The sequence below is a fragment of the Mustela putorius genome, unplaced genomic scaffold (genome assembly GCF_011764305.1).
Source record: "Mustela putorius furo isolate JIRA1106 unplaced genomic scaffold, ASM1176430v1.1 tig00000868_pilon_pilon_pilon, whole genome shotgun sequence".
Classification (NCBI taxonomy): domain Eukaryota; kingdom Metazoa; phylum Chordata; class Mammalia; order Carnivora; family Mustelidae; genus Mustela; species Mustela putorius.
Genome location: NW_025421502.1, coordinates 2,159,240 through 2,663,533, shown reverse-complemented (window position 1 = coordinate 2,663,533; position 504,294 = coordinate 2,159,240). Strand labels below are relative to the sequence as shown.

The 504,294-nt window shown below is 36.1% G+C and overlaps 1 protein-coding gene and 1 pseudogene across 22 annotated transcripts; both read right to left on the bottom strand.

The window, feature by feature from the left end:
- Positions 1–91,228: 91,228 nt before the first annotated feature.
- CAMK2D (calcium/calmodulin dependent protein kinase II delta) lies at positions 91,229–415,043 on the bottom strand. Of its 22 annotated transcripts, none has more exons than XM_013053952.2 (21): positions 414,440–415,043; positions 412,706–412,800; positions 320,736–320,795; positions 251,088–251,142; positions 184,573–184,638; positions 181,420–181,492; positions 171,301–171,403; positions 162,773–162,856; positions 146,443–146,537; positions 143,813–143,935; positions 142,919–143,002; positions 142,420–142,462; positions 138,781–138,818; positions 134,385–134,444; positions 132,337–132,378; positions 129,680–129,728; positions 103,157–103,232; positions 99,209–99,303; positions 97,180–97,408; positions 95,653–95,748; positions 91,229–94,460 (listed from the first exon to the last, which is right to left on the bottom strand). In XM_013053952.2, the coding sequence occupies exons 1-20, from the start codon at positions 414,502–414,504 to the stop codon at positions 95,682–95,684; spliced, it is 1,602 nt and encodes a 533-aa protein (XP_012909406.1). In that variant the 5' UTR covers positions 414,505–415,043; the 3' UTR covers positions 91,229–94,460; positions 95,653–95,681. The 22 variants fall into 22 exon arrangements, with proteins under 22 accessions (XP_012909406.1, XP_012909408.1, XP_012909407.1 ...); XM_013053954.2 differs by having other exon boundaries at positions 138,781–138,815; XM_013053953.2 differs by lacking the exon at positions 181,420–181,492 and adding an exon at positions 180,393–180,465.
- Positions 415,044–433,372: 18,329 nt separating this feature from the next.
- Positions 433,373–433,861, bottom strand: LOC101690910 (annotated as a pseudogene).
- Between the last annotated feature and the right edge of the window lie 70,433 nt (positions 433,862–504,294).

The following is a 504,294-nucleotide window of genomic DNA, read 5'->3' as shown; positions in this document are numbered from 1 at the left end:
AAATTATTCTTTCTTGGTTATCCTCAGACTCCCTGGGAAAAACAAAAGTACTCCTTTACTTTCAATAAGCTCCACAGAGTGGAATGGACGGTACATGTGAGTATCCCGTGGGCAGCGCAGCTCTGGTGGGCAGGAGCACTTGAAAGTGGTATCTGTCGTGCGCCAGCACGTCCCTTCGGCATGGGGGTTGTCCAGTGGGTAGGCCCTCGGAGGGTTTCGGGGAGGCTGTATGACAAATTGGCGAAAAAGGTGATCCCAGTGTAAGACTGGATGGAAATCAATCCGGCTATGGCAGTACTTGCGTGACTCTGCGAGTTGACCCTCTGGAATCCTCACCAGTAAAACAGAAGAGAACCACACCTGAGAACGCTCGCGCTATACCAGATGCAGGGAAGGGCAGCAGGCCCGTCCACTCCGTCATCCCTTTAATCTGGAGGTGCTGCAGGGGCCTACGTGCCCTGGGATCCCAGGAGATAGGGGCCTCTATTTGTGACCTTCCTCCTCTTTGGGAAGGCTGAGCCTCGATGGGGGAGTTGAAGGCCATCACCCCTAAAGATTCAGAAGTAGAGTTCACCACTTGCTCTTTGGCTCTCCCAGCACAGTTTTTGTCAGTCAGGCCCCTTAGTGCACTTCCTCCTCTGAGGAAGAATTCTTCAGGTTTTCTCTTTCTCAACAGGCCTTCAGAACTCAGTTCTGGTTTCCAGTCCTTCTTCCAGTGCCCTCCACATACCCTGTTTTGGTTCTCCACTTTTTCCTTTACCCTCAAAACTGAATTAGATAAAGGCACCCAAACTCCTCTACTGAATGTTCTCTACTGGCAACTGGTCCAGCATTGCTGCTGCAAAGATCCATGCTGGCGGGGCCCTGGGCTGGCCTAGCGGTGGGGAGGAAAGGAATGGCACTCTCCGCGGGTGTGCAGAAACAACTGAGGGGCCACGTTGCATGACATCCACACCGGGCCAGTCTCTTCTGGGTGTTGATCGAACTCCGCTCTGATCCAGACCAGGAGATAGAATATTCATGGCATTAGTAGAGCAGCACTTTCTGGATGAGCTGGATCTTGTGTGAATTTTTCCAGTGACTCACAAATATCTGCTACCTTCAACACCTTTCCAATCACACTGTCTCACCTCAAACAATCAGAGGGACAACTTAGACTCGTTCGAAAAATCCAGTTACTGTTCAGACTAGTCTAGTAGTTTCCTAGGGCTGCCATGACAAAATACTCCAGGATGGTATTTATTTTCTCATGGTGCTGGAGGTTAGAAACCTGAGCTCATGGTCTCAACAGATCAGTTGCTACTGGGGTCTTTCTCTTTGGCCTGCAGATAGCCACCTACTTGCAATGTCCTCAAGTGGTCTTTCTTCTTTGGGAGTGCATCCCCAGTGTCACTGTATATATGCAAATGTCCTCCTTCTATCAGAACCCCAGTCAGACTTGATTAAGCCCACCCAAATGGCCTCATTTTAACGCAGACACCTCTTTAAAGGTCTATTTCCAAATGCACTCACAATCTGAGGTACTAGATGTGAGTGCTTCAGCCTAGGAATTTGGAGAGGACAAAATTCAGCCTGTAACATTTGGGTTTAGTCCAAAAAGCAAAGCCCATGAGATATTCTGAGCAGGAAAGGATTTAATGGAGACAATTAGGAACCGATACAATTGTTGGAAGAGCTCTTCCCCCTTCCCCAAATGAAGGCAGGGAAGCTGCTGCTGCCTTGAAGAAACCCATGGTGCAGAAATCAGAGCTTCTAGCTGCCATGGATGGGTTTGGCTTCATGTAGCAATGAAGTTTATGCTTTTCAGGAGAATTCCCAGATGTAGCTGCACAAAACCGTTCACCTGTCTTCTGCCAAAGTCCTACACACTGCCCAGCCACCTCTAAACAAGTAATGGCTTTCCTTCTCTTTCTCTTTCAAACCTTCGGCAAACACTTGCTATTGGCAGAATCTAACACACAGCCCCACTGGAAAGGGATTCTAGAGAATATAGTTCTGAGGCTCTTCCCTCAACCTGCAGAGAATAACGTAGAATAGGGTGGAAATGATGCCAAGCTGGTAACCTTTAACCATAGAGGCTAAGTCACAAAAAAATAGTCTTCATCCATCCACCAACTCATGCATCCACGATCTGCTATATTCCAGGCATTGAGCTAAGTGCTCAGGTAGACTGAGGCCAAGATGACCGTGATCTTTACTATTGCCAGTCACCATTGAAAGTGCCCTTGAGATTTCTTTAGTTTCTACCCCAAACCCATGAAGTAAATACAGATGAGGAATCTGGGGAGCCAAAAGTTTGAGTACCTCTCCCAATAATGCAGCTAGAAAACAGCAAATCAGGGGTAAGAACCTAAGTAAACCATGTTCCATCTTTGAAAGAAAATCCTTACCCCTTGAATTTATAATCTTATAGGGGAGACATATGGAGTCAATGCCTTCATGAATAATTAATTAAACAGAGCTATACATCTGCACAAAATTAAACACTTTTAGGGCCTCATGGGTGGCTCAGTCAGTTAAGTGTCTGCCTTTGGCTCAGGTCATAGTCCCGGGGTTTTGGGATTGAACCCCACCTTTTACGCAAAGAAACAAACCCCGCTCTGTACCATTCTGATTTCTGTCCTCCTGCAAAATCTCTTCCTTTTTTCTCAAACCCACTTTCCCTCCCTCACCTACCTCATGCTCAGCCGATGACCTTGACTCTGTTTTATAAGAAAGTAGGTGTGAATGGGCATGGAAAACTTCAGCGCTGTATGGGTCAGCGTTCCCTAGAGAAAAAGAAGTAATAGGATGTATGTATCTATAAGGAGACATTTATTATAAGGACTTGGTGCATGTGATTATAGAGATTAAGAAGTCCCACCATCTGCAGTCAGCAAACTGACACCCAGAAGAGCCAATGGCACAGTTCTAGTCCAAAAACTGGCAGACCCAGACCTAAGAGAGGATGTCTCAGTTCAAGTTGGAAGGCAGGAAAGAACTGATGTCCCAGGTCAAGGCAGTCAAGGGAGCGAGGGTCTTACACAAGGGAGGGCCAGGTTTTTTGTACTATCAGGGCTTTAGTTGATGGCATAAGGCCCACCAACATCGAGGAGGGCAGTTTGCTTTGCTCAGCCTACCAATTCAAAGGTTAATCTCATCCAGAAACATTATCAGAGACATATTCAGAATAATGTTCGGCCAAATGTCTGCCACCCATGACCCAGATAAGTTGATGCATAAATTTAATCATCACAAGTGTCCTTCCTATCCCTACCTCCAAAATTATGTATATCTACCTCCACCCTAGCACATGTTAAAAAACAAAGTCTAAGTTTTACAGATCTTAATGGCTTTATTCAGAGATTTATGAATTGGGCAGCACCTTCTCTAGCAGATAGAAAGGAGTTCCAAGGAGCTATACATCTGCACAAAATTAAACACTTTTAGGGCCTCATGGGTGGCTCAGTCAGTTAAGTGTCTGCCTTTGGCTCAGGTCATAGTCCCGGGGTTTTGGGATTGAACCCCACACTGGGCTTCCTGTTCAGTGGGGAGTCTGCTTCTCTCTCTCCCTCTGCCCTGCTCTATCTCATTCTCTCTCACTTGCTCTCTCTCTCAAGTAAATAAATAAAATATTTTTAAAAATAAACACTTTATAGGCAGAAGGGAGCAGCAACAAAGAAATTACACTAGGCAAAAAGTAGGTTAGTTATTGCAAAGTTACTTTTCTTTAGGGGATGGCTGGGGTCCACCAGGCAGACTACCTCACTAACATTGATCAGAAGGTTCCTGACTGATATTTAAGATTCCATTTCTGGGAGACCTGAAACGGTAATTAAATCTTGATTTGGGGGGCACCTAGGTGGTTCAGTGGGTTAAAGCCTCTGCCTTCAGCTCAGGTCATGATCCCAGGGTCCTGGGATCGAGCCCCGCATTGGGCTCTCTGCTCAGCAGGGAGCCTGCTTCCTCCTCTACCTGCCTGTCTGCCTACTTGTGATCTCTGTCAAATAAATAAAATCTTTAAAAAAAAAAAATCTTGATTTGGTGATGTGGTGCTCAGCATCAGTGACTCCATTTTCATTTTGTACCTGTGGTCTTGGTTTTAACACATTCTTGGTTCTCAGCAGTGTTTTCTATGGTTCTTTCTCCCAGCTGAGGCATGCATTCGGATTTCTCCTGGTTGCAAAGGAAAAAAAAAAAAAAAAAATATATATATATATATATATATATATATATATATACACACACACACACACACACACACACACCCATACATATATATCCTTCAATCCGGGCTTTGCATCTAACTAGTGCTTTCTCTTTCACTCTTATTTTTCTACTTCTTTTCCTTGTTTCCCTCTTACATATGCTTCCCCAGTTTCTATTTCTCAAATTCCTTCAGTCTGGCTTTGAAGAATCTAAAAACTTCATGCATTAAAATCTATGGATCTGGTTCATCAGAGGTCACAGGGAAATCAAAAGCCTGAAATGGAAGAGTCATCATTCGAATGCCTACAGTGGCCAGACAGGAAAATAACGTATGAATTGTCTAGGCATTGGGAAATGTGGCAAACTTGAGAGAGTGTGCTGCATGTTATAAATATATTGAGATAAATATAAATCATCAATAATTAATGGACTATTTAGAATAGAAAAATAGTAAAAATACAAAATACATCTGAGAACTCTTTTTTTAAAAAATATTTTATTTGTTTATTTGACAGAGAGTTAGAGAGAGAGCACAAGTAAGCAGAGCATCAGGGAGAGGGGGAGAGAGAGAAGCAAGCTCTCTGCTGAGCAGGGAGCCCAATGTGGGGCTCGATCCCAGGACCCTGGAATCATGATCCGAGCTGAAGGCAGCCGCTTAACCAACTGAGCCACCTGGGCACCCCTGAGAACTCTTTTTTGAGATAAGATAGATAATGGCCACTAAAATAAAGAAGAGGTAAAGAGGCAGAAATGTGCAATGGTAAAATAGGAAATTGGAAAGGGTACTATTATGATTTATAATAAATATATATATTTGCTTTTCATTTATTTCTGACACAGAGCTCCTAAAACCCTTAGAATTTCCTGGGCAATGAGAATATTCTTTGTTACAATATTTGGTCTCTTACCTTCAATTCCTGAAATGACTTTAGAGCTGTAAGGTGAAATGTATGTTTTGTTATTCTTAACAAGCCCCTTTCCACCACACCTAAGTCTATGTTAATGAGGTGACTTTTGGAAAGCACCTAGGGATGGGGGCTGGTTGCGGGGGGTGGGGGGGGTGGGGGGGGATGGGAGGAGAGGGGAACAACCATTAACAGAGGGGAGGAGCTTTAGTTCCACCTCTGATTTCCAGGGAGGGGAGAAGGGGCTAGAGATTCAATCAATGGCCAATGGACAGTGATTTAATCAATCATGTCTTTGTAATGAAGACTCCATAAAACCCCCAAAAGGAGGGAGTCCAGAGAACTTCTAGGTTGGTTAACAGGTAAAGACTTTGGGAGAGTGATGGACCTAGAGAGGGCATGGAAGCTCTGTACCGCTTGTCTAACACCATGCCATATGCATCTTTTCAGTCTGGGCGCTCCTAAATTATACCCTTTTATAATAAACCAGCAACCTCGTAAGTAAAATGTTTGTCAGGGTTCTGTGAGCTGCTCTAGTAAGTTCATCAAACCCAGAGTTTGAAGAAACCTTTAATCTATAACTGGTTGGTCAGAAGCACAAGTAATAACATGGGCTTTTGATTGGTGTGGGTGTGGGTGATGTCCTGTAGGACTGAGCCCTTAGCCTATGGGATCTGAAGCTATCCCCAGGGAGGTAGTTTGAGAATTGAGTTGAATTGTAGGACTCCCAGTTTGTGTCAGAGAATTCTTTGTTGGTATGGGAAACCCTCCCCTCCTCCCACATACTGGAATTAGGAGCAGAACCCCTCTAGCAAGATAATCAGAGAAGAAATAGCGATAAGAAAATGTTACCTAACTTTATGTAAGCAAATGTAGAAACCTGAATGAAAGAGATGATTTCGTTTAAATGGAAATTAATAAAATTTACCACAAAAGGGATAACAAGGGTAAACCCCAGTGGGATGATAACTTTATGTGTCTACTCAACTGGGCTAAGCATGCCTAGAAAGCTGGTACAACATTATTTCCCGGTGTTTCTACTTGCTGTTTCCAAGAAGATTAGCGTTTGAATGGGTAGATGAGTAATGAAAACCCGCCCTCAACAACGCAGGTGGGCATCATCTAATCCACTGAGGGCCTGAATGGAACAAAAGAGCAGAGGAAGGGCAAATTTGCTTTAGCTGGAACATGTAACTTCTGCCTTTGGACGTTGATGCTCCTGGGTCTTAGGCTACGGGACTTGTACTGAGACTTAAGCCATGGACCCCCTGGTTTACATGACTTTCAGTGAGGACTAGAACTACACCACTGGCTTCCCTGGGCCTCCAGCTTGCAGACAGCAGATACTGGGACCTCTCAGCCTCCATAACTACAGGAACCAATTCCTCATAATAAACCTCTTTCTATCTGTATATGTCTTATTGATTTTATTTTTCTGTAGAACACTCTTAATATATCCAATGACCATGGAACAAATTGAGAAAGTAACCAAAGATTTAACCCCACATGCAAACTCCAGATCTAGGTGCTGTCACATAATTAATAAACAGATAATTCCAATACCATTTAGACTGCTATAGGGCCCTGGAAGGGAAAAAAAGCTGCCAATTTTTTTTTTAACAAAGCAAATATGTCATTGATAGCAAAACTGAACAAAATGCATTCCCAAAACATCCAAAATAACAACAAAAACTCAGACCAATTTCACTAAGGAATAACTATGCAAAAGCCACAAATAAAATAGCAAATAAATTTTGTCATACATTTTGAAAATTAAACTATAAATTAAACTGTCTTCATTCCAAGATTTAGAAAGGTTTCTTACTAATAGCTGTTAATATAAGTACCCACATTGAAAAGTCAAAGGAGAATAAAAATGTATAATTATTCCCAGGGATGGCCAAGAGGCATTTGTGAAAATTTATCATTCATTCTTGATTTTTCTGTTCTTTTAAGAAAATCAAAAGAGAGCTATTCTTTCTTAAAGCGATCAAAGGATTTATGTGTATGTATAAATAACACTTCTCTAACAAATGTTCAAATAAATTTATGTTAACAGAATTTAAGTTACACTCATTTTAGCACAGCTTTTGCAATAATTTGCCATAATAGAGAAAACCTTATCTCTGACTCCACACCACACACAACTGGTTTGTTTCTTGTAAGGTGATATCAGTTATGGAATGTTTATGAATCCTGTCATATAAGAGGTTCAAAATTAATACATTCATTAAAATAAGTTTTTCTTTAAAGCATGAGAAATGAATGTGCAACAGAAGTTGCTTTTATTTATCATGCAATACAATTAGAAACAATTTACATTTAAGATTAGTTCACAAATGAACTTGCAGTTTTACCCAAAATTTGCGCTTCATAGGAAATAACTTTTATTTCATGCTTTTTTATGAATTTTCTTTAAAAAATGAGTTTTTAAAAAATGTATTAAAACACTAACAGGGGATATGTACCCCTCATGACAAAATTCATCTTGCTTAATGATGAATACCAAGAGTATTCTTATTTTAAAACTGAACAAAACAAAAAAGTTTGTTATTTCCATAACTATATAGAATCAATCAGGAAGTATTAATTAATGCAAATTTTAAAAATCCAAAGAAATAAAGCATGAAAATTGGAAAAGAAGAGGCAAACATTATCAATATAGGCAGATGATATGTTTGTGAAGTAGGAAAACTAAACAATAAAACCAAGAGAAGGATTAGTCAACATTTTTGTCACCATTTCCAAAATGAATATAGAAAATATGTATATTTCCTTAACATAGAAAGTTTCCAAATTAAAAATAAAAATGGAAGAAATAGTTCATGTAATTTACAACAGTAGTAAACAAGATTAAATGCCTACTTATAAATTTAACAAGAAACATACAGAGCCTATTAAAAAATGCTTAAAGGTTTTACTTGGCTAGTTGGATGAACATATACTCTCTTATATATAACTGTAAAATATTGGGAAGATGTCACTTCTCCATTACTTTATTTTCTACTGTGATTGTAATAAAATTGCTTGTGAGATTTTAACTTGACTTTATGTGACAAAAAAGTAAACATGTGAAATTAATCAAGATTCTAGGGACTTAAAAAAAAAAAAAAAGAATGTATGTAGCAAATTAGCCCTACCAGATATTAAAATGTACTTTAAACTAGTTTCTAAAACAATTTAATATTAGTATAGTTACTAGCAGTGGGAGTGTAATATAACTAACATGAGTTTGCTCCTTTGTGAGTCACAGATAGAAACTGCACTAGGTGAGTTGTCACATGAAGGAAACTTTGCAGCAGATAAGATCACAGGGATTAATTTAAAATGCCTAGAGGACTAATGGAATAGATAAGAAAGCCTTTGTATGTAGAAGGAGGCACAGGGTCATGCAGGTGCTTTGACAAAACATGCCTATACATACATTGCATGTTGTATAAATGAGGCTTGTGCTCCTCCTCAGGCAGAGATTTTAATATTATAATGAAGTAAAGGTAACTGTTGGTCATTCCAGCTCACTCCATGGTCCATCTGCGCAGGTGCGAGATGGGGATTTAGCGCAAGCGGGTCTGGGCGGTCTGGGCCACAGGATCTCTTCTTCAGGTGGTCATTATTGTTTGAGGGTCGTCTTGATTTCCATCTGGGATATTATGCCCATCCTGTGGGGTCTTTTGCCTGAGTTAAGAGATAAGCCAGAAAGAAGAGCTTAAGGGAAAATGTGAGACAAAGGTCAGTGGGTCCAAGCAGGTAAGTAGTAAAGGTCAGGTCTTGGGGTCTGGCTGGCGCACGTGAACAATGAAATAGAATGGAGAATCCAGAAAGAGAAATCGATCCAAAATAAAAAGAAATTTTCCATATAATATGTGTAATCTTTCAAATTGACCAGAAAAGAGTGGACCATTCTACATAGTGTTAGGTCAAATGACTAAGTATTTGGAGGAAGAAATAAAACTAAACCCCTCTTTGTTACTTCATTAAAAGCAAATTATAGATAGCTCCATTATTTAAATATAATTTTTTTTAAAGTAAAACTTATAAAGAAAGCAAAGGCCAGTTGTTTACTACCTTCAATGAGGAAGATCTTTGCAGACAAACAAATAAACAAAAACAGAAGCCTGGGTGGGAAGAAAGCCCTGTACACTTGACTATTTAACATTTGAGTATTTAACGTTTCCACAAGGAAAAAATAAAAAGAGATAAATGGAAAATTATGAATTTACTCATTATATGAAGAGATTGCATATGTTAACAACTAACATAAAAATAGCAAAGACCATTTGTACAGGCATAGGAAGATATTCAAATGACTTGTTTAGGTGGGAAAATAACCCACTAGGCAGCTATAATTATACATCATAAATTTAAACACTAAGGTGCTATTTTTAAATGTATCGATTTGGAGATAATTACAATTTTCATAAGACCAAGGGTTGGCTCAAGTGTGGGAAAATGGGTCACCCATTCCAGTGGGAATAAAAAATGTCTTTCAGAATTAAATATGTACAAATTCTTCGACTCCACAGTTCTACCTTAAAGGATTTATTGATAGTCTCCACGTGGAAGGAAAATATTTTGCCTTTTTAAAATAATAGTTAAAACTGGAGACAAATTTGATATCCACAGTAAGATTCATAATGGGACCAGTATGCTGTTGTTGTCTTCAAGTATGTTTATGTGAATAAGTGTAAATAGGTAAGGTCCAAAGGAGGGGGCATAATATGCCCACAGCTCTGTAAAACTTACTTATTTCTGTAGGTGTAAAGGTGTGACAGTCATTCTCCAAGCCTGTAGGTAAGGGAGACTAACCCAATACTATGTAGCCTCTGGCTCTGTTTCATTTTATTCTTCTTTTTTAAAAATCACATGCTACTTGAAAGACAGGCATGAGGGTCCGGTTATATAGATGATTAAGCCCAAGTGGAAACAGATACTGGTAATGAGCTGTTGTTAAAACAGCAGCAACCACAACAAAAATAACTAACACTTTAAGTAATTTTAAACAAACAGGGAGGTGAATTAAACAGGAAAATATTGTAAATACTCATAGCGAGGGAAAATCTCTTGTATTATTTGCACGAAAAGAATTTCAGTTACTTGTAAATCTAAATAATAAAAACATCTAGAAGTTTCAGCTTTCACTTCAATATAGACAACAATGTATGGAGACTTTGCTGCGTGTCTGGTGAGTCCTCTACCAGTAAGGAAGTGGTTCGTGTGGTATCTTTCCATCGTAGCAAGAAAGACAATTCCCCCATTCCGCCATTAGAGGGCAGCAGATGATCGGTCATTTGCGCATCACCTCCAAGTGCCGGCTGCCACAGTTAAATGGAAATCTCCCAGTTCAGGAGCTTTGAGACTGAAAAAGTTGCTGATTTTCTAGATCTCAGCTTTACCAGCAGAGAGAGAGTGAGAGTGTGTGTGTGTGTGTGTGTGTGTTTTTGTGTGTGTAAAAGTAATATCAGACTGTGATTTCACTCAGTAAACCGTGACTGCCGTTAAGGTAAAATGTAACCATGTTAAAGTGTAACTATTGAATAAGAACTGTTTAAGCCCAAACCTGTCTCCATACTATTCTATTCTTTTAGGAATACCTAACGGTTTTTGAGAGTTCTTATGAGCCAGATACTGTTTTCACTACTTTAGCTTGTCTTCTCTACATAGCACTCCTGTTGAGGTAAATGTGGTTATTATTCCCATTTTGCAGATGAGCAAGGTGAGGACAGAGAGGTAAAACAACTTGCCCACAGCTAGGAATGGTAGGTCCAGAATGTGAGAGCTCTGACACCAGAGACCGAGTTTTTAACAGCTCCATCGTGTAATAAAACTACCAGCTTAATGGAAGGCAATCCAACTGTCTAATAAAATCTTAACAGTTGCATATGGCTGGCAATGTTTAGCTTTGTCCTTACAGAAAATGACTTTTGGGGGGAGCTTTTTAGGGCATATAACCATACAATTGTACCCTATACTCTGTACTTCAGCAATACTTTGTTACTGTAAAAACATTGTAATGTGCCCATTGCAATGACTGTTGATCTCTGAGCTGATCTCTGCCTGCCCCGGATTCCCTAGCTGCTGGAAACCTCCCACACAGCTTTGCTGCCAGCCCCACTGCAGTTCTCACAAGCTACTCCTTGAATGGTTCTTTCCTGTCCCCATGGGCCAGACTTCTTTATTCATTCATTCATTCATTCGTTCGTTCATATGAGAGAGAGAGAGAGAGAGAGAACACGCACACAAGCACATGCCTGTGAGTTGGGGGAGGGGCAGAGGGCAGGTCCTCAAGCGGACTCCCTGCTGAGTTCACTCTGAAGTCTTTTAGCCAACCTACATTTTTACACAGATTTTTTTTTCCTGCCAGTGACCTTAATGATTTTGAAGTACCTAAAAATAATTCTCTGAAAAGAATAATTCTCTGACTTTGTTTAATTCTTCAATAAGTTTGCAATGACAGTTGTTTTGTTTTGCTCTTTTAAGGTCATTGTGCCCAGGTGTTTTGGACGCTGAAAACTTCATTAGCAATCTCTAGACATACTGGTATCCCCAATAATTCTGAGAACCAGAATTAGATACCTATTGTAGGGAGGCAGGGTACAAAAACCAGTCCAGTGTGGAAGGGCCCCTGCAACTGCTGAGGGATGCAGACGACCGGCTTGATGGAGACACAGCTTCTCAGCAATTTTGGAATAAACAATTCAAGTCAGAACCACATAACTTCCATCTAGAGAACCCCCTTCCTGCTTGAGGGGGTCACTGGATTGAAAACATTCTTGCTTACTCTAAAACTAGGTTGTTTCTCCTCACAGGTGCTCTGGATTCAGGCCAGGGATTATGCCTGGCAGGTAATTATTTTATGCCTCTTGGATCAGCTCTGCTGGCTTTTGTTTGGTTTTAAACTGGTCTTTGCATCAGTTTCCATAGAAGCTTTGGTACTTGAGGTAAAATGTCTTTCTGAAATGGACGTCTTTCTGTGTACAAAGGTATGTGGAATCAATGTCCTCAAAACACTTCAGCCTCCCACACGTTTCGAAAAGTAGCATCTCCCCCTTGCCTGTGGTTTTGATGACATCCCATCTCCTCTCAGTCCTGTCGCTCTGGGACGTGGGGTTCTCTCTCCTTGACTAGAAGTGTGTTTAAACTTTTTCTAGCCTAATTAAAAAAAAAAAAAACTTCACTAGAATCTGCTATGCTCCCCCTCTCCCCAAATGCATTCCCTCTCAAGCGCTCATGCCCTTTCCCCCTTTCATTCATTCATTCTTTCTTTCTTTCTTCCTATTTCTCTCTCTCCCTTCCTTCCCTCCTTCCCTCCTTCCCTCCTTCTTTCCTTTCCTTCCATTTCCTTTTCTTCTTCTTTTTTTTTTTCTTTTCTTTTCAAACCAAATGCTCAACTAACATTCTTAGAAAGGTGGAGAAGAGCCTGGAGAAATGTCTGAGTACAGCAGGGAAGAGAACGTGCAAAGGATGTTCAGAGAGTGTGAATAGACCAGTTTTCCTGACAGAGGAAGTTTTGGGGAATGATGAGAAGCAAATCTGAAATTTTTTTTTTTTTTTTTTTAGTTAAACTACAGAAAGTCTTGAATGCCAAGCTGTGAAGCTTTGGATGTGATATATTTGGCCATGTAAAACTATAGCAGATATTTGATAAGGAAAGTCCTGGGTAGAATGAGTGTATGGGTACAGACAAGAGAATTAAGAAGGCTGTTGTGTGGTCTAGGAATGAAGTCCTAATACACAGTGCAAAGAAAATAAGACCCTGGTCATGTGATCAGGATTAAACTTTTTGAAAAAAGGTCATTGGAAATAGAATATAGTTTACCAAGTTTCAGGGTTTGTTAAAATAAAGCTGTAACTAGTCTTAAAAATGTGTTTATAAATGTGTTTATACAAAAGTCTGTTTACACATAGTTGAAAATTTTAAATGAGTGTTACTAGCATGTGGAGTAAAATGTTATTTTGCAGAGGAGAAATGCACCTACAAACAAATATATGCACAGCTAATGTTTTGAAAAAACCTTAGAGGGATTAAGAGGGACAGGTTGATCTTCTGTGTTTTGTGTGTGTGTGTGTGTGTATGTGTGTGATTTGGCCTGGGGCCCTGCCTCCATCCTTCTCTCCCTCTGACTGCAAGTCCCATCTCGGAAGCCCGTCTTCGCTGGCTGCTTGGTAACCACCCCCATTGGTAAATGGGGCTCTGGAGACTGCCTCTCTCTGCCCATGTCTTCATAACGAGTCCTCAGGCAACTCAAAGCCAGTCACCTTTTTTTGTCCACTTGGCTCTGTATATTCTTGTCCTATTCATATCTAAGAATTCAGAGCTGTGAGAATAGAAGCTGTTTCTTCTCTCCGTTCTGCCCCCAGAGACCGCTCTAGGCTTCCCAGTTCAATCTCCCCAGGTCGGAGGACATGTTTGTATTTTTGCCAGTGGCTTCCCTAACACTCCATCTGCTTAGCTGGGGAGTGAAAGAGGAATTCACAGGACATCAGCAGTCTCTGAAAAGCCCTCCATTTCAACAGGCCTGGCTCTTTCCCTACTTTCTCCCTGTTAGATTCTTACAAAGTAAGTGATGAGCTTGAGCTGCTGAATTGGTTTCACAAACTCAGCCTGTCCTGGATGGAGGGATAATCAGGCACCTGTAAGGTTGACCTTTGGGTATCTGAAAGCTCTAAGTTCTGAGTCAGAAGGAAATTTATCATTTCACATCACACACACACACACACAAACATACTCACATGCTTACACACTCAAGCACATGGAGAAAGGGCTAGATGGGCAATAATCAACTCAGTACAGGAATTAGCTTAATCTTTTTCTCTGTGTTTTTCTGTGTTTCCCAGCTTTCTAACTGGAAAATAAATTACTTTTTCAAGTAAAAAAATAGTAAATATTGTAAAATAAAAGAAATCATAAGCAAAATAAATTTTGTATTTTATCTGCTCCAATTAAAAAAAAACTCCTTAGAGAAAATATATTTTCTTTCCAATATGTTCTGGTGACCCATTGGAGTCATTTCTATTTGCAAAACTTTATGGTTTTGTTATTTACTTTTCAGAAATCCTTACTAATTTATGTAATGAAGTCAATGAGATATTTGTGTATTTTTAGTTATTGTACTTGAAAAGGAGGCCCTCAATTGTGTTGATTTCCCATTTCACTGAAAACTCCACCTGGGGCTTTATATTGCAGTAGGAACTGTTGTGGTTCATAAATATTTATTTAGAAAATTTGATCAATGCCTGAATATTCTTTCTTTCCTTACATAATTCCAACACAAGCCCCGAATCACACATACAACATCAACAAAACTTTGCCTCTACCCCATTTATCTCAATACAGACTGGAGGTTCTGAACTGAGATTTTGGCCTCATATATTCCAACTGCCTTATCATCTCTAGTAAAGTTCACAGGTGACACCCTGATTTGATCAACAATAAACTCAGAAATAAATTTTTGAAATCAATTTTTATAAACCAAATCTAAAATACGTATAAAGAAGTCAATCTTCTTCTTCAATTATCTATCCCTCTGATTGGAGTGAGGTCTGAGGGCCGTGGTGAGTCACGTCCCCTCTCCTCTGAGTTCTAATGAGGAAAGTTATAGGGGTAAATATCAGCTTTATTTGGTGAGTAAAAATAAAATAGGGTTAGGCATAGATTTAGAACCCAAATGGGGCTTTCTTCTCTGACTTTTCCATGCAGTTCCAGGGTGGGTAGAAAGACTTTGCCCTCATGACTGACTTTTCATTAGGTAGCGCGGAATGTGTCCCGGAAGAAATGTGTTCTGCAAATGTCTGGACCTGCCAAAGCATGGTGAAAAAAAACAAAAACGTTTTCACCTAAAATTGTTTATTCTTAGGAAATGGAGCTTGCTCTTTAGCAATATGAGGAATCATCTATGTCACGCTTACTACGGAACATGTCAGAATGCTTTTTTCCCCATTGCTAGAAATGTGAGACTCTGTAGATGAAATGGGACTGGTGAGTCACCTGTCACAAAGGCCGTGGGGGTTATTGTCCTCACACTTCACATATATTTTCTTCTTTGGGGTTAAATGAGTAGACATAGTGGTCATCAGAATAAAGACTAGATCGTGAGGATTTTGACATTAAGAACTCCTCCCAAGAAGGTGCATTTGTTGCTGTTGTGTATTGGTTTGATACGATTTCAAATCCGCTTGTTTAGGACAAATACCAAAGGAAAAAAGTTTTTTGTTGTTGTTGTTTTTGTTTTTTGATACAAGAAAAAGAAAAAAAAAGGTGGGGTTGTTTTGTTTTTGTTTTTTTGCTATAAGAGAAGTTGTGTCAGGGTGGCATCATCTCATCTGTTCTCACTGATAACTCAGTGACCCAGCGCCTGAGGGGCCCTGCTGGGGGCTTATGGATAAAAAGCACATGAAGAAGCTAACTGACGATGGCAAGGGGACATTTAGACTGTAAATACCGAGAGTTTGTGAGAACTATCTGGAGTGTTCAGTCTGGGCAAGCTGGTTTTTTGCTGTTCTAAATAGCTCTCCGAAGACCTTGGGGCATTGGCAGCTGCATTGTAAAGACAATTGTTTTACCAAGAGTAGCAAGTGTTGTGCTGCAGAGAGGAAAATCTCTGATCTATCAACACCGATGCTCTCGCTCCCTGGTAACAAGCTTGAGCGACAAGGGACTTTTTCTTCCGCACTGGACCTCAGCTCTCCGTTGGCTGAGGGATCTCAGCTGGGTGTTTACTTGCGTAAAGTACCCCTCAACTAAATTTGGGCTTTATTCCTTTTATCTCCCCTAGCCTGGAACAACAATGGGATCGATCATTGATTTGGAGCATGTAGTTTCCATATTGGCTTAAGGGACATTGTCCTGTGTGCTATTGGCTGTGAAATTCACCCAGTGAACCTGTGTTAAGTCAATTGTTGGCAAAGGCAAACTAGGTCTCTATGAATTGGTCTCCCAAACAAAACATTGGTCTTCCTATTTGGCCTAGGGATGGACGGAGTACACAAATCATTACGGTGTCATGTGCTTCCCTGTCGGAGGAAGATCTGATAACCGAGCCTCACTAAAAGGACCTGTGAGTCCTACAATAAATGGAAACTGATGAATAGAGGCCTTATTTGTTTCTGGCCTCGACTCCTCAGGAGTGATCCAAGATTTTGTGCAGGGAACCAAGATTTGGTGTTGATCCAGGATTTTGTTTTTGGAGCCAATTTGAATCAAGAGCAAATTGCGGAGGAGAGGTTCAAACACCTCTCCTTGACCGAGGAGGACAGACAGGAGCAGAAAAGAGGAATAAGTCTTCTGGTGCTTCGCTTCTCTATAGTGGTTCATAGTTCATAGTGGTTCTCTTTCACCCTTAGCTGCTGCCTCAGTGGAGGTCAACCTTTTCTTCTGAACTTAAATCTCCCAGACATGGGGGGGTGTGGGCATGAGGGGAAAGTTCTTCCTATCAAAGAAAAAGTAGGAAAGTTTATGCTCCCAGCAAATGCCTAATGCCCAGTACACAGTAGGTAATGCTATTCTATTCTATGAAATTGAAGTAGTTTGAAAATGGCTATTTGTGCCAGGAAAATAAATCATCTCTTATTAAATTGAGCACCAAAGCCAAAAGAGACTAATAGATCAAAGCTCCTTTGGAAGCAGCATCAGCCGTCACTTGATCCAGTGGGATTCTCCAACTGTGGTGACCTTGAGTTCCAGATGTGAGTGCCACCTTCCTCTGTGGGAAGCTCAATCATAAGCATCAGGATCTATTAAGCCCTGGAGGGGAAGGCAGCTCTTTTGGACATGTGTGCCGTGGTTGATACATGGTGGGTGCTGAGCAAATAGAGGGGAATTTCTTTTAATATGCCTGCAGAGGAGAGTAGACACTTGTGTGACTGGTTTTTTTGAGCCAGGCTGAGACAGAAGCCATAGATCCTATGAGCAGGGAGAGGATAAAGTTTGGTCTTATCAAGTCTACTACATTGATTGGAGCAAGTTCCTCACAAAGTTGTGAAGGACACAAAGGTCACGCTCACCCACTCTTTCGGGGTCTTGATTTCTTCTTATATGTTCCTTCCTTCTTATATGTCCTCTCCTCTGTGACCCATGTCATAATCACTCCTCAGGAAACCTCTCACTGAAACTTCTCACTAAGGAGAAAATTGCCAAAAGAGCATTCATTTTATATATCCCAGACAAATTTGTCTTGTATTAGGGTTGGACAACAGAAAAAAGTTGAAATCCAAGGAGTACATTTTGGGCAGTGGAGTTTAAGGCAGTGACTTGGGTAGGATAAGTGGATAAGTTAAACCACCATATCAATGGGTCAAACACAAACAGAATTTTATTTCTCCTTTGCATAGCAGTTCAGCATGGATGTTCGAGTAACTGAATAGATTTCCTTCATGTGGTAATTCAGAGACCGTGTCCTAGACCTAAGTTACAATTCCAACCAGCCATGGAAGAAAGGAACCTGCAGAACCCAGCTTCTCTGTTAAAACCTCCCAACAGGAAGTGGCACAATCACCCATGTAATGTTTCAGGGGCGAGAACCTAGTCATACAGCCACACCTGCTTGCCTGTTAGAGGTCTATCACCCTGGAAGAAGAAGACGGAGCATTTGGCATATAACCAACAGTCTCAGCCAAAATTGTTGATCCAGGGTATGGAACTGGGTTGCTCTGGAGGGGTGTAGACAAGGAGGGAGGATGACGGTGATCAGTATACTGTGTCCTGCAGCAGCTACCACGTCAACTGAAGCCCTATGCTGCTGCTGAAACTAATTCCCAGGATTTTTCTTTTCTTTTTTTTTTTTTAAGATTTTATTTATTTGACAGACAGAGATCACAAGTAGGCAGAGAGGCAGGCAGAGAGAGAGGAGGAGGAAGCAGGCTCCCTGCTGAGCAGAGAGCCCGATGCAGCGCTCGATCCCAGGACCCAAGCTGAAAGCAGAGGCTTTAACCCACTAAGCCACCCAGGCGCCCCAATTCCCAGGATTTTTCAAACAGATTTACTAACATCATTTTACCTCTTTGTGATCGCCCTCGTTTTGCAAAAGTAGAAATAGTCAGTGTGCTGCCGTATGTACGTCAGTGGCCACTGGACCCAGAGCCATTTACCGGCTCCTCCACTGCTCCAAGCAGACCCAAGGAGTCAATCCCAGGAGCCACTGCAGTGAAAGGGCTCCTAGTCACTGAGTTGAGGCCTTTACTTTGCTTGAAATCAGCCCCTGGGCCTCTGATTTCTCCTCCTTCCCCTGATTCTTCTTTTTTCCCTGGACTGTTTCAGTGTTGATTAGCATCTGAACCAGATGGTGAGGAGAAGGTGATGGAGGTGGCAAAATAAACATAAGCCTGTTAGTTACTTCTTACACTGTTGAACACAGGGTTGACCAGTAGCCGCTGAAGTGCAGTTAGAGCTGTGGAGAATCATCCTTTATCTTCTCCCCGTAGCATAAGTACAGATACTTAAGGATCTCTGACATTATTTAACAGTCTAAATTTATCACATATTTATGTGAAGAAGAGTTTAATACATTTTTCTAACTATAACGTTGTACTGTTGTAATGTGATTTATAATAAGAAATATATATTTGGTCTTCACCCCCATTTCTGGCTTGGGGATTCCCAAGTGGTGAGAGCGATCAAGTTGCCTTATTATGCTAATGAGACAACTTTTGGGAAGCACTCAAGTGTGAGGGCTGGTTGCCATTGGAGACAACCATGTGATTAGAGGGTTGGAACTTTCCGTCCCACCTCCTGACCACTGGGGTGGAGAGAGGGGGCGGGAGTCTAAACCAGTTACCAATGGCCAAGGAGTCAATCAGTCATGCCTGTGTAATCAAGCCTCAATAAAAACCAGGTTGGTGAACACACTGGCAGTGTTGAGAGAATGGTGTGCTTGCAGAGCGCATGGAAGCAAGCTCCTTGCTCCTTTCTGGGTAACTGGCCCTAGGCATCTCTTCCATCTGGATGTTCATCTGTATCTTTTCCCATATTCATTCATTCATTCATTCATTCATTCATTCATATATTTTTTAGAGAGAGAGAGCAAGAGCACCCGACCAGAGAAGGGGAGAGGGATGGAGAGAGAGAGGGAGAGAGAGAATCTCAAGCAGGCTCTACAATCAGCATGGAGATTGCAACAGGGCTCGTCTCACCGAACACATGAAATCATGACCAGAGCTGAAATCAAGAGTCTGACACTCAACTGACTGAGCCCCCCTGACACCCCCCCATATCCTTTTATAATTAAGGTAAGTAAAATGTTCTTTTTAGTGCCGTGAGCTGCCCTAGTAAATTAAACCCAAGGAGAGAGTTGTCGGAAGTTCTAATCTATAGCTGGTAGGTCAAAAGCACAGGTGACAACCGGTCTTGTCTTTTGGTGTCTCAGGTAGGGGTGGGGCAGTCACTGTTAATTGAGTTAAATTGTAGAGCACCTAGCTGGTGTGAAGATTTGCTTGATATGGGGGGAAAATCTGCTATACATTTCATGGTCATAAATGTCAGAAATGAAGTGTTTTGTGTGAATACGAAAGGAGACACATGGGAAGAAAAATCCAAGAGAAAGATTTGTAGGAGGGAAAGACTGGGTTCCCCCACCCCCACACTGTATGAGAGAACTGTCGGTTTTTCTTTTCAAACATGTTAACAAGAAATAATTGTAACAGTGAATGTTTATTGAGAGATTATGTGTCCAGTGAGGTCTTAAATACTTTTCGTGCATGGTTTTGTTTAATTCCCTCTATAACCCCGGTAGTAGGTACTTTTATTGCTCCTGTTTCATAGTCGAGAAAACTGGGCCATAGCCAAACACACATACCTAATAAGTGACAGAAGCAGAGCTTTGAAATTGCATAGCCCAAGAATTGAAACTTTATGTTCTCTGCCCTCCCTACTCCAGTAGCAAACTGTGGTATGCTCATTTTTAAAAGAAAATACTGGAAACCTATTTTTCTTTTGAGGAAGTGAGTTAATCTGTGAAATTTTGCTTTCTTCCATGGAGTTAGAATGGAATTTGATATCGAATCAAGAGCTGAGAGGCACCATTCTATGCTGATAACTCTGCCTTCAAAGCAACACTCCCTGAATGGTCTTCACCAAATCAGTGGATAATGAGCTATCATAGAATTTAGATGACCCGTTACCTGCCCCCCACCCTGCCTGCTCTAAGGGGTGAAGAAAGTTGAAATGAAAATGAAAAAGGAAGGCAGAGACAGGGGGGCTACGCGGTGTACCCCTGCCCCCCATGCAGAGGACAGAATAGACACTGCTGGTACCAGTTCCTGTTGACTGGTCTACCTAGTTTACGAAGCAGATCTCCTGTGAGGTTAAATAGCAACTGTGGGCTGCCATCATGGATCCCACTAAATCTTCTTCTGTCCTTTCTGTTCTGTAACTCAACAAATTGTAAACATTGCTCTTGCAAGTGCCAAACAAGGGAGCAATGAGTACGGAGCAGGCAACTCAGGTCACCTGGGGACACACCGATTGCTGTGCCTAATGACAAATATCGGAAAGCCCAATTAGGCCCCAGAAAGTTCCCCTGAGCAATCCCTGACACACTGTTGACTTTTTGTGAGGCCTTAGCAATGCTGAGCACCTGCAAAGGGCTCATTAGCTACAGGAAATATCTTTTGCTGTTCAGCTGCCCCTCCAGCTCAGAAACATGAAACTTGGCAGGTAGAGCTTGCCAACCGCTCAGGGAAATTTATTCTTTGGTTTCCATTCACAGGCCTAAGCAACCTCTTCAGTCACCTGAAAAATCCCCAATAAGATGCCCCCGGATGCCCCCATATGTAGCAGCATGGCCATCCACACTACTTATTGTTGTAGAGTTCCAAACACTGAAAAGCACTTCAGAGAATTAGTCTCTCTGATACAGAATTCTAGGGGCCAATTCTCGGGGCCACTGCTCCGACAGAGCTCATACTTTCTTTTTTGTAACATCTAAAAATAACCTCTCACACTTATTATTACTATTTGTCTTATTATGTTTGATTTGCCCTGTGGCGACCTTTTTGGATACATTTTTCCTGGATATATAAATTAATTTCATTTATATCTAAGCGACTTCAAAGAAAACTTCAAGGCAATTTTTTTTTTCCAAGGCAAATTTTTAATTGGTTGCTCCTTCCTTCATTCAGTAAGCCCTTATTTACTATGCTTTATGCATCTGCACTTTAGATCCTGGGAATATGACCGCAAATAAGACCCCAGATCTCTTCCCTCGTGGCCAAAGGGGAGACCTTCCTAAATAAATTAAATGAATAAAGTTAATAACACCAATGGTAAAGGTTCTGTTGAGATGACTAGATCAGGGAAGCACCATAGGAACTAGGGCGTAGGGAGGGTATTATTGTATTTAGCCAACTAGGCAGGGAAGATCTCACTAAGGTGACACTTGAGTAAAGACTTCAAAGTGGCAAGAAAATGAGGCCGCGCTGAGCAGGGAAGAGGGAGTGTGGTTTTATATAGATGGATTTCTTTCGGTCCTTGTATTGCAAAGGGAGCAACAATTCTGTGTTGATGGGTTGTGTTTGTGACTAAAACTTATCGTGATGGACTACATTTCTGTGTTCCTCTCAAATTCACATGCTGAAACTGTAATCCCAGTGTGATGGTACGTGGGCATGGGGGCCTTTGGGAGGCAATCCACTGAGGAGCACAGAGCCCTCAGAAAGGGAACTGGTACCCTTATAAGAGGATGTTAAAGAGCTCGCCTCGTGCTCTACACTTGCCATGAGGATACAACAAGAATTTAGCAGTCTGCAACCTGGAAGAGTGCTCCCAACAGGAACTGACCATGTAGGCATCCTGCCCTTCCATCTCCAGCTTCCAGAACTGTGAGAAATAAATTTCTATTGTTCATAAGCCACCCAAACTATGGTAATTTGTTAGAACCACCCGAATGGATGAAGACACCTAGAAAATTAACTAATGAGTTTGGGAGGATAAAACATTGTGAAGAAATCTCGAAAGATTTGGTCTAAAATGGCTATGTTGATACAAACAGATTTGATGGTTTTATTTCAGTGTTGAATGCAGGCCAAACAAAAGTGTATTTTGTCAAATAACTGTCTTAACTACATTTCATTTTGAAACAGTTATGTTTATAGCAAGGAACAACAGAAAAAGGCTTTGTCAGAGAAAGAGTGAGGGTATTAGGCTGTTATCAGTGAAATTCGGGAAAAAAAATCTTTCTTCAGGAGCACTTTAATCTGACTTGATCTTCTAGCTTCTGTTTGTCAGTCAGATAAATCTAATAATTTGAAAGTATTTCCTTTAGCAGGGCTGATATGATCTACATCTCTGAATCTTCTCTTAATGACCAAGGACATCCCTAAACTGTTTTTCTGTGTGAAAGCAAAAGTTCTGGTTATCTCCTCCCTATATTGATAACCACAGTGGGGAATCCTTTATTGCCTATGTAATTATTACCATATTTGCCAACATGAGAAACCATAAGGAAGAAAATAAGAAAGCAAGGCTGCTGTAATTCCAGTGGTTTTGTTCAGTGATCACCCTGTCAAAGTCTCAAGAAGAAAAGTATGCATGTCTGTCCTGTGTCAGAGAAGGAAACCCACTCTGCTCTGGGTTTGCCATGGGCACAACCCACCCTCGAATTCCTTGAAGATCAGTCCAGCTTCTGAGCTCAACAAGTGTTCAGAAAAATTTTCAATGTGGGTGCAGTGATTCACTTAGTTTGAAGAGTTGAAAAGCTGATTCTGTTATTTTGAGTAAGAGACTGCATAGAGTACACGAAAGAAAACACACACACACACACACACACACACACACAACCAAAACCCAAAGGAATGGGATCAAGGGTCTGTGGCAACGCACAGAAGGTTCCAGATAGGGCTGTGCACTCAGGTCAGGTCTGATGTGTAAGCTCTGCCCTTGCAGAGGCTGCTGTGCATGTAAGGCCAGGAAAGGCTAAGATCCACTAGGCATTTAAAATCTGTCATTTAAATATTGTCATCTTCCAGCTGAGAACCACGTTTTCATTTTCCTAGTTCTTTTTGAACACACTCGGTCTCTGTTGCTGGTTTGGGACTATAATACTGAGATGGCTCTCTCTTTGTAGAGACCTCAGGAAGCTGCCAGGATTTTTCAGGGTCTTCATAGTCTTTAGCAGTGGTTTTAACTTTTGGGGGTTTTGTGGGAGTTTTTTGTTTTGTTGGTTTTTTGGGGAGGTATGTTTGTTTGCTTTTAATCTGAACTGCATTATACTATTTGTCAGTTAAATGCACTCTCCATCTAGTGTGTTGTTCTTAATGATTCTCTGTGGCATCCTTTCCATTTCTCACTCCCTGATCACCAGACGTTAATAACAGAACTCTAAACAAATGAGCCACTATTTCCAAGGGACCATTTCTGCCAGTATTAGATTTTTATTTATTTATTTATTTTTTTGGTATTGTGTGATGTTGTTGCCTAGGAGGCTTTTATTTCCAGTAACCACTGTTTTTGTTTCTTGAGTTCATGGAAGGTTAAAAAAGAAGAAGAAGGAGAAGGAAAAGGAGAAGAAATAAGCATTTTTGGAATATGTGTAGAAAAATTATCTTTAAAATCCCAGTTACCATAGCATATAATTTGCTGTAAAATTCTTACTGTGAAACCCAAAAAGCAACATTTTAATGGACATGATTATTATAAGCTTTATATTAAAACACCTGTGAGGGGAGATTTTAGAAGCTAAATCCTGTATCCTCGAGTCCATTTAAGTTCAGTAGGTAAACTACCCAAAACCAATTTCTGTCTGTGGAAAATAATTTTACCCAACTGTTTACCCACTTGAAGAAGTCTCTAACAATGGACCAAGACATTTAACCAATGGACTGATATTTGGTTGAACCCTATGAAATAGCCCTTTTTTCCCCCATCTAAAATGGGATATCCGCAATTTCAGAGGGTCTGATTTAATAGACTCAAAGTGCTAGAAGAAGTTCAAAAATCCAGCAATCCAGATCTATACAAAGACCTGGAGAAGTAGGGGAGAAAAGCTTATAACGATAGAGACCAACAAGGAAGTGGGGACCGATTCTCCAAGCTGGAGGCTCTGTTGCCATAGTTCAAATTTAATGCTGTCTGTTTTTGTGGAACATTTACAATGAGTTAGTCATTCATCTCTCTATTATCTATGTATGCTGTTTAGAGATACCTCATAGATTGACAACATCATGTATTTTCTTCATTTTTATGTGTCAGGGAATTGTTTCCCAGGATTGAAACAACCTTCCCAAGACTGTGCAACATTCAAGACTCTTCTTGTCTGATCCTAAAATTTCTACTCTGAAACTTTTTCCTACTCCGACTTTTTTTTCTTGTGCCTAGAAAACCAGAGAAAGCCTAGATGCTGGAGAGTTTTGGGGGGACTCTCTTCCTTATATTATCAAGAGGAGAATCTATACCCAAAAGCAAATTTTGCAGTATTTCCCTTTTGCAGGCTTCTCTCTCTTTCGCTCTCTTTTTATATCAGAGATTTAAACCACCAGGTGTCGCAGTCTTGCAGATTTCAAAAGAAATCCTTTTCTTGTCTTGCTATACCTCAAAGAGTGTTTTATTTACAGTTGGAGTGTGAGTTATAAATGCCGTCTTTTATTTTTCTGCCAAGGATGCATCAGAGGTAGAAAATAGATCAGCTGCAAGAGCTATGCATGGATAGGAACGGGGCAGGAGGATGCTAGGGAAACAAGAGGGTTTTCTTCCCTCTTCCTTAGTGAGAGTGGAGAAATGCCTTTGTGTTTCATCCTACAGTCCTGATGCACTAAGCATATCTTGGAAGATGGTGAATAGTGAACCCTCCCCATTTCCTTTCCCAACGTCTGTCTGATTTATATTTAAAAAATAAAAACGCAGGTGTATTCTAAGAGATGACATGTAAAAACGAGGAAGGAAAAAGGTGTTTTTAAAAAGTAAGGCCTTGGACAAATCTACATCTGTGGTTTACAAGTGTTACTTTAGTTGGGGGGAGTTAGATCCAGAATCTTTAGGAGCTGTGACGATGCCTTTAACATCCATCACCCCCCAAAAGTACACCACACGTGCTTCCTTCATATTTGTAAGCTTGCCTTTTACCTTGGACATTTCGTATGTGGGAGCTTCCACTGGTATGTGGAAGCTTTTTTTACATTTCTCTGCTCCATCAATCTTAGAACCAATCTGGTGAAACTGCTGCAGTGCAGGGTTGAGACATGGGGAACTGGCTGGGTAGACAGTGGGAGTTCCACTATGGGTCTGACACCACTAGCGATACTAAGGAACTTCTTAGAAGCTTGTGGGAGAAACTAGCTCTACTTTTCCAGGAGGTGTGTTATTGATTCATTCATTAGATTACTGTTTCTTCATCGCCTGACTTTAAGTCAGGCAATTTGCCAAGAGTTGAGGATACAAAGATGGTTTGGGCATAATTTTTACCCTCAATGAGCAATGACAATGGGTTCAGCCAAATGAACTGTCAATGACCCAGCACTGTCAGAGGGCTAGAGCAGGGCTGAGGGGAGCACAGGGTGCTAAGCTACACTGAAGGGAGTCAGATAAAGTGTCTGCAGAAGTGATAGGGTTGTTCATACTGAAACCTTAACCCCAGTGGGATTTTTCGGCCTACCGTATAAAGATTTATTTAGTGAACAATGCTTCAGGGTCTCAAATTGAGTACTTTCCTTCATGTACAGTATTTTGGTGGTCCATAAAATAAATGTATCTTCCCCAAATGACACCAGACCAATGTGAAGAGAGGTGATAAGCTGATGGACAACAGAAAAAGAGACCTGGGTAGATTTCTATATGTCCTATGTACGTGGTCAACCATGAAGAGGATAGCTCTTTGTAAGAACTGTTGGTAGTCAGAAGAATTGTATGTACCAAAGACAAAGTTTAAGTAACTTGTCTAAAAATTAATGGTCATTTCTACTGCTAAGGAAGAAAATCCATCAGTCCCTTATTCTGTTTTTTCAGTGGCTAATGAACAACATAAAACACCATTTCTGTAGAGCAAGTTGGCTATAAGAAGTGCTTAGAATGTAATAACCAGCAGCCAGCAACTAGGGTTAGTTAAATATCTGCGGATGTGGGGTTATCTCCATGAATGCTCTAAATCCTTTCAAATAAAATTGGTCCCTACCTTTTTAGTTTGTCTGCTAAGGCAGGATCTGTGGTCTAGCTGCATTAGAATCCTATAGTGGCTTGTTACAGATGCAGATATGTGGGTTTCTCTTCCAGATCTATTGATTCAGAATTTCTTTAGGTAAGAACTTGAACATGAATTTTAAAAAGTAAAATTTTCAGTGATTTTTATGTGGACCATAGTTCAGGAAGGCTTATAACAGAGTGCAATATGGACTAGATCTACATATAAAGTAAATATATAGAGAGATAAAAGGAGTACATTTAATGGATGGATAGAAAGAGAGGGAATAATATTCATGATACTGCAGTCCTGAAAACCATTGAAATACAATCTACATTGAGCAAAAAGGCATGAAGTAATCGAGTTCAGAGTTTTTTCTTGGACCTGCTAAAATGACAAAGAAGAGAACCTTTCAGCTGGACTTCAAAAGAGGTAGCCTCACTGCTTGCCGAATTTGTCAAATAATAACATAGTCCTTCCATGTGGCCTGCAACTCCTAGACATTTGCGTATATAAATCACAAGAGGCTCACAGGTACCAAGGACAAAGACGTGGGGGGTGATCTGTGAAGAGTTAAAGCACACATGCCCCTTTTCTCTAGCCTGCCTTTCCAAAAGAAGCACAAAGTTTTCAGTATGCTCCATGCCTCCCAGCATTAGAATCATTGTTGCTACTAAATGCAAACCACAGGTGCTAACTGCTGACAAGTCTCAGATCCTGGAGTTTTAGGTAAAACTTTCTGGTGGGTGTAATTAGCATTTATACTCTGTGCCTCTTACTAACAGTAAACTCAAGGACTGTTTCCTTGCACTAATGGTACCTTGGCAAAAATATAAATTTGAAATCAGAGTCTATTTTATCCCATGATACTAGCCAGAATCTGGGGTGAGGGGTATCCTATCACAACCAAAAATAATTGTACAAATTTTATCAGCTTTACCATCAACTTTCTGAATTTTTTAAAGTCTGGATTAATGAACTTGAACATTCAGAATCATCTCACCTTTCCTCGACCACTCATTGCAGATGCTGATTTCTCCCTCTTGGCTTAGCCCCTTCCCTTCCCTTTTTTTTTTTTTTAAAGCTTTTTATTTATTTATTTGAACAGAGATCACAAGTAGGCAGAGAGGCAAGCTGAGAGAGAGAGGGGGAAGCACATTCCCTGCTGAGCAGAGATCCTCATCTAGGGCTTGATCCCAGGACCCTGAGATCATGACCTGAGCCCAAGGCAGAGGCTTAACCACTGAGCCACCGAGGCATCCCAGCCCCCTCCCTCTTTACTGGGTTTAAGCACCACATATTCCTAGCGATCTCTGCTAAACTCATAATTCCAGATTATGATCCATGTTGGCAACAGCTAACTTAGATAATTAGAAGAAAACATTGAAGGCTCAAAAGTCTGCATAGAGTACTTAGGTTTTCTTGTTGTATAGGAAGAAAGAAAGAGTGACAGGAAAAGGGAAATATTGAGAAGAAAATCACACAAACATCAAAAAGCAAGATAATGCTAACAGGAGACAACAGGTGATAGTAATATTTTTATAAAGGTTAGTCTTTGAGGGGGAGACACTTTTACCTATTATTTACAATAACATCGCTTCTCTTCCTTCTTGTTATGGGTTGTATTGTGTTCTCCCAAAAGATGTTAAGTCCTAACCTCCAGTATCTGTGAATGTGAACTTATTTGGAAATGATGATCAAAGTAAGATGAGGTTATTAGGGTGGACCCTAGCCAATAAGACTGATGTCCTTATAAAAGGAAGAAATTTAGCACAAAAAAAAGCAAGGATGGAGGAAAGACCATGTGAAGACTCAGGGAGGAAACCCATCTGCAACGAAGGAATGCCTGAGGTTACGGGAAATGCTGGGGGAAGGGAGAGGCAGGAAACAAATTCTTTCTTACAGATGAAGGAACCAGCCCTTTCAATACTTTGTTGACTTCTAGCTTTGAAGTTCTAGCTTCGTTGACTTCTAGAACTTTGAAACAATGTATTTTTGTTGGTTGTCACCCAGTTTATGGTGCTTTGCTGCAGCAGCCCCAGGAAATACATAAACTTCTTTAAAAATAGTTAAGAATTAAAGTGAACAAATTAGAATGCCATCGAGATATAGAACTTTGTTCTGTGGGATGTGAAAATTTTCTAAGCAATTTTCTAGTTCGGTAAATGATTGATAGAAATTGAGAGAGGGCAAATCCTTGAGACCAGCCATTTCTGTGAGCCTTGGTTCCTTTCATTGGAGGATGGTATACTTATTGCTCCTGGGGTATTGTTTCTTACAGGCCCTCTCAGCTCATGGAACAAGAAAACGTATGTGTGTATAATAACCCACACATACATTACAAACATATGTAACCATCTGTATCTACAGTGTAGCAGACCTACATTTTCACTCATTTGGGTAAATGTACAGAGGAGTGAGATTACTGGATTGAATGGTAAATTTGTGTTTAGCTTGAAAAAAGTTGTCAAATTGGCTTCTAAAGTGGCGGTACCATTTTACATTCCCACCATCAATGAATGAGAGTTCCTGTTGCTTCATATCTTTGCCAGCAATTTGGGTTATCAAGTGTTTTGGATTTCAACCAATCCAATGAGTATGCAGTGCTGTTCTATTGCTGTTTTAATTTGCAATTTCCTAATGACATATAATGTTAAGCATTTTTCCATATTTATTTGGCATTTGTATATAGCCTTTGTTGAGTTGTCCATTCAGATTTTTTTTCACCTATTTTTAAAATGTGTTTGTTTTCTTGTCAACTGTTACGAGTTTTCTTTGTATGTTTGGGATACAAGTCTTTTATCAAACATGTAGTTTGCAATTTTTTTTTTTTTTTTTGGTCTCACATGTCTTTTCATTCTCTTAACAGTGTCTTCCACAGGAAGGAAGTTCAACATAACATTTTTTTCTTCCATGAAAAAAAATGGTGTTGTATCTAAAAAATTTCCACCAAACCCAATGTTATGTCAATTTTCTTCTTCTATAATTTTATATTTCAAAGAAGCTATAGAAGAACTACTATAGCATACCATTTAATATTTAGGTTTGTGATGTATTTTGAGTTAACCTTTGTGAAAAGTATAAGGTCTATTGTTCTTGCTTCATTTGGGTATCTAATTGTTTAGCATCATTTGTTGAAAACACTAGTCATTCTGCATGGAATTGCATTTGCTCCTTTGTCAGAGATCTGTTGACTATATTTCTTTGGGTATATTTTTTGGCTTTCTAGTTCAGGCCAATGATTGGTATGTCTGTTCTTTCACTAATACCACACTGGTACTGATTACCTGGTTACTGGAGTTTTAAAGTATGCACTGAAATTGCACAATGGTATTGTGATAGCACTCTATATAGACTCTCTCTCTATATATATATTGCTATGCTCACCACAAGGATAGCTACCATCACCATAGAGTGCTATCACAATACCATTGAGTATATTCCCTGTTCCCTTTTATCCCTGTAAATGATTCATTTTATAACTGTAAGCCTTTATGTCCTACTCCCCTTCATTCATTTTGCCCATTCCCTTATTCTCCTTTCCTCTGGCAACCACCAGTTTGTTCTCTGTATTTATGGGTCTCTTCTGCTTTTTGTTTGTTTTTACATTTGTTTTGTTTTCTTAGATTCTACATATTTGTGAAATCATATGGTATTTGTCTTCCTCTGACTTTTATTACTTACCTTAATACCCTCCATGTTGTCACAAATGGCAAGATCTCATTTCTTTTTATGGCTGAGTAGTATTCCATTGTGTGCATGTGTTTATAGACACATTTTTATCAGTTCGTCTATTGATGAACATGTGGGTCACTTTCATATGTTGGCTCTTATAAGTATGCTTCAATAAACATAGGGGTGCATATATCTTTTGAAATTAGTGTTTTTGTGGGTTTTTTTGATAAATAGGTAATAGTGGAATTACTGAATGTTATGAGTATTTCTCCTTTTAATTTTTTGAGGAAGCCTCCATACTGTTTTCCACAGTTGTTGTACCAATTTACATTCCCACCAACAGTGTATGAGGGTCTCTTTTTTTCCACATTCTCACTAACACTTGTTATTTCTAGTCTTTTTGATTCTAGCCATTCTGACAGATCATCATCATGGCTTTTATTTGCATTTCCCAGAGCATCTTTCCATGTGTCTGTTTACCATCCATTATGTCTCCTTTAGGAAAAGATCTATTCAGATCCTCTGTCCATTTTTTAATTGAAGTATCGATGTTAGGGCTTTTGTTTTTGTTTTTCTGTGTGCGTGTTGAGTTGTATAGTTTCTTTGTATATTTTGGATAGTAACCCTTTATTAGATATACCATTTGTAAATATTTTCTCCCATACAGTTGCCTTTTTGTTTTGTTGATAGTTTCTTTGTTGTACAAAAGCTTTTTATTTTGATAGTCTTGGTAGTTTATTTTTGCTTTTCTTTCCCTTGTCTGAGGAGATACATCCATAAATACCTAGACTAGTGCCCAAGAGATTATTATCTATATTTTCTTTTAGGAGTTTCATGGTTGCAGATCTCAAATTTAGGTCTCTACTCCATTTTAAGTTTATTTTTGTGAATAGTGTCAGAAAGTGGCCCAGTTTCATTCTTTTGCATGTAGCTGTCCAGTTTTCCCAACACCATTTATTGGTGTCTTTTCCCTATTGTATATTTTTGCCTCCTTTGTCATAGATTAATTGACCATATAAGCATAAGTTTATTTCGGGGTTCTCCTTTCTGTGCCATTGATCTGTGTGTCTATTTTGGGGCCAGTACCATATACTGTTTCAATTACTACAACTTTGTAATATATCTTGAAATCTGGGTTTATGATACCCTTGGCTTTGTTCTTTTCCAAGATTGATTTGGCTATTCAGGGCCGTTTGTGGTTCCAAACAAATTTTGGTATTATTCTAGTTTATTGTGAAAAATGCTCTTTGTATTTGATAGGGATTACCTTGAATCTCTAGATTGCTTTGGATGCTATGGACATATTAATGACACTAATTCTTCTAATCCATGAGCATGAAATATCTTTTTGTTTTTGTTTTTGTCATCTTCAATTTCTTTCATCAGTATTTTATAGTTCTCAGATTACAAGTCTTTCGCCATCTTGGTTAAGTTTATTCCCTTGACACAATTGTAAATAGAATTGTTTTCTTATTTTCTCTTTATGTTATGCTGTTATTGTTGTATAGGAATGCAACTGATTTCTCTGTATTAATATTGTGTCAACTTCCACTGAATTCATTTATCAATTCTAACAGTTTTTTTGGTGGATTTTGTTTTCTATGAATAGAATTATGTCATCTTCAGATAGTGACAGTTTAACTTCTTCCTTACCAATTCCTTACCAAAAGGGATGCCTTTTATTTCTTATCTGATTGCTGTCACTAGGACTTATAGTACTATGTTGAATAAAAGTGGTGAGAGTGGAATCCTTGTCTTCCTGACCTCAGAGGGAAAGCTCTGTTTTTTTTTTTGTTTTGTTTTTTTTTTTTTCATTGAGTATGATGTTAGCTGTGGGTTTTTCACATATAGTCTCTATTATGTGGAGGTATGTTACCTCTAATCCCACTTTTTAACATATATGGATGTTGAATTTTGTCAAATGCTTTATCTGCGTCTATTGAGATGACCATATGATTTTTGTCCTTTGTTTTATTAATGTGGTGTATCATGTTGATTGATTTGCAAATATTGAACCACCCTTGCATCCCCACAATAAATCCCACTTGATTGTGGGAATGAGCTTCTTTTTTTTTATTAATTTTTTATTTTTTATAAACATATATTTTTATCCCCAGGGGTACAGGTCTGTGAATCACCAGGTTTACACACTTCACAGCACTCACCAAAGCACATACCCTCCCCAATGTCCATAATGTATTGTTAAATGTGGTTAGATGAATTCACTTGTGAATTTATTTGGTCCGGGACTTTTTTTGGGAGTTTCTTGACTAGCAGTTTAACTTCTTTATTAGTACTTGGTCTCTTCAGACTTACTTCCTGATTCAGTTTTGGAAGGTTTTATGTTTCTAGGAATTTATTGATTTCTCCAGGTTGTCTGATTTCATGGCATAGAGATTTCATAATAGTCTCTTAAGTCTTTATGTTTCTGTGGTGTTGGCTGTTTCTTCTCCTCTTTCATTTCTAATTTTATTTCTTTGGGTCCTATCTCATTTTTTCTTGATGAGTCTGGTTAAAGATTTATCAATTTTATTTATCTTCTCAAAGAACCAGCTCTTGGTTTTATTAATCTTTTCTATTTTTTTAAAATTTTATTTGCTAGTTCATGTATTTCTGCTCTGATCCTTATTATTTCCTTCTACTGGTGTCACTGTAAATTTCCCTCTTCAAACTGCTTTTGCTGCATCCTAGAGATTTTGGACTATTATGTTTTCATTTTAATTTGTTTCCTTATTTTTAAAAAATTCCTCTTTGATTTCTTCATTGACCCATTTTTTTTTTTTAGCAGCATATTGTTTAGCTCCACATGCTTGTATTTTGTCTAGTTTTTTTCCTTGTGATTGACTTCTACTTTCATACCATTGTGGTTGAAAAAGATGCATGCTGTGATAGACATTTTAAATTTATTGGGACTTATTTTGTGGCCTAATATGTGATCTATCCTTGAAAATGAATGTGTGTGCACTTGAAAAAAATGTGTATTGTGTTATTTTGGGGTGGAATGTTCCATATATATTTGTTAAATCTGTCTGGTCTAATGTGTGATTCAAAGATACTGTTTCCTTATTTATATATTGCCTAGGATGACTTGTCCTATTGATGTAAGTAGGATATTAAAAGTCCCCTTTCATTATTGTACTACTGTCAATGTCTCTCATTATGTCTATCAATATTGGCTTTATTTATTTAGGTGCTTCAATGTTGGGTATAGTTGAATACATAGGTATTAATGATTGTTATATCCCCTTGTTGGATTGACCCCTTTATTACTACTTAATACTACTCTTTGTCTCTGGTTACAGACTTTGATTTAGAGTATATTTTATCCAAATATTACCCTCCCTCCCACCTCCGACTTCCATTTGCTTCGTATCTTTTTCCCAGTCTCTTACTTTCAATCTGTATGTGTCTTTATGTCTGAAAGGAGACCCTTCCCTCCACACTTTATGTATATATTGCTTTATTTTACATCCTTTTATTCATAATTATCTTCTAATTATGGTCTTTTCTCTTCACTTAGAAAAATCTCTTTAAGATTTCTATAAGGCTGGTTTAGGGGTGATGAACTCCTTTAACTTTTGATGTCTTGGAAACTCCATCTGGTCCTTCAGTTCTTAATGATAACCTTACCATGTACAGTACTCTTGGTTGTAGGGTTTTTTTCTTTCAGCATTTTGAGTATATCATGCCTCTTTCTTCTGGTCTGCCAAATTTCTGTTAAAAAAAAACTCCAGCTGTTTGCCTGTACTTCCCTCTTGATGCTTTTAAAACTCTATCTTTAAGTTTGGGTATTTTAATTACAATGTGTGGTGTGGACCTTATTGGATTTGTCTTGATTGAAATTCTGTGCTTCTTAAACCTGAATGTTTCCTTCTTCAGGTTAGGGAAGTTTTCAGCTATTACTTCTTCAAATAAGTTTCCTGCCCCTTTCTCTCCCTCTTCTGGAATTCCTAGAATTTGAATGTTTGCTTATTTGTTGTCCATGAGATCCTTTAACTTATCCTTATTTGTTTGTTTTAATTTTCTTTCTTTTTTCTGTTCAGCTTGAGCACTTTCCATTACCCTGTCTTCCAGATCACTGATCCATTCTTCTGTATCTGCTAATACACTGATGATTCCCTCTAGTGTATTTTTCACTAGAAAATAGTGAATCAGTTATTATAATCCTCATTTATGTTTGGTTCTTTTTTTTACATTTTCTATCTTTGTTCAAGTTCTCACTGAGTTCCTCTACCTTCCATCTAGTCCAGGGAGCATATTTATGACCATTAATTTAAACTCTTTATTGGGCATATTGCTTATCTCTGCCTTATTTAGTTTTTTTCCCTGTGGTTTTGTCTTGTTCCTTCATTTGGAGAATTCCTCTGCTTCCTCATTTTGCTTGACTTTCTGTATTTGCTTCTATAAATTAGGCAGGACTGTTATATATCCTAAAGTTGAAATAATGGTCTTGTGTGTGATCATCCCCTTTATAGACTGGTGAATTTAACTGGATGGAACTGTGGCTGAATGGGCTTGGGGTCCTGGAACACTCCATGCTGGAGCTGCCCCAGTGGGATGGCTGGGGCTGAAGTATAGGCTAGGGGAGTCCCAGGCTCTTCATATAAAGGGTGCTCTGGCTGGGCAAATGAAAACGAAGTGATTGTAAGCCAGGGGATCTCAGAGCTTTCTTCACAGGGGTGTCCTGGGAGTTCTATGCAGGGGCATCCTGGCAGGGTCGCTGGGGCTGGGACACGTTCTGGGCTGGGAGATTGTGGGCACCACTTAGTGGTGACCTGGTGGGGCATCTGGAACTAAGGTAGGCATGGGCCTGGGGTTCACAGGGCTCTCTGCACAGGGGGTGCCCTGGCAGGATCACTGGAGCTGAAGTAAGAGTGAGGTGAGGAGTCATGGGGTACTTTTGTCTGTGGTACCTAAGCAAGCTGTCTGAAGTCAAAGTGTATGGGCTTGGAGTGTTCAGGGTGCTCTGCACCTGTGTCACCTTGGCAAAATGGCTAGAACTGTAGTGAGTGCTGACCAGGTGTTTCCTGGTGTGCTCACACTGGGGTTGCTTTAGTGGGACAACTGAGGCCTGGGGCTGACTAAAGTGGTAGGTTAGCTAGGGGACCCAGACTTTTCTCCTGTTCATGTTGTCAAGGTGAAGGGGGATCTTAATCCATGGTGTTTGCTAGCTCCTCCAACCCAAGAGCATTCCAGCACCTCCCCTGACATTCGGCAGAGTTCTAGGATTAGATCCTTTATCAAATAGTTGCTCTTTTAAACTGTGATATATATAAATTTTATTTTATTTTTTATTTTCACACATCTGGGGCTGGTGTGGCCTAAGGGACTTGGACTTGCTGAAGCAATATGCTAGCTATGACCTCCAGACCCTGCTCCTGTTTGCACAATCAAGATGTGTGTGGAACATAAACCATAGCCCTTGCCAGCCTCTCTAACCTGGAGAGAGTTCTGCTAGCTTCCCTGCCACTGGGGGAGTTCTAAGCCTGGATCTAATAAATATCACATTTTAAACCACAGCTTTTTTTTCTGTGCCCCAGGGCAGAAAAATCTGCCCAATGGTCCCTCAATATATCTGTCTGCACTGCAGTTCACAGTGTTGATGAGTGGGAGATTCCTTTGTCCCTGTAGCTGTCTGTCTTGCCATTCTATATGTGGTTGCTCTACCTTTTACTGTGCAGAAGCTGTTCAGTCAGCCCGCAGTTCTCCTTCTGGAGGTATTGCTCTATAAATAGGCACAGATGTGGTATGTCCACAGAGGGAGGAGGTGAATTCAAGGTCTTCCTGTGTCACCATCTTGGAACAAAACTCATCTAAACAATATTTTTATTTTTAATTGAACATTGAATTGTTCATTCTTGGGGTATAGACAAGCAATTGAACTTCTTATATTAACTTTGTATTCTGTAACCTTGTTATATTCAGTTACTCATTCCAGGAGTTTCTTTTCATTTGGAACTTTTGACATAACAATCTGTAATGACATTTTGTCATCTGCAAACAAATGGAGTTTTATTTCTTCCTTTCCAGTCTGTATACTTTTTATTTTCTTATTGTACTAGCTCAGACTTCTGGTAATATATTGAGTAGGAGGTACAAAAGAGGACATCTTTGCATTGTGCCTAATTTTGAGGAGAGAAATGTTTGTTTTTTTACTATTAAGTGTGACGTTAGGTGTTGGTATTTTGTAGATGTCAAGAAGGGCCACTTTAAAAAAAAAAATCCCAGCTTTATTGAGGTATGGTAAATAAAAGTTGTATGCATGTAAATTGTACAATGTAATGTTTTGACATATATACACATCATGAAATGATTACCACAAGCTCATTAACATATCTACCACCTCACATAGTTATCCCCCCACCTTTGTGGTGAGAACACTTTAGATTTACTCTTAGCAAATTTCAAGTATACAGTATGGTATTGTTCACAGTAGTCATCAGACTGTACATTAGGTCTCCAGAACTTGAAGTTTATTGCATCTGACCAACATTTCCCCTTTCCTTCTACTCCCCAACTCTTGCCAACCACAGTTCTACTCTGTCATTATGAATGGCCTTTTTTCCTAGATTCCAAATATAAGTGACATCAGCACTTTCTGTGTCTTTCTGTGTCTGGCTTGTTTTACTTGGCATAATTGCTTCTAAATTCCTTCATGTTTTCACAAATGGCAGGATTTTTTTCTTTATTAAGGCCTTATAGTAATTTCTATTGTATATGTATGTACATTCTACTCATATATTGTATATATTATATATATGTATATTATATATGTATGAGTAAATTACATGTATATTTAGAATACATGTATATTTAGAATATGTATATTTAGAAAATATGTAGAATATATGTATATATTGTATATATAGTATATATATTACATATATGTATATGTATATATTACACACACACACACACACACACACACACACACACACACTACATTTTCTTGACTCATTCATCCAGGGATGGACTTAAATTGTTACCATATGTTGGCTTCCGTGAATAATGCTTCAGTGAATGTGGGATGTAGATACCTATTCAAGGTAGTGATTTTATTTCCTTTTGAGATATTCCCAGACATTATATTGCAGGTTTGTATAGTAGTTATATTTTTAATTTTTTGAGGATATATCCATACTATTTTCCATAATAAGTGTAAAACTTATGTTTTCATCAATAGCACAGAAGGGTTCCCTATTCCCCATATCCTCACCAACACTTGTTATCTTTTGACTTTTTGTTAGTAGACCTCTTAACAAGTGTGAGATGATATCTCATTGTTGTTTTGATTTTAATTTCCCTGATTATTGGAGATGTTTTTATTCATGTAACTATTGGTCATTTGTCTTTTGTCCATTTTTAGATGATATTTTGCTTTCATTATTGAGTTGTTTCCTTTTGTATTTTGGATATTTACCCCTTATTGGATAGATGCTTTCCAAATATTTATTCTCATTCCGTAGGTTGCCTTTTTACTTTGTTGGTTGTTTCCTTTAATGTGCAGAACCTGTAAAGTTTGATGTAGTTTAACTTGTTTTACTTATTTTTCTTTTGTTACCTGTGTCTTGTTGTCAAATTAAAAAAATCATTGCTAAGACCAATGTCAAGAAAATTTTCTCCATATTTTCTAGGACTTGTACAGTTTCAGATCAGTCTTTCATTCATTTTGAGTTGATTTTTCTGTGGGGTGTAAGATAATGGTCTAGTTTCATTTGGATGTGGATATCCAGTTTTCCCAATAGAGTTTATTGAAGACTGTCCCTTCCCTCTTGTGTATTCTTATATCTTTGTCAGTTATTAGCTAACTGTATATGCGTGAGTTTATTTCTGAGCTCTCTATTCTATTCCATCAGTTTGTGTCTTTGTACCAAAACCATAATGTTTTGATTACTCTAGCTTTGCAATATAATTTTAAATGAGGAGGTGTGATGCCTCTAGCTTTGTTTTTCTTGCTGAAGATTGCTTTACCTATATGGGGTCTTTTGTAATGCCATATGGATTTTATGATTTTTCAAAATTTTCTCTGAAAAATGCCATTGGAATTTGTATAGCTTCTGTAGATAGTGTGAACATTTTAATAATAATTCTTCTAATCCATGAACACAAGATGTTCTTTCATTTATTTGTGTCTTCAATTTATTTAATCAGTGTGTTACAGTTTTCAGTGTACAGATCTTTCACCTATTTGATTAAATTTATTCTTAGGTATTTTATTCTTTCTGATCTTGTAAATGAGATTGTGTTCTTCTATGTCTTCAAATAATTTGTTTTCGGTGTATATAAATGTAACTGATTTTTGCACAGACACATGTTGGAAATATTATGTGTCTGGTTTCAGAACTCTGCAATAAAGTGAATATTGCAATAAAGTAAGCCAAATAAATTTTTTGCTTTCCCAGTACATAAAAAAGATGTTTATACTATACTGTAGTTTATTGAGTGTCCAGTAATATTATGTTTATTTTTTTAAAGATTTTATTTATTTATTTGACATGCAGAGATCACAAGTAGGCAGAGCAACAGGCAGAGAGAGAGGAAGGAAGCAGGCTTCCTGCTGAGCAGAGCCTGATGCAGGACTTGATCCCAGGACCCTGAGATTATGACCTGAGCTGAAAGCAGACGCAAAGCAGACGCTTTAACCCACCGAGCCACCCAGGTGCCTCAGTAACATTATGTTTAAAAATCTTTATTTTAAGAACACTTTGTGCTAAAAAATGCTAACCATTATCTGAGCTTACAGCAAGTTGTATCTTTTTGCTGACGGGGGGATCTTGCTCTGATGTTGATGACTGCTGAATAATCAGGGTGGTGTTTGCTGAACGTTGGTGTGGCTGTAGTAATTTCTTAAAATAAGGTGAAAATGAAGTTTGCTGCATTGGTTCACTCTTCCTTTCACTTAAACACTTAGAGGCCATTGTGGGGTTCTTAACTGGCTTAATTTCAGTATTATTGTTTCTCAGGGAATAGGGAGGCCCAAGGAGAGAGTGAGGGTTGGAGAAGGCTGGTCAGTGGACTAGCCAGAACACACACAACATTGATTGATTAGGTTTACCATCTTGTACTGCCACAGTTCATAGTGCATCAAAACAATTATTATAGGAATATCAAAGATCACTGATCAGAGATCACTACAGCAAAAATAATAATAAAAAAGTTTGAAATTTTGTAAGAATTACCGAAATGTGACATGGAGACATGAAGTGAGCGGATGCTATTGTAAAATGGCGCCAATAGACTTGTTTAGCTGGGTTGCCACAAACCTTTACTTTGAAAACGAAAAGAGGGGTTGGGCGATATCAGAAAAGCACACGGAAGGTAAGTGCAGTAAAATGTGGTTTGCCTATATATTGATTTCGCATCTTGCAGTTTGACTGAATTTGTTTATGTGTCTTAACAGGTTTTTTTAGTGGAGTCTTTAGATTTTCCTCTACATGAGTTCATGTCATCTGCAAACAGATAATTTTACTTCCTCCTTTCCAATTTAGAGGACTTCCTTTCCAATTAGAGGACTTTTATTTCTTTTTGTTACCTAATTCCTTTAGCTTGGATTTCTAGTACTCTGTTGAATAAAAGTGGTGAGAGGGGACCTGCTTGTCTTATTCTTGATCTTAGAGAAAAAGCTGTCAGCTTTTTAATGTTGAGTATGGTATTAGCTATGGGCTTGTCTAAATAGCCTTTATCATGTTGGGGTACATTTTGTCTCTACCTAATTTGTTGAGAGTCTTTATCACAAAGCAATGTTATATTCCATCAAATTTTTTTTTCTGCATCTATTGAGAGGATTTTTTGTTTTTATCCTTTATATTGTTTTTTTTTATCCTTTATATTGTTAATGTGGTACATCACATTGATTTCCTTATGTTGATTCATTATTGCATCTGAGGAATAAAGCTCACTTAATTATGCCAATGATATTTTAATATGTAACAAATCAGAATTTGATTTGTTAGTATTTTGTTAAGAATTAAAAAAAAAATCTATGGTTATCAGTATTATTAGGCCTGTAATTTGCTTTTTCCTGAGAGTCCTTATCTGGCTATGGTGTTAAGGTAATGCTAGACTTGCAAAATAAATGTGGAAGTGTTTCTACTACTTCAGTTTTTGAATGTGTTTTAAAAAGATTGGTATTAACTCTTTAAATGCTGGTAGAATTCACCAGTGAAGTTCTCTAATCATAGACTTTTCTCTGTTTGGAGATTTTGACAATGCTTCAATTCCTTACTTAATATATTTAGGTGCCCCAATACTAGGTAAAACTGCATTTATAATGGTTACATCCTCTTAATGAATTGAACCCTTTATCATTGTATAATGACTTTCTTAGTCTTATTGGATTTTGAACTTGAAATCTATTTCGTCTGATAAAATTATTGCTACTGTCTCTTTTGGGTTTCCATTTGTAAGGATATTTTTTCGTCCCTTCACTTTCAGTATGTGGGTGCCCTTAAAGCTGAAGTGAGTCTCTTGTAGGCAGCACATAATTAGTCGGTCTTGTTATTTAATCCATTCAGCTCCTCTGTCATTTGATTGGAGAATTAAATCCATTTATCTTTTTTAACATTTTATTTTTTATTTTTTTAATTTCTTTTCAGCGTAACAGTATTCATTATTTTTATACCACACCCAGTGCTCCATGCAATACATGCCTTCCATGATACCCACCACCAGGCTCACCCAAGCCCCCACTCCCCTCCCCTCCAAAACCCTCAGTTTGTTTCTCAGAGTCCACAGTTTCTCATGGTTTGTCTCCCCCTCCAATTTCCCCCAACTCACTTATTTCCATCTCCCAATGTCCTCCGTGTTATTCCTTATGCTCCACAAGTAAGTGAAACCATATGATAATTGAATCTCTCTACTTGACTTATTTCACTCAGCATAATATCTTCCAGTCCTGTCCATGTTGATACCAAAGTTGGGTATTCATCCTTTCTGATGGAGGCATAATACTCCACTGTATATATGGACCATATCTTTATCCATTCATCTGTTGAAGGACATCTTGGTTCTTTCCACAGTTTGGTGACTGTGGCCATTGCCGCTATGAACACTGGGATACAGATGGCCCTTCTTTTCACTACATCAGTATCTTTGGGGTAAATACCCAGTAGTGCAATTGCAGGGTTGTAGGGAAGCTCTATTTTTAATTTTTTAAGGAATCTCCACACTGTTTTTCAAAGTAGCTTCACCAACTTGTATTCCCACCAACAGTGTAAGAGGGTTCTCTGTTCTACACATCCCCTCCAGCACATGTTATTTACTGTTTTTTTTTTTTTTAATTTTGACCATTCTACCTGGTGTAAGATGGTATGTCAATGTGGTTTTGATTTGAATCTCCCTAATGATGATGAATATTTTTTCATGTGCCTGTTAGCCACTTGTATGTCTTCTTTGGAGAAGTGTCTATTCATGTCTTCTGCCCATTTTTTGACATGATTATCTGTTTTGTGTGTGTTGAGTTTGAGGAATTCTTTTTAAATCTTGGATATCAGCCCTTTGTCTGTAGTGTCAGTTGCGAATATCTTCTCCCATTCTGTGGGTTGCCTTCTTGTTTTGTTGACTGTTTCCTTTGCTGTGCAGAAGATTTTGATCTTGATGAAGTCCCAAAAGTTCATTTTCACTTTTGTTTCCTTTGCCTTTGGAGACCTATCTTGAAAAAAGTTGCTGTGGCCAATGTCGAGGAGGTTACTGCTTGAGTTCTCTTCTAGGATTCTGATGGATTCCTGCCTCATGTTGAGGTCTTTTATCCATTTTGAATTTATCTTTGTGTATGGTGTAAGAGAATGGTCAAGTTTCATTCTTTTATACATAGCTGTCCAATTTTCCCAGCACCATTTGTTGACGAGACTATCTTTTTTCCACTGTATATTTCTTCCTGCCTTGTTAAAGATTATTTGACCATAGAGTTGAGGGTTCATATCTGGGTCCTCTACTCTGTTCCACTGGTCTATGTGTCTGTTTTAGTGCCAGTACCATGCTGTCTTGGAGATTACTGTTTTGTAGTAAAGCTTGAAATCAGGCAACGTGATTCCCCCAGTTTTGTTTTTCTTTTTCAACATTTCCTTAGCAATTCATGGCCTCTTTTGGTTTCATACCAATTTTAGGATTGTTTGTTCCAGCTCTTTGAAAAATGCCGGTGGAATTTTTATCGGGATGGCATTCAAAGTACAGATGGCTCTAGGCAGTATAGACACTTTAGCAATGTTTATTCTTCTAATCCATGAGCATGGAATGCTTTTCTGTCTTTTTGTGTCTTCTTCAATTTATTTCATGCATGTTCTGTAGTTCCTCTAGTACAGATCCTTTGCCTCTTTGGTTAGGTTTATTCTCAGGTATCTTATGGTTTTTGGTGCTATAGTAAATGGAATCGATTCTCTAATTTTCCTTTCTGTATTTTCATAGTTAGTATATAAGAAAGCAACTGGTTTCTATACAATGATCCTGTCTCATTACTGAATTGTATGAGTTCTAGTAGTTCGGGGAGGAGTCTTTGGATTTTCCATATAAAGTATCATGTCATCTGAGAAGAGAAAGAGTTTGACTTCTTTGCCAATTTTAATACCTTTTATTTCTTTTTGTTGTCTGATTACTGTTGTTAGGACTACTAGTACTATGTAAATTATTAATAGATTAAAACTTTTTGCCATTTTGTTAATTGCTTTCTAGGCATTAGTTTCTTTGTTCCTCTCTTTCTCTCTTGCTGGCTTCGTTTGTTATTTAATTTTCTGTATTGATGTGTTTCAATTGCTTTTTCTTTATGTTTTGTGTATTTACTGTAGCTTTTTTATGACTGCCATAGCCTTATATAAAACATATTATAGTTATAACAGTCTATTTTAAGCTGATAATTTTGCATTCAAAAACTACTATTTTACTCTTCTACCCACACATTTTTTTTTCAAATGTGGCATATTACTCATCCGTCCCTTTTTTTTGAGAAATGATTATATATCATTGTGTAAGTTTGAGGCATATAACACAATAGTTTGAGTTACATATATTGTTGGATGATTACATTAGTATCAGCTAACCTCTATCTTCTATATAGATGAAATTAAAAAAACAAAAAAAATTCTCTGCTGTGATGAGAACCCAGAATTTACTCTCTTTTAACAACTCTCCTATATATCACAGAGCATGGCTCCCTGTAGTCATCATTTTGTATTTTGCATCCTAGTACTTATATATCTGGAAGTTTGTACATTTTGAACATTTCTTCTAATTCCTTCTTCCTACAACCCCACCTCTGGTAACAAGTCTGATCTTTTCTGTGAGTTCAATCTCTACTTTCTCCTTTCCTTATATTTTTACATTTAAGTGGATAATATAGATTTTTTCTTTCTCTGTCTGACTTACTTCACTTAGCATAATACCTTCAAGTTCCACCCATGTTGTTGCAATGAGTAGGATTTCCTTTGTTTTATTATTAAGAGGCCAAATAAAAATCCATTATATATATAAATATAATGGATTTATATATATTAAATATAGTGGATATATATTATGTATATATTTTATACTATATTATATATTATCATATTATAATAATCATAATATTATATATTATATTATATTATATTATGTATTATATATATAATGAATATATATATCACAAATTCTTTATCCATTCATCCACCAATAGACACTTATTTTCATGTGTTGACTGTTATAATGATATTATAAACATCGATGTGCAATTCTTTTTGAGTTAGTGTTTCCTTTCTTTGAATATATTCCCAGAAGCAGAATTACTGAATCTTATAGTAGTTCTAGTTTTAATTTGGGGGGGTTCCTCCATACTGTTTTCCATAGTGGCTGTACCACTTTACAATCCTACCAGTGGTGCACACGGATTCCCTTTTCTCCACATCTACACCAGAAGTTATCTCTTGTCTTTTTGATAATGACAGTTCTAACAGGTGTGAGGTGATAAGCCACTGTTATCTTTGATTTTCCTGATGACTAGTGACATGGAATATCTTTTCATCTGTCTGTTTGCTTTTCATATATGTTGTTTGCAGAAGTGTTTATTGAGGTGCTTTCCCCATTTTTTAACTTTTTTTTGTTATTGATTTTAGTGAGTTTTTTTTTTTAAGATTTTATTTATTTATTTGACAGAGAGAAATCAGAAGTAGATGGAGAGGCAGGCAGAGAGAGAGAGAGAGAGGGAAGCAGGCTCCCTGCCGAGCAGAGAGCCCGATGCGGGACTCGATCCCAGGACCCTGAGATCATGACCTGAGCCAAAGGCAGCGGCTTAACCCACTGAGCCACCCAGGCGCCCCAGTGAGTTTTAAAAATATTTTGGCTATTAACCATTTATCAGGGACATAATTTGTAATTTTTTTTTCCATTCTGTAGCTTGTCTTTTCACTTTGTTGATGTTTTCCTTTGCTGTGTGGGAGCTTTTTAATTTGATGTGATCCCACTTGTTTTTTGTTTTCTTATGATTTAGGTGTCATATCCAAAAATATCATTGCTAAGAACCATGTCAGGGAGGTTGGTTCCCATCTTTTCTTCTAGAAGGTTAATATTTTCGGGTCTTATGTTTGAGTCTGTAATCCATTTTGATTTAATCTTTATAGATGGTATAACTTATGGGTCATTTCATTCTTATTCATGTGAATGTTCAATTATCCCATCTCTGTTAATAGAAGAGATTGTCTTTATTCTATTGACTATTCTTGGCTCCCTTTTCAAATATTAGTTGATTGTATATGCTCAGGTTTATGTCTGGGCTCTTGATTCTGTTTCATTGGTCTGTATGTTTTTATGCCAGTGCCATATTGTTTTGATGATTGTAACTTTATAGATAACTTGATAGCAGGAAGTGTGATACATTTGCTTTGTTCTTTTTCAACAAATTTGGTTAATCACGGTCTTTAGTGATTACATATAAATTTTATGAGTTTTTTTTCTATTTCTGTTAAAAAAATGCCTTTAGAGTCTTGATAGGGATTGCATTGAATTTATTAATTGCTTTTGGTAGTATAGACTTGTTAATAGTATTCTTCTTATCCATGATAGCTTTTTATTTATTTATGTCTTTTTTTATTACTTTAATCAATGTTTCTTAGTTTTATGTAGTTATCTTTCACTTCCTTAAATTTATTTCTAAGTATTTTATTCTTTTTGATGTTATTGTAAATGGGATGGATTTCTTTTTCAGAAAATTTATTGTTAGCATATAGAAATACTACTGATTTTTGTACGTGAATTTTGTATCCTGCACTTTTACTGAATTCATTGATTAGACCTAACAGTTTTTTGGTAGAGTCTTTAGGACTTCCTGTATACAAAATCATGTCCTTTGTGAACAGAGACAATTTTATTTCTTCCTTTACAACTTTGATACCTTATTTTTTTTGCCTAATTGTTATAGCTAGGACTTCAGTACCATGTCAAATAGGAGTGGTGAGAGTAAACAATTTTAAAGGTCTTGTTCCTGTTCCTAAAGAAAATCTTTCATCCTTTCACCATTGAGTATGCTAGCTGTAGGATTGTCATATATGGCCTTTGCTCTTTTGAGTATGTTCCTTCTATGCCTAATTTGATAAGAGTGTTTATTATAAATAAGTATTGAATTTTGTCAAATAATTCTTATGAATCTATTGAGATGATTATATGATTATTTTCTTGCATTCTTTTATGAGATGTATCACAGTGATATATTTGTGTATGTTGATCCATCTTTTCATCCCAGGGATAAATTCTACTTAATTGTGGTGAGTGATCTATTTAATATGCTGCTGAATTTGGTTTACTGGTATTTTATTAAGAATTTTTGTATCTATATTAATCAGGGATAGTGGCCTATAGTTTTCTAATAGTGTCTGTTTCTGATTTCGGTTTCATGATGACACTGGCTTCTTATAATAAGTTTGGGAGTGTTCCCTCCATTTCATTTTTTTTTTTTTTTTTTTTTTTTTTTGCTTTTTGAAGAGTTTTTTTAAGAATTGGTCTTAATTCTTCAAGTCTTTCCCAAAATTCACTAGTAACACCATCTCATTCCATGCTTTTCTTTCTTGGGAGATTTTTGATTACTGTTTCAATCTCTTTACTAATAATTGATCTAGTCAGATTTTGTATTTCTGCCTGATTTTGAAAATTGAGATGTAAGTTGATTTCTGACTCAACCAACTGATAAATTATATGTTTTGGAGGATTTTAAAGTTCTTCTAGTTGTCCAGTTTGTTGACAGATAATTTAATTGTTCATAGTAGCCTCTTAGGATCTTTTGAATTTCATCAAATTCAGGGATCAGTAGTAATGTCTCCCTTTTCATTTATAATTTTGTGATGCAAGTCCTTTCTTTTCTATTTCTACTTTATTAGTTTGTTCATGTCAACTTCATTTGTCTTTTCAAAGAAGCAATTCTTGGTTTCGTTAATTTTTTTTTTCTATTTATTTCTGTAATCTATTTCTTTTTTTTCTCTAATATTTATTATTTCCTTTCTTCTGCTAATTTTAGCCTGCTCCTTCACTTTCTACTGCCTCTAGGCATGAAGTAGAGTTGTTTATTTGGAATCTTTCTTGCTTCTCAATGAAGATGCATATTGCTATCAGCTTCCTTCTTAGAATTGCTTTTGGTGCATATAATAAGTTCTGTTATGCTTTACTTCCATTTCCTTTGTCTCAAGCTTTATTTCCACTTTAATCTTTTAAAAAATCTATTGTTCAAGAATTGTTTAATTTCCATGTGTTCATAATTTTTTTCCTTTTTTCTTGTTGATTTCTAGTTTCATGCCATTGTAGTCGAAGAAGATATTTTGTATGATTTCAATCATTTTGAATTTGCTGAAAATTGTTTTGTGATCTAACATGTGGTCTATCCAGAAAATGTTTTATGTGCTCTTGAGAAAAATGTATATTCTGTTTCTAGGATAGGATGTTTTATGTGTATTTATTAGGTCCATTTGGTCTATAGCATTATTTAAGTCTCTGTTTCCTTATTGATTGTCTGGATGATCTGATCTATCCATTGTTGAGAGTGAGGTATTAAAGTCCCCAGTTGTCATTGTAATACTGTTTATTTCTCCTTTTAGTTCTGTTAGTTTTTGTTTTGTATATTTAGGTGCTCTAATGTTAGGCCCATAAAAATTTATAATTGTTATTCCTGATGTTTTGAACCCTTTGTCATTATATAATGACCCACTTTGTCTTTTTGGGGGGGGCATTTTTAGTTTAAGTCTATTATGCCTGATATAAATTTAGCACCCCCTGCTGTTTTGTTTTCTTTTGTTTCCACTTGCATGAAATGTTTTTTCCTACCCCTTCTCAATCTACATGTTTCTTTAAGGCTAAAGTGAGTATCTTGTACACAGCATGCTATTGGATCTTGTTTTTTATCCATTTAGCCATTCTGTGTTTTTTTTTTTTTTAAGATTTTATTTATTTATTTGACAGAGATCACAAGTAGACAGAGAGGCAGGCAGTGGGGGGGAGGGGAAACAGGCTCCCCGCTGAGCAGAGAGCCCAATGTGGGGCTCCATCCCAGGACCTTGAAATCATGACCTGAGCCTAAGACAGAGGCCTAACCCACTGAGCCACCCAAGTACCACTCTGTGTCTTTTGATTGGAGAATTGAATCCTTTTACATTTCAAGTAATTATTGATAAGAACTTATAATTGCCATTTTCTTAATTGTTTTCTGGTTGTTTTGTACTTCCTTTGTTCCTTGTTTTTTATCCTCCTGTCTTTTTTGCACTTGTGTTTTGATGTTGTTGGTTTGCAAAATACTTAGGGGCTTCTGTGATATAATCTGAAACTGTTCCCCCCACATAGAGGACAGGGAGAGACCAAGAAAGAGGTAAACCACTTTTAGGTTGATAGATGGCAGGTTTTTTTTCTTTTTAAAGATTTTATTTATTTATTTGACAGACAGCTTCCTACTGAGCAGGGAACCTGATATTGGACTTGCTCCCAGGACCCAAGAATCATGACCTGATTTGAAGGCAGACACTTAACTGACTGAGCTACCCAGGCTCCCAAATAGATGGAATTTTTTATAAGAAAAGGCAACTTACATTTGAGGCTTGTGTGGGGTGTCAGCAAGACAAAAAGATCCTTGCTGCTACCTATCAAACCTTAAAACTTTAAAAAGAGGCCTTAACTTGTTTCAGTCATTACATTGGGAAGATGTTCACAACCCCGTATCATAATCTCAAGACGCTGTCTTTGAAAGTCTCTGGGGAGAGGAAAGGTAAGTGGAACCCATATTCAAAGGACAAGAAAGGGGAGTGAGGAGCATTGTAGTGTCTGCATCCAGCTCATAGATCAATCAGTGGTCATGTCTTTTTGATGATAGTTACAAACAGATGTCTTGGGGTATCAGCATTCATTGACTTCTTTATCATGTTTGTGTAATTATCACAAGATTCTACCTTTTGGTACCATGAGTCTTACACAAAATACTGTAAACCTTTAATATCCTATTTTAAACTAATAACAATTTAACTTCAATAGAATTCACCTAGTGATATTAAACTCCCTCAGTTTTTGTTTGTTTGGGAAAGAAAATCTGTATCCCTTCTTTATTTCTAAAGGACTGCTTTGTTGTGTATAGAATTGTTTGTTGTCAGTTATTTTCTTTCAATATTTTGGATATGACATCCCATTCTCTACTGACCTGAAGGGTTTCTGTTGAGAAATCTGCTTATAATGTAATGGGGGTTACCTTGTATGTAACTTCCCTTTTCTCTTGATGCTCTTAAAATTCTTTCTTTGGCTTCCGTCAATTTATTTATTTTTTTAAATATATATATATATATATTTTTTAATTTTTTATTTTTTATAAACATATATTTTTATCCCCAGGGGTACAGGTCTGTGAATTACCAGGTTTATACACTTCACAGCACTCACCAAAGCACATACCCTCCCCAATGTCCATAATCCCACCCCGTTCTCCCAAACCCCCTCCCCCCAGCAACCCTCAGTTTGTTTTGTGAGATTAAGAGTCACTTATGGTTTGTCTCCCTCCCAATCCCATCTTGTTTCATTGATTCTTCTCCTACCCACTTAAGCCCCCATGTTGCATCACCACTTCCTCATATCAGGGAGATCATATGATAGTTGTCTTTCTCTGCTTGACTTATTTCGCTAAGCATGATACGCTCTAGTTCCATCCATGTTGTCGCAAATGGCAAGATTTCATTTCTTTTGATGGCTGCATAGTATTCCATTGTGTATATATACCACATCTTCTTGATCCATTCATCTGTTGATGGACATCTAGGTTCTTTCCATAGTTTGGCTATTGTGGACATTGCTGCTATAAACATTCAGGTGCATGTGTCCCTTTGGATCACTACATTTGTATCTTTAGGGTAAATACCCAATAGTGCAATTGCTGGGTCATAGGGCAGATTAAATATATTTTTAAAGTAATCTCTACCCCCAACATGGGGCTTGAACTCATGACCCCAAAATCAAGTCACATGCTGACTCTCAGCTCTCAGCTGAGCCAGCCAGGCATTTCTCACTTCTGTCAGTTTATAATATGTCTTGGTATAGACCTTTTCAGATTCAACCTATTTTGGATTCTTTGGCCTCATGGATTTAGATGTCCATTTCTCTCTCCAGAGATTTGGAAAGTTTTCAGCTACTATTGATTTAAAAATTCCTTTCTCTTTCTCTTCTTCTGGAATTATGCAAGTAGTGTTTTTTTTCATTGTGTCTCGTAAATTCCTGTAGGCTTTCTTCATTCTTCCCTATTCTTTTATTCTTTTTATTCTTCTGACTGGATAATTTCCAATTATATCTTCCAGGTTACCAGATTCTTTTTTCTGCATGGTCAACCTATTTTGAAACTACTGAATTCTTCAGTTATTGTATTTTTCAGCTCTAGGATTTCTGGGTGGTTTTGGTGGTTTTTTTTTTTGTTTGTTTGTTTTTTTGTTGTTGTTTTGTTTTGTTTTTTGATGGTTATTTCCTTGTCAATCTCCTCATTTTATTTGTGCATTATTTTCCTAATTTTATTTAGTTGCATGTGCTCTATAGTTCACTAAGCTTACAGAGGAATTCTTTGTTGACAGTTCATAGATCTCTATTTCTTTAGTGTCAGTTATTGGAGCTTTATTAGTATCATTTAGTGGAGTCTTATTTGCCTGATTTTTAATTATCCTTTATTCCTTATGTCAGTATCTATTCATTTGAGTCATCAGGCTCCACTTAAAGATTTTATGAGTTTGCTTTGGCAGAGAAAGTTTCTTACCAGTCAACTCAGTTTGGATTTCTGGGTGTATCTGCTGGTAACATCCTTACACAGGTAGGGCCTGTCTTTATGGTATGTTTTTGAGTGAGGTTACCATCTGAGTTCTGAGGACAGGGATGGGTATTGTGCCACTGGCTGAGAAGAGTTGGATAAGACTCTTGGCTTGGTTTCCTATCCAAGTGAAGCTGTATGGTGGGCTCCATGGCTGCTTGGGTTCTCTAGTCAGGCTTACTAGATAGTCAGGACTAGATCCTATGTTCAGTATTAGTTGGGGTTATGAATTATCTTCCCTAGCCAAGAAGGGTAACAGGCTATGGCTCATAGCCTGTACAACTTGTTGTTTGGAAGCCTGAATGAGGCCTAAGTATGTACTGAATTATTTGGATAGGAGAGGCCACAGGTTTTGCTCTGCAACTGGGAAAAGACATGAACTGTATTTTCTTTTCAAGTTCCACTGTGCATAGGACTTTTGAATGAGCTATGTAGTTTCCCACGGTCTCTTGTTAGTTTCCCTGGTCAGACAAGCTAAAGACCTTATCCAGTAATAATCAGGGCTACAAATTAGGTTCTCTACTCTCATGCCATGGGAAAACAGCTCTAAAATTGTTAAAGCTCTTTGCTGTCTTAAATTGAGCAGACCTCCTCCCAAGTTCCCTGGCTGAATAGGGTCACTGGCTTTAATTTGCAAACTATAGCCTCTGTTTTTCTTGGCTAAAGCACCACTAACCCCACAACTTTCAGGGTTTTTTTTTTTTGTTTTTTGTTTTTTTTTTATAGTATTTCTGTTCAGATGGGGCCAGAAGACACTCTCCACAGTAAGTGGGGCTATGTTTCAATCCCTTTCTCTGGGCTGGAAGAGAAGGGGATTCTCTAGCTACTCTCAATTTTCCAAACAGGTCGTCCAGTTGTGGAGGGCATTAGTCTTATCACTAAATTAATCTCCCTACCCATGTATGGCACAAAAGACTCCACACCCAGTACTGAATTTGTTCTGGGGGCAATAAGCTCTGTACATCTCTTGACTCAAGTGCAAGTAGGCTGCATAGCTCTTAGGAGTTGTTACTAGCCCTCTGGTCAGATACTGGAAGCACTCTATAGTGTGTGGGTATGTGACTCAGCATGTAGTCTGGGCATAGGAAAATTGGGAATTAGGGCTGGCAAAACTCCTTTGGGAATTTGATTCAGGCAGTTCTAAGCTGTGCCAAGTTCCCTGGTTACAATGTACCCCCAATTTTGTTATGCAGATGGGCAAAACTGCTGGTTGGGATTACTACCTGGGTACAACAGGTACAAACTCTGACTGCTAAGATATACATGTTGCTTGTTGCTCTAGTCTCAATCACAGACAGATTTATGGTGACTAGGCCTCACATATTCTTCTGGAATTCCCGAGGAATGTGTAGGTTTGCAGAGTAAGGATTCCTACAAAATGACTCATGATGCTGGGGGAGGCTTTATTCCCCTAGGTTCTCCATTCTCACTGGAGGGTTTAGAGACTCTGGGGAGACATCTTCACATGGTGCTGTGCTGTCCTGGGAAAGGGATGATGTGAGAGAAACATAGGATTTCTCTTATTCTTCTAATGAAGTTTTTATTGGTCTCCAAGATGCAGGGGGTACTTTAGACTTAATCCTTGTATTCAAGAATTCTCTCCATAGTGTCTTATTCTTGAATAGATGTTAGCTGCTGTTCTTGTGAGGGGGAACAATGTTCAGTATTGCCTATGCTGCCATTTTGATGACACTTTCCCATGTTTTTGATATTATAATTTATTTCTTTTCATATTGTGTATTTAACAAACAATTGTTGCTATAGTTATTTTTAATACTTTTGTTTTATACCTTGATACCTGCTCAAATTATCTTAGAGTTAAGATAGTTAAGAGTTAGAGTTGAGTTAAGTGATTCACACACTACCATGGCAGTATTAAAATATTCTAAATATTTACCAGTTTTCTACTTTCATCTGCTTTATGTTTTTTTTTAAATATTTTATTTATTTATTTGACAGACAGAGATCACAAGTAGGCAAGAGAGGCAGACAGAGAGAGAGGAGGAAGCAGGCTCCCTGCTGAGCAGAGAGCCCAATACGGGGCTCGATCCCAGGACCCTGGCATCATGACCTGAGCCGAAGGCAAAGGCTTTAACCCACTGAGCCACCCAGGTGCCCCTGCTTTATGTTTTTAACTAACATCATTTTTCTTCAGCTTAAAGAACTTTCTTTAGGGTTTCTTACAAGGCAGGTCTTGTGGTCATGAAATCCCTCAGGTTTTGTTTGCCTAAGAAGGTTAACTTTTCTTTATTTGGGAAGGACAACATGCCAGGTAAGATATTCTTGGTTGGTACTTTTTTTTCTTTTCAGCCACGTTGAATATATCATCTCACTGTCTCCTGGCCTGCAAGTTTCTTCTGAGAAATCAACTGATAGACTTTTGAGGTTCATTGTATGTGAAGAGTTTCTTTTCTACTGATACTTTCAAAATTCTCTTTGTTTTTGACTTTTGACAATTTTATTATAATGTGTCCCGGTGAAGTCCTCTTTTGATTCAGTTTGGGGACCTATAAGTTTCATATACTTGCGTGTACATATCTCTTCCTAAATGTAAGGTGTTTTCAGCCTTTCTCTTGTTGTTTTTGTTGTTAATTATGCTTTTTATCCCTTTCTCATTCTCTTCTAATTCTTGGAGTTCCATAATGTGTTTTGTTGAATAGTGTTGCATAAATCTCATAGATTTTCTTCATTCTTTTTTATTCTTTTTTCATTTTTTCCCTCTAAGTTGGTCATTTAAAATTAATTATCTTTAAATTATTAGGGTTTTTTCCCCTCTTTTTGATCAGATCTTCTGTTGATACTCTCCATGACACTTTTCACTCCAGTCATTCTACTCTCAGCTCCAGAATTTAGTTCTGTTTGGTTCTTTAAAAAATTTTTTTTTCTATCTTTTTTTGAACTTCTTGTTTTGTTCATGTGAACTTTTCCTCATTTTTTAATCTGCACTATTATAGGTTGCTGAGCTTCCTTTAAAACAATTATTTTGAATTCTTCATCCAGCCTTCCATAGATATCCTTTTCTTTAAAGATTGTTATTGGAAAATTATTCTATTCCTTTAGTGGTGTCATTTTTGCCTTGGTCTTTGCATTAATGTCTGCACATTTGATTGAGCATTCACCTCTTCCTACCATGGACTGGTTTTTGTAGGGGAAGAGCTTCACCCACCAGTGAGTCTGAGGTCACTGGTGCAATGGTTCTGATTCTGGGTAAGGAACAGCATCATAGTTTCCATGCAGCTCCCTCAGTGAGACCAGGATTCTGGGAATCAGGTTCTCTTGCTGCAGAGCTCTTGCTCTGATGTCCTAGGCATAGATACTTGTGGGGTGGCTGCTGAGTCACTATCTGAAGCATGAGTATATGTAGAGTAGCTGTAGTTTGGGACCTGAGCATAATGTAACAGGAGGGAGAGGTGGCAAGGGTCCTGGAATGGCATAACAGTGGATCCTTCTTTGGGGAAAGGGGATACACAGAAATGTCTCTCTCTCCAGTGGTCTGTTGCCATGATAGATATTAGTTACCTCAGTGGCAAAAGCTGCATATGTATTCCATGGGGCAGTCTAGTGGGGTCCATGCTAATGAACACTATGGAGCCCTCTGCTGTAAAACCTGGGGGAGTCTGCAAATGGCAGTTTTTGTAAGGGTCAATGTGGACCATGGTGGCACCTGACAAATGGCTGATACTGGTATTTTCCACCCTTCTTTGTTCCCAACCATTTCCTGATATCTCAGTTATGCTTAATATCTCTCTTTTTTCCTCTGCTGTAGTGCTACAGATTCTCCTTGGACTGTTGAGCTTTCCCAAGGCTCTTTTCATGCATGCATTTTCAGTTGTACAATTATTGGGTTTTGTTAGGAAACAAAGACTCATATCTTACCCTACTATCTTGCTGACTTCACTCAAGGAAGGCTATTTCTGTTCCTAGTTTGCTGAGTTATTACCAAGAAGTGGTGTTGAATTTTGTCTTTTTTTTTTTTTATATATAACTGATACAATCATAGGATTATTCTGTTTCTTTACCTATTAATGTGATGGATTACATTAATTAATTTTTACATATTGAACCAGACTTGCAAATTTGAAATAAATTCCTCTTCTTCATGTTATATAATTTTTTAAAGTACTTTTGTATTTAATTTTTTTGAGGATTTTTACATCTAAATTTATGAGGAGTATTGGTTATAGTTTTTCCTTCTTATGGTGTCTTTATCTCATTTTTATAATTATGGTTATACTAGCCTTGTGTGTGTACTCTGCTTGTATTTTCACAAAGAGATTGTGAAGATTTTGTATTTTTTTTTCCTTTCTTTAATATTCGATAGGATTTACCAGTGAAACCATCTGGGCCTGGTACTTTCTTTTGGGGTGGGGTGGGTTTATAATTATTTATTTAATTACGTTAGCAGATATAGACCTATTCAAATGACCTTGTGTGAGTTTTGATAGTTTATGCCTTTCAAAGGATTGATCCATTTGCTTTATCAAATTTGTGAGCATGGAGCTTTTTATAGTTTTCCTTTGTTATCTTTTTGATGTCCAAGGGATCAGTATTAATGACCCTACTTTCATTCATGATATTGATAATTTGTATATTTTCTTTTCTTTACTTAGTGAATAACTTTGTAAATCTCTGAATTTATAAAATTTGCTTCCATCCAAGAAATCATTACTCATCATATCATGAAAATTTCTCTTATTTTAAAAATAAACTTTCTCAGTGTATATATTGGAATGAATCCCTCCTGATAAGATACACAATTCTTCAGATACCACTTTGCCCAAGGGCAGGAAGCATTCACCAGAGATGGATTCTAAATTCACATTTTAAAATTTACAGCAGGTTAAAATTCCACCAAACTGAAGAAGCATCACAGATAAATAACCTCAAGGCTCTTAGTAAAGTTGTTAGAACACATTATTTTGAGACTATACTTCTTGAGGTTAGCAGTCTTACTTGTTGGCATATTAAATCATAGTGTAAGAAATGTTACCATGCATTGTCTCGAAAAGTTTGCAAATATGTATAAAAAATTACTACTCTACAATTTAGTACAAATTCAACAATATTCTAATTAAATTTTACTCTCACTCCATTCTCAGTTTCCTTATTAAGTTCATCATACCCACATGCAAAGAAAGCAGTAATTTTCAAGAGACAACACTGTACCATTGCCTCATTCTCCTTGAATTTCTCTAGATGTCAGTAATTATTTTACTTAAGGGAGTGGTCATCTCCCAGACATCGAGAAATAGATGAAAATTTATTTAGTTTGATTTGGATTAATTAGAAGATATGATTTTAAACTCTCAAACCACATAGAAGATAGATTATATAAAATATAAAATCATCATAGGACAATGCCATTAAATCAACACAGATGTTTTGATTTATTTTTAAAACTCAAGTAACATAGTCATTAAATAATTAAAATCTGGAATCAGAAAGAAACTGAATCATAGTTCTACTGTCACTAACTGTAGTCTTGGACTATAAGAGTTATGTAATTCTCTCTAAACCTCAATTTTATCCTAAATAGAATGTGGGTAATAATTACTAGTTGTTATAGAAATAATAGATGCAAAGGGTTTTAGAAAAGTGCCTGGTGTGTCTATAAATATTAATGATGATAATGATGTCAATGATAATGATGATCAGTTGAATAATTCAAAGAACAGGAAGTATATTTGCCTACCTTACTTCAGGGTGACCCTTTTAAAAAACATTTGTGTTGAGATCTAATTGACATAAAATCACCAGTTTAAAGTGTATTGGTTTTAAGACACCATTCAAAAGTGTATCAATGGTTTTAGTGTATTTAGAGAGTTGTGCATTATCACCATCTAAGTTGAGAATGTTTTCATCATTCCCAAAAGCCATCCCATATCCATTAGCAATCATTTCCCACTCCAGCTCCACCCTAAGTCCTAAACTACTACTAACCTTCTTTCTGTCTTATACAGAGTTACCTATTATAGATACTTATATAGAAGACATGCTACCATATGTGGTCTCTTATAACTGGCTTTTTTTCCCCCACTCAACATTGTTTTTAAGATTTATCCAAGCTGTGGTATCTATCAGCACTTCATCATTGTTTTTTTTTTTTTTTAAATTCCCAAGTAATATTCCATTGGATGGATGCACATTGTATTTATTCTCTCATTAGTTGATAGCTCTTTGGGTTTTTCCACTTTCTGGCTGTTATAAATAATGCTGCTCTAAATATTCATATATTATAAATTTTTGTGTGGACAAAAGTGATGATTATTTTAAAAAGACTTATTTACTTATTTTAGAGAGAGCATCTGAGCTAGGAGGAGAGGCACAGGGAGAGAATCTCAAGCAGACTCCCTACTGAGCACAGAACCTGACTCAGGGCTCCGTCTCACAATCCTGAGATCATGACCAGAACTGAAATCAAGAGTTGGATGCTTAACCAACTGAGTCACCCAGGTGACCCAGAAGTGGTGATTTTTAAGAATAAATTTGAAAATTTCCTTTGGTAAATATGAAAAACTCTGCCCAGACCCCCTCTAAAGAAAGTCATGCTGCCCATTTTATGGTGTGTATGAATGTCAGACAACCTGAACTGTCTGCTCCTTCATAGTCTGCCTCAGCTACAGAGAATCACCTCACTCAAGTTCATGCCCTTCCTGAGGCAGTCCACATAGAGTAACTGATTGGAAAAGGAATATAAGGACCAGCTATTTCAATTTGATATGGGACACTCTGATGGGTCCACTTGTTCAAGTTTCCACTGTTTTTGGCTAAGGTGTGTTGGCACTCCATTGTAGTTTGACTTCTTCTTATGTTCAGACTTGCTTCCTCCCCTTTTCTTCAAAGATCTTGATCCTTAATAAGTATCTTGTGCCACTAACTCCGTCTCATCATTGCCTTCCTGGTAATTCAACCTGGAACATGTCTGAATGGAAATGATGTTGGGAAAGAATTAATGATAATGATCACTTGATGATGATAATCATAAGTCCTTCCTATCTCCAATCCATTGATTCTAGGATTGTTTTGAAATCATAAGACCAAGATATCCAGAATGGTGGCATTTTATGGCCCTTGGTAAAAAGTAGATACAAGAGATTTCAGAGAAAGAGATTCCTACATATCTAACATCAGGGTGACTGAAAGCCGAAAACAAACAAATGAGCAAAAATATAAACTCTGGAAAGTTCGAAGGATGAATCTGTGAATGGACTGACTTTTGCTCAAACATTTGCTATCCTATGGAACGATCCTTGACAAAGTAAAAATTCAATACTACTTGATTCATCAAACCTTCTAATCATTATTCTGTTGATCCAGACTACCCCAACTAGATATCTGCTAAAAAGAAAAAGATATAAAGATGATCATATCTCAGATTCTCTGTACTGTTTCACTTAGGGCTTATAGTTCAATTTATAAAGAAACAAAATTAAAATTTTGGATAATGAATTATTAATCTGACACTTGAATGTGTCTCAGTGATGAAAAGGGATTCCTTTCCTTGATCTTTAAGCATGCTTCCATCTAAGATTGAGTATGAAACAAAGTTCATATCCATGATTTAGTCAGAACATCTGTTCTCTGATGGCCTTATTTAAGGCAACCTTAAAAAGGGAGAAAAAGAGAGGGAGGGGTGAGAAAAGGAAGAGAGAGGGAGAGGAAACACTAAGCAATTATCTGTCTGAATTTCCTAGTTAAGGTAGATTTCCCAGGGAACTCAGAAAGAGGTTTGCTAGTAGTCCTTAACATGAATAAAGGACAAGGGGATGTTAGTAGATCTTAAGCACCACAGACTTTTAAAGATGATTTTATATTTCTTCAAATATGTTGCCATCAATCTTGCCTTCCTAATATGCACTCTATAATTGACGACTGTCATGTTCTTTTCTGTGGAAAATCACGTGTCCATCCAACCCAAGCACAATCAGACTGCGTTAGGAAATATGAAATTCAATTGACTAGCACATTTCAGTCCAAGTTTAGTCACTGGCTCTTTATTTCCTCCACTTGTTTAGTTTACAATTCACATTTGGCTATTTCCTTAGAAATCTCACTTTGTTAGTGGTCTCTGGAGCCTGGATCTATTTTGTTTTCTTTCTTGAACTTATTCCAGTGCTTTGTTCTGAGAAATCATGGTCACTTTTCCTCAAAGCACCTGAGAGTTTACTTGCTATAATCCATCCACAGTTGCATCTTTGACCTTTGGAGACTTCTTAAATTGCTATCCAATTACAAGTGTAGCTGTATATTTCAGCTCCCAATGCCATCCTGCATGGAATCTTTCCCTCAGTTTTGTTGTCTTCTTACTAAATTCTATGTTGTAATGTTTTTAATAATAGGTTGTATTCACTTGTATTCTTTAAAGATCCCTCAAGTTCTTCATAACATATTGACAAATTATTTGTCTTTACTTTCATCCTAATGAAGAATTATTCTGCTGTCATTTCAACTTACAAGATGCACTCTTTAGAACCAGAATCTTAGCAAGGGTCTCCACATAAGAATGTTGGCACCATTATTGTATTAAAGATTGTGAAATTTTAGAGTGTCATATTTACAGGAAAAAATTGGTGCTTAGATTCCATGTAAGGTATTTGTGCTGTAGTCTGTCTATATATGTAGGAGAGAAAATGAGGGAAAATTCTAGTTTGAACTCTGTATTTTCTTGTGTGTGTGTGTGTGTGTGTGTGTGTGTGTGTGTGTAAACCTGTGAAAATGTAATCAGAGTCCTTACTTCAACAGTAAATTTAAATTGAACAGCTGAACCATCTTCATGGCCCTTCTCTTAACAAAACATATTTACAGGTCCAAAAGCCACATGGTTGCTTCAGAATGTTCTCAACCACTGAACTGGCTCCTCTCCACACAAAGCCATTTCTGGGGTTTCTACTTCCTGTCCACTCAAGCCTCCCTTTTAGCAACAGGAGGGCACAGTCTCTCTTCTGGCTCCAGCTCTCTTCTGAAGAGGCATATTCAGTCAGGAACTCTTTACCATCACCACCCTATTTGTATTTCAGGACTAAGTGGAAGATGGTTTTGGTTTTCCATGTACTGTGCATACTTTGATATTTTCTTCTGACAACAAGGTGCTTCTCGCTCTTCAAAGAACATGTACATTTAAAGGGTTAGTGTAGTTTTCCAATTTTTATTTTTTTGTTCATGTTCTTCTCTCCCATAGCAAAATTGGGCTTTGGAATTACTTGCTGGAATACTCACTGGCTGGCTGTGTAATTTAATTCATTTGGTTAACTATTTTTTTGTTTTGTTTTGTTTTAAATCTGGTTGTTAGCAGACAGAAGGGCTACACCATGTTAATGAGGCCAAAAGTAATGACTCAGCCTGTGTCTGGAAGTGCTGATTTACCCTCATGGGATTGAGAGAAGAAACCTCTTTAATCAAGATGAGATGATCAGCCTTGCTGCCATGGTGATAGAATGCATGTTTCAGAGGTAGTCAGAACTGGATGGCACTCAGCATTCCCCTGGGGAGAAAGACACCAGTGCCAGAAACTCCATTCTGCTCCCAGGCGATTTCAGGAACCAATTGCTTACCATGATGACGGTTCTTAATTATGAGTCACAGCAGTATTAGGTCAGGCATGTCTGGAGGGCTGTTGTTTTAGCCTTACCCTTCTTAAATTTTGCCCGAGTAAAGTTCATTACAGTGTTATTTTCTGGACACTTATTTTTTTTAAATGACTTCTTAATAAAGTTCCTTTTTTGTTGAGAAAACAGCATCTACAAACTCAAATCTGTTTGGTTTTATTTTGTGTTTGTATTTTTATTGGATTATAGTTGACATACAATGTTACATTAGTTTCAAGTGTATGACATAGTGATTTGACAACTTTATCTATTATGCTATGCTCATCACCAATGTAGCTACTCTCTGTCACTATACAGCACAATTACTCTATGATTTACTCTGTCCTCTATGCTGCGTCTTTCATTCCTGTGGCTTAGTCATCCCATGACTTGATGCCGGCTCTCCATTCCCATTCCTCTTCCATTTTCCCCATCCCCTCACCCAACTTCCCTCTGGCAACCACCAATTTGTTCTCTGTTTTTATGTACCTGTTTCTGCTTTGTTTGTTTGTTTTGTTCTTTTGATTCCCACATAAATGAAATCATATGGTGCTTCTCTCTGACTTACTTCACTTAGCATGACACACACACTTGAGGTCCACTCATGTTGCTGTAAATGGCAATATTTCATTTTTTTATGGTGGTGTAATAATTCATTATTTGTATGTATTTGTGTGCATGTATATACACACCATGACTTCTTTATCTATTCTTCTGACAATAGGCACTTATGTTGCTTCCATATCTTGCCCGTTATAAATAATGCTGCTGTAAACATAGGGGTGCATGTATCTTTTCATGTTAGTGTTTTCATTTTCTTTGGGTAAATACCTTGTAGTGAAATTACTGGTCCATATCGTAATTCTGTTTTTAATTTTTTGAAGACTCCATACAATTTTCCACAGTGGCTGCACCAATTTACATTCCCACCAACAGTGTATAAGGGTTCCTTTTCCTCCACATCCTTGCCAACACTTGTTATTTCTTGTCTTTTTGATTCTAGTTATTCTGACAGATGTCATTGTGGTTTTGATTTGTATTTCCCTGATCATGAGTGATGTTAATCATCTTTCCATATGTCTATTTACCATCTGTATGTCTCCTTTGGGAAAAATGTCTATTTAGGTCCTCTGTCCATTTTATTGTTGTCCATTTTTTAATTGAATTGTCTGGTGTGTGTGTGTGTGTGTGTGTGTGTGTGTGTGTTGAGTTGTATAGTTTCATTGTATATTTTGGATATTAACTCCTTATTGGATATATTATTTGCAAATATCTTCTCCCATTCAGAAGTGTAGCCCTAGGGGCACCTGGGTAGCTCAGTGGGTTAGGTCTCTGCCTTCAGCTTGGGTTGTGATCCCAGGGTCCTGGGATCGAGCCTTGCATCGGGCTCTCCACTCAGTGGGGAGCCTGCCTCTCCCTCTCTCTCTGCCTAACTATGATCTCTGTCAAATAAATAAACAAAATCTTAAAAAAAAAAGTATATCCCTACAAAAAGTAGGTTAACTTTTCATTTTGTTGATGGTTTCCTTTGCTGTATAAAAGCTTTTTATTTTGATGTAGTCCCAATAGTCAATCTTGCTTTTGTTTCCCTTACCTGAGAAGACATATTTAGAAAAATGTTGGTATGGCTGATGTCAAAGTGATTACTGCCTATGTCTTCCTCTAGGAATTTTTTGACTTCAGGTATGCACTCAGGTCTTTCATCCATTTTGAGTTTGTTTTATATGGTGTTAGGAAGTGGTCCAGTGCCATTCTCTTGCTGTCTAGTTTTCCCTTCACCATTAATTACAGGGACTGTCTTTTCCTGCTTGTATATTTTGCCTTCATCATAGATTAATTGAGCACATAAGCATGGGTTTATTTCTGGGCTCTCTATTCTGTTCCATTTATGTGTCTATTTTTGAGGCAAAACTGCACTGTTTTACCTACTACGGCTTTGTAGTATAACTTGAAATCTGGAATTGGAATACCTCCAGCTTTGCATTTCCTTAAGATTTCTTTGGCTATTCAGGGTCTTTTGTTGTTCCATACAAATTTTAGTATTAATTGTTCTAGTTTGTGAAAAATGCTGTTGGTATTTTGATAGAGATTGCATTAAATCTGTAGATTGCTTTGGATAGTATGGACATTTTAATGATATTCCAACTTATGTACATGGAATGTCTTTCCATTTGTTTGTGTTTAATTTCTTTCATCAATGTTTTATAGTTTTCAGAATATAGATCTTTCCCTTTAGGTTAAGTTTATTCCTAGATATTTTATTATTTTTGGTGCAATTATAAATGGGATTGTTTTCTTAATTTCTTTTTATGCTACTTCTGCTACTATTATGAGAATATAGAAGTGCAAAAAAGTTTGTATATTAATTTTGTACCTGGAAATCTTAATGAATTTATTTCAGATCTAATAATTTTTTGGTAGAGTCCATAGGGTTTTCTATATATAGTTTCCTGTCTGAAAATAGTGACAGTTTTACTTCTGTCTTACCAATTTGGATGTCTTTGCTTTCTTTTTATTGTCTAATTGCTGTGGCTATAACTTCTAGTACTATGTTGAATAGAAGTGGCAAGGTGGACATTCTTTTCTTGTTCCTGATGTTGAAGGAAAAGCATTCAGTTTCCCCCTTTTTAGGATGATATTTGTTGTGGGGTTTTCATAAGGCCTTTATCATGTAGAGGTATGTTCCTTTTAAAAATATTGGTGAGCATTCTTATCATGAGTAAATATTGTATTTTGTCAAATTCCACTTCTGCATCTATTGAGATGGTCATATGGTTTTAATTCTTTTTCTTGTTTGATGTGTCACAGTGATATTGGACAACCCTTGCATTCCTGGAATAAATCCTATCTCTTTGAATGATTTTTTAAATAAAAATATTACTTAATTTTCTTTGCTAGTATTTTGCTGAAGATTTTTGCATCTATATTCATTGGAGAAAATGGCCTTCAGTTTTCTTTTTCTTTTTTCTTTCTTTTAGTGTCTTTGATTTTTGTATCAGAGTAATGATGGCTTCATGTAACATGTTTGGAAACTTTCCTTCTTCTATTTTTTTTGAATAGTTTCAGGAGATAGATATTAACTCTTTTTTATTTTATTTTGTATTTTTTTTTTAAATTTATTTATTTATTTGTGTGTGTGTGCGTGCATGTGTGTGTGTGTGTGTGTAAGAGAGAGAGTGTATGCATTAACAAGGGGAGGAGTAGAGGAAGAGAAGAGAGAGAATCCCAAGAAGATTGTGCCAAGCCTAGAGCCTGTGGTAGCGCTCGATCCCATGATCCCAAGACCATGACCTAAGCTGAAATTAAGAGATGTTTAACCCACTGAGCCATCCACGGACCCCTTAACTCTTCTTTTAATGTTCAGTAGAATTTACCTATGAATCCATCTGCTCCTGGACTTTTGTTGGTTGGAGGTTTTTAAATTACCAGTTCAGTGTTGTTAACAGTAATTGGATTGTTCAGATTCTCTAGTTCTTCCCGATTCAGTTTTGAAAGATTGTATGTTTCTAGGAATTTATCCATTTCTTCTAGGTTGTGCAATTTGTTAATGTATAATTCTTCATATTAGGCTCTTAGAATCCATTATATCTCTATGGTGTTAGTTGCTACTTCTTTCATTTTTTATTTAATTATTTGGGTACTCTTTTTTTTTTTTTTCCTTGATGAGTATGGTGAAAGGTTTACCATTCTTTTTTTTTATCCTTTCTTGGTTTAATTGGTATTTTCTATTGCTGGTCTCTATTTCATTTATTTCTGCTTTGATCTTTATTATTTCCTTCCTTCTACTAACTTTGGGTTTTGATTGTTCTTTTTCTAATAACTTTAAGTATAAGGTTAGATTGTTTGAGATTTCTTTTTGTTGTTGTTCTTTGAAGTAGGCCTTTATCACTATAAATTTCTGTTTTAGAACTGCTTTTGCTATATCCCAAAGATTTTGAATCATTGTGTATTTATTTTCATGTGTCTCCATGTATTTTTTTTATTTCCTTCTTGGTATTTTTCATTTGCCTGTTGGTTGTTTAGTAGCATTTTGTTTGGTCTCCACCTGTTGTGTTTTTTTTTTAGATTTTTCTTTGAATTGATTTCTAGTTTCATACCATTGTTGTCAGAAAAGATGGTCAATATTATTTCAATCTTCTTATATTTATTGATACTCTGTGGCCTAATATGTGATCTATCCTGGAGAATGTTCCACGTGCACTTGAAAAGAATGTGTATTCTGTTGTCTTTAGATGGAATGTTCTTTATATATGTTAAGTCCATCTGGTCTAATGCATCATTCAAAGATACTGTTTATTTATTAATTATCTGCCTGGATGATACATCCATTGATATAGGTGGGGTGTTAAAGTCTCCTACTATTATTGTACTACCATTAGTCTCTCCCTTTATGTGCTAATATTGGCTTTATGCATTAAGGTGCTCCACTGTTGGGTATATAAATATTTCATGTGTTATATCCTTTTGTTGGATTGACCCCTTTATCATTATGCAATGTTCTTCTTTGTCTCTTGTTTTAAAGTCCATTTTATTTGATATAAATATTACATCTCTGGACTTTTTAATTTTTGGTTTCCATTGGCATGGAATATATTTTTCCATCCTTTCATTTTCAGTCTGTTCATATCTTGAGTCTGAAGTGAGTTTCTTGCAGGCAGCATATATGCTGCCCATCTATAGATGGGTCTTTTTTTTTTTTTTTAATCCATTTTATCACCATGTCTTTTGATTGGAGCATTTAAACCATTTAAATTTGAAATAATTCAGTATGTACTTACTGTCATTTTAATTGTTTTTTGGTTGTTTTTGTAGTTCTTTGTTCCTTTCTTCTCTTGCTGTCTTTCCCTGTGATTGAGAACTTTATTTAGTGTTATGCTTGGCTTTCTTTCTCTTTATTTATTTACATATTTACTTTTGTATCTCTTAAAAGTTCTGGGTTTGTAGTTAGTTATCATGAGATTCATATATAATGTGGTGAATATATATATATATATTAGTATATAATAAGATGACAGTCATTTAGGTTTGAGCACATTCTAAAAGGACTTCATTTTTATTACCCCCTCCACATTTTGTGTATATCTTGTTACACTTACATCATTTAGTTTTGTTAATCCACTTAACTGATTTTTAAAATATAATTGCCTTTGTCTTTTAACCTTAATATTAGCCTTACAAGTGATTGCTCTACTATCTTTGCTGTATATTTTTATTCATGAAATTTTTTCCTTTCATAATTTTCTTCTAATTATGGATTTCTCTTTTCCATTAAAGAAGCCGCTTTAACATTTCTTTTAAGGCTAGTTTAGTGGTGATAAACTACTTGAACTTTTGTTTTCCTGGAAAATTCTTTATCTCTCTTTCAGTTTTGAATAAACTTGTGAGGTTGAATATTTTTGGTTGTGGGTTTTTTCCTTTGAGTAATATATATTACTCCCTTCTGACCTGCAAAGTTTTTGCTGAAAAATCAGCTGATTGCCTTATGGATCTTCCCTTGTACTTGATGCGTTGTTTTACTCTTGCTGCTTTTAAATTCTCTCTTTATCTTTAACCTTTGACATTTTAATTATCATATGTTGTGGTATGGACCTCCTTAAGTTCATCTTGTTTGGAGATGTCTGTGCTTCCTGAACCTGGATGTCTTTCCTTCCCCAGGTTATGAGAATTTTCAGCTATATTTTCTTCAAATAAATTTTCTGCCTCCTTTATCTCTTTTTTCACCTTCTGATACTCCTATAATGCTAATATTTGCTTGTTTGATATCATCCAAGGGATCCCTTAATCTGTCCTTTTTAATTTTTTTTTTTTTTCTGTTCAGCTTGGGCCACTTTCCATTACCCTGTCTTCCAGATGGCTGATTCATTCTTCTGTATCTACTATCTGTTGATTCCTTCTCATGTGTTTTTCATTTCACTTATTGTATTCTTCAAATATGATTGCTCTTAAAAATAATTTTTCTTTTCAGAAATGTCTGTTCATGTCCTCTGCCCATTTATTGATTGGAAGACATCCAGATGGCCAACAGACACAGGAATAAGTGCTTCACATTACTTGGCATCAGGAAAATACAAATCAAAACCACAATGAGATATCACCTCACACCAGTCAGAATGGCTAAAGGTAAGAAGTCAGGAAATGACAGATGTTGGTGAGGATGCGGAGAAAGGAGAACCCTCCTACACTGTTGGTGGGAATGCAAGCTGGTGTATCCATTTTGGAAAACATGGAGGTTCCTCAAAAAGTCAAAAATAGAGTTACCTTACAACCTAGTAATCGCACTTTTGGGTATTTATTCTAAAGATACGAAATGTAGTGATATGAAAGGACACATCACCTGAATGTTTATAGCAGCAATGTCTACAATAGCCAAACTATGGAAAAAACTAGATGTCCATCAACAGATGAATAGATAAGATGTGGAAAATATATACAATGGAATACTATGCAGCCATCAAAAGAAATGAAATCTTGCCATTTGCGACGAGGTGGATGGAACTAGAGAGTATTATGCTTAGCGAAATAAGTCAATCAGAGAAAGACAATTATCATATGATCTCCCTGATATGAGGAAGTTGAGAGGCAACATCGGGGGTTTGGGGGTAGGAAAGGAATAAATGAAACAAAATGGGATCAGGAGGGAGACAAACCATAAGAGACTCTTAATCTCACAAAACAAACTGAGGGTTGCTGGGAGGAGAAGGGTAGGGAGAGTGTGGTGGGGTTATGGACATTGGGGAGGGTATGTGCTGTGGTGAGTGCTGTAAAGTGTGTAAACCTGGCGATTCACACACCTGTACCCGTGGGCTAATAATATATTACATGTTAATAAAAAATAAAAAAATTATACAAAAATTTTTTCTTTATTTTAATTGCAGAAAATTAATATACAGTGTTATATTAGTTTCAGGTGTGCAGTATATAGTTATAAAAAATTTCCATGCATCATCCAGAACTCATCATGACAGGCTTGCCTTCCTTAGTATCCATTGCCCATTTCACCCATCCCCTTACCCACTTCCCTAGTAAACATCAGTTCTTTATAGTTACTTGATTTCTTTTCTCTCTCTTTTCTTTTCTTTTCTTTCTCTTTTCTTTTTCTTGATTTCTTTCTCTCTTTCTTTTCCTTTGTGCTTTATTCATTTGTTTTGTGTCTTAAAAATTCCACATATTCCATATCTGACTTATTTTCCTTAGCATTATACTCTCTAGCTCCAGCCATGTCCTGCAAATGACAAGATTTTATTTTTTTTCTTGACTGAATAGCATTCAATTATATCTATATATTGGTATATAGATATACACAACACCTCTTCTCCATCCATTCATTTATTGATGGACATGGGCTACTTCCATAATTAGACTATTGTAAATAATGCTGCTATAAATGGGTGCATGTATCTTTTGAATTAGTGTTTTTATATTTTGGGGTATATACCTTATAGTGCAATTACTGCATTGTAGGGTAGTTCTATTTTTAACTTTTTGAGGAACTCCATATTGTTTTTTACAGTGGCTACCCAAGTCTGCTTTCCCAGCAGTGCATGAGGGAACATTTTACTCTACATCCTTACCAACATTTGTTGTTTCTTGTGGTTTTATTTTAGCTATTCTGATAGGTATGAAGTGATAATCTCATTTTAGATTTGATTTGCAATTTCATGATGGTGAGTGATGTTGAAAATGCTTTCATGTGTCTGTTGGCCATCTCTATGTCTTCTTTGAAAAGTGTCTGTTCATGTTTTCTTCCCATTTTTTAATTAGATTGTTTGCTTTCAGGGTGTTAAGTTTTATAAATTCTCTATATATTTTGGATACTAACCCTTTACCAGATATTTCATTTGCAAATATCTTCTCCCTTTCTAGGTTGCCTTTTGATTTGTTGATTGTTTCCTTTGCTATGCAAAAACATTTTATTTTAATGTGATTTCAGTAGTTTATTTTTGATTTTATTTCCCTTATCTCAGGAGATATCTAGAAAGAAGTTGCTGCAGAATATTTTTTAACCTTTTTTTTTTTTAAGATTTTATTTGTTTATTTGACAGAGAGAGATCACAAGTAGGCAGAGAGGCAGGCAGAGAGAGAGAGAGAGAGGAGGAGGAAGCAGGCTCCCTGCTGAGCAGAGAGCCCGACTCGGGACTCGATCCCAGGTTCCTGAGATCATGACCTGAGCCGAAGGCAGCGGCTTAACCCACTGAGCCACCCAGGTGTCCAACTGCAGAATATTTTAAAGAGGTTATTGCCTATACTCTCTTCTAAGATTTTTGTGGTTTCAGGTCTCACATTTAAGTTTTTAATCCATTTTTTTAAAAAGATTTTTTTAAGTAATCTCTATACCTAACATGGGGCTTGAACTAACAACCCCAAGATCAATAATCAGATGATCCACTAACTGAGCCATCCAGGTGCCCCATTTTTTAATCCATTTTGAATTTGTTTTTATAAATGGTGTAAGAAAGTGGTTCAGTTTCATTTTTTTGGATATTGCTATCTAGTTTTCCCAGCACCATTTGTTGAAGAGATAGTCTTTTTCCCATTGGATCTTTTTTCCTGCTTTTTGAAGGTTAACTGTGTGAGTATAGGTCCATTTCTCTGTTTTCTTTCTATTCTGTTCTATTGATCTGTGTGTCTATTTTTGTGCAGGTAGAATACTCTTGATTAGTACAGCTTTGTAATATTACTTGAAGTCTGGAAATGTGATACCTCTCACCTCCTTTTTTTTTTTTTTCAGTGTTGTTTTGGCTAATTGGGGTCTTTTGTGGTTCCATGAAAATTTTAAGATTTTTTTTTTGTTCTAGCTCTGTGAAAAATGCTGTTGGTGTTTTGATAGGAATTGCATTAAATGTGTAGATTGCTTTGGGTAGGATAGACATTTTAATAATATTTGTTCTTAAAATCCATGAACATGGAATGTTTTTCTATTTCTTTATGTCATTTTCAATTTCTTTCATTACTGTCTTATAGTTTTCAGAGGGCAGGTCTTTCACCTCTTCGGTTAGGTTTATTTCCAACTATCTTATTTTTAATGTTGCAGTTGTGAATGGGAATGATTCCTTAATTCCTCTTTCTACTTCTTCATTATTGGTGTATAGAAATGTAGCAGATTTCTGTGTGCTGATTTTATATCCTGCAACTTTACTGAACTCATTTATCAGTTCTGGCAGTTTTTTTGGTGGAGTCTATATAGAGTATCATGTCATCTGCAAATAGTAAAAGTTTTACTTCTTCCTTATTGATGTGCTTACCTTGTATTTCTTTTTGCTGTCTGATTTCTGTGACTCAGACTTCTAAGACTATGTTGAATAAAAGGGGTGAGAATAGATATTCCTGCCTTTTTTCTGATCATAGAGGAAAAGCTCTCAGTACCCTCTCCCCACCCTGTTAGGATGATATTAGTTTCAGGTTTTTCATATATGGTTTTTTTTTTTTTTAAGATTTTTTTCTTTATTTATCTGACAGAGATCACAAGTAGGCAGAGAGGCAGGCAGAGAGAGAGGAGGAAGCAGGCTCCCTGCAGAGCAGAGAGCCCAATGCAGGGCTCGATCCCAGGACCCTGGGATCACGACCTGAGCCGAAGGCCGAGGCTTAACCCACTGAGCCACCCAGGTGCCCCATATATGGTTTTTCTTATGTAGAAGAATGTTCCCTCTAAACCTATGTTGTTGAGGTTTTTTTTTAAATCATGAATACATGTTGTACTTTGTCAAGTGTTTTTGCTTGAAATGATCATATGGTTCTTATCCTTTCTTTTATTAAGGATGCATTTTGTTGACTGATTTGCAAATATTGAACCACCCTTATAGCCTAGCATTAAATTCCATTTGATCGTGGGGAATGATTTTTTTAATATATTGTTGGATTTGGTTTGCTAGTATTTTCTTGAGGATTTTTGCATCTATGTTTATCAGAGACATTGGACTGTAGTTCTCTTTTTTGTGTGGTGGCTTTATCTGCTTTTGGAATCAGAGTGATATTGGACTCATAGAATGAATTTGGAAGTTTTCCTTTTATTTTTTGGAGTAGTTTGAGGAGAATAGGTATTAACTCTTCTTAACTGTTTGGTAGAATTCACCTGTGAAACCATCTGGTCCTAGACTTTTGTTTGTTAGGAAGTTTTTGATTACTGATTCAATTCCTTTGCTGTTTATTTGTCTTAAAACAAACTCTATTTCTTCCTGTTTAGTTTTGATAATTCATATGTTTCTAGGAATTTACCAGTTTCTTCTAGGTTGTCCAACTTGTTGCCATTTAGTTTTTTATAAAATTCTCTTGCAATTGTTTGTATTTCTGTGGTTTTGGTTATTATTTCTCCTTTCCCATTTGTGGTTTTATTTATTTGGGTTCTTTGTCTTTCCTTTTTAATAAGTTTGACAGGAAAGTATCAATTTCATTACTTTTTTTAAAGAAGCAGCTCCTGGTTTCAATGATCCATTCTATTGTTTGTTTGTTTGTTTAGTTTCTATAATATTTATTTCTTATTTAATATTTGTTGTTTCCTTCCTTCTGCTTTAGGCTTCTTTGTTGTTGTTGTTGTTGTTTTTAAAGATTTTATTTTATTTATTTGACAGAGAGAGATCACAAGTAGGCAAAGAGGCAGAGAGAGAGAGGAGGAAGCAGGAAGCTGAGCAGAGAGCCCAATGCAGGACTCAATCCCAGGACCCTGAGACCACGACCCAAGCCGAAGGCAGCGGCTTAACGCACTGAGCCACCCAGGCGCCCTTCTTTGTTGTTCTTTTTCTAGCTCTTTTAGGTATAAATGAGGGTAGTTTATTTGAAAATTTTTTTTTCTTGAGGTAGGCCTGTTTTGCTTTAAACTTAGAACCATTTTTGCTACATCCTAAAGTTTTAAAAATGTTTTGTTTTCATTTTCATTTGTTTCCATGTACTTTTTGATTTCTTCATTGATTTCTTAGTTGGCCCATTCATTGTTTGGTGACATGTTATATAACATTCATGCATTTGTGGTCTTTCCAAGTCTTTTTATTGTGATTGTTTTCTAGTTTCATAATGATGTGGTTAGAAAAGATGCATGGTATGATTTCAGTCTTTTTTAATTTGCTGAGACTTTTTGTGGCCTAATATATGACCTTTTCTGGAGAATGTTTTGTGTGCATTTGAAAAGAATGTGTATTCTGTTTTAGGATGGAAAGTTCTGAACCTATCTGTCAAAACCATTTGGTCAAATGTGCAATTCAAAGCCACTGGGTTTTTTCTTGTTGTTGTCATTGATTTTCTGTTTGAATGATTTGTCTGTTGATGTAAGTGGGATGTTAAAGTCCCCTACTATTATTGTATTACTATAGATTAGTTCCTTTATGTTTGTTAGTCACTATTTTATGTATTGGGTGGTACCATGTTGGGTGTGTAAAGATTTATAACTGTTATATTCTAGTTGGATTGTCCTCTTTATTACATACTGTTCTCCTTTTTTTTTTTTTCTAAACAGTCTTTATTTTAAAGTCTATTTCGTCTGATAGAAGTATTGCTATCCTGGCTTTTCGTTGATACTCTTTTGCGTGATAAATGTTTCTTTATCCTTTCACTTTCATTCTGCAGGCATCTCTAGATCTGGAAATGAGTCTCTTTTAGGCAGAATACAGATGGGTCTTGTTTTGTGTCCACTCTGTCACCCTGTCTTTTGATTGGAGCATTTAGCCCATTTACATTTAAAATAGTTATTGATAGGTATCTATTTGTTCCATTTTGCGACTTGTTTTGCTATTGTTTTTGTATGTTTTCTCTGGTCCTTTCTTCACTTTCTCCCTTTTATATTTTTTTGATTTTCTTTAGTGTGATGTACTTGGACTCCTTACTCTTTATTTTTTGCATATCTATTGCTTTTTTAAATTTTGGTAACCATTTGGTTTATATATATCATTTTTCTGTATATGGCAGTTCTAAGCTGATTCTAAGTTAATTCTAAGCTGATGATTTCTTCATTTTGAATTCTAATTTCTTCATTTGAATTCTAAGCTGATGGTTTCTTCATTTTGAGCCTATTCTCTACTCCTTTCTCTACCACATTGCAGATATTTGGTATATTTTACATTCTTTATTTTGTGCTTCTCTTTACTGAGTTTTGCAAATATACTTAATTTTGTTTTGCTTTGGGTTTCCTATTCTTACTCTTATGTTTTGTTGTTGTTTTTCCCTACTCAGAGTTTCCTTAACATTTCTTCTAGGGGTGATTTGGTGGTCATGAACTATTTTAACTTTTGTTTGTCTAGGAAACTCTTTACCCCTCCTCTATTCTGAATGATAGAGTATTCTTTGTTGCAGATATTTCCCTTTCAGCATTTTGAATCTATCATACCACTTTCTTCTGGCCTGCAGTTTCTGCTGAAAAATCAGCTAACAGCCTTATGGGGTTTCCTTTGTATATAATAGTCTTTTTTCTCTTTCAATCTTAAAATTCTTTACCATCTTTTTTCTTCTTTTTTTTTTTTTCCATTTTCATTACTATGTATTTTAGTGTGGACCTCCTTTGGTTGATATTATAGGGGGATCTCTGTGCCCCTGATTCTCCATCTCTATTTCTCTCCCCAGATTTGAGACATTTTCAGCTATTATTTCTTCAAATACATGTTCTGCCACCATTTTTCTTCTCCTTCTGGGATCCTTATGGTGTGAATATTGTTACGCCTGATGGTGTCACTGAGTTCTCCAAGTCTATTCTCATTATGCCGTGTTTGTTGGTCTCTCACATGTCCAGCTTGATTTCTTTTCATTACTCTATCCTCCAGGTAACTGAGATTCTTTGCTTCCCGAAGCCTATTATTTGTTTCATCTATTGTATTTCTCACTTCCTTTATTGTGTTCTTCAACTCTGATATGTTATTTTTTATCTCTTTATCAAGGGTCTCACTGATGTCCTCTACCCTTTGCTGAAGTCCCATGAGTATATTTATGATTATTTCTTTAAATTCTCTATCATGCATATTACTTATTTCTGTTTCACTTAGATCTCCTGCTGTGATTTTTGTCCCTTTTTTTTTTTTTAATTTGGAACATATTCCTCTGTTTCCTCATTTTGTCTACCTCTATGTGTCTATTTCTGTATGTTAGGAAAGTTAGTACATCTTCTCTCTTGAAAGTAGTGGCTTTATGAAGAAGAGGTCTTCTGTAGTGCAGTGTGCCCTGTTCACCAGAACCTGTCACTTCAGGGTAGTCTCCTGTATGTGTTGCTGTGTCCTACTGTTGTGTTTGAGTCACTTTTTCTATCAGTCCAAACATCTGCATTGACTCTGTACCTCTGGTGGTGTGTGCTTGATCTCTGAGGTGTTAGTGAGATATAGGCATGCTGGCTCTGAGGGTGCTAGACCACAGGAGGGCTGGAGGATGGGGTGACAATGTTGGCAAAATTTGTACTGAGCCACTAGTCCTGGCTAGTTGAAGCAAGGTAGCTTCCAGGGGTGTGGTGCACAATGGAGGCAGTTGGGGATGTGGTACTCAGTGGAGGTGGTAACCAGGTGTGCAGTGGTTGAGTGGGAGCATGTGTGATGTTATCAAAATTTGCACTAAGCTCCTAGTCCTATGCTGGGTCCTGAAAGTGTGGTGGGTGCTGGGAGCATTGCTTGTGGAAGCAGTAGCCAGGGACATGGTACTTGGTGGCTGGGCATGGTGTGGCAGATGTTAAGAAAATTTATGTTGAGCCCATGTATGTTGAGCCCAGAGTTGAGGCCAGCATTCTTGGAGTAGGTGAGTCTTCAGGAGAGCTTCTGGGTGGGAGGCACTGTCAGCAGGTTAGGTTAAAAACTATCTGTATAATGCTACCTCCTGTAGCTGGCTCTGTGTTTATGTTGGAGGCAGGGGAGGCAAATGGTGCCTACTAGCTTATTTGTTTCCAGAGAAGCCCCCCAATACACTTGAAGTCTATATAAACAGATCTCTGTCTTGTTTGCACCGGTCATGCAAACCATCACTTCTACGTTGATTGTCTGCTGGCTGTGGTCTCTTTAAGGGCAGGGACCCATCTATCACTTGTCTTTCTGGTTCACACAATACTAAGTCAGCTGAGTTTTAAGGCTCCAGACTCCAAGTCCCTCTTGTTATACAAACACCCAGCATTCAGGCCCTCCGGTTTAAAAGGCCAGAAGTTATGGAGACTTGTCTTCCACATGTGGGCTTTCTTTTATTTTCCTCTCTGTGCCAGCTGTTCCCTCCATCTTGGAGAAAGCTTCTCACCACCCTTCATGTCCTTTTTAAACTCTCCAGTGCAGCTTCTTCTGTACATTTAGTTGTGGAGTTTGTTCTGCTAGTCTTTGGATTGGTCTCTGGTTATTTACTCAGATGTGAGTGATGTCTAAGTTGTAAACTTGGGATCAAGTGTCCTCCTCTTCCAAAGCTCCCATCTAAAATCTTCTCTATCTCTTTGTTGAAGTTTTCACTGAATTCTTCCACCTTTCTCTTCAGTCCAGTGATAATCTTTATTATTAATTTACTTTATGCTCTTTATTATGCATATTGCTTGTTTCATTTCATTTAGTTCTTTTTATATGATTTTGTCCTGTTATTTTGTTTAGAGCATATTCCTCTTCTCTCATTTTGTTTAACTTCCCTTGTTTCTATGAATTAGATGGAACAACTTCTCTTGAAGTTGAAGAAGTGGTCTTGTGTAAGAGCCTTCCCTGTACAGACTTTGTATGCCTGGTGACTTTGGCTTGTGGCTGAATATGTGACTGCTACAGACTATGGATTCTGTGGTATTCTGTGTTTATGCTACACTGGTGGAATGGCCAGAGCTGAAGTGGGCATAGGGTGGAGAGATCCTGGAGTTTTCCACACACAGACTACATTGCCAGGACTGCTGAAGCTGAAATCAATGCTAGCTAAACTCTCTGTATAGAATATATCTTAGTAGGACAGCTGATGTTGAAGTGGTTGTAAGCAGAAAAGACCAGGTGCATTCTGCTTGAAGTCCACCCCATTGGGCAGCTGGAGCTGAGGTGGGCATGAGCCAGAAGTTCTGCGATGCTCTGTGCTGACATTGCCCTCACAAGTCATTTGAAGCTGAAGTAGTGTGGGCCTGGAGAGTTTTGAGTTGCTTTGTTCTTCTGTCATTTTGGCAAGGTAGTTGAAGCTGTAGTGAGTACTGACAAGGGATATCCTGGTGTGTGCCATGTTGGGGCCATTTTGGTGAGATGTCTTGGGCTGGTGTAGGCTGCAGGCCTTGAGCTCATTGAGGTGATAGGCCAGTTAGAGCACACAGATAGATAATGCTCCTGACCATCTTACCAAGGTAGAGGGGGATCATAAACTGTTGTACTTACTAGGTCCTCTGACCTGGAGAGAGTTCGTATCTTTCTCTTTGTTTGGTGGAATTATAGGGCAGAATCTTTTATATTCTGGTAGCTCTTTTAAACCACAGATTTTTTTTTTTCTGTGCCCCATGGCAGATGAATTTGCTCATGACCTCTCAGTAATATCCATCCTCACTGTAGTTCACACCATCAGTGGTGGCCATTCCTGTGTCAACATGTCTCCATCTCTCTTGACTTTGCCTTTTCCCATATGATCTCTCCATCTTTTGTTGTGCAGAAACTGTTCAGTCAGTCCTCAGTTTTTTTTCTCAGAAGCAACTGTTTGTAGATAGGTATAGATTTGGTGTGTTAGTGTGTCCATGGAGGAGGTGAGTTCAGGTTTTTTCTACATTGTTGTCTTGAACTGAAAACCTCTTCAAACCCAAATCGGGAAAAGCACCTGCATTACCCTCCATCTTTGTTGTATCACCAACCCATGAGAAACTAAAGGCTATATAAGAACTTTCACTATCATCATTATCATCATCATCACCATTAATGGATATTAGTTGAGTCCTATGTGCCAGGACCCACTAGTAATCGTTTATGTTCTAGAGACATTCATATCTGGTTATTAAGATGTACATCTTTTTTTTTTTAAGATTTATTCATTTGATTGAGAGGGACAGAGAGACTGTGAGCAGATTAGGGAGGAGCAGAGGAGGAAGGAAAGGGACAAGCAGACTGTGCTGAGTGCAGAGCCTGACTCAAGGCTCAATCCGAGGACCCTGAGATCATGACCTGAGCTTAAACCAAGAGTTGGATGCTTAACTGACTCAGCCACCCAGGTGCCCCAAGATGCACTTCATTAAAATATTCTTTTTCTTTATCTGAAAAGATTTCATTTTTTTAAAAAAAGATTTTATTTATTTATTTCGCAGACAGAGATCGCAAGCAGGCAGAGAGGCAGGCAGAGAGAGAGAGGGGGAAGCAGACTCCCTGCTGAGTAGAGAGCCCGATGTGGGGCTCAATCCCAGGACCCTGAGATCATGACCTGAGCCGAAGGCAGAGGCTTTAACCCACTGAGCCACCCAGGCGACCCTAAAGATTTCATTTTAATTATAAGAGGGCATTCTAAGGTGGTGCTGATAGCTGACAGCTGAATTCCCTGGTAAAATTTTTCCTCATCCGGAACCTTCCGGTGATCCACACAAATGGGATCTTCGTTCCACCACTTTTCATTGTTGACTCTTAGACCAACTCGATTGATCCTCTGAATATGAATTTCTTTACCATAAAATGGGATAAAAATTATTGATAGTATCTTTCCTGCCTGTTTCATGGGATTGTTATAAGTATAAGAAAGATAAAAATGAATGACTCAGAGTTAGTAATAGGCTTATCTTAGAAGAGCAAACAGGTCCCACACTAAAAAAAAAAAAAAAAAAAAAAAAAAGAATTTTAGGCCAGAGCCAGAGTTAATACTAATTTGTAGGTTTCTGCACACTGCACAAAAATATATATTTTTGTATATTGAAAATTGAATCAGTGTGTTTAAAAATAATATTCGTTACAAGTCCCTTCAATCTAGAATTGAGCCAATATGTTTAGCAATTAATATAGATACAAAGAATAAGTGTATGTTCAGCATCCTCAAAAAAGATATAGAGAGCACTTAGAAAATTTGGAAAGCATCAGGAAAAAGGAATTATCAGTATTACCAATATTCAGACACATTCACTAAAATTTAATGGTTTAAGTCATGAATATTCTTCATTGATTCTATTTCTATAGGAAGTTATCACAAAAATGTCATGATTCCATACATTTGTGTGTGCATTGCTCGTGTGTGTGTGTGTGTGTGTGTGTGTGTGTGTGTGTGTATTTAGGCATCTAGCCTTTTTCCATTTGTGTTTTGCCTTCTAAAGTTCCAAAATGCATCGCCTTCAGTGCCATATGGAGGGGAAAAAATGGAGAATGCACACCTGTTTCACAGAGTCTAGGTTTGAAAGTGACCTGCATCATTTGCACTAACATCATCTTCACATTTCTGGGAACTAGTCACAGGACTTTACTTAGTCATACAGGAAGTTAGGAAATGTGCTCCCTACCTGAGTAGCTATTTTCCAGTGACAAACATACAAAAGAAGGGAAATACAAGATTCTGGTGATCAAATATCTCTTACATGGTGCATTCTTCTGGGCAACCAATATCCACTTAACAACTTGCCTCTAAAAACAGAATACAATCACTCCTCCCAAAAGAACCCAAAAGATACCTCCTACCTCAACCACTTTATCTCAGAATCCTAGATCTCTAGATAAAGAGCAGTCCTCTGTATGAGGTTTGGGTGCGACTTCTCATGGTTTGGCAACATTTGGGTTAATATGCATCCATTGGCACCCATATGTGATAGAGCAGGAGCAGGATAGGTAGAATAGGGATAATTGAGACTGTCAGTATGATTTAGATATATACTGTGGACCACCACTATGTTGCTTGTTCTAGGAAAACTTAGACCTGAAAATACATGGCTGCAAATCAAGAAATAACTACCTGGTTTGCTTTAGGAAATTCCCATTTAACTGTTTTTTTCCCCTTCAGATATAATGGCTTGTTCATCTGGGCTCTATTATCACTAATAGCTTACTTATCAAAGCTTTGCCTCAAGCCTTCTTTTCACTTACACTTACAAATCCTAAAATAATATGCCAAAAGTCCTTGTCTCAAATTTTTCCTCAAATTGAATGACTTACCTTAAATCATTTGATCCTAGACTCTGAAACCTATTAACTATGCTACTTCTGACTTCTCCCTGTTGGGACACTGCTAAACCTCCACTGATGTGGTAATCTCTCATACTGTGGTAAGTTACAAAAAAAAAATTAATTTTGTTTTAACAGAATATTCATGACATTGGGGATTCAACAATTGAGGGGGGAAATGGGAGTCACCTAGCGATCACTGGTCCCTGGCAACGCTGAAATCATGTGAATTTGTAACATTGTGAAGTTTCCCTGTCTTGATCAGGGCGTGGGTGGTGGTGGTCTTTGATTAGATACTGAACTAACTCTAGTAGGGATTCCGTTGGTAGGAAAGGCCACATCTGAAGTGGGCAATAAAGAATGTCTTTTGGTTCTGCTGAGCATTCTGTTTGTGAAAGTTTTGTGGCTTTGGGATAATGCTTAATATTCAACAGCATTTTTGTTCAGGATTGAGGATTCTTCACCAATACAATTCCCTCACAAGTAGAATTCTGTTGTATTTGTTTCTGGGCAGTTCTACATGCCAGAACTTAGAGTTTTATCCCAGTCCTCATGCTTAGGCCTACTTTATGCCTTGACTTTCTTGTCCATGCCTTTGTCTTAACAGTGTCTATTTAATAGTTAAAAAATCCTTATTATTTTTTTTAATTTTATTTTTTTATTAAATTTATTTATTTATTTTCAGAAAAACAGTATTCATTATTTTTTCACCACACCTTATTTTGATTTTTGTTCTAAGACTGAATTTTCTTTGACTGAAAAAATAAAAGGCTTCTGATATTAAAATCCTTTTAAAATCTTATCTATTAATGTTTAAGTTCTAGAAATATGCAGATTTTTCAATTGTAAGAAACCCAAGAGAGTTGGATTCTCTCTGTTCCCTTTCAGTGTTTGTTTGCAAACTGGTCAATTCTTGTCTGAGCTAGTTTTTCTTCTGAGAGCCTGCTAAGAACAGTCAGTAACAAGCTGACATAAGCAACATTCTAATTTCGAGCTACCAGCTTGGCAGCGAAATTGTTTCAAGTCTGTTGCCACTGCATAACAGGACACTCTATCTTTCCCATATCGATTTGTCTCATTCACTGAATGATGGCACATCGTTTGGTTTCTGTTAGGACAGCATTCTAGTTGTACCAGTTTTTAAGATCAAAATAAATAGGCCTTAAAATCAGTACCTTAAAGAAAAAGTGTATGGCTTGGTCATCACACAGATGTGTGTCATGTAGGTGTTTCTGATCAGCAGAATTCCTTCCATGTGAAGATTTAGGGGCCTTTCATATTTTGGCTCTCTACTCTCCTGCTCTTCTTGCCACCCAGAGACTCAGAATCCTCATTCAGCCAGAGGACGGGGAAAAGGGAGAGAGTTTACAACGCACACCTAGTTTCTGAGATCTTTGGCCTTGGAAGCAACACATGTTTCTGTTCCTATGATAAGAAGTAATCACAAGACTGCTGGTTGCAAGATGATTGAGAAATGTAGTCCATCGCTAGGCAGCAATTTCCAGTAACACTATTGTACTTTGAAGAAGAAAGATTTGTGGTGACAAATTAGTCAACTTCCATACTTTCTTTTTTAGAGAAAATTTTCTTTTGATTTGGAGACCAGAATACTAAGTTTCTGTGTTCACAACTCTACTAAATGCCTGGTTTTTAATTCATCCAGTTACTCCTCCCCTCTTCTTCACATGCACTATGACATGCTCAGGAGTCTCCATCATTCACCTGGATTACTGCATTAAATGCCTCGTTGAACACTATATTAGTGTTACTATATTAGTGGAACAAATTACCACAAATTCAGTGGCTTAACACAACTCATATTTACTATCTTACAATTCTGAGACTTGGAACTCTCCCTGGGCTAAAATCAGTGTATACCTTCTGGATACTGTCTGAAAGGTTCTGCTCCCTTGTCTTTCCTAGCGCCTAGAGGCCAGTTGCATTCCTTGGCATGCAGCCCCTCCTTCCATTTTCAAGGTCAGTAGTGTAGTACAGCACTTCAGATCTCTCCTTTCTCTGTCTCTGATGTTTTCTTCTGTAATCTTCTCTAAACCTTCCTTTCTTTTTTTCCCCTTATAAGGACTCTTGTGATTATGCTAGGCCAATCTAGATAATCCAGGATAAGCTTCCCCTCTCAAGATCCTTAACTTATTCACATCTGCACAATCCCTTCTGCCATGAAAATAGACCTATTTCCAGATTCCCTGGGTTAGTCTGTGGACATCTTTTCAGGTTATTTTTCCTACCACAGAATCCACATATCTAATCTGACACACTTTAGTATACGCTCCACACTGCTGCCACAATAATCTCCTTAAATACAGAACTAACCAAATCATTATTATGTAACTCTTCTCCCCTCCAAACAATAGTATATTTCATTACTAATCTGGTAAACTTAAAAAAATCATTTCTCAAAACAACCTAATGCATGAAGAATCAAATGAGATCACACAATTAAAGAATAGGTGTATAGGATTTAGAAGCGTCAGCACTTGTAATTTCCCAGTCAACTTTGTTGTGTTCTATAACATACATGATATAATTTTTTTTTAAGTAGGCTCCATGCCCAGCCTGGAACCCAATGTGGAGCTTAAACCCATGACCCTGAGATCAGGACCTAAGCTGAGATGTGGAGGCAGAGGCTTAACTGACTAAGCCATCCAGGTGCCCCATGTGATTTTTTAAATTGAGGTATAATTGACATATAGCATATATTTGTTCCAGGTATACAACATAATGAATTAATATTTGTCTACAATTTAGAAATGATCAGCATAAGTATAGTTAATATCTGGTCCCATAGTTGTAATTTTTTTCCTGTTACAAGAACTTCTAAGATTTATTTGCTTAGCAACTTTTAAATAGTCAATGCAGTATTAATATAGTTTTAACTATAGGTACTTTGCTCTATACTACATCTTCATAATTATTTATTTTATAACTACAAGCTTGTACCTTTTGGCCCATTTTACCCAATTTGTCAATTCCACCCTCCCACCTGTCAACTACTAGTCTGTTCTCTATATTTATGAACTTGTTTGTTTTTTTGTTTGTTTGTTAGATTTCACAAAGTGAGATCATATGTTATATGTATTTCTCTGTTTGATTTATTTCACTAAGCATAATGCTGTCAAGGTCCATCCATGTGGTTACAAATAGCAAGATTTCCTTCTTTATTATGGCTAAATAATATTTGTGTGTGTGTGTGTGTGTGTGTGTGTGTGTATTGCTACATCTTTAGCCATGCATCCATTGATGAATACTTACATTCCTTCCAAATATTGGCCATTGTTAATAATGCTGCAATGAATATGGCAGTACATGTATCTTCTTAGTACATATATCTAGTGCTTTCATTTCCTTTGGTTAACTACCCAAAAGTGGAATTAGTAGATCATATAGTGGTTTCATTTTTTATTTTTTGACGATAGCCATTCTAGCAGGTGTGAGGTGATATCTCATTATGGTTTAGTTTGTATTTTCTTGATAATTAGTGATGTGAGCATCTTTTCAAGTACCTGTTGGCCATCTGTATGTCTTCTTTGGAAAAATGTCTGTTTAGATTTTCTGCCCATTTTTAAATTGGATTGTTCTTTTGCTATTGAGTTGTATGAATTCCTTATATGTTGGTTATTAACTCCTTATTAAGTATATAGCTTGCAAATATTTTCTCCTATTCTGTGGGTGGCCTTTTTATTTTGTTGGGTTTGTTTTGTTTTTGTTTTTTTGTTGTGCAGAATACTTTTAGTTTGATATAGTTTCACTTGGTTTTGCTTTTGTTGCCTTTGCTTTCCATGTAAAATCCAAAAGTCATTTTCCAAGACCAATGTCAAGGAACTTATCACTTATGTTTTCTTCTGGGACTTTTAATTGGTTTCAGAGCTTACATTCAAGTCTTTAATCAATTTTTAGTTAATATTTGCATATGATAAAAGATAGAAGTCTAGCTTTTATTCTTTTGCTTATGACTATCCAGTTTTCTCAACCCATTATTGATGAGACTGTCCTATCTCCATCATGTATTCTTGGCATCTTTGTCATACATTGACCATATATGTGTTGGTTTATTTTTGTAGGTTTAATGTGCAAATAATTCCATCTATTCTATTTTAATCTCAGATATTGTAGTTTTCATATTTAGAAGTTTTTAAAACTTTTTCTACATATATTAGAATTTTTCTCAACACACTCAAATTGTTTCTTTCCCTTCTTGAACACAAAAATATGATAAATTTTGATGCCCTTGTCTACTAATGTTCCATTTGCATTCTCTCTAGATCTGTTTCTTCTATTAATTTTTCTTCTCATGGTGGTTCATATTTTCCTGCTTCTCTGCATGTCTGGTGACATTTATTATTTGCAGACTTAGTGAATTTGACCTTATTTATTGCTGGATATTTTGTATTTCTGTATTCTTAAATTTTTCTTAGGCTCAGTTAAGTTACTTGGAAACAGTATGATCCTTTTGAAGTTTATTTTCAATATCTGTTAGGTGGGATCAGGAAAGTCTTTAGGGCTAATTTCTTTCCCACCATAGGTTTAATACACTTTTGAGTACACTATCTGATGCCCTGTGAATTATAAGAATTTTCTACTCTGGCTGTTGAAAGCACAAACTATTTCCAATCCTGTGTGAGCCCTGGGGATTAACCTTCATGTGCTTCCCCCAACCCACCCCCCCAACTCTGCTGAAGACTCAAGAAGATCTTTTGAAATCTCCATAGCAGTTCTCCTCCTTCTCGAGGTTTATCCTAAGAGTTCTACTTGCCTTGACCTCCCTGTTCTCCCACCTCCATCTACTCGACTGAACAAGACTACTAAGCAATGCTTAGACCCCTTGTGTTATAGGCTGGAAACCTTTTCCAGGCAGTAAACTGGAATAAACAGTTTCAGGATCACCTGGTTTCTTCCTGTCTTTCAGAGATCATTGTACTATGGAACTTCATACCCAGTGCCTGAAGACCCTTTTTCATATATTTCATTTGTTTTTTAAACTGTCTTAGCAGTAGGGTAAATCCAATCCCTGATACTCCATCTTGGCAGACCTAGAGCAATTTGGATGTTTGGCTCTTCTCCCTTCCTTCCCCATCCTGCAAATATCGTATTCATACAGTTGATTACTATGTTTGGCTGCTCTTTTTCTCCCTGTTTCTGTCCAAATTTATTTTCCAGCTTATCCTGCTGATCAATGATAACCTGTAATTTGTTCTCATCCTAGTTTTAATTAATTCTCTATTTAATATCTCTATTTATATCCATCAATAAATGTATTGAGGGAGAATGGAATCCAAATGCTTTCTTGGTGCTTAAGCCTCCAGGAACATTACTACATGTTTGATTAGTTACTCTATGCTTTTTTTTTTTCCTACTTCCTCTAGGCCAGAAGTTCTCATTGTGACCCAAAAACATATGAGGGGACCCTGTGACATTTTTAAGGATTGTATGAGGTCAAAGCTATTTTCATAATAATACTAAAGTTTTAACTACCTGTTTTCTTTTTCTCTCATGATTGCACATTGGAATTTTCTAGAGGCTGAGTGATGCGTAGTGACGTCATTGCTCTAAGGGCTAATGGATGATGTGCTTGCATGTTATCATGCTTTAAAGCCTTCTTGGTTTTAGTTCATCATGTGGTAAATGTCAGTAAATAGATCCCACATAAATAATAGCTTCCTGAAGATGTCAATTATTTTTAAGGGTATAAAATGTCCTATGACTAAATTGTTTGAGAAACATTGTTTCAGGTTTCATAAATACACCATTTTTCATTCCATTTTTAAAATTGGCAATAACCATTCCTTAGGATTTCTTACTCATAAAATGGATATTAGACTAGATGCTATCTACAAGATATCCATTTATCTCTTCTTAAAAATGAGACAGATTTTTTTTTCTTTTTGTATTACTGCTAATATTTGTATAATGATTGATTTCCTATGTCAACTTGACTGGGCCAAGTGGTACCTAGATATTTTAGCAACATTCTTCTGGGTGTGTCTGTGAGGATTTTCTGCATGAGATTAAAATTTGAGTAGACTGAGTACAGCAGATTGTCCTAATGTGTGTGGGCCTTATCCAATCAGTTGACAGCCTGTGTAGAACAAAAAGGCTGACCCTTCCTCTTGTAAGAGGAAACTTTTCCTGCCTTTTTTTTTTTTTTTAAGATTTTATTTATTTGACAGAGAGAGAAATCACAGTAGGCAGAGAGGCAGGCAGAGAGAGAGAGAGGAGGAAGCAGGCTCCCCGCGGAGCAGAGAGCCCGACGTGGGGCTCGATCCCAGGACACTGGGATCATGACCTGAGCTGAAGGCAGAGGCTTTAACCCACTGAGCCACCCAGGTGCCCCTTCCTGCCTGTTTTTGCGCTGGGGAGTTCATTTGGTCTTTTCCTCCTTTTGGAGTTGAATTGAAACATTAGCTCTTCTTGGGTCTCAAGCTTGCTGGCTTTCAGACTGGACCCATGCAATTGGCTCCTCTGGGCCTCCAGCTTGCTGACTACAGATCCTGGGAATTGTCAGCCTCCATAGTAATGTGGACCAATTCCTTTTTATAGTCTCCATTTATATATATAGAAAACCCTGACTAATATAACCAATAGAGCAAAAATAGTAAGAGAAAGTTACAGTAGATCTTGGATCCTTTTGAGTTCTCATAGTTATTTCCCCCAGTCTATAGTTCCCAAACTGATAATCCAGACAAATTCCATCAGAACTTCCTAGGCTTGTTTAGGGAACTTGCCAGCCCCCCAAAATAATTAAAAGCAACCTAAATGATATCTAGGAAAATGTCAATTTTGAAGCCCAAGATGAGGTAAAAACAACAACAACAACAACAAAAATAGGACACTATATAGCAAGGTCCATGTACCAAACATCTAGAGGAGAATGTAATCAAGTGGAAAGAACAACTTGAGAACAGCATTTCAAAACTAAAACAATGAATAGCGACAGTGTTCTGAAATTTCCCTCCTATGTGGTATCTTGTCCTTCTAATGTGGTGACCAGAGTCTAGCATGATAGCTTGAAGGAGCTGTGGTTGTTTGGACAGTGGAGAATATATTGGACATGCAATGAGGAACCTGGTAAAATTTGCCAGTGAATGAGTTTGGATATTTAATTTAATCTCTGTGATATTTTCTGCCATATACATCTGCTTTATCATTGTTTTTGTGAGGCTAAGGTTGAATGCATGACTCAGTGTTTTCTTCTCTGATAGTTTCCCCAAGGAAATAATCAAATAGCAAAAATTAGGTATATAGATGCTCATTGCTTATTGTTAATAGCATAAAAATAAGAACATATGTGTTCAATGGTAGGTAATTGATTAAATAAATGGCATGTCATTTAAATAGATTAGTATGAGGCCACTAAAAGTAATGCTATAGGACATAGTTTTGAAATAAAATCTGTTTTTATATTGTAGTAAATGAGAAAAGCAAGTTATATAAGAATGTATAGCATGATCTTTTTGTTATATGTATGTAATTAGAGCACCAAGCATCCCTATTTCTTTTCTGCAGATGAAGAACGATAAGAAAAAAAAGATCCTTAGCATTTCAAAGACTCCCTCTTGAAATAATAAAAGCAGTAAGGTTCTTTAATTTTTCTAGTTAGCTTGAAGAGGAAGTAGGAAAGAAATCAAACATGTGAGGAATGAGAAAGTACATTAATCATGAGGTAGCTGGTGAAGTATTTTGTTTCTGTGTCCTGGAAGAATTAATATTTGTTCTTGGGGGGGTGAGTGTATTCCTGCCTTTAACAGATTTTTTTTTTTTTTTAAATGAGTGAATGTGGAGCACAGAGATGAGATTAACTCAAAAGAGAAACTTGACGTTTTGTGCCGCTGAGATTCTGGAACTTCAAACTTCCCTTTCTTGCATTCTTTCCTTCCTGTCTGGTGGCACCATACCATCAGAATAGAAATCACACAGTACAATACAAGGCCCAGATGCTTCTCTAGCCTCAATGTCTCTGACCCTCTAATGGCTACTAGGGGATGAATAATGACTGTAATTTCTCCCAAAAGTAGGGTATGTTTACTTGGGTAATTTAAAGAAGGAGTTTTGTGTCTTCAGCATGAATCAGAGGGCAGTGGCACCAGGTTAAGAGTGAGATAGAAGCCCACAGCTGCCATCTGGCAAGAAGCTCTCTCCTTTTGGGAAGATTTTTATCACCATGGCTCTAAGCTAGTAGACACTTAGTGGATGCTTCTGTTCTTGTTTCCTGCATATAAGGAAATTTTGTTTTCTTTTCTTCCCTACTCACCATTTCTAATTGTCAGCTTATATCCGTGTTTGTCATCCTAAAGTGCTTCATTTTCTATATCTCTTCATACATTGACATGTGTGTATATTAATCTTTCATCTTTTTGCAGATGGAGTCTCAAGATGAACTTGCTTTTTTTTTTTTTTTTTTTAATGAACAGAAAGAGGGGAATGCATGTGTATGAACTCAGTTGTCACTTTAAAGTCATCCTCTTGGGGGAACCTGGGTGACTTCAGTCAGTTGAGTGTCCAACTCTTGATTTCAGTCCCGGTCATGATCTCAGGTTCCTGAGATCCAGCCCCGTCTCAGGCTCTGCACTGGGTACAGAGCCTGCTTAAGATTTTCTCTCTCCTTCTATCCACCCTCTTCACATACCTATCCCCACTCTTTCAAATCATTCTCTTAGTCCCATGACTTCGAGGAAGTCCCTTCCTTATAGTTTGAATAATAGAGAATCTAGTTATTTTGTTTGGGGTGAAAGGGTGATCATGAAAATATTTTAAAAGCAAATATGAGAGGAAGGTTAATTCTGAGAATTAAGACTTCTTCTTCTTCTTTTTTTTTTAAACAAAGACTGGTGATTAACCAACCTCATCTTTAATAGAAGATGTCTCTGAGTCACCTATATTTGTAACAAGAGTACTGACAAAAAGGAGCATTGTACACATAACACCACTTAATCACAAATCAGTTAGCTAAACACTTCTTCCCACACAGCAGCAAACTGTTGTTTCAGACCATGCAGGGACAGGTTCTATAGATGAACTGCTTGTTCTTTTGTTCCCTTTGCAAACAGGCAGTATCAAGTGGGTGGACGGTGAGGAAAATCATTGAGGTTTACTTAGTTGTTACAGTATTCCCCTCCCCCACCACCATTTTCCTACTTTATTTAAAGTAATAAACAAACAAACAAAAGAGAAGCAGAACTGAAGAACATTGGTCACTAAATGTAGTTTTGGGCACCAAGTGGTCTTCACTTTGTATTAAAAAACTTTTTCATTGAAGTTAGGGCAGAGCAAAGATGGTATCTGGAGGGGGCAGGATGTAATTGTGGCTTAATAGGTCCTGCTTGGGACTAGAGTTCCAGGAAGAAATCCAAACCCAGTGAAATGACTAACCTTCCCTCGTCCCAAAGACTTCTGTGCTGAAAGCACTCTCCAGTGCTTTGAACCGACCGGGCAAATCGGGAACACACACGTGAGAAAATGCATCAGTGGAGGAGATTTGGGGTTTGGAGAAGATAGTTCATTTCCTCACATTATTCAACTCCTCTCATGACATGCATTGAAGAACAGCTTTAAAAAGGAGAGTAAAAGCAAAGATTTATCTGACTTCCTCGAGGTACTTACTATACCGGACAATGTTGGTTCTCACATCCATTCTTTAAAAAAAGCAGTATAATCCAGTCTCAGTCCAGATATCCATCCTTTGCTGAACACTCATAATCTAAAGAAGAGTGGCCCACTCATAGCTCCGGTCTAGGTCCTTAAATCAGGCTGAGCTGAACAGCCTGAACTGGCTACTGAGCCACTTCTGGGCCAGCTGGGCTACCAGGATGTGTTTCTGTACTGGAGGCTGGGGAGTAGAGGAAAGAGGGCACGAGTCCTTCCATTGAATGCTGGCCTGTCTGGTGGTAACACTAGGAACCAAGTCATGTATTTCGGGACCATTATTAGGTCTTTTAACCTGGACTATAAGGTTTATACTCTAGAAAGGGCAAGCTAAAAAATGGGTAGAACCTGGTTTCTTTTTTATGTTGTTGAGTTACTGAAATAAACAACACTGGAGCTAACTCCTCTATATCTTATTCTGTAAAAAAGAAAAAAAAAGTATTTTCCTTATTATTTAAGGTGTCTGGAATTAAGTTTTCTGTTCCTTGCAGTCTAAAAAAGTACCAAATTTGTGCATTAATGCTAAAAGTTTTTTATAGTAGGCCCCCCCCCACATAATTATGTAGGCAATGCACAACCCCGGGATTACTCTGAGGGAACTTCTAAATGGGCAGGGAGCCTCAGGTTTTCTAACTGTGAGAGAAGAGAGGAGTTCATTATTTGTTCAATTACAAATATTTATTCAGCAGCTGCTATGTTCTAGACACTGTTCTAAGAGCAGGTAATGTATCAGTGAACAAGAGACAAAAATCCCTGTCCTCAGACTATATTTTTTACTGGTGGAGAGGACCAATAAGTAAAAAGAAAACAAGATGTTAAATAGTAAGTGCTAAGGAAAAAAAGTCTGGTAAGGAGAATACAAAGTGTCCAGTAAGGGAGTTAAGTTTGAAGTCTTGGATGAGATGGTCAATGAAAGCTTTACTGAAAATGTCACTTAATTCAGCAAAGGAATAAATAAGAAAGCAAAGGAGATAGCTACTAAGATCTTAAGAAAGAGTATTCCAGCACAGTAAATAGCAAGTGTAAAGGCCCTGGAGTAGGAGCATTCCTAGCATGTTTATAGAAGAGTGAGTGAGAAGGGTAGGGGGAATCTTTACCCATTTTAACCTCAGAGGTCACCCAAAGGACCTTGATTTTTACTCTGAGTGATAAGGGAAATTATCGAATGGTTTTGTGCAGAGAAGCGACATGTTTTGGCTTGTATTTTAACAAGCTCATTCTAGTGGCTGCATTAAGAGTAAAGAGAGACAAGAACAGAAGCTGAGAGACTAGTTAGGGGGATAGTCCCGTAGTTTAGAGGACACGATGGTGATCTGACCTAGGGATGCAGTGGAAGGCATTGTGAGAAGCAGTCCTATTCCGGTTACAGTTTGGAGGTAAAAGTGACAGGACTTCAAACAGAGCAGAATTAGAAAAGAAACTAGGATGTCTAACCTGATCAAAGGAATAACTGAGTTGGTAAATACTTGAGATATGGGAAGGACAGAGGGGAGCTGGTTTGGGTACAGACTCTCAAGAGCTCAGTTCTGGACATTTCACTTTGAGACACCAGTTAGATAGACACTATAGATTTCAAATAGGCAGTTGGGTCTCGATGTTTAGAATTTAGGGCAGTCATCCAGGGTGGACATGTATACTTGAGAATCATTAATATAATCTAAAGACACTGAAGTTGGATTAACTATCCTGGGAGCAAGTGAGGACCCTCCCCCCCCCCCCAAAAAAAGTTCCAAAATTAAAAGGCAAGTTGATGAAAAGAGAGCAGTTAGAGATTAGAAAGGGGCATCTAGAATGGTAGGAAGACAATCAGGCAAATGTATTGTCTGAAAGACAAGAGAAAAATGTGTTTCAAGACTGAGATGGTGAACACCTTGAGAGATCAAGTAAATTGAGGACTGAAAGTCGATCCTTGGAATTAACAGGGTGGTCACTGAAGACTGAGAAAAACTGTTTGGTGAAGCAGTAAAGGCAACTGGAGTGGGTTTAAGAGGAATTGGGAGGGGAGGGACTGCCAACAGCAAGCGCAGACAGCCCTTTTAAGGAGTGTGTCTACACAGGGAAGAAGCAGGCATTGGTGGGGATGGAGGTAATGATTTATAATGCCGGTAAGTGGGGAGAGTTGCTAGAGCCATCCCTATGCATGGGTGCTACGGGATGGGTGTGGCCTTCCGCAGGCGCGTGAGCTATCTACCCGTAACAACTGGAGAGAAGGCAGAGAGAAAGATGCTGAGACTGCTTCATCACTTGCAGGGAAATTGGAAGCAGGGCCCTTTTACTGAGGATGGGGAAGGACTGGTTGGAGGTAGGAGGCGGAAAGGAGAAAGTCTGAGCTAGTTGGTGGGAGAGTGGAAGAAAATGGACTAGGGAAATAGGAATCCTGGGCAGCCACAAGAGTCTGCGAGGGGTGTGATTCATTCATGGCCATGAATGTAAAGAACACCTGTCAGCAGAGTTGGGGCTTGGTTTCAGCCACATTCAGCTGCAGGAATATGACCATGGCCCACACAGATGGGTGGGGGTCACCACGATTGTGGGATTCCAGGAGAGTGAGAAAGAAGCAAGAGAGTTATTAAGTTCAGACTACATTATGTGTTAGTATCTGAGTCCGGGTTTTGGCCTTATGGTAAATTGCCACCCCTGAGCCCCAAAGCAGTTTCTAAACATCTAGTTATAGATAGAACACTGCTAGGATTTATATAAATAGCTCACAGTTATCCTGCACTGCCTATGTGAACCTGGCAGTATAAGTTTCCTGGTGGTTCTTGGCCATTCAAGACTTGGAGAAAGGAATAAATTATTTTACATGAAAATAGCAGCTGCTCTTCCTTTAATACATCAAGTAGTAACTCAGAAAAATTGTGTGCTTTGAGTTTATTTTTGTGGATCCTAATTTTCTTGTTTAAAATGAAATCAAAATAATTCTGTGTACTTTAGCTGGAGAGACCTACAAGGAAGACAGCTGCCTAAGTAGTAGGGTTTAGGAAGACCAGGACCTCTCCTCCCAAACCAAATATCCGTGCCTCTGCTGAAGCCTGAGGTGCCCATAGAAGTGCTCTGTGATGTGCAGAAAGGGGTTAACCTTCGGCACCCGCAGAAGCTGGTGGCAAACTCAGAGGAGTAGTGCATCTGGAGGTGGGGACAGGCAGGGCACTCAGTCGCCTCTAAAAAGGAGCGTTGGGGGCGCCTGGGTTGCTCAGTGGTTTAAGCCTCTGCCTTCAGCTCAGGTCGTGATCTCAGGGTCCTTGGATCGAGCCCCACATCGGGCTCTCTGCTCAGCGGGGAGCCTGCTTCCCCCTCTCTCTCTGCCTGCCTTCTGCCTACTTGTGATCTCTGTCTATCAAATAAATAAATAAATAAATAAATAAAAATCTTTAAAAAGGGGCATTGGCTTTTCTGTTACCACTGATGAGCACAGGACCAGTGGAGCAAAATCCTGCAATTTTTTCAAATTAACCCAGAAATCATAACTTTTGCACGGAATCTCCAATTCTCAAAGGTTGGCAGTATTTTTTCAAAAAGCTAAGAACATTTTTATGGGCAAACCAGAAAATTTTTGTCTTGTGTTGTAAAGCAGTAGGTGCCTTTAAAAATATAAATCCTTTTGGGGTAATAGTAATACTTTATTTCATCCATTTTTCTTACTAGAATCTAGTGGAGAACACTTTAGCCTCTTTTCAAGAATTGGTTTTGTTAGTTAGAAACGTAGGAATACCGTGGCTGCTTCAGTCAAGGTGGCTTATCATGGCTCATTGTTCAGATCTGGATACCTGGTCTAATATGCTGATGTTCATTATAATCTTTTTATATATTCCCACTTCTTAAAACCAGACAAAAGATACCATAAAAACAGTTGAACTGTAGATATCAAGAATTTTATTTAATGAAATCACTCAAGTGTTGGGCCATTTATGTTTACCCTTACATTACATATGATTACTTATACAAGGATTCAGAATTTCAGTTACTTAAGAGTAGGATTCCTTGAGAGTTTTCCTAGAATGTATTGATTTACTTCATGCCATTTCTCTGCTTTCGGCTAGATGACTACCTTATTCAGTATTTCTCCTCTTCCCACTGAGATATTTGAAATGAATATCAGCAATATCAACCTACATAAAGAAAGCAGACCATAAAACAAGAGTGCTCCACTCCCCTGAGCCAGGAACAATGGGAGTATTAGTATCAGTGATTATGTCAGTTGCAGTAGCTACCATTTAATATTATCTACCAAATATTAGTCTAGGTACTTTGCCCATAATCTCTACTCATCATAATACCCCTAGAAAATTGGTATGTTTGTTCTCATTTTTCAAATACAGAAACTAAAGTTCAGAGAGAAGAGGCACCATGCTCAGAGTGTCAAAGACAACATCAACAGAGCTGAACATTAAACTCAGAAGGGTCCGATTGTATCCTGACATTCCCATTCATGGTTTGGCCAACAGTCCAAAACTATTAACAGTTTCTCTCTTCCTGGCTCTCTTGGAGTTTAGAGATATAAAGATGAACCCACAGTTCTTACCTCTAGAGCCATTATACTCCATTCAGTAGAGGAGACACAAAGATGTATTTTCAAAACCGCATGGCTGGCAGGAGAATTAGACCCAAATTACACTATATGGAGAGGATGAGCAAGCTTAGAGCAGGGTCTAGGAAAGTTTAATCAAATGGATGATTTTCTAAATTGGATTTTTAGGGATAAGAATTAGGTTGAAGAAGTAGCAAGGGAAAGAATACAAGCATAAATAGATGCATGATGCCTGCAGTAAATTGAAAGATGTTGTACTTCTGTACATTCAAGTTCAAGTTGAGGAGTAGCAGGAGACAAGGTGCTTGCCTGCATACTGAAGATAACACTGAAGTGTTATACAGTCAGATTTAGATTATACCCTAGCAGTCACTGAAGGATGGACTGGAGGACATATTTAGAAATTTTAGGACTCTTGTTTTTAACTATTTTGTTCCCAGAAAAATCTTCCCAGCAGAGTTTGTTATTTTGTGCATATAGTAAAGTGCCTTTATCTTTACATCAAAGGTAAACTGCTATGAACTAATGAGACCATAGCAGGACACGTTGCTGTTGGCACTAGTCAGCATCATGCATACATATAGTACCAATTCTCAAGAAAAAAAGATGGACACATTGTCAGCAGAAATCACAAATTTATTAACTCTTAAATATATCAATCAGTCATTTACCATTATGGCAAGAAATATATACAGTGTCCCATGGTAAACTGCAGTGTTTCAAAATGATAGAAGATAATAAATGTGTAATTCAGTTGTGGTGGAGAGAACAAATCACAATTTCCGCACATCTTAGTGCGGAAGACATACTTGATCTACAGTAATACTTCAACACCACATGCTAAAAGTGTAAAAAAAAAAACCACTCTATACCTATTATTTTTAAAATACATGTATGCCACGTGTAGCCGGTTCACAAAAAGGTAAAATAAATCAAAAAGGGAAAAACGAGGCCATTACTTTTCACAGATCTCATTGGCAGGTTAACATGGCTCAATACATTTCATTTACTGTATATATTTATTTTAAATATATATTTTTAAATTGTGTAATTATCAGAAAAGCTTCAATCCATCTACCATACATCCACTAGCAACAATATCTAAGGTGATTAGTCAACACAGAAAGGTGAAATGAGAGAAAGAGGGAGGGTTGTTTAGTTTTTTGCTTCTGCTTTAAAAATAGGATTCTGAAGATTGTGAATTACTATTGTTAAAATAACGCTGATGAAGATATCATGCACTATAAAGCATTTCAGGGAAGAAAAACAGCCTTATAGGAGTTGAATAAACAAAGGAGAAATGAGAAGCACAAAGAAAACCTGGGCATTTCCCTTTTCTTTTTAAACTGGAAAATCTGAATCCTCAGAGGGAGATAATGTTACTGACACAAGAGAGAAGCTAAGAGAGCACAAGCCACAGAGATCGAGTTCTAAACACTTATGAGAATGGAAATCCCTCGCCGGCCTCTCTGATTTTAGACAGCTAGAGGGGCCCCTCCCACCAAGCAGAACTAAGTGTGTGTAGAGGAAACCCTGCTGCACTACAACCTGGTATTCTTGCCAGTCCCCCCAGCTGGTAGTACACTAGGAACCTCACTGTTTTTACCTGAAATTTAAGCAATTCTAATACCGCTGACCTAGGATCCCTATGTCCAAACTAGAGCCGAAGCAGAATAAGAAGCCTTTAAAATCTTGACATTTTTGTGGGTCCGGAAGATGATCAAAAGTGCTAGTTTAGTTACCTCCACGATGCAAATTTCACTTTCCTTTCTATCTTGTAGTGTGTGAGAAAAGACAGAAGAGGATGGAGAAAAAGCAAACAGCAACGAGTAAGAGCAAATGGAGAAAAGAGTGCACATATTTGAGAAAGGAACATGAAACTCAGTGAATTCACCAAAAGTGTAAATATATCTTAAAGCGATCACTCATAAATTATGTGAATTTTTCCAGTTTACAGTTTGACCAAAAACAACATGACTTTAGGTGGTAGCAAACCAACTGATTCTCATTTCCACATTCATGAGTGATTTTACCCACATATTAACCTACTTTGTTAGACAGCAATAATAACCAGGATCACACCACAAAACCGAAGATGTATGTGTGTGTGTGTGTGTGTATATATATATATATTTTTTTTTTTTGCTTTTTGTTGAATGAGCCCAAAACTGATTAACAGCAAAGAGTTTTAAAAATTTACATTTCTCTTACAAATTGTCATTCAGAGAATAATTTTGAAGTCTGTTGTATCTTGGCATAAACAGAAACTTGATGAGTAGGTTGTACTTGGAATATTGTGGAAATTTTTTTTTGTCTGACCTCCCCCTATTGTTTGCCAACAGTAATTGAAGTTTGCATGGAACATCCCCATAGTGCAAGTGTAAACAATGTATAGGAAGGAATATATGACAAGATGGTGCATCACATATGCATTACACGTAGGACCTTCACAACTTCATGCACTCAGAAACATGCATGAAGAGGAGGAGAGGACGGCCCAGGGTTACCATCCAGGTGCCTTGAGAACAGAGAATGCAGAAGTGGCACTGTTGATATTTAGCTGAAAGAAAGGGGAGGGGGAGTGAGAAATAAGTTATATTGTTTTACAAAATATTGTCCAATGTTTTGCCAAAGATGTGACCAGGCTACAGTTTTGTAACTCAGCTAAATTAATAGATCAAAAGTACAACTGTATAAAAGACCTTTGCTTGTGATCATTAAAAGATGAAATACACAATGTTAAACAGAGACAAAATTAAAATAGGAAACAATATTAGTTATCTATCAACTTGTCCACACAGAGGTAAGCTGAAAATAGAAACAGGAACCCAGGCTTCAATCACATTATTGAACTTAAATATGCATTGTAAGCACTCTTGTTTACTAAACATATCATTTTGTTGAAAGAGTGAGAAGTTTACGTGCATTCTTAGCTTTTGTCATTTTTCATAGACTCCTTGGGAAGTTAAACCTGGAAGTCCATTTAATGAGGAATACAGCCTCAAAGTAGGGAAAACATATTATTATTTAATTGGAGGTCTCTTTCTGTTTTTTAATCCAATAGTAGGGAGCACTATTTTTTAAAAGCTCTGACAAGGTTCAGTGCTTTAAGTAGAGGAGATATTCACAATATTAGCACACATATCTGAATCCTAATCCAAGTTAAGAAACAAATCTTAAAAAACAACACAGGCATGAATTTAATTACAGTCAACTTTCAATTATCCTCTGGAATTACCCACTATGTAAGTTTTAAATTTTGGCTTGACTTCCTCTTGTGGCCTGTCTTCACAGTCAAATATCATTACAGTCAGTCAGGCAAAGCAAATTAATTGATATATTAACCTTAGCCCAGTGCATAACACAAGTGACTACCTCTAGAAAGACAGAGACCAAAAAAAATCCTAGAGATTGACTTTTATTAGGTCTGGATAATTGAGAGTTGTCTGAATTGACCAGACTGGACTTCCGATGAGGAACTCCAGGATATCTGAAAATGCCAAGATCCATATGCTGAAGGGAGGCTCTTCTCAGCACTTAATACCTTTAAAACAAGCGTTATGCTATAAAACGAGGCCAAACATTAGACTCGAGAGCTCATGCAAAAATCCTTTAAGTTTTCAAAGACCTTTTATATTTTCCATCAAATATAATGCAAAAGAAAATATCCTTAAAGGCAAGAAAAAACAGCCATGCAGCTTTTTAGTCATTAGCTCCATCCACAATGTATCATGGAGCAGGATGTTACTTACAAGACCCATATGTGAATGGTTTTCAGGCCTTAGATGTTTTGCCACAAAGAGGTGCTTCCTGAGAAGTTTTCTTTCCCATTTGGAATACAGGATGGCCTATTAAGAGAAGCCCCATTTAAGCCACCTGGCATAAAATGAAGTTTTCTTAAATAGGCTCTATCCCATACACACTTCAGGGAATTGCAGAAAAACCTTATCCTATTGTACTGTATGAACGCAATCCCTTCCATATTAACTGGCAATTAGTGCTGTACCTCTTTGGGGTAAAAAACACACAAACATTATTATATTCCTTTTGTCATTCTCTTAATATGCTGGAATTCATTCTAAAAATAATAGCTATCTTTTTTCCCTTCATCTACTTTTTACAAATCCAACAGTGAAATCTAATTATTAAGGCTATAGAGAAGGCCTTTGAAAACCACTGTGGTATATTATTAAACTAAGAAATTTTGATAGATTCTTTGGAGTTGAATGGCTGTTTGTATCAATTTGACTCTCCCATCCCACTCCCCGCCAACCCCCCAAATATTACAGGTGATTCTGGTGAGAGAATTTGGAATGACATCAGCAGTGCGCTGAACCTGAGTCTAAATTCCCCTTCTTGTTTTCATCTCATCCCTTCACTTATGCAACTTTATTTCCCTTTACTATTCCCCTTTACTACAGTTGGAGCCAGTCTTCTTTACCTATACTCCTCTACCATATGAAACTAACATCCTGACATTGTCATATCCTTCTGATATTCCTTGATTCTCTACCATTTATTTGTTCCAGGTCTCCAAATGCCACTTGGAATGTTGGACAAGGTCTTAAGTGATATCTTCTACACAAGGTATACTTCCAACCTGTTATTAACAATTTGCTACATTGGTCATTCATTCCATTCTACTCTGAAATTATGAACCTCATAATTTTTCTTTGGTATCAGTGATAACTTGCTTTCTAAAGTAGAATTTAAGTTTTTTTCTAAACTAGAATATAACTTTTACCTTGTGTTTTATCTGGTACAAGTTAAGCACCTAGGAGATGTACAATAAGTATTCACCCAATTACTGACTGAAAGAGCAGACATAACGTCCAAGGTAGAGTGGCATAGGGAGGAAGACCCTGAGGTACCTGCTACTTGTATTTTAAATGTTATGCTTATAAATTTCTTCTAATATCCGTAACTGAGCCCAGTAGATAATCTATAAAGTTCCTGACACTATATTGGCCACTTTAGAAACTCTTCACCTTCCTCTGCCAATTGTGACGATGAAGTCACAGTTTGCCTCATTACATGATTTAACAAAAAGAAACCCGCTTGCTAGGGTATCCTCCAGTTTCTACTGTGTGTGTTTCAGCACAAAAACAGCTGGTCTGATCTATCTACAGTTACAATCTGTTTTTCCCTGAGCATTCCCACCTATGTAACTGACCGCTAGCATTAAATAACATATATCATGTTATTAACAATGGAGTAAGTAAAAAAAACGCTGACCATGGGTATATTAACAAAGAAGCTGACAGCCTGGAAATATTTACTTGATGGGTACTGTTGGCGACCCAGAGCGATGAAAATGAACATTCTGCCACTTTCCATCCCGGCGATGCCACACACGAGTCTCTTCCGACTGCATTGTCTTTGGCATTCCGCTGCCGTCCATGTACTGTGTGAGCCTAATGTATGCTATGCAGGCAGCATCATCACCTACCAGGTGTACATGGGGGTTCAGGATAATTGTGTGGATTGGTTTATTGCTTTTGGACAAAGCTGAAAGAGAATAACATGAAAAACAGAACTTAGTTTCTGCATAAAGTAAATCAAAACCAGTAACTTCACCTGGGGCTAATGTACACAACGCTATTCATTCATTCATTCATTCATTCACCTTGAATTGTTTGCACTAATTGAGTCCCTGGCAAAGTATAAAGGAAAAGAGAAAAAGCAAAAGTAGATAGTCATTATTTTCTGTGTTTCCCTTTATAGAGAATTTAAATGTCGCTTTGGAAACTTTGGTGGGAGATGTATTTATTTACAATGGGAAGTGGTTAGAAACAGAAGCCATGATACAAAAACAGAGGGAGAAGGCCTGGCCCAGATGCAGGGAGCAGGTGACAGGATATCCTATGGTCTTGTTCATTTTTGTTAGTTGGTGAAGTACATGGAACAAGGGAAATATAACAAATATCAAATATGCAGATAATGGTTTCCAAAACAAAACAAGAAAAAACTGGCCATAGCATGGATTTGTTTTCCTATTTCATCTTGTGACTCCTTTACTTCATAAAGTCCATTCCATAATAGTCCAGTAGTGGTCATCCACCGAAAAGCCAAAATTTGGTTATTGGTCATCTAGCCTGGTTCTGATTCTTTAGTTCAGTCTTTGATTAGGCACCCCTCTGCAGGTTCTAGCCTTTGGTGTTTTGACAATAGCTACACATTCTAATTATTCAGTGATCAAGAGATGTGAAGATTTAGTGCAAATGATGATTGATGTCACTCTTTTAGATCACTACCACAGCCTGTACTGTTGTTACCTGCTGTCCAAACCTGCTTCCTATTCTCAGAAGAGATTGGAGTAAACTACTCAGTGCCACAATCATATACAGAAGAATACCTCACTACGAAGAATATGTATTTATGGTAAGTAATGATACATAGTTTGTGTTGAAGTAAGTTAAATATTTAATGGGTTAATTATTCTTTTACTAGAGATGAGATAGTGTCAATGGAGAACCAACTGAAAGAAACATTATGAGGATGAGAAAATTTACTGCTTTGTAAGGACAATTTACCATGTAATTCTTTGTCTTGCAAATGCCCAGCGAATATAAAAAAAAAAAACAAAAAACCAACCCATGCCAAGGCAGACATTCGTGCTAATGCTTATAATTACTAGAACTGAGCTTGATTATCGTAATCATTAATACACTTCATTTACCAAGATATCACTGAAAAGAGGTGAATTTATTCTTTCCATCATGCAAACGAAACACAATACCTAGTCTTTAGGCATAAGGAAAAGAGGATAAAAGGAATTTCTAGGTTACTTCTTTTTTGATGACCTCAAGGATTTCTGCGGGAGTTTCTTTTGTGTGGCTCTTTGCTCTGAGACCACTAAAATTCTTTTAATGGAAACTGAAATATTTACCTGATCACTCATTTTCATGTATATTTTACTTTGAAAATGAGCATTAAATATGCTTGAAAGCATTCCTTTATGTCAAATATTCTGACACGCTGTGGTGTCTTTTATTTTTTCATATACACACAATGTTCTAAGAAAACTTACTTTTTTGGTGATTCATTTTACAGCTTATACATTTACTGGGACTTATATGGGGTATATTCAATCAACATTACCTTTTATAAATCAGACAGTTTTCAAAACACCAAAGCTTTTAAGCTTGTCATTAAAAAAAAATTTCAAATACAAAAAATTTTATGATATAAAATGCTGGACTAAGGTGAAAATTCTCATTGTAGAATACAGCAAAGAAAACTGCAAATCTGGGAGAAATTCAAAGAGAAGTTGGAAAAGGCATGTTATTAAATTTAGAATAAATGTACCATTTTCAAAGTAGAATCGGTGGAAGTCCATCCCTTCCACTAAATTACCCAAAGCTTCAGGTTCAAAAGCAGTAAGGCCGGGATCACAGATTTTCCTGTAGGGACAAATAAACAACAACAATAAAAACCAAAAATATAATTAAAATAACCAATACATGAGTTAATACATTTTGTTTCCCACATATCCACTCTTACTTATCAAACAGTGAAGGGAGTTTCTTTAAAAAAACACTAACAATATAAAATTTCTTTCACAGGCCTGGTGGGTTGAGGAGCAAGTGCTAAAAAAGCATTTTGCAGAGAACTCTGATGAGGAAAGATAATATAGCAAGTTACAGCCCATGATAATCTATACTACTTTAGGAATCTCTCTTTTTTAAAAATTTCTGCTTTTTCATATTTCCAAAGTGGATTTTCTATTCTTTCTCCAGTTTCTCCCTTAGTTTTTAAATACTAAGTCCAATACACTCTCCAAGTCATATAAAACCAACTTTGTCTCTGACATTAAATAATTTGGAACAATTTCTGATACCTTCTACATTCCTGTCAAGTATCTATATTATTGATTTGAAGGCATGTGTCACATCCTTTACTTCCTGGAAAAGCTGTATTCAAAGTTTATTGAACTTCTAAAATAAAACTAATAAAATGTAAAAATTAGTTTTCTTTTTAATCCTAGAAATGTAATTCAATAAATAGATGCAACATTTTTAAACTTTCTTTGGATTCAACAAAGAATTGTTAAACACCTACTATGTAGCAGGTATTTTTTGAAACAATTACAATGCAACAATAAAGACTGAAATAGGAATAAATACAAAGTGCTTAAAAACCAGATTACTTACATATGGGACAGACAAGATTTAAGAGAAAAAACATGTGAGCTGGGCTTTCAGGAATATGTAGGAATTGTCCGAGTGTGGGGAAGGTGGCAGGAAGGAGGAGGGTAGCAATGACAGTAGCATAGTAGTGTGAGAACACAGAGTATGTCTGGGGAATAATGGTTAGTCGTGTGATCTGGTGAGCCCTGGGTATGTATGTAAGTCCATGGAAACAAAGGGGGAAACAATTCCTTGGGCTTGTGGTGATCAAGATAGGCTTCTCAGAGGAAGCGACAGAAGATCTGGATTTGACAAATTAGTGGAAGTTTACAAAGTAGATAAAAGGATTTGGGACTATTTTGGGGCTACATCTAAAACATTCCCCTTTGGGGAGGTAAAACAATTTAACTGTTCAACAGAAATAAAGTTTCAAAAGGCCAGCTCACTATGGTTCTTTGCAATATTGTTCATAGAATGTGGAACTGATATTAAGGACAACTTTAAAAGTAGAAAATTAAAAAAATAAAAAAAATAAAAGTAGAAAATACTTTAAAAATCAAACATCAAACCAGTGATTATCCTTTGTGTTTAAAAAAAAAAAAAAGCCTTAAAGGCAGGGGTAGCAGGTGTAGTGGGGAGGCATTTTATATTTTACCTTAGACTTGCTGGTGGGCAGGTACTACCAAGCTCAAAGTCAAATATATATAATCTCTAAGAGGCAAATGGGAAGAGCACTGTTTCTACGGTAATGGAATTTATTCTGCCAGGGGATACTACTTCCTCTATAAATTTGACTTTTGGTTGTCAACATCGGTGAATCGAAATTTTTTACTACCATATATTGGCACTAAAATCATCTGAGAATCACTGTGCCATGATTGATCTCTTTACCTAACCATCAAGAGAGTCAACAGATCTGAAAACCTGCTAATCTGTTCTTTCTCTCTCCTATGTATGTATGCATTTATCTCCTGTCATAGGCTTTGGATTAATAAAGGATTCACAAAGCTTCCCCTTGATGTATGTGTGTGGCACACATGCTCTGAACAGGTATTCTAAGGACTTCACCAATGTAGTCTATCATCCAGAAAGCTCCCAAGTGGAAGGTCCTGTTGGATTATCAGCAACCTCAGGCCAGATTACAGGCCTCCCTAGGCAAGCTGATGCGATTCCAAGGGATTGCATTATTTAAAACACCTTATATTGAACTGTCAGAGAAGACAGGAAATATCCCAGTTTTGCCTGGCTACCACCCCCACCAAAACACACTTTTTACTATTCCACAGGAGAATACTAGTACCAAAAAATACATATATTTTTAAAGAGTATTTTCATGTTTAGAGAATCCTATTGGTCTAACAAAGTTATCAGCAAAAAGCATAAAAGAGCATGTTCTATGGCACGGACTTCTCAACTGTTTAAAAAGGGAACTCTGGTCTCTGACATAGTTTTCTTTCAAACTTCATATTGTACTATTTCATTTCAGGTATTTATTTTAAATCATGTTAAATAGTTGATACAAATACATATGTATATGCATGTGCTTGCATCTATATGCACATATACAATTTATAAGTAGCAATCTTGGATTTAATTCTTACCCTCAATTACTCTTTTCCATTATTTTATATTTGACTCTTTGTAACTGATGATAAAAGAAATACCTTACATAAAATTGGGGAAAAAAAGAAAAAAAAACCTTCAGACATAATTGCATTTCCCAAAGCAATGTTCTTTTATCCTTTTTAAAACCAATTGGGCATATCTCATTCCATTTTTAATGCTTTTTAAAAATTGTAGCTGGAATAATTATAGACATCATGACTATATCATAAGCATTTTGCCAGAGTGCCAGAAACTGCAAAAACATCTACCGTACCAAATGCACAACATATGTCCTCAATGTTGGACAGATGTTTCCAATTTTTCACTATTATGAATGCTGCTTCAAAAAATGTTTGTTTATAATTTTTATCCATGCTTTACATGAAAAATCCACACCATGTTACATTTTTGTTATAAGTAAAATTAGAGGGCTAAAACAATTTGAAACTTCATAAAAGCTTTCTGGTATTTAAGATCTACATGTCCCCCCAACTCCTGCCACCACAACTAACCTAAAGGTTTGTTTCTATTTATACCCCATCCAGGAAAGTCACCATAGTCCTGCAGGATCTGCACCCCATTGATTGTAAGCAGTTTTTATCCCTGCTGAACTGATGGATAGAAAATGCTCTTGCCTTGAAATTTGCAAATTTTGGCTTTTTAAAATTATTATTTTGGTTTTTTTTTTTTAAGTATACAAGTTTTATCTATTTGGGTTGCCTAATCATTTTATCTTCTCATTTGTGATTATTTCCTTTGCTTTTAAACTTAGAAAAAATTTTCCAATCAGAGATCAAATTCAATCTCTTTTTGGCATTTAACTCTTTTACTCAAGAGGGGCTCTCTTGTATGGAATAAGGGGAAGGCTTAGACTGATTTTTATCCTCACCCAAATAGCTAGCTTATTGACCCACATACTTTGTGAAATAAGCCTTCATGCCCTATTTATTTGAATGCTTTATTTTTATTTGATTGGAGTAATTTCCTTTACACACTCTATGATCCAGTAGTTCATAAACTAAGCATTGGGACCTTCCTTCAAATAAATTGTTACCTAAGAAACAAACTCATAAAAGAGATGGAGATAGAGTTGAGGTGTACTGGCTGAAGAGGAAGAAGGCTGCCTTACTATGCCTCCTGATCTCTCTCTGTCCCAGAACCTCAGCAGAGTGTGAGGCAAAACATTTCTCAAAACAAAATGCCTTTTTTTGTGCTTTTCTCTCTCATAGTTTTGCTCTCATGGAGCAAATGGCATGCCTTCCCCACACAGAGGTGCTGGTGATTACAAGTCTGTAAATTGCCAGGGAAAGCCCCAGTCCTGCTATGAGAAGTCTTGTCTTTCCTCTCTAGATCCTACATTTATTTCTCCTCTGGGGACACTTAATTTATACCCTGAAATAAAACTACTGCTAACATCAACCTGGGGTTAAACATACATGAATTCTAGTACACTGAAGAGTGCATTAAAATAGAAAATATTTTGTCATATGCACGAAAGCAAAGTAAGTATGCCTCTACTCACGTGTAAGCTTCAAAGTCTCCATTATTGATGGCTTCAATCAGTTGTTCAGTGACTTTGATAATTTCTTGCTTTCGTGCTAAAGGCAAAGATAGAGCATTTTATGTGGCTTTTGTCCTTTATTATCAGAAAACTCTAACAATATTGCTACTTTCCTTCAGTGGGGTTTTACTGTTGAAGACCTAGCCCTCCCTGGACCGTGGTGTTATTCTCTCTGTGCAGAGACCAGCATCATCTACTTCTTCAGAGAAACTGATGGACACACAGATTCTCACATACTCCAGACCTACAGATTCAGAATCTATATTTTTAACAGGACCCTCAGGCAACTGAAGTTCAAGACTATTTTTTTTTAATAAGCTCTCGTTACCTTTACAACTTGAGTTTGTAAATGTTTTTTCTCTTGAATATTAACAAATGTCTATCTTCAGAGCATAGATGATCTTTTACAATGAGACACTTTGTATATTTTTTACACTTCAGCCCAATCAACTCTAAAAATGGGGGTGCCAACACTGTAACTGCCATCATATTTAGACAAATGGCCTTCAGTAAATTGTGAACTGGAAAACAAACATATGAATCACTATGTGGATGTAGGCAGATAATTAGATAGAAGCTGCCCTGCAGAGCTGTCACTCCAACACCAAACATGTTTGTTTCTATTTCTAGCCCACAATTGGTAAAATTATTAATAGTTGGCTTGGCTCAAATCCCACCTATTCCTGTAAATTCCTCTTTGATTACATCTGCAAGTGTCCTATGCCTTTTTTGAATGCCTATAGTGTATCATTCATTGGGTAATTAAGCATATGCTATATACCATGACACCTTTAGTTAAATTACTGGTTTTAAATTCTTATTAAACTTTGTTCACTGTGTAACTACCTTTCTGTTAAATTAAAAGCTCCCTGTGTGTGTGTGTGGGGGGGTTTGGTGGGGTGTGTTATTATTATTATTTTTTGTTATTCTTTAAGTTTTATTCCAATGTCTTTTTTTTTTTTTAAGATTTTATTTATTTGACAGACAGAGATCACATGTAGGCAGAGAGGTGGGGGGGAGGTGGGGGAAGCAGGCTCCCTGCTGAGCAGGGATGTGGGGCTCCATCCCAGGACCCTGGGATCATGACCTAAGCCGAAGGCAGAGGCTTTAACCCACTGAGCTACCCATGCGCTCCTATTCCAATGTCTTTAATAAAAGAGATGCTCAATAAGTTTGTGAATTTGATCAACTGCTATTAATGATAATCTTTTGACTTCAGAATACTATTCTGTTACTAATGAAATTCACGAAATTTTTAAAAATTAAATTTCCCTGAGTTTTGCTTTAAGAACAATGTAAAATTTCCTTAAATCACCAGAAATAAACTGGGAGAGTCACACAAAGTTATATCCATTCTATCTTAGTGAAGTTGCTATTCATCATAGAAAAAGGTAGGTTTTAGTTTGTTATTGATTAAAGGCAACCAGTATGTATTTTCAATGAAACAGATCTTCATTAAACAGGTTTTAACCACAAAATTAAATGTTCACATTATCCAGGTTATGATACTCCTTATTTAAAATAAATATCCAGTAAACTGAACTTGACTTCATTTATACTATATGAAACCAAACTATAAAATATGATTTGTCCATAAAATGGTTGCCAATAATGTCAAGGTTGATAGTATCTAAAAATCACTATATAGACTAGATTTGACATTTAGTTACATAATTAGTTTTCATTTATATTAGGGGAAAAAAGAACATAAGGTTTTTTAGCTCCTACACACATTTAAAACATTTTTTGCCTTTGTTTATTTGATTTATGAATATAATATATCCAAGCATCCAAAATATACTGACACAAGTAGTAGCAGGGAATAATTCTGTAAGAGAGATGCTGCCAATGGCACATTTTAGCTTAATTTAGTTCGGCAATAAGTGATTCATCTGTCTCTGACCTCAACAGTATGAACATTTGGCAAAAAATGCATGTGACAGCTGACCCGATTCTGGAATATAAAGGATGTTGGTGAGATGGTGCTCAGGAAATGAGATTAAGAAAATGTGACTACCAAAACTTCCTCAATATTAAATCCTTATTTAAAACTACTAAATTTCTCAGTTCGCTAAATAAAAAACCACAGGTTAGAAAACCATGTCAATTTTTAAAAACAAGGAGGGGGAAAACAAACATAAGATCAGTGCCCTTTGTAGAGCTTCATTAGGCAAACACAATTTATTGTGTTTGAAAAGTTCAAGGTCACTTTCTGAAATTTCCAAAAGTCTCTGCCTTCCCTGATAAGCAAATTATGGAATTGAAATATCAAGTATATGTATGGCCATCTCTCACCCTCTGAATCACTGTGGAAATACTTATTAGCTCTTTAATAGTTTACATGCTACCACTGGCTTAATTTTGGCCTGCATAATCAAAGCAACACAAATTCCCTTTTCTCTTAGTCCTTAGGCTCAGAAACAATGGTCCTTTAACTGGCAGAAGAGCATGTGGGAATTAGTGAGAATGCTTCTGTGCTGCACCATCATAAAAACAACATGACTGTCTTGGCTTCGGAGGAGCCTGGAACTCGGGACTCTTGAGAGTGCTTATTTCCCTGGGGCAAAGGAGCTTGAATGAGTCACAGGCAGCACATGACAGCTGACTCTTTAAAGGAAAGCAGAAGTCTGGAAATGAATCATTTGTACACAGTAGTCTATTGTGGTTGAGACTATTACCACAGTGACCTACAGGAAGAGTGAGGTTTCGGTGCTAGTTAGCTCTACTTTTCAGCAGTGAGGTTAAAGGACAATCACTGTCCTAGATGACTGGATGTCTAAGATCTGCAGGAAGAGGCCCCTATCGTCTGGCCTTCCGTCTTTGAAAAGATTAAGTAATGACCACTCCAGAAGTCAAAGTGGGGACAGCTTGTGATGTGTCACTAATTAACCCTTAAGATGAAGGAAGAGTGTACCAATACAGCATCCTCTGAATACCAAAAGTTTTTCCATCCTTAGCCAGCACTTTAATCACAGAGAACTGCTTATCCAGTGGTCTTATTTACAGAATGGAGGCACTCAAGCCTTGACCCACAAGTCCCAAAATAGTTTCTGGAGACTTCCAGGTGTCTAGGGGAACTGCAGGAGAGAAAAGTAAGCGGGAGAGATGCTCCAGATCCTGAATATAATTGCTTCCATGCAACTATGCAAAAGAACTAGGAATATTTTCATGTTCAAATTCCTATCTTTTTGGCTCTTCCATTGTTCTAAAGAGGCCTGGAAGAGTAAGATAAGAGTTTGAATGGTCCTAGTGTTAAAAACCAACCAACCAAACAAGAAGCCCTGGGAATGTAGAATGATTACATAATAAAAATGACAGATTTCAACATTTCTCAAACATTAGCAGATCTTATCTGATCAGAGCAACAATATCAGATCTGATCAACAATGATCTGAGATATGCAGACAAACATTACCTGTTTAACAGGTAAACAAGCAGATTTTAGGCACTGCCCAAAGGCACAGTGTTTGCTGATTACTCCTTCCCTCCTTCCTGAAATACTCACTTTTTTCCTGCTTTTCTTACTAATTAATTATGTGGTCACATGATCTCACTCTCATCTGCTATGTTATCTTTCTCTACCTGGACTTTATATGTTTTAATTCCTTTTAAAGGTTTGAGTCGAGGCCCTCCTCTCCGTAGACACCGTTATCCCTATGATCCTGTCCACACCAGTGTTTTATATTGACATTTATGGTCCAATGACTCCTGCCTTGTTGCTTCCTTTTTTCTAGTCCTTTCCTTCAGATCTGTGTGTCAATGCCTATTTTGGAATCTTCACCTGGATATTTCAAATGTTTCTTTAACTCAACATACCCTAAACTGAGCTTCTGAACTCCTACTCCCCCACAAATCTATTTGCTTTTCCAGGGATCTCCCTCTTAGTAAAATGGCAACATCATCATCCAGTTGTGCAAACCAGAAAAAACCCCGAGATTCGTCTTTGACTCCCTCACCCCACCCACACTAATTTTTAAAGTTCTGCTGATATTATTTTTTAAAATGTCTTACAGATTAGTTTACTTCGTTCCTTCTTCACTACCACTCTGGTGGAAGCACCCACCACTTCTTTTCCAGAATAAATATCTGGAGACATATGAAATCTTCAATCATCTAGACTCTGCCCATCTCACCAGACCCATTCAAAGGCTCTTTTACTTTATCCTCTCCAATCAATCCATATAGCCTACTCTCAGAAATTCAAAATGGCCATGCTTCCTTCTTTTGTCAGCCCTTCATATGTATTATCCTCTCTTTCTGGAAAACTGTTTCCTATCTCTGCTTCTACTTTAATCAAATCTCAATTATTATTTCTTCAAAAAAAGCCTTCCCTGTCCCTCATTTTAGGAGAGGTCTCCATCAATATGTTTTAAATTCACACATATCCTACAACTGCTATTTAAAATCATTTAGTACACATGTATTTACGTATTTATTTGTGTATATTTGATTACATTTTCTCTATTTGTAAACTCCATGGGGGCAGATACCTTACCACTGCAACCCAATATCTAGCACAGTACATGTTTAATAAATATTTGAATGAATAGTGGTCCAGAACAAACTCAAGCACTTTCTGACTCCCAATCCAATGGCTTTTCCAACATATACATTTCTTAGTGAGGGTCAGATAGCCTTTAAAATATATATATAATTGATAAATGGAAACAATTCAGATATAAAGCATCATGTCTTGTTGCCTACTGATGATGAAAAAAAAAAATCTTCAACTTGTCTAAAACTAAACATCAAATTTCCTTCTCTAATTTCCTCACTTTTGCTAATGAGACCACAATTTTACCAGTCTTGCCCTCATATTCTGTCCTCCACAAGTCATAACTTTTCATTATCAACTATGATGATGTTTCCCAATGTATATCCTCAGCCTGTTCATCTTTTTGCTTGTCCTTGGCAGTCTTACTTATTCTCTGCCTTTGACCACATAATGAAGACTGCCAAATCTCTATTACTAACCTTAAACCTTTCTAGGCTCCAAGTTCATATTTCTAACTGCACTGTAACATCTCCGGTTATTCTGGCATTTCAGACCTAGTAGTGGTGCCCAAGATGGACCTCAAGTATCTCCCTTGCATAATCCACTGCTTCTCTTATATCACTCATCTTGGATAAGGAGGACATTATCTACTCAGTTGTCCAAACCAAAAGCCTTGACACTTACTTTTCTTTCAATTCTTCATATAGCTGATCACCAGTCTTCTTCACTCATCCAAATCTTTCTCAGAGCCATTTCTTCCTTTTTAGGCTAATGGCCACTACTCAGATTCAGGCTTTTAGTTGTTCCTAACCTCTCCTGCTCCAAGGTCACATCCCACACCCTCCCACCATCCACCCCTCACTGTTGCAAAATCATCTCTACAGAATAGAGCTAACCCGTGCCTCTCCTCCACCGTCTAGAGGCCAAGCCCAAGCTGCTTTGTTCTTGAAAGGTCTCCCTACTTTATTTTTCTAGCTTTGACTCTTGACACTTTTTTTCCCCCAGGAGTCCCACAGAACCTATTCTACAACTTCACCAAAGGCTTCACTCTTAATCAGGGGTCCTGGCTCTAGATAATGCTGTGCCTTTCCTCTCCAGAAACCCTCCCTCTTCTGTCTGAAAATCTTCAATATTCTGCTCCAAAATTATCTCTTCCTTATAGCCTTTCCTTAGGCTCCATTTGCAGCTTTTTGGTCATATTGCAGTTCTCCTAAAGCATCACCACAGGATGTTCATATTTCTGCCCAGGACTTGACTGTTTTCTAGCTTCAATGCCTAGCACTGAGTAAATGTCTATAAATGCATGCACATATGAATAAATGCACAGGTAAGGCCTATAAAATATCATGTACATTTTGAAACATTAGAATAATGCCAAGTATATAGGTGATGATGATGATGTCTGATAGCAGTCTGAATGTGAGGGTGCTAAATGAAAAGGCGCTCATGGATCTTGCATATCTCAGAATCAGTAGAGGCCATGGTATTTTAGATGCCAGAGTAATCTGCATAGGCCCAGGAAGAGAAACTAGGCATATCTAGTCAATGTTTAAACTTGTAATTTCTTTTCAAGGGAATTGAGTACAGAGAAAGGTTCTAGTTATTCAAGCTTGAGCTTTTCAGTAGTTATAGATTTTGGATTAACCAATTTGCTGAAATTAAACTACTTGATAATAAACCTTATTCAGAAGGCTATCTGGCCTACTATGGACTTGGACTAGGAAATGAACTGAATTTATTGATGCAAATTGATCTCTACTAAAATGTTAGCAGAGTATCACACACTGAAATCTTTTAGAGAACTGTGCCTAAAGGTTAATAACTTATTCAATGATCAAAAGTTGCACAATTAAAATTAGAGCCTTTTGAGGTATATTAGCTTATTAGCAATTCTGCTCACTTAAAAAAAAGATTTATTTCTTTATTTGAGAGAGAGCGATCAGAGGTGGGGGTAGGCAGACAGAGAATCTCAAGCAGATTCTGCTGAGCAAGGAGCCCTGGATAGGGTTCCATCTCCTCACCCTGAGATCATGTCCTGAACTGAAACCAGGAGTTAGATGCTTCAACTGACTGAGCCACCCAGGTGCTCCACTCATCTACTTTTTGCCAACAGGTACAGTTCTATTTAATTTAACTTCTTTCTACATTTCTCAGAGGTATTGGGCAGAGACTTAAAGGACAGGGAGGTTAAGTGACTTGCTCAGGTCATCCAGTGAAGTCAGAAGCTGTGCCAGGGCTGGAGCTTTATTTGGCTGAGATATCTGTTTAATTCACTAATCTATGTTCCTTTCCAGACCACAGTGCCTAGTTCAATATTTTGAAATCATAAACTTAAACGAACCACCTAAGTGACTTTGAACTTACTCTGGCAAGATGACTGACTACTGAATTACTGGGCCAAGGTTGTAATTAATTATTATACCAGTTTCACAAAATGAAGTGCCCCATGTTTTTACTATTTTTTTCCATGCTGCCATTAACAAAAAGAACTCTTAGGAATAGTTATTATCTTAGGCAAATCTACAAATTAGGATTATTTTCATGCTCTTGATAGTTTTAGAGAAAAAGGTGCTTATCAACTCAGCTGTCTGGCATTTCCTATGCAATTAACAGCTTGTTTCTTAGTGATTTCGTTTTTATTTCACTAGTTTGATGTATTAACATTTAGGAGAGTAATTTCCATTATTTTGGCTTTTAAAATCAAGCCCATAGAAAATTTTAGAGTTGACTGGTTTAATCTATAATATTTTATTCAAATTAAAGCCTGGAAATTACCAAATTTCTATTCAAGAATTGTTGTAAAGCTCACTTATCCAGAAACCACCTGTTCAGAAAGTCAACAACTCACCTCTTTAATCACTAGAGGCCCTCAAAATTAAAAAAAAAAAAAAAATTATTCACATCATCTTTGTACTTCGTTCTATAAAAACAGAACAAAGTTTCAAAGTTTCAAAGCATAAAATGTTAATTGGTGGAAGAAATACTATTAGTCTTAGTCCTGTTAAGTTGTTATTACCCAACAATAAAATGATTAGCAAATATTTGAAAACAGAAAACTCTAGCATTAGGGTCATTTAGTATAAGTGAAAATAGGATTACATTTTTAAAAAAGTTTGTGAGGATATCATTGGGTTTTAAAGTATGGTGAGGTCATTCCTAAAATGACTGTAGATCTAAAAAATAACATATTTACTATTTTTAAAAGAAGTTAAGGGACGTGTATTTAGTTTTTCATTAAAAATGGCTTAAGTAAAAGTTTTAGAGTTTAAAAAACTATATATGGTTATATAGAATATTTGCTTATATGAAAGAATTCAGTCTAGCCACATTAAAAGCAATTGAATAACTGTTCAATCCTCAGCTAACTTAAGCTAGAAGTAGCACAACATTGTGAAGACTATTGAGTATTTTAATATTTTTTTAAGGTTTTACTTATTTATTTGAGAGATGGAGAGCACAGAGTGAGAGGGAGAAGCAGACTCCCCGCTAAGCAAGGAGCCGGATAGATGTGGGACTCATCCCAGGACCCTGAGATCATGACCTAAGCCGAAGGCAGATGCTTAATGGACTGAGCCAAGTCACCCAGGCACCCTGAGTATTTTAGTATTAAGATGTGTCTGAATCAGATAGGTGTGATAGTGCTTACAGTTAAGAGATGACGACATGGAAGAAAAGGATTTTAAGAAACTAGTTTAAAGATTCACATCAGCTGCTTGAGGATTAAAATTGTAGTCTCCTCAATAATGTGCATTCACCTTGTGGGCATTATGTTAAGTGAAATAAGTCATACAGAGAATGATAAATACAGTATGCTTTCACTTATATATGGGATCTACCAACCAGACAAACAACAAACTCATAGAAAAAGAAATCAGATTTCTGGTTACCAGAGGCAATACCAGGATAGGGGAAGGGGAGTTGAAGGTAAGTGGTCAAAAGGTACAAATTTCCACTTATAAGGTAAATAAGTCCTAGGGATGTAATGAACAACATGATGACTACAGTTAACACTGTTGTATGGTATATGTAAAAGTTGTTAAGGAAGTTGATTCCAAGTGTTCTCATCAGAAGAAAAAAATTTTTAACATTTCTTTACCTTTTTTTTTTTTGCTATCTATTTTAGATGTTGAACTAAACTTATTATGGTAATCATTTCACAATATATGTAAGTCAAATCATTACACTGTATACCTTAAACTTATATAGTGCTATATATAAATTATATATTTAAAAAAACTTGTAGTCTCCTGGAATTCAAGTTTATACTGAATGATAAAAGATATACTAGGCTTTCTCAAGGAGTATCTCTTTCATTGCAGAACTAAGGTGACAAAGTTATTTTCTCAAAAGCAAATAGTAAGACTTGGAAAAGAGACAATGAGACTTAGAATTTTTAAGTATTTGGAAAGTTGTTTTTGTTTTTTTGATATGAAGGAAATTCAACTTTCCCCAAACCCAAAATTATAATGAGTCCAATTAACCACTTCAATCAATTTTACATAGTATCAGCAAAAAACCCCCCCCAAACCCCCCCAAAAACAGCATGTGTCTTTCAGGTCAAGGTAATTGTCAAAGTATTAATGCTTTGTCCTTTAGTATGAATATCCAGAAGTAAAAAAAAAAAAAAAAAAGAAAAGAAATACTGCGAAGGGTTAAAAGACTGTGCAGTGATGAGAGTAGGCTCTCCTCCCACCCTCCGTTTCTACTGTTGTTGTTTAGCTTGATATTTTATTTTTAATAACTTATTCTGTTGCTATATAAAAAGTATATAATTTGTATTTAACAAAGAAATAGAATTCAGTACATTCTTGGGTAAGTTTATTGATAACTACACTTTCCTGAATAATTCAACTGGTAGATTTGTGAATGCTCCCTTGGATCAAGAATGCAAGAGAAGCTTAAGAGCATGTCCTCTATATACAAAACCATTTTAAATCCTTGTTTTGCAAAAACCAAAAATAAAAAGCAAGCAAGCAAACCAACAAAATCCTACCAAAATTAACTGAAGTGTGATATCCTTGGATTTGCTATTAGAGAAAGAATTAGGCTAATTATAGTAATAGAGTATAGGAAGAGTATACAATATTATTCTGCCTCCACATTTATTGAGCCCCAGCTGACCTAAAGTCTTTTCTCCTTGTCTCCAGGTTCACACAAGCTTAGTCATATTTCAATACTTCTCACATCAGTGTTATCTCAGTAAGACTGAAGTTAAAGCAGTTTTTTTTTTCTCACCTACCACTATATGGATATTTTAATTCAAAGAATGTCATTTTGCATTTTTGTGTTAAGTACTTCTGCTTGTCCCATTTTGAACCATTCCCTTTGATGAAGCTGCTAAGATAACACAACAGATCTTACTACCACCCAAAAATATGCAGCACCATCTCCTGTAATTGTAATTCTACACTTTCTAGCTAATTCTCATTTTCAGCAGCTGCAAAAATAGTAGCTTGTGCTTTCATTACAAAGTCTATCATTATCCAATCCATAGCTTCCAGAATCAATAAATGAGAACTGAAAGGGCAGATGAGGTCCAATGAAGTGGGAAGAGAGAGGCCAATTCACAAACACATCATAGAATCCAGTTGCACTCATACATTATTCAAGAGTACTAGAGCATGTATAATCAATAGTAAATTAGGGAACTAGTGGAACAAGCTTATAAGACAAATAACATAAATAAGGAGCTTTTTTTTTTTTTAAATTGGAAAATTATGGAATAATGATAAATTCTCTTGGTAAGTCAGTTATATAATACAGTTGTTTATGACACTGTAGGTACAAAGACCAAAGTTAAATGTAATATTTATGTACCTATATGCTTAACTTTGATGATCATTTTGAGATGCCAGACCACTGGATTGAAAAGGCATTGTTGCAGTCAGTCTGGATATAAATTTACAATGGTTTGTCACAACTTGGAAAACTTACTTAGATTTAGAGCAAAACTGTTTACACATACCTCCCACTTTTCACACACACACACACACACACACACACTTCCTCTCACAAAATGATGTAAATTCCTATAACTCTTCTGTTGTCCCCATGCATCTGACAGATCACACTGGTAGGACTCATAGGACCAAGAGTCATTTCTGTGACTAGTTACTACATTTTTCAAAGCTCAATTTGGAAAGGTGAAAATATCCTATTAGACCAAAATTTTCAAGTGAGTTCTCAGAGCAAATGCTTTTTATTCAAGTGATACCTCACACTGGCACTATATTAACAGTTCAGCTCTAGGATATCCTGTGCTAAATTCAGCTTGGGAAATTAATGTAAAAGTACTTGTTGGACTATCTTGGCCAAATTTTATAAACCCAGTGAAGTTATTCTTGGTTTAACAAATGTGACCACAGTATTAATTAAATTTATGAACCATACATTTCAGAACATATTACTGTCATCCCCATTTATTCCAGGAAGTATTATAAATGTAAATTATAATAAATTAACAAATTATTACAAAATGTAACTCAGAGTGCATACAGTATTTTTGAGTAGGGAATAATATTGCTTTGCCTTTTTCTACTGAATTCAAATGATGACCATTCATCAAAGACACAATTCAGGTTATTTGATGAGTAATTAACAGTCCAGTCCACACTTACAACATACAAGTCTATATTATGTTAACTGAGATTAAGACAATAATAAGAACCTTCCACAGAGAATAATTTTGAGCTAAAAAGGAGATACTGACTTAGGAGTTCAGCAGGGTAGACCACAGGAAACATCTTTAAAAATTATCTCTTGCACTTCTATAGGCAGATTACACAAAACAAAAGGGTGAGAAGTGAGGTATAACTTAAATAACACTAATAAGGAAATTCTTCAATAACTCACAACACTGCTCATGTTAGAAAATTCTAATATAGACTCTAAGGATACCAACTCTGGTAAAGATCCTCTGACATTTATCTCAAACAGTTTTCTGTTGTTTTCTCCTCCATACCAAGTAAATACCATATTTCATTTTTATTAGCTCTTTAGTTAAATGATACTATTATAAAATCCCATCTTACACTACCCTTCTTTCTACTTGTATAGGTTATGAATGAAAACCTTCTATTTCTTGAAAAAATATTTAAAAATACACAATCCCATATACTCACACTTTTTCTGTACTAGTAAAATACCTCTAAAAAATTATGGCAGTCTCTTTTAAATAGGCTACCTTTTCTGTCATTTAAGACCATTAACCTTTTCAGAGGTACGTCTCTACCATTCAGGAATATCTTTACATTTTTGTTCATCTTAATTTTATATAATGTGATACAATACTTCACTAGAATACTAGAAGTCTGAGTAAAGTAGGCTAGGTATGCAATAAAAAATATTCTCTACTCAAAACAGATACAACCACCACAAATTACTTTCCCCAACTGAAAATATGCCCTAGTTCAAATTATAAATGAATGAGAATTTGGAGCAGCATTTTTTCTTTTTTTCTCAGTTCATCAGTTAAATTTGAAAACATATAATAGCAATGGGTTTTCTATTATTCAAACTTCCTAAAAGTTTGAGTAATAGAAACCAAAATTCTCTCCTTAACATCTGTCATCTGTGTTTTGCTATATGGACATATACTAAATAACCATATGTAGTGGTGTTAAAGAAATTGGTAATCCTGTGTAATAAATTATTTAACAAACAAATAGGTCTTTCACACTTGATTGGCTAACTTCTACGAAGATGGTTAGTGGCCCTATGAGGAAACACTGAACTGGAAAATTATAATCTCCAAGAGGGATATTTTATGTTATGGTTCTTAAGACATTTTGCTTGAGAAGTGTATAAATAATTTTGCATATATATGCTTCTTTTTAAGTAAGTGTTTTATTTTTGTGGAAAACGGTCAGTCTACATATTTTTAACTCTCAACAAGAATAATCAAAATAGCCAAAAGTGAGCTAATTTTTCAAAACACTTGAAAACATTCAAGGACAAAAGATAAGTTTAGATGAGGGAAGACTGAATCATTACTTAAAGTATTTATGTTTAATTAGAAACAAAGTATGTTTCTGAACTCAAAATTTTAATGTAAAAACCTCATAAATAATTTACTAATTTATTGAATGTCTACCATATTGTACCAGAGAAGGAAAAAAGCAGTGAATTAAAATAATCTAACTTTAAAGTTCATCAGTTAAAAGAATACTGTTACTTTAATAAAAGCTTTAAAAAATATGAACTTCTATTTTAAGGCAAAAAAATGAAATTTTCTGTACTTGGGCAGCTTTTATGTTTATGTATGTAAATTGGCTGGATTATATGTATGGATCTTAACACTTAGAGATATTTAGCCACTTATCTGAAATAAATGGCTTAGAAAGTAGAAACATTGATGCTAAAATTAAAAAAAAGGTCCCTTTAAATTTACAGTTTCTTTTAATTGTGAACCTTTGTGCTTATATCATCTAATATTAGGAAATAATGGCAGAAATAATATAATTTGACTAAGCAACTATCATGGGCCAGGCATTTAACGAACATTACAAACATGACCATGCTTTATTATTATTATTATTGCATATGACACTGTCACTTTTGAAGGTAAAAAAAAATGGTCAAGAAGTGAGATACTATGAACCTCAGAGAGGTTTACATGAGCAATTGGATTACATAGCCCATCAAGGAAGGGCTGGGCTGGGATTCAAACCTAGTATTTTTGACATCAAAGCACATGCTCCACCCAAACAGGAAAGAGGATTCTATGTGGCTTACTTTTTAAATTTGCAATTTTATATTTTTAGCTCCTAAGTATGGAGGGGAGGGGGAGAGGACATGTTTATAAAAACCAATAAAGATAAAAAGTGTGATGAGATCATAATTTTAGAGAGTTTTTATCATTTTACTGGCCGGTAGGAAATGGTATGGTTGATTGATATCCACCATATTTCCTTCCTCCATCAATTAAGTATTTGTTATTCCTACTATTACCAAGCACTGGTCTAGATATGGCAGATACAGCAGAGGACAAAATAAAAATCTCTCCTCTGAAGAAATCTACATTCTAGTAGAGGAACAGAGAGACATTAAACAAGTCAATAAATATTGAGAGCACGGAGAGTAGCTAAGGAAGTCATGTCAATGATATGGGCAACAAAAATGACAGTATCTTGGACCAGGGTGGTAGAAGTGGAGGTTGGTGAGCAGTTGTTAAATGGGGGGAAAATGTGCAGATTTTACAAGGAGAAACAGTAGAATTTGCTGATGGACTGATTGATAGACTGGATGTAGGGTGTAAGCAAAACTGAGGAGACAAAGCTCTAAGATGATGACCCAGGAGTATTAAAGGATATAGAATATACCATAGGTATGTCAAATTCAGTTTTCATAGATGCATTTGAACACAGATACATGAAAAAAGTTGGAGATATGAAATATTGGAATAATGCAATTAGATCAAAACATTGCAGACTTGCACGGATAGGATGATGTAGGTGAGGAGAAATAAAGAGGAATGTTTTCTGGAGGTGTCAGTAATCACTGACATTTTAAAAGCATGTCTCAATCTATAACATGAAACAGTTTTACAAAGAATTTTTAGGTTTTTTTTTAAAGAACACACAACTGAATAGTTTGGGAATATTCAAACTTAAGTATAGGTTTTTAATTTTCTGTTCTAATCTAAAGAGATCAAATGAACCATCCAAAGGTATTTGCATAGTGCAAACTGTTTCATTTGGGTACTGAAATATACATAAAATGAAGTATACACTTTACATATAATTAGTAGTATAGCATGGCTTTAGCAGGGACACTTATTTTACCATAGTTAAACAAATCATAGCAATCCCAATAACTAAATCAGTCCTTTTGTACCAATCATGATGCTTATTTTCATATAATGGATTGGCAAATTCTGCTAAACAACACTGGCCAAGAGAACAATGTTACATTACATATCAAAGAAAGGAAAGGAAAGGAAAGGAAAGAAGGAAGGAAGGAAGAAAGAAAAAGAAAAAGAAAAAGGGAGGGAGGGAGGAAGGAAAAAGAAAGAAAATAGACTAGTTCACTAAGTATTAAGTACAAACATTTTATTCATGTATGCTGGAAGAAATTTTCTTTAACAAAGAACAAAACTGTAATGCGAAAATAGCCATTTACTGCGGAATGTACCAGCAGGTATAATTTCATTAAAGAGGATACTTTAAGACTAATAACTCCTTGAGGAAAAAGGTAAGCCTTATTAGCCTCAGCCTAATCTACCATATCCAGTACACAATGAGTGTTCAATAATTCTTTCTAAAAATCAAAATTGGATCAAACATATCAAGTAGAGGTCTCTTTTTTAGAAATTACATATGTTACATATGTATACATATGTTACATATGATCCAGCCCTGTCTTGGGCTAGGTACTCAGCTGGGAGTGGGCTTGAAGATTCTCTCCCTCTGAGCCTCCCTCAACTCACAGGTGCCCATGGGCAACTGCACATATATGCACACTCTCTCAAATAAATAAATCTTTAAAATAAAAAAGGAATTACATGTATTACAAGCATCTGAAATTTTCTATGATGCTCACACATGACTCTGTGCCCTTATATTTATTTAATGAACATTATTCCTTGTTTTAGAATTATCTGAATACCAGCCAGAAACAAAGAAGGTATATTATCATGCAGAATCATCTCTGTCTTTTCTAGCCTTGTTTATGAGGGCCAGAAATGTGGCTAGTGCCTACTTAGTAAACTTACATTAGAGGTGCCCACAGAATATTCATTGACTATTTGAATTGAATAATGAAAATACCACTATTCCAAATGCAAAAAAAAAAAAAATCCTTTACTTCTACATAATCTCTTCTATCAAGATCCTCATTCAGTAATGCCTTCTCTGTTTGCTCTTGTAATATCTTAGTTTTCCACCTAACATGGTCTGAAATTGAATGATCTGTAATCAGGTAAAATAGTAAAAATGCCCAGGAGTCAGATTTATTTGACTACTTTACACCTAATGCCTCTGCGCAAATCAAAGGGGTCTGAGCAGAAGTACATACCACCATCACCACCAACAACAAAGGCCATTTTACTGATTCACTGATGTATAAGAAGAATCACTAAATAATACAGACATAATTTTACATAATTTCTAGATATAGTTATTGATAGAAAATAATACAAACTCAGCAAAGGAGATAGTATTTTATTAAAGCATTTTAATCTAATAAATAATTTCAGAATTATATAATTCATAGCTAATAAAAACATAGTTGTAATTTAACTTCTGCATGGAAATATATGAAGTAAAATAATTTTATATAGTAGATATTTTATATTTTATATATATATATTTGAAGATATTTTAAAAACATGAAATATAGCCTGATAATAATTCTTAGTGGGATATATTTAAAGAACTAATTTTACAGTTATTAGTGCCATGATAACATTTTGAATATACAGTCTGGTAGACACAATTTTTTTCCATTGTAATAATATTCCACAAAACTGCAGCAATTTATTCCTGTATTCAACTTTGAATTAAATGTCTTTTTATAATTGCTTTGGATAATTTATATTATTACTATCTATATTTATTATATATTACTTTATAATGTATAATTGTTCACACATAAAAAATATAAGACCTCATAACAATCTTAGTAGTATTGCATTAAAGTAGGGTAGATAAAAGCCTTACAACTCTGTATTACTGATTTCAGTATCTAAATTCGGTAACCAGGAAGGCTGAGGCACAAAGTTATACAACTTGCTCTAAGTAAGTTAGGTAAAGGAACTATAAACAACAGTGTAAACTCTGGATTCCAATTACATCCTTGCTAATAATTTTTTAAGTCATTAAAAAAAGTAATGAAATTACAATCTAAAAAGGCAAAGGAGACAGAGGAAAGTAATAAAATACATTAAAACTTGCACATAACTTTAAATGTAGTTGCTTATTCAATTGGACCATTTTTATTAGATAACAGGAAATAGAGATACATGGAAAAAATAAAGTTTTACACTCAATATATATGCAACTATAGTATAATGTAAATTAAATCTTGTTGACTACAAAATTTTTAATTACATAAATTGTAAGTCTCATTACCTCTTTTAACTTCCACATAAATATCTAAGAATAGTATTTGTTAGATTTTTAAACTCTGAAATATTAAAATGAATTCAAAGTTATAAAAATGGTAGTTTAATCATGATTTGGAAATTGATCAAAGAAGAAATCATATTAAGAAATCATATTAAGAAATGAAAATGAAAGCAAAAATGGTCCAAAACCTTTGGGATGCAGAAAAAGTAGTTCTAAGAGGGAAGTTTATAGTAATACGGGACAACCTCAAGAAGCAAGAAAAATCTCAAATAAACAAGCTAACATTACACCTAAAGAAGCTAGAAAAAGAATAAATAAAACCTGAAACCAGCAGAATAAAGGAAATAATAAAGATGAGAGCAGAAAGAAACTTAAAAAACAGAGAAACAGATCAATGAAAGCAAGACCTGGTTCTTTGAGAAGATGAACAAAAGCCAGACTCATCAAAAAGAGAGAGAGAGAACTCAAAATAAGCAAAATCACCAGTGAAAGAAGAGATAACAACCAACACCAATGCAATACAAACTATAAGAGAATATTATGAAATACTACATGCCAACAAATTAGACAACCAAGAAGAAATGGATACATGCCTAGAAACATTTGACCTCCCAAAGCTAAACCAGGAAGAAAGAGAAAATCTGAAAAGACCAATTATCAGCAAGGAAATTGAATAAGCAATAAAAGAACTCCCAATGAACAAAAATCCAGGAACAGATAGCTTCATAGGTGAATTCTACTAAACATTTAAAGAGGAGTTAATACCTATTGTACTCAAACTATTCCAAAAACAGAGAAGGAAAATTCTCAAATTCATTCTATGTAGCCTGTATCACCATGATATCAAAACTAGATAAAGACACCACAAAAGAAAGAAGAAAAAAAAAAGAAAAGAAATTAAAGGAAAAAAAAAAAAGGAAGGGCGTCTGGGTGGCTCAGTTGGTTAAGCGTCTGCCTTCAGCTCAGGTCATGATCTCTGGGTCCTGGGATTGAGTCCCACATCAGGCTCCCTGCTGAGGAGGAGGAGCCTGCTTCTCCCTCCCATTTCCCCAGCTTGTGCTCTCTCTCTATATCTCTCTCTCTGACAAATAAATAAAATCTTTGGAAAAAAAAAAAAAAGAAAGAGGAAGAAAGAGAGGAAGTACAAGCCAATGTGTGTGATGAACATAGGTGCAAAAATCCTCAAAATACTAGCAAACTGAGTCCAACAATACATTAAAATAATCATTAACCACAATCAAATGAGATATATTCCTGGGATGTAAGGATGGTGGTTCAACAGTTGCAAATCAATCAATGTGATATGCCACATCGATAAGAAAAAGGATTAAAAGCATATTTCAGGATTAAAACAATCATTTCAATAAATGCAGATAAGCATTTTACAAAGTACAACATCCATTCATGATAAAAACCCTCAACAAAGTAGGTTTAGAGAGAACATACCTCAACATAAGAAAGACCATATATGGAAAACCCACACTGAACATCATACTTAATGGGGAAAAACAGAGCTTCTCCCTTAAGGTCAGGAACAAGACAAGGATGTCCACTCAATACTTTTATTCAACATTGTGCTGGAAGTCCTAGCCATAGTGATTAGATAACAAAAAGAAAGAAAAGGCATGAACATTGGTAAGAAATAAGTAAAAATCTAACTATCTGTAGATGACATGATATTACACACAGAAAACCTTTAAGACTCCACCAAAAAACTAACAGAACTGATCAATGAATTCAGTAAAGTTGCAGGATACAAATTCAACTTACAGAAATCTGTTACATTTCTATACACTAACAATGAAGCAGCAGAAAGAAAAATTAATAAAGCAATCCCATTTACAATTGCACCAAAATACTAATGAATAAACCTAACCAGAGAGGTGAAAAACCTATATTTTGAAAATTATAAAACACTGATGAAAGAAACTGAAGGTAACACAGAGAAATAGATACTCCATGCTCAGGGATTGGAAGAACAAGTATTGTTGAAATGTCTATACTGCCCAAAGCAATCTACAGATTTAATGCAGTGCCTATCAAAATACCAAGAGCATTTTTCACAAAACTGTAACAAACCCCCCCCCAAATTTATACTGAACTACAAAGACCCCAAGTAGCTCAAGCAATTTTGAAAAAGAAAAAGTTAGAAGTCCCAAATACAGACTTCAAGTTATATTATAAAGCTGTAGTAATCAAAACAGTTTGGTACTAGCACAAAAACAGACACATAGATCAATAGAACAGAATAGAAAACCTGGAAATGAACCCTATAATCACATGGTCAATTAATCTTTTACAAAGCAGGAAAGAATATCCACTGAGAAAAATATAGTATTTTCAATAAACAGTGTTGGGAAAACTGGGCAGCAACATGCAAAAGAATGAAACTGGATCACTTTCTTATAGCAAACACAAAAATAAACTCAAAATGTATTAAAGACCTAAATGTGAGACCTAAGACCATAAATTCCGAGTTGAGAGCACAGGTAGTAATTTTCTGACATCAGCTATTGCAACAATTTTCTAGATATGTCTCCTGAGGCAAGGGAAATAAAAGCAAAAAAACAAACAAACAAACAAACAAACAAAAAAAACCCAAACCTATTAGGATTATATCAAAATAAAACACTTCTGCACAGTGAAGGAAACAATAAAAAAAAACTAAACAACAACCGACAGAACAGGAAAAGATATTTGCAAATGACATATCTGGTAAAGGATTAGTATCCAAAATATATCAAGAACTTATACAACTCAATACCCCCAAAGCAAATAATCCAAATAAAAATGGGCAGAATATATGAACAGACATTCCTCTGGAGAAGACAGAAGGCCAACAGACACATGAGAAGCTGCTCAACATCACTTATCACCAGGGAAATGGAAATCAAAACTGCAATGAGGTATCATCTTGTACCTATCAGAATGGCTAAAAAAAAAAAAAAAAAAAAAAGGGCAAAAGGAACAAGTATTGACAAGGATGGGGAGAGAGGAAATCTCATGCACTGTTGGTGGCAATGTAAACTGGTGCAGACACCATAGAAAACAGTATGGAGGTTCCTCAAAAAGTTAAAAATAGAACTACCTCAAGATCCAGTAATCACACTACTGGGTATTTATTCAAAGAATACAAAACAGTAATTCAAAGGGATGCATGCACCCCTATGTTTACTGCAGCATTATTCAGTAGAGCCAAATAATGGAAGTGGTCTAAGTGTTCATCAATAGATGAAAAGATAGAGAAGATGTGGTGAATGTATATACACAGACAAACAAAGGAATATTATTCAGCCATAAAAAAGAATGAAATTTGCCATTTGCAATGACATGCAAATGGAGCTGGAGAATATAATGCTAAGTGATCAGAGAAAGAAAAATACCACATGATTTCACTCATATGTGTGATTTAAGAAACAAAACAAATGAGCAAAGGAACAAATAGGGGTGGGGGGAAAGAAATGAAGAAACAGAGTCTTAACTATAGAGAACAAACTGATGGTTACCAGAGGGGAGGTGGATGGGGGAGAGGTGACATAGGTGATGGGGATTAAGGAGGGCATTTGTGTTGAGCATTGGGTGATGTATGGAATTGTTAAATCACTGTAGTGTACACCTGAAACTAATAAAACACTGTATGTTAACTATACTGGAATAAAAATAAAATAAAAATTTTTAAAAATACCAAAAAAAAAATCCCAAATACGGAGAAAGTAAAAATAAAATTTAAATAGGAGTTCATCTGTTTTCAAAAAATAATATAAAAAAATACAGCAATTAGCATATATTTTTATGCTTCAGTTTTGAAAGCCAACTGCTAATTCAATTAACAAGTTTTGCCTTGATCTAGGTCCTTGATCTTGGTCATTTTAAATATAAGTATTGGTAAAGTATGTTAAAACAAATTACATTTTTTTCTTATGAGAGAACCAAACCTGACCAAAATACAGTACATTAATATGTTTTCTATGTCACAAGTCTTTGTCAGTAAATATACTAAACCTGTAGCCTAGTCTCAATACAAACATTATAAAAAGCATGTTTTGTAAATACCAAGATTTTTACCTAATAATAAAAAAGATTGGGAAATTGATGGGAGGAGTTTTAGAGTATACGTGATTTAGAATTTATGAAGTATTTAATAAAATAATGCTCCATTATTCTCTAAAAGTATATAGAATTTTTCAAACTTGCTAAAAAAGAAACTTTGAACTGAGAAAATTTATTAATATAGGATGAACCCGTGTTTTCTTAATGATAAAATGAGTAGCTACATGTTTTTGTTAGTTGGTTTTGTTCATTTTGATTTAGGACTTTGTTTTAAGTGAGAGTGGCAGCTGTTTTGACCCTGTATTTTGTCAGCATGGCCAAAGAAGCCAGAGGTTATCATTGACAAATTTAAGATTTGTCAAACCTAGTAGGAGGCAAAGAGTAAATGGAAAAACCTGAGTATGGAGGTAAAATAAAGGAATGTAAAAAAGAAAAATAAAGGGGCACCTGGGTGGCTCAGTGGGTTAAAGCCTCTGCCTTCAGCTTGGGTCATGATTCCAGGGTCCTGGGATTGGGCCCCACATCGGCTCTCTGTTCGGCAGGGAGCCTGCTTCCTCCTCTCTCTCTCTCTGCCTGCCTCTCTGCCTACTTGTGATCTCTATCTGTCAAATAAATAAATAAAATCTTTAAAAAAAAAAAAGAGGAAGTGAGTCTTTCACTATTGAAGTATGGTTTAAAAAGAAAAAAAGAAAAATAAAGAGAAATGAAGTTATTTTATATTGGTGGTAGAGTGAATAAATTCTGCCTCAGTTCTATAAGTTATGGATCCTGATTTAAAAGTTAAAAGATTAACAGGCAGATACACACATGCAGACATGAATTTTTCCAAATAAACCTTTTTAAAAATCAAAATTGGATTAGAAATCTGAAAGAAGTTATTATGCACTGCACTACAGGTCTTCTAAGACAGTTTTAAGCGAATGGAATGACATAATTATCAAAGGTTCTTAAATAAAATAACCAGAAGTTTCTTGATATGCAGATTCTTTTGAAGAGAGAAAGGCATGCAGGACAAATGCTGAGTTACAAACCACAAAGGGATCTGAAGAAGACTGGTAATATGTGATCATCTGCCTCAGGGAATTCTACCCAGCAGTGAAGGTTTTCATTGAACACAGAACGTAAGAATAGTTGAATCTGAGTATTTAGTCATCACACTGTCCACTAATGTACAGATTCACAAAGATATACACAAAAAGCTCATTAACCACATGATTCTGCAGATGAGCCAAGGCCTTTATATCCAGATGTCATCAAAACGGCCCCACTGAAATGCTAAGGGTGTCAACCCTTACCCTTAATTGGGCCTTTTGCAAACAATGCAATCTCATTATCATCTATTTGTCAGCAAAAGAAAAAGAGGATAAACCGGAATGAAGTCCCCATACCCAGTCCTGCTCAAAGCAATACATTTCTGCTTGTTGCACAAAGCTCCACTGTAAGGAAAAACGAAATGCAGCAAGAGATCCAAGCAGCTACTCAATAGTGAGTTGTAAGCAATGAGACGCTGGAAGCAGGAGGTATAACAGAGATGACATAAGGGCACAGAGGAGCCCAACTTCGATAGGTGTTGCACAACTCTGGAAGTCTAGGGAAGAGCAGCAGAAGGACCAAACTGATGCATACCCATCAGGAAGAAGTAGCTGGCTCTGGGCAATGGTGCTGGCAGGTTATGAGGTGGAGAGACATTGTGGCATACAGCGACAGGCCCTGCAAACTGTGGCTACAGCCACAAACCAAAGGACAGTCTTCAAATGTATATAGTGCTGAGAGGACCATTGCTATGTATCATTAGCTTTAAGGACCCCCGTACTCATAGAGAGCCGCAATGTTAAGTGTTGCCATCTAAAAGTAATTGTTTTACTAGAAATGTACCTAAAATGAAATGACTACTTCAACAATTTTAGACCTAAAAATCTGTGTTTTGGAAACACTAGTGAATTCTAATAGGAAAGTTTTTGTTTGTTTTTGGGTGCGTAAAGCTGTTTTTACTGCACAGTGCTTCTATGGTCATAGCTATGCCTCATTGCAACTCCCATTTATTTTTAAGCCATTACGGTCTTTCCATTACACGGAATTTCCTGCTGAGTTACAGACATAGAGTTAGAGATAATATTTGGTTTTTGAATATAGGACAAAATTAAGAAATGGCTCAAGAGGTCCACACTAGGAAGTCCACGTTGGCTTGGAAAGAGAAAACAGTGAACTTAAGAAGCTTTTAAAAAAGAAAAATTGTAAAACAATCCCTTAGGAGGACTGTGAGCTTAGGAAGGGAATTGTAGTTATAGCTAAATGCTAAAGTTTTTTTTAAAAATGAAAAAGGACTTTTAAAAATAAAACACATTTATCTTGGGTCTCAGTTTTTAAAGTCAAATTTATTGATATTTATTGAATTAGCTGAGAGAAACAGCATAAATTACAGCATAAAAGCTTCATGTAAAGTGTACAGAAGAACATCTTGACTCTTGAGTTGATGAAAGCTCTTGAATAAGACTAGTCACCAAGAAAAGATGTGGAGCTCAAACAGTTAGCCATTCAATAAATATCTGCTGAATGAAAAAACTGAGGTAGCCTACATACAGTTCAAAGAATAACACATAGATTGGGGCCTTATGAAAACTAAAGGCCTTTCTGAATGGAAACTAACAGGGAGAACTCAAAGAAAATGAGTTTTCTACAAATTCTGGCTCTCTAGGTGCTCCAGGTTCCCTGAATGTGAAGGATCACTCATCTACTATGACTAATACTTTCTTCTTCCTTAAGAGTGGCTGGCCTACCTTTTTTGTCCCTGAAAAGGCCAACAAAAGGTATTCTCCTGTTGATTTTCATTTCTCCCCTTGTCTAGATCACTCTGATGTGTTAATATTCTCCTAGTGTGTTTCTTTACAGAAGAGAGTGTGTAGAACTGTCACTTCCAGGTTGGTCCTTGGGGATCAGACAGAATGTGTACTCCATTGGCATGGAAGCATGTACTATGGGAGCATGTACTACGGTATTCCAGGGATCATATGCTACTATGAAACAATAGAAGTCTAGGTGTAGGGGTTATGTGGGACAGCCAGCAGGAATGGATGGAGCAGGTGACTGAATGCAGGAGCATGCTAGGGGAATATGCATTTAAGAATATATCCTGAAGTCTGGTCTTTTACCCTAATAACAAAGTAGTATACAGAAGGGAAAGGATTGGAAAGTATATGTGGAAGAAAGACAGGAAATTTTGTACATAGGATACGGCTTTGTAGAGATGCTGTGGCTTTGGTCAGGTTATATAACTGATGTCTTTTTTGAGTTCCTAGAGCTTAGATAACAGGTAATTTGGCTTCTAACAGAGCTAGTCAAAAAACACTCTCTACCAAGCTACCCAGAGCTATATATAGCAAACTCTGAGGTAAAGAGAAAAGAGCACAGTCATATAAATGCAGAAATCAATTAGGGTCTTTCTGATGGACTGTGTCCTGATTAATGAAGAGATTCCCATATAAGCACATCACCAGCACAATAAATACATTAAAAATATTTATGACAGTTTTTTTTTTTTTTAATGACAGTTTTATTTAATGCTTGTTTTGGAGTCAGAACAATGGCCTCAGTGATTTTTTAAAGTATCTTCTAGTCTGACAGGTTTCTGACATCATTCAATATTAAAAAAGGTCAGCCACCAAAGAGCTGTGTGGGTCTTAGAGAACACAAACGATGCCTAATGTGCTATATCTGTGATTCTGTGGCCACATTCACGCAAAGAAAATTAAGCAAAAACTTCAATAACTTATTCACTGAGTTCAAAGAAATAAATAAAAACATTTTGGGGTCAGTAATCAACTGGACATTTCTTTTCATCTCAGTATTATGCTTTAATTTTGCTAATATTTGGTGTGTGTAGCCTATATTCATAAAGACAAATACTATCTCAATTTGTGGAATCCCAGAGGCAAAGGAAACCAGTATCATTGTTGTGATATGGAGAGAACTGTTTTCTGAGAGGTGCTGATACAATTTTATTTCATCAAAAAAGATTATAAACTATAAGGTAGGGCTGACAGGGATTGTTTATATGTTGATATTTACATGCATTAACAGTGATCATCCCAAATCAAAACTTAGTAAAGAGTCCAATTCAGGTGAGAAAGACCACTTATTAAAACCCTGCTTGTGATCACCAAGGAATATGTTTATTAGGACTAATTGCACATCGTGAGGTGTTGCTATTATAATACTATTCAGCTATAATACTATTCAGCTGTTTAAAGATTCAGTCTTTCTAGTGGATAATGCACAGGTTTATTTCCCCTGATTCTTGCTCAAGAGAAGAATGTATAAAGTCATATAAACATTTTTATGGTTTTTTTTATACATTTATGGCTGAAAGAGCTAATGAATCCAAAATACTTACAAAGATGATGCTTTCTGAATCACTGAGAAAGCTAAATGGCATATCTGCTTATTTGGTTAAAAAATCTCTTTATCTAATGTGACTAGCATCAATGATTCATAAAATTACTTCTGTTCAAATTTTAGCTCTGGGGCAAGAGCGAGATGAACAGACCTACTAAATAAAATCCTTGACATAGCTATCCACCTTTCCACTGTAAGAGGAAAAAAAAATGACTGACTACCTCTAGCAGAGTTAGGTCAGTGCACTAAATTATAAATAGAGAACACACTTTAATATATAGAGTCAGCTCTTCTATTCAACCAAAGAGGAAAAAGTCAGCATAGGTGACTGGTAACTTGCAGTCTATATGCATTTTTATTTCCTAAATTTCTGATCTGTTTCCTTGACCTGAGAGTTTCCAGGTTTTTTATTCTATAACATGAATATAGTTTTCCAAAACTGTGTCTTACTAATGTCACTACAAAATGAAAGCCCATGTTGACACTATTAGGTAAATAATCTTTCCAAATAATGTTTATTGATGAAACATTTCTCTGAATTTGTTTTATGCTTATTTTCCTTTAATACATCTTTAATACTTTTTTAAAAAAGATTTTATTTATTTACTTAACAGAGAGAAAGAGAGAGACACAAGCAAGGAGAGTGGGAGAGGGAGAAGCAGGCTTCCCGCTGAGTGCAGGGCTCTATCCCTGGACCCTGGGATCATGACCTGAGCTGAAGGCAGACGTTTAATGACTGAGCCACCCAGGCGCCCCGATCTTTAATACTTTTTAAACATTCTATTCTTACCATTTTTTTTTTTTTTGGAATGGCTTCTCGACAAATGGCCAGTAGAAATTGTAGTTATATACACAGAATTACGAAAATGAGAACACAAAACTGTGAAAGCAACTGAAGCAAAATTAACCCTTCTAAAATAGCCAGCAGACCAAAAAGAAGTCAAAGTATGTTTAGAGGCAGAGGCAATGAGATGTCCATAGAAACGCTGGCAATGACTCATTTATATTTCTAAAAGAACCTGGGCAACTCAAGTGAATGGAGGTCAAGAATATATTAGGAAAGTGCACAAAACCCTAGGATAAAAAGGATGCCAAATGTTGAACTCACTGAGACCATTAAAGGTTTTAAACAATGGTCCTTTCCATACTCTGTTCTTGAACATATGCTGTTTTCTAGACATAGATAAACATTTTATATTACCTTCTAACTGATAACATTTATAATTTGATATTATGTCCCAGGACTGTCATTACTAGTTTAAAATTACAATGTACCCGAATGTCCTATGTTTGTGTATATTTCAAAACAGAGAAAAAATATAATGTGAAAAAATCTGTATATATAATCAAAATAATGTGTACGTATGAAAAGTACTTTTGTTTTTTAGAAGAGGCCTAGTTCCCAAACGTTATTTGAAACAACTATTTTCCTGATTTATATGGAACTCTAATTAGGATTTTCCACTTCTGATTTAATCATACCTTTCACATCTTCATCCTCAATTGTTGTATTTGAACTCTCAGTTGACTCCTGCCGAGAAGAAAACATGTGTTAAGTTGCAAACAATGGAAAACTTCACTTTTTTTCTTCTTAAAATTGGCAAGTGATAAACATATCATGCAAAATTCATCAGCAAGCTGTGTACATATATTGACATGCAGATGGACAAGTACATTATGTGGTTTTAACAGAAATAAAATGCCAAATGCTGCAAACGCTTCAAAAAGGGAGTGCTCTGGTGGCCTACTCTGAAGTATGATAAATGTAGGTTATTTGTAGAAGCAGCCAAAGTATGCAACTTATTTTAAGAGCTGTGTAAGGCCATATTTGGTTACAGTGCCCCATAGGGTGTGCTTTTTCTATATATTTATCAGAATTGAATATATTAGCCAAATGAATTTGACCCTAAAATAGATCAATTTCTCTTACCAATTAATTAAAAGTAAATAACCCCATCTTTGTATAAGGAACTATATCAAGCACTGAATTCACAGCCTATTTGTCTTATTTTTGTGTAGAGACAGAAAGCATTTCATTGTATCAATTCGATCAGGAAGCTAGGGGTACTAAGCTGAATTATGCTGAAATTTGCTTTTTTTTTTTTTTTTTTTTAGGTTTTATTTATTTATTTCAGAGAGAGAGAGTGCATGAGAGGGGAGAAAGTCAGATACAGAAGCAGACTCTCCATGGAGCTGGGAGCCTCATACAGGACTGGATCCTGGGACTCTGGGTTCATGACCTGAGCTGAAGGCAGTCACTCAACCAACTGAGCCACCCAGGTGCCCTGAAACTGCTTTTAACAAGAATTTCCATGTTTGTGATCAGCGCAATGGAATTATATGAATAATTTACTTTCAAGGACAATTAGATTTTTTCATCCACTTCTTAATTAGAAACTGGCTGTTATCAATAAGAAACCCGCTCCCATAATGGAAAGACAAAGCTATTTCTTTGTAAAACTAAAAATGAAGTTGAAGATTAATAAGCACAGTTAAAAGGATACTGTAACTGCCAGTATTAAGATACAGTTTCTTAAAATGGTTTGATAAATTTTTTCCACTAATAATGTGCTAACAAAATATTTTTTAGCAAAGAAATTTAGTAGTATTCATAAGAAAAACACAATTATCTACTTGAAATGATTAAAGGCTAGAGCTGAAAGAAGTTGGAAACAAACTTCCAATCCAGAGCTATGTGCTCAGTGATGAAAAACAGATTTTGGAAAATGATGCAGATACCAATCAGTGTCCTTGTAGAGATTCAATAACCAAAAAAGCAATCAATTTATATAAATATTATATATAATATTTAAGCCAAAGGGACAGACTAATTAAATGTGTATCCAGAAGCTCTCCATATACACAAAACAAAAGCAAATAGTCTTCATGCGTTTCTTAATGTGGCCTAGTGTTCAAATTTAAACTCAAGATGAAGGTAAACCCATGCACTGTAAAAGTAAATGAATTCATGTAAGCAGAAATGTCATGCAGCAACTCTTACAAATGATATAGCTAGAACTATTGAAGTATCCACTCCAGCTGTTATGCTTGGTCTTTCATTTGCTAATGATATTTTTAAAAAGTTTTTCTCCTATATGATGCTCGTGAGTCCTATATGTCTTTTAGGGACTTAAAATATTTTGTGTTATGACCATAAAACACATCTCATATTAAAGAATACTTGACTTTTTTTTTTTTTTTACTTTAATGATTTTAATATTGATCAACTAAATGTTAAACCAGAGGAAATGTGTTCTCTAAGACTTAAACATTGTTGATAAGAGTAAGGAGAAATTAGACCTGTGACTATATTTAGTATTTGAGAAAAATCGATGAAATATTTTTTTCCTTCCCTTAGAGATACAATAATATATGAGAGTTAGTAAACTGGAAACATGGAATATGTTCAGAAAATGTCTCCTTTCATCCTGTAGACATGTACACAAGTACTATTATTTAGTTAACATGCTACACAATCTATAACAGACAGAAAACATTACAGTCTTCTTTCAGCATAAGTGGTTAAATATGTTACTGAAATGCATATAACTCAACAAAAACAAACATTTCATAAGAACTGAAACCTCCTGATTATCCTCAATTTCATGCCAAACAACAAAAACAACACCAACAGGGAATTAACAGAAAAAGCACTATGACAACAGAATAGATAAAACTCAAAAGCAACATTAAATTTAAACAAACACTAATGAACTCAAGTTGATTTTTTTGAAGACAGTGAAATGAGATAGCAAGAAATTCTAAAATTTCATGCAGAATATAACTAAAGTACAATGCACAAACGGGCATGGAGAAGGAAAAAAAAAAAAAAAAAAAAAAGACCAGATGGAATTGCTTAAGATACACAGTCATCTTGACATAAAGACTTTGCTTAACCCGACTTTTACTGGCTAATGGTTCCATTCATTTCTTTTTCAAGATGTCATTCATTTTTGTTTTGAAAGAAATATGTGTAAAATTCTAGATAAATGAGGTCCCCCCCCCCCCGCAAAAAAAAAGTATGGTAGAAAAAGGGTAAGAATTTTCTTTCCCGTATTTAGATAATGAATTTTGCTTTGGATATTTGATGAAATGTGTCATCTTGTTAAAGCAAGATGATGTTGATTCTTTCTGAATACCTTGTTTCCATCAGGGTTGTGGATTACAGTAGTTTGGGGCTCCTGAGTGAGAACAAAATAGAGAAAGTAACAGTTCGCATTGGTAAGTACATTCTTACTAGTGTGAGGGACAGAGCAGAGTGAGCCAGCTGACAAAACTAAATAGTGACAAGAGCATAAGCGATGTTAACTACTGTCAGAGGTAGCAGCTGACAAGACCACTGATGAAAGATCTCCCTGATGAGCCCATGAGATAGGATACCTCAGTACACAGCAGCAGCATGCAAAAGACCTTATTCGTGATCGGTACACAGACAAGGCTTTGAAGTTTGGAGACCTAAAGAGGCACTCACTGTTTCACAAAGTTCTGAAACAGAACTTTCCTTTTTTCTTTAGTGAGTAGGCTGTTAATGTGTGTCCTAATAGAAAATGGACCAAGAACATTGGAGATTAGAACTCTTTAAAATGATCTTGAATCCTTTCTGAGGAATTTTTTTCAGGTGCATCTTTGAGAATGGATTATGATGTCATCACTATAGTTAGTAATGTATAGTTAATACACAGATATATACTCTGAAAATCTAGAACACTGTGCCTTGCTTTAAAAAAAAAAAAAGGCTATCCTAAAGAATGTATTTCCAAAGTCCATTAGCAATTCTATGGAATAGTGAAAAGGTTCATTTAAAGGATTCTAGGACTAATCATATAATCACTATAATCTGAGACATAACTGCTATTAAATGCCATGCTAATTTATACCTAAAAAATAAATTTTAGCTTTATGGACTACATATACAGATTTGCTTGTAAAGTCATGCTTTACTAAGAAGAAAATATTATTCCTTTCTGCTTTCTACCAGAGATTTGAAGAAACATCCCCAAGTGGAAAATAACACTCAAATGACTGATGTTAAAAAAGATTCAGTGTCCATATATTATTGGCATGCTTGGCACTTTCATTGCATGATGTCTTGGTAACTGAGAGTTACTGCAGCCCACTGAAAATTTTTTCCTACTATAAGCATTCTTCTGTCCTCTAGGATCTCCTCTTCACCACGGTTTATGCCATAACAAAGAACACAATTGCTGCTTCCTTTCTTCCTTTCCCTGGCGAGAGGTGTGATTGACATTGTTTTCTACTCATAGATAACACTGTCTTGATATGTCCTTTTTCCTTTAAGTGTTTTTAAACTGAACCTTCTGGTTAACCCAAGTGAAATAATCCCTTACTATTTTTTTATTCATTAAAAATTAACAGTACAGAGGATAGTAAAAAATCAGAACTACTTCAGAAAACCTGTATCAAAACATATAATAGTTTGAACAAACCATTATGGAACTCAGAGTACTGAATGCCAGTATTCAAATCTTGACTTTTAACATAACACTGTCTCAAAGTATTAAAATGATTTAGTTGTCAATAGTGTGAATTGATTAAAAGGGGCAAAACTCGTTTCCACTGATCATTCAAAGCTCTCTGCTATACACTTCATTCTTTGGATTAAAGTGAAACAGTGATCATTTAAACAGCAAACAAGAAGCTCAGAATTACCCAATGCCTCTTTATCTCAAAAAGTGAGGTCTTACAAAGCCCTGCTGTCTTTTAGTAAGAGGGAATGGGAACTCTGAATAAGGTCTACATTACTGTTGTCTAGCAATAATCCCCTTAGCTCTCCTTGATGCCAATATTTCTATCATGAAAGGAGGAAACCGTTTTTTGCATCATCTAGCGCTACCATCAGAAGAAGAGCTAAGAGCAACCAAAGCGCATTCTACTGTATTATAAAGCAGCATGCAACAGTTTCAACTATAGAGACCACAGCTATCAGAATAATGTTCGACAATGAAATGAGATCATCTCATGTTAGAAACACACTGCTTGGCAACTACCTTAACAACAACAACAAAAAAGAAACGAAATGAACTTTTCTCATTATCTTTGTAAGCAAAACAAAACCCAACAAAATAAAGTACTTATATAATATATGTATCTATAGAGTGAAAGCAAATGAGAGAAACAACAAAAACAATAAAGAACTTAAGAAGGGTTACAAAGAGTCCAGGTATACCAGCGCCGGGGTAGGAATATTTTCTTTGGGGCTGGTTACCACGTTGGCTTTGTTGTTTATCTGTAGGTATGCAGAAAATAGAAACAGAGATGCCTTAAACCCCTTCGTAGCTAATGTTTCTATATTGCAGCACGTCTATGTGGAGATACAGACTTGAAAATAAAGAGCCACTGAGGATGAACGTGAAAGACACTGTGATATCTGACAAAAATAATAATCAATTCTACCGTCATACAGGCTAGTACCATGTCTCTGACAGTGGAATGATAAAACAGACTTGGGTCCTTTGGCTGTGGCACATTAGCCACCAAAGAACTGCTTCAGTGGAGCTCAAATCAAGTTTAGAGTATGAAATAAATATAAACATTTTCACACTCTTCAAGGTGGATTCTGTTCCCCGCTTCCAATTGTTCTCTGTTATGAACACTTATTTTTTTCCTTTTATTCTTGATCCTGAAGTCACACATAGACCGTCTTTCTCTGAGAAGCCATCATCACTTTGCTTAGTAGGCATCCAATTCAAAACCTCTATCTTCTGATGAGATGCATGCTTTATATTTTTTAAATGGTACATCTGGGCCTCTTTAAAAAAACACATCTCCAATTATAAATGGGCAAACTGAATTCTTTACTATATTCTGAATGTCAAAAGACCTTTTCCACAATTGTTTGAGAGGAAAACACTGTGTTTCTTGACGAAGTGTTACTCCTTTGCTTTTCTTTCAAAGTGCTACTGTTGAAGATTGTGTTTGGTCATATCACTCCTTTGCTTTAACATATTGGGGTTGACCTTAAAGAAAGATCATATCACAATGGAAGCCACATTGTGAAAGCAGCTCAGGCGTCGATAAGTATTATAATGGGTGCACAGAGAAAAATCAAGGTAGGCAAGTGACAACTTGAAAATACAACTGAGTTTGGGCACTAAAGGATCGAAAACTAAACAGTAATAGTCAACATTCATTGAAACTCATGTATGATAACTTACATTATGGTTACCAAACAGAACTATTAATTAACATTCATTCTCTTATACTACATTATCTACTATTTTCTTTACATATTATTAGGTAAAGGAACACATCCCATAATTTTAGTATAAATGTTCTTAAGGGTCTCAAAAAGAAAAACATACTGTATAAAACAGATGAATACCAAATGAGTTTATAAGCAATTACACCAATTTAATTGGACTTTCTGGGAGGTTTTTTCTTTTGTATTTTATACCTGAAGATCATACTGAAACTGCTTCTGGGAAGAACATAGAAGGTTAAAGAAATTAATTCAGGTATATAATATTTTGCTTTTCTATTTATTCACATTTGTGTGATTGTTTGGTATCAGTACTATTTAAATAAGCTATAGCATTATGCTCTGTGACATGCAAGAAAAGAGAAAACTTCCGGTGCCCTTTACTGAAAAACTCTTTAAATGTTAAACCATCAATCTCTATTTTGCAGATGGTCTAAAATTTTTCTTTACATAAAAGTGTACAGAATTTAGTATCAAATTTGTGCAACATCCAGAAAGAGATAAGAGATAATGGAATCTATTAAGAAGAGATCAAAATTTAGTACTTATGTTAGTATGAAATACATGATAAAAAAGGAGGGATTCGCACACAATTTCCTATCAGGAAGAGTATGTGGCAAAACACAGATGACTTCTTGTCAAATGATCAGAAGTACTTATAATTAAAGCACCACATGTATTTATTATGTTATATTCAGTTTATATCAGTGGATACAAAAAATAAAAGAGGAATATATTGAGATACTTTTACTTCTTTTTTGTGATACTTTTATTTCTGTTTTGAGAGAAGAGACTTGATAGTTTTCTAGAATGGTTGTGAAGAACTGATTTCTTTCAGTGAAAACGTCACACATGCACACCTATGCACACATACTTCTCTGCACAAATGTGTGCATACACATACAACACACACCCCTAGACACATTCACACACAGATGCACAGTGTATACACACTACCAAGTCAACCTTTCCAGTTGAGGGCCATTCTTCCTGGACGAGCTATGCTTTATTGTCAGACATGGCAAATAGGAGTTAAATATGAGCCTCAACCACCACTTTTAATTGTATTTAAATGTACAGTACAAACTTTTTAAGTTAATGTAAAGATAAACTTAATGATCTTTTATTACTATGGGAAGTCTTTTGAAGGTACTTGTAATTTTAATTAATTAGTTGAAAAATAATAGGAGAATTTCTAAGTAAAAGTAGAAGTAAAAGTTTTCTAAGTTAAAGAACTTCTAAGTAAAAGACTAGGAGGACTTCTTTTTTATTAAAGAGTCAAATATTAAGTAGGAGTTAAACTATAAGCTGTCTTTTAAACATAAAAACTTCTGTTTATGAAATATAGTTATTTCATGTTATGGAAGCTATTTTTCTTTAACAAAACTAAATCAAACCAGATATTTCAGTAATTCACTGAATTACTGTTATGAGGCATGGGCAAGATATTTTTATTTCTCAGGTGTTAAGGTTATTCAGTTTTGAGGCTAATAAATGTTTCCTCTATAAGATGCTTAACTAGGATGGGTCCATTGTAAGCTTACTTTCACACTATTTATAAACTTCATGGTAGATACATTATAGTGTATCTGACCTAAAAATAACTCCTGTTTTAGTAATCATGATCATCACTTAAAACTAATCCTAGAGTATTCTTTCATTTATTACTAAACAGGCATTAACTACATCATGATCTCTTCAGTGTCAAAAGAAAACTGGACCCTGGTCTTATAAAAGATCCTTTAATAGCACATGGATAAAAGTATGAACTTTTTACATATTTTAGAAATTCAATTTCAAAGATTAACAGTATTATGTGAATGTGGGTACTGTGCTTTGATAGTTAATTGACACTGATGTGTAATGGTCCTATACTTTCTCCACTTAAACTAACTTAGGTAAATAAGACTGTTTTTATTCCTAAGTGTGAATTTTCACAAGAGGAGAAATCTGGCAGATAGAGATCCTCACCATCATCTGAACACTCGAACTGGACTTCCTTTTCTGAATTGACCAGTCAAAGAGAAAGGAAAAGAAAAAAAATATGACCGGTTGAATTTTTAAAGTATCAAAGCAAGGAGCACAGAATAAATTTCTCTTTAAAGAGGAGCTATAAGTGGTCTACAAGAAAAAAAGCTCTGGAAATGTTTCTTTCTATATAAGGATAGTAGTAAAAATAAATATCTTTATAGGGATTGTGGCCTCTGCATCACTGAAAGGTACAGAAAAACACACAATGAAACATTTTGAAAATTTAAAATATCACACTTTCACCAATGTAACATTGGGAAAAAGGCAACATCAACCATCATTAATGAAACTGAATAGACTAAGCAGAAGGAAGAGAACCTTACAGGTTGAGGAAAGCAATTGGTAAAAGGCAAATGCCATCTTAATGGGAATCACAAGTACATGGTAATCACAGCTCTGGAAATTCCCAAATCACACATACACAGAAGGTGAAGAAATGATTGAGCATGAACATAAGATGTGATAAATGATTTTCTATGTTATATTTTCAAAATGAACTGACCAACTAACTTTAGGTCGAGTTCAAATGTTAGAGTATTAACTAATTCCCAAGAATGTTTAAGTGTTCATGAGGAATGTACACATCTGTCATTGGAAGAGAAAGAAAAGGATTAAAGAAACAAAATACTTAGGTAATACTCCAGAAAGATAACAAACATAATACAAATATAAGGTTACATTCAATCAAAGATAAATTCCCATGAAACAAAATAGAACCAATAGAAAATAAGTCGTATTACTTTCTTCAGAAAACCAAGAAGGCCAAAAGATCCTGTTATCTTTTTTGGAAAATTTTTCTATAATTTTTCAGAATATTCACCTTGAGTATGTCACCTTGCTTATGATAGAAGAGCAAGAACAATTAAGACCATTATAAAAACTGCCCAAGCAGAGAAATTTAATCATTTGACATTTAATTTCCCAGACCCTATCACTTGATTTTTTTTTTTTCAGGTTATACATTTCAGCAGACTTCAAGAGCATAGCATAACTACTTGCAAAGCATTTGGTTTTCATTGATTTTTCAGGTCACTACGGTAGTTCAGGACTGTAGTAAAGCAGAGAGGATTTAGACATTCAATTTCTACAACTCCATATAAAAGTATTATTTTGTCAGATTATTTAATTATAATAAAATAGAAAATATATACTTTTTCTTGCCATACATATTCGTCACCATTACATATTATTTTATACTTCAACCTGTATCCTTTATAAGAACTATAAAAAATACAAGCTGTGAAAACTCACAAATTAAATTTAACATTTAAAAATGATCCAGCATCTGAAAGTCAGTAATGATTTTAGGAGCACCTGTTTAAGTTTAACTTACCTTTACTCCATCTGGTTTCTTCAACAAACTCTTGGCTGCTGCAAAATGAGAGAGTAAAATCATTTCAGTGAGTTATCCACAGAAATCCATGCCAGGCAACAAACCAGATTATTGTTTCCTCCTACCACCTTTACTGAGTTATGGCCAACATATGCCAAATTATCAAGGTCACACTGATGAGCACGAGCTTACAGGACATTGAAATACAGTATCACTTTTCTTAGTTTTGCCATATCAAATTTAGCACTAAATTCTTATTTAGTTCATTGCATATAATTGAACACTTTGCCAGTTATGTTACTGGACTTTATTCCACTGTTGGTTGCGAAAAGGATACTGGAACTTTAACTGGACTATGCTTTTGTAATCCAGAAAGTTGCTTTCAGTCTTCAGACATTAGCTGACAGATTGTATTACATGTTCATTCATACCACAAGTATGGTGACCATGTCAGTTCTGCCACTTAAGCCCCTCTTTCTAAAGGTTTGAAATTTATTTGTGAAAATTTGCTTTGACTAAATAACACCCTTTTAAAATATATGAATTTGAAATCAGAGCTTTCATTTTTACAAAAATTGATATTAATTGTATTTAAAATAAGAGGGATATTATTGGTCAAGAGCAAATTTTTAAACAGCATAGGACCTTTAAAAAAAAAAGGCACGATGTCTTCCTTTATACTTCAAAATCAGAATATAAGGCTTTCATAAGCAAAAGCCTTTTACACAAAAAATTAAAAATAGTAAAATTTGAGGTAAGATATAAAACAAAACACAATCTTCCACTAAATTAAAGAACCGCTGAAGTATATGGTCTCATATGAAACTTCAATTTCTCCAAGCACAGCTTTTAGCATTCTTTCTGTTACTGAGCTTCTTGAGTATATCAGAAGGTGAAATCATTTTTTAAAAAAAAATACTTAATGAATGGGTACATTCATACACAGTGAACAGATTATGTAAATGCTAATGACAATTAGTACAAGTGTAGAACACTTATGAATATGCAGGACAAAGTATACACCTGTTTCCATTTAATGTTTTATATATATGTGTGTGTATGTATAAAATATATATATTATATATATGTATGTTTATAATTACTTAGTGTATCAGTATAGACTTTGGCATCTGAAATGGAAATACCTAGCTATAATAGAACTGCATGAACATGTAATTTCCTGACATCCATTTGATTTGGGATAGTATTTTGATATCACTTTGGTATAATTTTAAATTTATTTAAAATACAAAAATGTTAATTATATTTAGTCCTTAGCAACAAAGCTACTAATTTATTATTAATTGACATTGTAAGAATAGTTGCCTTAGCTATAATACCATTTGCCTAGAGTTAAAAAGCAATATTAAGTAAATCCTGTGGCAGTTAATAGGTTAGAAAGCAAACTCAGAATAGTTGAAATTGCAATAGCAAGCAAAGAGAAGACAATGATTCAGGGTAAGCAGGGATTTGGCCTGGGAGATGCAAAAATGTCCCTTTTGGTTACTATTCACCTTACCTCACAAGAAATACATTCCACATAAAGGGAGAAAAGAAAAAAAAATAAAAACAACTTTATAACCATATACTTATGGACAAATTACTATAAAGAGCATGTTTCCTAATGAAACAGAATGAACAAAATACTCAAAACTAAAATGCAGTATCAAGTACAAGATGTTGTAACTCAGTCCAAAGTTATTCAGTTGGTTTTGAAGTGATGGATTAAAAAAAAAAGTTTGCCTTTCATGTTAAGACATCAGAAACAATATAAAATTCACACATTAGTCATGAGTTTTTAGTTTACACAATGATGAAAAGGAAAATGTGATGTACACAGAAAGCTTCTATACATGAGTGTTTTATATATTTAAGAAGGCCCAATTTATGCCTAAGAGTGTATTTAAGACTTTAACAAAATACAAAATATTAAAGATTTTTTCAGGTTAGTTTATCTTTAACAAAATATGTTAATCATCCTATCTTTTATTAATTCACTAATTTTTGGGCCACAATGAAATATTTATTTGAATATAGTATATATTAGTTAATATTTAATGAGATGATATTGAACTCACCCATATAAATGTCAACTATATTAATCAACTGTTCATAAAACAGGTAACTTGACAAAGGCAGTAACAACGTTTTATTACACCAAACAAACTGGACAAAATACATACATCTGACTAACACAGTTCCTCAGTTTGTAGCATTACTCATTGTATTCTCATCTTTGTTGCTGTTTAACAGGTCACTGGAAGCCTTTGGAAAGCCTCCTACAGTTTCACATTATATATAACTAAATATAATGGGGGGCAAAAGCTGACCATTTAATATAGTCAGGAACAGTAATGAAAAATAGGTTGAGAAGGTTAAAGAACATCTGATAAGGTTATGGATTATCACCTGATAGCACTATAATACTCAGGAGTTAAATATGTACAGGGAGAAATCACTGAAGAATAGTTAGATAATTTGATGTCTCATATCTCTCTTATATAAATAGTAAGCAAAGTAAAGTGGTAGTATTTTTGGCAAATTTTTTGATAATCCTTCCATGTCTCAACAGGCACTTCACCAAATGCAGCTTTCTTGATGTTTCAGTTCCTCCCCATACATAAGACTAATTAGCATTTACCAAAATTTGATTTTTGGAAACATGGTCCTTTGTGATAATCTATTGAAGAAAGGGGTTCCAAAATTCAAGTAATTTCTGGACATATTTATGTCCATTTTAGAAAGTCCACTCCTATAATAAAGAAATGGCTTAGCTTCTTTTATTTAAAAAATTATTTTTAGCATGGAATCATTTATTTATTTAAATTTTATTTCTTTTCAGTGTTCCAGAATTTATTGTTTATGCACCACACCCAGTGCTCCATGCAATACATACCCTTCATAGTACCCACCACCAGGCTCACCCAACCCCCCACCCCCCTCTTCCAAAACCCTCAGTTTGTTTCTCTGAGTCCACAGTCTCTCACAGTTTGTCTCCCCCTCCAGTTTCCCCCAACTCACTTCTCTACCATGGAATCATTTTGAGGAACATTTATTATCCTGTGATACTACTGTGAGGTAGGGCCCTCTGTCAATTCTTGAGTTTAGATACCTTTGAAATATGCAACCATTCTTATAGTGTGCCAAGATACAACTGTACTTTTGAAAGAACTTGGGCCTAAGAGAACTGGGTAGAGAACTGGATTCCTATGAGATTCCTATGAGAACTGGATTCCCTATGAGAATGAGACAAAAAATTTTTATTTATAGCTATTAGTTGATGTAATATCAATGAACTAATTCTAGGTTTGAAATGTTGAGTTTTAAAAGCAGGAAGTACATATTTCAACTTGTGTGTACTCCAGCTAGGATGACAGGTGGGTTTCACAGGCTGCATGGCACTGACCAGGGGAGGGACTGCTTGAGAGCTCTCATGAAGAGTGCAGTCACATGCCTAATGTCTCTGTGGAGATAGTACCCAGATGGATTCCTAATGACAGGCACTGTGTGGAAAGAATCCATGCCATATATTTGCTATCCCTAAACAACAGTGTTTTTCTATTACTAGGTTTTTCTTTAATTCTAAGATGATTACTAAAGAAGAGAGCAGTGAATAAGGAGAATTCTTAATACATGTACCTGAAAAATTCCTTGTAGCCAGCATAGTTGTCAAGATGGCACCCTGTCAGAAAAATAAAGAATATGAAATTAATATTGCTTAAGCCAATCTTTGTCCTGATAAGTAAACAGTCTTTGATAACATATCTTCTCCTAGCCTTCCTTTCAGCTGGGAGATTTTTATTTGTCTGTTTTTGGTTTTTGTTTCCTGAGAGCAGCAGGTTTATATCTTACATAATGCTGGGGCTGCCCTCATGTGTGTGGCCAGATTCCAATTTCCAAGTTGTACAGTTGTTTTTCCTCCGAAGGGAAGAACCACAGCACACACTGCACAGAGATTCTAACTCTTCACTGCAGACTTAACTTCCAATGTGCTATTCCATTTTCTGAAGAGCCAGAAGAAGAGGGACTACTGAGGTCTTCACATTTAAAAGTCTTGCTGAAAAGTTGTTTTCTCATAGAGAATCTCTTTTCTCACTCTGCCAAGTCTACCTCCCCACAAAAATGTAGAATTACTTACCTTTAGCTTTCTTCTAGCATTAAATTTCTTCAAGCAGTCTACAGTCTCCTGTCTGTGCATCATGGAAGCAACAGTAGAACGTTGCTGGAAGAGGAAGAAAGGAAACTTAGGATATTGAAAACATACTAAGTATTACATTATCTCAACTTCATCAAATCTGCATTAATGGTGCCTGAACCCATATGATGAACTTGTGATAATTTACTTGCAAAAAAAGTTCCCTAATAATGGATGACTAGTTTTGCCAAGACTATTTTTGCAACATTTATCTATAAAAAGTATAGAAATGAGTATCAATAGTTCCCCAAATCACCTTTATTTCAATGTCTTTAATTATATTTATATTGGACTGTCTTTCATTTACTTAGGACCATATTTACTGCCCTAACATTTGACACTTCACCCTAGAAATGTACTGAAATCTCTACATTTCTTCCAAATTTCAGTTTTCCTTAGCACATCTAAAGTATATTCAGGCTACTATGGCCACTCTTTCTAACTTTACTACAAGCTTCTAAACCTTATTTTTTCCCCACTAAAGCTGTTTAATGATAAATAATTGAACTTTGTCTAATATTCTCTACTGGGGTATAGTTAATCTTGGTGTCATTTCCTTGCCCTCTGTTCATGAGTATTATCAATAACTGGTAGGAGAAATACTCATTCCTTGTATTATTGTAGGCAATATTCATCAATCTATGTAAATTAGATTTTGTTATCCCAAACAGCAATCATCATTACAAATTTATTTTCTTAAACACCTTGAGTGAAATATTCATTCATTTTTAGTCTCATCTTTTTCCTGCAAAAATTATTTTAAACCCATGAAAACAATTTTAAAGAGGAATTTATTTTTAATTTTTCTCCTAAGGTCTTTACAGAATTGTCACTTACACAGATCCATGGATGTTTCAGTGCCTCTGAGGCTGTGATACGCTTGGCAGGGTTGATAGTAAGCATTTTATTGATTAGGTCTTTGGCTTCAGGAGTCACTGTGTCCCACTCTGGTGATGGAAACTTAAAAAATACAAATTTATAAAGAGATCAAAAAATAGATACACTCTGTCAAACAGGGAAGAACCAAGCAAACTAATCATTTCCTTAAGTAGTGAATTTCTTCATACATTAACTTTTTGTAGAAGTTATATTTTATCTACAGATAGATAATCTGATATATAGCAGTATATATCCCCTCTATCTCTATTTACATAAAGAAAAATAACCAATAAGAGCTAAGTATCTATTCTAAATTGCGTATTATACCTAGTAAATACACTTTAAAATTTAGAAAAATAAACTTAAGAATCTTCTAGTCCTCTCAAGGCATCCTTATTTGGTTTGAAAATAAAATTTTATGCAATCTTATAATTATTTGCAAACATCAATAAAGCTGACAGGCTGTCACATGTACTGATGTCATCATGCTATTACACCAAGATTCAAAAAAAGGTATTACAAAAAAAAATAAGGTATTACATACTTTCATAACTCATGAGCAGGAATAGTAGAGATAATAACACAGCTTCCATTACCTATGCCCAAACTGACCTACTACTTGTGGCTATTTGTAATACAGTACTGGAAGAAATCTCAGACTACAAGAACCTTAGCAGGACTCCATTTTAACATCTCAGAAAGGTTAATCTGCCTGATTACAAATTTCATCAAAAAAGCAAAGTTCTTAAAAGGAACCAGTATTCATAACTTCTCTTAGTAATCCATCTGTGTACGAATAACTATACAATTATTTATTCTAAGTTTCTTCATTTAAAATTTGTGTTGATAAAAATGCAACCTTTTTTCACATAACTTATTAGTAGAAATACTATTCTTGATAGGTTCAGAAAAATTTACATCACATTAGTTTCTAAGCAACAGACAGAATATCAGGTCCTTTTCTCAGTTCATGAATTTCTATAGATAATCTTGGAACAAATGCCACTGTCACTGTATCATGGACTTTAGTTCACTTTTAGTAGTTATAAAATGGGTACTTTGTGACCCACTGGCAAAATGAAATAAGAAATGATAGTGACTCTTTAATACTTCAAATTTTACCAGTTTAAAAACTGTCATTTTAATTCCAAATATTATTATGGGCAACTGTAAAAACTTGTTAATGATTAGGAGCTACTGAAGAAATATTCAAGGCTGCTCCTTCATGGTGTACAGATCTTCCAACAGCAAATTGGGAGCTGGTTCAGCCTGAATAAAGGTGCGCCTTTTTCTCATTTTTTAAATTTTAACAAAGTCCCTCCTTCACGTTGATCAAACAGTGCATTTGTATAGCTGTATCTTCCCAGGGGGGGAGCCTAGTTGTAGTCTGTAAAAATGATGAATGTGCTAGCTATGGCCACATAAATCATAATTTGGTCCAATTATTAGTCTGACTAGAATGGAATGCTTCAAAATTAAAAGAATATACATTTTAAATTCTTGCAATACACACATCCATATGTAGAACATTTATTTTTTTTTATTGTGTTATGTTAGTCACCATACAGTACGTCATTAGTTTTTGATGTAGTGTTCCAAGATTCATTGTTTACATATAACACTCAGTGCTCCATGCAATACAGAAATGACATGCTGAATTCATGAGGCCTGATACAATATAATACAGACTTTTTAAAAACTCCTTTCACTTCCACATTGAGCTTTTAACTTGGGCACAGCAAGATAGACCAATAATGCCTATTTCTTTTAGTAACCCCACTTAATAATAAATGGAAAGCATCTCCAGACTTTGAACTCTAATTTTCAGAGGGCTGACTACGTGAGGTATACTCAGAGGTAGTGGTAAATTATATTTACAGATATATTTGTCAAAGGAGAGAAAATTGTATCAATGAAGTTAAGCCATAAAGAGAAAATTGATAAGGCCTTACTTTTTAGATTTAGGACTTAATTCATATTCATACTTTTAAATATTCTTAACTGTAAATTAAATGTATTAGAATGGTGATTTTCAAACATTTTAAAATTACAAAACCCATTTTTCAAATGAAAGCTTGCACAGAAGCCCATTATAGAAACAGGGCAAAAAAAGTCAAGCTAATGCAATGGAACAATGTTCTATTTGATACATGGATCACTGCAAAGTACTACTGATATACTATTTAAAATTATGTAATAAAAATTTGGGAATATAATTCAATTTAACAAGTAGTAATCATTTCTAAAACAAAAAATCATTTCTAAATCATTTCTAAAATCATTTCTAAACATTTTTCTATGTTTTAAAATGCACTCAGATCCCAAAATTTTTACAAACAAGGTCCTCTTCCTTAGAGACTTCCAACTGTATTTCTTTCCACCCTAAGAGATAGTGAACTAAAAGGAAATATAAACTGAATACATATGCTACATTCCTTACTCTTTATCTCCCTTTCCCTAGGAGAGAGAAAAAAAGTAAGAGGAACAGTTGAAAATTATAGTTAAACCTGTAATGAAAAAATCTGGTTCTTGGTCAAAAGACAAAACACAAACACTCATCTACAGTTCTATGAACATTTATTACATACATCATAAGCTCCAGCCTTAATCTGCTGATACAGTCTGTGTTGATCTTCATCCCAGAAGGGTGGATATCCCACCAGGAGGATATAGAGAATGACACCTGGACAGAATGAGCATATTAACATAATGTTTAATCACTCAGGCAACAATAAGTTAAATGTGGCAGATTCACAATGACACTAAGCCACACCCATCCAAAGAGAGGAAACACGGTATTTGAAAAACTTTCCAAAGACATTCTTTGATTTAATCTGAAGCATTCGGTGGAGGGTGAATACTCCTGTTCTTATGCTCAAGAACTCTCATAATATGTGGCAGTTTGAAACATAAACCAAAGAACTCTATGTACACTTGAAAAGAATGTGCTCTTCAGTTGCTTTTGGATGGGAAATTACATATATTTCTGTTATGTGCATCTGGCCTAATGGGTCCTACTATCTAATTTCCTTATTAACTTAAGGACCAAATAATCCTGAAGAGGCATAGCAGGTCAATACCTAAAGATGAAACTCACCTGTCATCGGGATGACATATTCTTTGTGTCCCTGAACAAGACTTGCTTTGTGTCCTAACATATGATCTTTCCTGGAAAGGTTACATGTGCATTCAAGAAGAATATGTATTCTATTGCTTTTGGAGGGAATATTCTGTAATTATCTGTTAAGTTCATCCAGTCTAACATGTTTAAGGTGAATATTTCCGTACTGATTTTCAGTCTGGATGATCTATTCATTGATGTAAATGGGGTATTAAAAACCTCTACTACTACTGTAATGCTATCTATTTCTCCCTTTAAGATCTGTTAAAATTTATTTATTTAGATGCTCCTATATTGGGTACATAAATATATACAAATGTTATATCCTCTTGTTGGATTGACCTCTTTATCATTAAGTAATGCTAATTTTTGTATCTTATTACAGCCTTCATTTTAAAGCCTGTTTTGTCTGATACAAGTATAGTTACTCCAGCTTTCTTTAGGTTTCCATTTGCTGAAATAGTTTTTCCCATCCCTTCACTTTAAGTTTATGTGTCCTTAGATCTGAAGTGAGTCTTTTATAGGCAGTGTAAATTTATTTTTTTTATTTTTTTTTCCCAATCCAAACAACCACTCTATGTCTTTTGATTGGAGAATTTAGTCCATGTGCATTTAAAGTAATTATTGATAGGTATGTATTTTTGTCATTTTGTTAATTGTTTTTGTAGTTCTTGCTGTTCCTTTCTTCTCTTGCTCTCTTCTTTTGTGGTTTGATGACTTTTCCTTGTGGCATACTTATAACCCTTTCTCTTTTTCTCTTCCGTGTATATTATAGGTTTTCACCTGTGGTTATCAGGAGGTTTAACATATAACAAGTTATAATAATAATAGTCTACTTTTAAGTTGATAACTTAAGTTTGGTCCTATTCTAAAGCTTACATTTTTACTCTTCCCTGTCCCACACTTTGTTTTTGATGTCACATTTTACTTCTACATCCTTTAGCTAGTTATCATGATCATAGAATTTTTACTACTTTTGTCTTTTAACCCATATAATTTATAATTGATTAATCCAGTACCTCTACCATGTATTTACCTTTCCAGCGAGATTTATTCTTCCATATGTCTTCTTGTCACCAATTAGTAACCTCTCTTTTCAGCTTAAAGAAATCCCTTTAAAGTTTCTTGTAAGGCTGGTTTAGTTTGATGAACTTCTTTAGTTTTTGTTATATGGAAAAACTCAAGATCTCTCCAATTTTGAATGACTTTGCTGGGTAGAATATTCTTAGTTGGAAGTTTTTTTTCCCTGTCAGCACCTTGAATGTATCATGCGACTCACTCTGGCCTACAAAGTTTCTGCTGAAACACTTATTTTGGGGGTTCCGTGGTACACAACTATTTGTTTTGTCTTATTGCTTTTACTATTTTCTTATCTTTAACTTCTGATATTTTAATTATAATGTGTCTTTATGTGGGTTGCTTTGATTTCATCTTATTTGGAAACCTCTAGACTTTGTGGATATGAATGTCTGTTTCCTTCCACACTTCCTTCCTTATCTTCCTTAAGGAAGTTTCTAGCCATTATTTCTTCAAACATGTTTTCTGCCTCTTTCTCTCCTCCTTGTGGGACCCCATAATGTAAATGTTGGTCTGCTTGATGTTGTCTCATAAGCCCCTTAAGTTATTTTCAATTTTTTTCTTTTCTTTTCTTTTCTTTTTTTTTGCTGCTGTGATTGGCTGAGTTCCACCAGAAGCTTGGATTCATGTTAACTGATCCTTCTACTTCATGCAATGTGTTCTTGAACCTCACTACTATGTTTTTCACTTACTGTATTCTTTGGCTCTGTGATTTCTATTTGGTACTTTCTTTTATTTTCCATTTCCTTGCCGAAGTTCTCACTGTGTTCATCCATTATTTTCCCACATTTGATGAACATCTTTATTAGCATTACTTTGAGCTCTTTATTAGGTAAATTACTTATCAGCATTTTATTAAGGTTTTTTTTGGTGAGGTTTTATTTTATTTTTCCATTTGGAATATATGCCTCTTTTTTTTTTTTTTTCATTTTACTTCAAATGAAAAGTGTTGATCCCTAAAGTAGATAAAACAACAGCCTCTCTTTGTGTAGAAGATGAACCTTGTCTTTCAACTCTGCTCTCTCTCAAACCTTTATTATTATCCAAAAAGCCTACTATATTTTTATGAGCCCTCAGTAGGTGAGGATGTCCCAAGACCTGTCAGTGACTGAAAGAGAAGGAGCTCATTACCTAGATTCAGGCTGTATGGGAGCCAGAACCTCAGGTACCAGCTTTAAAAATTATGCAGATATGTCAGTCCTGTGGAAAAAGCATAAGCCCCACTGACCAAGCAATTTGGCGGTCATCTCGGTGACAGTCACAAAAATTGAGGCTCCAGATGAATGTATCATCTCTTTTCTGAGAGATACTGGCAAGCTGGAACAAGGCAGAAGGAGAGTGCCAAGATGGTGTCTACAACCTACATTCCTAGAGAGTAGCTCTTAATCTGCTACATGTGTACCAAACCTGAAGCCTGCTCCTCAGGCCAAAGTTCTAAGACAAGCCAAGAGGCCCCCTTCACAGGAAGACTGGAAGGAGGTATGACTCAATTTGCTGTCTGTGCAGTATCCTGGGGTGGCAGCCAGCCAAGAATTCGGTCTCCAACTGCCAGTCCTGTGGGACCCAGGAATGCAAGTCTTCCTGATCAGCCAGGCAATCAAGGGGCATACCCTAGGGGGCAGATGCAAAAACAGGGCAGACGTAAAAACCAGGACATGAGCTGCATGCAAAGCTTCCCTCCAGGAGACACTGGCACTCTGGAGTGTGGCAGAAGGACAGCATGAAGATAGTGGTGCTCTCTGACATCTCTGGAAAGGATTATAGTCATTCCTTAGATGTGTGTTTAACTAGAAACCTGCTGCTCAGGCTGCACAATGGTTTTTAGTTAATAGGCCCCCTTCACAGAAAGACCAAGCTCCTAGGCCTGTTGCCTCTTGTTGTACGGTGGGGCTGGTAGCTATTTAAGAACTATCTCTCCATCAATTACTGTCCTATGGGACCCACAAGTGGAAGGCCCACTGACCAACAAAGCTGGTAATGTGGAGGTGTCGCCTGGCAGCAGGTGCAAAAACCAAGGTGCCAGACATGGATATAAGCTCCCCTCTGGGTGATGCTGATAATTACAGTCTTATGAGATGAAGAATACAAAACCCCTTGGCCTCCAAAGCCAGGCAGTCAGGAGGCATCCCCTGGGCAGCAGCCACAAAGATCAGGGCACCAGACACATGTAAAATCTTCCTTCCTGGTGCTCTGGAGCACAGCAAAGGGAGAACATGGACACAGCACTTGCCAGTCTCCACCTCAGAGAATATTCCTAGGTTCCCAGATATGTGTGTTAAGTTAGATGCCTGCCCACAAGCTGATACTGTAACATAAGCAGGTCAACCTCCTTTACTTTACGTCTGGATACAATCAGTTTGCCTCTGAGCTGGGCCCTAGGGCAGATATGTTCAAGCATCCAGGCCCACTAAGAGCAGTCTTTCAGATCACCATACCCTTGTGCATCTGGGACATGAGTCTTATTGATTTTCAAAATTAAATGTTTTTGGTGCTCATGTCTCAGGTGCATGTCCTAAAAGTTGAAGTGCTGGCTGTGGGGTATGAACCCTTTACTCCTCAAGGAGAAGGCCTGGGTTTTGAGTTTATTCCTCATTGTTGGTCATGGAACCATGGGCAGGGTTTATTGTGAGATTGTGTCCCAGCCTCTCCTATGAACATCAGTGTGGTTTTCTTTTGCCCGATGTACTCAGCCAGCTTTTAGTTGTTGTTGTTGTTGTTTTTATTAAAGAGGAAATTTTTCCATATGAAGCTGCAGAGTCAGGATATCCATGGGGGGAGGTGAATTTCGGATCTTCTAACCTTGCCATCTTGAACCAATCCCCTTCTACTTTTGAAAAGTTTATTGACCTGCATGAGGTCTTTAGTTTCTGCCACCACTCTGACCTCTAATGTTTTGTTTGTTTGTTTTGATGTTTCCCTTAAACCATGGGAACAAAGTAAGACAGGTAAAACTTTGCCTGGCATGGCCCAAGATTCCTTTTTGTAAACCAGCATCGATCTCTAGGATTTCTTTAGCTTTTCTTTGTTAGGGAGCTCTAGCCATGCTCTTGTCCATCAGACTTGACACATCTTTATATCGTAGACAGTATGGCAGCTAAAATGGCTTTTAAAAGGTGGTTTAATCACCCTAGACTATGACAGCCTGTTTCAGGAAGTTCCATTTCAAAGCAGATTCTTAAATTTGTGTGAATCACAACCAGAGTAGAACAATTTAAGTAACAATATATTTAAACATTCTTAAATAAAAAACTTAAAAAGCTTTAAAATCAAAACTGAAAAGTATTTTATAGTGGAGTTAAAAAGGAAAAAAAGACCATGAAAAAAAATTTCAATATATTGCTACCTTATCTTCACAACATAAAAAAATATTTTTTCTATATTTCACCACACTATAAACTTAGTGTACATTAACTGAAATTTATTTTTATATTATTTTACTATCAGATGTAACAGATGCATCTAATGATAAGGATGATGATAAGTGTCTGTGTTTGTGTTCCTAGGACACAGGTAGAAGAAAGGCTATATCAAAGTAGTTTTATCCCTCAGCTATGGGTTAGGGGGTAAAGAAGAAAATTAGCTTTGTAATGGGAATAGCCTACATTAATTTTTTTATTAACATAAAATGTATTATTAGCCCTAGTGGTAAAGGTCTGTGAATCGCCAGGCTTACACATTTCACAGCACTCACCACAGCATATACCCTCCCCAGTGTCCATAATCCAACAACCCTCTCCATACTTCCCCTCCCCCAGAAACCCTCAGTTTGTTTTGTGAGATTACAAGTCTCTTATGGTTTGTTTCTCTCCCAACCCCATCTTGTTTCATTTTTTCCTTCCCCACCCCCCCAAACTCCCCACTTTGCCTCTCAAATTCCTCAATCAGGGAGGTCATATGATAAATGTCTTTCTCTGATTGACTTACGTTGCTCAGCATAATACCCTCCAGTTCCATCCATTTTGTGGCAAATGACCAGTATTCATTTGATGGCTACATAGTATTCCATTGTATGTATGTGTGTGTACACACACACACACACACACACACACATATATCACATCTTCTTTATCCATTTTTCTGTTGATGGACATCTAGGTTCTTTCCATAGTTTGACTATTGTGGACATTGCTGCTATGAACATTCAGGTGCATGCGCTCCTTTGGATCACTATATTTGTATCTATAGGGTAAATATCCGGTAGTGCAGTTGATGGGTCTTAGGGTAGCTCTATTTTCAACTTTTTGAGGAACCTCCATGCTGTTTTCCAGAGAGGTTGCACCAGCTTGCATTCCCACCAACAGTGCTGGAGGGGTCCCCTTTCTCCGCAATCTCGCCAGCATCCGTCATTTCCTGACTTGTTAATTTCAGCCATTCTGACTGGTGTGAGGTGGTAACTCATTGTGGTTTTGATTTGTATTTCCCTGATGCCAAGTGATGTGGAGCACTTTTACATGTGTCTATTGGCCATCTGGATGTCTTCTCTGCAGAAGTGTCTGTTCATATCCTCTGCCCATTTCTTGATTGGGTTATTTGTTCTCTGGGTGTTGAGTTTGATAAGTTCTTTATAGATGTTGGATATTAGCCCTTTATCTGATACATTGTTTGCAAATATCTTCTCCCATTCTGTCTGTTGTCTTTTGGTTTTGTTGACTGTTTCCTTTGCTGTGCAAAAGCTTTTGATCTTGATGAAGTCCCAATAGTTCATTTTTGCCCTTGCTTCCCTTGCCTTTGGTGATGTGTCTAGGGAGAAGTTGCTGCAGCTAAGGTAGAAGAGGTTGCTACCTGTGTTCTCCTCAAGGACTTTGATGGATTCCTTTCTCACATTGAGGTCCTTCATCCATTTTTTAGTGTATTTTTGTGTGTGGTGTACGAAATCGGTCCAGTTTCATTTTTCTACATGTGGCTGTCCAATTTTCCCAATACCATTTGTTGAAGAAACTGTCTTTTTTCCATTGGACATTCTTTCCTGCTTTGTCAAAGATTAGTTGACCATAGAGTTGAGGGTCTATTACTGGGCTCTCTATTCTGTTCAATCGATCTTTGTGTCTGTTTTTATGCTAGTACTATACTGTCTTGATGATGACAGCTTTGTAAGAGAGCTTTAAGTCTGGAATTGTGATGCTACCAACTTTGGCTTTCCTTTTCAACATTCCTCTGGCTATTCGAGGTCTTTTCTAGTTCCATATAAATTTTAGGCTTATTTGTTCCATTTCTTTGAAAAAAATTTTGATGGGGATTGCATTAAACATGTAGATTGCTTTCAGTAGCATAGACATTTTCACAATATTTCATCTTCCAATCCATGAGCATGGAACATTTTTCCATTTCTTTGTGTCTTTCTCAATTTCTTTCATGAGTACTTTATAGTTTTCTGAGTTCAGATTCTTTGCCTCTTTGGTTAGGTTTATTCCTTGGTATCTTATGGTTTTGCGTGCAACTGTAAATGGGACTGACTCCTTAATTTCTCTTTCTTCTATCTTGTTGTTGGTGTATAGAAATGTATCTGATTTCTGTGCATTGATTTTATATCCTGACAGTTTACTGAATTCCTGTACAAGTTCTAGTGGATTTGGAGTGGAGTCTTTTGGCTTTTCCACATAAAGTATCATATCATCTGCAAAGAGTGATAGTTTTGACTTCTTCTTTGCTGATTTGGATGCCTTTAATTTCTTTTTGTTATCTGATTGCTGAGGCTAGGCCTTCTAGTACTATGTTGAATAGCAGTAGTGATAATGGACATCCCAGCCATGTTCCTGATCTTAGCAGAAAAGCTCAGTTTTTCTCCATTGAGAATGATATTTGCAGTGGGTTTTTCATAGATGGCTTTGATGATATTGAGGTATGTACCCTCTATTCCTACACTTTGAAGAGTTTTGATCAGGAAAGGATGCTGTACTTTGTCAAATGCTTTTTCAGCATCTATTGAGAGTATCATATGGTTCTTGTTCTTTCTTTTATTAATGTATTATATCACATTGATTTGCAGATGTTGAACCAACCTTGAAGCCCAGGAATAAATCCCACTTGGTCGTGGTGAATAATCCTTTTTATGTACTGTTGGATCCCATTGGTTAGTATTTTGGTGAGAATTTTCACATCTGTGTTCATGAAGGATATTGGTCTGTAATTCTCCTTTTTTCTTTTTCTTTTTTTAAGATTTTATTTATTTGAGAGAGAGACAGTGAGAGAGAGCATGAGAGGTGAGAAGGTCAGAGGGAGAAGCAGACTCCCCATGGAGCTGGGAGCCTGATGCGGGACTCGGTTCTGGGACTCCAGGACCGTGACCTGAGCCTAGGCTGTTGCTTAACCAACTGAGCCACCCAGGCACCCTATAATTCTCCTTTTTGATGGGGTCTTTGTCTTGTTTGGGGATCAAGGTGATGCTGGCCTCATAAAATGAGTTTGGAAGTTTTCCTTCCATTTCTATTTTTTGGAACAGTTTCAGGAGAATAGGAATTAATTCTTCTTTAAATGCTTGGTAGAATTCCCCTGGGAAGCCATCTGGCCCTGGGCTCTTGTTTGTTGGGAGATTTTTGATGACTCCTTCAATCGCTTTACTGGTTATGGGTCTGTTCAGGTTTTCTATTTCTTCCTGGTTCAGTTTTGGTAGATTATACGTCTCTAGGAATGCATCCATTTCTTTCAGACTTTCAAATTTGCTGGTGTATAGTTGCTCATAATATGTTCTCATAATTGTATTTCTTTGGTGTTGGTTGTGATCTCTCCTCTTTCATTCATGATTTTATTTATTTGGGTCCTTTCTCTTTTCTTTTTGATAAGTCTGGCCAGGAGTTTATCAATCTTATTAATTCTTTCAAAGAACCAGCTCTACTGATTTGTTCTACTATTAGCCTACACTAATTTTTAATTAGACATTGTTCTAATAAACATCTGAGGTAGGCTGTTATGTAATTATAAAACAGACTCCCATTGGAGTCATTTAGCATTCTGGTCCTAGGCTGGGTTGCAAGCATGGCTTGCCTCTGAGGCTTTGTCTTTGTGTGTTAGGTCTACAGCCCTGCTGGCCAACACTTGATACAGTCCATCTCTGTGAAGGGAAAGGCCCACTGATGACTGGTTCCTCAAGAACTGTCAGCCACTACATAGATAAATGCCCATAATTTAATTGTTCGATTGAGGAGTTTCTACCAAAAAAAAAAAAAAAATCTGCTTTTACTAAAATAATTATACAAATAGAGACGATTTTAAAACAGGCCAGAAGTTTTAAGACAAAAACTACACAGGTATTATTAAGTAGACTGATGTTTAATTTCAGTGCCTATTTAAATAAACATTATTTTGTAAGCTTATTTTGATTTATCATTAGATTGGAGTCTTAGGTCTTCCTGAATTATATACTTTTGGAGTCCTATTTACTGAAAGTTTAGAATAATACGAGAGTCATGCTACAATAGTAAGTTTTATTGTAGGTAACATTTTTCTGAGCAGCTACATGTGCTTTAGTGCATTACCTCATTTACTCCACATACAATGATGTGTGGTAGATAATGTTATTGTCCCAATTTTACAGATGAGGAAATGGAGTATGAGAGTTTGTGTGATTAAACTGTTTCAGCCACAAGTAGGCTTGACAAAATTATGTCTTAAAGGTTCCTTGCAGCTACTTTTTCTTCATCTATGAAATTTAACAGGAATGGTCATTTTAAGTTTTAAATTGTTTGTGTTTAATTGAGAGGCCTTGACTCTTACTGGTAAGATTTCAATTTGGTCCTGCCTTAAATGTTCCCTAGAGCCACTTTTTCCTTTAGCTAGGTACTTTAACTTGATTATTTTAAAGGTTTTATTGTCTGAGCGTCTTTGCCCCATTAGTAAGGGGCAATTTACTTTTTTCTTAATTTATAACTCTAATATTTTACCTTTTTTTAACCTTTTAATTTATATTTTACCTTTTAATTTTATTTAATATTTTACCTTTTAATTTATAACTCTAATATTTTACCTTTTTCTCCTAGGTCAGAGAAAAAAATAAAAAAAAACCCTTTTTTTAATTTCCCTATAACTAAGGCAGCAAAATTTTATTTATTTATTTGTTAAGGATTTTTATTTAATTATTTGTCAGAAAGAGAGAGGGAGAGAGAGCACAGGTAGACAGAGTGGCAGAGGGAGAAGCAGGCTCCCTGCGGAACAAGGAGCCCAATGTGGGACTCGATCTCAGGACGCTGGGATCATGACCTGAGCCGAAGGCAGCCGCTTAACCAACTGAGGCACCCAAGAGTCCCAAGGCAGTGAAATTTTAAAGGCCAATCAAAATCTTCACTTTTATTTATTTATTTATTTATTTATTTATTTATTTATTTTTGCAAGAACACTTCAGGGATGATGACATAACCTCTAAAGGTTGGATGTTTCTCATGACATTAGTGCCTTTGATGATCGCTACCTAGTAGTTCATTAGGGGTTCAAAATAATGACATCGTAATTCTATTATACCTTCCTTAGTCTGAGAACAAACTTATTTAATCAATTAATTCGTTATCCTGTCTTACAGGTCATATAGGAAAGGTAGAGTAACAGATTTTTTTTTTCCTTTTGCTAATCAGTTTTCGAAATGACACATAGCCTACTCATTAACTATTCCCCTAATCCAAACATTAAGATTACTATTGTATTTTGATTATCATCATGAATGCAGAGATTTAAACTCATTTGATGTGTTTTAATCCATTACTGCTATTTTTCTCATTTATGCTCTAATTGTCCCATCATTAGCCAGAAGAAGCCTCTTCAAGCTGGGTCCTGAGTCCTGTTAATATCTAGGTAGAGATCATCAAAGGCCACTAACATCATGAGACACATTCAACTTTTGGAGGTTATATCATTCCTGAAGTGTTCTTGCCAGGAAAACAAAAAAGTCTGTGGCCTTTAACAGTTTTCTTTGTTATAACAAGGTACACCTGTATCATCTTGTGCTCCAGATCCATCCTTGCAATAAGCCACTTCTACAAGGAATCCTGGTTGCTTATAGTGGCAAACATTATGTAGAGACCAGTATCACGTACTCTATAGGAGTGCTCTGTGGGAACTGCAGGTTTTTTCAACAAACAGAGATAGGAAGGGAAGTAAGAAGAGGGAGAGAGAGAGAAGCAGGAACTACAAATCAAAAGAGATCTAAGAGATGAAAATAATAACAAAACTAAGGGATAAGAGAGCAAATCCTCCCCCCACTAGAAGATATTTGAAGGTTTTAAGTAGTTATTATTATATTAAATTTTGAAGTGTTGCGATCTTTGTCAGTCTTTTAAAAGAACTCCTTTAGAAGTAAACATTACAATGTGTATAGATGTATTGATATTATGTTTGGATTTGACTAAAATAATCTGGGGGATGAGGAATGAATAGGATGGTATAGATGAGATAAGATTAGCCATCAGTTCATTACATTATTCTATCAACTTTTGTACGCTTCAAAATTTCCAAAACAAAAAGTTTAAAAAACTATTTCGACATAGTCAGCTTCATGTAACATTTAAAAATGGAAGTTAAAATTAGTTTTAACTGTCATATATACATATTTGTGCTTGGGTGATGTTAGAGATATTTGATTAGTAAGAGGTGAGAAGCACTGATTACTGATTAGGTAGAAAGATTACATTATCAAGAACATTCAAAAATGATTTTAATAAAAGTTAGAGTTAGAAACATGATTAAACTTATAATCACATTAATGATTAAAGCATTCTAATGACTGCTCTGATGAAAGGAGAAAGAAAGAAGCAATGCTGAGAAACTCAAGAGTTCTGTGGGAAGTTAATGGAACAATCTAACAAGACACCCACTTAACGCTCTTAGTCAATAAAGGGCATACTATGAGTGGAGTTTAAAAATGCATAATTAACTATATAAGGAATAGGTATGGGTCTCTTTTATGGTGTAATATCTTATGCAGAAAAAAATCACACAATTCAAATAGGAAATCAAGTTAAAGTACCTAGCTAAAGGAAAAAGTGGCTCTAGGGAACATTTAATGTGCCAATGATCAGTAGAACAAAGATCTAGGCGTTCAATGTCAGTAAGATAGAAAGTTATTTTCCAGATGATGGAAACTATACCATTTAATAGGGGTGGCAAACTGACATTTCTTTCAGCATCAGACAGAAATGAATGCCTGAGCCTGTACTGTGTATGCGGGCCAGGGGCACTGGTAGCCAGGGGAGAACACGTGTCCATTATCTGACAGGTATAGCTGCTATTTAAGGACAAAAGCACTTTGTTATTAGTTCTTTTGATTACTTTAGAGAAGCCAGAAACTGGTAGTTTTACAAAAATTCTCCTGATAATAAATATAAATATAAATAATAAATGTCAACACTTCCCAAAGTGAAAAGCCCACTAGTCTTGCCAACCTATCTGTAAACCACCTGTTTGCTACCTCTGCTATATTGTGCAAGAATCCTAAAATATGCTGCCCTAAAGAAATCTGCAACTACCTAGGGAAATGCTGTTCAATGTTGGTGTGCATGAGGATTACCTAGCAAGCCTGATGAAATGGAAATTCTTTGGCATCACCATAGAGAATCTTATTTAAGATTCATGAAAAGTCATGATCATTCTGTGATAGTTACTAATTCATTATCACTCATAACTGTTCTGAGTGATATCTAATTCAGAGAGAGACATAGTTAAGACAAAGATGAGTGTGTGTGTGTGTGTTGGCTATGTTTATGTGGGCTTACATTTATTATTTTTTGAGCTAAGAGGTAGAAGAAAGTTTTATTAAAATCCATTGATTCAGGGACATCTATAAAGAACTTTTGCTCATTCCACTGGGGAATAATGGAAACAGCTATATATGCAAGAAAGCCATTAAAATCAATTTACTGTTATTAATGGTACAACACACAAGATATGTTCTTGCTTCATCAATGTCTATTATTTGGCCTAGTTGCTTTCAAAGACTGAGTACAGGTCAGATTACATTCCATGTGAGGTCTCAAAAGCAAGGTAATGCTGGTAAGTATTTGGAATTTCTTAGTACCAATATTTGCATATTTCTAATAAAGATAATGTACAGCCTTTTTTTAACCATTATACCAACAGTGTGCTTCACTCTGCTCTATGTCAACTGCTAAAAAGACAATCTGCTGTAGTGAGCATTCACAGCTTAATTCACAGAAGATGAGTTGCCATTCTGCTAAGTGTCTTATTCTGCATTTCTTTTGTTATCTGGGCAGTGTCATTTCCTATCACACTACCCAATGTCTAGATTTGAAAAGAAGTCTTCAGTAGGCAAGAGCCAGTGCTGATGAAAGGCCAAAAGAGAGTTCCTCTCAAGATGTGCCATTACTTAAAATAATCTAATGATGTGTACATTACCTTGGTGGTTCTGTGAAGAAGGGTGGATTGTCTTAGAAATAAAGAGAATTTAATGTAACTTTCACGTTACTGGAGTGAAGTGAAAACACAATAAAATGGTAAAACAATATTCCAAACCCACTGCAATGTTCTAGGAATGTAAGAAAAAGAAGACTCTATTTTGATGTTCATGGAAGGGGGACCATTTCCCCCAAATATGTGATATTCGAATATCTAAGGCATTTCTGTAGTTACCTGTGTGATCCCAAATGCATTTCAAGGCACACAATTTTTAAAAAGTCACAATCTCTAAGGAAAATGAGAACTGTTAGGAAATATATACTCTAAATGGAACATGGCTTGTCACGAAGGGAGTTGGCAGTTTGTAGAAAATTGTGGGAAGAAAGCAATGGTAAGAATAGAACTGAGCAAAGTGAGGGGATTCTGAGTGGCTGTCAGTTAAGCATCCAACTCTTGGCTTTGGTTCCGGTCAGATCTCAGGGTTGTAAGCCCCACATCAGACTCAATGCAGAGTCTGCTTGAGATTCTCCCTCTCCCTCGCCTCTATCCCTGCTCTCTGTCTCTTTCCCTCTCTCTCTCTGAAATAAATAAATTAAATTTGGGGGAAAAAAAAAAAGAACTGAGCAAAGTGAAAGGTGGCTCTTCCCATGGCAAAACTGAGGTTGAAATCTGGGAGATGCCCTATGGCTCTAAGCTTCTAGAGTCATCATGAGACCTGTATGTGTGTTCACATGTGCCATGTGCTATCTACTATTTCCTCACAGTTCTTAAGAAAGTTCTACAGCTCAAACAATAAGGAAGGAAGAAACTCTTTGCCCATCTTTTTTCCCTCTTCCAGCCAAGAGAGTTAGAGCTTCTACCCTATAAATTACCTCACATTTTACAGATGTGAAATCCTATTATAAAATGTACCATTATTTTAAAATGTTGGCTATACAAACAATGCACTCAAACAAAATATCCAAAAGCCAAGTATACTCAAATTTACCAAAGTAAAACAAAATTGAGCATAGTGTGTTTAATGAGTCTAAGGCAGTGAGTTGAAACTCTGATGATATGTCAGTTTTTAAAAATGCAACTGCCTGTACTCAGCTCAGACCCACTAAAGCAGAGAGCCCATGCAGGGGCTGGAGATATACATATATATCTATATCTATATCTATATCTATATCTATATCTATATCTATATATATACTTATTCTGCTCCACAGAAGAAACACTAATACAAAATACCAGTTTTGGGGGGTTTCTTTTAAATAATCTTTTATTCTTCAGTACCAATAAAATTGATATATTATGAAAAAATGTTTCTAATGAAAGAATTAAATGAATGGTTTATTTGGAGTATTTGAATGAATGAAATATGATTCAGAAGCTGTGAAACTGGTCCACAATAACACATTTGGAGAATCAAAGGCATGCAAGAGAAGAACTGACACGAGAAGAAAGCAAATGAGGGAGGCAGACAGTTGGTATTCAGGTAACCAGGTGAAGTTCTAATATTTAATTGATGATCCAAACACTAATGCTGGATCATCTAATAAAATGTGCATCTCTCACATGGCTACTTATCAGTTATCTAGGAACTTCATTTTTAAAGAAATACTTTCTTACTTTCCATTTCCCACAAGGAAGCTGAGATACCAGGCCTACTTAAAATTGGTGCCAGGTCCTACAGCAAGAGCACTGAAGAGCTGGGTGAGGGTTCTCAACCCCTGCACATACTGCCTCCTGCCCCTGAAGCAGGTTGGCAGGAGGAGGAGAAAGAGGAAAAGAAGAAGGGTTGAAGAAAAAGGGAGACAGGAGGAGGCTAGAGGTGACCTTCGATGAAGGCAGCAAGGAAAGACTCTTGAGTGGCCTGCCTCAGCTACTGACTGGTCTCTACCACACGAACCCACTAGTGGTCAGGGTCTGAGCACAGCACACCAGCTACACTGCCCTCAGCTGTATGTATCCTTTGGAAAACCCATCTGTGTCTGCCTGCCTCTCAGCATGCTCTTTGCTGCTTTTCAGATTCATCAGTAAAGACAGATCTGTGATGAGATCGGTTGCAAGGGAAACATGTGAGTTATTTGCCATTAGCATTTAGATTGGGGCAAGGACATTCCGCGACAGTGCTCTAACCCAAAGGCATAGAGTTCATGCTTAGAAGATCTCAGATAGGGAAGAGGAAGTCAGAGCTTGGGGCACACCTACAGCTTTACCCTTTAATTTATCCAAACTTTTAGAGTAATAGTTGTTGGCATTTTAAATTTCTTTACAAACTATAAAATGTCTTTGTTTGAACCCCATACAATCAATCCCTGTGAGGGTAGTATTTTCCTGTTTTACAAGTGAAGAAACCAACTCTAAGATACTAGAGATAGGGTTTGTAGGTGTAAAGCAAAGACTTGAATGCAGGTGTTGTGACTCCTCCCGTAACTCCTTTCCTAGGCACTAAGCCTAGAGGCCCAATATGCATCCAGTTTAAGACTGCTAATAAGATAAAGCTGACAAATACAGGGTAGTTAGATATAGATTAGGGATAACTACTAAGTAGAGGTAATGAATTTATTATTATTTTTCCAGTAAAACCAAATCTAAAAAGTTACTTTCAGAATCAAAGTCTTTTCTTTTCTTTCCTTTTCTTTGTAAAACCAACTCATTGCAGGCTTACTGACAGACACCAAAGGCAACAAGGTCTGTCTGCAGCACATTAAAAACAATTTACAGACTTATAGTGATGATACAGTGTCAGGAACCTAGAGGACTAGTTTGTGTCGATAATCCCAGTTGAAAAATCTTTCAGAGCATCCTGTAGTATCCCCTTTATTTCAGTTTTTCACCTATTTGCTGTATATGTTAACCCACAGAAATTTCGTTGAAAAACTGTGGTGGGAATCCTCCACATTATTACATCTTGGAACCTGCACTTATTTGGTTGGAGTTGGTTGCTAAAGGCCTAAATTAGAGTTCAGTCCATAGGACAGACCAGTGTCATTCTTATCCAAGATCCACTTTTTTCTCTTGCTTCCTGCCAAACATGTGGTGCAAACATGGCATTTGTGGTAAGGGCTGCTTGAATGAGGTAGGACAATGGCAGCGTAAATGCACAGCAGCCCCTGGGGACGCTCTGTGTCCCTGGTCTCAAAGTGCTCCCTGACCCTGGAAGCACTAATATTGTCTGGGAACTTGAGAAAAAACACAGATGCTCCTACCCTAGACCTACTCAGTACAAAGTACTAATCTGTGCTTTAGCCAGCCCTCCACGTGACTTGTTGTAGGCTGAGGTTTGAGAAATACTGCTTTAAGTTGGTCACAAGAGAGCATTAACTTCATATTTGAAAAATACTATTTGCAACTATACTGGTGTATTTCAAAATTTGCATGGAAATATGATTCCTTACCGCATGCCCACATATCCACTGGCTTTCCATAAGGATCTTTACGTAAAACTTCTGGAGAAAGATATCCAGGTGTGCCAGCAAAACCTAGGGAAAATGGAAGTTAATGAGTCAAAGCTGACTGGACAAAACCAATGTGAAACAGGAAACAAAGGAGGGAAACATTTTGAGACTTTTAAATAGGATGATTTGTTTGCCAAAGTAAAATGAGGCCTAAAATAATATACAATAGTTTCTCTCGATAGCAGTATCAACACTAATCTGCTTTGTAGCTTATTAGGAAAAAAAAATGCATTTTTCCCCAGATAAGGGGAAGGCTACTCTATTGTGCTATATAGTCAGCTCATATACTTAAGTCTATTTGGTTAGCAGTTCTTATTCTCACTTATTTATGCAGGATTTGAAACTAAACCTGTGAAGGGGATCAGAACACACCACCCCAAAATACACCACTGTGGTATACTGATTATTTTTAGCTGAAGTCAACTGAGAATCAGTAGATGTATGACAGGCTTTTTAATCTCCTTTCTACCTAAAAGTAGGGCATACATTTCTTGTGAAAAGGTGCCCTCACTGTACAGGAAGAGGAGAACATTCCTGGAATGGGAGCTGGTGCCAATATGGATATGTGCAAACCAACCTTACTAAAAGAACTTTAATCTTCCATTAGTTTCCCTATGTGTTTCCTCATTATTTCCCCCACAATTTAATATCCCGAGTCAAAACCCCTTTTTCCTTAGTCTTATCAAATCTCCACAATTTATCACTCTTCATTAAAATGGGATATATGTCCCTTGGTCTGGCCTTTCTTTAAGGTCTTCATTTATTTTCTAGAAAGGCCTCCGTGTGTACGTAAAAGTTAAAATATTAACATCAAAAAAAATTGTATGCTTTCCTCCTGTTCATCAGTCTTTTGTCAGTTAGATTCACAACCTTGAGCCACAGACCTAAGAGGGGAGAGAAAAAGTCCTTCCTCCCTTATACCTGACAAGAAATAGGGAGAAATTTGAAGACAGGATTAGAACTCTGCAAGAGATTATAGTTTTCATGATACTGACATAATTTTATTATGAGAAGCATTCACCTACAAAACGAAAGAACAAAAAAGATAGATCCTAAGTAAGTATTTTTGAAAGTTGAGTAGTCTATATGGTGGGGATGGGGCTGAGAGTAATCGAAGAATTCACCAGAAGAAGAAATAAGTCCTAAATATATCAAAGAGATCTCTTTGAACTAAAAAATAGTGTGTACTTATCACTGTCAACTAAAGAGAAGACTTAAGAACATTTGGATGAATCACTACTGAACAAGTACCAACTAGAATTTAGAGAGAGATATGGTAGGAGAAACTAGATGGCAAAATAAAGTTTCATTATTGTATAAATCAGTATAAATTCCAGTAAGGTATGTTTAAATAACAATCAATTTAGAGCTGGAACCTAGAGTGACATTTTCCTTATTTCTGAAAATAATAGCTTTCAAATAAAAATAGGTACTTTTAAAAAGACCCGAAATAACCACCTGGAAGTTTTATTTAAAGGCACACCTAAAACCTGGAAACATTTCTTTACAAGGATATGTAATCAGGAATTCCTCCGACCACAAATCACTGAAGAAGCTCATTTTATATTTACTGGGATTCAAAGTGTCCAAGAAAGGAGTCTTTTCTTCCCATTTTTAAACTATTAAGTACAATGTGCAGACAGATATAAAAATAAGTATATATATATATATATATATATATATATACACACACACACACACACACACACACATATATATATATATACACATAGATAAAATAGCATGGTTATTCCTCTGAACAAAATTACCTTGGAAAGTAAGGCAAAGGATTGTGGATTTTAACCTCTAGGTCCCTTTATTACTATTCCTTTCCTTTGTTATAGCGGAAGATGGAATGGACAGTAAGAAGGGACTCTAAGAAAAGATGCCTGTATTGTAGTTTAAGCTTCACATGGACAACAGTGGATCTACCCCTATTCTCAAACCTTACTTAAAGGAAGCATTTATTTGATAGTTGTGAGGAGCAAGAATTCCTAATAATCATGGTGGTTCCATTGCCTAAACTTTGAGGATGACATCAAGGAGTGAGGTGAAGTCAGCTAATTCCAAGGTAAGGATGAATGTGAGAGTTCTAAAGAGCTACTGGTATGCCACACATGCTCTTATTCCAACAGTCCCTTTCCAACTCCTCCCAGGTTGAGACACAGACAAAGGAACTCAATGAGACACCAATGCCAAACTCCAGATTAAAGACCATGTTTCTAGCCTACACTTTAAGACCCTTTATTTCCAGGTTTCCCTTCAGTCATTCAGCATGATTTCTTTCTAGTCCTGAGAATTTGACCTGATTAATCTATTTAAGGTCTCTTGAAAACAGACTGTTCATTCTTGCACTTGATGTTACTTTTTCTATTCCTTGAAGCTTCAATTTCTATCTCTACCTTTTCTTTAACAGACTGGGCTCTAGATTATTTCCATTTAGAGATCTGCTTAGCTAACTACAATTCTCAGTGGTCCTTCCTTACTCTGAATTTTTACCACCTTTTCATATACAATCTATAATCTCCTTTCTAGAATTAGTAAACCTTAATATATGTCTTAAATATCTTAGTAGAATACATTTCCTGGGGGGAGGATGTTAATGATATTTCATCTAGCGAGAAAAGATAAGAAGCCATTGTGTGACTTAGAAATGAAAAGATAATTTTAAACTTAAATTATTACAAAACTTCTCTGGAGTCTAAAATGCTAACAGAACACCACACTGTTCATTCTTATTTAATATAATTATCATTTGAACAGTCAGTGTGGTCCTTATTCCTAAGAGTACTGAAGCGTACTCTAAATGGATAAACATTAATGAACTGTGTACTGCGCAATGTGTTCTCACAAACACCAAAATACTGAGGGTAAGACAGAGAAAGTCTTTTCTAGCAGGAGATTAAACTCATAAGAATCTCATTTATCATGATAAATGCTATTAACAGGGAAATTAATGGGAGCTTACATTCTTTACAGATAATATGTGTTTCTCACTCTGAAAAACCAATAGGAATATCAGAGCAAACCAAAAACAAAACATACTTACTGTTGGCAATGTATCCACTGCCTTAAGAAAACTCAAACTTCAAAGAGAGACATAATAGTAATCAAGCAAAACAATTATTCCATGAAGGAAGATGGTGGTATCCTTTTTTCCTAGTAGCAACAAAGAACTAGAAATATACTGCAAACACCACTTCTAATCCCATAGGAAAAATGGGCTGTATTTGCATATTTCTCTTTGATAAATTTTCTAGCCATCTTAACAAATGTAGTGACACAGGGTGTTACTCCTAGCATTTCTGGCTAGTAATCAAATAGATCAGGGCTAGGAAGACAAAAGAAATTATCATGAGAAAAAGAAAGATTTAGGCTTAAAAATGAGAAAAAAACCAATAAATAGCTGCTATAAGCCTTGTGTAGTTTTATTTTTCTTATTTGTAGTAGACCTCTTATATTTATTGAAATAAAACTGGGGGTTCCTGGGTGGCTCAGTGGGTTAAGCCTCTGCCTCTGACTCAGGTCATGATCTCAGGATCCTGGGATTGAGGCCCCCATCAGGACTTCTGCTTAGCGGGGAGCCTGCCTCCCCCTCCTCTCTGTCTGCCTCTCTGCCTAGTTGTGCTCTCTCTCTCTCTGTTGAATAAGTAAATAAAATCTTTAAAATTAATAAATAAATTAAAATAAAATAAAATTGAGCAAAAGCCTGAAATTCTGGCATTACATATAATGAAAGAGTTCTGCTCTCCTTTCAATATTAAATTAAGTTACTTTATTAAAATAAAAAGGCTTCCCTCCCCATCACTGATAATACATTTTAAAAGACAAAATTAATCAGTCACAGATCATGGGCATTAAAGAGAGAACATGATGTAATGAGCACTGGGTTTTACATGCAACTGATGAATCACTACATTCTACCTTTGAAACTAATAATACATTATATGTTAACTTTAATTTAGATTAAAAAAATCAAATACACGAGACTATGATGGTAGATAATATCGAATAAATATACTATCAAGTCATTCATACTAAAACATGCTTTTACTTTAAAAAATCTATGATATATGTCTTGTACTACAACCAAAAGATATATAGTATATCACATGCTTCCATTTCCTCAACTTGGTTACCATGAGGATTCACTTGCATAGAATAACATGAAAAAATAAGCTAAAGAAAAAAAAAAGAAAAAAAATTTGTGCATTCTCTTAAGCTTATAAACAATGTTTTTTCTACATTTTTTGAAATGCGGAATTTTCTTGGGACTTAAAATGCACCTCTTTTTAAAATTAAAAAAAATTTTTTTTTTATTTTTAAAGATTTTATTTATTTATTTGACAGACAGAGATCACAAGTAGGCAGAGAGGCAGACAGAGAGAGAGGAGAAGGCAGGTTTCCTGCTGAGCAGAGAGCCGGATGTGGGACCTGATCCCAGGACCCTGGGATCATGACCTGAGCTGAAGGCAGAGGCTTTAACCCACTGAGCCACCCAGGTGCCCCACCTCTTCTTTAAAAATAAGTTTTTATTAACATATAATGTATTATTTGCCCTAGGGGTACAGGTCTGAGAATTGTCAGGCTTATACATTTCACAGCACTCACCATAGCACATACCCTCCCCAGTGTCCATAACCCAACCATCCTCTCTATACTCCCCCTCCTCCAGAAACCCTCAGATTGTTTTATGAGATTAAAGGTCTCTTATGGTTTGTCTCTCTCCTGATACCATCTTGTTCCATTTTTTCCTTCCCTACCCCCAAACTGCCCACCCTGTTTCTCAAATTCCTTATATGACAGAGATCATATGATAATTGCCTTTCTCTGATTGACTTAACTTCGCTCAGCATAATACCCTCTAGTTCCATCCATGTCATGGCAAATGGCAAGATTTCATTTCTTTTGATGGCTGCATTGTATTCCATTGTGTATGTGTGTGTGTGTATCTCACATCTTCTTTATCCATTCTTCTGTTGATGGACATGTAGGTTCTTTCCATAGTTTGGCTATTGTGGACACTGCTGCTATAAACACTCAGGTGCACATGTCCCTTCAGACCACAACATTTGTATCTTTAGGGTAAATACCCAGTAGTGCAACTGATGGGTCGTACGGTAGCTCTATTCTCAACTTTTTGAGGAACCTCCATGCTGTTTTCCAGAATGGTTGCAACAGCTTGCATTTCCCACCAACATTGTAGGAGGGTTCCCCTTTCTCCACATCCTCTCGAACATCTGTGGTTTCCTGACTTGTTAATATTAGACATTCTGATTGGTGTGAGGTAGTATCTCATTGTTGTTTTGATTTGTATTTCCCTGATGCTGAGTGATGTTGAGCACTTTATAAAATTCAGCTCTTAAAAGTTGTTATTCTAATAGGTATCTTAGCAAAAACAACAGTCATAGTATCATACTGAAGAAGAAATGGGATTTTATTCCTAATCTGTCTTTCTTTCTCTGGAATCAGATCACTTTTAAACATAAATGATCACAATTTGAAATTTGTGTACTTTCATTTGGATGCTATTGCTTTCACTAACTTGATAATTGGTTTTTCACTCATCGATTTGCTAAACAACTTTCACTGAGGAGGCAGATAACTGTGGCATTGTGTTTCATGCCTAGGTGGTTTTGAAAACTTATTCAACACCTTTCAAAGCATATTTCAGGCATATTCTTATGGACTCGTAACAGCCTTGCAAAGAAATGTTTATTATTACTGCTTACAAAGAAGACATGGACCTCACAGAGTTAAAGTGACTTGCCCAATATCATATGATTATTAAGAATCAGATCCAGGACATAAGCTTGGGTACTCTAATTCAAAAACCAGAATTTTTTTCTACTGCACAAAATCCTACTGTCAAGCAGCTTGTGATCTAGCACAGGAGACAAAACACAGAGCTCAAAAACAAGGGAGATTTAAGGTGGTCAATTATGTCACTCTTTTATGTACCAAGCCAAGTTATTGATGTTAATTTGTAGCTTGGCTCTGATAATAAGGCTTGTCTTGTTCCTAATATCCTATCATCACCTTCTACCCAGTTCTGGCAATTACATCCTTAGCCTATGTCTCTGTTTTGGTGTCCTGCTTCATACCCTGCGTCTTGTGAAGCAAATGGGACTAGATAGTATTAGAGTCCAAACTCTGGAGCATTGATTTCCTCTAAACAGACTTCCTTAGAATTTAGAGTCACCCACTGTTCTGTCTATTATCTGGAATTTGCTTGCTCTTGCATACTCCTTAGTTCAAGCTGTCATCATACATAATGTGAACTCCTGTATTAGCCTACCTGGTCACCTGCCTTCAGAGTAAGTATCCTTAAGCCACCCTCCACATTGCTACCTACAACATCATTATATAACATAAACCCCATAATGTCCTTCCCTACTGAAAATTTAAAAAAAAAATTTTTTTTTTCTTTTTAAGATTTTATTTATTTGACAGAGATCACAGTAGGAGAGAGGAAGGGAAGAGATCACAGAGAGAGGAAGGGAAGCAGGCCCCCTGCTGAGCAGAGAGCCCGATGTGGGGCTCGATCCCAGGATCCTGAGATCATGACCCGAGCCGAAGGCAGCGGCTTAACCCACTGAGCCACCCAGGTGCCCCACTACTGAAAATTTTTCACTGGGTTCTTGAAACTTCCAGGATAAAAGCCAAATCCTTCAAAAGCACATAAAATCCTTTTCCACCTAATTAACTACCACTCATCCCAGTATACTTTATACTTTAGCTATATCAAACTTCTTGCTATTCCATAAATAGAAACAGTAGTTTCATGCCTCTGAGATGTTTGCATGTGCTGATCCCTCAGTCTGGCCTTCATCTCCTTGCACATTAGTCAACAAATTCTCATTCACCCACTGGGGAAGCAGAAGTACTACCCCAATCACCAAAATGTTCCCCAGATGCAGAATTTCACCTTTCTCTTATGCTCCAGGGCACCTTCTTGCATGCCCTCTTAAATGCTCTCACACTCCATGGGAAACAGTTACTGATACAGAAGTTTCAGTATCTTGAGGGGTATGACTTCTTGCTTAATTTAAGCATCCCCATTAATTTTTCTGCCCACCTCTGTGACAGCCCTCCTACTTTCTACTGGACCTCAATTCCAAGTTACCATATATTCTTTATCTGTGTCAACTGTGTCCTTATATAGTATACAAAGATGCCTCTGAATCAATTTACAGTACTTATTCTAGGTCCTACCTTCTTTCAGTTTGCATTTAAGAGGAATAAGCTTATTCATATGTCAAAATATAACAAACCAAATGCCAAGTTTGAAGACTGTAAATTCATTTGGTAGGTGAGGAGAGACTTAATATAAACAGCGGTATTAAGCTTAGGAGGAATCGTGGACAAGGGTAACAGTCAGGTACTACAGAAATAGGATGGGAAGCAAAAAATGAGGTCCTAAATTAAGCTGCCTGTAGAGGAAAGGCTGCTTTGCCACCCCCTCCCACTTATTAGCTGGGACAGATTAGAGACAATGATGAACCCTGGGGGCCCTATTCACACCTTAGATTTAGGAAAACACAAAAAGTCTCTACATATAAAATGAAAAAAGTAAGCACTTCTTGAGTGCTGTTTGCTGTTGTTGTTCAGAGGAAAAGCAATTAGAAGTGAAGGGCATTTTAAAAATGATCTAACCTCAACACTGAAAGTCAGAAAAAAAGTTAGAGGCTTGGGGAGAGGTTATATTTTGGGAGATTACATGGAAAAAAAAAATGGGTCAGTACTGGGAAATGGCAAAAACAGAGGCATAAAAAAAGAAACAGTGAATAAAATAATCCAACAGGATAAATATTGAAACAATACACAAGCCTGGTTAGAAATGCTCTAATTTAGAATTAATTTCTTTCTTAATTGTAAAGAAACAGATATTTCACCAAAAAGAAATTTCGAAATTATCAGAATTTTACAGCAGAAACTGGCAGTGTGAAGAAATAGAAGATAATTAAGATGAACATACACACACACACATATGCCATAATATTTTTAAACTTTAATTTGCTAACTACGAAGTATGTGGAAATATTCTGTATTTCCCGAGTCCCTACTATTTACACAGCAGTTTTTGGCATCAAGTAAGGTTCTATGTGAACAATTTTCTCTGAAAAAGTCCTCTTTTAACAATGCAAACCTCCCAGGGTGCCTGGGTGGCTCAGTGGGTTAAAATAATGCAAACCTTCCTTATTAATTCTTAGTACAAGGATCCATTTTCTCACTCATGTTTTAAGAAGTCTACACATTACTGTGCTCCTATTAATATTTCTCTTAAATTATTTCTAGATTATATACCTTCTAATGTCAATAAAATGAAATGCTTATAAAGGTATAATGTCTTCAGTTTAATCAGGCTGTTGTTAGAAGGAATATTTCTGTTTTACTTTGGCTGGGAAATGGGTTATGATGAGCCAGAAGAGAATGAGCAACATAAAGTAGAAAGAAGCCCTACTCACCAAACCACGCCTGCTGGTCTCCTTGAACTTCTATGGCTAAGCCAAAGTCTGCCAGTTTCACAGCTGCTCCCTTGGATTTGCTAGCTAAAAGCAAATTCTCAGGCTTTATTTAGAAAGAAAAAAAAAAGAGACTGAAGTGAGAACCTATTTTAAGTGACTATTCAAAACTAACAACATTTTGTAAGATTGGGGGGGGGAAAAGTCATGCACTGTCCTCTCTCCTGGAGACTGTCATTCCTAAATCCCAGGGAAAATATGGTTAGAAAAACGATTAAAAACTATCATGTGTGCAGGTTTCAGACAGATGCATAAATGTAGTAGAGAGATACTAGGCAGAAAAGATAAAATAGTTGGGGACAGATCAAATGAATGGAAGCACCTGTCTTGACCTGCTCACATGCTTCCAAGGGCTGCTGAGGTCCAGACTTGGCCATGGACATTGACTTAGAAGCCTAATAGAGTACAGACATTTTCAGCAGAAGGAAACTTGGCAAAATGATAACAAGAGTTGGACCAATCTACAGACATTTGGCAAATGAAACTGTGCAAATTAAATCCTAGTTGACTTCAAGAGTTTGGACCTAAATGTAGTCATTTGATTCCTCAATGTTTCCAAACAATTTCTGTACAAATTTTGGAGTCTTATTCTGAATTACATATTAAATTGCTGTCTTTAAGAATCTGTTTATTCTTAAAGGCAGAAAGAGTATACTATTTGCCAAATGTTAGAGTTAGCATTTTTTCTCTTATAAGCCAGTTTTTTAAGATATAATTTAGATGTCTACAAAGTGTGATTCAAAGCATTCCTCATATATTTGTTCTCGCATCATGAAATACTATAACAAAGATACATTTTCATTTTCTTGGGTATTAATCATTACTCAAGGACTGATAACTCGGTGTTGGAATAAGGCTGTGTTTATACCACTGTCTCCCAACCAGGGCATCGAGACACACAGGAACTCTGAAAATAGGCATGAGGGCAAAGACTTGAATTTCCCCCAACCACCTTTGTGGACTTTGGGAATTGAAGTGAGAAGACAGTCAGGAAAAGGAGGCTGATTAATACATACACTGAAGTCTACCATTGCTAAGTATCTGGATAAACATCCAGCTGGACTGGTACATCCACATTTAGAAGACTAGTTCAACATCTTACCTTGGGCTAAAACCCAGCAAATTTAGAGGTGTGCCTCGGACTGAAAGAAGTTGGGAAACAATGGAGTTTACAAGTGCCAAAACAATTGTCTGGAAATCTAAATATTCAGGTCATTCAAATTGATTCTGTTTCTGTGTTGGCAAACTAATTCAATATTTTTTTTCATGAAATGGCTACTTTTTTCTTACTGAATTAGGCAATTCTGTTGGCTGTTTTGACCTTGTATAAACACAGCCTAGACCAATATTAAATTTATTAATTAAGCCAGCCATGCAAATTAGCAAAGACTCATAACCAGAACTTGAAAAAATTAGGTTTAGTCTATAAGAAATAAGAGTGTAGGCAAGTAAGTTTTAATCAAGTACCAGACTTCTTCAGGCTATTGCTGTTCACTGCCATCAGATTCATCACTATTATGACAATAGGTAACTGAAAGGAAAACTTTGTAATTTCTTAGGGCTGATAGGGCTTTTTAAATCACCTCAACACTAAATACATGATAATTTAATTTGGACACTGGGATGAAGATGTCTCAAGACTATGAAAGATGTCCATGCTGAAATAACCTTCAGTGAAAAACCTAACATCCAAAATGGGGACTCTGGTTATCTATTAATGTAGTACAGTACCTAACCATATCATATTATTAATATTTGACATTTTATTTTCACAACTAAAATTTATGGCCTACTACATTCATGCATTTTCTAATTTAATCACAAAGTGATTTCCAGCTATTAATTTATTAAATAAATGACTTGAAAAATTGTATCAAACTGTAAGCAATAGTTTAATTCTTTGTAACCTTTACACTCAAAAGCACTGAGATGTCAGAGATCTCTGCTAATACACATCTGTCCTAATTTGTCAACCACAGACTCATTCAAGGAAAGAGTTTCAATTACTTTAGAAATCACAGTCATTTTAGATCTTTTAATGAAGTAGTACTGAAGTGTGCTGAGCAAATGTCAGTGCCATCAGTAAATAAACTTTTAAAATATTTAATGTGCTTTTATTCTTATCACTAGATCAAAAAGTTCTGGGCAGTGCTATGTGCATTACGCCCTTAAACACCAAGTATCTGCCAATTCAGAAGAAATGGAACACCTTAGAGTTTTATCATACATGGCCTCTGAATGACTGGGGCAAATATTCATACCTAGAGATGACCTAGAAGACCTCTCTATCGGGCCTTGTGAGTCATCCAGGGAAATAATTAATCCGTTTGGATCAGTGTTTTACCTTATACCCATTAAGACTGTTCAGCTGCAGTTATGTACAGGAAAAGGCAGGGCTCTTTCAAGATTACTGTGGAGATTTAAAAATTAATAGAACTAAAATGGCTTCATGTTTATACATATCTTTTAAGCAAACCTAAAATACAGAATTATGGAATGCAAACTGAAAAATAAAGGTGCTTACTGACTTTACTAAAGGGTTATTTTCTTTATAAAATATTTCATCACAAGATTGCTTCTAATGGCCAGCTTCAATGAAACATTAGAAATAGCATACAAATGTGATTTATATACAACTCTTTGGAATATATTCAAAATCTGAATAATCCTGTTATCACATTCTGCCATTTATATGGCATCCAACTTAAATACGTGTTGTACTGCAGAAGTTCACTAGCAGGTAGGTTAGTTCAAATTCTGAACACCTACAGAAAAGAAGATAATTTGCGAGTGTAATTCACAAAAGCTGAAATGGTAGACTCAATCAGCTAATTAGTGGCTGCTTCCTTAAAAGGACCACCACCATTATCTGCTACTATTCAGTAATTTGATTTTCTAAAGCAAATGAGAAAGGTGAAATCAGAAACACAGGTCTTCCAATGTATAGCTGAACATGAGAGAAATGGGGAACACGATGATCTAGAAAAAAGATGCAGAGCTAGGTCTATGTCCTAGGACAGACTGTTATTAACTGTGTGGACATGGGTAACTCATAGACTGTTGGAGCTAATTAGTTCTTTCATCTCTCAAATGAGCATTATAAGCATATTTCTCATAACAGTATATACAAAATTATAAAATCTCACTGGATTTTATCACCAGAGCTCTGTTCTCTGTATGGAGCAATATACACATTGGTGATTAGTTGTTACACTCCAGTGCAGCTGGCCATGTCAATGTGCAGGACGCTGAATATTTGCAGCGAATGTTCATAACTTGGGGGAGGTCTATATTCCTAAATTTAATGCAATCTATTATGCAAATCTTTATATATTAAGATTATTTCTAAATTCTGATAATGCAATCACTTTTTAGGTTGGGTTTTAAATAGATTCTACTGATGTTCTCACACACAGGTTCCTTCCCCACCCAATTGCTTCCTAATGATGCAGGATTTTCCATGACATCTGGTCTTAGTGTCAACAACCATTTATAGCATATCAGCTGTAATGAGCAGCAACTGTTGGCAAGTTTTGTTCTGTGCTTCCATATGGATGCAACAGCAACTTCTTTCATTGTGATCTGAGATTTTCTTGAATCTGTCCAAGTATCTCAAAGTACCTAGGCAGGTTGCTGGTGTCACTTTTAGGACTAGGAATGACTTAGGAGATAAAATAACTCAAACCCTTCAGTCTCAATGAGGTAGGATCTGTGCACATATGTGATTATCTAGCCAACAAAACTCAAACATTAGGAATTTTTATGCGTAGTGAAATCATGTATGTTTTACTTTTTTATAGCTTTTTAATGAATATCATAAACAGTTATTAGTTTTATCATTCTATATTATCTAATCCCTTCATTTCTGTAGATACTGGTTTCTAAGAATTGAAATAATATTTTTAGATTTCTTTCCTCTACTGGATAGTATCAATTATTTCAACACGAAGTTAAGAATTCCGTGTTTTGGTGTGTTTTCAGTCACTTTTCCTTTGCCACAGAAGGTGTAACAACACTCCTAGAGATAAACTAAGTGAAAGTGCATGAATTGAAAAGCTTGAATATCAAGCTCACTCATGTACATGGCAGAAGTTCTTTTGTGCACATGGTACAAGTGACTTTTGCTTTTATTTTTATATGGAATGGATATTTGAATTTATGTACCTAAGCACACGGAATTCTCAGCTGATGCCATGTGTTGAAAATCTGTGGTTATCAAGTACTATTTCCATCATCAAGCATACATGAGCAAGTTCCTAAGAATCATCTGTTTTCCTTTCCTGTTTTCTTATTTACTTCTACCTTATTAGCAGATACTATCAGCACATACTTCTATACTATCAGCAAGTACTTCTCTGAAAGAAGCAGACCAGTGGGACTCTGCCAATTACCTACTGTTTCTCCATGGCCTGACACACAGCTGTCAGGTTCAACAAAGAAACACAAGAATGACCGATGAAATGTGGAATCTATCACTTACACAGTTTGTATCTAAAACACCTAGACATTCTTTATACACAAATGATAAGTTCTTTAAACTTTTATCTGAGTATACTTCTGAAAAAAGAGGAACAATTGCAATTTTATAATTATTCAAAATGTATCTACTACTAAAGAGGATTTACTGAATACATGTCATATTCCCCCAGAAAATTAATTTCTCTCCTTTCTGATCTTTAATTTTATTCCTATATTTAATTTAGACTTAAAATCCCTTCCCTTATCTCCAAAATTATTATCCTCATTAAAATCTATTCTCTCTCTCTCTCTCTGCCCTTTTCCTCTCTTTCTTTTCTTCTTCCTCTCTCTCATATCCATCCCCTGATCTGATGATTTTTCCATTAAATAATATTGTTTTTCAGGAGGTAGGCCAAGGAAAAAAGCACCATTTTCTGCTGAGACAATTCACAGATGTTGATGTGTTGCTAAAGGATTGTTTTATGTATGAAGCCTTCTGACCAGATGCTGTTCATGAAGTTTGGTAACCATCTCTGATGTACCTTGAACCGAAGAAATCTTACTATTTTGTGTGGAATATATGATAAAGCAGAGCTATAAAACTATCTCCTTTGACTTACTTCTGTTCCCTGATTCTCAGAAACTATATTTTCAGACTGTTAAATGAAAGAACACATCTCTCCATTTCTTGTGACCTCAAGAGTTGTCACTTGTTACTACCAGTTTTTGTTTGACCTATCTCCTTTTTTTCTGGGAGGAATAGCACTGATACGAATTTTAAAATGATCTTTAATTCGTGGCCTGTATGTTCTAGCCACACAAGGTTTGTTCTGATTTTGCTCTATAATTTGTGCCCACCAACTCTGACAGAACCTCAATAAGTACTTAAGAAATGTTTGATGAACATTTAATCCTCTCTTTTTACACCTAAATTTTCAATTATTAGCTCACAAACACTCAAGACTAAGTTACAGTAATCTACTCTTTATAAACAATCTATTTTTAGGCACTCCAGATTGATTGTCTTGATGTGGCCTAAATCAAATGTGCCAAATGCATTTCATTCTTCTCTGTGTCTCATTTTCCAAAGGCTATGACCAATGCCACCTTACTAATTTGCTAAATAAGAATTTTTTTCTTTGGACATCTATTAACAAATTATGTTGCACACCGCCCCCCCCAACTCCACACTGTATCTTAAACATAACTTAAACTTATTCCTTATTTCTAATAATACAGATCTTATACAGCTCTGATAGATCCATAAGCAGGATCACTTTAATCATTTGATTCACTAAACTTAGACCCATTTCCCAATTCTTCATGTTGCTGGCAAAATTACTTTCCATCATTGTTTGACCTATTATTTGGCCTTTCTTAAAGTTTTTGATTTATCCAGCTAATGAGCTGAGACGTGGTAGCAATTAAGTATGCAGACCCTGGAACCAAAATGCTTGGGCACAATTCACAATTTACTAGCTGAGCAACCGTGAATAAGTTCTTTCACTCATGGTGGCTAAATCTCTCCTTATGCAATATGGGGAGGATCAAAGTGCCTTCCTCATAAAGCTGTTGTTAAGATTCATATGATAACACAGTACAGGGTACATGGTAACTGCCGGAAAAATAGTAGCTATTATCATTTTTATTACTAACGTCCCACCTTGATCCGAATCCTCCCAAAGACGAGAGTCATATTCCTGAACTATAGTACTATAATTATGTCACCGCTACACTCCTTAATACTGCTTGGTTCTGACAGTGGATTCACCTCAGATGAAAGGTCTATGTATCCACTGGATACTGCCTGGTTGTGATTGATGGGCTTCCTTTATGCTAATATCCCACCACATGGAGCCTTCTCCTATTGCTTGTTTCTGGGACATCGTCCAACTTTCTGCTGTGCCTCAGCCTTGTCTCTAGGTTCTTAGAATTTTCCATCTGGTGGATTCCACCGTCTAATAAGCTCCCAAGAGTGGCAGTTATTCAAATAATGATCTTAATGATATCACTGTATTAAAGAGTGATACTTGCCCTCTTTATTCAATATTAATTAACATACAGAAAAATCTATTTCATTCAGTGATGCCTTTTATATTACAAATGTGCTTTTGATTGAATTTCATTCATTCCAAAATTAAAAGCATATGCCACAAGTATTTACTAGGTATTAAGTCCTATATTAGATACCATGGAGTAAAACAGTATTCTAGGTAGGTACAGAACAGTAATACAGCTTTTGTTCTAGAAGAGGCTTATAAACAAAATGTACAGCACTCATATGCTTATAGATACCTTTAATAATGAAGAACAAAACATTTCCTGTGGTATTCTCTCAGTGATACGGACAAATTAAAGTGTGCACCAAACATACGTATTCTAATGAATTAACATATAAGTCAGGATAGGGAAACAAAATATATGACCTAAGAATAATAAGGGCAAATTTTTGTTTAAAGCTTGGTAATAAGAAATTTTACCAATATTTTCATTTTAATATACTGGCGAATATGCTTTCACAAGCTATATACTTATCAGATAAAGTATATGTGTGGGTATAAAAGACATAAAACAAAGCCAGGGATTTAGCACATTCAGGGTGTGTGTAAAATGCCTCTAATATACTCTTAGTGTGTTATGAAATGGCCTACTGAAACATGCACCAAAAACTAGACTCAACTGAAGTCTGTTCTAGTCAGCAATCTGACAGAAACCAAAAGAATTACAAAAATTATAACTAGCTCTATAAAAAGTTCACCCCTGTTCTCTCCTAAAATCAGAAAAAGAATGGAGAACAAAAACACTTTTATCCCTTGAAGGAAATCTGATGGGTGATTCAGCAGGTTATTTCTTTTGGTAGTTAGCCTCCCTAAAAGTCCCCTGCCTGAGTTTTTAATTAGTCAATTTAGCTCATATATCAGAAAATAGACCTTCTTCTCAGCCCATATCCTAGGCCCACTGCTATCTCTGATTAAAGTTCCAGTTTTTGAAGCGCTCAGCTGAGTTTGAACACTTAGAGAAGTCTAATATCATAACCCCAGAAGATATATTTTAAAGGTCATGTAAGAGAATTCACATTTTTCATCCTTGGTTTTTAGAGTATACTTCTAATTATTTAACATAGAGTAAAATGTTTCAAATGACAAATTTATTAAATAGAGTATGTAATAAATACTCATGCCCATATATATTCACTTACAAAGGAAAGTAGTACTGTGAGTTCTGAGAAGTTAACAAAAAGGGGCTCTCTCTCTCTCTACATGGCTGGTAAGGAATTCTTGAGGTGATTGCCAAAGACATGAATTTTTAAAGGAATATATTGTTTTCCCTTAATCATGATGGGTACATTTGGTAAAGTGTTAGCAGATGTACACAGTCTTATCTTGGCTCTCCAAAATAAAGAAAAGAAAATGCCATTAACCATATCTTTGCTTTTGACATTTAAAGCTCTAAGTCTCGAACTGAAATCAAAGGAAAATTCCAGAAACCTAAGGCAATGCTTTGCTTACAAACCACATCTTCAAATAACTTATTATGGATCCTTAGAGATATATTCTTTTAGAGCATACTAAATGAATGGAAACTACAGATTTATCATTATTAGAGAAGTCTGCACATGAGAAACCAGCCCAGGTCTTCCCACTGAACACATACAGCTGAAGACACTGCAACCTTTGTGACTCCTCTAGATATTAATGCCTGACTATGGATGAAGCTTGAAACTATATAGTACTCACATTTGCTACTTTGCCCACCCAGTGGTTTCATTTAAAGTTTTAGGCCTTCACTGTATCTCTGAAATTCTATGAGTGAAACTAGACTCTGAGAGAAGGGGACAGAAAAATGAATGAAAGAGTAGTCTCCGTCTGAACTATTTAATTTCTAAATGATCTAAACATTCCTCATTCTCAAAGGTATCAGAAACTGAGTGGAGTCTTAAAAATATTAGTCCATATATATGTTACATAAATATTATTTTATAATAAAATTTGTTTTACTTTTTTCCTTACTGTTTTAAAAGGCACTAGTATCTTGCTACCTAGGAATGTAAATAAACAAAGAACCAGGAAGTCTCAATGCCCTCTGAATTCCTGGGACTATTATTAAGGAAAAGAGACTTCAGAGCCCCAAATGGAGGTTCTTTAATGCCAAAAACCTTTGTCTCTATTCTCTTTATAATTTCCATAACTATTTACATAATATTAGGTATATACAGTATGACTCTAATATAGTATGTTTGATCAATGTCCACAGAACAGGTTTAGAATGAAGAAGAGATCATCAGTCTTACACAAAGTCACATTAAATGCTATATGCTTAGGAGGAAGGAAATACAGCACCCTATTTATTGTTAATGGTAGGACATTATTCCTCTGGATGAAATGGAATTTATGTAAATCTCAAGTGTGGATGAGGGAGATGAAATAAGGCTGTGGTGAGGGAAAGTGTTTTCGTAATGTGTTGGAATGAGTCCACACAACTTTCTTGCTCATATTTTTGCCTTTACAGGCATAATTGCAGCTGAACAGTCATTAGGAATTGTGTGGTGGTTTATCTTCTCCAACAGCATTACTCACCTTCAGGTCCCGATGGACTACGCCCATCTGATGGCAGTGTAGCACAGCCTCCAGGATCTGCTGAATGCAATGACTGCATGCAAACACCAGGGGGCGTGTGTTAGTTCCAAGCTTACACTCACTGTCTGTACACCCTCAGAGAGACCGGGTTAAAGTGCAAAACCAGCAGACAACTGGGGTTGTGTTTTACCACCTTCAGTATTGTAAACATATTGCTCAAGTAGAGTGACTACTACCTCAGAGCAATCAGAATCTTGCCATATGTGCGCGAAAATGTGGATCCACTTGATCTAGAAAAAAGCCATCTTAAAAATATTTAATTCAGTAGCTTATTTCCTAGTTATGAATTCTTATAGGAAAAGAACTGGAATGCAAATAAAATTTTTATAGCTGTTGTGGTCCACCTCCACCCCACATAAAAAACTGTTTCCCCATTCCCTCCCATTTTTCTAGTATCATCCCAAAGCCCTCACGTTAGCGGTCAAGGCACTATTAAGGTTAAATTAGGATAAGTAATGAATTTTTGATAAATCATTAACTTCTTGTGCTTTAATTTAGCTGGCAATTATTATCTCTTGCCTGAGGGTTCATCAGACTCAAATGGAGCAATGTGTAACCAGTTGTTTTGCTACAGCAACCCATGGTCTCAGAACAGAAGTGGTGTTTAAATCTACAGGCGGACATACATCACAGGCCATGTTTATCTCCAGGCAAATGCTGGACATTTCAGGAAAGCCTGCCCCCAAACCGCCTCTGGTAGTTTACTGCTTGGAAACTTGACAGGTTGTGTTCTTAATATTGTCCTTCCCTTTTCGCTATGATGTATATTTAGCCTGTAGATGAGCAAACTGAAAGAGGCATCATGCATTATCATTTCATCATGTAGTCATTTTAGGGAAAAATCGGGAAAGGCAAGGGAACCATTTTAAATACCCACCCTCTGCCCTTTCCCCAGAAACAAAACAAAACAAAACAAAACAAAACAAAAACCTCCTTTGATTCAGATTTATGGACTCCATATACTGACCTTCAGGTCCCTGTGAACTATGCCATTTAGGTGACAATGATTTACACTTTCTAGAATCTGCTGTATACAATGACTGTAAAGATACAAGGGCAGAATGGAAGGGAGAACATTTTAAAGGTACATAATCACATTGAATACAAAATAAAATGAAAGTTAAAACGAAACAAACAAACAAACAAAAATTATATTTTCTCACATCTTTTTTAGCTTTACACTGGAATTTAATAATGCTGAATAAAGCTAATTCTGGTTCTAACAAAAATGACATCCAACATAGAGTTTGTGACATGTTCAGACAAAACAATTTGAGCTGTGTTTTTTTTCCCATTGAAAATGTACAAATTAAATCAGTTGTATATAGAAGATTTCCATATTCAAGGAGAAAAATTTATAAATATTCCCATAATGTTCTGGGAAAATTCTTCAGCAATATAAAATTTATGGGTATTTCTCATACACATCTAAACTGTTTAAAATCTGAGGTCACAATTAAACATAGGTGTTGAAACAAGAGGGTACACACAGATGAAGTGGCGGGCGAAACAAGGGTTAAGAAAAATGGAGGGACACATTCATCATTTTGACTTAGAAATGGTGCTTCTTGAAGAATACAGTAAGAGGAAAACTAATGCAAGTCTCCAATAACAGAGGGGAATCTCAAGTAAACCCATGACATAAAATAAACCCCTCTTCAGGACAGGCATACTCTGGAGAAGGACTAGGCACTTATGGAAAAAAAATTTTTTTTAAATCCCCTGGAACACTGGTAATTGTCAGATATATTTCCATCTACCTCAGTGAAGGAAAACTTTCCTTACTACTATGTCAAAAGCACAATTTATACTATTCTTATTAAAGGCCCACTGATGTCAGACAGCTAATGAAATTAGAGGGGATAAATCACTGATTGACACCCGTAAGGTCCCATGAGCTTTCAACTGACATAAAATAATATAGACCACACTGACACATTTGGTATAAATTTATATTTGTGCAACTCAAATGCATGATATGTACTGAGCTACATTCATATAGCAAACATTTTAATAAGGACATTTTCAATTATTTAATGTACAAAATAATATTACTTGAAAGTAAATTCTTGAATTATAAAAAGTAATCACCATCTGATTTTTTACAATGTGAATGTAAAAAATCGATCAAGATTATGATTATTCAGCCCTAACTCTATAAAGAGTTCCACCAAAAGAGCTAAACATTGGTTGGTTTTTGGTAACAGAGCTTATTTGAGTGTTGGTAATTATTTTTTAAATATTGTGACTTTTTTCTCCTTCACTTTGTACTACATTTTAGAAATATTTCACTTTCTCTTCTCAAATGACAGACATAAGTCATTAGGCTTAATGAATAATGCAAAATAAAGTACATAATAATTCATATTAAATAAACTTCGTCATTTTTTTACTGGTGAGAATGGATTCAATTCTTCAGCTCCTGAGGACTAGTAGGGAAAGACTTCTTTATGTTTGTTCTTGGGAAGAGAATGTTCCTTCTGCTTCATTTTGTGTGAGACCTATCCTAAAAAATACTCACTTCTAGTGAATTTGAAAACCTAATATAAACATGCACATAAAATGATCCAACCTATAGGGTCTCCCCGATTATCTATAGGGCTCTTCAACAGTGAAAAAAGTTTCTATTTTAAATTCAAACAATACTTTTCAAACACAATGACCTGTTTAACATAATTTCAAAAAACAAAATAAATCTAACACCCTAACTTGTTAATTACCTTAATTAAAATTATTATTCTCTCAGGGCAAGTGGGCAAATAGCTACTCACAAGGCTACTCTGAAGCCCCTTTCCAGGGCCGTGACATAGGAACTGGAGTGAACTAAGCAAGTGATGATTCACTCATGATAGTATAAATGACACAAAAGTTTCTATTTGACTTTGACAGTGAAAATTCCATTAAAAATTAGACTGTAGCCATGTACAGATAAGATTCACAGAATGTCATAAACTGGCATAAAACCAAGAAGATTAATTAGAGATTTGCAAGTGAGCCTGTGTGTGCATATGCTATTTTGAAGAGGCGGGGAGGGAACCTGCTATCAGCTGACTATCTGCTGAGTGCAGGCTACAGTGAGATTAGCAAGCTTTAGGAAGCTCTGAAAGAATTAGAGAATGGGGGCAGACAGTAAGTAACTAATATTCACAACATCTCATTTACATTGTTAATAATGATTCAATAGCTCAAGGCCAGATCTTTCAAATTAAGTACCAACTACTGAATATGTATAAAGAAATGCCAAGGAAAACTAACATGAAAAAGTCTAACTAATGTCTAAGCAAGTAAATCAATGTCACTTCACTCCAAAAATGTTGGCTTTGTGTAGCCTAGGAAATTTCAAATGAGAGAAAATGTATAGCCATTGTTAACCTCTGTAAAGATGATGCCAGTTAACAAGGCTAGAAAATCCTTTTGAATCCTTTGAAATATCTGAATAAATATTTTTCACATGAGGTTTCCAAAAGCCATCCTGGAACTTCCAAAGAGTTAAACAGCTAATAATGCTTTAAGGAGACTACTGGATTTTGTAGTCTGTTTCTTTTTATGGTCTCTGATTAAACATGGGCTATTCAGTGGAGCTTTGTGTAATGATGGAAATGTTCTATATCTGCTATGTCCAATTGGTAGCCACTAGTCATTTATGGCCACTCAGCATTCAAAACGTAGCTAGTACAACTGAGAAACTAAATTTTTTATTTAATTGTAATTAACTGAAATTGAAATAGCCATGTGTTACTAATGGCTGCCATAATGGGCAGCTCAGGACCTAGAGACCAGAGGATCTGAATTTTTGGTCTCTTAACTTCACTAAAAAAATAAATTTCTTTAGCAGAAATCTTTCCAGGTAGAGTACAGATTTTATTATTTATTTTTAAAAACACTAACTATAGATGCTATTTTAGACCAGATTCTAGTTTTGTTTTCCCCAAACAATTACCCTGGAAATCCTCGAGAGATAAACAGCAATTAAGAGGGACTCATCATGAGAAGTTGTCCAAGATGGTATTCTGAGAGTCTCATAAATACTAAGGATTATGATGCATTTGTAAAGAGATAAACTGAACAAGTGTCATTGAATGTTAAGTCTTGTATCTTGCCCCTGGGGCAAGTCACTTACCTGGCATCAGCTTCACTGTAATACTCTCTTGCCACTATGTCTTCAAACAGTTCACCTCCAGTAACTCTGTAAAGACAAACAAGATACTGACATTAGAAAAGAAAACAAAAATATGCATCAATGGATTTGTACCATATTCATGTAGATTTTTGTTTTCAGATTACTTTGAAAATTACCAAAACAAGGTGTTGTAAAACATTACAAGACTTAACAGTTCTCATAACAATTTACATTGATCTGAACATGTCCTCTTTTCTACATGTCTTTCTATTGCTAGATCCTGAGGACACAATTTTCTGTATGACATAAATATATTCAGTGATATCTCTTATACCAAATAATCTCTATGAAACTCTTCATTTAAATTCTCTAAATATTAACTAAGATCTGATGAAGTGTGTGAAACAATTTAGAAACATTTTCTGAACAATAAGAGAAGATGATTACTATCAAGCCTGTAGAGTATATGTTTGCAGGTTTTATCTCTCTGGAAGGGCTTGTTTTTTAAAATGCAATAAACACGCCTTTATGGGTTAGAGGTGGCCTTTCAAAATACATACCACTTTTGGGCTGAGTCCTACCTAGATTTTCTTTGTTAAGCACCCCGATTTCCTTTATGCTCCATGCATTTGCCAGTGAACACAGACCTAGGGCTTTTGGAAATGTCCCTAGAAGGCAGCACTGATCCCTTGCCAACTAAGAAGCCACATCTATTCTCCATCTTTAAGTGAAGACTTTCCCACAACTCAGCAACTGGATTTAGTTACCCTATAAAGTACATTCAAACCAAGGATTTCAAGGCTCTCTACCTAAGTAGCTATAACTACCTTTGGGATCCATTTCTGCTGTTCTGGGGGTAGAATTCCCCAACCAGTAATTCTCTGGCTTAGGCTCCTCCTCACCCCAATACATGTTTTTAACATAATTTTTTGGCAAAATTAAAAAAATATGGACGTGTACCAAGCCCTTATCTCTCAACACCAACTCTACTGTCCGGAATAAACTAATTTTAACTATTCATATCCTTTTAACTTTCTGTGTATCTTTAAACACACTGCTCCCTTGCAAACACACCAAAAACCAACCAACCAACCAACCAAAAAAAACAAACAAACAAACAAACACGTATTTTTTTCTCACATTTTTCTCACAAAAGTGAAATCATGCTAATTGTATTTTCATTTCACTTTAGGTCAAGGGCACCATTTCATGTCAGAACATTTTCTTTATTTAAAATACGAAATAAAGAAATAGACATTTATGTATACGAGGACAGGGCAAACTGCCTTCCACAATGGTTGCATGTTGTGAAGGTGCCCGGTTTTTTTCCAGTTTAAAAAAAAGTTAGAAAAGTTACTGCATATTAATATTTCTTGATTTTTAGTGAAGTGAACCATTTTCTCATGCATTTATCAGCCATTTTTTTCTCTTTTATGACATGGCTTGATTTTAAAGGGAAATTTCAGCTTTGGAGCTTAACCTTGTGATAGTTAACATTTGCTTACTATGTGCTACACAGTGTACTATTATATTAATGCAAAAATCCTTGCAATTATTGTCTGAGTTTTACCACTAACTCAGTTTACTGACAAGAACATGGATGTATAGAGAGTGACTTGCCCAGGACTTAAGCGGCACAGGTGGGCCATCCATTTCACAGCCCTTGCTCTCAATCCACACACAGTGTAACCATTCCAATTACACTGTCAGTCTTCTCAGAAGTTTAGAAGGCATTTGAAAAAGTACTAGATGGGGGCTCCTTGGTGACTCAGTTGTTAAGCATCTGCCTTTGGCTCAGGTCATGGTCCTAGGGTCCTAGGGCTCTGGGATTGAGCCCCACCCTGGGCTCCCTGCTCAGCGGAAAGCCTGCTTCCCCCTCTCCCACTCTCCCTACTTGTGTTCCCTCTCTTGCTGTGTCTCTTTCTCTGTCAAATATATTTATTTGTAAATAAATAAAATCTTTAAAAATAAGAAAATAAAAAGTACTGGGTGAAGGTATAAAGCTTGGTGAATGTTCTTTATGGAATGGGAGACAAAATTACTCTTAAGATAGCTTTTCAAAAAAATTTTCATTTGCTTTAGTAAGTTCTAAATCATCAAATAATAATGTTCCAGAGACGACCAGTTATTGTTTTCTTCTGTATTTTCCTTTCCTAAAGGAAAAGAGGCAATACTAAAAACTTAATGTGTCTGAAAGTTTATGCAACTTTGACTCTTCTTCATGGTATTCTGGATATTTACAAGACGATTATTTTTATTCTTTACATTTAGGGACACCTGGGTGGTTCAGTGGGTTAAGCCTCTGCCTTCGGCTTGGGCCATGATCCCAGGGCCCTGGGATGGAGCCTGGCATCAGTCTCTCTGCTCAGCGGGGAGCCTGCTTTCTCCTTTCTCTACCTGCCTCTCCGCCTACTTGTGATCTCTCTGTCAAATAAATAAATAGAATCTTAAAAAAAAAAAAAAAAAAGACTTGAGTCATTATTTCATTCTTTACATTTAAAATGTGCCTCTAAAATTATTTAATACTACATATGGGTTTGTTCTGAAAGCCACAGTTACAGGTACATGTACTTCCGTTTAATAGCTCAGTTAGTTTTTATCTCCAGTTAGAGTAACAATAATAATACAATCACATAATGTACCCAAAATAAATTATAATACAAAATAATTAAATATTAGATAGAATGTATTTCCAACAAATCCATTATCATCCCTATAATGATAATAATAGTTTGTGGGATTTCTTTCTTTGAATGTGACTGAGTTGAATATGATATATATCCATATTTATCTTTGTTTTTGATCATAGGTACCTAGAGATTCTCTATTATACACAAGTGTGGTTTGTAAAGTATTTAACAGATACTGAATAAAAAGCTCATTGCTAAAAAAACAAAAAAACAAAAAAAAAACACCCTTCTTGCCATTAATGAAATTGCTGCTTAAAGTAGCTCCCTAAGTATACTGTATATTCTGTCATGTCTTAAATCACTAGAATCACAACTTACTGACCTTTTCTACCACAGCATCTAACCCATAGTATTTGCTCAATTAAGCAGTACTGAAGTAATGATTACATGAATTAACCAAGTCAGAAGTTCATGCTGTCCATTTACTCTAAGTCTGGACTTTATGTGCACTTAAAAAGGAAAAAGAAAATATTAATTTAGCTCTCTATAGCAATAGGTTTTATTTCTAGGTGTTTGTATTTTTTTTTAAAGATTTTATTTATTTATTTGACAGAGAGAGATCACAGTAGGAGAGAGGAAGGGAAGAGATCACAGAGAGAGGAAGGGAAGCAGGCCCCCTGCTGAGCAGAGAGCCGGATGTGGGACTCGATCCCAGGACTCTGAGATCATGACCTGAGCTGAAGGCAGCGGCTTAACCCACTGAGCCTAGGTGTTTGTATTTAAAGATGAATATTAAAAACTCTTGCGGCCTACCATTCTGGTAATTTTCAATGAACTATCCTAGCTGTTAAAGAAATTTAAGGTGTACAGAGTTTTATGTTAAGCATCTCTGACAGCACTGTTTCTCATTTTCTAACATTCATTCTTCCCATTACTTAAAAATATCCGTGTGCAAATGAAGCCATTTTATCATTTCTGTTACATGTATAATAAATGTCTGGGAAGAAAAAAAATGGAGTTCTAATAGAACATGCGGCTGTGAAGATAAACTATTACATTTTCTAACTTTTAACACACTTCTATACTAACACTATTGCTTAATGGAGCACAAAATTAAGCAGCAGTTATTACAGATTTAAAAAAAATTTTTAGTGTGCTATGTAAAATTTCATACAACGTCAAATTAAATCAGTCTCATGAATAAACTGTTAACTAAGTAGAGACTTAGTGAATAAATGAATGTTGGAATACTGCTATGATGTGAGGCATATCAATTATATATCTGAAGCATTAATTATCATTTATGAATCCCTAGAATATTAGGGCTTCCAGGGGAAAAAAAAAATAAGATAATCCTAGAATCATGAAAAGATGAGATTTTACATATCAAAAAGATAAATACTTTTGTTGCCATAATTATTTATAGGGATGTTGGTTCATTTTGTGTTATCCAGCAGAATGAATTGTTCCTTTCTTCCTAGTCTATATATGATTTGTATCAGAAATGGTTGAAAGTAGTAGTAGCAATGATATAGTGATTAGAACTGCCCAAGGTGGTGGCGGGAAACCCAGGAATCTCAGGACACAGCCAAGTTGGAAAACAGGAACCAAGAGGAGGGCCTAGTTAACTCACGGTAGGAGGTAACGTCACCAAAGCAAGGCCAGGAATATCCCCTGGAAAAAGAAGCAATTCCTCCCAAACACTAAGTATAAAGCTGAAGAAACAAACCCAGTGAGTTGAAGCTACCAGACCTTTAATCCAAGGCTCTGAGCAGAATCTCCAGAATGTTAGGGCTTTCAGCATTGGCTGGAGTCATGTTAACAAAGAATCACTACAGTCAGATTTTTGTCAAAAAACATATCATATGCTGCCTTGCATTTGGGTGATAGGCATGTCTATTAGTAATCTCCTCCAAGACAGAAGCTACAATGGTGATGTGTTAATCTCTTACCTTCATGATGCCCAGCACACTGCCTTCTATGTGGTTGAACAATAACAGCAAATACCCACTGGGTGCTATGTGCCAAGGCCATGTGTTGTTCTAAGTCTCTATAGTTACAATACATGCCCATGAGGTAGATGCTAGTGCTATTTCCGTTTTGCAATTAAGAAAATGCAAGTAATGAAAATTAAGGGCTTTTCCCAAAAACACATAGCACCAGAGGGAAAAGGGGTTTGTTTTCATCTGTGCTGCCCTAATAGGAGCCCCCTGGACACAATCTGGAGAGCAGAGGAGCAAGTCAAGGGTCTCTAGAGAGCCCAAAGGAGCACGCAGAAAGACTGGAAAGAATACTGATATAAAGGCATTCCATTTATATCTTTTTTTTTTTTTTAAGATTTACTTATTTTTTTGACAGAGAGAAAGAGAGTGAGAGCACAAGCAGAGGAGCAGCAGGCAGAAGAGAGGATCACGACCTGAGTTGAGGGCAGACACCTGATTGAGCCACCCAGGTGCCCTTATATCTCTTTTTTAAAGTCAAACTCCTGTCCAGGGCTGGAGACTAAGTCAGTGGTCAAAGTAAAGCTGACCAGTGTTCATCAGCAGGAGTGTTACCGCCTTTTTTGGCTATGTGGGATGGTCCCTTCCATGATGAGACTGTTAGCACCAGGCCCCACATTAGGTGTCAATGGTGCTACCTTGTCAGTGTGGCAATGAGTGTGTCTATTTACACCATTGACAGTCATCCCCCTCTGGGCTCCCGAGACATCCTTGATGAGAACCTCCAAGCTAAGGGAATAAAATCTACAGAGATATAATTAAGAACTTGGGTCTTCTCAGCACCATGCTTTAACATCTATGGTCAATCAAGCTAACCACTGCTGCAAAGGACCTTTAGGCAGACTTTTACAATGGAACACTGTATTTTCAGTATCCTTACAGGTCCCTGACATACAGAAGGACCTTAATAAATCTGCTGAGTGAATAAATGATTACATAATTAAATGGGTGAATGAAACCATAAGCATCTGTCCACAGTTTCATGGTTTAACCTGTAAGCTAGAATCTGAGGGTGAAAGCTTTCCTATCATTTCTATTATTTATCTACCAATCTCTAACTAAATCCTGCTGATTCTATCTCTGAAATAGATCTTGAATTAACTTCTTTCTATCCTCACTACAATGTTACAAGCCCGAGGAGTCACTGTCTGTCACCTGTACTTCTCCAAAAGCTTCTTGATTGGCCAAACTTCCCCTCTGCCATCAGTTCTCCAGATAAAAGCTTTCAATATGCTTCATATTTTGTCTGATGCCTATAGGAAGCCCTTTAAATAGCTGTCCTTTGCTACTGGACATGGGCCTTCTGCCTTCTGCCCCTCCTTCTCCTTCCTTGATACTTACTGCTCCAATCACAAATGGCCTTCCTTCAGTTACTCAAGTACATTAAACTCCTTCCCATCCCTAGATCTTCTCACATGCTTATTTTTCTTCCCTGACATTCCCAACCTGTCTGCCACTATTACTTGGTGAGAAGTAATCTTATCCTTAAAATTTGGTTTTAGCTTTATATCTTTAGACCTCCACTCATTTGTATTATCTTATCCCCCAGAACCCTATGTTACTCTTCATAACACCTGTCACCCTTATAATTATGTGTTTGCTTATGTAATCATTTGTTTAATGTTTGTCTCTCTACTAGTATGGTAGTTCTGGGAAGGAAGAATGTCCTGTGTGTTCACTATAAAATAACTAGAGCTGAGTCATAGTGCCTTTGACAAGCTCATTAAAATGCTTTCAAGTGAATGATTCCAGAGTTTTATATCTCAAAGAGAGGTATATGTGTGAGAATATCCTATGTCAATGCCATAATGTTGGTTAATTCCTGGTATCACATCACTTACCATTATATTTTGATAAGATGGTAAGGATTTCTCAAGCAGTTTTCCCCCAGAAATCCTTTACCTCAGTTCTGGATCTTGTAGTATCTTTCCCACAAGACAGAGTTTGTCTATAAACTAATCATGTCAGATCACAAATGCAGAATTATTTGAATTCATTATAAGCATATGTTTGGATTAGAGATTGAGAAGGGAATAAAAGCATGGTGTTTTTACAATTTTTGGAAGACAGCTAGCTGTATTTCAGTTTTTAAAGAACTGACCTTATGCTTCTTGTCACTATAAATACAGAGAACAAGAACATCTATATGTCTAACTTCATTTGACATTATGCCTCTCTCATATATTTGGATACTTTCAAAGTACATGGTCAATGATCAGTGTTTCAAGATGAATCAAGTGGCATAATTATAACATGAGCAGACTCAGTTGTATCTTGCAGTCCCATTAAAGCTACAGTGGTAAGATGCCTGGGTGGCTCAGTGGTTAAGCATCTGCCTTTGGCTCCCGTCATGATCCCAGGGTCTTGGGATTGAGCCTCACATCAGGCCTCCAGCTCAGTGGGGAGTCTGTTTCTCCCTTTCCCTCTGCTCTTCCTCTCCACTTAAGCTCCCTCTCTCTCAAATAAATAAAATCTTTTTTCAAAAAAGCTACAGTGGTAGGTATAGGGGGGAGATGATGCAAATTGGGGATGGAGGGATTCAAAGCACAACCCTGGTTTCATTCTTAATACCATTGTTAGTATCTTATTTAGCTAAGATCGATTTCTTATCTTTTCTTTTTTAAAAAGATTTATTTGAGAGAGAGAGAGCATGAGCACAAGACAGAGAAAGAGAGCGAGCGAGAGCGAGCGAGACAGGAGCAGGGGGAGAGACAGAAGCCCACTCTCCACTGAGCAGGGAACCCAACAAGTAGCTCAATCCCAGTACCCCAGGATCATGACCTGAGCTAAAGGCAGGCACTTCACCAACTGAGCCACCTAGGCACCCCTAAGATCAGTTTTTTTTTTTTTAATTTTATTTATTTATTTGACAGACAGAGATCACAAGTAGGCAGAGAAGCAGGCAGAGAGAGGACGAAGCAGGCTCCCTGCTGAGCCTGATGCGGGGCTTGATCCCAGGACCCTGGGATCATTACCTGAGCCGAAGGCAGAGGCTTTAACCCACTTAGCCACCCAGGCGCCCCCTAAGATCAGTTTCTTATGTAAGTTATTTTCTAGCTGAACACCAAGTATTTGATGACACCTCTGAAGTAGTGGACTATCTGAAGTTGTTCAAAAATGATTTTCTGAATGAATTCCAAATTGGATTATGGAAATTTAAAAAGGCTGAGAGTTTGCTTTAATAGAAGGTCCAAAGAGTTTCTTATTGATCCTGATGTAAACAGATTTGCGGAGTCAGACAAAGAATCATAATTGAGATGATAAAACTGAGACGGGCCATTGGAACTGTTCCATTCAAAACTGATTGTAGCCAGAAGGAGAGAGGCAACTTACTGGGGGAGGCACAATTTGGGATAGTAGAAGCAGGGTGGAATATTCACGGGCTCTGTCCAACCTATTTCACTGAGCAGAGTGGGAAAGAGGAATAGGATGGCATGGTTCAAAAGCCTTCAAAAGAACACTTACTTTACTCCTGTTTTTCTGCCTAATCTCTAATTGCTGAATCTATCCCTTTAGCATCATACTGGATTTCATTTTCTCTAACCTTACTTTTACACTTGATACCTTCTGTATCCTCCCTCAATCCTAAAACTCATGCCAATTCTACATTACAATTCCTTTCTCATTCCACCTAGCTTTCACAAATGCATGTGAAAAATATCATAATTCACATTCTTAAACTGTTTTTCCTATTCAATGACCAAGAAAAAGCATGAATGAAAACAACACTGCTAACCACAATTAAGGGCACACAGAATAAAGCAAAAGCAGAAATGAATGGGTTATTTTTTGTTCTGTTTATATCACCAACCTCAAATGAGAAAATCAGCCATTAGGCTTATTATATAATCTGCGTGTGTGTGTGTGTGTGTGTGTGTGTGCACGCGCGTGTGTGGTTTAACAAGATGCCTTAATCTAGGATTGTTTGATTAAACACTCAGGCAATGTATTACAAAGATGTGCATAACAAAATGAATGCGTCTGGAGGGAAAGGTATAAATTGTAAAGCTATACATTAAGAAAAAAGTTTGATGCAAATTAAAACCACAGTGAGATGCCCACTTACACCCATTAGGATGGCTGACTGACAGAAAGAAAGGAAAGAAAGAAAAAGAGAAGAGAAGTGTTGGTGAAGATACAGAGATTGGAACCTTTGTGACTATTGATAGGAATATAAAATGGTACAGCTGATGTGGAAAACAGTACAACAACTCCTGAAGAAATTAAAACTGAATTACCATATAACCCACCAATTCTGTATTTAGATATATACCAAAAGAACTAAAAGCAGGCTGTTGAAGAGATATTTGTACCCCCAAGTTCACAACAGCATTATTCACAACAGTTAAAACATGGAAGCAATCCAAATGTTCATTAGGAGATAAAGAGATATGCAAAGTGTGGTACCTATAGATAAAGAAATATTGTTCAGCCTTAAAAAGGAAGGAAATCCTGTCATATGCTACAATATGGATGAACCTTGAGGACACTATGCTAAGTGAAGTAAGCCAGTCACAAAAAGATAAATACTGTACTGTGGTACTTAGAGTGGTCAAATTTGTAGAAACAGAAAGTAGAATGATAGTTGCCAGGAACTCAGAGGAGAGAGGAAGGTGGAGTTATTGTTTAATGGCTATAGAGTTTCAGTTTTGCAAAATGAAGAGTTTTGTAGATGGCTGGTGATGATGGTTGCACAACAATGTAAATGTACCTTAATGACACTTAACTGTAATTAAAAATGGCTAAGAGAACAAACTTTATGCTACGTGTATTTTACCACAATATAAAATAAATCAAACCAAAATACCTGATGAAGATGATGACAATGAAGAAATAAAGGGTATAATTTAATGAAGACTACATACTTCTATTTCCTATTTCTCTCTGTGGGTTCAGAGGACTTTAGAAAATTATCTATACCAAACTCTGGAAAGCTAATAAACAATCCTATGTTAGCCAGTTACAAATATTAGTAATTTGTTTCATTGTTAGGCAGCATGGTCAAATAGAAATGAAATGGCCTCAACATTTTGGTTTGATATTAGCTAACTGTATGAGGTCAGGTCAGGCCAAAATTTTTCTTTGCTGTATTTTGCTTATTCAAAAATTGCAAAAAGAGAATACAGCATTTCTCGCAATTTACACCCACCAGATAAAAGTTGTGCAATTTGTGTTTTACACAAAGGCACAAACCAAGGAGGCAAGGGAGGGCTGTAATCCAGCCTTATTCTATTCTCTGAGCAAAGTGCCCATACCAGGAGCTTTCTCTAATGGCACAGAAAATACCTAACAGGCATATTGTGGCTCTGTTGATATCTGACAAAGTTCCATAAGTAATTCAGTTCATGCTATCCCCTACTCACCAAGATTGACTATTGTAACCCCAGAACCTCTTTGAAATACACACTCATTGAGACAACCAAGGTGTTCTCGTCCTGGAAATACCAAATGTGACAGTAAACGATATTCCTGTGGTGTCTGTGAGGTATGACACATTTATAGAATCCTTTACTAAGTACTCACGGAAATTTTAAAATTATATAGTGCTGTGCAAGCTATGTATGAGAGACCAGCAGAATTGTTTGCCTCTTTCATGTCTTATCATGGTACTTCTCTCTTCCAACTTGAGGCTGGTCAACTAAGGGGCAGCTTACCTCTTTGGCAGTTGATAACTTGAAATTACGTAGCTTTGCACCAGTCTCACCAAAATCCTGCTTATCACATATACTCACATTATGAGGATGGATGAATTAATATAGTAACACACTCAACTCTTTTGAAGAAGATATGACAACTGATATCACAGTGCCTGTGTGTGTGTGAGTATATATAGTATGTGTACACACAGATAAAGTGAGAGAGCTGATATGAACACTGTATTAAAAACCATTGATGTACCAAACAGTGGCTAACTGAATATAAAAAAATAAAATAAAATAAAAAGCTGATAATCCATTCAGGTAGATAATGATGAATGGTCTGTTGAGACATGAGGCCCACCTGCCAAGCATCAGGTCTACTCTTTACATTTCCAGTCCCTATAGTCGAAGCTGGGTTCATATCCAAATACACAAGACTCTTTTAAGTAAGGGACCTAGTTGAAAGAGAGTCATACCCTGGACCCACAGCTGGGCAAAAATAATCTTCAGTTGAAGATGTGAGACCAAAGGAGAAATACTACTTAATATACTCAGAGGATTTGCAAGGTAAATAAACCAATACATAAAAATTCCATTCTTTTAATAACCACTTAATTTTCTGCATTATCCATATAAATTAATTGCATATCTTAGTCAAATTTTTATTTTTTATTTTTTAAAGATTTTTATTTATTTATTTGACAGAGAGAGAGACAGAGAGAGAGAGGGAACACAAACAGGGGGAGTGGGAGAGGGAGAAGCAGGCTTCCCGCTGAGCAGGGAGCCCCATGAAGGCTCTATCCCAGGAAGCTGGGATCGTGACCTGAGCCCAAGGCAGATACTTAATGACTGAGCCATCTGGGTGCCCCGTTAGTCACATTTTTAAAAGATGTTTTTACATGCTTATACCCAGTGCTATCATATATATATGACATCATATATGTATGATATATATATAATGTTTATATGTTTATATCACCATACATATGATATATATAATTTATATATGATACATTATATATAATATATAATAATTAATAATATAATATATAACAATATATTATAATAATTAATATTATATATTAATATATATATTATATTATATTATTATATTATATATTATATAATTTTATATATTATTATATATTATATTATATATAATTTATATATACTGTATATAAATTACATATATATCATATTTTACATATATGTGATATATATTTACATATATCATAAATATATATATTTACATATATACATATTTATATATTTATAAATATTTACATATTTATATATAAATATTATATATAAATATTATAAATGACATATTTATAAATATTTACATATATATATTTACATATATATCATCTATTTATAAGATCTCACTTGTAAAACAACATAGCTACTTACTTAAGAAATGAAGGGAAAATTTCTAACATACACCAAACATCTTAACAAGATACCGGATACCCTATGCTTTAATGTATATAAAAAATATATAAACCCTCTAACAGAAGTAAAAGCAATGCCCATTTAAAGATTTACATATATTACAGGTATTCTAAAGAAATACAAGAGAATATTTACAAGATATGTTTTAAAAAGAGTAGAACAGGGGTGCGTGGGTGGCTCAGCGAGTTAAAGCCTCTGCCTTCGTCTCAGGTCATGATCCCAGGGTCTTGGGATCGAGCCCAGCAGGGAGCCTGCTTCTCCCTCTCCCTCTGCCTGCCTCTCTGCCTGATTGTGATCTCTGTCTGTCAAATAAATAAAATCTTTAAAAAGAGTAAAACATTTCACCTAATTAGAAATAATTTGAGTACTGCAGAGAAATAACTTATGAACTACACAACTGGAATTCAGTAAATCTATCAGAAGTACTGCTACATAAAAGCTAAACTAAAATTTTGAAACCTGTGCTATCTCTTATCATTCACTAGACTTGAGTTTCAAGCAATATGGACATGATTATTTTTAATTTATCTGCATATTGAAATCATTGCCACCTTAAAAATCTCTTGTATTACCACAATTTTTGCTCATATTTTATCATGCCTATGTGATCCTTAGAGAAAAATTATAATCACTTTTTAAAAATCTGCCATTAGCCCTCTGATGAATGTTACTAAGTGATCATCATCACCTTATAAACAACACATCATTAATATTTTTACTGATTGCTGAATAGCCTTGGAGTCCTGCTGAGGCTATGCTGAATCTTCCTGTGAATATAAGATTTCATTGTTAGTGTCAAGGGAACTGCCTCTGACTGAAAAACAAAAAACAAAAAGCAAAACAACAAAAAAAAAACACTGCAGCTAAAATTTCACAAGTTAATTTGCCTGAAACACTTTTTGTTTCTTAGTAATTCATCTAAAAGTTGGCTTTAGTCATCAGAGAAATGAGCCCATATTTAGCCACAAAATGTTTAGATCAGGTTATAAAAGCAGCAAAGTCTGTATAAATGATCAGTGAATTTATACCCAAAGCTAAGACTTTAATGTATTTCTGACAAACAGTACTCCAGAAAGAATCCTGGAACAAAGGTGACAGATGAGTCAACCTAGTAATTTGACAATACATCCCCCAAGACGTCAGGTTTTCCAGGTTCTGGAACATTAGAGTTTTCTAAGATGACAGACAAGAGGAGACACTAGCATTTATCAGTCTTAAATACTCAGGAGAGCAACAGAGTCTCTGCTGCAGAGGACATACTGTTATTGTTGATCACAGTGAGTGTCTAGCTGTTTACAAAGGAAGGGCTCAAGCTACCTGTGGCTGCGAGCTATTAAATGGTGCTTATTGTTTTGATAACCAGGAGGAAAACAGAAGTTCCCCTACTAAGTTCTCCAGTTAGAGACACATTTGGTCTGGTTTTCATTCTGGTAACACAAGTAACTTCATGGAGAATTAAGCTTGTAGCTTATACATCAGTGTCATTTATACACTAATTCCACAAATATTGAGCTATGACTCTAGTATATATGAGGTTTGTCCATACTAACAAATATAAGGATATAGATACACACACACACACACACGAATATAAGGATATAAAATCTATTATATGGTCTTATCGAAAAAGCAGAAACCTAAATCAAAATTAGGTTTCTGTGAAATACACTTTAACAAAAGCATATGTATGAATATAAAGCAAGGATCCTTAAGACATGGCAAATCCTAATGAACGGGGGATCTTCTCATTCACAGAGGAAGAGTTTCACCCAACACTCATCATTTTGGTGAGATAGAAGAAAGAAAAATTAGCACAAATACAAGAACATATGTAGACTCTGTAAGAGCTCACTAATGAATAAGCAGTAAGTAACATGCACAGTGGAGCATTTTATGATGCCCAATGCCAATAAGGCCAGGAGTCCTTTCACATCTTGTCACTTACTGCAGTTTACGATGAATTCCTGCTACCTGTCCCATTTTCTAGGCTTCACAGAGGCTTCCAGACCACTGTTATCTGGATTCAGGAAATTACAATCTATAAAGACTTGCCAAGAAGATAGGAAGAAATAAAAAAATTTGCAAATAATAAAAGAAAAGAGAGGAAAGAATTATAAATTCCTTCTGGGGGTCAGAGAAACTTCACAGATGAGGTGTTGAGGAGGAACACACATAAATGAGGAAGTTAACCAGAAAGAAGAGTGGGACAGGAATGCCCAAGCAGCCTTGGGGTCTAAATGGAGAAAGGAGAGAGAAAGGGAACAAAAGGACAGAAGTGGGAATCTCATTCTCTTCTTATTTGGTTCCAATATTGCTTCCTTCCATTCTTCACAACAGGTACTCATGGAATACCTTACCACTACTAGAAATTCCAGAAGCTACATTCTCCCAAATGTTATCAATGTTTCACTTTCAACCAAGATTCTTTTTGGTATGGGATTATGTGATTATGCTTTCACACTGGTAAGTTAATTTCTGGTATCACAACATTTCCCCAAATATCTGAATAAAGAATCATCCAATGAGGATTAAAAAAAAAAAACCCAAAACAAAACAACCAAACACTAGTGGTTTTTCAGAGAGATAATGTTGGATTAATTTTTATACAGGGTTATAGAAACAATGCTTCTTGAAGGGATGCCTGGGACAGTAAGTACATTAAAAAATACCAAGAATTATTCCTGGCTTTATTCCCAGACTTTTGATTTAGTCAACAATAAACAAGTAATTTAGTACTTGTTTCTAGGTTTAACATTTATGCTCACAGGTTCTTCTCCAACCTTCAGCTTGAGTATCCTACTGCCAATGTAGTACACTTGTTCTCGAATAACAGATTTCTTGTTTTGCTTGCACCTTTAGTTGGGTCACTAGAATAGTAATGAATAGTTTATTGCACAAGTGTATGCATACACTTGCAAACATACCCACTTACTTAGTAGGTGTGAAAAAATACAGCACCATTTACTGTGTAATTTAATCTTACTTTTTATTGGCTATAAAATGTTCAATGAATTTCAAAATTAAAAAAATAGCATCACAGTAAAGCTGCAGTAATTCAAATTAATTGGCTGGTCTAAAGAGCCATTTTTTTAATTGAAGTATTACAATTAACATACAATATCCTATTAGTTTCAGGTGTACATCATGGTGACTCAATATTTTTATACATTACAAAATGATCCCCACAATAAGTCTCGTTACCATCTGTCACCATACAAAGTTATTACAATATTATTAATTATATTCCCTGTGCTGTACATTATATCCACATGATTTATTTATTTTATAACTGGAAGTTTGTACCTCTTAATGAACAGCCATATTTCTGAATTACAGAATATTTTTCTAAGGAAAGAACGCTATATTTTATTTTAAATAAAAGGTAATAAACTCTACTTTGCCTCGTTCTGCCAGCGTTCCATTTAGAAATAGCTAAGAACCTTACATCAGCATGCTACGTGCAAATTACAGTGTTAAGTACTTATTTTGAATCTTATACTCATTTTCTAAGCATACTGCCTATCTAGAATAGAAAGACACACTTAGACTGAGATCACTCAAATTATTATCAATTTAAAAATTATTCATTTATTCATGTATTTGTGTGTTACTTATGCTACCTTCTAAAAGGGGTGTGAGATACTTTATCAAATAATCTAAATTATCAAAATTCCTTACGTATGTACCTATGTTTCTTATTCAGGCTAACAAGCAAAAGAAGGAATAACAAATTTATACTTAATTGCTAACTACAAAAATCTTAGATTATCTGCATTTTTTAAAAAATCACAACAGCTCAGGAAGATATAATGTACTTGAATTTAATAACCATTTACTGAATCAAAAAGTATTTATTTGCTGCCTATTATGTGAAAGTCACTCTCTTAAGTGCTTAATGTACTGAAGCTTGGTTTAGTCACTTGGTTTAATGGAAATATTTTTCCATAGACAATTAGGTTATCAGGAATATAAAGCTTAATTTCATTCATTCCTACAGAGCTACAAACTCCTAATTTACAGTTAGTAGTAGTTTTAGCACTATTTGGTGATAAGTTAATATGATCTTTAGAATGTGGATTTGAAAATTAAAAAATATTCTTACACATAATATTCATAGAGATCATTATTGAGACTAATTCATCCTGGCCAGAAATGTAAATTTTAAGTTAGTATAATACAAATCAGATTTAGCAAGATGTCAAAACATAAAGCATCCTCGGATACCCTGGATCTGGGTGTCTAAAGTATAATGTGTGGGTTTTCTTTCACTGACAGATTTCTTCACTTTGCCTCTCATAGAAACCTCACTCTGGTTTTTCTTGTGTATTCTTCCCCTCCCCCTGCCTCCAGCCCCCAAAAAAAGAGGGTATTGGACATTCTATACCATTTTGAGACCCTAAAAAGGAAACCCTAGGATGTTTCAATGTCTTGTATTTTCAACTCTTAGATGGGTTGCTTGATGGATAGACTGATGGATGGTGCTATTCTGTGTATCTTTAATATTGGGGAAAGAGAAGGCACCTCTAGGAGGTACTTCTTGAAAATGATGGAAGAAGAGGTGGTAGAAGAATTCTTTTTTTTTTTTAAAGATTTTATTTATTTATTCGACAGAGAGAGATCACAAGTAGGCAGAGAGGCAGGCAGAGAGAGAGAGGAGGAAGCAGGCTCCCTGCCGAGCAGAGAGCCCGATGCGGGACTGGATCCCAGGACCCCGAGATCATGACCTGAGCTGAAGGCAGCGGCTTAACCCACTGAGCCACCCAGGCGCCCGAAGAATTCTAATTTAGATGCCCACTCAGAGCTTGTCTATTTAACCTCATTATTCAAGTCTGGAGTATACCTGTACTCAACTCTTCACTACATAAAGATCACAATAAGCAAATTCAGCATAGTATCATATATCCCCCAAATATAATCAATATCAAGATGTGTAGTTTGTAGTTTGCTTAAATAAATTTTTCCTTAGGGGAAAAGGGAGGAAAAGAATTTAATAAAAAATATTATAGATTGTGGTAGTGTAAAAGGAAGCTATCCTAGAATTTAAAAATTCTTTAGTGAATCTATGATACAGAGACTTCCCTTGCAGATAACGAACTCCCACTTGGGTCTATTAAATATCTACTTTCCATTTACAAATTTCCATTCTTTATATTGAAACTAATTTACTGCCTGGCAACCAAATTGGAATAGATTAATATAAAATAGGAAGATTTTAAAAAAAGGAAAATAGGAAGATTTTCACACATAAATGAATTCTCACCTTCTTAAGGAAAACATCACACCTACACTCTTACACTGTTAGTAGGAATGCAAATTGGTGAAGCCACTCTGGAAAACAGTATGGGGAATCCTCAGAAGTTAAAAACAGAGATACCCTATGACCCAGCTATTGCACTACTAGGTATTTATCCAAAGGATACAAACATAGTGGTTTGAAGGGGCACATGTACCCCAATGTTTATAGCAGTAAAGCCCACAATAGCCAAAAGAGCTCAGAGGTCCATCAACAAAAGAATGCATAAAGAAGAGGTGAGAGAGAGAGAGAGAAAGAAAATATATTATTATATTAAGATATATTATTACTAATACATATATATGTATATGTATGCATATATATATATATACACATACATACACCCACCTACAATAGAATATTACTCAGCCATCAAAAAGAATGAAATCTTGCCATTTGCAATGATGTGGGTGGAATTCAAAGGTATTATGCTAAGTCAGTCAGAGAAGGATAAACACCATACGATTCCATTCATATGTGAAACTTAAGAAACAATACTGATGAACATAGGGGAAAGAAAGGAAAAAGAAAATAAGATGAACACAGAGAGGGAGTCAAACCACAAGAGAATCTTAACTCTAGGAAACAAACTGAGGGTTGCTGGAGGGGAGATGGGTGGGGGATGGGGTAACTGGTTGATGGGCATTAAGAAGGGCACTTGAAGTAATGAGCACTAGGTGTTACATGCAACTCATGAATCAATGAATTCTACCTCTAAAACAAATAATATCCATCTATGTTCATTAAGCTGAATTTAAATTAAAAAAAAATTTAAAAGAAAGAAAAACATCACCCCTGATTCTCTGAAAGTAAAACATTCCAATTCCTTACTCTGACATGACTTTTTCTCTGTGCCCTTTACTCTCACCACCGTCCTTGATTCTTTGACTTGAAGCATACTATGCTTAGAGTATCATTTGTTGGATAAAAATAGGACTATTAGATTCACAAAAGGAATCTAAGATTACTTAAAAATTCCTCTTTAGGAATTTTCATTTTATGATGTTTGAAAGCTGCAAAATCACTAAACTTAGGAAGCATCTGAATTAAATTAAGAAATTCAGAGCTATATAATTGGACCTATTTAATGAAGCATTATCTCTAATAGCAGAAGTATAGAAAACAACCTAAATGACCACCTTTACAATAATACGTTATTATGATGCAACAATACAATGAGATGCTACACTAAAACTAAAATTACAATAAGGAGGATGATGTATGAACATGAAAAAATGTTTACAGAATAAGTGAAAATATTAGAATACAAAATAATTCAGTACATGCTTATCACTGCACAAATATAAATACATATGAATTCTCCCTCATTTACCTATAAAACATCCTCCTTCAAAGCTTGTGCCATCTGCCATATTACCATGCATCACCCCCTCATCTCTGTTACCCTTACCATTATGTATGGTCACTTTCAACCATCTCCTCCACATATCCTGCTATTATTTTCATTGACTTCACTGTCCATTTGGTCAGCCCTTCCCACATCTATCCCTTTAGATCCTTGAAATAGTTCTGGGTGATGACAAGGTTAAAGGTATGGCCATTGGGAGGAGAAGCTGATATGAATTTAAAGTTTGAATAAATAAATACATATTAGAATCTGTGACCAAAAATGTGATTTTTCCTCAAAAAGAATCCTAGCCCTTTGACTCCTCCATTTCCTCCAGGCTCCTTCCTAATCTCATTGATGTTCTCATCCAGCCAAGTGAGAGGGAATGATCACCAGAACACACATCAGCATTCTCAAAACTCATTTAAGCCACTATTCATCTTATATTGGCTCTCTCTACTACTTTTGACATTGACGACTATTCTATATAATCCTTTGTTTCCTCCTACTTGTCTTACTTATAGACACTTTCTTTTTGTCACCTCCTTAGTGTTTGATATGGAATAAGGTAATTCCCTTGTGAAAATGACACTTATTATATAAGCTGGCATGTGCATGCCAATGAATATGGAACTTGATGTCCCACCAGCATCTTAAATTCAATTAACATTATTGTCTCCCAAGACCTGCTGCTCCTCCCAGATCCCAAATCTCATTTAACAAAACAATTGTCCACAAAGCCAACCAAGCCAAAAACCTGGCTACTCATCCTTGACTAATTTTATCCACTTTTCTCCATCAATTAATAAGCTCTGCTAATTTTGTCTTTTAAATATTTCTTGATTCACAATCCTTTTTTTTTTTTTTTTCATCCCTTCTAATGCTGTCATGGCCATATAATCTTTCAACTGGAGAAATATATTGATCCCCCTCCTTCCAGTTCTATCTCCCTTCACATTGCAACCAGCATGATCTATCTAAAAAGGAAATCTGCCCATGGGAATTCCCTGCTAAAAACTTCTTCCATGGCTACCCATTCCCTATATCAAGGCTTCCCACTAGGATCATCTTACATACATGCTTCAAGTGCAGTGTCCAGGCATCAGTGACCTTTTTCCAAAAACCTAAGGTTCATTGGCCTGGAGCATATAGTTCCACATGCTTACCATGACATACACAGACTTCCATGGCCTGACTCTCACTTGTAAAGCTCTCTCACTTTTTCACTCCATACTGATTGCCTTGGACTCTAGCTATATGCATTATGTTTTCATGTATTTTAATATTATTCACTGATAATAATGCCTACATAGCCTTGATTTTTGTTTTCCCTGAGCTTATACTTTCTTCAAGAGAGAGGCCCTAGACTTCTCCAAGAAGTCTTCTCTAAAACCCACATACAACACACTGTGCTTAGTTGATTTAAATATCGCAAGACACTGAGACCATCTGCTATACACCTAAATCCCCAACTGTATTTCAAAATCAAAAATAGCAAGAACCATGCCTTATTATTTTTTTTGTATCCTCTATGTCTAACACATGAGCCTATCACAATGCCTCAGACATATTAGTAGCTCAATAAACATTATTGTGAAGAAGGTGCAAATATGAAATCAGTGAAATAGGGTAGAATTCTGAATAATTTTTACTAGTTTTTAAAAATTTTTAAAGTTTTCCTTTAAAGGGGCGATTTAAAACTCCTGCCCTTCCAGTCATTTGCACATTTATTCTTTTAATAAGTATTTACCAAGTGTCAATGTATTAGAGCCCATGTAGTAGAGCTTAAAAAAAAACCAAACCTAGAAAATACACAATGTGTTATAACATCATCAGGTATAAGTAAATACCCACAAGCAATACATAAAAAGACATCAGCTTTAATGTTCAAAGCATAAATGCTTAGTTATTACCACAAATAAGTCAGTGGGAACATCAAATGAAAGCAGTTAAGACATTTAAAAAGTCTTCAAAAAAAAAAAAAAAACATGTAACCACAGGATGTGGTCAGTCCCCAATCAGACCACAAACATCTTGCCACTAGGTCACTAGATGCAGATGAGCCTGTCATTAGAAATGTTTTCTAGCCAGTGCCACACTGCACTGGTTTGTGAATGAGAATAAATGGGGTATGGGGGTCAGTGATTAGACAGGGTTACAGTCCTATAAATTTGTTCAATATACTAAATTAAAAAGGGTTCATGCAATACTTTTTTTTTTTTCCCCAAATGCCTGGAAGAATGCCTTTTTATAGAAATTACACAGTAAAAGAATGTATGAATCTGTGCATGCAAGACAAGTGCTACTGATCTTTGCATCTTTGCCAAGAAAACGATAGATTCACCTTAATATGAGATCTAAATCACTTCTGGGAATGATGAAAGATGTTGAGGAAAGATAGTGAAGTAGAGGAAGATTTTCTGAATTCAGAGTTTAGCTTCTTGCAGAACACATGAATTTAGCAGAGGCTAGTAACGATCCCAACATGTACCTCTGGAAGATTTTGTTGTGTTATTTGATATTCTGAAATACCAAACAGAATTTTTAAATCTTTTCCTCATCATAAAATATGTTTTAATCTATATTAGTTATTCTGTGACAATGCCACATTTTTCTTTCAATATTATCTTGAGTTCTGACTATCAATAGGAAAGATTCAATCAGAAGAAGGACCAATGAAGGCAAGGCTCTCTCCAGGGAAAACTCAAGTCATCATCCTATTAGCCTGAAATCATTTCTAATTCTGACCTAGATTGAGGAGCAGGAATTCCTTTTGTTTAAACCCATACTCTCCCCTAAAGCCCTGAGTGTCTAACATTCTTTATACATTGGCAATGCACATGTTCACCTTAAAAAGTCCAATTTACCCTTTCAAGTGGCACTTCAGTTTCTCTCTCACTTACCCTCACCCTTCTCCAAATAACCATTTTTTTCCCCTTGAACTTCGGTAATATCCATTTCCCTCACTTCCCTTCTGGCCTCCAATAATCCCTTCACCACACTATAGCAAAATAAGGCTTTGTAAAATGAAATCAGATCATTTAATTTCCTGGCTTTTCTCCTTCTGCGGTTCCCCACAACACACATATAACATCCAAATTCTTTTTCTTGGCCTACATGGCCTTCTGAGCTCTGGCCTATACCTGTGTTATGTGTTGCTTTGGATCCCTATCACCTAGTACTTGTGATGTTTTAAGCCACACTGGCCTCCCTTCTGCTCCTCACAGAAGTCACTTTCTCTTAGGACTGTGCCTGTTGCTCACTGTGTGTGGAGTCTCTACTTCCAGATCTTTTTAACATTTAGGCTTCTGCTCCTGACACCTTATAGCATCCCCTAACTATCCCTTTAAATCAGCCATCAGCCTCTCATCACTCACCATTTATCATCCTGTTTTCTTCAGAGCACTACAAATGATCTAAAATCATCTTGCAGAGTTTAATTGTTTACTTATTTTTTTTATCTATTTCCTCCTCCCCTAACTACTACAATGTAAGTTTATCTTGTGTGTCACTGTGTATTTCCAGAGCTTAGAAGAGTAAATGCAAATAAAAGGCAAGACACAAATGTCTGCTGAATGAATTATATTCATTGGCATTAAGACTGATTATTAACAAGAAAAAGAGCAGAACTAAAAAATGAACACTATAACAAATATGATAAAATATGGATATTATAACAAATATGGATAAAATCTGAGACTGGTTAAAATGACAAGGTTAGAAGTTAGCCATCTTGTGTTAGAATTATGGGTCTGCTACTTAGTTACTAGCTGTGTGGCTGAGGAGAGTCATTTCACCTCTCTGAGCTTCAGTGCCCTCATTGATAAAATAACAAAAACTAGTACTTAGTTGATGTAAGCCTTAAAAGAATTAGTATGGTTGAGGATCATAAATAGTGTCAAGTACACAATAGGTACCCAGTGAACATTAGGTATAATTACTATTATTTCAATATAGTGAGTCCACTTTGATTAATATACAGCAAGTACCTAACTAATCATTACTGTACTAGATATCAAGTTTACAAACTTAGAAGTTTATTAATAATAATTTGACACTTAAACCTCATACTTATAAATAGAAAATATCCATATAGTATGTTTAGATGATCTCTAATAATTTTTTGTGGTAAAGTGATATTTTTTAATTGTGGTAAAGGACACATAACAGAATTTATCCTTTTACTCATTTCAACTAAAATCAGTGGCATGAAACACAATTCACAATGTGCAAACATTACCACTATCCATTTAACATAAATTTTATCACCCTAAACAGAACTCTGCACTGATTAAACAGAAACTCATTTCCTTTATGAATCCACCTATTTTAGATACTTCATAGAAATGGAACTATACAATGTTTGTTTTTTTGTGTGTCTGGCTTACTTAGCATATTTTCAAGGTTCATCCATGTTATGGCATGTACAGAAACTTCATTCTTTTTTAAGGCTGAATAGTCCACTGTATATAAATATTTTATTCATCTGTTTATCTGTTGATGAACACCTGGGCTGTTTCCACTTTTTGGCTATTGTGAATAATGCTAGGAAGTTTGGTACGTAAGCACCTGAGTCCCTGATTTCAATCCTTTTGGGTAAATATTGAAAAGTTAAATACTGCAATTCTGTGTTTAACTCTTTGAGGAACTGCCAAATTTTTTCCAAAATGACTGCACTACTTCCCATCCCCACCACCAATGCACAAGTGTTCCAAATTCTCCATATCCTTGATAAAGCTTGTTTTTTATAATTCCCCCTCTAATGGTTATAAAGTGGTTTTTCACAGTAGTTTTATTTTGTACTTTCCCTAACGATTAGCAATGCTGAGCATACTTTCATAGGCTAATTGGTCATTTGTATATATTAAAAAAAAAAAGTCTATTCAAATGCTTTACCTAATTTTTTTTAAAGATTTTATTTATTTATTTGACAGAGAGAGAGAGTGATCACAAGTCGGTAGAGAGGCAGGCAAGAGAGGAGGGGTGGAGCAGGCTCCCCGCTGAGCGGGACTCGATTCCAGGACCCCGAGGATTATGACCTGAGCCGAAGGCAGCAGCTTAACCCACTGAGCCACCCAGGTGCCCCGCTTTGCCTAATTGTGAATTGTGTTGTTTTGTTATTGAATTTTTGGAGTTTTTATATATTCTAGATTTCTGGACATTAATCCCTTATCAGATATATTATTTACAAATATCTTCCCCCATTCGGTGGGTCATCTTTTTGCTCCTTTGAAGGTATCATTTGATACACAATTTTTTTTTTCTGCTTGCAATTAGCTATTTATTATAAGGGATACAAATGAAGGAATCAAATGAAGAGATACATAGAGCAACGTCTGAAAGGGTCCTGAACACAGAAACTCTAGTCCACCTGTGAAGTGTGCCACTCCGTCAGCACATCAACGGATAAATTTTTTTTTTTTTAATGAAGTCCAATTTATCTTTTTCTTTTGTGGCCTGTACTTCCAGCATCATATCCAGAAAAATATCAAATCCAATGTCATGAAGATTTTTTCCTGTTTTCTTCTAAGAGTTCTACAATTTAGTTCTTACATTTAGGTCTTTGATCCATTTTGAGTTAAGCTTCATATACGGTATAAGGTAAGGGTCCAATTCCATTATTTTACAGATTATTCTGTAATGATTTTGGTATAATGGGTAAATAGCTGAGAGAGCTATCAAAGTTTGTATACATCTATAGAGATTAATTAAAAATGCACTCAAAGTTTCTTTTTATATATAGATTATAAAAAAAATACAGCATATCTATTACCAGAATTTCAAGCAATTCACTTCTAAATATCTTATACAGTTTTTTGGGAGAATTTGCTCATATTTAATCCAAGCCATTATAGCACAGGACCCTCTTCACAGGGCAGAATTCATGCAATTCTACCCTCTCTAAGGGTAGTATCTCTGGACAATATTAAATTGGCTTTTATGTTGAAGTTTAGAAAAACCATTTGTAGCAACAACAACATACATATGTACAAATAGATTCACTTAAATTGTAAATACTTTAAATAGCCCTAGTAAAGCAAACGTATTCTTGTTTTTTTTCTTTATAGTGAATATAATCTAATTAAAATTAAAATTAAAAATTAAAAATACAGCTTTAAACAGATCAGAAAATTCTCTGCTCAGGCATATACATCTCTATTTCTTTCCCACAACTTCACTAATTGAACCCGAGACTGCAATTCTCCACAATTTCAAAAGAGCTAAAACAACTTGCTGACATAACAAGGTATATATATCAAACCTTGGTGTGAGATGAATCACCCCTATTGCCAACTTAAAGGTATACAACTTAAGAGATCCATAAATTTCCATCCATTTTTCTATAGGGTATAAAATATTACTAAAAATTAAGACTATAATGTTTCATTCTTTGTAATCAAATTAATTTTAGACATTATTCTTTATGAAAGGATTTTAACTAATTATTCCAATATGAAAAAACACAAGAATAACAAGTTATTTTGAGATTTTTTTTAAGAAGCAATGCCTTTTATCAACTAGGACAAGGGCATTCTTGTATAGAGCAGCACAAATAAGTATAAGGAAGAAATGAGTAGAAAATGTAAAGATGAATACAACTTAGGAATAATGCAATAATAAGACTTAGATACTCTTAGTAGCATTCAGGAAAGTATTTGCCATCCACAAGGTCCTGGAATTAATCCTCTGAATTAATTTTTGCTGTACCATTTACTATTCTTTGGGAAGTTATTAAATTTATTTTTCCATCATTTATATAGTAACAAGATCAATAGTTGTCTTCGTTTTACATATGATAAAGCTTATACTCAGAAAAATAATTAGCCTATGTTAATAGCTCAACAATGTTACCTATTATTATAGGATAGAAAAGCATAAACTTTTGCTGTGTCTACAATTGTTATGTCTTGTTTCTATTCTTGAAGGTAATGTAGCATGTAGAGATTTGCAATGAAAAGTCTATGTAGAAACTGAAAAGAATAAATCTGTGTGAAGGAAAGAATTAAAAAGAATATTATACACCATTCTAAATAAAAATACAGAGAACCATATATTATTGGAGCTTTTTACCTAAGTTATAGGTTATTCTTCCAATTGTCTTGTTTATCCAAAGACACTAAGGCACAGAGAAGTTGGTGCATCCAAAGTCACACAAATATTTGTTTATCCAAAGACACTAAGGCATAGAGAAGTTGGTGCATCCAAATATACATTTATAATAAGCAAATTATTAAAATTTCAAATTTCTGCAGTCTTTTTTTTGTCAGATTAATGCAGTAGAAGTATAAAATGTATATTTTTGCACCCCCTGAGTTCTATCAACAAGGAAAAATCATAAATGGATACTCCATAAATGGATACACACACTTCATAGCATAAAAATTCATCTTTCTTAGGTCCCACCATCACAATATTTTTATATCTAGCACTAAACACTTGTTTCTAGATACATTTTTCTCATTACGTTTTATTCTTTCCTTTGTAAGACCGATCAACTGCTTAAAGACAAGATGTTTTTAAGGGTTCAAAAGAGCCAATATACCTGAGACTTGGTCCTTTGAAAGATTAGCCTAGCCCAGCTTCCTCTGTCTTTGGCCTGCCTTCCATGTCCTTAATGGGAGGGGTACAGAGTTCTATTCACATAGCTAAGTAACTGAGATGGAGTCATCAAGGGAGCCAACACCAAGTGTGATTTCACACTCTGAGGGTATTTGCCATAATAGCTGACATTTAAAGAAAAAAATAAGATTTATTAAGCACTTGCTTTGTTGGGGCACACTGTGACTGTCTTATTTAATCTAGTCAAACATCTTATGAATAATATTATGTCAATTTTCAAGATGAAAAACATGAGGCCTGGCAAAGATAAATTGCAGAAAATCACATAGCTAGAAAGCAGCTGATACAGGACACATATATATGGATCTGAATTTATATATCATGTTCTCAACCACAATGTTTACTGCATCCTACAATGATAAGGTACCAAAAACAGCACATTTAGATTTTACCCTATTTCTAGGCATGGATTTTTATCATAGACTATACTATATATAACACTTACTTTGCATCAACTATATAGAATTGTATTTGATGCTAGAAAAATATATAAAATAATAAAAATGAAACTGTAAACTCTAAAATGAATACATAGTACAGTAAATGACATTAATCTTGAAAGCTTAAGCAAATGCTAAAAATTAAATGTAAATGTCTGAAAAAAGAGAAAGCAAAAAGGAATTATCTCAATCAAAGTTCTACTATAAACAAGACTAATATAGTTTTGCTTATATTTGGGGAGGGAACTTGGTTTTAGGGCAGAGGACATCTAAAAAAGGCTCCTCTGATTTAGCTCCAGGTGATTTGCATTAGAGGGTTAGGTTAACTTTGATAACTATCGGTTCTGCATCCCTCCTCCTCACTGGGAAAGCTTCAGTGTTTGAAATGGAGCCACAGCCCAGTGACACTGTATAGACATTGGGTTTTCATTCTCTGTGACCTATCTCATTCACCTCATATTTTCAAAGAAAGGCATATTTATAGAAGCTTCTAGGTCAGGTTACTTCAAAGTTGCCTTGGAGAAAATGCCAGTTAGACAACCGAAAAGATTTCAGATTAAAATCCTTACAGAAACAAAAAAATATATATATACATTTGCATGTTAGTATAAATGATCAAAGATCTCTGTTCTGAGATCTAGCCTCTGAATATCAACATAGTGTCAATGTTAAAAAGGCTTATAAGACGAAAAGTAAGTTAATTAGAATCTATGATTTGCATTAAAATACTTTCATTCAATTTGTTCTTTTAAGTAAGGAGTTCAAAATTGCTAATAGTTCATCATTTAAGTTGACAGGTAATTAGAAAACTTAATCTGTATTCTTTGTTTAGTTTAAAAAAATCCTGGAGACTACAATGAAGACAGACCAAATTAAATACCATGTTTTCCCCAATAATATTCACAAAAGTAGAAACACTAAGTGAGAAAAACAAGTTATATAATGTTTAATATTTTAATTATTACTTATGGAGAGCTGTCCAATTTCTTTTTATAAAATCTATGTACAGTTGTCTGTTGATCCAGTTATCTATCTATATTAAACTTTTTCTTTGTGAGATGCAAGTTTTAAAAATATTATTAACAGAATACAGACTGCACTAGAGAGTTGAGAATACCAATTTGGGCACAATACATTCAATTAACTCAAAAAAATATTCTCAAAGAACTTCAAAAGCCCACATCAGTCTTGTTTATGTGGAGAGATATGTTTATTCTCATTCCTGCAAGATTATTTTACTTCAAGACAGGTAAAAACCAGAACCATAATAACAGTCCTCAAAAAATGAAGCAACAGACTCAGTACCTGTTATTTAAAAACAAAAACAAAAACAAAAAAACAACGGCTATGGTACCTTCAAGAAATGGTCCCTTCTTTCTCTTCATAGTATGGCTTAGTAAACCAAAGAATGAATTGTTTTATTATAAATGTTGGCATGTAAAGGGAAAAGTACCTGGAAATAACATCATTAGCTGACAAAGACTGACTGATCTTGAAATCTTATTTTTATGTTGAAAGCCCTTTGAAATCATTTAGAAGATTAAAAAAAATGGTAAAAGTGGTCATCTCTCATAAAAAATAAAAATATTTATTATTATTAGTAAATAGTAGCAGTTACTAATTAGTAGCAGTTATCAAGCTGGTAGATGGGATGATTAAAACACACACACATGAGCGTGCGCACGCATCATCTTTAAGGAAGTTGATTTTATTAGCGGGAACTAATCTTTTTGATACCAATTTATTCAGAAACAATGTTTCTGATTTGCCTGGGCATTTTAACTTCAATTCCCTCCTTTTAGGAAAAACACAACATATGAGGGTTTGAAGGAATTACCAACCATTTTTCCTCAACTAAGCTCCCACTTGGCCCTACCCTGAATACTACAATAAAACACACTAGGCCCATGGAGAATCTGCAAGTGAAAAGACAGGGAAATAGCAAAGACCGTGGCTCAGCAGTATAATGAATACCGATTCCTAATAAAACCTTCAGACTTTGTACAATTAAGCAAACAAAAGCTTCTGGATAACAAGTGGACAGGTTTTACAGAATTATCTCTATACATTTTCAAACACCCACATTTGAACTGCTATAAATCCAGACTTACTCTTCTCTCTTACCTCAGAGAAAGACCTCTCCCTCCTTCAAAGACCAAAGGCTTCAGATATGATCTTAGTTTGTTCCTGATTTTTTTCCTTGTGAACTTTTAGTCTTTAGTTCCCTCACCCCACTTCTTTTTCCTGGGTCTTCAATATCCCCTTCTCCACTGGCTTTTTCTGATTAGCCTAATAATGAATCTCCCATCACAATCTGTCTACCCTCATTCTCTCTCCTAATATATATATATATTTTTTAAAGATTTTATTTATTTATCTGACAGAGAGAAATCACAAGTAGATGGAGAGGCAAGCAGAGAGAGAGAGAGGGAAGCAGGCTCCCTGCTAAGCAGAGAGCCCGATGCGGGATTTGATTCCAGGACCCCGAGATCATGACCTGAGCCGAAGGCAGCGGCCTAACCCACTGAGCCACCCAGGCGCCCCTCTCTCTCCTAATATTAACCTCCCATCTTTTACCTAGCTCCAGCCAATGTCTCGTGGACATCCCAAAGGCATCGTGCAAAAATATATCCATTTTAGTCTACCTTCTCATATTACAATGGAGTTACTATTTACATAGCCCTATCTCAGTTAAGCTAAATTCCACTTTCTTCCTTACCACACCATCCAGGGGTTTATCACATTCTGCCAAATTCTAGCTCCAAAACATCTCTAGACTTGTGATCACCTCCTCTCCATCCTCTACCGCAAAATTAGTGCTTTACCATGTCTCACCTTAACTACCAGACTGCCTCTTATGGCCAAATTCACTTCTCCCTTCTACAGATATCTTCTCCATACTGCTGTTATGTTATTATTCTAAAATGTAGTGTGAGTATATTAGATTTCATGAATAGCACCTGAATAAATTATAATGCTTTGGAGCCCAGAAAGGACTGCTGAGATAATTTACTGTAGCACAAAACAGTGGGTTAATATTTCCAAGGACATTAATCACTAAGAGATCTAGTGTTAGAATCCCAAAATCCGAAAGTCCTGATTCCTCATCATGTACATGTCAAAGCTTATTTCCAAATTTGAGTCTTGGTTTGCAAACTGAGACACTTATTTTTCACTGTCAATACTACACAATCATTAAGTGCTTCCTGAAACACACATCATAAGGGATTTGTAAAGCAAAATATGTTCTAGAACTAAGAAAAGTTTTAACAAAAGTGTTTTACTGGACAATCCTCACTGAGGACAATATTTTTCTCTGTTGAAGCCAATGGGAAAATGTAGGACTATTTGCCAACTCTCAAACTCTGTTAAATGTTAAGTATGCATTCAAATATGCCTAGAAAACATTGTACACAAAAACGTTAATTCAGTGGACTGCAGAAAGATGCTGTCATTCACCACTACCAGGTTTGAGAACTCCAGAAAGGTTCTTGTAAGGCTAGGACATGTCATCTTTGTAAACAGCATATGGCGTGATAGGTGGAACAAGTTGAAGAAAAAAATAAATGGAGCATCTGTGCACTTACTTCTTCAAGTTTTAACAACCAATTAGGTTTTCTACACTAATATTTATAGCTCTACAAAACACAGGCAATAAAGGTAGTTATTTTCCCCTCTGGAGAATATTATGCTGTTAAACTACCAAAGTTAAGAGGGCATATTCTATGCACTTGTTGTTTCAAGGAACTTAAAAAGAAGGATAATTGTTTATATGAAGACTGCCACCCATTCCTTAGACAGAAAGAAAACAGACAGATTAATGCTATGTGCCTATATGTTAATTGAGTGTTTTTATGAAATAAATTGTACAACAATTAGAGAAATGCCTCATTTTCCTGGCATCATTAGGAATGGGATATTTTCTTATTTTTCCAAATAATAAAATCATTCTTTTAAGTTACAAAACTCAGTGTAACTATTTTGATGGGCACACAAAAATGTACTTTGAATACCTCTGAATTCTTAATATATAAAATAAAATGTTTTAAATGGCTCAGGAGCATGATTATGATTATAGAATTCTGTGTTCTGCACAGTTTTTGGTGCCTAAGAACTAGAGAGGTGAGCAGAAAAATCTGCTCCCACACTAAGCCCTCTCTGGTTCTGCTTTGGTTTTCCCCCTCATTTATAATGCACTTATTTCCTCCCTCAGTCAGGCAGTCAAGCTCTTTCTTCCTTTTGTTCCTGCAATCACTATATCAGCTTCCAGGGACTCTTTGGTCTCTCTTTCCCCTCTTAAATGTCCAGCTTCTAATTGTCAGCAGGTTTGGATAGATCAAAAAACCTGTTAAAACATATGAAGCTGATATATTCTGATGGAGGGTCTGGGATTCTTTATGGAATGAAGTTCATGAGCTTTAGCAAACTTTTTTTTTTTTTTGATAAAAAATTTACTTATATAAAGACCTTACTTGCTTACTGAACTCCTTATAAGTGGAGATTTAAAGCATAAACTGCTTTGATCTTTTTTTTTTTTTGGAGAACACGTTAATCTCTTATAAGTATCTTCTAGTTAAAGAAGATATGCAAACATCAACTACTAAGTTGTTTTAATACTTTAATTTTTGACATTTTAAGAAAACACAGAAAATAAAAATCTATATTTGCAGCTTCCCCAGATTTAATCCTGTTTACATACTGATGTATTTGTTTCCAATTTTCCCTCCCCTGATTCTTTTTTAAAGAAAAAAAAATCAATTATTTTTAATTTTGCTCAGTACAGAGAATTAAAACAATGCAGAAAAGTGCAAAATAAAAGTGAAAAGAAGGAAAATGTATTCCAAATCCATAAATCAGACACTGTGTGTGTGCAGGGGTGTGTGTGAAAGATAAATAGATGATAGAAACGTGAAGAGACATTTAAAAAAAAATAGAACTCATTAACCTTAATTTGCAAAATATTAATTAAATTTGAAATAGAAGAAAAAATAAAATGAATTTTATCTTAAAAATTGTTAGCAGGCATATTTTTTAAAGGATTACTCTGAGGCTTTGAAAAAAGAGAAAGGGGAATCCTCTTACCCTGTTGGTGGGAATGCAAGTTGGTACAATCACTTTGGAAAACAGTGTGGAGATTCCTTAAGAAATTAAAAATAGAGCTTCCCTATGACCTGCATTAATGGATATTTACCCCAAAGATACAGATGTAGTGAAAAGAAGAGCCGTCTGTACCCCAATGTTCAGAGCACCAATGGCCACAGTAGCCAAACTGTGGAAAAAACCAAGATGTCCTTCAACGGACAAATGGATAAAGAAGATATGGTCCACATATACAATGGAGTATTATGCCTCCATCAGAAAGGGTGAATACTCAACTTTTTTATGAATATAAACAGGACTGGAAGAGATTATTCTGAGTGAAATAAGTCAGGCAGAGAGATTCAATTATCATATGGTTTCACTTTTGTGGAGCATAAGGAATAATACAGAGGACATTGAGAGCTGGAGAGAAGTGAGTTGAGGGAAATCAGTGGTGAAGACAAACCATAAGAAACTGTGGACTCTGAGAAACAAACTGAGGGTTTTGGAGGGGAGTAGGATGGGGGATTGTGTGAGCCTGGTGGTGGGAATTATGGAAGGCACATATTGCATGGAGCATTGGGTGTGATGCATAAACAATGAATTCTGGAACACTGAAAAGAAATAAAATAAAATGAAAAAAAAAAAGAATTTTGAACAAAAGAAACTAAGAATGTGTTTTAACTACATGCTCTAATTTAGATGATACCAATAAACTCTCTGCTTTTAATTATAGGTAAGCACATTAATATTCTCCTGTTCCCTTCTTCTTTAATTTTTTAAAAAAAATTTAAAAATATTTTATTTATTTACTTAACACAGAGAAAGAGAGAGAATGTCTGCCAGAGCACAATTTGGGGTGGGGGGTGGGGGAAATAGCAGAGTGAGAGGGAGAAGAAGGCCCCCAACCAAGCAGGGAGGGCTTCCCAGGACCCTGGTATCATGATCTGAGCCTAAGGCAGATGTTTAACTGAGAAACTCAGGTGCCCCCGTCATGTTCCCTTCTAATAACCCTCCCTCACCTATTTGGTTAATTATGTTATAAATTCTAAATTGTCTGGATTTAATACATTCACATTCTGTTGGTTGTCAATGATACCCAGAACATTTAGTATTCATGTCATCTCAGAGAGGATTAAATGCTCATAGCCAGACCTTTTATCACAGCCCTTTTCATTCATGAATTCTTAATTTTGTTTCATTCTCTGGATTTCAATTTTTCAAGTAGTTCCTCGAGCTCTCCCACCCCCAACCCCTACCTTGGCCCTGTAAGAGCCCAGTGAATTTTGTATTTTGGTAGTGTTCTTATATTTGAGAATTTTTACACTGTCTTCTCTTCAATAGCATCTTGCTGCCCAGATGCCTAAAGAATTCTCTCTTCATCTTACAAATGTATCAGTCTAAGTAGGACACATCTCAGATTCATGTTCTGATTCAGAATTTCCTGGAACATATTGTACTTTTAATATACAGATTCAATTCTCTCCTCATTTTATAGAAGTTCTCTTGAGTTATATATTCTGTTCCTTATTTTGGGTTTTCTATTCAGAGATACCAATTACTCTTATGTTGAATTAGCTTAGTTCTGTTCTACTCTATTTCCTAAAATTATAATATTCTCATCTCTTTCATCCACATAAACTATAATTATCACAAGTCTTTTTATTATGTCACTAATTAGGTAATCAGTGGTGTTCACTTCATATTTTGTCAGTCATTTACCCAATAATGATGTTCATTTGGTCCTCAATTTGTTTCCTCAGGTATAGAATATCTCTTTTAACTTCTAGGTTTTGGGTTCTTAATTTATTGAGTGTGTTCTTAGTAACTTGCTCCTGAGTGTGTTATAATTTTTCTTTGGGTTTTTTTTTTTTAAAGATTTTATTTATTTATTTGACCGACAGAGATCACAAGCAGGCAGAGAGGCAGGCAGAGAGAGGAGGAAGCACGCTCCCCGCTGAGCAGAGAGCCCGATGCGGGGCTTGATCCCAGGACCCTGGGAGGAGGAAGCACGCTCCCCGCTGAGCAGAGAGCCCGATGCGGGGCTTGATCCCAGGACCCTGGGATCATGACCTGAGCCGAAGGCAGAGGCTCTAACCCACTGAGCCACCCAGGCGCCCCTTTCTTTGGGTTCTTTGGTGCATACTATTTTTTTCATTTAACTCTAGTAGGTTTGTATAATTATTTGCATTAAGTGCTGTGTCATAGCTCCCTTTACATTCTCCCACGTGTTTGGGCATCTCAGTCAAGACCTTGTATTTGCTCTGAAGGAGTATGCCTGATTTGAGTATCTCCTCACCATAAATAAGACTACATGCTTCCTCCTCCCCATCTTCCAAGTTACTAACAACTGTGATGTTTCACACTCCTACCATGTTTTTGTAGCTTGAGAGAATGACAGGGTGGAGAAAGTCACAGAGTCTAGGTCTGTGGTATGCAGTCTTTCTCAGAATACCTGGGGATCTACTCTAAAGTTGAGGTACATTCTTTGTATCAGAGTTCAACCGACCTCATTGGAGAAAGAGGTTCCCGCTGAAAGAGATCCTTCTATCTTGGATCATTTTTTTCAACAATGAAATACCCATTCAATTCTGAAACAATCTGCCCTTTTGTCCAAATTTCCCCTTTTATTATTAGTCCTAGTCCTCTGCTTCAAATGCTTCTCAGTCAGAAGAACAAAAGGATAAGGGTCCACTAAGTTTGTTAATATAAATACTTGGGTATTTGTGAGAATTGTCAGGATTGGATCAACTCAGTGGTACAAGTCTAGAAGTATAGAGAGTATTTAAGAACTAAGCTATATTATGCCTCTCTGTTCCAACTCAGAAATCATTTGCTTTTTATACTGGAAACAAGGTTTTCAAATATATTGCATTAATTTATGCCCCATTCCTTATTTGGTTCATATTAATTTTGGGGTTTTTGTTTGTTTTGGTGTTTTTTTTTTTTTTTAAGATTTTTTTTTTTTTTTTTTTGACAGAGACACAGGGAGAGAGGAAACACAACCAGGGGGAGTGGGAGAGGGAGAACAGATTTCTGGCCAAGTAGGGGGAGCCTGATGCATGACCCCAGGATCATGATCTGAGTGGAGGGCAGATGTTTAATGCCTGAGCCACCCAGGTGCCCCTTGATTTTTTTTTTTTTTTTTAAGTCTTAGCCAGTTTTGCTTGTATGGTAGTGATTAGATGGCAGGGGTGAAGGGGGAAGAGGTAAAATTTTTGATACAGTTTCAAAATGACATCTTAAGCCAGAAAGATTACTAAAACTCTTTTAAAGAAAGGATTTTAATAGAGCTAAAAAGAAAGAGAGAGAGAGAGAGAGAGAGAGAGGATTATTCATTTATTTATTTATCAGGGCCAGAATTTGTTTATGCCAATATTTCACAAACATAAGATATACTAATAGTTAAGTTCCTAAAATTCTCTTTGGGGATACAGACCAATTAATAATGATAGCCAAAACAGAGAAATGAAAAACGTAAGATGCACCCAAATATTTTTCTTTTTTTTTTTTTCTAAATACTTGTCAAAAAAAATTCCTAAGATTTTTAACTGAGAAGTTAAGGAAGAAATAAGAGTTAAAAGCTATTTTCATGTCAACTCACATCATCTAAAGTAGTAAAGAGCAATTTGGACAGGCTTGCTCTTGCCTTTCACAGAAAGCAACATTGAACTATAGTTTGCTACCACTGTTAAATGATAATTACTATTACAAATTCTCAAAAGCTGAGTTCCTTTGAAGAATGAAAAATACTTTTAACATAAAGATTAATATGGTATATTATGGTATATCGAGTACTGGTTCTATAAGACTCACCACATTTTCTAAAACCTATATAAAATTATCTGTCTAGTTAGATAAGAGATTCAGATTAAATCCAAAAATGATCTGATGATTCCTTCGTTAGCTCTAATACTTTGATATATTCTTCATTGCAGTTAAGTGCTCAAACTGAAGGGGCTCCTAACTAGCTCACTAGGTAGAGCATGTGACTCTAATCTCGGGATTATGAGTTCAAAGCCCCACACTGGATACAGAGATCACTTTAAAAAAAAAAAAAAAAAAGCTCAGACTCAAGAGTAGGTCAGAGTAGGTCAGTATGGGCTCAAATTTAGGTGTTAGAACTTACTACTATGGAGCTCAAAGTAGTTTACTTAACTTCACTAAGGCTTATTTCCTGTTAACTGGTGATAATAATTACTTCATCAGACTTTTAGGATTAAATAAAATAATATATTCAAGGCATTGGGTGCAGCCACTAGCACTTGTTAAGCACTTAATTCAAATTGGCTATAGTTATCTTTTAAAGCTCTACTCCAATCTTTGGAAGTTTTCTTTTCTCTTGTTTTATTTTTTAAAATTGATTAGTCATCAAAACTTGGGTTTAAAAGTAAAGGTGAGATGATTTCTTTACAAAAAAGATAATTTTGTGAGTAGAAGGAGCTAAAATAAATCACTATGATTCTATTTAAAGTTTTTGTATCTAAATAATTTTCTAGTAAGAAAGAAAAATGCCAAGTAAGGCATCAAATTCTTACTCTGATGGTACTTTGTTTAAAAAAGAAAGAAAGAAAGAAAGAAAGAAAAAAAGAAAGAAAGAAAGAAAGTTAATTTCTAGGTGAAAACAGAGCTAACAGAAATGGCTCAGACTTCTGTAAGATTCCGTTTTTCTTTCCCCCTACTAGAGCCACATATTTTAGGAATAAAAAGATGATGCTATCAACAATTTGTTATTGGCCCATAATTTGGGATGAAGAACATCAAATGTCATTGGATAATTTTTCTGACCTTTACATAAGAACCAAAACTCACATTGGCTACATTAAGTAAATGATTTGTGGAGGAAGAAAGTCAGAGAGACCCATTTCAAGTTTAGCCAAACCTCTGCGAAATTGAAAATCATTAGGGTATTATGTTCATTTCTCTTCCTATGAAGATACAAGGGCTCTTATTCAGTGCTCCACATACCCACTCAATATTTCTTCCTTGATACTAGCTTCTTCTGCATTTTGGGAATTCCCTAGAACTCACTTTTCCACAGATTCATGGAGCACATAGTTTGACTCTGGCCCCAAATCCATTAACTTACAGTTTCAGTCTGTGTCTTGGTTCCAAACCCAAGTTGACCTAGCCCCAGTTAGGTGTCCATACCTAACCCATAAATTGTGTTTAGAAGGTCAGAATCATGTGATATGCAGGGTGGCTCAATCTGGGGTGTGAGTGGGATCTGCTCTCCATGAATAGAATGAGGGTAAAGCATAAAACAAATAAAGCATTCAGGACACATGAATTCCATTTCATACAGCTATCTCTTTGACCTGCATTTATCAAGGTATAATTTGTATATAATAAAATTCACATTTTAGTGCATAGTTCTATGAGTTTTGACAAAAATATATAGTCATGCAACAACCACAGAACACTGAGACAGAGAAGGTTTCCATCATCAACTTATATCTAAAACTTCTCAAAATTATATATTTCAAAAGTTCCTCTTTCCACCTTAAGAAACAAGCTTATAAGCTACTATAGGAGCTTTCATTAAAAAAATATGTCTTTAAGAAATAACATAAAAATTACATATATCGATACTTGGACTTGAGTGACTGAATCGTATGTAAAACAGAAAACAGAGACTATTTCTACTAATAGCCTACCTTTAGGCGTTTCCCCCCCTTACCTTAGGCTCTTATTTAGATAAATAAAGAAGGTACTACTCTAATCCTCTAATCTAGGACCTAATGAAACCCATAAGAGGTCTCCAGTCTCTAGGGATTGACAGAGTGCCTCTCAGTTGAGTGGTCTGTACAGTATATACAGTAGACACTTTCTGTCATGAGCTTTAGACGATGACTGAATTTAGACCACAACTTGCTGATAAATATATACTATCCATGGCATTCTGCCAAGGGAGAGGTAGAAAAGCTTGGGAGATAATCAAAGGTCACAGCTTTATTGAACACCATCATACACTAAACAGGAAGACAGGCACTCCCTACTGGGGCAGAGACACTCTGTCCTCCCATGACTGCTTCTCTCTTCCACAGAATCAAATCCTGCCTTTAAAAGGTGGGGCTCACCTAGAAGGCTAAAACAGGTCTCATCTGTCATCAAGAGCTTTTAATTTTAAATTACTGCCACGGTGATTTTGATCTTGATCATCTCCCTGAGTCTCCACCCAGTTTGTTCAGGTATCCCATTGGTTTTTAATAAGAATTTTCCAGGGCTATGGATTTTAATCTGTACCTTTTAATGCACAGCCTGCATGGAGTACAAACAATGTAATTTAATTAAGTTTTACAAACCTCATGTATTTGTTTTTCATGTATTTCATGTGGGTATACCTAAATTAACATACAAAAATACTTATCTCTATTGGTATCACTCTCTGTGATGACAGAATTCACTAGGGAGAAAACAAAAACAATTGTTTCCTAGAAAAAAAGAAGTCCTATTCAAATACTACTTAGAAATATGCTGTGGTAGCGTTATGGGTGTTACCTGGACTCAGTACAAATAGGTATTATCATACATTATGAAATTCAACTCCTCTAAAAAATGAGGCAGCAGGTTTCCTCAGAAAATGCTCAAAACTAATACTGTCAACACTTATGGTTTAAAATTGAAGCATTTGGGAGAAAATGAAATTTGCAGTTTTACTTGCCACAGCTAAACTTATGTAAAACAAGGGTATAAGCAAAATGTACTTAGAAAGACATAGTTCATAGTACCAACTACATGTTAATTTTTTCCATGTGTTATACAATATAGATTCGTACACATAGATTCATCTCACCTGAGTGTGCATTTTATTTCCATTGTAAGTAACCTCCCATTGGCTCAGTGTATGGTGCAGATAGACTGAAATGTCTAAAATGCTTTAATCAGGGTCACCATTGCTCTGATGGTACATGCTACCCATGCCTTCATGGACCTGGAAAATCTAAACCATCCTTATATGAAGCTTAATCATTAGCAGGGATGCAGAGAAACCTCTTTCTTGTATTTGCATTATAAAATGTAACGTAAGTGTGGCCCTCTTAGCGCAGTGGGCAGCGTGTCAGTCTCATAAAATGTAACGTAAGAATTGTGTGGGGATATATCAAGTATTTCCAGCAATCTCTCTCCACTGTCGGCAGGAAGGAGCTCCTTATCTACAGAAAGTGGGTCAAGAGTTGCTAGTCCTTCAGTGCTCCCTGGAATGTGTCTTCTGGGATCTCGGGCTGTCAGCATCAGAGTACAGTAAGGCTGTACAAAAGTTTCTGGGGAATAGAATGTAAGAAATGCGGAGTGACCTGAGAATCTGGGGTATCTTGGGGTGACTACCAAAAGCAGGGGTAAAGAAATACATAATGAATTGAGTTTAAGTGGATTCAAAGCACCAAGGCTGGGTGAGTTGTAAGATGTTGGGGTGGGGACAGGAGGGGGTTTTCCTGGCCTCCTCCTTCACCCCTGATGATGGGGATAAAAACACAGGAGAGGATGGGGCGCCTGGGTGGCTCAGGTGGTTAAGCTGCTGCCTTCGGCTCAGGTCATGATCTCAGGGTCCTGGGATTGAGTCCCACATCGGGCTCTCTGCTCAGCAGGGGGCCTGCTTCCCTTCCTCTCTCTCTGTGATCTCTTCCCTTCCTCTCTCCTACTGTGATCTCTGTCAAATAAATAAATAAAATCTTAAAAACAAAACAAAACAAAACAAAAAACAAAAAAACACAGGAAAGGAAAGTCATTGTTGGCAGGCCTCTTCTTGACTCCAGGTGAAGAGGGTAAAAGACATCTTAGCCAAACCAGGTTATTTACTGTCACTCAGACAAAATATACTTCACCTCTCACTTTTGCTCAAACTGATCTCTGACTACAATTCCTAATCTATGTGCAAAAGCTTAAACATATTAAAGATCAAATATAGGTAATGTTTTTTTTTCTTTGTTGGAAAAAAATCTTCTCCAAACTCCCCAAGTACTTTTTCCACATTTCTGACAGCATCTTTCTGACCTGCATTATATCTAATTGCATCAACCATCAAATCGTATTGTGAGCTATTTGATGGCAGAAACTGTTCCTTTGTCTTTGTATTCCCCATGGCACCTAGTACAATATCACACATTAGTGTTCAATAAATTATTACTGACTGACCTAATGAGGTATAAATGAGTTAGACAGAATAGAAACAATTTTTTTTCTTTCTATACAGAGCTCAGATTCATAATCACAGGTAACACCTGTTAAGTGCTTACTCTAAGCCAAGCCTTGCTCTATAAGTTTTACATCAACCAAATCATTTGATTCTCACAGAAATCCTAGAAGCTATATGGTACTGTTACTTTTGTTTAAAAACAACTGAGGAAAATGAAGCCCTAAGAGATTAAGCAAATTGTTTAAAGTCAGAGAGGAAGTAGCTGGCAGAGCTGGGTCATATCTAAGCAAGTGAGTATCAGGACTTAAGAGTCACCACCTTACCACCTTACTCTCAGGCTGACAGAATAAGAGTGGAGCTGGAGTTTTAAAAGTATTATTTCTGGAGGAAAAATGAAAGACAATTCCTTGAGACTAGACAGGGTGAGGCATGGGTCCTCTTCTCTTTCCTCAATTACTTTATTCTTTTCTTTCCCTTTCCTTTCTGTTCTTCTCTCTTTTTTCGCCTTACTTTTGTTCTACTTCAACTATGGTTCATTGCCTTGAAGGCCATGGAAACCCACTCAGGCATATGCACGATGGAAAAAGTTTATTGGCAGGCATGGGATCGCTCAGAATTAGAGATAAGCCTGAAGTAGCAGGCCCAGAAGTGAAGAACTGGGAAATCTTTCTGTCTCCAGGCCATAGCAACTACTGGGGATCTTCTAAGCAACCCCCACCATGAGTCTACTCCTACCATTTTCCATATTTCAGTTACTTGGTTTAGGTTTCAAATTCTGGATGGGATGAGGAGCACCTGACAGGTCTGGCTCAAGTCATGTGTTTCCCCTTTAGATAAGGGAGCACAGGACACTTTCTATGACAGATCCATGGGGCTTTACATAATGGGGAAGAATAGGTGGTCCCATAGTTAAATTGATGGTTACCAAAGAAGAGCAGAATAGATGCTGGGCAAAAAATTATTCATAATGCTTACTGTTGTGTTTGTTGTGTATAATTGTCCTCCATGTCTATCTATTTTTGCCTAATGACCCATTAAAACCAGTAATGGGATCACTCACTATTCACAGATACCTGCTGATACTGAGACCAGAGGCTGAGTCACTCTCCTGCTGTTCTGTGCTTTCCTTACTGACTTGCTGTCCTTTCTCATCATCTCACTTTTAACCAAACATTAACTAGGCACTTTGCAGCTTATTTTTAGTAACTGTTAGTTAAACATTATGTTTTCAATTCCTTAATCAATAGCTTCCATAACTTTTTCAAGTGAGAAGAGGCGATAAAATAAGTTAGATATTTGCCTATTTGTTCATTAAAATATCTATAGATAATATAAGAGCAGGTATTACTTGGATTTGAAACTTAGAAATTGAGTAATAAATTAAAAAATAACAAAAAGATAATATTTTTGTATAATTAACCTAAGAGATTTCAGTTTTTTTTTTTTTGAAGATTTTATTTATTTATTTGACAGACAGAGACCCCAAGTAGGCAGAGAGGCAGGCAGAGAGAGAGAGGGAAGCAGGCTCCCTGCAGAGCAGAGAGCCCGATGCAGGGCTCGATCCCAGGACCCTAGGATCATGACCTGAGCCGAAGGCAGAGGCTTTAACCCACTGAGCCACCCAGGCGCCCCGAGATTTCAGTTTTGAAGCTGAAATTCTAAAGTGACTTTTTTCCCCTAAGCTTCATTGAATGTCCCTCCCCAGCCTCATGTGTATATATATATGTACATATACAAATATATATGTATATATATACATGCATACATATATACACACATATATGGGTACTCTTTTTATATGATAAAACATATGTAATATGTTTTATATGATAAATATGATATTATAAACATATTACATATACATATTACTTATGTTTTATCATATAAATGTAATTTATATGTAATATATGCAGAATAATTCACAGGTATTCTCCAATTTTGTAAAATTTATACTACCTTATGTATCTTTATTATTTTTGACATTCTGAATCAGAGAACATGATGAAAGACTCATTAAGCAGAAACACAGAGTCATCTGATTTTATCTGATAATGAGTGAACTAAATATGCAAGATTTTAAATTTCCACTAAAGATAAGCACATAGATCTTTATGTTTAAAAAATAAAAAGTATTTAGCTCCTGTTATGTAGATAACTTTTAAATACTGTCTCCAGTAGTAAAGTGGAGGTAATTGTGTTTATGAAGAGAATATTACTAGCATATAGCAAGACTTGCTCCTATTCTCCTAGACTACCAACTTCTGGCCCTTATTTCCTCTTGTTCGAAGACACTTTTCCTTTGGCTTGACTCCCATCAGCCTCTTTTTTTCCTGCCTACAGTGGACCTCTGTTGTTTTCATCTACCTGGCATTATTTGTCTTCTGAGAGCTGCACTCCTTTTTCTTTTGGTAAACTGTTTTCACCACCGTCTTCATCTAGGTCCACAGGCTACTAACTGCGTAATTCCCTTGGTCAGAGTAATTGGTTCAGGGATGCATAATGCAATGCAATTTTGGTACGATTTGCTGGTTAACTGGAAAAGGAGGCTTTCTTTGCAAGGAGACTTATTGTCGTAAGAAAAATGTAAGACTGGAACTGTTGGGGGCCACCATAATGGGAGAATGTGTCTAATAATAAACTAGAAAAGAGTACATGGAGTCAACTGAAACTCAACCACTTTTGAGCACATTTGAAACCAGATCTACAACAGACTTTTCATTTATTTGAGGAAATAAGCCTTTTGGCTGAAGCTATTTTAGACTTCTGTCCTTTGCAACATAAAGAGTCCTGAAAGAATACATCAACCTTTATATGTTATTGTCACCACTTCCAAGCAAAACTCAAGTTTATCTCTTAGGTGACTCTATCTACCAAGTGATTCTAGCTCCATTTCTCTCAACAGAACCACCTAGGATGGGAGGTTCTGTTCAGTCTCCATTTTCCTAAATATGCTGTGATTGTGCACATTTGGATTTAATTCAAATGTGCCAACTCCTATAAATCTAGAGTTTATTTCTATATTCAACAAATGAGCCATCTCCAATACTACTGACTGAGGTCTGTAACTTTCAAAGGTTTATAGAAAATCCCCCCTCTTTTCCTATGAAAATGTGATAGTTATGGTAAGAGGGGGATGAATTTGGTATTCTGTCAGTTCCATATTAAGGACATGCAGGTAAGAGTAGACCCACGGAGTGAGGGAAGGGTGCAAAAGGTAGACTGAATGAAAATAACAGAATTCTGAGAACCCTACATTAACATTTGGGCTAAAGAGGGAAAAGATAAAACAAATCATTCAATGCAATTACTTGGTATACCACCATTTAAGTTTGCAAGTATAGAACACTGCATTCCATGTCAGGAAAATCTAAGTCCTAGCAGAGCCACTTATGCTGTGACCTTGGACAAAACAAGAAACTTCTCTTGCTTCAATTTCCTTATCTGTAAAGAAGAATTAAATAATACTATATGCCTCAAAGAGATACTATGCAGTATAAATGAAGAAGTATGTAAAAATATGCTTGTCATGGTTTGGGAAGGGAGGTTCATAATACTTAATAAATTTTTAGCTCTGATGACAGACACTCCTTTGCAAAAACCAAATGCTTTTCCAATAATATAAAGTGTCAATAAGAGCAGTTCAATAACATACATTTAAACAAATTTCATTTGAGTATGTTTTCTTTTTATTCTTAAGTTTTATTCACATAGTAACTGTTTCATATATACTCATACTTCTACTCAGAGGAAACCAAGTCATCATCATAGTCCCTAAAACTCTACACTGCAACACTTAAAACAAAGAATATGGTGTTTCTTTTTAATCCCTCTCTGTTTTCTTTAAGTAAAGAGATTATCTAAAAAACCAGAGAACTCCCTTTTTGAGGTGGCCAACAAGAGAAATAATTAATACTGAAGTCAAAGTTATAGAAACAAGGCTTTAAGAAGTCTGAGCACATAAAGTGTTGTTCCTTCCCTAGGGTATAAGTAACCATTGCTTGCAAATTTTTCCAAACTCCAGGCATAAATCTTGAGGGTCTAAATACCTGAAGTCTTAAGGCACTATGCCTTATCTATTCACCATTTCACTTCTATTCAGTCCCCACGTGTTCTGGGTTTTAAGACTGCCTGTTAGGCAAGTCCTTAGGAAATGTCCATATTATCACTAATAGCTGGGACAAGAAACCAAATGCTGACTATGTCCTGCACCCAGATCAGTGGTTTCTTTGTTCCAGTAAGAGCAGGTAGAAAGGATTTCGTATTGCCCCTGAAAATTCCCCAGTTGGGTCAACATATCTGGAAAGGGCTGAATAGTTTTCCAAATTCCAAAATAAGAGATTAAAAAGCAAACAAAAGAGTCTTTCTTTCCTGAGGCTCCAATGACAAATATGACTGCTAAAGAAATACATTAGGCCATGTATACATTGCGTGTTTCAATCTTGGCACCTTGTGGGTTTGAGAAAGAATGAGAGGAATGACTTCAATTGCCTAAATGATTAGTCATTAGCATCAGGCTTGCAGGATATCTGAATATCCTGCTTTGTTTGCTGGCTAAAGATAAGTAACCAAAATATCCCTAAGAAAAAGTTAAGATAGATGGTAAATATCAGCTAATTGAGCATTCATAACAATAAAGAAAAATCAGTATTTGAATTTAAATACATCATAATTACCATGCTTGAGAACATTATAATCCATTTTGACCATACAGGCATAGCTACTTCACATTTCTTAAAATGTGTGTTCATAATGTCACATTTTGCTCCAAAATAGATACTTGGCTAAAGTAAATCTCCATTTTTAGTTTTGGCAATAAAAAGAAAAATCTACTTCTATGATTCTGATTAACTAGTAATTAGGCAACTGGACCTTCAAATAGCTGGCACTGTGGCACCATATGTACCCAAAGTAACAAGTAAATAAAAGGAGACCTAAAACATTTATTTTAAACTCTCTAAACTCTTTACAAAATAATTGTGTATTCTTTCCAAAGCTTCCTCATATACTGTTATGTTGAATGCCTACTATTCAACATATTTGTTGAATATTCTAGGAACTGGGGATAAGAAAGTGAACAAAAGAAAAGTCCCAGCATTCATGGAGCTCACATTCTAGTGGGTAATATAGATAGCTAACCACATAAATTAAGTTTAATTTATCCTAGATTAATAGTGATAGGTGTTGGGGGGGTGGTGAAAAAGGCAAAGAAAGAGCTGGGAATAGTCGATGAAGAAAGAATGGCAACTTACAGATGGGTACCTGGGAAGGCCTCCTTGAGAAGGTGACTTATGAGCCAAGCCCGGAGGTGAGCCAGGCAAGTTTCAGGCATAAGAACACTGAGGGCCAAAGAAACAGGCAGAGTAAATGCCTAGCTTGTTTCAAGCTATGAGGAAGGCAGTGTGACTGGAGCTGAGGTAGGAAGGAGGAAGGTAATAAACAATGACACAACAAAGTGCTCGGGGCAGAGGAGCGCCATGCTCTTGGATTTTGATAGGATATTTCTGTGGATGATGTATTGGGAGTAGATGCAGAAAGGTGGGGACAGAAACTTGGAGACTAGTCAGAATGTTTTTATGATGATCTAGGCAAGACAGGACAGCATTTGGGGTCAAGGTGATACTACAGACATGGTGGTAAGATACCAAAATCTGAACATATTTTGAAATTAACAGTTGATCAATCAGATAGAGTATGTAAGAAAAAGAGTCAATTATGCCAGTGTTTTTGGCCTAAGCAACTGGGATAATGGAGTTGCCATGAACTGATAAGAGCAGGTTTTGCTATAGGGAGATGAATTGGTGAGTTTCAGATATTTTAAATTTGAAACATCAATTAGACATCCAAGTGGAGATGGTGAGTAGGCAACAGAATATCCAAGTCTGGAATTCAGGCAGAGATCTGTGCTGCAATTATAAATTTGGGTGGCATTAGTTTATAGATGGAATTTAAAACCATAATACTGGATAAGATACTTAGTAAGTATAAACTGAAAATATAAGATACCCAATGACCAAGACCTTGGATCACTCCTATGTTTAGATATCTAGGAAATGAAAAAAAACTAGAGGAGATATAGAAGAGTAGAAGTAAATTACTAATATGGTAAAGCTAGATAACCTCTACGGTATTTTGAATATATGTATATTTAATGAATATCTAAAAAAAACCTTCAAATGCCTTGAAGAGAGAGACAAAACCAAACTCATCATGGGCCCCGGGAACCAGCACTGTACCAACTATATAATAAATACTAAATGCATTTGTTGCATGAATACATGAATGAATACATGAATTCAGGATCCTATAGTTGTTTTTGAGCACTTTCTTATTCCTGAAGAAATAAGAAACTGAAGACGACACTGGAAAAATAAATCAGTAGAAACTTAACTGATACAGAAGAGAGCTAAACTTAGTAGTAAATTGATTTAATTTCTTGTCAAGGGCAGCACCAAGCCGGTAAACATAAATATATCAGGTATGGGTAAAAATATTAGGTTCTTTAAAAGGAAGAAAAAGTCTCCCTTTAAAAAAGCATTAATTAAGGGGCGCCTGGGTAGCTCAGTGGGTTAAAGCCTCTGCCTTCAGCTCAGGTCATGATCCCAGGGTTCTGGAATCAAGCCCTGTATTGGGCTCTCTGCTCAGCAGGGAGCCTGCTTCCTCCTCCTCTCTGCTTGCTTCTCTGCCTGCTTGTGATCTCTGTCTGCCAAATAAATAAATAAAATCTTAAAAAAAAATTATTACATCTGTATCTTTGGGGTAAATACCCAGTAGTGCAATTGCAGGGTCATAGGGAAGCTCTGTTTTTAATTTCTTGAGGAATCTCCACACTGTTCTTCTCCAAAGAGGCTGCACCAACTTGCATTCCCACCAACAGTGTAAAAGGGTTCCCCTTTCTCCACATCCCCTCCAACGCATGTTGTTTCCTATCTTGCTAGTTTTGGCCATTCTAACTGACGTAAGGTGATATCTCAATGTGGTTTTAATTTGAATCTCCCTGGTGGTTAGTGATGATAAACATTTTTTCATGTGTCTGATAGCCATTTGTATGTCTTCATTGGAGAAGTGTCTGTTCATATCTTCTGCCCATTTTTTGATATGATTGCCTGTTTCGTGTGTGTTGAGTTTGAGGAGTTCTTTATAGATCCTGGATATCAACCTTTTGTCTGTACTGTCATTTGCAAATATCTTCTCCCATTCCGTGGGTTGCCTCTTTGTTTTGTTGACTGTTTCCTTTGCTGTGCAGAAGCTTTTGATTTTGATGAAGTCCCAAAAGTTTATTTTTGCTTTTGTTTCCTTTGCCTTCGGAGACATATCTTGAAAGAAGTTGCTGTGGCTGATATCGAAGAGATTACTGCCTATGTTCTCCTCTAGGATTCTGATGGATTCCTGCCTCACGTTGAGGTCTTTTATCCATTTTGAGTTTATCTTTGTGTACGGTGTAAGGGAATGGTCGAGTTTCATTCTTCTACATATAGCTGTCCAGTTTTCGCAGCACCATTTACTGAAGAGACTTTTTTCCACTGTATATTTTTTCCTGTTTTGTCGAAGATTAATTGAACATAGAGTTGAGGGTCCATATCTGGGGTCTCTACTCTGTTCCACTGGTCTATGTGTCTGTTTTTATGCCAGTACCATGCTGTTTTGGTGATCACAGCTTTGTAGTAAAGCTTGAAATCAGGTAACGTGATGCCCCCAGTTTTATTTTTGTTTTTCAACATTTCCTTAGAGATTCGGGGTCTCTTCTGATTCCATACAAATTTTAGGATTATTTGCTCCAGCTCTTTGAAGAATACCGGTGGAATTTTGATTGGAATGGCATTAAAAGTATAGATTGCTCTAGGCAGTATAGACATTTTAACAATGTTTATTCTTCCAATCCAAGAGCATGGAATGGTCTTCCATCTTTTTATGTCTTCTTCAATTTCTTTCATGAGTTATCTGTAGTTCCTCGAGTACAGATCCTTTACCTCTTTGGTTAGGTTTATTCCCAGGTATCTGGATATTTACCCCAAAGATACAGATGTAGTGAAAAGAAGGGCCATCTGTACCTCAATGTTTATAGCAGCAATGGCCACGGTCGCCAAACTGTGGAAAAAAACCAAGATGCCCTTCAATGGATGAATGGATAAGGAAGATGTGGTCCATATACACTGTGGAATATTATGTCTCCATCAGAAAGGATGAATACCCAACTTTTGTAGCAACATGGACAGGACTGGAAGAGATTATGCTGAGTGAAATAAGTCAAGCAGAGAGAGTCAATGATCATATGGTTTCACTTATTTGTGGAGCATAACAAATAGCATGGAGGACAAGGGGAGTTAGAGAGGAGAAGGGAGTTGGGGTAAATTGGAAGGGGAGGTGAACCATGAGAGACTATGGACTCTGAAAAACAATCTGAGGTGTTTGTAGTGGTGCGGGGGTGGGAGGTTGGGGGAACCAGGTGGTGGGTATTAGAGAGGGCACAGATTGCATGGAGCACTGGGTGTGGTGCAAAAATAATGAATACTGTTATGCTGAAAATAAAAAAAAAATTATTAATTAAGACTTGACTCCCTACAGTCCTTTTAGCAAGATATATAAAAATTACAGTAAAAGTTAATGGAAAATTCATGATTCATGTTGATAAATCTAGTATATAAAAAACTTTTCATAAACACATAAATCAGTACACTAAAAGAGCAAAGCAGAAAAATGGACAATATCATAACATATAGTTTTCTTCAAAATTTTATGATAAAACTTTTTTCTTGAGGGTTTAATAAAAGTCCTGATTGAGGTCAAGTTACCGACATGGAATTCAAAACATAAAATTCAAAATCATTTATGAAAAATAAGACTTCTGTTTCTTTCTCAAATATTTTTCAAAACAAAAGAAAGATATTCCTTTAAAACACCTATTATTCTCTGCCAAAATCTTGGCAAATTTATAGCCACACCGACACATACACAAAACACATAAATCACACACACATATACACACACACGGCTTGCTGGATGTCTACAGAGACCGATGGTTAAACAGAGAGGTAAGTAGGCTGAAAGACTGACAGATAACAGGCATAATAAAAGAAACAATGTTTAAATACTGACTCATACTGAAATTATATTATTAGTCATAGGTAATATACCTACAAAATGATTTCTAAATCACCATTTTTAATATTTCATATATTTTAGTTTGATCTTTATAAGGCAAATAAATTAGCAAACCAGTAATTTTCACAAGTTTTATCCCGACTACTGGGAAAGAATATTCAATTGGATATTTGCCCTTAACCCTTCACAAAACTGGCACACATCACACAAAAGGAGTTTATATTATGTATATATAGATCAAGAATGAATATGCGCAGTTAAAGCTGATGTAAGTAATCTTAATAATTTCTTCTACTTTTCCTGAGTTACTTAAAATGTTAAATAATTCAAGTTGTTTATTCAACAAGTATTTGTGAAGTGCCAGCTATGTTTTAGTGCCGTTTACATCCTTGCTTTAGAGGATAAAGAGAAGTCTTCTTGTTTGTCAAGCCACATACTTTTAGATGTTTTACTTGTTTTATTCACATAGTCAAAATTCCAAAACACTGACCTGGTAACTATTTCTGAGTCTGCTAATTGTCTAGTAACAAAAGGTCATTGTTCTAACTGTTCTCAATTGCACGGCTATCATTTAGCTAGTGAAAGCATTAAGGAGATAAAATATTCTTTTCTCTAATCAGATTATTTTGGTTATTTTAAAGATGGAATGTTCTCAAGATACAGAAGGCTTCAACAAAAGAGTTTCAAGTCCAATTAATCATCATCTCTATTACCTTTACCTCTTAAATTACTCTCAAATCTTTCCATTTTTCTTCATTCCCATTGCACTCTTTAGTTCCAGAAACTAGTATCTCACATTAGGATGCCAATATGTTCCTCAACTTGTAGCTGGAATGATTCTTCTAAACATGTATCTTATTATATCATTTCCATTAACTCTCCTTTTAAAAAACAGGCTTTAGTTCATTTCAGGTTTTAGTTCAAGGAATGATAAGGAGAAAGCTTTGAGAATTGGTTACTTCCCTGCTTCTTCAGTCACATAACCTCATAGTTCCTGTTTATCCCTCAAAAAACTTGATGGTTCATCCACACTGAGATACAAATGTCTAGAATTGTCTACAGTCTCTGCTGGATATTGCATTATGTTGTTCCTCTTGGCATTGCAGGGAGGAGTTAGAATCAATGACTAACTAGATTCTTCTTATCTTTTAAATCTCAGAGTAGAGTTTCCTCCTCTATGTTCTCACCCCTGAACTCATTAGGCACCATTCCTTCCCACAAGCTCTCCTGTCTTAGGGCTCAGCATAGTTAACTATCCTTTTCCCCCAATCTGTCTATAAGCTCCTGGTGGGCAGAGACTGTATCTTATCCACGGTTTTTATCTCTAGTATTTAGCAAAGTGCTTGGCATATAATTAGCACCCAATCAGTATTCTAGTCATTGGATGAATGTATCATAATAGCAAATCTATTTACAGAGAATGTCTAAAGTACCAAAGCTAGGGGGAGAATTAACTGCAAGCTAATAGCAGCACCTGCCAATTTTGGGTGTCTCTAGCAGAAGTGAAAAGTAAGCAGGGATCAAGTGGGACTTGGGCTTCCTGCCTATAAAGTCCAGGCTGGGAGACGGAATGGATGAGAGCATTGCAGAAAATATCACATACTGAAGAAGTGGACTGCTAAACTTAGTCTAACATCTTTTAAATTGTAACTTTTCCAGATTCTCTTACACAGCAGAATGTCACTGACAGTCCACAGACACTACCTGTCTCTAACATGACAATACCTAAGATAGTAATGTCAGCCTTTCCCAAGGAGTATCATCTGACCCAGGAGGTGAAAGGCATTTAATTAAGAAGTCAGCACTTCAGTAAACATCCCTTATTTTATATATAACTAACTTCTTGAGAAAATTTCGCTTTTAAAATCTGAATAAGAGGTAGTAAATCTCTTTAATGACTCTGGACAGAAAATTCCAATGGAGTGTAATTAAGTACGGTTTTAGCTCTTTCCTGAGAAATACTCAAACTACTCATTCTATCACTCTTGGTAGCCTACAGTATACAAGAAACACATAGGTCAGACTTCTAATTGTCCTAAAACAGGTCTTAAAAATTAAAATTTCTAGGGGTGCCTGGGTGGCTCAGTGGGTTAAGCCTCTGCCTTCAGCTCAGGTCATGATCTCAGGGTCCTGGGATGAAGCCCCGCATTGGGCTCTCTGCTCAGCAGGGAGCCTGCTTTCCCCTTCTCTCTCTGCCTACTTGTGATTGTTCTTTCTGTCAAATAAATAAATAAAATCTTCAAGAAAAAATTTAAATTTCTAGCCTTGATTTCTGACTTCCAGCTAACAGATGACTGAGCTGTCTTTTTAATTCCCAATAATATTTAAATTTGTTTTTTTTTAAATTTTTTAAAGATTTTATTTATTTATTTGTCAGAGAGAGAGGGAGAGTGAGAGAGCACAGGCAGACAGAATGGCAGGCAGAGGCAGAGGGAGAAGCAGGCTCCCCGCCGAGCAAGGAGCCCGATGTGGGACTCGATCCCAGGATGCTGGGATCATGACCTGAGCCGAAGGCAGCTGCTCAACCAACTGAGCCACCCAGGCGTCCCAATATTTAAAAATTTTTAATTGAATTTTATAAAATTTAAGATTAAAAAAACATTGTGAGGACTTCTGGTTTCTGCCTGAAATATAGGGAGCTTAGAAGTTGTCATTCCCTCCTAACAACAAATACCTGAACAAACTGAAAAATTAACAGTTCTTCACAGATCTGTCAAATAAGGTCACAAGGCAGACTGATGCCCCCAGAACTAGAAAGACACATAAATGACAATTTAATGGAGCAGAAACCTCTGCAGGAACAAGTATGTGACAGGAAAATCTGAACTGTACTTGATAAATTACTGAAGGCTCACTGGACAAGCCTGGAAGATAAAACTCTAGGAGGACGAGTCAGGGGGTACCCACAGATTTTTGTACATTTTCCTTCAGGAGCTCTACCAGGCCCTCGCAGTGACTATCAAAGAAAAATCTCATGTTTCTAGCAATGAGAGGAGAAAAGGAACCATTCTGAAATACAAAGAAAAGGAAATACAAAGGAATGAATGCCACTGATAAGCTCATTAGCAGACTGGACACAGATGAAGAAAGAATCTCTGAACTTGAGGAAATGACAACAGAAAGTTCCAAAAAAAAAAGTTTTTTTTGAAAAAGTGTGGAAGATAAAAATATGAATGAAGAACAAGGAAAATAAATAGACAACAGTAAAAATATGGTACATATTAACCCAACTACATCAATAATCACTTTAAACATCAGTGAACTAAATAAACCAATAGAGACTGTCAGAAAAACAAGACCCAACTACATGTTCTCAGAAACTTACTTTAATTATAGACATATATAGATTAAGACTAAAGGTATGGAGACATAAACCATGCTAACACTACTCAAAAGAACATGAGAGTAGCTTTATTAATTGCAGACAGAACAGACTTTAGAGAAATGGAAGTTATGAGGAAAAAAGATGGACACTATTTAATAATAAAGGAATCTTCAAGAAGATCTAATAATCCTTAATATGCATGTGTCTAACAACACAACATTAATATATGCCAGGCAGAAAATGATAGAAATATAAGAAGAAATAGGTGAATCAAAAATAGACTGATTCAGCAAGCAGAAAATCATTAGCAACATAGCTGAACTCAAGAGCACCATAAATCAACTGGATATAATTGACATCTTTGACTACTTCATCTAACAACAACAGAATATACATTCTTCTCAAGCTCAAATGGAACAATCACCAAGATGGACTACAATATAGGTCATAAAACACCCCTTAACAAGTATAGAAGAATAAAGATCATACAATGTCTTTTCTAGACTATATGGAATTAAACTAGTAGTTAATATCAGAAATATAGCTGAAAAATCTAAAATACTTACAAATTAAACAACACATGGGTAAAAGAAGAACTCTTGAGAGAAACTTAAAAATATTTTGAATTAAATGAAAATTAAAATACAACTTATCAAAATTTGTGGGATGCAGTACATATAGGGAAATTCATAGCACCGAATGCCTGTATTTGAAAAGAAAGATATAATATCAATAATCTGAGCTTCCATTTTAAAAAACAAGAAAAAGTAGCAAATTAAATCCAAAATAAGCAGAAGAAAAGAAATAATAAAATAAAAAATAAAATAATAAAAATAATAAAAATAAAATAATAAAAATAAAATAATAAAATTAGAAGAAATCAATAAAATTAAAAATGGGAAATCAATAGAGAAAATCAACAAAGGCAAAAAAGCTAGTTCTTTGAAAAGATCAATGAAATGCATAAGCCTATAATCAGGCTAACCAAGATAAAAAGAGAGAAGACACAAATTACTAGTATCAGAAATGAAAGAGAAGACATCATTACAGATACCACAGACGATAAGAGGATAATAAAGAAATATTACAAATAACTCTATGCCCTCATATTTGATAACCTAGATGAAGTAGAACAATTCCCTGAGAGACACTATCTGCCAAAATAACACAAGAAGAAATAGATAATACAAATAGGCCTATCTATTAAAGAAATAAGATCATTAATAACTTCCCAAAACAGAAAATAGGCTTAGATGGATTCACTGGTAAATTATACCAGACACTTAAGAAATAATACCAGCTCTTTACATTTTCAGCCAGAAAACAGAAGTAGAGTGAATACATGTCAATAGGTCCTGTGAGGCAAGCATTACTCTACCACCAGAACACAATAAAGACACTACAAGAAAATTATAGACCAACATAGATACAAAATCCTCATCAAAATATTAACAAATTGAACCCAACAGTATATAAAAAATTATATATCATTAAAAAAGGGATTTATTTCAAGTATACTAGGCTGGTTTAACATATGAAAATCAATAAATGCTATCTATCACATCAACATAAAAACAGAAAAATCACATGATCATATTAGTTTATGCAAAAAAATTTGACAAAATTCAGAACCCATTCATGGTAGTAACTCTCAGAAAACTAAGAACAGAAATGACCTCCTTCAACTTGATAAAGAACATCTACAAAATATCATAAGCTGACATCAATTTAATAGAAATATGAAGCTTTCTCACTGACATCAAGAGCAAGATAAAAATGTCTTTTACCAATATCATACTGGAAGTCCTAATTAATGCAATAAGACAAGAAAAAGAAATAAAAGGCATACATACAAATTGGGAAGGAAGAAATACACTAGTCTTTGTTCACAGATAACACGATTATCTATGTTAAAAACCCTGAAGAATCAACAACAAAGTTTTTGGTACTAATAAGCAAATACAGCAAATTGTAGAACACCTGGTTAACATACAAAAGTCTATCACTTTACTGAAATTAAAAACACTACCATTTGGGGCATCTGGGTGGCTAGGTCAGTCAAGCGCCTACCTTCAACTCAGGGTGCTGGGATCAAGCCCCGCATCGGGCTCCCTGATCAGTGGAGAGCCTGCTTCTCCCTCTCCCTTTGCCCCTCCTCTTGCTCATGCTCACTCTTTTTCTCAAATAAATAAATAAAATTTTAAAGGACAAAAACACTTTACCATTTACATTTCACTTCCCCAAAATGAAAACTGAGGTATAAGACTGACAAAATATGTAAATATTTCCTATATAAGAAAAAGTACAAAACTCTGATAAAAGATCTCAAAGAAGAACTAAATAGATGGAGAGATATTCTACATCTATGGAGAGGAAGATTCAGCATGGTCAAGATGCCAGTTCTTACCAACTTGGTCTATGAATTCAACACAATGCCCCTCAAAATGTCAGCAAGTTATTTTGCGGATATAAACAAACTGATTCTGAAATTTATACAGACAGCCAAAAAACCCAGGATAGCATACAGCACTAAAAGAGAAGAACAAAGATGGAAGACTGACACTATCTGACTTTAATACTTAATATAAAACTATGGTAATCAAGGGGCATGTGTGAGGCTCAGTCAGTAAAGCATCTGACTCTTGATTTCAGGTCAGATCATGATCTCAGGGTTGTGCGATTAAGCCCCATGCCTATCATGGAGCCTCCTTAAGATTCTCTCTATCCTTCTCTCTTTGCCCTCACACTCTCACTCTTTCTCAAAAAAAAAAAAAAAAAAAAAAAAAAAAGAGAGAGAGAGAGAAGGCTACAGTGCTCAAGATAGTGTGGTATTAATGAAAGGGTAAACAAACTGATCAATGGTACAAAACAGAAAGCCCAGAAATAGACCCATATATAGTTACTGATCTTTGATGAAAGAGCAAAGGCAATACAACAGACTGTTCAACAAGTGACGCTGGAAACCTGGACAGCCACATGTAAAAAACAAACAAACAAAAACCTAGACACAGACCCCTTACACCATTCACAAAAATCAACTCAAAATTGATCATAGACCAAAATGCTAAATGCAAAACTATAAAACTCCTGGAAGATACTGTGGGAGAAGATCTAGGTGATCTTAGATATGGGGATGACTTTTAGATAGAACTTTAAGGCCATGATTCATGAAAGAATGAAATGATAAAGTAAACTACATTAAAACTAAAAACTTCTGCTCTGCAAAAGACATTGTTGAGAAAATGAAAAGACAAGTCACAGACTGAGAGAAAATATCTGCAAAGACATCTGAAAAAGGACTGTGATCCATAGTATACAAAGACTTCTTAAAACTCAAAAACAAGAAAATGAACAATCTGATTAAAAAATGGGCAAAAGACCTGAAAAGATATCTCACCAAAGACACATGGATGGAAAATAAGCATATGAAAAGATGCTCCACATCATATGTCATTAAGAAATTGCAAATTAAAACAATGATATACTGCTGCACATCCATTTGGGTGGCCAAAGTCCAAAACACTGACAAATGCTAAATGCTAACAGGATTTGAAGCAACAGGAACTCTAATTCATTGCTGGTGGGAGTGTAAATAATACAGTCACTTTGGAAGACAGTTTGGCAGTTCTTACAGAGCTAAACATACTCTTAAGATATAATCCAGCAATTGTGCTCCTTGATATTACCCAAAGGAGCTAAAAACTTACATCCACATAAAAACCTACACCTGAATATTTATAGCAGCTATATTTGAACTGCCAAAACTTGGAAGCAACCAATAGGTCCTACAGTAGATGAGGAGATAAATAAACAGTGGCTCATTTAGAGAATGGGGTATTACTCAGTGCAAAAAGAGATGAACTATCAATCCATTCAAAGACCTGAAGGAAACTTAAATGTATATTGCTAAGTGAAAGAAGCTAATCTGAAAAAGGCTATATTCTGTCTGACTCTAACTATATGGCATTCTGGAAAAGGCAAAACTATGGAATCAGTAAAAAGATTAGTGGTTTCCAGGGTTTAGGGAGGAGGATGAGATGGATAGTGGAATACAGGCGATTTTTACTGGAGTAAAACTATTCTGTAGAGTACTTCAGTGCTGGATACATGACATTACATTAGTCAAAATCCATTCGAAGTCCACTTCTAAAAGTAAAACCTAATGTGAACTATGGACTCTAGGCAAAAATGATGTGTAAATGTAGATTCATCAGCTGTAATGAATAACAAACTGTGGTGCAGAAAGGCAATAGTGACAAAGTTGGATGTGATTAGGAATGGGCATATGTAGGATTTCTCTGTACTTCATACTCAATTTTGCTTTGAACCTAAAAGGGCTCTAAAAATATATACTTTATTAAAATTAGAAAACAATTTTATAAATATTATAAAGTTTCAAAAATCCTGAATTCCTAATTTCTCCAACTTCATAAACATAAATATGGGGTTGATATAATATCAAGAAATTCAGATTTCTATTAAAGAGTAAGAACTACAAAATGAACAAATGAGAAAGAAACTGGCCTTTTGGAATTTAAGACAATTATCCCTGACAAAAATTCTAAAGAAGCCATCAGGTAGTATTCATCACAAAGAGCCTCCTTTCTCCTTTAGGTTATTAACTAATTAATATTCATGAGACAGGTTATATATTATGTCATACAAACTGAAAGTGTCCATGAACATTAAAGAACCATGATGTGTGGGTAAAAGAGCTGAGTTTGCGACTTTGTAGCAGCACCACAGTACATGACAAAAGCTGAGTATTTACTTTGCTTTCTATTCAGAAAGAAATCAAAAGAACATCTCTATAACTTTCTATTAAAAAAAGTATAATATGTCAGGGTCATTGAAAGTGTTTTTCTGGGGGCACCTGGCTGGCTCAGTACGTAAACATTTGCCTTTAGCTTAGGTCATGATCTCAGGGTCCTGGGGTAGAGCCCTGTGTCAGACTCCCTGATCCGTGGAGAATTGGCTCTGCTTCTCCCTCTCCCTCTGCTCTTCCCTCCTCCCCTGCTCGTGCTTGCTCACTCTCTTTCAAATAAATAAATAACACCCCCCTCAAAAAAAAATGGTTTTATGTAAAAAATATAACAGATGCATTACTATTTTATTCATTTTCTAACTATTAGGACACTGAGATTATTTAGTATAACTTTGTAAAAGCTGTATTTTCCCAGTGACCCTCTATAATTCTAGAATTAGAGAGTTCCACTACAGTGGACATTACATTTATTTTTAAAATAGCCAAAATATTTTCATTCAAACACTTTTCTAAAACCAAATGAGAAATGCAATGCAATATCTTCACAGCATTAGAGTTTCTTTGTTATTTGAAATATCCTCTACTTTAAGTAGACTGTTTCTTGCATATAAAGTGCCATCTAAAAACAAAATTCAGAGACTCAACTTGGTTCTAAAAAGTATATTCAGAGGGCCTATACCTTATAACTTCCTTTTTTGTTCCTACCAACATCTTACTTCAGGTACTTACTATCTTCTACCTGGATGTTAGTGTAGTCAATTTCTAACAGGGTTCATACCTCTGATCTGATCTCTTTGCTTCAATTACCATGCTCACAACAAAATATACTTTTGCTATAATTACTGATTCAGTTTTCTTTCTTTTGACAGGAGTTCAACCCAGAGGCCTATTCTCAAGTGCTGATTACAGTGCACTGATAGCAATCAAGTAATCTTTAATTTGTGTGTTCCACATTTTGATCAGGGAGTGGAAATTATTTTTGCCACTACTTCCTATATGTACTGTTATAAATCAAATGTGACCAAAAAATACTAAAATCAAATATAAGACAAATGAAATATACCAGGTTTTAAGAAGGATAAAATTTGCTGTGACTAACAGGCCAAAGATGTTCAGAAAAATCAGACTAACCCTCTACCCCTAAAAAGATTTATAATCATTAGAATATAAATGGAATATCTATTCCTTGTGAGACACAGAATATTATCAGCATAAGAGAAGAATTTTACTAAATAACCATAAAGATGACCAAATAATGAGGGCACACATAGGTGTGTTCCCAGACTCTGTGAAACTTATTACACTATATTTGTGTGTTTTATAAAATTGCTGACCTGTGGGTTATGCAGTCAAATATTCTAGAAGATCAAAGAATGCTATAACAGTATGAGATTGCTTTTAGTTCTTTTGAAGGGAAAAACTGTCATTCACCTTCCCCTCAATCAGTTTATCCACAGTTCCTGATAGAGAATAGTGCAGACTAAGGGTACATTTGTTGAATGAAGACACAGAGAGAGACATAATTACGTCGGCTTCAACTTCAGTTCTTCCCATTGCATCTGCAGGTATTCCTGACTAAGTGAATGTTGGCTCTTTCTCCCAAACCTCACCTACCTCTTAACAGCTTCTATCACATTAGGTCTATACTACAGGTATTTTTAAGTTGTCTAATCCCCTTTCTGAACTATAAAATCTTCAAAAAAGGGAATGGTGTCTTTTCTTTTCATTTTTTAGTCTTGATATTGCCAATATAATAATCAGCTCCTCACCAGTCCAAGGGGCATAGTTTCTGAAAAGTATTTAATACTGATATAACTTCAAATTTGTAAAAATGAAAAATATACATGTCTTCCCAGTAGTAACTACAAAGCAGGCAATCTGACCAAGCTTTCTGGTTGGTATAAAAATGATAAAATGAGATCCAGGGAGGGAGCACATCAGGTTCTCTGAATATTCAATTTTAAAATTATCAAAATGGGACATTTATTTTTAAATGTTCAGAAACACTACCTTTTTTCCTAAAACATTAGGCATAGTGTCTTGCATTTAGTAGGCACCCATTACATATTTGATGAACATAATTTCTTATGTGGGAACAAAAACACAAATACTTTAAAACGGCGGGGGGGGGGGAGTATTTCATGTTCCAAGATGTGTTTTTGCTAGGGGAAAAGAACATTCTTTTTAAAGACGTAATAATAGAATTTTTCTCTAATAACTTAAAAGCATAATAAATTTTCTAATATTTAAAAATGTCACCAGGAGTCCTTACTAATTCCACCAGAAATCTCAAATTAATGAGAACAGCATCCTGGCCTCACAGAACAGGAAAGGACTTGAGACAAATTTTTCACCTGGTCCCACAGCCCCATTTCGTATGAGAAAAAGATTAGAGAAAATATAATGTTAAATTGTTAGCGTTGGGTAGCTCTGAGACTGAAACTTAAATCTTTTCATCCTGGATCAGCACTTTTGCCCATAAACCTTAATCTAATCCATCTATTTTATTTCCCTATTGAGATTACAAAATTCAACCCAAGTGTTATTCTCTTACACATTTACTTAGGACTGTGATATTTCCCTACTTCATTATACATTCACCCAACATGCACATAATACAAATCTTTGCTGACATTCAGTTCCTGAAATATATATGTCACATTCAGATGACTGCCCTTGTCAAGGCTTTATTCTCAAAGAAATGAACTGAATCTGCCTTATGTGCCTAAGGCCAATGGCTCTGACTGCAGGCCTCTCCCTTAGGGATTACAATTCTAGCTCCATCATTTCCCTGCCTGGCCTTCCCCTAGATTTCAGATAAAGCCTCAAGTCTTATCTCCCTGAGCTGCTGAGGTGTGCCGGGAAAACCCTGCTGGGTGCAAACCCAGAGCAAGGATGATTTCATCATTTGCTGTGAAGAGGTCTTTGCTTTCAGGCAGGTCTTTTCCACTGATTACTGAGCCTATTTGCAAAAGTGATTACTACTGCTGTATAGTTCGAAAAGGTGGCTAGATACCTGAATGAAAAATGTAAATTTAAAATAACAAAAAAAAACCTTTTTTTTTTATTTAAATGAACTGATTGCCTCTTCTGTTTTGGTTTTTAGAAAGGGAAAAGTATTCCATTAGAAGAAAACTCAGGGCACCTATAAAAATAGAACTTCCCATTAGATTGTGAATAGCTGACATTCCACAGGAAGTATGCACAAGTACCACACTGCCAAAATCATCATCAAAAGGACAAACACAGGAACATTCCTTCTTTAGGAATTTAAGTAGTTATTTTATCTTGGGACTGATTGGCTAAATGACTTCAATTTTCCCATATGAGTATTTCATTGATGTATAAAATATTCATTTTTCTAAAGCCATCTATTTTTCTTTATAGAGTAAGTACCACAATTAGATAATTTAGAGGGATTACATCTGTTTTAATTTCTTTTTAGTCACTGAAAATCTATACTTTAAACCACTGTTTTCCAACTGTCTCTAAAGCTGGGTGCTTTATTGGACTGTATTTAACTAGTTCATTAATCTCATTTACTGGCGAAGAATTCTGATAAAAACTGCTCATAACTCCTCTAAAACTTTAAACATTGAAGAACAATTGCAAAGAGTCTGAGCTTCTCAGTCTAGCAAAAGAGGTTCAATTGTCTGATGTAGCATATTTGATGTTACTATGGTTCAAATGTAAACTTACACTTTGGTTTCAGACTTTAATAACACAAGTATCATTGTGACAGATACAATCCACTATAACTGAAAATCTTATTTTGTATTCACATGAACTGCTTTTTTATATGTTCTGTACCAATTACTTAAAATATGATGCATACAAAAATAAACTTTATTCTGAACTCCATGATTCTTATCATTCTCTCCATTTAATAATATAGAAAACTATACAATTTTAAATGTGAATATAACTTGGTAACTATAGAAAAGTGATATGGTATGGCCTGAGAAGAAGAGTATTGCCCTTTTATATATATGACCCAACACTGATGTGCTTCTTGAAGCTGAAGCAGATCAGAATATACCACCCTACAATATACCAGTTTGGCAAAAAGACTATTTTGAGCTCAAGTCAACTGAGAACAAATAAATACAGGAAGAGTTCTCTACCTTTCCCTTACCTGCCCAAAAGCAGGGCATAAATTTCTCTTTGAGGAAGGTATCTGTTCCAAGTACCAGGGAGGGAAGAGCAATTTTTATCATCTAAGACAAGAATTTGACACCTTCACTGCTTCTTTCACTTCTTTTCTACAAACTCTCATGCACATATTAATAAAAACCATGTGCCTTTTATTCTGTTCATCTGCCTTTAGTCTAATTCACATGGTTCTAATTCACATAGTTCATGCACTGAACACAAGAGGGTATAGGAAAGTATACCCTCTCTGATAGAGCCACTATCAAATCCAATTCTGAATAATGGTACTCAGGTAAATGAGCATTAGCAAAAGTGTTTTTCATTTCAGCATTTATCATAGCATGAAAAACATATCCCAGTTTATAATACTATATCCGTGATTTATATAGCAAAGAATAATTAACAAATTAAATCTATTAAGAAATAACAACAGGTCTGAAAAAAATAGGGTAGATACATTTCTCTAACTAAATGCATTAAAAAAATATATATATATTCCCTGTTCTCCCAAGCCCTGTCCAGCAATGAGGAGGAATACCCCTGGGGTGCCATGGGAGGCTAAACAGAAAACCTGGACTTCCACTTCCACCTGAAAGTATTAAGATGGTACCTAATAACTCCTGCCAATGTGTTATCAAAGGAGGCCTGTTAACAAGATCAAAATTAGATCCTCAGTCTCATAAAATAATACCCAAAATGTCTAAGATATAATACAAAATCACTGCTTATATCAAGAACCAAGAAAATTTCTATATGAATGAGAAAAAAACAATGAACAGATGTCAACACCAACACCACCAAGATGACAATCTAGTTGGAATTATCTGACAAGGATTTTTGATCAGCCTAATAAAATGTTTCCATGAGCAATTAAAAACACAGTTGACCAGAAAAAATAGGAAGTCTCAGCAAAGACAGAGAATTTATAAAAAAAACCAACAGTCTGTAGTAGAACTGAAAAAATTACAATAACTGAAATGGATGCATTCAACAGCAGAGTGAGGAAAAAATGGATTAGTCAACTTGAAGAAAACAGTATAAATTTTCTAATGTGAACAAGAGAAAAAAGAAGATTAAAAATGAACAGAGGCCCAGGAATTTATGACTATAACAAAGGATCTAGCATTCATGTTATCAAGTTCCGGAAGGAGAAGAGAAAGAAGGCAAGGGTAAAAAAATGTATTAAAAAGAAAAAAAACAGTGTCCAAAAATTTCCCAAGTTTGGCAGAAGACATAAACCTGTATATTCAAGAGGTTAAGTGAACACAAAATAAGATAAACTCTTAAGAAATCTAAGCCAAGGCACATCCTGGTCAAACTTCTAAAAACTGCAGGCAATGAAAAAAAATGTGTAAAGCAGCTGGAGAGAAAGAACACCTTACTTTTAGGGGCAAAACAAAATGACAAAAGATTTTTCATCAGAAATCAAAGAATCCAGTAGGAATTGATGTAACAGTAAAAGAATATAACTGTTTACCTAGAATAAAGGAGTTAAGAGGGAAATGAAGACATTTTTAGAAAAAGGAAAGTAAGAATTTGTTGCTAGCATATCTACTCTGAAAAAATGGCTAAGGAAGTCAGTAAGGAAGAAAGGAAATCATTAAGAAATAAAAAGGATCCTACAACATGAGAATGGAAGAAAGGACAATGGAGAAAGTAAAAATACAAGTTCTGAGAAAGGACTGAAGAGGAAGGACTAGTGCAATATGGAGTGGTGCCAAACTACAGGCATGTGAACAAGCCATGGGTGGACTGTGACTATGGAGAGGAGCACTAAAATGGGGCTGTGCATAATCAGAGCTTCAGTCTCTATTCTCCAGCACACACCAATCACGAACATGGTAGACACACGTGGCTGTTTACCTAATATGCAAAACTCTCCTATTTTCTTGTTAACAAAGCCATAATTTAGATCTTACCTAACCATGCACATGGTGAATCAAGAGAAGCCAGTTCCCTCCCAAGATCTACATATTAAATTTATAGTTGGTCAAAGCCAATTGTTACAGTTCCATTCCCTCATCAATACCTGATTCAGGCAGGGGCATACAAAGAAACTCTAAACAGTCATTCATTAAAATAAGTAAATAAGTGAATAAATAAATAAATAGCAGGGATTCACTAACAGATTATCTCCTGAGGATCTGCTGAGAAAGGATAAAAACATAGGCAATGGCATTAATACTGTCCATTTTTCTCACTGTGAAAGTCACTAATATCTGAAAATGTGGCAGCCAACCTGAGAATAAACTCACATACTACAGAGCACAAACAAAAAGATAGAAAAAACTTGATTTCTTAACTACATCATCGAAGGGCTGAATCAACCAGATCTAACACTAACCTACCTTTAGAATCATATTACAAAAAATATCTTTTTCTTATCTATTTCCCAAGCATTACATGAAAATGCTGGACAGTAGTCCAGCATATGAATTTTCCATAATTATGCAACTGTTTCTCTATTATTGGATCCTTAAGATGCCTTTTTTTCTTTTCTTTTTTTTCCCATTATAAAAGCTGATGCAATGAACATCTTTTGGTATAAAGTTTTATCTAAATTTAGCATATGATTTCCAAGGATTATATTTCTAGAAGTGAAATTACTATGTCAAATGATATATGACCTAATCCTAGCCAGTGAGAGGAAATGAAACATTTACTGGGTAAATTTTTCACTCTTATAAAGAACAAGAGACAATGACTTTCACTGAACATTAGCATGTCATATATAATACCTTGAACCATACCAATTTGAGAACAAAGCCAAGTAATTAAAAGATGGACATCTGATATTGTTGTTGAACCCCTGAATTAACCAACTTCAAGGACCCTACTTTTAGTCTTTTTCCATTGTTTATAGTTCACTTTCAATTTTTTTTATTTGACACACAATGTTGCATTAGTATCAAGTATACAACATAGTGATTCAACATCTCCATACATTATGCTATGCTCATAAGTTTACCTACCATTTGTCACCATACAACGCTATTACAATATCACTGAAAATACTCCCCTATGTCTCTTATTTCTGTGATTTATTCATTCTATAACTGGAATCCTGTATCTTCCACTCTCCTTCATATATTTTGCCCTTCCTTTTCACACCTCCCCCGACCCTCTGGCAACCATCAATTTGTTCTCTGAATCTGCTGTTTGTTTGTTTACTCACTTTTGTTTTTTAAATTACACATGGGAGTAAAATCAAATGGTATTTGTCTTTCTCAAGACCTCATCCTTTCTTTGTTGCAGTGTAATGTTTTATTTTATGTGTGTGTCTGTGTGTGTGTACATATATACACACCACATCTTGTTTATCTATTTATCTACTGATGGACACTTAAGTGTCTTCCATATCTTGGCTACTGTAAATAATGCTGCAATAAACATAGGTGAGCTTATTTCTTTTCAAATTAGGACTGTCACATTCTTTGCATAAATACCCAAGAGTGGAATTACTAGATCTTATGTTATTTTTATTGTTAATTTTTTTTTAAAGATTTTATTTATTTATTTGACAGAGAGAGATCACAAGTAGGCAGAGAGGCAGGCAGAGCGAGAGAGGAGGAAGCAAGCTCCCCACTGAGCGGAGAGCCCGATGCAGGACTTGATCCCAGGACCCTGAGATCATGACCTGAGCCGAAGGCAGCGGCTTAACCCACTGAGCCACCCAGGCGCCCCTTATTTTTAATTTTTGGAGGAACTTCCATACTGTCTTCCAGAATGGCTACACCAATTTTTACATTTCCACCAACAGTACACATGGGATCTTTTTTCTCTACATCCTCATCAATGTTTAATATTTCTTGTGTATTTTGTTTTAGCCATTCTGAAAAGTGAGGTGGTATGTCACTGCAGTTTTAATTTGTGTTTCACTGATGATGAGTGCTGCTGAGCATCTTTACATGTGACCCTTGACTATCTGGATGTCTTCTTTGGAAAAATGTCTATTCAGATCCTCTATCCATTTTTTAATTAGATTGGGTTTTCTGGGGTTGAGCTGTAAAAGCTCTTTATATATTTTGGATATTAACCCATTCAGTAAGCATGATTTTTTACTTTTGCTAATGGTTTTCTTTGCTGTGCAAAAGCTTTTTATTTTGATGTAGCCTAATAGTTTATTTTTGCCTTTGCTTCCCTTGCCTTAGGAGACATATCTAGAAAAATGTTGCTATGACTGATATCAAAGTTACTGGGCTTTAATCCATGTTGAGTTTATTTTTATGTATGTGTTAGGAAGTGGTCCAGTTTCATTCTTTTGCATGTAGCTGTCCAATTTTCTCAGCACCACTTATTGAAGAGACTGGCTTTTTTCCCATTGTATATTCTTGCCTCTTTTGCCATAGGTTAATTGACTACATAAATATGGGTTTATTTCTGGACTCTCTGTTTCATTGATGTATGTGTCTTTGTGTGCCAGTACCATACTGATTTGATTACTACAGTTTTGTAGTATGTCTCGGAATTTGGGACTGTGATACCTCCACCTTTGTTCTTCTCTCTCAAGACTCCTTTGGCTGCTCAGTTTTTTGTTTTGTTTTGTTTTTTTTGGATGTGTGGTTCCATACAAATTTTAGTATTATTTGTTCTAGTTCTGTGAAAAATGCTGCTGGTATTTTGATAGAAATTGCACTGCAAGTATGGATAGCTTTGGGTAGTGGTGACATTTAAACAATATTAATTCTTCCAATGCAAGAGCATGGAATATCTTCCTATTTGTTTTTGTTGTTTTCAATTTCTTTCATCAGTATTTTATGAGAGTTTTCAGAGTACAGGTCACCGTCCTGATTAAGTTTATTCCTAGGCATTTTATTATTTTTGGTGCATTTTTAAATGGAACTGTTTTCTTAATTTCCCTTTTCTGCTACTTTGTTATTAGTGTATAGAAATGCTACCAATTTTTGCATATTGATTTTGTATTCTGCAACTTGACTATTACTTCTAATAGTTTTTTGGTAGAGTCTTTAGGGTTTTCTATGTATGGTATCATGTCATCTACAAATAGTGAAAGTTTTACTTCTTCCTTACCAATATGGATGCCTCTTATTTCTTTTTCTTATCTGACTACTGTGGTGAGGACTTTCAGACTATGTTGAATAAAACTGGTGAAGTGAACATCCTTATTTCTGATCTTAAGAGAAAAATTCCCTTGTTTTTCACCACTTAGTATGATGTTAGCTAGGGTTCTTTTTATATAAGACAATAAATCATACAAAGTCCAAAAAATTCAATGGAAAATTAGCTCATATCAGCCATTTGTATGCCCAGAGATAAAACTGAGAACTGCTTATGGTATCACAGTGAACAATTCAAACAGACTCCTGTTTCAGTTATGAAGATTAATGTAAGTTTTAAATAAACACTCCTGAACAGTCACATTTTTTCAAAAAGAATTAGAGTTGAATGCTATTTGCAGAACATCTAAAAAAATATATAGGGTCATTAATTTAGACTGCAAATTAGAAAAAAATCACATTTAATTCAAAATGGTCTTCAAATAGCAAAAATAAGTGAACACAAAGTATGTTGTACTTACAAATCAAACACCAAATAATGGAAGCCCTCTTCTGATATGCTGTCATGAAGTCGCACTAAAAAAAAGGCAGGGGGAGAAAAAAGTTTATGTTATACATATGCCAATGATGAACATTAAATCAGACTTCTACTGGGCGTCTGTCTCCTAACTAAAAGTGCTGGTAACATCTTTTTTCTATGCTCTGCTAACTAGTATCCTTTATAACAAGGCTTGGGTTCAGACAAACCCAAGTTTTAGATTCTGGTTCTGATTATTATTACTGTGTAGAGTTAATCTTTTTCTTTTTCTTTTTTCTTTTCTTTCTTTCTTTTTTTTTTTTTTTTTTTTTTGTTAGGAGAGAGGGCAAGCAGGAGAGGGAGAGTCAGAAGGAGAGGGAGAGAGAAAGAATCTTTATTAAGCAGACTCCACACTCAGTGCAGAGCCCAATGTGGGGTTTGATCCCACAACCCTGAGATCATGACCTGAGGCGAAATCAAGAGCCAGATGCCCAACTGACTGAGCCACCCAGGTGCCCTTGTGTGAGCTTAATCAAATTAAGCAGCTTATAATGACAACAGTACCTATACTTTACAAAATGGTTGAGAAGGTTAAATAAGACAACAAAAGTAAAATAATCCACATGTTGCTGGGATAAATAAATATTAATGACTGTTATAATACTAAATATATCTATTCGAAGTTACCAGGTTCTAGGACTTCTGCTCTCCCTGCCCCCGCCTTTTTTTAGTGGGGGTCGGGGTAGAGAGAGTTTCTACATAGCATTCCCTGGCCAACCTGTCAACAGAGTTTTTATTATGCTACTTCTAAACTCAAGTCACCAAAATACATTTAACAAGTCAGCCAAAAATACATAAGTAGTAGTTCTAATAAAAAAATCTACTAGTTGCTCAAATTAATACTACTTCGATTTTTCCAATGAGCTAGACTTTCACTGATAGCTATCCAAAACAAATATTTTGCTCTTCTGAATGGAAAACACTCTACTGTATCTCCAAAGTAAACTACACATATATATAATTTACATACTACTTTTCCTGCTATTTATTTTTGCACAAGTCCCCTGCCTCCCCCAATGCATCCCCATAGATGGTTAATGCTTCCTATTTATCTAAATCACCTGAAGTAGCTTGGCCTTCACTGGGAGCAACAGAGGGCAGAAAAAACAACAAGCCTGCAGGACACAACCTCTTTTGAAAAGTCACCACAAAAGGATAATGATTTCTACTACCACTGGTCCTTAGCATGTTCCCCATGCAATGATGACCACCACACAGAAAATGTGGAAGAACATTTAGATTGTTACACAAACTCTAATGATCTACAGAGGGAGTCTGCAGTACCCATGAAATTCTCAAGGTCACAGACTTAATATAATGTCCATTCTTTACAATCTAGTTCCATCCCCTTCAGACACCATCCTTGGGCCACTATTAAAAATTTTTTTGAATCTCTCTTTAGAAATATTTCTAAGGTACAGAACGAAAGACTTTTTGTTCCATTATATAGAATTTCTTTCTCATCATTACTACCATTCAGTTATCGTATTTCACAGGCTTTTGAATCCCTCCCAGAGACCTGACAAATGGTAGATGGTCTTTCATATAATTGCTTTGAGCACTTACTATACTATGTGCTGGGCATTCTTCCAAGTCCCCCCACCGCCCTGCCACCAAAGCTTGATATACCTATATATGCCTAAAATAAAACTATTAATATCAAACAATTCTTCCATAACTTTAATTGTGTGAAGGGTATTCTTTAGTTTACAAATATCAAAGATGCCCACTACCTTTGTTTAAACTTATACTGCCAAAGAAAACCGAAAGTTAGTCTCAATGATGTATTCTGTTCATAGTCATTCAGCACAGTAAGGAAAGTCGGTGAGAACAGGTAATTCAGTGGCTTTCTTGAATGACACAGTCTCACAGACTACCTACCTACCTCACTGAGCAGCTGTAATACAACCTGTGTTTAAATAAGCCCAACGAATGGTATGTCTACTTAAGTCAGACAGTTATTTGATGAAAGTAAGATGATTTCCATCCTATTGAAGTTAAAATGAGAAGTAAAATTACAATGTGAGCAGGAGGAAATGATTCTTTCTTTCTTCCACTGTCTCAAAATAAAAAGTTGAAGTAGAGATGGGGATCTCAGGTTTTCAGATCAAAGGGTTGTAGAGCTAAACAGAAGTGGAAATTTCAGGTACAACTGGAGAAATATTACTTTCTGGTTCTATTTGGAATAAAATCTTCTTAGTATGATTATCACTTTCTTATTAATAATTGCACATCATCATTTAGAAGTACATTTTTTTTTAAAAAGTTAAGAGTTGCTCGGATGCAAGCCTAATGAACAACGCATACTGGTTTTGGTGAAGACTAGTTTCACAAAAGTATTTAGCCAGCAAGCACATAATAATTACTTAAGGATAAACCATTTGGCCCAAGTTCACTACTTTTGCATCACACAATTCCAAAACAACCTCCACTATTTCTAAGCAGCCATTTTGACCAGGTGAGATCAATTACAATTGAGTGAGTTTGTTGATGTAGCAGAAAAAACTAACAACTTCTTTACTGGGGATAAAAATCTACATATTTCCTTCCTTCCTTTATTCCTTCCTTCCTTATGATCTCTCCACCTCCTTCCACTCTTAAAGAACTAGAAAACAAAACTAAATGCAATCATCACAATTTTATTTATTAACCAAACTCTATAATTTCATCTTTGCGTGGATGTTCCACTGTTTACAACTACTCTAAGGATGGGTTGGTTTCCTCTTGAGACTTTGAACTCTATCACTTTCAGAATTGATGATATTTTTATGTAGTCTGAAGACAATGTCTTACACACCACAGATATTACCTTTTTATCTTCACACCATTGCAGTCAATAAAAAGTATCCATCTTCCATCCTTTCCCTCTTTTTTTAAAATTAAATTAAATTTTTTTTCAGTGTTCCCAAGATTCATTGTTTATGCACCACATCCAGTGCTCCATGCAATATGTGCCTTCCATAATACCCAACACTAGGCTCACCCAACCTCCCACCCCCTTCCCTCCAAAACCCTCAGTTTGTTTCTCAGAATCCATAGTCTCTCATGGTTTGTCTTTTTTTTAACAGTTTGCCATGGATTGAAACTGTGTTTACTTTCACAAAAACTCACATTAGTTTCTCTCTATAAGTAACTGTCAATTCATTTCCATGCTGAAGGAAATACAAGATATTCTGTTCACCAGAGATGTTAGCCCAAGATTGCAGACATGGCCAGCCTTGAGAGGACTGTGGCTGCTCCATGTTGAAACATACTGCACTATGTTCTTGCTATGACTGCTCTTTGTATTGCCATAAACTGGACACAATTAACTTAATCACAGTCATCATTAAGAGGTTTTCAGACAGAAACGATAAAGAAGATAATGAAAAAAGCATTTGAGAACACAGGTTATGATACATCCTGGTAGTCATTCTTTTCGGAAGTTTGCTCAAAGGTAAAATAAAGTTTATGAATAAATGAGTTTTCATAAATGGTAACCATGTAACAGTTCTTATCCAGGATAAAATTTAAAATTCTAGGGCATTAAGTATTAGACTTATAAGGGGAGAAAAGGTGTTCCTGAGGCTAAAATGTTTCCAAAATTCAGTTGACCCATGGCCTAATTACTTTTCTTTCTCCCCCTCATATGTTATTCATTTGGTCATTTGTATTCAAATTGTTATGGGATCACTGCTTTTTCTTCTGGTCCTACAATCCTGTATGATTTCACTGCAGTTTCTAGTTAAGTACTGGTTCCATAAAGGGGTCAAACAAGACTAAACAGGACATTGTAATTATCTGAGAAATTAATTTTATTTAAGTGCAAAAGAAGCTTCCTATTTATTTTAAAAATACCTTTTCATTTATGGGATTAAAAGATATAATAACTACAGTCTTTACTATGTCAACACAATGCAAATAATTTTTTCAAGAGTTTAGTTAATATATAAGACCTTTTTCCATCATGTTTTGCAAATGAATATGTATAGACCCGAAGAGGTGAAAGAAACTTCCAAGGTTTAACAGCTAGCAACTGGCCAGGCTAGGACTGTAAACCAGAGCTGGAGGATTCCAAAGACCTGGTTCTTGCTCAGTGTACTATATGGACTCCCTAAAGTACATCTGTTAATGAACTACTTCTCCTCACCCCAAGATATACAGTACAAATTAGTTTGTCCGGATAAAATAATATTTAAAAAAGAATTAAAGAGAAAGAAATAGTTAATATTAGACTAGAGAATGAAAAGCAGTGTTAAGGGAAAAAAAAGCACTTACACAAAAAGAAAAATATTTTGAGTTTAGAAAGTTTAAAATATGATGCTGTAGTATGGGGGATATAGAGACAGCTAGATGATATCTAAGATACAGAGCCAATATCAGCCACATTTGTCTTTCTATGCTGTCCCTAAATCCCTAGAAAACTGTTAAGCTCCTCTTCAATTTAGGAATGTTAGAATATCCAATGACTCAGCTATTTTACCTGATAGGACATTTAATGTACAAAAATCCTAATTAGTTAAAGAATCTGGAAAACTTACACAATGTGTAATATACCATAAATTTAACTATTTGTTTCCAAAATTAACATTCCAATGACATGGATACTATGATAACATGGCAAGAGACAGAGGTATGTGTGTGTGCGGGTATTAGGAAGTGGAGATGGGTATGTAAGGGAGAAAAGGGAAAGACTAGGAGAATTAAATTCTAAATAGAAGCACGTTAAAATTGCTTATTAGGTACATTTTATCTATTTTGATGACGCATATTAAGAACATTTCTACCAAAAGAAAGTGAACATATTCTTTTACGAAGATTTATTATCTTTCAAAAAAGACTAATAGCACACAAAGTCACTTGTTTCAATCGCAGCATACTTCCCTCCCTGTTTATTTCCTAACAACATCCTCTAAATACAATCAAGGGTGGTAAGTATAATTTTGTGAAATTATTTATACAACATATCATTTGGTTCAAATTATACTACTTATTCTTCCCTTCAACTATACTCACTACCTGCTGTTCTCTATTAGAATTTATTATGGAGATGTGGCAGCCTATTACATTGGTGGTTCCAATAGACCATGTCTATCAATGTCTATTAATATTCATGTCCTTATGTAGTCCTCTCCCACACTGACTCTGGGTTTGGCCATGTGAGTTGCTTTGCGTGATCAGCATGTGTGATGCAAACAGAGCCTTTATAATCTCTTATACATTGGAGTTGTCCTTTTAGAAACAATATGTTATGCTAAAAAGAAGTTTGGGGTAGACTTAGACAAGAGGCCACATGGAGAGAAACTCTGGAGGATGAGAGGCCATGTTGACATTCCACTGCTAGCAGAGCTCACTGCTGAAGGGAAATGCAATTATCACCTCAGTTACATCATGTGGAGTAGAACGACTATCCAAATAATCCAGTCAGTCCACAGAGCAATTAGAAGTAGTAAACTGATGTTGTTTTAAGCCACTAAGTTTGGAGTGGGAGTTGTTAACCAACAACAGATAAATAAACAAGAAAAACAATCTGAAATTTGTGACTGACCCATTATCCTCAAAGAATTCTTTCCCTATCACAAGGAACTTTTTTAGCAGAAAAAGAGAGTTGTACCTCAAAATATCAGTTATTAGAAACATCTAAAACTAAACATGGCAAGGCAATGCTGCCAATGTTATCTTACTGCTAATAAAATAATTCATACAGATTATATTGCATTTCCATAATCATTATTTGTCAGCTCTGAGCAATAGTCCTGGTTATAAATGAGGTAGATTTTGCATTTTGAGCTTTATTATGTTACAAGGATTACGGTAGTTGGATTTGGATTTGGTTCACACACTGGGATGGAAAAACTGGCATCTTTTAAGTCAAATGCTTTTTCTATTCCCATCAGTAGTTAATTATATTTCAGAGCTAGAGTAAGCACTAGCCAAGTATGGCCATGCAATGTACCATAGCCTTCTTAAAAGGGGGATGCCAACAATGAGTTTATTTGTTAAATTAAAAAAAAAAAAAAGAAAAGAAAAAAAAGCACACACACAAGTCTCAAACATTGTAACATTCAAATGGCACTATTCTAGAGAGAAATTTGAGCTCAGCCATTGCTACTGGGTCTTTTGTGACAAAGCTGATCATTTCTAGAGTGGAAAGTTTTCAAACAGACATAAAAACACTGAAAACCAAATTCAAAATTAAGCTAACATTTCTAAAACACTGAAGGCAAACCTGCATGTGCATGTTTTCTAAATTTCTACTCCTTATAACACAAGTAATAGTTAATAAAACAATACCATTTAAAATATGTTTAGATTTGCATAGTTGAAAAATATACACACTCAACTTCTTTGAAATATGGATTCATGTACATTGTTCACATTTTGAGTAAAAACACAGAATAATAAATATTTCTTTGTTATTATTATCGAAGTCAATAGTTTTGTAGCATTTATTCTTTGATTCTGTTTGTCTTAATATGATACTTTTAAAATTTAAGCATAAAATGTGGAAATTTGACTTTGTTGGCTAGGCAAATAAACAAACTCAACTAGCACAGAAACCATGATCTGTCCTAATCTTAAATACCTGAACTCAAATTCCTTGAGTTGCACGAAGGATATATATGTTTGACAAATACTTACCAGTACGTTCTCATTAATAAATGCCAAATAAACTTTATTATTCATTATTCAAATATTAAAATAACTTTAACATCAGAAATACAAAAATTATTTTAATAAAATTTCAAATACTTTTCTGTCATGACAAGAAAATGTTTTAAAAATTAAACTGTATTTAGGGGCATCTGAGTGGCTCAGTCATTAAGCATCTGCCTTTGGCTCAGGTCATGATTCTAGCGTCCTGGGACTGAGCCCCACATCGGGCTCCCCTCTCATGAGGGAAGTGAGCATCCTTCTCCCTCTCCCACTCCCTCTGCTTGTCTTCCCTTTCTCACTATGTCTCTGTCAAATAAATAAAATCTTAAAAATAAATTAAACTATATTTAAAAGCAATCCAGGGCTTATACTTAAGAAAAAGTAATTAGTAACTCATTTTTGAAAAGCAAATATAATTATTACATGAAAACTCAGTGGGGAATGTCAATGACATTAATTTTAACACTATTTTAAAAGTACAAAAAAGTCATCGGATCATAACATCAGTGCTGAAAATCAAAGCACACCAATTATGCTGACCATAATCTCCATCCTTATTCCCAAATTCTCACCCCATTTGCTGGTTCCAGATTAAAAATAAGAAAGTTTAGATTAGCTTCACTATCTATAAAATCAGATTAGTAACATTCAGGGCTGACTAGAACAAATAATGATGTCTTCTAATAGGCCAGAGCTAGTCATAAACACAGATTATTCAAAGAGGATTCTGACTTGTCAAAATATGTATTATTCAGAAAAATTTCAACCTGGGAAGATGACAGAATGTGAAAAAACATGACCAGTGGTTGCTAATTGTATGTTTACCTGCTATAGCAATCATGTAACACCATGAGTAACATGAAAGAGCAAGCAATCCTTTTGCTTGAAAGAAAAAAGTCATAAAGAGCTAAATATAGAATTTCAGAGATGATTAATAAAAAAAAATCAATGGATAATTCATTTAATACACTTTCCTGATCATTTTTAATAAAACTACATATGTGAGGAGAAATTAAATTAGAGGTTTATCACTAAGCCTACTAGTACCTAGAAATATTGTTTCCTTTAAAAATAATTTGAGATTATCTTGTTGCATATTTTAATTGTATGAATCCATTTTACTTGTTAAAATTTGGTTTTTTTTTTTTTGGAAAAATGATTTCACCTCTTGGAAAAGCTAATATTTATTTTAAGTTTCCTTCATTTAAAAAAATCTTTCCTTTTTCAATTCTGCATCAAGATTATTTATGTATTTCAGTAAGTGTTTCCAGATTTTTCATTTTCTTTTTTTCCTTGCCCCATCTTTTAGTTATTCTACTTTCTAATACTTATATAAAGCTAATCAGTGATCACTCATGGATATTCTTAAATATTAGGAATTTTTAAAGGAAAAGAAACTATTGTTATTATATGACTTATATATTACAGAAATCTTAAGATGGTGCACTTTCATATGTACTGTAATTATAAGGACTTAACAGAGCATTGGACTAATACCATCTTTTTAAAAAATATTTTATTTATTTATTTGTTTGACAGAGAGAGATCACAAGTAGGCAGAGAGAGAGAGAGAGTGAAGCAGGCTCCCTGCTGAACAGAGAGCCTGACGCAGGGCTCAATCCTAGGACCCTGAGACCATGACCTGAGCTGAAGGTAGATGCTTAACCCTGAGCCACCCAGGTGCCCTGGGCTAATACTATCTTTATGTTAAATTTATTCAAAATGTACACACCTATCTACTATTAAATGTATTAAATGTATAAGACTGTCTGGTTAAGAGGATAAAAAATGGCCATTAGTAATTTCTCAGCTCTAAGTACCTGAACAGCATTATTATCTTTCTGATTGTGGAATCCAAAGCAGGTTGGTTCAACCACTCTGTATTCCATAGTCTGGGTCAAAAAGAGAAGCCCTATCAGTAATTTCACACCACCCTGCTCAGTTGGGTCCATATTTAACAGCAAGACACAAACACATTAAATGTCTTAAAGCAGTACAGTATTTAGCTACTTTTTAAGATTAAATAAGGCTTTGTGATTTATGATAAACTAAGGACATCACATAGGAGGAGACTGCATCATGCCAAAGAACAGACAAGATAAGGATTTTTTTTTCAAAGTGAAGATCAAGGCAGCATTTAAAACAAAAAAGATTTCCCATCTAAAGTAATCATAGCTTTGTGAAACTTTTGCTTGACTTTTATACATATATGTTATATGCTGGGTCATGATATAAAACCTTAATTTTTTTAAACTGTAGATCACATGAAAAATACTTGATAAGCACTATATTGCATAATCCTTTAAGAGGATCCTATAAGGTTTTTTCCAACTTTTTTACATTTCTACATTTCTGGATGATTACAGCTAATAAACAGTAAACAAAATAAACAATACAGTTATTATCAATACAAGGTTGAATACAATCCCCTAAATAAGACTTTTTCCTTGAATATTCAAAGAAATTTAAGTTTAAAACACACTTAATTTTATTTTTTATTTACTTTTAATGAATAACTAGAGGGAAAGCTTAAAACATTTACCTTGACAAATTAAAAAGAAGGCTTTTTCAAAAATTACTGAGCAGATGAACTGCTTTTCTGACAAGAGACCTTAGAGAATAGAATGAATGGAAAATTTACTAGATCATCCTCTCCTTGCAGCTTACTACCATATTATCTTAACACTTGCAACTAAATTTTCCCTGAAGACACACATGCCCAAATAGTCTCATCTTTCAAATCCCTTTCCAAAAAATCATTCCTTACATAAAGTATTTTACAAGTTTGATTCATACCACAAGCATAAAACACCTGAGTTTAAAATTCTACTAAAATGAGGGGCACCTGGGTGGCTCAGTGGGTTCTCTGCTCAGGTTTGGGCTCTCTGCTCTCAGTAGGGATCCTGCTTCCCCCTCTCTCTCTGCCTGCCTCTCTGCCTACTTGTGATCTCTCTCTCTCTGTCAAATAAATAAATAAAATCTTTTAAAAACTGATACTAAAATGTTAAGAAATTTACTATAGGGACGCCTGGGTGGCTCAGTTGGTTGGACGACTGCCTTCGGCTCAGGTCATGATCCTGGAGTCCTGGGATCGAGTCCCGCATCGGACTCCTAGCTCCATGGGGAGTCTGCTTCTCTCTCTGACCTTCTCCTCGTTCATGTTCTCTCTCACTGTCTCTCTCTCAAGTAAATAAATAAAATCTTTAAAAAAAAAAAAAAGAAATTTACTATAAAACTAGTGTCCGTATTATACTATCTCATAATGGTTTTCAATTAACTATTTTTATGCTGAAACTACTTAAAAAGACCAGTTTATTTCCTCTGTATAATTATACACAAAAATGAAACACATGAAAAGTAACTGTGATCTTAGGCTCACAACTGAAGAAAAGCATGTTATGTGTGAATTTATTCACAAATTCAATACTATGGGAATAGTAAAGGATATTAATAAATTTAGCTAGAAGCACCATTACAGCAGTCAGCAGCAATCAGCATCAGGTACCTGGGAATATGCTTCTGGATAAGCATTCAATGAACAGATAGTTCACCTGGATCAGTGATTTTAATTTATTTTTAAGTAAAGACTAAATTTCTCTTATCATGACATCAGGGAAGTTGTAACAAATGTCAGACATCTCAAATACTGGGGGCATCTGCCTGCCTCAAAGATATCTCAAAACAAGCCCAAAGAACTTACGATCTTGCTTCTAAAATCTGCTTTACCTAGTGTCTTCCATATCTTTCCAGTTGCTCAACTGAAAGCAAATCCCTCAAGGAAAAAAAAAAAAAATATATATATATATATATATATATATATTACCCTGTCCCCTCACTGTCTTTACCACAGCAGCCAGATATATATATTACCCTGTCCCCTCACTGTCTTTACCACAGCAGCCAGAACAACCCTGTTAAAACTTAAATCTGATTATTGCTCAGAACCTACCAATGGCTTTCCAACTGTGGCCTATAAGATCCCTCAAAGTCCACCCTCCACCCCACATCATCTCTCTGTCCTCTCCGACCACCACTCTTCCTCTGGCTTACTGTGCTCCAACCACACTGGACTTCTTGCTGCTTTTGGAGAACCCCTGGCAAATTTCTGCCTCAGATCTTGCACTTGGCTGTTTCCTCTGCCTAGAACTCTTTTCCCCCAGATATGGCTCAGCTAGCTACCTCATCTCCTTCAAATCATGACTCAGCTTTTCTCCTTTTTTGTAAAGTTTTACTGCAGCACAGTCTCATCCATTTGTTTATACATCCATTTGTTTATATATTTTATATATATATATATATTTGTTTATATATTATAATTGATGTCTGCTTTCAAGCTAGAACTACAGTGTTAAACAGTTGCAACAAAGACTATACAGCCAGGAAAACTGAAAATATTTACTGTTCGGCCCTTTATAGATAAAGATTGCTGATCCCCTAGAGTAGAAGAAAAGATTATTGAAAGGGAGAGGACTGGTTGTGAGAGGCCTGGGTGTGGCACCCACAATCTATGTAGCTAATTAAAGCCATCGAGACTGATGGTTTTAAGTGGTGAAAGAGAAGGTAGTTCCTATAGAACACAACAAATCAGGTGGTAACCAAAAGAATGGCAGGAAATTGTTGCACTAAGTGTAGAATGTTAAAATCTGAGAAAATGTTTCAAAGATAGGGGGGTGGGGAATACTGAGGGAGGAGGTGTTAATAGTGGTTTTATAAAAGCAGCAAAGAGCAAGAAAACACTTCCCCACCCCCAGGTTCAGCAGTATGTAGAGGAAAGAAAAGAGCCAACCCAAGAGAAAGGCAGATTGCAGTTACAAGAAGAAATAATTCAGAGAACAGTGGGAGAACAGAGGGTCTTTTGCAAATATTATGACATCAGATTTATTACCATATAATTAAAGGAAAAAAGAAAACAATAAAATGTATTAAAACTTGGCAATATTCTCTCAATCTAGATATTAACCCAATAGTTAAACAAATTGTTGAAGATCTTCTTTGATAAATTTTCATATTTATTTTTTCTTTTTTAGGATAGACATATTTTTAAATAAATATATTAATTTTTAAAGATCACATTTAAGGAATATGAGTTTCTGTCATTTTATCACTATCATACATACTTGTGGGGCGTTATAATCTTATTAAAGTGTTACTGTGATTGTAAATGCTTATGCAGATTTCCTGTATTTACAGCATCTAAATTATAGGAGGATAATCTGATTTTTATTCATTTATATCGTAACAATTTTAATATATTCATAATCAGGTTAATTTTTTTTCTTCTTGGTTATTTTCCAGATAGGAATACTAGAAAAAAGAAGATACATTTTAAATTGTTCTCAATAGAAACTACATGACATTAAGTATTAAGTCTTCTTTTGATGGAAATTGGTTTGCCATCTTTATTTCTAAGCAAAATTTATGTCAAACTATCCTTTAATACTGAACAGAAAAACATTCACAGGAAATATGTTTCAGATTTGTTTAGTAAATATTTTTATCTCTATAATCTTGACCACAGTCTCCACTCAGATCTAAGCTTATGGCATAAATGTCAAGGAGCTTTATAAATGTTATACCTAAGATTTTTTAAGAAATGAAGTTCTTGTTAGAGGTGGGGAGTTCATTCCGTCAGTCACTCAGCCAGTTTACTTAGAGGCCACATGAGGGGTTTAACTATGAACAAGTCAGTGGTGATTCCCATCCTCACACAGTGTGCAGTCTTTGGGACAAAATCCCCTTGCTAATTTTGTGATTCTGTAGTCCAGAGGATCAGACTCACAGCTTTACAAAGCATATCCTGATAGTTTAGTTTTATGGTCTTCTCATTATACACCCCTATGGGAATACAGGAACACAACATGACGAGGTGACAAACAATTCTACACAAAGCATCAGTGATAACTAAATATACTGTAAAATGTCTTCACCTGCTACTGGCTACCGAATCAACAATCTGTATCTACTGACCAACTGATTTCACCAAACAACATAGTCCCTTGATTTTTTTTTTCCTGGATTGACTTGCTACTGAGAAAACTTAACAAGCTGTTTAACCTGAAAGATAAATTTCCTAGTAAAAAGGAATTTCACATCGCCTGTGGCCTACCCAAATCCATTATCCACAAGCCATCACTTCAAAATGTGAATCTGATTAGATCACACTTGCCTGGCTTAAAATTCTTTAATGTCTTCCTACTGATTTAATCACATAATTTATCATCTAAATGGGGACATTTTGAGAGTAAAAGAGGATGATTAATTTTTACACCAGTAAATCAGGACAGCCCTTGGAAAAGAGGTTAGAGTGGTCAATCCACCCACCAGGCTCCACCTCTTCAACTTCCCTCACACTTGCCCTCCAGCTCCCTCCAGCAACAGCAGTCCTCTTTGAGACTCAAGGGACTCCGCTCCCTCGTATAGCAAACCACATCCTTACTGCTAATTCTTTGGCTTGGCCTTCTCTTCCCTTCACTCCAACTTAACCCATAGCTATGCTCCAGAATTTAAGCATCACTTCATCAGGAAAGTCCCCTCTGGCCTCTCAAACAAATTCCCATAGCATCACCCGTCTCTCCCTCATAGCAAGGGACACACCTACAACGATACCTCTGATTGTTTGATCCTTCAACTACCACTGTCATGCCTGCTTAACTGATTTCCTTGGGTGACTGGGTTTGCATGTCCCCAGAAAATACTTTCATAGTCTTAGAGACCTCAGTTAAAACAATGTGTATATACCCCAAACCTGCAAATGGGAAAAAGGATGAATACATGTCTCTTGAACACCATAATGGAACACGGTCTGACTTATCCAAGGATTACCGAATTCTCTAAGATAGATCTTTGTTCTGTTTTATTATTTATTATTGATTAGGCCTTAATCAGGAATGTGTAAACATGGTCCACAGCCCGAATTAGGGCAGCAATCTATTTTTGCACAGCCAGTGAGCTAATTTTTTGTTGTTGCCATTTACATTTTTAAAAGACTACAAAGACAAATAAAATGAAAAACATAAAACACAAGGCAGAGACTTTATATGGCCCACAAACCTAAAATATTTACTACTATATGGAAAAAGTTTGCTAGTCTGTGGGTTAGAGTATTTCACTTGTACAAAACAGATAACAGTGCAAATGATTCTTGTCTGATAACAATACAAATGAGTGTGTTATGCCCGTGTTTTTGTATCCGAGAGACCACCAAGGAGCCAAGCACCGATGCAATCACACAAGGGTTTATTTGATAAGCTTAAGCCTGGGCCCAAGTATACCCGGCACAGCAGAGTAGGGACTTGGACCCCCAGCCAGATTATAGTTAGAGTTTTCAAAGGCAGAGTAGGGGTGGACTCAGCGGTGGGTGAGGACCAAGGGGATTAGGGATGGCGTTAAGTCTCTAAGGACTTTCGGAAACAAGGTCTCCAGGACCTTGAGGGGCTAGCTATTGTTGGGAGAGAGGTTATTTATTACCAACAATAAAAATATTCTCGTGAGACCCTTTAGATGTGTATCAGTGGGCCATATACTTGGGAATGATTCTCCACACTATCTTGGAGGTTTAGAGATAAAGTTTCCTAAAGGAATTGTTAAAGTAGACTTACAGGATTCTGGTCAGACCTGTCAGTGTAGGGGGTTAGTCAGGCTAGGATTGTTCTCAGCAAAACCTCAGGGTGAGGGCAGTTAAGTCCCCAGGGGAGAGCCACTCTGTCTGTTTCTAGGGCTTGTCAGTAGGTGAGGGATTATAATGTTTTTCTTCTGCCTCTGTTTCCCACATCAGCTAAACTTGAGGTGGGATGGCCTTAATTTCCTCTACCTCCACAAGCACTTTGTTATAGAGACATAAATAGATTCTCAAAGGTTATAGTTTTATTGCCTATAGGCAATAACTGCCTATAGCAATCACATTCCAGAATTCTTTCTGTTGTTGTAAATATTTCTGTTACTCTTACAGGTTTTTAAACTGGCTTTGACACTCTGTGAGTTCTCTTATTAATCAGTAAATTTTTTGATATTTTAAATAATATATAATACATTAACTGGTGTATACTATCACACTATATGATACACCAGAGTCTACTTAACCAGTCTCCTCTGAAAGATCCTATGGATTGTTTTCGGGCTTTTGTTCTTTAGCTCCATTGCTATCACTTGTCCTCAATGAGCTTCTCATTGTTTATTAAATAAATATGCAACAACATAGGAGCCAGGCTTTCAAGGCCTTCTTTGGCCTAGAGGTACTAACTGATGATCTATTGTTTATACTTTATACTCCAGACAAGCAGGGCATCTTACTATTCCCTAAGGGACCTACCCTTTTTGACTTTTGAGACTCTAGAAAGTTTCCTTTCCTAGAAGGTTGCCTACTCTAGTCTCTACTATGGAAATCTTATCTACTTCTTAAGCTTCAATGTCAGCTGTCCTTGGTCCATGGGCTCAACAAGGACTTCTCTTCCTTTATTTCCTATAGTCCTTTGAGCTTCACTTCAGGAAAATTTAAAAAGGCAAAGTAAAAATTACCCATTGAAATAAAAATACAGAACATTATCAATCTTGAATTAGTTTAATCCTTTTGGAAATAACACATTTTAAGGTTTTTGTTGATACATATCAAGTAAAGAAAATCAGAAATTATATCAAATTTCCATTCAGGCCCAAGGTGTATTAGGGAAACATGGCCTGAAAGTAACTGATACAAAATAAAATCAAAACTGAATCTTTTCAATAAACTTGTAACATGCTTGATATAATATTTTTATAAAATGATTTAAAAAAAGGAAAGAATAAGAATGCTGTTGCCCTTAAGTGCTTTAGTCAGTTAAAATGAACATTCTTGCTTACTTGATAGAAAAACCTTGATTGTACAGAATTAAACAACTTCCTGTTCTTCATGTGCCTTCTAATGCAAACTCTTATAAAAATGAGACAACATATTGTACATTTGACAACACAGTGCCCCACAAAATCTGGTGCTATATTTCTGGTCTCTGTATTTTCCATGACTAGTATATTCTGGCATATAAAAGAAACTAGCAAATGCTTATTAAAGAACTAATGGACTCTGGAATTAGCATATCAGTGGGTTGGCTTAGGCTAAGCTGGTCTCCTAAAACGACTCTTAGTGAACAATAAGACCACATTTCTATAATTATAAAATAGAGTTAAACTTTGGACCATGTGGTGACCTATAATCTACATACAGGCATCCTAAGGATTGCTTTTAACTTCATACAAAAAGATCATCTTAGCTATAATAATGCTTATCAAACCTTGTCTTGTCCTAGAGTTTTGTTTATGTCCTTGATAGAAGCAAAATCTTCTTTTCTCTCCAACTAAGTAGGTGGAATAATGAGGAAGGGACCACCTGCCTAGCTAGCCAGATGTCTGGTGATCAGTGAAGCAAACACAAGAGATTGCAGCCAGGTCAGACTTATCTTCTAGTTATTTATATATGCCTTGCTTTATCCACAAAGTGTTGAAGGCAGGGAGCAAGCATTCAATAAATAGTTGCTGATGATGAATTATTTTTCCAGTGATTATTTCTTGAGTGCCCCTCAGTGTACTACAGTTACTAGGAATGAAGCTGGGAACAATATATTCACAACCCTCACAAAGCTAATGTTCAAATGTGCGAAGACAGATCAATGTCCAACAAATAGACATATATATATTTGTAAGAGTGTGGTTAAGTGCTCTGAAAAAAAATAGAGAAGAGTAAGGGGTAAGTGAGTATCAAAAGGGAGAGTGGAGGGTATATGGAAAAAACTTCATTAATAAGGTAAATTTTGAAGGGAAAGCAGAAGGAAATGAACAGAGCAAATCACGGAGATGGCTCAGAGAAAATGTGATAGAAGACTACAACTGATACATCTGAGAAACTGTGTCGGTAGCAGAGTCAACAAGAGAGAGGATAACAAAAAAGGAAGTCAGAGGTGTGAGCATGCTTTTGTTGGGGTGTGGGGTGTCAGGGGTCTATAGGGCTTGAGAAGAGGCCATTAAGGGCTTTGATCTTTCCTCTGAGCTATATGCGAATTCACGACAGGCTTCTGAGGAGGAGAAGACTGTTCTGCTTGTTTTAAAAATAACACTGTAAATGGTGTGCTGAAATACACTGTAAGGAAGCAAAGACAGAAACAGAGAAACTAATATAAAAAGCTAGGTGATGGAAAGACCATGGAATATCAGGCAAGAGTAGTGGCACTGAAAGCACACATGTCATCGGATTCCGGATATATTTTGAAAGCAGAGCTGAGAGGTACTGCTGATAGATGTGGGATATCAGAGAAAAAAAGGAAGAAGGTAAGATTTCAAGGGTTTGTTCTGAGTAACTGGTATATGAGACTAAGTAAAGATGAAGCAGTGGCAGGCTGGGGCGATGGAAAGAAATTAGAAACACCTAATATACATCTTACTGGAGAAATCAAGAAGGTAGCACATAAATGCATTCACTCTTTAGTAAATGAAATCCACTCTTGGCCTCCCTGAATATAATATGAACAGAAGATATCAGGGGGCATATAGGTGGTGCAGTCAGTCAAGCTCTTGGTTTTTGCTCAGGTCATGATCTCAGGGTCCTGGGATCATCAAGCCCCACACTGGCCTCCATGCTCATTGTGAAGTTTGCTTGGGATTCTCTCTCCCATCTACTTCTGCCCCCCTACCTCCCATACTCTCTCTCTCAAATAAATAAGTAAATCTTAAAAAAAATAGATAACAGAACATTATTGGGTTAAAGAGCAAGAGTTCTTAGGTTAGTATTCTTAGGCTCTAATTTTGATTCTGTCACATATTAACCATGTGATCCTGGACACTTACTTAATAACCTTTCCATGCCTCAGTTTCTCCATTGTAAAATGGGGATAATAAGAGAATCACTCCAATAGCCCACTGTCAAGAGCTCACAAAAGTTCATTATACATAAAAGCACTAAATATGATATTATTAAGTTAAATGACTATAATCATTATATGAAAATAATTATTAATAAAAGTAAATTTTGGTCTATTTTGGAGAAAGTTCCATGTCCACTCGAGAAGAATGAGTATTCTGTTGTTTTAGAGAGGTAAAGAGGTAAACATATATATGTTCTGCATATATATCTATGAGGTCCATCTGGTCCAATGTGTCATTCAATGCTCTTGTTTCTTTATTGATTTTCTACTTGGATGATCTGTCTATTACTGAGAGTGGGGTGTTAAGATCCCCTACTATTAATGTATTCATATCAATATGACTCTTTATCTTGATTAATAGTTGTCTTATGTAGTTGGCTGCTCCCATATTGGAGGCATAAATATTTAGAACTGTTAGATCTTCTTGGTGGATAGACCCTTTAAGAATGATGTAGTGTCCTTCTTTATCTCTGACTACAGTTTTTAGTTTAAAATCTAATTTATCTGATATGAGAATCGCTACCCCAGCTTCCTTTAGAGGCCCATTGACATGGATGCTTCTCCCTCCCTTCATTTTCATTCTGAATGTATCCTTAGGTTCCAAATGGGTCTCTTGTAGACAATATATGGACAGGTCCTGTCGTTTTATCCAATCTGCAACCCTGTACCATTTTATCAGAGTGTTTAGGCCGTTCACGTTGACAGTTATTATTGAAAGATACGATTTTATTGACATCACGTTGCCTGTGAAGTTCTTGTTTCTATAGATGGTTTCTGTAAATTTCTGTTCTATGCCTCTCTTGCATTCTTACTTCTTTTACAGAACCACCTATAATATTTCTTGTAGTGCCGGCTTGGTGGTCACATACTCTTTTAAAACTTGCTGGTCTTGGAAGCTCTTTATCTCTCCATCCATTTTGAATGTCAGCCTTGCTGGATAAAGTATTCTTGGCTGCATGTTCTTCCCATTTAGTGCCCTAAATAGGTCTTGCCAGCCCTTTCTGGCTTGACAGGTTTCTGTGGATAGGTCTGACCTTAATCTGATGGATCTTCCTCTGTATCTAAGGAATCTCTTCCCCCTACCTGCTCTTAAAAGTTCATCTAAAATTATGATTCATCAGACTCACAATACAGTGCCTCAAGATCCTTCTAGATTCATTGATCTCAGGAGGTGTTCTTTCTACCTCTAGGACATGAACGCTCGTTCCATTCCCCAGACTGGGAAAATTTCACCCAGAATTTGTTCAACTATATCTTCTAGTCTTCTCTCTTCCTCCACCCGCTCAGGGATGCCAATAATTCCAACCGGAATGTATCATGGCATTATTTCCCCAATTCTGTTCTCATGGCTTCTAAGCAGTTTATTCCATGCCTCCTCCTGATCCTTTTTCTCTATCAGTTTGTCCTCTAGATCACTAATTCTATCTTCTGCCTCCAATACCCTAGATGTTAGAGTATTTAGATTAGATTGGATCTCATTGATAGCATTTTTAACTTCTTCCCAGACACCTTTCACTTCTGCCCTTAGAGATTCTATGTTGTCACTTATGGTTCTCTCCAACCTAGCCATTGCCTGGATAACTGTTACCCTGGATCATATATCAGGGCTCAAACAATACCAAAAGATTGAGATTATTCCCTGCATATTTCTCAGACCACAATGCTTTGAAACTGGAACTCAACCACAAGAAAATGTATGAAAGGAATTTAAACACTTGGAAGCTACAGACCACCATGCTTAAGAATGTTTCGATCAACCAGGAAATCAAAGAAGAATGTAAACAACTTATGGAAACCAAAGAGAATGAAGACACTTTGGTCTAAAACCTATGGGATACGGCAAAGGCGGTCCTAAGGAGGAAATACATAGCCATCCAGACCTCCCTCAAAAAAACTGAAAAATCCAGAATACACCAGCTCTCTTTACACTTAAAGAACTGGAGAATTAACAACAAATTCAGCCAACCCCACACACAGGAAGGGAAATAATTAAGATTAGAGCAGAGATCAATGAGATAGAAACTAGAGATAGAGTAGAACACAGGAACAAAACTAGAAGCTGTTTTTTTTTGAAAGAATCAATAAGATCGATAAACCACTGGCCAAACTAATCCAAAAGAAAAGAGAGAGGACCCAAATTAATAAAATTATGAATGAAAAACGAGAGATCATGACTAACACCAAGGAAATAGAAAGAATCATCAGAAATTATTATTGATGGTTATATGCCAATAAGTTAAGCAACCTAGACAAAATGGATGCATTCCTGAAAACCTATAAACTTCCAAAACTGAACCAGGAAGAAATTGAAAACCTGAATATCTAGTCATGAGATAGAAGCAGTGATCAAAAACCTCCCAAAAAACAAGAGCCCAGGACCAGATGGATTCCCTGGAGAATTCTGCCAAACATTCAAAGAAGAAATAATACCCATTCTCCTGAAGCTGTTTCAAGAAATAGAAACAGAAGGAAAACTTCCAGACTCTTTTTATGAAGCCAGCATTACCCTGATCCCAAAACCAGGCAAAGACCCCACCAAAAAGGAGAATTTGAGACCAATATCCCTGATGAATATGGATGCCAAGATTCTCAAGAAGATCCTAGTTAATAGGATCCAACAGTACGTTAAAAAGATTATCTATGACCAGGTGGGATTTATCCATGGGATGCAAGGATGGTTCAACATTCACAAATGAATCAATGTGATCGAACAAATCAATAAGAGAAGAGAGAAGAACCACATCGTCCTCTCAAATGATGCAGGAAAAGCATTTGACAAGATACAGCACCCGTTCCTGATTAAAATGTTCCAAAGTATAGGGATACAGGGAACATTCCGCAACTTCATAAAATCTGTCTATGAAAAACCCGCAGCAAATATCACCCTCAATGGGGAAAAGCTGACAGCCTTCCTTTTGAGATCAGGAAAATGACAAGGATGTCTACTCTGGCCATTGCTGTTCAACATAGTACTAGAAGTCCTAGCAACAGCAACCAGACAACAAAAAGAAATAAAAGGTATTCAAATTGGCAAAGAAGTTGTCAAATGCTCTCTCTTTGCAGACGACATGATCCTTTATATGGAAAACCCAAAAGACTCCATGCCTAAACTACTAGAATTCATACAGCAATTCAGTAATATGGCAGGATGCAAAATCAATGTACAGAAATCAGTTGCTTTCTTAGACACTAACAATGAAAATATAGAAAGGGAAATTAGAGAATTTATTCCATTTACTATAGCACCAGGAATCATAAGATACCTGGGAATAAACCTAACCAAAAAGGTAAAGAATCTGTACTCGAGGAACTACAGAACACTCATGAAAGAAATTGAAGAAGACACAAAAAGATGGAAGACCATTCCATGCTCTTGGATTGGAAGAATAAACATTGTTACAATGTCTATACTGCCTAGAGCCATCTATACTTTTAATGCCATCCCGATCAAAATTCCACCAGTATTTTTCAAAGAGCTGGAACAAACAATCCTAAAATTTGTATGGAACCAGAAGAGACCCCGAATTGCTAAGGAAATGTTGAAAGAGAAAAACAAAACTGGGGGGATCACATTGCCTTATTTCAAGCTTTACTACAAAGCTGTGATCACCAAGACTGCATGGTATGGACACAAAAACAGACAAATAGACGAGTAGAACAGAGGAGAGAGCCCAGATATGGACCCTCAACTCTATGGTCAAATAATCTTCAACAAGTCAGGAAAAAATATACAGTGGAAAAAAGTCGGTCTCTTCAATAAATGGTGCTGGGAAAATTGGACAGCTATGTGTAGAAGAATGAAACTCGACCACTCTCTTACACCAGACACAAAGAAAAACTCGAAATGGATAAAAGACCTCAATGTGAGGCAGGAATCTATCAAAACCCTAGAGAAGAACATAGGCAGTAACCTCCCCGACATTGGCCAAAGCAACTTCTTTCAAGATATGTCTCTAAAGGCAAAGGAAACAAAAGTGAAAATAAACTTTTGGGACTTCAGCAAGATGAAAAGCTTCTGCACAGCACAAGAAACAGTTAATAAAACAAAGAAGCAACCCACAGAATGGGAGAAGATATTTGCAAATGACACTACAGACAAAGGGCTGATTTCCAAGATCTATAAATAACTCCTCAAACTCAACACACACAAAACAGATAATAACATCAAAAAATGGGCATAAGACACCAACAGACACTTCTTCAGAGAAGACATAAAAATCACTAACTGACACATGAAAAAATGTTCATCATCATTAGCCACTGGGGAGATTCAAATCAAAACCATACTGAGATGCTACCTTATACCAGTTAGAATGGCCAAAATCAATAAGAGAATAAACAACAAGGGTTGGAGAGGATGTGGGAACCCTTTTATACTGTTGGTGGGAATGCAAGTTGGTGCAGCCATTTTGGAAAACAGTATGGAGATTCCTTAAGAAATTAAAAATAGAGCTTCTCTATGACCCTGCAATTGCATTACTGGGTATTTGCTCCAAAGATACAGATGTAGTGAAAAGAGGGGCCATCTGTATCCCAATGTTCATAGCAGCAATGGCCATAGTTGCCAAACTGTGGAAAGAACCAAGATGCCCTTCAACGGACGAATGGCTAAAGAAGATATGGTCCATATACACAATGGTCCATATACACAATTACACCTCCATCAGAAAAGATGAATACTCAACTTTTGTATCAATATGAATGGAACTGGAAGAGATTATGCTGAGTGAAATAAGTCAGGGAGAGTGAGTCAATTATCATATAGTTTCACTTTTGTGAAGCATAAGGAATAGTACGGAGGACATTGAGAGATGGAGAGAAGTGAGTTGGGGGAAATCGCAGAGGGAGACAAACCATGAGAAACTGTGGACTCTGAGAAACAAACTGAGGGTTTTGGGGTGGGGGGTGGAGCACTGGGTGAGCCTGGTGGTGGGTATTATGAAGGGCACGTATTGCACTGGGTGTAGTGCATAAACAATGAATTTTGGAACACGGAAAAAAAATAAAAATTTTTTTTAAAACTAAATTTTGTATCAAAAATTTATTTGTATAAAAATATTTATTTATTTGTATAAAAATATTGTGTGAAATAAAATCTTTCACACTTATGGTTGTCACTAAGCACTTATTGGTGGATGTATAATAGTTGGGTTTCAGCAAATAAACAGCCTAAGGAAGAACAGAAATACTTCACTGAATATGGAATCTTTAGTTCAGACCCTAACTACCAATAGCTTGCTCTTCAATCTTGGCAAAGTACAGAATGGATGTGGGCCTCCATTCCTCATATGTAAATTGGCGGGCTGGAGTTAGATGGGTCTTGGCTATCTGCTTCATCTAAAACTGCACCAGCACCAAACTTTAAGCAACATTTCTTATAAAATTGATTATACAAATAAAGAGTAAATATTTTCCACAGGGATCGTTAATTTTTTTAAAATAATAGGCTATATTCTATCTATGAATAAGGCAATAAATGATCACTTGGAAGTTATCCAGTATTTCTTTTTGATCATTCATTGCCATATTATGCTCTCTTCAAAGCTAAAGGAAGTAGAAAAAAATGTCTTTCCAATAAATATGCTATTAATTTTAAGTAGAAATATGTTCCCTTAAAAGCAAAAGTAAATATGATTCTTCCAATTCAAATCATTTTTTTCCCATGATTTTTTTTCCCTATAACAAACTTCAGACTGCTGAAAACAGTAATTTCTCATTATTTTTGGTAGTTATGCTCTACAAAGTCACAAAGGATGCTGCATTAGTAAATACTGAACCAATGCTTATGGGAAAAATACAGGGTTAGCTGCCTGCAAACCTCCAGTCACAACATTTTGTCAATTTATCAATGCATAATTTTGCTTTATATTTGTTTCTGGTTAAAGAAGCCTTATTTAAATTAATCTATATTGCTGACTCATTAATGATGAACTCACAGCCAACAGTGCTATACCTCATGTCTGAAGAAAGCTTTGCTACAAAACATCTAACATGTGTTTTTCTGCAAAAGGCACATCACAACCGTTCTGAGCTTAGAAAATAAACAGGACTTCGGCACTATGCTTGGGGACCATTCTAAAAAGAAAAATTACCAAGAAAAAGCACAAAAATATGGCATTAAATAGTGAAAAAGACACTTGCTTCAAGTATGAGAGCTGACGTAAGACAACAGACTGTGACCTTGTCAGACCTCAGCTGGGAATGCCATGCACATCAGGTGATCCAACTTTTTGCTGCTCTGCACATGTCTGTGAATGTCCAAGAATGATTACAAAAGTGCCCCAGGTGCTGATGGGATTATAAATAAATTTAAGTAATCAAGTGCATTTGCAAATATGGAAGCTGCAAATAATGAGGAATATATAGTCATGAAGTTTCAACTGACCATGGCTCTTAGGTCAGTTGCTCTTTAGCACTACTATCAAGTATCAAGTATTATTAATAAACACAAATACTTAATTGTAGATGAGGAACTCAAACCTATGTGGTTAATCATTTATAAAGTAAAAATATATCAGTTATCATCTGATCAATTTTATAATCTTACCTTTTTCCAGATACAATCTTCCTAAATACTTAATACTTTATGTATAACCATAAACATTATTTAAAGAACGCCTATATATGATGACAGTGTGTTAGACACTACACAGCAAATTATGCTGCAGTTTATAAGGTGGGCTTCCATTCAGGAAAGAAAATAAAAAAGAAAGAAAAAAGGAGTAAGAGATACAGTCTCATTAATTTTAAAAAGCCATCTTTAAATTAAAATGAACTATGATTAACACTAATGTGAAAATTATACTTAAATATGAGCATTAAATCAGAAGTCTAGGTGACCTTCCTTCTGGATTCCTGCCATGGAACAGTAAAGTGTGAATAGAGTTCGATATCTATCACCTTCTCTGATTCTCTCAAAGGACTTTCTTTCCTCCTACAAAGCTTCTGGGTGTTCAAATTATTCCTCATTTCACAAAATATTTGGGGCCCTCTGGCAAGAGCAAGAATAGAAAAGAGAGGTAATTAAGATGAAAGCAATGGTTTCTATTTGGTAAAAGTGAATTCCTTTTTTAAAAATTATTTTCATTTTTTAAGAGCAATAAAATCTTAGAAAAATATCAGTTCAGTTTCATATTGGGAAACTTAGAATTCTTAGTATCTCCTAAAGAAAAAAGTTTTCAACTAGGTTGAAGGTTTGCCTGAACAATCTTAAGAACTGAAAAAAAAAACAAAAAACAAAAAACAAAAAAAAAAAACAGCTGTACCTGTTCCTCTTGCTTTGAGCTTCCAGCAATTCAAAGTAAAACTGCACCCAACAATGTCAATTACAGGTGAAAGAACATTTCCACAAACTTGAAAAATTACTTACTTCTAGAACTGGACAAAACAAAACCTAAACAGTAAAACAACAACAACAACAACAAAAACCATGAATGAATCACACACTGGATTTAAGGAACTAACCTGTTTTATTTCAAACGTATTCTTTCAACTGCATAATTCATTAAACATATACAAAAATAATGAAGAAGAAACTATGCTAAGTGCCAGACTGAAGAGAACTACCCAGTGGGCTGAAACTCAAAAATCTTTTATAAACTGCTGATGTAACTGAATGATATGAATAATTAAGTTTGCATCAGAAATTCCTAGGGTCACAATTTCTGTGTGACCAATTATGACATAATTAATTTTAAAAACCAAAAATGGACTCAAAAGAATTTTAATAATTTTTTTAAGAAAAGATATATGGCATCAACTGACTAAATGTAAGCTTTTGGTCTTTTTAACTTTCTCAGTAAGAAACAACTCTCAGTAGAAATTATATTCTATATAGCATATATGTAAAAATACATACACATACATAAAACCAAAAAAATGTTACACAAAATGATACTTAACCTTACTACATGTAAGGCATTTTGATATCTTTTATTAAATCTTTATTTCATTACATCTAGCAGTAATGGGTCATGATATACAGTTCAAACCAACACCTGACAACAGTATTTGTCCTATGTCTCCCAGCTCAGGGTCGCTGTGCTAGTAGTGAATTGATTTAATAATAAAAAAGATTCCACGTCTTCTTAATTTCTTTAGATAATAATATATGCCATATAATTTTACTCCCATCAATTGGATTATATTCTTAGTAAAAAATAAAGGATAGAAAAATAAATTCTCCATCCTGCCATTTTCCTTTAATAGTTCTCAAATCCAAATACCCTCAGCAAGACTTATACAAAGGAAATGATGCATAATTTGCAAAATTTAAAAAGCTCTTCAGTGAACATTTAGGATATTGACTAAAAAGAACAATCTAATTTAGCAGATGATGAATCAGGTCCATATTATTCATAGACCAGGCAATCTAGACATAAATCCAACACTTTACCTAAGTTTATCTTTATCTTCCTATTCACATCTAATTCAAGTCACTGTACTAAATATCCATTTGTTGAACAGCAAAAAAAATGTTATTTTCAATGTGAGAAATATTTACATAGAAATGCCACTAAATCTGCCACCATTAATATCAATAATGTACAACTGCCAATGCCTCCAGGATAAATGTCAATTTTGTGTCAAAAATTGGATATTATGTAACTGCTAGTGTCTCAAACCAGAGCAATACACTAGCATACTCACTAACAAAATAGAATGTCCATGCAAAACCTGATTCCTGACAATGATTAATACCCAATTTACATATGGTAAAATTTGTGGGATGGACACTCCTAGGTAACGTGACTGCATACTAGCTGCAAAGGAGGCTGAAAATTTGATTTCTGATTTCTAAGTTAGTAAAATGGGACTCAAAATGTGATTTCCCAACTTTAGAAAGACTACTTAAAAAAATCATAGGTGGGGCGCCTGGGTGGCTCAGTGGGTTAAGCCGCTGCCTTCAGCTCAGGTTATGATCTCAGGGTCCTGGGATCGAGTCCCGCATTGGTCTCTCTGCTCGGCAGGGAGCCTGCTTCCCTCTCTCTCTCTCTGCCTGCCTCTCCATCTACTTGTGATTTCTCTCTGTCAAATAAATACATAAAATCTAAAAAAAAAAAAAAAATCATAGGTTGTGGCAATTCCATGACACCTAAGAGGACAGGCATGTGCTTAGGGTGGTGGAACAGGGCCTTGGGGACAGGGACAGGGATAGGGCCAAGACTTGGCCGAAGGAGTAGTCTCAGTTTGCCTGGCCACTGTGTGCAGAACGGAGGCAAAGAGTCCAGTAGAGGAGCCAAAGTCACCTGTGGATCAGTCATAGTGGTGGTGTGGGCCAGGTTGGTGGTGATGCAGCTTAAGTGGGGAGGCAACTTAGGAAGCATAATTTGAGCATGGAACAGCCAAGACCTGCTAATGGACTGGACTAGGCACTGGGCAGGGAAAGTGAACAGCTGGAGGTAACTGTGAGGTCAGGGCCCAAGCCACTAAATGATTTTCTCTCAGGAACTCTGGCATAGTAAGTTACAGAATAACTATAGTTGTATCTCAGAGGTATTGTGGGTTCAGTTTCAAACCACCATAATAAAGCAAATATTGCAATAAAGTGAGTCAAATGATTTTTGTTTCCCAGTGCATATAAAAATTATGCTTGCACTAAACTAGAGTTCAAGTGTTCAACAGCATTATATCCAAAGATGGACATAACTTAATTAAAAAATGTTTTATTCCTAAAAAATGCTAACCATCATCTGAGCTTTCAGCAACTTGGAGTCACTGATCACAGATCACCATAACAAATAAAATAAAATGAAGAGGTTTGAAATACTGTGAAAATTACCAAAGTGTGACATAGAGACATAAAGTGAGCAAACACTGTTCAAAAAAGGGTACCAAGAGGGCGCCTGGGTGGCTCAGAGGGTTAAGCCTCTGCCTTCGGCTCGGGTCGTGATCTCAGGGTCCTGGGATCGAGTCCCACATCGGGCTCTCTGCTCAGCAGGGAGCCTTCTTCCTCCTCTCTCTCTCTCTGCCTGCCTCTCTACCTGCTTGAGATCTCTGTCTGTCAAATAAATAAATAAAATCTTTAAAAAAAAAAAAAGGGTACCAAGAGACTTGTTTTGATGCAGGGTTTTCACAAACCTTCAATTTGCAACAAAGCAAAACAAACAAAACAAAAAATGCAGTATCTGAGAAGACCATAATGCAAAGAACAATAAAATGAATTATGTCCGTATGGTAGTAAACATTTATTATCCAATGAAACCTTATTGATATAAATAGAGAAGATCCTGAGCAATTGAAAACCTTTCCCAAATTCAAATCCATGAAGTGCATATCAAGGTTCTTGTAGCTTCCCTGTCATTCTTGAAGTTAAGGGTCTTCATGTTTCCCTCTGGTTTTCAAATCTTTACCTCTGCTATCAACTTCAGTGTTAACACCAATGGAACATAAAACAGGACTCATTTCCAAATAGAGACATAACTCTTAGAGCAAAAAAGAGAATAATCTCTCATCCATTATTCTGTCCTCTGTGTTATCATGAGCATTCCAGCTCCCTGACTTAATTTGCAATAATAAATTGATTCACACAAGGACAGGTTCAAATCATAAAAGTATAACTTCAAAACATTTTCAGAAAACTTTTGAAAATAGTCAACCAAATGCATTTCCTCCCACCAAAAAAATTTTAAAAAATTAAAAAAAATCAAAGGAGATAGAGCTAATAGAAGTACACCTATGACTTTCAGGTCATCAACTTGCCACAGTGTAACACATGATATGGTCACTAAATGGTACCTGTCCTGCTGGGTCTTGGTTTAAAAGTCTATAGAGATAGGAGGCAGTCCAATATGGTGACACAGGAAGATTCTAAACTCACCTCCTACCACAGACACACTGAATCAATAGCTACAGAAGGAAAAATTCCCTTTGAAAAGATCTGAAAACTAGCTAAACAGCTCTTTCCATCAAACAAGAAATGGGCCACATCAAAGCAGGTAGGAGAGGCTGAGATGTAGTCTCACCATAAACCCCACCTCCCACATGTCAACACATAATTAGGAGGAAACTCACAATTCAAAACTTCCCCCTGAGGAGTGAAGTGTTCATACTCCAAACGTCAGACACCCTAGCTCTTACAACCAGCACCTGGAAGAAGAGCCTTCAAAATATCTGGCTCTGAAAACCAACAGGATTTGAGTCAATGAGAGCCAAAGGGCTGTAGCAAACTGAGAGACTCCTCTTAAAGGGCAGACTCATTTTCTCTAGGGCCCAGCACAAAGTTAGCAGTTTAAAAAACACCCAGAAATTATGTGAAGAAAATTAATTTGCTAATTTTTAAAGCATCCTCTGGTAGGGTAGGGGCCTGTTGGGATTCTCCCTGGGCACAGAGGTGCTGATGGGTGCCATTTTTTGCACTCTCCTTTCACCTTGCTAAAGCCAGTGGGAAGTGGGCACATTTTTAAATTCATGAAGAATGCCGTATTTAGACTCCAATTGGCAGACACTGTCTTTGCATTCTTCCCCTGCCTTGCTAAAGCCAGTGGGAACCATACTTGCACCTCCCTCTGCCTTCCTACAGCCAATGGGCAACATTCTTGTGGTTTATCTCTTCCTTTCACAGGTGGCAGGAGCCTACCACACTCTGAATGTCAGTCCTTTAGAGGAGAGCTTTTAGACACAACTGATGGGGTTTTTTTGTTGTTGTTCTTTTGTGTGTTTTTGTTTTGTTTTACTTATTATTATTTTTTTTAACTGTGGTGCCTGATTTTTCATATCAGCAGCCTATGGGACACCCCTTGAGCACCTGGCTCGGGAGCACATGGGCTTACATTCTTGGATCTTATAATTCTATAACAACAGGAGACTTTCCTTGGCAAACTTCTAGCCCCAGGGCACTGCATAGATAGCATACTGAAACACACCCCAGTCTTTCTGAGAAAAAGGCCTTTGTGAGTTCCTAGTAGCTTTGGCCTTGGGGTAAACTCCTTGTCTTGCAATCTGAGAGGCCTCCTAGAGGCCCTGAAAGTGCTCTCAGGAAACAGAAACCAACCAGTACATGCTGTCTTTGTATTCTCCTTCTACCTCACTGTAGCTCCCTGGTAACTCCCAAGAAGGAGTTTATATGCTTGTCTAGAGCCCCAACTTTTGTAACTATTGCTGGGGATGACTCCAGATCACCTGGTCTGGAAGCCATAATGGTTTACAATTGTTTTCTCACAGGACTATATATATTTGCATACTTTGTAAGTTGCTGCCTAAAATCCTAGCTTCTCATCAACCTGAAATTAGGTGCAGACTGCGATCTCTTCTACTGGGACACAGACAAGTCTTGGCACAACCTCAACAACTGAGAGGTATTAAAAATAAAATAGGCTGCTATGATAATCACAGAGGTTGAGAATCAACCAAGAGTTAAAGCAAGGTTGAACAGTAAGGTTCATATCCTACACAAGGCCCCTCCTACAAGTCAGAAAGAGATAGCTTTTTCACCAAAAACATAACACAAATGGTCATAAAAAATAAGGAAACAAAAAAATATGTTGCAAATGAAAGAACAAGATAAAACCTCAGGAAAAAAACTCAGTGAAATGAAGATAAGTCATTTATCTGATAAAACATTCAAAGTAATGGTCATAAAAACGCTCATCAAATATGGGAGAAAACTGAATAAATACAGTGATAACTTCATTAATAGAGATAGAAAATATAAGAAAGTACCAAATAGAAGCCAGAGTTGAACAATAACAATAATTGTACAGAAAAACTCACTAGAGGGGTTCAATTATAGATTACACAATTAGAAGAAAGGATCAGTTAACTTGAAGACAAGACAGTGTAACTCACTCCATGAGAACAGTAAACAATCACAATGATGATGAAAAAGGTGAAAACAGCTTAAGGGACTCATGAAACAACATCAAGTGAATCAACATTCACATTATATGGATCCCAGAAGGAGAAGAGAAAAAAGGGGCAGAAGACTTGTTTGAAGAAATAATGGCTGAAAATTTCCCAACCTGGAGAAGGAAACAGACATCTAGATCCAGAAAGCCCAGAGAGATCCAAATAACTTACAACCAAAGAAACCCACACTAAGGCACATTAAAACTAAAATATCAAAATTAAAGACAAAGTAAGAATTAAAAGCTGAAAGAGAAAAACAATGAGTAGAGAATAAGATAACAAGCCCATCAGAAGATTTTTTTTGCCAGAAATTTTACAGGTCAGAGAAGAGTGGCATGTTATATTCCAAGTGATCAAGCAAAAAATTCCAACCAAGAATAATTTACCCAGCAATGTTTTCATTCAGAATTGAAGGAGAGCTAGTTTTCTAAATAAGCAAAAGCTAAAGGAATTATACATCACTGCTAAACCAGCTGCTAACAAGAAATGTTAAAGGGACTTCCTTAAGAGGAAAAGAAAGAGTGCTAATTAGTAACATTAAAACATAAACTAGAAATATCATTGCTAAAGGTACATATACAGTTAAGGTAGTACACTAAACACTTATAAAGTGAATCTGAAGGTTAAAAGACAAAAGTAGTAAAAATAATAGCTACAATAATTAGTTAAAGGATATGCAAGATAAAAAGATGTAAAATATGACACCAAAAACATGAGTTGTGGGTGAGTGGAGGAGTGAATGTAGACCTTTAGAATGTATTCAAATTTAAGTTATTATCAACTTACAATAGACTGTTATAAATCTCGATTGTTAGATATAAGCCTCATGGTCATCAAAAAAATGCAAAAACTTATGGTAAGTACACAAAAAATGAAAAAATGAAAAAGGGATCTAAGCATACCACTGAAGAAAGTCATCAAACCACAAAAGAAAAGAGCAAGATAGGAAGAAAGACACAGACAAATATCAAAAGTGAAGGGATGGAAAGAGATGTTCCATGCAAATAGAAACCAAAGAAAAGCCAGGATAGTTTGTTTATATCAGACAAAATAGACCTTAAACCAAAGATTGTAATAAAAGACAAAGAAGGGCATAACAAAATGATAAAGTGGCCAATCCAACAAGAGGACATAATGTTTGTAAATATTTAAGCACCCAACATAGAAGCACCTAAATATATAAAACAAATATTAACAGATACAAGGGGAAATAGAGAGTAATACAACAGTAGGGGACTGTAATACCTCACTTACAACAATGCAGAGATTATCCAGACAGAAAATCAGTAAGGAAATATTGTCCTTAAATGACACATTAAGCCAGATGGATTTAATAGATATATACAAAACATTTCATCCCAAAACAGCAGAATACACATTATTCTCAAGTGCACATGGAACATTCTCCAGAGTAAGTCATATGTTAGACCACAAGACAAGTCATAACAAAAGTAAGACTTAAATTTTATCAAGCATGCTTTTTGACCCATAATGGCTTAAACTAAAAATCAATTACAAGAACAAAGGGAAAAATCACAAACATGTGGAGATTAAACACCATGTAACTGAATAACAAATAAATCAATGAAGAATCAAAGGACAAAACAAAAAATGTATTGAGACAAATTAAAATGGAAATACAATATACCAGAATTTATGGGGTACAACAAAAACATTTCCAAGAAGGAAGTTCATAGCAACTCAGGCCTACCTCAAAAAACAAGAAAAATTTCAAATAAACAATCTAACTTTATACCTCAAAGAAACTAGAAAGTAAGAAACAAATGAAGCCCAAAGTTAGAAGAAAGAAGGAAATAAATATCAGAGCAGAAAAAAATACAGCAGAGACTAAAAAGACAATACAGAAGATCAATGAAATTAAGAGCTGGTTCTTTGAAACGATAAATCAAATTGACAAGATTTTGGCTAGACTCACCAAGAAAAAAAGAGACCTCAAATACATAAAATCAGAAATGAAAGAGAAGGGGAGACATTTTAAGTGATACCATAAAAATACAAAGGATCATTAGAGACTACTAAAAACAATCATATACCAACAAGATATATGGGAAAACTAGAATAAATTGGACAACCTAGAATAAATTCTTAGAAATATATAATCTTTCAAGACTAAATCATGAAGAAAGAGAAAATATGAATAAACTAATTACTAGAAAGTAGAATGAATCAGTAACCAAAAAACTCCCAACAAAAGTTCAGGACCAGATAACTTCACTGATGAAGGCTACTAAACATTCAAAGAATAGGTAACACCAATCCTTTTCAAGCTCTTCTTAAAAAAATAAAAAACATTTTGTTTCCAAATTAATTTTACAAGACCAGCATTACCCGATACCAAAAGGAGACAAAGATCCCACAAGAAAAGAAAATTATAGGCCAATATCCTTGATGAACATTGATGAAGAAAAATCTTCAACAAAATATTAACCAAATTCAACAACACATTAAAAGGATAATATATGGACACAAAGATAAATTCGAAATGGATAAAAGACCTCAACATGAGACAGGAATCCATCAAAATCATAGAGAACATAGGCAGTAACCTCTTCGATAACAGCCACAGCAACTTCTTTCAAGATATGTCTCCAAAGGCAAAGGAAACAAAAGTGAAAATGAACTTTTGGGACTTCATCAAGATCAAAAGCTTCTGCACAGCAAAGGAAACAGTCAACAAAACAAAGAGGCAACCCACGGAATGGGAGAAGATATTTGCAAATGACAGTACAGACAAAAGGTTGATATCCAGGATCTATAAAGAACTCCTCAAACTCAACACACACGAAACAGGCAATCATATCAAAAAATGGGCAGAAGATATGAACAGACACTTCTCCAATGAAGACATACAAATGACTATCAGACACATGAAAAAATGTTCATCATTACTAGCCCTCGGGGAGATTAAAATTAAAACCACATTGAGATATCACCTTACACCAGTTAGAATGGCCAAAATTAACAAGACAGGAAACAACATGTGTTGGAAGGGATGTGGAGAAAGGGGAACCCTCTTACACTGTTGGTGGGAATGCAAGTTGGTGCAGCCTCTCTGGAGAACAGTGTAGAGATTCCTCAAGAAATTAAAAATAGAACTTCCCTATGACCCTGCAATTGCACTACTGGGTATTTACCCCAAAGATACAGACATCGTGAAAAGAAGGGCCATCTGTACCCCCATGTTTATAGCAGCAATGGCCACAGTAGCCAAACTATGGAAAGAACCAAGATGCCCTTCAACAGATGAATGTATAAGGAAGATGTGGTCCATTTACACTATGGAGTATTATGCCTCCATCAGAAAGGATGAATACCCAACTTTTGTAGCAACATGGACGGGACTCGAAGAGATTATGCTGAATGAAATAAGTCAAGCAGAGAGAGTCAATTATCATATGGTTTCACTTATTTGTGGAGAATAACAAATAGCATGGAAGACAGGGGGAGTTAGAGCAGAGAAGGGAGTTGGGGTAAATTGGAAGGGGAGGTGAATCATGAGAGACTATGGACTCTGAAAAACAATCTGAGGGGTTTGAAGTGGCGGGGGCATGGGAGGTTGGGGTACCAGGTGGTGGGTAGTATAGAGGGCACGGATTGCATGGAGCACTGGGTGTGGTGAAAAAATAATGAATACTGTTATGCTGAAAATAAATATATTAATAAAAAACAAAACAAAACAAAAGGCTGAATAATGCACAGAAAAAAAAATAAGTTAGGCAAGGAAAAACAAATACCTTATGATCCCACTTATATGTTGAATTTAAAAAACAAAATGAAACAAAATCCAGTTCATAGATATAGAGAACAAACTGGTGGTTGCCAGAAGGGAGGGACTATGGGGTGGGTAAAACGGAAGAAGGGGATCAAAGGTACAAACTCCCAGTTTAAGTCATGGGGATGTAACACACAGCATGGTGATTGTGGTTACAAATACTGATTGTACATTTGAACTTGCTATGAGATTTAATATTAAATTTAATATTAGGGCGCCTGGGTGGCTCAGTGGGTTAAGCCGCTGCCTTCGGCTCAGGTTATGATCTCAGGGTCCTGGGATCGAGTCCCGCATCGGGCTTTCTGCTCAGCAGGGAGTCTGCTTCCCTCTCTCTCTCTCTGCCTGCCTCTCAGTCTACTTGTGATTTCTCTCTGTCAAATAAATAAATAAAATCTTTAAATAAAAAATTTAATATTAAAAGTCCTCCTAAGAAAAAAAATTATAAAAATTAAGTCTATAGACACTGAAAAATGTTTTTAGGAAGAAACAGAATATAATCTGAGCAATTCAGGCTCCAAAACTTAAGTTCTTCTCAGCTTCAACTGGAAAGTGGCAAGAATGGCACACAATCTCCAAGTACTATAGTAGCATGAAGTAATGTTCAGTGCATATATTCCTAGGATATCTATACCTCGGCATAAAAGGTCATTCATATGGTAGCTTGTTTCCTACAGCCATCTGTTCTAAATGGAGTAATAGTTTCTTTCTCTTGCAAAGATCAAAGTCAGGAAATCTGGCCACTATATAGACTATATAGTAAATTGTATTGAAGACTGTATTAGGAATTTTATAAGCGAATCAATTTAAAGAAACTAAATGTAGACATTAAAAGGTATCCTATGTCAACAGTTTTCATTGATTTTAAGAGTGTACATATAGAAAATTGCATTCTTTAAGGGTTATCTATTTACTCATTTGTTTCACTGCCAATTTGGGGGCAGAGCAATAATGAAAAGGTAATTCTCACTGCATGTAGGTTTTATTTCCACACAAAGCCTACTTCAGCATAGTCACCACCTTTACTTACTTCTCTTCAGATGGCTACTTTGAAAGGATATGATTAAAATAGCCTAACAGAAAACACAATCAATGTGTGGAGGGCAAAAACAGTAGCATCGACTGCAACAGGATACCAGTCCAATACCAGCAAAGCTCCAAACAATGTCATTTGTAAATCAATTAAAAACTGCATTTACAGAAATCAGAAATTCATTCAGTTTACCAAACATAATCAAATTACACTTACAGGGGGAATTAATGTCACAGTATATTTGGTCATTACTGCAGCTATCCTTTCAGCAGGATAAACAAAATAATCCCAGGCCTCCAGAGCCATCATGGAGTGAGAGAGCACAGAGGCAAGTGTGGGCTCTGGACACAGAACACCTGGCATGCAGTCCCAGCTTGGCCACCTGCTAGGTAACTATGCAAGGTGCTTCATATACCTTGCCTCTTTACTTCATTTGTAGAAATGAACACAATACTGTATCTAAACTCAGAGGGTTACTATGACGATTAAAAAAGATAATGTAAACAGAGCATTTAGCATCAGTCCTGGCATGTGACATACATGCAATAAAATATTAGTAGATGTTATAATTTTAAGAATTAAGTTAAAATGTATAATCACATAACAGTTGGGAGGTATTGTACATGTTTTATTAGAAATATTTCTGGTGAAATTCTTTGCTTTTAAAAATAGGACAAAAAGCACAAGTAAAAAGCATAGTCTGATCTGTGGTAGAGTCCTACAAAACACTGAGAAGCCTTTGCCAGCCTTCCAGACTGCTGTTAACAAAACAGCTGCCATCAAGGTTTCTCTGTACTTCTTTCCCTTCTCTGATCCTTCAAAGGTGTCCATATTTTCATGTTCAACTGGGGGGAATCAGCAGTTTGAATCACGGCTGTGTCCACAGCTGGATTCTGACATTTAGCTTATCTAACAAATTAGAAAAGGGATCTACTTTATAGAGGGCCTGAGATTTCTCCAAGGAGAGAATTCTTTCCAAGAAAAGAGAGAATTGGGCAATTAACATTGACCCAGTAATTAAACGTGAACTACAGTATTTTCTCTATCTCTTTGATAGGAAGAGAAACCTTGGTAAGTAAAATCCATAATTTTAATGAGAGGAAAAAGCCAGTAACATCGAGCACAATAGGACATTAAGTTTAATACCAGCAATCATAGCTAGGTAATGACATTTACAAATCAGTTATAAGCTACATTCACAAAAATGAGATACTCACTGTTTGTTTCCCTCAAAAATTCTGACACCAAGGTACAACTAACATCATACTACTTTGTTTCTATGTATTAATTTAACAAACATTTCTTGAGCACCAATTTGTGCCAGCAAACTTTCTAGGCATTGAGGAATCAACAGCAAACAAAACAGTCTCTGACCTCACTTCCACCCATCTGGGAAGACAGCCAAGGCATTCTCCCCACATCTGTCTAGAACACAGTTGCATCAGTGACTAGAATGTGCAGGATCTTCTGAAGTTTAGAAAACCAGACTCTCCTCTACCCGACACATATATACCTGGTCCTGTAATTATCTTCACATAATGGTGACAGTGATGAAAAATCAGAGCAAGAAAGAAAAGAATCTGTGTCCTTATAGAAACTTACCAACTAAGCAGTGGTAAGGGGTTCACCACTGCTTGGTGATGGTATAACAAGCAAATACTTATATAAAGATATACTGATGGCTTACACAGTATAAGAAAGCATTTTCTGGTAGATTTTCAAAGTCTTACTTGCAGGAAAGAACTAATCAAAAACAAGGTCTTTCCTTTGATAACTACTTATATTTCCTTTGGTACGCATAAATCTAAGTCCAAAGATTTCTGAATGCAGATTATATTCTCAACCCAATTTAGGTGGCAAGAATATTACCATAACAGTTTGACTATTATTACAAACATAAGAGAGGAGTCCAAGATGGCAGAGAAGTAGGAAACCTTAGTTTCATCTGGTCCTAGGAATTCAGCTAGATAGCTATAAAATCATCCTGAACACCAGAAAATTCAACCAGAGATCTAAGAAAAAAATTGATGCAACTCTACAAATAGGAAAGCAACCACTTTCTAAAAGGTAGGAGGTGCAGAGAAGTGAATCCAAGGTGATATATGGGAAGATAAAGGATGGGGGAGGGAATCCTCTGTAATCTGGCTACCAGAAAGTGATATAGCAGTGGAGCACAAATCAGAACTTTTAGAAGTCTGCTCTGGTGAGGGATGTCCCAGCCTGAAAGGTGCTCAGGTGGTGAAGAGCAGAATCCTAGGTGAGACAGAATGCTCTCAGGATCCTCAGGGTCACTGGAAGGCTGGAGGTAATTGAGTGCAGCAGAGTTCCCAGGCATTGGAGTAAGGAAGCTGGCTGCAGTGAGCCCAGGACTTGGGTTGCCATAAACATCCAACTGTGCCATAGTCAGGTGACTGCTCTCCAATCAGGGGCCCAACAAGTGGCAGAACCAGTGAGACCCTCCTTCCTCCCCAAGAGGAACGAACGGCATGGGTGTGCCCCACAGGAGGTTGCTGGGTTTGGAGACCCAGAGCAGGGTCTTGTGCCAGAGATAGTAATGCTTGGTCACAGGCTGGAAGGGTACAGACTATTGACAGAGACCAGGGAGACAGGAGTAATTGACTGCTTTTCTCTGAGGGCTCATTGAGGAGTGAGGCCCAAGCTTTTGGCTCTAAGGCCAGAGACTGGGAGGCTGCCATTATCATTCTCATCCTCTAAAGCTGCTCAGAAAGACTTCACAGAACAAAAGCCACATACAGCAAATTGGAACAGATTACTTAGCCTGGCTGCCTGGCAAGGGTGGTGAAATTCCACCAGGGGACAATGCATTCAAGAATCAAAACAACAGGTCCCTCACCAAGAAGATCAGGAAGAACATCCCACCAAGACCAAGTTTAATGATCAATGAAAACTGCAAAACTCCAGCACTAGGGTAATATAGCACATAGAATTCATGGTTTCTTTCTCATAATTCTTTAGTCTTTCAATTTTATTTTATTTTTTTCTTTCGTTTATCAACCAGTTTCTTATTTTATCAACTCTTCTCTTAAATCTTTTTTACTTTTCATTTTTACAGTTACATTCTATCCTTTCACTGTATTTATTTTATTTTTGTATATATAGAAGTTTTTTTTCTTTACAATTTTGCAATTCAGCTTCTTCTAACAGGCCAAAATACACCCAAAATCTAGTGTATAGCTTTGTTCTATTCATCTGATTGATCACATTCTCTTTTTTGCTTGTTTTTTTTTTTGTTTGTTTTATTAAAGTCATTTTTAATTTTCATCTTACAGTTACATTCTTTCCTTTCAATGTATTTAATTTTACTTTGGTATATATGGAAGTATTTCTTTCCTTACAATTGTAAAATGTAATTTCTTTTAACAAACAAACCAAAACACACTCAGGATATGGTGAATTGTTCTCACCTGTCTGTATATACACCTTACTTTTTTGTTGTTTTTTATCTTTTAATTTTCATTTTTACAATTACATTCTATCCTTTCATTGTATTTAATTTTATTTTTGTACAAATATAAGTTTTTCTTTCTTTATAATTTTGGGATCCAATTCTCTAACAGACCAAAATTTAAACAGGATCCAGTGTATTGCTCTATTCTATTCAGCTGTCTGATGATATTCTTTCTCTCTCTCTCTCTTTTAATTTTCAGTTTCAGGGCTCTTCTGATTTGTTTAGTGTATATTTCTCTGGATTCACTGATGCCATATTAGTATTGTGTTCTTTTGTTCACCTATCCTCAGGGAAGAATGACAATATAGAAAACTCACCTGAAAAAAAGAGAACAAGAGGCAGTACTGACTGCCAGGGACCTAATCAGTATTCACATAATTAAGATCTCAGAATTAGAGTTCAGAATAATGATTATAAAGATACTAGCCGGGCTTGAAAAAGCATAGAGGACCCTAGAGAATCCCTTTCTGGAGAAATAGAAGAACTAAAATCTAACCAAGTAAAAAAAAACAATCTATCAATGAGATGAAATTTAAAAAAAAATGAAGGCTCTAACTGCTAGGATAAATGAGGCAGAAGAAAGAATTAGTGATATGGAAGACAAAATGATGGGGAATAAAGAAGCTGAGAAAAAGAGATAAACAACTATTGGATCACAAGGATCCAATGTGAGATCACAAGGAGAGAATGTGAGAGATAAGTGATACTATATAGCAAAACAGTATTAGGATAACTGGGATCTCAGAAGAAGAGCAAACAGAGAGAGGGGGGCAGATTTTGGAGCAAATTATAGCATTCATTTCCCTAGTCTGGGGAAAGAAACAGGCATCCAAGTCCTGAAGGCAATGCCCCTCAAAAAATCAATAAAAATAGGTCAACCTCCAACATAATAGGGAGACTTGCAAATCTCACAGTCAAAGAGAAAATCCTGAAAGCTGCTTGGAACAAAAGGTCTGTAACCTACAAGGGCAGAAACATTAGATTGGCAGCAGACCTATCCACAGAGACAGGGCAGACCAGAAAGCTCTGGCATGATATATTCAGGGTGCTACATGAAAAAAGTATACAACTAAGACTATTTTTTATCATAGGATGTCATTCAGAATAAAGAGTGATAAAAAGCTTCCAGAGCAAACAGAAACTAAAAGAATTTGTGATCATCAAACCAATCCTACAAGAAACATTAAAAGGGATCTTTCAAGCAAGAGAGAGACCACAAAAGAACAGAGATAATATACAGAAACAGTGACTTTACAGGTAATACAATGGTATTAAATTCAATAGTTACTTGGAATATAAATGGGCCAAATGCCCCAATCAAAAGACAAAGGGTATCAGTTTGGATAAAAAAGCAAGACCCATCGATATATTGTCTGTGGGAGACTGATTTTAGACCCCAAAACACCCCCAGATTTTAAGTGAGGGAGTGGAAAACCACTTATCATGTTAATGGACACGAAAAGAAAGCTGGGGTGGCAATCCTTATAACAGACAAGTTAGATTTTAAACCAAAGACTATAATAAGAGATGAGGAATGTGATATATCACTATGATATAGCAATACCATAATTAAAGGGTCTATTCAACAAGAAGATCTAATAATTGTAAATATTTATGCCTAACATGGGAGCAGCCAATAATATAAACAAATTAATAAAAAAATTAAAGAGGGGCGCCTGGGTGGCTCAGTGGGTTAAAACCTCTGCCTTCGGCTCAGGTGATGGTCTCAGGGTCCTGGGATCGAGACCCACATCGGGCTCTTTGCTCAACGGAGAACCAGCTTCCTCGTCTCTCTCTGCCTGCCTCTCTGACTACTTATAATCTCTATCAAATAAATAAATACAATCTTAAAAAAAAAGAAAATTTAAGAAACACATTGATAATAATACAATACTGCAATGGAAAGATCATCTAAACAGAAGATCAGCAACAAAACAAGGGCTCTGAATGACACAATGGACCAGATGGATTTCCCAGATATATGGAGAACATTCCATCCTAAAACAACAGAATATACATTCTTCTTGAGTGCACATGGAACAGTCTTCAGAATAGATCACATCCTGGGTCACAAATCAGGTCTCAATGGGTACCAAAAGACTGGGATCATTCCCTGCATATTTTTGGACCACAACTCTTTAAAACTGGAATTCAATCAGGATACTGGAAAGAATTCAAATACCTGGAGGATAAAGAGCACCCTATTAAAGAATGAATGGGTCAACCAGAAAACTAAAGAGGATTTTTTTTTAAAATGATGGAAACAAATGAAAATGAAAACAACTGCTCAAAACCTTTGGCATCCAGCAAGGCAGTTCTACGTGGGGAACATACATCAATATAAGCCTTTCTCAAGAGACAAGAAAGGTCTCAAATATACAATCTAAACTTATACCTAAAGGAGCTGAAGAAAGAACAGCAAATAAAATCTAAACCCAGCAGAAGACAAATAATACAGATTACAGCAGAAATCAATGAAATAGAAACCAAAAGGACAGTAGAACAGATCAACAAAAACTAGGAACTGGTTCTTTGAAAGAATTAATAAGATTGAAACTCCCCTGACCAGACTTATCAAAAAGAAAAGAGAAAGGACCCAAATTAATAAAATCATGAAGAGGAGAGATCACATACAACATTGAAGAAATGCAAACCATTATAGCAATGTATTTGCCCAAAAAATTAGGCAATCTGGAAGAAATGGATGTATTCCTAGAGATGTATAAACTACAAAAACTGAAATAGAAAGAAATAGTAAACCCGAACAGGCCCATAACCAGCAAGGATATTGAAGCACTAATCAAAAACGTCCCAAAAAACAAGAACCCAGAAATCAAATGGCTTCCCAGGGGAATTCTACGAAACAAAGAAGAATTAATACCTATTCTTCTGAAGCTGTTTCAAAAAAGATAAATGGAAGGAAAACTTCCAAACTCTTTCTATGAGGCCATCATTACCTTGATCCCAAAACCAGACAAAGACCCCCACCAAGAAGGAAAATTACACACCAGTATCCCTGATGAACATGGATGCGAAAACTCTCACCAAAATACTAGCCCACAGAACTCAACAGTGCATTGGAAGGATTATTCGCCACAACCAAGTGGGTCTTATTCCTGGTCTTCAAGGGTCACTTAACATCTGTAAATCAATCAATGTGATATAATACATAAATAAAAGAAAGGACAAGAACCATATGATCCTTTCAATAGATGCTGAAAAAGCATTTGACAAAGCACAGCATCCTTTCTTGATTAAAACTCTTCACAGTGTAGGGATAGAAGGAACATAACTCAATACCATAAAAGCCATCTATGAATAGCCCACAACGAGTATCATTATCAATAGTGAAAAACTGAGAGCTTTTCCCCTAAGCTCAGAAACATGGCAGGGATGTCCACTATCACCACTGCTGTTCAGCACAGTACTAGAAGTCCTAGCTTAAGCAATCAGACAACATAATGAAATTAAAGGCATCTGAATTGACAAAGAAGTCAAATGCTCACTCTCTGCAGATGACATAATGCTCTATGTGGAAAACCCAAAGACTCCACCCCAAAACTGCTAGAACTCATACAAGAATTCAGCGAAGTGGCAGGATATAAAAATCAATGCACATAAGTAAGTTGCATTTCTATAGACTAACAACAACACAGAAGAAAGAGAAATTAAGGAGTCAATCCCATTTATAATTGCACCAAAAACCATATGATACATAGGAATAAACATAATCAAAGAGGTAAAGAATCTCTATTCAGACTACTATAGAACACTCATGAAAGAAATTGAGGAAGACACAAAGAAATGGAAAAACATTCCATGCTTATGGAATGGAAGAACAAATACTGTTAAAATGTCAATGTTACCTAGAGCAATCTACACATTAAATGCAATCCTTATCAAAATACCATCAACTTTCTTCATAGAGTTGGAACAAATAATCCTAAAATTTGCATAAAACCAGAAAAGACCCCAAATAGAGGAATTCCAAATAGAGGAATGCTGAAAAAGAAAACCAAAACTGGTGGTATCACAGTTCTGGACTTCAAGCTTTATAACAAAGCTGTACTAATCAATACAGTATGGTCTGGCACAAAAACAAGACACATAGGTCAGTGGAACAGACTAAAGAACTTAGAAATGGGACCCTCAACTCTATGGTCAACTAATTTTTGACAAGGCAGGAAAGAATATCCAATGGAAAAGAGACAGTGTCTTTAACAAACGGTGTGGGGAAAATTGGACAGGCACATGCAGAAGAATGAAACTGGATCATTTATTTACACCAAACACAAAAATAAACTCAAAACAGATGAAAGACCTAAATGTGAGATAGGAATCCATCAAAATCCTGGAGAACACAGGCAGCAACTTCTTGATAGACACATCTCCAAAGGCAAGGGAAACAGGCAAAAGTTAACTATTGGGACTTCATTAAGATAAAAAGCTTTTGCATAGCAAAGGAAAGAGTTGACAAAACCAAAAATAACCCACAGCCTAAATTCGCAAATGATGTATCAGATAAAGGGCTAGCATCCAAAATCTATAAAGAACTTATCAAACTCAACACCCAAAGAACAAAAATTCCAATCAAGAAATTGGCAGAAGATATGAACAAACACATTTCTCAGAAGAAGACATAGAGATGGCCAATGGACCATAAAAAAAAAAAAAAAGCTTAACATCACTTTTCATGAGGGAAAAATAAATTAAGACCGCAATGAGATACCACCTCATACTAGTCATTATGGTTAAAATTAACAAGTCAGGAAACAAGATGTTGTCAAGGATGAGGAGAAAGAGGAACCCTCTTACACTGTTGGTGGGAATGTAAGATGATGCAGCCACTCTGGAAAGCAGTGTGGAGGTTCCTCAAGAAGTTGAAAATAGAGCTACCCTGTGATCCAGCAATTGCAATACTGGGTATTTACCCCAAAGATACAAATGTGGTGATCTGAAGGGGCACCTGCACCTCAGTGTTTATATACAAGCAATGTCCACAATCGCCAAACTCTGGAATGAGCCTGGATGTCGATCCACAGGTGAATGATTAAGGAAGATATGGTGTGTATATATACAATGGAATACTACTCAGCCATCAAAAAAATGAAATCTTGCCACTTGCAATGACATCAATGGAACTAGAGGGTATTATGCTAAGTGAAATAAGTCGATTAGAGAAAGATAACTATGATGTGATCTCAATCATATTTGGAATTTAAGAAACAAAACAGAGAATCATAGGGGAAAAGAGGAAAAAATAAAACAAGATGAAACCAGAGAGGGTGATAAACCATAAAAGACTCTTAATCACAGAGAAGAAACTGAAGGTTGCTGGAGGGAAGGGAGGTGGGGAGATGGAATAAGTGGGTGATAGACATTAAGAAGAGCACATAATGTACTTAGCACTGGGTATTATATAAGACTGATGAATCACTGACCTCTACCTCTGAAACCAATAATAAATTATATGTTAATTAACTGAATTTAAATTTAAAAAGTAGAAATATAGCAGAAAGTAAGGTCCTTTCAATATCTAAAATCTTATGGTTTAGATAGGGAATTACACCACAAATAATGGACAGGATAATAGGTTTTTTACATATTGAATTATTTTTTTTTTAAGTTTTTATTTATTTGACAGAGAGATCACAAGAAGGCAGAGGGGCAGACAGAAAGAGAGAGAGGGAAGCAGGCTCCCTGCTGAGCAGAGAGCCCAATGCAGGGCTCAATCTCAGGACCCTGAGATCATGACCTAAGCCGAAGGCAGAGGCTTAACCCACTGAGCCACCCAGGGGCCCCTACATATTGAATTTCTAAACTTCATTACACAATGAGGTGGTCTTTTATTCAATTTTTTTTAGATTTTTTTCAGGAAAAATAAACTTGTTTCTATAAATATAAGTTTTACAAAGATCCAGGACTCCAAAACAGGTCTGTGGTACTTGAAAGCCAATACTTTTAAACTAGTCTTTAAAAATATGTCAGTATGTTTCAGGGGTACAGGTAAGTAAGTAAGTACATAAATAAATAAATAAAGTATGTTACTATGTCAAGTATTTATATTTAACCCCTAAGGGAAAAGGGAAAATAGTTTGGGCATAATACGAATCAGGAAGTAGAAAAATGAGAACATAATTGTGCTTACACTTTCTAGGTCATATCTTTTTAGATTTTACAGGAACTCTACATTTATGGTTTATCTGTTAAAGCTATAGTTTATCTGTAATAAGTGAGAAGGAATGTTCAGCAAATGTGATTTATGTTGTATACTCTGCTAATGCAGAGCCACACAGCCATGTCTGTTGTTAAGGTAAGTACCCATCCTGGCTGGTTTGTACTCAGGCCATACTAGTTGTTGAATTATTTTAAATTCCTGGTTAATCTCAACTCCTGATTTTTCATCTCTAGCCCCAAATTCCCACTGAACTGCAGACTCATATGTAATGACTTATTTGACATCTCCATTTGAAGATTTATTTGTCAATTTAACTTCATGTGTAATGAATCCTCTACTCTTCCAACATATCCCAACCCTGAGCCATGCTCATTTCCACCTGGGTAACTCTATCCTTAGAGTTTTTCAAAATTTATCTTTGAGTCCCCTCTGTCTGACAACCAAACCACAACATACTCAGTTTCACCTTCAAAATACATCCTGAATCTGACTGTGATGCCCCCTCTCCACTACTGTTGCTCTGACTCTTAACTCATCCCAGCAACTGTCCCTAACTGGTCTACCAGGCTCTGCTTTGCCCTTCCAGGCCACCAGCAACATAGTAGCCATGGTAATTCTCTTAAAACAGAAGTCAGATCAGCTCACTTTTCTCCTCAGACCTTTCTAAAACCTTCACATCTTAGCTTAGGCTCTCATAACAAAATACCCCAGATTTGGATAGCTTAAGCAATGTGGTAAGCTCTAGAAACTGGGAAATTCTAGATCAAGATGTTGGCATATTTGGTTCCTGGCAAGAATTCTTTTCCTTGCTTGCAGAGGTCAGCCTTCTCAGTGTGTCCTCATATGAATGGGGGCAGGCAGCCCTCTAGTCTCTTTTCCTCTTCATATAAGGGCATTAGTCCCATCCTGAGGGTCCACTCTCATGACCTCATGTTAATCTAATAACCCCACAAAGGCCCTACAAGTACCACAACACTAGAAATACACATTTAGTCCATAACACCATCTCAGTAGGAAAGAAAGTGAAGGTCTAAAGCACAACCTGAAGGCCCCTGTCACCGCTCTGGTGGTGATGTCACCAACTGCCTGACCCCTCAATCCATACCATACCATGCCACATGGGCCTGTGTGCTGCTCTCAGCCATGCCAGGCAAGCTCCCAGCTCACTAGCCTTGCAAGGCTCTTTCCTCCTCAGATATTGCTGTCTGTCCACTCACTTCCTTCTGGGTTTGGCTCCCTTATCACAATTTGTTTATCCTAAGCCCCTACCCTCAGAATAAGGCCTAGAAATTTTATCAGCTTTGTTCACTGCCATATCATAGGTATTTATCATAGGTATTTACTCTTATGTAAATAACATGACAACAAATATTCAACAAGTATTTGCTAAATGGATGAATAAATGAGTATGGCTGATTTTGTAAGCCAAGTATAATTCTAAACCTGTAATGATTTTCCTACAATTTCCAAAATAGTTCTATATCCAAAATGGAGCATGTCCTCAATTTTATTTTTCAAAATAACATAAAACATATCAAGCAGGACAAGAAAGTTGAGGGAGAATAAAGCATAAAGGGGAGTTATTTTAAATCCTATTAGCAAGTTTCATAAACTTATGAGCCCTTATCTTTCTTTCCTTGGTTTCATTCGTGTTTGGTTTCAGAAATCCTCATTCAAGAAGTTAAATGCATTCTTTTGTTTTGGTTTGGGCACATAATTAACAATCTTTAGCAGCCAACAAACAATAAGCTAACTATTCAGTAGGTCCTTTGAAATCTATCATCTATAGATATACTCTGATATAAAACTTAGATACAAATAGCTATAAAATATCTATCAGGTAGGATAAAATCTGAATTTTCTTTCAGAAACTACAAAAGTGTAAGTTTTTTACCTGTAGGTTGGTTTGTAGGCCTTTAGTGTGTAGGCCCGGGCTGACTTGGCAAATAAGAGTTGAAATGTTCTTATAATAATCAATTTTAAAATTTCAGACAAGGACTCTGAGTCTCTGAACTGGTTCCCCAAGGTTCTATGCCCACAAGAAAGAACAGCAACCCTGTCCCTGTGTTCCCTTAACTGGATGTACAGCTCATTATCCTCCCTCTCCCAAATCACTTCTTGGAGCCACCTGATTTGTAGCTGAAAAGCCTGACCCACCAGTCACCCTAAATTCCAAAACCTCCGAGCAGAAGGTATGAGCTAGTAGTGTCGGCAAATAATTCTGTACATTTGCATGGGCACAGTATAAAGAAATTTAGATGAAGAAAAAAGAAAACAGACTGGGAAGATGAGGCTGAAAACTACACAGCTGAACAGAAACATGGAAAACAGCTGCAATTAAACAAGTGTGTTGGTGGGGGGATGGGAGGGGGACACAGAGAGAGAGAAACAGAAAGGAGAGAGAGTATGAGAGCAAGAGTGAGAGGTGTTTGGAGAAAGTGGCCTGAGGATGAAAGTACCAGACAAGAAATGTCCTCTTTCCTAATCTGTGATTCCTACTGGGGTTATTTCCTTAGGGGGAAAGGTTGGATACTTACAAGGAGCAGAATACAATGTTCTCTCTGCTCTACAAAGTATACTTTTAGAAAAACAGAGGTAGGAGGCAATGGATCAGTTTATGGCCTTAGCAAAGACAGATTTTGAAAAATTAAGAATTTCACCCTCACTAAGTAGATACCTGCTTCCAAAAAGCAAACTCATCAAGGCTATGCTCCTATCCAGCTTTTGTTCAAGCAACTCTAGAGAAGGTACTATTTAATCTGGGGCACCTGGGTGGCTCAGTCTGTTAAGGATCCAACTCCTGGTTTTGGATCAGGTCATGATTTCAGGGTCATGAGATGGAGCCCCATATTGGGCTCTGCATTCAACACAGAGTCTGCTTGAGATTCATTCTCTCCCTGCCCATCTCCCCACTCCTGTGCTCTCTCTCAGATAAATAAATCTGCCCCCAATTTCACCCAGCCAACAGGAAAGGAATGACTCAGACAAACAGGGATAATCCAAAGTGCCCTGTCAGGGGCAAAATGTGTAAGGGCAGCGCTTCCCATCTAAAGTAAAAGATAACATTTTCAGCTACTTCCTCCCCTTTCCAGGTAGCTAATGACCTAGGCTCACTGTGAATCAGACAAAAATAATAAATATAAAAATTCACACTAAATTGTGAAAGCAACATAAACAGACATGATTATTATGCCATAGGTTGTGCTGGACTTAATGACAACTTATGTGCGAGGCCCTGAAGAGAAAATGCGAATGAGGTCCCTAAAGCCAATGAACTAAATCTGGGGGGAGTATGCATATATACATAGGTAATATACAAGAGTAGCTGTTAGCCTGCCCAGCTCCTCTGTGAAATTTTAAAAAGGTAGCCCTTGCAATCAGCCTGACTCATCCCTTCAGCTAGGCACCTTTGTACACTGAAAACCTTCCCCCAGACTACCCATTAGAGGTGTCAAGGATGGCAGACAGTTGATGGCAGAGATAGGCCTTTAAAAAAAGAATTAAGGAGGGCATGTATTGCATGGAGCACTGGATGTGGTACAAAACAATGAATTCTGTTATGCTGAAAAGAAATTTAAAAAAAAAAAGGGATTATCTATGCTTGGGGTTAGTGGGTGGGGTAGCAACTTCCCACAAAAGCAGTATAAGTGAAAAGGCATCTAGAAAAGATGGCAAACTTAGAGTCTGGGGCTAGAGAGAGGAGGAGGTGTGGTCTATATCACTGAAGAGTAGAGAAAAATTAAGGAAACTGAAATGTAAAAGATTCTGGCAAAGTTGGAATTTTAGAAATTAACCTGAGGAGATAGAGAACCATGGAAGGATTTTAAGGGAGGAGTGACATATCTGATCTGCATTATTAAAAGCCCCCTACTCTTAAAAGCAAAGTGAAGAGTTGAGAAGAGCAAAGGTTTATTAGAGCCTATCCTCGGATATGTGGATAAAGATGAGGCAACAGATTTAAAAGTCATTTAGGAACTTAAGTAAGAGGAATTGCTAAGTAATTACATAAGTCAGGCAAGGGAAAGAGAGATGGGCAGGATGATACCAGGTTCCTGGCTTAGGTAAGGCTACAAGGTAAGGCAGGGAACCCAAGCAGAGGAGCAGGTTTGGGTGGGCATCAGGTGGGGCAGCAGTGGAAAAGGGGAGTCCATTTTATGCATGGTATTACTATTAAGGTACCAGTATAGCACTCAAGGAAATATTCCAGTAGGTATTAGGAAACACATCTGGACAGAAATATTAAACCAGTAAAAAGTAGGTTTGGGGGTAAATAGCAAATGAATGAGATGTTCTGGGTAGATTTAAGAGGCAGACAAAGGAAGAACTCAGGGCGATTGAAAATAAGTTGTTAGAAACAAAGAAGAAATCTAGAATACACAATGTGTTACCAAAGCCAAAGCAGGTGACTCACACTTGCCACTACAGAGAGATCAAGTAAGACCAGAATCTAAAAGGTTTCACTGAACTTAGTAACAAGGAGGTGACTGCTAATCATGAGGAAAGCAGTTTCACTGTAACATAAGAGAAGAAGCCTGAATGCCCAAGCTGAGGAAATAGAAACAAAGTGCTTCTTTAAAAAAGCAAAGAAACAACTATTCAATGAGAAGGAAATTGGGAAGAATTTACTTAAATAACTGATTGTTTAAATAATTTTTTAAATAGAGAAGGATGATTACCCAGCAATATCCCTAGAAAGGACTCCTTTCAACTTCTATGGTTTGGGGAAAACATTGCTCCCTCCTTAAATCTTATCCTTAGAGGTGCTCAAATCTAACCAATATCCTACATAAAACATTCCACAGACAACATGAGACTGTTCTCTGTATATCTAATTTGGGCACTTAACTGCATGCACTTTTAAACTGTTGAGTATTTTCATGTGCAAATGGGAATTTCCTGCACAGGGAAGTTACATGTCAACAATATTTGGTGGCATGTAGGCCATATCCTAGAGCTTTATTTAAATAAAAAGCAATGCAGCTGTACAAAGAGCTCACATAGCATTGAGCAGAAGAGGAAGTAAGGAACAGAAGGCTTGTATAGTAGAAATGTGAACTTTGGAATCAAACAAATGTATTTGAATCTTGGTTCCACCCTTCATAAACTAAGTCACCTCAGGCAAATTAATTAATCTCTTTGAGACTGAGCTTCTTCATACATACAAGGAACATAGCAGGTGCTCAATATCTATTGAACTGAATCAAAAAATGGAGAGGATAATATCTAAAGAGTAGTTGTTGGGGAAATTAAATATCAACATTAAATCAATATTTATTAATTGAATAAATAAATATTATTTATTAATAATATTAAATTGAATATTATATTTAATATAATTTATATAATATTATAAATATAATAATAAATATAAAATTATGTAATATTATATTTATATATAATATATGTTTATATATTGTTTATATATTTATATAAACAATATATAAATATATATATATTGTTTATATATTTATATAAACAATATATAAATATATATATAATTATATTTATATATAATATGTTATATATTGTTTATATATTTATATAATATATGTTTGTATATTGTATATAAATATAATATAATTATATTTAATTTAATATTAATATTAAAATAATACTAACCATAATTATGAAAAGTGTTTAGACAATGGGTTTCAGTTTGCAAAATAAACATAGGGATAAGGATAAAAATGTGAATGAGGGGGGCGCCTGGGTGGCTCAGTGGGTTAAAGCCTCTGCTTTCGGCTCAGGTCATGATCTCAGGGTCCTGGGATCGAGCCCCGCATCGGGCTTTCTGCTCAGCAGGGAGCCTGCTTCCTCCTCTCTCTCTGTCTGCCTCTCTGCCTACTTGTGATATCTGTCTGTCAAGTGAATGAATAAATCTTTAAAAAAAAATGTGAATGGGGGGGGTCAGGTGAAATAGGTGATGAGGATCAAGGAGTGCACCTGTGATGAGCACTGGCTGATATATGGAACTGGTGATTCACTAAATTCTACACCTGAAACCAAGACTACACTGTATGTTAACTGGAATTTAAATAAAAACTTAAAAAAATGCAAAATAAAAGACATATAATTTTAAAATATGAACAAGAAGAAGAGAACACCCAAGCAGATTACAAAATCACTTATAAACAGATCTAAAATCAAATTATATTAGGCACAGCAGGAATTTTCTTTTCTGTAACTTAAGGATTAGAAATTAGAAATTAGGGGTACCTGGGTGGTTCAGTGGGTTAAAGCCTCTGCCTTCGGCTCAGGTCATGATCCCAGGGTCCTGGGATGCAGCCTGCTTTCCCCTCTCTCTCTGCCTGCCTCTCTGCCTACTTGTGATCTCTGTCTGTCAAATAAATAAATAAAATCTTAAAAAAAAAAAAAAAAGAAGTCACTCTCCATTTCCCTTACCCTCTCCCTACCATGGGTTTACTCTATGGATTTGTCTATTAAAAAAAAAAAGAAAAGAAAAGAAATTAGAAATTAGACAATAAATAAATAAATCCCCAGAAGTGAAAATCTTTCTCAGAAGACCAGTTGTATTTCTTCAATCTGTATCTATTCAAAATGTCTTAAAAAAAAAAAATGTGACTTTGAGCAGAATGGGATAATTTTGTCTTCCACGATATTAGAGGTAAGTCAGGTAGCAAGGGCAAGTAGCATTAATGTACAGAGAAGAAGGTCAAGGCCAAAGAAAGCTATCACAGGTTCAGGTCACAAACAGGGCTGTCTGCAAAGTCACACATGGGGACTCATGAGCCCAGACTTCAAATGTGTAGAACAATTAGTCCCAAGCCCAGAAAGAACAAGTCAAAAAACTAGAGCTATGTCACAGTATCAATTACCAGCAGTAGGACAGGGTCTGGGACTGTATTAATGGTCTTTTGAAACCAGGAATTCTGATAAGTTGTCGACACAAAGTAAGAATTGTTCACCATGGCTGGCAGTTTGCAGTCGACATTTATACACAAATAAGTGAATGAGAGTGGGTCAGTATTTCCCAGGGTTAGCAGCGGAAACCAGAAGTCTCGCCTTCCACTGACCATCTTGATAACCTACTGAAATGGCTCTGTGCCTAAATGTGGTTTGTTCATTTCTCCCACCAGGGGAAATTTCTGTTTTATCTGAGGTGCCAAGATGTTCAAAATGGAGACAAAGGATATTACCTTGTCTGAGCAATATCAGGCTGCCCATGAGGGCTCACATTCTGGTTAAACTGGGCAGGGTGTTTAAGGAGATCCATGTCAGCTCCAAAAGAGCAAACAGATTTAAGGAATATAGGGATTTCCTTATGAGATACTTGTAAATCAAGATAAATACAGTATGTCCTCTTCTGTACTCTTATAGGAAGTCTCCTCTATTATATCAAAATTAGTTCATACGTACTGTGGTCAGAATGGTTTTGCATTATTAACAAAGGCAAATTCTCAACTGAGGCCATTCATGAGAGGTGCAGACCCTGGTAGACTCAGGGTGTTTTGGGAAGGACAGCAGGGGGTGAGGGGGGATGATTAGATACAAAAAGAAAAAATACCTCAACAATATCAGAATAAGCAGAAAAGATAACTCCCTGAGAAAAAGTCAGGGCTCAAAGTTATTTTGGAGATAGCACATGGATATGTAAATTCAGATGTAATCTGAAACAGAAAATCAATTTTCAAGTAAAAAAAAAAAAAAACTTGGTAAGCTTTGAGTGATATCAGCTCAAGTTGTAAACTGAATTTGACATTTGTAGGTTAGGCATGTGTGGTAGTTGGCTGGTGAGACATAATAGGTGGGCAGCAACTGTTTAGAAGCTCTTTTATGAAGTGTGTGGCTGCTCTGCACTACAATGGCAAAGCTGAAAATAAGGACAAGAGATGGCATGGCCTGCAAAACCTAAAATACTTACTACTGGGTGCTTTACAGGAAAAGTCTGCCAATCCTTGCTGCAGAGCAAGGCCAAAAGAACTAGTGAGGACAGGACAAGCCCATTACAAAAGCAGAAGTTACACTGACAACCAACCCTCCTTCTTTACTCAAAAGTTTGGCAATTTTGTCTAAACAGTAGGCATTGGCTTTGAAGTGTGGAGCAGTCAAACGAAGGACTATCCCATAAATGTCTAAGAATGAGGTTCACTAACCAAATCTGTAGATGATCTGGCAAAAGAAAAAAAAAATTGGTGACATTTATTGATAGTATAGTTCTGCTTCCTGGGTATCATTAAAATGCTCCCTAAGGTGGGCAAGCAGCTGACAGTTTTAGGTATGGGCCAGATAAAAGTGATAGTGACCCTGACACTCAACAAAGATGAGTCAGATTTGCCAGGTTAGGTTGTGTGAGAAACCCCAAGTGGGGTCTGGGCCAAGATTCCAGTCAATAGATGGGAATTTAGACTAAGTGATAAGGGTTGTTCAGAAAGACCAGGCAGTTAAAAAGAGGTATGCTACTTCATATGGTTTGTTGATCTTCCAAACCAGGTAGAAGCTCTGTTTGCTCTCCTGTTTTTGTAGTCTGTTTAGGTATGGGCTTACCCTAGCCCACTAATACTCATTTTAACAAGAGGAAAACCAAAGTTCTGTAGACAAACCCTCTGCTTGAATAAAAACAGCTGTGTCATAAGCTAAAATGTATATTTTTTCCAATTACATTAATACAAGAGTATGTTCCCCTTCAGATTATCTACACTTAGTAAAAATATGCTTATTGTTTAACATGTATTATTTAATGGCTGCAACATTTATTTATTGAGCACAGACTCAGTGAAATACTATTTTAAGTACAGGGGATAGAGTTAATAAGCAAAGCCCTTGCCTTCATTGGGGTTTACAGAGCTAATGAGTATAAAATCAATCAACAAGTAAATTCAGTATCATGATAAAGGCTACAAAGGAAAAAATAAAAGGAAGGAAGATAGGGAGTGTGGGTGGGTGGTAGGTGGTGGGCAGGTTGGGGAGGAAGGCTGCCTTTTTATGCAGAAGGTTCAGGGAAAGCCTCCTGGATGAAGTAACAGTTGAGCAGTAGCCTTAAGGAAGGGAGCCAGCATCCTTGTGGGGAAGGGGGAGCAGTGCCCTCAGAAGGAACACAGGGTACAGATCAGGAACCTCTCCCTCTCCCGGGGCCCAGAGGGGCTGGGGCAGAGCAAGTGAGAAGGAGAGAAGAAGAGCTAAGATCAGGAAGGTAAAGGGGCAGGTGAGCCTTGTATAAGGCCTCATACCACTGTGAGGGCTCTAGGACTTGTCCCCTGAGTAAAGTAGAAAGACACTAACCAGCTTCTGAGCTGAGGAGAGACATGGTCAGACTTACAGTGACCAGAAGAATCCTGTTAAAACTAAGTGGAATTTGCCACTTCACTAAACATTAAAATGTTCCCAAATTAGTAACAAGTAACTACAATATAAACATGCCCCTTCACTTACTGTCTCAAAAAATAACATTTTCTAGTTTTTGGAAAAACCTTGGGAAAGTTACATTTTTTCTTTTCATTTTATTGAGAGATGCTTTGCAACTGCTACATTGACATGTCACTGATTTGGATTAACTGAGAAGACCTGCCCAAATTACTTAAAAGATTAAATGATCCATTTTATTTAAATAAATTTTATTATCTTTAGCATGGAAGGAAGAATGCAGGCTTGCCAAAATTGCTCGGTAAAATATGTTTTAAACAGATTTCTTTGGGGGGGGGGTGGAAGGAGGAAAAGGAGAGGGAGAGAATCTTAAGCAGCCTCCACGCCCAGCATTGAGGCCAATGTGGGACTCCATCTCACCACCCTGAGATCATGACCTGAGCCAAAATCAAAAGTCAGATGCTCAACTGACTGAGCCATACAGGCATTCCAATAAACAGATTTTTAAAGGATTTTAATTAGTATATGTCAGCACTAGTCTATGCTAGGTTAACTTCTGCTTACAATGAAATCTCTATGCTTTGCTTTAATTAGATATTTCTAGACTATGTCAAAAGCAGTTTATTCTCTATACTAGATACATAACCAAAATGTTACATTATTCATTTTCTTTGTTAAAAGATTTTATTTATTTATCTGACAGAGAGATACACAGTGAGAGAGGGAACAGAAGTAGGGGGAGCGGGAGAGGAAGAAGGAGCCTTCCCCTGGAGCAGGGAGCCCATACGGGGCTGGATCCCAGGACTCCAGGATCATGATTTGAGTAGAAGGCAGACACTTAATGACTGAGCCACCCAGGTGCACTAGATTATTCATTTTCTTAACAAATTCTTTGGATGGGGGGCTATATTAGTAATCTAGAGGTATAAATAGGCATAAATAAATATAAGACTAGTTTAGTTCAGTTTCTGCCCAGATTTTTTTTTTTTTTAGATTTTATTTATTTATTTACTAGAAAGAGGGAGCGGGAACAGAGAGAGAGAGAACACAAATTGGGGGAGAGCAGAGGGAGATGCAGGCTCCCCGCTGAGCAGGGAGCCCAATTTGGGGCTCGATCCTAGGACCCCGGGATCATGACCTGAGCTGATGGACACTTAACCAACTGAGCCACCCAGGTGCCTCAGTCCAGCAGTTTAAATACCAAGTGAGCTAGATGGCATTTCTCCCTTCTACAGTCAGGCTACATCCCCAACCCAAAATGCACACCATAATAAGACAGGAGTGGAAGTGGAGAGAAACTTGTAAATCTTTTTACGTGAATTACAAGGTCATTAAGACTAACGTGAGAATCACATTTAGGATAAAGAGACCACTGAACTATATTTCTTCAAAATAAGGTTTGTTCCATTTTAATTTGAAATCTATGGAGAATGGTCCATATTTGGGCTCTACTAGTCTATGAAATATTTCAAACTACATGAAAAATTTGGTGTTAATATGCAATTTTGTGGATAAGAATCACCTTTGGTGTTAATATGCAATTTTGTGGATAAGAAGAATCTATGTTCAGATAAAAAAGTTTATCTGAACAAGGTTCAAGATCCAAAAAGGATAAAATCAAAATGATTCATAATGAAGATAAAATTATTTCCCAGAGAATTACTTCTCTTTTTATGATTCTTGGGAAATACTCTCCTCATTTTACTTCAATACTAACTTAAATAGTTTACTAGTTTACTCCTCACTTTAAATTTAGAAAAAAAAACTTTAAATATATAAATATCCTTTTTCAATGATTTAGGAAAAAACACCAATATTCTAATCTGTGACTACATTTCATTTATGGCTGACATTGAAATTTGTTCTTTATTTTTCTACTCTTCGGTTAAAAGGGAATATTCTAGAAATCTCTGTTCACAGGATAGTCTATGTAAGTGTCATTGCTTACTTGTCCTTCACTTAAGGGGACATATTGACTATTTTCTTCTTAATATATATAAAAAATTGCATGGGTCCAGAGCTAAACCAAGTAGTCTAGCTCTTTGCCGTATTGTTGTTATTGTTGTTGTTATCTTAAATCAGGCCTTCCCAATATCAGCCCTATTAATATTTTGGACCAAATAATTCACTCTTGGGAGATGTTGTCTTATCCAGTATAGGATATTAGTGGCATCTGTGCCCTCTCTTGGACTGATGCCAGATGGACACCTCCAGTTCTAATGACCTAAACACACAGTGCTATAATATCCCTAGGAAGAGGAAAGAATAAATGCTACAAAATCTCCCAAGGTTGAAAACCTACCTTAAATCAATGGTTCCTTGGCTTTTGGGGATGGGGGAAGGGGAATGGCCTTATCTCATTTTATGAATGTATTCTTGTCCATATTATGAATGTATTCTTAGAAAGTGACCAGGAGATGTAATTTAATTTTAAAGGGCAGATTTATAAAAGGAATATCAAAAGAAAAGGTCACTGTAATATCTACAGATATGAGAATACAAATCTGAGACACTGGAAAACCATATTTTATCAGAGCTCTTCTCTTGTCATGTTCCAGCAAATACGTTTAAATATGTATCTGGTACTACCAGTTTCTAAACAAGACATTGTTTAGGGGATGGCAACTGGAAGAAGGAAAAATATGATCTTCAATATAGTAATTTTATTATAGCTCCAACAAAATTAAGCCTATTAAGCAAACATAGTCTTGGTCCTTTCCTTACAGATATAAGAGCAAAAACTGATATAAGCCTATCTAAAATCAACACATTTAAACTATTATTGCTAAAATGAAGCTTAAATTTTTATTTTTATACTATTTTGTCCCCAAATGTAACTTCCTTTTTTCATCCAAAATAAAATTTTAAATATTTTATGTTTGTTTTAAAGCACATTCAGATTAAAAATAATCTAAGAATATTACTAAGAATATTACTATTGTTATCATTCTTAAAAAATAATTTTCATGCCCCTCATGACTAGGTATTACTGATCACCTATCTTTGACCCTCTTCATAATACAATGCTGTGTGCATTTATCCACTTTTACTCTCCTACATGTAAATGTCTCCAAAATACATATTCACAGTCTCTAGAGCTCTATGCAGTATCCCACACATAAGTCAAATAGGTTATATCCTAATTAAAGTAATTATCAAGTTACTAAGTCATTTAAAAGATATATGCTTCACTAAAGCACAAGAGATCCATGAAAAGTGAGCCTTACTCTAGTTGACAGAATGTGGGGGAACATTCTAGAAATGTTCAGCTACAGTTATGCTATAAAGTTGGTGCAGTAACTATCTTATTTATTCAAAAGATACTGTGAGCATCCAACTTGACAATCTTTATTTCCTGCATGGAAAAAAAAAAAAAAGGATACAAAACCAAAAGTCTAGTTACATTCTCTTCGCCCTAGGAGGGATGGTCATAACCATTGCCAACCACTTCCATCCTGAAGAGGAATGCCCAAATGGGGAAAAGCTAAGAGTTTTTAGCAAAAAGTAAATGATCAGGGTCTTATGGATGTTGTTTGCTATTTCTATTATTCCTTCTTTGTCCATGGCCCCCCTTAAAAGGTACTTCCCAATCTTTAAAAAATACTTTCATTAGGGGTGCCTGGGTGACACAGTTGGGTAAGCCTCCAACTCTTGGTTTCAGATCAGGTCGTGATCTCAGGGTTGTGAGATTGAGCCCCAGGTTAGAGTGTGCTTGGGATTCTCCCTCCCTCTTCCTCTGTCCCTCCTGCTTGTGTTCTCTCTCAATTAAATAAATAAATCTTTTTAAAAAAATTAATGTCAGCATGTTCTTAAATCAACTAAGTTTCTAATTTCTCCCTACTACCTTTTCCTCCTTTGTTCCTTATTCTTAATGAAATCAATATCTCTCCAGTCACCCAAATTAAAAACCTCTGAGAAACCACTTTCTATCTTATTCATTTATCACAATTTAACTACTGCCCAAGATCTCATAATTCTACCTTCACATTATGTCTAGTATCTTTACCTTTTTTGCCATCTCTGTTCCCATTATCATGGTTCAGGAATTCATCATTTGCCTTATATATAAATTAATTGTCTTAATATATAAATTAAACATGGTTCAGGAATTCATCATTTGCCTTATATATAAATTAATTATATATCAAGCTTTCAAATACTCTTTTAACACAAATTTCTCCCGACTCCAGAATGTCATGTGTATTACTGCCAAAATTGTATTCCTAAGAAACCAATAAAATCATATGAGTCAAATAAATAAGTCTTTAATAATTCCTCATTTCTAAAGATTAGAGATCAAACACTTCAGCAGAGAAAAGTCAAAAGACTCTGTTATAATTCCCAATCAAGCTTTATAGCCAGCAAATCCAGTTACTCCAGTCATTCTGATTTTCTATCATTCTTCAAGTGTACCATGAACTTTTAAAACTGATTTTTTCCTTTTGTTGTTTTGTCTTTCATTTACCGCTATTGAGTACAATACTACTTCTTTATGGCAAAAATTCTTTACATTATCCAGTGTATTTCAATTAAAATTCTTAGTTTATTCCTTAGTGCTCTCATGGCACCTTAGTAATAGCGTCATTAAAGTACATAACCACATTATATTTTAGTTGCACACAGAACTATCTGCCCTCCAAAATCATGAACTTGTGGTCAAGGACTATGGCTCATTCATCCTTGTAATGATCTTTCAGTATTTTAACTCCAATAGAGTTAGCAGTATTCAACTAAATGCTTAATACTAATCACTGGGAATAGAGACAACATGTAGATTATATATACTTTCGTTTTGCTTATTTTTTTTTTCATTTTACCTTTACCCAGGCTGGTATTATTCTTAACTCTGAAATCAAATGTGGATTTAAAAAAAAGATTAATCCAATGGATTGTTTCAAGAAACTGGAAGAAAAAATAATAGGTAGAAAGAAACGAAATCAGTATATTTTATTATATTTTTCATAAGCTTTTAAGAAATATTTTTAGAGCTGGGGCATCTGGGTGGCTCCATCAGTTTAGCAACTGCCTTCAGCTCAGGTCATGATCCCAGAGTCAGGGATTGAGCCCTACATTAGGCTCCATGCTCAGGGGGGAGCCTGCTTCTCCCTCTTCCTTTGCTCCTCCCCACTACTCATGCTTGCTCTCTCTCTAATAAATAAATAAAATCTTTAAAAAAAATTTTCAGATCTAATTAAAATATAACACTAGGCTTCACCACTTTAATTTGAAAGTGAGAGCTCTGCTCTTAGTGAAAAAACAGATAAACAATTAAAGCATAGTTGTGTATGTTTTTAATAAATATCCAATGTAAACTCATCTATATGTGCAAAAATACTGATACCAAAGGAAATCACAATTCAGGATATACTTATGGGGGGGTTTACACAATTTGTTTCCAATTTTCATAAGTCAATTCTGAGCAGAACAAATGAAAGACAAGATTTCCTACGCTTCAAAATAAGAGACTCATAAAAATTATTGCCATCTACCTCAGTAATTAACATTGTAGGCTACAGAAATTTTTCTTATACTGAGCCTTTGGTTGAACTATCTACAAAATAAATTCATGACTAAAAGCTGAAAGTAATATTTAAAGAATAAACTACAAAAACTACTGAACTTCAATAGTGTGAACAAAATCTTACCAAATAACTTCTATCATTTTATAGGAAATATGTTATAAATTACTACAGAAGTACAAAATGTTAAAGAATAAGAGGAAGAATTCAAGTCATATAACTACATGTACCTAATTTCTTCAACATAAGCCATTAGCTTTTTAAACTAAATAATCATCAAAATGAATCTATCAAATAATAATCTGACATAATCATTACTCTATGGCAAGCTCATTAGATCTAGGGAAGTTTTTGTGAAGCAGATGCAAATCAAATACAAAGACCAAACACTTCTACCTGTGGAACATTTTAAGAGAGAATGAATTCTTATTTTCAAATTTATAAGTAATAGGAATATAGAATTACCTCCCCTAAAATGGCAACTTTAAACCATGGTTTACATTACAAATGCTAGAAATGAATGCTATAACTGGACTCTAAATTATACTTTCAAAAGTTATCTCAAAACTCTAAATTAGTATTCCCTCTATATTCTATTAAAATACATTACAAGCAAAACTAAATAAATAAAATAAGCTATAAGCAATGATTGCTTAAAACACCTGCCTCCCCCCATATACATAACATACAACTCCAAGGGCTTATCTGATTTTAGAAATCCACCATCTCATAAGTGTTATATCCTGATCTTTTTTCTACAATTTAAAGAATAGCTTTTTAAAAAATTTGTCATATGTTACACATCAATTACTGTTGTTGGTTTGTTTCCTTAACCTTCATTGTTTTCTGACAAATATTTGTCATTCATTTTCCCATCAATAAGAAGAGAGTAAAAAGGAGTCTTGCATGGCAAGTAAATAATTAATTCAGGGCCAGATACAACTACTTAAAAGGTTTTGCACAAAGACACTGAAAATTATTGTCATTAAAATATAATTAGTTCTATAATATCTGCATTTTCCTGAAGTGTTTCAATAATCTTATGTTATTTCCCCCTAGAGTAAGGACTAGAAATAAACAGTAAAATTACATAATATCTCTAGGAAAACAGTCTGCTGTTATTACAACCAATCTTCATAAAATCTGGATGTTCTTCACTTATTAAATAACAATGTGACTAATTTAGAGTTCTACAACCAAAGGCAACACAGTGTGGTGTTGAAGAGTATAGATGGTGATACCAGGCTGTGCAGGCTGGAATCTCAACTCTACTACTTACTAGCTGTCTGACCTTAGTTGACTCTGTAACCCGTTTGGGCTTTCTATTCCTTGTCTGTAAAATGGAGACAAGAATGACACTTGTTTGTTTTGAAGATTAAAAGTCTGGATGCATGGAAAACATTTAGATTAGTATCTGATAACACAGTTAACAGCTTTGCTATTAATTGTAGTGACAAATTCACTAGAATTCCAACCCAATTTTTTTTCTTTTATTCAGCTCATTTTCAAATCTTAACACAATAGCTTATTGTATCTAAGTTTATTTTTATTGTCAAAACCATCAAAAGAAAGGGAAAGAACAATGATTTTTAAGTGATGAAGAGATTCCTCCACTCCTTTCAGCATTTCCAGGCAACAAGAGCTTTTCTTACTCAGGGTGAGGTAAGGGAGTGGAGAGTGATTCTGTATAGCCCCAGCCAAACAAGCAAGTAAAGAAACAAAAAGGTGCTAGTAATGTTGGGAACTATTTTTTTCTTTCAAAGTTTCAGTTTAGGGGACAATTCTGAGCCCAAGAAACTATTACAAGCTTCTAATATTCTGGTAAAAGATTCTACCCTGAACATAGTGAAGACAGGACAAGATGGAAATAATAGGTTTAGTAAAATAAAACAGAGGATATATTTGAGTATTATGCATTGACAGATCAAAATGCTCTATCCAGTAAGTCCAAATCACAAACTGTCCTTCATTTGTAATAGGAGAATCATTTTTTTCTCCACAGTTTCATATGAAATCCAAACAATTCTAATATAACTCAGCAAGTGGCCATTTCATTGATATATGGAAAAATAATTTATTTACAGAGGAGTCAATAAAAATGGATTCATATCCAAACTCATCAATTAAAAGAGAATTTAAAATGTTATCTTGTATCAATAATTTTTATATCCATATTTTATCTTTCTACTAAATAGTCCGTTTACTTCAGGTGATGATGAATTTAACTTTCGACCAGGAATTATGAAGGGTACATCACTGGTACCATATTAAATGAATAAAAGAAAAAAAAGAAAAAGCTACAGTAGATAATGAGAAATTTTGAGAATAATTATTTGCTGGGAAAAAATATCTCTGTGTTGTTTCTCACATTTGTTAAGAAAGGGTAATCAATTCTGCAGACAGTAAGATATTCTGAGAAGTAATTTAGCCTTCACATCAAATAATCAAGATAAAGAGGTGAGATTTAATCAAACAAAAGGTGAACATAAAACAAGAGTACCTTGCTTTTTCACTACTGAATTATGTTAAATTACCTTTTATCTAATGTTGAAAAGTCGGTAGAGCAAGTTGTTTAGCAACAAAAATTACTTATTCTTGTATAATTACAAACTTATGAATATTAGGCATAATCGTCAATAATGGGGGAGGTCATTAAAACTTTAAGTATCATTTTCTTGCAATGTTCAATTTTTCATAACACTGAAAAAGACTTGAGTGTCATTTGAAATCATTAACTTTGTTTTCTCAGCATATCCATTAACATTTACTCTGCACTAACTCTGTTCTCCTTTCCCATAGGACTCTTTCAAATTATTCAAAACTGATATATTGTAGCAACAGATGTACATATAAGGCAGTTTAATCATTTGATAACTAACTACTGGGAATATTTAAGATAAGTTTTTACTGAATTTAAGCTTGTCCATATAATCTGATTAGAGCAGTTTCTTATAAATTCTAGCAACCTGGAAGAGGACTGCAGGTAGAGTAGAACAAAAAGGTAAAATGTTAAAAGCAAAAAAAAAAAAAAAAAATCACTTAATTTTGTCTTGTGAAAATTAGAGGTATGATATTTAACTCATGGATTATTTGCAAAAAATAGGTAGATCTAATATTGAGGTTAAAATATTAATTTTATGGTATTACACCAGGCCTCCTAAGGTCAGGGAAAAGGAAAAACACTGCATGCAAAGCAAATTGTGCATTTTTAATCCCCCTGGAGATCCGCAAGTGACCTTGGGCATTACCTTCCTACTGAAACCTCCAAAATTCCATGTGCAGAATCTACCCTGGATTTAGGTAAATCCTAAGGGTTCTTCCAGTTTCACATTTTAGGAAAAGGAAATTATGTATATCCTAGATACCATAAATTATCCCTCCTGAGCATGGAAAACCTGTTTATACAGTAAGTAAAGGCTTTATATATTTTCTAATCTCTACCTGTCAGCATATGGAACTTTATGTATTGTTACATATGTCAAACCATAAAAGCTGTTAGGTATATTTTTATGGAACGTGTGGCTCCATAACAGAATAGACAGGTATTACTTACGTTCAACCAAAGTTTTCTTTTCTTCTATCAGTATTGGAAGTTTTTAACTTACTGTGGGTTTTTTTCCTATTTTGGGGGAGGGTTGATTTGAAGCAAAATCAACTTCAAAATTCTCCTCAAAAGGGAAAATTATTACCAATGCCTTTTCAATCTTGCTGCTGCACAGGTTCCCTTAAACATGAGTACCTCTTTATACATCATTAAAGAACTGTGACTTTGGATAAGTCATATAGGTACAGAAAATTTTAGTTTCCTCAATTATAAAAAAAATGTGAGAGTTTATACTAATTAACTATAAGATCTTTGTTACTGCAATATTGTGATTCTCTGATTATATATATATATATTTATATACACACATGTATATATATGGATATATGAATATATAGGACTATACATGTATGTGTATATGAATGATACATAAAAGTTTTTGAAATGTTTTTCCACTGTTGAGTATATATCTCTCAGGAAAAATCTACTAGACATTAAGAAATGATCAATTAGTCAGTATATGGTATAAGTAATGCCCCTTAATAATTTACCCAACTGTTTATTTACATTAAGTATCTTCCAAAGTTTATTAACTACTCACCAAAAAGATGAACTACCTAGTTCTCCCTAATAATTCTAAGAAAATAAAATGGCAAATATTTTCTCTGCTTTATAAAGAGAGCAACTAGACATTAATAAGCAAATGGAATATGCTTCAGCAGTTCATTGGACAGACTCAGTGTCGGAAGCAGAATAAAGTGGAGTTCACTTAGTCTATAGACTTTTCCATTAACACCACGTCTTTATCTATTATGCCTTACAACAATGAATGAGTGTGTTTATGTGTTTTGGTGCAATGACTGAGAGCTGGTAGGAAGGTGATAATCATTAAGATACTATGATGTGATCTCAGAATGGTTAACTCATTGTACTAGAAGCCCAGGGCACTAGAGCAGACTAGTTCCTTTTTATTAAAGGCCACATAGCCTTTCCTTTAGCTCTCTAGCTACTGGGATTCATTGAGCCATATCACTCACTAAAAGGCTTACCTTACAAAGGAGATATTGATCTTCTACAAATATAAATGTTCCCTTACACTTTCAAAAACATCTTGCTCTTTCTGAAGTCTACACAAAGTGTAAATTCAGGTCTTTAGAGAATGGGATAGCCTAGCCACAAAATTTATCATCCCACCAACTGAAAATTTGTCTCAAATATTGATCTCCTTACAAATAAAGAATAAGTGGTTATCTTCTCCCTTGAAACCTCTGATGACTCAGATCAAAGTTCCTGATATTTTCTCTTTTCCTTTCCTGGCCCACTTCTTTTCAGATTTATACAGTTGCATTAAATGAGCATTTTTGCCTGATATCCCTAGTTTCTCTTGTTTTGAGTTATTTGGATTTTGCCATAGGTTTAAAAAATTCCTCAGTAATAATAATGCTTATCAAAAAACAAGTACAAAAACAGTGAAAATATAAAATAATTTTGAGAACAATTTGGCTATTACCTCAAGTACTTTATTTCACTGCCTTAAAGTTATTTTCCTTCACTTACTGGATATGCTAACATATAGCTCAAATTATTTGACTTATTACATATCTGTTTATAACTCAAGAGAAAATAATCCCATTTTATTAAAATAAAGGATAAACATAATGATAAAAAATAAGCTAATTAATAGAAGCTTGAGGTAAGATCCTTTTGCCAAATTGATTCAACACCTCAAGAGAAGGTTAACTATAATCTTTCTCATTTGGGGATCAAACAAAATAGTCTGTCTAGCTCCTCTGAAGACAGAGCAAAGATGGAGCTGCTTAGGAAATTGCCTACACTCCCAAATTTGTTGAGCCAAAAAGTGCATGGTACGTTTCATGAACTATGAGGAGCACACAGAAAGGAGGTCTATTTAAATTCTTACCGAAAAGATGGAGCCAAGGGTGATAAACACTGGATTCTAATGAAACTAATGGGGCACTATTATCTCTGATTGTGCTCATGTGACTACAATCCATTTTACACACAGCAGGCAGAACAAATCAGATGATGCACTCTTGCTTATCATTCTTCTACTGGCTTCACACTGTACTTAGAATAAAACCTAAATGCTCTAACCTGATTTCTAATGCCCTATGTGGTCATGCATCTACCTATCCTTTTGACTCATCTCAGGTCACTCTCTCTCGTTCACTCATGGTAAGCTACACACCAATCCTCTGACTCTCTAACAGGGGAAATTTACTCTGCCTGAAACCCTGTTTCCCTGAGCTTTTCCTTGATGGATTCTTATCTTTTAGATATCAATTTAATATATATATATTTTTATTTATTTTTATTTATTTGACAGACAGAGATCACAAGTAGGCAGAGAGGCAGGCAGAGAGAGAGGAGGGGAAGCAGGCTCCCTGACAAGCAGAGAGCCCAATGCGGGGCTTGATTCCAGGACCCTGGGATCATGACCTGAGCTGAAGACAGAGGCTTAACCCACTGAGCCACCCAGGTGCCCCAATTTAAATATGATGCCAGCAGACTATCTTGCCTGACAAGCCACTCAATGTAGTGACAAAGACTATCCCCAAAATTAGGCAGGCTCCTTTGAGCCCTCTTTTTGACTAGGCCTTTTCTTGGGCCCTATACTCAACCTGCCTAAGTTAGTCTTAGCAAAGAATTGTACAAAGTCATACTTGCATCTTTGATACGTGATTACCCTTGACATCTGATCAAGTTCTTCATCCCTCACCCTTGATGTCTGAACCTCTGGCCTTCCTTTAATAAGAATCTCGTCAGTAGTTTAGTAAGTTCAGGAAGAATCACCCTATGTTTGATATCTCCTCTCAGCAATTTTCAATTCTCATTCTGCTCCCTGGCTATAAATCTCCAGTTGTCTTTGCTGTATTTGGAATTGAGCTCAGCTCTTTCTCCTAATACAATATATTGAATAAAATCTGTCTACTGACTTAAACATGTGTCTGATTCTGTTTCTCTTTGATAGTAGTCACCCAATCCCCTGGTGAAAATTTATGCTATTTTACTTCTCTGCAGAGAACTAACCTCTATGACATTATAATGATGGTCATTTGTTTATGGCCTATCTCCTCACACTAGGGTTTGACCTTTGGGTAAGCAGAGATACTGTTTCTCTTGATTACTACTTCATCACCAGTGTGTTGAGCCTAGAACATGGCCGGCAATGACCACAATACTAAATAAATTTTATTAAGATAATTTTAAAAATTATGTTTTCATGGTTTGCCTAAATGGTATGAAAATATGAAGAGAATACTGAAAGTTATCATAAGATTTATCAACAAAAGGTAGAAATGAATATAAGAAATACTAAAAGTCATTTCCTTTGGTTTCGTCTTTAGACATCACTGTATTTTCCAAACTTTCCACTGTGTTTTACTTTGAAAATTAGAAAAACATTAAAAAAACTAAAGAAAAAAAAGTGGTTTATGAATTACCAATTTTCGTTGGTTTATGTGTTTCTCCAAGAGAAAACTTTTACTTGCAAGTTCCCAGATTATTGATTCTGTGCCAAGAGAAAGGCACATTAAAAAAAAAAAAAGTAACAAGCAAAAATTTCACCAGAGGAAAAACTGTCCAAAGTAGTATTTCCTTCCTTCAAGTTTTAAAACCTGGAAGATTTTAAGATAACCTACCACATAACAGAATGGAGGAAAATGAAGAAGAGGTAAGAGTCTCACACTGGGTATCACTTTATCTATTTCAGGAAAATCAAGACCAAATGCTGTTTTTCCTGAGGAAACTGAACCAGTGCAAGTGACTCCTGTGAAGCTGTTAACCAGGAGTGACAAACAGGAGCAGCAGCACTCTGCTTACTGCACTGTTTGCCCCTGCTCTCCAGGATAATCAGATATCCATCATGGCACCTATCTTTAAACCATTCCTTTGTTTACTGCTGCTTATTATTTTTTGACAATTACTATTGGTGTTTAATCATTTCTCTTCAAATGAGTAAATACAACATTGTCAAACCGCATAACATGAAGATTAATTAAGATAATCAATTAAGGTAAAGTAGAATGAAAAATAATTCATCCACATTTCTCCAATTAGAAAAAAAGTTTTGGTGGAATCAACTAGGCAAACTCTTGCCTCAGGGTTTTTACACAAGCTGTTTGTTTCCTCTATCTGTTGATGCTCCCCGCCCCAGGAAGCCAAATGACTTGCTTCCTCCTGTTCTTATTAAGGTCTTTATTCCAATTTCATTCTCAATTACGTCATCCCAACCAAACTATCTGAAATCATAATCCCCCAACAAAACCAATTTCCACACCCTTGTTTTCCCCCTTAGTACTTATGACAATATAATATCCTATACTTTGCTTATTGTCTGTCAATCCCCAAAATGCAATCTATGTGAGGGCAGGTATAATGGTCTGCTGTATTCCTATTGTATTCCCAGAAAATGAGCTTGCTGAGTGAATTAATAATATGAGTAATTTGCCACTGTTATGAGTTTTGAGTGTGTCATAGTTTAATCTATTGATTCCCATCTTGCAGTACAGAATCACTACAAAATATCTCTTGTGATTAGAAATGGATCTTGGAATTCAGGACCTGACATTTCTATAGATGCTTTTGTACTCCTGAAATCTTGAAAGATCGAAGAAAATCTCAAGTGAAGTGACCAAAAAGCCACAGCATTGGCAGCTATGGACCACTGAAAAAAATTACATGTAGTGTCAGAGTGTTTTAATGGTGCTGTCTATGTCAAAAAACTTCAGAAATTTCCCCAGTATACAACTTCCCCTTTGTTAGTAAGGTTATTCTGCATGGGGTTTCAAAATGAAAATTGTTCTTGTTTTAGTTTGAGTGTCTTTAGAATGTCTGACTTTGGTCTCCTAGAGGAAATGAGGATAACCAGTTTTATTTTCTCAAAAAGCAGAGTTTCACAGAAAGACCTCGATTAAAAACAAAACAAAAAACAACTCTTCTTCACAAGAATAACAAAGTGAACCAAACAAAAATTTCATTTATCTTAAACCTGAGCAAGAACAGTGCTCTCTGAACCATAGTGGGTCATACTGTATAATTTCTCATTAGCCAATATTATGGACTGAATATGAATAGTATCTCTCCAAAATTGTGTCTCAACCTTGCGATCTCAGAAAGTGACTGCATTTGAAGTCTCTGAAAGGGCATTTAGGTTAAAATGAGGTCATTGGAGTGGACCCCAATATAATATAATGGTGCTGTTATAAAAAGAAAAATTTACAATAGAGACAAGACCACGTGAAGACATCTATCTTCTGTCAACCCAAGGAGAAGAGTCTCAGAAGAAACAAACCCTAACACCTTGATCTCAGACTTCTTGCTTACAGAATTATGAGAAAATAAATTTCTATGTTAAAGCCATCTAATCTGTTACACTTTGTTATAACAGCCCTTGCAAAATAAGATAGCCAACCAAGAAATGCCAAAGACCATCAGGTTAAAAAAAACACTGAAAAAAAGGTAGATTTACATTTCAGAGTTGTTCTCTCTCCAACTAGAAGGTTCATATTAGACAGCTGCTGGTTTGTTCATGCTCCAGATTTACTTGGTAGTGTCCATTCATTCACTTAAGAATCTAAGAAGCATGCAGGGTGCTAGAAACTTCAAGTCAGGAATAGAAATTTAATGGTCCCATTCACAAAAATAGAAGAGCTATAAACTTTCTCAGTGAATGATTTTGCAATTCTACTGCATTATCACTCCTTCTCTCATAACTTCTACATCACAATTTGGCTGACAATAAAACTCACAGAGCTGGGGCAGTGACATTGATCTAAAATAATCAACACCACTAACAGAATCATGTTCTTGTTCTTTTCATTGTTTTTCTTTGTATTCTTTTTCTTTCTTTTGTTTCTTCTATTTTTCTTATATTCATCAGTTTTTAAATTTTGAACATTATATTGTTATTTCATAATTCATGGGGGATAACAGAGAATAATAATTTTACTAGTTTCTGGAAGAAAATCAATTTAACTATACAAAAAATTCCTTGCAGGATAGGTAAAAAGTAACTTAGCTGACTAAAATAATGACATAAATTCCGTATCTCCAAACTTCAGCAGCAGCAGCTGAACAATCCTTGAAGATACATAAAAGCACCCCAATTAATAAAACTTTGTACTATTTTTAAAGTATTAGTATATTAACTGTTACGTTTTGAAAAACATTTCAAAAACTCTTGAAGAATCAAATGTAACCATAACCAAAACCAAAAATTAGGAACTTATTTCTTAAAAGTTGCAAACAGTCTAGATTACTAAAGTAATATTACTAAAGCACATGTTGTGGTTAAAAAATACATAACATAAACATTAACATTTAAAATACATTGGAAAGATTTCCTTACCAATATTGGGGTGCTTCAGAAGACGGCAGATTCTAGCTTCTCTTTCCAGTTTCTGATGATCTGTTTATAAAAAATAAATCACAAGTCTTAGAAAAGAAGGTTAAAAGAGAATAAAATAGCATACTGACATAAAGCCTTTACATTTGTGTATCTTTTGATCTTTTGAAAAGTGATCATTTCTTGTATTAACAGTTATAGTTATCTGTAAAAGAGAAAAAGTTGAAAAGAATAAAGCCACACTTGTTTTAAAAAAAAGTGATAATTTGCAATTAGGTTAACATAATATAGTTTAAAAATCTAATTTCCTTTCTTTTTCATTAGCTTGATGCTTGATAGAGTGAGATATAGAATAAGCTGAATTTAGACAGGGCTGAGAAAACAGGGAAAATATCACATAATAGTAGTATTCTTTATTTAACTTAAGTATATATTATTATAACAACTTAAATAACCCAATATACACATACACATTTAATCAGAGAATGCCTATCTGGAATTTGAAATACCAAGGAAATAGTGCTAAGTATGGTTCCAGTCTGTCGCCAATGAATAAGTATTTCCTGTCCAGTCATATTTTCTATCAACTACTCTTCACACAATCATTGGTCCAACTTCCCAGGTTTTTTTTTTTTTTTTAAGATTTTTTTAATTTATTTGACAGAGATCACAAGTAGACAGAGAGGCAGGCAGAGAAAGAGGAAGGGAAGCAGGCTCTCTGCAGGCTCTCTGCTGAGCAGAGAGCCTGACGTGGGGCCTGATCCCAGGACTCTGAGATCATGACCTGAGCAGAAGGCAGAGGCCTCAAACCACTGAGCCACCCAGGCATCCCCTTCCCAGGTTTATGATGCTCTTTATTATATTAGAGACTTCCAACAATCCCAAACTGCTTGCTCATCTTTATGCTTCTATGTTTCCCTAACCATTTCTTTGAAGGGGCATGAGCACTGTAAACTTGCAGTGTATGAACTATCTGATACTCTTCTTTGGTTTCTTTGTGGTGGTTCATATACATATATTTAGAACCAAAATCACTGGCCAAAGCATAATAATAAATGACAAAAACAAGCAATAACAGAGCAGGAACACACGTTGCCAATAAAGACAGCACTGCAGAATGGTCAATAGTTAAGAGCCTTATATAGATACCTGACTTACACCTTACAATACTCCTCTGAGGATAGGCAATATTATATCTCTATTTTAAAATTATAAACACTAAGGCATAAAGAGGTTAAGTTACTAGTGGCATCTACCAAATCAGCTCTCATTAACTAGAGACATAAAATAGCCTTAAAAGGAAAAGAGGAACACTTACCTAACTACCCACACATAATCTAGACCAACGGTTCTCCAACTTTGTGGTCTCAGAACCTCAACACTCAAAAATTATCAAGGACCCCAAAGAGTTTTATTCATATGTATTAGATCTATTCATGCTTACTCTATGAGAAACAAAACTTAAAAAAGAAAAAAGTTAACTATATATCAATTCATTTAAAAAAATAATGAACCCATTACATTAACATAAGTTACTGCATTTAACTTTTAAATGCATGATTTGGTTTTTATTTGGAAGTAACTGAAACTTACAGAAAATTTGAAGAACAGTACTAAAAACACTTATGTAACAGATTACTCAGATACATCTATTATTAACATTTTGCCCATTTAAAAAAATTATATCCTATGTATGTATATATGTCTGTGTATGTGTATATGTATTCACATATTTAACACCAAATACATATATATGTGTATGTATACACATATACACACACACGTGTTTACATTTATCCCTAATTTTTTTTCTGAACAATTTGAAGGTAAGTTACAAAGATGAAGGCCTCTTTTGCCCCTAAAATTTCAGTGTATATTACCTTAAAATTGTGGTACTCTTAAAATCATTATATAGTTATCAACTTCAGCAAATGCCACATCAATACAATATCTTACCAGCCATATGTTAATTTTGTATATTTAACCCAATGATGCCCTTTATAGGGTTTTTGCCCCCTAATTCAGATCCAGCCTAGGGTCAGATGGAGCATTTAGTTGTCATCTCTCCTTAAGTTTCCTTTACTCTGGAGTATTCCCACACTTTTTTTCTTCCATGACCTGAGAGATTTGAAGAATCTTCAAGATTCTGAGAGTTTTGAAGAATACCATGTATATCTTTTAAAAAGAATGATTCTCAGGGCGCCTGGGTGGCTCAGTGTGTTAAGCCTCTGCCTTTGGCTCAGGTCATGATCTCAGGGTCCTGGGACCAGAGCCCTGCACTGGGATCTCTGCTTGTCAGGGATCTCTGCTTGTCAGGGAGCCTGCTTCCCCCTCTCTTCCTGCCTCTCTGCGTACTTGTGATCTCTCTCTCTCTGTCAAATAAATAAATAAAATCTTTAAAAAAAAGAAAAGAAAAGAATGATTCTCATTTGTTATTGTCAAATGTTTGCTCATGATTTGATTTAGGCTATGCATTCTCAGCTAGAACACTATCCTCCTCCGGCTGTCACATATGGAAGTATACACTGTCCAACTGCTTCTCAAAAATGGTAACTTTGATTGCCAGGTCAATGTGCTGTTGAATTTCTCTGCTAAATATTCTCTTTTAATTTTTCCTTTGTCACTAATAAAAATATTGTGAGACTTTTTATGGCCAAGAAAACACCCTGGTCTTCATCAAAATTCCCCCTATAGATTGTGCATTCTGTGATGATTCCTGCATGAACCAGTCTTTACTATGATAGTAGCAAAATGTTGATTTTCTAACTCCAGCACAATAACATTTTCATGGAAAATACTGTTATTTAAAAAAAAAAAGTCAATGACATTATAATAAGAATGTATAAGGACAATTAGTAGCTCGCTTAGAGTAAGCAGAGCATGTTTACCCAATCATTATGTTGTACACCTGAAACTCCTATAACATTGTGTCAATTATACTTAAAAAATGATTTTGAAATGAAAAAAAAAAAAGAAAGAGTAACAATGTTTTTACATCTTTTCCAAATCTCTTTTTGATGTCTGGCTTAACAGAAGACAGCTATATTCTCCATGTTTGCTTCTATATTCAATCTACTGTACTAGGTTGTTTTGGTTGAAGTATACCAATAGAATCTGAACTTACAAGGGTATGTAGTTGGAAGAGAGTACGTCACAGCCTTTTCAAATAATGGTGTATACTGTTCTCAAAAATCATCCCAAAACTAAACAAGTGATAGTTTTTTAAAGATTAGTTGCCCTGTGAAATCTGAAACTTTATCAATGTACTTTATGAATTATATCAATAGTCACAAACTTTAATGTTTAAATCAAATTAATTTTCAACATGAATATAATAAATTTTTTTTTTATAATAAATTTTCTAATGTAATAAAATTTTATTCTGCTACATTAAAATTCATTGCTCTTTATTGTACTTCTTTGACACCCAGGCATAATTTTATAACATGATGTACCATTTGGAAAATACTGGTTTACTATGTTATATGGTTCTTCCAAACATGGACACATTTAATTATGTACTGTTATAAAAACAGTATCACCACTAACATCACCAGAACAATTTTTAAATTTGGAATTCCTCATGTTCTCATGGATAAATACAAATTTTCCAAAAGTCTGATTTTTTTTTTGAAAGCCTGACCTGTGTTATTGCCAATAAATGCAGTCAGTTGTTTTTCATTAAGGAACAGTCTCATTTTGTTCATTTTGAGAAAATGTCTCTCAATAACCTAAGTATGAATAATCATAGTCAGTTTTTCAGTTGTAATTTCAAGTAAAAATGGTACCTCATGAAAGAGTATCTAGTTCAGCTTACAACTCAAACAACTTCAAGGTATTTTTCCTGAGACAACCACTGTATATCAGTATGGAGCGGAAGTGCTTTACACATTCTTCTCATTTAATCATGTAGAATGTTGCAAAGATATATAATCAAACGTCAAGATTTAATGATGGTAATAATTTTAACTGGTTCATCATGTGAAATCCTCAGTGAAGAAAGGTTTATTTAATCTGTAAGTGCATGGAGCTGAAAAATACAGATGAGTACTATAGTTTGATATCACTACCTTCATTCATGCAAAGGTCCAGCAATTACATTCACTATTTCTTTTGTATTATCAGTATAAATGTCAAAACACATACACACTCACACAAAGCATACAGTATCTTAGATTTACTATGATAGCAGTTTTGAACTTGTAGATTTTCTAAGAAGGTTTCAAGGGACTCCTGGATCTACTACACCTTTGAGAACCACTGGTATATTCTACAAAAAAAACCCAAAAACCTGTGTCATATAACTTTTTTTTTTTTTTTAGCAATTTCAAAAAATATTTTAAACATGTATAGTGTTATTGTTTTAAGTAATCTCTATACTCAGTGAGGGCATATGGTGTTATTAATAACTCAAATAGAGATAGTGTTTTAAAGAATCAGCACAGCATTCGATTGGATCTAACAGTGTATCCATTATATCTGGATTATGAAATATAAAGACAGGTATTCTCTGGTCTTACCATTGCCTAAAACTAGAAGTGCCTCAAGTAAATGTAAAATGTAAATTCTTCAAACACCCTATCTCTTTAACAGGTTCTCATTCTTAAGATAAGCTACTTCTAGAATATTCTCATTTAGAAATATACAAGTAGGGGTGCCTGGGTGGCTCAGTTGGTTAAACATCTGCCTTAAGCTCAGGTCATGATCCCCAAGTCCTAGGATGGAGCCCCATGTCAGGCTCTCCGCTCAATGACGAGCCTTTTTCTCCCCCTCTCTCTGCCTGATGCTACCCCCACTTGTGTGCTCTATCAAATAAACAAATAAAATCTTAAAAAAAAAGAAATACACAAGTAAACACAAAAGTTTAAATCCAATTTGAAACAGCATCTAATACTACCTTAAATCCTGCAAAGTATCCTATGTAAAACATATGCTTATAGAAATTATAATTTTGTTGTGGAGGCAGGGATATGCAAATACATATGCTATACCATGTGATATGTATTATGTATATATTATTATTTAATGTTTATATACATCACCAGATAACTATATATTAAAGAAAAACAAGATGACAAAAGATCTTTACCAACAGTATATGGTAATAGAGTTTTAGCTATAAAGATAAACATAATTACAGAATTTTATATAAAGCTTATTCTTATGGGTTCAACTATGCCTAGTAAAATTCCTATGTTAAGCTTCTAACTCTTACTACCTCAGAATGTGTGTATGTGGACCCAGGGTCTTTAAAGGGGTAATTAAGTTAAAATGAGGTCATTAGGGTAAGCCCTACATTAACATAACTGGTGTTCTTGTAAAAAGAGACATTTAGAACAGACACACCTTGAGGGAAGATCACATGAAGACATAGGGAGAAGACATCTATAAGCAAGGAGAGAGCCCTCAGGAGAAAACCAACTTGTTGAAACTCTGATCTTGGACTTCTTGCGTACAGAATTTGCTAAGATAAATTTCTGTTGTTTAACCCCTCATATGTGTTGCTTTGTTATCGCAGCCCTAGCTGATAAATACACCAAAGTATTAGTTTTACATTGCTATATAACAAATAGCCACAAATACAGAAGCTTAAAATAACCGAACCTAGATGTCCATCAACAGATGAATGGATCAAGAAGATGTGGTATATATACACAATGGAATACTATGCAGCCATCAAAAGAAATGAAATCTTGCCATTTGCAACAACATGGATGGAACTAGAGCGTATCATGCTTAGCGAAATAAGTCAAGCAGAGAAAGACAACTATCATATGATCTCCCTGATATGAGGAAGTGGTGATGCAACATGGAGGCTTAAGTGGGTAGAAGAAGAATAAATGAAACAAGATGGGATTGGGAGGGAGACAAACCATAAGTGACTCTTAATCTCACAAAACAAACTGAGGGTTGCCGGGGGGAGGGGGTTTGGGAGAAGGGGGTGGGATTATGGACATTGGGGAGGGTATGTGCTTTGGTGAGTGCTGTGAAGTGTGTAAACCTGGTGATTCACAGACCTGTACCCCTGGGGATAAAAATATATGTTTATAAAAAATAAATAAAAAAAAAAAATAACCGCTCATTTATAATCTCACAGTTTCTGTGAGTCAGGAACCTGGGCATAATTTAACTGAGCCCTTTGCTTTGGGATTTCTCAAAAGGCTGCAATGAATATATCAGCTAGGGTTGGGGTCTCATCTACAGACTAAAGAAGGATCTGTTTCCAAGCCCGCATAGTTGGTGGCAGTATTCAGTTCCTCAAAAGCTGTTGAGTTGAGGGTCTTTCCTAGCCAGCTCTTGGCTGGTTGTTGCCCTCACTTCCTTGTTATGTATCAACATGCTTCATCAACTAGCTTCATCAATGCCACTCTGGTAAAGAGTGTGCCACCAAAATATCTAGCCTAATCACAGAAGTGACATCCCATCACATTTGCCATATTAGATGGGTTAGAAACAAGTCATGAAGATGGCCCACTTTTAAGGGGAGGTAAGTACACAAGGGCAGAAATACCAGGAAGCAAAGATCACTGGAGCAATCTTAGAGATTGCCTGCCACATTTAACTTTATAATAGTGCCAATGTTTTCATGAGCTTTTGCTTCATTTACTTTTCTTCCATACAGTCACATAACTTAGTGATCTCCTATGACTTCTATGGCATTCTGCACTCTCCTACTGGGGCATGTTCTGACATTCCAAACACAATGATAGAACTAAAGTTTTAATTAAAACCAGAATTTAGCAATAACCAAAATGCTTCAAATTTGGTATCAAGTTTACGACTTTCCTTTAGAGGGAGAAGACAGGTGAGGAGGAGTGATTAAGTACCTATTAATACCAAAAGAACATTTCTGTATTTATGATGATTAAGTTTTACATTTAAAATTTCCTTTACTTTTAATTCAGTCAGCAACAAAAAAATCATGCATCCCTACCTCATCATTCCCAGCTCTCACAATGGTAAGAGACAATAAGACACATGAAAAAATGTTCATTATCACTAGCCATCAGGGAGATTCAAATTAAAACCACATTGAGATACCACCTTACACCAGTTAGAATGGCCAGAATTAGCAAAACAGTAAACAATGTGTGTTGGAGAGGATGTGGAGAAAGGGGAACCCTCTTACATTGTTGGTGGGAATACAAGTTGGTGCAACCACTTTGGAAAACAGTGTGGAGATTCCCCAAGAAATTAAAAATAGAGCTTCCCTATGACCCTGCAATTGCACTACTGGGTATTTACCCCAAAGATACAGATGTTGTGAAAAGAAGGGCCATCTGTACCCCAATGTTTATAGCAGCAATGGTCATGGTAGCCAAACTATGGAAAGAACCAAGATGTCCTTCAACAGACAAATGGATAAGGAAGATGTGGTCTATATACACTATGGAATATTATGCCTCCATCAGAAAGGATGAATACCCAACTTTTGTATCAACATGGACGGGACTGGAAGAGATTATGCTGAATGAAATAAGTCAAGCAGAGAGAGTCAATTATCATATGGTTTCACTTATTTGTGGAGTATAACAAATAGCATGGAGGACAAAGGCAGATGGAGAGGAGAAGGGAGGTCAGAGAAATTGGAAGGGGAGGTGAACCATGAGAGACTATGGACTCTGAAAAACAATCTGAGGGTTTTGAAGGGGCAGGGGGTGGGAGGTTGGGGGAGCCAGGTGGTGGGTATTAGAGAGGGCACGGATTGCATGGAGCACTGAGTGTGGTGCAAAAACAGTGAATACTGTTACGCTGAAAAGAAATACAAAATTAAAAAAAAAAAAAGAAATTGATGAAGACATATGTAAATGAAAGACATCCATAATACTGTTTATTATCATCTAAAGATTTTCTTTCATTATTCAGACATGCTGCAGCTACTATAGAACCAGAGTGATTTATCATTTAATATTTATTAAAATATTCAAACTTTAGTAGTTTGACTTTTTTCTTCCCTTGAAGCTCAAGTCCACACTGTTATATGAATAAAAATACAACCCTTCAGGCTATAATTTGTCAGGTCTGAAAAGATACATGATGTTAGCAATATGGCTAAGATCTACTCTACAAACAATGCCATAAAGAAAATATATCATCATTCAGTTTTTTTTTTTAAAGATTATTTATTTATTTATTTGACAGACCGAGATCACAAGTAGGCAGAGAGGCAGGCAGACAGAAAGAGTGGGAAGCAGGCTTCCTGCTGAGCAGAGATCCTGATGTGGTGCTCAATCCCAGGACGCTGGGATCATGACCTGAGCTGAAGACAGAGGCTTTAACCCACTGAGCCACCCAGGTGCCCCTATCATCATTCAGTTTTGACATGGTATCAGTAGGTAACAGTATTTACTTAGGACAAAGACATCAGCATTTTAAAAGTTTCTGAGAATTTTGAGATAATGTAGTCACTTCTTCTCAGCTTTAAGATTCTTTTTAGATACTTTTTAACCTTAATAAGGCGTTTATTTCAAATAAGGTCCTAAATGTGAGTTCAAGCCTAATGAAGTAAATCCTTCACTCCTGTTCCAAATCAAATTTTAATCTTTATGGAAAATAACTCTGGTCACAAATGAAAATTAAAAGGCTAGCCCTTAATCACTTCCACATAGAAACAGGAGTATCACTAAAGCTACATAAAGCAACAACTTCTTTACCCAGCCAACATCAGCCAGTGAAATACCATCAAGTAAATTTCAAAGGTAACTACTTCCCCTACCCCAAATGACAACTTAAAACATTAACCTCTTGGGGATAAATCTATTAATCATTGCTTTCTTAAATAAACAACATACAAAATAATTTAAACTTTTTGACACCCTTGGGTCATTATTACTCTCCTATAATTCAGCGAAGCCCTCAGAGGCTACAGAGGTGTTAAAGTCCACGGGGTACTGCCTTGTGTTCAGTCTGCCCCATACCCCTCAATATGGAATCAACTTGTCAGCACAGGCAATGCAAAGGGATGGTTTGGGCAGGGAGAGGTGGGTAGCTATCATAATTGGTCACTTACCCCCTTTCCCTCCAAACACACATATGAGTATAAACATGCAACCTAAGGAAGACATGGATTTGCCACACCCAAGAGGGTTGAGTTCTTCCAGATGCCCCTCCTCACAGACAGATTCCCACCCATAAAATTATCTTATATAGCATTTATGCAGGAGTCACCCCTCATGCCCATGAAAACAGAATGTTTACAATCCAACTCCATCATTAATGTTTGTTCTGCTGACCTTCTGGCTTGCCAGCTTAAGCTGCTACCTTCCCTGCTCCTACCTCCTTGGTTGATCCTTGCACCAGTATGAGATCAATGCCTTAGATCTATCAGTTTTTGAGGGCAGGTTAATCCTGCTTTTCCGGTTTCTCCACTACAACCAACCCAACTCGATTCTTAACTTTGTCACATTTGTTTGGTTTCTAAGAAATGACACTCTCCCTGCTTGCCATCTAGAACCACACCTGCCTGGCTATCCATTTTCAGAAGAGGGACAATTAAAAAAAATGGACCTAAACTACTTTAAGTTTTATATTGTCGCATCTGTTTATTATACCTTTTCTATTTCTTCACATGTTTTTCACTATCTGCTCTTAACTGCTGTATCTTCAGTACATAAAACGATTTCAGGTACACATAACAGGCATTAAATAAACCTTTGTCGAATGAATAAATGAATTAATGACAACTGCCCTTTCCTTGTTTCATAACTGCTTTGAACTAAGGACAGATGAAAACAAGGATATGAGAATATAAAATAATTACAAATAACCTAGCAGTGAAAACCTGAAGAGACCTTTTCTGAAAAAAAGGTATAGTCTTTAGTGCAGGAATTCTAAAGTACTATAATGTGGCTACTCAGAGGACTTATTCCTAAAGATTTTTTGAATTACATTCTGAATACATTTTTCTTGTTAGAGAAACTACTTCAAGCTAAATGAGGCATTTCTTTGATAGGAATACAGATTCTGTCCATAAGTAGGTCAGATTTAAAACCACACTGTAAGTTAGAAAGAGCTATTTAAAGGGGTCACTTCATTACAAAGCTTGAGTATGATGTATATGGATTTAAAGCTATCATATTCATTTAACAAAGGTTTTTTAAAAATTCATAACTAAATATTATCTTTCATTTTATCCTTTTATTTTAAACAAGTTTAATCCAATCATTAATTTGAATTTTTTTTAACTATTTGACCTAGATTCTATTATTTCTGACATTAGGTACTCGTCACTTCCCACTACTTTCTGTTGCCCACTAATATCCTGGGTAAATCAGTAAGATTCTATAATTATATAGGATAATGTTCTTCCTTTCACGGTAAAGTAGAATTAGATATATGTGCTGAAAGTTCATATATCTGAACTTAGGAGTGAGACCTTTTGAATAGCTTTTTTTTTTTCTCCCCTGTGTGGGAAGCTCACACAAATGTTAAATTCTGAATTATGATGTCAGTCAAACCTTCATTCTATATGAACCACAAACCACAGTTTATGATTTCTACAGAAAACCCCTTTTCCCTGACCTTTTTAAACATCCATCACATGGGAGATAAACCAGGCGTCTACTTCATTTTACCTTCTTTCTGAAGTTTCACCTGTGGAGGAAGATGGAATTGTCCACAAGGGCCAGAAAAATAAAAGGCTCATCATGAAAGCTCCTGATAGTGCAGAACTAGACAAAGAGACAACCCAGAGGGATGGAAAGACCTCAGGTTTCAGAGCAGAACACCCAAGAGCTGCTCTCTGGTTCTACCACTTACAACTAGCTGGGTATCAAAGTTCCTTGACTTCTCAAAAGAGTCATCTATAAAATGAGCATAAAATATCTAGCACCAGGCAGCATATTTGGGACAAAGTGGTACTCAATAAATTATGGTATCACCATCATTATTTCTATTATTACTAGAAACCTGTAACTCTAAAATAACAAAATTCTTAACAGATGTTATTAGTTCCATCAAGCATTAATAATTTTATATGTACTTTAATATACTATGAAAATAACTTATCCATAAAATCATATGATAATGCTTCTTAGGCATTCATTGTTAATTGAAACAGTGGGATAACCACTGAGATCTATGGTCAAAAAGAGACAAATCAATGTAGTAAAATATGAACAAAAACTCATAGTTATTCAGCGTTACAGTATAATCTAAATATCTCAAAAACAAGAATACAAGGGGAAAATGTGCATGTAAAATTTTTAAACAAATTACACTGACTAGCTTTATATCCAAAATATAAATTTTATTCATTTCACACATCCAAAATGAATGATGTCTGACAAATAATTTATCATATCATATTATTTTAGAAAAAGCTACTGATAATATATTTAGCCTATTTTTTAGGAATGTAAAGGAATAAACAGTGAAATTTGATGGTACCACTCTTAAGCTATCCTGTAGGAGAAATGTTTTTCTTCTTCCACTACAATGACATTCTTTTTTTTTTTTTAAGATTTTATTTATTTGAGAGAGAGAGTGTGAGTGAATGAGCTGGGGGGAGGGGCAAAGGGAGAGGAAGAAGCAGACTCCCCATTGAGCAGGGAGCCTGACCCTCGGCTAGATCCCAGGACCCTGAGATCATGACCTGAGCCAAAGGCAGCCACTCAACTGACTGTGCTGCCCAGTTGCCCCACAACAATGACATTCAGTCAGATACATGACATTATATCTGTTATGAAAACAATGCTTTACACAAAATCATGAAATGCAAGACAAAAAATTTTAAAAGGCTTTTGTTGAGTAGCAATTTAAACAAGCACACAATATGTATAGGCCTCTTAGAACTACAAATAGTAAGCATTAATTTATGTAAAATACTTTCATATAAATGTTTAATATATGATTATACAGAATATATAGAATATCTAGATACCTACCAAGAATGTAACAAGGGATGGGAATACTCTGTTCTGACAAACCAGAAATCTTAGGAGAATCTCCTAGTAAGCCTCTCATTAGTTCTAGGTAATATGCTAAAAGAATACGAATTGAGCTTTTTCCTCTGAGAGGAAGAGGCAGTGTAACTGTATAGAATTTAGGCACGGGGCAGAAAATGCTGTAAAAATTCTTGCTAGAGTGTAGATATCCTCCAGATGATTAAGGGAAGAGATGGATAGGAAACCCTGCTTACACCCCTTGAGTACTAGGTGATATCAGCCAGCTTTCCTCTTAAGTTCAAAGCCTCTCATAGGAGGTGCTTCTGCCTGCCTGTGTGACTCTCATTTTAACATGGTGGCATCACTCATTACATGTTTTAAGGCAAGGAACTTTAAGGATTTTGTCAGGAGAAACAAATCAGGAAACAAAAGACCAGAAGAGTGGTATCCAGAAAAGAGAGATAGCTAGAACAAGTCTCTGCAGCAAGTCACAGTCAAGGCATATTCACAGGAGGAGAGCAAACTTCCCTACATGGCATTTAGAACACAAGGTGTCAGACTGAGAGTTCACACAGAACAGATAGATGATTCAGTAATATGATTTTAAGCTGTTTTTGCTCAAGTAACTGTTAACATCATAAAAAACTAACTTTTTTTTTTTTTAAGTAGGCTCCATGCCCAATGTGGGGCTTGAACTCATGACTCTGAGATCAAGAATCCCATGCTTTACCGACTGAGCCAACAATACTCCAAAATAAACCTTTATATAAACAAATTATGAGGATATTCATTGATGCATATTAAGAATTACAGATATTTAAATGTATATCTTTATTTTAATTGTATATTAATAATTCATATGGCATTTTTTAAAAAGATTATTTATTTATTTGACAGAGAGAAAGAGCGAGATCACAAGTAAGCAGAGAGGGAGACAGAGAGAGGGAGGGAAGCAGGCTCCCCTCTGAGTAGAGAACCCGATGCACGGCTTGATCCCAGGACCCTGAGATCATGACCTGAGCCCAAGGCAGAGGCTTAAGCCACTGAGCCACCCAGGTGCCCCAATTCATATGGCATTTTTTAAAAGATTTTTTTTTTTTTTTAATTTGACAGAGAGAGATCACAAGTAGAGAGAGAAAGGAAGAAGCAGGCTCCCTGCCTAGCAGAGAGCCCAATGCGGTACTGGATCCCAGGAACCTGAGATCATGACCTGAGCTGAAGGCAGAGGCCCAACCCACTGAGCCAACCAGGCAGCCCCGCATTTTTAAAAATATTTTATTTATTTATTTGACAGACAGAGATCACAAGTAGGCAGAGAGGCAGGCAGAGAGAGAGAGAGAGAGAGGAGGAAGCAGGCTTCCTGCCAAGCAGAGAGCCGGATGCAGGACTCGATCCCACGACCCTGAGATCCCCACCCAAGCCGAAGGCAGAGTCACCCAGGCACCCTCATATGGCATTTTAAAAATTACTCTGATCATATTCCTGTAGAAGGGTAATGAGATGAATTTTGTATCTTATTTTGTCCTCAGTTTCTAGAATTTGGTCTATATAGTACTCTCCCCTCAGTGTAATTTTACTTGTGCTTTTAGAAGAATTTAGCTGCACAATTCCATTCTCATGTTTAGGCATAACAGAGATAAGTCACTTCAGACATTCTGTATTAAAATCTTTTAAACTTATTACCTAGAGACCACAGGGACCCAGAATGGAAAGAAGGCATACTGAAGATAATACAATCCACGTTTTACCATTTTTTCCACAGGTCCAGATGATTTTTATAGGCAGTTGCATAGTAACACAAGAGAGCATTTATTTTAGCGATTTCACAAAAAATAAATTTTTCTTACTGTGGTAAACATATTTTGCTGTTCTTAAATATGTTTTTTTACTAATCAAATACACACAACTTATTCAAAACATGAAAAGGAGAAAACATACAGTTTTCACAGGATGTTTTTCTTTATGTAGTTTAATATTAATACATTAAAAACAAAGACAAAAATAACTTTGGATAAGAATTTAAAGATTTTATTTATTTCTTTATTTGAGAGAGAGGAAGAGAGACAATGGGTGAGCAGGAGCAGGATGTGGGGTTTGGGGGAGTGGTAAGCAGAGGGAGAGGGACAAGCAGACTGTATGAGGAGTGCAGAGCTCTATGCGGGTATTGATCCCATGACCCTGAGATCATGACCTGAGCAGAAATCAAGAGTCAGATGTTCAACTGACTGAGCCACCCAGGCGCCCCTGGATAACAATTTAGAAGAATTAAGGAAAGAAAGGAGATACATGGACTTTCATCATTCCTTTAAGCATCTGGAACATTCAGTTATTCACTTTTCTGTTCATGAGTTTCCCTCGTGAAGAGGTAACTGTGAAGCTAAGAAATCTTAAACTTCAGGCCCCTAATGGGATCTTAGCTATATGATCATATGTTCTCATAAAACCTGCAAAACAAGGTGTTTCAAGACAATCAATTATGATCATTGTTTCCTTCCACTACCTCTTCCCTTCAATCATATCTCCCCTTATATTTAGTGATACTATAGTGGCCACAAACATTTTTGAGATCTAGCCAAGGGGAAGCTAAGTGGAGGATACAATTTAGTTTGGATATAATGAAACATATTTAAACCTGGTTCACAGCCACTTGTGGGTATAGTTGTGTTATGACTGGTCATCCCAAAGGAAGAATGCTTCCTGGAATACACCCACCTCCCAGCCTGTGGTGAGATGAGAGGGCAAGGACACCACAGTGCATGAACTTGCACTACAAATCATCCCACGAGTGTTGGTGTACAGAGGAGAAAGAGCAACTTTTTGCTATTTTTCTAAATTTCATTTTGCCTTGCAATATATGTCAGCTTCTCAAAATTCATAATTTCTCATGACTATTTTCATTCTAAATATATATTTCCTTTTGAGTTTCATCTTGTGTTTGTAATTTTGTTTTCTCTCTTTAGGGAGAATCTCCTAAACTGCATAAACTGCAATCTCTGGGTCCATGCTCACTTATAGTTACAAAAAAAGTAGAAAAAGGTAGCATTGTTCAAATTCTGAACATAAAAAAATCACACACAATAAAGTTCTTCACAAAACTTATATTAACTTTAAGTAAATAGATACTCATTTATATTGTTAAGCTACTCATTAAAAAGCTGTACATAACTTATATTACATTAGTCATGACATAAATATCATAACAAAAATATCACCAACTTGAAAATGAGGGAGAAAAAGAATGACTTCCAGTATAAGATCTGCAAGGAATTAAGGATAAAAAGCAAATCTTATAAAAGTGAAGAACTATAATTCATACATACTCTCTCCCCTGAGAATGTTACATATTTGAGATGATTTATGCTTATATTTAGGGGGAAAAATACCTAGATCAGACATGGTACTTAAACATATCCATTATTAATGTACTTATTAAGCATTTTTATTAAGCAGGCACAAGGACATGGATTGATGTTTTGGAAGATAAAGTAATTTATTACAGTCTAACTACTCATGAACTAATAATTAAATCAGAAATCACATATTTAATAACAATAATAATAATACCCTTCAAGTTGGAGATGGAAAGTGAAACTATCATTTATTGAACTATACTCCCCAAGTTGAAAAATTCAAGACACCTCATCTTGTCTCTCTATATTTAATCATATATTTCTATTTTACCCATATTTTGTGGATGCTTTTATTTCCTATAGACACTCAAAAAGACACACACACACATACAATAGGAAGTTTAATGTAGCTACCTAAATTAAAAAAAAAACTACTGAAACAAGATATTAAAATAAAATAATTTCATTTTTAATTGAAATTCTGAAGGTTAAAAATTAAACATTTTCAGATACAAGATGCTAAAACCATATATTCAGGACTTGTCAAGTGGTCAGTTGAAGCCATACTGCCATTATGAGCCCATTTCTCACTTCCAGCTGTACAAGAGCAGACAAAGAGAACATGAGGGAGGACTGTTCTGCGTAGAATCCTCAGAACACTCTACATCCCCTTTTACCCCACACTGGAAAGCTTACTCAAGAGCACTAAATCGAGGGAAGAAAGGTGTGTCTGAGAGAAATATTTGAAAAGATTCATCTCCTACAGTTTGAGAAAAACAAGAATAGCTTCCTATTTAAATTGGACTCTACAGGCATGAAACTTTGTCTGGCTAGTGGGATAGATTGTCTTACAATGGACAATCCCCATGAGAACTACATGGAGAGCCAATGCGACCCAAAAGTGGAGTAGAATGGCAGAAGCCCAGGAGCTGGAAAGGCAGCTAAAAACATGGCCATCCAGACAGGGGAAATATGGCCATCATTAGCAAAATGGTCACCAGTGGTCCCTAAGAGGAACTGCCCCAAAACTCACAAAAATGTCCCATGAGATCAGTAATCACGCATTTCTCAGACAGTAGCAGTCTGGATTAGAACTGTACCAGTGAAATCAAATAAGCACATCTCCTTATAGTTCCTTATAGCTCCTAAAGGGCCACACACAGGAACCAGGGAGTGGGAGAGGAAGTGAGGTGACAAAGTATTGGGTACTATACCTTTCTCTGGTCCCTGGAGTCTCTCAAGTATGAAACAGACCTGACTTGGCAGAGGAGAGAAGTTTCAAATGATTTTACACTGGCCAGAACTTTTTAATTCTGAAATGAGACTGTTTTTGTGACTCAAAGGAAGTACCAAAGCTCTGAGATCTGACCAAGACTTCTTCCAGGGCAGGAGTGAATAGATTACATGGATTTCTGGGAGCTGAGGAGGGGGTGGTCTCAGTGGGGTACACATGATCTGTTTATAGGACTTTCATAAAATAGAGGTTACAAATATTTTCTTTAATGAAGTCTAAAACCATCTAGAATTTGGATTTGCTGAATATTGTTATTTCTTTCACATTGCATTCTGCTTTCAGAGTTCCCATGTCCAATTACATTAGAATACCTGCGAAATATGTTTGTGTACTTTACAATCACCTAAAAACTTTCTAGATAACTTACAGTTTAGAGTGTATAATCTTATTCCATCAGATCTTGAAGTTATAATGTATCTAAAATGCAGGACAGAATTCCCTGAACTTAAGCGAGTGTCATTCTTAGTTCAACATTCTAGATGTCCTCCTTTATCATTCATTGGTAATGAGTATTTATCTTTTACCTAGAATATTCTATCTCAAGTGCTGTATCATTTAGAAGACATATTTGCCATTGGCATGGCATTATAGACTGGGCCAGCTCTAAAGCAAAAGCTTTTTGTAACCCCGCTTGGCTAGATGCTTATCGTTTATAAGGAGGCCTATTAAATGTCACCCAAAGTGAAGCTGGTTCCTTCTGAACTCTAAAGAGGAAGATGCTTGCCTCTCTGTGGAAAATTTTAAAGCCACCAGCAAAAAAAAAAAAAAAAAAAAAAAAAAAAAAAAATCTGTCCTGGACTGACACATGAAATTAACTTTTATTCCCATTATAAGGAACAGACCCACGGCCCAGATGCTAAATGTCTACTGTCTGTAGAGCGACACTGAAAAAAAAATCTGATTTATGTCAATCCACAGGTATTATGAGAGTCAAAACAAGACTCCCTAACAGCTGGAAAGAGGGCAAGGTAACCCCTGGGAGTTCAACACTTTTTTTGTATCACAGCTAAAAGAAATCAATGGCTACTTCTCCCCTCACCTAGGGAATAAAATGCCATTGGCACTAGGGAGAAACCCATACCATTTGCTCCTTAAAACATGAGACTGTAGGAAGTCTGCCAAGTGACCTGGAAATATGGGACTGTGACCAGAGGTCTTTGAAGAGAGCATCCTGCATTAGCTTTTCACAGCAGAATCAAATATGCAGCTATAGTCCCCCTGTGGATATTCCATCTTTAATAAGTCATCTATCTCCTACATAATAAATCTTTTTTTTTCCTTTTCACAGTCTTATTCCTGACTTATTTGCCCCCATTCCTATTTACCTTCTCTCACCCTAATATTATTTTAAAAAATCTTATTGTAAAAATGATAGATTTCAACTAGGAAATGTAGGCATATATGTGACACATTTTAGTTAAAATAAATATTACTTAAAACACCACTATCCAGATATATCATCATTTACATCTTGATCCATGTCCTGCCAGTTTTGTTTTATGTTTTTGTTTTTGCATATTCATAACACACTACTTTGGACTGTAAAATCACAGTTTATATACTTTTGTAAACTACCTGAATCTCTAAAGCAATTGCTTAGTAAAGACAGACTTCTGGATGGATGGCTAAACAACTGAATGATAAAAGCTTACAAACTGGAATTTGGGGAGGCAGGGAGATCCTTCCCAGATGAAACATACCCTAATCATACCAGATGCCCCTCCTTGCAATTTCTGTCAAAAGGACGTGACTAATTTGCTCCTCAAGATATTTGCATAAATGGTAAAGTTCCCATGGAATCAGAGGGAAATTAATTAATCTAGTTAAAAAAGTTCACTTTTTGGGAGAAAAACACAAGACTAATATGTAAATAGTGGACATGCAAATGCAATTATAGTCACAGAGGTAAAAAGTCATGTAAAATTGATAAAATTTGCAGGCTTGTATGAAAATAAAATAAAATCTTCCATCTAAAATAGGTGCACTGTCTACTTCATTCATAATTTCTTGCTTTATTCATCAACATCTACCATTTGTCTTTGGGTAAGCCAAGATCTACACAGGCTCTATAAAAGTGATTAAGACACAATTCCTGTCATCTTGGAATTTGTAACCCAAACATGAGGACTGCTTTAGCTCTGATTTTTATGTCTATTTACTGGCCAAAATACAAGGAAAATATGGAAAAGAGACCATTCAAGATCCAGGCTATCTCTATCATACAAACCATTCAAAACTTGGGAAATTTTTATTTGGTCTTAGTGGGTCTTCTTCTCCTATCTGTACCCCAACCATTCACTCTTCTTTGTTTATTAAAGATGTAGTACCTAGCCAGTTTTCATCTGCTGCCTGCCAACATGTTAGGCTACTTCAACAAAGGGATAACTCATTCACACAGGGCTTCTCAGTTCCTTGACCCCTTTGTCTCCAGTGATCTGGAGATTACTTTTTGCCCATTTCAGTTACTTCTCTTGTAGTCATTCCTTGAAACTTGGCCATTCTTCTCCAGAGTCAGGAAGTAAAAAACCCCAACCACCAACTGTTCATTTTCCAAACAGTGTGCTCAAAGCCTCCTAGGTAACATTTTCCAACCATCAGGACCACCAATCCACTGACACATCCACTTCTCCCAATCCGTAAGTCCTCTCCATTATTCACTTTCCTCCCCATCCCTGTGCACTCTCACCTCCAGCCATTTGGGTCCCTCAAATGTGCCATGAGTTCTCCACCTCAGAACCTTTGAGCATGCTTATCACCATCACCGGAATACTCACTCTTTTACTTGCTTAATTTATACCTATTCATTCTTCATATCCTAAAACAAGTTTTTCTCTTCAAGGAAGCCATTTCTAACAGGCTCAAATACTGTATTATTGGCTCTCATACATAGTACAAATCCCACTTCATTGTTAATTGCCACATTTGTGATTTTTTAAAAAATTCGGTTGTAAGATCTAAAATAAAATGATTATCTCAATAAACTGTAAGGTTTGGACAGCAGGATCTACTGATTTTTTGTTCATCATTTTATTTTTAGACCTAAGACAATGTCTGACACATAGTAAAGAAACAATAAATACATATTAGTGACTAGGTAAATAAACAGGGAAAATGTGGTACAATTAAGAAAGCAGGAGTAAAAAAAGAATGGAGACTACTTTTGATATAACTTGGTTTATTTCCTTCTTCAGTGGCCACAGGTATATGAGGATAATCTGGTTAATCAATAGAGAGGCTTCTGTAAGAATCAGACAAGACAAAAAGCATCCGAATAAGAAGGCCCTGTGTTAGCATTGGGCACTGGATGAGAACTGAGCATAGATTCTAAAAAATTCAGTGCTTGTTGGGTTGACAAAGATGGGATTATTCATTATATTATCAGAAAGGTAAAAATCAAGTTTATATTATATATATTATATATATTGTTATATAACATAATATGATAAAATTAAAATCTGAACTATAGGCCTTGAGTGAAGTAATTGCTCAAGTAAAAACAGCCCCATGTATACAGTAAAAAAAAGTTGATTTTCCTGGTGGCCAAATAAGTACAAACCTAAAGGGGATAGCATACTAATGTTATGTAGGAAATTTGCATAAATACACCTAGAAGAGTACCTAGTAGCACCTTGACCCAAGTCTCAAAGATCAAAGATTTTTTAAAAATAGCTGTGAAATAAATTGCCATGAAACTAAAGATTTTTTTATTAATTTATTTTTGACAGCAAAGATTTTAAAAGCTAGAGTAAAATTTCAAACAAACAGACTATTTTATACCTTGACCGTTCTGGTCAGATGAAAATCAGGTTACCTGAGGGTTAAATGAAAGAAAATCTTTGTGTACGAATTGTCATTAGAAGTCTTTATAAGCTATGTTAACTAAAATCCACTGTTTAATAAAGAATAGTCCTATGAAGAAGCTACTTTTTTGTGACGGGCTGAGCCCCACAATAGGAAGAACTCAAGCAAAGGAGCAGCTGGATCAGGTAATTTTTCAGCAGGTGGGACCCCGCTGTACATCAGTCTCCTTGGTTGTAAGATGTGAAATCATAGCACCATAGGACACTTGCAAGACTCCAAAGCCTTCTAGGCAACTACACCCCCTCATGACATAGTGGGGTAGACTGAGATGTTTTCACTTCAGTGATTCTATATTTGATTCTGGAATTCTTAAAATCTAGGTGGACGTGAAGTACATCTAACCCAAAGGCATTTCCCCCATCTGGGATTCTAAAAAAATATATTTATTTAGGTAAAAAAAAAAAAAACATGAACAAGCATATGGGATTATATATGCCATAAGTATGTTGTGCAATGATCTTTCACAAAATGCACACACCCATATCAGCACCCAGATGAAGAAACAGAACATGACCAGCTCCCAGAACCCTTCCCAGCCCCAATCTCTCACACCCGAGTAGGTACTATCTTAACTCCTAAGAGTGTAGTTTAACTTGTGCCTGTACTTTACAAGAAAGAAATAATACAATGTGTACTTTGCCTTGGTTTTATTTTATCCCCAGAAAACATTCCATTCACACAGTACTGCTCTGGAGTACGGTGTACCAATATCATTAAGAGATGAAAATTTGTTAAAATGAATGCATGGGTAGATAAAAAAAAAAATAGTATGAAACACTGTTACTGCTAAAGAGCCAATTAAACTTACAAAGGCTTATCGTAACTGACATATTTACTCTATGACCCCAACATAAACAAAAAATGGGTAAAATCAAAAGTAATTTAAGGTTTAGTAACACCCACATGCCAGAATTTAGTCTCTTATTCTCTTTATTAACACGTGTTATTTTTCAAATGCTTGCTTCTCCCAAGCCCCTTTACTTCTCTTTAACTGTTCTCTAGATGCCAGCCATACAGACCAGCCTCTGCTCTTCTGGGTTAAAATAAAATCAACAATAATATGTAAAAGAAAAGAGAAAAATACTAAGTTATATCTCTAAATCATGGATAAAGAGAAATCAAATGTTCAAAAAGTCACATAATTGAGTTTGTAGAACTGTCATTCCAAAATCTCTATGCCAAATCTCTAAATGCAAATTCAAAATGAAAGCACAAACAGGGAAACATCAGCCCTCCATTACAATATAAAATTTAATTTCTTGGAAACACTCAGCATACATTATTTATAAGGATACAGCTCATAGTAGCCGTCAAATTTACTAGTATTTTAGAATAAAGACAACCAAATCCAAACCATAAGAAAGGAATAAAGGAAAAAAGAAAGAAGAAAGGGAAGAATGGCTTCTGTTAACACAATGATGTATTTGAGGACCAGGAAAAAATACTTTATATATCTCTAATGAATACTGGAAAAAGCTGTAACATTTGATGTACTGATGTTTCTTTCCAAAGACTGATAAAAGTCAACTAGACACAAAGAATAAGGTAGATTTATTTAGGGATTAAAATGATAATAAAAATTTTAAAACTTATTATAAATATCACTAATTGAACTAAAAAACTTCACCTCTCAAAGGCTCCATGTCCAATGGAAAAATCCTATGCAACTATTATATATTAAAATTCTATCAAAACCTAATAGTGACTGAACTCTTCCTTTCTGAGTAAGCTTTTTTTTTTTTTTAAGCTTTTATTTTATTTATTTGACAAAGAGAGAGAGATCACAAGTATGCAGAGAGGCAGGCAGGGGTGGGGGGGTGCAGGCTCCCCACTGAGCAGAGAGTCCGATGCAGGGCTCAATCCCGGGACCCTGAGATCATGACCTGAGCCAAAGGCAAACGCTTAACCCACTGAGCCACCCAGGCGCCCTTAAGCTTTGTTTTAATATGAAAATATTATCTCCAAATTAATAAACTACAGAACACAGCACAAGTCTATTACAGAGAAGTCTGTTCATTTCTGGCTTGAGGAATTCCTTTCTACTAGTCCTGTTTGCTTATTATGTTTAAATTCTTATCACTGTTCGGGTTCTGGTGGAGGCAGAAATTAAGACAGTCTGGGGTACAAGATATTTAAAGGGATCAATACTTGTAAAAGAATGGGGAGGGAAGAAAGGTCAGGCTGAGTGCGAATGTGAACTATGATGCAATGCCTTAACCAACTGGACCTTGGGAGAGCCAGCTCTCAGCAGCTGAAGCTGACTGATTGTTAGAGGCTCTGTTGACTACTCTCCCCACCTCCGGCCATCAAGGCATTCCTTAAAGGGGGATCTAATGGCCTATCTCAGTGTCTGCCACAGTTCTTTAACAGCACATGAGCTAAAAAAAAAAGAAATTGTTTAAAAGGTCAGAGAAGCTAGGGAGGCCAAGAGAAGAAAAAAAATTATAAATTACAGTTACCCTAGGGTAAATTCCGATAGGAATTATCTGCTCGGGGCGCCTGCGTGGCTCAGTTGGTTAAGTGTCTTGACTCTTTGATTTCAGCTCAGGTCATGATTTCAGGGTCATGAGAATGAGCTCCACAGGCTTGGCTCCATGCTGGGCATGGCACCTGCTTAAAATTCTCTCTCTCCCTCTCGCTCCAACCCTCCCCCCATGCACACTCACTCACTTGCTCTCTCATAAATAAATAAATAAATAAATAAATAAGGAATTACCTGGCTAGGGACTGCTGCTTTTACAGATGAGGACACTGAGGTCCACAGAAGTAGAAATCTGCCTGGTACATAGAACTAGAAGAAAAAAATGTGTTTGATGGGAAAACCTGCCCTTGGCCTGAATATAGATGACTCGCATTGGAATATGGAATAATGGCACCACCCCATTCAGGGACTGGAGACAAACAAAGGCCTCCTAATGACAGGTGAGATTTATGCAACACCTTTCTCTAGGGCAGGCACTAGACATTTGGCTGGCAGGGTCTAATTAATCAATACCATCTCTGTGAAATAGGTAGGTCACAAAGAGCAGTACCCTAAATTAAGAATCAGAAAGAATGAAATACAAAAGAGTTTTCTGTAAATTTCCTATAATTATTCAGTAAATTAAGAAAGTACCAGTAGAAGACCAAGTCTCAGGTCCCTGTTGACTATATTTAACAAAGCAAACATTTAGTTTTATTGCTAGCTGTATTTAAGCTTAAGCTATGTTTCTTTTCCTTTCCTCCCTTTCATCTCTCTTATAAGATGCTTCTAGATTAAAAATGGAAAATGAGATACACTGTATATTCTTTGTTTTCAGTGCAAAGTTAGTGAGTGACATGGCCAATCCCAATAAGTCATTCACTAGCCACAGAAAACTTCAAAACTGTACTAAAAAACAAAATATGACCTCAAATTTTACCCTGAATTTATTCCAAGCTCTAAATACAGGTGATTATATTATCAAGGGCAAAAATCATAAATACCGGGCTAGCCCAATATTTAATCAAAATCTCTTTGAATTCTACTCTGCTCCTTATTTTCTGGAGTAATTGCTGAGCTTCCTTTCCTATGTTTACATGATAAAAGAGGACAATGCTTTACAAGGCAACTGCAAGAATTAAATTAGATTATATACATAAAACCTTCCATCACAGAATAAAGCTAAATGCTTTAACTATTTTGATAGAAAAGGAAGAACAATATATTATTTTAATGTATTGAGTTTTTTTAAGTAATTCTAAATAGACTATTTTAAAAACAGAATAAATGAGAAGAATAAACACTCAGATTTTTATAAATTAAGTTAAAACTGGTAATTCTATTAATTTTTCTAAATTGTAGATGATCAATGTATTGACTCATTTTAAAAGTGTACAAGCTTTTAAAATTCAAATCCCTAATTTATTGCAGTGCTTTTCAGCTTTCAATTTCAAATCCAATAATGAATAAATTATAGTGCAATTATGAGTTGTCCAATCTTGTCATCTTGTTTCCTCTTCTACTCCAACAAAGGTGTCTAAAATCCTCAAGTTATCTCCATGTCTTGTCCTCTGTTTTGTTAAAATCATGAAGAGACCTCTAATTTCTCATTTACCTTACTTAAAATTAGAAATTATATCATCTTATCATTTCATACAGTAAACACAAGAAAGTGTTCTTCTACTATTATTATTAGAGTAAATGTTTTAATTCAAACATTCTTCAATTAAAGTCAAAATAAACTCATCAAAGTTTTGCTGTACCAAAGAAGGGAAAACACACAGTGCTCTATGACTGTAAAGAATCTGACTGAATTCACTACTTTCCTTGGAGAAATAAAATGCTCTTGGTTTCACCATGTTCTATCACCTGCCAGTTTCCCTAAATATGCTTGCATCAGATGACCTATAATTAAGAAAACAGAATAAAAGAGGGTACTGGGAAATCAGTCAATGCTCATCTGACATCTGGAAACTGAGTTTCTAAATTAAAGTGAATAGAAGAATGGAGGGGCAAAACATTTTAAACACAACTCAGAGGTGTTATTTTACCCCATTCATGACATTTTCTTGGCAATCTCAACTCCAAGAAATAGTCTGTGTACACTAATTTTTTCCCACCTACCTCTTATCATACACAGACAAGAGAAACTATTTTAAGTGGGTGTAATGGTTTAGTTTCAGGCATTTCAAAATCCTCCACCACCTGCACAGGAAACTCTGACTCCAAACCAGGCAGGGCCCCCTCACAGCAGCACCCAGAACATGGCAACATGCCCAAAGGTTGAGTGTGGTTACGAGACAGTCACATAAAATCATCTGTGGAAACACAGCACTCCCAGTGAAAGGTACATGATACCTTTTCTTGTCAATCGAAGCTTGCAGCCAGATTCAGTTTGCTTCTACCTTCTTGTAGTCCTAGGATGCAACACTGTGATTTAGTGTTGAATTCAATTTAATATTGACACTATTTCATGAGTGCCTACTATAAATCACGCACTTGTATTAGCTGTTCTGAGGATACAAAACTGAGGGAAACAATCCCTAACCTCAAGAAGTCCCATAGATCAAGAAGAAAAAACATGAATAAACAACACTATATGATGAGACAAGTACCAAAACAGTTACATATTAAGTACAGATGAAAGAGAAAACAATTTTACCACAATGCATAAAAGAGGTAAAGTTTGAGCTAGGCATTGAAGAATAAAGAGAGGCTTTCCAGTTAGACAAAGATAGACAAAAGCATATCAAGATTAACAGTATAAAGTAAAATTATACACACACACACACACACACACACACATACACATATATATTTGGAATATTTGGAGAAGGACAAATAGTTTAATGTGCTTGACTGGGAACAAGGACCCCAAATATGAGCTGAGGAGAATCATAAAGAGCTGAAAAATCAGTCCTGTGCTAAGAAGTTAGCATGTCCTGCAGCAGAAAATGTGGGTTTTAGTTGGAAGGCTTAAGAAACACATTTTTGTTTGGAAGGCAGTATGATATAGTGGTTAAGTGTGCAGATTCTAATGTAACACTGCCTGGGTTCAAATATCAACTCTACACTCAGGAGGTTTGCGACCTGGAGCAAGCTCCTTGACCTCTCTGCACTTCAATTTGTACTTATATAAAATGAAGATTTTTAATAGTACCTAATTCATGGAGTTGTTGAGGAGTTTATGCATAAAAAAGAAAAGCGCATGGCATATAATAAGTACTGGCTATTGTTATTTTAGAAAAATATAGAAATTGTAGAACATCAAACCAGAGAAGATGAAAGGCAAGAATTTTAATTAGGAGGCTAACAAAAACTGTATCTGCAAAAATTAAATGGATTAGTGAAGACATTTCTCTGTATAGGTATCAAATACAACAACTATGAACCATATAAATAACCCACATACATATATACATATGTATTTTACATATGTGTATATATACACACATGCATATGTATATACATTGTACATATATACATATGTATATACACATATGTGTGGGTATATACACACACACATATACACACATGCACACACACACACACAGAGTTAACTATTTATACATTCCAAATCAGACGTGTGTGTGTGTGGCTGGGTGGGTATGTGTCTGCCCATCTCCAATCTCTTAGGTAAGCTAAGAGACATGCCAGGTTACAACTTATAAACACAAACATATTCTCTATAGACAACCTAGTAGATACTATATGTGTAACAGGAATTTAAAATTTAGTAAATTGGAAAGTAGATAACTATAAAGAATGAACGCTTCTTTCTCCTTCTGTATATTAGGGAACTCACTCAGAATGTGTGACAAGGAAAATTATGTACCCCTTCCATGGCAGTCTTCCAGTCTTTGTGTCCAAGCTCAGCAGAAATAGAGGAAGCACACTGCTCCCAACTCTTTCTGCCCAGAAAGCCCTATTTACTGGAAAAGCTTCAGAATCTTTACCCAAAAATCCATTTAAAATCCCCAAATTCAATTTCTCAGAAAAATAATATTACTCTTCAGTCTAGAAATAACATCCAGGCCTCAAAGTGCTCTAGTGTCATTATTTCTAAAAATAAACTGAGCAGTTCAAAGTCCTGAGGTCAGTTTTAAATAATGTGCTTCAGCAACTACATAAGCAGCAGAACCACTCTACCCCACTGTCAGCAGCGGGTTCCCCGAAAAGTTAGGCCTGCTTTTCCTCTTCTCTGATGGGCACATGTGCCTCTAAGAAGAGATGAGCAAAGTCGCTCCTTCATTACTGACCCAGCCTTTAGTAAGGCACCCGAAGAGAGCAAATGAATGAAGGGAAGATTCTCCAAATCCAACAGCTTCTCCAAATGGCATCTCAATTTATCTCCCAAGCCTCTGTAAATTATTCCCTGGGCCCACCATCATGTGTAAGAAGCCCCCGATGCCACCTTACATCATCTGAACAGATGTACATAAATTATATTCTAAATTTTAAAAAGGAAACTCATAAACCTAAAGGACAGTAATAGATCTATAAATTATGAAAACAAAAACAGGTAATACTGTAAAGTGTTGAGACTTTTTAACTTTATGTCAATATAGTCATGAAAATTAACCATTTATTAGAATAAAAATAGAGATCTTTGGGAACTAGGATAAATATTTTCTCATATTTTCCTTGAAAGTTACAATTTAAAAAGATAAATTATATAAATGAATGATGAATAAATGTCAAATAACTGAAATGTACTATATTTGATTCTAAACATCTTTCACAGTAATATTTAAATTAATTTTTACCTTGAAAGTAATGGGAAGAATTTATCAAAATATTTTCAAATAACTGAGTCCAAATAATTGAGATTTATGTATATGAAAAGGTAAGCTCTGGTACACCTCTGTCATGTATCTGTAGGTTTTCTCCATTATCTTTAAAAACATCCATAACCAATGGTACTAAAGAGAATAGTTTACTTTTCCTCTATTACAAACAGCAAACCAAAATCTTAAATTATTTTTCTAAATGCCATAATAATTCTAATATTTTTGGGGGATCTCTAATTTTCTTAAAAGAGGATTTTTATTGCCCCTTTGAGAAGTTTACCTTTAAATTTAAGAAGGAAGTACACAACTTACTTCTGGAATCATTTTCTTCCCCAAATAATTAAAAATTGGGGGAATTAAATCTGCAAAAGTTTTGAGGTACAAACCAAGTATTTTATAAAACAATGAATATATTTTTAATATGATCATTGAAAAAAAAAGTTTTCAACCCTGATTGATCACTAAAAGAATGATTCTCATCCATCCTGGTCAGTGTGGAATTTTATGCCATAAGTTTTAATGCAAACATGTTAAGCTCCTTTCTTGTATTTAATATGTGTGCATATACACACACACTGAATTGCTCAAATGATTTTTCCTTAAAATAAATTTCCTTAAGAAAATAACATAAGTAGAAGGCAAAAAAAAGAAGAAAGTGACAATATAATAGACAATATAATATTACCTGGGAACTAGCCAGGAGCACCAGTGCTCTCTTCTTTGAATTTGTTTCTATTGTGACCTTTCCTAAACTGAGCACAAGAAATTATTAATAGTTTTTCCCTGTTTCCGGCTTTCCCTCACTTGAAGGAAATAAGTTCGTGAGTCCTTACATTAGATTTTCAGCCATTTTTAAAAGATTTTGTTTATAATTTGTCAGGAGGGAGAGAACAAGCAGGGGGAGTGGCAGGCAGAGAGAGAAGAAGCAGACTCCCCACTGAGCAGGAACACACACCCCCCCACCCTCCTCACCCCGTCCCGACCCCCTGACGTGGGGCTCTATGCCAGGACGGATCATGACATGAGTAAAGCTTAACCGACTGAGTCACCCAGGTGCCCCTCAGCCATGTGTTCTCAAAGGGGAGGAAAATTTATCTCAGAGCCAGTAATAACTTTTTATGTTTCCAGCTAATTGGTTACAAATCATTACTTACCCATTATCAACAATAGTAATAAAACCTCTAACAGTACAATGTTTATACAAATGGGTGATACATAAATGTTTATTGACTAAATAAACATCAATTGTCCTATGGTCATAAATCTTTTTAAGACTTTATTTATTTATGTGAAAGAGAGAGAGGGAGAGTGTGGGAAGGGGGGAGATGATAGATGAGAAGCAGAATCCCTGCTGAGCAAGGAGCCCAATGCAGGACTTGATCCCAGGACCCTGGGATCATGACCTGAGCCAAAGGCAGATGCCTAATCGACTAAGGCATGCAGGCACATATGAACCATTTCCTTTCTTTTTTTTTTTTTTTTTAAGATTTTATTTATTTATTTGACAGAGATCACGAGTAGGCAGAGAGAGGGGGAGAGGAAGCAGGCTCTCTGCTCAGCAGAGCCTTGATCCCAGGACCCTGAGATCATGACCTGAGCCAAAGGCAGAGGCTTAACCCACTGAGACACCCAGGAGCCCTATAAACCTTCTTAAGGGCAAGATAGGTCATCATCAATCAAATCCAATTCAAATGGTTTAACCAACTAGGATGAAAAGAACTGACAGCCTAAAAAATTGTCAGTCCTGTTATTAGGAGCACTAGTAACTGGAATGGATTGATGGAATTGCCTTCTAACTCAGAATTAACTACAGTCCCACAAGGGATAATAAAACAGTCTGCCACAGTAAGACCAAGTTTGTCTTGTGCTTGAACAAGGAAATCTTGGGACACCTGGGTGGCTCAGTCAGTTAAGCATCTGCCTCTGGCTCAGGTCATGATTCCGGGTCCTGGAACCAAGCCCCATATCAGGCTCCCTGCTCAGTGGGAGAGTGTGCTGCTCCCCTTCCTCTTGCCACCCTTACCCCCACATGTGTTCTCCCTCTCTCAAATAAATAAAATCTTAAAAAATAATAAACAAGGAAATCTTGTTTCTAAAGCCTTTTATCTGATGTATATGCTTTTTAATAAATAAGAAACTCAAGAACTTCTTGAATATCTACCCACCAGCTGAAAATGTGTAGCTCCTGACTGATCTGGTCAATAAGATAAAAGCAGGCAAATACAAATGGGATATTTTTATTCTCCTTTTACTCTTAACATGAAATATTAAATCTTTAGGAACTCTGTTTCCTATATCTCTTCTTGGCTCAATCATTACAGAAAATCTCCTATAAACACTGTGATTTTCTATTACAAAATAATACATGAATTAAAACTTCCAAGGCAGTATGACAGAGTAACACCTACATTTACAAACTGAAAAACACACAGGAAAAAAAAAAAACAAAAAACCCTTCTCTCAATTAAATAGACAGTCATACCTTACCAAATAACACAATGATTAGATAGATCAGACCCAGCAAAGGAAAAAAACAGTCTCTTAATTATTAAATAACAACTGATTTCTATAGTTGCTAAACTTGAACAAGTCTTTCATAAAATTCTGCACTCCAACATCAACTATCAAAACTAAATCTATTCCAAAGTAGTCTGAAACTCCTGCCATCCAAAAGCAGCACAAGGTCAACTAGATGGATCTTTCCTTTACATTATGATCTGCCAAACGTGCGAACTTTACAAGATCTGTATCTTCTCAGAATTTCATCTGGAAAGCAGCCTTATTCAAAAGACCTTGAAACCCCTGGGGGTATGGACGGTCATTCTCCTTTCTAACCAGGCCCCTATCTTTAAATATGTGAGAATAAAACAATTTTCCACCATTTTCCAGTTAAATGACATGGTTTCTATTACATGTATTTGACTTTAGAAATAGCAGAGTAAACCATCTATTCACACAATTATCCTCTCCACATAAATGTTTCTAAAATCCATGTCTGTAGCCTGACACCTATTCTGATTTCCAAACATCTCTGGCTGCCAGAGGTTCATCTTCATATAGTTGTCTTGTCCTGTGAGGCACTTTAGAAACATCCTCTCTACAACAGAACTTATCCTCTTCTAGTCCCTGCAGCCTAAACATGCTCCTCCCCCTTTTACTCCTTTCTTTCCTTCATTTATGTATTCTGACACAGAGTAACAACTCTCCAAACCTGAAATACCTCAAATCTACCTCACCTTTGCCTTCCAACCTCCACTGCCCTAAGCCACATCATCATTTCCTGTCTAAACAGTTAAGATGGATTTATAACACTGTCTTTAGTCTCTTTCAAAATTGGTCCTCTACTAAAAAGTGACCATGGAAGAAAAAATATCAAAAGGGGTTAACGTATAAAGAGAACTATGAACACATTTGAAAAAAAATAGCTAAACAGAGAAATCAGAACAAAACAAAAGATAAAGATGGGGGAAAAAATGAGAGAAGACTCTTCCTAATCCCTACACCTTTTCCTGTCCTCCTTCCCTGAATGAAAACAAAACTGTTTGAGGTGTGTATGTATATAATTGGGTCTGCTGTCACCTCATTCATTTACCAACTATTTAAAAATATAAGTGTAAACAGTGTTCTGAAAAACAAGTTGAACTTTCAAAATTGAATGCTTAGTGTGATAAATGCTGAGGCACCCTTGTTCAGAACCAAAGCACTCATTCCTTAGCTACTGAGATTGTTGGAGGTGACTGGCTCTTAGCGGAGGCCTTATCCAGGAGTTGTGAGCTGGATCAGCTGAGTCCTCTCAGTGAAGGTTGTATCTGCATTTATTAATGATCTATTAATAGGTCACTGTTTTAAAGACCCAGCTCCTTGTCTAAAGATGGGACATTGTTGAAGGGCCAACCCCATTCTATGGCCTACCAAAAGACAGACTGAGGCCTTTCTGGGGATGTACTATATATAGTTCCAACACCTGACTCTGCCCAGTCCATTGTCACTCCCTCACAATTCTCCCATAACTTTCCTTCATGCAAATCTCCACCTCAGAGTGTTTCATGGGGAAAACAATTTAAGACTCAAGGCCTATAACAGTAAACTATATAAACCAGTCACTCCCTAACTCTCCAATCTCATTTCATTCCACTCTCCCTTTTATTTGTTATATTCCACACAAACTACCACCTTTTCTTTTCCTCTATCATGCCCTTCTTATTCTTGTCTCAGAGACTTTGCACTTTTCCCCTCCTCTGGTATAACTACTATTCCCTTAGTTTTTTTTTTTTTTTTTTCCCCAATGGGTAGCTCCTCCTCATTATTCAGGCTTCGGCTCAAATGTTACCAACATACCTCTTCTTACTATTTTTTCTCAAGCAGCCCCACTATCATCTTATTAGTCTGAATCACATTGCTCTATCCTGTCTATTGCCTTCATAGCACTTAACACACGTCTGAATCTTAACACAATGTGTTTGATTACTTACTTAAATCTGTTTCCATCTCCTCCCGTTCTTTAACTCCCACTAAAATACTGATTTCTTAAAAGCAGAGAACTTGTTGTCATGTTTAACACTGTTTCTCCAAAGACTACATGCCAAGCATGTAATGGGTGCTCAATAATTATTAGTTGACTAAATGGCAAAGCTGTGCTCGCTTCGGCAGCACATATACTAAATGGCAAAGCTACTGCATAGGAATTAACATTAACTTGGTTTGAATACCCAAAGTACCATGGTGGGGAAAGAGGTGATATGGGAGAATATCCATGTAAAAATGACACATGAAACCAGATCAAGAATGGTAAGATGAACCAAATGTAGTTACACCAAAATAAATGTGATGACCAAAGAAAGCAACAGAAGATTCTGGTACAATTCAGCATGATTTATAACTCATCTCCAATGCAACCTCACCCCCATTCTTGAATTCATACTGGTAAATGTGCTGATAAAGTATAAGAGAACAAGAGGTCACAGTTCTAACCACCCCAGCCAATAAAATATCTTGTTTGAATTCCTACAGCACAGGGCAAGGAATGTATGGGGGAGGGTTCCAGGACATTTAAGGAAGTGATCTGTGAAATAATGGAAAGTGAACTCCCAGTTGTAAGAAGGTCCTCCTAAGCAGATCTGTGCTTATGCTAAACTCTAGTCCTGTGTCTCCAGTTATTACCTTGGAAAAACTGAAGCAGAAGAGTAACTGGAAATATTATCATTATTATTATTATTGAATAACCAGAGTTACATTTTCAAATGTCTACTGAATGGTTTCCCCAGGCAACCACCCACATATGAGGATGATTAGACCTCTCCTCTACCTTAAAAGAGCTAATTTTTTCTTACTAATGTTGAACTACTTCCAAATCAATCCTAGGCAGCTTTAATTTGACTATATTTGACATATTCATTGTTTTTACCATGTATTGTGCTAAATGTATAAACTACAATAAAATCAAAATTCAAGAACTGCAGTTCTGTATATATTAGTTTCCCCGTAGTCTTGTGACACTTACTCCACAGGAAATAAGAAAAGGACTGTTTGTGAATGCCCTGAGACTCAAAACCCTTAGACATAAAATGAGATTATTTTACTGCACTAAAAAATTATTACAAGCACAGAATAATTAAGATACAGGATTGTCTTGAGATTTACAACACAAAGTATTTCTTAATAGAGTGATCTCTATGCATGAGAACTCAAATGCATCAAGGCAATTTACCATTATATCTGTCACAAAAAAAGATTCTTCTAAAGAATGGAACACTCTCCATGGATTATCCATTACAACACTCTTCCTAAACTCGAAGATTGATAACCCTGCATGTTCTGTATAATTTCCTAGGCTTAAGTATCATACCTGCTTTACCAATATTTTAGGACATGAAGACGCATACTGTCTTATAAGATTAAAGCTAATTATACCTTTCAAATTGGAAAATTGGGTGACAAGAAATCTGATGGTGGGAATAAAGGCAATGCCATCAGGCTGAATAGACTTTCCTGGGCTACAGCCATTCTGTGGCTACATTTACATTTAAAAAGATTTATAGATGTTCCTAAATGACTGGGGAAATCCCAATTACATTTGCCACACTATTTAAATGGGTGGTGAAGGAAACTGGCCAAATTACACAATGACTCTTCTGTGAAGTGTGGCCAATAAATATAATTCTGTTTTGTGTTTTAATGAAATTTTCTTCCTACTCCTGAGAAAAGGACAAAGAAAAATAGCAATACATGAGAAGAATAAAGTCAACCATGAAACAATTATATAAGCACAACTTAAAATGCTTCTGAGGAAATCACTGAATACTTTAAGAGTCCTTGCTTAGTGTCTCAGTCTTAACCTCCTCTTATCTAAGAAAAGATTATTTCTACACTCAAAGTTTGTCATTCATTCCAGATGCCTTGTCTCCGCATAAGAATTTCTGTTGACCATATTTCTTCCATTCGTACACCAAAACACCAATGCAACCCTACGAGAAAAGGATGAAAACAAATACCCTTAGCCCTCCTAATAAAATATATTTAAAATAAATTATCAGACTCCATCAAAATAAAAAGCTTCTGCACAGCAAAGGAAACAACAAAACAAAAAGGCAACCTACTGAATGGGAGAAGATATCTGCAAATGACATATCTGACAAAGGGTTAGTCCTTTGTCAGATGTATAGAGAACTTATACAAATCAACACCCAAGAAACAATAATCCAATTAAAAGTTGGGCAGAAGATACGAGCAGACATTTCTCCAAAAAAGACATCCAGAAGGCCAACAGATATATGAAAAGATGTTCAGTATCACTCACCGTCAGGGAAATGCAAATCAAAACTACAATGAGAGATCACCACATAACTTTAGAATGGCTAAAATCAAAAACACGACAAACAAGTATTGGTGAGGATATGGAAAAAGAGGAACCTTTGTGTACTGTTGGTGGGAATGCAAACTGGTGCTGCCACTGTGGAAAACAGTATGGAGGTTTCACAAAAAATTAAAAATAGAACTAACCTATGATCCAGTAATTACAGTACTGGATATTTACCCAAAACATACAAAAAACACTAATTCAAATGGATATATGTACCTCTGTGTTTACTGCAGCATTATTTATAATAGCCAAGATATGGAAGTAACCCAAGTGTCCATGGATAGATGAATGGATAAGGAAGATGTGATACTATATATATATATATATATACACACACACACACACAATGGAATATTATTCAGCCATAAAAATAATAAAATCTTGCCATTTGCAACAACATGGATGGAGCCAGAGTATAATGCTAAGTGAAATAAGTCAGTCAGAGAAAGACAAATACCGTATGATCTCATGCATATGCATAACTTAAGAAACAAATAAGCAAAGGGAAAAAAGAGAGAGAGACAAACAAGAATCAGATTCTTAACTACAGAGAATAAACTGACAGTTACCAGAGGGGAGATGGGTGGTGAATGGGTGAAATAGATGACAGGGATTAAGGAATACACTTGTTGGGATGAGCACAGCATGATGTATGGAATTACTATATTGTATACCTGAAACTAATGTAACACTGTATATTAACTATACTGGAATAAAAATAAAAATAAAATCAAGTAATATCAATTTGATAATATCTACTAAATAAAAATGTCTATAATCTTCAGAGGGTCAACTTTTTGAGTAATACTAAATTTTGATAACTTACATTTACACAATGTAAATTCCTATTGCACAAGAAATCATAGAAATAGAAACATGCATCCACAAAACATCAGTGTATACACCTAACATATTTCCTGAACACAAGAATATAAAGTTTATGTTATTATTAGGAGTATTATCTTCATTGACTATCATTAAAACAAAGCTATCATTGACATATCAATATAACTCTCGGACTTGCTTATAATGATTTTCATCAAGTCCCAGAGTAAAGGAAACATTATACTTACTTCCTTATTTAGGCAGAAGCCCACAGGAAATCATTTAAATTCCCTCTGACCCACAGGAGATGTGACAAAAATAAATAAAACAAATCTGCAGCAGCTGGCTATAAAGTGGTTCTTGAGCTAACCTTCCTACCAATATCTGGACAAAATAGAACAATGGGCAAGGAAGATTCTGAGTAAGGGGTCAGGATATGAAAGTCAAACCTAAATAATCTCGTTGGGTAGCAGTCCTTCCCAGTGTGGTTCCATTGTGTTGTCAGAAGCAACATTTGTAAAGTTTATGGGCTCCAAAGTTCCCATAAAAAAATTCCTAGGAGACCAGCCTGGAAGTCAGGAGAGCCAAAGACAGACTTAGCTAGTTTGGCTAAATTCCAAAGTGTTAACAGATTTTTTTCCTGAGACTTCACTGATGTGAGGTATTTGGAGATGACCCAATAAAATACTGCCTTTTATTGGTAGCTTTAGGCAAGCCCTTGCAAAAGATCAGCTAACTCACTTCTTCATATTTAAATACTCCTCTATTTCCAATCCTTATAGAGAAAAATGGAAACATCAAGCAAAGGCAACAAGCTGCAGAGGAAAAAAATTAATGCCTTATTTCCTTTCTCCTTGAGTCTAATTGTTACTCATAATCCCTACACTCCAACTGGGATGGTTTTTGAAAGTTAATAGGGTTCTACTGGACCTATTAGGAACCTAATAGGTTCCTCAGAATCTAGGAATTTAAAAGTTTCTCCTATGAATTTTAAGGTTGGATATGGTTATTACAAAATGTAAGTATAAAAATAAAACAATATCTTATTATTGTAAAATGTAAAATGTAAATGTAAAAATGTTTTTACCTGTCTAGATGAAAACTCTTTAGGGATTATTCAAAGGAAATGTTTCAGACTTTTCTATCCTAAATAATATTTTAAATGCAAATGAATACTAAAATGAACTCAAGTAGGAAGACATTATCTACTATAGAACCATTCTATTAAGCATCTCAAAGTTAAATGAAATTGAGTTTTATTGTATCCACTCTCCCTCACTTTTGTTTACCAAGCAAAAACCAAAATTCTCTTCCTCTAAGTACCTCTTATGTTTTTTAGACTTTAAAAGTCTTATATGCAAGTAAAAGATGCATTCATTATCCACATGAAGTAGTTAGTTTACTGAGTTAGTGGATTAATCTAGGGGTGTAAGAATCAGCCAATCTGTCCAGAGAATGGAAATGCCATATGATATCATCCGACCTCAAACTTTAGGAGTTTCCTGACCTCTAAACCACTGGAGCATGGAGATACATTAAGGTCTTCAGGAAAAGGAAGATCTAGTTTCTTACCCGCTGGTGATTTATTAATGAAGCATTAATATAACCTTTCATTAATGCTTTCAGCTCTTGTAACAAAGCTGCTCTTCAAGTGTCACCAATATGTTTATATTTTGAGAAGTTAATAATCCAGAATAAGAGGCAATCTGCAACCCACTAAAAAATACTTTATTTTTCAAAAAGTGAGCATTTCTATGAATGAAAACATCAACATCTGGGTTTACAAGAGGATCTTACTTTGGGAATGCTGGTCACACGCTCATTATCCTCAGTGAGAAGTAGCTAGTGGCATTGATTCTAATACCTCTCGAGGGAATCATCAAGACCTATGAGTTATTGGGCACATGGCAGGGATACCACATCTCACCCATATATGATGAAAATAAGGTAATTTATCAGGACATTACCAAAAATATCAATATGTCAGTTTTAATAAGCTCATCCTTATACTGTTAAACTACACAACCTAAGGCACAATTGCATATTGCCCTACATTGTGTTTAATTGGTTTGCAGGTGTGTGTCCAGGTTCTCAACTTAGTAAGTTTTCCGAGTCCAGAAATTTTCAGAAAAACACTTCTATAATATCATCCACAGCATAGGTACCTAGTGTCTACACATATTTATAGACTGATTCATGGATGTGTAGACCTTGATTAGCACACAGCTGATAAAAAATACTGTTAAAACAAACATAAAAATGAATTTCCAATTTCCTATTTAGAACAGGATCTATCACAACTAGAGTCATCAAGAAGAATCCTTCATGTCACTAAAATGAATACTTATTTCTGATTATCTCAAAATGAGAAAAATAGAATGACCCTCCACGTCAACCAAGCTGAATGATAACTTAAAATACTGTTATTTTGGATTTTGTGGGATGAGAACATAAATAAGAAGAATGATAGGGGCACCTGGGTGGCTCAGTGGGTTAAGCCTCTGCCTTCAGCTCAGGTCATGATCTCACGGTCCTGGGATCGAGCCCCACATCAGGTTCTCTGCTCAGTGGGGAGCCTGCTCCCCACCCCCAGCCCCTCCTGCTGCTCTGCCTACTTGTGATCGCTCTCTCTCTCTCTCTCTCTCTGTCAAATAAGTAAGTAAAATCTTAAAAAAAAAAAAAAAAAGAAGAAGAAGAAGAAAATAATGACAGAGAAACTAAATGGAAAAAAGGTATGAGAGGGCCAGGAGAAACCTGCAAATTATTCACTATCCAATCTCTACCTTTCTAATACTATCTATATATTGACAAGCCCAGCTCTAGATTTCCAACTCTGACCTCTCTCCTGAATTCCAAACTATATCCAAGGGTCAGCTCTCTATCTCTACTTGACTGTCTAAAAGGCATGCCAATTTAACATGTCTAAACTTAGCTCTTGTTCTTTCCCTCCAAACCTATGATTCTTTAGTGTTTCCAATCTCAGTAAATAACCCTATCCTTCTAAGTTGCTCAGCCCACAACTCACCCCTTATTCTTCTCTTTCCCTCATACCTCAGATACAATTCTCAGCAGCTCCTATGGGCTCTACTTTTAAATGATAACCAGAATCCAGCCGCTTCTCAGCACCTGCCCTACACTCATCCAGGTCCAAGCCAACATTATGTCTCTCCTTGATCAGTGCAATAGCTTCCAATTTGTCTCCCTGCTCCTGCCCTTGCTCACTTTAGTCTTTGTTCAACACAGCAGCTGGAGTAATCTCACTGCAACTTAATCAGATAATATTATTCACACACACAAAACCTTCCCAAGGCTCTTCACCTTACATAGCATAAAAGACGCAGGTATTGCTATGGTCTACAGTATCGTATGTGATCTGTACTTGCCCCAGCCCAACACGCACTTTACCTCATTTCGTATTCCTTTCTCTCTGACTCATCCTGCTCCAAACACACTGGCCCCCTTGTTGTTCCTTGAACACAGCCTGTATGTTACCAACTCAGGACCTTCACACTTCTTGATCCCTCTGGTTAGAAAGCTTCCCACAGGTATATATATATATTTATATCTTTACCTTCTTCAGAATTTTTCTTAAATATTTTTCCTAAATACGAAGTGAAATCTTTTCTAACCATCATATTTAAAATTGTAATCCACACCCCTTGATAGACATACACACATATGCTTCTGTGTATCTACAATTTACCCTCTTTCTGCTGCTTCATTTTTTCCATGGCCCTTATTACCATCTCACATACTTATATTTTACCTATGACTAAAAATATAAGTTCCATGAAGACAGGCATTTCCTTCTATTTTGATTCCTACTGTATCACCAGAACCTAGAATGGTGCCTGCCATATAGTAAGTAACCAATCACTGTGTGTTTAATAAATTAGTGGACTCATAAGAAACAACCAAGAAGAATTAAAATCTCTACACAATCACTCTTAACAGATTTCCATCAACTCCCTTGTCCTCTTAAGGGAGGGTTCTCATCCACCTTACTAATAATCTATTAACAAAAGCTATTAAGCAGCAGTATTTGTGCAGTCCAGAAGCAATCCCTACTTCCTCAACTTCAGATATAAGAAAAAATACACAGAGAAGCAACCCGTTCATAATAGCTAACATTTAATGAATGTTTAAAATATGCCAGGCACTGTGCTAAGCACTTTAATAGATTAGTGAGTCCTTACAATACGCTAAAACACAAGTTTCTAGGACTTTCTTTTTAAAAGGAGATTGAGACTCAGAGACTTTACCAAATTTTAACATGGGTAGGAAGTAAAAGAATCACCATTTGAATTCAGGTCATCTGTTTGTAGGCCATGTTTTTAACTCTTGCATCTAAAAGAAGGATGGTTCCATCATGAGGCACAGGAAAGATAATGTGTAAGTATGTTTTGAAGTAGTCTGAAAAACACCCTAATAAGAAATAACACTTGGACATATGAGGAGCACAATGTCCCTAAACTTCGAAGGAGTCTGGATTTGGTACAGGAGTCAGTGGGACTGAGCCAGGCGGTCAGCCATACTGACTAAATGTCTCTCCATAAGTACAATGACTGGTGCAAAGGTTTTGAAAAGGTTGAGGAGAGAAAGGAAGGGAAAGATCTACATATGGAAATGTGTACATGAAAGAGCATGAAGACCAAAATGAATGCATTCATTCACTATTTGTTTAAAAGCTGTAAGTCTCCTATGGTACAGGCCCTGTTATGGATGTCAAGGACACTAAAAACCCTGTGCTTAAGTTCATCTCCTGGCAAAAGTAGCTCCAGAGCAATGATGAAAATGCCAGACTGAACAGGACAGTTGATGCTGACAGAGTTTCCTGCAGAACAGTGAAGGAAAAAGTTAATTGACACAAAGGGAAGTGATTGTGGAAGATTTTGAGAGCCACAGGAGTTTCAATTTGGTTGTTAAAATATACAAAATTACAGGTTTATCAAATACACAATAAATATCTATTGAATGAAAGAACCCTATTCTAAAATGCATTCAAAGCCTTTCTGTAGTCGGATAACTATTGCAAAAAAGAAAATCACTTGTTAGCATCTCTCAATAATCTTGGAAAATATGAAAATGATTTTTTCTTACTTTATGAGGCCAGTTCTTATGAGACATGGCTCATAATACCTCTCTGTTTTGAAATACCTACAAAAAGTTCCCAAGCATAGTTGATCTCTCCCCTGGAAACAACTCCCTCAAAGAAGCCTTTGGAATTTATCAAAGAGACATTTTTCTCCTTGAATTAAACTCCTAAGAACTGCTGCAGAAGTCATAGGGTAAAAGAACCTCCATTCTCTTTCCTTCCTCCTCATAAAACTAGGAAACCAAAATGTTTAGTCTTGTAGGTCACAAAAAGAGAGATCATTTATAAATGATAACATTGATTCTATACCAATGCCATTATCTCTTTACTCATACATTGACTTGGACATAAAACTACATTATTTCTTCGTACCTAGACTCACCAACTAAAAAGCAGAGATCACAACAGCTCTACCTGGTAGGGTGTCTGTGATAATTTAGTGTCTAAATATACGTCACATGTATACAACAGTGCCTGATCCACTATAAGCATTCAACAAATATTAGCTACCATTATCATTATTATTATATATGTATGTATATATATATATATATATATATATATATATATTTTATTTTTCTGTCAGTGGTTAACATTTAAATTTAAAATATATTACAAATACATTTACTGCCAAAATAATTCAAACAGTACAAAAAGGAAAATGTAAACATGAAAAGCCTATCTTCTTCACCTCTGGCTCCCACTCTCCCAAAATTTCACTGCCTACATGTCCTTCCAGACATATCTGATGACAGGAAACAGTTATATACCCAGGCATTTTCTCTTTTATCTAGCTACATTAGATCACACTACATAAACTATTCTGCAATTTGTTTTTCTTTCATCTAATGATATCTTGTACATCCTTCTATTTATATCAACTTTTTAACATGGCATTCAATAATTTGGTTTATTTAATTAGTCACCAATTGATAGACATGGATGTTGTGTCCAGTTTTTACTATTACCAAACAATGCTTCAGGAAACATTCTATATGTGTATACACACACACATTTGGGATTATGTCATTCTAGAAGTATGTCTATTAGATCAATAGCAGTATCTGTATTTCAATCATATAAGATATTGCCCACGTACCTCTAGACAAGGATATACCTACCTCAGTAATATATTTTTAAAGTCTTAAATGTTACAGTAATCTAGTAAGAATAGAAATACAGGGATTATACCAACTAAAGAAATATGGTATGATCCCTGGGCTTATCTACCAGCACAGGGAGTTAAAGGAGATTAAGGAACCAGTTTGAACAGATTAAAGGCACAGAGGATGTTTTCTGGAAAACAGTAGAGGTAGAGCTGTATCTCTAATTTGCCATGAAATTAAAGTAAAAACCATCATGTAAAATGCTACTTTTATTCTGCTTAGCTGATATCCTTTTCTTATTTTATTTTCCATAACAACACTCACACACTTGTACTACCAAGACCAAGACGTTACTTTCCAGACAACCATATTCTCTCAGAAATATACTGACATATTTAAGTACTATAGATGCCTTTTAATATTGTGTCATAGATGCCTTTTAATATTGTGCCATGAATGCGCAAGCATACAATCTAAAAGGTTTATCAAAAGTTAACTATGATTGATCAATCTAAAAGCTCTAGAAGACAAGTGACACTACCACATTCTCCCTCCCATTCTGCCCCACTTTCCAATCTTCCTCCATTATCTAAAAAGTGATTGAACTCATTATCATCTTGTTCCCATCCCTAACAAAGTTAAGATTTATGGGAAATAAAAAGTTAGCCCTATATAAAATAAAAACAAAACACACTTTGGGAATTCTGATATAGTTATAGAGAAAGCATACACAGAATATTTTTAATGTAGAGACCAAATTGTTATGATGCAAAGTTAAATTAAGAAACCCATTCCTATGGATCTGCATTCATTAAAAATATTTCCTGTCTTAATCTGTGTTTTGAATCAGTGACACTAAGTTTTAAGAAAAGTTTTGAGCAAGAGATAGTCATTCTTTTAAGAAAACACCAGGCACTTTTATAATGCAAATGTTGCAACTATGAATCATCTTAAGAAGCTAATTCTACTATTTGTTTATTTCATTTCAAAGGACTATGTACTTAAGCATCCTACATTCCTACTTATCCATAATCTCTCCATCTGGTACTTTTTGCATATCAAAATTTACAAAATTATTTCATGGAAAGACATGCATATAATATTCAATGGCCGACTAAAATTGAATTTACTTCAGAGGTTGTGACCAAAGCCAGCAAAGATTGAGGCTACTTTTTATAAAACACCTTAAGAAAATCTGCCAATTTCAAATAGACAACCATTTCACTGCCTCGTCAAAGCGTTTTTTTTTTTTCTTTAAGATTTTTATTTATTTGACCGACATCATAAGTAGGCAGAGAGGCAGGCAGAGAGAGATGGAGGAAGCAGGCTCCCCACTGAGCAGAGATCCTGATGAGGGGCTTGGGGCTGGATCCCAAGACCCTGAGATCATGACCTGAGCTGAAGGCAGAGGCTTAACCCACTGGGCCACCCAGGTGACCCAAAGCATTATTTTTAATAAGCTCACAATTGCATGTTGCCCATCTTTGCTTTTGTCAACGAAATTTAAGTAAAGTAAATTCCAGCAATTTTTAATAAAAGCGAAGGGAGGATTAAACCTTTCAGGTTGAGAAAATTACCATATATTTTATATATATACATGTATCTGTGTGTAAGTATAAATAATATTTCTTTTTCCTGCTGGTTCTTGGAGCTGCAACCCTGGTAAGAGAATAGACTATTTCAACTCCAGAAGGGTCACTGACACCGGCTCTGTTTGCATAATTCTAAAGCCTGTTCTTGTGCCACACTGCCCAACCCTAGTAACAAAGGCTTCTCCTTCTTAGCTCTAAATAGCAATATCAAATAACCAACTCCTTCAGATCAAGAAACAGTAACAAAAATAAAACATTTCCCTCCAAATCACAGTTTTACACTGTGAAGGAAACACAAGGGGCCACAGATAAACTGTGTCATCTACCTCTCTAGGAAGACCACCCAATTCAGTTTTCCCCTCCTGATTCTAGCTGTAGGCAACTCTGTTTTCTCTGTAGAAGAGAAGAAAGTGGTCACAGCAAACTCAACTGTGTCGGCTCAGCTGTGTCAGCTGGCATTTGGAAAAACTGGAGTGGGTAAAACGCCAGGCAACCCTTTGGATGAGCCCAGGACACTCTAGAAGGGCACTCTTCCTACCCTCTTTGGAACTGGACTCAAGACAGGGAACCTGATCCAGCCTTCAGAATAATTTCAAATTCTCAAATCTCAACTAGTAAGATTTTAGTTAAACAATGCATTCAATCATCACTTACTGACAACCCACAGAATGAGACACTGATGAAAAATTAGCACAGAAATGGATATATTTTTAATAATTTTGCTCTTATAATCTGCACTTCTCTTTACTAGAGTAACTCCCTTAAAGCACTGTTTTCTTTATGTCACATCCCTGTTCAAAAAGCTTCCTGTTCTCCCAGGAGAAAGCCCTTTTGGCAATCTTCTAGCCTATCTTTTCAAACATAAACATGCTACACTACCCAGGTAATTAATTTCACTGTCCCTAATAGAGCTTTTGTTTGTTTTTGCCTCTGTCCCTTTGTCACCTCAACTCTCAACATGTGGAATACTATTTACTTACTGTTTCTGCCCAATGCAGGTTAGATTCTCTAGGTAGCAGACCGAGATAGACTTTAATAGGTAGAACATGAATTAGAGAATGCCCTGGAGATCAAAACCTGAGGAAAAGGGAGGAAGGATGCAGAACTGGGGAGAGGGAAAAGCTGAGCTATGACAGCCTCAACCAACACTTTCCAGGAGCTCTGTAGCTATAATGGCCCTTCAGAATTATCTAAAGTTTGCTGAAATGGTGAGACCTGTGTATTTATTCAACCTGATCGTTCACTGGAAACCAGCCACCCTGGACGGGTGTGACCTTGGGCAGGGTGGTGCTCTACAAAGGCAATCCCCTAAAGGGGTTGATAACATCCACAGCCAGCTGAGAAAGTAAGCACATACTGAAGGGGAATCTGGAAAGCACAGCAACACATCCACTACTCTGCCTACCCAAGTCACCTCAACGTTCTACCTCTGGTCCACTTGTTCTCTTATAATGCTTGAACACTGAACATTCTCACTTAATAAAACTTCAACTGTGTTATATAACATTTCAAAAATGTTATTTCCATTAAACTACATGGCACTGGAGGGTAAGAATCATGACTTATATCCTCCTAATTTCTTTAGAACAGGGATAAGCTTTTTATATTAAAGGCCAGAGAGTAAATATTCCAAGCTTTGTGTATCTCATATGGTCTCTGTTGCATACACTTTGTTACAAAAGAAACAACCCCTTAAAAATATAAAAACCACTTTTAGCTCATGGGCCACATAAAAATAGGCTAGATATGGCCCATGGGCCATCATTTACCAACTTCTGCTTCAGAACAGTATTGTCAAATGGAAATGTAATGCAAATATATGTACATATATTTGTAATGGGATTACAAATATATGTAATTTATTTATAATTTATTATATGTAATTCCCATTACAAATATATGTAATTTGAAATTGTCTAGCAGCTATTTTTTTTAAAGCAAAAAATGTGCACTCAATTCTAATGGGTTTTATTTAATCAAAAAATAGAAAAGATACTCTCATTTCAACATGGAACTAAAATAGAAATATTAATGACTACTTTACATTTGAAGTCTTTGAAATCTAGTGTGTATTTTAGACTTACATCAAATTTCAATTCAGACTAGGTACATTTCAAGTGCTCATTAGTCACATATAGCTAGTGGCTACCATATTGGATAGCACAGCTAAAGACCACAAAGGATGGTGTTTTGACAAATGTGAATTTATTAATTTAAATGGCATTTACTGACTTCTACCTATTGAGAATACAGATTGATTTGTGCTAAATGTGAAAATATAGATTTATTTTTTTTTATTTATTTATTTTTTTATTTATTTTTTTTTTAAAGATTTTATTTATTTATTTGACAGAGAGAAATCACAAGTAGATGGAGAGGCAGGCAGAGAGAGAGAGAAGCAGGCTCTCTGCTGAGCAGAGAGCCCGATGCGGGACTCGATCCCAGGACCCTGAGATCATGACCTGAGCCGAAGGCAGGAGCTTAACCCACTGAGCCACCCAGGCGCCCCGAAAATATAGATTTAATAGGGTTCAATTTTTGCCCTTCAGCAGGCCAGAGTTGAGTGGGGAACACAGATAGGTGATAATAATAACATTTAGTGGTCTGGAAAAAGTACTACAGTAGAATAAAAAATAAAAAGGAGTTAAGTCTTAATTGGTCACCAAATCTGTGAGAATTTCTTCAATGCACTATAGATTCCTCAAATCATAATTTTTAAAAAGTTAAAATGATTCAGGCTTTTAAAAATATTTTTCTTTTTTTAAATACCCTCTGAAAAAAATAAATCTGAGATGCAATGAAATAACTATGACAACTAGGTAAGAACTGCATAATCTCTCATGATTAACTGATTTTCTACTTTACAGAAGGCATAAAATATAAGGTATATTTCCTCAAAATATATTTCAAACTTCTGCCACAGGTACAGCTTTCTATTTCTTATAACAGCTTTTTTTTTTTTTTTTTTTTAAAGACCAGATGCTTCATGTGGCAAAATCATGCTTTCTGAAATCTCAATAACTCAAAAGCTTTTTTCTTGTTTTTGTGCAAATTTTATGATTCCCCAGAAAATCCAACTGATATAAAATAGCCTTAAAAACACAGTATTGTGCTAAAAGAGATAAGAGGTACTTACCTAGGAGTCAGAAGGGTTACTAAAATGAAATTTGAATGTCTTCTATAAATATATAGGATTAGTATTTCCTGGTAACCTAACAAGCTTCCCATACTTTTTGTCCTTAACATTTCTAGTATAAAAGTTAACATAATCTGTATTTTTTTTTCTTTGTGCCTACTAAAGTTTCATGGTTATAAGCTATTTAACTACCCTTGAGATATTCTGGCATATTTTACAAATCATAAAAAATAAATTTTAATGTTGTAAGAAAAATGTTATAGGGCACCTGGGTGGCTCCTTTGGTTAAGCGTCTGCCTTCAAGTCAGGTTATAATCCCAGCGTTCTGGGACTGAGTCCCACATTGGGCTCCCTGCTCAGTGGGCAATCTGTTTCTCTCTCTCCCCACTGCTGGTGCTCTCTTGCCATCTCTTTCTCTCTCTCTTAAATAAATAAATAAAATCTTTAAAACAAATAAAGTTATGTTCTCACAGGCAGAAATTTTAAAAAAAAAAAAGAAAAAGAAAAATGTTATAATGTTTTAACATTTTTGATGTTATAAGAAAAAGGGAAAATTAATTTTCCTAACTGGAATTTAAATTTTATTACTCCAAAGTAATTTTATTTAGAGTAAGTCAAAACTAAATTTCATTCTGGATAGAAACATGTATTTTTTTTGAGAGAGAGACAGAGACAGAGAAAGACAGAGAGCACACATGTGTGCAAGGTGGAGGCAGAGAAGCAAAGAGTGGGGGAGAGAGAGAATCTTAAGCAAAGCAGGCTCCAGGCCTAACATGGAACCCAATGCAGGGCTTGATCTCAGGACCCAGAGATCATGACCTAAGCCAAAATCAAGAATCAGGTGCTTACCTGACTGGTCCACCCAGAAACATGTACCTTTTTACCTGTACTAAAGAAAATATACATTTAAAATCCCACTAACAATGTGGAATATCAATCTAATTTATCTGACATTTTCTAAGCTGTCTTGCTCACACCAGAGCAGAAGAGTCACTAATTTGGGGATAAGGAAGAAAGCAGGGAGTGATTACACACACTTCTGAAAAAACTCATAAAATCTATAGATACCCCTTTTAAAAAAATCCAAATTCCCATACACACTCTAAAGCCCACAATGAATCAACTGAAGTGCATCACCAGCAGGTTAAGAACCTATCTAACTAAAAAGTACATCAATCAGTGAAGAACAAAGCAGTGAAATTGAATTACCAAAAAAGTATTATCAATAAGGTTTTTACAGAAGTGCAAGTCACATGAGAATAAGTTGCTTCAATAAAATAAGAGTGTCTAAAGTTAAACCAGGGGTCAAACCACAGTGGGAAAAACAAAAGAGAACAGCAATTACTTTGACATTCTACGTCAAAGTTGCTGCCATTATTCTATGTTTGATTAGAGACAAGAGATTCCTTCTTAAAAGTGGTAGATGTAGCTTAGCACTCCCTACTTCAAATAGATTGTTCAGGGGCATGTGAGTGGCTCAGTCGGTTAAATGCCTGCCTTTGGCTCAGGTCATGATCCCACGATCAGGGGTCCTGGGATCCAGCCCCATGTCCAGCTCCCTGCTCAGCAGGGAATCTTCTTTGCTCCTGGTCTCTCTCTCAAATAAATGAATAAAATCTTAAAAAAAAAAAAAAAAAAAAAAGCTTGTTCAGACACTTCAGCAGCTATGTGCTCCATAATACTACCATCTACAGATAATCAACCATCCAAAGGCCTTTGCATATGCCTTTAAAAGGGAGCCAGCACCTGGTTTTTAAACAGGAAACACTGTAAGCTATTCTGCCTTTAAAACTTTTAGCTCTGAACTAAGTGATGTGTATCTGAGAAAATTTTATACTATCTTTGCAACTGTCTCATAAACATAAATTATTTCAAGATAAAAAGTTCTAACAAAAGCGCACTTATGAGAGACTATTCAGTAGTGATTTTTATTTTCTCCGTAGATCTGTTTAGACTGGAGATTGAATTTTCTTAAAAACCGATGATGAATGGAATTTAAAGGGACTATTACATTCATCATGTTAGTAAGCCTCCCCAACATCTTAAAAGGAAGTAAAGAATTATGTCTAGAATTCAAAGAAGAAACCCATTCTATTAGTCTCTGAGCAAGGCCTCAGAGAAAAGCAGCACTGGAATAGTTGTCAGGAAGAGGTATGTACCCCTGTGTCACAAAATACCACTGCTGAAAGTGGTGGAAGGGAAGACAAGAAGTGACTAGACCCAAGCAGTATGTCTCATGTCAAGATCAAGGCTAAAGAGAGAATACTATTACTTTCTAAAAATTGTCCAACTTAATGGGTCATTGTTACATAAAGAAGATGCTAACCAACTGGCAAGAAGAGACTTCAAAATGCTTCTCCAATAGTTGTACTCAGCCAAAATTTTTTTAGGAATACATTTTATAGAGAGAAGCTAATTTTTATCAAGGATTGATTTGATGTTATTAAGCCCAGTGATAAACAGCCTTTCAAGAACTTTATGTAGCACTTACTGAGAGAACACAAACTTTTAATTAAACTGCAAAGCATGTGCAAAAAACTCCAATTCTGAACTGGCAAATTTACAACACTGTAATAGAATGAAAATGGTAAACACTAATAAAAGCTATCCCACTTAAGTTGGATAAGAACAAGACATTCCCTAGCTAAATAAAAATAACTTTAATCTCCTTACCCCCCCTTTTTTTTAAGATTTTATTTATTTGACAGAGAGAGACACAGTGAGAGAAGGAACACAAATAGAGGGAGTGGGAGAGAGAGAAGCAGGCTTCCAGCAGAGCAGGAAGCCAGATATGGGGCTTGATCCCAGGGCCCTGGGATCATGACCTGAGCCGAAGGCAGATCCTTAAGGACGGAGCCACCCAGGCACCCCTTAATCCCCTTACCCTTAACAAAAAAGATAATGTACTGGCATTAAATTGAGTAAGAAAATAAGCAAATCAAAAATTGAAAAAAAAATACTACAGTAACAACATTTTCCAGGAAACAAAGTGATTTCATAAAATAAAATGTTCTGAAATGGGAAAGAAACAAATGCTGTCTATTTTAATAAAGAATGTGCATTTTGGAGTAAGTTTTAAAAGATGGTATGGTTAAAACTTGACCTGATATTTCATACTACTTAATATTTCCTTAGGAAAGTAGATCATTATAACAGATAACAAACTTCAGTTCCCCTTAGTAAATAAGCTAGAAACAAGGAACTTTGATGGATTCAAATAGTATTCAAAATGGAGTTGGTATATTAGAAAACCCCTATGTAATTAACTGAATTATTAAGGCAAAGCTGCATTATCAACTATTTAGGTATACATGAAATATTTTAAGATCACACTGTATATAAAAAACAAAGCATTTTTAATGTGTTCCCAGTGATTATATTGTTAAAATCTTCTAAAAGTTTCTTTACCATCAAAATAGTCTTCATACTTATGCAGTTGTTATTTGTCATTTTGCAAAATAACATGTTTTAGAATATGAAATACATAGCTTTTACATAATCTAGGTAAAATAAGTGAAGTACAACAGGGGGGGAAAAATCCTGCACCATAGCAGACCTCTAAGTGAAATGTGAGAGCAAGCCACCATTCTTGTTGTGTTTTAAGCAAGCACATTACTGGGGTTCATAAATAGAAAATTAGTTTAGGAACTCTGAGGTAAGCTTCTTATTTTACTCTTCACTGCTTGACTCACACTGGATATCCATGCCCAGTTATGATCTCCACATCTGAAAGGGAATGTAGAGAAATAAAAAGGAAGGAAGCCCACACAGATGATGAAAGGGTTGGAAAAAGAAGAAAGATCAAAAGGACACAAGTATTCTGGCTTTAAAGAAAGAGTTGAGGGGATACTTTTTAATGTCCTTGAAATATATGGACTATTATATTGAGAATGGTAACCAGCTGTTCTCCATTTCTATATAGGACAAACAAGAAGAAAACGGCTTAAATCCAAGCAATGACAGATTTAGGTTATTAAGGGAAATAATGGAATCTTTTCCAGAATTATTTTAAACTACACAGAAATTTGATTTACCTAGAGTGGTTAAGGTACAGCAGTAAGACCTACAATCTGATTTACAAGATCCTTTTAAACTTTATTTTTTACATATTCTTTAACAAGACATATTAAATTGCATATAAAGAACTATTTGCTATTACTAAACATCATCAAATACTCTGAATTATAGGAAGCAATGCAAGGAAAATTGCTTTGGATCAAACCATAATGTGACATTGGGCAAGACTTTGAACCTCAAAATGCTTCAACTCTGTGGAAGCATTCCTCACTAGAAGGGGATTATAGATAGCAACATTCACCTTGTAAAAGTGAGGATGATAAAAAGTGAGATAATCTGTGTGAAGTATCTGGTATAATTTCTTAGACATATTAGATGCTCAGGTAATGTTAGTTCCCTTCCATTCCTTGATAGACACAAACACATGAGGTTTTCAATTTTCCAAAAGGAAGAGAGAGATAATAACTTAAAACTTAAAACTGAATTGTTGCTCTCACTATTCACAGAACTATAAAGTAGGAAAGTACTAGTACCAACAATCAAAAAAAGACCTCTCTTCAGTCTATAATTTCCCATCCTCTAATTTTTTCTTCTCTTCTTGTTTCTCTCTTGTTGGAGTTCAAGGATCTGAGCCTTATTTTGAAGAGGACCGTGTTACTGTATCATAGGCAAACTGGAGTAAATCAAAAGAGCTCCATATTTTCCCTTACAGGTTAACACTTTTTAAGTGGTCTATAGCAAGGTCAATGTTGGTATAATCTGAAGTCTTCCAAGGTGTTTCACATTCAGAAAACAAAATCTGGGGACAGATTATCCATGAGCAACTAAGTCTACAAACAACTGCCAGGAACTGGGCTGCATGACTAGAGAATCTCTTTACTGACAATTAAATTCAAGAATTGCAGCTCCTATCTTTTAGCCTGCTATTTGTTGCCAGGTAACTAGGAGTACTTCTGCACTCTGACCACTTCACAGGCACTACAGTAAAATTATTCTAGCATGCAAATCACCTAGCAATTTTTACATCAAGAGTGGGGAAAGTTTTCTTCACAGCTTTACAGAAAATCTTTTTAAAAGCTAAACCTTCCTAATAGTCTATCCCATAAAACATGTTATCAAACTAAGGCATCTGTTATTCCCTTTGAAATAAGAAGGGGTGTGTGTGTGTGTGTGTGTGTGTGTGTGCGCGCGCGCGCACACACACACATTTTATTGGAACCAAACTACAGGAAAAAACTTTTTAAAGATTTATTTGAGAGAAAGAGAAAGCACAAACAGTGAGGAGGGGCAGAGGGAGAAGGAGAAGCAAATTCCCCGCTGAGCAGGGAGGCTGATGTGGGGCTCTATCCCAGGACCCTATGATCATGACTATGCCAAAGGCAGAACTTAACCAACTGAGCCCCCAGGAGACTCTATGTATTTTTATTTTAAATGCACTGATATTCACTAAATAATATTAAGTTCCAAATTGAAACAAGTGGTTAAAACACTCGTCTATTACCTTCCAATTCAATTAGAACATAGGACAAGCAAAAAAGCTAGCAGAGAAGAGATTATTTTTAAACAGGAGAATGTGCACCTAAAAGGTAAAAGGAATAGGGTGGGATGATTTAAATACTTTGGGAGCTGATTATCTAAATCTAACAAAAGTGCACTAGATAACTGATATAGTCTGACAGCCTTCCAAATGTCATATATCCCCGTACGCAAAGTGTCCATAAAAACCCAAATGTCACAGGGTACCCACATCGATAAACAGTCCGATCTGTTGTGGTTTCCATACACATTAGAAGGAAAAAAGCTAACTACTACAAGAGATATAGGCTTATATAAGAGAGCTTTCAGAACTAAATATAAATTTCCCAGAAAATAAACAGGAATTAACTAGGTAGAACTCCATTTTTGTTGTGAGCAGAAGCAACCTGGGATTGGGGATGGCACTTATTTTTACTTTAATGTCATGTGAGGAAAGGGGCAAACCTGCACTTTTATCTTTAACACTATTTCCATTGTCTGATGTTGATATGAGAAGTAAAATATAGAAAGAAATTAAGATATTTGGGAGGCAGAAGTCTAAAGCTCCAACCTTTTTAAATACACCAAATCTCAGAACTGCAGACTTACATTTCAGGATATTTAAGAACAAAGATACTTTGATAAGACTTACTTATGTATTTGTGAAAGAGTCAAAAGATTTCCATGACATATATGTCTGCAGCAAGTTAAGCTTATATGTGTTTTCTAGGCTACACAGGACATAATCTAGAAACTCATCACTACCTAGAGGCCAATGAAAGAGGACAATTATAGAATATATAGGACATAGTAATTAATAAATCCTTGTCTGGATTTTGATTCTCACCTGGCACAAACTGAAGACATCCAAATAGGTCTTTAAGGTGGGAGGAATAAAAGCCGAGGATCTAAAACTATGAATACAGACACATTCTGAGCTCCCAGGACTATTTGAGGCCATGTGCTTCTATCCACGAAGAAGACAATAAACACCTTGCTCTTTGGCACCTAACTGAAATTTTTCAACACACACACAAAATCAGTCCCAAGTGTCAATCAATTATTCCTTTTCCTTATTTATTCAAAGATGAAAACAGAGGTATTATAATTAAGGGATAAATATATTGGTTGGTAGAATGTTCCTGTATTAACCAAACCTGAAACACATCTTAAAATCTTGTATGTGGCTGCAGTCCCATCCACAAGGACTATTCCTCCTGACACTGTGCTGCTGTCTCAGCTCCTGCTGCCACCACAACTTCAGCAGCTAAGTGAGGAAATGCCAGAAGTGGAAGGCGAGTTTGTGGTATTTTCAGAGAAAATTCAGAATCAAAGATCACTGACTGAAGATATACTAAATTCATACTGAGTAATGGGAAACGGCCTTAATAAGCCCTTAGATATTGATCAAGGCACAACTCCTACAGTAAGAGATCAAATGCTTCTCTAATACATGTCTTCTTTGGATTAATTCTGAAATGCGTTCTACATAATAAATACCATCTAGCTCACACTCTAAAATCTGAATCCTGTGGAACTGTCAGAAAGTTTTGTATAAACAAAACCATATCATAAGGTAGTTTTAATTTCTGATACTTATGAATTTATCAAAAATATAATTTTATTAAATGTAAATATATAAATATTTCTGCATCTAAACATAGTTGTGAATATATAAAACATATACTATCAATTATGCTGTATTATCTATTTTATTATCACATATAAAGTTAAATATATACATAAAATATGTGTATAAATTAGAACTTCCCAACTTATTCTTTGCAATACTTTTTCAAAATACTAATACAGCCAAGGATAATGCCATTGGTTCTCCCATTTTTACACAAACTATCTTAATGGAAACTGTAAGAAACCTTAAAAAGAAAATATTTAATACTGAGGAATTCAAATTATTATTGAATATTATATTAAAGCTTTTATCTTTATTATAGATATCTACTTGCATAAGTGTGAACATATTTCTACTTAGCGATTTATGCCTGTTTAAACTAAAAGAGAAATTTAAATGAGTTGATGAAATCTGGCCTCAAGGCAACTGCTAAACTAAATTGAAATAAAATAATAATATTGGTTTGCAGTGAAATAGTTATTCCTCAAAGATTCGTATCAGCATGGAACTAGCCTTTATGTTGACCTAAGAAAATAAATGATATAGGAAATTTATTTTATTATAGTGACTATGGGGTGAAAATGACCCTATAGTCAACTTATTGGAAGCTTATCACTGTGCCTTCACTAACTCCGCTCTTACATGATCACCTTAGCCTATACTTCATTCTATGAATATAAAGAGTATCTGAACACTAAATATTTTTCAGGGTAAAGAGAGTGTATGATTTCTAATTTGTCTCTAATTTGTAATTTTAAAAATAATATTATCCTTTCACTAAATAAACTTTTCCCTCACTTTATTTTCCTTGTTAAAAACAAATATTCATTTGTCTCATAAGTATAGCATAGACATATACTATATGTCTTTATATGCTATATGTCTTTCATATGCTCTCCTATAGACAGGAGCATATACTGTCTCCTCAGTATAGGTGAGAGTCATCACCTCTCAAAGTGATGGATTTGAGAGGTCACAGAAAGGCACTTATCAAAACATCTACCCCCAATCAACAGAAGAAAGCCTTAACTTGCACTTTTAGAAATTCATTATTTTGGTGTAAGTCTTTCAAACTACTTAAAATGCAAGTATCATTAGAAAATAAAACTCATTACTCATCCTCACTTATATTTTATTGCATGTAAATTTATCAGTTCATGACATATTTTTGTAGAAAAGGCTGTAGTCACCAATTCCTGAGCGAGAGTCAAGCTTGAGGGAAGCCTGGGGTAGACAACAATTAACTTTGACCTACTTAAAAATGGGTCCAAGAATGACCCAGGAGAACTATGGTTGTTTGTAGTTATTTTAAATTACTCACTATCTTTGGAGTTAGGTTCAAGTTCATAGACATATAAAGAGTTATAATTTAAAGCTGATGGGAATTCGTGTTTCCCAAGCTGGATGTCTAGATGTTGTACAAGTATACTGCTATTTAAAGACCTTAACTACTCCTGGCTCACTTAAATGTAACTACCAGGAAAAGCTATATGCCATTAGTTCTTTCATCTCAAATTAGACATTTTGGAAGTTTCAAGGTACATTCAAACATCATTAAGGCACAGGCTATCTTTATGGTAACTGTAAAAGTCTCCTCTTCCATGCTTCCCTAACACTATAACTACAAAAACTCAAATCTCTGTGAATGTACTTTTTCTGTGGTTTTAATTATATAGAATATAATGCAATAAAAAAAAATTTACCAGTCACCATGTTCAAATCCATATTAACATTTCACCATATTTGTTTCCAATCTGTTTTCTTACAAGAAAAGAAAGTCAGGTTTAGGATATATTTCTCAATTTCTATGCAGCACTATCATACTTCCTGATATTACAGGTGGTTTATGTGATCAAGTGGGTTTTGGCAACACCAAGAACCATACATCTCCTTCTTAGAAATTCACAACATATGTCTCTACACATTGGCTCTGAGATATCCTACAGTAAATACATATACATATATTTTTGATTAACAAAAGTTTCTCAAACTGACTTGATCAAATAATTATCTTTTCTCAGAAAAACTCACTGGCATTTCTAGAGCATTACTGTATTGCAAAATACTGACAACATCTTGCTTTGGAGTAATTTCAAGAGTCATTAAGCTTTATCACACAAATTAAGAGACATTACCCGCATTACTTCCTCTGAAAAACTTAACACTCTGAAACAAAGAAAAGGCCATATTCCTGTCACATCACCAAAGACTAAGATTGCTAAGGAGTTTATTCCCTGGATTGCCTCAAGGTATAAGACCTCTAAATATGTACACACACCACCTTTCTCATGATTGCTCCATCTCAGTCATTTGCTCTGACAGTAGTAAAAAATATGGATCACAACTGTTAGACTACTTAAACTTCATCTATATTTTTCATCAAGTGCTCAGCTTTTATCAAACAAAACACAAATTTGAAGAGCCTATTAGTGTTCTATTATATGCCACAAGGAAGGGTTTGTTGCTTGAATGACACTGTTCTCATCTGATGAATCTTGAACAAATCACATGCCTATAGAATTCACCTCTAAGTCAAAATCTTTCCTTATAATAAAAAACTACATAAAATAATGATATCCAGCAAAAGTGTACTAGTAACATAAGGAAGGACACTCATTAACAGCAGAATGTTTAGTTTTATGTATTTCTAAAAATGAATCTCCACAAGTTCATATTTGGTACTGTATGGGATATTTTGCAAACCAAAAGAATAACAATCAATGATACCGTTACGAACACATAAAAGTAAACAGACAAAACCTCTTAATATTCTAGTTATTCCTATAAAAGATTAACTTTTTCAAACCTATTTTGCTCTTCCCTAACTTTTAAAAGTGACCAGGTCCAAATAAATCCACAATTTCAAAATTTACATTTGCTGAATAAACCACTGAGATACCTCTTTTCTCTCTCTCAGAATGCAACTACTGTTACAAATTAAGATGGAAAGGTAGATGTCTCAGAAAGCAATACATTTTAATTTGTAGGTAGTTAATATTTTCCAGAATTGTCTATCCTTTATATTACTTTAAGATCAACTATAAATAGTATCAATAAATAAATGCTTGTAAAAATATTATAAAACATAAGAAATCAATATATATCTCACCTTGCTGGCAGAAAAACTGTCTTTGATGTTTTTCATTTAATATAAGTTTAAAAATACAAGGACGATAATATAATGTTTTTTATTTATTTATTTTTTAAATATTTGATTTATTTATTTGACAGTGAGAGATCACAAGTAGGCAGAGAGGCGGGCAGAGAGAGAGGAAGGGAAGCAGGCTACCTGCTGAGCAGAAAGCCCGATGTGGAGCTCGATCCCAGGACCCTGAGATCATGACATGAACCGAAGGCAGCGGCTTAACCCACTGAGCCACCCAGGCACCCCAATATAATGGTTTTTAAATTTTATGGAAGCTCCTAGGAGATTCCAATATAATAAATTTTTAGAGCATGCTCATAATTAAATTTTCAAAAAAATGCAGGGGCTTGGAACTACCTGACACTTGTGCAATGTATTTATATCTCAAATGTACTATTATCATTTGCATGGGCAACAGTAAAACAAAGTATTTACTTCCAAAAGTGAGTGTTGAGGTAAACCAAATACCTTTTTTGTAAATACAACTTAAATGATCTACTAAATCTCTATGTTCTAGTTTTAAATTACGAAGGCAGAGGAGGGGAAGACTGAATTTGCCTTCCTAAAAACTTTGATTATTGAATAGAGAACTATTCATATACTTAATTGTCTTTTATTTCCTTCTGAAATTAGTAGTCCCAGTTAAATAACTACACCTACTAATCTTATACACAGGTAACTAATAGATAAACCGTGATTATTTTTGCAAAGTAGAAAGAGGGTTTGATGAAGAACCTTTCAAGTTTACATTATATAACCATGGCCTATTAAATTTTACTCCAAAGAAGAATTACTCTTAATAATACAAAATATATTTTAAAATATGTGTATGCCAACTCTCTGCATCAAATTTACTTTGCCTAGAAGGAGCAAGTCCTTCTGTCTTTTAAGCCACTAATGTGAAGTAAAGCTTTCTTGCCCTAAATAGTTCACAAGCAGCTTCTAGTAGCTACTAATAGGTTTAATCTGCTTATAACAAATCACTTTAAAATTTATCTCAACATACATTTCTGGAGTAGCCAGGAAACACTGGAAACAACTTGGGCACTTGTATTACCAATAACTCAATTCTTTTATAGTGTTCTTAAACACTCTTTAAAAACTGAAGGATGATCTCTTTGTATCCTATAAGAACCATTTATACACACACACACACACACACACACACACACACACACCCATCTCTAGAGAAGTTATTTTAAAATAATAATGACACAACAGTAACAGTATAGTTAAAACTGACTGGTTGGAGAAAGTATTAACTTCTCTCTTCCTCTCAAAAATGTTCCCATGGATTCTGTCCTCAAAATATATCAAAATCCAACCATTTCTCTCTACTGAATGACTACCCTATAGAAAATCACCATAACTCTAGCTGGGATTAATAGCTTCTTAACTGTACTGCTTGATTATACCTTTGCCCTGGTACAATTTATTTTCCATAGGACAGCCAGAGTGATCTTTTAAAAATATGTCGGATCATGAGGCACCTGGGTGGCTCAGCCTGTTAAATGCCTGCCTGCAGCTTAGGTCATGATCTCAGGGTCCTGGGATGGAGTACACCCCCCACCTTGGGCTTCCTGCTTAGTGCAGAGTCTCCCTCTCTCTCTCCCTCTGCCCTCCCCCTGCTCATGGTCTCTCTCTCTCCCTCTCTAATAAAAGTCTTAAAAAAATATGTCAAATCAATGAAAATTTTCAAGTAATCTACAAAAAAAAAAAAACAAACAAACAAGGTCACAGGATATAAAATCAGTACAGAAAAATCAATAATATTTCCAATGAAGATGTGGAAACCAAAATTAAATACCTTTTACAACTGCTAAACAAACAGAAAAGGGAATTCCACGGTACAAATATAACAAAACTTGTATAGGATCTGTATACTGAAATTACAAAATAATGATGAGACGAATCAAAAATCTAAATAAGAGACATACTATAGGATATAAGGTCAAAAGGATGGAAAGGCCAATAAAGATGTTAATTCTCCCTAAATTAATCTACAAATTTAATATAACTCCTATCAAAATCTCAGCAATACTTTTTGTAGATATTGACAAGATGATTCTAAAATTTATGTGGAAATGCAAAGGAAGTAGAATAGTTGAAAGAACTTTGAAACAAGAAGAATAAAGGAGGAAAAATCACTCCATAGGATAATCTTACTAGATTAATCCAGTCAACGTGGTACTATAGGAGAGGTGGACATGAAAATCAGTGGAAAAGCACAGACAGCCCAGGAAAAGATCCACATTATATGCTCAAGTGATTTTGACAAAGGTAGAAAAGCAATTCAATAGAAAAAGGACAGCCTCTTCAACAAATGGTGCTTGAGCAACTAGTTATACATAGCCCCAAAAAGTGAACATCAACCAAAATATACCATTATACAAAAATTAATTCAAAATGTAAAACTTTAAAAATAAATGAGAGAAAACTGTCAGGATCTTGCGCTAGGCAAATAATTTTAAACTCGACACCCAAAGTACAATTCATAAAAGGAAAAGCTGATTGTGGACCTCATCGGGATTAAAAACTTGCTCTGTAAAGGGCCACGTTAAGTAGATGAAAAAACAAGCTACAAAGATGGGGAGGATACTTTTGCAAACCACATATCCAAGAAAAGACTAGTAACTACAATATATAATGAACTCTCAAAATTTAAGAGTAAAAACAAAACAATTTAATTAGAATATGGAAAAAAAATTAACATTTCACTGAAGAGGAAATACAGATGCCGAATAAGCACATGAAAAGATGTTTAACATTAGTAGCCATCAAGGGAGTTCAAATTAAAAGCACAATGAAATTATCACTATACACTTATCAGAATGGCTAAAATAAAAGACAGTAACAAATGCTGGTGAAATGCAGAGAAACTGTATCACTCACATGTAGCCAGTGCGAATTTAAAATGGTTCAGCCAGTCTGGAAAACAGTCTGGGAGTTTCTTATAAACTAAACATGCAATTACCATATACCCAGCAATTGCACTCCCAGGCATTTATCCCAGAGAAATTAAAATTTATGCCCATACACACACCTATACACAAATGCTCACAGTAGCTTTACTACTACTAGCCCCAAACTGAAGCCAGTAGGGATGTCCTTCAACAGGTGAGTGGTTAAAACAAACTGTGGCTGATCCATACCAAAAAAAAAAAAAAAAAGGAACAAAATATTGATACATGCAACAACTGAATGAATATTAAGGGAATTACACTGAGTTTTTAAAATATTAATCTCAGGGTGCCTGGGTGGCCCAGTCAGTTAAGTGTCCAACTCTTAGTTTCAGCTCAGCTCATGATGTCATGAGTCATGGGATCAAGCCCCATTATGAGGCTTTGTCCTCAGCTGGGAGTCTGCTTGGGATTCACTCCCTCTGCCCCTACCCTCACTTAGCTTCTCTCTCTCTCACTCTCTCTCTAGTAAGTCAATATTCAAAAATGTTTTTTTAAAAAGCTAATTCAAAAGACTATATACTATATGATTCCATTTATATAATATTTCTCAAATAACAAAATTATAAAGTTGAAAAAAATTAGTGCTACCAGGGTTAGGCATGAGATATGGGAATTCTGCAGGGTGGGAGGAAGATCATAAAAGGACAATGGAAAATATCTTGCTATTCAGTACATTAACTGTGGTGGTGGATACAAGAACCTACACAAGTGATAAAATGACACAGAGCTAAGCATGTGTGTAAATTGTAAAACTGGTGGAATAAGATTGATTGTATCAGTGTTCATTTTGTGGTTGTGGAGTTATTCTAAAGTTTTGCTAGATGTTGCCACTGGGAGAAAATCAGTAAAGAGTACATGGGCTCTCTTAATATCACTTCTTACCATAGCATAAGAACCAATAATTATCTTGAAATAAAGTATAATTTTAAAAAATGTGAGTTTAAAAACTCAATTTTAGAGAGAAATTTCTATCTTTAAATGCTAATATTAGAAAAGTCTTAAAATCAACAATATATCCTTCTGCCTTAAGAAGCCAGAAAAAGTATAAGCACATTAATCCAAAAGTAAATAGAAAGAGCAAAAGTCTGGGGCACCTGGGTGGCTCAGTGGTTTGGGCTGACCCTGCCTTTGGCTCGGGTCATGATCTCAGGGTCCTGGGATCGAGCCCCGCATCGGGCTCTCTGCTCCACAGGAAGCCTGCTTCTCTCTCTCTCTCTCTCTCTCTCTCTGCCTGCCTCTCTGCCTACTTGTGATCTCTGTCTGTTAAATAAATAAATAAAATCTTTAAAAAAAAAAAGAAAGAGCAAAAGTCAATTCCAAAGTATTTGGAATAAAATTCTATTTTTATTTATATTTAAAATAAATCATCCTCTTGCTAATCATTTGTTTTCTTAAATAGGAGACAAAAAGCATTAAACAACATTTACATACATTCCTTCTTCCTTTCAGGCTTCCCTATCTCCATCTCTGACTTATATTCAGAGCTGATATCTACATTGAAAGCCCATTATGTTTATGTAATAGTAACAATTTATACCAATTAGCTGCACATTCCAAGTAACACCATTAAAGATGATGTGATATAACATCTCACATAATGAATATCTTAAAACTCATTATAAAGTAGGAATCAGAAGTAAAAAACAATTCATATTTTAGTGTTAAGGTAATAACAAATGCCATGACTTCATAAATTAGTTTCTAACACTGGATTCAGAAAAAAAAATATGGAATTTCTTTAAGTTAGCAATATTTTCAAATCCAGTGAAAGAAAAAAAAATACTTCAAGTTAAAATGGATAACTAAGGTTTCATCTATCTATCCATCTATCCACCTATCAATTAAACAGAGTGAATGAGATGTAGGACTCAAAATTAATGTTTGAGAAAAGTAGAATGTTTACAAAAAGTCTGAAACTGAAGTCCACAACAGCATTCTAAAGCAAAAGCACACGAGATTACACAGGTTGAACACCTGTACCCAGAACCCTTGGATCTAGATAAAGATAAAGAGATAGAAGTTTATGGACAGATTACCCTACTGCAAGCAATGTGGTTGGCACCTAACAAAGATTTTCTGCTGTAATCATCATAGTAACCCCATGAGTTACATATTCTGTTACTCCTCCAGTGTTTCGTATTGAAAGATGAATACTCTGAATCACTATTTTATTACTACTGGCAAACTCAAATCCCAAAAGCTGTTATTTTCATTAGTTCTGTTGTATTTATAAGGCAAACACATTTTCCCTAGACTTAGAAAAGGTAACCACTCTCATAGTTACTTTAAGAGATTTTCTGTCTCCACATTCTACATGCAATATTTTATGAGAATACTAGTCACCACAGACCAGCTTATTAGGTAAATTAATTAAAATATGACAGATGATATACTTTCATCAGTATAAAAATACATTTGTAGTCAAAAGACTACATATTTTTTGGAAAACAGTGTTTCTTAAGAACCATATATAATGGTGAAGTTTTAACTACTCCTCATAAGGTAATGAAGCACACATACCTCACCCGCTTTCACAGGATAACCACTCAACACCAAAAGTATATTTTTTGAGAATTGGTGTTTTAACAAACTTAAAAGAGAAAATATCCTGTGTTTGCTAAGTGAGCATATATTCTGGACTATAAAATAAATGTAAAGAAAATACCATATATGTTGATCAGAAGACTCAATATTAATAGGCCCATTCTTGCAATATTGGTCTATAGATTCAAGGACATTCAAAAAAAAAAAATCCTAGCAGTTTTTTATGAGAAATTGACAAGCCATTTCTAAAAATTATATAAAAATATAAGAACTAGAATAACTAGTTTGAAAAAAATAAACATATGCTACCTGATTAAACTATAATAAACAAGATACTGTCATACTGGCACTAACGACAAATGAATCAAAAAAGTGTTCAGAAACTGACCCACATATATATGGTCAATCAACTTGACAAAGGCACCAAAGCAATTCAAAGGGAAAAGAAAGTCTTTTCAATAAAAGTGTTGGGACAAGATAAACATGGGGGGAAAAAAAAGTGAATCTTGCCCTTTACCTAATACCACATACAAAAATAAATTCTAAATGGATCAAAGACTGAGCTCTAAAACTAAAATATATCTTCCAGAAGAAAACACATGAGAAAATCTATGTGGGGCTATGAAGAAGGCAAAGATTTCTTAGGACACAGAAAACAGTAACTATGAAAGACAAAACTGATAAATTGGACTTCCATAAATATTATACATTTCTGCTCATCAAAAGACACTGATAGGGAAATGAATAAGCAAATACAGTTTTGGAGAAAAGTATGTGTGTGTGTGTTCTGACAAAAATAAATGTACCTGGATCATATCAAGAAACCTTAAAAATCTATAAGAAAAATGCAAATAGGAGCGCCTGGGTGTCTCAGTGAGTTGAAGCCTCTGCCTTCGGCTCAGGTCATGATCACACCAGGGTCCTGGGATTGAGCACTGCATTAGGCTCTCTGCTTCCTCCTCCCTCTCTCTGCCTGCCTGTCTGCCTACTTGAGATCTGTCAAATAAATTTAAAAAAGAAAAGAAAGAAAAATGCAAATAATCCAAGAATTTTTAAAAGGCAAAGATCCTAAAAAGAAAATACTAACGGACAACATATTAACACATTAAAAAGCACCCAACATCATAAGTCTCTAGGGAAATGCACATTAAACTCACAGTAAGATACCATGTTGTATCCCCACTAGCACAGCTAAAATAAAAACACTGACAATACCAAATGTCGGTTATATGTCCAGCAACTGAAATTTCCATACACTGCTGCTGGCAAAGTATAATGGTACAAGCACTCCAGGAACTGTCTGGCAATTTCTTAAGAAGGTAAATACATAGCTTACCTTCTAATCCAGAAACTGTACTCCTAAGTATTTACTTAATAGAAATGAAAACATAATCTTGCACACAAATGCTTATAGCAGTTTTATTCATAAAACCGCAAAGAACTGGAAACAATTTAAGTGTCAGGTAAACAGGTAAATGGATTGATACATTATGCTATATTCATATAATGGAATATTACTCTTTGGGGATAAGAAAGAATAAGAAATAAACAACAGAATAGATGAGTCTCCCAAAATATCATGTTAAGTGAAGAAGCCAGACACAAGAGAATAAATTGTTTGTTTTCATTTATATAAAATCTAAGAAGAGACATAACCAACATATGGTAATGGAAGCTAGAAAGTACTTATCTGTAGGGTGGGAAGATGCCTGGGGAGAACTGACTGGAAGGAACTTTCTGCAGTTATAGAAATGTTCTATATTTCATTTGGAAAGGTGGTTACATAGGTGGTTACAATTGCCAAAATCTATACAGTTATACACTTAAGATATGAACATTTTATTATGTGTAAATTGTTTCTCAATAAGAGATATGTTTGTTGTTGTTTTATAAGCATTTTAGCTGTGGTATCACAAAGAACTAGGTTCACATTCTGACTGCACCACTTTTTGTGTGTGTGACCTTGGAAGATTCCTTAACTTCTCAATCCCTTGATTTCTTTATTTTCAAATTGTAGAGGATGCCAGTGTCTCCATCACAGGATTATTGTGAAGATTAAATGAGAAAATGGATATGTAGTGTGCAAAATAAGAGTGAGTTCAAAAAACCTTCACTATTATTATTTCCTTATTAGTCAAAGCTTTATAAAGAACATGCCTAATTTAATCATAAGTAAGTGCATATGCAATCTCCCCCTAAAACTAATTTCTTACCACAGTAGTTTACAACAAAAAGCTTCTTATGGCATTGTTCTGATAAAAAAGCAGTGATTATTGTAAAACTGCTTTCCAGTGGACAATGGAAAAACACAGGAATGAATTTTCAGCCATAATAAATGTAGATTATGGGGAGGAACCCCACAAAATTCAAACATACATCCAAATCAGCATCATAACCACCACTGACTATTTTCAGCAGTCTCCTAACTAAACTACTCTTATAGCTTCTGCTTTTGTACTTTCCCTCAATCTGTTATCCTAGGAAAGCCAGGGTTGATTATTTTATAAACATACTTTAGATCATGTTGTGTGCCTGCTTAAATTATTTCAATGGCGAAGCAATGTTCTCAAGATAAAAACCACATTTCTTACCATGGCTCACAAGACCCTGCATGACCCAACTTCTTACCTGTCCAGTTTTGATCAGCCCCTCCATCCTAACTGCATTTGAACTACATCTGCCCTATCTATTGTTACAGCATGTCAAATCTGTCCTATATTTGCACTTGTTATCTCTTCAGCCTCTCTCCTCTTCCCTTAAGCCTCAATTCAAAGGTTTTATCCTCAGAAACCTTTCCTGGATATCCTATTTAAAGCTGGTCTTCCAGAATCAGTTTCTATAACACATCACCTTGACAGCTCTTATCAACTCCTGCATACACCTTACATATATGTTTGCTCCACCTCCCATCACTACACTGTAAGCTTCATGAAGACAGAAACTCACTCAGCATCCTAAAAGATGGTATGTGCCTAATACAGATCTGTTATATTAATTATATAATTATGTTAATTAATGAACCCACAATGGTGATTATAACTTGTTCTTAACTTCTTGGTTAGTATTAATACTAATTCATTTCATTTCAGCAACATACTGTCAACTTTTTTTTTCTAAGCTCTTCATTATATGGTTCTATTCACTTATTATTCTCATGACTTCTGCTTGTTTTGTTCTTATTCTCATGACTTTTGTTTTGTCTTATACTTCTTCTAAGTGACATGATAAATTAAAATTATGAGGATAGTAATGAAACAAAGCCCCCCTTATCAGGTGAAAGAATTTCATACATATGGAAATAAAGTTCTTCCTATTTCTTAGAGATGTTTTACTAAGTACTCATGAATAATATTAGTCATATATACTATATATTATAGTCATATTAGTCATATATACTATATTTTAGTCATACATAATATTGGTCATATATACTATATTTTATTTGCTATAAAGACCTTTTCTACCAAACTACAAACAATATTGCAAAAGAACATTTATCTTGAATATAACATTAACAGAATCAATCCTACAGTGAAGGCCCCTTTTCCATTATATGACATTTTCTTACTCCAATTCATGAAATTCTGGGCTTTTTTTTTTTTTAAGATTTTATTTATTTATTTGACAGAGATCACAAGTAGGCAGAGAGGCAGGCAGAGAGAGAAGAGGAAGCAGGCTCCCTGCTGAGCAGAGATCCCGATGTGGGGTTCGATCCCAGGACCCTGGATCATGACCTGAGCCAAAGGCAGAGGCTTTAAACCACTGAGCCACCCAGATGCCCCCAAATTCTGGAATTTAATGTAATTCCTTCACCTGGCTATAGAAGGATTTAAAGTGTTGCTTTTAAAATCAGTTTTTTCATACCAACTTTCTTCTACTTACTCCCTAGAGTTCAATTCACTGTCTTAACCCTCCTTCTGTAGAGTTGTGTATGTAACTGAGCTTCTTTTATCCTTGTTAATTCTTATAACCCTTGTATTATGTGTGCCATGCATCTAAGGTATCACATTTTACATCTTCTTTTGTCAACTTACATGACAGTTATAAGACTTAACACTGAATAGAAGCACCACAAACAGGAAGTCACTTATTTAGCAGTTACTGTATTACCAAATATTTCAAATCACTGACTTTAAAAAGGCAACACATATAACCCTTAAATGTTATTTAAGTCATCAATTTCAATACATTCGTAAACTGATTTTCCTCATAAGTACTAGGAAAAAGCCAAATCAATTGCCTAGCATTTCAACCTTTCTGGTAAATCTGCCTCCTTGCTAAAAAACATAGAAAAGCAAAGACATGCCATAAAATTAAAACATAGGTAATAAGCACAAAATAGAACTGATGGTTGAGACCCATATTTGAAGACAGAGAAATCCATGACTACAGGCCATTCATTGAACTTCTTTGTGTATCAACATTCCCAGGTCTTAAAGGGGGGACTCATCAAAACTTTATAAAGATATTCTCAAGGCTTTATAAAGAAATTAAAATATTAAAATTATAATTATAAAAATGATTTCAAAAAGTTTAAGAGTACTATGAAAATAATGATTGTGCTATTACTAAAAGTAAAAAATTAGTAGTGTAATAAATGAACCCATTTTCATAACCACTTTGTAATACTATCTCTATTCATCAAGCCTCTTATTCCCTGTTGAAAAGTCACTTCAAATTAAAACTAATCTAAGAAAGGGTCATTGCTCTTTGTCCCACCCACTCACAAATTCCATTCCCCTTTATGAAGACCATAACTCTAATGAGAAGTACTATGATTACAAGTCACTGGACACCTGAGTTCTGCTCTAGTCTTAACTCAAATAACACTCTCTTCATGAGGCCAGATGGGTCATTTCATTTCCTTAGGCCCAATTTTCTCACCTTTAAAATTAGGCAACTGGACTCCAGCAGTAGTGCCTAGACTCTTGGGGTACTGGTACCTTCTTTCAATGTCTAAGCACTTGACTGCCACATGACAGTGATGGGGTTTTTAGTATTAGTGGTCAAGCTTTTACAAATTCAATAAAACTTTTCAGTGAATTTGCCTTTATTAAAAATGGCATTAATTCATAATAGTATTAGTTACATGGTAGTTCACATGCTTTCACATATGTTAATCAGTGTACATGAATACAAAGACCTGGGCCCAAGGTTTGGGAACTTTTAAACTGGAGCTTTCCAAATTCCCCCATCCTGCTCTGTGCCTACTTATTGCAAGACATGATCCTACACAAGTGGAGAGCATAAGCTAAAAGACAAAATATCAATATTCACAGTAGAAATATCAGCAACACCCGAAGAGTAGGTTAATAAGTCAAAGCAAACACTAGTTTTTCTAAAGCTTCCATTTAATAAATCCCATTTAAAAGACTTGAAATTTTTCATTCTATAGTAACTTTTCTTCAGTGCTCTCCAAGGTGTGACTTTTCACACGTTTAAAAAAAAAAAAAAAAAAAGCTAAATTTGAGTTTTCACTAGCTACTGAGTGACATGAATAATTCATGTCACTTATTGATTTACAACTTACGGAATATCTCATCAATCTAGTGCACCATATCAAAAAAAAATATGTGGTAGGAAGTCATTCTCTACAAGAAGTGCTACACAATACAAATGAAGACATAGGAGTGGCTATCCCGTAACTTCCAAATAATTTCAAATTAATATAGGATAAAAATTAAGTATGTAATGAATATAAAGTAAAAGAGGTCACGTAGGACAAATTGATTAAGAAGTTTCCCACTAAGAAATCTGAGTTCAGTTTGAGAAGGAGGTGAGAGCGACTAGTGGAAAAGAGGGACAAAAGCAGTTTGGGTCATGAGAGCTATATGTGCAAATAGGCAGAGACTGAAATGTGCTAATGACTGCTTGCGGTGTCCAGCAAACTAGAATCCAGAAAAGTACCATTTTGTGATGCTTCTGAGCAATTAAAAAAAAAATTCTTTGTGACTCTCTCATGCATCTGAATAGCAGTTGCTTTGTATATATGGAAGGAGTTTTGGTCCTCAACATCTTTTCTCCTATGTAAGCATTTTATCTTTAGTCAATTTTAAAATGTTGAGGCATGAAATGAAAAGATCAAAGACTAATTAAATGCTGGTCTGATTTTAAAAACTGTTCTCAGCAAGTACAAATCCTTTTATAATTGCTTAACTGAACATCTGTTTTTTCCTACTTTTTTTCAGACACATTTAAGTGAATTAAAAATCCCCTAAGAGAAGAAAAGTCAAGTGAACAAGCACAATCAAAAATTCAAATAAAATACTAATAATATTATCAAAAACAATTTGCTACTCTATTGAAAGTTTGGCCATCATTCTAAAAGCATAGCAATGGAAAAAAAAAAAAGAGTTGTTAAACATGTTTTTACATATAGGTAACAAGGCCTTTTCATTTTTAAATGTAGAAATATAGGCTCTGCTCAAGCATGTAACTTTCAAAGTATGAAATTATATAAATATTACTTTCTTCATGAGTAAATTGTGATGCACTCATCTAATTATAATGAGCCTCTTTATAAGGTGATTACTTGACATCTGCCTTTTAAAATACATACATTAAGTAACTTTGTTCATGACTCAACCACTGGTAAACCAAAGAGTAGGCCAAATATGTACAAATAAGAATAAGTTCCCATTCTGGCTTAAACAGAACTGAGAAGAAAAATGTTTATTAAGGAAAGAAAAACCTTCAATTTTCAAATATCAAAAAGATTCTCACCTGACTTCTATAATAGAACAAAAGAACAAGAATTTTGTTTGAAATTCGGATGTTTAACAGTTTTTTTTAATAAGGGTAATTTAATGTGTTTTAGCTTTCATTCAAGGGTATAAAATAAAATCTTTTTGCACACAAAATCCCTAAAAAACACAAGAAGTTCAAGAGTAATATAAAAAGCCTTATTCTTGACGTTGATTATTGACATTAGTTCAGTTGTTTAAACTTTTTTTTTTAGTTCTTCATAAAATACAACATTACATGGGCACAGAGAACCTTGTGGTGATTTTCACTGAATCTACTTCAGAGTTGGTAACTGGAAGAAAAGCTCACAGAACCACTTACTGAATCATCAGCAACAAATTTACAAAATAATATTCTACTATATTCTAAGAGCAGAGTATTTGGTATTTTTCATTCTTGTAGTAATCTCCTGGATTTAGTCTTTTCAAAATAATTTTTCCAAATGGATGGCATAAGTGCAAATCACTTAACGAATATGCAAATCAAATAGTTCAAATTGTTCAGTATTATCTATTGACAATAAGAAAGTAGGAGGTTTCACCATTAATACCAAAGCAGCTTTAGCATTTGAAGAACTAGCTGACAGCCTAGAAAAACTGGTTATTAAAAATGACAAGGCTTTCATAATCAACAAGATATAGCGATTTGAAAAGCTGATGGAAAAACACATTTTACTGTGAACACGTATTTCTCTAAATACAATACATTCACTCGTATTAATACCAAGGGAAAACAAGACTAAAACACAAAGACTAAATCTTTTTAAATGCTTCAGGATGTTTTTAAAACCAATTTTACTCCTAACAGCTTTAGGAAGATGGTGGGGGGGGGGGGTGGAGAAAAAAAGCAATTTAAGTGAGTCAGGATTTTTAAATTATTTTATATGGTAAACTTCTAGGTTATGATGTAAAATCACCAAACTAATAAAGTGGATTCTGAAAATTATTCAAGAAACATAAGAACTAAACACACACATATACAAAACAACACAATTTGCCTAACAGAGAAACTGCAACATCAAGAGCATACAGGAGCCTTGTCAGCACAACAGATAGGAAATAGTATATGTGAAATTCTGCCTTTAAAAAACTTCTATAGTATGCAACTGTTTCTATATTTTATAGAGATAAATAAAATGTATATGGTCTTTCATAATTTGCAGAGTGTTTTCATATCAAATCATTTCATTTTCCCAATAACCCTAAGAGATACATAAGACAAAGGTTATTTCTATTCTAATAATGAAGATATGAAGCTCAGAAAGATTAAAACAAAACTATAGTAACTTAATAAATAGCATTTTTCTAGGAAACAATAAGGTGTCTGAGAAATTTTTACACTTAACCTAAAACAATTAGAAAGAAAGGAAAAACAAAAAAGAAGACTGGCTAGCACTCTCACCATTGCAAATGGCAACAAAAAATGAGTTCCCATAACTTCCTACAAAAGAAAATAGCCAGTATTTTGAATATCAGAAATAATAAAAATTAAAAATATCCTCTTATGTTCTTCTTTGTTAGATCATCAGAAAGACTTAAAGAAGCTCTACCAACTTTATATAACTCCTAAGCAAGGACATACAGATGAAGATTATTTAAAAGGAAGTTATCTCCTCATCTACAACCCATACTCAATTAGAAGTCTACCAGATTCATTATCAGAATAAAAGACCTCCACCTACTAACAGCCCTATAAGAGTATATTTGGGGTCTGCCATCTTTGAACAATAAAGCCATCACTTTTTGGCAGTGGAACTATGATCAGATCACTTGCTCAAATAAATCCTTAAAAAAACCCCACAAAAACAAATTTTAAGCAAAACACAGCTTTCTTTCCCACTCACGACCGTAATTTTACTTTGAAATATTCATATACAACCAGATCTTCCAAGTCATCTAACTTATTCTGAAGGTTTTTAGATGCTGTTCCTTAATGCTAATGTATTCTAAATATAGCTTTATTCTATCCAGTGTTAGATGTTAAGTGCACAATGAAACATACTAAACCATAAATTCTTCATTTAGATTATTCCCAGAAACCAAAACAACATGCCATACTTCAATATGTTCTAGCATGTAAAAGATACTGATTGGGGCACCGGGGTAGTGCAGCCAGTTAGGTGTCGGACTCTTGGTTTCAGCTCAGGTCATGATCTCAGGATCATAAGACCAAGCCCTGAGGCAGAAGGGCTCCACACTCAGGGCAGAGTCTGCTTAAGGTTCTCACTCCCTCTCCCTCTGCTCCTCCAGCTCGTGCTCGCTCTGCCTTTCTCAAATAAAGAAATAAATCTTTAAAAAATAAAAGATACTGATTTAGAAAAGTAATTCACTGCAAAAGTTAATCAGCTCAATTTAATTAAACTTTGTTTCAGTTTTGTTGTACTGCTTTAAAACAAAAGAAACGAAGGAAGAAGCAGGTAACGTAAAGGCACATACTCCCTCCCTTTCAATGGCATATACTCCCTAAATAAGTACCTGCAAAAGTTTAGTAAATGTTTGCAGATACCTTATAAGTCTAGGGCACAGACAATACTCCATATCACTTCAATTAGATACTCAACAAACCAGTATTTCTTCAATAACAGTACAGGACATTTTAAATTCGAAAACATAAATACTATGGTCTTTCATTCATATTATCATTAAGATGATAAAACTAGTTAAATGAAAGTAATTATGAACGCCAGAGCAAAGGCAAAAGAAAAAAATATATACTGCAAAGCTAAGTGTTAGAAAAGGAAGAAATATCTCTCTGGCTCCTCTTGACTTATTAAATCATATTACTACACTAAAAAGTCAAAATACAAATCAGAGTTTAGAACTAGCAAACTGCATCAGAATATTAAATATGTATAGTATAAAGAATTCCATTTTTCTTTTCAGATAAATAAATATGCATCATGACTTTTATTGTAATATCTCTATTCATGTAGTAGACTATTCAACATAAGCAACTTACAAAATGAGAAAACTATCTTGGGGTAAAACAACCACACACATTCCTGTGTATAATCAAAAAATCAAAATTATAAGGTATATAATATATATTCCTTCCTCCTTTCCCTCCTTTATTCCACCCAATTAGAATTCAATTTAATGATCATAAACAACTTTTTAGATAGCACTCTTAAAAATCCCTACTGTTCATGACTGCCAAAAGGTAGAAGCAAATGAATGGATATACAAAATGTGGTATATCGATAAACATTATTCAGCCTTAAAAAGGAAGAAAATTCTGACACATGCTACAACATGAATGAACCATGAGGATATTACACTAGGTGAAACAAGCCAGTCACAAAAGGACAAATAATGCAGGAGTCCCACTCATATGAGGTCCCTAGAGTAGTCAAAAGCAGAGGCAGAAGGAAGGAAGAATGGCAGTTTCCACGGGCAAGAGAGAGGAGAGAATTGAGAGCTATTATTGTTTAATGCGTTTGGAGTTTTCTGTATGAAGATAAACAGATTCTAGAGGTGGATACTCGTGATTGTTACACAACAGTGTGAATGTACTTAACACCACTGAATTATATACCTAAAAATGATTAAAATTGTAGATTTCAAGACAATGTTCCTTGCAGGTTCCCTCATTATTTCTCACAAATCCAAATTAGGCTTTCAAATAACAAAACATTAAACATATTGCTTAAGGTCATCTCGCTGATGTTAGAAATTAAAGTTTACAACTCTGTATGAGAGAAATGGTAAATTACAGTTTTTATATATTGCACTTACAAAGGATGAGCAGAGAATTGATTTATTTCTTTGAAAATCACTTTGTGAGAAGGAAAAACTAAGGTAGATGAAACAAATTAAATGCCTATTTATGAAATCACTGTACTTTGTTTTCTGATAACTCTCCCCAAATTAGCCATGATTATTATACAAGATGGTCTGTACATGTTCTCTTCCAATCCATCCTCCATAAATAATGGTTTCATGAGGCTGTTTAAATATACCCGTATAAAAAGCCACAAGGAAGAAAGAATGTGTGGGAAAGTTAGCCAGTCTCATATTTCCAGCTCACTTGCCAACCTGATTTTTTAAAATGAAAATAGGATATTGCATAATGAATGAACACACAAAATATTTAAATGTGTTGTCGTCCTACTTGGATTCTAGCAAAAATTAGTACTTTTCATAATTTCTACATATCCTTCTTAGGAATCGTGTGTGTGTGTGTGTGTGTGTGTGTGTATTCAAAAAGACTACATAATAGATGTCTCTATTATGCTTCCATTCGTATACACATGGTCTGAATGAAAAATATGATACTAAAAAACAGGATGAAAAAACATGACCAGATATTCACTATTTCAAATACTAAGGCAAACTTTTCCAGTACAGATTTCTCCATGTCACCAAAAATTTCTTGAGAAAAAGTCAACTGTGAGAGACATCAATCTCTCTAGCTATTGATCTAGCTATCAATCTAACCTAGTCTTTAAAATTAATTACAGCATTTTATGAAAGATGTAATGTGGGGAACAATACTTATTAACACACTTGAAATATACATCAAATTATTACTATATACAATATAGAACACACCCAAAAATGTCCTGCCATCATTGCAAAGCAGGGGTTTAATATTAGGAAAAATAAATACTAATGTAGATTAGAATATCCCTTCTAAAAAGCAACTTCCTTAGTTTTGGGGGGTCTTTTTTCCCACTCCTAAAACATTTACAGCATTTAAAAGTACAGTACATGGAAATACTCCGTAGATGGGTTAATCTTGTATTGTCAGGCAGGTCAAGAAAACACAATGCTGCAGAAGAAAACAAATTTGTCATCCAAATTTTATGGGAAAGAAAGGCAGGGTGCTGCATTCTTAGGCCTTCACTGAATCCTGAATTCACTTTTCAACGTAGAAGATGGAAATGAAACTTCTCACTGATTATCAGCTAATCTGGGGTTTTAAGTGAAAGACAATTTCAGCCTGCTTATCTCAGCCTCATGGCTCTTGTTGCCTCCAACACTCCCCAAAACAGTTGCCACCTCAAAAGCAAAAATCCTAGCAAATTTTACACCAATGTCAACAGACTACGAGTATACACTACAGCCTGGAAAGTAATGTGCAGAAACAGGCACCTCTCTGACAAAGGAGGAGCAGAAAGCATAGGACTAGGATAAGAATTTAACCACACTTTCCACTCAATGAACAGAAAAATACCCATCTGCATCAATACTCTAACAAAAACCCAGGATACAAATAATGATCCCCACACCAAATTCTTTCTAGTAACAGCGAACATGAGCAAAGAGATCCCAAGGAATAGACAGATGGGATTGATGATTCTTTGACATGAAACAGATGTTCCTTTCAACTGTGGGCACAGCTATTTTAAAATAATGGTTAAATAAAGACCTTCTTATTTGGTGTGATATCTCTATTCCTACACATGAAGGGAAAACGGTCATAATTCACTTTTTTACACTGAAATTCTATTTCCATTTTTATCTCACATCAAAATATCTAAATTACAATACTTTGTTACCTATTTGTTACATACACATGTGTCAAAATGCAAATTAATCAGGTTAATAATCATTAATTCTTACACTATAACTATAGGGTACTATCTACGTTGAACTCTTCACTTTGCATTTCTTCAATGTGTGTGTGTGTGTGTGTGTGTGTGTGTTTACATGTGTATAGCATTTCCTCCACTCCTGGGTATATAAGAGAAATAAAAGCATAGGTCTATATAAAAGCCTTGGGACACAAATGCTCATAGCAGCATTATTCATAGTGGCTGAAAAGTGGAAACAAACCAAATGTTCATCAGCTAATAGAGAGACAAACAAAATGTGCTATGTCCCTAAGATGGAACATTATTCAATAATAAAATGTGCTACAACATGAATGAACCTTGAAAACATTAGGCTAAATAAAAGAAGTCAATCACAGATGACTATATAATGTACGATTCTACTTAATATGAAATGCCCAGAGAAAAACAAATCTATAGAGAAAGAAAATATTAGTGGTTGCCTGCAGTTGAGGGAGAAGAAGAGAACCAAGAATGGGGAATGCTAAAGAGTAAGAGGTTTCTTTTGGGGGTTGATGAGTCACATTTAATATCAAAACCTTAACTCCTGATTTCTCATCACAATCTAAATCGACTCCACTATTCTCCATCTCAGTTAACAGCATCACCATTACAGCTGAGTCAGCTATAAGTCCAGTAGTCATACCCCTTCATTTTCCTTCATATCTCACAATCTTTCCAGGAGCAAGTCCTATATTTTCTCCTTCCAAAAAATATCTTCTTCCTTATCATCACATCTCCCATAGACTGCAAGACTCTCCTGGTCTTGTTCTCATTCACACACCCTTACAATTTATCTTCCACCTGGCAGCCAGAGAGATTTTTTACGCCAAAAGCTGGTCACATCACTTCCCTGCTCACATCCTCAAAATGGCTTATGACTGCTTTTAAAATAAGTTCCAAATTCCCTAACATTGGCCAAAGGGCTCTACTCAATCTGTCCTCTGCCTTCCTCCCAAGATCACTGTGTGCTTCTTTCCTCCTTGCTAATTATACTCCAGCTATGATTACTTTCTTTCTATCCTTGTGCAAGCTCATTGTCATCTTGTTCCTTTGGCCTGGAATTTTCCTCCCTCATATTTTCTCATGGTTTGCTGCTTCTCATCATTAATGCCTCAGCTCAAATGTTACATCCTCAGAGAGGCCTACCTAAAGCTACCTCACTTTAGGTCACTAACTTGTAGCCGATTTTTATTTACTTCATATCCAGATGATTCTTCCAGCCTCTCCTATACCAAATTTGCTCACCTCTGTATCTCCCAAAATCAAGAACTATGTCTACACTAGCAGCTGCTAAGTATTTGATCATGAGTGAATTAATGTGAATAAATGAATTAGAGATGACAAATATAATGAGGGTAAGATAAGACACAAGATAGTATGGGAACCAGAGAAACAAAGTCCAGAGCTAAAAAAACTATCAGCATAAAAAACATAAAATTTCCAATTACTACACAAAAGCTAAAAACTGATAAAGTCGTAGAGATGCTTTCTTTTTAGAACTTAAAAGATTTGAACCCAAGATAATTTTCTATATGAGAAATTGGGTGGTAGAGGGTCAGAAAAGTAGGAATAATTATGTATTAAACATCAATAGTTAATAGCAAAAGGAACCCATGAGAAAATGAGTAAGGGACCAGAAAAATATTTTATGCAATAAAAAAAGAAAAAATGACCCACATTCTGATCACATCTACCTTGATAAAAATTGTTGGGTTCATTGTTTTTCTCAGGGAGCAAAGAAGCTTTGTTTTTTTCATGAACTTAGAAAAACCAAATGAAAAATGACAGACTTTAAAGGAAATTATTAAGAATACCAATGCTTTGGGGAAAATTTGTCAAACTATGGTTATCATCATAGTTGATGAACCAAAGATACGGAGATAGGAAAGTATGCAAGGCACACAAGAAATAAAATATTCGCAGTGATAAACCTTATAAACTTTGGTAATAAAACATCTAAAATGAACTAGCTTATGTCTTTACAGTTTTATTTCATATTCCTGATCTACAGTAATTTTTCTACATAAACAGTGCCTTCCTACTGATGAAATTATGTACAACTCTGAACCATTAAAAGCTGCCTGCAGAGGCTTTTGTTTATGCAGAGAAACTGAATGAAATTGAATAGAAATAAGGGAAATTTAGATTCTGAATTGAAGATTCCCCCAGGCTTCTCTTTCCAGATAAAAAAAGAAATCTGCTACCAAACATTCCTAAATGGAATTATTCTGTCATTCTTGTAGAATAAAATTTTCTTTCCAAGCTTCTGTTTTCTAACTGCCTCCCTACCTCATCTCTCCTGCTGGATATACCCAGAGAACAAAATAGAATGACAATGGCAAGGGATTTTTCTATTACCTAGGGGTGGGTTTTAAATTCTAGCTGCTCTATTTTTACTACCTATTCAAACTAAAAAAAAAAAATTGTGTTTTTTTTTAAAGCCTTTTATTTTTTCTTTTAACTTAAATATTTAAAAAGCACCAGGATCCCTGTTGTCCCACCCTGTCAAGCCCTAGTGGGTTCCTAGACACCTTCCTGGTCATCATGGGGTGAGATTCATGTTAGCTCTGTTAAAGATCCACTGCAGAATGCTTTTGGTAGACTCTTCTCTACAAACCCCAAAGACCATAAGGAATATGTTCCCTCTAAACTCTCAATCCTACTTCTATTTCTACTAATCTCAGCTGAACTGCAATGGTCTTCTTCTCCATCTCAAAACACCTCAGCATGTATGCTACCTTCTCGCTCTCCTGCTATCCTGCTCTCTCTAGGAAGAAATGTCTTTTTGCTAAACAAATCTGTTCCCACTAACACCCAACAGTCCCTCTGACTGACCAATATATTTCACACTTTTGCCTTGCATTAACAGTCTTTCTATTCCTTACTGATTTTTTGTTTCTCTTCCTACAAATAAGCTTCAGCTTTATTTATCATCAAAGTTAATTCCCTTGACCTGGCTAATCCCTGGAATTACTCCTGAGTATGTCTGTCTCTTTTTTTCCTGTTTTATTAAACAAGCAAGGTTTTTCATGTTATCTCCATTTATTCTTTAATCCCAAGAAATAATTTTTCTTTATCCATTCACCAAATACTTATTAAATACCTACTATATTTCACACTACATGCTCAGTCACAAGAATGTAGTGATGAATAACATATTGGCCCAATAGTCATGATCACTTCCTGAACACTACTGAAATTCTGCCAAATGAAAACACAAGGCCTTTTCCCAGTCTTCATTTCTGTCTACTTCTCAATCACACTGCATGTGTTTATTACCATCCCCTCCTTTGCAAAACTTCTCTCCCTCAGAGTCAAAGCACTGAACTCTCCCAGTTTCCACCTCCTTTTTGTGACATACCTTTCCATTTCTCTTACACTAGTCCTACTTCCTCCTTTCACCCATTAAAATGGATGTACACCCCCATACGACTGTCCTAGACTCTCCATTCCTTTCTTTCTATATTCTCCCCTTTCCAACCTTTCCCACTAGTATGGGTTTTACCATCAACTCTGGCCAGACAAATCACAAATAGTAGCTAAACTGATTATTGCTATTTAATAGGTGAGGAAACCAAGGCTTGGCAAAATCAGGAAGTTTTTCCAAGATCCCAAGGACTAGGACGTAGTAGGGCCAGGTCTTGAACGCTAGCAATCTGGTTTCAGAGCCAATGCTCTTAACCAATATAATATATTGCCCTGCTTCCTTAGGCCCTTTCTCAAATATCACACCCAATTTTCAATGGTGTTTTAGATCTTTCAATCTGAATATACTACTTGTACATCAAACACATGTCAACTCATCATCTTTATCAAGATCAGCTGATTTTCACTTCTTAATTTGCTACATGAACAAACATTCCCCTTTATTCAAACTACAAACTCAGTTATCCTTGTATCCTCTCCCTTCCTTATCCTTTCATATCATAAGGTTTCAGAACTCAGTATCTCACACTCTTTGCCAATCCATCCTGCTTATTCACTGCTGCCAAGTAATGTCCTAGATGCCCTCTTTAATGTGTCTTCTCCCTGTATTTAAGACAATAGTCTCGGCTTGGCAATCAGAAACATTACATGATTTTAAGCTTTTATTCTTTTAAAAGATTTATTGGCGGCGGGGAGGCAGAGAGAGAGGGAGAAAGAGTCTTAAGCAGACTTCCCACTGAGTGCAAAGCCTGACACTACACGGGGCTCCAGTTTACAACCCTGAGATTATGACCCTGAGATTATGACCTGAGCTAAAACCAAGAGTCAGGTGCTTAACCAACTATGCCACACAGGTACCCCTAAGCCTTTTTTCATGATTTCACACAGATCTTTTTTTTTTTTTAAAGATTTATTTATTTGAGAAAGAGAGAGAACACAAGCAGGGGCGGGAGATGCAGACTTCCTGCTGAGCAGGAGCCAACACAGGGCTCAATCCCAAGACCCTGAGATCATGACCTGAGCTTAAGACAGATGCTTAACCAACTGAGCCACCCAGATGCCCACAGATTATCTATCTTTTGCCTAAACGAGTATTTTTGGTTCTTCCTTGAATCTTACGTGACTTTCTGCACCCCTGTGTCTTTGCTCTTCTTCCTTCCTTCTATCCACCCACCCTAATTTCTACTTCCTCAATATTACTTTGCTTGTTTCCACAACTAAATGTCATTTCGGTACACTGAATCATCATATTACATTTTTCTGCTACTCATCTTTATCTCTTCTAAAATTATGTGTGTCTCCTATTCTCCAAACCAGACTCTAAGTTCTTTGTGGGAACTGACCATGTCTCATTATTTCCATGACCCTTACAGCTTGCTTTGCCCAAGAATAATACAAATGATTCTATTCTACTGTCTTTAAAGAAAATGCTAACCTTGCTTTCTTCCCTCAACAATAGTACATATTAACTATCATATTCCTCACTACTAAATGTTAAACTTCCAAAAGTACACAGTCACACAGAGGAAAAGTGAGATAGTTTATTTTCTCGGGGATAAAGCAGCATATCAAATGTTTTAAAGATAGAACATTTTTGTAGGAATGGACTACTGACACAGAGACTTAACTAACTTTCAAATTAGGTAATTAACTCTTTATTACCTAAATCTCTCTGGCCCTATGCTCCTTCACCTGGGTTAATACTGCCTCCTCCATTCCGCTCTGGCTCTGGAAGGAATGTGATGTGCACCATGAAACAAATGCAACATGTCACTTGAGGATGGCAGGCCTTACAGCACTGGGCACAAGAATCCCTGAGTGTCCTTTACCCATACCCCAGAAGTACTAGGAGGTTCATTAGGGAATGTCTTACAATCCTTGAATCCTTAAAATCCATGAAAGTTGCTAAATACAAGAATTTTTCAGAAGACTCATTTCACACTCCCCCTCCCCAACACATTTTTTTCCCCAAAGCTTATTACTGAAGGTCTGAATAAAACATTTTCATGCAGGGTGGGGAGAAATTATCCTTTCAAAGCTAAGCACTATTTTTAAAACTGACCTGTGTTCACAGAATATTTCTAATGCTGGTCTTTCTAAATTTGGATTTATTCCATTTGGATTATTCAAACATATACCTTAAGGTCTCTACCTAATAAAGTTTGCAAACGTTCAACAAATATGAACTACGTTTCTAAGAACCATTACTATTTTAAAATATAAACTATCCCAATGATCCTTCAGCCATCCCTGTTCATGCCTTAGGACCCTCTCTTTATAATGTCATTGGCAGAATACAGACTCTATGCTTATCAGGACTAAATGAAGGATACAAAGCTATGGGCAATCCAGTAATAGGTTGTCAATATAAAATATCATTTCTTCTTTCAAATCAACTTAAGGTTAACAATTTTTTTTTTTGCTCTTTTCCTGAATGTAAAGATGCATAGGAAGCTGTCAATCCAAAGGTTTTCTCCAAAAATGATTTCCAGATCACATAAACATTAGAGAAAAGTAAGTCTCAATCCTATTTACAGAAGGCAAACTTCTCTTTAACAATTTTTTCTTTGCCCTGTCCAATTCTACTAGAATGAAAAATCAGGAGACTGATCTACACTCAGGAGAACAGAGTAGACTTTGACCGTGAAATTTCTGCTAGCAATCTGGAATTCGAATTTTTTCCAACCTACATTCTAATGACTATATCAACCTTGAATCACTGCTTTTGAAGTGAATAGAAGATTTTCTGCTCAACAAAGCTCCTACCTCAACTCCAAAATACTCTATCAAGAATTTTATGGATTAGAGGGAGAGAAAGTAAAACAGTATTTCCTCCTTTGGCTTATACAGTCCTTAATGTTAATAAAATGGGGAAATCTAACAATTTTTTTAACAGCTATAAGATCCTTTTAAAGACAGAGAGAATATACTGCATGACTCAACTTAGCTAGGGAGTTTAAATATCTAAATTGAAGTTATCTTCTAAGTAGTAAATGAGTAAATTCCCATTATGTAATGATAGAAATAAATGACTTATTTTTGAAGCAACATGTTGTGCTAAATTATATCACAGAATTAATCTGCCTATGCAATTGTGAGCTTTCCTTAAAAAATTTTTTTGAAAAGGCAACAGTTGGAAATAATGTATACAAATCTTAGTGCTAAAAGTTCTGGGTCCCTAAATGCATATTCATTAATCCTAAAATGATGCAGTTTGGGAGTCATGGAATAGTTCATTTTATTCAATAGATATCTGTGAAGGGTACCAGATACTAATCCAGACATTGGGAATTCAGGCAGAGAATATTAAACATCTTATTTTTGGTTATGAACAGAAACCTACAAACATTTTTTTTACAATAGTCATTAATCTAATATCACAACTACAGAGACTAAATTTCCTTGTTTATAAACACCAATGGAATGCCCTAGGGCACTTTTATAACACTCGTTAATAATAAAAAAATTAAAAAAAAAAACTCTAATTATCCTCCTCTCCTTTATCTTCCACTTAGTCACTGAAATTTCTTTCTTTTTTTTTTTTTTGTATTGCCCCAGAGCTAAATAAAACAAAATGTGAGGTTGATAAGAAGTTGCTATTCCTCTCTTATCAGCTGTTCATCCCTAATGACTCAGGGCTATAAAATCCCACAACCCACCTTATTTAATACCTTCCTACAGATCTTGCTGTACTCAATAATTCACTGCAAAAAGAACTTTCCAACACTTTTCACCAGTTTTTTGCATGCTTTTGTGAAAATCTATACATGATAAATCAGTCATTCTGGGTAAAAAAGTATTCATCTATCTTCTTTTAAGTTCACTCTTTACTGACACTTCCTGAGTACCTCTCATAATTTTTTTTAAAAGATTTTATTTATTTTAGAGAGACAGAGAGAGAACATGAGTGGAGGGAGGGGCAGAAAGAAAGCATCTCAAGCAGACTGAGCTGAGCATGTAGCCCCACCTGGGGCTCAGTCCCAGGACCCTGTGATCATGACCTGAGCCAGAATCAAGAGTCAGATCCTTAAGTGACTGATCCACCCAGGTGCCCCCTCATGAATTTAAAAAAAAAATTTTTTTTTTAATTCATTTGACAGACAAACATCACAAGTAGGCAGAAAGGCAGGAGGAGAGAGAGGAAGGAAAGCAGGCTCCTCTGTGGAGCAGGGAGCCCGATGCGGGGCTCGATCCCAGCACCCTGGGATCATGACCTGAGCCGAAAGCAGAGGCTTTAACTAAGCCACCCAGGCGCCCCCTCATGAATTTTTAAAATAATTTCCTATTAATTTATTTTTTCTGTCCATCTTTAAATTCAAACCTGGTTATTTTCAAAACCCAGTTCAGTATCAACTGCTCTAGGAAGTCTTCCCTTATCTTTCACCAACCCAACAGTTTTGTCCTTACACCTCAAAAGAGTCAACATTTCCATTGTGACACTCAACAATCTGTATGGTAATTTGCTTGATTCCACATTTTTTTAACTGTGAGATGAAGGACCTTAACTTTGTACCTTTGTTTATCCATACCTAGCAGAGAGTGTGGAAGAAGGTGAGTAAACCGAAAGTTAAGATCATGATCCCCCCAAAGCAGAAACGAACTAAACTTGCAAATGCAACCTGGCAATAATGCATAAAAAATTTTGATATTACATCCTCTAACCCATTAATTCTCCTTGTGAATATCTCCCAAGGATCAAAAATATGAAAAAGTTTCACCAATGTTTAACTCTTTTGACAGTTATCATACCAAAAGGCAAAGTTTTTTTAAAAAGTAATAATACTAAATATACGAATATTTTACTCAGTGAAGTATAATTCAGTTAAGAATTCAAAAGATTTGTAGTAACAGAGAAATTTTAAAATATTGTGCAAAAAAAGCAGGAAACAAAACTGTATATTTTAGTACAGTATTCTGACCAATTAAAAAAAAAAAAGACAAACCTCAACAGTAACTGGGAAAATTGAACAATGAATATGTTGCCTTCTTTCTGTTTTTCTGTATTTCTCCAAAATGCATAATTAGTATACATATATTTCTATGATACAATTTTTAATGTACTTATACAAATTGGTAATAAATAATTAAAAATTATTTCAGAGATATGTCCAAAGTATACAATACTCTCTGCACCTAGCAAACATTAATGTATATATAATCTTTAATATAAAAGCATATACAACTTGCTTTACTAAAAAATTAATCATGCATAAAATTTCTACAAAATGGCCTTAACGTTCAGCTGAACGAATTTCACAAATCACAAATCACTTTTCCCCCCGATTACATACAAATATGTTGCATGTCTTTATGAAAATAACAGCATATCTTCTTAAAATATGTGTGTGAATATATGTTATATATATGTATACATACATATATGATAACCATAAAATTATAGAATTGTGAAACCACTAATAAAGAAATAAGTGCTTTAAAACATATATTGTTCTAAGTTAGTTCCAATACTGAAAAGCACACTTTCTAGTCCTTTTACCATGTTTCTGAATTGGCAGACACAGCAGTTCTAACAGCTGGCCTCCAACTGCCTTTACTAAAAAAATCAAATACTCTCTAAAAACAAATAATATCTATGATTTGTGTATCCAAAACTATATAAAGTATCGCCAAAATTCTTTTTTGAATGAGCTTCATTAAAAAATAAGTCCGGGGCACCTGGGTGGCTCAGTAGGTGAAGCATTTGCCTTCAGCTCAGGTCATGATCCTGGAGTCCTGAGACTGAGCCGAGTCCACGTCCAGCTTCCTGCTCAATGGGGATTTTGTTTTTCCCTCTGCCCTTAAACCCTGGTCATGCTTTCTCTCTCTCTCTCATAAATAAATAGTTAAAAAAAAAAAAAAAGTCAAAAGTAAGCACCTCTGGAGAATGGATTGAAACCTAAAAATCCAAACACTTAAAATAATTTAATGATAGCATGAATCTGGCATTACTGAAGTGGTACTAATGTGGTGGTACTACACACAGACCATGAAAATGTTAACCCCTTATTATTAAGCCATTTACATTACATGATTAAAAAAACAGCAATAAGAATTTACATATAGCTGTTCAAAAACTTATTAAATTATATACTCTTTCCAACAAAGCATAATTTGTCATCAAGGAAACAATGAAATAATTTATGAATTAAAAATTATTTTATAGAGTTACTGTATCCCATTTGACATGAAACCCTAACTCAATTTTCACTTACTTTCTCTGTCACAGGTCCCTCTGTGTTAAGCATATGTGTAGTTCTGGAGACAGAATCTTCTTTGTTACTCATTATTTTGTCCAGCATCCAACAAACATTTACAATTATCTTCAATATTGTTATTACTGTACCAGGCACACAGATTCAAAGATAAGCTTAAAAATGCCCACAAGATGTTTGAAATCTACAACATATATAACTAAAATACAAAAGGAGAAATGTGATCAGCTGCTTAAGAAACATGAAAAAGCTATTCAAAGGAGGAGGAAAAGAATCGCTTTGGACTAAAGAAGGAAAGGAAGGGTAGAGAATGAGTTAGAGACAGCATCATGGAGGCAGCAGCACCTGAACAGAGTCTTAAGAATCTCAACAGCACTAGTTGTACTCACTCTTCTGGAGGGTGGAGCCAGAACGCTCTCCCTTCCTCTGAACAGGTTGCTTACTTTGCCTGGACAACCATTTCTCCCTCCTCTGCCAGACTCAAATGCCATTCAAAAACACAATCTCACACATCTCTTCAAGAAATGTGTGACAGCAACCTTCTTCAGCCTCTATCTACATGAAAGCCCTGTGCATAATTCTATTATAGTCCTCAAAAACTATACAGTACTTGCCAAGTGATCATCCACACTAATAGACCACAAAGTACTTGAGGGCAGATCTCTTATCTTTTCACCTCTGTATCCCTACAATTTATCAAGATACCCAGCACAGTGTGTACTGAAAGGTCTAATGATGAACTGAATAAATGAATTTTAAAAACGTGGAAACCATCAGCTGGAAAACCTGTTTAGGAAGCTGTTTAAAAGAGCTGAAGCAAGAAAAAAAGACCAAGTTAGACTGGTGAAAAAGGGAGAGATGGAAAGCACTGAGATGCTTTAAGAAAGAAAACCAAGCACGCTTGAAAGTCCAGGAAAATTATGGCACCATTCATAGGAGGAAATTACTGAGTTCATCAGGGAGGAGTAGAGTTTGGGCCTGGATTACTAATGAATACACTTCACAGCAGAAATTCAAGTTATCAGAACACAGTTTCCAAAAATATTTCTTTACCAAGATATCAAATTTTAATTTAAACACTAATGGCATGATGTGACATATCTCAGCTCTGTAACTTCTCTATAAGATAGAATAAAAATCTAATTTTCACTAATTATATTTACCTTTAATAAGATAGTTTTGTATAACTTGCTCTTGCTTTATTTCAATGCATAGGCATCATCATTAATGAAATTACTTCAGAAAGACATAGGAAGAAAATAATTTCCTATTACTAAATAAATTCCAAATAATTTACACCTTCCCTAGCCTTAAGGAATAGAATAAAATTATATACTAATATGAGAATTAATGCAGTTTATTTCATAAATTGATGCATGTACAATATACATATATGTATACATGCATACATATACAAGACATTTACATACATACATATACATATACAAGACAATTAAATATACCTAGATAATGAGAGCATAGATTTTCTACTGGTAATTGATTGGCCAAGTGAAATCAACCAATTAATTAGAAAGTTCCAGGGCATGGAGAAATAAAAAGAGATTTCTCTCCTTAAAAAGTAAGAGATAGTGATTAACTCCTGGAGCAAGGCAAGAGATGGGAATCAGAAAGGGACACACAGGTAGCTTTAAAAGTAGAGGGAATACTCTCGCTATTAAATAGAGGTTTATTGGGTAACTCGCTGTTTCATAATATATAAAACACAATTTCATTTTTAAGATTTTATGTAAAAAAAAATTTTTAATCCCTATATAATCTAACTAAAAAAAAGAGAATAGACTCTTAGATAGAATAATTAACAGTACATAAATATTACATGACAATATTATCTATATACCTTTATATGACTTACTATACTTAAGTTCTTTTTCCAAAAAATATAAAAATGTCAAGTTTTATAATTTATAAATTTTATAAAATATTTATAACACTTGACAGTTTTATATTTTTCTCACTTGCCACTTTTTTGTATGAATTTGACACATACAACAGTGTTCTCTAAGAAGAAACAACAAAAAACAACAAACATTTGTCTTCCATTCTTCACTGGCTAAATAAGTTGAGCCGGGAGAAACAGAATGCCTGAGTAACTCTGTGCTTTAAGGACGGAGTTTCTCTTTTCAGCAAAAACTGAAACATTTACAAGAAGCAATCCTAGAAACTAACTGTAGATTGAGATATTTTCAATCAGTTAACTGAATTTATCAAAACACTTAATTCTTCTGTAATCATTTTCTTAATGTTTTAGTAAGATTTTTCACCACACTGTTTTCCTTCCAGAAAACAGCATGGAGGGACTGTCAAACTTCAATTTGATTTTATGTTACTGTAGCAATGAAAACACTATCTTCTCTCACAAGTTGGAACTCTATATCTTCCCAAAGAAATACTTGATTCTATATGTTGCACTGAGAAAATAAAAGATGTGTAAGAGATAGTACTTTTTACGAAAGACCATGAATAATCTCACTAAATTGTTTATTTAGACTTCAGTACTTGAACCCTATCTGCATTATAGTTTTAAAATTTCATTTAAATCCATATTATATAAAAGCCTTTTATTATCTGAGGCAGAAATAATCTTTCCCTCCTTTGAAAATCAGCAGCACTTTCTTCATGCTAGACTTAAACCATTTATGTCATCTATGATGTCTATTTGTGTAACTAGACTTACTTTTCCTAACACTCTGCCTACTGTATTCATTCAATATTTATAAATAAAAATATATAAAATAAGGCCAGAGAAGTGAATGTGCTTAATAATCTATAAAGTAGTGTGAAATGTAAATTACTACAAAGGTTTTTTTGTTTAGAATAAAAATATCGCTTAGACTCCACTTAATGTATAGCTGCACAATTTACTAAACAATCATGAACTAATTGTCAATAATAAGAAACACTGTGTACACCATACGCTAATAAATGCAGAGGGACAGATGTTAAAAAAAAAAGAAAATGCCAACTCAGTCCTACAGATACTAAGAGCTGGTCTGCCTCAGTATCAGCCCAAGAAAGACTTTTAAAAATTAAATAAAATTCTACTTAACAAATTCTACTTAGCACTTAATGAGGTTAAATGCCCAAGATAATCCCAGTGTGTGCTTTATAACAATTCATGATTATTAACCTTAGAAGGGCTCATAAAAATTTACTACTAAATTTTAATTTTTATACTGAGTTGATTCAATATTTCAAGGGAAATGAAAAGTATTAATCTAATTGTATAAACAATGAAGGTTCTTCTCCAGGTATTCAATTCCTACTGCGTGATCAGTTGACACTAGTTATTAATATCACAGTGAGGCATCTGACAACCTACTCTTTATTAAGTTTGCCTATCTGAATAATGCTGGAATACAGAAAAGATTATTATTTCCTAAAAATGCAGATATACATTTTTATCTCCTAACTAGTTGGAATATCAATAATTCTCTCATTCACCAAAAGAGGAATATAAATATCTAATATTAAAACCTACATAAGAATGCAAATATGACTAAACATAAATAAAGGACACTAAATGCTAAAAATGATACATGCCACTTTGGGGCCCAGTAATTAAAGAGCTGTAGAAACTCCATATGCAAAAATAAAAATAATTTACTAGTTTTTTCTTAAAACACTGCTCAAACCAAGAAACTTTAAAAAATATTAATTTGCCTAATTAGCTCCAAACTGCCAAATCAATAATGTGTAATCAGAACAATCTGATTCAACTTTAACATCTCAGTTCTGCTTCCAATTTAAAAACAAGTAACCACGAGGCTGAAAAGCTGCAATAATTTCTTGACTGCCTGGATGCCAAGAAAGAAAAAAAGTAACAAAAGTTAGTTATTGACATCTCTATTATAACGTAAAAAAAGACTATTTGAGGACATATATGCAACATTCAGATTTCACAGAGGAGACCTAATTTGTGTATATGGTCAAGTAGTTTTAAAAAGTCCTAATTCATAGTCTACTAAGATCATCAATTTGGGAATTAACAAAACTAGAAAATCAACGAATTCCAAATGATTTAACTGTGTTGTATCTATGAAGTATTACAGATATATAAATGTAAACTTTTTTAACTTTACCAAGGGAGTAGAGTTAAAATATCTTTGTAATAGGGTAAACTATTTCAAAGCTTCTACTGTAGTTTACATTTTACAAATTCAATGACTTGTGGCATATCAGACCCCATGTAATAAAAAGTGCTTTCTAATGATCAAAAATTACATTGGAAAATGAACATCAAGAAGTCATTACTACCATAAAAAATCTTTTACCACAAGAAGCCTTTAAAATATGAAATAAATCACAAATACTATTTCTAAGGACATCTTCCATCAGAACCAGCAGTCCACTGGATTCTGAACTGCAATCACAACCCTTCATTCATTCCACATAACCTGACAAATACATTACAGTTATAAACATGTCAAAATCAACAAAATATCAAAACTGCAGAGCAAATTAGCATTTGTGAGTACCAACCTAACTGTCTGGAACCAAAATGATACGATTTCCACTTCCCATGGTAAAAATAGGAGATAAAATTCTATCATCACTAACTACCACTTATTAAGTATGCCTTCTAATCCCATCTAATGAAAAACTTAAGACAGAAATTTCATATAAAATATGTTTGAAACTTTTCTACATTATTTTTAAAACAAGCCAAATTATATATCAGTGTACTTGATCTGATCAGTATCATATAATGAATGCTCTGTGCATGCACGTGTTAATGTAAAAGGGAAGAAATTCTTCAACAGACTCTGAGTCTCCCAAATATGGCTTGTGTGACTAACAGCTGAGAGGAAATGCAACTGAAACTGTCTGTTGGAAATCCATTAACATCTAGGCACAGAAAAATGCCTGGGTGACAGTATAGTTGGATGTGCAAATTTGTGCAGGAAGATAGCCAAATTTTTGGCAATCCCTCATGATCTTAAATGTATTGACAATGGTCTTTCCTTTTCAGTTGTAATGCTACATTTAAAGAACATTATTTGAGTTGGAGGACTTACCTCGTCTTTAAAACAAACAGGATTAAAGCTTAGGTTTACAAAGGCATGGTATTTTAAATAACACAAACAAAAATTTGTACAAAAAATTACATGCTCTACAAAAACTGCTAAGTGCAGTCAAAAAAAAATCAGAATGTTAAGGAAAATAAAGTATGCTAATTTACATTTCATTCTAATTTCCCTTTAAATATATTATCTTAAAATTTTTCTGCAAAGATCATTTTAATGATTATTATATTCTGAGAAGGGAGTGTTTTTAAAGGAATGTTGAATGTTCATATTTTAAAGCATATGCTCTTAATACACTACTTTATAGATTACATCTAGTATTTGGTTGTTCTTAGGGGTAAACTAAGTATTTAACTTATTCACAAACCACTTAATACGCACATTTGATCCTAGTCACTCTGTACTGAGCCCCTCCTATGTACTCAATGCTGTGAAATGTTACACTAAAAAATGAAAGCTTGTTTTAAGAGTTTATAACTTAATACGGGCATAGTTTAAACAAACGTACACATTTAAAGTATAAATATGCTATAAGCAGCTCTAATTATTGTGGTGATAAAATAAATTGAACATTTTGCGGGAAAGTACTGTAACATTTTACAAGAGAGCAGTAATAGGTAAAACTGACTCGGTACTTTGCAATTAAGAAGTGATTGTCATAAAATTCACTGAATGCTCAAAACAACCCATGCTACCCTATGAGTACTTCTGCCCCATTTAATGATGAAGAACCTGAGATCAAGAAAAGTTAAGTGACTAAACCAAATTTACACATGAAGTAATAAAGCAAAGATTCAAATTGGGTTCTCACAGCTAAATCAAGGCTGCCCCTGGATTTATAATTTTCACATTCTTTCATATAAGTAATCTCATCTGATCTTTACAATAATCCAAAAGATAATAATAGCAGCTAATATGCACTGAAAACATATTATGTACTAGATATTCTTCTATACCATATTAATTCACTCCTCACAAACCCTATAAGAGGAAGGGTTACATTATTACTCCATTCTACAGATGAGAAAATGAAGGCTCATCGAAAATATGTAAATTGCCCACAAGACTGCACAGCTAATAGGGAGGAGAATCAAAATTTAAACCCAGAGCATTTAGTTCCAACACCTGCTTCTTTACACCTCACTCCTCAGAAGGGTTAACACAGGCAGGTTAAGAAACTTGCCCAAAATCAGTCACAAGGGAAGAAAACTGGAGAAGGAGAAGAACCATGTCTTCTAGTACTTCACCCTAATTACTTAATTGGAATCACTGAATCCAGATGAGGCAAAGTGGCTTTGGGTGTACATGTTCTTTAAAGCAGAGTATAAGCAGGTGAGGAACACTGGCAGGAAGAAGGAATCCCATCAGGTTAGAGAAGACTTATCTTCCATAGACTGGAGGCAGAAGAAAGGAAAATAAAATATGTGTGAGCAGAGACACGTGTATTTGCCTTTCTGATGTAGGGAGTATGAATTAGGGTAGATGAAGAGGGATGACTCTAATTAAGAAAATCAGTAAAAGTGAAGCATAAGACTGATTTGTTTTGAGAGAAAATCTAAAGCCACTGAGAGATTTCAGATAGGGGTCGTAATGCCTCCAAAAGAACTGATATCCCTACTCTTGCCAAAAGTACCTGGCACACAGAAAGAAAACATACAAGCACTGAAAGAATTACACATTTTCATTTTTTTCTTTTTAAAAACTAAAATGTCATTTACAGTTTAGCAACTCCTTTTGAGTGGGGAGAAAAGGGAAAGGGGAACATAATCAAGCATAGCGTGCTTCTCATTAGTTCTCAAGCTGTGAAGCTATCTAGTTAGTTCAGCACATAGATTTTCCTCAGAATACTGTTAAAATCGGATGGAGGAAATCACAACAAAATCTCACTCCAATGAATAAACTGAAATGCCAATCTAAACCTCAAGTTTGCTAAAAGTAGAATTTGTAACAATGGGGGTGGGAGGAGGGGCTCATGGCACAGATCAAACTCAAGGATACCAAGATACTACGAAGCAGGACTTTTTAGAAGACAAATTAAATGAGGCAATCTAACCCTAATAGGATTTCTTCTCTCATTACTTAAAAGAAACCAGGTCACCAAAATGGGCTTATACTGTGGCATTTTGTTCATTTTAATTTCATTTAAATTTCATTAAACCATAAATTCCCATGGAAATACCTCAGACACGTGCTCACAATAATTAGAATGCCTAACATTTCAGTGTAAGTACTTTCACATGAGTTCAACAAAATAGAAAGAATGCAGTGAGGTCCCTTCAAGTTTTTTTGCGTATGTCAACAGCTATTTTATGATAAGAATTATCTCTGTGGCTATAAAACGTGTAAAATACATTACAGGAGTCCATGAGAAGGCTTAATGAGGAAGACCCAGTAAAGGTCTGGAGTGCACACAGAAACATGAAAATCAAGCTGAACTTCCTAGAACATAGAAATGATAAATTTTTCCTCCCAAAGCTATTACTGTTAAATATACCTTGATGAATTAAGTTCAAGTGTAACTACAACTGAAATAAGATTCAACTGAGCTGTGACCTATTTTTCCTCTTAAAAGCAAAAGAGAATAATGACAGTTGTGAGACTTACATTTTTCCATTCCAGGGTATTTCTGAAAGTTATTTCACAGCACAGCTAAAGGCAAAATGCACTTAGTGACACTTACTTGCTTTAAAATAGAGTTATGTATGGTACTGCTCATAGACAGTTGTAATTATTTAATACTTTGTTAAAATTCTTTGTGTTCACTTACTTTTAAACTATACATACCAAGAGGCATTCAGGAAAGAAATAATCCAAAACGTAAGTCTACAGTTCAGTTAGAACTATATCTCTACACACAACAGAACCAACATCAACATGACAAATTAACATATATTGTATATGTGGTTGAAAATACCCACCCCTAGCAGAAAGCTTTTTGGTGTTGATAATTTTGGCAGCATATTCTTGTCCAGTAGGGATTTTCATACATCTTCTCACCACTGAGAAAGCCCCCCTGAAAACCAATAATTAGCATGTCATCAATATAATCAGCTCTGATATCCTTTTAAAAAATTATAGCAATCTGAGCGTTTTTATTGCATTTAGTTATTTGTAAAATATCAGTGCACTACAGTAATATCCAGAAAATGAATGATTCTTCCTGGAAACCCAAACCTTCTTTAATGTTGAAGAATAAAAGTAAATTTTATTTAACTGGGAGCACACATTATTAATCAACAAAATGAAAGGAACTGCCAATTATGATGGCTCTTGTTTGCACATGAAATTTGAAAACATTTTACAATTCACACTCACACAGCACCAAATGCTCTGAGAAAAAAAAAAAAAAAGAAAGAAAGAAAAGAGAAGAAACCCTGCAAAGAGCATGGCTGAGGAGGAGCAGCAAAAATCTGCTGCCTATTTATTTTGTTACCAAAAAAAAAAAAATTAATGTGGCTCTGAGTAAGTACATATGGCGATTGTTTTCATTAAAATATAAATCTTGGGAATATTTGTGTGGTTTAATAAATCCTGATATGGTGATTTCTCTGTGCCCTGTTTTGAGCTGGGGGAAGGGAGAGATTTGAATTAAGCTGCTCTTCCGACATATTCTCCATGTTTTAACAGCAGACAACATATAAATATATAAGGACATAATTTTCATTACATTTAAAGGATAATTACATTTTCTTGAATTCAATAAAACAACCACATATATATAAATGCACCCCTTTCATAAGTAATAGTCGGCACTAGCGATAGAGGAATTGGGTTTGGGTTGGATGCTACATAAATCAACATTCACGATTTGGCCCCTAGGTCCCTAAGCACAAGGTCCTCAGGAGGTCTCCGGTTCCCTTCCTTAAATTCTCCGAGTAGTTCTGCCAGTCGAGTATAGGAGGTCGTTTTATACAACGCTAGGCTACCCTTGGGAAGCTTTCTCTTGGTCTCCAAGTCTTTTCCGCTGTCTGTATAAATAAATCCTCCCAGAGAATGCCAAGAGGTACATGTAAATCGTAGGAAGGATGATGATGAGCGAATAATCTGGTACAAAGAATAATTGTGGATATGGGGCGGGGGGGGGGTCGAGTTCCTTTGGGTGACCCTTTTCCTGGACAGAACAACTACTGGATGCGAAATAGACTCTACGCCAAGTTGAACTTTCGGCATCAATAAATATGGCACCGTCTGTGGCAGTGAGTTCTCATCCGTACGTGGGTCGTACGGCCGACACGCCGGCTAAGCAGGAGGCATCTCTATTTACAGAAAACATGATCTATGTTGCATTTTACATGGGTTCTTGTTTCCTCTATACATACACACACACACACACGCTCGCACACTTCTCAGGATGACATCTACAACTGCAGGGATCGTAAATCCACTAAGTCTCTAGTGCAAGAGGGTGGGGGAGCGGGAGAAGGTGGGTTTAGGATTATCGGAATCGGCCACAGCCGGGGTGGAGGGTCTGTTCCCGTCTCTTGTCCCCTCCTCTTGCTAAGCCAGCACCTTTCTCAAAGCTGCCACACCACTGGCCCTCCTCCCTCTCCTCTGGTCTCCCAAACTCCCTCGCCCCACGCGGGGAGGCCGGTGGGTCGGGGGTAACGCGACCCGCCCTCTGCTGGAAAGGGGACTTGCAGATGCAGGCTTACTTTCCGAGCTCCTCGAAAAGCTGATACTCGTCCGTGAACCTGGTGCAGGTTGTGGTCGAAGCCATCCTCGGTCCCTGGCTGGGAGCGTGGCAGACAAGACTTGAACAGACGCGCGGCTTCCCCGGGACTGGCCCCGCGGCGCTGTCACCCAGGGCCGCCCTCACTTTCCTCGTCCGAAAGTAGCTCGCCCGGGAGGGAGTGTGCGCAGGGGCGGGGCGGGAGGGGAGATGACCAGAAAGGGTGGTGTGGGGTCGCCTCCCCAAGGTCCGGCGATTCTCTTCCTCCTCCTCCTCCACCGGCCCTTGCTTCCTTCTCCTCTGAGCGCTCCCCCTACCCTCTTTCCAGCCCCTCTCCCCAAATGCGGGGGGCAAACTACTCAGGAAGAAGGGGCCGGGAAATGGAAAACAGCCGGGCACGGGGCGAGAGGCAAGCAGTTGCGAAACTAGCGCACCGGGGCTGGAGGGGTAAGGGCGGAGAGGAGGGAGCCCGAGGGGGCGGAGGCCGAGTAGCTGCGAGCGGACGGCTGGAGCCCAGCTGCAGCTGTCAGCAGGCGCGGGCGCAGGGCGCGCCGGGGCTCGGCCGAGCGTGCGCGCCCGGGGCCGGCCTGCCTCCCGCGGGCACCTCGGCTGCCTGACGCTTCCCCACAAGTCCGCGCCGCCTCGAGACTGCGCGGCGAGAGAAAGAGCGATGGGGCGAAGCCTAGCCCGCCGTCCCCAGCCCTCCGCCTTCTACCCTCTCACCCCCTCCCGCCTCTTCCCACTACTCTCTCCGCCGCCAGCCCCCTTCCCTTACGAAGCCCCCTCCTCGCCGGTCCCACACCTCCCTCTAGCGACTCCCCACCCTGCGCGTTCGCGGATCTCGCTCTCCCGCCCTAGGTCTCACCCTCGGGCAAACCCGTCTAGGAAGAGACCAGGTGGGCGGAGGAGGATGTACGAGGGAGAAGCCTGGAGAGGGTTTAGGAGAACGAGGCGAGACGTCAAAATTACCCAGTTAAACTCATTATTAAGCTGCCGCCTAAACTGGGGTTTAGCGGAAAGGTGCGGGGTAAATCGTGAGCTGCCAGGGGGTACTGCCGGGGCCCGAGGAGGCCCCCGGCCCTGTTGTGGGCGCGGGGCACTAGAAACCGCTCCAAGCCGACCGGCGAGCCGCGGTGCCCCGGGTGGGAGCGTGAGGTGCGCAACCATTTCATCCCGGCGTCGCTAGGTGTTGACACAGTGGGGGCCGGATGTGGGCAATTGACTGCTTCCTTAGAAGGGTCCCAGCCTCCCACAGCCTCCCGGTGACTCTCGCCCCCCCTCCCCAGCAGAAGCCGCGCCGCCGGCTCCCAGCCCGTTTAGCGAGGGGCGACGCCCGCCTTGCGCCACGTTTCACTTCTGATATGACTGCCACCTTACTCTCCACTTCCCCCCGCCGTTTTCTAGTTTGGGTTGCTGGGTCACCGGCAACCCCCGAAGGCCTTTGCTTCGGCCATGAATGCTAGAATGAAAGCAAAAACTCCCCCCACGGAGCCACACCTTCTCTTCAGAGTAACTCCCCTGTAACCTCAGTAAGTTCTGATAGTAAGGCGGTCTCTCGCGAGATTTCCGGCTTCGGAGGCGGGGGCCGGGTGCTGAGAAGGTTGGGTGTCGGTCACGCGACCCGGTTGGGACTGACGTCACTAGCATCACATGAACACAATCTAGCCCGTTTCGTTTTGCAAAGGAGAAAAGGAAAAGGAGAGGCGGAGTGTGCTCAGCTTGTGTGATCAAAGATCTGGCTAGATAGTGACACATAACTATACTCTGTAAATGACTGTCTGCAAAGCCACTTAACAGTTCAAGAATACTTCCTATTCATTAGCATACAGTAGATAGGGGAAACAATTATGCCTTACATTTAAAATAAATCACTGATTTTAAAACAACCTCTGGGCCTTTCTTATTGTCTTCTGTCTTTAATAAACTATGTAGTTGTAAACTTAAAGGCAGAACAAAAGGGTTATGAACAGTATTTCCTTATTGTCCTTCGTTTTACAATATGGGACCCTAAAAACCTTGCAGTTCTGATAATTTGTTCACTAGCATTATATCATGGACTCAAAATTCCACAGCTGGAAGATAAAACATAACTTGAATATACGTTTTGAGAAATCGTTGCTCGCTCCCAGGGGCTGCTGTTGATTAGTAAATTACCTCGCCCAGGGTCACACATAATTGTAATTCCCTCATTTCCTCCTGAATGCCATTCCGGCAATAGTAGAGCTTTTACTGAAGTTTTCAAAATATTTACAAATTTTAACAGTTATTGTAATGAACTTGAATTTTATACATATTTTTCACACCCATAAAAAAGCAATTAGAACATTGTGTAAAATGTAATAATACAAGATGGTACCAAAAGTTATATAAAGAAAAAAACAGCTGTCTCAATATTAATAATTGAACTATAAAATTTAAAAAAGGAGATTTGGTCCATGCTTAAGATTTTAACTTAAATATTTAGCAATATGGTTCCAGGTTATAATGCAGTCATTTAATATTCTCTGAATCTAAAAATGAAACAAAAAGTAAAATTAAAACAATAAAAAAGATAATATTAAATTTTACAACTCAGGGAAAAAAGTTTTCTTAAGTATTCAAGTAATGAGGCCTACATAATTACAGTATTTATCTCAGTTATTTAAATATCAATAATTGTGAATGGTTATGATGATTATATGATGCAATGAAGGAAACATAACAGTTTTAATATTGATGTATTATTTAAAAAGAAATATGTATTTTTAACACTGCTTGCTCAATATTTGTGCTGTTTCTTCACTTATATCTTAGACTGATTGAAACGTTTATCTTATTTAAACAAATATTGACATTATTTCTGAAGTCGGGCTTTCTTAAAACAATAATCCTAAAGTTACATAGAAATTCCACTTGGATTATCATCTCTTGCCTTCTTCCTGGTCTCCTACTTCTGCCTTTGACTCCCTTCATTCTAGTTTCTTCATGGCAGGCATAATGGTCCCCTTAAAACCTCAGTCAAAATAAATCATGCCTTTGCTCAAAAACTTCTGAAGTCTTAACATCTCAATTAGACTAAAAACCAAAATTCTAAAAATGACTTACAAGGTCCTCCAAGATCTGCCCTCCACCCTGACTCCATTAGTCTTCCTACCCTCAATTTGTACCCTGGATCATTTTGCTCCAGTCACATTGGCCTCTGCTGTTCCTGGAGCATGACTTGGCATGCTCCTGATTAAGGACTTCACATTTGCTATTCTCTCTTTCCTGGAATATTCATTTCTCCTATTTCATTTTTTCCAGTATTTTCTCAAATATCACCTTATCGATGTAGCTTTCCCTAGCCACTCTATCAATTACGGCACATTTTTCAAACACGATTTCTATTTGCACTGTCTGCTTTATTTTTCCCCTTAATATCTATTACTATCTAGTATAACTATAAATTTTATTTTTTTCCTTGTTAATTGTTTATACTTCCCAACTAAAATATAAGTTCCCCAAAGGCGTTGAGTTATTGTCTACTTTGTTCACTGCTCTATTTCCAGCAACTAGATAGTAACTTCTGAGATTCTTTTCACATTTATGAATTCCTATTTATCCCATCATAAGATGGATCTTTTTTCATAGTAGTAGTGGTATTTAACTAGTTTAGGGATTACAAAAACTCATTTCAAAGCCACATTTTTCATTTCCTCACATTGACTTGTGTCTTCACAGTGAGATCTAATCATTTGAAACTTTGGCATCTGTCTATTTTTTTTTTTAAGATTTATTTATTTGACAGACAGAGATCACAAGAAGGCAGGGAGGCAGGCAGAGAGAGAGGAGGAAGCAGATTCCCTGCTGAGTAGAGAGCCCGATGCAAGGGCTCGATCCCAGCACCTTGGGATCATGACCTGAGCCAAAAGCAGAGGGTTTAACCCACTGAGCCACCCAGGAGCCCCTGGCATCTGTCTTTTATTACAATGTAAAATTTAGTAAGGCTGGTATATCTTTTAAAAAAATGGAAATTCCCTCTTCCTTTATGGACCGCAAGAAAATTTGTACTAGATCCTTTTCCTTTGATGTAAATTTTTAATGTATTTTTAAAATCCATTTCTCTGAATAAGCACTTTTAATCATGGGATACTGTGACTATGCTGACTGAAAATGATCACCTTTAGACTGAAGTTTTATTGGCATATTAATTGTCAACAACTAACTTTAACAGGCGTGAAAGTATTGGGCAGGTACAGAAACCCAGATAAAATTCTGACTTACGTTAGAGTGATCCAGAGGCTGAGAAAAGGAGCTTTAGAAAACGTGTGGGTGGGGCATCTGGGTGGTTCAGTGGGTTATCCCCTCTGCCTTCGGCTCAGGTCATGATCCCAGGGACCTGGGATCGAGCCCTGCATCGGGCTTTCTGCTTAGCCTACTTGTGATCTCTGTCAAATAAATAAATCTTAAAAAAAAAAAGAAAGACAGATGCCAAAGTTTCAAATGATTAGATCTCACTGTGAAGACACAAGTCAATGTGAGGAAATGAAAAATGTGGCTTTGAAATGAGTTTTTGTAATCCCTAACCTAGTTAAATACCACTACTACTATGAAAGAAGATCCATCTTATGATGGAAGAAGTAGGAATTCATAAATTGAAAAGAATGTCAGAAGTTACAGAATGGGAATGAAGGATTACCAGATTAAAGTTAAGGCATTTTCTTTCTTTTCTTTCTTTTTTTTTTTTAGGTTTTATTTATTTATTTGAGACATAGAATGAGAGGAGAGAGCATGAGAGGGGAGAGGTCAGAGGGAGAAGCAGACTCCCAGCCGAGTAGGGAGCCTGATGTGGGACTAGATCCTGGGACTCTAGGATCATGACCTGAGCTGAAGGCAGTTGCTTAACCAACTGAGCCACCCAGGTGCCCCTAAAGTTAAGACATTTTCTAAAATTTGAAGATCATATACAAAATAAAATACGTTGTTCAAATGTAAATGTAAAAAAATTATAAACATGTACATACTTGGTTTCTCAACTGATTTAGTTAATCACAAAAAAATTGAGATCAGCTAGTGTTATAAGCTCTTAATGTTCTATTTGCTAAGGTAGAAGAAAAGCATTCAAATTTAATCTTCTTTTAAAATGTTTTTGTTTTTGTTTTTAGGTTTTATCTACTTATTTGAGAGAGAGAAGAAAGTACCAGAGAGAGGAGTCAAAGGGAGAAGCAGACTCCCCACCAAGCAGGGAGAGCCCGATGGAGGACTGGATCCTGGAGCTGCAGGATCATGACCCAAGCTGAAGGCAGATATTAACAGACTGAGCCACCAGGTGCCCCTAAAATGTATTCTTTAATACAGGAAAAGGTAACAGCCAACAAAGGAGGCGGGGTAAAGTATGAGGAGAGGGGCTTGTGGGTAAACTAGTTGTAAGCAGAGCCCTATCATTATCTAAATTGCTAGATTTCTATCAGATGAAATCACATTAGTACCAAGACCACACAATATTTTGCTCTAAATATATTCCATCCCTTTTGTGTGTGTGTGTGTGTGTGTGTGTGTGTGTGTGTGTGTGATAGCATCAACTAACAAAAAGTGGCAAAGAGATGGAAGACAGACTGAAATGATCTCTACATACAAATACACCAGGAAAACCAAAGATAAAAGATTTCTTTTTTTCTCTTTTAGGCCATTTGCAATTAAAAATTGCAAGTGTTCAGTAGACCCGCTAAGAAAGGGCAAGTTACTAATACTTAAGTAAACAAAATGGATATTAACAATCATTGATTTTCCTTGCTACAGAGTTACAAGATAAGAAACAATGAACAGATGATACTATCTCCATAGCTCTCCAGAGTGAAGACTATCAATAATAAGTAGACTGCTTTGAGAATTTTAGCAGGTCTGTATTGTAGCCACTTTTTACTGAAGATTTAGAGGTCAAGAGGAGAAAGCAGCTTGCTGGTGGTGTTTCCAGTTAGCCTTCTCAAGGTATAATAATTTAACCACGGAAAGCCAGACACAAATATAGTACCTAGTGAGTGGATAATCTATTCACCAAACTATCCATTCATGGAAGATGAATTTTCAGATGAAAAAAATGACCTATTCATAAAACAGGAGCTCACAACAGAAAAGGTATTCTTTGTTTCATCATGTCCTGAAAGAATTAATTTTTCCCTATAAATAAACATAAATGTATAAATGAATGAGGAAATAAGGGATAGCCCCACAATGAAGAAGTAGCTTTTTTCCAATTACTTCCAAGTATATGGGTTAGCATATTTGATCCTCCACCAGGCTACCTAACACATTGCTAAAAAGAACTATAGCTGGAGATTACATTAAATACAATGCATAAACCAAAACAACTGTATTATAAAACAGTTGTTAACCATTAACAAAATAGACACACAAATTGGCTGGTGTTGAGTCTTCCTCTGTGCATGGGTAATGACTCTCACTACTGTTGCAACACTTACCCCACTGGACTGTGACTATCTGCTCTGTGGAGGCAAGAACTGTCAGTCTCCTATTGCAGTGCTGGTATAAGGCTTGTGCCATAACAGGTGCCTTAAAATACCTTTTATTTAAAAAAATACATATATAGGGGCACCTGGGTGGCTCAGTGGGTTAAGCTGCTGCCTTCAGCTCAGGTCATGATCTCAGGGTCCTGGGTTCGAGTCCCGCATCGGGCTCTCTGCTCGGCAGGGAGCCTGCTTCCTCCTGTTTCTCTCTGCCTGCCTCTCTGCCTACTTGTGATCTCTCTCCGTCAAATAAATAAATAAAATCTTTTAAAAAAATACATATATATGTTATTATCAGTGTTGGTCTCCAAAATATTAAAAATGCCCATTCTTTTATAGGGTACAATGAGTTCTTTTTCTGTCTATATATAATAGATCATTTTCAATCCTTCCATTCCTTGACTTCTCTGGATCATTCCATACAAGATTTAGAATGTTCTCCATGGGTTTCCATGTCTAACACCACATTTTCCATTCACAGCACCTCCCTGTCCCCACAGTATTTCTGTCTACATTTTTCAGGCTCATTCATGAGCTTTTTTCTCTCCACCTTTATGGTAAATGGTGTGCTTCAGCCCTCCATTCTAGGCTGCTCTTTTTCTTCTTTTACACACCCTGCACAGGCTACTTTACTAACTCATTATTTTGATTATTGCCTGTCTTAAATTTGGCTCTCCAGATATAGACCCTTAGACAAAAATATCTAGACAAGTGATTTATCGAGGCAGAGCTCTCAGAGAAAAGGATAAGGATGTGGAGGAAGCCCAACAGAAGACAACCAACCTACAAACAACAACCCAGTGTGTGACTTCAGGCGAAGTCCCAGCCTCAACTTGACCTACATGCAGTTCTAGAAGAGAGATCACATCTAGATTTTGTTCCCTTCCACACATGGGCTTTCCTATTTTGTCACCAGTCAGTCGTCCTTCACCCCTAGGTAAGGGGAAGGAGAAAGAAGGGACATAACCCCTCAAGGAGTCGAATAGGCTCTCTCCCTCACAGGCACACAGTGAGTGGGGAAGGAGAAAAATAAGAGTCTGTGAGATATTAAAATGCTAATGACTCTGAAATCTTCATCTCCAACTCTAGTCTCTCCCTGAGCTTTAGAGATGTGTTTCCAACTCCCTGTTGGAAACTTCCTCTTAGATATTCCACCTCTATGTCTGGTTTAACATGTCAAAAATTCATCTCCTATATTCCCTCTTCACTTGCACTTCTGTATCTCGGTGAAACTTGAGGGTCATCTGTAACAGTCCCTCTCCCTTACTCCAGCCAGTCACATGTCCCTATATCTCATGCCATTCCCACTGCAAATATCTTCCTTTAGGCCACCACCTTTTCTCACTTGGATTAGGGCGCTAGGTCATGGTTCTGTAGTGAATTCATACTAAAGGAATCTAATATGTCACTCCTCAGCTTATATCCTTAGAAAATAAGTCCAAAATCTTTAGTTTGCCCTATCAGGCATATCCTGGTCTGGACCCCGCTCAGTTTCATAGATTGATCTCTCTTGTCACCACCCCATACCTTGAGTCCCAGATATTTCTAGAATTATCTGTCTACTTCGTAATTCTCATCACTGGCATTCTAGACCGGAGTGTTGTCATCTCTCTATCAGTTTTCTGAGAAAAGCCTCTCAATTCCATTAACTCTTATATTAGTTTCCATCTCCTCCATGTATCTAAAAAAACTTTTGAAAACAAATTGATCCCACAATTCCTTTGCTAAAATATTTCAATCACTTTTCTAGTTATCTTGAAATGGAGACCAAAATCTTACATGTATTTTAGAATGCCCTGCATGATCTGTTTATGTCTGTTTCTTACAACTTAAGAAGACTTTCCTATTCACAAGGTTATGTATTTGCCTATATTTTCTCCTAATGCAGTTATGATTAGTATTTTAACCTGTCTAAAATTTATTGTTGTGGGGTGCATGGGTGGCTCAGTGGGTTAAGCCTCTGCCTTCAGCTCAGGTCATGATCTCAGGGTCCTGGGATCAAGGCCCATATCAGGCTCTCTGCTCAGTGGGGAGCCTGCTTCCCCTCTCTCTGTCTACTTATGATCTCTCTCTCTCTGTCAAGTAAATAAATAAAATCTTAAAAAAATAAAATAAAATAAAATTTATTGTTGTGAAAGGTATGAGGCAGTTAACTACTTTCATCTTTTTTCCCCTAAAATAGCTAGTTTTGCTAATCTTTTCCCACTTCTTGAAAAGACCTTTTAAAAAGCCATGTAGTTATTTATACATGGAATTGCTTCATTACTTTCTATGTTCTATTAATCTATTTGTTTATTCACTTTAAAAAAAATTTATCTATTTATTTGAGAAAAAGCAAGCATGATCAGAGAGAAGAGCTAGAGAAAAGCAGAAAACTCCCTGCTGAGCTAGGAGCCCAATATGGGACTGGATCCTAGGACTCTGGAATCATGACCTGAGCCAAAGGCAGACACTTAACTAACTGAACCACCCAGGTGCCCTTATTGCCTTATCTGTTCTAAAACTCCTCTCAATTCAGGTGGCTTTAGAGGAGGGTAGCATTTCGCTCATCTTTCTTCATTTTCAAACTTAACTTAAAAAAAAATCAATGGTTTAAATTATCTTTGCTAAAAGTCAAAGATTGTTTTTTCTTCATGAAGGGGTCAATGTCAAGGCTTTGGTATATCAACTAGGCAAAACAAACTCAAATCAGAACAGATTTTAAAATGTTTCCTTACTCATTTTATTATCACCAAATCCTATATAATTATAGTAAATTATTTGCATGACAGATTTAGATAATTTGTTATGATTTATTATAATTTGTTATTCAAACACTATTTATTAATTTTCTAGATTACCAAGGCCTCTAATATTTCTCAACTCTCTGTTCTTTACTTCTCAGAAGCTGGTTATAGACATGCCCATTCATTCCTTTAAAATATAGAAAGAGAAGTGGCTTTAAATTTTTATTTGGTCAGTAAGATAATATATGTGGTTAAACCTATCCACCAGAATCTGTTCTATCCTTCTAAAAAAAAAAAAAATAGGGCTGGAGCAGAGCATATAGGTAGAAAACACCTACCAGACTTTTCTTTTCTTTTCTTTTTTTTAAATATTTTTATTTATTTATTTGACAGAGATCACAGGTAGGCAGAGAGGCAGGCAGAGAGAGAGGAGGAAGCAGGCTCCCCGCCAAGCAGAGAGCCCGATGTGGGACTCGATCCCAGGACCCCGGGATCATGACCTGAGCCGAAGGCAGAGGCCTTAACCCACTGAGCCATCCAGGTGCCCCTACCAGACTTTTCTATGTCCAGATTAAATTCTTGGCAATGTGAACAGAAATGATGTATACCACTTCAGGTTTTGCATTCTCCCTAGCTCCCAGCCCTCCAAAACAACTCCCCATGCATGCTCCTTAATGTCCTTCACATTTCCTGAATGACTGGGATGGCATATCCCAAGATAATCTTCTAAGGGTCATGTTGAAGATAGCAGACCCACTGTCAGCCCGGGTCCCTGAAAGATTTCATGAGAGCAGAGCTTCTAGGGCTGCCTGGGTGGCTCAGTCAGTTAAGTGTCTACCTTCTATTGTGGACATCCATGATCCCAGGATTCTGGGATCAAGCCTCACATTGAGCTCTTTGCTCAGCAGATTTTTAGAGGTCCTAGAAGCTCCAGCAATACCACTGCAAAGGGCCAGGCACATTTTTCTCTAAAACTTTCCCATTTTCATGTTTTCCTTTTTTTTTAAAGAATTTATTTATTTATTTATTTATTTATTTGACACAGAGAGAGTGAGAGAGAGAGAGACAGCGAGAGACAGAACACAAGCAGGGGAAGTGGGAGAGGGAGAAGTAGGCTCCCCACGGAGCAGGATGCCTAATGCGGGGCTCCACTCCAGGACACTGGGATTATGACCTGAGCCAAAGGCAGACACTTACGGACTGAATCACCCGGGCCTCCCTTTAATGTTTTTCTATTTCATTTCTTACTCCAAGAAAGAAAAAAATAGCTTCAATTAATGTCTTCTTTGTAAGCAACACTTTTTTCCACAACTACTTGGTTTATTCAACAAAGAAGTTCTGCCCTCAAATTAAGAGTTTAAAGGTGTTTTTGGAGGCAGAGGCAATTAAGCTGGGTGGGTTATCAAAGTATGTGGAAAACAAAGAACTTCTTTCTGCAGCCCACATGTGAATGTTGCCATTAATTTTGAAACATTTATTGTATAAATTGTGTGTTCAAATATTACACCATGTATTCTGAGGACAGAATATAGAGCTAAATAAATAGTGTCACGACTATTTGTGAGGTAAGCATTAAACCAATTATTTAAATATTATAACTATTTAAATATATTTATATTATTAAATATATGAAATTATTAAATATTTAAATCATTACTTATTAATTACATTAAAATGTAAATAGTATAAAGGAAGAATATAGGGAGCTATGAGAATGTATTTGTCTGGTGGAGTAGGCAAAGAAGGTTTTTCTGAGGGTGGATGAGCAAATGAGAGCTGAAAAATAAGTAGAAATTAACTAGATTAAAAAGAAAAAAATCAGAGAAAGACTGGGCACCCGGCTGGCTCAACTAGAAGAGCATGTGACTCTTGATCTCAGGTTGTGAGTTCGAGCTCCATGTTTGGTGTTGAGATTACTTTTTAAAAATAAAATCTTTAAAAAAAAAAAAGTACAGGTTAGCTCTTTCTAGTAGATAGAACATGGCAAATTCAAGGAACCAAAGGAGGTCTTCCTTGGATAGCATGCAATAAACCAAAGAGGCTGTAGGGATGGGTCTGTAAGCCTCACAAGGAACTTAAAACTATATGAAAAACAGTATCGAAGGGGTGCCTGTGTCGCTCAGTTGGTTAAGTGTCCAACTCTTGATCTTAGCTCCGGTCTTGATCTCAGGGTCGTGAGTATAAGGCCCACATTGGGCTCCACACTAGGTTTAGAACCTACTCAAAAAAAAAAAAAAAAAAACAAACAAAGAAAAAAGAAAAATGGAAACACTGCAAGGATTTTAAAATGCATGCATCCCATAATTCAGTCTGGTTGCCTTGTGGAAAATGAATGCTGGCAATCTAAAGCCATCAGCTAGAAGGCAATGTAAGAAAAAGTGATAGCGTGGATTTAGGCAGTAGTGGTGAAAATAGAGATAATTGAATATTTAAAATATACTTGTAAATTTAATATTAAAGTGATTAAAAAACACATTGAAAATTGAGACCATCTGTGTTAATAAGAATTAGATAAAACTCTAGACTATCTGTGTTAGCATGACTTAGATTTTGTTTTTTTTGTTGTTGCTTTTAGGGAAACTGCCCAGGAAGCATAATACTATAAATCAATAAATAACTTCACTGTTTGCTTCAGGGTAATTCCTTCAGATCAAGTTATCAGAGAGAGTAATCTGCTCACCTGCTAAATAACATATTCATCAGTTTAGTTAGCAAGAGTTACTTTACAATACCTGCTAATTTCAAGCTCTTATATCATGGACTTCATCTAATTCTCCGTTTCTCTTCTTGGAAGACTTCTTTAAATATCTTGAGGCGAGGCCCCAAGTCCTATGCATATCTCATCTCTGACTTTTTTATTCTGAAACATTACTTCGTATTCTCCCTCTTGTAATGAGGTGGTAATGTATTAACAGGTTGTCTAAAGATAATCTGGAGGAGTTCAACAATGGAAACTCAAGAAGCTCTTTCAAATACCAGCAAGTCGTACAATAAAATATATGCAGCTATCATTGCATCAAATCGTGCTTTGCAAAGTTCTGGCATGGAGAAATGTCACAATATGTTAACTAAAAATTCAAGTAACTGAAGAGTCTATTTTAATCCCAATTTAGTTTTGTATAGCTTAATCTCAGTTTTATATTTGGTTTATGTTTGTTATTTGGATGGATGGATGGATAGAAAGAGAGCTAAGTGAGAGATGAGAGATAGATAAAATTCTCAAACTTCAAACAATTTCCTAAATTTTAACTGTGAATATCTTTGGAGGTAGGTGTATGAATTATTTCTTTCCAGTGTTTTTGGTTTTTCCTTCACTGAATACCTTTTATGTGTGTACTAAAAACAATGAATGTTCTTAAGAGGCAAAACTTTTGAATTTGAGTGGGGTTATGGACACTGGGGAGGGTATGTGCTTTGGTGAGTGCTGTGGAGTGTGTAAACCTGGCAATTCACAGACCTGTACCCCTGGGGATAAAAATATATGTTTATAAAAAATTAAAAATTAAAAAAACACCTTTTGAATTTGCATATATTTGAGAATTAGAATGTACATTCCATAATCAAAAAGAAGCTTAGTATTTATCAATTCTGTGGTTTCTTCCTGGAGATTTCCTTGTTTGGTGTTGGGGGAAAAAAGGATGGAGGAATAGTAGTGAATATTCTTTGCATGTCAGTTTCCCAGTAATCATGTAATCAACAGGACACTTTTCATCCCATGGAATGAGAAAACTGGAGCATTTAATGTTTAAATGTAGAAATAAGGACCACTTCAAGTTTTATACTCAAGTTTTAGACTAAGCTTATAATAATAGGTCATATTTTTTGAGTGTTTGCTTATGATTCACAACCCTCTGAGATAGTTTTCTACTACAGAGCCACAAAAGGTGTACTTGAAATTACTATATATTATCTTCCATATTTTTATTCATTTTAAATGCCACTGCTAGATACTCATAGATACACTTTATTTTTTTCAAATGGGTAAGTCTGAAAATATTTAGCTAATTAAGTTTGTCTGCTCTTTGAGGGGATAATCAGTGTGGAGTAAACACATGGACTACTGAAGCCATGTCTTCAGGAGTGAATTTCCTACTTTGATATTTAGCTACACTAAGGCCTAAGTGGGTAAATAATATTAGCCAATTAGCAACTGCTTTTCTAGAGAGATAGATGACTCATTTTCTAAACATATTGCTTATGTAACTATCACCTCTTCCTACAGAGGTTTAGCTGAATACACCCTTCCTCTCTTTTGTAGGCCTTGTCCAATTTTTATTTCTCCCTGGCTCTGGTACTTTCGTTCCTCAACTTAGTTTCTTACTTCATCTACAGACTAATCCAGGTTAGGATCTGCAAATGTGACTAAGTGATAAGGGGGAAAGTTATTAATAAACTCCTAAGCCCTCAATGGATATTTCAGTGACTAGAGGCAAGCCCTATGCCTTAACATTCCCAGCACACCTCATTTGCTCAGCATATTTCTGTGCTCTACTCCCTGAATTTCAAACCAGGCTCTTCCAACAGGCTGGCAAAGCCAGATTCCAAGTGGTCCTCAGAAATATAAAAGAAGGGGGTGCCTGGGTGGCTCAGTGGTTAAGTGTTTGCTCCCTGCTTCCTCCTTCCCCACTCCCCCTGCTTGTGTTCCTTCTCTTGCTGTGTCTCTCTGTCAAATAAATAGACACAATCTTAAAAGAAAGAAAGAAAGAAAAAAAGAAAGAAAGAAATGTAAAAGAAGGAACTCATTCAGATGGGTTCTATCAAAATCTACCACTGTCATCTGTTTAAGTCTGTGCATTCTCATTTCCATCCCTCTTGCCAGTCTGAGAATCCTACTACTAACCAGGGACTCCCAATGACCAAATCCAGGCAACTTGACTCAAGGCTCATCCTCATGAGAATCTGTGGGAATCTGCATAGCCCATTACCACCTTCTCTTAAAATGAGTCTTCCTTTGACTTCCTCAATTCCAGTTCTTCTGGTTTTCCTACTGCTAAGAATTATTCCTACATTATTCATATTTCTGTCTTGTTCTTCTTCCTTCCCCTTTTCTTTAAATTTAGGCCTTTCCCACTGCTTTGGAGTGGATAACACTGCCAAAATCCTTGCCTACTGGCTCCATATAGATAACTCCCACATCATAACCCCTAGCCTCTATAGCCCTCCAGAGTTGCTCATTCTTCTATTGCACTTCCTGTTTTGGTCCACAGTGTATCCTTTCCAAACTCCCAATCTCTGTTAATGGTATCATTTCCCCACTTGTTCAAATTCAATCCTTAGACTAATGTTTGATCTCTTCCTTGTATTCCCTATTTCCTGTAGATACTATAGGAAACCTGTAGATTCTATATTTAAAATATCTGCATTAAGACTACCTTTTGGGGAAAAAAAGCTACCCATAGGATTTACTTCTTCCTACTTATATGTCATCATCACAGAGGGAGTCTATTAGCATGGTGTTCAGTGACTGCAATGGTCTTCTGAGTATTTCACCTAGGGAGCCTTCTCCTCCAAATCACCAGCCGACTTCTCTAGTCTTCTATGATGCCCACTAGTCACCTTCTATATTAAAAATGAAACCAAGTTAAAAATGGAGAACCTAAATTATCAGGCTCATCTGTAATCCCCTCATAGTGACTATTATTTATTTTGCATCTACTATGTGCCAAACACCTTGTTAACCCCTTTACATATATTTATATTTTTAATCTTTTCAGAAACTGTGGAAAGTAAGGCTTATTATACTTGTTGGACATTTGAGCAAACAAGATTCAATTAGCAGTATGTTTGCTTTTGTAATTTCACATGTACTAGAAGGCAGATAGCACTATCATTTGATCCAGGTCTCTAGGATTCCAAAGCTTTTTCTAAGACTTTAACATCTGTACAAATATGCATAAATTAGACAATCACTGGATGAAAATTTTTATTTTATATGTGATTATATGTCAGAAAAAAATTATAAATTATTCAGTGAAGTTAAGAAACTTGATCTCAGGATTTTTGTTGATGTAGGATGAGATTACGTATAAGTACAAGGAAAAAAAGTACTGATACTTTAACCTATTCTAAATTTCTTGGTCAGATTCAAGAAATGGTAATTTCTCTGATGGCCAAGTATGTATTTATACCCAAACTATGATTGTCAAGAAGGAAAACAATGGTAGGGGGATTTTCTGGATGATACTGTGTGAAATGGAAGCTTCAACAGATGATTCTACACAAGATGTCTGTAGTGAACTGTGTGTTAGAGTGAGTTTGCCTCTCATATAAAATGGTAGAAAGACAATGAAAAAACAGCTTCCTATATCTTCACCCGGAGGAAGGTAAATGTCTATGAAAATGGCTCTGTGAAGACTTGAGATCCCACAGTTTATGAAAAAAGCAGAGTCTCCCCCCACAACAATCATAAAAACAGAACAAAATAGAACAAAACAAAAAGCTTTGGTAAGATGTAAGCCACTGCCCAGAGAGGTCTTAGTAACACATTAAGTGGTTCCATTCTTGTTCCTATTTATTCCAGTGTTTCTTTCTTTCATGTCATTAAGCTGTTTTTGTATAAAACATTCTGATTCCTTCTTTTTACTGCCTCTCTAATTCTATGTTTATAAATTGTTCCCAAAAAAGAAAAGGCATCTATATCAAACAACACAGCTTATGGTCCAGCCTGAGGAGCTCATTATTCACAGGAAGTGAATGAAAATGAAATTCATTCTGGATGCAGTTAAGGCAAACCTTTTTGTTCACGGCAGGATTTGTCAGCCTCTGAAACCAAGATCAAACCAGAAGTGAAATGAATGCATGTTGCTATATTCAAATGTCAATTCAACATAGATTATTGCCAGAATCTTATCAGAATCTGCCAGTGATTCTTAACATTACTTTAAAGCCAATATTTATGTAACTAATTACAATATTTTGTTTTCAAGTGTCAGGAATGAACATGATCTACCTTAAGCAAAATGGAGGGAAATGGAGGAATTTCTTATAAATATTCAAGAGAATTTTTACAAAACACAATGACAGAAAGAAACCTTTGTCTCAAGGAGGTTTAGAATTTAGAAACAGAAAAACATCATAGTACCAGCAGTAGCCTTATGTCACCTGCCATTTACACTTCTTTCTGTGCTCTACTCTTTTATTTTGCAAGGCATAAAATGGCAAGGCAATTCCATAAGATTGTGCAGGTTGTTCACTATACAAGGGTGCCCAGCCAAGAGAGTCAAAATACAATCTGGCTCTGCTAGCCAAGCTGTGAATCCTCAGGGTCAAGTTGTCCTAGAAAGGGTGACTTTTTCTGGTTTCTGAAAAGCAGCATATGGGCAAGTAGAGATCCTATCAAATGGCCATGGTTTTGCATATATCAGGTCTAGCCACACAAAGAAATTTAATATTGTTCAAGCTCTGAATCCCTGGAGAAGAGATTTTGATTGACAGTGATTCCCACTCCTGGTTCAATTAGCTATGACTCAGAAATTAGGATATGTTTTTTAAAAATTGTGAATTGGTTAGACATTGGTAGGTAAGGCATTTATTCACAATTCCTAGAATTTTTATATTTCAGACTGTCCACTAACCTTTAACTCTTAGAGATCTCCTAAGCGCCAATTACTCAATAAATTTATATTGGAATGGAAATTGTGCCAAGAGCAGCAGAAACTCTCTAGATTTGGAAGGAGAACTAGTTCTTTTTCTCTCTCCATATTCATAAGATTGTTTATGTACTAACCTTGCATTTCTAGTGGACTGGAGATACACTTTGTTTTTTCAATTAAAATATAAGGGATTATTGTTGAAATATTTATTTTGCATTTTCTTCCAAAATAAGTTTTATCTCCTTTTATGGTTACCAGATTTAGCAAATAAGAATATAAGGTACCCAGTTAAATTTGAATTTCAGATAAATAATGAATAATTATTTAATATATGTTTAACCTATGTAATATTTGGGACTTAGATATTCTTAAAAAATTATTACATGAGACATACACTAAGTATTCATTGCTTATCCAAAACAAATTAGAGGGCAACTATGCTTACCACTATACCACCAAAGCTGTACTGTTTGAAACAAACTGAATTGCACTTCTTTTATTTTATTTGGCAAACTTGCTTCCTTTTTATTATAAGTTGAACCCTGCAGAACTACTTTTAAACATTTCTAGATCTAAGTTTGGCAGAGGTATGAAATCAAGGAAATAAAAACAGATGTATATCCTTATATATAAAGGACATTAAAGCTTGGGTTTATGATTTTACTCACCTGGTCTATATGAATAAAAGGTTTATGTTTTCTTTTGTAGAAGAAAATGAATGAAGACTATGTTGTATTATTTTCATAGTAATATATACATACTTAATCACACAATGGAACAAGGATATTTTATAAGTAAAACGTAACCAGCTACATAGCACATAATTTCATCAGAAAGTTAGTTTACTTTTTTAGATTTGAAAGAAGTAAGATATTCTACATTAATATTGTCACATCTCTTTTTATTTTTCATTTCTATTTTAAATATTTGTAATAGTCCTAGATTGACTCTATGTAATCACTGCCATTATTTATAATTAGTTATTTAAAAAAAAACACACACACACACCTAATGTTGCCTTAGTCCTTGAGATTTAGCCTTACTTAAAAAAAAAAAATGGCACACAGTATCTGTGTTAAAGTTAGAAACAAAACCCATACAGTTTTGCAACAGGGTAACCACCTTATCAAGCTATATACAACTTAAAAAGTTGGAATAATTATTATTTAGGTAGACATAAAGTGCACCTGAATTTAGACTTAATTAGATAATCTCAGTAAGAGTACCATTTTTGTAAGAAATTTGAGAAATATGTTAGGTTTCCTTTATCACTCAAAAGTAGCACCACCACGATTATTTTGTTGATTTCATGACCACTTTTCTGCTCCATGCAGTATGCTAATTAAGGTATACATTTTAAGCTTGTTTCCTTTTCATAATTCCTATAAGATTCATATTTTGATCTAGATATCAGTAGAACCTGATATCTAGAAACATTTATTAATTCCTCTAAGCCATGCATATAATAAGTAGTCACATTTGCTCCTAAAGCCTATATTATATGCTATAATAAAAAATTAAATATATTAAATATTAATAAAAAATTAAATATAGTTAAAAGATATGACCCAAACGCAAGGCAGGAATTATTGACAATTTTATTTTGGTTTCTCAATTTTTTTTTTATTAAGAGTAAAGATAGGTACATGATTTTAAGAATTAACACTGGTTTTCACAACTCTTTTTTTGATATAATAAATTATTCAGCTTGAACTTGAACATGATACACTGTTTGGCAGACAAAGATAATGGTCTGTCATTTTATGGTGGAAATGTTTTTGGAAGGTGTAGTATTTTTTATCTTTGAGGAAGTCTTAGAATGAGCAACATGGTATTGACCACAAGAAGGCTTGAAATTTGCAGTCCTTGTTAATAATGTAGAAGTGCTGATAGATAATTTTTGTCTTAGTTTGAGTGCATTTTATTTTTAGACAACCTATATGATGTGTTTTTTCCCCTTAAAATAATGCCTCTGCTCTAAGTAAATCAAGCCCCAAATTAACGAAAAGCTCAAGATGGCTTCAGTCTCATTTGTCTTAAGTCCTGGTGTTGTACAGATGAAAAGCAACAGTCATTATGACAACAGGTGATAAATCCAAAGTAACAGCCAAATTGGTTAACATTTTTCCATTTCTAAGCCGTCCTTAAGAAAATCATAGACCGGGTCACACTAGCCTCACAGTAGTCCAGTCAAGCAGCCATGTCATCTGGATTCATTTTACTAGCAATTAATTAGCAAGAAAGTGCTGGGTTTGTTCTTCAGCCCCTGTCATAAAAGGTTTTGCTCTTTTTGGTCTCTGTTCTCCAAGTCTGCCTCTGGTTATGTTCGTGTAATCTTTGAGGTGCTTGTAGGCTTCTTTTGTGAAGCTGGTTTTCCCTCCAGGGATGGTTCATGACAATATCAACAACAGTGACAACTGTGCTTTTGCTACCTTTGCCCTCGGGGTCTTCACGGGTGGCATTTTCACCAATGATCTAGTCATCAGTGTTACCCACTGTTCTACTGACCATCTTCCCCTCCACCTCCAGGCATAGGATCTGGGATCTCCCAGATCTTATGGATGTTGAAGAACATATCATCATGGCTGATGAGGCCCTGGCAGATGACTATGAGGGCACTTGAAAGAAGCAAGGGCAATGCTGGTTTAGCAGGAACCCAGAACTCTCTCCAAGTGTGGTGCAGCAGGAGCAGGGCTCAAGTGGAAGCTAGTAGAGAGCAAAAAACTGGATAGACATTGCACTAAAGGCTTCTGGTAAATTGTGAAAAGGGAAATAGATACACTGACTATGGATCTCCTATGACTAACAAATGTTAAAATTAATTTTAATGTTTGTTGGAATCTTTACTTCTAAACAATTGTACCATTAGGATGGTTATTAAACATTTATTATTTATAAATTTCCCAGATAATCTTAATGAAATTGGAATATAATGTAATTGAAGTGAAGTATTACAGTTAACAATAAGGATAGGGAGAGGCCAATAAATACCTACTGGGAAGAGAAACAAATAAAAGACTGGGAGAGATTGCCTGGAGAAAAGGAAAGAAAAGATGACAAATGAGCAAGGACAATTAACAAAGAAAAAAAATGAGTATTCTTCCCTTGGACTGGCATGCATTTAGCAATGTGAAGCCTGGGATTGAGAGATGGGTCTAGATAATAATCATAATTATAAAAGCAACATTTATTGAATTTTTACTGTGTGCTAGGATTCTACTAAAACATTTTTGTATAGTAACTCATTGAAACATCACAAAAACCTCATGATATTTGTTCTATTTTTTTTATTATTCTACAAATAAAGGAACAGAGACTTTCTCCATAGTCTCTTGCCCCACCCCCCGTAAAAATTCAATAAAGGACGCAGTAGATATAAAGCAGCTTTCCTAAAGCAGACTTAGATTTAGGTTTATTAAATTCAAAATCCAGGACAAAGCAATGATTTCAGATGAGGATGTATCTTTCATGAGCTTTCGGAGAACTGAGGTCAGTGCATTTAATAGTATCTGATAGTAGGAAGCTAAATGTAATTTAAAAATATCTGACAATTTGGGGCGCCTGGGTGGCTCAGTGGGTTAGGGCCTCTGCCTTCGGCTCAGGTCATGATCCCAGCGTCCTGGGACGAGCCCCACATCGGGCTCTCTGCTCTGCAGGGAGCCTGCTTCCTCCTCTCTCTCTCTCTCTCTGCCTGCCTCTCTGATCTCTGTCTATCAAATAAATAAATAAAATCTTTAAAAAAAATCTGACAATTAGAAGTTGGGAAATTGCACATGGTCCAAAATCTTGTATGGGGGACCAGGGTGAGAGAGAATGTTAGTATAGTGTTAGATGGCTAGATATTTAAAGGCTGATCTTGCCATAGATTCTTAATGACTTTAAGTGGTAAAACAAGGCAAGACACAATAGGAAACAAATGTCTGATACACTAAGTATGCATAGCAATTTCTGGCAATTAAAGTTTTGGTCCAGCTAGTGGTAAGGAAATCCTGCATTTTGGGACTCTCTGAAGAGCTGAAAAAGTAGTTGTGAAGGGTCATGCCACTGACACATGGAATATTACCTAGAGGGAACACTACGTGAAAGTGTACTTATAATGGTTTTAAACATAAACATGCTCAAAGTTGTAAAACACCATAATTAGTAAATATACCTAGGAAAAAGATTTCACATAGGAAGTGACAGATGAAGACATTAAATAGCCACTGTTTGGGGCAAGATGTTGTTCATGGGTGACTCCAATAAGCATGATTATGTAATATTCTTTAGGAGTATTTAGCCACTTGAATGCAGGATAGATTAATGCATCCAACAGATAGGTGGATTTGAGCAGCAGAGCTTAGGTTTTGGCAGGAAAGATTGCTTGAGGGAAAAAGGAAAAAGGGAGTTAAAGACATTCATTTGAGAAATAATTATAGGGCAGAATTGTGAAAAACAAGCCGGATAATATGACATGTTTAGACATGGGGTTATGATGAATAAAAATGGATTATAGGGTCAAAGAATCAGTGGTCATGATAAGCTGGTGAATTACATGAGTGGAGTCCTAGAGGGAATAGACTGACAGAACAGGAGATGACAATCAAAATGAGATGTTTGAAGGTATGACATATAGGTCATGGAGAAAGAATGGAAAAAAAGATTATCAGAGCTAATGAAAGAAAAGAATTTAAAGGCCAAGGTGATAGTTGGATCGTCTAGCTGGGTTTTGAAGTAGATAACCATAATGGCAGGAAAAGTATCAATGAGTGAAGAACAATGACTCAGAGGTCCATATGTGGCCTAAGAAGGAAGGATATAGGGTGGTGCAGTATGAGAATGTATGTTTCAAAAGACATGAGAGTTTCACAGGGAGAAAGGAGTGTTTGGAAGTAAGAACAGGAAGCAGAAAGGACCCTACCTCAAGCTCCAGGCCTGTATAGTACTTAAGCATGAGAGGAAAAAATAAAAACAAATCCTTCACTTTAAGGGTCCAGGAAAGCAGTGTTTTCAGGAACCAAGTTAAATATCAGCAAAAATCTGAAGAACATGTTCGTTGAAGACATTAAGGAAGGAGAGGACTTTTCTGTTGTCAGGAAACAAGTTTGAGTGAAAGGGCTTGGATAGCCAAGAGTGTGGGAGATATGGTCAGATCCGTAAAGGCTGGGAACAGGGTGCAGAGGAACATCTGTGTGAAACTGGGTCATCTGGGAACCTCGGACTTCTCGTGGTGATACAGGAGAGCTGGTGTTGAGGCATGATGGGATTTGTTTCAGAAGCCACAGGACAGTGATTAAAGGTCATGTGGTGGCTGGTCTTGCCTGCAGCTGGAGGCGGGATGGTGGTGAGGAAATAGTCTCATCCCAGAGGCTTTAGAGCAGAGGTATCTAGAAATCTTGGGTCTAGTATTTCTGGTGAAAGAGCAGCAATTCAGTGACCTTTGCTTCCCATTAAGGCCGTCTCTACTAAGTAATTTTATTTATTGGGAAAATTCCTGCCGAATCTCGAAGCCCAAAAGTCCCCTGCTCTGTGAACCCTTTCCAAACCTCCACGTCTCATGGTTAGTCATTTCCTCTGTAACCAAAAGAGATTTTCACAAATAGCTCATTGGACTTGTATGGCATTTCATTGTCATTATTCATGTATCTGTCTCTCTCAGTACACACTGAACTCCTTGACCCACAATTTTTTGCACCACAAAGTGGATCATATCCACACAACTGGGTACCAGACTTGGGACCTTTAAGTGCTGGATAGAATTAAAGTGGATTAAAAGACTGCATCAGCAGTGTTACGAGCCCTTGAGAGTTTCCTATGGGTAAGCATTGTGCTGGGTGTTGTGTGTATCCAATCTGGACTTGGGAGTTGTCGGCTGGGGCTGCTCCACGAATACACTTCAGACTGGGTAGCTTGAACAACAGACATTTATTTCTCAGTTCTTGAGACTGAGATCAGGGTGCTAGAATGGTTGGGTTCCTGGGGAAGTTCACAGCTGGCCCTCTTCATTGTATCCTCACCGGAAGAGCAGAGAGAGAAAAGAAGCAAGCTCTCTCTTCTGTGCTTCTTACAAAGCCCTAATCCCATTCATGAAAGCTCTATCCCCATGACCTAATTAATCCCCAAAGGCCCTGCCTCCTAATATTACCACATTGAGGGGTATGATTTTAATGTATAAATTTCGGGGAGACACAAACATTCAGATCATAACAATAGATGACATTATTGTCATTTCACAGGTAGGAAAGCTGGGAAGGTTATATAGTCAGGAGGATGTAAAACCAGGAGTCAGTCCTAGTTTATCTGATTCTAAAGCCTTTTAATTCTATCAAATTGCTCTCCTGATTCTGCTTATGTTCTCATTCTAAGCTATAACAGTTTAACTATTGCCAATGCAGATTTAATACTATAGTAATAAAAATGAAGAAAGTAAAGGTTGTTAATTTTGTTGTGATATTTACTATTTATTAATGTGACTCTTTTCTAAAAAAAACAAAAATATCTTTCTGGAGCATAAACGATATAAAAGAAAAATGGCTTATATAATTCAGATTTGATCAAAACTTACTTAGGACAAATTACGCAAATTATACTCTGAGAATAATCTCAGCTCAGAATATGCAAAGAACTCTAATTCTACCTAGACAGGAAAGAAATATGGAAATATCCTAGAATGTCATGAAGTTTCTCAGAAATCCTGATGTAGGTAATAAAATATAATACTCTATTTTGCATTTAAATTATTTAAATTATAACACTCTTCTAGAATATAAGAGACCAAGTAGCCTCATGCATTATTAACTTCATAGTACTCTCCGTCCCTAAGCAGAATACAGTTGACTATCCAGGGCCCATGTTGGGTTTGGGCACGTCCAAATACCATAGGATCCCTGCTGTGAATTCTATGCTGTAAATTGTGCAAGAGAATCATACAAATCTCCTTCACTAACAAAAGTTTAGATGTGTAAGGCCGGAATAGGTGTTCTCTGTCATTCTGGAGAGAGGAAGATTTTAGCCTGTCCTCAGATCTCAGAAGTAACAAAGAATCCTATTCTTATCTTCTGGAGCATTTGTAGGAGTATCGAGTTCAATCTGGACAAATGAAAGGATTCCAGCTACTCAGTGATCAAAACATTCAGTTGTTGATACTATGCACATGACAGTAACTTGACTATACGTAGAAGACAAACAGTAACATCAGCAACAGTAGGTATTTTTTTGGAACACGAAACGGTTGTGAGGATTGGTGTCCATAAAGATATCCTTAATAAAGCATTTATTTATTCAACTTGATCCAACTGGCCAGCTAAATCAGATGATCCCATAAAAGAACTACAGCCAGTAGAACTCAAGGTCTTGGATTATGTAGTTTGGTGGGTTCATATCCAAATGGGCAGATAATTTGCAAATCATCACTTCATTTGATGCTTCATAGGCTTATCTTAAGGTTTATAGGCAAATGGAGCAGTAGCTGATTCATTATATAATTAAAGGTCTATATAGGGACGAGTCCAGACTGGCAAAATTCAAATTTAATTCTGTGGGTTACAACCTCCGAAAGATTGGCACTTAAGTTTCTTTTTCTTTTTTTTTTTTTTTTTAAGATTTTATTTATCCATTTGTCAGAGAGAGACAGAGACAGAGGCAGAGAATGAGCTGGGGGAGCAGTAGGCAGAGGGAGAAGTAGACTCCCCGCTCAGCAAGGAGCCCGTTGTGGGACTTGATCCCAGGACCCTGAGATCATGACCCAAGCTGAAGGCAGATGCCAAACCGACTGAGCTACCCATGTGTCCTGGCACTTAAGTTTCATTGGTTAATCTGCCAAAACTGCTGGACTCTGACCAATCCTTTAGGGGCTTACCCAGGTTTAGCTATTTTAACATTCAACAATTTCTCTCTAGAGTAATTAAGATCAGACAGATTCTCTGACAAAACTGCTAGATACATCTCAGTTGAGTATTTAAAAATTTGAACGGGATACAGAACAAACAGGAGCTATTATTATTAGCTATCCTCAGCTGATTAAACTTATGAACTATCATCTCAGAAATCCTATCTTTCCCTTTAACTTTTATCTACTGACTCTCTCGCCAGAGATTTAAGTCTTCTCCAAAAATCAACTATCCTGATAAGACTTGGATGCTGAGGGTACAGAGTAAACCAGAAGTCAGGATTTGGGGCTGGCCATGTAGGAATTGTACTGGATGATATGGTAAACCAGAAAGGCAAAAGGTTATGTTCAGAAGGGTCAGCTAGAACACAGAGAGATAATACAAAATATCAGAGCAATCAATATCCTTCTAAAATTTATGATTCTATTTGCAATAAAACAAAAAGATTAGTCCTTATTTTCTCACCTGACATGCTCAGAATATATATTTCCTTTTCTTTAAATTTTACCATGATGGTGACATAGTAAAGGAAAAGATTCTGGGTGAGGGACACCTTAGGAGGTGGAGCAGAGGAGGAAAGTTTTACGTTGGTACTTACAATGAGTTAAAATTTATTTTTTAATAATATTAATAGGCATAACAAACAGCTCTAAGAAAGGGAGAAGGTGTGTATAATAGATAAAAAATTGAAGAGGAAATACTAACATGCTGTCAGAAATTTTGAGTTTGACACTCTAAGAATAAAGTATGACTGGTTAGGATGAGGGAGAATTCAGAGAGAGAGAAGAGCTAAATGTGAGTTATTGACTGCACAAATCCCACTCCGTTCCCCAACAAGGTTGCTGGCTACTCCCAGAACGTACGGGCATCCGTTTTTTCCAGGGGTACTGCCCTTCCATTCCATCATATGGAATCCATATCATTCCATATCATAATATTCAGTCTCCATGGGATCATCTAATTCAGCATACACATATATTATAGTATCTTTCACCTAGAAAACAAAAATAAAAACCATTTTTATAACATCTTCTGTCCATGTTATACCGCTTTGTAGAAAAACTCAAGGAAGAATTGTCTATACTCTATTTTAAATTCTCTCTTGAACCCACACCACAAGTCCTTCTTCCCTAGTCAGCTAAAATTACTCTTGTCAAGGCCACTTGTGACCTTTTGTTACTCAATCTAACAGTCTATTTTTAGTCCTCAAATTACCTGACCTCTCATAGAATTTGGCACAGTCAATTCGTACTTTTATTTTGAAGCACTATCTTCTCTTGGATTTTAGGACAACACTCTCTCCTGTCTCACTCATCATTTCCCTGTCTGCAGTGGGTTCCTCTTCATTTTCTCAATCTCTAACTCTAGGAACCTCCCAAACTCAGTTTTTGGAACACCACTGTTCCTTAATTACATTCACTTCTCAAGTAATTTCTATCTAATTTAATGTTGCTCAATGATATCTATACTGTTAGATTCCAAAGTTCACAACTCCAGCCTAGGCTTTTCTCCTCAACTTCACTTTTGTACATACAATTACACACTTGACATGTTCACACGGATAAAATAAACATCTCAGACTCTTTTTGTCCCTAACCACACACCTGATCCCTCGCCCTAAACATGTGAATCTGCTCTTTCAGTAGTCTCTATAAGTCAGGGTACAGTTAAAGAAAACTTTTATCTTTGAAGTTGCTTAAGACAAAACTCCACAGTCTTTCTTATTTCTTTTCTTCATCTCCCATCCAACCCATCAGCAAATTTTGTTGGTTGTACCTCAAAATATATCCTCCATCTGTCATTTCCATATCTCCATTGCTACCATTCTCATTCAAGACACTATTAACCCTTGCCTCAATTACTGCAAGTCACTAACTGGTCTCCCTCCTTCTGCTCTAGATGCCTACAATTGATTCTTCATCCAGGAGTTGGTGTGAATTTTAAAGAACATGTCAGATTATGTCATTTCTTTCTGCACTCTGTAAAATCCAAAGCCTCTTCTCTGACCCTCAAAGCCCTACATGTTCTCCCTTCGGCTACCTCTCTGAGTCCAGCTACTCCCACTCTATACTCTTTTACTCTGCTCCAGCCATACTGGCCTCCTTGCTGTTTCCCGCCTTTGTACTTGTCATTCCCTCCCCACAAAGGGGATAGAAAACCAAAGCATGAAGTTCTTCCCTCATTTCCTTTTTGTCTCTTTTTAAATGTCCTCTTATTGTGAGGCATATACACCTTTTCCAGATTCTGCTTGTCCTTGAAGCTCTGTAGGGTGTTGGACTAGGGTGCTCCCTGGCTTATTGGCTTAGACTCTAGGCCTCAGAACCTGATCTAGTGCCTGCCTGGCAACTTATCTTTCCTGACTCCACTTAATCTCTACAGCCAGTGGCGAGCCCTAGCGTTGGCCCAGTCTAAGTTTAACATTGATTAAACCAGCCACCCACTGGAGCAGTTCGTCAAGACGGCCCATCAGTTCCCTAGCCTGTTGCTCCCTATTGCAGTAATTGTTATTGTCCCTTTGGACTCTGATGATGAAAGAGGGACATCTTTACAGGTTGTAGGAAACACAGCAGTGAGGGGTGAGACCTGGAATAAAATGTGCCAGCCAACTGGTCTTGGCTTCATAATAGCTCTTGGATATATTCCGATCTTTCCCTAGAATTTATTTCACAAAATCAAGTAAATCATACTGTGTCCAAGAAATAAACTTTATGGGGGCACCTGGTGGCTGAGTCAGTTAAGCATCTGCCTTCTGCTCAGGTCATGATCCTACGGTCATGGGATGGAGTCCCATGTCAGGCTCCCTGTTTACTGGGGAGTTTGCTTCTCTCTTCACCTCTCTACTCACTCTCTCTCAAATAAATAAATAAATCTTAAAAAAAAAAAAAGGAAATAAACTTTACTTTGATATAATTAAAAAATATATAACTGTATTTCTTATAAATGTGATTGAGAATTTAGGGCATCAGGAATTGGGCAAAAGTAGAAAGTGACTTTATTATTCAAGAAGAGAAGAGTTTAAACAATTTTTAATAGATTTAAATTTAAAGCAAGATGACTCATATTAGTATTTGCAATTATATACATTTAGAAATCACTTAGGTCTGTACCTTTAACTGGAAATCTATTGGCATTTCTAGCAATTTTAAGTTTAAAGATAATGAGCTAAATGGAAATTCAGCATGATAAATTTTTTAAAAATCCTGGCTAGGAAGAAAGGCTTCAAGAAAATTAGATGAAAGAGATTGAAGTATTTTTAAGACCAAAATACCTTGACCATTGTTATTTGAATAGCAATTTAAATGGACTTTTCTATTGTCATTTTTTCTCTCTCCTCCCTTTCTCTGAGCAAACAATTATTTGTCTGAAACAGGCCACTGACTTGCATAAAAGCATCTGTAGCCCTCCAACTTCTGAAGAATCAAGCCCCAAATTCATTGCATGGCATGGAAACTCTTAAAATTCATCCCTGACCGTCTGTCCACGGCATAGTTTTATCTGTAAAACTGAGGTTCCCTAACTATTCAGGCAGCTTTACTCTTCCAGGCCTTTGCTTGGATCGTTTTTCCCACCCAGCAATGCTGTTATCCTTCTTTCCTGGCAGGGAGAATCCAGCATATTCTTTAAGTCCAAATCAAAATTCATGTCCTACAGAAGGTAGTTATTCTCACTGAAGCAGGATTTAAAAAATCTTTTCTCATTGATCAAGGTGAATTACAATAAAAGTGTTAAAACATATTTGAGGTTAGTATTTATAACATAAGGACATAAGACATGCTTACGTAGAGTTTCTTCATTCAAAACTTAAGTCGTTCTATAAATACAAAAATAAATTGTCTTTCCCTCCAGAATAGAAAAATAATATGAAATTAAGTGTGATGTTATGATCAAAAATACCCACGTAAAGCCCACTGAATGTTTAACACACCAATAGCCCCTGGGAATACATTATACTAATTCTAATGTTTGCAAGGGCCAGAAACAAAGGAACATTGAAGGAGTTCCTTGCTTTAGGAAGTGTTCAAAAATATTTGCAAGATACATTTAATTAACAGTGTGAGTGTGTATGTGTGTTTGAAGAATCTTAGACATGGCTAAAGTTTTTTCAGAAGTACCACAGGTAAAGAACACATCAGTGGAACTGGACAGTTATGCTATGCTTTTAAAGCTGTTAATGTGAACTTATATTGTTTGCTAGTATGGTCAAAGATTTAAAAAGTCCTGAGAATTTCTTGAGCAGCTGTGTAGTAAATCCAGCAGCCAACCCAACTTTTTTTTTTTTTTTCTTGATGATTCTTATTTTATAGCCAGAGTTATGAAAAGCCAAACATTCAAATTATAGGCCTGCTTCCTGTGTGCACTGGCAGGTTCTGTCTGTCTGGCAGACAGGCCTCTGTGGCAAAATTCAGACCTCTCATGTTCTAGAAAAGGAAAATGTTGTTGATGGCTGGCCCACAGGCCCTGATTCAGAAAGAGTCTGAGTCATGATGGATACATTACAAAAAAAAAAAAAAAAAAAATTATGCTAGCATTGGAGTCATCTAATTCAAAACTATTAAAAAAAAAAGAGGCACAAAAGCAAAAGATAGTTTTAATGACATTTGTTACTTTGGATATACCAGGTGTTACATATCTGTTGCTTTTCTTGTTCAAAGGGAAAGCCCATTAGACAAAAACGTGACAAAGGAAAGGAAATCCTGACGTGATTTAATGAGCTTATTGCTAGTTTTCATTTAAGTGATATTTTTTCCCCACAGGGTTATGAAAAATGTCAGAAGATACACAGAGCTTTAGGTAGGATTATTCCATTAAATTTAATGGCTCTGTTTTATTATTCAGAATATGAACATCTTAATCATTGCAATAAATATTTGTAATAATCATTGCAATAATCATTGCAATAAATGTTTGTAATAATATCTACCATAGCTCATTTTCTTATTTATTTTTCCTTCCCAGTTTTATTCATTACCCTTATATTATATCCTTTAGGGACTGTATGTCTATAAATATTCAAAGGAATCTTAATATCACATGTTTTAAATACTATTCTTTATCGATGTTGTTCTAGAAATTTAATTAAAAATGTAAAATATCTTCAAACAGTCTAGAAAAGTGCATACTTATAAACTAAAAAATATATTGTTTAGGGGAGAAAAAAAAACCTAAATAAATAAAGGTGTGATAGGATCAAACTGCTTTTGGTTAGATGTGACAGAAAGAGACTCCAATTAGTGTATCATAAATAAATGGAGTTAAATTTAAATCTAATGGTCAATGGTTTAATGGAAAAAATAACTATGGTGCTAGGATTTATAAAGAGAACCATAGCATAAGGGAACTGAATTTCTATTTTTATAATGACTATTAATCAGGTTTTATACCAGAGTCATGATAGATTTGGGTTCTGCAAATTGCTTTGTAATGTGGAGAATTTGCAGTGAGATTCAAAGAAGAATCCATTTACAGCTTAATCTTGAGAAAAATTTCTTGTGCTAAATACCACAACCAAAATGTGTCTGGTGATGATATTTGGGTGATCACCAACAGTTGATAGAGAAGCTCACTCTTTTAAAATTAATGATTCCTTCCATCCCGGGTATCTCTCACTTCCTCTAGTATTTAAAAGTGTAGATGTTGGGAGGGTCACTTCAATGCTTCTGGAGATCACAGATTCTATTACTTGCTCAATTACCTATCATTGTTTTAAATTGAATTCCAAGTTCTGTGCAAAATCAACAAAACTTGTTCATTAACTAGCCAGCAATATCAAAAGCCAGCTGAGGATCGTAAACTCTGTGGTGGCTTACACTGTGTATTAGTTATCTATTGCTGAGTAACAAATAATTCCCAAATTTGGGGGCTTAAGACAACAAACATTATTTCCTAGTTTCTGAGGGCCATGCATCTACGGATGGCTTAGTCATGTGCTTTTGCCACAAGACTGTAATAAAAGTGAAAGCTGTGGCCGTGATCTCTTCCAAAGGCCTGACTGAAGGAGGATACAATTTCAAGTTTGTTTACAAGGTTATTGGCAGGATTCAGTTCTTCATAGACTTTTGGACTGAGGTCTGAGTTCCTTACTGACTGTTGGCTGGTGCCATATGAGCCTCTCCATAGGGCAGCTCGCAACCTAGCAGCTGTTTCCATCAGATTGAGTGAATACGTGAGTCAGAGAGAGCATCACATCAGCAGCTACAGTCACTTTGCCACGTAACCTTGAAAGTAGTCCATTATTTTTGCCATATTCTATTCATTAGATCAGTGAATCACTAGATCCAGCCCATGCTCAAGAAGAGGGTTTATTATACAAGGGCAAGAATACCAAGGTATGGGTTTCCTTGTTTACCATATGTCCATTCACAGATGCGGAAACAGAGAGTTTTCATAACATTTCCAAGCAAAACAGATAGTAAATTTAGGAGCTGGAATAATCAAATTGAGGTGTGATTAATTTCAAAGCCCAGAGTGTTTACATTGCAACACACTGCAACCTTGTGGCAATGAAAGAATAAGAAAGAGAGTGAGGAAGAGGATTTTCACTTGGTATGAAGCTCGCAAAATTGCAGGTGGCGCTGATCCAAGGCTGGGCAATAAATCAAAGGTACAAACTCCCAAACAGACCCACACATATATGGTCACTTGGTTTTTAATAATGTTGGCATTTCGAGTGTCTGTTTAGCAAATGGTACTGGGTTGATTGGATATCCATATGAAGCAAGACGAATTACACCACACACAAATATTAATTTTTAAGTAAAAATGTGTATAGTAAAACACTACCCTTTTAGAGGAAAGCATAAGAAAATAGCTTCATGAATTTGGAACAGGCAAAGATCTCTCTAAAGTGACACCAACAGCACTAATCATACTGATTGTCTCTGGACTACAGTGGAATTAAAACCTTCTATTAATCAAAAGATTAATAAAAAATTTTAAAAAGATTAATACATCAGAAAGACACTTTGTAGGACAAGATATTTGAACCCCTTATAACTGACAACATTCTGTATCCAGGATGTATAATGAAGGCCTTATAAGTAAGTGTGAATGCAAAAGAAAGCCTGATTTAAAAAGGGGGCAAGAGAATTAAGCAAGCAGAATATGATACCCTAATGGTGAGTAAATAGATAAAAGGAAGAATTAACCTCCATGGTAATCAGAAAAAGCAAATTAAAACTACAATGAGGTGTAACCATACACCTGTAGGAAGACTAAAGTTCAGCAAAATTAAACTTTTAATCACAAGCATTTGCAAGGATGGAAGCTGGTAGGATCATAAATTAGTGCAATCACTTTTGAAAACCCTTTGGCATTATTCACTAATGGTGAGCATATAGTACCCTGTGACATGGAAATCTTGGTTTATACCAAACCAAGATGGGACGAAATACATGTTCCAGTTTCCCCTTATGGGTATAATTTTAATAGACCTAGAATGGAAACACCCCGAATGTCTGTAAGCAGTAGAATAGGCAATATGGATGATACAGCAATGAGACAGAATAGAACATGGAGGATTCGACAAGCATCATACTGATGCCTGCTGAGCAAGAATATGTACTATGTGATTCCGTCTATATAAAGTTCAGTAAGGGGTGGATATCTAGTAAGATATTTGAGAGATCAGGTTTCCAAGCATATAGTAGAAGAAAAATTAGTTCCACTAGAAAACGTATTGTTATAGATAACAACAAACCAAATTAATGAATTAAAGAAAATTAAGTTGATATAAAATTTTTTAAAATTTCCTATTCATTTAAGCACTCCATCTATTCTGAGTTTTGTCCCTTGAAACGGTAGTATTTTAAACTGTCTTGAGCTCTCTCCTTTGTAGTGGTAAATTTTTTATCCACATAAACAAGTCTGATGAGTGCACATGGAGATTTTTAAAAATTTACCTAAAATGCTAGAAAGCAAATTAAATGAAGTAACTCTTCTAAAATAAATTTAGGACTCACTAGCTTTTAATAGTTACATTGTCTTAAGATTTGAGAGCAAAGTTTTTTAGTAAATTTCACCAACAGCAGGTACATAGACAAGGCATAGGAATGGTTGCAGTGATATTGGCCCACAACACTACCTTTTGTGCATGTGTAATGGGTGATTATGGGATGGCTGTTTGATTTGGAAAATTTAATTAATTTCTAGACAGAAGACTAGATGCTGGCAATGCTCTACCATGTTTTAAATATTTCTGAAAATACATTTCTTTAATTAGAGTCTTAGATAATTTAATTCAGTAACCTGATTTTACATCTCTGTAACTCTCTCTTCATATGTGAAAACTCATACTCTGGCTTAGCAAAAGCACAAAAAGAGATTTAATAGCTAACAATTTAAAACTCTATTTGCATATGGCATTTTATCCGAGCAAGGTTGACGTGATCGTGTACATAATTAGTATTTAGGATCCTGCAGAGCATCCTAAAAGTAAGGGCATACATTTCTTCACTCCTGATGTAGAGTCAGAGACGGCAGCAGGGAAAACACTTTCTGTTATAGTTTGCTTAAGTCTGGCTAATCATAGAATACAGGAGCCTCTTACCCTTTCTGCATTTTGTTTCTAAAGAACAATTTCCTTTTCTTGAAAACACTCACATAATCAAGAGGGGAGCGCATCTCTTTGATGTGTTTTATTTATTATAAGTATACATAATGCATCAGGCTAGGCTGTCTGTCACGTATAGGACATCTAGATGCACATTGTCTTTAAAGTCTGTGTCAAGAAAACTAACTAGCATTGCACTGATTAGGTGCATGTGTGGAGTGGACTGAGAATCTGACACCTGGTCTCCACAGCTAGACCATCATCTAGCTGTCTCTAACATAGGAAATCAACGAACATCCCCAAACCTTATTTTTCTCATGTCTAAAATAAGGGTGTCGGGCTCATTTAAACAGGTACAATGTTTTCATCTTGCTTTATAAAATGATGTGGCAGCCGTGTGGTGAACAGTGTTTACAACTCAAAGGGCAAAAATTACATGGATCACAGCATGCTAGACTCCAGTAAGAAAATGGAGAGAATATTAAAGTATTGGATCCGGAGTTGGGAAATAGAGAGAATCCCAGCCCTGTTGTTAGTAGCTTTGGAGTGTTGAGAGAAAGTCACCAACCTTTTTAAAACTTTAATTTTATTCTCTTTGAAATTTCTGCCTCTAGGAGGACTCACTGTATGTATCATTTTGGGTTATCCACGTTTCTCCTGGAGCAGCCTCAAGACTGAGACTGCGTGTGATCTGTACACAACTTGTGATATATTCCATGCACAGTTTAAAGATAATAAAGACTCTAACTGAAAGCATATTAGATCAACCAGTGAACCAGCCGAAGCTATAGCAAGGGTGCTGAAACCCAGTGTTGTAGCGAGGGGAGTTGTTGGAAGTGCTGCTTGGTTCAGGATGTCAGTTACCTACCCTGCAGACAATCACAGTTTCTGCCTTTAAATTTAGGCATTATTTAAATTCTTGTGAGGTCATCTGATTGGTGTCACTCGGCCAGTAGACTGGATGCACTCCAGTCAGAGTCCAATGCTGGAAAAAACAGCTGTGGTCTAAGTGGTAGAGTTAAATAACAGAACCAGGGCCATCTGAGACACCCAGGAACAATGGGTGGGATGGTGTCCAGCAAAGGAGGTCATGAATGGAAGCATAGTCTCTGAGGAAAGGGTTCATTAATGTGCCTTGATGTGCCCATCATCATGCAGTGAGGCCCAAAGACAAAAACTGTTTGTGGTGTTTGGGCAAAGCTGAAAAATAAGAATATTAAAACTTGCTAACGTACAATGATCTGTGATCTCCAGATTGCAAACTTTAACTCTAAGATTACATATGTTTTTAGAGTTTAGATAGCAAATTACTTACTACCTCGGGTAATAATTCTGTGCTATGCCATACGGTGCCATTATTGTTTATATTTTTTCTCATTTAAGTCAGTTCTTCATAAAAGAGATTGAAGACATATGAGTACATTTCTAAGTTAAAGTTTATCTGAGTCTTTAAAATCTTTTTTTCATGATTTATACTTTGAAAAAGTATATAAAGTACTTAGACTTTAAAAAGAAAGAACTAAAACTCAAGAGGATTAAATATATCTCAATCATTCTGAAACCAAAGGCTAATCTAGGGTAATATTTTAAGAGGGAAATACTACTTATTTTGATAATTTTACTGATTTTCATAGATACGCTATTCTAGCATTGGTTTGATTTTGAAATATGAGGAAATAAATTGAAGGAGACTCTTTTCCTAGGATAGCTGCATGATAATAAACTATACATGACATCATCAAAATGTTGGCTTTATGTGAATTCAGAACTGACCTAAACAACTCAAACCAAAAAGGCTAAAAATTGTTTTCTCATACTACCAGCATCCAACTATCGCAATATTTTTCCTGATGGCCCTTTAAAGGGGAAGTTAAACAGTCTTAGAGCAAAGGGAAAAAGTTGCTGCAGGTTGATGGGAGTGGAGGGAGGGGGGATGGGGGGGATGCTGCTGCTGTTGTCAGCTTGAACAACTGTACTCTTCCCCACCTTGGGTCATGCTCTGAAGCAGGGCCTGTGGTGGAATGTCACATTACCAGGGAAGTGGACTGTGCTTGTCATCACATTATAGCATTTGCCAGTCTAAAGTTGTCATTATCTTACTGAGGCATTTCTTGGTGGGGAGGGTGCAGTGAGAGCAGGAAGGGGCTGTCTTGTCTGCTACACTATATTTGCAGCTTCAATCACATCTCCCCGTCCCTCTGGTATTGCCCTTTAAAAGAGAATAGTAGTTATAAAAGCCACCAACAAGCATGATATTCTTAGGAATATTTTCTTTTCACTAACGTCCTTAAACAAAAGTCTTAAAATGGATGCATTTTGAAAAAAAATTGTAAGTTATTAAAATAAATTATTATATAAACCATTCAAATTATGGTAGTTCCATTATGATAGAACTGGATAATCACCTCATTAGTAGTGATTATTTGGATATTAATAGAAGTTCCTATCCCACAGATTCCTTTTGCCAATATTTAATATGATTTACAACAAACAATGTGCTACAAAATATAGCTACATATTTTTCACTTGCCTTTGAATTGAAGGGATGAGTCCTATGAAGATTTACAAGATACTGAATGATGTAAAATTTATTGACTGTCTGAGAATTCTTGTCTTAAGAAACAGCACAGCTCTTTTGCTTCTGGAACCATTTTGATGTGTTGTAGACAGAAGTGTGTGTGTGTTCATCATTTATTTTCTTGTGTTGTATTATTACATGATGAATCAAATTACATATTGAACTGGATACTAATCTTAGGAAAAGCACTGTACTTTAGTAGTGATTTTGTATCTTATAAATAGTTGGTGGTAACTTATATGGCATTATTGGAGACTTTTCCTGTATCTGAAAATTTAAGGTATCAGATACTGAGAGGCAGAATTTCTTTTCCTCCTATTTTCTATTGCTTATTTTTTTCCAAAAAAAAATCACTTTAGTAATTCAAATTCTTCTTGCTCCCTGCCTTGATAGGAGATAATTTGATGAAAAATGTGAACCAACATTTTGTCTACCAGAAACATTTTTCCTTTTTTATGGGCATTTTTCTTAATTTAAAAAGATTAATTTAAAAAATCATTTTTCTTAATTTAAATAATCAAGACATTCAACTGGATACTTTTTTTTCAACTGGATACTTTTTTAAGTTGAGAGATAAGAATTAAAGCAGCCATTTGTTAATTAAGAAGATACATTGCTTAATTCTTTATCCTCCACTCTTAAAAGATAGTCCTTTTGCTTTGGCCAATATCTTCACATACTTTTTGATGATGCAATTACTCATGGCCTGACTTAAAAGACATTCACAGGAGGAAAACAACTAGGATGTGAAAAAATCTGGTTGTTTCATTTCTAGTACATTTTTAACATGTTATTTGCTAGAAGCAAAAGCCAAAAATCAAACCTTTCTTCTCTGAAAGAGAAGATGTTTTTATAAATCAAATTAGTACTTCAAAAGGGACCCTGGAATGATTACATCATCCATGAACCCTACATTGGTTAAAGTGAGTACTTATAGTGGGGAAAGTGCTTTGTAAGAAATGTGATAAAAAGATGCATTATAGGGAGATACCTGGCAAAGAGCTTAGCATTATATAATCAAAGCTTCCCCTGAAATGCATTTTTCTTCTGCCAATTCTAGCATATAAAATTTTAAATGTCTCTTTGCAAAACCAACTCATTCTATTTCCCCTTATACTTTCTTTGGATAAAAGATGACAAGAATATCAACTCTCCAAAATGCCCATGAGGACATCTCTGACACAGCTGTTTAGGTGCTTTTAGTAAAAGGTGCTTTTAGTATTCTGCCATCCTTAAGAGTCTATCTGATTTAGGAAATCATTCCACGGCAGAGTAGTCTGTCTTTATGATGGCAGGATTCTCTGAACTCCCTTTCTACACCTTCTGGTTTCTAGATTCTTGTGACATTTTTGGAGAAAAAGTAACAGAATAAAATTCTTAGGAAATCTAAATGTTAAGTCTTCTTGAGAGCCTTTTAGAAAGAAATCGTAGGGCTTCCAGACAAAGACCTTGTCTAGGCAGATTGCAAAGGAGCAATAGGTCATAGGCTGTCTGTATTCTCTTCTCCCCATGATGCAAGAAATAGGAACTAATTCTGGTCCTAATTCAGGAACAATTAGCAAAACATTGAACTGTTAAGTGTTCTATTTAAACAAGGAAGAGCTTACAATGGAAGGAAGAGGTTTTAATGTCAGAGGAGATTTCTACCAGGATAAATAAACCTTTGTATTTGCTTTGATATTTAACACCCCACTTGCAAAGCTACTGTAAAACTTCAGGGACTATCTGTTATATACGTTTATAAATGAAACTGAATCATACTTCTATTGATGCAGACAATTTGTCATCATTTAAGAATTAAGACTTTGGCATACTTGTAATAAAAACACAAGTTGTGCTCCCTGAAGTGGAAAGTTACAACATCTGATCATTGATTTTCTGCCTCTTGTTGAAAAGGAATGAAGTCTGAGCTGCAATGGAAATACCAGTTTTCGGGAATTCTATTTGGTTTCTTCAAGGGACGAGCAGGTTTCACTCCATGTCTGGCTTTTCTCATTTATTGTTCAGATTTAAATATCCCTTTGTTATTTAAAGACTGGATATGTACTCAAGTATGCAAGTAGGCATGGAAACATTGAGTAGAAACCGGACAGAAATTAAGATTCTTATGACAAAGCCAGAGACCAAGCACAAGGAGTTCCTCATGCATTGATTAGTTACAAGAGTTATAGCGAGATATGCTTTGAATCATGGTTTTCCTTATTATTTTCTAGTCCCCTATCATTTTCTTTGTGTTTTTTTTCTGGAAACCTTAAACAAACATAAACAGCTGTTTCAGAAAAGCTATCCAAACCCAAACTGGTGAGTTTGACAGTATTCCTTGACTCAGCATTTTGACCCCTATCCTAATGAATGCAATATTAAATAGTTTTTTTCTTACAGTCCATTTAAATTAGGGATCGGGATTCATAGGCAGCAGTATTATCTTCATTTTGATTATTGGGATATTTCAGAAGATTCTGGTATTCATTGCCTAAGTATATGCATAATTTCAGAGAAAATTGGTTCTTTTGATCTACAGAAGTCTACATGTAGCCTCTTATGATGCTTAATATGTTGCTGCCATTTACTATTCATAGAATTTTCTAAAAAATTGAAGCATTTGAAAAGAGGGATGAAACTTTGATATAACCTCCCATGTCTTTCATTTTATATATGAAGACAAGTGAGGCCCCTCCAGCCATTTGTCCTTGTCAAGACCAGGGGAGCTGGAGTATCATTCAAATTACACATTCCTAACACCTGAAGGCAACCAATTGTCTAACCAACCAAACAAGGACCCTTTGTAAAGACATTATAATGATTATTTACTGTCATGTAAACTTTATGCAAGTAATTTCAACTCTTGACCTAAGTTTCTTTGTCTGTAGATGAGAAATAAAAATTATAGTAGAATCTATTTCATTAGATTAAGTAAGTCCAGTAGTATAAATTATATAAAAGTGTACTTGCTGTGCTGATGGGAAAAGTATCTTGGTATAGATATGAAGGTCCTTGTCTTCACATATTCTTGATTCACTGCTTTACTATTTACTATGCTAATTAATGATACAGTATAGGGTTGTCTGCCCACAAGGTACTTGTTTTATTCACTCTCCTATCTTCTACGAAGTGTAACCCAAGTTTTGCCTGCAGTAGATACTTAAATTATAAAAGAAAATGTGACTTTGTGGAGGTTTGAAAATTTGACTATGGTAAAAAACAAAACAAAACAAAACAAAAACAAAAACAAAAAAAACAAAAAAAACAACCCAAGTTCAACAGAATAAATTTAAAGATCTTGTTGGCTTTATTCCACAACTCATGAATCAGGCAACACTCCATCTAACAAACAAAAAAGAGCTTTGAAGAGCTATTCAAAAAGGAAGATTTTAAAAAATAAGTAAAACAAAAAAATTTGAAAAGAAAGGAAGATTTTTATAAGTACAAGGGACAAGGGAGTTATTCTAGCAAAACACTGGACAGGAGGGGTCTGTCAGCCAGACTACCTCATTAGTGCTGACCAGAAAATTCCAGACTGACCAGATAAGATTACATTCCTGGAAAAGGTTGAAACTGCAATTAGGTTTGGTGTTAAGTCTTGGTTTGGTGACATGGGCTTGGCATAGGTGACTCCATTGGGGGCCTGTTGTCACCTTTTTTTTTACAACTACCTTTCTTTGTTTTTTGTTTTTTTGTTTTGTTTTTGTTTTTGTTTTTAAGATTTTATTTATTTATTTGAGAGAGAGAAAGACACAATGCGAGAGAGGGAACACAAGCAGGGGAAGTGGGAGGAAGGAGAAGCAGGCTTCCTGCTGAGCAGGGAGCCTAATGCTGAGCTAGATCCCAGGACCCCAGGGATCATGACCTGAGCCAAAAGCAGATGTTTAAGACTGAGCCAGCCAGGCACCTCGTACAAATACCTTTGTTTGGATTGGTGTTTGCACCCATCTAACCATAGACATTCTCCATTTCTACTTTGTTATTATCTTAGCCACTTTTTCATACCTATTCTAAATTTTATGTCAAAATCTAAAGAAAAAAAGTTTGTTCATCATATTTTCTATCTGTGACTATGTGCATTGCATTTTAACCCATTTGACTGCAAAGAACATGCATGCTTTTTTTCTTTTCTTTTTTCTTTTAAATCAGGGTCAAGTGAAAGGAGCTGCAGTTGTCTAGTGAGAGTGCATGACAAATGTGGGCCTTGGCTTATAATTGTTTATTCTTTGGATGATTTTGTCTATCTCCAAAGCTAATTAAATTTAAATATTGAAAGCATAAATATTCTAAATATTTCATTAGCTCTTCATTGTGCAAATGATTGAAATGAAGAAGCTACAGCCTATCTAAAGCATAGGTATGGTAGTGGTAGCTAAAAATTCAATTAAAATGTGGTTGTTGTTTTTTAAATAATAACTGATCCACCTCACCTTGTGCACAGTATGACAATATGTATGAAAAACAATTTTTTTTCTAAAACCCAATATATAGAGAAAATTAAATGCCCAATTGCTCTTGCTCATCCTTTCTTTGTCTCTAATACTTGCCAAATACAACACTATGGTAGGCTTACGAAAGAACACATCAGGGAGGAATTACCCTGTGTTCTCACTAAAGGATTTTCAATAACCATCAGTAGTTTATTAACAACCACCACCACAGGGTAATAGTTACTGGATGTCTTCTGTGAGCAAAAGATACCGAAGGGTTAAGGAGATAGAAATTTAATTTTTATAATTGTTCAATGATATCTTCATTACACATAAGGAAACTTAATATATAGAGAGATTAAGTAATTTGTTCAAGTTCACACACACCATAAATTGACTTGAACCCGGGGTGTGTGTTTGTAAATGCAATCCACGAGGAGCAGGCTGTCCAGGAGTTGGGGTAAAATATGTGCATAAAAAATGTGCCACAGACTGCCCAGGGGAATCTGTTTAGCAGTGTCCCCATTGCTGGAAATACTTCCATCCATGTCACTTAAGACTAGGTTGGTCATACTGGACAATGTTTGTATTTTTTTCCTCTTTGCATTTGTGTATAAAATAAGGCTACAGAAAATAATTAAATGGGAAAAAAAATCATATATTTACTAAACATCTGTGAATTCTATGTAAAAATTATGATGCCTTCTGGACCAATCTTAATGCAGAGAGACATTATAGCATAGTGGTTAAAAGCATAATCTTGGAAGTCCGTGAGTCACCTATTAGCTTGGGTAACTTACTTAACCTCTGAGGGCATCAGTTTTCTAATCTGTAAAATGGGTTTAATAATAGTACTTGCTCATAGGGTTGTCACACAATTAAATGAGTTAGTAATACTTGTAAAACACTCTGCACAGTGCTTGGAATATAATAAATGCTGAATAAAAATTAGTTGTTGCTGTCGTCGTATTATTATCCTTACATCTAAGTAAATCATAAGAAACAGCCTTGTTTTCCTAAGTGTTTCTCTCCAGGCTGTCAGAAACCACAGTGGAAGCTCTTCTTTTAGGCTTCTGGAACCAGTATCTGAGATATGGTCAACCTAGTGACACGGCGCTTGTGCTTTCTTGCGACTCATTTCCTTTCCTGGTTAACATCATTTTTCCTTTCTCCCCTTTTGCCAATGACCTATTCTCTTTTCCCTCTTTCTGGGGTAAAAATGGCCAACAACAATGACAACAACTTCTCTCTGCTGCCCTTTCTTGCCTAGGGTCCTGCAGTGGTAGGCTGTGCATCCTTCCTCTTCTCCCTCCTCAGCTCCTCTACATGCTACACAACGAGGAAAAAGTACTATGGGAAACCCAATAAAGTGCTGAAGGAATTATAAGAAAGATCTATCTGCATGGGGAGCTAGATCTGAGCAGAAATGGAAAGAAGAGTATTGTGGAAAGCAAACATAGCAAAAGCAAATGAGCTGCATGATGCATAACACTCTGGAGAGTTCCTTTGGAAAGAAACTCTTCCAGTGATTGTCAGGCAATCTCATGGATTTTGAATGCTATGACTCTTCTAAACATTTTTGGAAAAAAGATGAGGTATTATTCTATGTGGAAATTATGCCACTTCTAGTTCTTTTGGGTTGTGATATGTTTAGGGCCATTTACATCATGGAAGTCCCACAAGCAGGAAACAAACACGTGGCTATGGTCCATGAGCTACAGTGTGGCTGCTGCTAAATAGGAAGTTTTGCCAAAGCCAGCTTAGCTACCTGTCCACATTTGGGATGCAAATTGTGCTGCAAAACCCCTAAATATCTCCAGAGCCACGTTTGCAAGCAAGAGCAGATTAAAGAGCCCAGAAATATTTCCTCTTCACTTGTGGCTTCCAAATTTTGCATAGGCCTATCTTATTGTCAGCATCTCATTTGCACTTAGAACCTTAACTGTAAAGGACTTAGAGGAAATGTAGCTTTCAGGTTTCCAGCCCACACATGATGACATACCAGCGGGGAGGGGTACACTCCCAGCACCTCGAACCTTAGTATTTACCATTCCCTTACATCATGATAGCCTTTGTAGTTCACACTTGGATGTTCACTTGGAAATAGGATCCTTCATATTGATAAGCCTGCACAAGCAGGTTAGTCTGAGATCTTTTGGAGTCTGAGTTACCCCACATTTTTGTCACACAATTAACAGCCTACAAGCCCTTAACAGCAAGGTGCACTTCACAAACAGATACCTATAGACAAAATGGAGAAATGGCTGAACTACCAGGGAGTCAGGAACCTGAGGTTTGTGTGTATGCTTTCTTCCCTCCAGGCTCCCAATAACTGTGTGTCACCTTCAACAAGATATCTAACCTCTCTGGGTTTTTCCGTGTTTTCTCCACTGTAACAAGAATAATGGTCTTGTCACTTCCCTGCCTCTAGGGGTGTTGTCAGAATTAATGAGACACAAGGGTAAAAAGCTTTCCACCTTTTTTTCCCCTCGGAGAACGCTGGAATGTAAATAACAGTAATATCTCTATTTTGTGAACGCCTTTCCCTCCTGCATCTCTTAATAACATTCAGAAAAGATTTTTTGAAGCAGTAGCAATTACCGTAGGTGTTACATATAATGAAGGAACTGTATCTGCCAGGAAAAACAAAGGAGGAACCAAAAGCTTGAGTCAGAGAGAGTCTGCTCCTGGCTTACTCTCTAATGGAGTCAGTAGGAGGGCTGGGGTAGTCGCAAGTAAAACATTACAGTACAGAGAGCATATGAGAGTAGGAGGAGAGACTACTAATTAAAGTTGCCATCCTGCGAGTAGAAAGAGAAAAGAGATGCTGACTGCTGACATGTTGCTGAAAGGTTCTTAGACATGCTGGAGGGAGAAGACGAGGGGTGGAGGTCAAAATGTTTGTGCATTAGCGTTGAGCAGCTCAGAGCAATGAGAATAATACCACTGCCCATTTTCTCCACCCAGAAGTTGGGCCTTAATAGAATGAAAATGTTCTCAGCGATTCCCTTGATTGATAAGCCGATGAATTGTCTGTTAAACATGGACACCATGTACTACAGCAATGTTGTGACTTTGGTGGGATACAGTCCTCTGGTTTTGATTGACGTTAATGATGTCAAAAATACACATCTTAAAAAGATTTATTCTTTTCCATCTGTAGATGATGGGTTTCTAAATAAAGCTTTTCCCAGGGATAGAAAATAGCCACCTTCACTGGGATTATACTAGGGTCTATATTTATAATAAAATTGCTTTCTTTGCTGAGACTCTTTCCTTTTGGCATGCTAAGCAGTTAGAAAAATATCCTGGGGGCATTTATGATGATCATTTCTGATGGATAAGGTGACAAAGCAAAGATGGGCCACGTGTCAGTGTGGGCTCTAGTCAGATTGAGAACTCAGGTCTCTCACCCAACGATCACATTCGCCAACCGGCTCCTGAAGAAACACAGCCATCATTTCTTCTTTCCAAGTGACTTTACGAGTACAATATTCCTGGAAGTATTTAATCCAGTTAAAGAAAATTTTCTATTTTCTCACCAATTTTCCCTAACTCAGAACAAACCTTATTAGTCCTTTTCAGTAATCACAGAACCTTTTCACATCCATCTTTTACCACATTGATCTAACAAAGCTAAAAAGAACTCAGCTTAACAGAATGATTTATACTAAATTCAGAATCTGACCTTTTCTTCTAATAGGTCATCCCAGCTTCACTTCAAACTTCTTGCCTTAAATTCAACATTTTCTTTAGGATAATAATAGCTTATTCAGAACTTTTTTTTTTTTAAGTAAAAGTATTATAGAAAAAAGGACTCCAGGTAGTTTAATAGAGATATAATAGAGAGTATTGTGGCTCATTCGTATCTCAAATATAAACAGGATTAGGAGTTAAGACAAGGTCTAAATAGGGTATTCAGAGTAACATACTTACAACCTTTGCAAAGCCCCTCAAAAAATAATATTTGGAGCAGTCAAAATAATTTACATGCTTCTCTGCAAAACAAACAAACACATTTGTTTTTTTCAAAGAGCAGGATGCAGAATTATAGTAAATCCAGTAAAAATGTTTTAAGTGTCTGGAGCTAAATTCTCTGAAAGAGTTTGTGATGGAGAAGCAATCTCTTCATGGAAATCCTTATGTTTCAGAGGTGCTGATCTGAATGTCTGTGTAATTTCTTGCAGTGATGATAATTTATGCGGTGGTGGGGGATGATCATGAAACCCTTGGGTTTACCATTTTTGTGATTTAGCTGGGCAGGAGCAGGAGAGGATAGTTGTACAAGAGGATCAACGGTGCAAGTCAGATAAAAATTTAGGTCATCAACCAGGTCCAGGACACACAGGAAAAAGAGCGATACTTGGAGAAGTCTGTAAAGAAGACTTATAGGCATCTGAAAGATCAAGCGACTAGAAGTCTCCAGCTTCCAGCACTTAGAAGTGAAAGAATGGATAGGAAATATGCTTAGAATATCAGATAGCTTAGTTGAAATTTCCAGAGATTTTAGTTCCCAGGGAACAACAAGGTGTCAGGTCGACCTATGCCAGCAGGTACCTATTTTTTGGAAGAAACATAAAGGGAAATTATTTCCTCAGTTATCAATTGCTGTGTAACAAAATACCATGAATTTAGTGGCCTCAAACATTTATTACCCAGGTTTCTGTGGGTCATGAGTTTGAGCACAGCTTAACACGTTCCTCTGCCTAGGGTCTTACAGGGTTACAATCAAAGTGTTGGCTGAGCTATACTTTTATCTGGAGGTTCGACTGTCGAAGAATTTGCTTCCAGGTTTATTCAGATTGTTGACTGAATTTCTCTGTGGCTGTAGGACTGAGGGCCAGGGCTTTTTGCTGGCCATGGGCCGAAGATAGCCCTTAGCAACTAGAGGTTACTCTCATTTCCTAGAGGCTGCCTGCAGTCCTTCACCACGTGGACTTTTCCAGCCAGCCCTTACCTCATGAAAGCAGCAAAAAGAGTTCCTAGAGAGACATCCCCTCATCTCTGCCACATTCTGTTGGATGGAAGTCAGTCACAGGCTGCACCTAGATGAAGGAGTAGGGCTTGTACAGACATGTGAACACCACGAAGGGGGAATCATAGGAACCTCCTTAGAGTCCTTCCTTATTAAGGAAAAAAACTCATTATGACTTTAAGATTTTCTACAATAGAATGAACCGGGTGCCAAAGACAAATAAATGCAGGAGAATAACTAAGGACCAACAGAGCACAAGAGGGACAAAAGCTGAGCTAGTTGTATAGTACTGAATCAGGGATTAGAGGCACAGGGATTTTTCTATGTGGCTGGAGGTGGAAAACAGGAAGCTGTATTAACCTCAGAAGGAAAAAAGCTCACAGCAGGCCATATAGGAAGCTTGGGAGAATTGACAGCTTCCACTTAGAGGTTTCAGGTTTAATTTTGGTTAAAACTATGGAGTAGAAAGATCATTTTCTACTCAGGTGAATAGGTTGATATGTGAAAAGCATTGCTTACATGGAATAAGTTGGAACAAAATGAGAGGAGCCATGAAATAAAGGAGAGCAGTAGGGAGACGAGTCAACCTGAGTTACTTTTACACTTACTTCTAGTTCATCAGCATTTGCTTTTGTTGCTTTATTTTTGACCTTTTTCTGTTACTGGTTATAGATGCGTCTCTCATAAACCTGGATTTTTTTTTGCTTAGTCTGAGTCTCTGTTACTTAATTTAGGAATTTAATCCATTCACTACTTTTTGTTTACTGTTAGACTTATTCCTGCCTTGTTTTATGTCTTCATTTTATAATGCTTGCTTTTTGTCCATCTTTTGTATGGTTGATACAGTAGTCTTTGTTCCATTTCTTATCTCTATCTGCCACATCCCGCCTTTTTCCTTTTATTGCTGAGTAGTATTCCACTGTATGGATTACCATGGTTTGTTGATTTATTCACCACTGAAGAAACTTCGAGTTGTTTCCAGCTTTTGGAGCTTGTGAATTAAACCAATATTTAGATTCACATATGGGTTTTTGTGTGACTATTTCTTTTGGGTAACTACTGACAGTCAAACTGAAATCTCTGAACTGATTTCCAATGTGTTTATACCATTTTGCATTCTTACAATATTTTTTAATGCATCAACTTCTTATTTAGATGGATTTTTAAGTTAACTTAGAAACCAGTTAGATTAATAGGGATATAATTTATGTATAAGTCAAGGATGTTAGTAAAATGTAGCTTATTATTCACTCCAGAAATTATATTTATAGAATCATATTTAATAAAGTCCTTTTTGTTATGAAAAATGTCACCCACTTGTAATTATATAATGATATAAAAAAAGATGGGAAAATGTGGGTGAAATTTCCTGTGATCTCTGGATAATCAGTGTTATAGTTAAGATTCTTGAAAGTCACAGAAAATTCCATTGAATATTGTGAATATATAATCTACATGAAGTCCAAAAGTAACAGGAACAATTAGGTTTCAAGAATAATTGGGTTTAGGATTTGCAAAATGTCTTTAGGTAGCAGTTTCTCCCATCCTTCTACTCTGTTAATCACTGTTTCACATTCTTCATCTCCATGTAGTGGTACAATTGTTATAGCAGTTCTATGTTAGAAAAGAGAGAATATCTTCGTCCAAGTATTCCCAGCAAATATCTCAAAGGTCTCTTGGATTGGACTGGGGCAGTATATGTGTCCACCCCTGATCTAATCCTATCTTGATAGGATTGTGTAGCTCTGATTGGCTTCTATTCATGGGCTGAATGGGGAAGTGTATCTGCACTACACAGATAGAAAGCAAAGAGGGGTGAGATGGGGCCACATGGGGAGATGGGAGGTGGATCCCAAAAGAAAACTGGAACTTTTGATGCCAACAGCCCCAGTGTTTAAAACATTATACCAACCAATGTTTATACCATTATGTTTATGGGACATATATGTCTCTGTGTATGAGTGTGTGTATACATACTACACAAGTGTGTATGTATGTATAAGTACTATATAATTTATATATTATAGTCAATTATATACATTATTGTATATAAAATAACCAATATTACAGTTTTAATAATTATTATCTGTATTTATACATGTAATATTATATACATATGTACCACTAAATTTCTACATTATATACAATTATACATAAACACACACACACAGTATTTTCCTTGATTGGCATGTATCACTTTTAATATAAGACAAAGTAAATGTTAACAAACAATGTTGCAGCAACAATCAATATTTCATACTCTTGGGGCTAAGAATTTATCAATTTAAAAAGAGTAGTAATAATTATGTGTTTAGATGTAAACTTTATGTCTTCAGGCCTTGAGAAATACCAAGAAAGCATCGAATTCTACCATAAGGTCAGTTATAACTTTATATACCTAAGCAGATGACACGTGAATCTAAACACGTAAATTTAACAGTGGCTTAACAGTGCTTCAAGTAGGCATACTAAGCATAATTTAGTGGTATTTTGGAACTGTTTTCTTAATTTTCCCCAGGCTTTTGAGAATGGAAACTAGCAAATTCTAAATATTAATCATATTTTACAGTATTAATTTGAGAGAAAATGCTTTCCATTCATCATTTAAAAAAATCAAGTCAATTAAAAAGAAGCAAATGGAAATTAAACCCGTGGTTCCAAAGGGAAGCATAGAAGGAATTTTGAATCAGGCAGAGATCAGTGACTAAATTTTGAAGAACCACCATTCTCAAAAGCTAGTGATATTTAATGCAAACAGGGCAAAAAAGAGTTTGAGGAACCCTGATGGCTTACATTCTGTCCCCTCCCTGCTAAGCCTGGGCAAACTTTCAAGACATCCTGTTTTCTCCTTCCCTGTTCTCTCTCTCTCAGTCTCGCTCTGAGTCTATGTGTCGATCTCTTTTCCTGAAAGTGCTAAGTAGTTTTAGATAGATTGAATGTGGGAAAAGTTCAGGTCAAAGATGGTCAGGAGGATTGTGGTGGAAGAGGGATAAAGCACAACATTCCAGCTCGTTTTTTCCTCCATCTCAAAAAGAAAAAAGGAAAAAAAAAGGGGAGAAAAAGCAGCAGGAAGAAAAGCAAAAAACAAAAAACAAAAAAAACCAGGCACCTACGTGGCTCAGTTGGTTAAGCAGTGTCCTTTGACTCTGGTCATGACCTGGAGTTCCCTTATCAGCAGGCAGTCTGCTTCTGCCTCTGACCCTCCCCTCCACCATGAGCCACCCAAGGGCAACTTATTTCACAAATAAATAAGTAAAATCTTTAAGAAAACAAACAAAACAAAACAAAAACAAGCCCACCATTGAGAGGAAATTACAGAAAGATGCTTGTACAGCATGGCTAATGTGAACGATGGTGCCAGATCCTGCTTTCCAAGAACAAAATAATCACTTTTATGTCCTTTCCTCTCCCGTCTAAATACATATACCAATTCTGAGATTCTAAGAGATCTAGCCTAACATTGAGCCCTTTATCAGACAGAGAAGGAAGAAAAATGATCGGTTGGCTAGGTTTTCAAGGTCAAAGGAGGTCTGCCTAGCTTTCACATAAAGTTCATGTGTTAAATAAGTTCTTTTTAAAATTACTCCTATTCAAAGAAACAATTCATAATCACTTGATTAAGTGCTTCAAATAACAAAAATTGGAATATAATCAACTTCTTTGATATTTTCACTGCTCTTTTACTTTGAATATTCAAACTGGTTGCTGAATAAACAAACAAATAAATAAATAAATGACAAATCCTTGAGGTAGTCCAAAAGTGAGCGTTGGAGCAGAACCTAGGAATGATGGTTGGGAATAACCCACATTGGCTGACACTTGCTTCTTATGTAATACTTGGCTTATCCAAGCCTGGAAGAGTCTGTGTTTAAACACCATGTGTGCAGTTCTTCCTGCCAGAATGCCAATGTTGTAGCTGTCTCTTATTTGGACTCTATGCTGGTGGCCTCCAGGTGGTTGAATGCTTCTGTCCAGTTCAAATGTGTTTGTTTTACAATGGCTGAATAGGTTATTTAACAAAGGATTGTGGAATACCACAGAATAACTAGTTGAGGAAAACTTGAACAACATAATGATAAACTATACATCAGGGTACTCAATAATTAACTTAAACATACACAGGTAGTGGGCACCTGGGTGGCTCAGTGGGTTAAAGCCTTTGCCTTTGGCTCAGGTCATGACCCCAGGGTCCTAGGATCGAGCCCCACATTGGGCTCTCTGCTGTGCGGGGAACCTGCTTCCTCCTCTCTCTCTGCCTGCCTCTCTGCCTACTTATGATCTCTGTCAAATAAATAAATAAAATCTTTAACAACAACAACAACAACAAACCCAACATACACAGGTAGCTAATTACCTGTTCTTATTTTCCTTTGTAGTTTTAAGTAATCTCTCCAACCTACCTGAGGCTTGAACTCACAACCTGGAGATCAAGAGTTGTACTCTCCTTTGACTGAACCAGCCAGGTGCCCCAGCTAATGACCTATTCTTGACGAACTTGTAGTCTTCCCACATTAGCATCATTTATTTTTCACACTTTACTCGTTGCAAACCAAAAATCTACTGAATGCTTATTTGTATCAGACAGTGTTCTAGGGACCCAGACACCTATAAGTGCAATGGGAACCCGCCAATCCCCAGGGAATATGCGCTCAGGTGGAGAGAGGCATACACTGATCAAATAGTGATTAACAAATGTAGAAATCACAATTCTTCAAATACTGCAAAAGAAAGGTGTATGAGTAGACTTCTCAGGGCACCAAATAGGGATGGCGGTTGGTAATAGTGGGTCCTCTTATGACTACAGCTAAGAAGAAAATTTTTATTCTCTTTAATGAAAGGTTCTTCTTGAACCCATTCCTGACCCATTTCATCCCTCATCATCTTTTGCAGACTACATTCATGCTTTGAAGCTCAGGTTTCTCCACTACTTACTATCTATTTTTTTTAAGGATTTTATTTATTTATTTGACAGAGAGAGATCACAAGTAGGCAGAGAGGCAGGCAGAGAGAGAGAGAGAGGAGGAAGCAGGCCCCCTGCTGAACAGAGAGCCCGATGCGGGACTCGATCCCAGGACCCTGAGATCATGACCTGAGCTGAAGGCAGCGACTTAACCCACTGAGCCACCCAGGCGCCCCACCACTACTTACTATCTAGTCTCCACCATTACTATCTAGAGGGGTCTCCTCTTTCATATCCTCTAAATCATCCTGTTTCTAGAAGAGGAAAAGCTCGAGTTTCAAGTGGCTTCAAAACCTTTTCATCTCAAACAGTGCCTAATGGCTCCATCCTTTGGGTCTTTGGATGTGGGTTAGGGGGAAATGTCCTCAGAGTTCTATTTAGAAAGCAGAGGGAGAGACAACACTCAGAAAATATACAAATTACTACTTTTAGGTAAAGTGCTGCTCTATTAGTAAAGCAGAGATGTAGATATCTGGCACAGAAGAAGCCGTAGTGAGTGGTGGTTAGGCACAAAACAGGATGAAATTCAAAGCAACTAGTCAGAGATGAGCAAGACTGTAGGAATGACAAGGTCAGATAATAGCAAGATGGATCCTTAACTATGTACATTAATGAAATTCAATAAATATATGAAGTTCCAATATCACCTCTAAGTAATTTCCTCTGCCAGGAACAAATCATAGCAGACTTGCCTGGATAGAGCAGACAGAGGAGGTGGTTGGAGATACATAGCACGGTGAAGGAGTAAGGACATTCAGCTGAATCTATTAGGGAAGATTTTCAAAATCATGTAATCTCACATCTTGTGAAAGGCTTTTGGAATAATTATATCCTTTAACACTGGGCTAAAAGTAAGCCCTTATCTCACAACACTTTGTCTGGAAGACAGAAGACATGATAGTTATCTTGAAATAATTAAAGTATTGTAGTATTAAGACACATGAGGCCTATTATTCAGGACTCCAGAGGACAGGGGTAGAATTTTGTCTAATAAAGAATTTCCTGACAGTGGAAGTTCTTTGAAACAGGAGTAGGTAACCTCATGGAGTACCTCACATGGCAATGTTCTGAGGCAGCATGGCCTTTTGTCAAGAATGAACAGAAATTCATGCATCAACCAGAGATTTGAAATGAACTCTAAGCTTCCCACTTGCTCCACAACTTCTGCAGTGAATATTACCAACCAAAAAATCTCCTTAAGGAGACAGTGCTTTTAAAATATTTTCATGTGAAAGAAAATGTTTTACAGGTACTACCACAAAACATGTAAGAAGTAATAACACAACCGCATATTGCGTGTGATACTTTCATTTTGATTTGATTTCATTATAAGTTGCTACAATAGTTTTTTCTGGATTTACATTGAACATGTGGGTATGCCTTAGGAGAGGAGGTGGGTATTGGATTGAAAAAAAAAGAGAGAGAGAGAGTCATTTCTTTTTAACATTTAATGTTTCAGATGTTTTTCTTTGTTGAAATATGTAGAAGCTTAGTGATCAACTCCATTATAAGATATAAATTCAACTTATCATTTAACACAAAATAGTCCTCATGGGTTTGTGGGGGGATTTTTTGTTGTTTTTGTTTTGTTCCGTTTGGCATGAAGCATGGTTATAGTGGGTAATGTAGAAAACTTTGGAAATGATTGCTTCGCTTTTTCTCCAATGTTGACTGTTAGAGATCCAGCAAGTATTCTTTAATTAGATAGGCTCTTCAAAACAAAATTCTTTTCTGCCTGAGTTGTAGCTTCTAGAAGATAAATAATTGAACACAGTCACTGATGACTAATATATATAACTATACATACCAGGCATATCATAAAAAAGTCAATTTAAGATTTGCAAACTGTTCATTTCTATGGTTTATATGATAATTTTCTGAAGATACGCTCCATGTCTGAGTTTCTTTTTCATGTTCATTCATGTAATATTTAGTTGATCTCCTACTACGTGCAAGGCATTGTTTTAGATCCTCCGAGAAATACACAGATGAATAAAAGATGGCATTTTCCTCCCTCGTATTGGAAGAGAAAATAAGACAACTAACCACACAGAACCAGAACTTAAGGTATATTGTATAAGCATATTAACAGTGGTATAAACCAAGTACTCGTAAGATCAGAGAGACAAACTTCTTATCGAGGAGACCCAGATGGGCTTCATGGAGGAAGTAGCACTTGACCAGAACTCTATAAACAATGAGTAGGATTTTATAAGTAGAGATGGGTTGTTAGATTTTGATGGAATAATGAGAAAACAAGGCAGAAGAGAGGAATGTTCAAGAAATAGTCATCAACACAGCTCAGTTGGTTTTTTCACAAAGAGGTCATGCCAGATATATCTAGGGTAGATCTAGCATAATCTTGCAGCATCAGGCTAAAGGTTTGGACTTGAGCTTGTAAGAATGGAATGATCGAAATAATGCTTTAGATCACTGGCCTGAGAATAGTGCTGGAAGGAGAGACGTAAGATAGAATGTGCGGCTGGGAGGCTACTGTAGGAGAACAAGCATGAGGATAATGGCAGCAGGAATGGGATGGAAGCTCTGGGTAGGACGGATCTTGGGAATAATAATCTACAGAATTTAGTGTATGTGGTGGGGAGTGGAAGGAAGCAGGTTAAATTTATAATAATTCCAAGGTTTTGGCCCCAAATGGTTAGCAAAACATTAATAAACTAGTAAAAATACTGTAGAGTGGACAAAATGCAAGTTTTTGATTTTTGAATTTAGATGTCTTGATTTTGAGATGCTGATTAAAAAAAAAAAGTTAAGGCATAGGAATTAGGAGATCAGGCTCTGAAGTAAGATACACGGAGACATGAATACTTCCCCTACCACATATTTGGATAAATTACTCCATTCCCCTGAGTTTCAGTCTCTTCATCTGTAAAATGGGGATAACTTTCACACTTAATCATAGTATATAGATCCATTGAAATTGTTTATGTAAGATTCTTCTCATGGTGAGGGATATCATGCAGCTTAATAGCAGCCAGCTGTTTTTACTGATAGTCTTGTTAGAGGCAGGAGGAAATAAGAGTCTAGAAATTATGAGAGAATCCAGGAATAAAAATATAGTTGTTGGGCACTTGGGTGGCTCAGTGGGTTAAGCCTCTGCCTTTGGCTCAGGTCATGATCTCAAGGTCCTGGGATGGAGCCCCACTTCAGGCTCTGCTCAGCAGGGAGCCTGCTTCCCCCTCTCTCTCTGCCTGCCTCTCTGTCTACTTGTAATCTCTCTCTCTCTGTGTCAAATAAATAAACTCTTAAAAAAAAATAGTTGTGCATGTCATCCTTGAAGCTTGGCTGGTTGAAGTCATTTTAACGGATGAAAATGGATTTTCAAAACCTGAGGAAGTATACACATTTAGCATAGGGAAAGAAAAGGGTTTACCAAAAGTATCAGAAAAAGAGTAACAAGAGATAATAGAGGGAAAGCTCTTAACGTCATGGAATTCAAAACATGCACATTTCAATTAGAACTGCTAAGCAGGTCAATTTTTGTTAAAATTTTAAGGATAGAAGGCTATTGAATTACTTAGGTCATCAGTACCATTCAAAGGCATTTACCAGAGGATTATGCTTCTGGATTTTGGCCTTTGGCAAGACTTCCTCCAAATTGTACTTGATGGCCTCATATTCCATACCATTAATTATGCCTGTCATTCACCAGGTTTGGCCTAGTTTTAAACATCTGAGGTGAGCCATATTATAGGTTGAGAATTTCTGATGCCTTCTATGATCCCTCCAAAGCCAGGAGACTCTTTAACCATTATTCCTGTGTTTATTTGAAATAAATGTAATAGTATTATTTTGCCATTGAATAGTACTTTTTACTTTTAATATATTTTTAGTTAGACTAATTTTATCCTTACAACTACCTTATTATTTAGGTAGGGGAAGTATTATATTTCCTCATTTTATATGCAAGGAATTTGAACTTTCAAAGTGTAATAAAGTGAATAACTAAAAAACATTTGACCTTAAATTTAATAAATAGTCAAGAATTTGCACCAGAATATACTCTGGTCCATTCCTTTCTTTATTTACCCTCTCTTTCCTACTTTGGAATCTTTCTCTGTGTTCTCATTTAGCAAAATTCATTCTTTTTTCTTACATCATTTGTTTTCATTTCCATTCCTCCTTCTATTCTTTATAAATACCTTTAATTGATACCTCATGTAAGTAATCATATCAGGTCAGAGTAAAAGTCCAGACTTTTTTTTGTTTCATGTGAAAGGGAAATGGTGAACTCTCTATACAAACCTGATTTTGGCTCTGACAGAAAGAGAAAGGAACAACAACCAAAAACACAACCCATGATTAGGAGTTTAGCAGAAGCACTAGATAGTCTTGGTTGTCATGGAGACCACCAGTGTTACTGCTTTATATGCAGATAACGTACAGGAAGGGTAGGCAGGAAGATTAGATATAGATATGGCTCCCAAATGGTGAAATGGTAGCAGTAAAATATGCTATCGGCCGAGGGAGGTGGGGAGAGCTAACACAGGTCAGGGCAGAAAGTCAGAACTCGAGGGTGAGGTAGAGGGTTTGACTGGGAAGCCCAGGCAGGCAAGGTCTATGAAAGAACATATTTGGCAATCATTAGTACTGCTTCTGGAATATTTCTGGCTCTCTTCCTCCAAAATAAGTGATAGGACTAATACTTTTGGCACCTTTGTGGGTAGGAGGAGCCATACAACTAGTTCTGGCCAATGAGCCGACAGCAGAAGTAACGTGTCATTTCCAGGTTTAACGTCTAACTGCTGGTACAAGACCGTTCAGAGCTCTATTTGCCCCTAGGCTGGTGATTGGCAGTGTTTATTAGCTTGAGTCCCTGAGTGGCTAGGATGAGATGAACTTCCCTGTTGACCCACAATAGACATGTGGTGTGAGTAAGGAGTAAGAATCTGTTATTTAAAACCACTGAGATTACTGGGTTGTTTTCTGCCTTAGTGTGGCCTGGCCTGGCTATTACAGCTGATGAATGATAAGGGTCAAGTTGGCAGGCCATATAGGAGAACATTTTTCATTTATTTACTGCTGTGTAGGAAACCACCCCAAAACTCAGTGACATAAAATAACAAGTGTTTTATAGTGCTTATGGATTCTGTGGGCCAGGAATTCAGAAAAGACAAAGTGGGGCTGGCTTTTTTTCTGCTCCGTGATGACTGGGTTAACTAGGATGTCTCCCTAGTCAGAATCATCTGCTGGCTTTTTCTCACAATGCTTGGTGCTTGGGCTGGATGGCTAAAGGACAGTCCAAAGTGGACCTGTCTCCAGGAGCCCTCATTTGTGACTTCCCTGTGTGGTTTGGGCTTTTCACAACAGGGCAGCCAGAATTGGAGAGGAAGCATCCTGTGAATGAGCATTCCAGAAGGTCCTTTTGGAAGAAGCTTCATGGCCTTTCATGACACACAGTGTCACGTCGGTGCGTTCTATTACTTATGAGAGACAAATAAAAACAGCCAAGAATCTAGTGGTTAGGGGTGGAGCAAGGAGGGGGTATGGAATTGAACTTCACTGCTCCATGAAAGGAGTCTCTAAGAATTTGCAGCCATTGACAAAGTCATCATGGGAGGGTAAAGAAAAGTTTACATAATCATGGAAGGAAACTCACACGCAATGTGGTCAAATCACAGTTTATTTTGTAAATGTAAGATCCTGTCTCTGTAGAGTGTTCTGCAGCTTATAATACACTTTCATATGCCTTGCCTGTGTGATCCTCCCCCAAATCCCATGCTATAATGCAGCGCTGTTACGTTTATCTCTAGAATAAAAGAGTCAAAGAAATTCTGAGAGAAACCTGAACTAACTAAATGTCATGCCACCTAATGGATAGATATGTAAATTTATCTTCTAATATTTCGAGCTATGCCCTATGTCTTATGCTGTATTGAATATAATATCGGATGCTTATTCATTATGAAGCACTCTCTTCAGTACTGTGAGTATACAAAGACAGGCAAACTATCTTCATAAGTTAGCTGAGGAGACAAACTTTTAATAGAGAATAAAACAAAAGGGCTAGGGCACCTGGGTGGCTCAGTGGGTTAAGCTGCTGCCTTCGGCTCGGGTCATGATCTCAGGGTCCTGGGATCGAGTCCCACATCGGCCTCTCTGCTCAGCAGGGAGCCTGCTTCTCTCTCTCTCTCTCTGCCTGCCTCTCCGTCTACTTGTGATCTCCGTCTGTCAAATAAATAAAATCTTTAAAAAAAAAAAGGGGGTAACAATAAGAGCCCAGTGACAAGGATGTGTAGAGGAAGGCACAGGTCGTTCAGACTATAAGGAAGTAGTATTTAAGCGAAAACTTAAAAAACGAGAAACATTTGGATTGGTGGAAAAGGGTTTGCCAGGTATATTTTGCATGGGCCAAAGCACAAGATATAACTGACCATAGATGTTCAGAATTTATTCTAGAAGCTGGAATGTGGCTGGAGTCACAGGGAATCTAACACCGTAATTAGTCAATTCACCTCCAATTGTCTCAAGCTGTCCTATAATGTCTTTACTGGAGAACTATGCAATGGTATGTATTAAATATTTTTTATGTATAAATTGCTTTCTGTCCCTGGAAGTTGATTCATCATCACTAATCTCTCCTTCTTTTCCTAAGTTTCTTCAAAATCGTCTCTCAATTGATAGTTTCACTCTCACTGAACGCTACTCTCTTTGGTTATAAACTGAGTATCCTCCTGGCAGAGTCTTTATTAGTCATTTACACTCTCATATAGGCTAGAGCAGAAATTAATAATAACTCAGGTGGTCTTAAAATTTTCCAAAAAACATACACAAAGGCTTAAGAAATAATTATTACAGGAACAGGTAGAGAATATCAACTAACTTTATAGAATCACCCTTACTATGATCTAACTCTAAAATAACATTGAAAAAATAGAGCATCTTCCTTCTAGGCTGATTTTCAAAAGGATTTTTTGATTCAGCTGTTAACACCCTTCTCTAGGCTACTCCTTCTTGCCCCACCCCTAACTTCAACTATTCTCTCCTCCCCCTCGAATTACTCAAAATCCATTACCTATTTGTCTATTTCCTGTCACCCGCCATTAAATGCCCTTCTGGTTATAACAGCCGGGATTAAATGCTTTGCACTTACAGGAAAATATTATCTCCCCGGGATTTTGCTATGTAACTTTTCACGACCACTAGGAGATAGTGAGCGTGTAGCGATTAAATAGGAATGACTTTGAACTACTGTTGCTAAGAGTATTTAATATATTACGTTGAAAGTATAATGGCACTGAGCATATGGATCTGATTTCGTTTTATGCTCCAAACAGGAGATTACTGTCTTGCCTAAAGACATTCAAGCCCTTGCGAAGTTCCCACAGCGTGGAGAAGAATATTGGTCCCGCAGAGAGAATGGAGCAATTAAAACAGAGGAAGCTGATCTTGAGCCCCACCCCCGGCACTGCTTCCCGCAAACAAGGCATCGTATCACATGGCCGGCGTGTTAGAGCACACCTGACAAAGTGCAAGGCCTTCTGGAGAACTCCACCGACTCTGAGGAAATCAACAGGTACAATGCTTGCACATGTAGCAGCTAAATAAATGCCTGTTAAGAGAAAGAAAGACCAGTACTAGAAAACTGTATTTTGGGCAAGTACATAAGCATAATTAAAACCTATTAAGAGCCAGAAAGAAACAGATACTCTAGAACCAATTTCGTAGGAGAGTGAACTGGATTCTATTTTGATTTCTGGAAGGCTAGATATTTTCTAGAAATTTAAAAAACAAGAGTTTTTTTTTTTTTTAATAATCAAATCGTTTGGAAGACTATACTAACAGACCTCTTTGTACAGTATAGATAAGTTTATGCCATGCATTTGGTGTATCTGTCCTCATAGAGTGTAGGTTCGGTTAATTAACATAAATATTGTTATTTTCATAAAGTTCACAATGAAATAACCCTGATAAGCTATTGTTTAATGTAGATTCCTAAATGCAGTGACCGAGGTCTGGCTATTCTAGTTAATATTCTAGTGTCTTGATTGGCAAAACCAGGAAAGAAGTAATGGAATTGGGTCATTAAGTAACGAATTCCATCCTTCACGGGTAATTCTGTTATTAGGGAATGACTCGAGGCTTAGGAGCACAGGTAACAGGCCAATGTTACTACCCATGTGGGAGGAGGAAGAACCAGGACGCAGATCTTGGATTGTCTGGCTCTCCAAGTCAGGCTGTTTCTGTTATTTGTTCTTCTTCCAGGCATAGAAAACAATTCATGCCCACCCTTGAGCTTATTCAGTGTGTGAAGCATCTCTTACAATAGCTACCCCAGTGGGTAGAAGTGGAATTCCTGTATTTCCTCACTGATTATTTTTGCTCTGGACATTGGCCTCTGTTGATCTTTAGTTGTAATGTAAATGCCACCCCTTTTAAGAAAAATGTGTACACCTACGATGAGAGCCCTGGCAGTTTACAGATGGTGCTGCTGAAATTCTTCCCTTTCGTATTTAAAGAAAAATGCGCAGCTAGTATCTTTCAATATTCTCAGAACTTTCTTTTCTAGCTAAATTTAAAGTCTTTTGCTAAGTGTATGACTGAAAATGATATTTAATAAAAATATTAAAACGGTGATAAATGTTACGCATTCTACCTCTGGAAGGTCATTTTGATTCAGAGGAGAGCATTTCAGCTTATGATTACATAATTAGGCAAAATATATCTGCAGGAATGAATAGGCAACTATTGCTTCATCTTAAGAGTTATGACTTTGGCAAGATGCATAACTTTAAGGGACTGTCAGGATCTAAAAGAAACGGTTTCCTCAGAACTGCAGACATCAATAAAATCTAGTTGCAAAGGTATTTCCAACAGTTAGCACTTTTAGAATTGACATTGCTTTAAATGTTTTTAAACTGCCCACATAAAAGAAAATATCTGTCAAATGTTCAGAACAATGATCTTTTTAAACAAAGTCTTGCATTAAGAAGCTAATAGAGACTAAAATAAAATGCACACAAAGAAAAAAACAAATCACTTTAGGGGTATAGCCTCTCTCTTCCACTCTTGGCAGCACCTAATTTTCTGTAGGTATCTTTAATATTATGTCAATCACCCATTCTGTTTTTAAAATGTGCATGAAAATTACATGGTGAACACTTTTAAAGGTATTTTTGATCTCTTGGGCCTAATTCTTGACAGACAGTTCTTATCGTAGTCCCGGGAGCAATAAAAAAAGGTGTCTGCTGTTTTCAAGGGCGATGGGCTCATTAGCAATGGAGCTGATACAGCAATTTAAAGTATTTCCAAGTCGGCTCTGACTAAAATGGACACAACTGGATTACCTTGCGGAATTTCCCATAGCTATTTCAACACACAGTTTAATGACTTAAGGTTAAAGCATCCCATCCTGCTAAGCAGTGCAGTTGAGCACCCATATGACTTAGGAATAGAATCATTCCAGAGCAGCAAGAGATAGGAATACACCTCAGAGGAAAGCACTGAGACGCGATGATGAAGATGAACAAGTAGTTTTTACGACTAAATATGGTTCTGTGTTTCCGTCACAGCATGGGTTTCGGTGAAAGTTTTTTAGATTATTTATTGAAATATGTAAGATAAAGATATAATTTATATACGTATGCACATGCATAGTTTAAAACAAAAGTGCTGATAAATAGCATCACAGTCAACTATTTGAAACTAAGAATATCCTTTGACTGTAAAGACTTGGATAATTTGGACCAGAAGGGATACTGAACGTAAGTGCTCTGGGATAATGGGATGAGAAAGGAAGCTGGGGCCAGGGTTGAGGAAATTAACCTGGCTTTTGTCTGGGTTCCCAGCAGAGCAGTGGCCAGCCTCCAACGTACAGTGTCCAAAGGGCGATGAGCGCAGCTTGACAGCACCGCGTGACAGCTCAAGGCAGGAAGGGTTCGCAAGAAGTAACCATAGTCGGTCTAGGGTAGATGGCCATATCATGGTTCCAGATGGTCTCTCTCTAAGCCAGGATTAGAGAGAGCAAGATGCAACTCCCAGAAGCTGAGCCAGGGCCCCCAGTTTCTAGTCTCAGCAGGAGATGGTGCTGTGAAAGCCAGAAAAGCAGTTTTTAATATCGCGTGTGTGTTTTGGAATCAGTTAGACCTGGATTATAATCCTGGCTCTCCCACTTACTCATCATGTTTTGTAACCTCTTTAAACGTAACCTCTATAAATCTCAGTTTTATCACTAGTAAAGCGGAACAAATACTATTGCAAAAGATTTTGTTGAGGATTAAATGATGTGTAGTGGAATCCAGAGATGAAGAATATGGGGATTAAGATGATAAAGATTAGAGGTAGAGTCCTGGAGCTGGACTCCTTGATTTGGATGCCAGCCAGCGACTTGCGGCAATTTACTTAACGCTGTTTGCCCCGGTTTCCTCACCTCCATGAAAGGGGTGCTAATACACCTATATCTTAGGGTTTGTTCTAAGACCAGTGCCTGATATGTGATGGTAATCAATCCAGTTAATTATCATTAACTGTAACACTAGCCATGCACAAAGGATTTTTTTTTTATTGTTACTATTATCCTTGTGAATAGGACCAGTCATATATAGATAGGAGAAAGCTGTGAGAGACCAGGGTTCACTCCAGGTTTTATTTTATATCATTTTATTTTATTTTACTTTTTAAAAGATTTATTTATTTGACAGAGACAGAGAAAGAAAGAGAGAGAAAGCACAAGCAGGGGGAGCAGCAGGCAGAGGGAGAAGCAGGCTCTCCACTGGGCAGGGAGCCCGACGCAGGACTTGATCCCAGTGCCCCAGGATCATGACCTGAGCTGAAGGCAAGCACTTAACCGACCGAGCCACCCAGGCATCCCTCACTCCAGGTTTTAAAATCACAAGTTTCATCCCAGAGATGTTGGTGGAGTCTGTGTGTTCATGTTCCCTTTGCCATCATCAAGAATGATTCTGCATCTGAACAGTGAGAGCCACTGCTCAACGAAAGGTCCATAAACCAAGGCTTAACAAGGTGGGGAGGAGTGAGGAAATAGAAGACCATGTGGTCACTATGATAGGTTCTGAGAAGAAAACCATATGTGTCTGCTTAGAATTTTCTTGTATCTTTCTCAGAATTATTGCCTCCTTCCTGGCTTGTTCTGCTTGCTAAGAAGCTCCTAAAGATGTGTCAAAATAAGTCCTAATGGGGACCATCAGTTTAAATGCATTTTTCGGATTTGCACTAAAGAACATTACTAGACAGTTTTTCAATGTTCCCGTTTCCTTAGTTATAAAATGGTGGAGTTGAATGAGAAATTCTGTAAGAATCTTTCAATTCATAAACTATTTGAAATTATTTGGCTTTTTCTAAATACCACCTTCAGAGACTAGGACATATGATTGTTGTAACCCTATTTTAATAAAGTCCTTATGGAACTTCATGTAACTAAAAGACTTTGGATTAGGTCCAAGGTCATTAAAACTAAATTCTGTGATGTAGTGGGCTCTACTCTGTAGAGATTTTAGTTTATAACATGTGTGCATTAAATAAAGCAATTTATAACGAACTAAAGCCTGAGGGAAATCTATTTCTCCATATGTTCTGTCTCACCAGTCTCACTTAGCTGGTAGAGTTGTCTGTAAAGGAAGTTACCTTGAAAATTCTATTAATGGTTCCTATTAAAAGCTTCTCACTTCAACTTATTGTTTAAGCCTTATAGCTGTTCTGAATTCTGTGTCAGGCCAATTCTGACATACTCTTGGCTTTGCAAATATCATCTATCTCAATAACCATTATTACTTCTTCAAAAGCATTTGCTGTGTGTTTTTTTCCCCCTCTGACATATTATGTCACAATAACAATAACTGACATCTCCCGGGCACATAGCATGTGCCTAGCTTTATGCTCTGTGTGTTGTGAGCATTATCTCATTTAATCTTCATGGGAATCTTGCAGGGCGGTGCCATCATTGCTTCCATCTTGTGAAAGAGCAAATTAAGGCTTTGGAAGGTTGAGTGCCTTGCTTCAGGTTGCACAAGTGGTAAAGTCAGGACCTCGAATACCAAGTTCACACTTTTAATCACCCAGCTTTCTAGATGAGCATGAAGGAGTGGTTGACAATGAGGATGGCAAAAGCTTCTCAATTTAGATGTGTGACCTTCACTAACAGAACAACGGTAAGATTTTCAAGTGTGTTTTATTTGAGCATTGTACGTATTTTGTAGAACTTGAGAATTCTTTTTTATGGCAAATATTTTGCTTTCTATAAGTCTATTCATTGTATTTTTCTCAGATGGAGCTTAAATCTATTTTTATCAAAACTAACAATTCATCCATGCTTTTAGAAAGTTGGGTAATTGTTTCTATTTAGAAATGGCTTATAAAACTTCCCTGGAGGATCTTTGCCTTTTATGCTCTTGAAAAAGAAATTATTTTGAGTTCCCTCTGTCCTCAAAGAGCTATTATTACTAACTGAATCCTTAGCATCACAAATAGGCCAAAGGGTAAGAGGCTTTTATTGATACTGTTCATTAAAATATTCATAACTAGGAATTTAAGATGCATTCCCTGTTGAGCGTAATCAAGCTATTATTGTGTGTGCATATCTTTACCTCCTTATTTTTTTTTAAGTAATTTTCCAAAGTATAACAAGTGTTAGACTTTATAAGTGAAATGTGTACTTTTGCTTTTGAATAGGGCAGTAGATTGAGACAGAATGTGTAATAGAAGCTTTTCTCCCCTTAATGTGCCCAGTCAGTTGTTAAACCAATAATCGAGTCATGGTACAAGGGATTGGGCTAGGTATTGTGGTGGATACAGGGAAATAAAAGAATATATGGTGTCTGGAGCAACAGAATATACTTTAAAGGAATAAAGGACAACTTATAAAGTCTAAAAAGAATACTGACAATGCTAAATGCTTAAAAAAAAAAAAGAATTTGTATGGGGTTGTTATGAAAAATTTAACAGAAGAGATAAGAGTAGATTTTGTCCACTGAAGGAAAAATAGGAATTAGATGCAAGGAGAGATAAACTAACCTAAAACAAGAGGCAGAGACATGACATCAAGAAGCACTGAGGACAATGACTAAGACCTCCAGGCTCAAGAGGAAAGTGTGTATAAGGGCAAAGTTAGAGAAAAGATAAGTGTAGCTTGTATTCTGGTAATAAAGAAGTTTGAATGCTAATGCAAGAATCTTGGACCTTAGTCATCAAAGAGGCACTGAAAGTTTGAAAGTGGGTAAATGACATAATGTTGTTTAAAGATAATTTTTTCTTAAGATTTTTATTTGAGAAAGAGAGAGAGAGCACAGAGGGAGAAGCAGACTCCCCGCTGAGGAGAGAGCTCCATGTGGGGCTTGATCAATCTCAAGACCCTGAGATCATGGCCTGAGGACACTTAACTGACGGAGCCGCCAAGGCACCCCGCATTTAGAGTAATTCTTAAAGAAAGGTAAAAATCATGATTCTTCAACAAGATAAAAGATAAGCATGTATTTTTTTTTTAAGATTTTATTTATTTGACAGAGAGAGATCACAAGTAGGCAGAGAGGCAGGCAGAGAGAGAGAGAGGAGGAAGCAGGCTCCCTGCTGAGCAGAGAGCCCAATTCGGCACTCGATCCCAGGACCCCGAGAGCATGACCTGAGCTGAAGGCAGCAGCTTAACCCACTGAGTCACCCAGGTGCCCAAGATAAGCATGTATTAAAGATTTTATTTAACTCACAATAAGGGAATGAGGATTCTCAAAAGAGAATCCAAAGAACAGACACATTTATTGATCAGGAATATTGACATAAATTTGCAAATAGAGGCATAATTATTTTTTTGGAGTTGGGGGGGACTGTCTCTCCTCTGCCCAGGATTTATTGGCATGTCTCTAGGCAAGATTTAGTTTGCATTTTTATTAGCTATCTCCAACTTTTAAATTGTAAAAAGCAGAAAAACCTAGAAGAGTGTATAGCATTGTGTAGGTTGAATTGAAAGGAAGACTAGAGGTTTCTATATGAGCAGTTGGTAGTTTGTAATGTGAGTAGTACGGGAAAAAGGAGGAAGAAATACAAGATATTTAATTTTAGGATTGTGTCTTTGCAAGGTATTGTTTCTTTGCTAAAAAATAATTATAGTAATGGTAGGAATTGGAGAATAAAACACTACCCAAGAGTTTATAAATGTCTTTGCCACTCACTAAGCGGTTTAACCCTGAGCGGCGTGCTCTCCCTGCGCTATAGTTTCTTCAACAGTAAAATGGGGATGATAGCTTTATAGCATCATTGTGCAGAATCAGTGAGTTGAATTGTAGAGCACTTAGAACAATGTCTGGAACTCAGATAAGCATTCAGTGAGTATTCACTGTTATAATTATCACTGATTATATTATTGAGTCAATTCACTTTGCAGAGCATTTGAATACATTGTGGTAATACTAGTCACGGTTCTCCAGAGAAACACAACCATAGATGTGTATATATAAAGATACTTGTTTTAAGGAATTGGCTCCTACGATGGGAGAATACTTGGTGATTCCAGAATCTGATAAGGAAATATGGCAGGCTGGAGACCCAGAAAGAGTCAATATGCCAGTTGAGTTCCAGTTCCTTCTTGTTGGAAGAGGCCAGTCTTTTGTTCTAGTCAGTATTTTAACTGATTGGATGAGACCCACTCACATTATGAGAGACAATCAAAGTCCACCAATTTAAATGTTAACTTCATTCAATAACACCATCACAGAAATAGGATAATGTTTGGCCAATGTCATAGTCAGTTCAGACTGCTATAATGAAATACCATAGACCAGTGGCTGAAGTCATAAAATTAATTTTTCATAGTTCTGTTGGCTGGGAAGTCCAAAATCAAGGTGCTGGCAGCTTCATTGCCTGGTGAAGGCCCTTTTCCTGTTTGCATATGACTACCTTCTTGCTGTACCCTCTTATTGTGGAGAGGGAGGGGGAGAGAGAGAACAAGAGAGAGAGAGCACACTCTAGTCTCTTCGTCTTTTTAAAGGGACACCAACCTCATCATGAGGACTCAGGACCTCGATAAACCTAATTACTTCCCAAAGATCCCACCTTTTAGTATCATCACATTAGGAGTTAGGGTTTTCACATATGTGATGGGTGAGGGGTTGGGGAGACCCAAACATTCGGTTGATAAACACCAAATATCTGAACACTGTGACCTAGCTAAGTTAACACATAAAATTAACCAGTGATTAATCACCTCAGCCTTTGTATCCCAGGGTCTGCCTACTTGGTCCGCTTATTTAGTGCCATAGAAAAGTGTACTTATCGTTGCATGCCATAAGTTAACCATTTCTTGACAGAGTGTGTCTTTTAGAGTGTGTTTCTTTCATTCTTTCATATCATATTTTAAAGCATTTTTCCTTCATCTCCTGCATATTTAACTAGTGGGACCAGATGCTTAAGCAAAGGTCTATACTTGGGGGAGGTATTCAAAAGTATCCTCTTTAAAATGTACATGCACGTGGTCAATACCCACTCCTAATTCATAATGAACCCCCCTGGGAATAAAAGCAAATGAGGCTAATGGAAATTTATTCAGATTAGATGTTTAAGTTTTATAAAATCTTGTGTGAGTTCTTACTGTGTGTCTCTTTCGATGAAGTTTGAAGAGCTCCATACCGAGGTTTCTACTGCACGTGATGCTAGCTAGCATTGCTGCTGTTGTTCTGTGAGAGCCTTCATTTTTTCAACCAGGCTCTTTCTTGAGACTAGCTGTTCTCATTCTTTGGCTCAGCCCTTGCTAAATACATCTCTGGAAATGCTGCAGGAGTGGACGTCCGTCTATTTATCTATTAATCATCCTGAGTCCTTACTGAGTGGCTCATTCCTCATTCAGGGATTACTGGAGTGTATCTAAGTCACAGCCAGTATGCTAGGTTTGTGAGTATAGTTTCTGGTATTTATTTTACAACGAAGGTCTCAGGTAAGAAATTATTTTTTTACCCAAGTTTCATGAAAAGGCTTATGGTAGACTTTGTCTTTCAACTTAAGTCCAGTTGTACAGTTATTTGCTTCCTTATCACCTGGTTAGAAGTTCTTCTTCCTGACATGTTGACTTGATACCAATTTTAGAGATCATTTTTCTTTTCACAGTATTTTCAAATGTGAAATTAAGACATGCTGACTGTATTAAAATAATGAAAAACATTACTAAAGAAAAGCTAACAATTTCCTTTCACCTCCCTGAAGAGACCGATGCCAACTTGATGGGCACCCTTTGACCTCTCTCCAAGGTTATAGAAACACACACAATTTAGTGTTACTTGTTTTTATACGTGGCTTTACACACATTTATCTGCACTTTGTATTTCCTTATTTAACGATATACTATAGATAACCTTCCAGGCCAACAAATGTATTTCTCATTTTATAAAATAGTTACTGTTGTAATCTGAGTTTTCCCCCCAAAAAGCCCGAGATAAGGGCTTGCCTGCAGGCGGCTTATTCTGGAAAGTAGTCCCAAGGACCAGGAATGGAGGACTAGAAATAACAAACGGGGGGACAGGGAAAGTCAGCTAGTGGTTCCCTAAGGAGATGGCCAGAACTGTGGGAAACGAGGACCTCTGAGGAGCCGTGTAGAGTACATCCCAGAAACGTCTTCTTGAAGGATAGGAGAGAAACCACTTATATGCTTGTTTCTACGCTCCAATAGACAGGATAAGCCCTGTGTTCTTTCCACTTGCCGGTTTGCACCTGTGTTGAAATGGCTATGAGTTCCTGCAAATGTTCCAAATGTTGATGGACTGAGACTCTGGGCACAAATCAAGAAATATGTGAGGCAGCTGAAGGAGGTTGCTGTCAATTGTACCTATAAGCAGCTGGTTGCTACAGCAACAGCTGGAGTAAAGTGTGGACTGAGAGGATGTGAGATGATACCCGACAGATGTCTAAAACAACTGCATAATGTTCTGTAGTGTGTATGTACCGCATTTATTTAACTATACACAGTTGGAGAGATATTTGTGTTCTTTCCAGTTTTATTTTTTGCTACCACAATGTGGTAGCAAAAGGCACTGAACATTCTTACACATACATTCTTATTAGCTGATGCTTTTAGTGCTATTTAACATAGTCCCCGAAGTGGAATTGCTGGCTTGAAACACTTTTCATCTGTTAACTCACTCAGTCCTCCCCTACAGCCTGGTTATTATTACTGTCCTCATTTTTCACCTGAGAAATCAGGGGCACACAGGCATCTAGGAAATGGAAGCGGTTAGAATTTTTTAATGGATCCTGAAAGATTAGATCTCAAAAATGTGACTCTAAAAACGAAAAGATTTTAATGTGAAATCAACATGTTTTTGGTTCTGTAACCTGCAAGTCATGTTTCCCTGCAGCTATTAGAACATCCTATCTCCAGGGAAGGGGTGCCGGGGGGAGACAACTCCTAGAAAGAGGAGGTTCTGATCTAGCAGAATTTTTTGTTCACACTGGCAATTTACCTAGAAGGTCATGCCTGGGGTGGGGTGGGGAGAATGACTCTTAGCTGAGGGCTACAAAGTGGATAACTCGAGTTGTAACTTTTGCATGGGGGAAGCCCTGGGCTCTGACCAAAATAGGAGAAACCACATTCAGGAACCCAATTTGCACAGAGAAGACAGCAGGGGAACCGGCTATCAGACAGAGACAGGAATGGGCACGTTATAGGGCATGTAACTAGGGCTAGGTTACAGAAATCTTTGATAACAAAATATCTTAAGTTGTTGAAGTAACCCTCAAACAAAATGTCTAGATTCTTGAAGCGAACTCAGGATCATGTTGTGACCCCGGTATTAATGAGATATTCTTCTAAGCCCAAAGAGGAAGTGCTTAAGTTCAGATGAAACTAATTAACAATCAGGTCACAATCTGAAGGTCCGTTATGAGGCAGAGATGAGGAACCTAAAGATCTTCTAGTAAATTCGGTTGAATCTTGATTGCACTTGCTCTCTGGTCCAGTCCTATCTTAAGACGAAGCCTCACCGAGGGGTAACGGGAAGTTCCTAAGTTCAATGAACTGAACTTCTAATAAGGGTGTAAACATAGCTAATTTGAACATGATCTGGCTGTTAGTTCTCCAATGCTGTTGTAACAAATTACCACAAGCTTAATAGTGACACAATTTATTTTCTCACAATGTCTGTAGGTCAGAAGTCCACCGGTGAGCCCAGCTGGGTCCTTTGCTTAGGGCTTCAGAAGGCTAAAACAAAGGTTTCGCCTGGGGCTGCATTCCTTGCGAGAAACTCGGGAAGAATTTGTTTCCAAACTCATTCAAACTGGTGGATGAATCCACTTCGCTGTAGTTGTAGGACTGAGTTCTATTTCTTTGCTGGCCATTATCCAAGAGCCAGTTTTTGCTTTTTTGGCTGCCTGCATTCTTTTTCATGCTTTCTGTGCTTTGCCCTCCAGCACTAAGGAGTCAAGTCCTTCTCAAGCTATCCATCTCTGACCTGCACTTGGATATTTCAACTAAAATTTATCACCGTTGTTTTTGTGTCTTGACCACTCCCAGCTTACCCACCTTACCCCCACTACCAGCCTCCTAACACCATATCCAAGAGTGATTCATATTCCAGTGTTTCGGGTCTCAGTTCTTGATATCAACATTCTTAGCAATAAAAATAACTGCAAAAAATACATCCCGGAGTGCTGTTTGATTTTTATGCGTTTTGCATGTGCCATTGTCTTTACTTGGCATACCCACCCCAAGCTCAGACATCTTCCCATTCTGAAGCCCCTCCTATGAGTGAGTGGTCACTCCCTATTCTTTGCTGCTCCTATGGTTGCATCCATTGCACCATGTTGTAAGTAGCTGTTAATATATCCAATTCTCCCAGAAGTACACTTAGGAGGCCCTGCCTTTTCCTCTTCTTAGTCATTACACTTAGTAGAGGGTGTGGCTTGTAGTATTAGATGATAATAAAAAAAAAATCATTATTGAAATGACTTTGAGTTTAACTTACAGACAACAGGGGGTCACCAAAGTCAGTTTTTAAGTCAATGAAAGATATTATTACATTAAGTTTTAGCAAAATAATTCTGGCACTGGGCTAGAGGGATTGGAGGGAAATGAGAGACAGGTAGCTGAGAATCTGCTTAGGAGGTTTTCTTTATAATCAAAATGGAGATGATAAGGGTCTAGCAGTGACTTTGGAAATGGGAAAGATTAAATAAATTTGAAATTATGACAGGCAGGATTTCTGACTTATTGCGTGATAGGATGGTGGAAATGGGGAGAGAGGAGCACAGGACAATGCTTTTGTTTGGGGCTTTGTTGACCAGATGAAATAAATGTTGAGTTAGGGAACTTAGAAGGAAAACTGTTCATGGGGGAAATAAATACTCGGTTTGATTTGGAATGTGTTGAGCTGGAGGTGCTCAGAGACATACCAGTAGAAATGTCTAGCAGGCTGGGAGATACAGAGGTCATATATATACATTGTATGTCTTAAAAACATTCTTCCAAATATGTATATTGATTTTAAAGATGTTTAAACAAATTTGTAAAGCATTTCTTGTTCTAAAATCAAAGACTTTATCTCATTCTATACTATCTAGACTTAGTACTCAGTACTGTATGCTAAGAATCAAGAAGAGAAGAATTAAGTTGACGAGGTATTAGCCTTCCTCACCTCTCCTTCATTCCTGCCCCCTCAGTGAGGAGGAACACAAACACACACCACATATTACCGTGGAAACAATGGATACACGGAGGTTAAGAATGGAACTTGATCAAGGTCCTATGGAAAGGAGTAGTAGAACTTAGCTATAGTTCCTGACTTCTCAAATGTAAATGTTTATCTCAAGAGAACATTCGACATAAAGTTTGAATCTCTCAAAAGATGCTGAACAATCTCTTCTCTCCCAAGATCTAACAACAATGGATCCTTGAAAGACTGTCCTTTTTTTAAGATTCAAAATATTTAATAAAATATTTTTAAAAATCTCAGCTGTGAAGTAAATCAGCTCTGCAGAGAAAGGATCACATTATTATTATTATTATTATTATTAGAAGAAGAAGAAGAAGAAGAAGAAGAAGAAGAAGAAAGAAAAGAAAAGAAAAGAAAAGAAAAGAAAAGAAAAGAAACTGGGCGCCTGGGTGGCTCAGTGGGTTAAGCCGCTGCCTTCGGCTCAGGTCATGATCTCAGGGTCCTGGGATCGAGTCCCTCATCGGGCTCCGCAGGGAGCCTGCTTCCTCCTCTCTCTCTCTGCCTACTTCTGATCTCTCTCTGTCAAATAAATAAATAAAATCTTTGAGAAAAAAAAAAAAAAGAAAGAAAAGAAACTGATAAAGAAATTAGGCTATAGGCAAGTACAAGGCCATCTTAGAAAGTGGCACATAATTGTAAATAACGATTGAGTTCTATGTTTATCTTTCTATTTTTTCCTTGTTCGTTATTCAAAATCCATTAGTCAAGTAGCACAGCAACTGAATACATTTTGCTGAAGCTATAACATACACACACACAAAAGGCAAAACATGGAAAATCACATTAATGAAACGTAATTTGGGGAAATAAGGAAATATTAACTCCAAATATTGTGACCTGTAGCTCCAAGAAACATTTCAATGGGTGTTCTCCCCATCATACTTTAGTATGTGAAAGACCTTTTATTAAAAACCCCAAGGAAAAGATTCCATTATTTCCTGAAGGGCTGTCTTAATAATATTGTTTCCAGAAAGTATTATGCTCTTAAAAACCTGTGACATTAATCCTTTAGTTTATCTGGATTCTTATGATTTTAGACAGGACATTAAGGCCACCTGTCCTCCGTGACCTCTAATGTGATGGAAGAGGCTAATTGGCACATGTGTCCCTGAACAGGAAGGGAAAGAGAACCCATGAGGGATATTGCATGAAGCAATCATTTCCCTGAGGAGTGTGATTGCATTGTGCAGGTTCTGTGCCTGGTTAGTGTCTCTAAATATGAATTTAATTGTACTGTGATAGCATGCTCAAACTCACCGAGGACATAAGAACAAGTAACAGCTTTCTCACCAGTAAGGTATCTTATTTACCTAGTGCTTTCTGGCTGCATAGAAACCACAGACAATAAATCTCTCTTGAACATTTATGAGATTTCTTTTTAAAATGCAGGAAATGTAGCCCTCCTACAGATTGCAAGCAATTCTAGCAATTCTAAACTCTTTCCTAGGAGATTTCTCCTTAAACTCTTTGTGCCAAAATGCAATTTATTTTGAGTACTCTTGAGTTTCTTAGGACTTTAATGAGTTTAATGAATGTTTGGCTGTCGTTTTTACATCAATGCTGTCTATTATGAAGAGCTGCAAGCTTCAGAGGCTAGTTCTCTATTACAGTCTACCAGAGCAGCTCCTTCCCTGGCTGGCAGGTGGACATTAGGCATTTTTAGATTGTTTGATTCTGAATGTCATATGGTACAACAATAAGAAGTATGTAATCTACTATGCTGTGTGGTAGATATCCAGAAATAGAAAAAAGTTCATCAAAGTACTGGCACCTGCTTGTCCTCCCTCATTCTGATCTCCTCAGGGAGGGGGAGCATGAATGTCTATCAGGGGCCATTGTGGACAAAATAGACAAAGTAGAAACAAAGCGTATTAGATCTAAGTGTGGATGGTGGGTTGGGTGCACTATAAGATAGTGTGTCACTCAGATCATGGGACTTGGAGACTAAAGCTTTTATGGGAGACGTGAAGGCAGTACATGTGGGACTCCTGGAGGCTGTCTTTCTCCCCTTGTCATACTACTGGTGAGGGCTGAGTGTTCTTCTGCCCACCCCTCCCCCAGCTTTGTTGAGGCGTAATTGACAAAAATTGTATGCATTTACGGTGTACAACATGATGCATACATCGTGAAATGGCAACCAAAATCAGATTAACTAACATAATATCACCTCACATAGTTGCCATTTTTTGGTGCTGAGAACATTTAAGATCTACTCTCCTAGCAAATTTTAAGTATACAATGTAGTATTGTTAATTATTGTCTCCATGCTGTACTTTAGATTCCCAGAACATTTTTATCCAGCCTAGCTAAAAGTTTGAATTCTTTGACCAACATTTCCCCATTTCCCCTACTGCTCAGCCCCTGGCAATCACCATTCTACTCTCTATGAGTTTTACTCTTTTGAATTTCTCACCTAAGTGAAATCACGAAGTATTTGTATTTCTGTGTCTGGCTTATTTCATTTGGCACAATACCCTCAACTTTCATCCATTTATCCATATTGTTGCAAATGACAAAATTTCCTTCCCTTTTAAGACTTAATAATATTCTGGGACGCCTGGGTGCCTCGGTTGGTTGGACGACTGCCTTCGGCCCAGGTCATGATCCCCGAGTCCCGGGATTGAGTCCCACATAGGGCTCCCAGCTCCATGGGGAGTCTGCTTCTCCCTCTGACCTTCTCCTCGCTCATGCTCTCTCTCAAATAAATAAATAAAAATCTTAAAAAAAAAAGACAATAATATTCCATTATATATGACCTATTTTCTTTATCCATTCATTCATTCATTCCTGGAGACTCAGGTTGATTCTATATCTTGGTTTTTGTCGATTGTGCTGTAATGAACATGGGAGGGCAAATATCTCTTCAAGATACTGATTTTATTTCCTTTGGCCATGTTCCCAGAAGTGGGATTGCTGGATCATATGGTAGTTCTATTTTTAATTTTTTGAGGAACCTCCATACTGTTTTCATAATGGCTGTACCAATTTACATTCCCACCAACAGAGTACAAGAGTTCCTGAGCTGGGTGTATTTTATGCAAGTAGAGAATCTTGGTTTCAGTGAGAGGAATGCCAGGGTGAGCCATATGGGAAGAGAGGCAGGATCAGACTTCCAGGTTTAGTCTGGCTCCTTGCATGAAAGAAGTATGACAAGAGAGAGGCCAGGCAGTCCTTGAGGCTTCATTACTGTCTGACTTGGATTCCTAGGTAGGAGAGAAGATACATATTTGAGTCAAAAGCCCTTATGTGAATGAGCAGGGTACATGGGTCATTCTGAAACTGAACAATGTGTACTCATTCAGCTGAGGAGGGAGCTGCCCTAGAATTTGACAGAAAGACCTCTTGAAACACCAATATCTGTAAAATTCTCAGCACAAACTATGAACTGCAAAATGGAAAAACAGAGTTGGTTTTAGAAAAAGAGAATTATGTACTAAACCATAGATAGCATCCTGATTTAGATATTCTTGTTAAAAAAATAAAAAGGCAATGATGAAGTTTGTCATGTGATATTAGAGAAAATCTCCCTATCCAGCTCTAGGATTCTTCAAGACAATTTGGTTTCCACCTGGCTGCCCAAAGAGAATTGCTTGGCTGCTATAGCAACTGTATTCCCTGAATGCATGGCAGTTGACAAAAACACTCTTTATATGCTGATTTTTATGCTTAGCAACATAGACTGGGCTGGTGGGCTGGATAAAATAACAAGCCGGATGATAAAATTGCTGTACAATAGTGTTGTCACGCTCTTTCTTTATCTCACACCACACTTCCTCCCAGTCATCCCCAAATCCCATCAGCTCCACTATCCACCCCCCACCCCCACCGCATCTAGCCACTGCCTTTGCTCAGCTGGATTCTTGCAGTGGCCTCCGAATTGCTCTATTTCCACTCATATATTTCTTCCTTCTATTCTCTAAACAGCTGTCAGAGCTGTCCTCTTAAAATACATCAGATTACTGTCTTCCTTTGACTTAAACCCTCCAGTTGTGTATTCGTCAGCTCTTGCTTCAATAAAGCTGCAAAACAAACCACTCTGACTCTCAGTAGCTTATAACATTATTTGCCCACAGGTCAGCTGGGGTGACTCTGCCTCTGACCTCGGGATGGGTTCCGGTGTGCTCCACGAGTCTTATTCTGGGACCCTTGCTGATGGCGCAGTGACAGCCTAGAGCCTACTCTTCCAATGGTGATCAAGGGAGCTCCAAAAGCCAAGACAACCCATGTACGTGTGAGCACATGTAAGCCTGTCTGTGTCACATTAGAGAACATTGCATTGACCAAAGCAAGGCGTGGGTGTCACTGGTGTAAGGAAATACACGTTACATACGTGGGAGGGGACTGTGCAGGACTATGGCCAAGGGTGTGTGTTAAGTGTATCATCCTATCACAAGAAAGTGAAAAAAATGGGACCAATCATCAAAGCTCCCCAGAATGGTTTCCAAGGGCACTTGGGGAAAACAGTTCTACTGCCCTTACCACAGTTTACAAGGACCTATGCAATCTGGCCTTTGATGATTTTTAAGAAGTAATTTTCTATCTCGTTTCTCCTTTTTCTTTGTTGTAGATGCTTTGGTTCTTTTTTATTCATTGAACCCTCCACACATGTTCTTGAATCCGGACTTTTCCATTCATTATTCCTGACACCTGAAATTCTCCCCACAGTTCTACACAGCTCACTCTTCTTCGTCTCATTCTGGCCTCCGTTAAAATGTCACTTCCAAAGAAAATGGACCCCTGTTTCACCTACAGGACTTGCCATACTCCTTCCCGACCTGTCCAATTTTTTTTCTTTTTCTTTTTTCTTTTTAAAACCATTGGTGCTGCCTGTCATGTGTTCTAAACTTCCTTATTTATTTTGTTTTTCTCTGTCATTCCGTGAGAAAGTAAGCTCTTTGAAGGCAGAGCATTGATGCTCCCAACATAGGGAGGGAGCTCAAAATATAATTGTTGCTCTACTTCTCTATTACACCACACAACCTTCAAGGTCCTGGGAATGCACTGGCATGTGACCTTGTAAAGACAAAACACAGGCCAAGGGCAAGGTTTTTTTGTTTTTGTTTTCCTCCTCTATGGTTTCCTACAAGCTCTTTCCACCCATGGAAAATATTGATCTCAGAGTCATTTTTTCTTGTTTTTACCCTTCCAAGTAGTTTGTGTCAGGTTTTTGAAATTGAAAGCCTAAGGGTTTTGTTATGAGCTCCTATCAGTCACTGCTTGAGTTCAACGCACTTTGGATTGTTTGTGTGTTTGTGCATATCAGAGGTGGGCAAACCATTAATATTGGGTACCAAGTTTCCAACTTCTGCTTTTTTGCTTTTGTTTTAATTATTTTTGAGTCGTGGAAGCTCCCGTCACGAATAAGGCGTGTGTATATTTGCATGTACAATGGCTCTTATTCTCTTGCTCTGGGGGTTTGACGCAGAGTGAATAGTCTAGCACATGAAAGAAATATTGAAGAAAGCACTTTCAGGAACAGGATCACTTTAAAAAGAGTTACATAGGGAGGACTGGAGGTGGCAGAAGGCCGGTTTTCCTGGGAAGGTCAGATGATAGCGTGCACACCATGTGAGGATAATCCTTTGCATATGTGTGCCAAACCTGTGATGCGTTGTGCCTACCCTGTGGGCCAGGCCTGGCCAAATACCAGCTGTGAGGAGGGTCATAGGTATGTAGAAGGGTTGGAGGCATTTCCACAAGAGCTCCTTATCAGTGTGTAATTTGAGATGATGTGCAGAAGAACTGTGATTTGGAGCGGTAGGACACGGAGCCCAAACTCTCCAAGTGGGAATGCAGCCAATCAGTGTGTCAGGCAGCACATGAGGGAACAGGTGAAGGTTCGGCACAGAAGAACAAGGAAAAGCAGCAAGGTGCGAGGGGGCAGTTCTGAAAGTCACTTGGTAAATGCCCCATGTGTGCCTCATATATCTTTTAGGCATAGTCTGTAAGTGAGCTGGAGTGTGTTATGAGATATATGTGCTCAGGATTTTTAAAGAGATTATAGTTCAATTTATTTGTTTGTTTGTCTTTCGGATTTCATTTCTAAATTATCTGTATACCTAATGTGGGGCTTGAACTCACAACCCCAAGATCAAGAGTCATTCTCTATCTACGAAACTGTCTAGGTGTCCCTCAATTTATTTGTTTCTAATTGATGATATTGTTTAGGTAAAAAGGCGTAATTCAAGTTAGTTAAGGGTGTATAGGTTCTAGTATTTGAAGGAATGTGAGGTGCAAAAAATAAAATATTCTCTTCTACCTCAAGTCATTTGTTGTGTGAACATTTAGTCCTAATAAGAAGCAGGAGAGATGGCTGTTACTCCAATTAAACGTAAAAAAGAAAGGGTATGAGTGTAGATAATTGGGTCTGTTTTGAAGCCCAAATCTCTTCTGTCAAACTCTAATGATGTATCCAGACCCTAATCGAGGTGACATTTAATGGAATCTACATTTATAAATTTTTAAAGTACACAGTTTAAGTAAAACATTTTTGTATATAACCAATAAATATTGCAACATCTTTAAATTTTAATTTATCATCACCATTATTGTGTCTTTATTTGTGGCTTTAGCTCAATATGCTGAGATAAAGGACAAACCTTTGAAAAATAATACATGATTATATTGGCAACATTAAAGATAATGGTAATCAAGCTGGCCTTATTCATGTAATTGTTTGGGCATTAAGTAGTTTTAAATAAACACTGGTTAAAACTGCATTTCATGGGGGCACCTGGGTGGCTCAACGGGCACCTGAAGCCTCTGCCTTCGGCTCAGGTCATGATCCCAGGGTCCTGGGATCAAGCCCCGCGTCGGGCTCTCCGCTCCGCGGGAAGCCTGCTTCCTCCCCTCTCTCTCTGCCTACCTCTCTACCTATTTGTGATTCCTCTCTCTCCGCCAAATAAATAAAAAAAATTAAAAAAAAAACTGCATTTCATGGATTCACATTCTTTTACTAAATTTTTTTTCTTTGTGGAAAATCACATAGTCTAGGGGAAAAAAATCTTCTATTTGAGACACTGATAAGGCACAATTTCTAGGATTATCTTGGGTTCATATAATCACTATTTCTGCTCTGCCTGAAAGGATTCTATTTCTATCAGTTTCCTTTTCTATATCTTCCCTCTTTCCAAATTAGTTTTAAGCAATGGATACTTGCATATCGATCATCTTGAATAATATAAGTACTTCTTTGTTTATTCATTTGAACTCTTTATCATGGTGTCTCGCACAAAATGGTTATTCTCTAACATTAGTGTTCATATTATCCTCAGACTAACACATTTCCTTGTCATTTCTCATTGCTCCCTTGTCCAACAAATATTTACTGAGTGCCAGTCAGGCTCATAAAAAGTTGTATGATAATGAACTACCCCAGTGGGCTTGCATTCTTGTGTGTAGGGTCAAAGCCAAGTTATCAAGTTATATGGCCCAATTCTAACAGAATTATATCTTTTCCTTTTAGTCTTCTATTTTGTAAGTAAACCCAAATTCTCCATGCCAAAATATAAAATTATAACTCATTATTTATTTATAGCATTTTTAAAATTATATAACATTACTAATTTATACACCAGTGTCATTGTACAAATTATCTATTGCTTTGTACCAAATTACTCTCAAACCCTAATAGCTTAAAACAACAAATGTTTATTATCTCATAAAGTTTCTGAAAGTTTGGAGACAGAAATGACTTAGGTAGGTGGTTGTGGCTCAGGGTTTTTTTGAGATTACAGTAAAAGTGCCAGCCAGGGCTGTGGCCACCTGAAGGTTTGACCAGGCCAGAGGGTCTGTTTCCAAGATGGCTCAGTCATGTGACTTTTGGCCAGAGGCCCCAGGTCCTTACCATGTAGGCCTCTCTGTAGGGTTGCTTACATGGTATCTAGCTTCTCCCAGAATTAGCAATCCAGAAGAGAGCAAGAAGAACTTACTTTCTGTCAACTGAAGAGCAATACTCTATCCTCTTAAATAAAAGAAATAACCTATTAATAATAATTTTTTTAAAAGAGAGCAAGGGACACGTAGGCAATGCCATTCATGACTTATTCCCGGTCTCTTGCACCGTAGTCTGTTCTCAGTAGTCAGGAAGACCAGCCCACACTCAAAGGGAAGAGAATGAAGCTCCACTCTTTGAAGGGAGAATCTAAGAACCTGTGGACATATTTTAAAACTACTAAATTCATAGCATCATCAAAGCTTTCTGAGCCATTTTCTTACTTTTCTAAATGAGGAAACAGTCCCAGAGATGGGATGAGACTACAAGCTCTTACCACCCTCCTGCTTCTGTCTTACATGGAATTGAAGCCTTTCAGCTTTTACCCTAGGTCTTGAGTTTTCTGGCTTCTGGGTTTTGTTGAGATTCATTCTGTCCCTTTCACTGATTTCCATCTTATATATAGTTAACTAAGTAATAATACACATTTATCTATAAATTCTTCATAAACAAAGAACACTTATTACTTGTATTTTTAATCCCAAATGCCTGGCATAGAGCCCGACACATAGTAGGAACTCAAATCTATATTTATTTGAGCTACACTGGTTAATATTTTCTCATCTCTCACTGACATGCCTTTCAAGTTGGTGTGCTATTGTTTAAAGTCTCAGATTAAAAACAGCCGGAGGATATCTCTTAAATCCGTTTTACAGCTTATAAGTAAAGGATGTGTACATTTGATCATGAAGATATTAAGGCAAATAGCAATAGTTGAAAAAAAAAGTGTTTTTTGATTGCTATTATTCTGCTAAAAGAATCGTGTGGTAGGAGGCAAAAAAGGCAGATTTACGAAAGGAAATGAGAACACTTAATGTGTTCATTAATGGCTATAGACTATAAATGGTAACATTAAATAGAATCTGATTGCCTAAAAAATGGAATCAACTACTCCTTAGATGTCAAGGTTTACTAACAGCTGATGTAGGTAACAGTAAAAAATTTTATTCAATAGATGAATGTGAGTGAATGAAGGTGAAGGGAAGACATTCCATTTTATTCTCTATTCTATCTACCAGAGTGGAACAAAATCCCAGAAATCCAACACTGGTGTTGAAATAAGTCTACGTGCAGGAGCTAAGTCTCCTCGTTAGCTACTATCTTGTTCTACTTACCCTGTTGCCCTCGGAGAGCACAGCCCATCTCCAAACCAGGTCTCTGGGACCACTAGGGAACACAGTCTCCAGAGAAGGTCCAGGGATTATCAGCAAATGGGGACTGGAATCCCACTGTAGAATTATAGTTCTACCTCACACTGTTCTCTCTAGTGAGGTAGTTTTTCACTGCTATGAGCTATTCACAAATGTATTCGTTTATCCGCTATTTGTCAAGCACTGCTTACATGATTCACATTATACTGACCAGTTAAACTTAACCAGTTTAACTCACATTTAACTTAAGCAGTTAAAAACAATAAATAAGACATTTTTTATGGTACTAAAGGTACAATAATAATATTTACTTGCTTGGTGTTTTCCAATGGACAAGCTATTTTATGCATCTAAGCTTCATTACTTCACATTGCCAAGGTAGATATTAGCCCCATTTTACAGATGAGGTAAATAAGTAAAACTTAGAACATTTAAAGGAAGGGTCCTAGATGGCAGGCTAGCAAGTGTCAAGCCTGAGCTCAAATTCAGGTGGTTAACTATAAGTAGAACACATTTTCTGCCCACAAGACATAGCACCTAACAATAGCTGGTGCTCAAAAATGTCCATTGATTTGAAAACAAGGACACAATTACTAAAGTTCAAGGACATTTATAGCTGTGAGTGACTGTTACAAAATAAATGTTTCTCCAGATCCCAACTGTTGGAATGTGAGATCAGTTACATTTCAAGAGAGTCTAACAGGCCTCAGTAAAGGAACATAGGGAAAGTGTCTGTGGGCCAACAGTGCCCTTACAATCATTGTTTTGAATACTTAAAAAAAAAAAATGCATTTAGTAGGGTTAAAATGTAGGGTTAAAAATTAAAAATTCCTGGGCGCCTGGGTGGCTCAGTGGGTTAAGCCGCTGCCTTCAGCTCAGGTCATGATCTCAGGGTCCTGGGATCGAGTCCCGCATCGGGCTCTCTGCTCAGCAGGGAGCCTGCTTCCTTCTCTCTCCCTCTCTGCCTGCCTCTCAGTGTACTTGTAATTTCTCTCTGTCAAATAAATAAAAATAAAATCTTAAAAAAAAAAATTAAAAATTCCTTTTATTCATCATCTTGTTTTGCCTAGTTTCCTTGATTATTTTTGGTCTTAGTTCCAAAAGGAAAGAGAACATTAATGTTAAAAAAAAAAATAAGAGAATGCAAGATGTAAAATTTCTTCTGATGCTTCTTACCTCAGTGTCTCTGGTGTCTCCTTCATATGAGGAAATCAGGTCTGTGGGAAGCCACATTCTTCGGTATTTTTGATTGGATGAGCTATTCATATGACAGACATATGAGAAAGTAATAGTGTTAAATGCAACACATATATTTGCTTTGCACAAAGTTTAAAATTATAATTTCTCTAGTTTTAGTTTTTTTAAATGTCATTTTTCCCTGGAGAGTGAAATGGCATCTTGAGAGGAAATCATTTCACAGAAGCTATGTAATTTAATTGGATTTATTTCTAATAATGTGTGACCTGAAAAGGTTAATTTGAAATGTTGAGAAGCAATGAATTCCTTGAATGATTCACCAAAAATTAGCTTTACTTTACAAATTACTGTGCCGTAATGTCTTTCTTGCCTCAGGGTCAGCTGGTACTGAAGCTCAGGCTGCTGGCTATAAAATAATGAGAAGAAATAACATTACATTAAAAAAAATTTCACATTCAAATGCCTGTTATAACATAAATAAACCTCTATTTTACATGTTTTTCATTAATTTCTGGTTTTAGTATATACCCTAAGTTTCAGAGCATTTTCAAAATTCAGTGCCCTGAAACTTATATACTTTAGTTAGTAATCTGATAAAAAGCAGAAAAATTCTATTTAACATGCTTAAAACACCTTTTACTTGTTTTTTTCATAGTAGTGAATTCCTTTTTGTTTTAGCTTTTTGAATTATTCCTAAATGTGGTTTTGAAATAGTTCCATTAGTATGTTTAGCCAATAAAATAAATCATGAAATGGTTAATACCATTGGTCAGAATTTAGTTACGTTTTAGTAGTGTTCTAATAAAGTAAAATAAAAAAAAAACCCTATCTTTTATAACAGACAATTCATTAGTTATTGACCCAGTAATAAATCATCTCATAATCAAAGTAGGTTTGAGGCCAAAACTTCAATATCATGTATTAATTCACTCACCTGTCAAGTGTTAATTAAATATCTCTTGGTTATTTACAAAAGTACACAACCAATCTCATGCTGATTCTCAGTATAAAACGCTACTAATAGCTACAGTGAATACTAGCAGAATCAGATAGGAGACTGCAGACACATGTAGACATAATATTATATACATATAATCTACAGAATAAGTAGTACCACAAAAGTTAGTACTTTCTGTATTGGAAGAATTTCCTCCAGAATGTTCACAAATTCAAGAAAACTTCTTTAACAAAATATAATCCTTCACAACTCTCTAATGTAGTGAAGAATGTGAGCTCTTGACCCCTGCGAAGCACAAAGCCAAAATAGTTACTGGTTGCAGAGATTCAGATCTTAACTGGAAAAGCCCAGATGGAGGACTGCTTAGGGCGATCACACATATGATTATGTACATCCAGTTATCCTACAGAATGCGAACCCAGGCTTCAACTCTACCATCTGTGCAACCATGGGCAGCTCTGTGAACATATATAAAGGGAGACCACAACTGTCGTAACACTGTAATAATTATGTTTAGTGATGCTTTTTAGTTATAGAATGGTCGCTGAATACAATAGCAGCGTTTACCGCGTGATCAAAAAGGATGGAAACCAGAAACATTGAGATAATGCATAGGAAAAAGATAAAATTGAAATGTGCTCAGAAATACTTTCAGTATTGGCCTTGTAAAACCACAGTATGGTTTACATTCTTTTCAAAACAGTAGCATTTCAGAAAGGGAGTTCTATAGTCATTGGAATCACTTAATATGCAGGTAGGCTCAGAAGGCTGCATCAGCTGATGGAGCCTCTGGCTTTGTTCTCTTTGAGATGTTCTAAAATTTCGTTGGTTTGGGTGAACTTTGTCATCTCTTAGCAACTACTCTCCTATTCACATTTGCCTAGATTAAATGAGGCTATAGATTTTAAAAATAGGTGCTTTCTTCTTATCTTGTTTGGATTCACTGTGTAAAGTGAAAAATAATTTAAGCATGCATTATATAAGCATTTGATTATTAATGTGTGAAGCAAAGGTTTCATATTTTATTTATAATTTGTTGTGATGAAAGGCCTGATTCAAAATACAAATATAGCCACAAAGCCACTGTTCAAAAATGATATCTGATTTTTTATGACATTCTGCTTCCCTAAAAGAGGCCTGGTGTCATTTAGGAAATCTTTTTCTTTTTAATACTGAAGCCTAGAGGAAAATCTACTTAGTTTAATGGTCAACCTTAGTTATTATTTATATTCTTTTTGACTATCTGTGCTCCCTCTGGTGGATAATATTACATAAGAAAATTTTCCATTTATTTCCCCTTTTTTCTCCTCTAGGCCCTGTATAGCCAATATAGTAATACTGTACCCCTCTAATCTAAAACTCTACATCTGGGTGATATATTCTATCATGTTCCTTTTATTATATAGTACTACGTCAGTATAGAATTTCCCCCATGTAATTTTCGAAAGCGAAACAAATGTAACCCATTTAACCATGTATTAATTGTCCATATTAATGACAATAACAAAAAGTTTTTAATGCTCATGAGACAATATACATGTCATGGGCATGCCAGAATCTTTCTTTCTTTCTTTTTTTAAAAAAATATTTTATTTTGGGGGTGCCTGAGTGGCTCAGTGGGTTGAGCCGCTGCCTTCGGCCCAGGTCATGATCTCAGGGTCCTGGTATCGAGTCCTGCATCAGGTTCTCTGCTCAGCAGGGAGCCTGCTTCCTCCTCTCTGCCTCTCTGCCTACTTGTGATCTCTCTCTGTCAAATAAATAAATAAAATCTTTAAAAAAAATTATTATTTTTTTAATTAGACAAAGAGACAGTGAGAGAGGGAACACAAGCAGCAGGAGTTGGAGAGAGGGAAGCAGGTTTCCTGCCGACCAGGGAGCCCAAGACGGGGCTTGACCCCAGGACTCTGGGATCATGACCTGAGCCGAAGGGAGATGCTTAACCACTGAGCCACCCAGGTACCCCCCCAGAATCTTTCTTTATGAATACATAGGAATATTTGTTCCACTGTAAGGAATAAAATGATGCAATTAGTTTGATTGTATCATCTCATTATTTTTAAGTATATGAAGAATGCTTTGGAAATTATACAACGTTTAGCCATTAGTACTAGCCAAGAGGAATGACCTGGCTTTTATGTTTAACACAACTCTTAGTGTTAAATAAAACAGATTTTAAAAAACTAAACTATTGGATTTGAGCCCTTAAGTTACCCAGAGTATAGCTGTTTAGAATTCCACAATTTCATAAGTAAATGTCACTATTTTTAGAAAATGATGTTTTATTCCTGCCTCCCCTTTACCAACCTTGCAAAAGATTCTTTAAAGAAAATACCTCCAATATAATCCTTCTTTCAGCTTGAGTAAAATGAGCAATACCAAGCACAAATCTGGAATTTTTATTCATATTTGTTATAAAATTAATCTACAGCAATAATTTTTATGGGATTTTCAAAGCCCAGTTCATTTAAGCCCTCTCCTCCTGACCTGAACACACACACACCTGATTTGTAAACCAGTGGTATAGACTAAGGATCCATTTTTTTCCTCTCCCCAGATTACTTTATATACAAATTGATAACTACAGTTGTCATATGTATTGTATACATATTGAAAACTACATATATATATATATGAAAACTACTATACATAATATGCTTTGTTGTAGAAAGACTTTTAATGATAAATTAAAAACACTTTAGTTCCAAGAGAAAAACTGGAAAGGATGCAGACAATTCAGACCTGAAAATAAACCAATGGCCAATAAATATACATTATAAAATGTCAAACTCACTAATAACAAAAAATGCAAGTAAAAAATAAGTTGCCATAAGTTTTTAAAATGCTGAAATGCCCAATGATGCTGAAGATATGCTTAGACTGATTTATATACAGCTGGTCAAAGTCTAAATGGAAATAACATTTCTTGGAAAATAGTTTCTAGGAAAAGAAATTTATATTTATTCAAATACACTTTTCTTTGCATGATTTAATGGGGAAAATATAAACACCCTAAATATCTAGTCATAAGGGAATGTGTATATCACCTTTTTGCATCTATATAATGGAATATTAACCATTAGTAAGAAATCAGACTTCAGAAAAGAGCATTTATTACTATTTTCTGATACAGAAGTTTCATATTATTATGGAAAATCAGAAAATACTGAAAAAATAACAAACAAAAAGATTACCTATAGCCCACCTACACACAGAAAACTTTGTGTGTGATTTTTTTTCTAATTTTAGTTAAGATTAAACTGTATATTTAAGTTTTTAGAGAAGTGAGGAACAAAGAGAGAGAGAGATTCTTTTAAAAATTTCTTAAAAAGATTTTCATTTACTTATTTATCAGAGAGAGAGAGACAGCACAAGCAAGGAGAGCAGCAAGCAGAAGGAAAAGCAGGGTTCCCCTGAGCAAGAAGCCCAATGCAGGAGTTGATCCCAGAACCCTGGGATCATGACCTAACCTGAAGGCAAATGCTTAACTGAGCCACCCAGCATCCAATGGGAGAGAGAATCTTAAGCAGGCTCCATACCCAGTTCAGAGCCCAACTCAGGGCTTGATCTCAAGACCTGAGATCATGACCTGAGCTGAAACCAAGAGTTGGGTACTTAACTGACTGAGCCACACAGGTGCCGGGCTGTATATTTAATTTTTAATCAATTTTTAAAAATCATTTTATCCTAGGTGATTATGTTTATGTGTGTGTGTTGCAGAGAAAGCAAGATTGAGAGCTAGAGAGAATAAGAAAACTTGAAAGAGAGGGTACACTGGGCCAGAGAGTGAGAGAAAGAATGGGAATTCCTTTAAAAAAAAAAAAAAAAGATTTTAACTAAGGCAGACTCATTATTAATTGAATCCTTTTTGATCTACTGCAGATTTGTTTAAGTTTGTTTATTTAAGTAATCTCTACAACCAATGTAGGGTTTGAACTCACAAACCTGAGATCAAGAGTCACATGCTCTTCCAACTGAGCCAGCAAGGCACCCCTACTTCAGTTTTTGTTTTGTTTTGTTTTGTTTTCAAACAGTAACTGGAATAGGAGTATCTACGTGTGGTGGACTATTTCCAAAAATGGCCACCAACAATTCCTTCCACCCTCTATATATATGCCTGTCTTTCCATCAAGAGGTGAAAGTCTTCTACCCTTAAATATGGACTAGTCATTGATTTACTTTGGCCAGTAGACTGTGTGAAAGTGATGTTGGTTGACTTCTGGTTTTAGGTCTCAATAAACTTTGCAGCTTCTGTTTTTTCATGCTCTTGGAAGCCAGCCATCATGTAAAGAATTCCAACTGTCTAACTAGAAAAAGTTTATGGGAAGAGAGAAGGATCCTGGAGGAATTATAAAGAGAAAAGAGGTTCATACAACCCCCAGTCATTCTAGCCATACCAGCTGACTGCCAGATTTCTGGGAGAAGCCATCTTGGATTCTCCAGACCCAGTGGAGTTGCCCCAGCTCATGTTACTCAGAGCAGGGACTAGCTCTCTTTAGGAAAACCTATCCATTTGGCAGTTGTCAGCCATTTTGTTGATGTTCTAGCCTTTATGTATTGGGATGGTTTGTTAAACAGTAGTAAGTTAACTGAAATACTGTATGAACCAGATAAGGGTAGTGGTGAGATGGGCTTCTGAGGCACACCACCTTTGGTCATGTCCCTCTTTCTTTTTCTCTTTTCTGAAACCGCTACAGATGTGGCAGCCACTATATGACAGTGAGGTGACAGTAGGAGGATGCACTTCTATACACTAAGAACAGCGTGGGGAAAGAAGGAAAGGGCTCTATTGCTCATGGCATCCTGGAACTACTGCCCTGCTTCACATCTACCTACCCTCAGAATTCTTGTAGGTAGATAAGCACTTACATGTTTTAAATGCTAAGTTTATCTGTTAGGTTTGCTGTCCCTTCCAGCTGAATGTAATCTAAACTGACTCAGCAGGCTTTCAAATTGACACACACACACAAAAATTGCTTATGAGATAATTATATGTGGCAGAATCAGGTTTCAAACATGATTGTCCTAACAATAAGAAAAGTATCTGAATCTGCCTATCCATCTATCTATCATCTCTCTATCTACTTATCCACCTACCTATCTATCCATCTGTCTTTATCTTTGTCTATACCTATCCATCCATTATTTATTGCAAATGAATAAAAACTGGAATGTAATACGTCAAATGCCACTTACAACCTTTATAATTAGTGGCTTATTCATTTAATCACTTAATGGAAATCATTAGTGTTGTTTTCTTCAACCATAAAATAAAGCTAAGCAGTATATCTATTTTATAGCATTGTTGGGAGGTAGAGAAAGTGTATGTAAGATGCTTAGATTTCTGCTTTTACTAAGTAGGTGCTGAAAATATGTTAGCTAAAATGATTTCTATGAAGTTTTCATTTTTGTTTCTATGCTTTACGCTTCTCTAATTTTCTACAGTAAGAATAGTTAGTTTTATAGTCAGAGAACAAAACAAAGCAAAGATAGTCTTGAAGGAAAATCTCTGGATGGTACTTATACAGTATAAAGCTCCAAAACAAATATAAAGTTCTATAGAGCAGAGGTTGAATTTCCAAGTTTTGTGGTTTAGAAATTGGGTCTGGTAGAGTCATTTTGTCTAATACCTGAAATATTTGCAAGTATTATTTAAGTATTTTGTTTAATATTAAATGGCAAAATTGAATCTTTATGGCAAAATGAATCTTTCTTTTATGTTCTTCTACATATCCTTGACCATACTGTTGTAGTTTTAAATTGCCATAACTCCTTCTCCCACCCCCCAAGTAAAGCTTGCAATGTTTCTAGATGGGTGGTTCACAAAACATGAAGTTGAACTTGTCTGAGATTTTTCTGAACATATGGCAAAGAGGTGGGAGCTAACACTTTTAGTTACTTATACTCGCTGGATTTGCCTGGGCTGATATTTCTGGAACTTTAATATTACTCAAAATAAAGTAGAGAAAACAGCACAAAGAATTTGATTATTTCTGACTGGTGGTTGATCCCCGGTGTTGATGGAAAGCTGGCAATTTTAACAGGAAGAGTCTGATGGCTTTGGATTCTTGAATTTTAAGTCATTTCATAACTTGGTGGTGGCTGTTCCAATTTCAGTTCTGCTACTGACTGGCTTCCTATTATTATCACATTGTCCTGGTTTTTTAATGTGTAAAATGGGGTTATAATGGTGATCTTTTCTGCTTCTCTCTCTTTCAGAGTATTTCAGATTTCAAAATTCTTTAAGGTGAAGTATAACAATGCATGTAATATATATGGATAAAATAAAAATATGTAACTAAGAAAATCACTGCAGAGGGAATACTGAAATGAGAGAAATATAATGAAACTAGGAGTAGTAAAATATTTGCCAAGAGATACTATGTGCTTGTTGGACAAGAGCCATGATTTTGACTCTGTGCTCTCTAGCAGCCAACTAAAAGGAAAAAAAAAAAATGGGTTACACAATTCAGAGAGTCAATAAGACAGAATTGACCATATCAATAGTCATATAAAACCAAAAACAAAACAGTTGTTCCCAGGACACTATGCTCCTGGGAACTTCTCTACCATAGATATATTAACACTTTCATAGAGCAATTTCTTAAAAATTATTCAAATAGACCAATGAGAGAACACCAAGTCTAGCATGATCAATCTAGATAGTACCAGAATACTATAAACTCAGATGCAAGCTTTCTGATGATCTGACTTCATCCAGGGATTCACAGTGAAGCACTTAGACATAGAAGGATTGCACAACTCTTTCCCAGTCTTCAGTCAGTCATATTTCTTTCAAATAAGCCTTTGTTAAGAACTGGATTGCAATTGCAACATGTTGCCAGTTACATTTCAAGTTAATTGCCAGTTAAGTTTCAATGGAGCTGGCAAGCAGAACCCACATTCTCCTGTGAAAGCAGAGCTTAATAAGGACTTTGCCAGAACAGTCACCTGACCTCATCATGCAGATGGGAAGAAGGGTGGGCATGGCCAGGATTCTCCTCTTGAACATGAGCCAAGAAATGAGGTTGTTCAACATAACAGGAAAAAAAAATTAAAATATAATAATAAATGGAAAAATAGACATTTAAAATAGATGAAGTCTAAAAACAAAAGAAGCAGGAATCAAGTATAATTTTAAGGTAAGAGAATTTATCCCAAAGAAAAAATATTAATTTTAAAATACAGAAAAAGCAACTGACTTGAGAAAATTAAATAGACTTGAAAATAAATAGATTCAGCATAAGAAGTAAGGTCTCAAAAGTAAAAAGTTAAGAAAGAGGTTATTAATACTAAAAGTAGTTTTTAAGAATATAAAGCTTTTGTATTAAAACTATAGAAATAAAATTTTAAGTTATAAGAAAATAAGAGCCAGAAAAATCTAAGCTATAAAATAAAATAGAATAAAAATTAAGGACAGAATATAAGTTATTAATAACAAATTTTAGGTGAAAATTGAGGTGATGAACTACAGAAATAAATTTTAGTAAAGGCAGGAAACAACCAGGCAAAAGGCAGGATGATGGGAGAAATCCCTCATAAGGAAAGGCTTTCATTGCAGGTGACTTAAAAGTCAACTCAAGGGTAGGCATGTTTTTCCTCAAAGAGCAGAGTTATGCAGATTCCTTCATTTGATTTTAGTAAAGGACCTCACTCCTGTTGGACACTTTCACAATTACAAACATTTGTTATCTACATCTTTACTACTTCTGTTTTGTTCAGGAAAAAGTTCTGAAAGTTGAGTTGAATTAAGAATATACACATTTTTAAAAGTTTTTTTTAAATAAATTTATTTATTTATTTATTAATAAACATATTATGTATTTTTATCCCCAGGGGTACAGGTCTGTGAATCACTTCACAGCACTCACTATAGCACATACCCTCCCCAATGTCCATAACCCCACCCCCCTCTTCCAACCTTCCTCCTCCCAGCAACCCTCAGTTTGTTTTGTGTGATTAAGATTCCACCCATTTATTTGACAGACAGAGATCACAAGTAGGCAGAGAGGCAGGCAGAGAGAAAGGAGGAAGCAGGCTCCCTGCTGAGCAGAGAGCCCCATGGGGGGCTCCATCCCAGGACCCTGGGACCCTGGGCCCATGACCTGAGCTGAAGGCAGAGGACCCACTGAGCCATCCAGGCACCCCAAAAAGTTTTTAATGATATATGATGTCAATTCTTCCTGTGGCTAATAGCAATTCTTATATAAACAGAGCAAAAAAAAAAAAAAATCTTTTTTACCTCTACTTTGTCTAACCTTGGTATTTTCACACTGTTTTCTTCTCTAATCTGAAAGGCTTTGAAAAGTATCCTGTGTTAAATTGTGCATCTTTGATGGTTACTGAGATTGACCCAAATTCTTATGGAAGGAAAATTCGTTTATTCAATACTCTTCCTCTTTCCTCTGTCTGCTAATCTTGACATAAATAGACTAAATACTTTAATTCTCACAAGTCAGATAACTTAATTGGCAAATGACTTTGGAATAGACATGAGATACAGAACATGTTTGTTCACATCCCTTTTGTTAAACCAGCCTTTCTAAACTTCCTGCTTGCTAGTTAGCTGTCAGATCTGGCATGACTCCTAAGAAAATGGAAATGATGATTAATTAATGACAATAGTTGCTTGAATTCCCAATTTAGTAACATAAAAGTGCTGAAATGACTCTTAGGAAGTTTCAGGTTATTTTAATTAAAATAAAATAATGAAACAATAAATTAAACTAAAACTGTTGTGTTG

Bases quoted from the DNA above. Each gene is read 5' to 3' on its own strand.
- CAMK2D (XM_013053952.2), bottom strand. From the start codon at position 414,504: ATGGCTTCGACCACAACCTGCACCAGGTTCACGGACGAGTATCAGCTT. The intron at 412,801-414,439 runs GTAAGCCTGCAT...ATTGGTTTTCAG, and splicing joins CTTTTCGAGGAGCTCGGAAA to GGGGGCTTTCTCAGTGGTGA. The intron at 132,379-134,384 runs GTATACCTGGAC...GTTCTCACTCAG, and splicing joins ATATTCCTACCCCGGCGCTG to GAGCCCCAAACTACTGTAAT.